This window comes from Furipterus horrens, unplaced genomic scaffold, assembly GCF_987537825.1.
Source record: "Furipterus horrens unplaced genomic scaffold, mFurHor1.1.pri manual_scaffold_3, whole genome shotgun sequence".
NCBI lineage: Eukaryota > Metazoa > Chordata > Mammalia > Chiroptera > Furipteridae > Furipterus > Furipterus horrens.
This window is the reverse complement of record NW_028327173.1, coordinates 35,764,971-36,341,686: the sequence shown is the minus strand read 5'-3', so window position 1 is coordinate 36,341,686 and position 576,716 is coordinate 35,764,971. Positions and strand designations below refer to the sequence as shown.

At 39.4% G+C, this 576,716-nt stretch overlaps 11 protein-coding genes, 1 non-coding gene and 4 pseudogenes across 22 annotated transcripts; 8 read left to right on the top strand and 8 right to left on the bottom strand.

The window, feature by feature from the left end:
• Window positions 1-16,864: 16,864 nt before the first annotated feature.
• LOC150014908 (U4 spliceosomal RNA) lies at window positions 16,865-16,931 on the top strand (annotated as a pseudogene).
• A 13,072-nt stretch (window positions 16,932-30,003) lies between these two features.
• SHISAL2A (shisa like 2A) lies at window positions 30,004-53,891 on the bottom strand. The gene is given in 6 exon segments (XM_090268270.1): window positions 30,004-30,212; window positions 42,607-42,749; window positions 50,031-50,163; window positions 50,166-50,302; window positions 51,781-51,889; window positions 53,702-53,891. Coding segments are annotated over 6 exon segments (921 nt in total).
• LOC150014907 (transcription elongation factor A protein-like 7) lies at window positions 36,279-36,613 on the top strand (annotated as a pseudogene).
• Window positions 53,892-63,232: 9,341 nt separating the features above from the next.
• On the bottom strand, window positions 63,233-72,176 carry GPX7 (glutathione peroxidase 7). The gene is made up of 3 exons (XM_090271626.1): window positions 71,992-72,176; window positions 65,927-66,188; window positions 63,233-64,655 (listed from the first exon to the last, which is right to left on the bottom strand). The coding sequence occupies exons 1-3, from the start codon at window positions 72,124-72,126 to the stop codon at window positions 64,492-64,494; spliced, it is 561 nt and encodes a 186-aa protein (XP_090127752.1). The 5' UTR covers window positions 72,127-72,176; the 3' UTR covers window positions 63,233-64,491.
• Window positions 72,177-104,603: 32,427 nt separating this feature from the next.
• TUT4 (terminal uridylyl transferase 4) lies at window positions 104,604-223,229 on the top strand. Of its 7 annotated transcripts, XM_090269464.1 has the most exons (31): window positions 104,604-104,843; window positions 129,340-129,425; window positions 133,934-134,782; window positions 142,690-142,853; window positions 152,357-152,473; window positions 163,287-163,464; window positions 165,019-165,107; window positions 167,352-167,403; window positions 170,195-170,264; window positions 171,625-171,751; window positions 174,046-174,165; window positions 174,318-174,530; window positions 177,408-177,582; window positions 179,301-179,992; window positions 185,125-185,275; window positions 186,553-186,639; window positions 189,431-189,534; window positions 192,746-192,803; window positions 192,893-192,996; window positions 193,275-193,364; window positions 195,438-195,551; window positions 199,950-200,027; window positions 200,581-200,758; window positions 201,030-201,077; window positions 201,165-201,247; window positions 211,362-211,477; window positions 212,415-212,638; window positions 213,597-213,697; window positions 216,212-216,659; window positions 220,618-220,776; window positions 222,713-223,229. In XM_090269464.1, the coding sequence occupies exons 3-31, from the start codon at window positions 134,026-134,028 to the stop codon at window positions 222,799-222,801; spliced, it is 4,986 nt and encodes a 1,661-aa protein (XP_090125590.1). In that variant the 5' UTR covers window positions 104,604-104,843; window positions 129,340-129,425; window positions 133,934-134,025; the 3' UTR covers window positions 222,802-223,229. The 7 variants fall into 7 exon arrangements, with proteins under 7 accessions (XP_090125590.1, XP_090125592.1, XP_090125591.1 ...); XM_090269466.1 differs by lacking the exon at window positions 129,340-129,425 and having other exon boundaries at window positions 212,430-212,638; XM_090269465.1 differs by lacking the exon at window positions 129,340-129,425 and having other exon boundaries at window positions 212,418-212,638.
• Window positions 176,797-176,903, bottom strand: LOC150014904 (U6 spliceosomal RNA). The gene has a single exon (XR_016510169.1). It is a non-coding gene; the product is annotated as a U6 spliceosomal RNA (small nuclear RNA).
• Window positions 223,230-226,894: 3,665 nt separating the features above from the next.
• On the bottom strand, window positions 226,895-227,338 carry LOC150014902 (protein S100-A10 pseudogene; annotated as a pseudogene).
• Window positions 227,339-229,869: 2,531 nt separating this feature from the next.
• PRPF38A (pre-mRNA processing factor 38A) lies at window positions 229,870-244,864 on the bottom strand. Its single transcript, XM_090269462.1, has 10 exons — window positions 244,543-244,864; window positions 242,198-242,357; window positions 240,469-240,590; window positions 238,765-238,850; window positions 235,404-235,514; window positions 233,370-233,482; window positions 232,750-232,776; window positions 232,553-232,650; window positions 232,044-232,092; window positions 229,870-231,470 (listed from the first exon to the last, which is right to left on the bottom strand). Exons 1-10 carry the CDS (start codon window positions 244,670-244,672, stop codon window positions 231,428-231,430), a joined length of 939 nt encoding a protein of 312 aa, XP_090125588.1. The 5' UTR covers window positions 244,673-244,864; the 3' UTR covers window positions 229,870-231,427.
• Window positions 244,865-245,012: 148 nt separating this feature from the next.
• On the top strand, window positions 245,013-277,658 carry ORC1 (origin recognition complex subunit 1). Its single transcript, XM_090269461.1, has 18 exons — window positions 245,013-245,080; window positions 248,907-249,007; window positions 251,205-251,304; window positions 251,934-252,061; window positions 253,691-253,869; window positions 255,018-255,336; window positions 258,831-259,194; window positions 260,107-260,211; window positions 260,782-260,965; window positions 263,352-263,449; window positions 264,018-264,119; window positions 264,550-264,721; window positions 266,103-266,210; window positions 266,491-266,640; window positions 267,360-267,479; window positions 274,223-274,389; window positions 274,912-274,999; window positions 276,637-277,658. The coding sequence occupies exons 3-18, from the start codon at window positions 251,210-251,212 to the stop codon at window positions 276,829-276,831; spliced, it is 2,574 nt and encodes an 857-aa protein (XP_090125587.1). The 5' UTR covers window positions 245,013-245,080; window positions 248,907-249,007; window positions 251,205-251,209; the 3' UTR covers window positions 276,832-277,658.
• A 3,085-nt stretch (window positions 277,659-280,743) lies between these two features.
• Window positions 280,744-293,921, top strand: CC2D1B (coiled-coil and C2 domain containing 1B). Of its 3 annotated transcripts, none has more exons than XM_090269460.1 (25): window positions 280,744-280,910; window positions 282,478-282,564; window positions 283,932-284,079; window positions 284,991-285,100; window positions 285,475-285,630; window positions 286,047-286,172; window positions 286,335-286,494; window positions 286,676-286,857; window positions 287,026-287,101; window positions 287,185-287,295; window positions 287,378-287,508; window positions 287,723-287,795; window positions 287,947-288,083; window positions 288,496-288,604; window positions 288,686-288,858; window positions 289,314-289,439; window positions 290,012-290,070; window positions 290,153-290,269; window positions 290,656-290,729; window positions 290,872-290,930; window positions 291,150-291,201; window positions 291,641-291,740; window positions 291,906-291,996; window positions 293,328-293,457; window positions 293,768-293,921. In XM_090269460.1, the coding sequence occupies exons 2-24, from the start codon at window positions 282,499-282,501 to the stop codon at window positions 293,454-293,456; spliced, it is 2,565 nt and encodes an 854-aa protein (XP_090125586.1). In that variant the 5' UTR covers window positions 280,744-280,910; window positions 282,478-282,498; the 3' UTR covers window position 293,457; window positions 293,768-293,921. The 3 variants fall into 3 exon arrangements, with proteins under 3 accessions (XP_090125586.1, XP_090125585.1, XP_090125584.1); XM_090269459.1 differs by having other exon boundaries at window positions 283,932-284,085; window positions 293,771-293,921; XM_090269458.1 differs by having other exon boundaries at window positions 280,745-280,910; window positions 283,932-284,085.
• Window positions 293,922-299,069: 5,148 nt separating this feature from the next.
• On the bottom strand, window positions 299,070-374,960 carry ZFYVE9 (zinc finger FYVE-type containing 9). Of its 2 annotated transcripts, XM_090269456.1 has the most exons (17): window positions 374,864-374,960; window positions 366,995-369,096; window positions 353,749-353,848; window positions 351,191-351,367; window positions 349,386-349,555; window positions 342,036-342,156; window positions 338,892-339,014; window positions 336,914-337,069; window positions 329,697-329,921; window positions 327,840-327,922; window positions 326,493-326,597; window positions 311,041-311,191; window positions 308,664-308,744; window positions 307,864-308,026; window positions 305,531-305,636; window positions 303,294-303,470; window positions 299,070-299,359 (listed from the first exon to the last, which is right to left on the bottom strand). In XM_090269456.1, the coding sequence occupies exons 1-17, from the start codon at window positions 374,931-374,933 to the stop codon at window positions 299,198-299,200; spliced, it is 4,272 nt and encodes a 1,423-aa protein (XP_090125582.1). In that variant the 5' UTR covers window positions 374,934-374,960; the 3' UTR covers window positions 299,070-299,197. The 2 variants fall into 2 exon arrangements, with proteins under 2 accessions (XP_090125582.1, XP_090125583.1); XM_090269457.1 differs by lacking the exon at window positions 351,191-351,367.
• On the bottom strand, window positions 313,884-313,953 carry LOC150014898 (U4 spliceosomal RNA; annotated as a pseudogene).
• An 82,457-nt stretch (window positions 374,961-457,417) lies between the features above and the next one.
• Window positions 457,418-475,327, bottom strand: BTF3L4 (basic transcription factor 3 like 4). Of its 2 annotated transcripts, XM_090269453.1 has the most exons (6): window positions 475,208-475,327; window positions 471,868-471,934; window positions 467,418-467,531; window positions 459,882-460,083; window positions 458,981-459,040; window positions 457,418-458,437 (listed from the first exon to the last, which is right to left on the bottom strand). In XM_090269453.1, the coding sequence occupies exons 1-6, from the start codon at window positions 475,321-475,323 to the stop codon at window positions 458,391-458,393; spliced, it is 606 nt and encodes a 201-aa protein (XP_090125579.1). In that variant the 5' UTR covers window positions 475,324-475,327; the 3' UTR covers window positions 457,418-458,390. The 2 variants fall into 2 exon arrangements, with proteins under 2 accessions (XP_090125579.1, XP_090125581.1); XM_090269455.1 differs by lacking the exons at window positions 471,868-471,934; window positions 475,208-475,327 and adding an exon at window positions 460,994-461,222 and having other exon boundaries at window positions 467,418-467,465.
• A 1,068-nt stretch (window positions 475,328-476,395) lies between these two features.
• Window positions 476,396-501,443, top strand: TXNDC12 (thioredoxin domain containing 12). Its single transcript, XM_090269452.1, has 7 exons — window positions 476,396-476,622; window positions 488,917-488,977; window positions 495,381-495,433; window positions 496,203-496,276; window positions 497,827-497,896; window positions 498,618-498,701; window positions 500,644-501,443. Exons 1-7 carry the CDS (start codon window positions 476,526-476,528, stop codon window positions 500,721-500,723), a joined length of 519 nt encoding a protein of 172 aa, XP_090125578.1. The 5' UTR covers window positions 476,396-476,525; the 3' UTR covers window positions 500,724-501,443.
• Window positions 490,498-492,234, top strand: KTI12 (KTI12 chromatin associated homolog). Its single transcript, XM_090269451.1, has one exon. The coding sequence runs from the start codon at window positions 490,611-490,613 to the stop codon at window positions 491,673-491,675; it is 1,065 nt and encodes a 354-aa protein (XP_090125577.1). The 5' UTR covers window positions 490,498-490,610; the 3' UTR covers window positions 491,676-492,234.
• Window positions 501,444-518,617: 17,174 nt separating the features above from the next.
• Window positions 518,618-569,095, top strand: RAB3B (RAB3B, member RAS oncogene family). Its single transcript, XM_090269450.1, has 4 exons — window positions 518,618-518,845; window positions 553,045-553,163; window positions 555,999-556,123; window positions 568,002-569,095. The coding sequence occupies exons 1-4, from the start codon at window positions 518,618-518,620 to the stop codon at window positions 568,187-568,189; spliced, it is 660 nt and encodes a 219-aa protein (XP_090125576.1). The 3' UTR covers window positions 568,190-569,095.
• Window positions 569,096-576,716: the final 7,621 nt, after the last annotated feature.

Here is a 576,716-nt window from a genome sequence, read left to right as displayed (position 1 = left end):
TGTTGTGTTTCAAGTACACTGTAGGCCAACAAGCATATGAAAAGATATTCAACATTGCTAGTCACCAGGAAAATGCAAATCAGAACCGCAGTGAGATCATTATTGTACATGGTGGAAATGTAAAATGGTGCAGTCACTATGAAAACAGTATGATGGCTCCTCAGAAAATTAAACAATTATATGGTCTGGCAGTTACACTTCTGGGTACATATTTGAGAAAACTGACCACAGGGTCTCCGAGATATTTACATACCTATGCTCATAGAGGCAAAGAGCCAAAACATACAGTGCAATGTTATGTGGCCTTAAAAGGAAGGAAATTTTGATATATGCTGTTAATGTGGATGAACATTGAAGACATTATGCTAAGTGAAAGAAACCAGTCACAAAAAGATAAATATCGTATGATTCTACTTAAATGAGGTATCTAAACTCAGAAACAGTAGAATGGTGGTTGCCCTGGTCTGGGGGGCGGGGAGGGAGAAATGGGAGTTGTTTAGTCGGTATAGCGTTTCAATTTTGCAAGAAGAAAAATGAGATAATTTGCAAAAAAATACGAATGTTAACACTACAGAACTGTACACTTGCAAATGGTTAAGATGGTAAATTTTATGAGTACTTAACCACGATTTTTTTAAAACTGACATTTAATTTTTTTTAATGCAAGATCTGAAATTTTTGGCTGTAAAAGTACTATGTTTTCTTGAAATGCAGTTTGGAACACAGCAAAAGAAACAATTACTTCTCACTACCCTTTACCACCTACCAGCATTCTTTGGCCCAATAATGTTTAATCATCTTTTAAGAATCACATCTTTTCCTGAGATTGATTTTATCAGATTTATTTTTAATCTTCCCTAGTTAGACAAGTAGAAGTAGGTTGAAGACAACAGCAACAAACAACTAACAAAAACAATAGATTTCTACCCCTAGTAAGTTATTTGGCATTTGATAAATGGAAGCACAACATTTAATTTAGTCTGTCAGATAGGACACATATAAGATCAGGGAGTGATGATTGACTTGTATAGAGTGAAAAGCCAACAGAAATCTATACCTGTTGAACAAAAAATAGAATGACTCATTTCCACCAGCATTTCCTGTCAAGGACAGGGTTAACTTTGCAAATTTGCCAATAATAGAGCATCTGATTTGCTGAATGTTTTCATTACCAAATTTAATAGCACACTTGAAATTATTATTGGACTTCCATCTGTGGAGTAGAGAGGAGTATAAATTCAAATATTTCAATGGGTATTTTCCTTTTAACTACCAGGTAAGTATTTATTGAATTAAAGTATTTTGTTGCAACCACCATATATACTGGACACATGCATCCTAAGAGCCACACTGAGTTCCTGTCCTTCCTAAGTGCTTTAAAAGCTATTTATGTTGGACGTACCAAATCATTTGGCTTAGGAATCCATCCTACAAAAGTCTCTCTTGCATTATTATAACTTTTCATATAATAAATATTATTACTCATTGTTTCATTTTAGCCTTAGGAACAAAGTTCATTAACATAAAGCGAAGTAGTATAGACTTACGAGTGTGGATTGCTTCTGTAGACTAAACACAAGTTGTAAGGGGATTGCATGTGTGGACTAAAAACAAGTTGGAAGGGGAAAGCATCATGTAGCTGTTGTTCAGATGACTTTTAGGTCTTTTAAAAGATCTGTTAAAAGGTGATTATTCCATGATGGTTTTATTTGATGTATCACTAAAAATGAAATATTGAATGCAGTTTGATTTTTTTTAAACGAGTCACATCTTTTCAATTAAATAATGGGTTTTATAATTTTGAAGAATTAGGTTAACTTGATTTTGGGGCTATATTTTTATGGACCTGTGGTGCTTGCATGCCTGCCTGCCTTGGATCACATACTGAGATAGGGCTGGGAATAATGGAATAAGTATTAACAGTGTCAGAGTGTTACATTTTACAAAAGTTACTAAAATGCAAAGAATAATAAATTACTGTCCAGAAAGGTCAAAGGCCATTTCATATCCAGGTTGCTGTGGGAAGGAATGGGTTGATAATGGACGGCATAGTTGAGTTTCTCACTTTTGTTCAACCTTTGAGTCAAGGTTTAAAAATGGGTTATCAGATAAAAAAGAAGAAGAATATATGAAAGGGTGGGACAGGAGAACTTGTATGTATGACCCATGGGCATGGACTTGGGAGGGTGTTGTTGGGGGAGGGGGTTGCTGGGCGGAGGGGAGCAAAGGGGAAAAAATTGGAACTATTGTAACAATATAATCAATAAAATATACTTTTAAAAAATGGGTTATCAGATTCTGGTCACAGCAAGCAGTATTATTATTGTGTCTTCTGGCCAGCAGACATTTGAATCATTACGAGCTATTTCCAATGTTTTCCCTCCCTGCCAGGCTTGGGCTGGGTGGTCTAATGAGGGAGAAGTTTCACTAGTGGTTTGTGTTCCTATTAGTGTTCTCTCTAAAATCTCACAATGAAATGCCGTGTGCTGTGAGAAAAGGAAGTTAGAGTCCCAGAGAAAGATGGGAAGGATGGAAGGTCTAGGGATTTGGGTTTTATCTTGCGAGTCATGCAGCAACAGTGAAGGGTTTTGAGCAGGAGAATGAAATAATCACAATTGGAAATTATATCATCCTAGTGGGGAAAACGGGTTGGAGGAGAGTCCTATAGGGTAGAAGAAGGGTGGAGTCAAGCATGAGGGTAAAAAATAACCAGATTTCAAGAGCATTAGGTCTTGCTCCCCAGCATATGTCATCAGTTTGGCATAAACTCAAAAATTTAATTAAAAAAAATTTTTTTTGAGCCTGAGCACCTGGGTGGACAGGGGAAGCCATTCATATTGATTTGGAGCCTATGAGTTCAAGACGGGGACAAAAAACTTTTTTGAGCTGTCTGGTAATTTTTTTAAATTTAGAAATACATTTTAATTTGTTTACATTTTATGTAATTGCTTGAAAAATTCTGTGAGAGAGCAGAAGGAAAATGCCTAGATTTTAGGCCCTACAGTGCGTTCATATCTGGATTAGTCAAACACTCATATTAAGCATGAGTGTTTAGGGCACTTAACAAAGAATGAGAAAATAGAAATTTTTAAAAATTAACATTTTTAGAAAGCCCAAGGCATCACTTTGGGAGAAAAAAGATGCAATTTTTTTTTGTTTGTTTGTTTCCTAACGTTCATTTTGCAGTTTACGTCTCTTTAATTTGAATCCTACATTAGGGTTGGGGCCACCGGATTCTCGGTTCCTAGGTCTAAAGGTCTTAACTGGGTTCTGATCTGGGGTATGCCCTTTATTGGCTGTGTGACCTTAGGCAAGACCCAACCTTCTGGGTCTTGGTTTTGTCACCTCCTAGATGGGGATAACAATTCCTTCTAGGGTTGTTAAGAGGATTAAATAGTAGCTCTTATCATAGAATGATAAATGTTTGTTTAAAAAGATTTTTATGGGTTCAGATGTTACAATTAGGTCATTATTTTCTCTCTAAGTGGCAATGTTGGCTTGTAGAGGAGTCTAGCTTTTAAAACAGGCTGCCTTTGTTGGCATTTTTTAAACCCAGGGAGCTGATTGTGAGGCTCTCTAGGAGTATTCAGGGCATAAAACAGCTGCAGGAGGCAGGCCTGGTGAGTGGGTGCGGATGGAGCCTGCCTTCCTGCCTCCCTTCTCTGCTGCCCTAGTAGAGAAAGAGTCACTGAGAAGACTTGCACCTGCTGAAGGCCCAGAGTGGAAACAGTTCTCAGCTGATGCCCCTCTCCAGGCTTGAGGAGTGATTGTGTTACAGTTTTTAAATCAGGCCTCCCTACTATCAAAAGAGAAAAGGCCAAATTTTTTTGCCCAACATATAAGTCTCCCCACCCCCAAGATACAGTCCTGCATCCATTTTTAGCTCCATCGTGTTCCTAACTTGGGCTTCAACAACAGGGAAGGAACTGCTTACAGTCTCTGTACCACTGCCATAAAAATAAAAAACACAAACAGGCTATTTCTTACTGCCATGTTTTTGTGATGCCGATTCCTCTGTCTAGAATGTCCTACCTTTTATGTAGAATGACATTCATCTTTCTAAAAAATATACTTTATTGATTATGCTATTACAGTTGTCCCAATTTCCCTCCTTTGTCCCCCTCTGCCCGGTACCCTCCTTCCCTCCAGCATTCCCCTGCCTTAGTTCATGTCCATGGGTCCTGCATGTAAGTTCTTTGGCTTCACCCTTTCCTATACTATTCTTAACATCACTCCGTCTATTTTGTTCCTACCAATTATGCTTCTTGATCCCTGCACCATTTCCCCGTTTCTTCCCCTTCCCCCTCCCAGCTGATAACCCTCCAAATGATTTCCATACATATGATACTGTTCCTATTCTGATTGTTTAGTTTGTTTTTATTTTTTAGATTCAATTGTTGATAGCTGTGAGTTTGTTGTCATTTACTGTCCATAGTTTTGATCTTCCTCTTTTTCTTAAATAAGTCCCTGTAACATTTAATGTAATAATCGCTTGGTGATGATGAACTCCTTTAGCTTTACCTTGTCTGGGAAGCACTTTCTCTGCCCTTCCATTCTAAATGATAGCTTTGCTGGATAGAGTAATGTTGATTGTAGATCCTTGCCTTACATCACTTTAAATACTTCTTGCCAACTCCTTTTTGCCTGCAAAGTTTCTTTTGAGAAATCATCTGACAGTCTTATGGGAACTCCTTTGTAGGTAACTCTCTTCTTTTCTCTTGTTTTTGCCATACTCAGTGAGTTCACTGAGCATCCTGATCACCAGTATTTTGAACTCTGCATCTCATAGGTTGATTATCTCTGTTTTGTTTAGTTCTTTTTCTGGGGTTTTGTTCTGTTCTTTCATTTGGGCTATATTTCTTCATCTCCTCAGTTTAGCAGCATCTCTGTGTTTGTTTTTGTGTGTTAGGTAGAGCTGCCTTGACTCCCTGTCTTAGAAAAGGCACTTGTAAATTGTGTGGGGCAAAGCCTTAGGTAATCACCAGGGTAGGAAAACCCACGTCACTGCTTTGTGGCTCTGTGTGGGGGGAGAGTTTAGAGAGGGGACAGTGTTGCTGCCTAGCTTCTGGAGGTTTGCCTGGCACTCACTCCATTTCTAGTCACTTCACTTACTACCTGTATGTGATTGGTGCCCTTCTAGCTGTTGCCTTGGTGATGAATCCCAGAGTGGATGGGTTTTCATAGGTTCTAAGTTCATGCAGGCCCTTTGAATGAACTCTCCTGAAAATCTTGCAGTTTCTTCTGCCACCCCAATCCCTACTGGTTTTTACAGCTGGAAGTTATGGGGATCTATCTTCCTGGCGCTGGAATCCTGGGCTGTGTGGTCTGGCCTGGGGCTGGGATCGCTTGCTGCCAAGGTATCCCTCCCAATTTTTATCCACCACATATGATTGTGGGACTGCCTGTTCTGCCGCCGCCACCTCTCCACGCCACACTACGTCTCCATGCCTCTCCACCCATCTTTATGACTCTGCTCCTCCTACCCGTCTGGATGAATGTGGCTGCTTTAAATCCTCGGTTGTCAGACTTCCATACAGCTCATTTTTCTGACAGTTCTGGTTGTTATTTGTTTTGAGATATAGTTGTAACTCTCTGGTTTCGAGAGGAGGTGAAGCATGTCTACCTATGCTTCCATTTGGACTGGAAGTCCTGACTTTCACCTTTTATTTTATTTTTATTTTTTATTTTTTTAAAGATGTTATTTATTTATTTTTAGAGAGAGGGGAAGGGAGGGAGAAAAAGAGGGAGAGAAACATCAATGTGTGGTTGCCTCTCTCATGTCCCCAACTGGTGACCTGGCCTGCAACCCAGGCATGTGCCCTGACTGGGAATCGAACCAGCAACCTTTTGGTTCACCGGCTGGCATTCAACCCATGAGCCACACCAGCAAGGTCCTGAGCCTCATCTTTTAAGACTCTAGAAACATGCCCTTTATCCCGTAGGCTGTTAGAGGCTTTCTCTGCCCACTAGAGCCCCGACTTTCTATCCATGACAGCACTGATCACACTGTGTTATCATCTGTGTATTGATGGTCTCCACTGAGTTCCTGGAAAACAGGGACATTGCTGGCTTCATCTCTGTTCTCAGTGCCCAGAATGAGGCTAGGCTCATGCTAAGCCATCAGGGGCTGCTTGCTGAGATGAACAGTACAGAGTGGCACTTCAATAACCTCCCGACCACTCCAAGACAAAATGAGCCCAGGCTGCTCCTCACATCCAAGAATCAGTGTAAGCCACCAGGCTGTACTGTTTTTGAAATGGCTTATCAAGAAAAACTCCTGTCTAAGCTGGAGCTGGGACATGATAAATCAATACTATTTGGGGGAGTTTTATTTAGGAAGGTGTCTTAAAAAACATTTTTGAAATAATGAAGGAAAAGGACCCAACAGTGACACCTGGCACCCTAAAGTATGTGCTCAATAACTTAATGCCAAGAAACCAATATTAACATCCTCATGACTAAAGAATCACAAGTCCAACTATGTTTTTTTTTAATACTAAAAATATCTTTATTGAAATACTAAGAAGTAATGGTCTTTGCTCATCATTATAATCACTTGTTATCATTTTTGTCTATGAGACTTCAAAGACAGAAACCAAGAATTCAGTCCTATTTGATATCTTTCAAAGATTTCTTGTTCCCTACAGCAGTGATGATGCACTAATTCCCAACCTCTTGGGGGCACCTGCTTAAAATATTCTTGGGTCCACCTAGAGGTAATATATAAGTAAACAAATCCCAGGCGATTTAAAATAAGAAAACCTCAGGAGACTCTTATGCATACTACAGTGCATGACCCACTCAAGTAGTACATAGTCCTAGCTCCTGAGCTTGGTACCCCTACCCCTCTGCAATGTGGGCTCCATACCTTCAGCTTTGCATAACAGTTCCACCAAAACATCTTGCTTTCTTCCTGCCTCTCCCACAACCCGCACAAGCCAGACCAACTCTTATTCTTCAAAACTCAACTCAGATGTCACATTCTCAAGGAAGCCCTCCTAGACCCCCAAGGTCTATGATGCCTTGACAGTCCTTGTGAGTCTCACTCTCAGTTCTTTTCACATGGTTTGGGAGAGGCTGTGCATGCTTGAAGGGCATAGATTATATCTGACTCATCTCTATTCCCAGTGCCTACCTCAAGACCTGGTGTAGATAAAATAAATAAATCTTTATTGAAGGAAGGGACTCTGAGAATAAATTCTTTCTTCCAGTGGATCCATTGAGCATTGGAAAGGTAGTGTTTTAGGGAAAGATCTGGATTTAAATCATTTCTCTGCCATAAAAAAGTGTGTTACATTACCTCTCTGAACCTCATTTTCCTCATCTCTAAAGTAGAGATAATGTTTACTTCTCAGGTATAATGTGAGGGTTAAAGGGTTAGATGAGATCAAGTAAGAGGTACCTAGTTCAATGTCTGGCATGTTGCAATTGCGTAAAATATCAGAGAAGGACTGTATTCTGGAAGTGGAACTAGGCTTATTCTGTACAGCTTCTAAGAGTAGGATTAAGCCCAATGGATGAAAACTGCAAGGAAACAGATCTCAGATGTCTGAGTAGAAGGAAGAACTTTCTACTTGACAGAATAGGAAGCCTTCCTAGGAGGTGAACTTCCTATTTACAGGAGAGTGCAAGCTGCAGGTAGATGCACACCAGTTGGGGGTCATGCAGAGGAGACTGAAGTTCAGAGGGTGGGGGTGAGTGTGGTGAAAGATGAGAGTCCTATGAAGCATTTCTATTCAGTGCCCCTCATAATTCATTATTCATTTAACCAACACTGACAGTCTCCCCTTAGCTGGGCCCTAGGCTGGTCACTGAAGACACAGAGCTGAATCTGACAGGTTCTCTGTCATTTAAGAGCTCACAGTCTAAATAATGATCATTTATTGAGCATTTACTATGTGCTAGATGCTCTAATTCTCTCGATAATCCTCTAAGGAAGTTTTCATTGTCACTATTTCTCAAATAAACTGAAGCCCAGATAGACAAAGTGACTACAAAGAGAAACAGACCCAGTGAATGGTGCAGCTGGTGTTAAAACTTAGTCCTGCCTGTCTCATAAGCTCTCTTTCCACTACGCAAGGCTGCCTGTCATCCAGATGTTGAAACCTTTTTGAAGTCTCAGGGAGATCCTTAGACAGCACCCAGGGCCCTTCTGGGCACCAAGCAGATGCTGAAGAACATGCGTAACAGGCTGAGATCAGCTTCAGGAGGATGTGGTCTCTGCAGCACACTCTGTGCCCCAGCGTTCCTTCCAGCCTGGACCATGCAGAGAGTCCAGGAGAATATCCTGAGTTTAGACCCCACTGCTCATGTGACCAGCTGAACCTGACCAGCCAGGGCTCCCTTAGAGAACTTGAAACCTGGCTGAGTTCCACAGCCTCCAAGAATAGCAGCTGACCCTACCCTCCTCCTGCCAGTGACCTCTGATAAGGTACCAGGAAGCCCCAGCAGACTCCAGATATCAGTGGCAGCAAGCTTTGATCTTGAAGCTGCTCTGGTGTGGGGTAATAACAGCTAAATGTATTAAGGGCCCACTGTGTGCAGGGCACCTCCTAGAGGCAGAGATATCCTTCAGGGGACGTCTAGGAAGTATGGAACCCATTTTACAGATGAGAAAAATCAGAGTTTAGAGATATTGAGAACTTGCCCAAGGTCATAGTATGTAGCAGAACAGGATTCAAGCTTGGGCTGCCTTTACCAAGTGAGCCTGCTTCTGCGAAGAGAGAAGAGTACTCTCAAGATCTTAGAAGAGTCCTAGGCAGAGGAGACAATTATATCAGCTCTCAAAGTGATGTTACTACAGCAGAGTGGAACCCATGTGCTTAGAAACACAGGACTTGAGAGCCAGTAGAGACCCTGGAGTGCATTTTTTATCTCCTCATCTGTAAAATCGTGACTGCACATAAGCATAGACTTTGAAGCCAGACCTGTCTGCATTTGAATCCTGGCTCTGGAGTTTTCTAACTGTAAGACCTTGAACAAATCACATTGCTGCCTCCATGAGCCTGTTTCTCCATTCATTTGTCCCACAAATAGCTTTTGAGTACCTTCTATGTGCCAAGCATTGTTCTAGCAGCAGCGGATACATCAGTGAAAACGAATAAAAATCATTATGGCTGCCCACTTTAAATTTTAGAGTTCTAGAAAATACCTCATTGGATTGTCATGAGGATTAAAAAGAGAAACGTATAGTGGTGTAATGTGTTTGGTAAATAATAAGTACTCAGTTTAATGATATAATTATTGTGATGTGAACATGCCAGTTAGTACTCTATAAAAGAACACTTCATTTGATACCGAATTCAACCATTTCATGTAATAGACAAGGAAACAGACCAGAGAGGTCATGATATGCCTCTGGTTGCCCAGCAAGACAATGGTAGTTTCCAACTCCTATTCTGATGTTTGTACCACATTCACTAAGCCCAGAGGGCTGTCTCTGACAAAGGGAGCCAAGGAGGGAGGTGGGCAGACTGAAGCTTAGAGCCACTGAGGTTCAAAGTAGGCTTACAGCTCATTGATGGACTCCAGAGCCCAAACTGGCTTTCACTCTCTAGGGACCAAATGCTTTTTGTGTTTCTCAGGTGTGCCAGGAATTTTCCAGGCTCAGCTTCCACAAGTATGTGGCAGGATGAACCGAGGGTCGGGTGGGGTGATGAAGAGACAAAGACACAGGGTGCTGCTCAGGGCCAGCCTCACGGAGGAGCCAGCTGTGATTTGCACAGTGCCCCCTGCTTGGTTAATATCCTGCTATCACAGTCTTGAAATTTTTAATTTTGAACAAGGGGCTCTGCATTTTAGTTCACTGAACCCCACAAATTATGTAGTTTGTTTTTAAATTTTTTTGTTTTTGTTTTATATTTTATTCTTTTTTGGTATAGTTTATTTACGTAGGTGTGGTGGTCTGGGGTGGCAGGCAGCATCTCCTGACCTGCAGAGGCTTGTCGGTCCTGTGGGTCAATGGCTGAGTCACCAACACACAGGAAGGAAACCAGACCAAACCCCCCAATATGGTCTGGCCTGTGACAGCAGACCTCTGAGACCTTAACTGAGCAAGGGAGAAGACAGGTTCTATGGAGGTTTGGGGGGTAGGATAGGAACCCACAGAAGAGGGACATGATCTGAGGGAGATTTCAGCTTGGTGGGAGAAAGACTTTCCTAATAGTCAAAATGTGATTTGTTTCAATAAAGCCGTTACAAAAATGTAATCAATGCTGGTAACTAACAACAATTGGGTGCTTACTATGTATAAGGAGTTATGCTAAGCACCTCATTGAAAATATGAAGAAAAGCAGAGTGGAGTAGTCAAGAACACGGGCTCTAGAGCCATGCTGCCTAGGTTTAATTCTGGTTCTACCACTTGTGAGCTGTGTGACCGGGGGCAAGTTATCTGACCCCTCTGTGTCTTTGTTTTATCAACTGGAAAATGGGGATAAGAAAAGTACAACCTCCTAGGCTTATTGTTATTAAATGAGTTTACAGGTGGAAAACACTTGGAGTTTGATGTATACCAAGTACTATATATAAGGTTTGTTAGTTATTTTATTTAATCCTCAGGACAATCATATGGTGTAGGTATTATTCAGCATTACTCCCATTTAATACATACATAAACTGAGCCCTGGAAGGCTGATCACAGAGTTGATAAGTGGTGGAGCTGGAATTTGGCCTGCAGTCAAGGAAGTTTCAAGGAGATTCTACCTTAGGAGTTAGGTCAGATCATTATGCCCAGAACTTAGACCAAAGTAGGAATCTGGGGAGTTTTTGTTAAATTAATCAATTTATTATTGTTTCTTTCATCGCTGAGATTCTAAACCTCTAGGAAATGTGTGCTCTGGCTGGAGGAGGATTAAGGAACCCAGCTGTCTTGCGATTTCTTACCAGTTATTGGCCTCAGTATAATTAAGTATCAAGTACGTCCACTCTAGGCCTCCTGAATTAATTGCCAATGTGCTCCCCCCTTTCATCACTAAGGGCACCACATCAGCTCCAGTCTCTTCTCTCTGGACTCTGAACTCAGCATTGCTGTATACAAATCCTGGTCTCTCACATCTGTACAGCACTTTACAGTGATTTCACATTCAGTGGTTCACTGGTCTGTGGGGTAGACAGCTCAGTACTCAGGCCAGGCCTCTAAGTAGATCCCAGCCAGCTAGAGCTGCCTGCCCCCAAACAAGGGCAGGCTGCCTGGGAGAGGTGTGCAGTCTGGACACTTAGGGAAGCTCAGTGAGTTATTGCTCTCTGGGGTGTGTTTGGGGGGGTCTTAAGCCAAGGAGTGAACTGAAAGGGGCAAGGCCCTCTCCAGGAAATGTTCATGACCACTCATGCTTAAGATCTCAGATTCAAAACTGGTGCTTGGGGAGAATTATCTGAAAGCAGACAGTTCCTCAGTTCCTCTAAAAGTTCAGAAAGCATCCCTTCGTGAAGTTACAACTACTGAGCGCTGGGATCCTAGACCTCGTCCCTCCACAGAGTATGTTTTTCTAAATTGTCATCAATTTATACCCAGGATTTCTGAAGGACATGCAGTGACATGCCACCATATCTGTATTTAACAACAATGAGAGCAGTCACCCTGTGTCAGGTACTGTTTTAAGTGCTTTGTAAATATTAAGTCTTAATTCTCACAATTCTATGAGATAGGTATTATATTTATTCGATTTATAGAAATTCTATTTTATTGCTGTGACTAAAAAAGAGGGATGGAAAGAGAGAGACCAATAATATATTAAATATTTTATGTACTCACTCAGCATATGCCCCAGGATGGTGTGTCATGGGAGAGGTAAATCTGCCATTCCTTCCATTTATATAAGTTCCTACATGCCTCATAAAATTCTCAGTGGATGCACATTTTGCCATACCAAGTGTGATTCTAGTGTTTAAGGATATGTCTTGCCCCCAAGCAAGCCAGTTCCTTCATCAGATATCCTACCCAAAGAAACAGCAATTTGACCCTGGCTGGTGTGGCTCAGTGGCTTGAGCATCAGCCTGTGAACTGAAAGGTTGCCAGTTTTATTCCCAGTTAGGGCACATGACTGGTTTGCAGGCCAGGTCCCCAGTTGGGGGTGTGTGTGAGAGGCATGTCTCACACGTTGATGTTTCTCTCCCTCTCTTTTTCTCTCCCTTTTCTTCTCTCTAAAAAGTAAATAAATATTATCTTTTAAAAAAGAAACAGCAATCTGTTCCATTGCTAGAGGAAAAATTGGCTCTGCTATTGAAAGATGGTTCTATATTTTATGGGTGATAAAAAGGATTTCCAAGGATTATTTCGATTTTACATGATTTTTTTAGAACATTACCCTGGCTCTGGCTAGTGTGGCTTGGTGGATTGAGTGCATGGCCTGTGAACTAAGAGGTCACCAGTTCAGTTACCAGTCAGGGCACATGCCTGGGCTGTGGGCCAGGTCCCCAGTGGGGTGTGCGAGAGGCAACCAGTTGATGTATCTCTCACACATTGATGTTCCTCTCCCTCTCTTTCTTCCTCCCTTCCCCTGTCTCTAAAAATAAATAAAATCTAAAAAGAAAGAAAGGAAGGAAGGTAGGAAGGAAGGAAAGAAGAAAGAAAGAAAGGAAGGAAGGAAGGAAGGAAGGAAGGAAGGAAGGAAGGAAGGAAGGAAGGAAGGAAGGAAGGAAGGAAGGAAAGAACATTACCCTATGTCAGCTTTGACTGAACTATGACTCACAAATAAGGTAACCAGCCATCTCAGTTTGTCTGGGACTGAAGTGGTTCCTGGGAGGCAAGACTTTCAGCGCTAAAAATGAGGAAGTCCCAGGCAAAACAGAGAAGCTGGTTACTCTCATCATATAACACATCTCTGGGTCTTTTGTGAGAGTCCTGTGGAGGCCATGGTCCATTATAACATTCTTTATGAGAATCTCAGGAGAAAATCTTTTCTGGTCTTCATACCAAGAATAGTTGTGAAAACGTAGTTTGTTTTTAGCTCACGAACACTGTGGGTTGTGCATGTAAACAGGTTGCCCTTTTTGCCTTGGCTTCTGAAAGTCTTATTGCTAAATATGTGGAATGCAAATTTAGCTATGTTCTGCATTTTTTGCATTATTCCAGGCTCCACTTTGTCCTTGCCATGTTTTTTTCAATCTTATCTTGCTTGTCCTATCTTTAAACCTACTGATCTTGTTTTACTTGTCTTTCTCAATTATGGCAGGGTAAAATCAAACCGTTCTTTACTTAGAGTTCATGGACTCTGCTGAGAGTCATTGACAATCTGAAATGATATGCAAAGTTGATGTGTGTATATATATTTTTTTCCTGGGGAAGGAGTCATAGGTTTTAATAACTTCTTAAAGGGGTCTGTGTTTTCCAACATATGAAGAGACATTGGTATAACTGAACCAAGAAACAAATAAATGCTTTCAGTAGAAGGAAGTTGGAAGTTTAAAAGTCTGAACTGTAGTGCTAAAGTCTTAAAAGGTTGGAGAGATGGTATGGAGGAATATTGGTGGGGCAGAACATTGGAGTGGCAGAGAGAGGAATGTTGGTGGGGTGGAGTGCCCCCATGATGGAATGGCAAGGTGGCGTGCTGAAACATTAGTATGCTAGAATGTCAGTGTGTTTGGAATGTTGGTGTCATTGGGTCCCTAGAAGACCTCCTTCCAGATGTCCTGGTTTCCTTCTTGCTTAGTTTCACCTCAAGGTTGGGTCTCTGTCTGATTCAGCCTCTAAGTCTTCTATATTCCTAGCTCAGTGCCCTGTAAGGGCCCAGGAAAGACCCAGCTAGCTGCAAAAGCTCTTGCTAATGAGCACTTGGCTGGCTCGTGGGCTTCTGTCAACTTCACACGGAGATGCCCATTCCTTTCCAACTCTGCCAACTCTCCTTTGAGATAGGTTTCAAATATCTTGCAAACTCAGGACCCCAGTAGATGAGGTGACCTTGTCCACCCCTGATGTTCTTGGTGCCTGCCTCGGGGCCTGCCCAGAGAGCATGCCAACCTTTTTGCTACTCTAGGGTAGCTTCTGCAGAGGGGGCTCTTAGGGCTGAAGTTCAGCTTCTAAAGACATGAGACTGAAGGTAACTCAGGATCCTCAGCATTGGTTTGGAGCAGGGGAAGGTGGGTAAAAGTTAGTTGGGGGAGAGTTGAAGCTTCATTATCAAAGGAACCTGATCCAAAGACCAAACACAGGGGTTAGGAGAAAATAGGGACTGCTGTTCTTCAGCCTGGAGTTTAGAATGGGAATAGATAAAGGAGGAGTTGGGGTAAGGACTGGGTTCTTGGATGTTCTCTCTTCCTTTTCCCCATTCATTCATTTCATTAGCTAACATTTGCTGAGGCCGCTCTACGCCCTGTCTACATCCTGAAGTTAACAGTCTATGATGGAGGAGGCACACAGACAACAACAACCCAGTATGGTATGGGGAAGCTGTAGGAGCTGTGGGGGACCAGAGTAAGTCTCAATAGAGTAAAAACTATTTCTAGAGGAACACTCTCTGAGCTGACTCTTGAAGGAATTGGAGGCGGGGCACATCTATGTGGTGGGAAGGCTGCCTCAAGGGCCAAGGCACATGGAAATTCCCCAGTGTTCAGGTGTGGGCCTTAGAGCAAGGTGCTAATGATTGAACTGTCCATTTCTTTGGGGTGCATAAGTGTGATCTGTGTAGGTCTAATCTAATTGCCTACAGGTCCCACTTCTCAACTATTCCAGTAACACACAAATTTAAGACTGTTGTAGTTCCGTTCAGGATGGTGGCAGAGGTAATCCTTCCACCACCACATCAAAATTACAACGAAACTACAGAAAATCATCATTCAGAACCATCTAAAGTCTAGCTAAATGAAAGTCCTACAACTAAGAGTTTAAAGAAGAAGCCGCATTAAGACTGGTAGGAGGGGCAGAGACTTGGAATGGGCTGGTCCCACACCCACATATAGTGGATAAATTTCAGAGATACCTTGGCTATGGAGGTCCTTCCTAAGGAACAAGGGGTCCCAGCCCCACATTAGGCCCCCCAGCCCTGATTCCAGTGCCAGGAAGAGAAGTACCCATAACTGTTGGTTGTTAAAACCAGGGGGCAGTGTGGCTGAGTGGGGCCTAGGGCTTCTGTAGTCCCAGGAAGTTCCTCTCAAAGGGCTCATGCAAGGACTTACTGGGACCCACTGCCTCTGAGCTCCGGTGCTTGAAAGATACCTGGGACATACTGGGAGGAAGTGAATTGTCTGGCATCAGGGCGAGAGCTGGAGGGGCAGCTTTCTGACAGACAAAAGTACTGGCAGAGGCTATTGTTCCTTTTCTGAGACCCACCCCCCATAGCAACAAAGGTGGGTGCCATATCTGAGACTTCAGCAACCTGGCTAATACTGTTCACCTCACCCTGGTGATTCCCTGAGATTCCTGCTCCACTCAACTTGCAGGTCCACACAAGCTGTTTCCATGGCTTTTCCATAAGAATGGCCTGTCTTGGCTCACGCTTCAGAGCTCCCTAAAATCTCTCAAACAAGCAGCATGTGGCCTCAACATGCCCTGTACCTCTTGCTACGTGGCCCCAGGCCCAGCACTAGCCGCTGGCAACCAGCATTAGTTCAGTTTGGCCTCACTTGAGCACCCAAGCCCAGCACAAGTGGCAGCTTTCTGCAGATCACTTTGTAGCTCATGCTCTGGGAAGAACACAGGTGGCAGCTGACTTTGGTCATCACCTCCCAGGAGGCCTCAGAGCCAGCACACCTGGTGGACAGGTTTAGACCACATCGAAGCACCATCCAAACATCTTCATAAGTTACACACTCAAGGGGTGGACTCAGTGGGCACCTGAACCCCACTAAAGCAAATCCTGCCTTATGGGATGGGCTCCTGCACAGCTGATTCTCCCTGGTGGTTGGTGGTCAGAGGTGACAGCCAGTCCTTGCAATAAATCCCTCCCATTGATGTTCCAAAAACAATCAAGGCTCAACTACAACAGGGGGTGTACACAGCTCGCATGAGGGTGGGGGGCACTGGGAGTGCCCAGCCTGAGTGATCAAGGAGGATGTGCCACTGGACTGTACAGGACACTCTACCAAGCCCAGGAGATGTAGCAGCTCTACCCAATACATAGAAACAAACATAGGGAGGCTGCCAAAATGAAGAAACAAAGAAACAAGTCTTAAATGAAAGGACAGAACAAAACTCCAGAAAAAGAACTAAACAAAATGGAGACAAGCAAACTACTATAAGGATGCTCAATTAACTTAGTGAGAACTTCAACAGCATAAAAAAAGACCTGGAAACCATACACACACACACACACACACCAGTCAGAAATGAAGGATACACAACTGAAATGAGGAATAATATACAGGGAATCAATAGTAGAGTATATGAAGCTGAGAATTAAATCAGTAATTTGGAATATAAGGAAGCAAAAAACACCAGGTCAGAACAGAAAAAAGAAAAAAGAATTCCTCCCCCGCCAAAATGAGGACAGTGTAAGGGCCTCTGGGACAACTTCAAGAGTACCAATATTTGCATCATGGGGGTGCTGGGAGGAGAAGCGTGAGAGCAAGAAATTGAAAATTTATGTGAAAAAATAATGAAAGAAAACTTCCCTACTTTGGTGAAGGAAATAGACATACAAGTCCAGGAAGCACAGAGAGTTTCAAACAAGATAAACCCAAAGAGGCCCACACTAAGACACATCATAATTAAAATGCAAAAGGTTAAAGACAAAGAGAGAATCTTAAAAATGGCAAGAGAAAAGTAGTTAGTTACCTACAACGGAGCTCCTATAAGACTATGAACTGATTTCTCAACAGAAAGTTTTCAGGCCATAAGGGATTGGCAAGAAGTATTTAAAATGGTGAAAAGCGAAGACCTACAACCAAGATTACTCTGTCCAGCAAAGCTATCATTCATTTGGAATTGAAGGATAGCTTTGCGCAGTGGCGGTATCGTAGCCGATGAAGTTTATCCGAGGCATGATTATTGCTAATAGAATTGGAGGACATATAAAAAGCTTCCCAGAAAAGAAAAAACTGAAGGAGTTCATCACCAAACCAGTATTACATGAAATGTTAAAGGGTCTTCTTTAAGAAGATGAAGAAAAAAAGATAAAAATATAAACAATAAAATGGCAATAAATACATATCTAATCAGCAACTGAATCTACAAAACAAAATAAACCAACATGCAGAACAGAAACAGACTCATAGATACAGAGAACATTTTGATGGTTGCCAGATGGATGAAGGATTAAGAAGTACAAATTCATTGTTACAGAATAGTCATGGGGATGTAAAGTACAGCACAGGAAATATAGTCAATAATATTCTAATAACTATGTTGTCAGATAGGTATGAGATTCATTGCAATGATCACTTAGGAAGTTTATAATGTCGAATCACTGGGGTGTACAGCTGAGACTAATATAATATTGTATGTCAAATGTAATTAAAATTTTTAAAAATTATTTAAATTAAAAACAACAAAACAAAAAGTGAGGTGGGGCGAAGGCTATTGCAATCTGTGCCAACCAGGAGAAGAAAATTGGTTCTTAATGTCTGTAAACATTTTGTGATTATTAGAGAACAGGATCTTCTGGAGGTGTAAAGCCTTCTAGCCATCCTGCTATTGAGGCAGGACAGTAAAAAGCTAGGAAAATTCCTGGGCAAGTGGAAAGGGGACGCTGAGACACAAAAGTCAAACAAGGCCACACAGTTTGAGCAACTTACAGCCAGCTGGTGAATTGCGAGAACTTATCTCCCCTAACCAAGGACTCTTGAGAGTGAATGGCTTGTACCTCACCTCCCTCCCCAAAGAATGCATAGCTTAAATCTCCCTGGCCTGGGCAATAAAGAACAAAGACTCAATTAATGTCGTTTGTGCCAGCTGAACCCAAGGACAGATAAAGTCAGAGAAACAAATAACAAAAGCACCATTAAAAGCTGGAGGGACCCAAGATAAAGGTAAAACAGTGTAACGGACCAAAGAATAGTTCCCAAACCCCCTATGTGATCATTTTGATGCATCAGCATGTTAAAATGCAACTGGAAGACTGATGAATGTTCTGCTGAAACCCTCCCTTAAGATTCTCACCCACAGAAAGAAGATAAAAAGTCCTCAGAACAGAGACACAGTGTGGGCTCATCCTGGAGCACGCCCATGCTCCTTCTCGGGCATGAACTTTTTATTTCCTCCTAAATTCTAACGGTCCCAAAGAGACTTGCGGCCAGGGGAGCAGTGGGTAGCTGCTCAGCCCAGGCTTACCCCCTGATCCTGTCTCCAGGGTCCCCGTTTTCTCTTACTTTGCCGGTGAGCTAACAGCAGAATACCGCCCTGCCTCACTCCTTTCTTATAAGTTTACTAGGGAGTCAACAGAACACCGCCCAGGCTCTCTCCTATTACTTCTACCTTTGTCCTCTGTCTCTGTAACCTTTACTTTCCAGGTGAGTTAACAGCAAAATACCGCCTTAGCTCACTCCTTTCCTATAACTTTTCTAGGGAGCCAAAGCAGCCCCACCTAGGCTCTCTCTTGCTACTTCTTCTACCCAAGTCTTTCTTTGTTTCACTGTCCCCAGCCTCAAAAATCACCTGGACTTGTGTTGTGAAGTCAAGAACCCACACGCTACAGACCGGCCTGAAGCAGACGTGCTCTGGACGCTGCCCGTTCTGTAAGACTACCATGTCCTTTCTTTTGGGCACACGTCTTAGCCTGGCCCTCATTCCAATAGTTGGATGGGCCATGTACTATCCTTCTGTCCATTTCAATTATATTAACTTTAAAATGAGTTCCATAATGGTGTGGGGAATCGTTACTAAACTGGGAGGCAAGAGAACTGGATTCAAACCCTGGCTCTTGTACAGAAGCTTTGCAGGTGGCGCTGGATGGGGTTGGACAGAGCACTTCCTCTCTTTAGGCCTCAGATTTCTCATCAGTGAAAAGGGGAACAGTATGCAAAGATTGCTAAGGCTTCTTCCTGCCTTGACATTATGTATCTATGTGGAATCCTGGATGTCCTGTTTCCAGCCTGCTCCTTTAAAATAGAGGATGTGTGACTCTGGAGATAGGAGATCTAGATATGATTCGGGTTTTAGCTTGCTTTGTGAGCTTGAGACCATCACTAAACCTCTCTGAGCCCTAGTTTTCTCATTTGGTTAACTGAGTTAATACTTACCTCACAGGACTTTGTGAAGCTCTAGTGAGCTAAAAGCAATATGATAATGATGGTAATGGTGATAATGATAATGACCTATCTGTATATTAGTCAATCTCTTGGGATAAACTAAAATTGTGGGTGTTACCAAGAAGTTAGGGGCCAACTCCAGAGTCATAGAGAATGTGAACAGATCTTTGAAAGCCTTCCCCAGTGGCTAAGCAAACATTCCCAGAAAGAGCAATTAGTCTTTGCTTATTACCTACATCCATTGTTTCTTCTTTTCCTGCAACATGGATGTTAATGTATCCACCTACTAGCTGGATGATTAGTAAATAAAAGTTTCAGAGACTCAGTTTCTTCATCTTAAAATGTAATATTACCTGACTCAGTATTGCAGGAGGCTTTAGTGGACATTAACTGCTTTTGGCTGCCCAGCATCCAAACACTGCCTATCAGGGGGAATTCTAAGCTGTGTGGAAATTGAAGAGGGCAACAATTCTTCCCCTGACCTCTGTGGGCCTGGGCTTGGCCAAGTTGTTGCTCCACCTGAGCATTGAGATTGGTGGGAGTGAGGCAGAGAGGTGCGGACAGTCAGAGATTACTTCAGGCGGCTGCTGTGGGGAGCAACAAGTAGCTCTGTGGCCTGAGGTGTTGTCTGTCCTAAACAGAGTTCCTATAGCAGGACTTCAGCTGCGCCCAGCTGCCTCGATTCCTGTCTCGCTCTCCAATCCCCCTGTCATTTCAGTGAGCCATCCAATAGCCTTCCAACAAAGCCCCTTTCCCTTGGTTTTGCCAGACATTGTTTCAATTGTTTGCAACTGAGAATACTGACTGGTGCAGAGTAAAAAGCATGTAACATTCCAGACGTTGCCCAGCATATAGTGAGCACCCAAAAAAACAACACACACACAAACCTGCACACACATGGAAAATAAGGTTCAGAGAAATAAAATCAGCTGCCTGAGGACACGCTGGTCATTAACATCTTAGTTTTTAGATACCACTTTATATAACAACACATCATTGTTGAACAGTTTATTGTTGATTCAGTGGTTCAAAAGCCTCAAAATAGCTCAGGCTGGTGTGGCTCAGTGGATTGAGTGCTAGCCCGTGAACTGAAAGGTTGCTGGTTCCATTCCTGGTCGGGGCACATGCCTGGATTGCAGGCCAAGTCCCTAGTTTGAGGCGTGCAAGAGACAGCCCACAGGTGTTTCTTTCACACAGCCATGTTTCTCTCCCTCTCTTCCTCCCTCCCTTCCTCTCTTTCTAAAAACCAAATATTTGTTTCTTAAAACATTAAAAAAAAAATCCTCAAAACATCCTGTGAGGCCTATAGGGCCAGAATACTCTTTAAAAGACAGAGAAGAAGGCATTATTAGCTCAAGGTAACCATGTAATGGATTGGAACCCCGGTCTCAAGTCTTCAGCCCAGGGCTGGTGCTCTAGCAATGTCCACACACGTGAGCTCACACGTGGATGCTGTTGCATCTAGAGAAGCAGCCCCAACTGAATACATGGACACCTGGTGCATTAGTGACCCGGGGTGAGTCAGCAGCTGCCATCAGGGAGAGAACACCTTGGACCAGAACCTTCAGAAAGACATGCTCCTGCAGCCACTAAGCTGATCTGGGGCGTGGAGGAATGGGGGGATTAAAATGGGGTACAAGGTGGGTGTGGGGAGGGGACAGGTAGAATAACCCCAAATAAGACTTCCTCTGCTGGGTCTACTGATCAAGGGGGGTTTTAATTTCCTTCATTGTTGACAAAGTAATTTGACCTAATGGGAGAAAAATGTGTGAATTTGAATAATAGAGGTGAGGAGGCCCCAAGGCAAGCTGGCTGGAGGAAGAGTGATGAGATGAAGACAGGTCTGATGGGAATTGGTCTCTGCCTCCATGGGTGAGCCCGGATGCTGGAGAGTAGGGACAGTTGCTCCTCCCTGGGATCTAGACCATCCTGCTGACCTGGTTCTCTACCCTGCCCTGGCCTTCAGACCCTGCCGTCACATTTCCACAGAATCAGAAAATGTCATTCACAGGGTTCTGGGATTGAATCAGGCCCAGGATTCTAGAATCATAGACCTTTAGCATCACATAGATTAATCATGGAAAATATCAGAACTGAACAATCTGACAACTAGAGGTCATGAGGAAAAAAATTTTAGGAGCTCCTTCTCCAACCTTCATTTAATACCAGTAAATAACATCTGCTGGGTATCTCACAACTTCCAAAATCCTTTCACATCTGTACAGCCACCACATGGGAGTGGGTGTTACAGTGCCTTCACGTTAAGTAATGTGCATAAAATCAAAATGAGCTGGTTGAGACTAGAACCCAGGTTTGCAGGATAAATTCTATTTTCCATATGCCGAGGTTTTGATACCCTTGTCTTCTAGAGTTACAGAAACACTTTTAAGTACTTGGTATAATGGGTCCAAATGCTCAGATGTTTGTTGTGTAAATTCTGTATGCTCCTGCACTGTTTTTCTTAATGCATTCTGGCATATTGCAATGCACTAAAACGTGATTATCTTTGTGGCATCAGCATAATCAGGGCTGATGCATTCTGCAGTAGCTTTTTGTCAGGTTTTAACATCCAGCACTCTTTTCAGTTCACAAAGGACTTAAACATATCCAAGAATAGATTTAAAGTCGTTAATGTAAGGAGTGAACTTCAAGTCACTCTAGGTTTGGTCAGACATGTTCTGATTTTCTTAGAATAAAAAGTTAAACTACTGGTAACTGCGGGAAGACGAACGAAGAAAAAGTAAGCATCCCTGGATAGGAGCGCATAACGCCACAGTGGGGTGGTCGTGGTGAAGGCCAGCTGCGCCAAGCGGAGGAAATCTGTGTTTAGGATTTTGCCAGTGACAAGCTGCGGGTAGGCTGGAGCAAATCCGTGCCTTTCTCTGGGTCTCAGTTTACCCCAGTTTGAAATGGGGAGAATAATTCCTGTAGATTCAAGAGTTTATCAGGCCTAGAGGACATCTACAACCACGGGAGAAACGGGTGAGATGGCGGAGGGGAAGGGAAGCGGAACAGCAGGGAGTTGCGAGGGGCTTGTGGTCTCCATGGTAACCGCACAGCAACCTGGAGAGGAGGCGGAGTTTGGAAACCCGGATCTGGAGGTTTTGAAAATGAGGGATTCACAAAGAAAGCTCCCTCCTCCTTGGAGAAAAGCCTTCTCGCAGGTAGAGCTCTGCATCAGGATCCCCCTCTGTGCCGGATGGGGATGGCGCAGCGACTCTTGCCCCGTGTGGCAGACTGGGAGGAGGCCGAGAGACAGGAGAGTTGCCTGCAAGTTACGGCAGGGCCGGCATTTGAAATTAGCTGTCCTGCCTTCTAGTCAGTTCTCTTCTCTATACCAGAATGTTGTTTCTCTGAACCTTGGTTTCTCCATTTGTATAAGCGAGACGGTGAGGGCCCTTCCAGCTCTAACTGCATTCGAGGAAACTATTAGCAAACTCACTCAGGTTGGTGAATACTAAGATGAGGATCCTGGGGTCTGTGAGGCATGGGCATTGCCTGATTGTTTCTGGGTCCCCCACCCCAACACATGAGGAGGCACAGAGCAGACATTGGTATTTGTGCAGACACATTCTTTCTTTGTTCCCCAGGGTTTACAGAGCACCTACTATGTACCAGGTACCGTGATAACTTAGAAGAGGGCCCATCACTGAGGGCTGCAGTGATCCAGAAGACTCGCTGGAGGAGGAAGCCTGGAACAAAGGGAAGGGGTGCTCAGGAGGGCAGAGGGGAGGGAGAGGACTCCAGTGCCTTGAGCTGCCCTACTCTATGCACTGCTTTCATTTCCTGGGACTTTGCCAGCCAAGCGTTTCTCCCATTGTTACAGAAGGGGGGTGTCCAAAAACCCCCAGAGCTTGCGGCTGGGGGATGGGGAGAAGGAAGCAGCTTTCAAGATGCCTTCACATGCCTGAGGCTAGGGGCTAGTGTCTTTGTTATGCAAAATGCTTTAATGCATCCAAGGCCTGGGAAGATGGGAGGAGTCTTGGACGGGGGATGGTATGGAAAAAGCACACAGCCTGCGTGAGGTTCTGTGAATGGCCAGAACTGGGGACCATGCCGACTGCGTCACAGGACGCAGCCAGGGATTTAAAAAATAGGCGGTAGACATTTTAGCTAGGTTCTCCATGCTGTTTTACGAGGGGAGACACACTGACCATGAGGTTTTGAGAAGTTCTCCATGCGGATTACAAAAGAGGGTACACCATGCTGCTTTAATAAGGGAAAATTCCATGCATCTTACATGGAGGCTGGGAATTCACGCGGTTCTGGATTGGAAGCTGGTGGGCAGCACAACACAGAAAGACCTCCCCAATCTGAATTGAATGATTGGCAGCTACCGGTAAAGCTGAACTGTATCTAGGAAGTAGGGAAACAGTATTTCTAACTTTTCTAAAACTAGCCTGGTTTGGTAGGGGGAGGAAGAAATATGTGTTTGTGGGTGTTTTAAGGAACATAAGACTTCATGGCAGAAATCCGCAAATAATCTAAATCTATGTAACTGTTAAATAAACAATTCTTTTTCTTTTCACTAAACTCTGGTATTGAGAGTTATAATTCTGGTGGCAGGCAATCGACCCTCTAACTAAACGGCCTATGGGTGCTTGGTTGCAATTGGAGCAGCCCAGGGGTTCTGTAACACCATCCCTAGTCTCCAGAAGGGCGATTTCATTCTCAAGGTTCCTGCTGGGCAGTGAGGCAGGCAGGTGGGCCAGGACCTTCCCTTAGAAAGATTGAGAAAGTTCTGTTGAAGAAGAGGGTGGGGCAAGTGGCCCCTGCCAGCTTCTCCTTTTTGTTTTCTTTCCAAGTTATCTAATTGGAGAGAAGGTGTGTTTAGGTAATGTGTCTTTCTTGCCTGGTGTGGCAAAAAGAGCAATCAGAAACCCAGATTCAAATTCTGACTACCTCTAGCTTAGTTTGTGGCCTTGGGCAGGTTGCTTTCCTTCCCTGGTCTTAGGTTGCTAAGAAATAAAAAGGGGGTCTGGGGACAGTGATCTTCACAGTGATAGTGAGAATCAAATGGGAAAATTGTTAGGAAATCCTTCCTACCTCCTCACCAAAGTCATAGTTAACAGTTAATGTGAGCCAAACATTTTACAAACATCTATAATCTGAGCAAAAATCCTGCAGTGTTGGTATTTGTTATTCAAATTTAACATATGAGAAAACCCAGGCCATATAGAGAGGAAGCCTCAAAAGCCAGGATCAAGACAGACCCAAGTCTTTCTGACCAAAGTGCAACTCCTAACAGCAGATCCTTTGGTGTCTTCATTTCTTCACCAAACTATATATATACATATATATATATATTTTTTAAAGATTTTATTTATTCTTTTTAGAGAGAGGGGAAGGGAGGGAGAAAGAGAAGAGAAACATTAATGTATGATTGCCTCTCGCAAGCCCCCGACAGGGAACTTGACTGGAGACCTGGCCTGCAACCCAGGCATGTGCCCTGACTGGGACTTGAATTGACGACCCTTTAGTTTGCAGGCTGGCACTCAATGCACTGAGCCACACCAGCCAGGGCCAAACTATATTTATTGAGCATGCACTGTGAGCTAGGTAGCAGCTGGGATAGATTAAGGAATAAAATACTATCAGGGTGTCAAGAGGAAATAGATGGCACTCTGAAATTGGGTAATTTAAGAAAAGTTTAAAGCCCTGGCTGCTGGTTCGGTTCCCAGTCAGGGCACATAACTAGGTTGCACGCCAGGTCCCCAGTTGGGGGCGCGAGTGAGACGCAACCACACAGTGAAGTTTCTCTCCCTCTCTTTCTCCTTTCCCCTCTCTCTAAAAAAATAAAAAAATTAAACAAATAAATGTTTTAAAAAAGAAAAGTTTAATAAAGGTTTTATTTAATACAGGGACTTACTTAATAGACCTGCACAAGTAATGTTAGGGCACTACTATTATGTCTAAAGGAACAGGGGAGGGAGCCATTATTAGAATCTGGAGACAAAGAGAGCTATGGTAAGGGCAGCCTGACCATGAGCTGTTTCCCTTGGTCAAGAGATCTAGCTAGCACATGACGCAACTTTAGGGAAGAAGCTAGGGGAATATATACCCTACTGGAACTCCAACTGGCCAAACCACACCAGAATCCAGAGGGCAAGATAGCCCTTGATGTAACAAATACTCCTAAAGTATGGAGTAAATTCGAGGAGGGAAGAGAGCAGATGTAGGGTGGCAAACAGAAGATATTCAGAACAAAGCCAGTTTCTTTCCCCTAAGGAGGGCCTCACAGACAAATGGAGAAGGCAGATACAATCACAATTGTAATAATAGCTATCAGTAATCTATTGCTGTGTAACAAACTACCCCAAAACACATGGTTAAAATAATAACCATTGATTTGCTCATGAGTCTATAAATTGGCACTTTGGGTTGGGGTTAGCTGATAGTTCTTCTGTTGATCTCATCTGGGGTCACTCAACAGTTGCAGTCATCTGGTACCTAAACTAGGAGCTGGTTGGTCTAGAGGGCCCCAGTGAAGAGTTCATGTATGTTCTATATAGTGTCATGGCCAGGCCAGGCTTTCTTACATAGTGACACCACATTCCAAGAGGGTGAGACAGGAAGCTGCAAGGTCTTTTAAGGCCTAGACTCAAAAGTAGCACAATATCACTTCCACTGCTTGTTATTTGTCAAAGCAAGTCATAAAGTCAGCACAAAAGCAAAGGATAGGAAAATACATTCTACTGCTTGATGAAAGGGGTGGCAAAGTTACGTTGCACTAATGTACCACCATATGTGAGATTAGTATAGACTATCTTAGTGGTAAGCCGTCTTTGAACTGATGAATGAATTAAAAAATAAATTGTACTTCCCATTACTATTGTAATTGTGTGTTTAATCTATCGTTCTTCCCCCAATAGCCTGAGAGCTCCCCAACGGCAGGATTTGTGAATGATTCATTTATTTGTTCCTATAGCTCAGGGCAAAGCCTGGCATGCAAAGATATTAAGTGTATATTCACTGAATGACTATAGCTGGGGTGATGCTGTTGAATGGTCTACTTGTCCAGAGTCCTTGGAGCCACAAGTGGAACTCTCTTTAAATCTAAAATTGACATTACAGAACATTTCCTCTTCCTCACTGAGACCCTTCCAATATTGCCATGGTCCATCAAGGTCAAATTCAACTTCCCACTTCCTCCACAAATGTTTCTAGACTATTTCTTTTCTCCTGTTCTAGAATTCCTGGAACTCTAATGGCCGTTGCCTAATACCTTTGATTTGCTTTCAAACTTTTTCTAACTGCTCTCAAAGTTTCAAGGGTCAAACCTACTCTTCATCCCTAATGAGTAAGTCCCTGACGGCAGGACTACATCTTCCATTCTAAAGTGCTTGTCATAGTGCTGGGCCCACAGGATATTCTCAGTCAAAACTCCTTGAATGGACAACCCACTCTGGGTGGCCTTGATCCTGTGAGGAATGGAAAATGAGCCATTCATACCCTCATCACACATGAGAGCCTCCCAGGTCTCTGGGACAGAGCAAGGCACATCACCGTCCTGGGCTCTGGCCTGTGGCCTGGGCCTCAGTTGCCCCAAGCTCTGATCCCTGAGCTAACTGGACATAGGCCAGGAGGAACATTGTCACAAACGGCAGTGCATAGTCTCCTCCTCCTCACAAGAGGAGATATGTCCAGGGCTTGAGCCATTTCTTGCAGGCACATGAGCCATCACTGTCTTTCAGGCTTCTGAGATTTTGAGACAAAGGGGCAGGTGTTCAATAGGCCCCCCAAACAGAGCTCCTGGGTAACAAATTTCACTTCAGTATCATAAAGAACATGAGAACAGGCTATCAGTTAAGGTGCTGAGTTCCTTTCCATGCTTAAAAAACTCTTCAGGATAAGCCCCGAACCCCTTAATATGGCAAAGGGTTCAGGACTTGACCCCTAGTTCCCACCTTGACTATAGTGTCTGCCAAACTGAACGCCTTATTATGCGGTTCCCTCTGCCTTGAATGCTATTCCCTATCTGGTACCACAAACTCCCTTCCACTTGTCTGTGAGCTCCTTGAGGACAGGGACTGTGACTTCAGTTAGCCTGGATCCTGGCATAGCATCATTATCAGGAGTGCTAAAACAGCAAATGGGAAGTTCTAGTATTTCCAAGTTTTAAGCATCAACAGTTCCCCAATTCTTGGTGAAGATTCAGAGTTGGACTCTCCTCCATCTGGGGCTCTCTCCTGAGCTCTCCACCTCCACCGAGTCCCTTCTGAGTGTTTAATTCTCAGGCAGGCACACACACATATTCTAAACATAACCAGGAGAGCAATTTACAAGAAATAACTGCCGGTCAATGTGTGCTTCGGAGCATCAGTGAGCTCAGACTATTTCTCTCTGTGTGTCAGCCCACCCAGCTTCCTTCCTCCTCAGCTTCCCCAAGAGTAAGGGGGTTCCTGCTGCACAGGGTGGGCAGTTTGTTTCCAAACCAAGACTCAGACAAGCCAACCCCGGTGAGAGCCAGTTCTGAGGATTGATTGAATTCAAATATGAGAAGCTGAATCTAGGGGAGAGATGGGGAGGAGCTTTATGGGCCTGGGATGAGTAGGTCAGCAAAGACAGAGAGCGCACACAATCTATTTCCCACCTATCCTCACCCCATCCATAAGGGCTCCTGCTGGGGAAATGCTAACTGGTCTTCAGGGCCCTGCTCAGTGTGAGGTCTCCTCCTAACCTACTGCTCTGAGTCCCCTTTGTTCTTCCTGGACAGTCTTGCTCAAAGGGTGGTCGTAGAGCAGCAGCGGCAGCATCACCTGGAACTACTTAGAAATGCAAATTATGGGGGCTTACTCCAGGCCTACTAAATCAATCACTCTGAGAGGGAAGAGGGGCGGGTCCAGCTGAGTTTTAACAAGCCCTCCCGCTCATTCCGATGAAGGCTCGAGTGTGGGAACATTGCCTTAGGCTGCTGACAACCACTGGAGTTTTCAGCATTTACAGATCACCTTCCCCTATCAGCCCTCAAGGCAAGGGCAGCATTGGGTTCTTCCTTGTAAACCTCCCAGAAAGCCCAACACAAGAAACTGTTCACAGAAAAATTAGATTCTCCCCACGGGGCTGCTAAGGAGAAAGACAGGTTCTGTCCTGTGAAAGGTCACACAGAACATCAGAGACTAAACTTCCCTGCAACGTGCAGCTCTTGGGCTGTGCGAGGGTTTCTCACCGTTTCTGAACAGGTTGTACTCGGACCATAATGTCTTCTCACCTTGTCTCACTTGGAACCTTTGACTCATCTTTGATGATTCAGCTCACTTAGTCCTTCCTCAAGCTGCACGAAGGGCCGCCACTGGGCTAACTGCCCTTTTGTGTGCCTGCCCTGCCCTCCATATGCAGCCCCGAGGGGCTGTGGTTGATTCCCTCTTGTCTCTGGTAACCTGCGTAGGTCCTGGCACTGAATATACAGGAAGCGGACAAAGGTGCTGGGTTTAGAAGACCTGCACATACACTCACATGCACACAGGACAACAAATAAAGCAAGACCAGAACCAACGTCTCTTGCCATCTAGCCTAGGGCACTTCTGTGGGTGACTCACCCCGTCTTGTGCCCTTGGCTGGCTCATTTCCCATGAAATACCTAAGAGTGACCAATTCTGTGTTGTCAAATCCAGCAGCAGGTTATGTCGTTGTCAGAAATGTCAAGAGCTGCTTTCATTGGCTACTGAGTCTCTCCAATCCTTGCCTTGCACTCCCAAGGGAAGGCGTAAGAGCCACTGCCAAAGTGAAGATGAGGAGCACAGGCGGGGCTCCTCTGTACTTGCTACGTGGAATGTTTTTTTCATGAATCACTTAATAAAGCCAATTAGATTTTCAAAATTAAAAAAAAATGAGAACAGCTGGGAGAGAGGGGTGGCAGTCATCATCCTGCCCTAAGATTTCTTTGCTATCAGCTTAACTTAAAAAATAATAGTCAACACATAAAGCTTTCCACTTGCCAACTCTGTTCTAAGTACTTTGCATGGACTAAGTAGTTTAATACTCCAAAATCCTTTAAGGTAGGTACAACTCCTAAACTTGCCTAGATGGTTGTGAGAACCAAGGCACGGATGTTCCCTAGCAAGCAAGGGTAGGGACAAGATTTGAACCAATCATTTGGCTCCAGAGTAGCTGCTGTTACTGTTATATTGAAAAATACCCATTTGTAATTTTAAAGTATTTGTAGTACTTTTATGTTTCTGAAGGGGGTTCATATCCATCTCCTCTGAACACTCCTCATAACCCAGCAAAGGAACTGAGGCTCAGGGAGACTAAGGGAGTTTATCAGGGCCACACAGGGTCAGGAAGTGGCTGAGTCCACATTGTGGAGCCTGTATTTGACCTGCTAACCATTCATCCCTCACTCGTTGATTCCTTTCATTCACCTGAGGAATTGAACAACATTAAACGTGATTGGGTCCTGTGTAGTCTACATTCCCTCTCATTCTGTTCCCTGGCAAGCGGCTCACTCTAGGAGTGAAGCAGAGATGCATCTGCCTCTGGGTACCAGTCATCTTCCATGGTATCCTAAGTACACAAGCTCTGTATCAGGAAGAACAAGTCAGGGTTCTCTGACTCTCCAGGTTAGGGGGGTGGCTCCTCTGATCCTCCACAGGCTCTGGGCTTCTCCTTGATTTCATAGAGTTATTACTGATCATCTACTAGGGATCCATGTCTGAACTCCCTTTGGCTCACAGTGGGCTGGGCAGAGCAGAATAGCAGGGTCCACAGCAGGCTCTGGGTGGGTTTGCTGGGAAAAGCCCTCATTTATCTCAGTAGGCACTGAAGTACCTTGATCATCCCCACCCCCACATTTCTACTGAAGATATTCCAGAAGAAGATGGTGTGGAGACAGTTATTGAATGTCTATGGGGCTGGTCCATCTGAGATTAGACTGGGGACTGGGGTCTACTCAGGGCTGCCTGGAATATCATTTGTGGTCACTGTGGCCACGAGGCAGTGCTGGAGGAGGCGTCTGGGGTCCTCAGCCTGCTCCTCATTGCAGTCCAGCTGTGGTTTCAGGAAGGGGTAACTTTGCCCTAGAGAGTTCACTCCTGGCACCTCCACCGACTTGCCTGTATTCCCATCTTGGTGGTCAGAGGGCATCTCCTCGGGATCTGGAAAACAGCAAGCGAAGGCAGGGGGTTTTCCTTCTGCATCCCATTCCTCCCACTGGGCTCACACACCCTGGCTAACTTCTCTGAGTGCTTGCTTACCTTGGGTGGGCAGGTCTGTGCTCAGAGTCTTGAATGCATTATTCGTTTAACAAATATTTGTTAGCGATATACCACACCATGCACTTGGAGCTATCAATCTTTCTAATAAACTTAAAAGTTTAGTGGGAGAGACAGACAATAAATGATTGTTAAGCGATATGAAGACTTGACTTTCACCATAAACCCATGAGGTAGATACATACTATTAAAAAACTAATTTTATAGATGAGGATACAGGCTTACTACACAACCAGTATGCAGGAGGTGCTGGAAATTTTAAAAACATACATTATTTTAAGAACCAATTTCATGGCTTTCTTTATCTACTGCTTTATCCTCGCCTCCTGTTATATCTGAATTTGAAAGGAGGCTCATTTGGCTTTATTATTCTCCACTTCTCATCCCTGACTTACTCTCATGCAATTTTCTTGGTTTCTGCCCCCACCATACCTTAAAATATTTTGTAACTGAATCCCATGGTCACTTATAAATCCTTATTTTCCTTGACTCATCAGCATTTGACACAATTGGGCATTGCTGCCTAACAAAATGTATCAAGTGTTCAAGCCAGAAATGTGAAGTCATCTCTCACCATCTCTCACATTTTTCTCCTCTAATCCCTTAACAAAGCCAAGCAGTTCACCAGATCCTGCTGATTCCACCAAATAACTGTTATATTCATCCACTTTTCTCCATCCTCAAGGCCACCACCCTTGGTGAGGCTTTCCTCTTCTTTTGCCCAGAGCACTGGAACAGCCTCCAGTCAGGTCCCCTCCAGTCTATCCTCCAGGCTGTAGCCAGAGAGATCTTTCTAAGGTCAAGTGACACCATGTACTATACTTTCTCAGAAGCCTTCAATGTGTTCCCATTGCCTGTTACACTGGAAGTGGCATTCAAGGTTCTTCACTACTGGTCCCAGCTCTTCTATTCAGCTTCATTAATAAGCACTTTTCCCACATAAACTCTGCTTTGCCACACCAAAATTTTCATTGTTCCCCAAATGGGTCCATCCCTTCTTTGTGCTATTTCTTCTAGAATGACATTTTATACCTTCTCTGTCTAGCAAACTCTTATGTTTAAGTCCCATTGATGGAGGATATCTAAGAAAAATGGTGCCTCTGAAACCAAGGGAAGAGTAAGTTCCAAGAAGGAAGTTTTACTGGATATTGGAGTTGCCTACCCAACATCCATTCTTCCCCTTCCCCACCTGGTAATAATAACTATGTTTTGGTGGGATTGGCTACACTCCATCTACAGGAGTTGGACCTGATTGATCTGAGCCAATCAAGCAACCCCATTCCTTTGCCATCAGTGCATAACATTTCCTTGGGCACAGTGTTTGGTTTAGGGGTGAGTACATGATCCAAGGTGGTCAAATCAAAGTAGAGGTCAGGCCTTTATTATTTCCCTCTGGTTGAAGGAAGAGATAGCTCCCTTTCTCCTCCTGACCTGTAGAAGGGAACAAAAAGCGCACAGCCCGAGGGACTGCTGGAGACCATCTTAGAACCATGAGAAAAGTCAGTCTGAGGAGAAAGCCAACATAAGCAGACAGCAGAGTTGAAAGAATCTCGGAGAATGTAGCCATAAGCCTGAGAACACTGTTAACTTCTATTCAAACCATGCCTGAAGCCCACCCCTACTTTTGGACTTCTCACCTACAGAGTTAATGTATTTCCCTTATTGTTTGCTTTGTTTCAGACTTTCTATTTTTAAATAATTTAAGACTCACAAGAACTTACAAAAATAGTTCAGAGTTCCATTATATACTTCACCTAGCTTTCCCCATTGATAATATCTTACATAACCATAAAACAATTTCAAAACCAGGAGACTGACATTGATATAATACTATTAACTAAGCCACTATTGATCCTATTCAATTTTACCAGATTTTAAATTTACTTTTTTGGTGTTTAGTACTATAAAAGTTTATCACATGTGTAGCTTTTTACTTTGGCATTCTGATAGTTGTGAAGTGGTATCTCACTGTAGCTTTAATATTCATTTTCTTAATGGCTAATAAAGGTGAAACATTTTTTATGTGCTTATTTGCTATCTGCAAAGTATCTGTTTAAGTCTTTTGCTCATTTCCTAATGGGATTGTCTGTTTTCCTAATGTTAAATTTTGGGGATTCTTTATATATTCTGGATTAAAGTCTTTTGTCAGAATATTATTCCCCAGCAAGGGGACTGTCCTTTCATTCTCTTAATAGGGTCTTTTATACCACAAAAGTTTTGGATTTTGATGAAAACCAATGACCAATTTTTAAAAAGAGTTGTCTTTCATTGTCTGGTTTATTTCACTTAGCATAATAGTCTCCAGTTCCATCTATGCTGTTGCAAATGTTAAGAATTCCTTCTTTTTTACTGCTGTGTAGTATTTCATTGTGTAAATGCACCACAGCTTTTGTATACACTCTACTGATGGGCACTTAGGCTATCTCCAAATCTTGGCTATTGTAAATAATGCTGCTATGAACATAGGGGTGCATATATTCTTTTAAATTGATGTTTTGGGATTCTTTGGATAGTCTCAGCAGTGGATTCCCTGGGTCAAAGGCAGTTCCATTTTAAATTTTGTGAGGACACTCCATACTGTTTTCCAGAATGGTTGTATCTGTCTGTATTCCCACCAGAAGTGCACTAGGCTTCCCTTTTCTCCATATCCTCGTTAGCACTTGTAGTTTGCTGATTTATTAATGATAGCCATTTTGGCAGGTGTGAGGTGGTATCTCATTGTGGTTTTATTTTGCATCTCTCTGATTGGTAGTGATGTTGAGCATTGTTTCATATGTCTGAGCCATTTGTATGTCTTCCTTGGAGAAGTGTCTGTTCAGGTCCTTTGCCCATTTTTAATTGGATTGTTTGTCTTCCTAGTTTTGAGTTGTATAAGTTCTTTATATATTTTGGAGATTAAACCCTTGTCCGATTACCATTAGCAAATATGTTCTCCCATAAAGTGGGTTGCCTTTTCATTTTGCAATGAAAGACAATACTGTATGGCCTCACTTATAACTGGAATCTAAGGAACAGAATAAACTAATGAGCAAAATAGAATCATAGGCACAGAAATTAGGAACAGACTGATAGCCATAAGAGAGGAGAGGGGAGGGTGGGAATGGTTGAAAGAAGGTGAAGGGATTATTAGACAGAGAACATGTATGTATTGTCCATGGACATGAATAACAGTGTGGGGACTGACTGTGGCAAGGGCGGCCTAAGGAATGAAAGGCAAAAGGGCAAAAATTAGGACAACTATAACAGTATAAACAGTAAAAAAATAAAAAAATAAACAAAATAAAAAAACAAAGAGTTGTGCCTTTGGTGCCTTGTCTAAGAAGTCTGCGAAACCCCAGGTAATGAACATTTTCTCCTGTTTTCTTCTAAAAGTTTTATAGTTTTATGGTTTACATATAGATCTATGATTTATTTTGAGTTAATTTTTATGTAAGGTGTGAGATTTAGGTAAAGGCTTACTTTTTTACCTATGGAAGTCTAGTTGTTCTAGCACCATTTATTGAGAAGACTGTTTTTTCCCTGTTGAATTGGTTTTGTATCTTTGTCAAAAAATTTTTGATGATACTTATTACATGGGTCTATTTCTGTGCTCTCTCTTGAACTATGTGTTTGTCCTTCCTCTAATAACACACTGTCCTGATTACCATTGATTATTGTTGCTAAATACTAAGTCTTAAAATCTTACTAAGTAGAGTGATTTCCTCTAACTTTATTACTTTTTCAATATTATTTTAGCTATTCTAGTTCCTTTGTCTTTCAATATAAATTTTAGAATCAGTTTGCCTATATATACAAATAACTGCTGCAATATTTATCTTTATGTACTATGTTGAGTCTTCCAATTCATGAATACGGTATCTCTCTCCATTTATTTATGTCTTCTTCGATTTCCCTCATCAGCATTTTATAGGTTTTAATATACAGACCCTGTTTTATTAGTTTTATACCTAAGTATTTCACTTTGGGGAGTGACTATAAATGGTATTATTGTGTTTTTAATTGTGACCCCCAATTTTTTGTTGCTGATATATCTCGTATATAAATACAATTGATATTTGGTTCTCACCTTACATACAATGACCTTATTAAATGTACTTATTAGTTCTAGGAAGTTGTTTTGTGTGTGTGTGTGTGTGTGTGTGTGTGTGTGTGTTTGTAGATTCCTTGGGATCCTTAGTTATTTAAGCTTGCATTTTGCAGCATTCCATTTGGTACAGGGGTTTAGTAACCTTCTATTCAATGCAAGAATCGCCTTAAGTATTAATAAATCCCACATTTAGCCTTGCCCTGATTACCTTACAGGTTGAGGGATGCTTTTTGTTTAAAAAAAGAAACAAAAAACTAAGCCCTGGCTGGTGTGGCTCAGTGGATTGAGTGCTGGCCTGAGAACCAAAATGTCACCAGTTGGATTCGTAGTCAGGGCGCATGCCTAGGTTGCAGGCCAGGTCCCCATTTGGGGGTGCATGAGAGGCAACCACACATTGATGTTTCTCTCCTTCTCCTTCTCTCTCCCTTCCCCTCACTCTAAAATAAATAAATAAATAAAACCTTAAAAATTAAGAGTTACAAATTGATGAACCAAATAGTACAGAGTAGGGAAGGTGTTCTTTTATTTTTTTTAAATAATTTATTTGTTTGTTTGTTTATTTATTTTATTTTTAAAGAAAAGGGAAAGGAAAGAGAGGGAGGGAAACATCACTGTGTGGTTGCCTCTCACTCGCGCCCCCAACTGGGGACCTGACTTGCAACCTAGTAATGTACCCTGACTGGGAATCGAACCAGCGACACTTAGCTCGCAGGGGAAGGTGTTCTTTACAAGAATATTTCAGATCTATTTTGAAGAAAGATCTCTTTACTGAATCAGTATCTGCTTCCCTATGGCTCCCTACACTGATTGCAGTTCTGTTCTCTGGCTTCTCACCAAATGCCTCCTTCTTGTGCCCCAGAACAGCCTTGCAGAGGTCTGAGGCCCTAGACTGTGAGCCCTGAGGCTCCTTTGCTCATGGCCGAAAGTCTCCAGCTCCTCAGCTGATACTCATATGATTTGGTTCCTAGACTGAGCTGCCACTGATCACCTTTTGATTGATCCGAGTCGCTCTTAAATCGTGGGGGTCTTAGCAGCAGGGCCATTACAATAAGATTCACGTTTATCTGAAATGCACTGGGGTATGAGGTGGGTTTTATTATTCCATGTAATAGAAAAATAAAAGGCCCAGGTAGAAAAAGTCAATATTGAAACAGCCATTAAGTACTGGATCCAGGATTCACTTCCCATTCTTGATTCCAAAGCTTGAACTCTTTCCACTGAGTAAGCTTACCCTTAGTATGGATTAGGAGCTAGGCTAGGACCTGGGGATACAAAGGCATTAAAGATACAGTTCCTATCTTTGAGATATCAACAGACTCTTTGAGGAGACTAACATAAAATCTAAGTGCCTAATAATAATAATAATAAAATAAGAGGTACTCATTGTTAAAAGCCTACCATGTATCAGAGATTAATATAGCTCTTACATAAGCATCGCCTCTAGTTTTCACAACTTTCTTAGTAGGTATTACTATATACATCTTAAAGAGTAAACTGAGGCCCAGAGAGAAGTGACTTGCCTAAGGCCACACAATGAGAGTCACAAAGCCAGGATTAGAGCCAGGCTCTCTGATGTCCCAGACCAGGGTTGTACCCTCCCACCATTCTCCAGGGACCTCTGTGGCCAGTTCTCCCATTGCCTGGGGCCCTCAACCTTGAGAGTTCTTAGTTCTCTCCCTCCTTGCATATCAATTAAGACTGACCACCCTGCAAGTGATTGTGACTGTGGCCAAGAGAAGGAGGACTTAAATTCCTTAAAACCCAGCAGAGAACTCTCCCTTCCTCTCCCCTTTCCATTCTGTCTGCAGGTGCTCTGAGGGTCTAGGTTCACAGACAACTCAAGGCAAGAAAAAGAGGAGGAAATGATCCTGAAGTGCCACAGGAAACAATTATATCATGCAAAAAAAAACCTGCAAAAAAATGAAGGGAAGTTCAAGTGCAGCGTACCAAACAGAAAGGAAGAACGCCCCTGTGGAAAATTTGAACACCAGCAAATTGAAGGGAATTTTAGGTAAAAGCTGCTTCAGTCGCTCGAGGAATTTAAAGGGGACAGATTATAGGTGTTTTAATAATGAATAAATGATGAGAGGGACATGAGATGGAAAGGTGTTTGGAAGAGATAAGGGGTCTGAGAAAGAAGTTTAGGGCTCTGCATTCTAACAACAGGCATTCGGGGGATTGTCCTTATCCCATTTAATGCATTTCTCCCCTGAATTCAAATATTTTCTGTTATTGATATCACCAGCACTGGGTTCTTTTTTTCCCCATTTTCTTGCTAAATATTTGTTACTATGTTACTCCAATCCTTCTGTTACAGAACCCCTGGGCTGCTCCAATTGAAACAGAACCCACGTGCTGTTTACTTAGGGGTCCGATTGCCCGCCGCCAGAATTATAACGCTTAATACCAGAGTTTAGTGAAAAGGAAAAGAATTGTTTATTTAACAGTTGTATAGATTTAATTATTTGCAGATTTCGGCTGTTAAGTCTTACGTTCTTTAAAACACCTATAAACACATATCCTTGCCTCCCCCCTACCAAACCAGGCTAGTTTTAGAAAAGTTAGAGAAACCGTTTCCCTACTTTCTAAACACAGTTCAGCTTTACCAATCATCCAGTAGCTGCCAATCATCCAGTTCTGATTGGGGAGGTCTGTGTTAAGGTGCTCGCCAGCTTTTAATCCAGAACCGCGTGAATTCCCAGCCTCCTTGTGAGCAGCATGGAGTTTTCCCTTCTCAAAGCAGCATGGTGTACCCTCTTAAAACTGCATGGTGTTCCCCCCTTTGTAATCCACATGGAGCACCTTCCTTTTCAAAGCAGCAAGGGACGTCCCTTCCTTAAAACTGCATCGTCAGTCCCTGTTAAATCCGCATGGTCAGCCTCCTTAAAATGTCTGCTGCTTATTTTTAAATCCTTGACTGTGTCCTGTGATGCAGTGGGCATGGTCCCCAGTTCTGACCATTCACAGAACCTTACGCAGACTCTGCATGCTTCTTCTATACCATCCCCTGGTCCAAGACCCCTCCCATCTACCTGAGGTCTTGGAAGCATCCAATATTTACATAATAAAAGACACCAGCCACCAGCCACCAGCCACAGGCAGGTGAAGGCATCCTGAAAGCTGCTTCCTTCTCCCCATCCCCCAGCCACAAGCTCTGGGGTTTTTTTGGACACCCCTGTTTCTGTAACACTTCCGTGTTCCTTTGACTCACAGATTATTCTTGTTACCAACATCTCATCTTTTGACCCAATCTCATTCATTTAATAGGATGTTTCATTCATTTGTATAAGAAGATGCTCATTGTGTGTTGTAAAATAAAAACATGTTGCAAAACATTATATAAAATGTACATTTACATGTGATATAATGCAAAAAGTGAATTATTATATATCAAAAGGTTAATAGTGATTTTCTGTGTGATCTGTAATTTCATTTTTTGCCTATTTGCATTCTTCTCATTTTCCAAAAAATGAATGTGTGTGTGTGTTACTTGTGTTGCACAAAACAAAACAAAACAAAAACAAACCCTAAAATAGACACAATAAAAGAACTTGTCGATTAAAAAAAAAAAAAAGACTGACTCCCTACTGAGGCTTGTTTGGGTCATAGGTTCCAAATGTGGTTAATTAAGAAGCAGTGGGCTGCAGCAGGGAAACATCCCTGGCCTAGGAGACAAAGGCTTAGCCAAATGGCCAGGTGACTTTAGGCACATGACTGTCTCTTTCAGGCCCTCTGCTCCCCATCTCTACAATGAAAGCATCAGACTTGATTTCTAGGAGCCCTTTGTGTCAATGAAAATGACTGACTAATAAGCTCCTTACCAACACCTTTAAGACAAGGATGAGAACTAAACTCTTGTCTTCCATTTTTACCCCTATTGTTTTTTTGGTCTCTTATTGAATGCACCAAGGTGGGAACATAAACTCCATACTGACTTCACTAACCTCATCTGCAAAATAGGATTGATTATAACCACTTGGCAGAGCAGTTAGGCAAGTAAATGGGATAATATGTTTAAAGTCCTAAGCATAGCATCTAGCATAACAGTAGGAACTCAAACACTCTTCTGATCAAGCTAGTTAGTTACAAAGTACCAGAATAAGAAAGTTATTGTTTTTCTGCATCCCAACTTTGGGGGATGGTGTGGGGTGGGGGTGATGGGCCAGTACAGAACACGGGAGTAGCAGCAGGAGCCTGTTTTCAGAAATTCTGTTCCATTTCCACTATGCTCTTACAAAGGCACTCCCCATACTATCCTTATCCTCACACTCAGAGATCAGGACCCTGAGGTGCAGTGCAATGATCATAGAGTCTGGGAGATCAGAACTGACATCCCAGCAACACATACTCGCTACTGTGTAGACTTGGCCAATTCACTTCCCGTGGCTGAGCCTTGGTGTCCTCTAATGTAAAATAGGGCTAATGATTTCTCTACATGTCCTACTGGAGAGGGAGACAGCAAACAATAAATAGAAGTCTCTGTAAAGGGTAAAGCTCTGATGAATGTAAGAGAGTGAGCTTAAATAGTCTCAGATGCAGAAGAAGGGACAAGAGGCTCCTGGGAAGAAGAGGAGAGCACTTAATGAAGAGGAAAGGGAGGAACTAAGGGCTGAGACTGAGCAAAAGATAGAGCTAAAAGCTATCATTTAGCAAAAGGTCAGTAAATGTGTTTTCTATCTTAAAAACATGAAGCAAAAAGCAAGGACACAAGCTCTCTCAAACCCTGGAATTAAATAATCCGGCTGGTGGCTGAGCTGTAAAAAGCAGGAGGGTGGTTTTCACTCATAGGGCCAAGGGATAAACTGTATTCCCTTTGATTCAGAGAGGCTAGGGGTGAGGGGGGGGAAAGGGTGGAGAGAGATGAGGGGACCAGGACACAAGCAGGAGCACTCCATAGACCTGGCCTGGAAAGGTAGAAAGAGTCAGACTTCGAAAGCAGGAAAACACAAATTTGAATTTCAAATCCACATTTTACAAACTCTGATCCCTTGGGTAAGTCATCTCATGTCTCTGAGACCTGATTTTCACATCTGTAAAATGGACGATAATAATACATACCTCACTCGGATGGTTGGGAAAATTAGATGAGATAATTCATGTAAAGTTTAAAAGAGTGTCTGGCACATAGTAGGGACTTCTGTTTCGCAGCACAGAAATAAGGAGAGCAAGGAGAGTGGAGATAGAGTTGGCTCTGTCACTCAGACACTAGCTAACTTGAACTTCGGTTTCTTCATCAGTAAAATGGATAGTAATAAGATCTATACTCTGCCCAGTTATTGTGAAGAACAAATGAGATGACCTATTTAGAGCTAGTCTTTCCTTCTAACTGTGGTATCATATTTTATTACTCCTTTACTGGTAGACATTTTTTTTTGTTTCCACTATGACAAACTATCACATTATCCATCTTCACAAATCTTCTAGTGTAAATATTTCTTCTAAGGTAATTAGAAGTGGAATTACTGAGTTATAGGGCATATTCATTTTTAATATATATTGCCAACTTACTCCACAAAGTGGTGGTTCCAATTTATAGTCTTATCAGCCGTATATGACAGTATCCATTCCCCCCACCTAAACTTCTCGGTATTAATGTGATCCATTTTTGTACTTTTGCCAAGGTAATTAATAAAAGTTAGGTTCCTGTGAGCCCCTGGTCAAAATATTTTTGTTAACCAATCAATACGCAACTTTGGTGCATTTCTGTTTAAAGACACCTTATTTAATACATATTGTTAATAGCACTATAACTCCTGCCTGAACAAAGTTTACCTAAAACATGTATTTTCTCCACAAAGCACATGATAAGTCTTATTCATGCTTAGGAATGCTAGACAGCACTTCAGCACTACATTTGGGGGCCATTTTCAACAGTGAAACCACCATCAAAAGTCATTAAAATGCAGAAACATAGCACTCAATATACCATGAAAAGGACACTTGTTTACAGTATGACAGCTGAAAAAAGAAGGCAGAGCATGGCCTTGTTCAACCTCAGCTAGGAATGTGTGTGATGGGGCAACTCAATTTTTTTTTGCCGCCCTGCGCATGTGCACATTTGCAAATGACCTTGAAAACACTGCAAGTATTGATTTTGAGGTTACAAATAAGTTTTAGCAAGCAGGCAAATTCATAAATATTGAATCTCTAAATAATGATTGCCTGTATGTGTGTAGTGCTATTTATATCTTTGCAGTCTATCACTTCTTTTTAAACTTTATGTATAATGTCTTTTGTATTATTTGTTATTTGATGTCTATTTGCATTTTATGTAGGCAAATTTGCCAATTTTTCCCATATTTTTAAAAATTAAAAAATTAAATGTTTTATTTACATTTCTATTTTTTAATTAGTCTGTTTCTGGACTTTCTATTCTATGGTTTTTCAACATCAGCACTATTGACATTTAGGGTTGGATAATTCTTTGTTGTGGAGGCTCTGTCCTGTGTTGTAGGATGTTTAATAGGATCCCTGGCCTCTACCAAAAGGTGAGAGTAGAACCCTTGCCCAATTGTGACAACAAAAATGTTTCCACACATTGCCAACTGTCCTTCTGGAGCAAATTTGCATCTCGTTGAGGACATTGCATTGCCCAGTTCTGTCAGTTTCTGTGCCAATATCAAACTGACAAATTTTTATCTTTAAAAAATGTCTTATTATCTGATAGGGTAAGTCCCGTCTTTCTCTTCCAAAATTGTTTTGTTCACTCTTATACCTTTACTCTTCTAGATTAATTTTAGAATTTTGACAAATTCCATGAAACCCTTTGTTGCGATTTTAAATTATTGTAGATTAATTTGGAAAGAACTGAGTTGTCTATATGACAGTGAACCTTCCCATTCACATACTTTACACTGGTTAGTCAGGTTCTTCTATGCCTTTCATTAACTTTTGTGCTTTTTCTCTATAAAAGTTGAAGCCTGGGCTATCCCTGGTATCCCCAGGGCTGGGTCTGTGCTCAGGCTTTCTTTCTATTCTCCTGCCACTGCCTCCCAGATCTTCCTGACTCCAAGGGGAACCAGCCTCAAAAGCCATTCCTCCTGTTTTTCACTGCTCAGCCACAGTGGGGTTATTCATAGTCATCAGGATCTGGGAAGGGCTCATGTGGTGCTATTTGTTACATAAATTTGTTGTTAAATTGGAAAAATAATCTTGTACAAAGGAAAAAGCTCTCTCCCTCTTTCTCTAAAACTTAGCTTTTACACACTCTACTCTTTGTCCGTCCCTGATGGTTGCCATCCTTGCTTCTGAGCTTAAATTCCTCCCCAGTCCAGTTTGGACTGACTTCCTATGGTGCCCCAGGGTGAATGACCCTGTCACTCCATTATCCTATCTTGAAATGCCTTTACTCCTCTAGTTTGCCTAACCAACTCCTTCACTAGCTCAACACTAATTCAAGTCTCCTTTCGTTTTTGGAACCCTCCTTAAGATTTGGTACCAAACCATTTTGTGCTTAATTATATACTGCACAGACCTGGTGCGGTGGGCTGAAGCAAGAGCATGACTCAGGCAGAAAGACACGGGCTAGATTTCAGCCTCACCGTTTATTAGTTGTGATACTTTGAGTGAGTCACCTAATCTCTCTTGGCCTTCATTTTCTCGAGCGTGGTCTACCAAACTATACTGAAAGATCTTTTGCCAATAGCTACTTGTTTCTTTCAGAGTACCTTGCAGAAGTTGTAAAAACATGTGATATAAAGACTTGTGAAAACACAACACTTCTCTGGGAGGACTCTGTAGGGAGGCTCTAGGTGGCTTGTACTAATAAAGAAAAGTGTAGTCCAGAACATAAGATTATAAAAAAACACCTGTATTTAATTTCTGAGGAAATTGAGTTTGAGGGGCAGCAAATTTTTCTTAATTGTATAGCATTTGGGGTAGTATTAAAATCAGTTTGCATTTTCTAAGGCTAGAATTAAAACATTGTTTTAGAAGATCCACAAGATGAATTCGTATTTGTATAACAAATAAAATGCTGACTATATCAAATTATTTTGATAAACACAGGAGACATGAAAAGTTTAGATGGGAAATGTTCAGATCATAAGCCTCTTGAGAAATGTGCTGCTGCTTCTGACTATTCCAGGAACACTCATGAGGTAAGTGTTCCAAACATCATTTCTAAATATGTCCCCTTTGTTAAAATGCTTCCCTGCTGGATACAAGGAAATCACGTGGCCTCTTTCTTACCTGTAGTCTGTAAGCTTAAACCTAGGTCCAGCTCCCTGTGAGGCTTTGAGCTGATGAACAGGTAACAAAGCACACAGGCAGTGACAATGAAGGCCAGGAGGACCACTGCGGTGGCTATGGACAGGCCCACAAAAGCACCAATACTGGGGAGAGAAGACCACAGAGGAACTGAATGTCAGGAAGGGGCTGGGGAGGCAGTATGTTATAGATGTATCCCATCACATAGTTGGGGCTCAGTACGTGTTCCCTTTCTTCTCCTCTCCTCTCCTTCCCTCCCTGCTTTCCTCAACCTATCCCCACCCCAGGGAGCTGGAGATGACCTCAAGAGCTGTACCCATACTACTGTTTCTTAAAAAAAAAAAAAGACACATGGTAGGCCTTAGTTAAAAACCAGCTGTCCTTCCAGCCTCAAGGAAATTTCTGACGCACCCCCCAGTAGATCACACGAACATGGACTCCACATCTAAAAACCTCCTGCCACTTGTCCCTCACTCTCCAACCTCATTGTGTCTGCCCCAGGTCAGGCCTTAGTCACTTGGTGTCTAGACAACTACCTCCTAGTTCACTTGGGGACCACTGTCTTTCCTTCTTCACATGATCCCTCCCCATTTTCTCTCTATGTTGGAATTTTACCTGTCTTTGAAGGCCCGTCTCAAAGGTCTCCTCCTCCATAATGCTTTCCTTGGTCATCTTTCTCCCCCCACCCCCTACCCCCCTTTATCACATGCCAGGCTAATCGACTCAGGACACTTCACTCAGGACCTCTAGCACTTCCCACTGAATCAGGCAGCCCAATGTGGCAGGAAAAAAGCAAAGAGCTTTGGAACCAAACCTACCTGGGTTAGAACCCAGCTCTGTAACTAACTGTGAGATCCTTACGAAGTTATTTAACCTTTTGAGCCTAAGCTTCTTTGTCTAAGAAGTGAGAATGATCAAAACACAGCACCGCATAGGTGGTCATGAGGATGAATAATATATGTCATATTCTTGGCACATAGTAGGTATTCTACATATCTCTCATGTGTTCCTTAAAGGCAGACTCAGACCATATTTAATCAGCTTTGTCCTCCCCTTGTAAAAGCCCTGGCACATAGTAGGCAGCTAGTCAATATTACTGAATACCTACTATGTGTCAGGCACTGTGAGTTGTTCTTCTAATGCTAGGCATATGTAGGCACCAGGCTTTGTCTGTGTGCCCTTTTCTTGCCTACAACTCTGAAAATGGTTCCCAGACCCAATACCAACAAGGTTTGTGGAGACTTCTCCACACTGACGAGTGTTTCTCAGACCCCAGCAGGGTGTCTGAGAATTCAACTCAATTCTGATGTGATCCTACCCAAGATAGAATCATGTTCCACAGGTTAAGGTTAAGGTTTCAGCTGTACAAGATTGCCCTGGTACCCTGCACACACACACACTTCAGACACCAGACGCAAGTCCAGACTCTTACCTGTGCTGCTGACCAACCAGCTATAGATTGGAGGTCCCAGTAACCCCCTCCTTGGGTTCCATTACATCACAACTCAAAACAAATTGTTTGCTCACTGGATTACTGATTTATTATAAAGGATGTTAAAGGATTTGAATCAACAGCCAGATGCATAGATACATAGGGTAAGGTCATGAACAGAGGAGCTTCTGTGGAGCTTGGGAACTGGTGGCATGTGAAAGCATTCTGGCTCCCCAACATAGAAGCTCTCCCCGCAAAAAAAGGACCAACTTCTGTCCTTTTAGGTTTTTTTAAAAGTATATTTTATTGATTATGTTGTTACAGTAGTCCAATATTTTTCCCCTTTGCTCCCCTCTGCCCAGTACCCCCCTTTCCCCCAGCAACCCCACCCCCCCTTAGTTCATGTTCATGGGTTGTGCATATAAGTTCTTCGGCTTCACCTTTTCCTATATTATTCTTAACTTTCCCCTGCCTATTTTGTACCAACCAACTATGCTTCTTAATCTCTGCACCATTTCCCCATTTCTCTCCCTTCCCCCTCCCAGCTGATAACCCTCCAAATGATCCCTATACCTATGATTCTGTTCTATTCTGGTTTCCTTAGTTGGATTTTTTTTTTTTTTTTTTTTTTTTAGATTCAGTTGTTGATAGTTGTGTTTGTTGTCATTTTAGTGTTCACAGTTTTGATCTTCTTTTTCTTAAATAAGTCCCTTTAACATTTCATATAATAATGGCTTGGTGATAATAAATTCTTTTAGCTTTACCTTATCTGGCAAGCACTCCATCTGCCCTTCCATTCTAAATGATAACTTTGCTGGATAGAGTAATCTTGGTTGTAGGCCCTTGCTTTTCATCGCATTGAATACTTCTTGCCAGTCCCTTCTTGCCTGCAAGATTTCTTTTGAGAAATCAGCTGATAGTCTTATAGGCACCCCTTTGTAGGTAATGCTCTGCTTTTCTCTTGCTGCTTTTAAGATTCTCTCTTTATCTTTCACATTTGGCATTTTAATTATAATGTGTCTTGGTGTGGTCCTCCTTGGGTCTGGCTTGTTTGGGACTCTCTGTGGTTCCTGGACTTGTATGCCTATTTCCTTTGCCAAATTTGGGGAGTTTTCCTTCATTATTTTTCACATAAGCTTTCAATTTCTTGCTCTTCCTCTTCTCCTTCTGGCACTCCTATGATTCAGGTGTTGGCATGTTTAAAGTTGTCCCAGAGGTTCCTAAGCCTCTCCTCATTTTTTTCAATTCTTGTTTCCTCGTTCTGTACTGGTTGACTGTTTTTTTCTTCCTTATATTACAAATCATTGACTTGAACCCTGGTTTCCTTCCCTTCACCATTGGTTTTGTGTGGATTTTCCTTCGTTTCACTTAGCATAGTCTTCACTTCTTCCCTTATGTGTTTGCTGTACACAAGCATATCTGTCAAGCCTGTGAACACTTTTATCACCAGAGTTTTGAATTCTGCATCTGTTAGGTTGGCTATCTCCTCATCGTTTAGTTCTCCCACTGGAACCTTGATCCATCTCCCTTTTTGGGCCATACTTCTTTGTCTCCTAATCTTGACTGGCTCCTGTGTTTGTTTGCCTCTGTGTCTTAGGTAGAGCTGTCGCTCCTGTGATGTTGTAAGGGGCAGAGCCTTAGGTATTCATCAGTACAGGGCGACCCATTTCACCACATTGTGGCGCTGTCTGAATGAGTATTTCTTCTTTATATCTTTGTTGGACTTCCATGCAGCCTGATTTTCTGGTATTTCTGGTTGTCTCTAGTTTTGTGGTAGTTGTATTCCTTCTTAGTTGTGGAGGGAGACCCAGCATGTCTGTCTAGGCTTCCATCTTGGCCGGAAATCTTGTCTTTTTAGGTTTTTATGAAGGCTTCATTATGTAGTCATTATTAAGTCATTGACCAATGACAATTGAACTCAACCTCCAGCACTTCTCCCTGATGTTAGGAAGGGATGGGGGGACTGGAAGTTCCAAACCTCTAATCACATGGTTGGTTTTCCTGGCAACTAGATCCCACCATTGAATGGGGCCTGAAAGACACCTTTATTATTCTCAAGGTATTTCCAAGGGTTTTGGGAGCTGTGAGCCAGGACATGTGGATGAAGACCAAATATCTTATAAATCAATATATCGCAGACTCCTTCTCCAGTTTCTCTGCCCAGTCCTCTCCCTAACCCCAGCCCCAGACTCCTGCCCTTGCCATTTCTGCCAGATTTCACTCCCAGCTAATTTCCACTAAGCAGAAACAATTTAGAGCTTTGGAGAGTCTGTATTGCCATGGCTAAATAAATTATTGGACACCCCTGCAATGGATGCAATGAAATAGTATTAAAACTTTTTTTTTTAGTATTTAAAACATTTTTAAGAACATTTTTTTCAAATAATATTTGAAATCAAGGGTAAATTCAGATGAGAGAATGTTAAGTGGAAAGAGCAAGACACACTACTAAATATGTTGCCTAATTCCAACTCAAATAAACAGACACAAATAGATACGTAGCTATGTAAAATTTGAATGGAAATACACCAAAATGCTAACAGGCTGTTGCTGGGTGTAGCCCAGTCCTATTAGTGTTATAATTGTAAAATATTCTGGCTAGAGTTTCAAATGCCAGCATTTGTATCTTTTTGCCTAAGGGCTTTCTTGGGCCCAGAATAGACTCAACCTGCACAGTGAGCAGGTCAGAAGGGCAGGAAAATTAACGTCTGCCTTCTCACACCAGCACACAAGCAATAACTAACAGAAATTGGTATGTAAAAACCCAGCTTCTTGGCCTTAGGTGGAATGACTGAGGTGTAGGTTCTACACTGGCTGGCAGAGTTCAGCAGGTTTCAGCTCTCATGACACTTGGTGGTGACTTGCTTGGTAACACCATCGTTAGCCCCTTCCCTTCTCTACCCGCAGTTCCCCCTCCTCCACCAGTGTTTTCTAGGATTGATTTCCATATAAACAATCTTCTTGCAAATCCCTGTCTCTGAGTTTTTTTGAGAACCCAAGCTTAGACACTGGATCTCTCATAATTTCTTTCCTTTTCATTTCTCCTGTCCTTTCTACATTTTCCACATAGAGCATATAGTACTTGTTATTTCTTTTTTAAAAATTTTATTTTTATTGCTTTTCTATTTCAGTTGTCCCACTTTTTCCCCCATTGTTTCCCCCAACCACCCAGCCCACCCCTTCTCCCACAGTCAATCCCCACCCCGTTGTCCATGGTACTTGTTATTTCTTGAAACATTTTTTTCTCTTTTGAGATACACTCACTGTTTATAAGACTCTTAGTTGGGAGACTTGTGCTCAAGTTGGGACTCCACCCTTTACAAGGGACATCTATGGCCATCTGGATGGGAAAGGACCCTCTAAAATTAGGGTCCTTTGAAGAACTGGTGAGAGAGCTGTGGGGACATATTTCAGATCAGTGGTCAGTCAAGAAGTGGGCACTGTCTCAGATGGTCTCTCTGGGGACAGAGAAACCAGCCTGCCCTTGGGATCATAGGATGGGAGCACACTGACATGTGATGTGATCTTAGAGTTCACCCTATTCAACCACTACCTCATTGTCTAAGGCACTAAAGTACTCCATGCATCAAGAGGGTCCAAGGCAACTGGAGGGACCACAGGGGTGTATAGAGAATAGGGTGGTAGTAGAGGGTTGGGGTTATGGCTGGGTGATGAGGGGGTTAGTCACCTTTGTCTTTCCAAGGGCTAGCACAGTGTCCAGAATACAGTAAAGGGTCATTGAGTTTTGTTTTTTTTTTTCAAATGATCTGAGTAGAGCGGGTTATAAAAGAGCAAGGCTTAGATTTAGACAGTTGTGCAGCAGGGAAAGCCTGACCTTGGGGCACCACCTAATAGTAACTTGATGGCTTTCAGGTGTTCTCATCTGTAAAATGGAGAGAAAATGTGCCAGGGTTGCAAATGTATGAATGCATCTAGTCCTTGGATGGTCCTAGGTAATGTTCTTTAAGTCTCAGTCTGCTGTGACATTGCTAGAAGATCTTGGACAATTCACTTTCATATCTGAGCTTTACTTTCCCCACCTATGAACCATGGAAAGGGAACTCCCTTTTAGTGAACATCTACAATATGTACTAGTCACTTTCACATGTATACTTCACTTGATCCTCACAGTAATTCCATAAGACAGGTATTACTATTGCTGTTTTAAAGACGAGAAAAAGAAACTTGGACATAATTTGCCTGAATTTATGCAACTAGTAAGTGACAGAGCCAAGATTGGACCGGGCTATAATCAGTCCCAAAGCTCCACATTGTCTCTATTCCTCAAAGGGAAATAAGTGCTATCATTTGTCAACATCCACCTCAGTGCTAAGTACAGAGTGGGTTTTAAATAAAAACTCCATTTTTGTACTTCAGGTACATGTCATATCTCTCTGAATGGACTGTGAGCTCCTGAGGGGCAGGGAATAAATGATTTCTGGTTCCCCAGTGCCTAGTGTAGTACCTGGCAAAAAGCAAAGGCTATATAATAAATGAATGAAAATATGGATGAACAGAAAATAAATTAATGTATTTTTCTGGGTTACAGATAACAGCTGAATGTGTAGGCTCTGAAAATCTGGCCATCTGAAAATCCTTTAGAATTATGGGTCGAGCTGTTTAGAAAAAGAAATAATACCTATAATTGTCAGTGGCATACGCCAAGCTGATTTCACCTCTATCTCATTTGGTCCTTGCCCTAGTCGGAAATCAGGGCAATGATTTATCATCCTCCCCATTTGATAGATGAAAAGACAAAGGCTCAGAGAAGTTTTAGTGGGAGGCTGTCTTTTCCCATTCAGAGGGCATGCAGCCTTTGGTCAAGTACCTCCAGGGACAGGAAAATTGCTGTCCACTGAGATGGCCCACTCCATTTTTGCTGATACCTTTTTCCCAGAGCAGGTTCAGGGTCAAGTCCTACTTTCTGGGTGAGGCCTTTGGAGATGGAGAGAGATCGGAACCAACTGCACTCTCAGCCCCACACTGAGTTTCCAGTAATGTCACCAATGATCTAACTACGCCCTTCCCTGAACAAGAGAGGAAACTGAGGACTTGTCGGTACATATTCACCCAAATCACGCTATTAATACAGCCTGAGCTGGCTTCTGCGGTGGCATTATGCCATTGTGTCATGATGAATTTGGAGGTAGCTCTGATCTTTTGGTCTTCTGTCTTAGCTCAGGAGAGTAGTACCTTCCCAGCACCCCCCATAGGGCCTTGAAAAGCTAAGTGCTCAGTAAGAGGTGGCTGAAAGAATGACTGAATATCGGGGGAGGGAAAGAGTTGAGCCTGGGCTGAGGGCAGGGAAGAGTTGGGATGTGGCATCAGGGAGAATTAAGGCTTGAAGCAGAGGTTTGGATGTAGGTCTATATAATGTTTGGAGTGAGGATGGAGAAAGAGAGAGCTGAGTTGCAATTGAAGGGATTATTGAGGAGGGAGGTTGGGCTGGTGTAGAGTAAGGGCTGGGGTCAGTATTGGGGAGTGAGTCAAGTCAGGAATGAGGTTGATGTTGATATTAGAAAGGGGATCCTGGCAGGCACTTGGATGAGGGTGGAGTTTGGGTGTCCTGTGAACACTGGAAGATGGAAGTTTGCTGTCCGGCAGAGTGTTGGTATGAAATCTGGGGCTGGGTTGATGGTGGTGAAGGATGACTCTTGGAGTGGGGATAGAGCAAAGGTTTTTCAGGATGGAGTTAGGGTGAGGTTCAAGCCTGGGTCTGAACAGTGGTTTGAACCAGGATCAGGATGGGGAATGGAGCTGAGAAGGGCTTGCAGAGGTAGTTGGGTTGGTGATGGGGTGAGAGCAAACGCCTGTATTGGGCCTAAGGGCTTAAAGTCTGGGTGGAGATTGGTGCTGATATTGGGGTGGGCACTTGGATGAGAACTGAGGGTTTAGCACGCGGCCTGGCTGAGGTGGGGCAAGAGGGCTAAGACAGGATTGGGGTTCTAGGTGGGGTTAGGGCCAGGGCCTGTACCTGAGCCACCACATGTAGCTGTCCTCGTAAGGGAATAAGCTGTGCGGGCCATCGCAGCAATACTTGTGGTCGCGGAAGCTGCAGCAGAAGACCGCAGCTGCCTCACCCCCTGGGCGTGGACAGCTGAAGCCGGCACCACCTCCTGCTCTGGGCTCACGTAGCTCCTGCAGGAGCGCTTATCGCATCTGACGCCTGGCCCGCAGCCACCTCCTGCCCCCGGACGGACAGAGAGACGGATGGCGAGAGGACACAGGAGGAGACAGAACTGAGCTCTGGAAAGACGGAGACAGAGACAGAAGCAGAGATAAGCAGAAAGACGCACAGAGACCAGAGAAAGACGAGAGGCTCGGAGACGCAGCGGTTAGAGACCTAGAGTCCCCGAGGACCGAGAGAGGTGCACAGGTACTCGGACAGGGTGCAGCCGGAGGGAGATGGAGGAGGGGAAAGAGGGAAGAGGATCGAGGAGCGGTGCCAGTGGACAGCAGCGGGAAGGAGGGGGAGTGGTTGCCAGAGCACGGGCACGGGGTTGGGGTCGACCCCCCGGAGCTGGGACGAGGGAGCTGCCTGGTCGCCGGTGCCTGTCCGCGCTTTCCAGGGTATGCACGAGGGTGCTGGATGCTCAGAGGAACAACACATGTCCAGGGTGGCAGGATTCCATGTCGGTCCTGAGCACCGCCTGGTGCTAGGCGCTGTGCTGGACCCTGGGAATCTCAGGGAAGTGACAGGCTAGTGCAGGACGCCACAGACAGCAATCAGCCAGCGACCACACAGTAGAGCCCGTTGGGATGATTAACACACTACCTCACTTAACCTTCACAACAATCCAGAGGACTTGGGATTTTCAAACCCATTTTATAAATGAGAGCTAAGGGTCACAGAGAAGTAATTTTCCCCTGGCCCTCAAGCCTGTCGGGTTTTAATCAGGGTCTGCCTTGTTCTCAAGGCCTTGCTCTCAACACTTCTCCTTACCAGTGGACTTTTAAGTGACCTCATCCTCTGGCTTCCTTGCCTGTCTCTTCCTTCCCTGAGCTCATGCACTGACATGTTCATACTTCCTTGTTCACTCCCTGTCCACAATGGCCTAAGGCAAGGGGGCAAAAGAATGTCCCAGGTGGTAACCCCGCCCACTGGGAAGCAAAGCCAGTGCACCTATCCACTCTGAGAAATAGTTTCCAGGCCACAGGGGCAGTGTTCTCACTAGGATCAGAAGACCACAATCTGAAGGGGCTATATGAAGCCCTTAGAGATTTCCTATCTGCCCTATCAGAATACTTTGGGGAAACCGAGGCTCTGAGAGGTGTGCAGTTTGGCCCAATCACACTGAGCCAGAACTAGGGACTTCTGAACTTTAATTGTCCCATTCATTACGTGAATAATTCCCTTTCAGCCAATCACAGGGTATTGGGGCTGAAAAGCACCCCCTGGGCCATGTAATTAGTTATCAAGTCACAGCTAGCATTAAAATGGAATAGAAAAAGTGCATGGCAGATAGTAAAGCTATGTGAAATGCATTTCTTACTCTGAGTTAGGTCAAAAGGTTTAAAAGCCATTGAATCTGACACCTCTCATTGTACAGATGGGCTCGCCTCATTTTTAGCTCTCCTCATTTTTCACAGCAGTGGGTACAGTAGGTAATAATGTGATGCCTTGGGACTCTCCAATTCCTCTATCCCATGCTTTGGGTGTGTGGTGGATAAATCATGGGCATCAGGGGATCTGGGCTCAAGCCCTAGCTCGACCCCTTCCTCACCTTAGTCTTTGTGCTTCACGCTCCTTTTCTTCATCTAGACCAGCTCCTAAGATGCCAGTGTGTGCCGTGACTTTGACCTGGGTGCTGGAGTCCCTGAGAGGGGTCTGCCCTTGAGAAAAACATAGTATGGTGAGGGAGTCAAACAGACATCACAGGATAGGACAGTGAAAGGGGAAATGCATGGATCGTGGTCACGGAGGTGTCACCATGTGAAGAACCAGAGAAGACTTTTGAGGGGGTAGTGTCCTCGAGAGTCACTTTAAGGTCAAATACGAAAACTGGAGAAAATTATTATCCCTCAGAAAATCTTTCCCCAACTGCGGATCTCTGCAAACTGGGAGCTGGATAGTGTTCTCTAATGGAGGTGCATTTTGGTCTCTTTATTTACCAGAGAGTAAAGGGGAGGGGTAGAATCTTGTGGAAAGGAGAGAGCGCTCCTGGAGATACGGGGTTCAGCTGGGAAGTAGGAAGCTGTCTGCTCTGGCTTTTTAGTAAAATTGGGAAGCTGCCAACAGTTTCCAAAGTCCTTTTACAGCCAAGAATTAATTTGTTCCTGCCAACAACCCTGTGAGTGAGCCAAGCTAGGATGATTGTGCTCCTGGGAGACCTAACAAGCCCAATGTCACAACAAGCCCAAGCAGGACTGGTACCCATGTCTGTCTAGCCAAGGATCCCCTTTGGCAGTCTGATGAGGACTGTGGACCACTATTTGGAAGAATATTTTTAACTACCAAAAGTAAATTACTTTGGAATATAAAGGAAATTAATTTTATAGAATCGTTATAAAAATATTTATTTTGTGATTTATTCCTTTTAAAACACATTAAATAACAAGATCTAGAAACTGGTCTGTTAATCTATTATAATTTCTGGGTGGTGAATGAGTATTTCAAGACATCACTACTGTAATGTAATGTGGAAGTATCTGTGATTTCTGTTGGTGCCAAAGTCACTGCTGTGATTTGTTGCTTACATGCATGATAGTAGGAAATGCTAAATTACAGTCGAAGGTTAGCGAAAGTCCAAGTTCATGCTTCCCCCGTCCCACTGTGAACTCTATCTATGGACCCTTTTGGGTTCTGTGGAATCTATGCTAAAATCTTCTACCTTTTCTGGCCTAGCTACTATTCCAATGCTTGTTCCTTCATTGCATGCATCATGTTTCCTCTGGCAGACACTTACTGAATACCTATTATGTGCCAGACAGTTTCCCATACTGTATGTCTTATGGTCCTTGAAAACTTCCTTTGAGGTAGGTGTTATTCTTCCCGTTTTGCAGACAAGGTAACTGAAACTGATGGAGGTTAAATGATTTACCCAAAACCACATAGCCAGTAGCTGAAATCAGAGTCCTGTATCACCTCATCCTTCTTCCCCAACTGAGGTTTGGGGCCAGAGTCTCTAACACCAGAAGGAAAGAAAAGTATAAGAAGGGTAAGCAGGGAGAATTCATATTTATGGAGAACACACTGTGAAGTAGAAATTGTGCTGTGCTTTTCATTCTCTTTTAATCTTCACAACCCTGTGCAGTATAACTAACTGTCTATTTTAAAAAATAGTAAATAATACATATTCATTATAAAACAACAAATCAGAAAATACATATAAATTAAAGGAAAAAGAAAAATCACCCATAATCTCTCTACATAGAAATATCTTATTGCTTTGGTATTGAGTCTTTCAGATGCACATATACGCACACATATTACACCCACTTTACTGATAGGAAAGCTGGGCCCAGAGAAGTTAAGTAACTTGCTCGAGGATGTGCCAGTAATAAGTTCTGGTCACCAGTATTTTGACTTCAGGCAAGTCACTTTCCTTGTCTGGATCAGGGCAGTAGGAAGAGCTGAAGCTCAGTACTTGGAAAGCCAAAGCTGAAAACCCCACTGAGCGGGTCTCAAAACAGTGCCCTCTAGACCTATGCAGCCTGTCTCCTCGGAGAGGGCTGGGAAAGAAACACCCACTCCCTGTGGCTTCTGCCTATCTACATCCTTTTCACCCGTCAAGGCCCAACTTGAAGAAACCTCTCCTGTAGGAAGCCTGTGACCAAGTCTCAGGGTACTCTTTCTTGAAGCATCTTCTGTCTTGACTGTACATGTCCCATTCATTGAGCACCTTCCATGTGCCATCATCTCACATATATCACAGGGATCAAACTCCAGGTCAGAGGTTGTACCTGCTGCAGCCCTGGTTTCACAGCATTCAGTCAAGGGGCCTTGTTCTCAAGGCAGGGTGGCTGTTTTGTGGTGCCTTTGTTCCTATGTGCAAATTAGAAAAAAATTGCCCCTTCCTCTGGCCTGGTGTAGCTTTATGCTGAAGACAGGGCTTGGTAATCAGAGTTCAAGCTATATTTCAGCTCTCACTTGTCCCTTCTGCTGGACACCTTCAAAACCTACATGACCATATAGGTCAACCGTGCCTCAAGGAAGAAATTAATAACTAAACAAATGATTCTGAAAAGTGTGTATTTTAATATATATTGATAATGAGACTCAGAGAGGTTAACTTATTCACCCAAGGACCCATCCAGGAATGGCAGGTACAGGGATTTGTCTTGGTCTGCCAGTCCCCAAAGCCTTTGCCTGTCTTCTGCTCTGGTCTCAATGTGAGTCCAGCACTTTACATGCTATTAAGCACTTTTCAGGTTCACATTTCTTTTTCAGCTTGAGATCATCCACTTGTGGATTTTATTCCAAAGCTTCTGCACCCTGGAGTGAATGTTTAGTCCTCTCCTAGTATCAGTGTCTCCAACCCTAAACCCTCCCTGTCCCGGTTGAAGTGTTACTGAAGTGCAGGAAGCAGAGAATAGAGGGAAAGGCAAGGACTTTGGTACCAGATTAGTCTGGATTCTAATTGCTATTTGGTAACCAGTTTGCTGGGACACTGCTTCTCACTTAGCCTCATCTATAAAATAGAAGTTATAGTACCTGTCTTGTAGGGATGAGATACAGGTATGTGAGCACTCAGTAAAAGTACTCCTCTTTTTCCTTCCACTTTGCTGAGAGCAAAGATTGTGTCTCATGCTAGGTTTACACATGAGAAAAGTGCAGCCTTTGTCTACAGAATACTCATTTTTTGAAAATTGAATTTATTGGAGTGACATTGATTAATAAAATTATATAGGTTTCAGGTGTACAGTTCTATAATAGTAAGTTTTCAAGTAGAACTCAGTTCAAGATGGGCATCCACAAAGGTGGATCTAAGGAAGCATGTTATCAGGTGTACAGTTCTATAATACAAAATCTATATGTTGTGTATTCACCACCCCAAGCCAAGTATCCTTCTGCTCATCATTTATCCCCTCTTTACTCTCTTCTACCTCCCCCTATCCCCATTTCCTCTGGTAATCACCATACTTCTCTGTCCTCTCAACTTGACAGCCTCCCTGTGTTTGCCTCTGTGTATTAGGTAGAGTTTCCACACCTGTTATGTTGTAGGGGGCAAGGCCTTAGATATTCGTCAGTGCAGGGTGACCTGTTTCACCACATTGTGGTGCTGTATGTGGGGGAGGTGTCAGGAAGGAAACAAGGCTGCTTGCTCAGCACTCGCCCCTTTTCCAGTCACTTCACCCACTTCCCATATGCCACTGGTGCCCCTCTAGCTGTTGCCCTGGAGATGGTTCCCAGAGTGGGTGAGTTTGCGAATGTTCTGGGACTGTGGGCACCCTCTAAATGAACTCTCCTGAGATACCAGCAGTTTCTTCCACCACCCCAACCCCCAATGGTTTTCACAGCCAGAAGCTATGAGGCTTTATTTTCCTGGCGCTGGAACTGTGAGCTTTGCCATCTAGCCTGGGGCTGGTATCACTCCCCAGGTGTCCCTCCAGGCTTTTATAATGTGTGATCACTCATTCCACTGACTGACCAGCTGCAGCCACTGCCTTGCCAACAACTTGTCACCACTACTGCTGCCTCACCTCCGTCAACACTGTGTCCTCTCTGTCCTAGCTCCCTCTCTGGATAAGTATTACTTCTTTAAATCTTTGGTTGTCAGACTTACATACAGTTCAATTTTCTGGTAGTTCTGGTTGTTGTTTTTTCTTGTTGTTGTTATTTTGAGGTAGTTGTAATCCTTATGGTTGTGTGAGGAGGTGAAGCGTGTCCACCTATGCCTCTATCTTGGCTGGAAGTCCCCCTATCTTTTAAATGGGGACAGTAATACCTAAATAACCACAATACCTACTATTATTTACTGAATATTTACTGTTATTAGGCACTGCAGTGCTTTATGGGTGTACTGTTATTTGATCATCACAATAGGACTATGAAGTAAATGCTATTAATATTCTAAATGTTCCAGAGGAAGACAGTGAGGCCCAAGAGAGGTACAGTACTTTGCCCATGAGTCACTGAGCTTCTAAGTGGCAGCACTGGATTGTGAATCCTGTTTGCAATCCTCTAGATCAGGATTTCTCAACCTGTTGACATTTTGAGGCAGATAATTCTTTACTGCAGGGAACAGTCCTATGCACTGCAGGATGTTTACAAGCATCCCTGGCCTTGACCCATTTGATGCCATCTCTCACTGTCTTCAGACATTGCCAAATGTCCCCTTGTGAGCCAAATCACCCTTAGTTAAGAACCACTGCTCTATCCTCTCAAGTCCTAAACAGTGTTTTTCCTCTACAATATTAACAAGCTAGGGAAGCTTCTTTCCTCCTGAGGATCAGGAAATCAACTGCAGATAGGCATTATACTAATGTTAATACTATTTCATATTTGTTACAGCCCATTTGCACTTAAAAGTGTCTTCTTATACATTAGTTTGTCTGAATATTCCAGGTGAGAGAGCACATAGACGGATGTATCTAGCACAGTGCCCAGCACTTACAAAGTAAAATCTTGGCTTCATTTTATTGGCTAGATGAAACAGTGAAGGTTCAGGGAGGTTAAGTGACTGTCCCAAGGTTACACAGCTAGTAAGGTAGTCTTGTCACTTGTTATGTTGATTAGGCTCTTAACTATTGTTCTCAGCTCTTCTACTGTAATTCTTAGAAGAGTTTCTGCTTTCATTTAGAGGAACAAGGCAAATCAGAAGGGTTAAAATCTCTTTCCTAGAGTTGAAAAGATCCTAGAGGTTACCTAGTTCAACTTCCTATGGCACGGCAGTAGGGTTGACAGATGAAATACAGGATAGCTAATTAAATTTGAATTTCAGATAAGCAGTGAATACTTTTTTAAAAATATGTTCCAAAATGTCACAAATACCAGGGACAATTGTGGCCTGGGACTCCCTCTGGCAAATGATGAATGAGGCCCTATTGATCATGTGATCAGAGAGGAGCACTTGTATTCCAAGGGATTAGTGGAAGGGCCTTTTGACAGGCCTCTCCCTCCTCACTGGGATTGGTTTCCCCTTCCTTGGGAGGATTTGAGCAGAGCTGTTGCAGGGGCTCAGACAGTCTCTGGACCATTCAGAAACAGACATAGATAAGTGCCTTTTGAACACCTATTATAGGTCAGGCATTTATTATGCTCAAAGAATACAACAGAGATAAGGTGCACAGCAATGCTATATCATGGAAAGGAAGAGAATTTCTACCTGTAAGGAGTAAAAGAGAATATAGCAAACAAAGGAGGATGAGACACAAGGACTTTAAATGACATTAAAGAACCATGCCTTTATTCCAAGGACAAGGCTGGGGGACATATTGGAGCAGAGAGATGATATGCTGGGATTTGCTGTTTTGGACATCTTCCAACTTGTGTTGTGAAGGATGGATTAGAGGAGAGAGTTGGGGGCGAAGGAAATTAGTTAGAAGGATGATAAATCCTGAGTTAGAATAATGGTAGCAGGAAGAAGGAAGAGGGAAGAGCTTTGAAAGATGTTAAGATGTGGATTAGAGATGGCTATTTGTTCCTGCTCCTCCAACATCTGTTTGTTAGGTAGCCAAGGTGGCTGAGAAAGGACTCGGAGCCAGAAAAGTCCAATTAAGAGCTTTTATTAGAAGGGAGACACTACAATCAGGCAGATTGAGTCCAAACAGACTAGAGTGCCAGGGGAAGGAGTAGAGGGGTTTTTAAGGGTGTGGAGTAGACCCCCGTGGGGTGTGAGTCACCCTGCTAATACGTTCCAGATGTCCAGGGTGTAGGTGTTTGCAAAACAACAATGTCCTCTGATTAGGGATGGCTGCCAGGAGATTTATGGTCCTTGTTTCTGGGAAACGCTCAAGGGAGAGGGGAAGGGGCAATCGGAGTATAACCGGTTTTCAGCAGGATGCCGGCGGCTGTGCCTCAGTTGCTTCTGATAATAGGAAACCTCGTGATCAGGTGCTTGGCGGGTGACGCATTCCTTTACTTCAGCACCAGCGGTGGCTCAGGTCCTCCATGTCCCAGTACGTTCTAACACTGTTCTCGTCTTCTGTGTTCATGGAACCCCCAGTGTTCATCTGGACACATGGCCATACAGAATAAAAAACTATTTCTCAGTGATCCTTGTGTTTGGGTATGGATGATTATGTGACTAAGTCTTCTGGTCAGTATAATGAGATGTGGTGCCCTTATAAAGGAACAGGACTGAGGTAGTCAGCTATCTTGGATCATGCAGATGTTGGCAACAGTCTAGGGATGGCAGAGCCATAAGCCTGGGCCCCTGACTAATTCATGGAGCAGAGAAAAGGTCCAACTTTTGCATAGGATATAAAGAAACTTCTACTTTATTTGAGACTGTGTTTGTTTACTTTGGGTTCGTGTTGTAGCTGCCCAGTCTCTGTCCTGACACAAAGTAGTCAGTCAGGTGAGGACTAAGATGTACTGATAAAATGAGATGTAGGGAGGAGAGGAATCTACAGAGGTTTTGTTATACCCAAGGCAGCATTCCTTTCTTGAAATGTGGCCTTTTGACCACCTGCAACATAATCATTCTGAGTGGGGCCCAGGAATCTGTGTAAGCAGCTCCTTTGGCAATCCCCTCCAGCAATCCTCAGGCTGGCCCTGCTGGAGCTGGGAGATTTTAGCTCTGTCTGCTTTCCACAGGTATCTCCATGGTGACCGGTCCTCCAGGCAGACCCCAGAGCAGCCTACTTCTATTATTAGTAATTCAAGGCCTGCTTCTCCCCCAGGGTTTATTTTGCCCATAAGATCTGAAACTGAAAACAGGTTCTGTCATGCGAGGTCAGGTCACTATCATTTCTTTTTTTTTAAATATAAATTTTATTAAATTTATTGGTGTGACATTGGCTAATAAAAGTATTTAGGTTTCAAGTGTACAGTTCTATAATACATCATCTGTATATTGTGGTGTTTGTTCACCAGCATTCCTTATGTGCATTTCACAAAGTTCTGAATGATATGGTCCCTGCTTACCTCTCTCACCAGGCAGCACTGGCTCCATTCCAATCCAGCGTCTTCCTTCCTTAGGGCCTTTGGAGGAGCCACTACATGTGCTTAGGACCTTCCCACTTCTTTCCCCCAACTGTGAGAAACACTCACAATAAAAAACTGGGACACAGGACTTGAGCAGCAAAGTGAGGCGTTTATTCACAAGTCTGCAGAGTTGGGCGCACCACCAGCCAGGAGAATGTGCGCTCGAAGTAGACAAAGAAAATTGGTTTTATACTAATGCAATTAGCTCCCCTTCCCCTCTATTTCTCCCGTTTCTCCATTACTGGTTAATTCGGGTTCACAATCTAACACGATTAACTACTTAACTCAGGGTGTGATTAAGTAAGGGTAATCTAGTTATAGGTCTATCTCCAACTTACTTGCAAAGTTATCCAGCTACATCTTCCCATTTCACTGTCTTCCTCCTTTTGATCCCAGAGATATGTGTGAGGAGCTGTGGAATGTCATTTTCCTCGCCCCTTTTCCGTGATTCATCTGTTAGTTATCTCCTACTGGTTTGAAAATCACTGGCTTGCTTCTTTATCCCTCACACAACTGACTGTTATTAAAATTTAAGCTCTCAGCTTAAATGTCATTCCTCAGGGAAACCTCTGAACTCCAGAATAGGTCCAGTGCCACTTTTATACATGCCCATGGTTCCATGTATTTCTTCCTGGTGTTTATCATAATTGTAATTATATAATAATGGGTGTAATTATTTGGTTAATGTTTGCCCTTCCCACTATTCTCTAAGCACCATAACATCTGAGAACATGTGTGTTTTGTTCACTGATGTATCCCTAGAATCTAGTGCCAGACCTGACACATAAGCAGTGCTGAAGAAATTCTTGTTGATGAATGAATGTCTCTTCTGTCAATAATTTTCCAGGAAGTCCCCTCATAGTCACACTCTCTTCCCTCCACTCTCCAGACTGACTCAGAGAAGTAAGTAAGCAATTAGGATGGGGCCGCTCTTTATCTGAGGACCTGGGACCAGTTGATATTGGAAGAGAATGAATCATGGTGTAAGTGGTGCAGAAGGAGAGCTCAGCAAAAGACAAAGGCCTTTATCATATCCACAACCAGAAATGACCCCCTCCCCAAACTCCTAACTGGTGGTCTCTGACTTGCTAATCTACCCTAAACTAATGTAACTGAATGCAGGTTCAGCTGTCTGCCTCAATGAAAGCCAAACTTGCAAGCCAGGTGCTCATGAGAAGGAAAGAGGTTTATTCAGATGCCAGCAATCTGGGAAGATGGGGGCTCTTGTCTCCAAACCCATCTTAACATCTCGGTGCAGGCACAGGTATTTATAAGGAGGGAGAGGGAAAGCAGAACAAAGAGGTCAAGGGAGAGGGTCGAAATGTTCCCTACGTGCAGACCAGCACAGTCTATTCCCATAAAGACCTGAAAACTGGTCAAGTGAGCTCTGGTGTGCGTCATCCTGGTTTTACTGTTGAAGGTCAGCAAATCTCCCAGAGCTGGGTGACTGAAGGTCAGAGTCTATCTTTTGTAGTTCCTAGGATTCTTATACAAACAAGCTACATATTAGTCAGAGTCAGCATTTACAGAAACAATGTCAAAAGAATGGTGGGAAGGGTTACAATTCCCCACTATTAGACTAATAGCAGATAGCTAAGGAATCAGTTGTAAGATTTAAGGAGACAACTAAAATACAGATTAATTAAAATGTTTTGGCAAATAGCTAAGCTACTGTTGATGTAAGTAAAGTCCAAACCTGTAGAGAATTTTTGAGTTTATTTGAACCGAACTGACAACACATGTGGGGGAGCAAGATATCAGATGCCCTAGAGGATAACAGTTTGCATTTTTTTCAAAATTCATTTGGAATTAATGAGGTAATTTAAGGAAGATTACATGAAGGTGGGAGAAAGCAAGGCAGGACTGAATTACAAGATTTTGTGCTTTCTTAAGGGTGGTTACACCTTTGAGGAGTATTACTTCCCGATTTTGAAGGTGTGTTAACCTCTTGCACAAGAACAATGGACAGAGCTTGCTTAAAAACCTTTCACTACAGAAGTTACAGGCCTAGGGCACGACTACTCAGAATGACCTGCCCTTTTTCTTCCACATTACTGAGTGCTAATATATAGCCTAATAAATAAAGTATTTGGCTTACAAGTAAAGTGTTAGAAGATAAGTAAAGTGTTGGTAGAAAATCAAATATTAACTGCTCAAGCGCTGGCTGATGACTGAGGGGTTATTTAAAACGACTTTGTTAGCATTTGCTGGTTAACCAATGACTAAGGTAATAGTTAACAAGGATTAAAGTGAGATTTTTCCTGGGGGACTCTTGCACATTAGAGGGGACAGGAGAAGGCTGATAACACCTAAAGGAATGAAGGTCTGATTGAGACTGTAAAATTCTCAACTGGACTCTAAACTTCTTGGGGAAACTTTGCTGGTCTTCGGTTTTTAGATAGGATTTAGCCAGGGACAGTCTGAAGCTGTTGCTCAAAATGTTTGCTATCTAAGTACATTTAATCTGCTAAGGGTCAGGCACTGTGCTGAAGAGAGAAGGGAGGGCAGTTGCTTAAACAATAGTAGACTGTGGTGAGTGAGTGGTGTGTGACCAGAGGCTTGGGGGAGTTTGCAAGGGCTGGGTAGAAGGGAGATTGGGTGAGTTCTGGATATTCTGAACTGAGATGTCCTTAGACGTGCCAGGAGGCAGGTTGATATGAGTCCAAGGTAGAGATCTGAGCCCAAGACATAGAGGGTGGTTAAAACCGTGAGAAAAAAATGAGAGCCGCAGAAGAGTGTAGGGAGTAACGAGAGGGACCAGTCTAAAACCTCAAGGAAGAACAACAGGGAAGGAGTGGGCAGAAGAAGAAACATCAGCCAACACTGAGAAGGAAAGGGTACTCAGAGAAAGGGAACAAACCAAGAGAAGACACTGGCATGAAAGCTAAGGGAAGAGAATGTGTCAGGGAGAAGAGCAGAGTCAGCAATGTCCAATGTGGCTGAGAGGTCAAGAAGGATAAAGTCAGGGAGGTGTCCACTGAGAATGTGGTTCCAAGACATCCGTCACAGAAATGTCTCTGGTGGCTGGGTTTTGTTGTACGTGTGTGTGTACGCACACGTGAGTGTATACCAAGCTGGGGCGTGGAGCGGGGTGTGCAAGGACAGTCTGGAGGCCACCTTAGAGGGGTTATGGTCAGCTCGAAGAGAACCTTCATTTACTCTGGGCAGCTGTTGAGGAGGACCATTAAGGAAGACTGAGGATTGTAAGCACGGTGCAGCCCTTTCATGGTCCTGTGGGAAAACTGAGGACTGAAGACAGGAAGTAGTTTGCACCGTTTGTGAGTCAGGGGCACAGCCAGGACTCGAGTCTGAGTCTGCTCCTTCTAGAGAAGAGTGACCTTTGGAGAAGTAGGCAAGAAGTTCTTATTGGCCAGTCAATTATCAATCAGTGACTTTGCCCATCAGCTCAGTTTTTAGCTGCCTCTTTTTATATTTTTATAAAAGTGAAATCTATATTTTGCATACAAAATTCAAGCATTACAGTAATACTTAACAAGGAAAGTGAATGACTGCTGTTATCCCACCTCACCCCCTCACAGACAATCACCATTAACAGTTTAGCCTGTATTCCTTCCCCCTTTCTCCTTCTCACTTAAAATTTTTTGAATCTTCACCTGAGGGCATGCTTATTGCTTTTAGAGAGAGAGGGGAAGGAAGGAAAAAAGAGAGGGAGAGAAACATTGATGTGAGGGAGAAATATCAATTAGCTGCCTTGTATGCACTTCATCCAGGGACTGAACCTGCAACCCAGGCATGTGCCCTCACCGGGATTTGAACCCTCAGCATTTCAGTTTACGGGACAATATTCCAACCACCCGAGCCACACCAGCCAGGGCACATTGTAAATTTTTAATAAAAATACTATACTTTAGACTGGATATTTTTGTGTGCATGCCTGGGTTCATTCTGTTTTATAGCTTGCCCTTTTTTCACTTTTAGACAACTTTCTATGATAGCATATAGAAATTAATTCATTAATTTTAACAACTATATTAGTGTATCATTTGGATTTGTACCATAATTTATTGCCAGACCATGGGTTGGTAATAAATTACGGTGATGGACACAAGGATTACATCCAATTTTCACTATTATGAACAGTGTACATATATATTATTGTACATATATATTTGCACAGTTTGGGAGTCTTCTAATAGGAGAAATAATGGATCAAAGGGTATGAACACTTTGTTTTAAAAATGCCAAATCACTATCTAAAAACTTGTGCAAGTTTATGGTCCCAACAACAGTTTATGCCAATGCCTATTTCCCCACACCCTTACCAACAACAGGTATTACCATTTTAAACATCTTTTCAACTTGATGCCCTGGCCAGTGTAGCTCAGTTGGCTGTAGTGTTGTCCAATAACTAAAGGATCGAAGGTTCCATTCCCAGTCAAGGTACATACCTAGGTTGCAGGATCAGTCTCCAGTCCCGGTGCATCAGATCCCCAGTCTGGCGTGTTTGGGAGGCAAGCTATTGATGCTTCTCTCGAGTCAATGTTTCTCTCTCTTGCTTCCTCTCTCTAAAAGCAGCGAAAAAATGTCCGTGGGTGAGGATTAAAAAACTTAAAATCTTTCCAACTTGAATGAAGCTATCTTTTCATATCCTTATTGTCCATCTATATTCTTTGAATTATCTATGTATATCCTATGCCTGTTTGTTATTGTAGTGTACTTTTTGGTCAGTGGATTTTCATTGAGTCATAATGATTGGTTGGATACAAAAAGGCTTGAGGGGTATATTCCATTTTATCATGCCATCTTGCATTGTCTTACAATGAATTTACATTACTTCTGTAATTAAATAATACAGAGGAGAACAACAACAAATACATGTTTGGCCTGGATTCTCAGTGCCTGGAAATTCATGTTGGGTGCAAGTTTTCATTGATCACATTATTTTTTGGTTTATATGCAAAAAACATTTATTGAATACCTCCTATTGAACTGGCACTGCCCTAGGCACAGTCATAGGTCTTTCGTTAATCCTCACAACAGACCTGTGAGGTAGGAATTGGCCCCGTTTCATAGAGTTCTTAATAGGCAGGAGATTGTTGCTTGATGTACTTCTATTTGCCACATATTTTCATGGGCTAGAAGTTCTCATTGGCTGGTGATTCATTGGTCAAGAGCTCTCATTGGCCAGGAGTTCCTATAGGTTGCTCTAAGATTCAAATAATCAAAATACTATAATTTCCCCCTCGCAACAGTGATGGGATAGGTGAGATAAGCGTGATTGAAGGAGAGTCATTGTCTTTCCCTCTGAAGCACCATTTGAGTTTGCTTTGGTCACTCATGGAAGGTAGGGGGGAAGGGGACAGTGGAAGAGGAGGGAAAGTGGTTATAAGTCTTCTCGCTTCTTCAGGATGAGCTTCCTCACAAGTGTCGTGATCTGGGGTCTGATCTCCTCCACTGACACGGTTGGGTCCCAAGCCCCTGCCACTTTTCCGTCTGGGGCCACTAGGTACTTCCAGAAGTTCCAAGTGGGCTCCTTTCCAGAAGTTTCTAGAGAAAAAGGAAGAAGGAGAGCAGAGTGTGCTTCCCTGTGTACCCTCTCCTGGAATTCTACTGTTAGCGTCCATTCTTTCCTTGAAGAAAACCATTTTAAATCAGAATCTCTGGGCGTAGCACTCAGGCATCAGTATTTTTCAAAAGCTCTCCAGGTGATTCTAATGTGGTGCCAAGGTTGAGAACTACTGCTCTAGGATTGTGTGAAGTGCTTGATAAAGCACTATCAGATCTTCCTTTATTAATGACCTCATCTGAATAGTCTACACTCTGTTCTCTAATGAAATCTAAATGTTTTTCAAATGTTAGTTCATGGACTGGTTGTATCTGAATCATGGTGGTGGTGGTGAGGGTTGCTTAAAATAAACAGATTCTTGGGCCCTGCTTCAGTAGGTTTCAGGCTAATGCATTTTAAGAGCTCCCTGGGTACTTCCAAAGTAGGGCCAGGTTTGATCTATAACTATGGTAACTAGGAAAGAGCTAATAAAAACACACAGGGGAAAAAAGCAAATATTAGGGTTGACCAACAGAGCAAAATTCCAACCCAACTTGTAAGGGACCTTTTGTTTGCTACACTGTTGTTTTTCATTTACTTCTCCAGGTGAATGGGTTGGCAGGGGTGGTGAGAGATATTAAGACAACCAGAAGCAGGGAGTGGGAGATGCAAAAACGAAGCCCACAAAGGAGGACAGAGGCCCCAAGGGGAAACAGGGCCATAATGACAAGTGTGGCCCATGACCCCATTTTGTGGCTCTGAAGCTTCTGGGGCTAGCGAAGTAATCTATTTCTAAATATTGAGATTATTGAGATCTGCTTTTTTAACTCAGGTTTCTCTCCTGTGGCCTACAGACCTTGACTCTGACTTAGGACAGGAGATGCCTCTCAGCTTTCTCCAGGCATGTGGCATCCTTTCCCCATCTGCGTCTTTAGTTTCTCCATCCTAAGTCCAACTAATTCACAGTTGACTAAAATCTGAGGGCCCAGTCTCCTTCTTGGAGTCTCTACCTATGAAAACAGGATCTTAGAGATGTCTGCAAGAGTGACTCTGGGGGAGAACTTAAAGGCAGCAGAGTGAAGATATTCTTAGGCAGGAATACCCCTCAGCTCATCCTCAAAGATTGGTGCTGGAACAGACCATCAACCTATCTCAGGGTGGGGGCAGGTTGGGAAATGGACCCAGGTCATCCAGCCAGCCTGTGGCTTCCGCTGCCCAAGGAGGCATGGCCTCAGCCAGCTGAGGGAAGGTAAGGGGAAGGGTCAGGACTCACGGGTCAGGTACTTGAAGGCAGGGTGGGCACCAGTGCCGGTCACTGCGACCTTGCTAAACATGGGGAAAGAGACACCGTAGGTGCGGCGGGCAAAATTCTCGATCTCCTTGTTGCCGTCGGGCTCCTGTTGGCCAAACTGGTTGCAGGGAAAGGCGAGCACGTTGAAGTGATGGGGCCCCAGATCCCGCTGCAGCTGCTGCAGGGCCCGGTAGTGCTGGTCTGTGAAGCCACACTCACTGGCCACGTTCACCACCAGGGACACCTGTGTGGCAAAAACAAAACCCAGACATGGACAACCCAGTCCTTGTACATGCCTTGATATGCCTACATGAGTGACTGCCCCAGCAATTAACACTCTCTCTCCTACATACAAGAACACAGTGTACACATGTAATGTGAATGCAATGTTCTCACATATACACAAACACATGCACACAGACACAAAATCAAACACACATGGCTTACAGATATGTATGCATATACATATATGAACATGCATGAGAATAAGCACATAATATTCACAAATGGGTATGCATATGCCCCATGATACAAAGATACATTAGCATGCATCACGCAAACACACAGCACAATCATTGAGAGGCAGACACATGGCGGAGTCACATCAAGAGGTGATGTGGGAAGAAGAAAGGTAGACCTGGGTTCAATTTCTGGCTCAGTCAGCTAACACTCATCACAGTAGCTGCCTCTCTGTGTGTCAGTCTCCCTTCTAAAATGTGAACCCCTTGAGGGCAGGAACTCTGTCCACTTCACTTCAGGACCTGCTGAATGCGTAAGTGTGCACACAATCATCTGTGTGTGTACACAGGCAGACGTGGGTTTTCTTGATAAACCAAGGTCCCCAGGACAATCCCTTTTTGCCCTGCTCCCTCCTGCAAACAATACCACTTTCTTTTAACATTAGACCCACCCTCAAATTTATTATCACCTTATAATACATTTATTTACTTATACAAGTTTATTTATACATTTATTTAGGACCTTTAGGTGATAAATATAAAGCTGGATGGTGGCCCTTGTATTATAATACTGCAATTAGAATTCTGGCACCAATGCTATGTTTTTAGCTTCTAGTTATATATTATTAAAGGATTTTAAATCTTACCTTCTGTCTGGGCTGCCCAATCCTATCTCTTTGGCCACCTTTTTTAGAAGAGCCAGGATTATACCAGCTGGCTCCATAAAGAGGGCCATCGCCCAGGGACAGCCTGAGACACTGGACATGCATAGGCACAAACTGCTCAGGTTAGGCATTTTGGGCTGGATGTTCTTTGTTGTGAGGGGGCTATTCTATTCATTGTAGGATTTTTAGCAGAATTGCTGGCCTTTACTCACTAAATGCATAGTCTTGACAATCAAAACTGTCTCCACACATTGCTAAATGTCCCCTGAGGAGGAAAATTAACCCCAGTTGAGAACCACTGGGCTGTAACTCCTTCACTTTGTCTCCATCAGATGAGAAACGACCTATTCCCTGGGTCTACAGGTTGTTAGAACAACTTCCTCCATTTGCATCAGCATATCATATGCCATATTCAGCCTGTGGTAGTGAGAAACTGGGATCTTTTTTAAAGGAACTCCTACCTTTTGAGACAGCATGGATGGAACTGGAAAAAATGCTAAGTGAAATAAACCAGTCGGTGATAGACAAAGACCATATGATCTCACCTATAAGAGGACTCTGATGAACAAAATAAACTAATGAACAAAATAGAACCACAGGCATGGAAACAGGGTTCCTTTAAAAAAAAATTTTTTTTATTGGTTATGCTATTGGCTCAATTTCCCTCTACTTACCACCCTCTGCTCAGTACCCCCAATCCCTCCAGCAATCTTCCCCCTTAGTTCATGTCCATGGGTCATGCATATGTTTTTTGGCTACTCCATTTCCTATCCTATTCTTTTTTTTTTTTTTTTAACATCAATGTGTGGTTGCCTCTCACACATCCCCAATTGGGGACCTGGCCCACAACCCAGGCATATTCCCTGACTGGGAATTGAACCAGTGACCCTTTGGTTCTCAGGCCAGTGCTCAATCCACTGAGCCATGCCAGCTAGGGCTCCTACCCTATTCTTAATATCCTGTCTATTTTGTACCAACCAATTTGCACTTCTTAATCTATGCACCTTTTCCCCCATTTTCCTCCTTCCCCCTTCCCACTGACAACCCTCCAAATGATCTCCATACCTATGGTTCTGTTCCTGTCCTGATGTTTGTTTAGTTTATTTTTTAGATTCAGTTAACAATAGTTGTGCATTTGTTGACATTTTAATGTTCATAGTTTTGATCTTCTTTTTCTTAAATGTGTCCCTTTAACATTTCATATAATAAAGGCATGGTGATGATAAACTCCTTTAGTTTTACTTGTCTGGGAAGTACTTTATCTGCCCTTCAATTTGAATATTTCTTTCCAGTTCCTTCTTGCCTGCAAAGTTTTGTTTTATGAGAATGCCTTTGTAAGTAACTACCTGCTTTTCTCTTGCTGCTTTTAAGATTCTCTCTTTATCTTTAACCTTTGGCATTTTATTTATGATGTGTCTTGGTGTGGTCCTCTTTGGGTCCAATTTGTTTGGGAATTTCTGTGCTTCCTGGACTTAAATGTCTATTTCCTTCACCAAATTAGTGAAGTTTTTCTTTCATTATTTTTTCAAATAAGTTTTCAATTTCTTGCTCTTCCCCTTCCCCTTCCGGCACCCCTATGATTTGGATGTTGGTATGTTTGAAAATGTCCCAGAGGCTTCTTAGCCTATCCTCACTTTTTAAAAATTCTTTTTACTTCCTGCTGTTCTGATTGAATGCTGTTTTCTTCCTTATGTTCCAAATCATTGATTTGATTCTCAGCTTCATCCCCTCCACTGTTGGTTCCCTGTAGATTTTTCTTTCTTTCACTTAATGCAAGCTTTATTATTGCCTGTATCTTTTTTATGCTGTTGCAGTACCCAATGAGCTCTTTGAGCATCCTGATAACCAGTGTTTGGAACTCTGCATCTGATAGGTTGCTTATCTCCATTTCGTTTAGTTCTTTTCCTGCAGTTTTGTTCTTTTCTTTCATTTGGGCCATATTCCTTCATCTCCTTAATGTCGCAGCCTCCCTGTGTTTGTTTCTGTGTATTAGGTAGAGCTGCTTTGACTCCCTCTCTTAGTAATGTGGCCCATCTGGATGAATGTGGCTTCTTTAAATGTGGTTAGACTTCCATAAAGCTCAATTTTCTGACGAATCTGGGTGATATTTGTTTTGTAGTATAGTTTTAATTTTTGCTGTAGTTGTGCAAGGAGGGAAAGTATGTTTACCTATGCCTCCATCTTGACTAGGAGTCCCCCAAACTGGGATCCTTAACTTCCTTCCCTAGTCAGGTGTCTTCCTCTTTCTTCTTCTCTGCTGGATACCTGGGCATTGACAACATTGAAAATTGTTTATTTTTAACCTGCATCTTGTTTGTCTGCCCACTCTTTTGGAAGGAAGGAAATCCTGCTTCCAGTTCCATGCCTGAAACAAAAAAGCTTATCCTTAAAGTGACCCAAACAAACAGATACATCCAAATACACTAGTTAATGTGTATAGCAAGCAGACAAACCACACACACACACACACACACACACACACACTTACATACTACACTCAGGCCTACATGTACATAATCTCACACAGCAGGTAAGTAATTTCCCAAATGGTCATCCATTCATTCATACTCAATGCTAGTGTAAATGACTGTCTCCCCAGTTAGCCTGAGGGCATAAATCATAGTCTTGTTCATGACTATATCTCCAGGACTGGACTCAGTGCTGAGCATGTAGTGGGAACCAAAACCAATAAATTTATTTTTATTAAAAATATTGCAATGAAATATACATAATGAGCCAGTAACTATTTGCAGGCGAATAAATGGCCCAAGGAGTAGACCTAGATTAGGGTTAATGCAGCATCATTTACAGCTTTCCTAGATTGACTATTGCTGGTTTCTCTCTAAACGTGGTGTTTAAGGGCATGGGCTCTGGGGCTAGACTCAGACTGTCTAGGTTCAAATTTTAACTCTAACACTTAATAGCTATGGGACATTTTTTCCCCAATTTCTTTCTGATTGATTTCTTGGCCTCTTGCTCCCATGCATTTACCAATGACCTAGAGTATTAAAACACTCAGAATTCTGGAATTACTTCTCTGGGTCATTTTTCTCCAGGATTTCTGTTCCTCACATCCTGGATGCCTTATTATTTCTGAAAACAAAAAGACGTTCTATTCTTGTCTTAGCACTTATTACTACTAGGAATTACCTTATTTATTTTTTTGTCCTTTCTTAATTTTCTCTCTCCTCTTCACTGCATATAAACTCTATTAAAGTGGAAACTTGTCTACAGTCATACCTTGGTACTCATCAGCTTCAGAACTCATCAAACTGTACTCATTGCATTTTGATGAGCAAAAAATGTTCCAGCACTCGGTCCTTGCTTGGGACTCATCGAACTTGCTAGAACTTGTATGAGTCATGATGCTGCCCAGCAAGAGAAAATGCTTTATTACTCCTTGCTTGTTCGGTACTCATTGGCTTCGTCACTCATCAGGACTCGTTACGAGTACTGAAGGACCACTGTATTTTGTGCACCACTGAATCCCCAGGGCTGGCCTAATACTTAGTATACACCAGTTACTCAATACAAAATAATGAATTAATGAGTAGCAGAGCTAGTCAAGTGGTAAATCTGGGACTCTGTGGCCAACTGCACTAGAAGGAAAGAGAGGCCTGATAGGACAGGCCCTGTTCTTACTGGCTCTTTGCTCTGAGTTCTGGATGCAGCTCCTGGTGGGGCCCACCAAACACAGGTACAGAGCACTCTATGAAGTGCTTCCACACTGTCATCTCATTTGAAACTCACAATACCTTGGGGGACAATGAGGATAGGATTATCACCCTCAGAATTTAAAGGTTTAGAGAATACTTTCTTCACTAAAGACAGCCTTGCTCTCTGGAGAAGAATGCTGACATCCATTTTTATGTGGTCCATCCAAATCTGGACAATGGGCCCACCTGTCTGTTAGAGACCAACTCCCCACCCTTCCCACACCACAGCCTCACTTGAGAAGTGGACTTGGACAGCTCTTCATGCCACACAGTGCAACATCTAGGCCTCTGAATGTAGTGTTCAAGGGCACTCTTAGTGCCTCCCTACCTTCTTCAGCCTCATCTGCCACCACTCTCAGCCTCATGCTTTATACTCCTTCTAGCAAAAATGCTTGAAGTCACGGCCACCACCACCATTCCTCCATCACGTCTCTTGCTGTTTGTTACGGAGCCTTGACAGAGACAGTTCCCTGCCCAGAATGCTCTTCTTGGTCTTCCTAAAATTCACTATGCAACACTTTCTCTCTGAACACCTCTCTGAGCCTTCTTGGTAAGGAGGCAGCAGTTAGCCTGGATAACTTACATTTTACTCTGAGCTGTCATCTTAGGAGTTTGCCTAGGGCAGATCATGGGTGGATGAGCAGTTCTCCGGACTCTGCTTTCTAGGGTTGTGTGACTGTACAAATATCTTCCCTCTCTGGGTCTTAGTGTCCTCCCTGGAGGGTGATCTGTGTAAGGTACCCGTGCACTCCCTCGGCACTGCACATTCATTTCCACAATGTTCTCATTGAACTCAGTATCATCAACTTCCCGAGTTGCAGACACAGAAAGTGGGGATGGGAAAGACAAAGGCCGCAGGGCGCTAGGGTTACGTACTTTTTTCACCCTTGCGTGACAAAGGCTGAGCTGGGGCATCCAGCCTCTGAGAGAGGCCCAGACCCACTGCCCAACGTGGCCCGCAGGGAAATCAGAGCTGGCTGCCAGAGTTTCGGGTTTCACTGTACGCCAGGGCCGTGCCACGTAGTCGCAGGACAGACCGGAGCAGGACCTGCGGAAGAAGCGCTCTCGGAGAATACCCAGGTAGTGGCGGGTAGTCAGGGCTATGTTACTGAGCGGCTGGAGTCCCCTCTGAGCTACACCCTGCACGTTCTGGGGCCCTCGTTAGGCCCCGCCCGGGCGGCGCGGAGACCCGGCGCGTGTACACTCACCGAACCACGGTACTTCTCCAGCGAGACCAACTTGCCCCGGATGTTAACAGCCTTGAAGTCGTAAAAGTCCTGCTCCTGATGTGCGCAGGCCGTGGCCGCCAGGAGCAGCCACGCCACCGCCAGTGCAGCCACCATGACTTGCTCCTGAGGTGGCTGTGTTGCGAGGGCAAAGACAAGGCTGGGGGACCCGGCGTCGGGGGTGGGGGTGGGGGCGGAGGAGGCGGCTCCGGCGCCACCCGGCCACCAGGCAGGACGCGCCCCTTTCTCGTTTTCCGCACGCCTTCCTGGACCACAACTCCATGATTCCAGGATCTTCACCATCGAGACCAGAATTCAGTTCAGTGAGGCTCTCTCACTCTTACTCTAGGATGCAGCGACTTGGTAAGGAAAGGAGAAAATCTGAATCTGAGAGCTAGCTTGGGAATTAGCGCATTGGATTTAGGCTTGTTACGTACGCCACCTTTCTGGGTCTCAGTTTCTCCATTTGTGCAGCAGGGCTGGCCTTCCTTCTTGCCGCAGGTAGGCAGTACAGAATGGGAAGAATAGAAAAACAGATGTGAAACACTTTGTCCGATTAATGGTACTACAAACTTTAGGTGAATGAATGAATGGTTCCTGAAAGATAAGGCACCAAGAAGGGGAAGAAAAGATATAGGGCCTGTTGCAGACTGGGTCCCTGGGAAGCAGATTCTGCTACGGGATTGCAGTGCAGGATGTTTATGAGGAAACACCCTGGGGATCAACATCCATGGAAAGGAGAGGCGGGAACAGGAGTGGGAGGAAGTCCAGAGCTCTATCCAGACACAAGGACAGTTTTGGCTGAGTCCACAGGGACTCACACTAGAATGGCACATCACAGTTGTCCCCAGATAAACAAAATTGGCCAGTCCTTTATATACCTCCCTTCATCAGTCATTGGATGTGAGGCCATCTGGGAAGAGGTGTGACAGAAGCCAAGGTGGCCCTGTCCCTGGAGGGGCGGATAGTTAAAAGCTTTCCACTGACAGCACTGGTGTCCTAAGTTTTCACTGATGGGGGATCTGGGCAGGACATCATAGTGACTCTCACACTCAGAAAATCCCTACTGAGTGCCACTAAAGGCCAAGCATGATGTTCGGTGTTGACACTGTACTGGTTCTCCAGGAGCTCACCAGCTGCCATGAGAGGAGCCAGGTAAACTGGGGATTTTGTGTAATTTAGTAAGGACTGAGCACTCCTATAGTCATTCAACAAATATTTCTTGAGCACCTGTTCTATGCCTGGTTCTCCTGTGGGTGCCTCTTATGCAGTGATGAACACACAGTGTGGTTCCTACCCAGGGGGACAATGGTATTAAGTAATTCATGAATAGCTCTAAAATTACTATTGTGTTAAGTACCACCTAACTAGCATTGAGAGTGGGAGTGGGGCAGGGCACAAGGAGGCTTCCCAGAAGGAGGAAGTTTTGAGCTGAGCTCTAAACAGTGAGTAGGAATTAGCTAGGTTGAAACAAGGAAGCAAGTACAAAGGCCCTGAGAAAAGAAAAGTATGGTACATTGAGAAACAAGGCTGGAGTTCGGCTGGAGCAGAGACAGCAGAAGGGGAGAGGAGAAGGTGTAGAGCAGACAGGGGTGAGGTCACACAAAATCTGGTAGGCCACATTAAAGATTATGGTCTTTTCCCTGGCTGGTGTGGCTTAGTGTATTGAGTGCTGGCCTGTGAACCAAGGGGTTGCCAGTTCAACCCCCAGTCAGGGCACATGCCTGGGTTGTGGGTCTCCGGTCCCTGGTTGGGCGTGTGTGAGAGGCAACCAATCAATGTATCTCTCACACATGGATGTTTCTCTCCCTTTTTCTCCCTCCCTTCCTCTCTCTCTAAAGTTAAGTATATAAAATCTTTTTAAAAATGATTATTGTCTTTAAGCTAAGAAATGAAGGTTCTTTTTTTAAAGTGGGGGAGTAGCAGTGCGTTCTGTGTTACAGAAAGATCCCTCTAGCTGTTCTGTAGTGAGCAGAAAGGAAGGGGTGAGAGCAGATGTGTTCCAGATGCTGGGGTAGAGGAAGATCTGGGGATCTTAGGCCCAGAGGCGGTTGCTAACCTAGCAGTCAGGAAGAGCGCCCTGGAAGTGATAACCTATAGTCATGCCTTAAAAGAGGAATGAGGATTCTTTAGTTTGGGAATGGGAGAGGGGGGCAAAGATGTCAGCCTGAGGGATCAGCATCTGTGAAAGCACAGTGGTCAAGAGAAGTGCGTGACCATTTGGGCTAAGAAGGAGTATGGGAATCATGAGGTTGGAGGGCTCATCAGGGGCCATATGGAGAAGCGTCTTGAGTGTCAGGCCACAGAGCTTGGATTTTACTCTCTAGTCTGTGGTGAGCAAAGGTTTTGAAACTTGACATAAGATCATACAGTTAATAAGACTCAAACCTAGGCCTTTCAAGTCAGAACATGGGAACTTTCTACACTATCAAGGTGGCCTCTCTCCTCAGGAGCAGACATTATCATGAGAGATGGAAAACAAGAGAAAGCGTGCTTCAGACGATGGCCAAGGCAGAAATAAAGTGTTTCTGCCCTTTCTACTCCTTCCCCCTTCTCTGTTGGAGTCTTCAGTCATTGATGGGTCCTATGGTATTAAATGGTCTCATCTTCTCTGCTTTGCCCTTATGAAGCTGTTGGTCTCCCTTCCTGCCACCTGTCCCTTTCACTCAGCTTTTCCTTGCATGTCTCAATAGACAGGAGTTCTCAAGTTCTGCTCTATACAACCCCAAGTTTTCCAAGCTTGGCTCAGCTATTTCCTTAAAATCCAGATATGTAGGCATTTCTACTAAGCAGGGGGTAAAAAGTGGTGAAATGTTTCTCACTTGTAAATTTTTCTCTTGGTCCCTTCCATCCTCCCTCATTTATACTTCAGGACCCAGCTCAGAAATCACCTCCTTCTGCTACTACACTTAATCATTTCCTCCTTCTTGTTGTCTTTGTACCTAGTACATTTTCCTGTTAGTGGGCTGATAATAATATGGTGTAGTTATCTGTTTCCATGGCCACCAGACTGCAAGCTCCTTGGAGCCAGGCAGGATACATCTGAATCATCTTTGTGTCCCCCTTGGGCACACTAACTCAGTAAATATTCATTTTTCTTACACTTTCTGGTGACTTTTATTACTTGTCTGTGCTAGAGTCTGATATGAGATGCTGTTGATTTTAGCCAACAGTAGTATATTTTGTCATTTTATTTTCAGTCACTATGAATTTTTGGTGTTTCTGAAAGAACACAGCTATTCCCAGGTGGTCCATCTACACAAGTGGGAGACCACAGGCACAGACAAATACACACACAGTTGTCAGCTGAGCACCTAGAAGGGTAGAGGACTCACTTCTGGATGATTTATAATGCCTTCTCATAATAAGCTCAAAAAAGCTTTTTATGGGCATTTAGAATAGTCATTAATGTTTTGTTCATTCAACAAATTGTTGAGCACCTACTATGTACAAGACTATTTTAAGGTCTAGGTATATGTATTTAATAAGACAGATAAAAAAGACAGAAAAAAAATCTTGAATGTATATTCTAGTGGGGAGAGGAAAATAACTAAAACTTATTGTATGAAACGTATAGTACAGTAGGTGATAAATAGGGGAGAGGGATAGAGAATGTGGTGGTGGGGTGAGGAGGGATTGCAACTTTAATTGAAATGATCAGAAAACCCCACTGATAAAATATCATTTGAGCAAAGACCAGAAGAAAGGGAGCAAACGACGGGGAAAACTGGAAGAAGAGCAACATTTCAGGTAGAGAAAATAGCAAGTACAAAAGCTCTGAAGCAAGAGTATGCATGATGTGTGTGGAGAACAGTAAAGAGGTTAGTGTAGATGGAGTGGAGTGAGTGAGGGGAAGAGTAGCAAGAGATGGCATCAGAGAGGTTAACGGGATGGGGGGCAGATACTGTGGGATCTTATAAGCCATTGTAAAGACATTTGCTTGGACTCTGAGTGAGATGGGAAGTCATTGCAGAGTTTTAAGTAGGGGAATGACATTTTTAATTTATATTTTAACTGCAGTATTGAAATATGAAAACCAATCAGGAGGCTATTGTAGTAATCCATGTGAGAGAACATATAGGCTTAGACCAAAGTGATGGCAGTAGAGGTGGTGGGGAGTGTCAGAGCCTGAATATATTTTGAAAGTAGAGGCAAAAGGATTTGCTGATGGGTTGAATGAGGGTATGAGAGAAAGAGAAGAGTAACAGATGATTTTAAGGTTTTTGGCCAAAGTAACGGGAAGAACGAAGTTGCCATTAATTGAGATGAAGACATCTGCAGTGACAACTGGTTTGGGATGGGAAATCAAGAGCTCAATTTCGGACATTTTAAGTCTGAGTTGTGTAATAGTATTGGTATGCTGGTAAATGTTTAACAACTGGTTCTCCAGGGTAAAATTGTGTGCATGTGCATGTGTGTGTGTGTGTGTGTACCCATGTAAGTTTATTATGAAGCTTACTGATATAAACAGTGCATAACATATAATTCATAAATAATAATAAAATGTACAATACTCCTTATTGTAAATTCCACATGGCCAGTTTATTCTCACAAAATGCTTTAATTGATTTTTGTCAAACTTGTATCTGCAGCCAACTAATGGTTGCAATTGCTGATGAACAAGTATAGTTCCAAGATGAATGTTGGATGATACTTTTATTTACATTAATAATAAGATTAAAATGAAACAATACAGATATATTTTGGACCTTCACTAGTAAAGTGACTTTGCTAGTCAAGCATTTCAATACTGGAAGAATATTTCCTCAAATTTTTTACATTATTTACAATGTAATAGCTACAGACTCAATACAGTCCAAATTTAATCTGCATTTATAATACTTTTTTCATCGCTTTCTTAAGTGTAGGTGATTAACAAAATAATAAATCAAATTCTGATTGGTAGCATTTACCAATTTCTGTGGTGTAATGCTTTCAACATGGTTGGTTTTGGAATTACTAACGTGATGTCATTGAACATGGACTTAGGAAGAGATGTAAGAGTAGCACAGCATTATGTAATAGTTCCAAAATACAGCTAGAACAGATGTAAATGACCCCAAGAGCATAGAAAATAAAATACAGTAAAATAATTAGAAAGTGACAAGATTAGCATATTACCTTTATTTTTTATTTTTTCATTTTTATTATTAAAATATTTAATTTACTTTTCAGAGAGAGATGGGAAGGCAAGGAGAAAGAGAAACATCGATGTGTGAGAGACTCATCAATTAGTTCCCTCTTGCTGCACCCCAACTGGGTACTGGGCCCACAACCCAGGCATGTGTGTGGCCTGACTGGGAATTGGACTGGTGACCTTTCACTTTGTGTGGCGGCACTCAACCAGCTGAGCCACACCAGTCAGGGCACCTTTGTTTTTCATATAATTTATTTAATTTTAAGTTTGCATAATTTAGTTTTTAGTAATGGCTGCTTTTAGCAAGAAGCTAAAAAAATTCCTGAAAATGTAACAGTTTGCTCTAAGAGGTGGCTCTAGACACCACTCCTATCTCTAGTTATTTGGATATATGGATCTGGACTTGGAGAAGAAGTCTAGGTCAAAGATATAAATCTGGGAGTAGAGAGCACACCTAGTATTTCAAGTCATGATACTGAATGATGATGGAGAATTGATGTAGATAGACAGGAGGACCAACCCACAGCCCTTGGGGCTCCAACATTCAGCAACAGCAAAATGAGAGGGAACCAGAAGAGGTGGCTGAAAAAGAGTAGCCTGAGGAAGAAAAACCAAAAAGGCATAGTGTCATTGTGAGAAATGCTCACAATAAAAACTGGGATACAGGACTTGAGCAGCAAAGCGAGGCATTTATTCAGGAGTCTGTAGAGTCAGGCTCACCCCAGCCAGGGGCATGTGCACCGAAGTAGAGAAAGAAAATTTCTCCATTACTGGTTAATCCGGATTCACAATCTAACACGATTAACTACTTAACTCAGGGTGTGATTAAGTAAGGGTAATCTAGTTATAGGTCTATCTCCAACTTATTTGCAAAGTTATCTAGCTACATCTTCCCATTTCTCTGTGTTTGGTGACAACAATCTTCCTCCTTTTGATCCCAGAGCTATGTGTGAGGAGCTGCAGAATGTAATTTTCCTCGCCCCTTTTCCATGATCCATCTGTTAATTACCTCCTATTGGTTTGAGAGTCACTGGCTTGCTTCTTTATCCCTAACATCATGGAGGCCAAGTGACAATTTTGTCCCAAGAAGGTGAGCAATTAACTGGTTAAATGCTGCTGGTAAATCTAGTAAGATTAGGACTAAGAACTGAACATTAGATTCAGCAATTTGTCCTTCACCAATAAAGAGAATAAAACTCTTTGCTATTACACTGTTCTCTTTGCCTGTTGTTTTTTTTTTTTTTCCTTTCCCTATCCTTATAGTTCCTGTCTTGCTTCCAGGCTTTATGGAATGTCAATAGAAAACAGATGACACACTCAGATTAGGATAATTAGACAAAGGTTTACTTACAAAGGGATGAATTTCAACCCTGGGCAGGGTACAGAGAAAACCAAAGTATAGTTTAGGAACTAGTAAATCCCCCTTGACCTGGGAACAGGGAGGAGATTATAGAAACTGTGAAAAAGAGTCCTATTATCAATCCATCTTGAAAGGGGCAATTACCTTCAAAGAAGTTTCATAGCCATACCTAGGCATACTTGCAGGGAAATAGCTAGGGAATTAATTACCCAGCCCTTACTCTCCTCCCTCTCACAGATCTGCAAAGGTGTTGGTCTCTACCTAAGTGGAAGTCAGGGAGCAAAAGAACCTATTGACTTAGTCTGTACAGGTTCAGTGTACTGGGCGAACAGTGGATCTAAATTGCAAAATAGGAGTGTCCAGCACACAAATCCAGCTCAAAACCAACTTCTCTCTGAGGCTTTTTCAACACCTTCAGGTAGTTAGGTGACCCTATTCTGTGCTTCCTTTTGTCAACCAATGGTCATTGGTGCCAATTAAAGGTCAATAGGAATCCCCAATTTGGGGTGCAGTGAAGGAGAACACTTGATTTAGTGCAAACAGCTCACTTTGTTATACTGAACAGCATGGCTTTGAGGTGGCCCTGGGATGAGGCAGCGTTCTTGTGCTAAAGAACTCTACTGTGCTCCAGTCCGGTCTGGGCTGCTCCACTCTGGTGAGCCCAACAGGTGAAACACAGCCTGCAGCCTTCCATGGAAAGGGAAAGTAAGCTCCTGGAGCCAGAGGGGAACTGGCCTACATAGAAGTCCCTGCTCCTGGTCTCTGATTGATCAGTCTTCATGCAGATAAGGGCTCTAAATCGTCAAGTTAGATTGGTCCAAAAGCACTGTCCTCATTGGTCAGAATGGAGCCACTCTGATTGGTGGCTGAAGGTGCTAAGGAGGATGTAGCTGCGTGATTTGGACTAGATGTGGAAAGTCTCAGTTCTGTTGGTTGAAATACGATACCAGGAAATCCTTTATAAGGGTCAGCCCAGCTGGCAGGAACACATTGAAAGCAGACATTTTAGTGCAGGCTTCTCCCTGAAGCAAGGCTTACTGAGAGGCTCTATTTAGCAATGGCTGTTAGGCTCTGTTTGTAAATTTGAGCCCATTTAGCCACGAGAAGCTCCCTGGGTAGGTATCTTCTTTCTCAAAGTCAGCACCCTTAACATAGCACTTATGCGGTATTGAGATGATCCTCAATCCTGGCTGCACCTTAGAATCACCTAGGAAGCTTTAAAAAAAAAAAAAAAGCAAAAACTGATTTCCAGGCCTCATCCCAGACCAATTGAATCAGAAAAGTCTGGAAATAGGGCCTCAATGTTATTCTTTAAAAAAATCCTGCAGGTAAAATAAATGAAAAATAAGTAAATAGTAAATATCCTTCAGGTGATTCTGAGGTGCAGCCAAGATATGAACCACTGCTATGTTGTCATAGCCTATCTACCTGTGTGTTTCCTTGAGGAGTCTGAGTGCCTTGAGCTTAGGGCCATGTCTGATTCAAACCTGTGTCTTTCACATGCAGCATGGGACCTGATATAGGGCAAGTGCTCAGGACATGAAAGTTCAAATTAAAGAATATGATGACTTCACATTTTGTGTAATTTTGTTAGGATCATGGTATGTAATGTCACCCAGGGCATTGTTTCTCAAACTGCGAGTTGCAATCCATTAGTAGATAATAGAATCAATTTAGTGGTTTAGACCAGCATGGAAAAAAAAAGAAAAGAAAAGGAATTGAATAGAAAATATCAGAGTAGGTCCCATATAGTAAGGGGTAGGTTAGTATTGTGAAATAGGTATGTGTGATCTAGATTGCAATGTAAACTATGTTTCTGCTGTGGATTGCATTTAAAATACTTGAAATCCACTGACCTAGAACAAGTAATAAAACTCTGCTTCTGTTTCCTTATCTTTAAAATGGAAATACTATAATAGTAGCTCCTACTTCATGGGATTGTAATGAAGATTAAATGAAATAACACAGATAAAGTGGTGTCTAGCACAGAGTAAATAATCAACAGCGGCTGTAAACAAAACACTTTCTAAATAAAAGAATATAAAATGTTATCCTGAGATTACTGTTGGATAATATTAAGTTTACAGATAGATAAGGACTTTTTGTCTTACTATAGCTGAGCAGTTATTATTGTAGTAAATACTATGGCCTTATTTATTTATTTATAAAGGCTTTATTTATTTATTTTTAGAGAGAAGGGAAGGAGGAAGAGAGGGAGAGAAACAGGATTGGTTGCCACCTGACCAGGAATCAAACCTGTGACCTTCTTTATTCACAGGACAGCACTCAACCCCACTCAGCCACACTAGCCAGAGCTCTATGGCCTCTTTCTTTTTCTTGAGGTGCTGCTTAACACAACTCCGTTTAAAGGCCCTGGAAGGAGGGACTCAGCACCACTTACTTATTTAAGTATTCAAAGCACTTAGCACTGGAACAGAACCCCTGGGCTGCTCCGATTGAAACAGAACCCACGGGCCGATTGCCCGCCGCCAGAATCATAACTCTGAATACCAGAGTTTAGTGAAAAGAAAAAGAATTGTTTATTTACACAAAGTCCTGCCTCCCCCTCCCAGACCTGGCCAGTCTTAGGAAGGTCAGAAACACCGTTTCCCCACTTCCTAGGCACAGTTCAGCTTTACCAGTAGCTGCCAATCACTCAGTTCTGATTGGGGAGGTCCTTTCTGTGCTGTGGTGCCCTCCAGCTCTCAATGCAGGACTGCCTGGATTCTCAGCCTCCTTGTAAACTGCCTTCTGCCTGCAAACCGCATGGATCTCCTCTCCTTCTCAAAGCAGCCTGGCAAGAGCCCCTTCTTAAAGCAGCCTGGAGATCCCTTCTCCAAGCCACATGGAGGGAGCCCACAAGAGCCAGAGAGTGAGGGCGTGAGGGCCAGAGAGAGCCTGAGAGAGAGCCTCCTAGAGCCAGAGCCAGCCCAAAATGTCGGCAGCTCCTTCCCTTTTCCTCCCTGCCTCCTCTCTCCCCCTGCGTCCTCTCACGCAGTGGATGTTGCAAACAGTTCTGACCATTCACAGAACCCTATGATGGCTCTGTCTGCTTCTTCCGTACCAGCCCACCGTCCAAGATCCCTCCCATCTTCCTGAGTCTTGGAAGTAAAGTGGATCTTTGCAGCAATGTATCCAGCTACTAGCTCCAGGCATGCAAGGGCATCCTGAAAGCTGCTTCCTGCTCCCTATCTCCCAGCCGCAAACTCTGGGGTTTGTTTTTGGACTCCCCTGTTTCTGTAACAGCACCATGCCTGGCACTCAATAAATGTGGGCTAAATTGAATTGAACTATTGATAACTGTTGTGTGACCTTGATCAAGTCACACCGCCACTCCCACCCCACTGCTCTCTGGACTGGAATTTCCTGTGTATAAAGTGAGGGAGATTATGTAGAAGGTTAAATGTAGAAGGCACCCCTGATTTTACAAATGGGAAAGTTAAGACAACCAGGGGAAGGGACTTGCCCAAGTTCATATCACAAGTTAGTAGAGAGGCAGAGGTTAAAGCTGAAGTCTCCACTCCATGATGGAGCACTTTCTATGGCACTGTATTGTCAATCCAATTTTACAACCCTAGGGAGCAGTTAAGACAACAGACTAAAGATGCACAGAGTAGCAGGGATAGATCTTGGAAAATATAGTGTGTTGTACAAAAGTAAGATACAGAATGAGATACATAAAATCTGGCACCATTTACATATATATATATATATATATATATATATATATATATATAGCCCTGGCTGGTTTAGCTCAGTGGATTGAGCGTCGGCCTGCGAGCTAAGTGTCGCTGGTTTGATCTTCCAGTCAGGGTACATCAGAGAAGGAAACTCTGACTCCAAAAAACCTCCGCTGCCTTGCGGCATACCTCTTCAGGGGAAAGGCTAAGGGAGTAAACCCCGACAGAAAATCCGGAGCCGGAGTCCCTAAGGCGGTTTGACGTTGTAGTCAACACCGGCAACTCCTGCGGCGCACCTGAACCCAAGCTGTATCGACTCCGTCTTTCCCTTGGACCCTTCAGCTGCGAAGAGAGGGGGGGTCTGCTGCATGGGCAACAGCAGACCCTCCATATTACCCTGCCCAGGCTCTGTAGCTTCAGCGTCATCACAAGATGTCAATTCAACACGGGAGGAGACAGATACCATGTCACTCCCGAGTCGGACTGCACAGCCATTCTCGGCGGTGCAGATAGACTCTTAAGAAGCTACACCATCGTCTCTCGAGACGGACGGCTGCCGACGATATATATATATATATATATATATATATATATATATATAATATGTACACACAATATGCAAATGCACACTTTTTAGGAACAACATAAACAGTTACACAATAAAGAGATGTGTTTAGGAGTGGGGAGAGGAAAGAAGGTGAAAGGGAATAAATAAGTAAATAAAACAAGAGACAGGCCTTCAAGACCAAAAAAGACAACCGAATATTACGTTTAAGTCAACTCTGCACGAGGTGAAAAAATAAAATAAAATAGTATAATCTCTGCTCTAATGGATTTTATTTCTAACAGTATGTATAAAACGCAAAGCAGATAGGTTCTGTCATTGATTTCTAAACCTCTCTGCTTATCTCCTTGCTTTCCATTCTCATTTAGGTCTCAGCTTCTCTCACCCAGACTCCTGGAGTGTCTTCCTCCTTGGTCTCCCTGCTTCCACTTTTGCCCCATCCAGTCCAGTGCAATTTTCCACATAGCAACCAGAAGAATCTTTGTTACACAAAAATGTGATCATGGTTCTCCTTTGTTTAAGTGACTTTCAGTGACTTAGTTTGTGACCAGATGACCTAGGCAGCATGGGGCAGTGGTCAAGCACGCTGGATTTGGTTGCCTGGGTGAGTAGCCTACTTCTGCCACTTTCACTTTCTGTGAGACTTTAAGCAAGTTAATTAACCCATGGTGCCTCCATTTTCTCATCTGTAGAATAGGAATAATAGCACCTACTTATTATATGGTTGGCAGATTAAATAAATTTTAACATATGAAATATTTCAAACAATGCCTGTTGCACCACAGACATATAGCTATTATTATTTTTATTCGCAGGCTCTTGACAGTTTGGGTCCCATGTAACCCCTCAGCCTCATTTTCTGCCTCTTCCTTCTTGTTTCTGATGCCTGAAAGGCCCTACCTCCCATCTCCTGCATGATAGACTTCCACTTGATTCAAAATCCCTTCCTCTAGAAGCCAGGTTTCAGTCTCCTTGCCACAGATGGGGTGCAGTTGATGCAGAGTCCTTTCTCTGTGTTCCTCAGACCCCTGTATTGTAAATTTCTCTTCTCTGTTTGCCTAACACACAGTGCCTTGTAGATGATAAGTAGTCAATAAATATTTCTTTAAAAAAACTTTCTATTGGTGAATAATATACACATAGAAAAATTAATATATCATAAGCAAACAGTCTTGATAAATTTTGGCACACTGAACACACGTTATTTGCACCCAGATCTATAAACAGAACATTTCCAGGACTAGAAGCCCTCCTCATGTACCCTTCTAGGCTCTACCTTCCAAACCTCAAATCCTGACTTCTGATAGCATAGATTACTTTTGCCTGTTTTTGTGCTTTTTCAAAATGGAATCATAGAATGTACTTTTTTCTATCTGACTTTTTTGCTCATCATATGTTTTACTGGTCAATAGTCCAAGTTTTTGTGTATAGTTGTAGATTGTTCATTCTTATGCTGTGTGTATATTATTAAAGCATGTGAATGTGCTGTAACTCATCTATCCATTCTATTGTTGATGGGCATTCAATAAATGCTTCTTGAATGTATGAAGAAGTTTGTCCATTCTGCCACATCAGGAGTTTCTTGAGGAAGAGGCAGGGTTTTATTCATCTCTAAATCCCCAGTAGCTAGCACAGGGCCTGGCACTTGGAGGGAGCTCAGTGACTATTTGAGGAATGACTTGATGCATGATTCCCCTGAGATTTTTGTAATTAAAGTGGTCATTTCCCCTCTGTGGGGCCCCCAGCTTCAGAACCCTGGGTGATGCAGGTGAGTTGCTAGGCAACAGCATGAGGGTGGCTCTGGGGTCACAGTGGAGAGTGTGCTGCGGGGGCGGAGGTAATTGGAAACACTTCTATTCAGCTGCCTCTGAACCGCCTCTGGTTTCTCCCCTCCAGCCCATCCCCCACACAGCTGCAGAAGGGATATTTCTAAAACAGGCACCAGACGCCCCACTCCCCTATTCTAAAACCTTTGGGCTGTCAGTTGAAGAAACAAAGTTTAGAGATTTTAAATAACTTGCGCAATGTCCATGTAACAAGTGAAGTGCAGAGCTAACCCCAAGTTTGTCTGATTCCAAAAACCAAGCCCTTTTTAGTATTTTTATTTTGGATAGGTTGAATTTGGGGGGCCCACAGGTCATCAGGTGGATAGGTCCAGGTGTCCATGGGTTACATTGCTGCCCTCCCCATAAGAGCCCTCCTTGGTGTAGGTGTTTCAGCAACAAACAAGAATGGAAGAGTGGGAGACCAATTCCCTGGGGGAGAAGGGATTGAAGGTTCCCTCCAATTTGATATGTGGGGTCCCAATTGGTGGACTTTGATCCCGAGAGCAGCTTCTCTGCCTGACCTCACTGATATGTGCAACAGAATGGTGAGAACTTGACCCAGACTGGCAAAGCAAAGGAGGGCAGTCAGGAAAGGATTTTAAGACAAAGGAACGTTTTTGAACGATGAGTAGATCAGGTAGAGACAGGAATGTGATGGAGGCAATTCAAATGCCTGGAAGTTTAAATTTAGGAGAGATTTAATAATCTGATTCAAGCCTACTTTCCTGAATGAAATTACAGTTCTTTCAAGCATTCATTCATTTATTCATTCCACAAATATTTCTTGGTTGAACTGTGTACCCTATGCTTCAACCACACTGAACTTCTCACTGCTCCTTGCATAATCAATAAAAGCTCTATCTTCCTCCAGCTTTTATATATGTACACAGGTCTTTGGGAAACCATGGTATGTAGTAAGACTTAGTCTAGATATGGGATGAAGAAAGAGCATGTGAAGGAATGCTTCCAGGAGGAAGTGTCACGCAAACTGATACCAGAAGGGTGAATGGTGTCAGGCCAGGGAGAGGGAAGCAGGGAACTGGTCTGTATAGAGGAAGTATATGTGTAAAGACTCAGAGGCAAGACAGCATAGTGCATTTGGATAATTGGAAGAAGCTTCTCATGGCAAATTTGTACAGACACTTCAAGTTTCCATTCAAACATGTCCCCTGTCCTTATCCCAGGGAGACTTAGATCCTCTCCTGTTCCTTGAAGACTTACAATATCTTTTCTTAAAGGACTTATTACATTATATTGTCATTTATCTGGATTGTAATATTATGTATACATTTGTCTGTTTTCCTAAAGACCAGAAGTTCCTTGAAGGCAGGGAACTATGTTTGTTGCTTTGTGACAGCAACTAGTAATGAGTGGCTCTTGATAAATATTGTTGAATGACTGAATTAATTAACTATTTACCTGTCTTTCTACTCCCCTGAATTGTGTGTTGCCCAGTCAGGGACCCTATCTAATTCATTTCTAAGAAATCTCTTAGCTTTTGAGTCTAGTGGAGAGTGTATAGGCCCTCAAAGATAGATGAAAGGCAAATGTCAGTTGAATCATGTACTAGCCATGTGACTTTAATCTTCCTCGCCTTAAGTTTCCCAATGCTCAAGTGGAACAATAGTTCCATCCTCACAGGGTTTCAATGAGGGTTGAATGGAAAAATGTACATAAAGTGCCTAGCACAGTACTTGGCACACAGTAAATACTTGTTGAATGAATGGGCAGGTAGGTGGTATAGCAGTGGTAAAAGAGAAGAGACAGGAGAAGAAAAACAAGGAAAAGGCAATAAATACCCTTCTATTCCCAGATGAAAGAGGATCCCCCCCCCCCCCATCATTGGAAAAGACTGAAGAGCTATCCCTTCCACTCAGGGACCCCAAATTCCAATTGAGAACCCACTAACTCAGTGTTGTATGCTGTCTCTTTCAGCCCTTCCCACTTTCCCCATCCTTTTGTTCACTTCGTTGTATCACTTGTCAGTACCAGTCCATCTCCTCCACAGACTGGAAGTCCTTGGAGAGCAAGGATCAGGATGAATTAAATACCCTTGTCTTCTCAGTGCTTCCTACAATGGGCACATGGGGAGTGGTTCTCATTAATCACATGTGAAGTAGAAATATAAAGAATAATGAGTCTGATAATACATTCAGAGTAATTACAGACTCTAATTTAACTCAAAGACAACCCATTAAAAATTTTTTTCTTTCCTGGTAGCAATTTTCTATTTGGGGCCAGTGACTTGATTTATTGAAAGAACTTAAAGCACTGTTGATCTGAGCCAAAGAAGGTTCAGAAAGCCTTTTCTTGGCAGGAACTCAATCCTTTCTATTATGTCACTTTCTTTAAACAAAAGAAGGATTTAAAAAATCTTTTTTAATTGATTCTCTGTAAACACTCAAAGAAAGAATGTCTGTCCTGTGGCTGGGCTGTGATTGATTCTAAGAAAGTGGAGGTCTCTTAATTGTAAAGACATGAGATGCCTGAACTTTTCTTCCTATGTATTTAGTGCAATTGGCAATAATTCCCCCTTCCCCCACTCCCTGATTGAGAGACAGCTCACTTCCTATTAGAAGAAAACCAGATCACTAACCTGGGAACCTGAGTCTTGGAAAGAGTTTATTTTACCAGTGCATGCTTCCAAAGGGAGCGGAAAGCAGGAAGCCTGTGTTTTCTCTGCTTCAGTCCACCTGGTACCTGGACTTACCACCATGTTTGTGATTGACTTCAGCTTTCTGCTCTCCCTATTGGGACACTGCAGTCTTTGAAATATTTGGGCAGATGTTTCCTGTGGAAAATATTCCACAGGGCTGCCTTCTTGTTATATGGGTTTCTGGTAGAAGTATCAAAGGTTTGAAGCTGGGCCCCATATTGAGATAGTAGGAGGCATATTGCGCTTGAGGGATCTGTTGTAATATTCGGAAAGTTCTTCTTAGAAATTTCTTTGCATTGCCAACAATTAAAACCTCTTCTTTTCTTCAGCGAGTAAGCTTTTAAATTTGTCAAACGTCTGCCCTACCACTTATTAACTGTATAGGTTTGGACATGTTGCCTACTATCTCTGAAACTCAATTTTCTTTTCTGAAGAAGAAATTTATTTTATTTTTTTGGCAATAACAGTTCCTATCTCCAAGGGCTATTATGAAGTAGAAAGAAAAGGTATGTGAAAATCCTGGCACATAGTAATCACTAATAAATTGTAACTACTCTAGAACTAAAGACTCAGTTCAGCCCTATTTCTGAGCTAATCCTGACCAATGTAGGGTCAGGCTGCCTCACCTCTGCTAGCAGGTGGGACCGAGAATTACACCTGGTTTAGACAGATGTGAACCCTGGTTCGATTTGGACAACTGATATTCAGCTGCAATTCTCTCAATATACCTGTCCGTGGTTGTCAGCCTACATAAATCCTACTAATCCTAACCCAGGAAGACAGAGGGGTATGGATCCTACTCCTTACTTTAGACACTGGCTGGTAAATAGCTGTGAATAGGGTGATAACCCAGAGCCACAATGTTCCTCCCATCAGATCGTTAGTGTCACTTGCTGCCTAGACTCTGGCTGCCATGTCTACCTGCTAAATTGGAGCTTCTCACCACCTGTACCACCTATGCAGAGCACGTCTAAGCTCTCACACTCTGAACGTGTGCGTTGACCAAAGATCTTCAGCCTTCTCCTCACTAGATGTCTACTTCTCTCTTCCTCTAGCCCCCCAGAAAAGGAGAATAAAGGGATTAACATTTATTATGCATTTTTAATTTATATATGCATTCTTAATTTAACACTAACTACGTAAGATAGGTATCATTTTTCATTTTTAATCCAAATATGAGAAAACGTAGGCTCAGAAAGTTTAAGTAATTTGCTCAGAATCAAATATCAAGCAAGTGTTAGGGTAAGGCTTTGAACCTAGCTCTCTACCACCAAAGCTGACCTTCTGGCATGAGAAGCTTGGAATCTCTTCTGAGGCCTTCAGTCTTGTGGCTCAGATCCACACTTTCATTGAAGTTAGGGACTTCCTCTAGCTTCCCTTCCTACCAACTGCTCTGCACCTCCTAGTTCATTCTTTCCTAGGGCCCTCCTTGGCTTTACATCTTGCCTCTTCCTTCTTGTCTTACTAAGTTGCAAATAGTAATCCAGTTTCAATGCCTGCTTTGTGATTAACCAGGAAATATTTGATCAATCACTAAATGTAGCCAGGGTTTATATTAGTTTGCTAGGGCTGCCATTATAAAATACCACAGACTGGGTGGTTTAAACAACAGAAACTTATTTTCTCACAGTTCTGGAGGCCAGAATTCAAGATCAAGGTGTCTGAGTTTGGTTTCTTCTGAGGCCTCTCTCCTTGGCTTACAGGTAGTGACCGTCTCTCTGTATCCTCACATGGTTGTTCCTTTTATGCATAGGTGTCCCTGATCTCTCTGTGTGTCTAAATTTCCTCTCATAAGGACACCAGTTAGATTGGATTAAGCTCATCTTAAGGGCCTCGTTTCTTTTTAATTGTTTTTTTTTTTCTTTTATTACAGTTGTTCCACTTTTATCCCCATTGCTCACCCCGCGCCCCACCCACCCCTTCCTCCACAGTCCATCCCCACCCCATTATCCCGTTGTTCATGTCCATGGGTCATTTATACTGATTCCTTGACTAGACTCTTCTCCTTCTATCCCCCCCTCTCTCCCTCCCCCCGTCCCCTCTGGTCACTGTCAGTCTGCACCTTGTTTACTTGTCTCTGGTTCTATTTTGCTCATTTATTTGTGTTATTCATTAGTGTCCTGTGTTAGGTGATATCATCCGGTATTTGTCTTTTGCTGCCTGGCAATTATGATGCAGTGTGATAAACAACCCCCCAAGACGCTCAAAGAAACCTTGCCATCCTTCCATTTTGAAGCTCCTCCTCGCTATATTCATCAACTCTGATGGTGATGGATCTTAGAGTCAAACGATAAGTTTTTGAATAAATAATAAAGTGATAAATTATAAAACTTATATCATTAATAGAAAAATTGTTAAACTATATAGCACAGTATATACTAGACTTACTGTTTCCCCTAAATTATTTCCTGAATAAAGTCTAAATTTAGAAAATTCAAAGTGAATTCAAAAAATAGCACATGGCAAATAAAACTGTAAGAATATTGAGATTACAAAATGATCCCAAAAGTAAGTAACTAACTACACGCACAACTATTGTGAAGCAGATTAGAAATAAAATATAAAACTAGAACAAAGAAAGAAACTAAAAGAAGACAACTCACCCTGTTGATGCAGCTACACAATATGCAAGTATCATTCTCAAAGAACTGTTAATAGAGGAATAGAGTGTCTGGCCATTCATTAAAAGGTTCCTGCTGTGTTTGTCAAAAGAGAGCACCACATGAATGGGACAGTTATAATGTCCCTAAGGTGTGAGCTGGGCAACCAACTTTGCTTTTTCCTTAGGAATTTGCCTACCACCTTTTAAAACCTATAAATGACTAACAATAATCTTTACAGTTCGCAGCTCTATGGTTCTTAGAAAAAAATACAAAGAACTTATCAGACAAAAAGCTACTATTAAGACAATTGTTAAAATGAACAAACCATAACTATATATATATCAACATGGTTACATCTCAAAATAAATGTTAAACAAAAAACTCAAATTGGAGGAATACATTTACAGTGTGAATTATTTATATAAAGTTAAAAAACATACAAGGTACTAGTAACAACTCTTGCTTTTTAAATAAATATATACACAAATAGATAAATAATTATGGATATGTATGTATATGTGGGTTAATATACATACAAATATTTCCTTGATTTAGAAGGGCCTAGAAACAGTGGTACTCCAATAGCATTGATTGCACCTACTACCCAGATCTTGGATTCTAAATACCAATCTTCAATAAAAAGAATCAGTGTTCCCTGGAGAAATGATTGATTCTAAGGCTGTGGCAAGGAATATACCGCATGAGCCTGGAGCATCTTGTGGCGCCAGGATAGAGACATGCAAAAAAAAAAAACACAGAAGGCAACCAAAGATCTCTCAATGGCCAAAGCTAGAACAATTTGAGCAACAAAATAATTATAGTATTGGATTATAAACCAAAGAATGAAATACATATCAGTAAGTTCTTACTGATATAAATGAGTGATTTTATAAATAAACAAATGAGGGAGAAGAAACAAGTCTTACTTATAGGAGAACTTCAGTTAATAAAAATAGAAGGAATTAGGAAAATAAAAAAATCACCATTAGAGCATCATAGTATTAATTGTAACAGTCAAGATCCACTAATGAATACTATAATTAGTAAATGAAAGTTTAAGATAAAACAAGATATTTGCATAGCTTCAAATTATATCCCCCCAAATATTATCTTTACAAAGGAAAAATAGTAAGTTTACAATGGAGAAACCTGGCAGCCTCTTCTCGATCAAGTGATCCAGGTTAATACCACAAGTAATAAGATGTATTGATCATGTGCACCCACTGACATGATGCACTGAAAAGGGCACATAGCTTTTGTGACATTCTTTCCCAAAAGTTACAGCCTTAATCTAATCATGAGAAAACCTTAGACAAACCCAAATTGAGGAATATTCTACCAAATACCTGACAAGCACTCTTCAAAAGTGTCAATGTCATGACAGTAGAGGGAAAACTAAGGAGTTCTCACAGATTGAAGGAAGCTAAGGAGACATGACAACTAAATGCAATGTAGAATCCTAGTTTGGATTCTAGAATAGAAAGAGAACCTTAGTGGAAAATCTGATGAAATCTGAATAAAGATTATTGTTTAATTAATTAGTACTGCATACAAGTTACAATATTTTCTTAGTTTTGATATTTGTACCATGATTGTGCAATATGTTAACATTTAGAAAAGTTGGGTATTTGGAACGCTCTGTGCTATTTTTGAAGCTCTGCTATAAGAATTTTAATTATTTCAAATTAAAGAATTAAAAATAAAAAATAATACTATATATTATTCGTGAATACAAATATGCATTGGAAGTCTAGAAGCTTACAAAGGAATGAAAAACACCAAACTCATGACAGTAAATATGTCTGGATGCTGAGGGAGGGGAAGAAAGATTAGATGACTGTGGAGGAGTATATAGCAGCTTCAATTTTATTGGACATGTTTTATTTCTTAACTGGGTCATGGGAATACAAGTATTCATTGTATTATTTTCTATACTTTTTATCTGAGCTGTTTCATTAAAAATGGAATACAAAGTTTAATGCCAAAATGAACATTTGTGAGAAAGTCTTACCTTATTCCCTTGCACAGATTTACCACTGAACAATAGCCAAAACTTGAGTCACCCTCCCCTTACCCCTGCCTTTGACTTAAGGCCAGAAAGGTGAGTTGGGGAAGATTGTAAAGGAGGTTGAATGCACTTTATCCTGAGAGTAATGAGAAGCTGTTAAAAGGTTTTCAGCAGGGGAAGGATGTGGTCATATTTGTGTTTTAAGAATATGACTCTGTCTATAATGGAGGAGGAATTGAATGGGGATTGAGAATAGAAGCAAAGAGATAAACTGGGAGGCTGTTGCAATAGCCCAAAAGTGAGTATATGAGGTCTAAACCAAGTCAACAGTGGTGGGAATAGTGAGAAAAGAAAGATTCATTTTTTTTTTTTTAAAGGAACTAAGAAGGAAATAGAAGCAACAAGACTTGGAGAGGGATAGGATATGTAGTAAGTAAGAAGGAAGACTCAAATAATTTGAATGTACAGACTATTCCTCAAAAATGCTCTCTGTACATTTAAATTACTCAGCATTTAGCTATGGTTATTTTGCTTTTTGTGTTTCTCTTTTGTCTCCTCCAATATCCTGGGAGTTCATTGAGGGTAGGAACTGTCTTTTCTCTGGCTCTTCCACACTACCCAGCTACTTAACCTTGTAGCAGAACTAACTGGAGAGGTAAGTTGGTAGGAGCTGAAGAGGTGCTGAGTTAGATGATCTGGGGCCAGGAGCAATAATACTCCCATGTTCTGGGCAAAACTGTTGAGGAAAGGTAAATCCTGGGGCTGGCAGTGTAAGGCAAGCCTTTGAAGAACCAGGAAGGAGGACCTGGAATAAGAGATGAGTTGAAAGCTGGTATAGGAAAAGTAAGCTCATGAGGAGATTTTGATAGCAAAAAGAGGATTGCTAGAAATGGTTCAAGAACAGAGGGGGAAAAAGTGTTGTGAGCAGAGGTCCATGTAAATTTTCTTGGATAAGGTATTACTCTTCAACTGTTTGCTCTGCAGGGCAAAACCCTGATTCTTAATGGTGCATGGAAAATGTTTCTAATACTAAATGATGATTTGCTGGTTTGATTTAATTAGTCCCAATCTTACATAGCACCATACAGAGCCTCCTGAAAGCTGGGACACTAAAATTATACTAAAAACAAATATTTACACTTTATTAGTTTATTTAGTAACTCATTCAAAATAATTTTTATGCGCATCTGTTATCTTGCAGGCTCTATTCCAAGCGTTGAGTTATGAAACTTATGGTCTACTGAAGAAACAGTGATAAAGTATTACAAGTGTGATAAATGATGCAAATGAGAAATATGGAGTATTATAGGACCATATAATAGGAAGGTCTAAACTTGTCTTCAGGTTGGGGAAGGCTTCCTTCAGCAGTAATGTTGAAGAGAAATCTGAAGGATGAGCAGGAGTTAACTAGATAAAGAGCTGGGGAAATGAGTGGGAAGAGATAGTGGGGAGTGGTGTTAGCATGTGGGAAGGTCCAGAGGCTTTAAGGAGCCAAATTTTGTTCAGGGAACTGAAAGGTATCTATTGGCTGGAGCACAGAGTATGGGACATGAGACAAAGCTGAGAGGCTGCTGGAGGTCAGCTCATGTAAGACTTTATGGTCTTGCTGGAGTGTTCATAGATTGTCTCCCTGGGATTGGCTTTGTTCTGGGGCTTTGTTCTGGGTACTAGGGAGACATAGCCTTGAGTCAGGCTTTAAAGTCCTTTAATCCCAGGACTTATCAGGTCCGGTAGAGACACTTTGACAATGGCAGTGCAGCATGATAAATATGATGGTAGAGGGAAGAAGAGATTTTCATGGAAATTCACAGGAGAGGTACTAAGGAGTAAAAGTATTTCATCATATTGCCTTTTATGTTATTTCATACTGATTACAAACTCAGATCAGTCAATTGCAGGACTAAGTTTAGATTAATGTTATTTTTAAACACACATAAAAATGGTTTAGTGACTTAGGCAACAAAGCCATTTCTAGTATAGTTTTTGCTTGTGACCTGTATACTACGTCTTCCTTTCCTTGTCATAAACTCTCGCTCATCCTTTAGGATGCTATTGAACTTTCCCCTTCCAGCTGACTTCAGGTAGAGTTAGAAATCTTTCCTTCGTGACCCTGGAAGATCCTGGTCTGCAAGAAAAGTGCATAAACTCTATAGCATGTGTAGCCTGCACAAGACTGAGCATAAAATGCTTAAAAATAGCTCTTTCCCCTCTCTGACTCTTGCAGTTGCTATGGGCAGTGAAGGTAGGGGTAGAGGTGGGGGTATTGGATTACACATGATATCTCAGGGCACTCATGTTTCTCTGGGGATTCATTTTAAACTTGGATCCTCCAATCAGCGAGTCGCTTTCTCTAGAAACAAGAAAAACAACAACAAAGTTTAAAATACTCCCTCCACTGTAGGGAAGAATAAAAGTGGGTGGAAAATGCAACACAGAAAAGACACATGACAAAAGAGTGAATATTATCTAGAGCCAGAAAGAGTTATATTAATAAGGGAAACATCTTTTCAGGGGACAATAAGGAATAAGAAAAGAGAGTTTTGAAGGCTTATTGGAGGAAGCAAACTTCCTCAGAGATATGATTAAGACTATTTAAAGTAAACCTTGAGCAAATACAACCATGGGGATATAGATCAAGGGTCCCAGACAGAGAAGAATCCACAGATCTTGGACAGTGCAAGAAGGAAAGTTGAAATTGGACCTGAGGAATTCACAGTGGTGAAGAGCTTTCACTATTTTTTTTTTAATGGAGGAGGAACTGAAAGGTTAAACCAGAACCTACTAAACTGCATTTGAATATCTTTATACAGATTTATGTGTAAGTCAACAGGCAGTAAACTGTGTATTCTCATTTCAGTCTTTCTCAGTGAACCCTTTTGTGACCTTCATAAAATCTTGATTTAAAAACTCCCTCTATGTATAATCTATAGAAAGCAATTTGGATGGCTAGACCCTACCTGATGTGCAGTCAAAATTCTGACTTCGAGAGGGGCACAAAAGGGAAAAAAACACTTTTTAAGTCTGAGTGATATATATAAAACACACACTTTCTGACAGTTCTGAGGATGTTCAGAGTTCTTGCGTGTGAAACTGCTTAAGAGCTGGATTCTGGATAGGTGGAATTTATAGCAACATTATGTCCCAGATTTGCGAGTACAGCCCATATTTCAAATACCCTGTCTTGTCATAACTGTAGCTATGCTTATATACTTGTGCTTTCATCTATCTTAATTTGAATAGGAAGGAAAATATAGGCACAATATAATTGATCCTTTCTTGGATTTTAGGATAAGGTTGAATACCAGAAGAAAGTCATACTTGGGTTTGGAGGGATAACAGTGCTCTACTAGGAGTATTCCCTGGTAAAAGCTATCTTCAATATGAAAGAGGCTGGGAGAAACTCCTGCAAAATTGAGGATGTTATGGGTGCCATTTGGAGAGAGTAGAAAAGTCCAGGGCAAGAGAAGTTTTGGGACAAAATAAAGAAAGGCTGCTCCTCTCTTTATTCAGCTGTGTCCCCTCTGAAGAGCAGGAAAAGGCTGAAAGTTTGAGGGAACGGGGATGGGTGTGGGTGTGGGTGGGGAGAACAGAATTAAAAGAAGCTTAGAGAAAAACTTACAAGACAGATTCAGGAGGGTGAGAGAAACAGGTGGTTGAGAATAAGAGTAGAAAAGAAAGTGAGAATGAGAATGGGGTGGGGAATTGGGGCAAACTAGCATGATGCTTGGATGAAAGAGAGACAAAAGAAAAGCCTGAAGTTTCTCTTAAGGTTGTGGAAGTCTGGAGAATCCGGGAGGAGTGTTGGGAGAGATCTAAGGACAGGAAAGGATTCTGGCACTGGACCAGGGGCAGTCCAAACAGTAAGAGGTCAGAGCTGCATATACCATCTGCTAGAACTGGTAATCTTTCCAGGGATCCCTTAGAGAGCCTCCCTCCAAAGCTGTAAGTGATCCTAGGTTATATTCTCTGGGGAATTTGGAGACCCAGCAAGATGTTTTGTTGATGTTGCCTAACATTAAGCAAATCTCTCTGTAAAATATTGTTGGCTTGCAAGGTGGGGGTACTTAGCTGCTGAAAAGGTTCTTAGCGGGACATCAAAGTAAATAAAGTATGGCAAGTTCCCCCTCCCAAAATCCAGGAATTCTATGCTACCAACCAGTATTTTTTTTTTTTTGAAGGAAAACACAGTTGTAGATAAGGCCTTTACTCAGAGATTCTGAGAAGCCTATCATTTTTAAGGCTTAAAAATGTTTAGTTGGTTTTCTTTCCCACATAATAGTGCAAGTGGAATTTAGGAAAAACCTTATAAAAATCAACTTGGCAGTACATATCAGGAACCTTTTAAATTTTCAGAGTGCTTGATGTAGAAATCTTACATCTGAGAAATTTCTCTGAGGAAGTAACCTTATAGTGCTTCATACAGTTATGCATAAAAGCAATATATGTAATAGTAAAAAATTAAATGCCTAATTTAATTAAATGCCTAAGCAAACTCTGGCACCTTCTTTTACGTAATATTTTGAGGCTGTCAAAGCTAATTTACAAATAATTCAGTGATATGGAGAAACAGTTACAAAACATTGAGTAAAAAATTATACACAAAGTGTGATTACAACTATGTTAAAATGCATTTAAAAAAAAGACTGAAAGGAAAAATGCCAAAAAGTTGTTTCAGTTGATGATCTTAAGATAGTGAGATTGTGGTCTGTTGTTACTGTCATTTTCTTCTTTACGTTTTCCTATTTTCCAGATTTTCTACAAAGTGTATGTAATACTCTTTTTTTTCCAGATAATTTTATTAAGTATATTTTATTGATTATGTTGTTACAGTAGTTTCAGTTTTTTCACCCTTTGCTCCGCTCTGCCCAGTACCCACCTTCCCTCCAGGAATCCCACCCTCCTTAGTTCATGTCCATGGGTCATGCATATACGTTCTTTGGTTTCATCCTTTCCTATATTATTCTTAACTTCCCCCTGTCTATTTTGTATTTACCAATTATGCTTCTTAAGCCCTGCACCATTTCCCTATTTCTCCCCCTTCCCCCTCCCAGCTGATAACCCTCTGAATGATCCTCATATCTATGATTCTGTTCCTATTCTGGTTTCCTTAGTTGGATTTTATTTTTATTTTTTAGATTCAGTTGTTGATAGTTGTGAGTTGTCATTTTAATGTTCATAATTTTGATCTTCTTTTTCTTAAGTAAGTCCCTTTAACATTTCATATAATAATGGCTTGGTGATGACGACCTCCTTTAGCTTTACCTTGTCTGGGAAGCACTTCATCTGCCCTTCCATTCTAAATGATAGCTTAGCTGGATAGAGTAATCTTGGTTGTAAGTCCTTGCTTTTCATCACCTTGAATACTTCTTGCCAGTCCCTTCTTGCCTGCAAGATTTCTTTTGAGAAATCAGCTGATAGTCTTATAGGCACCCCTTTGTAGGTAACTCTCTGCTTTTCTCTTGCTGCTTTTAAGATTCTCTCTTTATCTTGAACCTTTGGCATTTTAATTATGATGTGTCTTGGTGTGGTCCTTTTTGGGTCTAGGTTGTTTGGGACTCTGTGTTTCTGGACTTGTATGTCTATTTCCTTCACCAAATATGGGGAGTTTTCCTTCATTATTTTCTTACATAAGTTTTCAATTTCTTGCTTTTCCTCTTCTCCTTCTGGCACCCCTGTGGTTTGGATGTTGGCATGTTTAAAGTTGTCCCAGAGGTTCCTAAGCCTCTCCTTGTTTTTTTCAATCCTTGTTTCCTTACTCTGTACTAGTTGACTATTTTTTCATTGTGTTTCAAATCATTGATTTGAACCTTGGTTTCCTTTCCTTCACCATTGGTTTTATGTGGATTTTCCTTTGTTTCATTTAGCATAGCCTTCACTTCTTCCCTTATGCGTTTGCCATACTCAAGCATGTCTGTCAAGTCTGTGAGCATCTTTACCACCAGTGTTTTGAACTCTACGTCTGTTAGGTTGGCTATCTCCTTGTTGCTTAGTTCTCCCACTGGAACCTTGATCCTTTCCAACTTTTGGGCCATACTCCCCTGTCTCCTCATTTTGACAGGCTCCTGTGTTTGTTTGCCCCTGTGTCTTAGGTAGAGCTGTCTCACCTGTTACGTTGTAAGGGACGGAGCCTTGGGTATTTGTCAGTACAGGGCGACTTGTTTCACCACGTTGTGGCACTGTATGTGGGGGAGTGGTCTGAGATAGAACAATGCCGCTTGCTCAGCACTCACCCCTTTTCCAGGCACTTCTCCCACTTCCCATTTGGGTTTGATGCCCCTCTAGCTGTTGCCCTGGCTCTAGTTCCCAGACTGGGTGGGTCTGTGGACTTTAGGACTGTGGTGGCCTTTTAAACAAGCAGACTCTGCTAAAAACGAGCAATTTCTTCCTCCGCCCCAACCCCCACTGGTTTTCACAGTCAGAAGCAATGAGGCTTTATTTTGCCCAGCACTGGAACTGTGAGCTGCATGGTCCGGTCTGGTGCTGGGAGCGCTCCCCAGTTGTCCCTCCCTACTTTTTAAAATGTGTGACTGCGCTTTCTGCTGGCCTGCCACTGCTTCTGTCGCTGCTGCCACGACCACACTACTTCCTTTCTGCCCTGGCTCCGCCCCTCTTACCTGTCTAAATGAGTATTTCTTCTTTATATCTTTTTTGTTGAACTTCCATGCAGCCCAATTTTCTGGAACTTCTGGTTGTCTCCAGTTTTGAGAACGTTGTATTCCTTCTTAGTTGCGGAGGGAGACACAGCATGTTTATCTGGGCCTCCATCTTGGCCGGAGGTCCTATACATGTCCTTATTATGGCAGTCATCAGGTGTTATTATTATCTGTTTACCTTTCTGAGAGCTCCTTGAGGGAAGAGAGCTTTGTAGCTCCAAAACTTATCAGAGTACATGACACTTTTTTAATTCAAAAATGTTGTGGTAAAATACACATAACATAAATTTATTATCTTTGCCATTGAAAGTGTACAGTTTATTAGGTACATTTATATTGTTGTGCAACCATCATCACCATCTATCTGCAGAATGCTTTTTTTATCTGACAAAACTACAACTCTATACTTACTAAACATTAACGTGTCATTTTTTCTTCCTCTTACCCCCTGGCAACCACTGTTCTACTTTCTGTCTTTGAATCTGACTACTCTAAGTACCTTGTATACTGGAATCATAAAGTATTTGTCTTTTTGTGACTGCTTTATTTCATTTAGGACAACATCTTCAAGGTTCATCCATGTTATAGCTTATGTCAGAATTTTCTTTTTGAAGCTGAATAATATCCCATTGTATGTATATATCATATTTTGCTTATCCACCTGTCAATGGACACTTGAATTGCTTTTACTTTTAAGTTATTGTGAACAATACTGTTATGAATATGGATATACAGACATCTCTAGAAATCTGCTTTTAATTCTTTTGAATATAGGCCCAGAATTATAATTGCTGGATCATATGACAATTCTATGTTTAATTTTTTGAGGAACCTCTATATTGTTTTCTGTAGTGGCTGAATCATTTTACATTCCCATCAATAGAGCTCAAGGGTTCCAATTTCTGCACATCCTCACCAATGCTTGTTTTTTTCTTGATTAAAAAAAAAATTTTTTTTTTTAATAGTAGTCATCCTAATGGGTGTGAGGTGGTATCTCATTGTAATTTTGATTTGCATTTTCCTACTGATTAATAATGTTGAGCATCTCTTGATGTGCTTATTGGCCATTTGTATATCTTCTTTGGAGAAATGTATATGCAAGCCCTTTGTCCATTTTTTTTTGTTATTGAATTTTAGGTCTTATGTATTCTGGATATTAATCCCTTTTCAGATATATGATTTACAGATATTTTCTCTCATTCTGTGGGTTGCCTTTTTACTCTGTTGATACTGTTTTTTTGATGCACAAAATATAATTTTTATAAAGTCCAGTTTGTCTATATATTCTTTTGCTACCTATGCCTTTGATATCATATCCAAGAAATCACTGCAGAATCCAATGTTGTGAAGTTTTTGCCCTATGTTTTCTTCTAAGTGTTTTATTATTTTAGGTTTTACACGTTAGGTCAGAGAATCCATTTTGAGTTAATTTTTATATTTGGTGTTAGGTAAGGGTCCAACTTCATTTTCTGCATGTGGATATACAGTTTTCCCAGCACCATTTGTTGAAAATACTGTCTCTTCCCTATTGAATGGCCTTTGCACCTTTGTCAAAAATCATTTAACTGTATATACAAGAGTTTATTTCTGGACAGAGTACATGACATTTTACAGGACACAAAGATGAAGCAGAGTACAAACTGTCCTAACACACTAGAATTGGTCACAGGGAGACAGAATGGAATTGGATCTCATTTTTGTTTCAGAGAAAAAGGGGAGAGAAAATTTGATTTAGAGGAAGGTAAAATAGCTGACTTAAAAGGAGTTCATGTCAGAATTATATACCTTTAGACCTGTTTCCTTTTCTAGTTAATCTAGTTCACATCCTTATTTTTATATGTAAAGAAAAAGAGGCCTGGTGTTACTTTTGAGGTCAGAATTAAAAAAAAAAAAAAGACATATAGAAGAAAGATTTCACCTCAGTAAAGAATTTCTAACATCTAGGACAGATGTGGGGAGGAATGAGGTATCTATAATTACAAATATTCAAACAGAAGTTGGATGATCACCTGTAAGTTTTGCTGGAGAAGGCAGGTCTGATCGTCTCTCTCTCTCTCTCTTGCTTGCAAATGTTCTGTGACTACCCATTTCCTTTTGAATAAAGTTCAGCTTTTAAAAATGGCATACTTGGCTCTTATGATGTAGTCCTAGGCTACCTTTATAGTATCACCTCTTGCCATGTATCTATGTTCTTAATATATGCAACTGTATGAACTCTAATGTCCTTTCAACTCTCAGATTTTATTCACATTTATAGAAACCATGTTAAAACAAATACTCTTTCTAATGTTTCAAGGAAGTAAGATAAAGGGTATGTAGTTTAAAATTCCACACATAGAATCCTCAGAACAAATTAAAGACAATGAGTAGCAAGTACCCATGTGTTAAGGTGAGTCTAAGGGCACATGAAATCCAAACAGGGGCAGATGAGAAAAAAAACTCAATTTCAAGGAGAAAAGGAATTAATTTTTGTTGAATGTTTATTATGTAATAGGCATTTAACATATTTTAGTTTATTTAAGAATGCAAAATGTCAAAAAGAAATAGATCCTTTACACTGTCCTTGAGGTGAGCACATACCTTAGGAGCTTTGGTATTGTACACTATTTGTAAGAATCACAAACATTTTAAACTTTGAACATGTCTGCTTTATAGACAATGTAAAGTGTCAGCAAGCATTTTCTAGGTGCTTTCTATGTGTCAGGATTATGCTGGTTTCTGGAAACACAAAGGTAAAGAAGACTTGGTAAGGACCACATCATAGGAATGGATGCATTCTTTTCAACTTGGGTTCATCATCAGCTAGTATCTATAGGATACCAACCATTGAAGACTCCCTCTTTGAAAAAAATCAGGTATATGGGGAAAAGAGGAGGCTAAGGAAAATGACTCCCCATTAACTACAAAATAAAGCCTGTTTTTGTTGACTGGCATACGTGGCCCTTTATGATTTGTTGTCTTTATAATCTACCAGCAGATCTACTTGGTCTGAACACACTTATCTCTAAGATATCCTTCTTGTTCTGATTTAATTTACCCACCATATCATCTTTTTATCCAATGATTATTTTTGGACTAGGTTTTCCTATCACCTAGGAAGAGAATAGAATATGAATATTGATCCACTGTGAAATTATATTTCCCATTATATATGATGAAATAAGATTCTTGCTGCAGGTAATTTTCACCTGAGTTTGGATGAAATTGAGTTCCCAGAACTTCTGGAGTTAAGGCTAAATTTGGAGACTCAATTACATTCATGAGGTCTTTCTTGCAAGTAGCAGATATAAGTCCTCAGTGTATTTTTACAAAGCAGTCGGACACTTACCATTTTCTCAGTAAGCTGTTTGTGATTCAATGGAAAGAATTGAGTCACACAGGACTGGTATTCTAGTCTTGACTGTGACCTACTGTATGATCCTGGCCATTATTTAAACCTCTCCTGCCCCAAACTTTTCATTCTTTATGTAGAAATAATACTTGTTCTATATATACTTAGTTGTGATGATAACATTATAGTTGCTAAAATTTTTAATTCAACATGTAGGTTTTATATGGAATACAAATGTAAATATTTGTGCTCAAGTTCATAATCTAATTGGGTCAGACATAAAAGTAACATGTAGAGATTCAGAGAATGGAGTTTTCACATTCAGTGGAGGGGGGGATCAGGAAGATTTAACAGGGGCAGGAGTTGAGCTGGGTCTTGAGGCATAGGAAGGGTGGTAGAAGAAAGTGAGCTGGAAGGGATAATAGCAAAGAGGCACTGGAATTCTCAGTCTGGCCCCAGCTTTTGCTTCCATATGTATTATCTTCTGTACAGTCTAGACTAAATTATGTTCTCTGAATCACATACATGTGTCTGGCACAGCAGGAAAGCCTCCAAGGTCCAGCTTCTACCTCTTCCATTAAAGCCTCACTCAAGTGGAATTTATCAAACTCTTCTCTGTACTAGCCCATCCTTTATTCATATGACCTACTGCTTTTTATTGTAGCTCAATAGAACCATCTTCCTTGCTCAGTGGTGAATTTTTTAGACAGGAATCTGGTTTTCCTTTGTATCCCTAGGCACCTAACTCAGTGCTTTGCTTCTAAGTAATCAGGAAATTGTATTCAATTGAACTTGCTCTAAGGACATTGATATCACATGTTGGTATCATCTTAATGTCTCTATAGGCTTTTTATTTGTGTACTGTTGTTTTCCTTACATCATCCTTGTGAAGTAGATTTTTTGACTTTAAAAACTTATAGATGAGGAAACTCAGAGGGTGCATTTGCCCAAAGTCATGCAGCTGATAAGTGTGGGAGCCAGGCAAGGCTCTTTTGAACTGAAATCCACTATTCGCTGCACACTACGCTGGATACCTGTGGCATCAGACAGGTAGGAGTAAAATGCCCTTATGCTCAGAGCTCTAGTTTTCTCATTTGTAAATGGAACAACAGTTCTGATTTCATGGGGTTGAGAGGATCTTTGATGAGATATGTGAAGCTCCTTCTAAAATGCTTAGCACTTAGTGGCCAATGCTTGGTTCCTTCTCATTAAGCTTCCGATTCACATGGATATAAACAAATAAATGAGGTATCCAGTTCTGGGGCATAGTGGGAAGTAGATGGACTACACAGAGAGGAATGCCCTTCTCTAACCTCTTACAGGTTGTCTGAGTCATATTTTAAGAAAATTTATAAGGCAGTATTTTGTAAATACTTAAGATTTAGCATGCTCCCTCCCCACCCTGCATCCCTGTCATATCCTTTCCTGCCTAGCATTTGTCAAACGAAAAGATCCCTAGTTGTGTGAGTTGTCCAGCTTTGAGGCCAGAAACTGGTTGAATAAAGTTTCCAAGGCTGGGGTCTTAAAAAAACTAACCAAACCACAAATTCTCACGGATTGTGACTTAAAATAACCATGTGGAGGGGCCTGGCACATAAAAGAAAGGGGCGTGGGGAAGAGAGGGCCCATGGATGGTAGTTGATTCCAAATACAGGTAAACTAAATAAGTGATTTCTAAAATCTTTTTTCCCGGGGAAATGCTCGGGATTTCTCTGTTGAACTCCTTAACTCCTAAATTAGCTGCTTTTTAAAATGAAAAGGATTTCAGCTTTGCTCTGCTGGTGGTAAAGCTGAACAAGGTGAGGGGACTTTCCTCTTATCTAGCTACGCGCAGGTAATCATTAGCCCACGCTAGCAGCCGAAGGTACGCTAAGGCCCAAGATGAGAGCCCGGCGAGAGGGTGCACTTCCAAGGTCGGGGGCTTCCTTCCCCAAGGGGGACCACTTTCTGAGCTGGATGCGGAGTTGGCTTTCGGGCGTTTTTTCTCCCTTGGTTACCTTGGTTGGGCAGCGGGCAGCCCAGGAACTAGAGCTGAGCGGAGAGCGGCGCGGCAGTGCTGGAGACCCCGGCCTCCTCAGGCCGCCGCTCCCCAAAGGGGCCCCGGTGGGGTGCCAGAGCCCAGGACCCTCGCTCATTGGCCCCGCCCCTCCCCCCGCAGGCCTGGGTGACATCAACTCCCCGCCCCCAGACTTTAAAGTGCCCTGCCCCCTTCTCGTGGGCTAAAGTGTTCTCTCGCGCCCATTCCTTCCCTCAGCGTGGAGTGTGAGTGCACTGCCTTCTTACCTCGACCCCCTCCCCATTGTTTCTGGCCGCCTCTACCAGCCCCCGAGCATAGCCCCTTCCCCCACTGGCCTTTACTATCCCCGTCCGGATTTAACTGGTGCCCACGGGCCTCCGGAACGAAGGGAGGGGTCACCCTAAACCCTTTTCCCTGGGTCTCTTTTCCAGGGTCTCCCTACTGTCGATCTCCTGTCGCACCCTGGGGTAGGATTCCATTCAGGGTTCTGTCTGTCTCTCTTCCCTCCCCCACTCCCTCAGCTCTCCATCTACAACCCCCTCCCTTCAGCGGGTCCTTCTCTTTCTCTTCCATTCCATCCCATCCCCTCCCCTCCCCTCCCCTCCTCTCCCCTCCCCTCCCTTCCCTCTCCTTCCCTTCTCTTCCCTTCTCTTCCCTTCCCCCTTCCTCCTCCCCTTCCCCCTTCCTCCTCCCCTTCCCCCCTCCCTTTCCTCCCCCCCCTCCCTTTCCTCCCCCCCCCACAATGCAGTTCGCGGCGCGGCGGACATGGCGGTGGAGTCCTGAGCTCGTCGTGTCCCGGCCTCCAGTGGTGGCGGTGGCAGCGGCGACGGTGGCACGGCAGCCGCAGCGGGAGGCGGAGGTGGAGCAGGAGCCATTGAGATGAGGAGGCGCCGCGCGCGCCTGTAGCTCGCAGATACGGAGGTTCCGGCCGCAGCGAAGCACCCGGCGCCAAGGGGGTGTGCTCCGTGAAGGCCGTGCCGCCCCCTGTTCGCCCTCAGGTGCGGAGCCTCGCAGGTGTCGGCGGCCCGGGGGAGTGTGTCTCTGCCGCTCCCTTTGGGCCTGACACTTCTTTCTTTGCGGGAATGGGTTTTGGGTGTCCCAGCGGAAGGCGCGGATAAGGGAGGTAGGGGCGGCGGCCTGGGCGGCCTGAGAGGCCTGAGGAGGACATTGGGGAGCCTTGGGGCCAAACTCCACTCAGAGGCCGGGACTCTCCAGAAACCTGTAGACCTGGGAGGCGGATTTTGAGTTAATGGAATTGGCGTGAGCATTCTCTTAGAGGCAGTACTATTCCCTGTCGTGTGTGCCTTTTCTTTCACCCCTTTCTTATAGACGGAGATATGTAACAAATAGACACACGCATATAATACATGATAAATATTTTCTCTGGGCTCGCCTTAGTTCGAGAAGGCAGAAGTGTATGTGGATTTCGTTTCTTTCTTGCCCGCCCCCCTGTGGAATGGTGGTAATGAACGCTTTTGACGTGGGAAACTGAGATTCTTATTTGTAAACAGTCCTCACCGAGTGTGTTGCACGCCTCCACGAGAGGTTTCAGGTCCTTTGGGTATCCGATTGCAAAAGAATGGGATATTTAGACCTGAAGGAAGCACATTAAATGGAACTTCAGGTCCTGCCTGAATGGAATGAATTACTGTTATTTTAACAACGTTGATTAAACATTTTCTTTTCAGAAGATTTTTATCAAATTTTTAATCAGAAGAATTTTGTACCTTGCACAAGATCTTAGTTTCGGTAAACCATGTGTCTTCATTGTGATGTGTTTTGACGTTCCACTCCTTTTGTAGTTTTATTAGTGTCCAGAAATGCAATTCGAATTGTGTATTGTTGGCATCCAGTAATTAATTAGCTGGAGTGGATCAGATTACCTTTTGTTTCCAAAGATCCCCCCCCCCCAAGTCTTGTAGTAGTGAAATGTGTAACACTTGGTGAAACAGAACATGTCCTGTTTGTGTTTTTTTAAAGTAATGAGAACTATTAGCTAATGAAATTAGATAATCCCAACTGGATGTGATACTTTAGAGAGAATGCCATACCATTGTGGTGAATTGTGGGGTGGTGTTTTTAAAAAGTTGACTCTTTTTGGTTGGTGTTAGTCAGCGTGTTCTGTATTTAAGTCAGTTGTATGCTGAAATTTTCTTTAGGCTCAGAACCCTTGTGTGTCTCCTTAGAAATCGCTGCATTACATTCATCCCAGTACTGATTAGTTACAACTTGTAAAATTTTGAAATATTGATTCATTTAGAAAGCTGTGCTTAAGATAATTCACTAGTGTTTAATGTGCTGTGATGCTTTCATAAACTAAATTTAACGAGTACTTCTTAAAAACTATATAATTGGGGAAGATAAGAATTTTAAGTAATTTATGCTTTAAAAATATTTAATACAAACAAAAGAAAGTTGTTTTTTAAGAAAGCTCATTTAGATAAATTTTTCTGCTGTTAGCAATTTTTCATTTGACTAGAGTGGAAAATGAAAAAATAAAGCTGCTTCCCTGGCTAGTGTGGCTCAGTGGATTGAGCACCAGCCTGCAAACCAAAGGGTCGTTGGTTTGATTCCCAGTTAGGACACATGCCTGGGTTGTGGGCGAGGTCCCCAGTTGGGGGCGCGCGAGAGGCAACCATACATTGATGTTTCTCTACCTCTTTCTCCCTGTCTTCTCCTAGCTCTAAAAATAAATAAATAAAATCTTTAAAAAAAAAAGCTTCCTTGAAATAGTACAGTAGTGGAAGTTATTGACCTTTAATATTTTAAGTCTAGCAAATATCTAAATACAAAAAGAAAATGAAAGTCTTCATTATCCTAGGTCAAGTTGTTAGTAATGCAGATAAATTAACAAGATGTTAGTTCAGTTTTATAAATCATAAATCACACCTCATTACATTTATTTTTAGATAATGTAGCTAGACCAGTACAGTGTTCACATTATAATTTTAGATTTTTAAAATAAAAATTTACAATTGTAATTATAAATATCTCATTAATAAAAAGTTGTTTAAAGAGAATTTTTATTCTCAGAGAAGATTTATTTTAGTAAGAGTAATTAGAGAATTTTTTTGACCTCAAAGTTAACCTTGACATGCATAATAAGCACCATTAATTATGTTGTATTCTTCATGGAATGTCAAATCAGTATCTGGGTAGAGAAGGGTGTTTGAATTTATTTTCTGCAGAAAATTTCTGGTTTCAGAGAAACAGTAAGCAAGACTTTTACCATTTTGTTTATTTTAAAAAAATCAAGCCAGTTTGATATAACAATTCACAGAGTTGTATAACTTTCTTTAGTAAACTACTAGTGCTTGAATTCATAAAGTAATGTTATGAAATTCAAATAAAGTCATTACTGTAGGTAGAATTAAAGTCATTACTGTAGGTAGAATTTAAAAAAGAACAGTTCCAGAAAGACCTAAAACAAACAAAGGAAAAGGACACTAGTTTAAAGCTGGATTTGTAGACATTTTTCTTCTTAATTTTAGATAAATTAGGATAGTTTACACTAAATCAAGTTTTAATATTAGAATCCTAGACAGCTGCATACTTGGGGGAAATGTTTAAAAACCAGCGTATCTCCCAAGTGTTTCTTACAGATCCTAAAAGAAGAAAAGGTATATAAATGCAAAGATGAAGAGCATAGATTTTTTTCCCTGTAAGAGATTTAATTTGTGTGATGTGTTACAGTTTACAGATTATTTTCATATCAGATTATCTCATTGGGTGTTCACAATTATCCTGTGAATTAGAGAGGGAGAGGAAAGGGAACTAATATTTCTTTAAGTATCTGTTTTGTTCCAGGTATTGTGTTAGACATTTAGGGTTTTTTTTTCCACTTGTTCAATATAACAACCCTATGAAACCTGTTTTGTAGATGATGAATGTCTGACTCAGAGGTTAAGTAATTTGCTGAAGATCATAGAAAGATTCAAAGTAGCTGTGTGTTATTATTATTATATAGGCCATGTTGCTTATATGGCCTGTATAAGGTGGTTCATTCATCATTTAATCTATTCATTTTATCAGACATTTGCATTTTCTTTGTACTCCATGTTAGATGCTGCTAGGTTTTAGAGATATAGAATTATTGAAGACAGTCTCCATATACTACAGGTAAAATTACAGCACTTTAGATCAGCAATTTTCAGCCTTTTTTATCTTATGGCACACTTAAACTAATGACTAAAATTCTGTGGCACACCAAAAAAAATTTTTTTGCCAGTCTGACAAAAAATAATAAATATAATTTTGATTCATTCACACCAGATGTTGTGTTGTCATTTTTTTATTTGACAATCTATGGGAAGAGAGGTCAGTGTCTCTGACTAAATAGTCAGGAGTTGAATTTTTTTTTATTTTTAAGATTTTATTTATTTTAGAAGGGAAGGGAGGGGAAAGGGAGGGAGAGAAGCATTGGTGTGAGAGAGATACTTCTATGGATTGCCTCTCACATGCACCCCAACTGGGGACCAGGCCTGCAACCCAGGCATTTGCCCTGACCAGGAATCAAACTGGTGACCTTTCACTTTGTGGGTGACAATTAACTTGCCATGGCAAGTGTTGCATGTTTTAAAAATTCTTGAGGCACACCAGTGTGACGGCTGTGGCACACTCGTTGAAAATCACTGCCCTGGATTATAGAACTTCAGAGGGAAGAAGCTGGCTTTTGAAGGATGAATAGGAGTTTGCTATGGGGAGAAGGGCATGGACTGGAGGTTGTTCCAGAGGAAAGGAACAAATGCCAAGATAATAAGTTGTTTTGGGACTTGGTGTGTAGGAAAGAGTGAAAAATTCAGTGTGTCAGGAATTGAGGATTTATGGATAGAGCATTGGAAAAACGGTTGGAAGTAGCAGTCAGATTGTGAAAGTTATTGTGTATGTTAAATTAAACTGTTTGGATTTATATCTGGTAAATTGATATCACCAAGTGAATAGTGGTTAAGCTGTGATCAGAGGTCTGTATTCTGACTCTTAGTTTAATATTTCTTTCTCCTTGGTTTCCTTACCAACAGATTTTACCTGTTTTCAGTAGATAGGCCATCTTTTTCATGCCACTCCCTCCCTTCTTTGTATTCCAGACTGGTTTTCTTTGAGAATTCTCCATCCAAATTTCATTGTGTAAGAATTTTTAATATATTACAAGTTTCTTTTGAGATAAAAATTACCTTTGGGAGAAATCACCTTGTTATAGTTATTCAGGAAGATTTTTCACTCCTTAACCTGGGTTAATTGACTACCATATTTTTCACTCCATAATATGCACCCCCCTCCCAAAGTGTGGGGAAAATGTCTGTGCGTCTTATGGAGCAAATATTGTGTCACAGACAGTGATGTGTATTACCTGACCTGTCATCGGTGGTGACAACTTTTAGAAGAGGAAGTGGTGGGCCCATGTGGAACCCCTGGGGACACTTAAATGTCCCACTTTACTGCTGAGTGTCAGGGCGTCTGGTCAGTATGAAGAGAGCGAAGAAAGTGATATCAGTGATTGTGAGCAATTGAGCTTCATAAATTCTGACACTAGAAATGATGAGTTCTTGGGGTTCCCAGAAAACTAGAAGAGTACTTGAACCTTAAAGTTTCTCCTCATTTGCTAATGAGAGTGATGATGGTTCTTAATACTGCTGTTGCTGTTCACTTTACATGGTTGAAATATTATTCTGTTATATTTTATTAAATATTTTAGGACATCATTTGGTTCAGAATATTTTTTTTCTTGTTTTCATCCTCTAAACCTAGGTGCATCTTATGGTTAGGTGCATCATATAGAGCGAAAAATATGGTACTTTCTAGTATAAAACTAGAGAGCAATAGGATAAGGCTTTGGGAAGTGGGCAGGAAAGAAGGAGAAGCATTCATGCAAGCTTAGTGTTCAGTAAACTTGAGAGTAGCCTTTCTTTCAGAAAGAAATAGGTATGCTTGTAAGCACATGGTAGTCTCTGGTAGTTTTAAATGGGTGTTTGATTTCCAATGCCAATAGAAAATTTACTGCATAGTTACCTTGTGCTAATTTCTTTCTAAAGATCTTAGAAGCATTAACTCAGTCCTTACAACAACTCTTTTTACGTTATCATTTATAGATGAGGCAAGTAGGTGCAGAAGGGTTAAGTACCTTGAGCAACATCTCGCAGCTGGTTTGCTTCAGAGTTAGGATTTGAACTCCAGGTGTCTGAGTCTAGAGTCAGAGCTCTTAACCACTATACTGTGTCGTACTTCAATTTAGGTTGTCAAAATTTAGTATGCTGAGGTTGTTAAATTCAGTATAATCACATAGACTGTCAAAAAATATTTTGTAAGAACCTAAAGTATGAATTGTGCTCAATAATGAAATCCAATTGCATTTTGTCAGTTGAGCTATACACTGTAGTGTAAGTAATTGTCATTAAAATTGATTAGTCAGTTTTGGCTGGTGTGCTCAGTGGATTGAGTACTAGCCTGCGAACCAAAGGGTGGCTGGTTTGGTTCCCGGTCAGGGCACATGTCTGGGTTGTGGGCTGGGTCCCCAGTTGGGGATGCACGAGAGGCAACCACACATTGATGTTTCTCTCCCTCTCTTCCCCCTTCCCCTCTTTCTAAAAATAAATAAAATCTTAAAAAATAACCTATCAGTCATTACGTATTTAAGCTCCAATCTTGTGCTGAATGTTAGTTTAGGCCAGTAGTATTCAAACTGTGTTTGGGGACCTCTGGAGAGGTCTCTGAGTCACAAATATTTTCATAGTAATAAGACAATAATCTAACTTTTCTCCTCTCTTCTCATCTGTAATATAGAGTAATACCTACACAATATGTGAAAACATTGCTTTGGTGGCTAATGGAAAGTGTGATATAGTGTATTCTTTCTGTCTCTTTTTCTTTGAGATGTAATTTACAATACCATAAAACTCACCTTTTTAAAGTATACAGTTCTGTATATATTTGTAAGGTTGGGTAATCACTACTATCTAATCTAGAACATTTTCTTTTTTTAATTGAATTTATTGGGGTGACATTGGTTAATGAAATTATATAGATTTCAGGTATACAATTCTATAATGCATCACCTGTATGTTGTGTTGTATGTTCATCACCCCACACCACCTCAAGTCAAGTCGTCTTCCATCACCATTTTTTCCCTGCTGTACCCTTTTCTACCTCCCCCTGCCCCTTTTCCCTCTGGTAATCCCCATACTGTTGGCTGTATCTATGAGTTTTTTTCTTAATCCCTTCACCTTTTTCACCCAGCTCCTTATCTCCTCTTCCCTCTGACAGTTGTCAGTCTGATAATTCCAGAATATTGTCATCTTCCCAAAAAGGAAACCTATGCCCATTAGCAGTCACTTCCCCATGCCCCCTGTAGCCTTTGGCAATCACTAAATTACTTTCTGTCTATGGATTTGCCTATTTTGAACATTTCGTATAAATGGAATTATACAATATGTAACTTTTTTGTTCCTGGCTTCTTTTCACTAAGCATAATGTTTTTAAGATTTGTCCATTTTGTATCGTGTATTAGCACTTCATTTCTTTTTCTTTTCTTTTTTTAGTATTTTTATTTATTTATTTTTAGAGAGGGGAAAGGAGAAAGAGAGGGAGAGAAACATCACTGTGTGGTTGCCTCTCACGTGCCCCCAACGGGGGAACTGATGTGCAACCTAGTCATGTACCCTGACTCACTTCATTTCTTTTTGTGGCCAAATAATATTACATTCTATGGGATGTATTTTATAGAAATACCACATTTTGTTTATCCAGTCATCATTTGATAGACATTTGGGTTGTTTCCACTCTGGCTATTATGAATAATGTTGCTATGAATATTCATATAAAAGCTTTTGTGTAGATGTATGCTTTCATTTCTCTCGAATATATACTGAGGAGTGTAATTGCTCGTTGTTTTGATATATTTATGTTTTTCCTTATGAGGAACTGCCAGACTGTTTTCCAGGAGGCTGCACCAATTTCTCTTTCCACTAGTAAGATATGAGGGTTTTAAATTTTCTGCATCCTTACCAACACTTGTTATTATCCATCTTTTAAATTATAGCCATCATAGCAGGTAAAGTGGTGTGTCATTGTGGTTCTGATTTGTGTTTCCCTAATGACTAATGATACTGAACACCTCTACATATGCCTATTGGCCATTTGTGTATCTTATTTGGAGACATGTTTATTCACCATCCTTTGCCCATATAAAAACTTGGGTTTTCTTGTAAGAGTTCTTTATATAATATTTTGGATACTAGGTCTTTATATATTTTTGATTTGCAAAATTATCCTTCCATTATATGGGTTATTTTAATTTTTTAATTAAAAAACAAAATATTACCATTTTAACCTTTTAAAGTGTACATTCAGTGACATTAGGTACATTCACATCATTTTGCAACCATCACCACCACCCATCTTCAGAACTTTATTATTTTCCCAGCCAGAACTCTGTACTCATCAAGCAGTAACTCCCCATTTCCTTTTCCCTTCAACTCCTAGAAAGCAATATTCTACAGGGTGTCTCAAAAAAATGTATCCACAGTTTTAATGATTATAAAGTGTGTATCTATTAGCATACACTTCCCTTTCAACATTCACAATAAACTACATAAATCTACTTTTTATACTTAGCCCCTGTTTTCAAACTGATGACCATTCTGGTCTAGACATTGCTGGCAACGCGAAGCAATGGAATCACAAACATCAAGAATCATTTCATTTGGTATTTGGGCACATACTCTTTCAATGGCTACTCGTAATTCATCAGTGGTTTCAGGTTTTTAAGCATAAACGTTATTCTTGAGAAATCCCGAAAGGAAAAAGTCTAGTGGTGTGAGGTCTGGTGAACGCTCAGGGTAATCTATAGGACCTCTTTGCCCAATTTATCTGTTTGGCAGGTTCTCATTAAGATAGGCCCTTATATCATGATGGTAATATGGAGGTGCTCCAACTTGTTGGGAATAAAAGTCCTCATCATGAAAACCTTGGTGAATATGTGGCATGGCTGATTCCTTCAGTAAATTCAAGTAAGTGGCACCAGTTACAATACTTGCAAGAAAGAAAGGGCCAGTTAGTTCATGCGCGGATAAACCGCATCACACCGACAGTCCTGTCTTTGCACTTATACCATGTTTTTGTACTTCCAGTAGCACTTCAAAATAAAGTTTTTTTCAAAACTTAATCTGGTTTCAGCCATTATTTCTCAGTGGTTAAATCTAAAACAAAAAATATTTCAGCAGGTTACCAGCTGTTGAAGTGTGGATACCTTTTTTTTGTGACACCCTGTACTTTTTGTCTCTATGAATTTGACTACTGTATATATATAATTAGAGTCATACAGTACTTGCCCTTTCCTGGCTTATTCCATTTCAGTGTCTTCAAGGTTCTTCCATGTTGTAGCATGTGCCAGAAACACTTTCTTTTAAAGGCTGAATAATACTTTTGTTATATGTATACACCAGTTTTTTTTAATCCATTCATCTGTTGATGAACACTTGTGTTGCTTCCACCCTCTGGCTATTGAATAAGGCTGCTGTAGATATGGGCATATAAATATTTGTTTCAAGTCCCTGCTTTCAGTTCTTTGGGTATATCTCCAGAAGTGGAATTGCTGGATCATATGGGTAAATCTACATTTTTTTTTTAGGAACTGCTGTATTGTTCTTTTAATTTTCTTTAGTATGTTTTTGAAGCGCCTAAGTTTTCAGTTTTGGTTAAGTCCAATTTAGCTATTTTGTTTTTGGTTGCCTGTGCTTTCGGAGTCATAACTAAGAAATCATTGCCTAATCCAAGTTTGCAAAGATTTACACCTATGTTTCCTTCTAACATTTTTATAGTTTTAGCTTTTACATTTAGTTTGTCGATCCATTTTGAGTTTATTTTTGTATGTGGTGTGAGGTAGAGGTCCAACTTCATTCTGTTGCATGAAGCTATCCATTTGTCCCAGCACCATTTCTTGACAAGACTATTCTTTCCCTTGTTGAATGGTTTTGGCATCCTTGTTGAAAAATATTGACCGTAAATGTCTATGTTTATTTCTGGATTCTCATTTAATTCTGGATTTTCCATTGATCTCTATGTCTAGCCTTGTGCGAGTACCACCCAGTCATGGTTCTGTAGCTTTGTAGTAAGTTTTGAACCTGGAAGTGTGACTCTTCCAATTTTGTTCCTTTTCAGAATTGTTTTGGCTAGAGTCTCTTCTAATTTGTTACGTGTTTTAGAATCAGTTTGTCAGTTTCTGTCAAAAAAAAGAAAAAAGGCAGTCGGAGTTTTGAAATAAATTTTGATGAATCTGGTGATTAGTTTGGGGAGTATTGTCATCTAATACCAAGTTTTTCAATCCATGAATATGAGATATTTTCTTATTTACTTCCATTTCCTTTAAATAGGCTTTCACCTATTTATTTCAACAATGTTTTGTAGTTTTCAGTGTACAAGCCTTACACTTTTGTTAAATTTATTGCTAAGTATTTTTCTCTTTTTGATGCTGTTATAAATGGAACTATTTTCTTAATTTCTTTTTTAGTATTTCTTTCTGGTATATAGAAATACAGCTGATTTTTGTATATTGATCGTGGATAGCAGTCTTGTGCACTCATTAGCTTTAATATTTTTTGTGTGGATTCCTTACGATTTTCTATATAAGATCACATAATCTGCAAAAGTTTTACTTCTTCCTTTCCAATCTTGATGCCTTTTTTTCTTTTTTTGGGTAATTTTCCTGCTTAGTACAATGTTCAATAGAAGTGAAAACGGCAGACATCTTTATCTTGTTTCTGCTCTTAGAGAAGAAAACATTTAGTCTTTCACATTAAGTATGATGTCACCTGCGGGTTTTTCTTAGATGTCCTTTGTCAGGTTGAAAAAGTTTTTTTCTATTTCTAGATGAGTTTTTTTTTTTTTTTTTAAATCATAAAATGGTTTAGATTTTATTATCAAAAGCTTTTTTTTGTTTTTTTTTTGGTTCATTGTGATGGCTAGGTGATTTTTGTTCTATTGATATGGTGTATTACTTCAATTGATTTTCATATGTTGAACCAACCTTGCATTCCTGGAATAGATACTCCTTGTTCCTGGCATATAATCCTTTTGTTTACTTGTGTTATTATTATTTTCTATTTTTTTATTTTTTAAAGGTTTTATTTATTTATTTTTAGACAGAAGGGAAGGGGGGAAGAGAAACACTGCTGTGTGAGAGGAACATTTATTGGCTGCCTCTCGCACACCCCCTACAGGGGACCTGGCCTGCCACCCAGGCATGTGCCCTGACCAGAAATCAAACTGGCGACCTTTCGATTTGCAGGCCCACGTCCATCCCATTGAGCCACACCAACCAGGGCTTGCTTGTATTATTTTGAGGATTTTTACATCTGTTGTTGGCAGCCGTCCGTCTCGAGAGACGATGGTGTAGCTTCTTAAGAGTCTATCTGCACCGCCGAGAATGGCTGTGCAGTCCCACTCGGGAGTGACACGGTATCTGTCTCCTCCCGTGTTGAATCAACGCTGGAGTGTCCTCTCCAGTGAAGCTGAAGCTACAGAGCCTGGGCAGGGTGATATGGAGGGTCTGCTGTTGCCCATGCAGCAGACCCCCCCTCTCTTCGCAGCTGAAGGGTCCAAGGGAAAGACGGAGTCAATACAGCTTGGCTTCAGGTGCGCCGCAGGAGTTGCCGGTGTTGACTACAACGTCAAACCGCCTTAGGGACTCCGGCTCCGGATTTTCTGTCGGGGTTTACTCCCTTAGCCCTTCCCCTGAAGAGGTATGCCACAAGGCAGCGGAGGTTTTTTGGAGTCAGAGTTTTCCTTCTCTGTTTACATCTGTATTCATAAGAGATGTTGGTCTATAGTTTTTTGTGGTGTCTTTGTCTGGTTTTGGTAGCAGGTAATACTGGCCTGATAGAATAAGTTAGTATATTCTTGTATTTGAAAATTTTCTCAGATCTAATGACATAAATATCAATAGCTAAAACCTACCAAAAAAAGTTCTTTGGCTATTTGGTAATTTTTAAGAGAATAAATAATATCCTGAGATCAGAAAGTCTGAGAACCACTGGTTTAGGCTAACAGACAAAAATACTGGAACTCTTGTTTCTTGTTAGTCATAAACCAGTCTCATTTGTGTCCTTTTTAGGCAAGTCATAAACTCAGAGTGCCTCATTAATGTGTAAAATGGAAACATGACAAGACTGTGTTAACTTCACAGATGGAAAAGATAAATGAATGCATATACTAGACATATATTAGCTGATGCTATATCATCCAATTATTATTTTTTAATATTTATGAAAGCTTCAGTACTTTATTTAGGAGCTTGTGATATTGTTATGTGATAGTGTCTTGAATTGTGTCATACAGATTAAAATTTGTTAGTTTGTGCTTGGAACCTGTACTTAAGCTTTCTGTGATAGTACCAGTTTTAAACCAATGGTTTTCAATATATGAGAATTTTATATTTCCTTAGGAAGGCATTTCATAATCGCCTTGGAACGCATTATAAACCACTCACAGTTATCACTCCCCCCATTCTTGTGTTCCTCTTTGTTTTTGTTAATGTATTCTATTTTTCAGATGTGTTGAAACGGAAGAAATATTGAGAACAATTATTCTAAATCCTCTCAGGGACATAGCTTATTCTTCTATTCTCCTCAAAAATTCTTCTACTTTTAAGACTGGTGCCTACTGCTATATTTCTTATCCAATTGTCATATCAATCTTGGAATCTCCAGGCCACTTCCCTATATTCACTGATACCTTGGTGTAATTCTTGACATCAAATTGGGCAACTGATAGCATAACGTTTGAAGGTCATCTAGCACCTTAACTTTATTTTTCCTTAATTTCTGTGTTTCAATGATATTCTGCTTTACTTTTCTTGATACGCCTACTCATATGGTTCAAAACCGATTCTACTTTTTAAAAATGTTTACCTATTTCATTATTTTAAAATATTTTTATTCTTATTGATTTTTACATATATTTTATTTATTATGCTGTTAATAGTTGTCACTATTTCCCCCTTTGCCCACCTCCACCAGTTACCCACCTTCCCTCCAGCAGTCCTCCCTTTTAGTTCATATTCATGAGTTGTGTGTGTAAGTTCTTTGGCTTTTCCTTTTCCTGTACTATTCTTAACACCCCCATATTTTGTTCCTACTGATTATGCTTCTTAATTCCCAAACCATTTCTCCCATCTCCCCCTTCCCCCTCCCAGCTGATAACCCTCCAAACGATCCCCATACCTGTGATTCTGTTCCTCTTCTGGTTGTTTGCCTAGTTGTTTTGTTTTTTAGATTCAGTTGTTGATAGTTATGAGTTTCTTATCATTTTAATGTTCATAGTGTTGATCTTCTTTTTCTTGAGTAAATTCCTTTAACATTTCATGTAATAATGGCTTGGTGATGAAGAATTCATTTAGCTTTACCTTGTCTGGGAAGCACTTTTATCTGCCCTTCCATTCTATGTGATAGCTTAGTTGGATAGTAATCTCTTTTTTTTATAAAAATTTTTTAACAAGGTTATTTTTATTTTGTTATTTGTATTATTATTTTATTTTATTTATCTGTTTTTATAGAGAGGGGAAAGGAGAAAGAGAGGGAGAGAAACATCACTGTGTGGTTGCCTCTCACTTGCGCCCCCAACTGGGGACCTGGCGTGCAACCTAGTCATGTGCCCTGACTGGGAATTGAACCAGCGACACTTGGCTCGCAGGCTGACACTCAGTCCACTGAGACACAGCAGCCAGGGCTTGGATAGTAATCTTGGTTGTAGGTCCTTTCTTTTCATCAGTTTGAATACTTCTTGTCAGTTCCCTTTTGCCTGCAAAGTTTCTTTTGAGAAATCAGTTGATAGTCTTACAGAAACCCCTTTGTAGGTAACTCTGATTTTCTCTTGCTGCTTTTAAGATTCTCTCTTTATTTTTAACCTTTGGCATTTTAATTATGATGTGTCTTGGTGTGGTCCTCTTGGGGTCCAGCTTGCTTGAGACTCTGTGCTTCCTGGACTTGTATATCTATTTCCTTCGCCAAATTGGGAAAGTTTTCTTTCACTGTTTTTTCAAATAGGTTTTCAATTTCTTGCTCTTCCTCTTCTCCTTCTGGCACCCCTATGATTCAGATATTGGTACATTTAAAGTTTCTCAAAGGTTCCTAAGCCTCTCTTCATTTTTTTGCATTCTTGTTTCTTCTTTCTGTTCTGGTTGACTGTTTATTTCTTCCTTTTGTTCCAAATCATTGATTTGAATCTTGGCTTCCTCCTCTTCGCTGTTGGTGCTCTGTATAGTTTTCTTTTATTTCACTTTGTGTAACCTTCATTTCTTCCCTAATTTTTTTGCTGTACTCTTTGAGTTCTCTGAGCATCCTGTTCACCAATGTTTTGAACTCTGCATCTTATAGGTTGGCTGTCTCCGTTTTGTTTAGTTCTTTTTTCTGGTGTTTTGTTCTGTTCTTTCATTTGGGCCATATTTCTTTGCTTCCTCAATTTGGCAGTATTCCTGTGTTTGTTTCTGTGTATTAGATAGAGGTGCTTTTACTCCCTGTCTCTGTATCATGGCCTATGTAGGAAAGGCACCTGTAAATTTGTGGGGCGGAGCCTTAAATAATCACTAGGGTGGTTCACTGCTTCACTGCTGTGTGGGGAAGGCTCGGAGAGGGGACATTGCTGCTGCCTGGCTTCTGGCGATAGGCACTCACCCTATTTCCAGTCCTTTCACCCACTTCCCATATGAGATTGGCACCCTTCCCATTGCTGCCCTGGGGTTTGCATACGTTCTAAGACCACGTAGGCCCTTTAAGCAGTGAAAATCTGGCAGTTTCACCACCCTGTGCAGGCCTTTTAAGCAGTGAGATCAAGCAGTTTCTTATTCTGCCCAACCCCCACTAGTTTTTATAGCCAGAAGCACTGGGGTTTTATCTTCCTGGTGCCAGAACCCTGGACTGTGCAGTCTGGCCTCATGCTGGGATCACTTGTTCCCAGGGTATCCCCTCTGAGTTAAAAAAAAAATTTAAAAAGATTTAATTTATTTTCAGAGAGAGGGGAAGGGAGGGAGAAGATAGGTAGAGAAACTCGATGTGAGAGAGAAACATCAGTTGGCTGCCTCATGCATGACCCCAGTTGGGGACCTGGCCACAACCCAGGCATGTGCCCTGAACTGGGAATCGAACCAGCGACCTTTTGGTTCACAGGCTGGTGCTCAGTCCACGGATCCACACCAGCCAGAGCTCTTTCCCGATCCCGATTTTTATCCACTACACGAGAATGTGGGACCTTCTGTTCTACTTCCGCCACTGCCTCCACTGTTTGTCCTAGCCACACTGCCTCTTTGCCTCATCTCAACAACTCCACCCTACCTATCCATCTGGATGAATATGGCTTCTTTAAATCCTTGGTTGTTGGACTTCCATACAGCTCAATTTTCTGATCGTTCTGGTTGTTATTTGTTTTTGAGATCTTACTTTAAATTCTTTCTATGGTTGTGGGAGGGGGTGAAGTGTGGCTACTACCTATGTCTCCTTGAGTGGAAGTCCTGGTTTTTACTTTTGACCAAAATCTCCTAAATATCTGTATGTGCATTTTTCTTGTTTTTTTTTTTTTTTTTTTTTTTTAGTTTTTTGATCCATTCGTAATCCTTCTGTATGTAGTCTCTTTTTGACTTTATCCCTCCCCCAGCCAGTACCATTACTGTTGTGCTTCCTTACCCTTTTGAAATACTCATTTTGTCAATCCCCTACCCAGTATGAATTTAACTATCTTCACATGGTTTAAACTAGTAGACTTGCTCTTTTATATGTTTAGGTAGGTCCTGCTACAGTTTGGCAGTGTTACAGATTTCTTTCTTGTTCTTCATATTTGCTGTTTTTAATCCGTCTTAAGCCCTCTGCTGCCCTCTTGCTTCTCTCACTCACTCAGTGCTGGCCTTTTGTTTCATGCAACAGTGTTATAAAACTGTGTTTCTTGCCATTCTTTGAGATACATACTGATAGGTGGCCCTGGCAAAAGAGGCTTCTTTAGTCAAATAAATGTTGTAAATTGTATCTTTTAGTTTTACCATGCTTATTAGCATATTGAACAGTCTGAAAGGTCTTCTGGAAAGAAACCCATTTAACTTTAATACAGCCTCACCCTCTCCCCTAAATTGCTTGTGATAAGTCCCCAAATAACCTTCTAATGCTTTTTGCTATTACTGATAATTACTATTATTTACTTTACTGACTCATCTGCTTTTCCTCACCACTCTGTCTTCCTGCTCTGCTGAAGTTAACCTAAAACAAATTGCGCCACTGTTCTGCTTATAAACGTATGCCATCTCTTCCCTAAAGTCTAAATTCTACTTGGTATGCAAATATGAACACCAATTCACATTCCCACTTCATGTTGTTATTTATCATTATACATGCTGTTTTTTGGTCCTAAAAACTTGTCAGTTTTAAATATATTTTGTTTAATACATAGAAATCTTACCTATTAGGTCTATTCTTCTCACTCCTTCTCCCAAGTGGGACATTCTTTCTTAGCTTAACTATTATTTCCATGATGAGCTTTTCTTAGTTTTCTTAAAATGTGTCACATAATACTGTCATTGTTTGTTTAAATGATTATCTCCCTTTTTAGATATGAGTCCATATTTACCTATCTCCAGCTTTTAACCCAGCACCTTATATGTGAATGTTGACAAATAATTTTTGTTAAAATTTTTAAAAAGCAGGAAAAAAGCGCCAGTAAATTTTTACTAAAATATAAAGCTACCAAAATATATAAAGATATGTTATTAAAATATAAAGTTACTAAAATCTGTCATGCTCTTTTATTTACTTCTTAATATCATTCTAAATAGAGAATGATAAAAACTTCAAATTATTAAACATGACTTTTACTGCTTTTTATATTGTGCAATGCTAGTTTTAAATGCAAGAGTATGTAACTCACATGGAATTGTTGGTATTTCATACCTTGTACATACATATATTTCATTCTTACCAGAATAAGGGTAACACTGCACAAAACTTATGCAATTGTTTTTATTTCACCTCTTATACTTGCACATTTTACTCGCTACCTTTAACTTGGGCAGGACCAAAGGGAAAAGGAACTGTGGCTTACCCTTTCTCTTTCCTTCTCTGTCATCACTTTGAGCATAATGGGTTGGTTAATACCAAGGAATTAATATGAGTAAAAAAAGACATGATAGGTTTTTTTTAATCATTGGTATTTCTTAGGATACCATTGCATATCTTCTGTGTTTGAAGCAAGTTATTATTCAAACAGAAAATATGGCTTCTTGGGCCTTCAGTTCCCTGTCTTACTTAGTTGTAGACAACTGCTTACCTTATACTCACTTTGAGTCTTGCGTAACTCCCACACAGCATGGATCCACTAGAAATCTGTGCTCATGGGGCATCACCAAAGCTATATGAGAATGAGGTGGAAAGGAATGGCAGACATGCATTTTGCTTGTATCTCCTCTGTTCATGTGCTTGTTGCTTTGTCCCATGAGATTTCACTCTAAAACAACTTTATAGATAAAATTATTAAGAATTTCAAGTTGGTGACAGCAGAGCTTTAAACTAAACACAGGGTCTTTCTGAATATGGAGCCTTATGTGACGGCACAGATCACATGTCCATGAAATCAGTCCAAAACAAAAAGGAGTACAGGAAAATAGTATGCATTGAGACAGGCTGCCATAGTTCATCTTGTACTAGTGTTACAGGCATTGATACTACCTCTTTTTGAAGCATTCTGAGGGTTGTATGTCTTACTGCCTTGAAGTTAGGTGCAGCCAAGTGACTTGTTTTGGTAAATGAAATGGGAGCAAAGGTGACAGTGCTATTCCTTCTTCTCCTGTTTTATTAATAGTGGGAGGTAAGACAAGATTAAAGCAGTTTGGAATGCTGAGCCAATGTGTGAAAGATAGCCTTGGACAGTCACCTGAATTCACAGAGGATTTTACAGAGTTGATAAATCAATTTAGGTCATGATTAGCATTTGCTATTATAGCATAATGTGGCCCATTCTGAGTAATAAGAGTTTGTGAAATTTCAAAATGAGTGTGGTATAGAAGAAGCACAAGCCTTGTAGGACCAGCACAGTTACATATCACCTATGGAACATAGTAGATATTCCCAACAAACATGTAAACCCACCAAAAGGTATTAGGTATATTATTATAAATAAATACCCAGGAGCTGCTTGATAATGAATGAATCAAGAGCTTTCTAGTGTGTCTTACATTACAGGACACTATGTAGAGAGCTAGTTCTTGCTTATTTGTTTATAAGGAAGAAGAGGAAAATGTGGCTTCAGTACTTTGGGAATCCAGATTAATCTCTACATCCCAGTAGGAAAACAAAAAACAAAAAAACCCAGAAAACAATTGGCAATCTCAGGTTGTTTTAACAAACAGATTGCTTGTGAGAAAAGCTAATTTATACTTCCTTTGACCATCGCTGTTCAAGATCATAATATATATATTAAAATAGCCAAAGAGGTTTACCAAGTGAAAAAAGAAGGAAAAGGCTTGAATAACCAAGGAAACCTAGCTAACCAGTTTGTTGGTTAGCATCCAGGTAATTTAGTTTAGAAATCCCACTTATTCACAAAACTGGCTTTAAGAGGGGGCAGGGGACAGTTCCACTTGCTTTTGCTAATAGAAAATTCTGTCTGTTGATTTACTCATATAAAAAGTTAGCTTTTTTTTAAACCTTCAGCAGTTTTAGAGATGATTAACATTTAAAATATGAGGTTCATGATACTTTATATAAGCTTAATGCACATTATTTGATTAAAATGCTTTTGAGTTAAAATTTTTTTTATTGAGGTAAAATATACATAAAATTTACCTTTTCAATATTTTTTCTGTACAATTCAGTGGCATTAGTACATTCACAGTGTTGTGTAATCATCATCACTATCTACAGAATGTTTTTTATCATCCCAAACAGAAACTTTGTACTTATTAAGCAATAACTCCTTTATTCCCTCTCCCCTCACAGCTCCTCATAATTTCTGTTCTACTTTCTGTCTCCATGAATTTGTTTATTCTAAATATCTTATATAATTGGATCATAAAGTATTTGTCCTTTTGTGATTGCTTATTTCATTTAGCACAGTGTCTTCATAGTTCATTCATGTTTTAGTATGCATCAGAATTTCCTTCCTTTTAATGGCTGAGTATGTATACTCATATATCACATTTTATTTGTCTGTTGATAGTTGAGTTACTTCTGTCTTCTGGTTATTATGAATAATAATGCAGTGAACATGGATGTACAAATATCTGTTCAAGTCCCTGCTTTTGATTCTTTTGGATATATGCCTATGTTTAACTTTTTGAGGAACTGCAGAACTTTTTTACATTGGCTGCATCGTTCTATTTCCAACAACAGTTTCATGAAGATTTCAATCTTACCACATCCTCACCAGTAGTTGTTATATTCTTCTTTTTTTTTTTGCTAATCCTAGTGGGTATGAAATACTATCTTATTGTAGTTTTGATTTGCATTTCCTTAATGACTTAACGTTGAGCATCTTTTCATATACTTATTGACCATTTCTTTATTTTTGGAGGAATGTCTGTTTAAGTCTTTTTCCCATTTGTTAAGTGGGTTGTCTGGCTTTTTGTTGCTGTTGTTGAGTTGTAGGAGTTCTTTATGTATTCTGGATACTAGATCCTCATCAGAAGTATAATTTGCAAATATTTTCTTCCGTTCTGTTGATTGTCTATATTTGCTTTTTTGGTAGTGTCCTTGCTAAACAGAACTTTTAATTTTTAAAAAATTTGAGACATAATTGAATATACTATTAGTTTCAGGTATATAGCATAATGATTTGATATTTGTATATATTGCAAAATGATCACCACAGTAAGTCATGCGAACATCCATTACCACATAGTCACAAATTCTTTTTCTTATAATGAGAAATTTTATGATTTATTCTTAGCAACTTTTAAATATACAGTACAGTATTATTAAGTATAGTCATCATGCTGTATATTACGTCCTCAGGACTTAATTATTTAATAACTGGAAGTTTGTATCTTTTAACCATCCCCCGTCCCCCTGCCATGTTTGGCAATCACCATTTCTCTGTATCTTTGAATTTAGTTTTTGTTTGTTTTAGATTCCACATATGAGGGAGGTCATATGGTATTTGCCTTTCTCTGTCTGACTTAATTTAACTTAGCACAATGCCCTCAGGGTCCATCTATGTTGTTGCAAATGGCAAGGTTTTGTTTATTTATTTTTTATGGCTGAATAATCTTGTGAGTATGTGTGTGTGTATATGTGTGTATCATTGTCTTCATCTGTTGATCTATCATCAATGGACATTTAGGTCGCTTCCATGTCTAGGCTATTACGTAATGCTGCAGTGAACTCAACATTGAGTTAGTCTTTTCATTTCTGTCAGATACATAACCAGAAGTAGAATTGCCGGATCATTTGATAGTTTTATTTTAAATTTTTTGAGTAACCTCTATATTGTTTTTCATAATGTCTATACCAATGTATATTCCCACCAACAGTACACAAGGGTCCCTCTTTCTCCACATCCTTGGTAATACTTATTTAATGTCTTTTTTAATAGCCATTCTAAGAGGTGTGAGATGATATATCATTGTGGTTTTGGTTTGCATTTCCCTGATTATTAGTGATGTGGAGCACCTTTTCATGTACTGTTGGCTTTCTGTATGTCTTCTTTGGAAAGATATCTATTTAGATTCTCTGCCTGTTTTTTAATCTGATTTTTTTTGCTACTGAGTTCTTTATATATTTTGGATATATTCATTTACCAGATATATAATTTACAAATATTTTGTTATTTTGTAGGTTGCCTTTTCATTTTGTTAATGGTTTCCTTTGCTGTGAAGAAAGTTTTAAATTTTATATAGTTTTTGCTTTTGTTGCCTTTGCTTTTGATGTCAAATCCAAGAAGTCATTGCCAAGATGGATGTTAACTTTAAATTTTAATGAAGTTGATAAAATCCAATTTATTTTTTTCTTTTATTGTCTGCTTTTGATGTAAAAAAAAAGAAAACCTTCAGAAACTTGCCAAACCCAAGGTCATAAAGATTTATTGTGTGTTGCTGTGCGTGTGTGTGTGTGTAGTATAGTTTAGAGTGTAAGGTGTAGTTTTAGTATAGTCCTTAAATTTAGGATTTTGATCCTTTTGTTTTTATCTTTCTATTGTTGAAAATATAAATATACATACTCTTGTATAATACAAAATTAACATACAATATCATCCTGTGTATATTACTGTTTTTAACTTACCACTATATCTTTACATCAGAGAAGGAAAACTCTGATTCCAAAAAACCTCCGCTGCCTTGCGGCATACCTCTTCAGGGGAAAGGCTAAGGGAGTAAACCCTGACAGAAAATCCGGAGCCGGAGTCCCTAAGGCGGTTTGACGTTGTAGTCAACACCGGCAACTCCTGCGGCGCACCTGAAGCCAAGCTGTATCGACTCCGTCTTTCCCTTGGACCCTTCAGCTGCGAAGAGAGGGGGGGTCTGCTGCATGGGCAACAGCAGACCCTCCATATCACCCTGCCCAGGCTCTGTAGCTTCAGCGTCATCACAAGATGTCGATTCAACACGGGAGGAGACAGATACCGTGTCACTCCCGAGTCGGACTGCACAGCCATTCTCGGCGGTGCAGATAGACTCTTAAGAAGCTACACCATCGTCTCTCGAGACGGACGGCTGCCGACGACGATATCTTTACATTCAATCCATAGCAAAATAGACTTTCTCATTCTGTTTTATAGCTGCATAGTAATATATTTTACGGTTTTGTGATAGTTTTTGCTATCAGTTCCCTCTTGTTGGTCATTTGAGATTATCAGTTGTTTGCTTTTACAATTATTAAAGCACTTGTCTTATTTGATCCATTTTGAGTTAATTTTTGTAACTGGTGTAAGGTCAAGGTTCAGCTTCATTTTTTGAAGTGGATATCCAGTTTTCCAAACACTATTTGATGAAAGGACTGTTTTTTCCATTGAATACTTTAAGCACTGTTATCAAATCAGTTTGTTACAGAGCGAAAGGGGGTTCTTTCATGTGGTGCCTTGGTGTAAAACCCAACAGTTGTTGAGGAAAACAGGGTTTTTTTAGTTTGTTTTTTTTTTCAGGAAATTTTATTTTTGATTTTTCAAAGAAATCAGGTTTTTATTTACAACATTCCAACCAGGGGAGAGCAGTGAGCACTTCTGCTCAGAGCCCTGTTCTCCCATGGGACCCAGCACTTCCCTTGCTCCCCAAAAGGCTAGAAGCCAAAATCATGCCCAGAAGTTCCCTATTCCTTATTTGTCAGCTGTCTCCTTCAGGATCTGGGGTACAATGTCATCAGCCTCCGTAAAACATGTGCCATGTTGCACTGCATTGTGCATGGTTCTCTCTCTGCCCTTTCAGAGGTTCGTGGGTCTCTCCTACCCCCTTGCAAACAGCGTGGATCTCTCTCTTTTCTCTGCAAACCGCTTCTCCCCTAATTTCTTCCATCTACCTCCAAACCGCGTGGATCTCCTCTCTTCTCCCAAAAATGGCTGGTGCCATTTTTAAATACCTGACTGTGGCCTGTGACGCAGTGGGCGTGGTAACCGGTTCTGACCATTCACAGAACCTTGCACAGGCCTTGTATGCTCTTTCTTCACCATTCCATAGTCAGAATCCCTCCCATCTCCTTGGGGCCTTGGATGAACCAAAGCCATTTGCATAACTAAGACACTAGCTACCAGCTATAGATATGCAAAGGCATCTTTAAAGCTGCACCCTTCACCCCAACCGCCAGCCCGTAGGCTCTCGGCATTTTTGGAACCCTGCTCTGTAACAAATTGATCGTGTATATGAGGGTTTATTTCTGGGCTCTCTATTCCGTTGATCTATATGCCCTTTTTTAATGTTAGTACCATACTGTTTTGAGTACTGTAGCTTTGTGTAAGTTTTGAAGTCAGAAATTCAGTATGAACCCTCCAACTTTTATTTTCTTTTTCTGGTTCCTTTTGGCTATTCAGAGTCCCTTGAAATTCTGAATGAACTTCAGGGTGGGTTTTTCTATTTCTGCAAAAGATCCCATTGGGGTTTTAATAGTGAATCTGTAGATCACTGGGTACTATTGGCATCTTAACAATATTGTGAGCAATAGAAATTATTGGCACTAACTTAAGTGAAGGAATTAAGTAAGCGAATACAGAGTGGGCTGCAGGTCATGAATACTGCTCAGTTTCCAGCTTTCCACAGCTTTGGGAAAGCAGCCTGAACAGTTTTGGGGAACTTGAGCTTAATAACAGTACTCAGTGGGTTGAGTGATTAATTCTTTTAAGTGAATGATAAACACTGTAACAGGCATGTCTCCCAACCTCCATTCCCTTGTGGCTGTTGGTCACAAGACCTTAAAATACTTCCTTATTCCGAGCATCTCATGGGCAGTGATCAGAATTTGAAAGGAAAACAGCAGGGAAGATGTAGGCAGGGAAAGTAGGCACCCATGAACCTGGAATGTTGTTACATTTATTTAAGTCTTTAATTTCTTTTAGTAATGTTTCTTGTAGTTTTCAGTATACAAATTCTTGCTTCCTTGGTTAAATTTACTCTTTAGTATTCTTTATTTCTTCCTTTTCAATTTTGGATGCCTGTTATTTCTTTTATTTTCCTAATTGCTCTGGCTAGAAGTTCCAGTACTATATTAAATAGAAGTAGCAAAAGCAGATGTCTTTTTCTTATTCCTGATCTTAAGAGAAAACTTTTCAGTCTTTTAATAGTGAGTCCGATTTTATTGATAGCTGTGGCTTGCTTCCTTGCTTGCTTCCTTCCATTTCTGTCTCTCTCTCTCTCTTTGTACATTAGCCGTTACCATGTTGAGGAAGTTCCTATTACTAGTTTATTGATTTTTTTTTTTAAATCATGAAAATGTGTTGAATTTTGTCACATGCTTTTTTCTGCATCAGTTAAGATGACCATGTGTTTTTCTTTCTCTTCCATTTATTAATGTGTTATATCACATTGATTTACATGCTTAATAACCACCCTTATAGTGTTATATCACATTGATTTACATGCTTAATAACCACCCTTATAGTCTAAAGATAAGTACTTCCCCCTGGCTGGTTTGGCTCAGTGGATTGAGCGTCGGCCTGCGAGCTAAGTGTCGCTGGTTCGATCTTCCAGTCAGGGCACATCAGGGAAGGAAAACTCTGACTCCAAAAAACCTCCGCTGCCTTTCGGCATACCTCTTCAGGGGAAAGGCTAAGGGAGTAAACCCCGACAGAAAATCCGGAGCCGGAGTCCCTAAGGCGGTTTGACGTTGTAGTCAACACCGGCAACTCCTGCGGCGCACCTGAAGCCAAGCTGTATTGACTCCGTCTTTCCCTTGGACCCTTCAGCTGCGAAGAGAGGGGGGGTCTGCTGCATGGGCAACAGCAGACCCTCCATATCACCCTGCCCAGGCTCTGTAGCTTCAGCTTCACTGGAGAGGACACTCCAGCGTCATCGCAAGATGTCGATTCAACACGGGAGGAGACAGATACCGTGTCACTCCCGAGTCGGACTGCACAACCATTCTCGGCGGTGCAGATAGACTCTTAAGAAGCTACACCATCGTCTCTTGAGACGGACGGCTGCCGACGAGTCTAAAGATAAATCTCTTGGTGACGGTGTATAACCCTTTTAATATGCTGTTGAATTTGGTTTCTGGGTATTTTGATGATTTATTTTTGTGTGTGTATATTTGTAGTATCTGGGTATTTCTGGCTTCATAGAATGAATTAGGGTGTTCCCTCATTTCCAGTTTCTTTTTGGAAGAATTTGAGAAGGATTGATGTTAATTCTTTAAATATTGAGTAGACTTCACCATTATAGCCTTCTGGTTCTTGGCTTTTTTCGGGAGGCATGTGGGGAGGTTTTTGATTACTAATTCAGTCTGTTTACTTGTTATAAATATGTTCATACTTTATATTTGTTCTTGACTTGGTTGGTGGTTTGCGTATTGGTAGGAATTTGCCTGTTCCATCAAGGCTATCCAAATAGTGTACAGTTCTTAGTATTTGTTTATTATCTTACTTTAAAAATCATGTGAAACTTTCCTTTATCTTCATTTAAAAATATTGGGTAAAATATAAGTTGTTTTTATTTGTCTCAAAGTATTTTCTAATTTCCCCAATGATTTCTTGGACTCATTGGTTGGTTGTGCATTGTTCAATTTCCACATATTTGTGAATTTTCCAGTTTTCTCCTGTTATTCATTTGCTATTTTTCTGTTGTGATGAGAAAAGATAACTTTGTATGTCTTCAGTCTTTTTAATTTTGAAGTCTCGTTTTGTGGCCCAACATTACAGTCAGTTCTGGAGAATATTGCATGTGCATTTGAGAAGAATATGTATTCTGCTGATGCTGGCTACACTCTCCTGAATATATGTTAGATTTCTAGTGTTATTCAAACCTCGATTTCCTTATTGATTTTCTGTCTGGTTGCCCTATCAATTATTTTTATTATTTTTAATCCTCACCCCTGGATATGTTTTTGTTGATTTTAGAGAGGGAAACATCAATATGAGGAGAAATACATCTGTCGGTTGCCTCCCATATGCACAACCCACTGGAGATTGAACCGACAACCTAGGTATGTGCCCTGACCGGAGGTGAACCCCCAACCTTTTGGTGTATGGGGTGACGCTCCAACCAACTGAGACCCCTGGCCAGTGCTGCTGTATCAATTATTGAAAGTATGCTAGTAAAGTCGAACTATTATGAAACTGTCTAGTTCTCTTTTTCAGTTTTGTCAATTTTTGGGCTCTGTTATTAGGTGCATGTATGTTTATAATTCCTGGATAGAACTTTTTATCAGTGTATAATGTCCTTCTTTGTCTCTCTCTTTAACTTAATTTTTTTTTTCTTAAATCCTCACCTGAAGATATGCTTCCTGAGAGGAAGGAAGGAACGTAGGCAGGAAGGGTGAGAGAGAGAAACACTTGTGCGAGAGAAACATTTGTATGAGAGAGACATCGATAGGTTGCCTCCCATAGGTGACTCAACTGGGGATCAAACCTGCAACATAGGCATGTGCCCTTACTGGGAATCGAAGCTGCAACCTTTTGGTGTATGGGACAATGCTCCAACCAACTGAGCCACCTGGCCAGCGAATTTTTTTTTTTTTTTAAGAATTTATTTTACTCTATTGCATTCTACTTCTTCTGAAATAGTCATCCTGAACATGATATATATAGTATAGTACCTGCTAGTAGTACTCCTCAACAGGGTAAATTGCCTGAAAGTGAGGGACACTTATTCATTTTTATAAACATTATTACATGAAGGGAGCATATGGGAGGGCAAATCAGAGGTTAGAAACTGACAAGTTAATCATTTATATCTTTGCACATTCTCCATTGTGTAAAATCCTAAGATATCATGATTCTTTAATCATAATACCTCACAAGCAACTGTGGGAGCCTTGTGCCCTGCACCAAAGCACATTTTCATCATGGAAAAATTCCCCAGCGGAGTCTTCCTCTTCCAACTTAATCACATGCTTAATCACATCACAGAAAGGATCATGAAGTTTTTCCTTGCTTAATAAGTTATTTTCTTAGTGGTTGCCTTTGAGACAATGTAACTAATATCTTAAATTTATAGTATCTTAGTTTGAGTAATACCAATTTAGTTTCAATAGTATACAAACACTCTGATCCTATATATCTCTATCCCTTCTCATTTATAGTATTGTCACAGATTACATCTTTATATACGTGTGCCCATTAACATAGTTTATAATTTTCTTTTTATGCATTTGCCTTTTACATCATGTAGGAAAAGTTACAAATCAGAAGTATAATAATACTGGCTTTTACATTTACCTATGCAATTACCTTTACCAGTGTCCTTTATTTCTTCTTTAGGGCTTTGAGTTACTGTCTAGTGTCCTTCATTTCAGTCTTAATAACTTTTTTAGCATTTCTAGTAGAGCATGACTGCTAGTAATGAACTTTCTTGGCTTCTGTTTATCTAGAAGTGCCATAATTTCTCCTTTATTTACAAAGTATAGTTTTGCCTCTAGACAAGAGAGTACTTGGTTGACAGTTTTGTTTACTCAGGACATTTAACTATGTCATCTCCTGTCTTCTGGTCTCCATGGTTTCTGGAAAAATCAGCTGTGAATCTTATTGTGGATCGTTTTTGCATGAGAAGTTGCTTCTCTTTGCTGCTTTCAGAATTTTCTCTTTGCCTTTGGTTTTCAGCAATTTAATAATAATGTATCTTAGTGTGGATTTCTTTGAGTTTATTTTGCTTAGAGTTCTTTGATTCTTGGATGTGTATAATTGTGTCTTTCATCAGATTTGGGAAGTTTTCAACTATTCTTCAAAACAAATTTTTTTCTTTTATGCATGTTAATATGGTTGATAGAGATGTAAGCAAATAAACAGGAACTCAAGAAACAATACAAGAAGCAGAAAAAAATACAGGAAAATTTTTAGTATTCTCAGTAACGAGATGATAATTATGAGACAAGATCAGAATGCTATAAAAAGAATAATCAGATTTAGAGAATTCTTAAAAATCAAAACATAATTTAGTCTTTTTTTTCATAATGTGATTTGTTCCTATTAAAAATTTAAATGTACTTTTAGTTATATGAAAGAAACTATTCCTTGAAGTGAAACCTAGCAATTGTCTAAAACTTGAACTCTTCACTAGCATTTATTTATATTATAACTATATTGATTTTGAAAAATCTTTGTAGCTTTTATTTACATATGCAAATTTGATAGTTTTTTACTGAGTGGAGCATTAGTATGCCCACAAGGATTTGTTAAATAGAATTGTGGATCAGTGTTGCTGTATCAGGTCTTTATTATTTATGGTCTTTTTCACTAAGATGACATCTATAAAATTATTAGAGTCCTTATCATAGAATAGTAGTAGAAAATTTAAAATATTTTGGTTACTGGATTAGATAAATTAATCCTTTGGAAATAGAACCCATTTTATTTTGAAAATAAGGAACTTGCAGCAATTTCTACAAAAATTTAGGCATAGTCAAATATTTGACAACTGTTTGACAGTAAAACAACATATCAAAAATAGTGAAAGAAAAATGTATTAAATAAATTCGAATGTCCAAAAATCAGGATATTTATTGGGTAAAAGTGCTATACCTTTTACAGGAGAATAATGTTAGTTCAGAAAGGAATTAATGGTGAAAATCTAGTATGATTTTGGCTTAAATTTTAATTATCATAATTTCTTAAAATATATTTTATAAAATTAGAAAGGCTAGTAAGTGTTTAAAAAAAAAATAAAAGAAAATAATCTGGACAGAGATCAAGACACAATGTAGAGGACTGTTACCAATAGGAATTATAAAAGCTGGGCTCAAGTTGAGTAAGATGTTTCAGTGGAGACATAACTAGGTAAGTTAGGATTTTTTAAAAATATGCTTTGTCATATATACAGGTAGTTGGCAGTAAGTGACTTGAGTTCTGATCTTTTTATTTTTGGTAATATTTTTGTATTTGTATAACATAGTTATAATATTAGAGGTGTTCTACTCCCCAAATATGTAAATTAATCAGTTAACCAAGTAAAATTAAAGGTGCTACACACATGCAGTTTGCTTTTGCTGACTCTGATTTTTACTGATATTGTTAATCTTTATTTAGAGGCATAGGTCTAAATTTAAGGCATGCAGGACAAAGTGAACAGCAAAAGAAAAAATCCTGATTTCCATATAGTATAGTATACAAGGCATTTCTAATATTGCACTAATTTAACAAAATGCAGTATTTTAATTTGCTTACACAGTATTCCCTCACTTATCACAGGTATTATGTTCTAGACCTCCCTGCAATAGGTGAAAATCCGCGAAGTAGGAACCTTACATTTATTTTAGTATTTATATATATTTTAAGGCTTTATAAACCCTTTCCACACACTTATAAACCGTTCCCAGTCCCTTAACCTTTCCCATTCCCTTAACCTTTTCCACACCTTTATAAACACTACTTATGTTCTTAAACATATTCTACACCCTTAAACCTACATAACTTTAACAATATACGTATACAGTACTGCAAAATCCCACGATACAGAGAGAAATCTGCGATTAATAATTAAATATAATATTTTTAGAAATCCCACGATATAGTGAGGCTGCGATAAGTGAACCACAATATAGAGAGGGACTACTGTAGTTTGTGCTTTGGTAAATGCATAATTGTTTCTATTACATTTTAGAACAAAATGAGTTCTGATTTTAATGTGCTTTTACTATCATTTTTTAAAAAACATTTTTTAGAGCAGTTTTAGTTTCACATCAAATTGAACAGAAAGGGTGCCCATTTACTCCCTTCCCCACCACAGTATATGCTACCCACTATTGACATCCCTGTGCACAGTAGTACATTTGTTACAGCCAGGAATCTACACTGACATATCATTATTACCCAAAGTCTGTAAGTTTACATTGGGTTTCATGCTTAGAGGAATCCATTGTATGCATTCTGACAAATGTAAACTGACATAGCCATCATTATAATATCATACAAAATTTTACTATCATTTTTAAACTCTGCATTTATATTCATTAAAAAAATTTTTTTTACCTCAGAAGAATTTATTTAAAGTCCTTTATACTTCAGAGGTGGAGAAGATATGTTGAATTGTGTTCCCATGTTTAGAGAGTTAAGTTTGAAAGTGGTATAAATATGTAGTAGCTAATAGGAAAGTCATGTGAGCAAGATCTTACCACTTAGGCTTTATAAACTGATTTCCTATGTTGCATATAGATTGGAATTCTTGTGTTTTCTTTGTTCTGTTTTCTTTTATGTTAATTATGGTACATCACAATTATTTTCCTTTTAGTTGAAATTCTTATTGAGTAATATATAACATTTTACTTATAATATTCCTTTGTTTTGGTGACATATTGCCATAAATACATTAAAACCTTCATTATGAGCTTTTCACCATTACTTACTAAGTGGGTTTTAATTCTTTCTCACAAACATTTTTTCTATTTCTTTTTTTTAGTTTTGAGAACAAATTTTTAAAGTTTGTTTATGTCTTACTAGGTTTTAAAAAATGACTTTTGCATTTTAAATTTGTTCCTTTTTTTTTTTTTTAATTCAATAGTTGCTTGCATAAACTGGATTTGAAGCAATTCAAACTACTGGAGATCTGCTCTTTTACAATATCACCATTGGAAGGAAGCAGGCTTTCAAATAATGGAAGAGTCTAAGACCTCTAAAAATGAAAATCATGAACCAAAGAAGAATGCATGGGCTCCTTCTGAAGAAAGCAAGACAGTTAAAGTTATAACTAATCAAACTTCAAAAGCCAAAAATGATAAATCCATAAAAGAAATTGGGACCAGCTCTTCAAATAGAAATAGTAGTAAAAAAAATAAGCAAAATGATATTTGTATAGAAAAAACAGAAGGTAAATCATGTAAAGTAAATGCTACCAACGTTCCAGGCCCTAAAGATTTGGGGTTTGTCCTTCGAGATCAAAGTCATTGCAAAGCAAAAAAGTCACCTAATTCACCTGTCAGAGCAGAAAAGGTACCTGTTTCACTGGCAAAAGTAGAAAAGGCATCCAATTTACAGGCAAAAGCAGAAAAATCACCGAAGTCACGTAATTCACCAGTGAAAACAGAAAAGGCACTTAGTTCACAGAAGAAAGCAGAAAAAGCACCTAGTTCTCAGATGAAATCAGAAAAGGTTTCCAGTTCACTGGCAGAAGCAGAGAAGGTGCCCAGTTTACTGTTGAAAGAAAACATGAGACAGAAAGAATTACAACAGATTGGGAAAAATATTCCAAGCTCCTTTACTTCTCTGGAAAAAGTGAATATTGATGTTGTAGAGGGAGAAAGATCTGCTCTGGAAAACTCACCACAATCTCAGAAGCAACAAACATCTACAGATAATACTGGTGATTCTGATGACAGTGCTTCAGGAATTGAGGACATATCAGATGACTTGAGTAAGTACAAATCAGATTACCCCACTTTTTTGGAGGGATTTTCCTATATTAACACTCTCTAAATTATCCCCAGTTTGATTTTAACCACTGTGTTATTCAGAAGAACATAAATAATGTGGCTCTTCAAGCTAAAAAAGAAGTTTTACACTTAGTATGGTAGATAAAAAGCCTGTGCAAATATAAATTTAGTGGCTCCTGTAGTCAGAATGTTTCCTTCCCTTCCCTCCCCTCCCCTCCCTTCCTCTACCTAATCCTCCCCCTTTCCTTCCTTACCCTCCCTCCTCCTCTTCCCCTTTTCTTCCCCCCTTCTCTCATACTCTTTCTAAATGGTCCTGGAAATATATTGCTCACTCATTCACCAAACATCTATGTATCGAGTTTTTATTATATGTCAAGCATGTGGTTATAATGGAAAACTAAAAAAACAAAAAACAAACAAAAAAAAAACAGGACCCCAAAGCCCCAGACCTAAAGGAAACTTCTAGTTAGGTGGAGGTGATACAGATAGTGGTAATTTAGTTGTGTCAAAAACTTGAGTTGAGGATGCACGATTTAAAGGAGAGGTTTAGATGTTGGGATGAAAAAATGCATGATATAAATGTGAGACTGCAAATATGACTGAGATTCAGTATGACTAGAACAGGGAATTGAGGAAAGTGGCAAAAAATGCTACTGAAATGTACACAAGAATTGGAGAAAACTGTCTCTCTTAGGACGTTAAAAACAGTTTGGACTTTATCATGAGTGTTTTGAGAAGCTACTGAGGAGTTTGAGGTAGTGCTGTGATCATATAAATCTGGCTACAGTGCAGCAAATTCTCTGATGGGAACAAGACTAGAAGCAGAGATTGGTTAGGACACTGTTGCAGTTTACTTGAGAGTTACTGGTGTAAAATTTATTTTCTTCTGGGATTTTTCTCTGGCTTAATTAATTGTTAGATAATAAGTATTATCTTTGTCCTTTAAGTATTTTAATTATGTTTTTGTTTAATGATTTTTCTTTGGCAGTCTTTTTTTCTTAATGTTTCTGTGGCTGGAAGAAAAAAGCATTTTCTTGATGTATAGACAAAAAACAAAAACTACTTCTAGTTATTATTTACCACACTTTGAGAAACACTAGTAAAGAGTTCAGAAATAGCTTTTTATTTATGGTGGTACAGGGATTATGGTATATTGACAGACCATTTAAAAAATTTTAGTAGTTTCTTCAGGTATATAAAATAAAATAGCAGCTTCATAATTTTATAGATAAGGCTTAGGATAAGGCCAACAAAAATAATTTGTAGATAGTATTAAATAATAGTACTGGTAGAGTTTAGATATGGCAAATTTAAACATGATAATATGTGAATGATTGAAGTTGGCAAAAAACTGGTGCATAAGATCACTTACGAAGTTCTCATTACTTGAATTAGTGAAAAGTCTAGTTTAAAGATTATATTTGTAAAATAAATGAAGAGACAGTGCGATAGCTGAGAGTGTGGGTCCTGGAGGAAAATTGCATAGGTTTTGAATCCCATCTTCCCCATTTAATAACTTTGTAATCTTGTGTAAGTTGCTTATCTCTTAAACATTTATCAATTTCCTCATTTTTTAAAAGGTAGAGATACTGCTGCCTATATTATGCACATTAAGTGAAAAAATCCAATAGAGTGCACTTTTGCTATTTGTTTACATGGTGAACAAGATGAAGTAGTTTACGGAAGCTAGTAGACCAAGTAGAGGTCCTTTTGGGAGACTCAGTTTAGCAAGTTAATAAAATGATTTACAGTTCTGCATAGCAATCTTTTTTTATTAAATAAGTGCTTCTCATGTTTTAAAGAATTCTCTTTAGTATGTGTAATATCTGCCTTGAAGTCAGTTTACCACAATTTTATCATATGAAAAAAATCCAAATTAATAATATTTGAAATATTTCTCATTAGACTACCACTTTGTAAGTAAAATAAAACCTTTATATCTGGCTCATTGTCTATTTTGATTTAATAGGCTTTAGTGAAATTAGATGACTCCTAGGCTCACCTGAGATAAGTGGGCTAATCTCTGTCAGGCCTAACTTTAGCTCCTGCCTAGCACTTCCACCAGTTTTTCTTCTTCTTTTTTTTTTCATGTTCTCTCCTGTTTCAAAGAATGATTTTTTTTTTTTTTTTAAATTTTGATTTTTCAATTACAGTTGTCCCCTTTTCCCCTAATTTCTCTCCCCCACCCAACCCACCCCCTCTCCCGCAATCATATCCCTCCCCGTTGTCCATGTCCATGAGTCATTTATACGGGTTCTTTGACTAAACCCTTCCCTTACTTATCCCCCTTCTCTCCCTCTCCCCCCCCCCCCCTATTGACTGCTGTTCTGCTCTTTGTTCTATTTAGTTCCTTTGTTTGTGTTGTTCTTTAGTTTCCTGTATTAGGTGATATCATATGGTATTTTTCTTTCTTTGCCTGGCTTATTTCACTAAGCATAATTCTCTCTAGTTCCATCCATGTTGTTGCAAATGGCAGGAATTCCTTCTTTCTTTCCCACCATTTTTTCTTTAGCCATTTATTCATTCAATGAATATTTTTTGGGGGTGTCTGCTGTGTGCCAGGTACTGATTGATCTAGTAGCTAGAAATATGGCAGTGAACAAAATAGATTACACTGCTCATTTGGAATTAATATTCTAAGTGGAAGAGACAACAAACACAAATAACAAAAGTATGTAATAAGTTAGACGGTGATAAATCTTATGAGGAAAATAAAATAGGAAAGGTTATAGGGAATGATGCTACTCTGTCTGGTGGTGGTGTTTCAAATTTAAGTTTTCACTGAGAAGGTGACATTAGAGCAAATACTTGAAAGAAGTGAGGGACTGAGCCCGGTAAATATTCGAGGGGAGAGTATTTTAGATCTGGGCTTCTCAAACATTAATAGGCATAAGAATCACCTGGGATCATATTAAAATATGGATTCTTGGGCTCCATTCCCAGAGATTTTTTGATTTAGAACTTTTAGAGTGGGGCCTGAGATACTAGATTTCTAACAAACTCCCTAGTGAAGTTGATACTGCTGGTCATGATCATGGTTTTGAGCAGCATAACCAGACTCAATCTCCTTACATTCAGTTACACCACCCTTCATTATGTTTCAATATAGCAGCCAGAATGATCCTGTTAAAATTACTCAGATAATGTAACTACTGTTCAAAATGTTTCAGTGCTTTCTCGGACATCAGAATAAGCCAGTGTACTCGTGGAAACTTACAGGCGCTACATGGTGTGTGTCCCTCCCCCATTTTTCTGCCTTCATTCATCTATTTCTTACCCTTTCTCTGTCTGCTCCAACTGCATAGTTTCCTTTCAGTTCCTCAAATGTGAAGACAAATGTCCACCTCATGGCCTTCACATTTGCCTTTTCCTCTGCCTGGAACAATTCCCACAGATAACCATATGGTTAGCTCTCTTGCCTCCTTCATTTTTTCAGTAAGACATTTGCTGGATCACTTATCTAAAATGTACAGCCTTCAGCTCCACCTCTGACATTCCCTATTCTTTTTATTTGTTTAATTTTTCTCCATAGTCCTTGTCACCATTTATCATATTTTTAATTTTTGAATTTTATCTTTTAATATTTTGTTGAGATATAATTCATATGCCATAAAATTTGCTATTTAAAAAATATACAATTTAGTGGTTTTTAGTATATTCAGATGTCATGTAGACATCACCACTAATTCCTGAACATTTTCATTACCCCTGAAAGAAACACCATGTTTATTAACAGCTGCTCATTAGCCCCTTCTCCTAGCCACTGCCAAACCCTAATCTACTTTCTCTATTTGCAATATGGAATCATACAACATGTGACCTTTTGTGTCTCACTTTTTAAATTTAGCATAATGTTTTCAAGATTCTTCCATGTTGCCCTGGCTGGGTGGTTCAGCTGGTTAGAGCATTGTCTTGTACACCAAAAGGTTGTGGGTTCAATTCCCCATCAGGGCACATACCTAGGTTGCAGGTTTGATCCCTGGTTGGGCCTCGTATGGGAGACAGCTGATCAATGTTTCTCTCTCTCTTGGTTTTTCTCCTTCCTTCCCTCTCTTCCTCTGCCTCTGAAATCAACAAGCATATCCTTGGTTGAGGATTAAAGAAAAGATTCATCCACATTGTAACATATATTAATTCATCATTCTTTTTTATAGATGAATAATATTCCATTGTATGGCTGTATCAAATTTATTTATCTTTTCATCAGTTGATAGATATTTAATTTGTTTCCATCATTTGACTGTAATCAGTAATGCTGCTGTGCACATTGGTTTAAAAGTTTTTGTGTGGTTATACTCATATGTTTTCATTTCTTCTTGATATATATGTTGTAGTCTGATTACTGAGTCATATGATGTAACTATAGTTAACTTTTCTCTGTGTGTTATAATACATAAAATATTATTTTAACCATTTTAAAGGTACAGTTCAGTACCTTTAAGTACATTTACAGTGTTGTAACCATCACCACTATCTAATTGTAGAACTTTTTCATCACCCCAAAAGAAAACCCATTTCCCACTTACCCTAGCCTCAGACAACCACTAATTGGTTTTCTGTTTCTATGTATTTTCCTATTCTAGATATTTTATAGAAAGGGAATCATGAAATATGTGTTTTTTTGTGTCTGGCTTCCTTCATTAAGCATCATGTTTTCAAGGTTCATTTATGTAGTATATATGAGTACTTTTCTTTTAAATGCTGATGCTATAGACTGAATTGTGTCCCCTAAAAATCCCTGTGTTCAGTCCCTAACTCCCAATGTGATTCTATTTGGAGATAAGAGCTTTTAGGAGATAGTTAAGATTAAATGAGGTTGTAAGGTTGGGGTCCTAAGCCCATAGGATTGGAGGTCGAATAAGAGGAAGAGGAAGAGGAAGATCTTTCTCAGTGCATGCACCAAGGAAAGGCCATGTGAGGTGGCTGTCCACAGTCCAAGGAGAGCGCTCTCATCACACATCAACCCAGAGGGCACCTTGTCTTGACTTTATTGCCTCAGAACCGTGAGAAAACAAATTTCTATTGTTTAAGCCACCCATTATGTACTATTTTGTTATGGCAGCCTGAACTAAGGCAGCTGAATGATACTCCATTGTATAGATGTCACATTTTGTTTCTTCATTTATTTAGTGATGGACATTTAGGTTGTTTCTACCTTTGTTGTGAATAGTGTTGACATAAACCTGTGCAGGTTTTTGTTTGAATACCTGTTCTCAACTCTTGTGAGAGTATTAACATCTTAAGGAGCTAGTGTTCTTTGAAACAAAGTTTGGGAAATTCTGCCTGATGTTATTTAGTTTTGATGTTGCTTTCAGGAAATTAATAACTTGATTTATTTTTAACTTTTAAAGAAAGGTAGTTTTGTCTAATTCTTTATATTGATAGGAATTATAATTTTGCAGGATTTGCTGATGTGCCTCTGGAGGTGGTGTCTCTCCTACCACAAAAGCAGAGAATTGGAAGGCAAACTCATAAAGATGTTATAAAAAGGATTCAAACATTAGAAGTGTCACTAGGTTAGCTAAGCGTTTCTTAAGAATTATTGTCATGCAGGACAGGTCGTACATATAGAGAAGGAGGATAGAATATTGTATTACGTATTACCTTGCTGCTATCCTTTTCATGAGATGTTGAAATAAGACTAGGATTTCACCTTTTCTTTTTCACTTCTGTCATAAAATTATTACTAAAAACTAAATTATTTTTCTGAATACCGGAGCACAGTTGCAAATTTCATGGTGCATCATTGTTCCTCTGATAATAATTTAAGAAACACTTAGCTAACTTAGTGACACTTAAAATGTTTGAATCCTTTGTATAACATCTTTATATAAGAGTTTGCCTTTCTATTCTTTGCTTTTGTTGTAGGTGATACATCACGTACATAGGCACACTATTTCTTCTTTGTTCAGAAAATAAGTGCTATCAAAAGGTAGAATTGACTATCAGAGTTCTTGTAGATTGTATATAGCTGGCTTTTAAGGGAAGAGTGGAGCGATTTGTTGATTATCTATGAGCATTTATTTTTAAAAGTGCTTTGAGATGTATTCAAACTAATTTATTCAGCACACTTTTATTAAGTGTCATCTCTGGTCTAGGCATTGTAATAAAATCTGAAGGTACAGAGTTATATAAGACCTAATCATTGATATCAAGGAATTCATCTCATCTAATGGAGATAAATGAATATAAATCACATTACTATGCAAATGCGAGATAATAGAGGGTGCTATTTTAGAATGTGAAGAATTTCAGCTGTCTTCTGAAACAGGTGACACTTGTGAATTATGCAGGACAGGTAAACATTACTAGTTTAAGTGGAGAGGGCCTTGATGCTGGAGTGAACGTCATATGTAAAGGCATTGAGATGTGAAGTAGCAGTAATCCATTCTAGCACATTTGGTATGAATGAAGTAACAAGTGTTAGGACAGGATGTAAGGTTAGAAATATAGGCAGCCTAGCTTTCTTTCTTGAGGTCTTAGCTTAAAATTTCAGATACATCTTTCCTGAATCCCATATCTAAAGTTGGTCTCCCTCTCAGTTACTTGCTTTTTTCCTTTATAGCACTAATTATAACTTAGAATTATTATATTGTGTTTACTGCCTTCATCGAGCCCTGGCTGGTTTGGCTCAGTGGATTGAGCGTCGGCCTGCGAGCTAAGTGTCGCTGGTTCGATCTTCCAGGCAGGGCACATCAGAGAAGGAAAACTCTGACTCCAAAAAACCTCCGCTGCCTTTCGGCATACCTCTTCAGGGGAAAGGCTAAGGGAGTAAACCCCGACAGAAAATCCGGAGCCGGAGTCCCTAAGGCGGTTTGACGTTGTAGTCAACACCGGCAACTCCTGCGGCGCACCTGAAGCCAAGCTGTATTGACTCCGTCTTTCCCTTGGACCCTTCAGCTGCGAAGAGAGGGGGGGTCTGCTGCATGGGCAACAGCAGACCCTCCATATCACCCTGCCCAGGCTCTGTAGCTTCAGCTTCACTGGAGAGGACACTCCAGCGTCATCGCAAGATGTGATTCAACACGGGAAGAGACAGATACCGTGTCACTCCCGAGTCGGACTGCACAGCCATTCTCGGCGGTGCAGATAGACTCTTAAGAAGCTACACCATCGTCTCTCGAGACGGACGGCTGCCAACGACGACGACTGCCTTCATAAGGATAAGGACAGTGTGTAATACACTAGAGAGTTTAAACTCTATTCCTAGCTCTTTGAAAAGCCTTTTAAGTATTTCAAACAGGAGAACAACATGATTCAATTTGTATTTAAAAAATCACACTGGTGATAGAACCTACTGTATGCCAGCTACATATTGCTAGGTGTTGGAAATGCAAAGATGAAAGCATATAGTGTGTGCCTTGAAGAGATTACAGTCTAGTTAGGAGGCTAAGAAAAAATACTTATGTGGTGGAGATATCCATGAGTTCAAGGAAGACAAAGAAGAAAGAGCCTGTTGTGGGTTTGTGGTCTGGAGTATGTATGTTCTTTTAGCTGTTAGTGTGTAATGATAAAGTGACTAAAGTGACTTTAGTTCAATGACTAATCTTTCTTTGGGACTTAAAAGAGCTTTTTATCATATTTACTTCAGAGATTCCACAAGAAGATTATGTTATGTTAGCCTTGTATAGTAAGTCTCAGTCATATTTGTTTCTTTTGATAGGTAGGTTGTAAGAACAAGATAGGCATTTGACCTATGAAGTAGATTTTGCTTTGTGAACTTTGATACATGTATATTTCTTATATTTTATATAGGTATGCCAATTTACACAACCAAGGAGAGAATATTTTCTCTCTGTGTGTATAAATTGAATGTCTGTTTTCCATTAAGTTTAAATAATTTTACCGATTCTGATGATGGTAACTAACTGATTGCTTCCTTTTCTAGGTAAAATGAAGAATGGTGAATCTAATAAAGAACAATCTTCAGAGATGGACTATTTAGAAAATGCCACTGTGATAGATGAATCTACGTTGACACCTGAGCAGAGGCTAGGCTTGAAACAAGCAGAGGAACGCTTAGAAAGAGATCACATCTTTCGACTTGAAAAAGTATACTATGTTGTTTTAGTCATTTGGGGGAAAATGCGTGTTTCATAACCTTTCTTTCCCAAGCACCCCTGTACAGCTTTTTAAGTTTATCTTCTATTCCTAAGGCAGAGATAACATTCATCTTTCCTTACTTCCCTCTTTCATTTCTTCTTTCTTTTCTCCCTTTGTTTAGCAAATCCTTACTTCTGTGAGTCTGACTTCATTTATTCATCCCAGAGGTTGATGAACTATGGCCTACCCTTTTATTTTTGTTTTTTTGGGTTTTGTTTTTTACAATTGTGGTAAAATGCACCTAGACCTTTGTTTTTGTAAACAAATTTTTATTGGAACACAGCCATCCCCATTTATTTACATATTATCTGTGGCTGTTTTTGTGCTACCATGACAAAATTGAGTTGACTAGTTGCTACAAGGCATATATGGCCCTCAAAGCATGAAATATTTACTGTTTCATCAAATCATAAAATATTTGCTAAAATATTACTTTATCTCTTTATGGAAGAAATTTGCTTACCCTTGATTTACTTAATCATCAAATAGATACTGAGTTCTTGTTATGTTCTAGGTAATGAGCTAGGCATTGGTAATTTATTGGTGAAAATGACAGTTTCTGCCCATTAGGAGTTAACAATTCATTTGGAGTAACAGAAATGAATTAGAAAATACCACATGATGTTCTAGACTTCCTTTTCGCTTGCTTTTATCTCTTCCCTGTACCTCTTTTTTCTCCCATATTTACTGAACAACTATGTGTTAGAAACTGCTGTAGCCATTGGTAACTTGTTCCTGGATACTAATTAATTTCTTAACCTAGAAATACACATTCCTAGCCTTAATAAAAACACTGCATGGTATTGAAGGAGAGAATAATAAATTAATCTGTTCATAAATAGATACTTGGAATATTTGTGAGTATGCAGTCAGGGAAATAGGTGATCATAAATAATAAAGGAAAGAAATGGTCTGATTTTGTATAGTTTAGAAAAATGAGGTAATAGCTAAATTGAAGAAGGCAGTCCCGGGTTATTAGCAGAACTTAGGACAGAGTGGTCACCCTATGAAAATAGAAAGGAGTATCAAGGAGTAGAGGCCTATAATATAGGAAAGGGTTTGGGTTGTGTGGCTAGTCTAACAGGATCCTAGTTAGAATTCTTTTTTTGCAGTTTGCTGTTTTGCTTAGTTCTATCTTTCACTTTCTCTTTCCTAAGCCTGGAATTAGTAGCTATTCTGGATCTGTATTGTCAAGATAAACATTGAGTGCTTTCTGTGTGCCATGATATGGTGATAAAAGGTTGAAATGGGGTGTGTGTGGCATTTTTAAAACATGATACTGCTCTTCTAGGAGTTTACTAATTAGAGAAAGACATGAAAGCAAACTATAATAGTAGTAATAATAATAGTATTGTTTGAAAATGGGATCTTGGACAAAGGAGTGACCAACTTGAGTTATGGAGGCGTCAATTGGGGAATGGTCTTTAAGGAGGTGACACTGGAGTCAGAAGGAGTGACTAGGAGTTGACCAGATGGGTGAGGTGTAGGTAAATTATTTGGGATGTGTAAAGGAAATGTGAAAAATGTATTTTCAAGAAAAATAAGTGGGGGACTGGATGATAAGATAGGATATGAAACAGGAAAGATCAATTCTTGGAAGAAGGAAGAACTTGGGGTGAAATGGACATTTGATGGTAATAAGAAAGATTAGTATAGGGTGACAGAAAAGCTTAGGAGCATGGAAACATTTGTTGAATTTAAACAGCAGTGATATAAAATTTGTGTGCCAATACCAGCAGAGATGTCTATAATTCATTTTCTTTTTTGACATCTTTTTGTCTCTCAAGCCATCCAAAACCTTTTGTTTTCACTACAGTATACTCTTTAATTTTTTAAAATTGATTTTTCGAGAAAGAGGGAGAGAAACATCAATTTGTTGTTCCATTTATACATTCATTGGTTGATTCTTGTATGTGCTCTGATCAGGAATTGAACCTGAAATGTTGCTGTATTGGGATGATGCTCTAACCAACTGAGATACTTGGCCAGGGCCAGTGTACTTTTTTAAAAATTGGTTTTAGAGATAGAGGAAGGGAGAGAAGGAGAGAGAAACATTGACATGATAGAGGAACATCAGTTGGTTGCCTCCCTGTTGCCTCCCGTATGTGCTTCAAGCAGGGGTCAACCTATAACCTGGGCATGTGCACTCAGCGGGAGTCGAACTGGTATCCTTCTGGTGCACAGAATGACTCCAACCAACTGAGCTACGTGGCCAAGGCTACTTTTAATTACATCTTTCTTTGCCAACTTTAGACACTCATTAAGAATATTCTTAGCAACCTATTTTTATTTCATTAGGTACTTTTGTTCATTGTATACTCATAGATTGTATAATTGAGGAGTAAGTATGTACTTTTTAACCTGTCCCAAGGAAGGAATAAGTCTAAACAATTACATCAGAGGGGTAAATTTGAGTCTTCTGGTCAGGATGGAAGCGTAGGTAAACATGGCTCACCTCCTTTCTCAACCACATCAAAATTACAACTAAACTACAGAACAGCCATCACTCGGAACCATCAGAAATCGAGCTGAATGGAAGTCTGACAACTATGGAACTAAAGAAACCACATTCATCCGGACTGGTAGATGCAGAACAGGCTGATCCCATACCTGCATGTGGTGGATAAAAATTCAGGAGGAATATCTCTGAAGTGAGAGATCCCAGCCTCACACCAGGCCTCCCAGCCCAGGGTTCCAGTGTTAGGAAGAGAAGCCTCCAAAACTTCAGACTGTAAAACACAGTGGGGTTTGAGTTGGTGAGAAAAACTACTGGGTTCCCAAGCAGGTCCTCTGAAAGAGCCTGCACACACCTGCGTAGCAGCTTGAAAGGCACTAGTGGTGTATGGGAAGGAACTGAAGTGTCTAGCCTCAGGGTGACAGCTGTGGGACCACTTTCTCCCAGGGAAAAAGATCGGCAGAGGCCATTGTCCTTTTTCTGAGGCCTCCCTGCAAAGAGCCACAGAGCTGACAGGTGGGGACTGTATCTGAGACTTCATCAACCTGGCTGACATGGTTTGCTCCATTCTGGTCAATCTCTGAAGCTCTGCCCCACTTAACTTATGGGCCCACCCAAGCAGTTAACAGTGACTTTTCCACATGAATGGCTGGTTTTGGCTCAAGCTTTGCATCTTCCCAAAACTCAAACAATCAACAACCAACCTCAGTGAACCCCTAGTTCCTGTATGTCTGGCTAAGCAGCCCCAGGCCTGAAAATAGCAGCAGCCAGCTTTGGATCACAGTTGAGCTTTACCTGGGAACCTCCATACCCAGCACAGATACAGCCAATTGCAGATGGCTTTGTGGCTCATGCTGGGTGGACCTGGGCAGAACATAGGTGGTGGCTGACTCTGGCCTGCACCACCCTAGGAACTGCAGTGTCTGCGCACACAGTGGACAGAACAGACCTTGTTGGAAAATCACCACCCTTCCCCTGCACAGTTCTTCTTCCACAGAGGGTGGAGGCTGGTAGTCAGAGGTCCCAGCTAGTCCTTGCAGCTGACTGGCCTGGGTAAATGCTTCCCTTTGACCTGGCAACAACAATCACGCCTCAGTTACAGGAGGAGGGTGTACTCAACCTACAAGAAGGGTTCCCCTCAAATACCCAGCTTGGTTGATAGGGGAGGCTGTGCCACTGGACCCTACAGGACACCTACTACATTAGGCCACACTACCAAACCATGGATTCAAAGCAGCTCTACCCATCGTCGGCAGCCGTCCGTCTCGAGAGACGATGGTGTAGCTTCTTAAGAGTCTATCTGCACTGCCGAGAATGGCTGTGCAGTCCGACTCGGGAGTGACACGGTATCTGTCTCCTCCCGTGTTGAATCGACATCTTGCGATGACGCTGGAGTGTCCTCTCCAGTGAAGCTGAAGCTACAGAGCCTCGAGAGACGATGGTGTAGCTTCTTAAGAGTCTATCTGCACCGCCGAGAATGGTTGTGCAGTCCGACTCGGGAGTGACACGGTATCTGTCTCCTCCCGTGTTGAATCGACATCTTGCGATGACGCTGGAGTGTCCTCTCCAGTGAAGCTGAAGCTACAGAGCCTCGAGAGACGATGGTGTAGCTTCTTAAGAGTCTATCTGCACCGCCGAGAATGGCTGTGCAGTCCGACTCGGGAGTGACACGGTATCTGTCTCCTCCCATGTTGAATCGACATCTTGCGATGACGCTGGAGTGTCCTCTCCAGTGAAGCTGAAGCTACAGAGCCTGGGCAGGGTGATATGGAGGGTCTGCTGTTGCCCATGCAGCAGACCCCCCCCCCTCTCTTCGCAGCTGAAGGGTCCAAGGGAAAGACGGAGTCAATACAGCTTGGCTTCAGGTGCGCCGCAGGAGTTGCCGGTGTTGACTACAACGTCAAACCGCCTTAGGGACTCCGGCTCCGGATTTTCTGTCGGGGTTTACTCCCTTAGCCTTTCTCCTGAAGAGGTGTGCCGCAAGGCAGCGGAGGTTTTTGGAGTCAGAGTTTTCCTTCTCTGATGTGCCCTGACTGGAAGATCGAACCAGCGACACTTAGCTCGCAGGCCGACGCTCAATCCACTGAGCCAAACCAGCCAGGATACACAATACACAGAAAAACAGGGAGGCTACCAAAATGATGAAATAAAGAAACATGGCCCAAATGAAAGAACAGATCAAACTCCAGAAAAAGAACTAAAAAAAAAAGGGAGGTAAGCAACCTATGAGATGCAGAGTCAAAACACTGGTTATAAGGATGCTCAAGGAACTTAGTGAGGACCTCAACAGCATAAAAAAAGACCCAGTCAGAAATAAAGTATACGCTAAATGAAGTAAAGAACAAATTATAAGTAAACAACAAGAGTGGATGAAGCTGAGAAATCAATGATTTGGAGCATAACAAAGCAAAAAAACAAGCAACCAAGCAACCATCAAGAAGAAGAAAACAAAAACAAAAAACAAACAAACAAAAAAAGAGGACAGTGTCAGGGACCACTTCAAGATTTCCAGCATTTGCATGATAAGGGTACCAGAAGCAGAGAAAGAGCATGAAATTGGAAATTTATTTGAAAAAACAGTGAAATAAAACTCCCTAATTTGATGAAGGAAATAAGACATGTGAGTCCATGAAGCACAGAGTCCAAACAAGATGGATGCAAAGAGGTCCCGTCTAAGATGTATCATAATTAAAATGCCAAAGGTAAAGATAAAGAGAGACTCTTAAAGGACGCAAGAGATAAGCAGTTAATCACCTACATGTGAGTTTCTGTAACACTGTCAGCTGATGTTTTCAAAAGAAACTTGGCTGGCTTGAACGGTTTGGCAAGAAATATTCAAAGTCGTGAGAAGCAGGAACTTACAGCTAAGATTGCTCTACCCAGCAAAGCTATCATTTAGAATGGAGGAGCAGATAAAGAGCTTCCCAGACAAGAAAAAAACTAAAGGAGTTCACCACCACCAAACCATTATTCTATGAAATGTTACAGGGACTTATTTAAGAAAAAGATCAAAACTATGTATAAGAAAATGGCAATAAATACATACCTAGCAACTATTGAATCTAAAAAACAAAAAAGGAGAACAGAGACAAAATCATGGATACGGGAGAGCATTTTGATGGTTGTCAGGACAAGGGTGTGGGGGAATGGATGAAGAGATGAGGAGATTAAGAAGTACTAATTGGTAGTTATGGAATAACCAGGGGCATGTAAAGTACAATATAGGAAATGGAGAAGTCAAAAAACTTAAACGCATGACCCATGGAGGTGAACAGAGGTGAAGGGATTGCCTTAGGGAGTGGGGGGTGCTGGGGTGTGGGGGGCAAAAGTGGGAAAATTAGGACAATTAGAACAGCACAAGCAATAAAATATAATTTTAAAGAAGGGTTAAATCCCTAATAGTGAGTGTCAAATATTAAGAAATACTGAGAATCTCATGCCCAGAAATTATTATTTTAGCTGTTTTGCAGAAACTTTAGAAAGGTTTATTAGTGTGTTTGTTTACTGGTTAAATGAAATCTAACTATAATGAGTTTTTAAACAATTTTCATTGTGTTTTCTGTGAAACGAGAAGCTTCATGATGGTGAGAACATTTTTGTGTTAATTACTATTGTGCCTAATACAGTGCATTGCTATTGTAATTAGAGGTACTTTGCTTAGTGGTTAAGTGTATCAGTTTTGGAGTCACTTGAGTCTAGCTCTGTTATTTAGTGATTAGATACCATTGGATAAGTTATTTAACTCTTCAAACCTCAGTTTCATCATCATTAAATTGGAGTTGAAAATAATGGATTGTTAGGATTAAATAAGATAATACAGTACCTGGTATGTAGTAAGCTCTAAAAAAAGATAAGCTACCGTGGAATTGAATTATTTTACCTGATAGGGCAATTTTATTTCATAATAAGAAACAGGTTCCAGTGTTAAAAAGAGCTTTAACCAAGATCAGTTGAGCTGTCATCTGAGGCCTGCTGACTTACCGTTCAGTTTTTATTAAGCACGTATTTCTAAAGGAATCTAGTTACGTTCTTGTCTGCTAACATTTTACAATTGAAAAATTCATGTGATAAGTGACACATGACTGACTCCCTTAGTGACCCCCTCAATATTCATAATTTTAAGTATTCTGTGTTTATGCTTTCAACTCTTGAATCCAATCCTTTCTGCCACTTCCGCCATTCTTAAACCTTGAACCAAGCCAACATCATCTCTTCTGGATTATTGCTGTATGCTCATAATGGCAATAAGCTCTTTTTATTCTATTCTTAATATTGAAGACAAGTGATTCCTCTAAACTATTTATTACATCTTATAATTCTCTGTTCAAAATCCTTCAGTGCCTTCCCCTTACACTTATCTAAAAGTAAGACTCTTTACAAAGGGGCCTTGTGATCTGGCCCCTATTACCTTTTTGTTCCAGTCATGCTAGTTTTTTTGCGACTTTTCAAATATATTAAGCAGATTCTTACTCAGGGCCTTCATTCACATTTCCCTTTGCTTACATGTCTTTTTTTTTTTTTTCCCCAAATGTCCATATAGCTTAATCCTTTGCTTCCTTTAAATCAGTTTATCAATAAGGTCTTAAGTGATGACTATATTTTTAAAAAGTAGGTAACACCCCTTCCCATATTTCTATTTATTTATCTGTACATTTGTTTACTCATTACCTGTTTCCCTATACTAGAATGTAAATTCATGAGGACAGACATTTTTGTTTATTTTGTTTACACTGTTATACCAAGCTCCTAGAAAAATGTTGAGACATACGTGAAATAAAAAAATATTTGGTGAATTAAGTAGTAGTTGTGGTAGGAAACTGAAGAGGTAGAAACCTCTGTGAGGCCTTAATTCATTTCCCGATAAGGACAGATTTGAAACAATTTACATTCTAAAGAATTGGAATAACTATATTGAGCTGAATTTTCTTATTTGCTTGTTGCCTTGGGCAATTATTTAATCCTTGAGATTAATTCCTTTGTCCGTAAAATGGAAAATCCTCATAGGGTTGTTGTAAGGTTAATAAATAAGGAATACATGATGGCTGTGTTTATTTTTAGTCTGTGGCAGCTATATTTGGGGCAGATTTCCCATTTAAAATAATATACGACATCTATCCAGAAGGTATCCAGCCAGGTAATGTGAAAAATAGAGACATTTATTGAAGAAGATATACAAGAAACATTGTATATAGGACAGTGCTGCCTCAGTCCCCTTCAAAGTAGGCACCTTGGGACCTCACACACTTCTCCCAATCACCATCAGCTGCCCCATTGTATTTTTCTGAATCTCATCGATGGTCTGAAATCTCTTCCCTTTCAAAGATGATTTTAGTTTTGGGAAAAGGCATAAGTCTCAGGGCGCCAAATGTGGGCTGTAAGGGGGGCTGAGTCATGGGGATGATTTAACATTTCACCAAAAACTACATGAGACATGATGCATGAGCAGGTGCATTGTTGTGATGAAGCTGCCAGTCACCAGTTGCCCATAGCTGCGGCCTTCTGAATCATCCAAATAGTTTCTGTGAAAGAATGTTCAAGCTTAATGCAAAGTTTAATGCAGTTGCATTGCTCTACTTGCCGATTATGAATGCGATGGCCACACAGTACACCTGCTCACTCAACGGCATCTACTGCCTCACCAACTACTATAGTGAAGTTGTCATTGTTCACACGTGCATATTCCAGTCCACTCTCCTTGGCTGCCAGGTTACATTGATGTCACACAAACCATTCTCATTATATTAACAATGGTTGGACTTTTTCTGGACAGACCTTGTATGTAATATTCTGAAACGAGAGAATCTTTTTGTCAGGAGTTGCAGCCTTTTGAAGATGAATCAGATAAAAATTAAGCTTTGCTGCAATTTCCGTGTAAGGTACTACAAACAATGTTTTAAAACTCAAGTGCTTAATAATTTTGTAACTTCTTATTGCTTGATCTTAGAGGGTTGGCTTTGGATTCATGAGTACACGAATTTAAATTCAGCATCTCCCACTTAATGTTATATTCTTGTGGAAGTTGTAGGCTCTTTGAAATTTTGTTTTCACTTCTACAAAATGAAGATAATGCCCATCTAATGGGATTATTAAGGGAATTAGGATGTCACATTGTCACATAGCCCTGACTGGGTTGCTCAGTTGGTTGGAGTGTCGTCCAGTACACCAAAAGCTTGTGGAATCGAACCCCAGTTAAGAGCATGTACCTAGGTTGTGGGTTCAATCCCTGGTCAGGGCTTGTACAGGAGGCAACTAATCAATGTTTCTCTCTCACATCGATGTTTCTTTCTCCCTTTCTGTCTCTCTAAAATCAGTAAGCATCTCCTCAGTTAAGGATTTAAAAAAAAAAAGTCACATTGTATGTGAAGCACCCAGGAAGGTACATGGCATGCAATAGGCATTTTGGAATTATTAAGCTTATTACTTAAAGAACATACTCATATATGTGAAGTATGACTAAAGTACTATGACTGATGCTTTTCATGTGTCAGAATTCTTTCTTTCAGAGTAATAACCTCCAGAGACTATCCATTTATTCCCATGAGATTTTGGAGTGTTTTTGAACTCGGCTTTTGGAATTGTCTTCCATATTTGCAATTCATTTTTTTGAATCCCCATGTTGTGAGTGGATTCTATTTTTTATATAGTAATCAAAAAGAATGAAAGTTCAAAACCAGTTTTGGGGGCAACAGTGGAATAAGACTTAGTAACGAGACTGCATATCCTATTTTACATTGGATTCTAAAGACTATATTAGATAATTATCAAACATTTAGCTTTTTCACAATATATTTTGAAATTAGTATATGATCTTCTATAATGACTTGTATTTTGAAAAGGACAACTAACTATCTCTTGGGTATATAAGTACTGATTTGTTTATTAAAAACTTATTCTTTCAGTGCTTATTCTTGTCTCTTGTACTTAATATAATGTAGTAAACTATAGTAAAAAATTTCTTCTCTGTTTTCTGAAAAAAATGCGTTTTTTAACTTTTCAGCGCTCACCAGAATATACCAATTGCCGGTATCTGTGCAAACTTTGCTTAATTCACATTGAAAATATCCAGGGAGCTCATAAACATATAAAGGAAAAACGACATAAGAAAAACATTTTGGTAAGTTTTTATTACAAGATGTTTTATTTATTTTTGATTGGTAAAATTATATTGTATATTTTTATTTATGGAAGTAGAAATGTGATATTTAATCAGTCATATATTAGTAAATTAAGTGACAGAGTTGAGTGTTATGATTACCCTCCTTATCTTAGGTAGTCAGGAGGGGAACTTTCTCAGAGACTGTTTTGCTCATCCTAATAAAGTATGTTGATTCCTATGTTTAAAACTGTCACGTGTAATTAGTCCAACTGATATTTATTGAGTCCTTATGTGCTTAGATCTAGGCAGTGTGAATAATAAGATAGTCATGGTTCCTGCACTCAGAGTTTGTAAAGTACAGTATTCCCTCACTTATCACAGGTATTACGTTCTAGACCCCCCCCCCCCATGATAGGTGGAAATCCGCTAAGTAGGAACCTTACATTTATTTTAGTATTTATATATATTTTAAGGCTTTATAAACCCTTCCCACACACTTATAAACCATTCCCTGTTTCTTATTAACCTTTCCCATTCCCTTATTAACCTTTTCCACACTTTATAAACACTACTTATGTTCTTAAACATATTCTACACTCTTAAACTTTAACAACATACGTATACAGTACTGTAAAATCCCGCGATATAGCAAAAAATCCATGATAAATAATTAAATATAATATTTTTAAAAATCCCGCAATACAGTGAGGCTGCGATAAGTGAACCACGATATAGAGAGGGATTACTGTATTGTTGAAGGCATCCATTGACTAAGGATTTAACTATCATGAGTTTTATTAAAGGGAATGTAGTGCTGAAGAAATGTACAAGATTATTTTTCTTAGTGTAGAACAGGGACAGTTACTTTGAGAAAATGAACATTTGAGTTGAACCTTGAAGTAAGATTTTAAAAGACAAAAATGTGAGTGGTGTAAAGGGATAAGCAGAGAGCGTTTTACACAAAAAACAGCATGGAGAAAGATCTCTTAAGTCAGGAAATGGCATGGCATATGAAGAACTGAAAGAGTCTAGTATTAGTGGAGTAAAGAAAGCTAGGAGGGAAATGATGTGAAATGAAGTTGAGAAGGCCAGACCATGCAAGATTTTATAAGCTTTATTCTTTAAGAATTCTTAATTCTTCAGTTATGTTTATGACAGCATTTCATCAACACAGATTATGAGCAGGGTGTTTTTTCTTTTAAAAATTTATTAGTATTCTAGCTATTTAACTTTTTCTTTTCAAAGTTATAAAAATATATCTTATCTTTAAGTTTGCATTTGTATGGCATCTTTGAGAAATACTCTTTTACCTGACCTTCCCAACAACTCTGGGTTAGGTATTCCTTCTGTGCTCCCATAGCACTTGATCAGAAAACCTTACGCAGTAACAGTGTACCATAAATGTCAATGTTTTCTATCCTCTTTTAGACTTTTAATATTCAAGAGGGCAAGTTTAGTTTCTTATTTTTGTTTCTGCATTGCTTAGGACAGTATCTGACACATAATAGGTGCTCAAATGAATGTGTTGAAGAAAATTAGGAATTTAGAAGGAAAAGAAATCATTCAGGTTTTACCACCCTACAATTTTGATTTAATTAGAGCTTCAGAAAATTATAGAACAGAGACAAAGTGGTGGTCAAGGGGAGTTAGTATCTCCCTGAGAAATTTCAAGAAATGTTGAAAGATCCTGATTATTCCATGAAGCTCAGGAAATTCTAAACAAGAAGCTGAGAGTTAATGCACATTATATATATAGGGTTAGTTCAGAATGTATCTAGCTAGCTATTTAACATGAAAAATAGAGATATTTATTGAAGAAGATACAAGGAACATCATACATAGAACAGTGATGCCTCAGTTCCCTTCAAAATAGGCACCTTGGGACCTCACACACTTCTCCCAGTCACCATCAGCTGCCCCATTGTATTTTCCTGAATCTCAGCGATGGTCTGAAATCTCTTCCCTTTCAAAGGTTTGGGAAAAGGCAGAAGTTGCAGGGCACCAAATGTAGGCTGTAGGGGGGCTAAGTCACCTTGGTGATTTGATGTTTTGCCAGAAACTGCATGAGACGTGATGCATGAGCAGATGCGTTGTCGTGATGAAGCTGCCAATCACCAGTAGCCTATAGTGGCGGCCTTCTGAGTCATGCAAATAGTTTCTGCGTAAGAATGTTCAAGCTTAATGCAAAGATTAATGCAGTTGCATTGCTCTATTCACTCAGTCATTTTGAATGCGATTGCCACACAGTACACATGCTCACTCAATGGCATCTACCTCCCCACTGACCAGTACAGTGAAGTTGTCATTGTTCATGCAGGCACATTCCAGTCCACTCTCCTTGGCTGCCAGGTTACATTGATGTTGTACAAACTGTTCTCATTGTATTCACAATGGCTGGGCTTTTTCCAGAAAGACTTCATATTATAAGATATTTTAGAACATTACAAGAAACCAAATAGATCTTAAAAGCAGCCATAATGGACTTCTACTTTTGATTAAGTTGTGTAACAGAGACTGGTTTACCTTTTTCTTGAAATAATGACAAAATAAGGTAAAAATAGCTAACAATGGTTTTTAAGCAATGAAGGCCAGGCAGTAAGTTAGAAACAAATGAGATGGCCCCAATGACAATTCTAGTTTGAGATTTTCCAGACTGCACTATAGGGTGGAAAATCCTGTGAACTCCCTGAATTGAGAAGGGGGACTTGAGTCCAAGGTAGCTAGAGATTGCAGGATAGAATAACAAAAAAAATGGAGGCTAAATAGAGAAATCCAGAGATCTGTGGAAGTCCTCTCAGAGTAGTCAACATAAGACTGATTGGTGCATGCATGTAGAAAGCTTTCTGATGCCACAGAGAGAACAATCTGAGAGAGTTAGAATAATGCTTTGTGCTCACACAGGACAGGGAACAGTACTTTCCCACTATTTAAAGTGGAAGACCTCGTACTTTATGGGGCATTGGGTAGAGTCCTTAGAAGGTTCTTGTTTCAGTAGTGGAGAATGTTTAGCCCTAAACTAAATGTCATCTTTTCCCAACTAACTGCTCGAAGGCAAGACCCAAAAGGATAAACTATTTTAAAGTGTTTAATGTCATTACAGAACAAAGCTTGAGAATATTTATAGGAATACAAAAATATTTGTTATCTCCCCTGCCCCTCAATAGTTTACATTGTCATTCAAAGATTCTCAGGCATACAATGAAGCAGGAAAATACAAAGCATGATGAGAAAAATTAGATAATTAAATCTGACTTGGAATTGATACCATAGAATTAGCAGAGAAGGAGATTAAGACAGTGTAACTATATTTCTGGTGTTCAAAACATTAAATAGAGACACAGTAGATGTAAAAAGGATTCAGTCAAACTTACAGAATTGAAAACAATGTCTAGGATGAAAAATATGTTCGGTAGAACTAATGGCAGATCAGACATTGTAAAAGAAAAGGTTGATGAGCTTGAAGATATAGCAATGGAAACTATCTAAAATGAAACAAAGGGGAAAAAACCTTGCAAAAAATGAAAGAAAATAACATCATTGAGCTCTGGAATAATTGATATATATGTATCAGTTCTATACAAACTCTTCCAGAACATTGAATTTAGTCTATAAGGCCCACATTACTCTGATGCCAAAATCAGAAAAAGATATTATAATAAAAGAAAAATTTAGACTACTTACTATTCCTCATAAACACAATGCAAAATGTCTAAACATTTCAGCAAATTGAATCTAAGAGAATATTTAAGGAAGAAATATACTAGGGTCAAGTGCGACTTTATTCTAGGAAGGTATTGTTAGTTTAACATAGAAAACCAGACAATATAACTCATGATATTAACACATAAAAAAGAATACAATATGACCATCTCAGTAGATGCTGAAAAAGCATTTGTACAAATCCTAATTAAAAGATCTCTGGAAACTAGGAATAGAAGGGAACTTCTTAAACATGATAAAGAACATTTATGAAGAAATTTAAAACTGATATCAGACTTAATGGTGAAGGACTGAATGCTCTCTCCCTTTGATGAGGAAAAAATATAGGTATGCAAATGGTATAGCTTCTATGGCAAACAGTGTTGAGGTTCCTCAAAAAATTAGAAATGGAATTACCATATTATCCAGCAATTTCACCTCTGAATATATCCTCAAAAGAATTGAAAGTAGTATCTTGAAGAGATATTGGACACTGATCCTCATCATAGCGTTATTCATAATAGCTAAAACATGGAAGTAACTCAACTGATGAATAACTAAACAAAATTTCATGTATGCATACAAAAATATTAAACAGGCTTTAAAGAGGAAGGAAATTCTGATATTCTACAATATGGATGAACCTTGAGAACATTATGTTAAGCAAAATAGCCAGTCACAAAACGACAAGTGCTGTGTGATTTTACTTTTTATAAGTTACCTAGAGTAGTCAAAATCAGACAGAAAGTAGGGTGGTAGTTGCCATCGCCTGGGGGAATAGGAGAATGGGAAGTTATCATTAATGGGTATAGTGTCAGTTTTGCAAGATGAAAAGAATTCTGTGGATAGATGATGGTGATGGTCACAGAACAATATGAATATACTTAATGTTACTGACTAGTACATTAAAAATGGTTAGGATAGTAAATTTTATGTTATGTATATTTCTTCACAATATAAACATTGGGAAAAAAAGATATGTCTATTCTTAGCACTTATACTCAACATTGTATTAGCAAATCTAGCCAGCTCAGTCAGGCAAGAAAAAGAAATAAAAGCCATCCAGATTAAAAAAGAAGTAAAACTATATTTGTAGACAATATGATTGTTGATGTAGAATATTCAGTAAAATCTAAAAGGTATTAGAGCTAATGAATGAGTTTAGCAAGGTTGCAGAATATAAGATCAATATGCAAAAATTAATTGTATTATAATTTATAACTTTCATATATAAATTGAAATTTTAAGTACTCTTTATAGTAAGGTCAAAAGTATGCAAAATTTTTGTACAGAAAACACAAAGTTAAAGAGAAATTGAAGTGGTAAATAAGTGGAGAAATACACCTTATTCATGTATTAGAAGAATTGATACTGTGAAATGTCATTTGTTTCCAAACTGATCTATAGATTGAACACAATCCCAACCAAAATCCTGAATTAAAACTGGTTCTAACACTAATATAGAAATGCAAAGGCCTGAAAAGATCCAAAACGGCTTTGAAAAAGAACGAAGTTGAAGGACTAAACACCACCTTATTTCAAGTCTTACAAAGCTACAGTAATCAAGACAGTGTAGTATTGGCAACAAGCAGACAAATAGATCAGTGGAGCAGAACAGAGTCTACATTAGACTCATGTATGAACAACTGATTCAAAAGCAATTCAGTGGAGAAAGAATAGTCTTTTAAATTCATGGTTCTAGACTAATCAGATATTTATTAGATATACAAAGATATACTGATTAGATATGCAAAGAACTTTCCCCCCATACCTTGTACTATATAAAAAAGAAAAAAAAAAAAACCTAAAAACAAATTACAGACCTAAATATAAAACCAAAATATAAAATTTCCAGAAGAAAACCAGAGAAAATCTTTATGACCTGAATTAGGCAAAATTTCTCAGATATGGCATTGTCATGAGAGAGAAACATCAATGTTTTTCTCCCTTTCTTTAAAAGTCAATAAGCATGTCCTCAGGTGAGGATTAAAAAATTATGGGCAAAGATTTGAGCTGATATTTCATTAAAGAAGACATACAGGTATCAAACACATAAAAAGATGCACAACATTATTTGTTGTTAGGGAAATCACTACACTTATTAGAACAGCTAAAATTTAAAAAGACTGGATATACCAATAATGGGGAGGAATGCCAAGTCTCAAACGGTATTGGTGGAAATGTAAAAGAGTACATCCACTTTTTTAAGGTTTATTTTAATGTTATTTTTAAACTGAGATATAATTGACAGACATTATATTAGTTTCAGGTGTACAACATAATGATTCAATATGTGTATATTTTGTAAAATGATCACCACAATAAGTCTAATTAACATCTAGTACCACACATAATTACAAGTGTTTTTTCTTGAGAAGAGAACTTTTAAGATTTACTCTCTTAACAACTTTCAAGTGTACTCGTATAATACAATATTATTAAGTGTAGTCACTATGCTGTACATTATATCCCCAAGATTTATTTTATAACTGAAAGGTTCTTTGTACCTTCTGCTTAATTTTACCCATTTCTTCCCGCCCCTTCACTCAATTCCCTATCTGGCAACCACCAGTTTATTTTCTGTATCTGTGAATTCAGTCTTGTTTGTTTTAGATTCCACATATAAGTAGTATCATATGGTATCTGTCTGTCTCTGTCTGGCCTATTTCACTTAGCATAATACCCTTAGTCTGTCTATGTTGTTGCAACTGTCAGGATTTCCCTCCTTTTTATGCCTGAATAATCACTGTACAGTCATGGGCTGCATAACAGTGTTCTCATGTTAATGTAGTAACATGATAATGAAACATTACTTAAATGTTTGTGGTGATGTTTTTGTAAAGAAACCTACTGCACTGCCAGTTGTATAAAAATATAGCACATATAATTATGTACAGTACATAATACTTGATAATGATAAAAGACTGCTATTTGTTTATGTACTTATTATACTATACTTTTCATTTTTATTTTAAAGTGGACTCTTTCTACTTACAGAAAAGCCTGCTGTAAAACAGTATGCTGTGTTATGCTAGCAGCAGCCTCACGTATCTCGTGTTTACTATGCCTCTTTTAACCCTCCCCTGAGAACATGCTTACTGATTTTAGAGAGAGGGGAAGGGAGAGAAACATTGATGAGAGAGAGAAACATCAGTCAGTTGCCTCTTGTACCTGGCTCAACTGGGGCTGAACCCACAACCTAGATATGTGCCCGGACCGGGAATTGAGCCACAGACAGTGCTCCAACCAACTGAGCCACGCTGGCCAGGGCTACTGTGTCTCTTGATTGTATCAGTTTTTCTTGTGCTTAGTTTAATCTTGTGCTGTTTTGTACAGTAACATTGTGTACTGACTTGTAGCCTAAGAACAATAGGCTATGCCATATAGCCTAAGTGTGTAGTAGGTTAAGTTTATGTAAATACCTCTAATGTTCACACAACAGTGAAATCACCTACTGACGCACTTCTGAGAACATATCTTTTGTTAAGCAGCTCGTGACTGTATATAAATACCACATTTTCTTATCCATTCATCCATTTATGGACACTTGGTTGTGTTCGTGTCTTGGCTGTTGTTAATAATGCTGCAGTGAATATGAGGCTAAAGGTATCTTTTTGAGTTAGTGTTTTCATTTTCTTACATGATTTGCAAGTATTTTCTCCGTGTCTTGGCTAACATTGTTATTCTTACATAGTGTGTTTCAGTGATCAGAAGTTTATAATTTTGAGGAGGTTCATTATCATTTTTAGATAAATATCCAGAAATGGAATTGCTGGATTATATGATAGTATATCCACTTTTGAAAACATTTTGGTAATTTTTTAAAAGTTTAAGAAACTATTTCCAGTCAAGATGGCAGTGTAAGTAAATGGGGTACCAGCATCCTGCCACAACCACATCAAGATTTCAACTAAACTACAGAACAATCATCATTCAGACTTGCTTGATGGAAGTCCTAAAATTAGGGAAAGAAGAAACCACATCGAGACTGGTAGGAGGGGTGGAGTTGGCTGGTTCTGCATCCACATGTGGCAGATAAAAGTTGGGATGGATATCTCAGCTGAGGGAGTTGCCCCTGAAGAGCGAGGGGTCCCAACCCATACCAGGCCCCCAGGCTCAGGGTTCCAGTGCCAGAAAAAGAAGTCACATAGTGTCTGGCTGTAGAAACCATTGTAGATTGTGGGTGAGTGAGACTGAGGGCTTCTGGAGCACAGGCAGTCTCTTAAAGGGCCTGCACTCAGACTTACTCTGACTCCCTCCCTCTGAGCTCCAGTGTTGTGGGGCAGCAGCTCCAAAGGCACCAGGGACATATGAGGAGGAACTGGATTACCTGGCATCAGGATGAGAGCTGGAGGGCCAGCTTTCTGTCAGACAGAAATGCTGGCAGAGGCCATTGTTCCTTTTCTGAGCCAGTCCCCCACCCCCACAGAGCTGGCAGGTAGGTGCCATATCTGAGTCTCCATCCACCTGGCTTGCCCTCCCCCTGCCATCCCCCATGAGTCCCTGAGACCCTCCCTCACATAACTTGTGGACACACTTAAGCTGTTTCCAGTCGTTTTTCTATAAGAATAGCCTATCTTTGTTCATGTTTCAGTTTTTAAAAATACCTCAGACAAGCAGCATCTGGCCCAGATGATCATGCCATTTCCCCCACCCCTCTTTTCATTGTATTAAGGTAGTGTATTACATTGATTCAGTATTATATGTTGAGCCATTCTTGGAATCCAGGAATAAATTGTGCTTGTTCATGCTACATAATCCTTTTAATATTCTTTTGAATTTGGTTTGCTAGTATCTTGTCGAGGATTTATTGAAAGTTTTTAATGAGAATAACTGGTAGAGCTATGGGGAGTGGGATGAAGGGCCAAAGGCTGGAAATGGAAGACTAATTAGGAGGCTCTTGACTCCTTGGCAAGTTTTCCTAGACTAAAGTAATTCTTTCCAGAATTTATACCTCATCTTAGTAAAAGATACCACCATTTACTCAGTTGCTTAGGACAAGTTCTTTTGAGTTATCTTTGATTTGTCTCTTTTATATCCCACATTCAGACCACTAACAAATTTTACAGAATTCACCTTTGAAAGATTATGTATACCAAATTTATCATTTTCCACATATCTCTATGCTTTCTGCTTTAGTCTAAATCACCACCATCTCTTACCTGAATTATTTCCAACTTACACCTCTTCCTGTCCCCACAATCTATTCTTGATTCAGAAACTAGGGTGGTTCTTTTAAAATGTCACCTCATGTTACTTCCTGCTCATAGCCCTTCATTGACTTCCCAACTTAGAATAAAATTCTAAACTCTTATCAAGTTTCATAATGTCATACAATATTTGGCTTCTGGTTAACTCTTCAACCTCATCATCTTGCACAGTCACCCCTTTGCTACTCAGCTCCAGGCACATTGATCTCTTTGAATAACATTAGGCACTTTATTGCCTCCATGTCTTTGCATTTACTGTTCTCTGTGTCTGAAATGCTCTTCCCCCAGAAATTGTCTCCTTCACTTCTTTCAGGTCTCTATTTAAATATCTGTTCAGAGTAGCCTTCTTTGTCCATTCTGTTCTAAAAAAAAAACCCCTTTCCCACCAGTCTGGAGCCTCTAACCCTGTTTTTCTTCTTTCTTCATAGTACTTCTTGACGTGATAGTATTTATGTATTTATTTATCTGTTGTCTATCTCCTCTAAAATGTAAGTTACCTGAGGGCAGGGACTTCATTGATCATATTTATCATAGGGTATAGGAGGATATCAGGAGGATTTGAGATTGATCGGTGTTAAGAGAATATCAGTGAGAAAGTTTGATGGAACAGTATCCTAAAGGAAGGAGGATGGGTTTATTAATAGCATAGGTAGAGGAGTTTGTTCATTGATTGTCTTCTATCTTCTTATTGCCATGACAATCTAGCAATATAATTCAAAGCATTTCATATATATATATATGTATAAAAAAAGATGATTTTGTTACATGTTAATTTTGTATCTTTTTTTATTAAGTATGTTGCTATTAATACCTTGGATGAATCCTAAGAAAAAAACAGTCCTCCAAATTTAGCTGCTTATCTAAAAGTTAGATTACAATTAAGGTTGCGGAAACGGTCACAGAAACTTATAAAATGAGATTGTCTTACCTCCTGTGTTTGATTAATCTTACTTAGGTAAACTTCACTTATGTTAAGACTGAATATGGCAACAGTGAATAAAATTAAGAATAGACCAAAGTGTTTGTTTCACTATATTGAGGGGAGTAGGGAGAGAACAAACTACTTTTGGTTATTAGATCTGTTGGTAGTTCCATGTCTCAAAATATGAGATTGTTTCTTTAGTGAAATGTGGTAATAGAAAATGCCTTTGTTATAATAATAAAGAAAGAAATGGTATGCTCTCACTTATGTTAAAAAAATAGGGAAAATAGTAGGACATGAGTTTGGGAGATTTTTCGTAGCATTTTCTTATGTTTTATGTTGTTTTTGCAGTTAGCGTGTATTTATTTTTTTAAACTAGAATATTAAATTAATTTAAAAAATTTATTGTATATATGTAATATGGTTCCTCTTTAGCTCCTTGGTTTAAAATGTCTTTCAGACTTAGCAGAATAGAGGATTTTTTTTTTTTTTGTTGTTGTTGTTTTTTAAATATTTTACCTACTCTTGGATAAAATAGAGATTAAATCAATTGTAGTAGTATATTAAAGTAATGAAAGTGTTTAGGATGTTTTCCTATGACCATTTAGTCTGGTATTATATATACTGATGAGAGACTATTCAAGACTTTCTCCTACATCTCAATCTGTCTTTGCTGCAACAAAATTATCAGCTGAATGTTGTAATTACAGTATCTTGGCTTTGATATAGCATTTCAAAATTTATGCAGACAGTAAAGTGTAGAACAAGTTTTATTTTTTAATGTTTAATAGCAAACTCCCCCACAATACCTCTGACTCTTCCAAATCTGCTTCACAAAGGCGCTGGGATCTTGGTCTCTTTTGTTCACATCCATATCCTATGTTCATTAAGTCTGGCACATAGTTGGATATATTTGTTTTTTTTTTCTCCTAAATATAAGGGCATTAAAATAGAGATCTTTTTCTTTTTATATTGTTATTGTTAAATGTTACACTAACAGGAAAAACAGGAAGAAAGTGAGCTTCGTTCTCTGCCACCTCCTTCCCCTGCCCACTTGGCAGCGTTAAGTGTTGCAGTTACTGACTTAGCAAAAGAACAAGGAATAACAGATGGTGACCTCAGAGTCCGTCAGGAAATTGTGGAGGAAATGTCAAAGGTTATAACAACATTTTTACCAGGTACAAATACATTTTATACTTAATTTTTGAAGTCACACAAATCTTCCTCTTGAACTTAGGGTAAATTACTTAATGTTTTCTTTTCCCCCCACCTCTGTCTTAAAAGCAAATGAATTTAATTGTTTTATAAATGACTGTTTTTAGAGGTGGGGGGATATTGCACAAAAGCAAAATGGAGAATTTTGGCACAACATACTTTTAGTAATAAAAGAGTTTTTAAATGCCAGAAACAGGATAATTTCTTAGGAGTTGAATGTTATATTTTACATTAACTTTTCAGTATTATTGACTAATGAATGAGTATTTTAGTTATATTGTTTTCAGTATATATGTTACAGCCAGTTACTAAATAAAATTTTTATTGCTTGATGGGGGGAGTGTATTAAGAAGGGACGTTAGAGATAAAATTTGCACTTTCATTTTTTTTTTGACTCTGCTCTTTTCCTTACAGAAACCTTATACTTTTGGTGCGAGGGGGAGTTGGGCCAGGTTTATTGTAGACATTTATATGTCGTTTATTTGCGTAGCTCTTATTATTAATTTTTGCATTGGTATTGAATTTGAGTAAATATAGTAAATGAGATTTATTGCTTACCACCAAAAGGATTTTGGTGCATTATATTTCATAAAGAGCCATTGTGAAATGTATAAGAATATAAAATTAAAATTTAAAAATGGAAAATATTTTTATTTCTCTTTATTTTTTTCTGTAATTCTGTCTAAAATACATTGAATGCTAATTTAAGTTATATATAGAATAACTCACATTATAAGAGTAGAAATGAAATTTTTATGATTTTAATGACTTGAATGATTTCAGGACATATTGTGAACTTGAAAGGTAGATTTCTATGTATATAACTGAGTATGAACATACACTTTCGAAGAAATTAAACCTGCCTGATGATCAGTTCCAGTCATGTTATTTTTTAAAACTTGCCCTCTCATGAGATCCTTTTAAAAGTTGCCTTATTATATTTTGCGAAATGACATATTTAATAGCCCAAGAAAGATATATTGTAGGTGATATGTTATTGTTTTTATTAACTTATTGTGTGAACTCTTGAAAACCACAGGTTTTTTTTAATTTTAGGTTTGTAATATTAATTGACTTGGCTTCACTTTGTTTTTAAAGAGCATTGTCACTGAATGTCTGTGATTCCCTTTTAAAGTGCTATCTCTTACATAAATGTAAATATCTAAAAATAAATGCAGTTAGTGACAGTAGCTATAGCTAGGTTGTACATTCTTTTCTGTTCACATATTAAATGTTAACATACTTGTAGTCATTCCTAAATGAACTATTACTAAAATTTTGTTTAAACATTGAACTTTTATGAGTAATTTCTCTCTTCCTTCTCTGTTCCTGAATCCCATAACTGAGAAACATTTTTATTTTTTAGATCAGTTAGAAAAAATATCATTCTTCAATAATTGTGGTATTATAATTAGAAGACATAGAGTTGAAGTTTATGCAGTTTTTCTACCACTGTTTTTTAAAGTTCTCATATTTGTATGCTATTTCATGCTTTGATATTTTTCCTTATTTTTCAGAGTGTTCACTTAGGTTGTATGGCTCATCTCTGACTAAGTTTGCTCTGAAAAGTAGTGATGTTAACATAGATATAAAATTTCCTCCTAAGGTAAGTTACTAGAAAAGAACTTTAACTATGTGGTTCTTAAGTAGTACTTGGTATTTTTTATTGATTATCTTTTTAGAGGAGGTGAAGAGAACTATAAAATGCTGCCTTATAGAAGTTACCATTATGATTAAACAGTGCTTTTGGAAACTTACTATTAGATGTCAGACAGAGGTGGAATAAGGGACAGAAAAAAAAAGGAAGCAGAGAAAGGCAGTCTTTGAAAAAAGGAAAAACAGAAAGATGTGAGATGGCAGCAGAATAGGTAGAAATTATACTCACCTCCTCTCAAGACCAAACTGGAATTACGACCAAAATACAGAATAATCAGCCTGAATAACCAACAGAAGACTTAGCTGAACAGAAATCTTATAACCAAGGATTTACAGAAGAAGCCACATGGAGACTGGAATTGGTAGCCGTTGAAGGTCCTGATGTTGTCTGTCTGGTGGCCCTTCCCTTTGCAAGGAAGCAGGAAGATCTCAGTGTATCCAGTGAGACTGTAGAAAACCTTTCAAGCAGTGAGGAATCTATTACGCACATCAACAAGAAACTTGAGAAGTTAAAACATGAGAAAAAGCAGTGAAGAAAGGATGAATGCCAGGACAAAATCTATTCCCTTTCCCAGCAACAGCCTCTAATCTGTCCTTAACACTGTCCTAACACAAATGTCCTGCTTCTTCAGACTTTCATGCTTCCTACTCAGCCCCTGCTCTCCCTTCCTTAGCTCAAATTCCCTGCCTCTTCCCCAGCAAGTGATGACCTTCCCTCTGCTTGACCCTTCCTAGGAGTTCTACCCTGTCACTCAGCCTTTTGCTCCAGTTTACAAGTTAACAATAAGTCTAAGAGGATTTCAAAGTTAATTATCTCCCCCTCCAACTTTTGACTTGATTGTGACTGGAAATGTGGCATTTTTTCAATCTTTGTGCTATCAAAAGTGAAAACGTATTTCTTTTATGTATTATATAGCATGCATCTAATATGAATGTGACTCATAACCTTATTTTCCAACTTTTAATTCAAAAGTATCATAAAATTTCAGTTAAAATTTTTTTTTAATTTTTATTTTATTTTTTGATTTTAGGGTGATGTGGGGAGGGGGTGACGAAAAACAAAACATTGATGTGAGAGAGAAACATTGATCGGTAGCTTCCTATATATGTCCTGACTGGGGATCAAACCTGCAACCTTTTGGTGTATGGGATGATGCTCCAACCAACTGAGCCACCCAGCCAGGATGCCACATAATTTCAGTTTTGAGTTAGAAGCACCATAACCATATCAAAATATGTATAAAAATAGATTCGGGACTTGTGCTTATTATTATTTTCTAACCAGTCATTTCCATAAATTAATCCTTTATTCATTAAAAAAAGGAAAAGTGATTGTATTTGAGCATGTTGAACAGTTATTGCTTATGAAAGTAGTATGAAGTGGAAAAAACTTTGAAATTTTACATGAGTGGTCAAATCTTTGCTGCAGTGATCAAGTTACTTGATCTTTCTGAGCCTCAGTTTCCTAATTTCCAAAATAGGGATAATAACTTTCATATTAACTAAGGTTATATATACCAGGTATTTTTGTACAGTGTCTGGTCCATTATGGGTACTTTTAATAAGTAACATCCATTAGGAAAGGTATGAATATTATTTAGTACCTCTAACATTACTTATCTATTGATGTATCAAAACATTTAAAATAATTGACATTTTATGTGTTTTTAATTTTTTGAATAAGTTTATGCTCAAGGAGGTTTGATTTTGGTAAAAATTGGATGTTTAATTTCTAGTCTGATACAGTTATTTACTTAAAATTAATGTATAATTACTAAATGCTTTTAAATAGCAGCAAAGTACACATTAAACATTTGACAAGCTTGTTAAAGTAGTATTTTAATCTAAGCCTTTAGGCCATGCTGCCAGTTATCAGTGTCCCTTAAATTTATCTCTGCAACTTCTCATTAACAATTATTTGGTAAATTAATTTTTTTTTCATTTGTTGTGCCATAAAATTCTAGAATCTTTTCTCACCTAAGAATTAATTATTTCAAGGGATGTTGCTGGAATCATAGCACTACATGATTTATTAAACTATACTTCCATGAACAAGATGTGTTAACATAAAGCATTGTTTTGTGTCTATTATTTTAAAATAGCATGATTTTATTTAAATGTTGAATGAAATTAAATTCCCTCTGCAGTTTGAACTTTGAGATAAGTATATTGATTTAATTTACAACTCTTTTAGATGAATCATCCAGATCTTCTGATACAAGTGCTTGGGATTTTAAAAAAAAGTGGTGAGTTCTTTTTTTTAATTTGTCTTCCTAAAGAAAATTCTCTTTAAAGGTACATGCATTGTGTTGTTTATATATGGCTAACCAATTTAAATGAAAACTCCTAGCACATTTGAGTTACTGTATTATATATGGACATATACATATTTATGTAATGGGTATACAAGAAAATTTACATGTCAGTAAGATCAAAAGTATATTTAAAATTGATATGTAAAATTACTGCCTTTTGGGTAATTTAAAAATGTTAGCTCTGAACATTATGAGTGTTTGTTCTATAAAGGAAGACAGAAAACCCATAGTCATTGTGAGGTCATTGATGAAGGAAGACCTAGGGAGAGACTTGGGAAAATGTGGGAATTCATTGAGTAAATATGTTTTTTCCCACTTAAAGCAGAATCAGCCTAATTTAATCATTTATATCACACCAACCAAATCATACTTAGTAAGTTTTTCATGTGTGCCTCATGTGTCTGGAATTTCTTTTTTTTTTTGATATAAAAAGGACATTTATATAGGTCAAAATACTTTAAAAAAAATAATGTTTATTTTATTTTTAGAGAGAGGGGAAAGGAGAAAGAGAGGGAGAGAAACATCACTGTGTGGTTGCCTCTCACTTGTGCCCTGACTGGAAATCAAACCAGCGACAAAATACTTTTAAAATAAAAAATTTTTAAATTACAAGTGTCCCAAACCTGGCCCCAGGTTATGTAATATGATCTATAATATCATTTTCTTCCTTTTTATTTACTGCTTTTCTTGTAGGAAGTAAATGCTTAAAAGCTAAGGATCTGGAGCCAGACTTTCTAGGCACAAATTTTAGTTCTGCCACTTGCTACTTGTATGTTTTTTGATGAATTATTTAATGTTCATGCTTTGGTTTTTCTCATCTGTAAAATGGCAATACTCTACTATCTTTTTTTATGAGAAAGTTGTTAGGGTGAAATGGGTTAAGCCATAGTTTAGACAAGTGCCTGGTATACAGTAACTTCTTACTAAATTTCTGCTGCTGTGATTTTTATTATTACTACTGTCATCTAGGTTTTATGAATTCAAAGTAAGTGGCAAAATGTTTGCAATTCGACTTAGAAGGGATAGCTTATTGACCTTAGCCTTACACTCTCATTGGCTCTAAACTAAGTTTCTCTCTCTGTCTGCCCCCTTAGCTCTCCATTATCAGTTTCTTGTTGACCATTTTTCTGGGAAGTTACGTTTAAGGGATCAGTTTGGTCCATTTATCTTGTAAAGCAGTGATTTTCAACCAATGTGTCACAAGAATTTTTAAAACATGCAGTACCTGACTAGTTAGTTAGGAACGCTGACCTATTTTCTTTTAGATTGTCATAATAAAAAAATGAAAACAGGCAGCCCAACAACAGCCCACCAATGCGAATGTCCTGTCTTGAACCATAAATATAGGTCATATAATGGAGTGGCATCTTACTGGTCATGTTACATAATAAGTTTCCATCTGATTGGTTAACTCTTGGTACCAGAAATCCTGGTACAGAAGCATAGGCATCTGATTTTTTAAAAAGTCACTTGAGAGCAAAAAGGTAGGTAATTACTATTACTTTTTAAAAATTTTTTTATTTTGGTAAATCAATCAAAATTATACCTATTTTTTTGGTCAGATTGGCAGAAAATTAATTTTTTTTTTTTTTTTGGTGTGCCACAAAATTTTAGTAATTAGTTTACGTGTGCCATGAGAAAAAAAGGTTGAAAGTCACTGTTGTAAAGGGATGTTTTAATATTTTATTTCTTAATAAATATTTATCTCCAAAGCATATTACAGATAAGAGGTAAATACAGAGCTTTTACCTCTTCAGACTCACTGGGAAATATCAACCTAGCAAAAATATTTTAAATATGTCTTTTCCACTAAAATAAATGAATAGATCATCTTACGTCACGTAACAGGTGTACAAAATGCAGTCTGATTGTAAAATTGATTGTTTCCTCTTTTATACCCTCATTGTACTTTTAAGACCTGTATCCTGTCATCTATAGGATTTGTTTATATATTTGTTTTTCAAACCCCTGATTGAGTTCTTCATGTTTTATTCACAATATATTAAGCATAATTCAACTCCTGACACATAGATCTTCAGCACATGTTTCTTTGGATAAATTAATAATTCTAACAAGCACTACTAAGATATTTTCTTTAAACTTCAAAAAGAACTAAAGGTAATGCATTTGTTTTTATTCAGATTAGACATTTATGATAAGTTGCATACCTTGGAGATACAGAGGTGGACTTAAGAGGGAAAGTGTGTTTCACCTTATTCGTCCTTTCTTACGAGCTTTAATATGTTTATGGGAAATGGAGCCAACAGAGTTAGCCTTTTACTTGTGTGGATATTTAAAGGAACTAAATTTCCAAAGCATTGTAGGTTCTCATTTTTTGACTCCTGTGCAAACAGCCCTTGAAGTAAGTGGTGCCTTCGGTTTGCTATGATATATCTATGAAGGTAAAACAGCTTTGACTAGATTATATATTTACTTGGATGTATTCAAACTTCTAGGGATGTTAAAACCTTTCTTCTTAAGGTGAATATAATTTTCAGACAGTATTTGGGACTGTGCCTGTGGTTTGTGATAACACAGTAAATGACACCAAGAGAGGTAAGAGATTCTGTCAGGTTGACGCTTATCGCAGGAAGAGTGGATAATCCCACAGAAGCAATGAGAGTGATACTTAGAAGGAATCTATTACTTAATTTTTACTATAACTAAACATTTTAGAGATGTTGCATTAGCTTACTGTTTTTTTTTTTTTTTTTCTTATTAGTATTATATATAGATGTGGAATCTGATTTTCACGCTAAAGTTCCTGTTGTGGTGTGCAAAGATCGGAAAAGGTTGGTAACAATGAAGAAGAAAAAAGTATTTTTAAAAATAATGACAACATCCAAATATGCATTGAATTTCTCTAAGAGAAAATTTTTGTTTTAGGTTTCTCTTTGGATTAATATGACTAAGCTAGTTTCTACTTATTAAAGTAGTAGCCTTACTGAAAGCATGTGAACAAGAAATAGAACAATCAGTTAAAGATAAAACTCTCTGAGGCAGAACTTCTTATTTTTTTCTCAAGTTTATTCAGTCAGCAGTATGGAGCATTTATTATATGTTAGGCAGTGCTTTCCTGTAGGGATACAAACATAAATAAGAAATAGCCTCTCTTCTCATGGAGCTCACAGTCTGTCAGACTCTAGTTTTTTGTTCACTGTAATTGAATGAGTCATTGAAGACTAATCTTGCTTTCCTAATCAGGTTTACAGGACTAAGAGAGCAAAGTACCTTGGAAAAAGGAGACTAAAATAATTTTATTTTAGATTACAGAAATAATAAAGTTAGATTATTAACCTGTATATCTTATATTTTAAGTTTTTTTTTTTTTTTTAAATTCAAAGCTAGAAGGATCTATGAAGGCCTGGTTCAACTTTTCTTTTTTCTAAATTAGAAAATTGAGACCTGGAGCACAAATAAGCGATTTGTCCAAATTTACATCAGTTAGAGGAAAATCAGAATTGGAATGGAGGTATTCTGACTTCTAGTGGTTTTTTTTTCCATCACATTGTGCCTAATTGCCTCAGTGTGGCAACTTCAGATACATTCTTCTCCATCACCAAAATATCTCTACTACAATTCTGTTACCCCATTTAAGGTAGCTCCTATTTTCACTTACATATAAGCATTACTTATTGGTCAATAGGTGAATCCTTTCTAATCTCTGATTTAAAAATAGCATATCAGTATAATCATGGAAACTTAGAAAATAATTAGACTCAAGAAGTACAGCTAGTCAGTTCAGAATTTTATTTTTGTTTTTATCATGTGCAAAGCAAAAAGAATGCACCTACGAATGTATGTCATACTACTTGACATCGACAAGATCAGTGTCTTTTCTCTCATAAATCAAAATTTGGTGAATTATAATGCTTTTGAAATAAGTTTCTCATGACCTTAAATACTAAATGAAGCCGAATTTTTTTCTGATATACAAATGAACATTTAAAACATTGTGAATTTATATGTAACTCTAGTGATGGAACTGATATGTAGTTTTCAGTTAGCTCTGAGTTTATTAAAACATTTGTTTTTATTTTTGGCTTCTTGGGTATTAAAATATGGTGACTGGAAAGGATAGCTATAGGATTTGAAGTATTCTGTTTTTTTAAATTATTAATATAGTGAAATTTGTTTCTTTCTCATTCACAGTGGTTTACTTTGTAGAGTGAGTGCAGGAAATGATATGGCATGCCTCACTACTGATTTACTTGCTGCTATTGGCAAGATGGAACCTGTCTTTATTCCTTTGGTGTTAGCCTTTCGCTATTGGGCTAAGGTGAGTGGAACAGAAGAGAAAACTCCTAACAGTAACATAAATCATAATATGCGGGGACAAAATAGTTATGAATAACTGTGGTAAGTTTATAATGGATTTGAAGCAAAGTAGACAGATTTGGGATAAGTTTTGGAGCCAGGACTGGAGGAGGTGTTGGACATGAGAGTTGAGGGGAAGTAAGTAATTGATGACAACTCCTGAATTTTTGGAAAATACAAAGATACCAAGTTGTTGGATAGGGAGATGGTATCCTAAACTGTAAAATCACCTTAAATAAATATTCAGATGTACAGTAATTTTAACTCAAATTACCAAGGTTTTATAAAAAGTTGATAAAATGATTGTAAAGCTAGTATGGAAGAATAAATGTTTGAGAATAGTCAAAAGAACTCAGAAAGAGAGGCTTCGTAAAGGGGGACCTAATTTACTGCTATAAAACTGATTTAGTCAAGTCAATACCATTGATATAGGAATAGACAAATAGATCTGTGGAATAAAATAGAAAGCTCCAAAATTGATCTTAGTGTAAATGAGATTTTAATGTATGGAAAGATTAAAGAGCTCAGTGGGTTGGGTACCGGCCTGTGAACTGAGGGGTGTCCAATTTGATTCCTGGTCAGGGTACATATCTGAATTGCAGGCCAGGACACCGTTTGGGGCGTGTGAAAGGCAGCTGATTGATGTTTCTCTCCTACATCGATGATTCTCTCCTTTTCCTCCCTCTCATCCCCTCTCTCTAAAAGATAAAATCTTTAAAAAAAAATTTTTTTTTATTTCAGTAATAAAATAGTGATATATTTAATAAATGGTGCCACAAATGGAGATACAACTGTATTTCTCTTGAAGAAAAGGTTGGACTCTTAGCACACTAAATGCAAAAATAAATTCCACTTTAATGAAAAAAATCAAAATTTTAGAAGAAAATTTAAGAATGAAAAAATATATATATCTATTAGATATATCTATATCTCTCCTGTGGGTTGGGGAAACCTTTTTTACCATGACAAAACCTAAAAGCTGTATAAGATAAGCATATTTAACTATATTTTATGTGGTAAAAGGTATCATAAATAATGTCAAAAGAAAAGCAGATTGGGAAAAATAACATTTTCCAAATGTATGTAACATATAAAGGTTATAATGAAAAAGAACACATGAATTGATATATAATGTACAGAAATAGAAAAACTGGCGCAAGGTTTAACAGGCTGTTCAGAAAAGAGCAAATTCAAATGGCTAGTAAACACATGAGACAGCTCATCCCATTGACCGTTTTAAAAATCTTACAGTATTTGTTGGAATTGAAATATATCACATATTTTTTAATCCAGTAAATACATTCCTGGAAATAAAGCTCATAAATAAGCACCAGCACTTAGAGTATGTGTAAGGATAAATATTACAGCATTGTTTAAAGTAGCAGAAACTGAGAACAAAGTGTGAATGTCTTTGGATGGGGGAACTATTGAATAACCGTCCAGATCATAGACTATAATTTAACCATTTAAAAGAATGTGTTAGATCTGTACTAATTGACTTAGAGGGACTTTTCTTGATGTATGTTAAGGGAGAAGCGTAATACACAGATATATGTCTATAGTAAAAAAATTGTGGTGAAACAGTGACAACAAAATCTTCCCTACATTTATATAAAAAATAAAAATGTATATGTATTTGTATATAATTATTTGAGTATAGAGGAAGGAATGGAGAACACAGAAGATTATTAACATGAAGCAGAAGTAGAAGCAAGATAAAAAAATATTTTTAAAAGCTGTCCACAGCGAAAGCACAATGTATAGTATTATTCCATTTAACTAAAATGTATACCTGTCTTTATATGTTATAAAAAATGAATTAAAAATGGTCACCAATGTGTCAATTATTTTAGGTTGGTGAGATTTCAGGTCATCCCTTATATTTTTATATATATATTTATATAATTATATACTTATAATTTTTATAATGATTATGGTAGGAAAAAAGCTACTTCTGTTGTGAGGGAAACAAAGAAAATTAAAGCTAAAATAAATGGTGAGCCTTGGCCAGCATGGCTCAGTTAGGTTAAGTGTCATCCTGCAAAGTGAAAGGTTGCTAGTTCATTTCCTGGTCAGGACACATGCCTGGGTTGTAGGCCTGATCCCCGGTTGTGGGTGTGTGAGAGGCAACCGATTGATGCTTCTCTCACACATTGATGTTTCTCTCCCACTCTTTCTCCCTTCCTTCCCCTCATTCTAAAAATAAATAAAAATCTTTAAAATAAATGGTGATTCTTTTTTGCTGTCATTTTGCAGTTGTGCTATATTGACTCCCAAACTGATGGTGGAATTCCGTCTTACTGTTTTGCTTTAATGGTGATGTTTTCTCTACAACAAAGAAAACCCCCGGTACTTCCTTGTTTACTTGGAAGTTGGGTAAGCATGAGTTTATGACATGTGTACATATGTAGTTTGCTCTCCCAGAGTGCTCTGTTTAAACAATTTAAGCAGGAATTCTGGTTTGTCCATCTTTTCTTTTTAAAATAATTTTTTTTACTACCAATTTGAAATGTCTTTTATATATATAGATTGAATGCTTTGACCCAAAAAGAATGGACGACTTTCAGCTGAAGGCTATAGTAGAAGAGAAGTTTGTGAAGTGGGAATATAATCCAAGTAGTGCAACTGAGAAAACCTCAATTGCTGAGGAAAACAAAGCTAAGGCAGACCACCTGAAAGGTGATACCAAGAAGACAGAAACGGACAGCCGAAGTAATGCCATGAAGGAAAAACATGGCAAAGTAAGCTTCCTTCCTTCCTTCCTTCCTTCCTTCCTTCCTTTTCTTTTCTTTTCTTTTCTTTTCCTTCTCTTTCTCTCTCTTTCTTTCTCTCTCTTCCTCTTTCTTTCCTTCTTTCTTTCTTTCTTTCTTTCTTTCTTTCTTTTTTTCTTTCTTTCTTTCTTTCTTTCTTTCTTTCTTTCTTTCTTTCTTTCTTTCTTTCTTTCTTTCTTTCTTTCTTTCTTTCTTTCTTTCTTTCTTTCTTTCTTTCTTTCTTTCTTTCTTTCTTCTTTCCTCCTTCCTTCCTTCCTTCCTTCCTTCCTTTCTTCTTTTCTTCTTCTGCTTTTCTATCTGTAGAATTTGTGATACCTTCGATTGAAACTTTTTAACAGTAGGTTGACTGATTGAGTAAGACTTTTGGCCTCAGTTTCCTCATCTGTAAGGTGAAGAGTTGATCTGGTTTAGTTTTTCAGTGTCAAGATTCCCTAATGAATTTACAACTCATTTTGGGATGCTTCTCTTGTTTGAATCACGTCAAAGTATTTCTTTGGGTATTTTTCATTTAGTTCAGGAATTGGGCTGTAACCAAAACTTTAGCATATGGGAATCATGTTGCCAGATGGGTGAAGAAATAAAGGCCCTGTGGTCCTTTAGGGGGTGGCTTGCTTATTTAATCATTCAGCATTGATTTATTAAGGACCTGCTGCATACCAGGCATCATCTTGAGTGCTGGAGAACCAAAGTTGAATATCCATGGGTTATGTCCTTCAGAAGCGTCTCAGTTGATGGCACTATATCCTTAGAGTTGCTTAGTCAAAAACATTGGAGTCATTCTTTATTTCTCTCTTTCATACCCCATATGAAATCTGTTAGGAAAATCTGTAATCTCTATTTCAAAATATCCAAAATTTGACCACCTCTCATCACTTTCACTGTTAACTATACTGGTCCTGGCCACCATCACCTCTGGCCTGGATTGCTACCATAGTGTCATAATTAAGTTTCCCTACATGTACTTTTGCCCTTACAGTCTGTTCTCAACACAGCAATTAGAATGGCTCTTCCAAAACTTAAGTCATGCCCTTCACCTTCCCCACACCCAAAAGGCTTCAGTTGCTCTTCATTTAATTTAGAACAGAAGCCAACGAGATCTTACTGGCTAGCTCTTTGTCCCCCGCCCCCCCCCCCGCACCAGGTTTGTTGGTTTTCTTTTTAAAGCTGGTCACACTCCTACTTCAGTGATTTTGCTCTGTTTCCTATTACTAGTACACACTTCCTTTTTCTTCAGATCATACCTTCTCAACAAGTGTTATCCTGACCACTCTATTTAACATTAAAACCTCCTGTTCCCATATACCCATGCCTTTTACTCTACTTTAAAAAAAATATCCACAGCACTTTTTTTCTATTAATAATGTAATTTACTTACTTAGTTTGTTGTTTATTGTGTTCTTCCCCTGGAAAGTGAGCTCCAATAAGGCAGGAACCTTTGGATTTTTTTTTTTTTTTTCCATGAATTTAGCTCATGTGCCTGGCAGTTTAGTAGGCACTCAGTGAATAGTTGTAGAATTGAATGAGTGAAGGACTGCTTGATGCTCTTAATTATGCTCCTTGTTTGTCACTTTTAGCCAGTCTTTAGCTAATTCCTTTAGAATTCAGGTATTACCTCTTCTTTTACCACCCCGGGATCAGAGGCCCATTTCAGCATGCAGCCTTTACTGTAATTGCTAAATGTCTCTTCTCTTAATAGTCCAGGAAGTAGTCCACTCACCTTAAGTGTAGTGATTAGCAACATGGGCCCAGTAGCCAGGTGGTCTTGGGTCAAATTTTTGCCCTATAATATCTACTTTATTTAGTTTTTAGAATTAGTTATTATATACACAGCACTTAAAAGAACGAATGATACCTGGTGAACATTATGTGTAAGTGTGAGCTCTGATTTTTCTTCTATTCCAACACAATGCCAGGGACATAGTAGGTTCTAAATAAATATTTTGCAAATGAAGGAGTTAGCTTTTGTAAACCCTGGACATTTACTTAGATTTTAAAAGTAATTATTACAGTGAGGAGCTGTGGTGATTGTTATGCAGTGGTTTGCAACCTTGGCTGCGCATAGGAATCACTTAGGGCAGTGGTACTCAACCTTCCTAATGCCGCGACCCTTTAATACAGTACCTCACGTTGTGGTGACACCCAACCATAAAATTATTTTCGTTGCTACTTCATAACTGTAATTTTGCCACTGTTACAAATCGTAATGTAAATATCTGATATGCAGTATGTATTTTCCTTTTTTTTTTTTTTTTTTTTTTTTTGGCATGTCATCCTTGCGCAAGGGCCATGCTAATTTTCTCTGTATCGTTCCAATTTTAGTATATGTGCTGCCGAAGCGAGCACTGCAGTATGTATTTTCATTGTTACAGATTGAACATAATTAAAGCATAGGGATTAATCACAAAAACAATATGTAATTATATATGTGTTTTCCGATGCTCTTAGGTGACCCCTGTGAAAGGGTCGTTCAACCCCAAAGGGGTTGCGACCCACAAGTTGAGAACCGCTGACTTAGGGAGTTTTAAAAATTCTAATTCCAGTCCATAGCCCAGGTCAATTAAACGATGGTTATGGTGTGAAACTCAGCTATTAGTGTATGTTAATACTTCCACTGTGATTCTAATGTGCAGCAAAGGTTGAGAATCATAGGTCTAGTGGAAAGAACAGAATTCTAGGAGTCAGTAAAGTGGAACTCTGTTCCCAGCTATGCCCCGAACTACTTTTTGGCAAATTGCTTCTTTATGCTCAGTTTTTGAAAAAAGTGATCTCTAAGGTTTTTTAAAACTGAAAAGTAAATGATTCTTTAGTTTCATAGTGCTTAAATGAAAAGTATTTTTTCTTTTCCAGTCTCCTTTAACATTGGAAACACCAAATCAGGTATCCCTGGGACAATTATGGTTAGAGCTGCTAAAATTTTATACACTGGATTTTGCTTTGGAGGAATATGTTATATGTGTACGGACAAAAGATATTTTAACACGAGAAAACAAAAACTGGCCTAAAAGGCGAATAGCCATTGAAGGTAAGATATATTTCATTTGGAGAGTAATTTTTGTGTGCTACTCATTATCTGTTTTTAATACAGTTATAAATTTTATCCTTTGGCTTTGTAACACTATATGCCACTAGGTTGTCATTATATATTAAATAAATTATCAAGTCAATTATAGTTTATAGGATTAACACTCATTTAAATGTTGCCCATCTGTAAATATTATATTGGTTAGGGTTATTAACTTATTTACATGTCTTTATTTTAATTTTTAAGTATGAAAATTTTCAAACATATAAAAAAGAGAATAGTTATAGGACTATAAGATCTTTTTGATTAAATTTGTGTCATGATTTTCAAGTATAATTTTTAAATACAGGTTTTTGTTGTGTTCTAAATGACCTCATCAGTTAAATGTGACTAAGCTAAAGAAAAAAAGAACAGTTGATGTTGACAAAACAGATTTCACATCAAATCCCAAGAACAATAAGTTCTTTAAGGGTACAGAATTAGTAAAATCACTTTTAAATTCTTAATCAAAATTTTGAATTCTACAATATTTTTACTTACATTTTAGAGATAGGAAATTGAATTTCTGTCCATCATTTTAGTTTGTCGAGCTTCCACATCCCTCAGTCTTCTCCTGGCCTTCTCTAGTGTGAATTGAACCCCAAAATATTTTTGTACACTCAAGCATGTCCTCACATCTTAAACTCTCTTACATAGAGTAAATAAATGAGCTCTGAAACCTGCAGCTATCATAATTTCTCTTCTTTTTTTTTTTCTTCTATAAGGAGGAAAGAGGCCAGGAAAAGCTTTTTAAAACCTGTATATAGATAAAAGTAAACGATGCTTCAGTGGTAACAATCCTGGCCTGCTAATCCTTTTACTTAGTGATCTTCAGCAGTGGAAAAAATGTGTATTGTTTTTTGGATGGTACTGTCCTTTCTTCCTTGGCATATTTGTATTTGTGGCTTAAACAATCCAAAACCCACTCTGGCCACTGTGGCTCAGTTGGAGCATTGTCCTGAAAGGTTGCAGGTTCCATTCCCGGTCAGGGCACAAACTAGGTTGCAGGTTCGATGCCTGGTCTGGGTGTGTATGGGATGTTTCTCTCTCTCTCTCATTAATGTTTCTTTCCCTTCCTCTCTCTCTAGAAGGAATGAAATTTAAATTCTGGTATAATTTTTACTTTCTTAGCTCTGTTCCTACTCTGTGTTTCTCCTTTCTAATTTTCTGATTTCACTAAAGTTAAATCCTAAAATCAGTATTTTTTTAACTTGAAGCTTTGAGAGTTTAGGTTATATTTTTGTTTAAAAGGTAAGGAGTATGTAACTAAAGAATACTATGGCAATGAAAATTATTAATGGGTTCCAGAGCTTGAAAAATTTCATTCAGTGACACTATAGGGAGGCATATTGGCATAGCCGTTTCCAGCAGTTTCATCATTGACATTATGTAATTACTGAGTTGGACTTCTCAACAATTCTCTCATTAATTATCTTATTATTAGACTTTTAATTCTTTTCTAAAGGTTTTTTTTTTTAATTTTATGACAGAGACAAAGGAAAAGATGTTGCTATTGTATTTCCCCTACTCAGTTTGCAGGGAATCTCATTGGAATTTCAGTTTAGAAAAATTTTGGGAAACTGTACTTTGCTCACAATCTAGCAGTTAAGAAGTTTGTAAGCTTGGAAATGTAGTTTGTTAGTAGACACTTAGCTACTGACCATTTTCCTTTTTCTTAGATCCATTTTCAGTCAAGAGGAATGTTGCACGGAGCTTAAACAGCCAGCTCGTTTATGAATATGTTGTGGAGAGATTCCGGGCAGCTTATCGATATTTTGCCTGTCCTCAGAGGACGGGTGCAGATAAATCTACAATGGATTCCATGAAAAAAGAGAAGGGGAAAATAAGCAATAAGAAACCAGTGAAGTCTGACAATATGACATCAAATTGTTGCATTCAACTTGGGGAGAGCACAGAAAAAATAAATGCAGAAAGAAGTCAACCTGAAAAACATGATGAATTGAAATGTACATCACAGAGATGTATTACTGAAGATGACAGTTTGTTGGTAAATGAACAAGTTTTGGCTGAACATGGACAGGAATCTTCATCTCTTTCTGCAAGTGAATTAGAGCCAAAATCAATTAAGAAACAAGATGATTTAGCGCCTTCAGAAATTTGTTTGAAAAAGGAGCTCAGCCAGTGTAACTGCATTGATTATAAATTCTCTGACCCAAATGGATCTGTTGGTAAAGACTGCAGGTCAAATTTAGGAACAGAGAACTCATATCAGATTGTGTGCACCGACACATCTGCTACCTCTTGCAACTGCAAAGCTGGAGAAGATGCTTCTGACCTTAATGATGATGATAACCATGTCACCCAGGAACTACGTTATGTGTTTGATAAGTTTATTTTAACCTCTGGCAAGGTAGGATACAGTTTGTAAACAATCTGTAAGATGTTGTGGTTGTATAGCTCTGTTTGTATAGTTTTTAGATACAGAAGTATAAAAATAGCTTCTATGATGGTGTAGACAATTGTTTTGGAATGATATTTTGGTATATAATTTAATTTTAGTTACTGCTTTACTGCTAATAGTTGCCTTATTAACCAATGTATATAAAACACCAGAAAGTTTTAGCACTTTATTACTAGTTGGTTTGCTTCACTTACATATGAAAGGATTCATCATATATTTTATGAAAATGAGTTTGGAAAAGGCATCATATATTTTAAATTTTGCCTTTTTTTTTTAATACCTAATGTTTTTCCCCCCCACGAATGAGAATATGACGTCTGTGAACCATAATAGTATATAGCAATAACTACTTTGTTAATAACAAACGTTTTGACTAAGTCACATTTCTTCAAGTGCAATATACGTAATTGAAATATTATCAGCACCCAGGGTGCTAATTATATAGATTTCGTGTAAACCAAGTGGAATATTAAAAACAAAAATTGTTTTATTAATAATTACTTATTCACAACTTAAAATTTTTTAACCTAATTACTATGCTGTGTTTTTTCTGTCTTTGTGGGGATACATATATTGCTTTTGTTTGGATTGTAGTATTTAGGCCATGTGGACTATTGAAAGGATGAAATAAATGGCAGATTTTTTAGAAAAGCCTCTTAATTATATAACTGCAGTTTATATTTCTTCCATTTCATGCATACCCTCCGCCCCTCCGGAAACTTATCTTAGGGTAGCTGTTTCTTCAGTTTTAATTTTTTCTAGTTATGTATAACATTTCTAGAATTCTCTAATAAAATATGTCATTTAAAAAAAGCTTTGAAATGGTACTACTGTTAATTAGCCCACAGTACCACATTCCTACAAATAGAGGTTTCTGTATAGAATTTGCAACAGAGTTCATAGCTAGGTAAATGTCCAGGTAACCCTGGAGGAAGAAGCTAATTCTAGGATCTAGGCGTATTACAATAAAGAAAAGAGTAGTACTATTTTATTTTAATTTAATTTAATTTAATTTATTTATCTTTTGAGAGAGGAGAAAGAGAGAGAGAGAGAAACATCAATGTGTGGTTGCCTCTTGTGCGCCCCCATTTGGGGACCTAGTCTGCAACCCGGGCATGTGCCCTGACTGGGCATTGACCTGGCGAGCCTTTGGTTCTCAGGCTGGCACTCAATCCACTGAGCCACACCAGACAGGTCAGAGTAGTACCATATGGTTGGTTGGTTGTTTTTTTTCCCAAGTAGTTGGGATAAATTTTTACTGTTTTAGCTACCTCTCTGCTCTTTTGTGCTTTAGAATAAATTGAAAATGGTGGGGTAGGTTTTGAGGTTAAGTTTGTGGATATTGCGTAAGAGTTGTTCCTTTGTATGAAGCTAATTTATTTTTAAAGTTCAACTCTACAGTTTGGTTTCTTGAGTACCATACTAATGTAATAAATTAAACCAACTAGGCAAGCAAGGGTTTTGTGATGGATTGGTTCTGAAAGTAGAAAATATTTATCGTGAAATGAAAGTTGCGTCTTGAAATTGTTTTATACGATCATGCACCACGTAATGACATTTTGGTCAACAATGGACTACATATACAATGATAATCCCATAAGATTATAATAGATGATAAACAAAAAGGTTATTTTCGATGTGGAAAGAAAAGGTTGGACATGACTACAGTGTTGAATTTACTGCTAGCTCTGGGTGGCTTATAGGAGGCTCAGATTGCTGTCCACCAGCTATGTGCCTGGCCACTGCTGAGGCTGGAGTTGGAGAGGGAGCAAGAACTGGGGAGGAGGGAGCTTAGAGCTGGCTGTCCCAGCCCTTGTGCATGCGCACGCACACACACACACACTCCTGCACATGTTCACATCCTTCTCTCTGTTTCTTTTTATCCTTCTCTTCCTCTCTTTTTTTTCCTGTTATTTATTATTGTATTATTTATTTATTAAATATATTTTATCGATCATGTTGTTACAGTTATCCCAATTGTTTTCCTTTAACTCCCCTCCACCCAGTTACCCCCTTTCCTACAGTAACCCCCCGCCCCCTTAGTTCATGTCCATGGGTTGTGCATATAAGTTCTTTGGCTTCAGCCTTTCTTATATTATTCTCAACTAACCCCCTGTCTATTTTGTACTGACCATTATGCTTCTTAATCCCTGCACCATTTCCCCATTTCTCCCCTCTTCCCCCTCCCAGCTGATAACCTTCCAGATGATCCCCATACCTATGATTCTGTTCCTATTCTGGTTGTTTGTTTAGTTTGTTTATGTTTTTATACTTCAGATTCTGTTGTTGATGTGAGTTTGTTGTCATTTTAATGTTCATAGATTTGATATTTTTCTTAAATAAGTCCCTTTAACATTTCATGTAGTAATGGCTTGGTGATGATGAACTCCTTTAGCTTTACCTTGTCTGGGAAGCACTTTACCTGCCTTTTCATTCTAAATGATAGCTTTGCTGGATAGAGTAATCTTGGTTGTAGGTTCTTGCTTTTCATCACATTGAATGCTTCTTGCCAGCCCCTTCTTGCCTGCAAAGTTTTTTTTTGAGAAATCAGCTGATAGTCTCATAGGAACCCCTTCGTGGGTAACTCTCTTATTTTCTCTTGCTGTTTTTAAGATTCTCTCTTTATCTTTAACCTTTGGCATTTTAATTATGATGTGTCTTGGTGTGGTCCTCTTTGGGTCTATCTTGTTTGGAACTCTGTGCTTCCTGGACTGTATGCCAAATTAGGGAAGTTTTCCTTCATTATTTTTTCACATAAATTTTCAGTTTCTTGCTCAGGTTCCTCTTTTCCTGTGGTTTGGATGTTGGCATGTTTAAAGTTGTCCCAGAGGTTCCTAAGCTTCTCCTTATTTTTTTCAGTTCTTGTTTCTTCATTCTATACTGGTTGTTCATTTCTTCCTTATGTTTCAAATCATTGATTTGAACCCCGGTTTCCTTCCTTTCACCATTGGTTTTGTGTGGATTTTCCTTCGTTTCACTTAGCATAGCCTTCACTTCTTTCCTTATGGGTTTGCCATACTCAAGCATGTTTGTCAGATTTGTAAGCATCGTTATCACCAGTGTTTTGAACTCTGTGTCTGGTTGGTTGGTTATCTCCTGGTCGCTGAGTTCTCCCATTGGAACCTTGGTCTGCTCCCTCCTTTGGGCCATATTTCTCTGTCTCCTCAACTTGACAGACTCTTGTGTTTGCCTCTGTGTCTTAGGTAGAGCTGTCACATCTGTTACATTGTATGGGGCGGAACCTTAGGTATTAATCAATGCGGGGCGACATGCTTCACCACGTTATGTGGTGGCGCTGTATGTGGGAGAGGCTTCTTAGAGGAAACAATGCCGCTTGCTCAACACTTGCCCTTTTTCTAGGCTCTTCTCCCACTTCCTGTACGGTACTGGTGTCTTTCAAGCTGTTGTCCTGGTTGGTCATACTCAGAGTTTGGGGGTTTGCAGATGTTCTAGGACCTTGGGGGCCCTCTAAAGAAACAGACTTTGCTGAGAGACTGGCAGTTTCTTTCTCCGCCCAACTCCCACTTGTTTTCACAGTCAGAAGCAATGTGGTTTTATTTTCCCTGGCACTGGAGCTTTGAGCTGCTTGGTTTGGTCTGGGGCTAGGATCGCCCCCCAGGTGTTCCTCCCTACTTTTATAATGTGTGGCTGTGCTTTCAGCTGGCTGGCTACAGCCATTGCTTGCTGCTGCCTCTGCTTTGAGCTGCACTGTTTGGTCTGCAGCTGGGATTGTTCCCCTGGTGTCCCTCCCTACTTTGTTTTTTTTTTTTTAATTATTTGTTTTATTTTATTTTTAGAAAGAGGGGAAAGGAGAAAGAGAGGGAGAGAAACATCACTGTGTGGTTGCCTCTCACTCGTGCCCCCAGCTGGGGACCTGATGTACAACCCATTCATGTGCCCTGACTGGGAATCAAACCAGTGACACTTGGCTCGCAGGCCGATGCTTAATCCACTGAGCCACAGCAGCCAGGGCCCCTCCTTACTTTTTAAATGTGTAATTATGCTTTCTGTCAAGGGGCTAGAGTCACTGCGTTGCTGCTCGTGCTGCTGCAACTACCACCACCGCACCAGGTCCTCTCTGTCCGGGCTTCACCCCTCCTACCTGCCTGAATGGTATTTCTTCTTTATATATTTGTGTTTGGACTTCATGCAGTTTGATTTTCTGGTGTTTCTGGATGTTTTTAGTTTTGAGGTACTGTAGTTGTATTCCTTTTTAGTTGTGGAGGGAGACGAAGTGTGTCTACCTATGCCTCCATCTTGACCGGAAGCCCCTCCCACTCTTATTATTTCTCATCTCAATCTCTATCTCTCTGGGTCTCTTTCAATCTCTTTTCTCCCTCCCTTCTCTTCTTTCCCTCTCTCCTTTCTTGATGTCCATTTCCCCTCCCATGGTACCTCCATCCACAGCCTTCCCTTTGCCCTCCAAATGCACGCTCACACACCAGCACACATTTTTATGTCATATTTTTACTGTTTTACTGTACTTTTTCTATTAGATATACAATACCAATATGTTACCATTACCTACAGTATTCAGTACAGTAACATACTGTACAGGCTTGTAACCTAGGAGCAGTAGGCTATACCTTATAACCTTTGTGTATAGTAGGCTGTACCATTTAGGTTTATGTAAGTGTACTCTATGATGTTTGCAGAATTACAAAATCGCCTGATGATGCGTTGATCCCCCGTCGTTAAGCGATATATGACTGTAATCTACTTTGTTAAAGATCTTAATAGATTAAATTGTAATGCATGTATTTGATTTAGGGGGTGATCAAACTGTTTGAATTAACCCATACCTTTGCATCTCTTGTTATTTTATTTTACAGCTACAGGTAAAGCTAATCCTTGATAATACCATTTTAGTGGGAAAGAAAGTAAAGTGGTTGGCTCAAAATATTCTTTTTACATTTAACCATGCATTTCATTAACATGCTCTGCCTCCCACCCCCCAGTCTCCTGAAAGCACAGGTTATCAGAACTGAGCTACATAAAATACTCTTTTTGGACCTGCTTTTTAAGTAATGATCAAGTTGCTCAATAGTTTATTAGATTAATTATTTTTTGCCTTTGTGTAGCCACCAACGATAGTATGCAGCATCTGCAAAAAGGATGGCCATTCCAAAAATGATTGCCCAGAGGATTTCAGGAAAATTGATCTAAAGCCTCTGCCACCAATGACAAATAGATTTCGGGAAATACTTGATTTAGTATGTAAAAGATGTTTTGGTAAGTCTTTTATTATTAGAAATACTGAAACTAGTTTCTTTCTTAGATTTTGAATATTTATTTTTTTCTTATTTAAAAATAGTTTGCTTACATTTGTTTTGGTGGAAGTTTTTGAATAGTTTAATAGAGAGCCAACTATAGATATCTATTAAATGCCCATTGTGCAATGTGGTAAATGGCAAGAGGAATACAGAGTCCATATATGTTGCTTTTAAGGAGCTTAGACTCTGGATTTGTGCTAATATAGTAGCCACTGGCTATATGTGGCTATTTAAATTTTAATGAATTAAAATTAACAGAAATGAATAATTAAATTCCTCAGTTATACTAGCCACACCTCAAGTACTGAATAGCTACATGTTTTCTAGTAACTACTGTATTAGACAGTCTAGATAGAGAACATTTTTATCAATGCAATGTTTTTGCACAGTGCCGCTCTAAATGGATGTATTAGACATGTATGAACATTGCCATAATTGGAAGCAGAATGTGTTGCACACTTTAGTAGTGGTAAACAAAATGCAGTGCAAATACAGTTTTAACTGGGATAGATGAGAGGAGTTGGAATTAATGGTGTGACATTTGAGTTGGACCTTGAACTACATTTTCAGGTACAGGAGATTATGCATAAAACCAAAGTGTGTTTAATTTGGGAGAATAACTGCCTTATATTTGGTGGAGTATAAGAAAGGCAATAGAGGGAGATAAGGCTATAAAGATATTTTATGTATATGTATATGGTCTTATTTAGAAAAATAAGATAAATATAAATGAAACATCTAGAAGCCTGAAAGGACAGTATAAACTGAACTGGCAAGCAGTTTGGAGAACTAAGGAAATTTAGTTAAGGAAAGGTCTTTGAAGACTGGTTGGGTAAAGCAGCTTATAGGGAAGATGTACATTTTGACCAGGCATTTTTGGCAACTGTTTGATTTGAATAGGTCAGGTACCTAGTGTAACAGTACGAGTATTAGTCTCACCAGGAGGGAAAAATGAGCATGTATATGGGAGAGAGTGGAATAGCTGAAGAAAACAATATCAAATAATTTGTAGAAGTAAATATATTTTGTAGCTATTTCATAAGGAAAATTATGTAAAATGTATATAGATTTATAAAAAGTATATTTTTGCTCTTCTTCTGCCCCTTCTTTCCCTAGTAACATTGATGATTCTTATAGTCTTAGAAGTTAACAAATAATAAATTCAAGTTGAGTTTTTAGGGTAAAAAATGGAAGATTTTTTTCAGATTTTATTTTCCTTTTCTTTTTTAAATTTAGATGAGTTATCACCACCTTTCTCTGAACAACACAACAGGGAGCAAATTTTAATCAGCTTGGAAAAGTTTATTCAAAAAGAATATGATGGTATGTTATATGTTAAAATTATCGTTTGGTTATTACGGTCACTTGGTTTGAGTTTCATGCATATATTTAAAGTGTTTATGGAATGTTTTATGTTAGAAACTATTCTAGGTGCTGGGGATACAGTGCTGATAAAAGAGGTGAAACCTCTCATGACAGTCAAGTAAAAAATATGTACGTAATGTAATATTAGGAAATAATGCTGTTAAAGTGCAAGAGTTAAAAGGATAGTGATGGGTTGTTATGGTTGTTCTCTCTGATAAGGTGACATTTTAGCAGAGCTGTGAATAATATGAAGGACCAAATTATATGAACATGTAGAGAACATTCTCAGTATGGTTGGAGTGTGTGAGGTAGACTTTACTAGAAAGATGAGGTTAGAGAGGTAGCCTAGAGAATGGATTATTAGGGTCTTAGAGAAGTTGGTAGAAGAACTTTGAATTTTGAGTGTCTAATGAGGAGCTTCTGGAAGATTCTAACACTTACGTGACATGATCTAAGACAACCGAGTATAGATTCATAAGGAAAGAAGCAAGCAAAGCATTTAGAAGGCTGTTGCATAAGTTCAGGTGAGATATCACAGTGATTTGGAAGAGTAGATGAGAAGTGTTCAAATTTAGGATATATTTTGAACGTAGAACCAACAGAATTTGCTGATGCATTACATGTTAGATGTAAGTAAAATAAAGGAGTCAAGGATAGTTTCAAGGTATTTACCTCCGTAATTGGATTGTGCTATTTAACTGAGATGTCAAAAATAGCGGAAGGAGCAGGTTTTGGGTGTAGGGTTGAAAAGAATTAAGAGTTATGTGGCAAAATATTTTAGGAAAGAATATAGTTGATTTATAATCAGAATGTATTTGTACTTTTAAAAGCTAATCTTTTATCTGCTATAAGATTCCACTTTTTAATTACATTTGCTAGCATATAAGTATTGACCAAATCTAAGTCCCTGTTACATTTAACTGATGCACATTTTTATTTGCTCATGAGGATAGTTTCTTTTATATCTCTCAGTTATCATTGAAATTTCAAGTAGGGAATCAGAACTGAATCAGAGGATTAAGTTTTGAAAATATGGAATTTGTTATCTAAATGTATAGTCTACAAGAATTAATAGGGAGAAAAACCCAATGCTGTTAAGTCACAGCTTGTTTGAATTGGCATCTATAGTGAATGATACTAACGATGAGGGGATGACCCTATCATAATTTGTATCAAATGGATTACTGGCTCACTTTTGGAGGAGAATTAATTCCATATAAAATATTGGGTTGGCCAAAAAGTTTGTTTTGTTTTTTTTCTGTAAGATGGCTCTGGTAGTGTGTAGTTGTCTTTAACTTCATTCACAACAATTTTGTTAGATTGTATCATGAGAGCTGTCATATCAGAGTACATTAAAAAAAAAAAAACTTACCAAAATTGGTGAGTTTTTGTGTAGCCATTTTAATATTGAAGATGAAAGAAAATAAGCAACATTTTTGGCATATTATGCTTTATTATTTCAAGAAAGGTAAAAACTCAACTGGAACTCAAAAGAAAAAAATAAGATTTGTGCTGTGTATTGAGAAGGTGCTGTGACTGATGGAACATGTCAAAAGTGGTTTGTGAAGTTTTCATGCTGAAGATTTCTCTGGACAATGCACCACAATTGGGCAGACTAGCTGAAGTTGATAGTGATCAAATTGAGACATTAATTGAGAATAATTAATGTTTTACCTTGTGGGAGTTAGCTGACTTACTCAAAATATCCAAATCAATAAAGTTATTGGTGAAAATGAAAAATGTGTCTTTTGATGGGAAAAAAAAAAAATAGACTTTTTGACCAACCCAATACTAAGGTGATATTTGTAAAACTACTTGAATGTGCCTTGAAAAACTAGTCTGTTTCCAAGACATAGATCTCTAAATATTGATCTTAACTCTTGGTAGTGGTGGTTGAGAATGAATAAAAGTAGATGAACTTAAGAGATAGTTAAGTTGGAAGAAGCTAAAGGACTAACTTGGTGGTTTTTTGTATGTGGAAGTTGAGAGAGATGGGTTCATCACACATATGAATATAGTTCTGACTTGGGCAGTTGAGTTGATGATACTATTTGCTGAGCATAAGGATTATAGGAATAATAGGTTTGAAATGAAGTTCATAGTTTAGTTTTGACTTGTTGAATTTATGATGTCTGTGGAAAATGGAAGAATCAGTTAGGTATATCGGTGTGGGATCTTGAGCCAAAGATCTGCTCTTTAAATGAGTATTTTGGAATTTTTCACTGTCTGTCAATGGTAGGTAATTTGAGTCATAGAACTGGCCAAGATTATTTGTGTTAGGCCATAAGTGTGTAATAGAAGACTCCTCTTTCTGGCTAATTATAAAACTTTTGAAATACAGTAGTCCCTCTCTATATCGCGGTTCACTTATATGGCCTCACTGTATCGCGGGATTTTAAAAAATATATTTAATAATTTATTGTGGATTTTTCGCTATATCGTGGGATTTTGCAGTACTGCATATGTACGTTGTTAAAGTTACGTAGGTTTAAGAGTGTAGAATATGTTTTAAGAACATAAGTAATGTTTATAAAAGTGTGGAAAAGGTTAATAAGGGAGTGGGAAAGGTTAATAAGGAACCGGAAACGGTTTATAAGTGTGTGGGAAGGGTTTATAAAGTCTTAAAATATATATAAATACTAAAATAAATGTAAGGTTCCTACTTCGCGGATTTTCACCTATTGCGGGGAAGGGTCTAGAACATAATACCCGTGATAAGTGAGGGAATACTGTATTTTTCTTTGCTTAGAAAAGGCAAGATTGTGCTTATTTGGCTCTTCTAAGAATGGATTTGGATTTCGTGATAGTGATCTGGATATTTGTATGACCCTGGAAGGCCACGAAAATGCAGAGGTAAGTGTTAGTATTTGGAAAGGAATGTGGAAGTTTATTTTCTTCCAGTGGTTAATCTATTTTTAATTTTGTACATAATATTGATAAAACTGTATGGTGTCATTCTTTGTGTAAACATATTAGCAGTAGCAATGTTTCAAATGTGAAAACATTAGCATTATTATTTTAAGGCATTAAAATATTTAAATAAGTAAATTTACTGTTTGAGTAATTTTATGATAAAAAAGCATGTCACTGAGAGTTTAAGTGCTTGTAATAAATTTTTGGAAAAGTTCATATACCATAGAGTTTGAATTTTTTATTTATTGTGTTTTATTTTTAAAATTTATTTATTGTATTTTCTATTACAGTTGTCCCCCATTTTCCCCCATTCCCTCCTACCCCCACCCCTAGAATTTTTTTTTTATTGGAACCAATGAGAAGCTGGTGCTTCAGTAATAAATGTTGGTCTCACTCTGTCTTTTCATTTTTCTTCCATTAGGTGGTGTCTTTATATCACAAAAGATAGAAAATAAAGGTGGTTGTCTAATTTGTAAATGGCTTGTGTTCTACAAGCTCATTGCAATTTGGGGGTACTCAGAACACATTTTTTTCCATAGAAACAAGTGTTATAAGTGATTTGTTCTAGTATAATTTTACAGTGAAAAAGGTTGATAGGAAAAAAAATGATTTATTTAAAATATGACGTTGGAAGAGAGCTCTATGGATACCCTGGTCTGCCAAAAAGACAAAAAAGGGGTTCTAGAGCAAATTAATCCTGAAACATTGCTGGAGGCAAAAATGACAAAAGTGAAACTTTCCTACTTTGGGCACATCATGAGAAGTCAGGATTTTTTGGAAAAGTCAATAATGCTACGAGAAATAGAAGGCAGTAGGAAAAAAGGAGGACCAAATATAAGATGGATTGACTTCATAGAAGAAGCCCGTAGGCATGAGTCCACAGGAGATGAGCAGTACTATTGAGGACAGGACATTGTGGACATAAGTTATTCATAGGGTCTCCAGGAGGCAGAGCTAACTCAACAGCATGTAACACATAGGGTAGCTTTTAGAAACTCATTTTGGGTGAGGAGGGGAATTAACATTTGTTGACTCCCCAGTATACACTTTTACATACATTATCTCATTTCACTCTAACAACCACTTTCGAGGTAGATAATTTCCCCCATTTTACAGATGAGGAAACTGAGGCTTTGAGAGATAAACTGACTTGCCCAAGTTCACAGCTAGTAAAATGTTGGAGCCGGGATTCATACCCAGGTCTGTCTGACTCCAGAGTTCATGCTCTTTCCATTGTATCTCACCGTTTCTCTGTAATTTATTTAACCCACAATGTAGCTGAAAAATAGTACTAATAGTACTGTAGAACCTAACCACTACTTTCTGAAATTGAAAGCTTTCTAAGTTCCATGGTGAGATGCCAGGAGCAGACCTTCCCCCAGAGCAGTCTCATCAGTGAGAGTGGGTACTTGGGCTTTTGTTCCTTGTGTACAGGCCTCAACAGTGAGAACAAGATTGTCCAAGCTCCAGTAAAGAAAGGGGCTGATTGGACAGGGAAGATGTGTCTCAGGCCTTCCTAGCAGCAACTAGAAAAGGAGGGGCGCCCTATAGTTGCTTATTCCTTTACCAGCACAGCTGTTGCATTTATGTTTCAAAACCATCGACTGCTTGCAAGATTGGGGTGAGGCCAAGCTTCTGGCATCTGTAGTGGTGTCAGTATATAGCCTCTGTTGTATTATAAAAAAATTCAGAAGAATAGTATACCTATGTGTTTCTGAAATAGTTTTTTCAAAAGGTGGTTTTAGAATTGTTAGAAACAACCAGAGTAGAGATGGCAGCGGTGGCTGATAAATCCTTATTTCTGACTCTTAAGAAAATGCTTCTGGTGTTTGTTATAAACATCTTCGTGTTCTAAAAAGAAATTGAAATTGTAAATATTTTAGTTCTTCTTAATTAATTTCTATTTAGTGCAGTCTACCTGGAAAGATGTCCCTCTCCATTTTGAAGAAAAAGAATTGAGGGAATAGAAAACAATTTTTATCCAGGGAGGAGGTTAGGGTTTTAGGTATCTTCTATATAAAATTTAATCATCATACTTCTAATCACTAAGGTAAACATATATATGTGTTATATATAATCAGTGCTATTCACACTGGAAGGTTGAAATAGTGGAAAAGAATAAATTTCTTTCAGATGAGCCATAATTGAAAATTCAATATTTAGCACAAATTTATGTCATTACATAGTATAGTGGAAAATAACATCTCATTTTGTGTTGATTGGTAACTAAAGTTTCCCTTGAAATCCCCAAGTTAAGCTGCAATGGCTACTACTTTCTTTAGCAAAGAGGAGCATGTTGGGGATATGCAAAAGTGATTTTAGTAGTAAGTGTGGGCATTGATGTAAATACCCTTTAGCTTAATCCAGTTAATTTATAATACCATTATCTTCCCTGTTTCTTATGTTATGGATATCATTACCATATCAACTCCGCTGTCTGGTTTTTTAAAAACCAACACATTTAAATTTTCAGAGGTAAGAATTTTCTTGAAGAAGTAGATGCTAGTTATAATAGGATTATTTTTATTTTATTTATCAACATAATAATAATAAATAGCTCACCGACTTGAAGTGCCTCTTGTGCCATGCATGCTGGTGAATGCTTTACATATGTGTCTCATGTAATCCCTCTAATTATTCTATAGGGCAGGAGTTTATGATTATCTCGATTTTATAGAATAGTAGTATGAAGCTCAGAGGGTTTAAGAATCTGGTCAAAGTCACATAGCTAGGCAGTAATTAAAGATTTAAATTCAAGTTTGCCTAAGTTCTCAGAGTCTGTGTTCTTAATCACTATACTGTTTTGCCTTCACCAAACCCATCTGTAGTTGTTTATTCGTGTATTTGAAAACATTATGCTCTTGTCTCTCTGCTTCTCAAACTTTAATGTGGATGTGAATTACTTGGGGATCTTGTTAAAATGTGGATTCTGATACATTAGATTGAGGTGGGGCCTGAGATTCTGCATTTCTTTTGTTTCCAAATGATGCTGATACTGCAGATTTATGGACCACATATTTGAGTAGGTTATACAGAGCGTATAGCTAGAGATTTTAAATGCTAGTATTAAGTGCCTAGATTAAAGTAGAATTTGTAAAAGGCCCAATTGAGTCAGGCAGATTTTATTATTTATTTCCTTCTTTTTTTTTAGAAATTAAATTGTAAGGAAATAATTGAAAATTTGGCAAAAATTCTTAAGAGACATCCAGGTATGAATTTGAAATTATAACTTTAAAACAACAAAATATTTTTAGCTTTGTGAAATTATTTAACCTAATGAAGTTTTATTTTTAATCAGGTTTAAGAAACATTTTGCCTATAACTACTGCCAAAGTGCCTATAGTAAAATTTGAACACAGACGAAGTGGTTTAGAAGGCGATATCAGTCTGTATAATACATTGGTAAGTTTCTGTTTCTTATAGAGGCAGGTATGTTTACACTTACTGAAAAAGTTTACAGATCATTGACCATACCTTTATATATAAAGCTTTTAAATGTGAGCAGTATAAGGGAGAAAAATTAATCATCTTGATATTTCCTTCAGATTGTGTATCTAATTTATAGGTATTTTAAGTTTTACATTTATATGTTATTTTTGGAATGTATTATATCTTTATTTGATTTTTAGAGTTAATTTTAATAAATTTGAAATGCTTCTAAATATGTAACTATTTTTCAGGCTCAACATAACACTAGAATGCTAGCTACTTATGCAGCTATTGATCCTAGAGTGCAGTACTTGGGATATACCATGAAAGTGTTTGCTAAGGTATTTATTAAAATATTAATGATCTGCTTTGTTGTAAAGACTTACGATAATTAAAGTGAAACATACTGATGTCAGATTTCTGAAAAATATTTTCTGAGTTTTGTTCACCTGAGTTTTTAAAAATAAACACTGAATATTAAATGGTTTAAATATATATCTATTAGAGTAGGGTGATTCTTAGTTTTTCTCCTGTGTATGCTCCAGTTCCATATGTAACTCTAGAAAATTTCTTACAGGTCAAATTTATCAGTGTAATAATGATTTTCAGTTCTGGGCATGAGAGCTGTCATACCATCTTATTTAAGAATCTTTGGGTTAGGAAATCTGATATTTGGGCTTAGTGATACATTTTTCCAGCCAGTGGCAACAAAACCATATATTACTTTTATAACACAATACTGGATTTGGTTTTATTGTTTTCTTTGCTAAGTTTGTAACTCCATGAGGGTGGAGACCTCTGTTGAGACCTAGTTCACTGTAGTGCCTTATTTATGGTAGATGCTCAGTTAATAGTTATGAATATGTTGGTGGAAGGGTTTAGTAAAGGAGTGACTCAGTCACATTTTCATCTCATAAAGCCCACTCTTTGAACGGGGAACATATTTGTTTACATATCCCTGTACATGTCTTTGTGGACAGAGGTTATCTTAGAAAAGAAAGGTATTTAGCTACATACTACAAATAATATTTGATAAGAGCTACTTTTTTTTGATTAACCTTATAAAAATTCTCCATTGTGATAGTTCTGTACTCCATGGAGTTTTAGTAATGAAATCAAGTGACTGGGGATCGAACCCATACACTGTTGATGTGCGGTACGGAGCTCTAAGCAGCTGAGCCACCTGCCAGGGCTAGAGTATTTTCTTTTTAATTAAAAAAGTTTTTTTTGAATAATTTATTTATTTGTTTATTTATTTATTTGTAGAGAGAGGGGAAAGGAGAGAGGGAGAGAAAGATCACTGTGTGATTGCCTCTCACTTGCGTCCCCAACTAGGGACCTGACATGCAACCTAGTCATGTGCCATGACTGGGAATTGAACCAGCAACACTTGGCTCGCAGGCCAAAAAAAGTTTTTTTTAATATCCAGCATATTTGTGTGGTTCAGAATTCAAAAAGTCTAAAGTGGTTTATGATGGAAAATCTCCCTTCCACACCTTCTGCCTAGCCAATCAGTGCCTCTTGTTGGAGGCCACCATTGTCAAAAGTTCTCTATTCTAGGAATATATCAGTGCATACATTTCCTACCTTCCTTCCCCTAGCTGGTGTGGCTCAGTTGGTTGGCATGTCATCCTGTAACCAAAAGGTCATGAGTTCAATTCTCGGTCAGGGCACATACCTAGGTTGCAGGTTTGGTCACTGGTTGGGGTATGTGTGAGAAGCAACTCATTAATGTTTTTCTTCTTGCATTATTGTTTCTCTCCCTCCTTCTCTCCCTCCCTTCCCCTCTAAAACCAATAAGCATGTTCTTGGGTGAGGATTAAAAAGAAAAAATTCCTACCTCATTTTTATTACAGGTATAAACACAATGAAAACAGTGTTTTGCACTTTGCTCCCCCCCCCCCCCGCCCCCCTGCCCCGAGCAACAGATACTGGAGCTTATTTTTATATGTATATAAGAGCTTCTTTGGTCTTTTAAAGTAACTACATACTAATCCATAGGTGGATACTCAAGTCAGTTTTTAAAATCTGTGCTTTACTGATGAGCCTTAACTTGTTTCTGATGTTTTGCTATTAAAACAGTGCTACAATTAAAAAAACTTATTTAGCCATTTTATATGTTTTTTGGTATATTTGCTGGATGAATTCTTGGAACAGAGCTGCCAGATGAAAGGAAATGTGCTTTTGTAACTTTGATATTGCTAAATAATTCTTCATAGAGTTTATGCTAATTTATACTGTCATCTGTAATGTCTAGGTACCTTGTTTATTATACCCTCTATGACATTTTGTTATTGAACTTTTGGATATTTGCCAGTTTGATGGGCTTAAAAAAGTGTCTCAAATCAGTCAATATTTCTGCATGGAGTAAGATTCTGAAGTTTTTATTTTCAATCATTGTTATGTTTCTTTAGCGATGTGATATTGGCGATGCTTCCAGGGGAAGTTTATCTTCATATGCTTATATCCTTATGGTGCTGTACTTTCTACAGCAGAGAAAACCACCCGTTATCCCAGTTCTACAAGAGGTAGGTGTTTAAGAAAACTATAGAGGAGCTTATTGTGAAAACAATCAATCTATACACGTAGATCTTGCTCAGTTCATGCGATCATGAAGGATTTTCCCATCATGACATTCTAAGTTTTCTTCTTCCATTAATCAAACAATGAACCTTTTTGAAAACTTTATTATGGGGTATGTAGGCTACCAAAAGAATATTAGATGAATAGTACTATTGAGTATCTTTTGCAACATTTTTGTATTTTATAGTCAGAATTCTGCAGATCATTATATAATTTATATAGCCATCCATGAACTCATATATTAGTCTCTCAGATGCAAATACATAAGTTTTTTCTCTCCATAGTATTCTCTGCTTTTCCCTGACAAGGAAGCTTGATTTATTTCTGTTTATGTTTTGTTCAACTTTGTGAAGTTCGGTTGAGAGAAAACCCAAGGAAATTCTTTCTTATCTCTGTAAGGTCATATTAATTGCAGTAAGCATAAAAATACACATCAGAAGAAACAGATTAAACTCATTCACTCAGATTTGGTGATTTATGGAATCCCTTTTTGTAGTCAATTTATGTTCTCTGAAACAGGTACAAAGGAGTTCTTAATCATCCATCTGTTCCTCTTCATTTTTGGCACAAAGTGGATTTGCAAGCATTAGGGAGGATCCTGTTCTAATTTCTTAGAAAGGTCGTTATTTTGAGGTAGGAGAGAAACATCAGAATTGTTTGGTAAACCACATATTTTGATTTCACGTAAACTTTGATAGCCACGTCAAAGAAGAGAATCACAAAATAGCAAGCCATATGGTGGGGGTCAGATGACCTAGTAAGCTTTAAAAAGGTCGAATGAATACCATGTGGTTTTAGCAGCATGTTCTTTTTTAAACAAACAGTAGATGTTAAATAAAAACTTTTATCATTTTCTAGCAGAAAATTTTAAGTTGCTGAATCTTATGTTATTTATTTATTTTTAATAAGGTTGTTCTCAATAGGATATTTAAAATTTAACATGAATTTATTTGGCCTGCCAATGTCAAGATCATTCTCTGTATTAGTCTAATTGTTATCAAGGCCTTAAATTTGGAGATACGTATTTTGCATAATTGACCCAGTGATATCATAGTAGCCATTTGCTATGACTTCAACAATACTATGCTTAACCAAAACGGAACAGAAATTATGGTGATTTGTTTGTGCTCTCTCATTATATTACTCATGCATGAGGAGCCATTGAGGCAGCATGATATAACAGAAAGAGCAGGGCATGCTTTTAGAGCAAGAAATAACTGGTGTGAATCCTAATTCTGATATTGTGACCTTCAAAAAGGTGCCTGACCACCACTAATCCAAGTTTCATCATCAGTACAATTGTAATAATGGTATTATTTCATTGTTAATATAAGGGACAGAAACATCACATACCTTTGAATGTAGTGGTGCTAAAGTAGGTGTTCATAAGTGGTGGCTGCTTTTATTATTATTATTATTAATTGTTATTATCATCAGCAACTTTACTAATATTGTTGGAAAAATGTAGGTAGGATTGCTATAGCCTACTTCAAGAACTCTCCCATTATCTGCTTAACAGACAATGATTGATGAAATGAGAGACAGTCCATGGAATGTTTTCCATCATAATGAGCTGTGATTGTGGGGGGCTTTGTGATACATATGAACTGATGATATATGGATTTTTGCTTCTGGCCCTTTTTGCTTGTCATATGGGACCCCATTGTCCATTGCTCTGGCATCATTTAAATATTGGTCATTGGCATCGATCAACTTTTAAGGGTAAGGATATGTTTAATGAAGCTGATGATCTTTGACTCTATTTTTGATTGAACCTAGACTTTTAAGTGACTGGGTATCAATAAGGCTCTGCTAAGTGTTTTTTGTGGTCAACAATACAAGATTCTTTAGGTCAAAAGGAGCTTTTCTAAGCAGAATGATTTTGCTGTATTTTAGCAGATCATCTTAAGTAAAAGTAAATTTTCACTTAAAAATTAGTAAGAGTATTAGGAAGCGTTATGCACACTTGATATTATGAACTATGTTTTCTTAAAAATTGCAGTAGAATGGGTGAGCCTATGCTAAGTGAAATAAACCAGTCACAAATGGACAAATATTGTGTGATTTCACTTATATGAGGTACCTAGGGTAGTCAGATTCATAGACAAAGTAGAATGCGGGTTACCAGGGGCTGCAGGGAGGAGAGAGAAATGGGTAATTATTGCTTAAATAGGTTCAGAATTTCATTTTTGCAAAATGAAAAGAATTCTGTGAATGAATGGTAGCCCAACAGTGGGAATGTACTTAATGCCATTGAATAGTCCACTCAAAATGATTAAGTTGATTAATTTTGTTATGTGTATTTTACCATAACTAAGAAATTGTAATTTAAATATAGCAGTAGATATTAAAATATCACAAAAAGAAAGTAAATGTACAAGGTTATTTCTTGTACAAATATGATTAACGTGTTTGGTGAGGTTTCAGGGGGAGGACTGAGTGCTTGAATGGGGAATGATTGGTATTGAAAGAGAAAAGAGAGGAGAGAAACAGAAAGAAAGTGTGTGTGTGTGTGTGTGTGTGTGTGTGTGTGTGTGTGTGTGTGTGTGTGTAAAGGAAAGAGCAGATACCATTAGTATTGGTAGCTTGTAAGGGATGAGACAGAGTGGAAAGTTAGGCATTGTGAAATGAGAGTTTATAAAAACAGGTAAATTAATGATTAAACACCCTCTAAGGCCTACAAGTCCACTTGACTGTGTTATCAGCCAATATATTTGGGTTTGGATCATAGTTATTACACAAAAGTAGAATTCTCTTAAAAAGAATCAAGGTCTAAAGAGATACTGTGTGTCATTTCCCTGTAATACATACAATAGCATCAGATAGTCTGGCCTCTTTAAAACCTGCATTTCTTTTTTGATGGCAGAATCCCATGTACTTTGTTTTAGATATTAATATCTGTAATTTCTACCGTTTTTGTTTTATAAAATGTCAGAATTTTTCCTAGATAATTTTTGGTAACTGTGTAAGTTACATGTAAATATAAAAAAAAACTTATTAGCTTAAGTCCCGGGAAACTTTGTGTAAATGTGCTTACACCGTAGATACATTCATTCAACAAACATATATTAAGTATTTTCTATATGACAGGCTTTGATGTAATAGTAGGAATGGTGATTCCAGAGATAAGTTATAGTCCTTACCCACAAGGAACTTAAACCTGAGAGTGAAATTAGGGAGACCAGACATATAATTGGTGGTTTTTAAAAAAGTTAAAAATTTTTTTTTGTTTATTGATTTGAGAAAGCGAGAGATCAATTTGTTTTTCCACTTATCCATGCAGTCACTGGTTGATTCTTGTATGTGCTCTGACAGGGGATCGAACATACAACCTTCGTATATTGGGACTGCTCTAACCAACTGAGTTACCTGGCCAGGGCTAATTTTGTAAATAATTTTCCCATCTAAAGTGGAAGGGACCATGGGGATCACCTTATCTTGTGGTTTTAAAGTATATATTTTCATAAGCTCTTAGTAGCTCATTTATGTATGAGTGGAGTAAGGGAAGATGAGATATGTTTTCTTTTATCAGAGTACCTTTGCTTTTATCTGTTTTACACTTCTGAACCTTTAGGAAGGTTTCATTTTAGGAAAGAGTTTTACAGCTTAACAGAAAATTTAAAAACAACTAAACTCATCTCTCATTTTCATTGGGAAAACTGAGGACTTAGGAGCATAATTGTTTTGCCCAGAATCATATTTGGCAGGACTATGACTAGAAATGAGGACTGCTGACACTGAACCTAATCTCTTTCTTAAACTGCTTGTAGAGGTTACTTGTACCTATATAATCATATTATGGGGCACTCTTCTTCCTTAGGTTAGTGAATTATTATTCATAATTCCTCATGAAGATTTTATATAATCTTTATAAGATTTCAGGGAAAGCTACCTAATTTGCTGTTTTAAAAATAATCCGTGTCCAGGGGGCTTTTCAGATTAAAGGTACTAGAGTCCTTCACCAAAATAAACAATTCCATTGATTTCCTTTGGGTACACAATCAGTAGCTATTATCGATTATGTATTTCTACATCCTTGATCCCTGAATGAAAATGCCGTTTTCATTTGTTTTTACTTTAGTTTTACTTTATTAGTTTTAGGCTGGATGTGTTTTAACAGGCCAAATATGTAACATCAAATGAAATCAAATGGATCTTTGGTCTTTCAGACAGATTTTATTCATTAATAACTTAATATCAAATTGTATAATTCTGACATACTCATTTTTGGAAGAAGTATTTCAGTATGTCTATTACAGATGAATTCTAAAATGAGGTGAGGGTATTTAGGCTGTTGAGTTAGATGACTTAAAATCTAATAATAAAATTAATTTTTTATGCAGATATTTGATGGAAAACAGATTCCACAGAGAATGGTTGATGGATGGAATGCTTTTTTCTTTGATAAAACAGAAGAACTGGTAATTTTTAAATAGTCTTTATATTATAAAATGCTTACTGATAATTGTTAGGATTTACATAATTTGATTTAATAATTTTACAGTAGTCCCTCTATATAGTGGTTCACTTATCGCAATCTCACTCTATTGCGGGATTTTAAAAAATATTATATTTAATTATTTATCACAGATTTTTTGCTATATTGCGGGATTTTGCAGTACTGTATACATATGTTGTTAAAGTTACGTAGGTTTAAGAGTGTAGGATATGTTTAAGAACATAAGTAGTGTTTATAAGTGTGGAAAAGGTTAATAAGGGAGTGGGAAAGGTTAATAAGGGACTGGGAACGGTTTATATGTGTGTGGGAAGGGTTTATAAAGCCTTAAAATATATATAAATACTAAAATAAATGTAAGGTTCCTACTTCGCAGATTTTCACCTATCGTGGGGGAGGGGTCTAGAACGTAATAGCCATGATAAGTGAGGGAATACTGTACTTGTATTTGGAGTCCATATTTTGCATAGATATAGATATTTCTCTTCTTCTTCCTCTATTTGTTTTCTCTTCTGTAGAAAAAGCGTTTACCTTCGCTTGGGAAGAACACAGAAACATTAGGAGAGCTTTGGTTGGGACTGCTTCGCTTCTATACGGAAGAATTTGATTTCAAGGAATATGTAATTAGCATTCGGCAGAAAAAGCTATTAACAACTTTTGAGAAGCAGTGGACGTCCAAATGCATTGCAATTGAAGGTAATCATTTAGCTGACATTCAGAAACAAAACAAATTGAAAAGCCAATTTCATTTGGCCAAGGAAATTGAGGGGAAAACTAAAACACATTAGAATTTAGAAAATTCTTTCTTTTGATTTATCTATTTCCATCCTTTATAACTAAAATAATAATAATTTGCTGCTTGGATGGTCTAAGTATATAGTTTTAGACTGTGGTCATGGTTATTAAGTATATTTAATGTTACAATGAACATAATTCTCAATTAAAAAATAAAAATATTCTTTTCTAGACCCTTTTGACTTGAATCATAATCTTGGTGCTGGAGTTTCTAGAAAAAGTAAGTTTTAAATATAGCAATTCCATGCTGTTACAACTCTTACACATTAAGGTCAGCATCTCTATTGTTTTTTTCTTTCTTCCATAGTGACCAATTTCATCATGAAGGCATTTATCAATGGAAGGAAACTTTTTGGTACTCCCTTTTATCCACTCATTGGTAGAGAAGCTGTAAGTTTACATAATTTGAATTCTTAGTCCTTTTCTTTTTTCTTATAGCACTTTTCTTTTTATAGTATAAGAAACCTAATCTTGTTTCTAAGATGGTGTTAGAAATAGGGAAAGAGATGGTTATAGCACCCTGTATTTTTTTTTTTTATTGCATTTATCATAGTCCATAATGAGATATCCGTTTGCTAAATTTTGTTTATCTATTTGTTTAATCTCTTTGTCAAATTCTGTCTCCTCCATTAGGCTGTATTTCCATGAGAATGGTCCATAAGATTTATCATCATGTCTTCAGTGCCTATCTATCATAGTGTTTGGCAAAGTGGATGTACGAAATAAGCATTTGTTGAATGAATGAGGGAGTACAATCAAGACTGAGGATCCTTAAATTTTGAATTTGAGGTGCTGCCCACTGCACCTCCTTCATCTCTGGACATCTTGATGAAAATATAAACAGAGGGCAACACCGAAGAAATGCTTTATTATTTGCTGAGGCTTTTGCTCAAATTTTAATGTAGCCCTAGTAAGCTGAAATAAATAGTATGGACTGAGAGTATTCCTTTTGCCTGAACTGGGTAGCATAGTGTCCCCCACTCCTCTTGGTCTCATTCTGGTTTTTGTTTGGTTTTCAATGGGAGGAGGTCTTAGTTTTGCAGGGAAAGAAACTCCCAAAAGAAGTAATCTCAAGAGAGAAACCATGTTTCTGCTATTCATAATGAATATTCTTGATCTCATTCAGTCCAGTTTTAATGCTCTTTCTTAGGGGTGTGGAGTAAGAGAAGCAGAGAAAGTCTAGAGCTTTATTCCTCTGGAGCACTGGTTCTCAGATATTTTTGATTGTCTTTCCCCTTGGGGGGGTGAAAATGATTTATATGGAGAGAAAAAAATGACAGTAAATTTTGAAAAAACACGAAAGTCAAGCAAGAATTAAATGTTTAATAAAAGAAAAATCCAATAATTTTACTAAAATATTAAAATAGCAATAAATGGAAAGCACTGATAAAGCATTTTACCTGAAAATTATGGGAATTCCCACTATTAGTGTGAACACATGCTTATGTTCAGTGGGAACCTACCAATTTTGTGAATAAATAATAAATTAGAGTTCTCAGTAAACTGGAAATGTGCTGATTTTAGCCTATGATACCACATATCAGTAACTCTTAACTGAGCATGTTATAAGTAGTCCCAATATAAAAATCTTTGGTCTTGACTATCATTTGGTGTAGGAGCCAAACATCAGTTTGGGGCCTATCAGAAGAGGCCTGTGAGTCTGCTAACCATTTTTGATCTACTTTATTCTGTTTTAAAAGTCAATATATAGTATTCTGTAGTTTGGATCTATCAGTTTAACTATATACTTCAATAGACATTAAGTTGTTTTTATTATATCAGTAGTAAAACTGATATTGTAGAAAATATATTTGTTTAGTAGTCCTTCATGCTTCAACTTTCCATGGTAAAGTTTATTCTTTCAATATATATTGATTGAATTCCTATCTTGTAACTATTTTTCTGCTGTGTACTTGGATTATAACAGCATGCAAAATTGATGTATCTCATTTCTTTAAACTCTAATGAAAATGAAGACAAATATATTTTCTTTCATTTTTCTTACTCAGATAGTCCCACTTCACCTATTCTTCTACATGATTAGGTCTTCTGATATAGTGAGCCATTTTCTCCTATTCTATCAGTTACCTTCTGTCTTGATTTTCTCTCCTTTTACCTTAAGTTTTTGGCAGATACTTTAAATTCCTTTATACCATTGTCCTTTTGCATCCTTGTGTGTTGAACCTTACATGAATTTAACCATCCACCATCTGTCTATGCTTATGCAGGTAAGCACTAATGGGAAAAAGTCATAAAGCCAGACAGCTTTATTTATATAGTACAACACTATAAATTAATGTTTACCAGCCTTACCTGGACTTTCAATAATAACTGACATTCTTTTTTTATTTTTCAATTAAAATTAACATTCACTATTATTTTGTATTAGTTTCAGGTGTACAGCATAATGGTTAGAGAATCTTATACTTTACAAAGTGATCCCCCTGATATTTCAAGTATCACCTGGCACCGTAGGTAGTTATTAAAAGTATTATTGAGTACATTCCCTATGCTATATTTTAACATCCCTGTGGATTTTTTTTGTATGTTTTATTGATTATGCTGTTAACAGTTGTCCCAATTTCTTTTCCCTTTGCTCCCCTCCACCCAGCACCCCACCCCAAAAGTCCCACCCCTCTTAGTTCATGTCCATGGGTCATGCATATAAGTTATTTGGCTTCACCCTTTCCTATATTATTCTTAACTTCTCCCTGTCTATTTTGTACCAACCAATTATGCTTCTTAATCCCTGCACCATTTCTCTGTTACTCTCCCTTCCCCCTCCCAGCTGACTACCCTCCACATGCTCCCCATAACTATGATTCTGTTCCCACTTTGGTTGTTTGCTTAGTTTGTTTTTGCTTTAATTTTTTTGATTCTGTGTTGATAGTTGTGATTTTGTTGTCATTTTAATGTTCATAGTTTTGATCTTCTTTTTCTTAAGTAAGTCCCTTTAACTTTTCATATAATAATGGCTTGGTGATGACGTACTCCTTTAGCTTTACCTTGTCTGGGAAGCACTTTATCTGCCCTTCTGTTCTAAACAATACCTTTGCTGGATAGAGTAATCCTGATTATAGGTCCTTGCTTTTCCTCACTTTGAATACTTCTTGCCAGCAAAGTTTCTTATGAGAAATAAGCTGATAGTCTCATAGGTACCCTTTTATAGGTAACTCTCTTCTTTTCTCTTGCTGCTTTGAAGATTCTCTCTTTATCCTTAACATTTAGCATTTAAATTACGATGTGTCTTGGTGTGGTCATCCCTGGGTCTAGTTTGTTTGGGACTCTGTGCTTCCTGGTCCTGTATGTCTTATTTCCTTCCCCAAATTAGGGAAGTTTTCCTTCATTATTTTTTCACATAATTTTTCAATTTCTTGTTCTTTGTGTTTGTTCTCCTTCTGGCACCCCTATGATTTAGATGTTGGCATGTTTAAAGTTGGAGGTTTCTAAGCCACTCCTCATTTATTTCAATTCTTGTTTCCTCCTTTTGTACTGGTTGACTGTTTATTTCTTCCTTATGTTCCAATTCATTGATTTGAACCCTGGGTTCCTCTCCTTCACCACTAGTTTTGTGTATTTTCCTTTATTTCACTTAATATAGCCTTCATTTCTTCCCTGTCATGCTTAATCTTTTCTGTCAAGTCTGTCATCATTATGACCAGCGCTTTGAACTGTGCATCTGTTAAGTTGGCTACCTCCTTGTTGCTCAGTTCTCCCACTGAAATCTTGAGCTGCCCCTCCCCCAACCCTTTTGGGCCATACTTAGAGAAGTCATCTTGACAGCTTTCTGTGTTTGCTTCTGTTTCTTAGGTAGAGCTGTTGCACCTGTTATAAGGAGTGGAGCCTTATGTATTAGTCAGTGCTGGTGACCCATTTCACCTTGTTGTGGCCCTGTATATGGGGGAGGGGCCTGAGAGGGAACAATGCTGCTTGCCGTGCACTGGCCCGTTTTCCAGGCACTTCTCCCTCTTCCCATACTAAACAAGCTGCCTCCGTTGAGAGACCAGCAGTTTCTTCCTCCTCCCCAACCTCCGCTGGTTTTCGCAGTCAGAAGCAGTGTATTTTCCCCAGTGCTGGAACTGTGAGCTGTACTATCTGGTCTGGGGCTGGGATTGTTTCCCAGTTTAAAATGTATGACTGCACTTGTCGACTGTGCTTTTCGCTGCAGCTACATTCCCTGTGCCGCTGCCAGTGCTGCCAGCCACCATTGCTGCTAGCAGCGCCGCCAGCTGCCACTGCGAAGCGCCACACCTCATTCTCTCTGTCCTGGCTCTGCCCCTCTTTCCTGTCTGACTTAATATTTCTTCTTTATTTCTGTGTTGAACTTCCATGTAGTTTGACTTTCTGGATCTTCTGGGGTTTATTAGTTTTGAAGTGGTTGTAACTTCCTTCTTAGTTGTGAGGGCAGTGCAACCTATCTACCTATGCCTCCGTCTTAGCCGGAAGTCTTCATGACGGTTTTTGAAACTGCAAAGTTGTACTTCTTAATCCTGTCACCTTTTGCCACCCAGTTTTGAAACCTCCCCTCCCCTTTGGCATCCATCATTCTGTTCTCTGTTTCTGTGAATCTTTCTATTTGTTGTTTGTTCATTTTGCTCTTTACATTCCATATATAAGTGGAATCATGGCATTTGTCTTTCTCTGTCTGACATATTTCTCTTAGTATAATATCCTCTAGGTCAGTGGTTCTTAACCTTCCTAATGCCGCAACCCTTTAATATAGTTCCTCATGTTGTAGTGACCCCCAACCATAACTAAAGCATAGTGATTAATTACAAAAAGAATATGTAATTATATATGTGTTTTCCGATGGTCTTAGGCGACCCCTGTGAAACGGTCGTTCGACCATCAAAGGGGCCGCGACCCACAGGTTGAGAACCGCTGCTCTAGGTCAGTCTATGCTGTCGCATATGGTAAGATTTCATTCTTTTTTGTGGCACTATCTGACATCTTACTACATTTTTGAGTTACCTGTATTTCCCATTCAATAAGAACTACTTGAAATTGTATTTATTTTATTCAAAAGTCAGTACTCATTGCATTTTGTCCTAACTTTCGCTTCTGCCATTCTCACTCTTAGATGTTCTCCCTCAGAGACAAAAATGGTGTCAGAGAGATATTCCTTCAACTTCATGCTGCCAGATCTACAATTTTGCCTACATCTACAGATCTCTTCTTTATTAGAGACTAGTTGTTCCATATGCACTCTAGATCTGTTCATTATTCTCTTGAATCTTAACCTCTCCATCTATGAAAACATTTTCAAAGATGAAATATATAAAATGTAATTGCAGATTAGCATCAACAGGTGAATATTTGCCATCAATCTTAATGATAGGAAATGCTGACTTTAAACCTCAAGAGAAATGTCTCCCTTGGAAAGAATTCCTTTTTCTAATTAATAAACTTGTATTATAAAAATTACATTTAATTATTAGTATATTTTGCAGTTCTATAATAAAAAATTTGTGGAAGTTTTCTTTCTTTTTATGTAAATACCTACGTAACATCTTCGGTTTTGTCATAACACCTAAAATATTTACTATCTGGCTCTTTTTTTAAGTATATTTTATTGATTGTTATTACAATTGTCCCAATTTTTCTCCCTTTTCCACCCTCCTCCTCGTACCCCCAGTTCCTCCAGCAGTCTCCCCCTAGTTCATGTCCATGGGTTGTGCATATAAGTTCTTTGGCTTCTCCATTTCCTATACTATTCTTAATATCCCCCTGTTTATTTTGTGCCTATCAATTATACTTTTTAATCCCTGCACCTTTTCCCCCACTCTCCCTCTTTCCCTTCCCAGCTGGTAACCCTCCAAATGATCTCTCTTTATATAATTCTGTTCCTGTTCTTAGTGTTTGCTTATTTTTAATTTTTTAGATTCAGTTGTTGATTGTTGTGAATTTGTTGCCTTTTTAATGTTCATAGTTTTGATCTCCTTTTTTTCAAATAAGTCCGTTTAATATTTTATATAAAGGCTTGGTGATGATGTGAACTCCTTTAGCATTAGCTTGTCTGGGAAGCACTTTATTTGCCCTTCCATTCTAAATGATAGCTTTCCTGGATAGAGTAATCTAGGCTACAGGTACTTGCTTTTTATCACTGTGAATACTACTGCCTGCAAAGTTTCTTTTGAAAAATCAGCTGATAGTCTATGGGTACTCCTTTGTAGGTAACTCTCTGCTTTTCTCTTGCTTCTTTTAAGATTCTCTCTTTATCTTTAACTTTAGGCATTGTCCTCTTTGGATCCAACTTGTTTGGGACTCTGTGCTTCCTGGACTTACTTGTATGTCTATTTCCTTTACCAAATTAGGGAACTTTGCTTTCATTATTTTTTCACATAAGTTTTCAATTTTTTTTTTTTCAGATTTAATGTGTTTTATTGATTAAAATATTACATTTGTGCCAATTTCCCTTCCCTCTGCTCCCCTCCACCCGGTGGCCCCCCTCCCTCCAGTTGTCCCCCCCTTTTAGATTATGTCCATTAGTTGTGCATACAGTTCCTCCCAACCTCTCTCCGTCTATTCCATTCCCTCCTACCTTGATCCCCAATTCCTATATCATCTCCCTCCCTTTCCCCATTCCCCCTCCCTGTTGACCTCCCCCCAATATGCTTCCCGTACCCACAGTTCCTTTTCCACTCTCGTTGCCTATTTAGTTTGCCTTTGTTTCATCTCCCTAGCTTCTGTTTTTTTAAACCAGTCCCTTTAACATCTCATATAACAGTGGTTTGGATCTAATGAACTCTTTCAGTTTTATTTTGTCCTGGAAACACTTTCTCTGTCCTTCTATTCTGAATGACAATTTCGCTGGATAGAGTATTCGTGGTTGTAGGTTTTGGATTTTCATTACTTTGAATATTTCTTGCCAGTCCCTTCTTGCCTGTAGGGTCTCCCTTGAGAAGTCAGCTGATAGTCTAATTAGGACCCCTTTGTACATAATTCTTTTCTTCTCTCTTGCTGCTTTTAAGATTCTCTCTTTATCTTTAATTTTTGACATTTTGATTATAATGTGTCTTGGAGTGGTTCTCCCTGGGTCCAGTCTCTTGGGAACTCTCCTTGCTTCCTGGACCTGCAAGACTATTCCCTTCCCCAAGTCTGGGAAGTTCTCCTTTATTATATTTTCACTCAATTTTTCAAGTTCTAGTTCATCTTCCTCATTCTCTGGCAAACCAATGATTCTTATGTTGGGCCTTTTATAGCTGTCCCAGAGGTTTCTGATCCTCTCATTGTTGCTTCCCATTTCCTCTCGCTGCATTGGTTGACTGCTTGTTCCTTCTCCATATTCCAGTTTGTTGAAATGAACTCTGGATTTTTTCTCACCTTCTATCTCGTATGCGGTTTTGTTCCTTTCGTTATGAAATTTTTTCGCTTCTTTCTTATCTTTTCCTGCTCTTTTGTGAATTCTGTAAGCCACCTGATAACAATGGCCCAGAACTGAGCCTCTGACAGGTTTCTTATCTGTTCATCTGTCAGGTTCTCTATCTGCTGTCTGGTGAGTTGTGTCACCGGTATTTCTATAGTTGTCTGCCTCATTTTGACAGATGCGTTTTGTTTTCTTGGGCCGGCTGTCGGGGGCAGTGCCTGTGTACGCGTCACAAATCAGCGACCGGCGCCTGCCTGTCCGCGACCTATTTCGCAGCCCTGTGGTGCTTTCTTTGGGGGCGGGGGTCCAAGATGGATTCACACAGTTATTCAGCTAGGAGACCGGGATCCGTCCTCCCGTCCCCCTGGGCCTCACTGTTCAAGGCGATGCGGCGGCCGCTCTCCCCAGCGCCGGAGTCGCGCACCGCCAGGGGCTTTCGTAGACAGGACTCCTCGCCGGGGTCGCGCACCGCCAGGGGCTTGCGCAGCCGGGATTCCTCGCCGCCCGCCCTCCGGTGCGACCGCAAACAGCACTGCCCTCTTTAACTCTTACCTGCCCAAATGGCACCGCTGGTTTATAACTTCATATGTTGGACTTCCGTGTAGTTTTATTTTCTGGAATTTCTAGTTATCCTTTGTTTTGAAGTAGTTGTATTCCTCTCTAGTTGTAGAGGGAGACCTAGCGTGTCCATCTAAGCCTCCATCTTGGCCGGAAGACCTCTCAATTTCTTGTTCTTCCTCTTCTTCTGACACCTCTATGTTTCAGCTATTGGCACATTTCAAGAAGTCCCAGAGTCTCCTTATACTATCCTCGGTTTTTTGTTTTTTTTTTAATTCTTGTTTCTTTTTTCTGTTCTAGTTGAATGTTTATTTCTGTAATATGTTCCAAATTGTTGATTTGAATCCTGGCTCTCTTCAGATTTTTCTTCATTTCACTTAGTGTAATCTTCATTTGTTCCTTTATGCTGTTGCCATACTCAGTGAGTTCTTTGAGTATCCTGATCACTAGTGTTTTGAACTCTGCATCTGATGGGTTGGCTACCTCCTATTCATTTAGTTCTTTTTCTGGGATTTTGTTCTGTTCTTTCATTTGGGCTTTATTTCTTTGTCACCTCGAGTTGGCAGCCTCACTGTGTTTGTTTCTGTGTATTAGGTAGAGCTGCTTTGACTCCCTGTCTTAGTAGTGGGGCCTATTGTCACAAAGGCACCTGTCTGGATGAATGTGGCTTCTTTAAATTCTTGGTTGTTGGACTTCCATACAGTTCGATTTTCTGACAGTTCTGGGTGTAATTTGTTTTGAGATTTAGTTGTAATTCTTTTTGTGGTTGCATGAGGAGGTGAAGCATGTCTACCTATGCCTCCATCTTAACTGGAAGTTATTATCTGGCTCTTTATAGAAAAAGTTGCTGACGGCAGGTCCAGGTCACCTTTACTGGGTGGATTAAAGAGATTCAGAAATAGAATGGATATAATTTGGTGATTAATTACAGGTGATGGGTGAAGGAGAAGTAGTTCAGGGATGGTTTCTAGGTTTCTGCCTTAATCAACTGGGTGAATTGAGAAAGGCCTTCATTTTTTCCTGGCAGCAAATATGATGGTGATATACTTAGCTACATTGATTTCATCAGTAGTACATATGAAGAATTTTTAAAAATACTGCTTTATTGAAATATAATTCACATACTCTACAATTTACAATACAGTAGTTTTTAGTATATTTGCTGGATTGTGCAATCACCACCAAAATCTTAATTTTAGAACATTTCATCCTTTTTCAAGAAAAGCCCCATCTGCATTAGCAGTCAATTTTCATTCCTTTTCTCTCCTACTCCCCAAACCATTAATCTAGTTTTTGTCTCTGTAGATTTCTCTGCCCTGGATATTTCATGTAATGGAGTCATACAATGCATAGCCTTTGTTGTTGGCTTCTTTCTTTTAGTATAATGTTTTTAGGGTTCATTCATGTTGTAGCATGTGTCAGAACCTCATTCCTTTTTGTGATTGGATGGATATATCACATTTTATTTATCCATTCACTTGTTAGACATTCGTGTATTTTATAGTTTTGGTTATAATGAGTAATGCTGCTGTGAATATTTATGTACACATTTTTTCTGGGTGTATGTTTTCAGTTTGGGTTTATATATACCTAACAGTGGAATTGCTGGGTCATTTTGAAAAGTTTATGTTAACTTTTCTTAGGAGCTGCCAAATTGTTTTCTAAAGCAGCTGTGCTATTTTATATTTCCACAAGCAATATATGTGTGTTCCAGTTTTTCTACATCCTCACCAATGCTGATTATTATTATGGTCATCCTAGTGAGTGTGTCTTCTGTTTTTATCCCTGACTTTAAATAGATTTGAAGGGCACTAAATAGGTTTGTTTTTTTGACTTTCAGAGATATGGGTACTGTCAGGAAAAACTAGTCTTTGTAATAGTGCAAAACAAAGCTAAAGGATAAGCAAGATACTTGCATACGGCAAAAATGAGCCTGGTTCTTCCAAGGCTTTGGAAAATGATTTACTTATTGTTTTCCTACCTCTTCTTTAGATATACCCTACTTCATATAAAACGCTATATGTTCTTGAAATTTCATATGCAATCCTAGTTATATGTTAAATAAACCAGAGGATTTTCTTATTTACATCGAGCTCTTATGTACAGAGAGTAATTTCTTTCCAGAACTAGCCTGGTATAGCAAAAAGCATGAACTTTGTAGCCAGACAGACTTGGCTTTAAATCCTTTCTTTATCTGTTACTTAACAGCTTTTTTACTATGGGCAAATGAATTGACCTTTCTGAGGCTAACTATCCTCAGATATAATATAAAGATGAAAATAGTATCTACTATTTGAGATATTATGCAGAGATGTACAGATAAATGAGAAAATAGCACGCATGTAAAGTGATGCTGATGCTGACAATTCTGAATCTCATTTTCTTTCATTTGTTTTGGCTTTTGTTCATTTTGTTTCTTATGAATCTCATTTTCATATGGTTTTGGTTGCAATGAAATATTTGTTGATATTTATTTCCTTTTTAAAAAAAAACCCACTTCTGCATATTGGTCCCCTTTCCATTTGTATTCAAAAGTTTGTAGTGATTTTTTATTCTAATAAAGTTGTATTTTCTCTCTAGGAATACTTCTTTGATTCTAGAGTATTAACAGATGGAGAACTGGCTCCCAATGATCGATGTTGCCGTGTTTGTGGGAAAATAGGCCACTACATGAAAGACTGCCCTAAAAGGAGAAGGTTGGCAAATAATTTTGTATCAACATTACAGGGAACTTAAAGTTGAGGTCAATTGTAGCTATAACTGTGTTCAAATATATTTAAGTGAGAAAGATTAGGGCTTTAAATTGGACCTTAGGTAAATGTATATTTCGTGGGATTTTATAATAGAATGAGATTTATTTGTGGTATCATGATGTCTCGTAACTTTCTTTTGTTTACTTATTAAATGTCAGGTTTTTTGTTTTTGTTTTTTAATAGAAGAATCATTTATTGACCCTTGTTGTATGTTGGGAACTGTGCTAGGAGCCAAAAAAAGATTGACCAAGACCCAAGACATGGGATTTAGGCTGAGGATCTCACAGTCATACAAGCCAATAATTCAAATATTATTAACTGAATATTTGAGATATATGCTGTGAGGTATATATTTACCTTGAGGAATATGCGTTCTGTTCACCTGCTAAAATATATATCTACAAAAAATACTTTCCTGTGTTCTGTATATGTACTGTGATTAATAGATCAGAAAAATCCCTGTTTTAGTCATCAAGTCTTGCCTGATATAAAGAGCTTAGAACTTTCCAGGCAGAACAAGCTCTCTAGTTCTATCACTGTTATTTACTGATTGTTAAATTTAGGTAAGATACTTATCTTCCCTAAGCCCCAGTTTCTTCCCCTGTAAAATGAAGATAATAAATACCGGCCTCTAAGGATTGTTACAGGATTGAACATATATTTCTAAAAAATTTTAATTTGATATTTTATGATAAAAGTACTGGAATACCCAGTTCTTGCCATATGAATAGGTGTGCTATAAATATGCCTTCCTTTGCTTTTAAAAGATGCATGAAACTTGAGTGTGTTAGTCACTTTAATTGTGAGACTCTTGTATAGTTTAGTTTGTTCTGTGACTCCCTCAGTTTACAAGTCCCTAGCCCCACATTATTGGTATCAGCAGTTTACTGTTTAGAGTAAAGAAGAAAGACAGTGAAGAAGAGAAGGAAGGGAATGAAGAGGAGAAAGACTCCCGAGACCTTCTTGATCCCCGAGACCTCCATGATACTAGAGACTTCAGAGACCCCCGAGACCTCAGATGTTTTATATGTGGAGATGCAGGACATGTACGAAGGGAGTGCCCCGAGGTCAAGCTGGCCCGTCAGAGGAATAGCAGTGTGGCAGGTAAATAGAAAAGGTTAAAGTAGTTTCTGGTGGAAATGAAGTAACTTATGTTGATGCCATTCTAAGGACCCTAATTCCTCTCCATTCCAAATCACACTGTATGATTTTGGACCTTATAATTTCTTAAAGAGATAAAATTTAGACAGGCTTTTATTTTGAACAGTATTTGGATATATTCACTTTCTAGGTCTTTGTGGTCTATTATATTTAATCAATTCCCTTTAAGCATTCTTTAGATTTAAGTCACACTCTGTTTCTCTCAGTATAAAAATTAACAGAAGTTAACCCTTTTTTCCCCCCAAAAAAGTTAATGAGAAGTTTTCTTCTGGGAACATAGGCTCTTCCCACTGCTATTATGAGAAAGGGAGATCTGTTCGTTAGATTTCATTTATTTATTTTTAGAGAGAGGGGAAGTGAGGGAGAATGAGAAAGAGAAAAATATCGATGTGAGAGAGAAACATTAATCGGCTGCCTCTTTTACGTGCCCCGAATAGGGATCAAACCTGCAACCCAGGCATGTGCCCTGACCAGGAATCGAACCAGCACCATTTTGCTCTGCAGGACATTGCCCGACCAACTGAGCCACACCAGTCAGGGCGAGATCTGTTCCTTTTATATTTTATGAGGAATTTTAAGAATTAAAAACCCAAATGAGAATTTATTGAAAGAAAAAAAATGGAGTAATTTAGAAGTAATGATTTTCAGTTATTCAGATTCTTATTGCAGAAGGTATTTTCTTAAGTATATTATCTCCTTTAGAAAAGTAATGTGACATTTGTTGTACTTTTTAGGACCAGTGTACTTTTTAAAATTAGTTGTTATAAGTCCTTTGTTCACATCATCATAGATTAAAAGTCCAAGTTTTAAAATCCTAAAGATACTTGAGACTCTTTTATAGATGGTCATTTCTCTGCTATTTTCTTTATCTTTTGATTTTCTTTCTGATGTTTTCTCTTAGCAGCCCAGCTGGTCCGCAACCTTGTAAATGCCCAACAAGTGGCTAATTCATCCCAGCAACAGGGTGATCAGTCCATAAGGACTAGACAGTCCTCAGAATGTGTAAGTACTGTGCCTGCAGATGGATTATTCTTGGCAGGAAGATAGCACTATTTTGGGTAGGTGATAGGGTTGATCTTTCAAACTAGTAAATACACTCTTCTGGATTACACAGTGCTTTGTAGAGGTGTCCTTGCTAAGGATATGAGGTAGAAAGGAGCATTACTTTCACGGTAGTGTAGATCTGTGCTTATATATATGAGCCAGCTCTATAACTTCATTGAACCTGTCTTGTTACTTTTAAAATAAAGTAACTACCTAATAAGGTTGTTGGATTAAAATAAGATAATGACTTTGAGGTTTTAGGCTTTGCCTAGTGGAAAAATATCAATACCATTAATAAAAAAAGGCACAAATATTGAGTTGTATTAGGGGTTATCAGTGTTAGGACAATACATATATGGCATTTCACTTGCTTGAAACTTTTGTCTTATAGCTGATATGGGTAGCTAGGAAGATATACCCTGTAAAAGACATAGTATTGAATTAGAATTCAGATTCTCAGGTTTCATATTAACTTTGTGGAGTTACTCTTTTGTCTGAATCTGTATTCACCTTCTTAAAATAATTTAATACTTAATGAATGCTTACTCTAAACCTGACACTTTGCTTTAGGTACTTCACACTTAATCAAATTTAAGTGGCCCTGGGTAGTGGTAGGTATTAGTCTGAACAAATTTTACAAATTGGGAAGATGAGAATAAGAAATTAAAAAGATTCAAACCCAAGTCTGTGTAGCGTCAAAGCTGTTAACTCTTAAACATGCTAAATCTGATGTGATCTGTATTTTAGAAAACATACTTAGAGCATTTGAAAACCAGTAATAAGGAGAGTCATGGAAAAACATTTAGGAGCACATTAAAATGTACCTACTATCCTGAATTTGGTGTTTATATTTTCCACATTTATTGTTTAATCTTCACAAAAACCTGTGAGGTAGATTTTGTTACTATTTATATTTTACAAGTGAAGAAACAGATTTGAGTTTCTTTCCTGAAGTCAACAGATACTTGGAAACAGGACTTGAACCCTCAAGCTGTCTCCAAAACCTATGCTCTAAACCACTTTCCTATGCTGCCTCTCACATTCATTCTCTGCTTCTAGCACTCTCTTTTCTTTCAGTTGACATTTGGGAAGAGTCTGTCTGATCAATGTTACTATTTAATGTCTCACAAAGCACTTCAACCTCAACATCTCTAGAATATAGCTCATATTCTCTCCAACTCCCCAGATTTGCCTCTTTCTCTTATGTTCTCCATCTTATGGAATGCTATTATCTAGTTTCCTGAACTACTCCCTTATGCTCAACCTCCATATCCAGTCACTTACCAAGCCCTATTATTTGTGCATATAAAAAATAGCTAGATCATAGCCTTTTTCTTCCCTCTGTTCCTATGTTGTATTTCCCTAGCATAGGCTACCATCATCTCAGAACCTCTGCATTATATATAGCAGCCTTTTAAACAGTCTCAACAGTCTCGTATTTATCTTTTAAAATATTCTCTTTCATTCCTATTAAGCCAGAATATTTTTTCTAAAATGCAGATTGATCATGTTTCTGATGTGTTTAAAACCCTTCAGTGGTTTGTTTCCCAAGGTCCTCAGGATAAGTCTAAACTACAGGGCCTGTAGCAACCTTCATTATCTTGATCCTATTTAGTTCTTCAGCCTCAGATCTGTCATTCCTCTTCCCTTATAATAATAAACTTTCAGATTCCAATTACTTTAAAAGCCGTGTGGTGTTGCCTGTAGATTTTCAGTCATGTTGTTCCCTCTGCCTGAAACACTCTTTCCTTCTTATCTCACTACCCTTTATAAAATCACATTGGTTTCTATTTGCCCTTGAGTCTCAATTTAAGCATCATTTTCTCCAGGAAGCTTTCCTTAGTTTCCTCTTCCTTTCATCTTATCTACCTGCGCCTCCACCCCCTGACCTCCCTGCCCCTTCTCCCAAAGCCAGTTTAGGTGTTCACACTCTGTGATTTCATTATACACTATACAGTATTACATACTTTATCATAGTAATCATTGCATTTTATTGTGATTGCTTATGTAATCTTTATCTGCTTCTCCTCCTTTCCCCCATAAACTTAAGTTCTGTGAGGGCATACATGTTAGTATTGTATTTTTAATTCCTAGAACAATGCCCAGAACATAACTCACACTTAGTAAATACTTGTTGAGGGACTGAATTGAAGTGACTGAGATATTTAGATGTAAGTTGCTAGTTACAGTTGGAAGTATGGATTCTACATGATGGAAATGATGGCTGGGCTCTCTCTTTGGGTAGTAAAACGGTTTATGAGGTAATATTTAATGTGATGAGTTTTAGGACCTTGCGAAACATTCTACCTTCATGTGACATGGGGTTCTATTATTTGTTATGTATATCATACGCTCTGTTTACAATGTTGTAATGAAATAACTCCAAAATTTGGTATTTTGATTATCAGTGCTTTTATAAAATTAAGATGTTTATAAATTAATTTTAAAATCTTATCTTTTTTTTCTCTGCAGTCTGATTCACCATCTTATTCTCCCCAGCCCCAGCCATTTCCACAGAACTCTTCCCAGTCAGCTGCCATTACTCAGCCTGTATCCCAACCAGGATCCCAAACTAAGCTTGGCCCACCTCAGCAGGGAGCCCAGCCCCCTCATCAGGTCCAGATGCCGATGTATAACTTTCCCCAGTCACCACCAGCTCAGTATTCTCCCATGCACAATATGGGATTGTTGCCAATGCATCCCCTCCAGATCCCTGCCCCATCCTGGCCTATCCATGGCCCAGTGATCCACTCTGCACCAGGCAGTACCCCTAGCAACATTGGCCTGAACGATCCCAGCATCATCTTTGCACAACCTGCTGCCAGACCTGTGGCGATCCCTAGCTCCTCTCATGATGGACACTGGCCTCGTACTGTGGCTCCAAATTCCCTGGTGAACAATGGTGCAGTGGGGAATTCGGGTAACCCTTTCTTTTCTTCTTTTGTGTCTGTCTGTAGAAAGGTTGGGTGGTTCATATTATTGGTTGAAACTTGGGCAATAAATATGAAGAAAAGGATGCAAGCAGTATTTATGTAGGGGCAACATAGGATTAGATAAAGGTAAAGAGTATGAGCTCTGGATTCAGACTACCTGGATTTGAATCCTGGCTCTGCCATTTATTATGTGGCATTGGGCAGTTCCTTAATCTCTTTGTACATTGGTTTCGTCTGTAAAATAGGAATGTTAATAGTATCTAACAGGGATATTATGAATATTAAATGAGGTAATATACATAAATATTATTTTAAATTTTGATTGCAATACTGCTTTGTGTAGGTATTGTTAGCACTCATTTTACAGTTGAGGAAATTGAAGGATTAAGTAATTTAACTATCATGCTGTCATAATTAATCATAGTAGATCCAAGGTTTAATCCAGTTCTTTTCTTTAAAACCTGTGTTCTTTGCCTTGGACTCTTACTAATTCCCAGTAAGGGGCAGTTCTTTAAAAAGAAAAAGATACTGGTAGCACTTTGTAGCATTAAAAAATAATTATTATTTCTGATACCTAAGTAACAGATTTTCATTATAGAATATTTGAAAACAAAAATTACTCAATCTTAATTTCCTATACATAATTACTAAATAATATTTGGGTGTCTTGCCATCCACTTATTTTCTAATGTTTACATGTAAATAAATAGTTCATATATACCATATATCTAGTTTCATATCCAGCTTTTAGTAATAGTTTTATTTTAAAACACTATTATGGAAAATTTGAAGTGTACACAAAAAGAGGGTAAAATATAATGAACCTCTCTCCCCCTGTTAGCCAGCTTTAATAGTTAACAACATTGCCGTTATTTTATCTAACCCATTCATCCTGTTAAAAAAAAGTTCTGGCTTGAGTATTTAATGAAATTTGCTTATAAACTTGAGTTGTATTTCTTGAAAGAAATCAAGACTATTACTGTACCCAGGATCATCTAATACCCAGCCCTTGTTCCTTTTTTCTTATTTTTCTAAAATTATTGTTGTTGAATCAAGATTCAGGCAAAGCCCATTCATTGTATATGGTTGTTATATCTGTTGTCTCCTTTAATTCATAAGTTTTCCCTCACTATTTTCTTCACCACATTAACTATTTATTGAAGAAACTATAATGTTTCCCACATTCTGGTGTTGACTGACTGTATCTTTGTGGCATTAACATGTACTGTTTTCCCCATATTTCCTGTAAAGTGGTAGTTCCATTCAGAGGCTGGGTTAGAATCAGATTTTTTGTTGTTGTAGGGAAGAATCTTCTTGGTTGGTCCTGTATGTTTCCTATTCCTGCACTTCAGAAGGAACTGACTGATTCTTTCTCTTTTAGTGACTTAAGATTGATCATGAGTTAGGTGATGTCATCTTGTCCTATACATTATCAAGTTCTTCATTAATTTTTACATAATAATCTTAGCCACATTGATAATTGTTGCTGATAACCATTATTTCATTAAGGATTGTAAAATGATTTTTCTGTTCACTATTCTTGTATAAAGAACTTTTCCTTATAAATTCTTTGTTACCCTGAAATGTAGTTTGTATAGGAAATGTACATTCAAAGCTTGGTTCCTGCCCTTCACCAATTTTCAAAAGAATTTTAGTGATAATTTTAAGCAAAAGAATGCTATTCTTTAGAGCATTGGTGGAAGAGGTATCTCTGATGCTTTTTGGAACAATACAGATAATATATTTTGCTGAGCAGAAATGCCAGAATGTGGGAACTCATTCAGATTTCCAAGATCAAAAGATAATGGCATACATGGCCATTCTAAAATGGCCTCTGCTTGTCTCATTTAACAAATGTTTATTGCGTATATGGCATGACATGCACCAGGATAGTCAGTGAATTCTATAACCATAAAGACAGACTCAGTGTCTTGCCTTTTGATATACTGGCTCAGTTTTTATAGTTTTAAGTACTTCTCCTCATTGCCAATTGATCTCTGTTTCAGCCTTAATGAACTAATATCTGACAAACGTAATCATACTGTTTCTTACCCCTGATGGCTTACTTAAGTTTTTCCCTGTGCCTGGAATATCCTCTCCATTTCTTCTTCTACTTACGTTCACTTCCTTCTGCTTTGCTTCAAAGGCTGGCTAACTCATTCATTCTCCATTTTTAAATTTAGATTACTTTCTTCAGGAAGCCTTTAGCTCTTGCTGATCCTGTTCTCCAATTTTATTAGGCATCTTTTCTCTTCATGTTTCCTTAATATCCATATCATAACCCTTATCTTACTGTGATGAAATTGCCTCCTTACTTGTCTGCAGAACTCATTAGACGTAACTCCTAGAGACTATGAGTTGTTTCTTATCTGTCATTGTCTGCCTAGTATCTGGTATAGTACTTAATGTATGATGCATACATTATTCACATATTGTTATATAATACACTATTACTCAAATATTTATTATTTGTTGCATAGATGTGTATAACTCCTAGTTACTATTATAGCTGAAATTACTATTTTGTTAAAAATGGGAGGACTAGATGAGAATATATTAAAAGTGATATAGTGATTGTATTAGAGTAGGAGATTGTGTGAGTTTTCCCTTATTTTTGAAATGATTTTTAATGCGGTTGTATTACTTCTTTTATGAAGCGATTCCATTGTGAAAAATGGGCAAGGGAGATTGGATTATATTCTTAAAAATATCCTTTAATGTTAAAACATTATTTCTCAATTGGTCAGGAACTCGATATGTATATCTAGTCTCATTTACTTTTTGTTAACTTTGAGCCCTGCAGCTTCAGCTTTTAGTTGAAACTTGGCATTATGAATTTGTGGTAAACCAGCGGCTTTATTTTTCTGCTAGCCTCCTGAAAAGACTGAGCTTAAAATGCAGCCAATATGGGTTTTCATTTTCTTGCTCTCTACTCCTCCCCATTCCTTACCCCTAATTTCAGTTCCTTGTAGGACATTTAATTAATAAGGACAGTGTTTTTCAAGTTATTTCCTGCTTCATTGTGACTCTAAATTAGAAAATCCACCAAAAATGATCCAAAAGATTCAGAGGGTAGAGCACTTAAAGATAAATCTTAAAAGGAACTAGATTGATGGGTGTCATTTGCCAGAGAAAGGATAGGAGTCATATTTTTTGAGTTCCTACTTGTATGCCAGAACTTATACAAGCCACTTTTATTTTGTTACCTAATTTAATCCTCACAGCGACCCGAGGTTCATATTGAAACTTAGTAATTTTGGGAACTGGTGTTTGAACTTAGTTTAGACCTGTTTGGCTCCAAAGCCCTAGTTCTCAACCATTATACCACAGTGCCTCAGCTTCCAATCAATAGAATCTCTTTTGAGGCCCAGATATAATTAATTCTAGGATGCTTGTCATTGTCTTTAGGGATAAAATGTAAGTTCCTTAATGATGCACTACAGTTTTTTCAACTATAGATCCTACCTACGTGTTAAGCTTTTTCTGTTACCACTTCCTTCCTTGACTCTTGTTTCTGTTTTCCCAAACTTGTTGTAATTTTCTGCTTTCTGGCTTCTATACATGCTATTCCTTTTGTCTAAAAATGCCCTCTTTTCCCCATTTTTCATGACTAACTAGTTCTTTGTACTTTAAAACTCAATTAGTCAGTTGTCTCAGGAAAACCTTTATCCTTGAACAACTTGGTTAGCTCTGTCTTTGGAACACCTTCTACAGATCTGTTATAGAAATCACCACATATTATTGTATATGTCTTTTTATATGTCTCCTATATGAATAATTTGGGCACAATTACAGTGATTCTTTTTAAAAAATTGTTTTTATATCCTCTGCATTTAGCGTAGTTCTTGGCCAGTTGTAGCTACTCAGTAAATCTTTGTGAAATGAATATATGAGTGAACAAACTGATGTTTTAAAACATGTCTTTTCTTTCTTATTGAAATGCAGAACCAGGCTTTCCAGGACTAAATCCTCCAATTCCTTGGGAACATGCACCACGTCCCCATTTCCCTCTTGTTCCAGCTTCGTGGCCTTATGGTTTGCATCAAAACTTCATGCATCAGGGAAATGCCAGATTTCAGCCCAACAAGCCTTTCTATACTCAAGGTACCATTGCTTACAAATTTGTTAATAGGCTGGGTGGGTTTTGTTCTGGAACAAGAAGCTTTTGTGAAGGCCAGGATTCGAGAGTGAAAATTCATGCACTCAGTATACATTTATTAAGAGAGCATGCTGTGTTTTAGACTATGCTAGGTTTTTGTTGCTCAAGCAAGCGTTAAATAAAACCCCCACACTTAATGCATATTTTATTAGGAGAGCCAGACATAAGATAAACAACAATAGGAGCTTAAAGGAATCAGTTAATTTGCTCTAGCGATAGCAGAATATGGAACCTAGGAATCAAATCACACAAGATTTTTACATTTGAACTAGATTCTTTTTTTTTAATGGAAAAAATTTAAAAGGCTTTTAAATTTAATTTTAGAGGAGAAAGGAGGGAGAAAGAAAGGGAGAGAAGCCTCTATTTGAGAGAGAAACATCGATTGGTCGCCTCTCATACACACCCCAACTAGGGACTGAACCTGCAACCTAGGCATATGCCTTGACCAGTAATTAACATGTTGTTGACCGGCAATTTTATACAAAAGCTATCCTATATCACTGGCTATTTTTTCGTAATTGAATATGAAATTGAAACAATCTAAATAAAATTCAATATACTTTATTTATAATGATGTATAAGAACTGTGTAAGCTAATGCAGGTTCAAACACGAGTTAACTCATTATTGGTCAACAGTGTTTGGCCTTGAAAATACAAGTTTTTTCATGACCAGTCAACAGTGTGTTAAACTGGTGATCTTTTGCTTTACAGGACAACGCCCAACCAATTGAGTCACACATATGAGGGCTAAACTAGATCTTGACATAGATTCCGGATTTTTTTTCTCTAGAGATTTTCTAGAGATTAGAGGGGAGAGCAGTGAGGGAATAATATATGCAGAGTCTCTGAATTCTGCCTGGCATGAGGGAAAAAGAGAAGAGAAAAATAATAGGACTCAAGGATCAGGTAAATGGGAAAGATGTGTAGGTGATGAGAATAGAGAAGGTAGGCTGAGGCCGTATCATGAAAGAGTTTGGACTTGGTTTAATAAGTCAGGCTCTAAAAGTTGTTTTTGAGTCCAGTAGTGACATGGTCAGACTTGTTTAGTAAAACTAAGGTTTGAATGACATTAGAATTCACTATATTCTGTTGGTACTAATGTACCAATAATGGCTTTAATCTAAGTAATGAACATTACAAACTAAGGAGAATGCTAAGGAACTTGTGGCGTTTTATCTAGCCTACTTGCCTCAGAGGTATCTCAGTTCTAATAGGGAATGTCTGAGTATGGCCTTTAGCTCTTGGTTAACCTAAATGGTTAAAAAAACTAGAGTCATAATTATTACAGCTAAACTTATGAGTTCAATAAATTAAAGAAATATACTCAGGAAGTGTTGGATGAATGAAGTGATAATTTTAAGCAGAAGTCACTGGTTTGACTGTCAGGCTTCCTAAACTATTCATGTACTGACGAGGCATCCCCTATATGATAGAAAAGTAGAACCTTGACTGTGACTGCTTCTTCTAAGCAAAGAACTGGGGCTGAGGGAATTCCGTTGGTTATACAAACTGTTTTAGGAGGGAGAGTCTGAAGTTTTTCCTTAGTGGGTCTGTTCTCCTTGATTCTTCCCCTCCATCTGTCTTTTGTCTCTGCTTTCACATATCCACAAGTCCCTTCCCTCCTCCTCCTCCTTCCCCCTACCAAATGTTTTGACATGTTTCATCACCTCTTTACTGTATAAATTAGAAGAGAAAAAAAAAAAAAAGAGAATAGCTACAAGTTAATTCTAAGGGGTTATCAGATAAACAGGCACAAGCCTTTCAGTTTCCTGTCTGTGTTGTGTCCAACAGACAGATGTGCCACCCGTCGGTGTAGAGAGCGTTGTCCCCACCCACCAAGAGGAAACGTGTCGGAGTAATGCAAGTCCATTTTCTTTCAGCTGGTCTACCGATGCACAGCAACCAGCCAATCCTGCTGTCTCAAGGGTATCCGTACCTCAATGTCAGTTACATTCAGCAGAAAAAGTGACATTTAATGGAAAGCAAAACAAATCAGGTCCTGATTTAAAATTTTAACACATTTAGATAGCTTATTTAAATTCTAAGACTGTTTTTAAGAACTGTATTATTTGTATATAAATATGAACTATAGTTTTTACTAGTATCACCAAATTGAGTGATACAAATTTCATCTATTTTATTACCCTATTTTTAAGGGAATTTTATGTTTTGTTTAACCTTGATGAACTGTATAAAGAGAGAATTTAAAAAAATTACATTCTTTATTTTCTATTAGCTGTATTCATACTTTGGTTGCTTCAGACTTTATATATATTGTTCTTAAGAATTAGGAAAGACTTTCATGTGTTTTAAATTTGTCACTTCTATTCTTTACAGAACCTTGTAGTGCCAAAAACTTTTTAAAAGGTACAAAAATAAAATAAAATAAAACTACAACATGAATATTCAGAATTTTTTTCTTTTACATTCTTGTAAATTGAAAATACTCAAACTTGAACAGAAAGTTGCTTTTATCTGTATTTGAAGTAATTCTATTTTAAGTTAATAAATCTTTTTGACAAGAGTCAAATTTGGTTAATTCGTCTGGTTGTTTTGGTGATGGAAATATAATGTAACAATTCATACTTGTTTTACTCTCAGTGAATAGAGGTTCTAACTCACTGGGACATAGTGTTAGAAATCCAAGGATTTTTTTTTTTTTAATAATTTTTAAAAATTTATTTATTTATTTATTTTCTTTTTAGAGACTGGGGAAAGGAGAGAGGGAGAGAAACATCACTGTGGTTGCCTCTCACTCGTGCCCCCAACTGGGGACCTGACGTGCAACCTAGTTATGTGCCCTGACTGGGAATCGAACCAGCGACACGTGGCTCGCAGGCTGATACTCAATCCACTGAGCCACAGCAGCCAAGGAGGAATTTTTTTTTTGTGCCCCTTATTTTACTGGATTTTCACAACACTCAGGCTTTTTTGTTTTGTTTTGTTTTTTTTGAGAGAGAGAGAGGAAGGGTGGAGAGAGAGATCAATTTGTTGTTCCACTTAACTTATGCATTCATTGATTGATTCTTCTGTGTCCCCTGACTGGGGATTTAACCTGCAACCTTGGTGTATTGGGATGACACTAACCAACTGAGCTACCTGGTGAGGGCCCATGTGCTGTTGATAGAAGCAAATGCTGTCTCCATTTTATCATTGAGAAAACTTGAGGTACAAAACAGTAAAGTGAATTTCAAAGGTAGCACTCTTAAACATGTCGGAAATAAAATTGGAACAGATCTTTTAAAGGAGAGCTTTAAACCACTGAAACTGATACTGGCAATTAAAGTGAAAGGAAGGCAATTCTTATTTACTGAGGAACACTGGTCAGACCATCCATTGTGAGTCCTAAACTACTACCTGGAAAGCACACTTGCCAGGATGGTGTTTACCAGTAATGTTTGTGATTAGAGTTGGAAATCAAACTTTTGTCATTGGTGGTAGGTTTTTTGGGCTATTTTATGGTACTATTACATTGAGGTAAAGTCATTTATTTTTAATCCCTCAAAGAGATATGCCAGGGGTTTTAGGCTAAACAATGCTATAGTTATTTTTGGAAATATGCAGAATAAAAAATGTATTTTACGGACAGTGAGTGTACTATCTTTGTTCTGCTTCCTCAGATATGCATTACTTAAAATAGGAGACTTCCTGGGCTTTTGCCATATTTTCCAACATGGAAGATGCTTGAAATCTATTGCAGGAGGTTGAGGGGTTTCCTGCCATATTTACAGCCCTGAAAAGGTATTTATTAAATGTTAAGATCAGGTGTATTTACTGTTACTTTTTCATATTAAAGCTTCAGTATCCCTAAGAATCATACTAAGTGGTGGAGTTAACTCATTTGTTAATGAGATACCTGACCCTCAGTGTATGCTTTTATGTTAAAATGTGACTTGGAGCATTCAAGATTTTCTTTTAAAGTTAGTATTGAAATATTTCATGTCCTTTTCAGGTTTTTAAGTTATGAGGTGGTACAGGGTATTCAGCTTGTTTGACTTTTGTATATGTTTGAAATTTTCATTTAAAAGAAAACTATCTTCAACTAACGACTCCCCCTAGCTCAGCCTTCCTTCCTAAAGAAAAGCAGTATATAACTTGACAAAAGGTATGTAACGGGCAATAAACTTCAGTAAGCCTGAGTTTTACTTATTATGAGACAGTTATATACTGTATAGTAATTTTCAGCATCTTATTTGTCCCTCCTTCAGCAATTGCCATTGTTGAATAACTGGCAAACTGTTCCTAGTTGAAAAATAGAAGACTCTTAGTTTGTAATTTATGTAGTAATAGCTCAGCTTGTAAGTTTGCAAACTTCTTTTTTAGAGAGAGGGAAAGGGAGGGAGAAAGAAAGGGAGAGAAATATCTCAGCAGTCGTCTCTCACACACCCATAACCTAGACATGTGCCCTAACCAGGAATTAAACCTGCGACCTTTCAGTTTGCAGAATGACACTCAACCCACTGGTCTATACCAGTCAGGGCAGGTTTGCAAACCTTTCACAGAAGTCGTAAACTGAAAAAGTTTTTTATTCAGATTCATTACAGAGCAATTTTGAAAATGGCAAAAAATTATTCAATAACATGCAGAGAACACCACACTCTTAAGATCATATAGTTTTGAAATGTTTATATTATGTTTAACCCTTTGAGTGCCATGTGTAATTTGAAATTTGGATCAACATGAGAAAAAGTTATATCAGTATATAACCTGAGGTACAAAAAAAGAGAACAAAACATAAAATACGAATTATTCCATTGTTATTTACATGTATAGCCATCTAAAAAAGAGCCGCTGGGAGTGATGCTGGCACTTTGGGGAAAATTTGTCAGCATCGCTCACAGTGACATTGGCACTCAAAGGGGTTAATGACATGGAGACATTACTATTTTCCCTTGCCATTTAATATTATTCAAAGACATGACTATTAATGATGTACTATGTAGTTTAACTTGTTCAGTCCCAAGATGGACATTTTTACAATCTTTAAAAAATATATAAAAATATATGTAAAATGATGGACTTAAGCTATTAAAATTTATTTTTCAGTTATAGTTGACATATATTAGTTTCAGGTATATAGTGATTAGACATTTATATACCTTATGAGGTAGTCACCATACATAGTACAATATAACTGACTATATTCACTAATTGTATATTATATCTGTGACTATTTTTATAATTGGCAATTTGTAGTATTTAATCCCTTTCAGTGTTTTCACCCGTCGCTCTCCAACGATCCCTTCTCATCTGGCAACCCTCAGTTTGTTTTCTGTATCTTGAGTTTGTTTTTGAGTTTATGGTTTTTTGTTTTTTTAGATTCCACATATAAGTGAAATTTTACAGTATTTGTCTTTTCTGACTTACTTCACTTTGCATAATATCCTCAAGGGCCATTTATGTTGTCCCAAATGGCAAGATTTCATTCCTTATTATGGCTAAGTATAAAAGTCCATTGTATACATGCACTACATCATCTTTATCCATCCATTCATTCATCAATGGACACCTAGGTTGCTTGCATAGCTGCGTATTGTAAATAATGGTGCAGTGAACATAGAGGTGCACATACCTTTTTAAATAAGTGCTTTGGGTTTTTTCAGATATATACCCAAAAGTGAAGTGGACTTGCTGGGTCATGTCAGCTGTATTTTTAATTTTTGAGGAACCTTCATACTGTATTCCATAATGGTGCATCAATTTATGATCCCACCTACAGTGCACAAGGGTTTGTTACTTTTTCTCCATATCCTTGCCAACAACACTTTTTTGTTGATTAATTGATAATAGCCGTTCTGACAGGTGTGAGATGATATGTCATTGTGGTTTTGAATTGCTTTTCCCTGATCAGTGATGATGGGCATCTTTTCAGATGTCTGTTGACCACCAGTATGTCCTCTTTGGTGAAACATGTATTCATGTCCTCTGTCCATTTTTTTTTGAACTAAAAAAGAAATTTGTTTATTGAGGGCATGAGGATACAAGCAATATAAAAATCAAAAGCTTCTCTGGCTTTAATTAGCTTTTCTTTCTCTTGTCAAATGGGGGTGGGATTTTATTTGTACATTTTCTAAGGGTCCCAATCTGCTCATGAAATCCTTATACAGGGGGAAGCTGTGGGGCAGATATTCCTTAAATGACCCATTGGGAGAACTCCCAGGGAGGAAGTACCTGCTCCTCTGCCTACTTCTTTCCCTTCTGCTTCATGTGTACTACAAAATAGTCATTGCATGCGATGGTGAGCCCAGCAATTAGCGAAAAGAAGCTCTGGAAGCCCACTCTGCCATCTTGGCACTGGTCCAGGTCCTTCATCATTTTGTCTACGGCCAGAGGGTCTTTTTGATCTTCCAAAAATCCAGGGAACTCCTTTTCCATGAGAACTCTCAGGTCTTCCTTTGTTAAGTAGCCTTTATCCCCAGCGAATTTGTGAAATGTGAACATCATGGTTTCCATGGCGTGTTCCATTTGAGATGGCATTTTGGTGAGGTCTTGGTCCGAGGCACGGCAGGATCGCTAGGCTGGCCGGGACGTGCGGCCAGTGACTCTGTCCATTTTTAATGATTGTTTCCTTGGTGCCAAACTATTGACTTCTTGATACATTTTAGATATTAACCCCTTATTATATTATTTGCAAATACATTTTCCAGTTCAGTAGATTGCTTTTTTGTTGTAGGTGGTTTCTTTTGTGGTGCAAAAGCTTTGATGTAGTACCATCTGTTCATTTTTTATTTTGTCTTTGCCCTAGGAGAGATTTTAAAAATGTTGCTAGGCCTAATATCCAAAAACTTATTGTCTCTGTTTTCTTCTAGGGGTATTATGGTCTCAGATCTTATATTTCAATTTTAGTCTTCAATTTTTAAAAAAATTTTTGTATATGGTGTGAGTGGTCTAGTTTCATTTCTGGAATAAAGCTGTTTCTGTGTCTTTTTATATTATGGTGAATTCCTACACATGGGATTGTTAGGTAAAAAGGATTAAAATTCCAAGCTTCCTGTGACATAGTGCTAAATTGCCATCCAGAAAAGTGGTTACCAATTTCCAGTCCCAACAAACAATACAGAAAATGTGTTTGTAAGCTTATAAAAAAGCTTTAAACTCCATACTCAATTTTTCCTTGTAAAGGATAATTTAAATATTTAAAAACAGGTGAACTAAAGCGCACAAAAGCCCATCAGCCAGAAATACTCATTCCAGCCATCCCTCTTAAAGATGGACATATGTAATTTTACAAAAATGGGTTCATATGCTGTATTTAGTAAATATAGCAATTTAATTTTACTTGGATTTAAGAGGAAAAAATGTGAAACTGACAAAATGCTCAAATTTAAAATTTTCTACGAGAATCAATTGTCTTAAGTTTCCTCTGAAAATTAAGAACAATTCTAGAAAACATTCAAGAGGCTGGAATTATTTCCTAGTGCCATGTATATTTTAATTAGAGACACTATATGACTCCTATTATGAAAATGAAGCTTAACTCACTTAAGAGCTTCTCTACTTCCTGGTTATATTATTCCTATATAGACAATGTTCATATATTTAATTTGAGTGTTAAAATTACTTCCCATTATTTTTATTGAAAGTTTCTAAAATGTTATTACCACTTCTTTTACTGCCCCCTTGCCCCCCCCCCCCAATCATTAATTTGATCCATTTCTTGTTGGGCTAATTTTGTGACCACTCAGTTCTTTCCCAAGTAACTTTTAAGTTCTTGCATCCTTGAGAATGTCTACTCCCTTTATATTTTAAAGATAACTTAGATTGGGTATAAAATTCCTGGCATGCTGTCTCACAAAGTATGTTGTAAGATCTGAGACCTTGATTTTGTCCCCCAATATACATGATTTGATATCCTTTCTTAAATTCATCAGACATTTGTTTTTATTTCAGGAAATTTTTCTATTTGGATTCTTAAGTTTAATTTGCTCAGTTCTCAATAAGAATATGTTATGCACATGCAGAATTTTTTATTATCTCTATAGCTTTTATTATTCTCCATTTTTAATTTTCCCCAGCCTATTTTCTCAATGCCTTGTTTTCTAAAGTGGTTTTTCACATCTTCACGTTTATACTCTGCCAAGTAATTTTCCCTTATAATTTCTTCTTTGAATTTCTATATTTGCATTTTTTAAAAAAAGACCATTTTGCTATATCGTTTTTGAGTCTGTGAACTTGTTTCTTTAACCTTTTGGGGGGGATTGGCCAGCACCTGTGATCATTTTCTGACCACTGCTTGCTTAAACTTAGGTCTGTCTGCTTAAAATAATAGTAAGGGGCTAGGAGGAATGAGCTTTAGTTTGGGTTGTTATAAGCCTCTCTCACCAAATCCAAGATTTCCTTTTCCTCTCGGAACAGTTTTCTCCTTTCATTGTTTAGTATTTAGTATGTGCCCAGTGGCAAAGCTTTTTAGGCAGTATAATTCAAATTGTGGGAAGTAAAATCAATTTCGTAATTTGCACCCAATATTAAAAACTGATACTATACAGGAAACATCAGAATGCATTTTGCATAAGAATTTTTTCAATACGGTATAGTGATAAGATGCAAAATGTTTTATAGGCCAAAGTTATAAAGCTAGTTCCAAGGCCTCATTTACTAGGCTAGTTAGTAGGTCCATGACAGAAATGGCCCTTCAGCAAGATTTATCTTTAAGCTCCATCTCTTATGCAAATCTGTAACTTACCAAAACGATCTCCAAATGGGTGTTAATCACCTCCCAGTTTTCTTTGTACTAACAAGAGAATAGGGACAAGCTGCTTCCTGCTATAGGTTGGCTGTGCTGCCTCAGTTTGGTCCACATTTCAACATATACCTAAGTATGCTTCCCCTTTATAGTTTGTTTGGGGAGGTTTGTTTCTGTTATTAAAAATTGTTGGGTTTTTTTTTTTTTAAGAGAAACGTTTTCAAACTTTTAGAGTGAACTGTAAATATTTTAACAATACACTGGATAATAACTTGGTTGGTCCATAGGTTATGTAGCCAAAAGACATTCCTACCTAGATCACAGGTAAGAAATAATTGCTGGGACTCTATAACAGATGTAAATAGAGGTGCTTATATTTAATTTTTAAAGGCAGTCACATATAGTTGCACGATAGACCGTAACAGATCTGATGGACAACTTTTATTAGCCAAAGTATCAGCAGAGGAAGAATCACTGAAGAATTTGAAATCATGAGCAAGATGCCTAAATACTTTAATATTGCAGCAAAAGTACTTCAGTTCAGTAGCAAGCAGTAGAATGTGAATCCTGTGACCAGATAGATATGGCTTGCCAAGAAACTGGATCCATCCTGTGTGAGGCAATTGATATTCACAGTTGTTGCTGGGAACAGAGTTGCGTGAAGTCATTCAATCACTGTTCTATTTTTAAAGGAGGGAAGGTAAGTAGAGGCAAACAGAACTTTTCTAACAAAGATCCTGATACTCTCTTGATTATCAATGCTTGTGAACATTTTTCAGTCCTTACTTTGCTTCTGCGTCCTTAGACCTCTTCAAATTCTTGATTCATTTTTCTAGTGATTGCAGTTCTTCCTCTCACCAGTGTAGCTCCTGCCTATGATTGTTACTGGCTTTTCCTACATATACACACAATTCCTGGGTATTCTGTTTAATTCTACACATTCATAATTACCTAAACGTTGTTAATTCTTGGCCAGATCACTATGCTCAATTCTAGTCCCTATTTCCAAGTGTCTGGGGTTTGTCTAAATATACCATGCTGTCTCAAATTAAACTTCTAAGTTAAACTGAATGCATTATTCTCACTACCACAACTCTCACTAACTGCCCCATGTGAAACCTGGTCTCTTCTAGCTGTATTTTCTGGCTTGTGAATGGCACTATTTTCCGACATTCAGGTCAGAACCCTGAGTGATATTACTCTTCTCTCCATCAAACCTTTCAATCTTGCTGCCCTACTGCTACTAACTAGACTGGGATAATTTCAGTTTTCTAAAATAAAGGCTAAACATCTTAACCTGGAATTCAAGGCCTGTGTGGAAGAAACGCTTTAAGAATGCTGTATAAAAGGTGTTAAATTTTGCTGTTTAACGGTTCAATGCAACTGGGTTAAACAATCCTTAAGAAGTCTTAGATTTGCATTCTTTTCTTACAAAACTGCTGCTGATCAGTCAGTTTTCATGTTTACTGCCACTTGCTACTGCTGGGGAAAATTTTGGCACTAATACATTTTACTAACTTGACCTTTGAATGTAAGAGTAGCTGCTCAAATCTTAGGATTCTCAAGACAGTTCCAGTCACGGGGTAAACCAAAAACTAAACTAAAGAAAGCTGGAAAATGGGTGTTTTAAATTTAATAACAATAGGATCACTGGGTGGTCAATGTTGGTTGTACAAAGGGGTCAAAAGCAGCCCTTGGGGAACATTATCCCTCAAACATGAAATAGTATTCAAAAAGAGATACAAAACTCAGCACCTCTTTCATTAAAAAGGAAAAACAAAAGAAATTTTAGATTAAAAAAAAAGCTAAAATATTCTCATAGCTGCCTTGGGAGTAGATCTTAATCCTTCCACATAGAGAGATGCCTTCATATCTGCAGGATGCCATTTGGACTAAACCCAAACTGAGTCCATTACTCATTCCCTCTCCGGCTCTTCTTGTGGCTTTTCTTAGATCTGAAATGTTAACACATACAGATTATTAAGTTTTAAAAGCTGTTCAAAGAGCTAGGCAAAGACTTTTGAGCAAAACCAGAGTATAGTGACACTGATGGGGACAGAGAGGATACCCAATATTCATTAATATGCCTAGTGTTTTTATGTCTCAGAGCAACACAATGAGTCTAGCTAATATTACTATCCAAAACTCACCACTGCGGAAATGACCCGAGATTGAGTGAACCTAACAGTATGTATATAGCACATAAGCATTTCTAATGAAAGCGTATCAAATGTAAGTAACGTGACCAACGTCACTCTGTTAAGTGTTAAAAAGTTGGGCTGTAAGGCCAGGTCTCAGACCAAAGCTTATCCAAACCTACAACCCTACAAGGAAAAACAAAAGAACACAAACTTAAATGATTCTAGTAATTTTCAGGACAATAGGCCAATTTTGTCATGTAATGAAGGAGAATTCTTAACTATCCCCATCGAAACAAGAAAATTTCAGGTCAAATTTAGTGTGATTGGGGCATTAATTTCTGAATAAAAAGTGTAAGTCTTTAAGTAAAAATAGAAGTCATTCCAAACCTTTCAGGAGATTTTGAGTGGCTCCTGTGTCTGTGACTCCGGTGATGACCTGGGGAAGAAAAGGTCAATGACTGAATGAAATTCTACCCTCCTACTCCTTCACTGTCTTATTCACCTCCTATAATCCCTTCCATTGGCTTAATACTTCTTTGGCCTTATGCTAAGGACCACCTCTGGTAGCATGTCTTCGAACTGGTGTATATATGGTAGGGAGAACTAAACCCATTTCATATGCATTTAGGGCTTTATAGCTAATTACACAAATACCACCTTGGTTATTTACCACTACTCTGTTAGGTCTTATTCCTAAAATTTCAGATGAAAAAACGGGCTCATCATCATATCAGCAAAGTTTATAAGTGAGAGTCAAGATGTGAACTCTGATTTTCAAATTCTAAGTCCATTTCCTTTTCTAAGCAGTAACACAGGCACTCCAGTATTTCAGGAGGTTAATTGTTCCTATTATATTTCTTTAAGATAACCAATAGCAAAAGGCACAAATGCTGTACCTGGGGACTTGGAGCGGGATCTGTGCCGTCTGTCTCGGGACCTGCTGCGGTGACGTCTTGGACTCTTGCTCCGATGCCTTTCTCGGCGAGGGGAGGGGCTGTGGAAATGACTCATCAGATTGCCACAACTGACAATGTAATCATAACAGCCCCCTCCCCAAATCCCTATCCTTCATTACAAATCCCTAAAGGCCTACCTTCTCCTTTTGGGAGACCGACTCCGCCTATGAAAAGAAAACAGGAAAAAGAGCCTTAGTAGGTAGGTGCCTTGGATGTTGTAGACTGCAAAATTGCCCCAATTGTTAACCCATCTCTGTTATCCAGCTCCTTTGTCATGTAACCTTTTGGCACCCTCCCACTCCAAGTGACTTGCTTTGGCCAATGGGATATTTACAGATGTGATACAAGCATATGGTGGAAAGAAACTTGCATGATTGGGTTTGTTTGCTCTGAATTCTGCCACTGCCACAAGAACGTACCTAACCTAGCCTAGAATGACACACACATAGAGAAGAGATGAACTGCCCCAGTCATCCTAGCTAAGGCTATCCTATACTTGCCAACAGACCGCAAAACAGGTGAGAGAACAAAATATACTAAAACAAACAATGCCTATCCAAGCCTAGCTTCTATCACTGACTGCAGACTGGTGAACGTAAATAGTTTTGTCCACTGAGGTTTTGTGGGTGGTTATTTTCCAGCAACTGGCACACTGGGGAAGCAAACATTTTCCATAGACTGGCATTTTTCCTTCCCTGAAGTCCAAAGCACTACAGTGCTTAAAGTCTCCCTGGAAGAGCAAATGACAAGGCCTTACCTTCTGGGTGACCGGCTCCTACTCCTCCTATAGCGCAGCGTGGGAGAGCGACGGGGCTTGTCCAGGTCTCGGTAGCTTCTCCGGCGATGATCAGGTGATGGTACTCTCTCCAACTGGAAATGATACTGATAGATCAGTGACGAGCACAGGCTTACAGAGAGCCATCTAGAAACACTGTTACAGTCCCCCCTGGCCATTCTGTCTCAAATTCTACCTCCAAGTGATTTTAAAAACAGTAATTTGAATAAAAAGAGGGAAAAAAAAATCCAAATTAAAAAAAAAACCAACTTTCCAATAACTCTATTACTGTTCTAGTGTCAGTACCACTATTTTGGGACTTTTTGAGAGCAGTAAGTAATTATGTTTAATTCCTTAAGAAGTTGGCTTTCCAATGCAGAAGAGGAGATACAAATGTAAGATCATTAAGGTTAAGTAAAACTCATAGTGTACTTTAATCTTAAAAAAACTTTTCCCTCAAGCTCAACCAACTATAAAGGCCTAATAACACTGACCAAACACATAGCTACAAGCATTTATAGTGCCCGAGTTGTGGTATCTAAATATCCTATCTCAGTTAATGGAACCAAGACCTTCTTGGAAAATGGCTAATTCCAGGTTGGGGGCAGAAGCTATTAAGACATGACTAGAAATGACTAGAACATATCGTCATGATTTCACTCATATGTGGAATCTAACGAACAAACTGAAGTAACAAGCAAAATAAGGACAGACTCACAGCAAGCTTGACAACTCTTGAGGCATTAAGGGGTGGAGGGATTGAGCAAAAAAGAAAAAGGACTCATGGACATGGACAACAGTGTGGTCAGACTGGTGGGGAAGGGGGTATAAAGGGAGTAGTAATGGAAAAAATACAGTAAGAAAAATTATAAAAAGGACATGTCATATTGGAAAGCAAGAAGGCTGAGACTACTATGATTGTATCAAAGACTCATGAGTCAAGTTGAGGGACCCCACTGGCCAAAGAAGGGACAATATGAGCAGCAAGAACAATAATGGTTCTAAATACACGAAATATGCTTAAATCCATGAGTTCACAATGTTACCAGGGACAAAAGGGCATTCATCATCTTGGGAGGATATTATAAAATCAACTCATTTTAAAGACTGATAAAGGAAACAAACTGGCTATGAGTTGATCTGCTGAAGCTAGGCTGATAGGTAAATTGAGCCACAGTCTCTCCACTTTGGTAATGTGATTAAAATTTTCCATTAAAAACTACTTTTGGGTCACAACACAAAAACACCTCAGCTTTGCATGGCTTTGAATTCATGAATGATTGTGCTTCCTTTTGCACTAAGCTTGTAAGGGAGACTGATGTTTCAGAGCATTTATAATGTCTCAGTATCCGTAAGGCAGCATTTCTTAATAGTTCCTTCTAGCGTTTTTCTGTATAAATATTGTTGCTTTAATCTTAATCAAATATTTTACAGCCTTCTTTTTTAACTTACCATAAGCATTTCCACATTTTATACTTTTCTTAACAGTTTCAATGGCTGCCTAATAGTCTGGTGAGCTGATATATTAGTTTATTTGACTTCCTTCTTACAACTTAGTTGTTTTCAACCTTTCAGCACTGTAATTAATATGAAAGAACATGACCATGCAGTAGGCACTTCTTTTTTCTAAACTAGTCTTAGTTCTTAGGATGGTTCAATCATAAACAGTATTATTTTTGTCCCAAGTATTTATTTTAATAGCTACTATCATACTTATTAAGCAGTTATAATGTCCCAATACTGTGCCAAGGGCTTTATGTATAGCATCTCATTTAATACTCAACATTACTGAGAGAAAGGTGTCAATATCCTTCAGAGGAGAAAACAGATCATAAAATTTGCACACAGTTATACCACTATACACAGGAGAGCTAAGCTATGAACCAAGGCCTACTCAATTCTAAAGCCCATACCAAATACTTTATTTTTTTGTTGTTGAAACTAAAAAATAAAAAATAAAATAAATAAAAAGGCACCACACCCATCCCTCCACCCTGAAGCTCCAAGGTAACTGACCTTCTCATCTTCCTCTTCTTCCTCTTCACTGGACTCTACATCATCCATGTCCTCTTCTAGAGCGCTAACCCGAGGCTCCAATTGCTCAGCTTCCTCTAGCACATAGCGTTTCTACAGAGAACACAAGAGTGTTAGGAGGCTTTGCCATCTCCTTTGTCCTGAAGCCCCAACACTGGGCTTCTGAGATTGACAAGAAAACTATGGAGCAACAGCTAAAGTACTAGGTTGGCCAAAAAGCCCATTTAGCTTTTTCTGTAAAATAAAAGATACATTTTTCATTTTCACCAATAACTTTACTGATTTGGGTATTTTGAATATGTAGCTATCTCCCATGTGGTATAACACTGGTGGTTCTCAATGTCTCAATTCGATCACTATCACCTTCAACTGGTCTACCAGACTATGGAGCATCACCCAGAGAGAAGTCTCCAGTACAAAACTTTGCAAACCACTTTTGACAAGTTCAATCAATCACACCACATTCTCCACACATTGCACAATATTTTTGCATTTCAGCTGTTTTTACTTTCTTGGATAATAAAGCACAATATGCCAAAAATGTTGCTTAGTTTCTTATATCTTCAATATTAAAATGGCTACACAAAAATTCACCAATTTTAAGTTTTTTATTTAATGCACACTGATAAAGACAGCTGTCACAATAACAAAATTGTTTCAAATGAAGTTAAAGACAACTACATGCTACTAGAGCCATCTTATGGAAAAAACCGGACAAACTTTTTGGCCAACCCTATAATTTCATTTCAAAGACATCCTAGACAGTTTATGATTGTCCTAAGGAGTTTAATATACCTGGAATTTACATACTCTTTTAAGTTCCCCTATAAACATACAAAGCTGAAGGGAACATCTCTTTTCCATTGGCTCTATTACCTGTGGTCTTACACTCTTAAGGTCACTAGGATATCAATCAGGATAGGTGTTGCCTTGAATAAAAAAAGAACGTGGACTTCATACACAAGGGCCATAAGTTCATGGCTGAGACCATGCCGATTGGTAGTTCTGCAGAAGCTCAGATCAGAATCTACCCCAAGAAATCCACTGCTCAGCCCGCTTTGGTGGCTGAAGAGTGCCTTAAGTCCTGCTATAGCGTAACACTAATTCTGTTACACCCAAGATTCAGAGAGCTGTATAGAGTAGTGCATTTTTAACAAGGCACATGATATAAACAATTCATCTGGTTCCATTTTCTTCTGAGATGTGGCTTATAAGTGCTTACTGAATAAGGACCTGAAAGGCAAAAGCAAGTTCAAAACTGTGAAGTGGACTGGCTGGGTCATAAGATCCCTTATTATTTCCTTGTGCAAAGCTCATAAAGAATGTTGGATAGCCCTAGAATAAATAAGATTTGTATTCTACTTGGCTTTCATTCACTCCTAATAAAATGCTATAAAAGCTGGGAGAAATATGACAAAGATGCCACTCAGTGAAGTCAATCCCTCGGAAAAGTGCTTTCCAATCACAGAATCACCACTGTTGGGGAACTAGAATTACATCGGTATCCCAAACCCCTAATGCTCACTGACGTGGAAGTGACTAAAGTTAATATATTAATTCACAGCATTTGCGTTTGATGAAATTAGAATTCATTCCATGGCAGCTCCTTGCCACTGCCAGGGCAAACCAGAAGCTAAACTGATGACCTATGGGTTGCTTAATAAGAAAAGAATCAGCAAGAGGTAGACTTAAGGGCCACTTCATCCAGGATATGTAAGAGGCCCACACTAGAACACATCTGTCTGGTGATATATATCAGTCATTTTAATTTCTCAGGCTTGTTGTAGTCTTCCAGACTCCATGCTGATAACCTCATTTCATCAGCAGGCTTTCTTATAAGCTCACTGGGCTTTAGAACCCTTAGCTGCTATAACTTGATTGCAATTCCAAGTATTACATTTCTTACAGTATTTCTAAAAATAAGAGCAGGTAATAATAACTAATATAACCCACAATGAGATAGTGTGAGAATTAGGCCCTGAAATCAGGTTTTCTGATTTGACAGCTCATTCTCTTCACTACACAGCCCACATAGCCAGTATGGAATGGGAGAGGATACAGCACTCATTCGGCAATAAAAGAAAATAAACTATTGATATGTGCAACAACATAGATGAATTGTAAAATAATTATGCTGAGTGATGAGACAGTAAAAAATGAGAATGCACTGTATTCCAAAATGCAAACTATAATAACAGGTAGCAGACATATCGGTGGTTGCTAAGAGGTGAGGGGAGAGGGATTACACAGAAGGAAACTTCAGGGTCATGGATATGTTCACTATTCTTGATTGTGGTGATAGTTTAAAGGGTATACAAATATGTAAAAATGTACCAAACAGTAATAATTTAAATATATGTAGTTTATTCTATGTCAATTACACCTTAATAAAGCCATTTAAAAGAAATGCTTTGCTCAAACACAATCTTGCTCTCAAGCCCAATATATAACTTAGAGAAATAGGAGCTATGCTACTTGGGATATGTGGGGATGTCGCCTATTATTCCTTTCAGTAGCCTTAAAAGTCCCACAGGGCAGTTCAAAGACCACTGAGGTAGTCTGATTTTTCCATATTATAAATGGGAAAATAAGACCAGGGCCCACAGCTAGTCAGCTGTAATACTGACCCAGAAACTCAGGTCTCCTAATTCCCTGTTAAGTCATCTCTCTGTTCTCTTTAGAAATCCCCATATTCCCTTTCTCTTTAAGCTACCCACTGAATCTGTTTTCCCTTTGTATTTTCAACAGTTTTAAAATCATACTCTGTAAAAGCCATTCCTGAAAGGTAATTTATGGATAATCATTTATTTCCTGGGAAAGGGAGGGAGAATGATTACAGTGCTATTTTAGGGAATAAGGTCTTAGTCTCCCACTCCTGGCCCTCCTTTTTATCTGTTTTATATCCTGAATTTTTATAAGAAGGTCAATTTTAAAAAGTTGCTCAAAAGTTCTTAAAAATATACCCTAGCTACACTCTCCTTGATATGACATTTTAAAAAAGAAAGGTTTGTGTTATTCACTTATAAAGCCTTACCCTTCAAATTATCTGCTTTCCTCTCACCCCCATCTATCTTTTTCATAGATATAAAGACTACTTATTGCTCTGACTGGTGTGGCTTGGATGGGCATCATCCTGCAAAGCAAAAGGTTGCCAGTTCCAATCCCACTCAGGGCACATGCCTAGGTTGCAGGTTCGGTCCCCATTCAGGGCAGGAATGAGAGGCAACCAAGTGATGGTTTTCTGACACATCAATGTTTCTCTCCCTCTCTCTCTCCCTCCCCCCTCACCTCCTAAATAAAGAAGTAATTTTAAAAAGACTACTTGTAGAAGGGTGATTCTTACCTGTAGCCGGGGCAAAATGATATCACAGACTCTCTCACTGTGCAGTAGTTCATCAATGAACTCATCTACATGCATCAGTTCAAACTCTGAAAGAAAAATGACAAGGCTCAAACCCTGACTGGTGTGACTCAGCTAGTTGAGTATCTCATCCTGCAAAGCGAAAGTTGCTGGTTCAATTCCTGGTCAGAGCACATGCTTGGGTTGCAGGCCCAGTCCCCAGTTTGGGGCACATAAGAGGCACCGATTGATGTTTCTCTCAAACGCTGATGTTTCTCTCCCTCTCTTTCTCCCTCCCTTCCCCTCTCTCTAAAAATAAATATAAAATCTTTTAAAAATTATAAGCTCAAGCAACTTGGAAAAAAATTTAGATAGCAAAAAAGTGGAAGTGTGAATTAGCTTCCCTTTCATTAGCAAACTATTGTAGTGTGGTAATTACACAGGAGGGACTATTGTCAAACCCAAGCTTAAACTGCAGCCCTTTGAAGTCCTCTCATCACCACCTATCTTCATTCATTCAACTCTCCTCTACTGAGACCATCTATGTGCCAGCCCTCATTTAGGAGCTGGGATAATGGGATAAATGAAGCTGTCCCAATTAGAAGAAGAGACAAACAGAAAAGCTGTGAATTGTATAGCGGTAATGTTCTTGAATAGATCATATAACTGAAGTGTAATTTCTCATGTGAACCACCATGTTTCTGAATATAAAACAGGTATCTTATATGGTAAATGGAGCAATTTCAGAATTTCTATAGTAAACACTCCTTTAGTAGTTCACAACCAGGGATGATTTTTGCCCCCATAACTTGGGTGGGGAGTGCTACTGATTTATAGTGTGTGGAGGCCAGTGATACTGTTAAATATCCTACAATGCACAGGACAGCTCCCTACAAAGAATTATTTGACCCAAATTGCCAAAGATTGAGAGACCCTATCTTAGTTTAGTTAACATATCATAAATAATTCCATGGTGGCCATGACCATCTTGTTTACCATGTTATTTCCAGTACATACCATAGTCCCTGGCATGACTTGGCACTTAATATATATTTATTCAATAAATGAATTAACAAGGTAACTAAAGTTTAAAGTATAATTCCAAATTCTTAACCTTCTATTGCTTAAAGATGCATGTAGCAGTAGGAAGGGGAAAGGGGAAAAAAAAGTTAATAATCTTTTATGACACTAATCAAGAAAAGGCTTTGATTGCATTATCCCATTTTACCACTAAAAATGTCTTTGTAACAGGCATGGAACTGGACTTCTTGGATGTACTTCTTATTTTTCAGTGCGACTACTATATAAGTATGAATAAGCACACTTAGTCTGTACGCTGCAGTGTGAAGTATAGTGCTAGAGGAGAGGCCAGTAGAACTGTGAAGATGTAACATGAAAAACTAACTTTGGGAGGTTTCGGGAAGGCTTTTATGGAGCTCATTCTAGAGCTAGATCTTATGGGATGCAGCACATGTAGAAGGAGCACATGATATAAGGCTGGGGTTAATATAAGATGCAATTGGAAAGTTGGGCAGACAGGGCCGGCTGGTAAGGACAACAGGAAGCTAATAGGCTAACGGAGTACTCCCCATGAGAGAAATAAAGGGGAGCACTCACACAATGTATGTGACAATATGAGGGCAAAGATATTTGTGAAATAAAAACTAGCTCAAGGATGAAGGATCAATCACATGGCACCATACTCACCCCCATTTCGATTCTGGCTCTTAATTTTCCTATAGTCGTTGTACAGAGGCTCCAAGTACTTGTAGCAATCAATTGCAGTGCCTGTCAGCCTCATGTAAAGTGCTCCCAACATACGAACATACCTGACAGATAAATGAGAGAGAAACAACAGTTCCTAAAGAGTTCTAAAATATTGTAAAAGTTCATCCTAGAAAGTTCCTGAATTTTACAACTGGTGTTTCTCATAACAGCACTTGACAGAGAAGCCTTTTTCTTTGGCAGGTGAGAAACTGCCAATTCTGGAGGCAGCATGGGGCAGTAGGAAGACCTGGGTTCAAGTTTCTATTCTGCCATTTACTGGTTGTAAGAACTTGGGATGTGTTGTTCAACTTTCAGAGTCTATTTTAGCATCTGCAAAACTAAGATAGAACCTATGCACCTCACAGGATTATTCTAAGAATCAAATAAGATACTGAATTTAACAGAAAGTATATTTACTAACAGTAAAAGAATACACATAGGCATTAATATATAAATTGTTGCTAGGGATCAGAATGCTTGTTCTGGAAAAAAGTCAAAATCATCTGTTTTCAAATTCTGATTCCATTACTTATTAACTTTGTAACACTGGACAAATTATTTGCTTTATCAATTTTCGTAAAATTCAAATGATAGTACCTCATTTGCTGGTATGGTGTATTAAGTAAGAAATACGTGGCCCTGACCAGGTAGCTCAGTTGGTTAAAACACTGTCCTGATATGCCACGGCTATTGGTTCAATCCCTAGTCAGGGCACATACAAGAATCAATCAATGAATGCCTAAGTGGTACAACAAATCGATGTTTCTTTCCCTCTAGAATTAAAACAAAAAACAAAAAAAAGTGTAAAGTACTAAGCATAGAATACAGCACATAGTACCCAATAAAAGGTATTTTCTAGCTGTTAGTGTTTAAGACTCCTTCCTTTTCCCTTTATTTTCAACTAATCATTCAATTTCCACTTAGATAACATAGAAGCGAAGAATACAATATCTGAAGCCAGCTTTGCCACTTTCTAGCTGTCTGACCTTGGGGAAATTACTTAACCTCTTTGTGCCTAAGTTTCTTCTATTATAATGGGGATAATAATTTCACAGAGTTGTTGTGAAGGCTAAATTATTATATGTAGATCTCTTAGAGGGTGGCGCATAGTAAACTATTATTATGTATGTCTCTCATACTTGTCTGTGAGCTCCTTGAGAATGGATAATAAAATAAGAGCAGTTCATGTATTTTCGATGTTTACTATGCAGCAGACACTGAGCTGTGAGATTTATAGCACTATCTTATGTAACTCTCACATCAATACTGACTTGATACTGCTGTCTCCATTTTATAGGTAAAGAAAATAAAGCTTAGAATATTGAGTTACTTCTCTTAAGGTAACAGTTAATAAGTAACAGAGTCTGGACATGAACCTATATCTAACACCAAAGTTTTCCCTCTTATCTTCCACAATATGTTGTTTTCTTCACCCTTGAGCATCCAGTGACTTTGTGAAATACTTTTCTTGGGGGAAAGTTACGACTGGAAAAGTAAAGGAGATCAAATACACTAAAAACAGACAAAGTACAAAATCAGGAGTTCAAAAACAAAATCCTAGAGTGGAACTTTGTGGAAATGAGAAAAGTTATCATTTGTTTTAACCAAAGTCAAATTCTGGACTACTGAAATTGAAGGTTTCATATTAGCTAGTCAACATTTCACTCACTTGAAGTCTTCATTTTTTATAAACTCAACAATGATATCCTTCTCTGGTTGAATCTGAAGCATCTTCAAGGTCAGACACAGAAAGGGAGTTGGCTTTATGTTGCCACCATAGACGCCACCCACAAACCTTAACTCCATGGCTTTATCGACTACAAGTTCAGCTAAAAACAAAAACAAAAACAATGGCACCTTAGACATTTTAGGGCTAAGCTTTTCCAGATTTAAAGTGGAGATAAGTTAGTTAAAGGTTTGGTGCTCCTGAATACTCATCAACAGTTTAATATTAGGAGAACAAGTGTGCATTAATAGTAATAGCTGATGATGATAGCAGCTAACAGATACTAATTACTATATGCCAGGTACTGAGCTAAACATTTCATATCATTTCATTTAATCTTAACAAACCAAGGAGTTCTAGCACTGCCCCTGTTTTCAGCTAAGGAAAATGAGGGCTAAGAAAGGTTAAGTGACTTGCTCAAGGTCCACAGCTAGAAAGTAGCAAGGCCCGGATATAAATCTAAGCAGTCTAACCTCAGAGTCCACACTTATCACCATCACGTCAGAGGGAAAATAAGACATATTTGGAGTTAAAATGGGACATAAGAATGTCCAAACCTGTAGAGAAGTTCTATGAGTTTATTTGAGCCAAACTGATAATATACCAGGAAACAAGATCTCAAATGCTCCGGAAAATGACAGTTTTGCATTTCTTTTTATACATTTAGAATTAAAAGGGAACTAAGGAAGATTGCATGATACTGGGAGAGCTCTGATTGTATTAAAGGATTGTTAACAAGATTATGTGTTCAGAAAGAGGAACACTCTGACATTTCAAAGGTGTGTTAAACTGGATGCCTGAGAACAATGGGCAGGGCTTGCTTAAGGCAGTTATAACTTTTATTAAGTTACAGACCTGGGGCATGACTACCCACAATGACTTTCCCAATTAGTAATTTATGATCAGATCACCCTGTGAAGTTACCTTCTATAACAGAACACATTAGATTTACTACAGAGCCCCTTTTTCATTCACAAAAGATAAAAAGCACAATTAACAATTCTTCAATAACTACATATAACAGTGTGTAAACCTCTTCTCATCTACAAAATGGGGATGATAACCTTACAATGTCAAAATCAAACACTAGCTGTGTGAACTAAGGCAAGTCACTTCACCTCTTTGAGCTAGTCAGTTCAAAGTTGAATAAAAAAAGATACAAAGTTTTAGGGCTACAGTGAGACTCAAATGAAACAATACAAATAAACGCTAATACTTACCTGACACACAGCAAGTAATAAGTGTTACCCACCATTCATGGGAAATCATTTTATATATCAGTTAAAGTTCCTTTAGGATAAATTTTGTATTCATTCAACATTACAGTTGACAACTTACCAGAGATACAGACAGAGGAATAAAGAGGGACACAATCACTACTTTATACCCTGGCAAGACAGAAAGCACTGATGACTAGTTAAATGGAGACGCGGAATACGATGAAAATATACAAGAAAAAGTAACCTATTGGAGGAATAAAAGGTCCGGAGTTCACTCTTGGACTATTGAGTTGACATGTCTTGGAATCAGATTTAGATTTCAGGGAGAGACATGGGTTGGAGATATAAATTTGAAGGCATCTATATATCTAGGATGTAATTGTGAGGGAGATCATCTAAGAAGAGAACTAAGAAATGAGAAAAGGGCCCAAAAGTGAACCTTGCAGGACTATAAAATTTTATGGCGACTCACAGCAACAATAGGACTGGTTCATGGACACACAGCTAGCGGTGGTGGCAGCAGCAGTGTAAGAGAACAATGTTTAACAGTGGAAAAAACCAGCACCACTACCAGTGACTACTGAACAACACTTTGAGGTGGGTATTATAATCGTTTCACAGCAGAGGAAGCCATGGTTCCCTGAAGTAACAGAGATACTAAAAAGAGGAGCCAGAATTGGAACAAAGATTAAAAGACTACCTGGGAGACTTCTCTTAAGAACTGATATTTATATCAGGACCCGACCGTGGAAATACGGCAAGTGGTTCACGTAAGATCATGAATATGGTTCCGGGAATAATTTTCCTTTAAGACTTTCAGGGTCGCGCGAGTTTATCACTGCTTGGAACCCAGCAAATTATCATTAAACATAGAACGGCTCAAAGATACCAACCGAGACACCATTCGTAATAAGACCCCATCATCTGTGTGCCCAAAGCCCAACACAAGTCTAGGCACATAGGAGGCGCTCAGATTATCTGTCTCATCCCCAGGCTCCAGTCCTACCAGCGCGTAGTCAGAACTGGGCCACAACGCGGCCGACGTGGGGTCGATGCGCTGCGACTCACCTGTAAGTCCAAAGCACTCCTCTTTCCAGTACTTGGACTCATATATTCGAGTCCGAATGATCTTCTCCACCAAATACTGAGGGTTGGTGCCGTGGATGCTGTGCGCATCCTTCACCGTGCGGTTCGCCATTTTAGAACGCCTTCAGTTCTATTTCCGTCGAGTCCTTTAGTGCGTCATATCCAGGTTTAAAAAACAAAACAAAACAGAAAAGGAGAAAAGGTGGAGGTATTTTCATTTGGCGACCATCTTGAAATCGGAAATACTGCAGCGTGAAAAGATTCCTTCCGGAAACGGCAACGCTGATAGTCAATGATGGCTGCTGCACGTTGGCGCACGTACGTCATACGCCCCCCTCCTTTTAGGTGAGCGGGCGGGGAGGGCGGGCTGGCAGGTGACGCAACGTGGAGACAGCATGGGGGCGGGGCCTAGACGTTTGGCGCGAAATTTTCTTTCCACCTTCTTTCCATTCCTAGCTGGCATCCTGTTTCTGCTCCAGCGTGCGGCCCCTTGGCTGCAAGAGGAGTCCAGCTGGTGCAGGTGAGAATTACTCGGCTCCACGAGCCCTTGAAGCGGAGACGGTGGGAAGTGGAGAGCTTGCTCATAGCTTCGGGAAGCTTCGTCCCCCGCGAGTGTGGCGTCCCTCGGGTTGGAAGGGGACCTGAGCCGCGGGGACTGAGGAAGTTTTTTGTAGATACTCTCAGTCATTGATTAATTCAGCAGATATTACTAAGCGGCTATTAAGTGCCAGGCATGGTTCTAAGCCCGTTATAAGCGTTCCTTTCCCACATCCCGATTGCTAAAAGGCTTCCCGCGTCGCCAGGGGTTGCGAGTTTGCAGTGGTGAAGCCGGAAGCATGAGCATTCCTGCCCTCAGCGCACTGAGACTCTTAAGTAATGATCTCAACCATCCCTTCTATCTAGAGTGCTTATTTGAAGCAGTGCATCTTTTCCGCCGTTGAGCCATAGTGCAGCAAGCACCACAGGAAAGTAGGAACACCACTTTACAGGTGTGGCAATTGCGCTGAGAAACTTGTCTAGGTCGCTCCCCCGACCCCCCACGCCGGTTGAGCTGCTCTTAACTGCTGGGTTTCTTTCCAGGAGAGATCTAATGGGACCTCTTCTACTTCCTGTAATTCTAGAATAGAGGGGCCTTCTGTCTTGACAATTGGAAAAAGCACTGGCTTTACAGGCATGAGATGGCGAGATTCTAATCCTGGTTTATTTGTGAAAATGCAACAATTAAATGTCAGTTTTCGATTTTAGTTGTCTGTAAAAACGGTACCCTCTTCCCTGCTGTAATGGATGCTTGGGAATGCCACTGGAGGTTTCTGATGTGATAACATGGTGTACCAAGTTCCCCTGCAGTAGTTCTTAACCATAACAGAGGGCAATATGTGGACTCTAAAAGGCTTATGAATTCCTAAAATTGAATGCAAAATTTAATGTGAATTGTATGTGAGTCTCATTCATCAAATTAGCATTAAAAAAAATACAAGAACCACTGTCCCTTGCAAATAGAGCAAGGGATTAAAGGAAGTAATGGAGTGAATTTATCATTTTGCATTTTCTCACTTAATCCTCAGTAACCCTAGAACAGTGCCTGGCACACAATGGGTGAATAAAATGAAGGTTCTATTGTTCCATCTTATGGATAAGGAGAAACCTAGACCCATCTGACCTCTCAGTCAGTGTCTGGGAAGCCTGACCTATTGGAATAAGCACACCAGAAGTAAGCTTTCTTGGGTGTATATTTAATATTATCTACTTTCACATACAGCAAAGTCATTGGACTCTGGCTGCTTGTGGTTTGAATTAAGGCTGTGCCATCCTGTATACACTTGGATAAGTTACTGTCTTGAAGTGATAATAATGTCTTATCTTTCACTCAGTAAATATTTATTATTAAGAGCCTACTATGCAGTTGGTACTATGTTCTAACATTGTTCTAGGATTATTGTGAGGACTAAATGAGATAAATATATCAAGAGTTTTGGCTCCACTGTCATTGTCTCAAGAAATATCTGCTATCATTATTTTTACTGGAACTTCCCTGTCAGTTTTCCTTGGGTGTGACCCCTGGACTGGGTGGTGTGTATGTTCCAGATTTCTGCTATCTGAAACACTGAGAACCTGCAGTGGGTATCTTCTAGAAGCCAGAGTCTTTGTCTCCTGTTTCACCCCATTCATGACCCTTGGGGAATCTTTGTGTTGATGGTGGATGAGATCAAATGCTGGGTCAAGGGTAAGAAAGTTGGGTAATAGCACAGAGGCCTGACACCTATGATTGATTACCTCATGCTGCCTCTTCAGAAGGACTCCTGCTAATTTTTTTGAACTTTTCAGTGAAAGATAACATATATACAGAAAAGTGCACAAATCATAAATATGCAGCTCTGAGTTTTTATGGTTTGAATGTTTATTTTAAATCCCTTTCAGTTAATCTGCCAGTTTTAGAAGTAGCATATCAATGAGTTTTCTTAGAGAACATGTCCATGTAACTAGCATCTCGATCAAGAAACATGACCAGCCTCCCAGAAACTCCCATTTATGTTCCCTTTCAGTTACCTAAGTTACCCTCTATTCAGCCTTCTAACACCAGAGGTTACTTTTACCCGTTTTTGAATGTTATATAAATGGATTCAATATAGTATGTATTCTCTTGATGTCTGGTTTCTTTATTGTTATTTTGAGAGATTTTTCCCACTTTATGTGCAGTTGTACTTGGCTTAATTTCATTCTTTATAAAGCTGCTGTGAATATTCTGACCAATGTTTTTGGATAATAGGTATGTTTTTTCTTTTGAGTATGTCGTATTGGAATTGTTGGGTCATAGGCTATACATATGTTCAGACTTAGTAGATAATGCTTAATTTCCAAAGTGATTGTGGCAATTCACATGCCTTCCAGGAGTGTATGAGAATTCTGGCTGCTCTACGTCCTTACCACACTAGGTATTACCCTAATCATTTTTGCTCATTCATTTGTTCATTCACCTGTGTGTCAAGTCCTAACCAAGGCCCTGGGTGTGAGGTTATGAACAAGATAGACAAGTTCCCAAGATCTCTACCCTTTTGAAAGTCAATATTCGAATGTGGGAAATGCTAAATAAGAAAGTAATATATTGGTTATTGCTTTGGTAATAAGGTGGTGGTGTAATGGAACGTGACTCTTGAGGGGCAGTACAAAGGACAGGGTAGGTAACTTCCCATTGTGTATGGGTGAAGGCCTCTGAGCAAGTTTCATTGCAGCTGAGACCTGAGCCATCCCTGCAAAGATTCGCAAGAAGAGAGAATAGCAACTACTTAAGTTTGTGGGCACTAACAGCAGGCCTGGAACAGTGATAGACCCAGGTGAGACAGGTTATGTAGTCCAGGCCCAGGTAGTCTTCTTTCCTGTACCTCTCCTTATCGAGCCTAGGGTGAACCACCCACAGTTGTACACATACATACCTATACAGTATTCCCCCCTTATCTGCCATTTTACTTTCCAGGGTTTCAGTTACCTACTTCAACTGCAGTCTGAAAATATTAAATGGAAAATTACAGAAATACAAATTTACGTTTTAAATTGCATGTCGTACTAAGTAGCATAATGAAGTTTTGTACTACCGTGCTCTGTTCTGCCCAGGACTTGACTCATACTTTGTCCAACATATCCAGGCTGTATACACTACCCATATGTTAGCCAGATCATTAATCACATTGGTTATCAGATACTTCAGAGAGAGAGGAAGACCACACTCATATAACTTATGTTACAGTATATTGTTCTATTTTATTGTTAATTTTTTCTGTGCCTCATTTATAAATTAAACTTTATCATATGTGTGTATATATAGAGAGAGAGAGAGAGAGAAAAAAACAGTATATATGTATACGGTTGGCTATCCACAGTTTCTGGCATCCGCCAGGGGTCTTCAAATATATTCCTTAAGCATAAGTGTAACTACTGTACAAGTCTCATTGAACACAGCTCATGATCTCCTAGGAAAAACAATGTTAAATTCTATCTTGATTTGGTTTTGAAGGACACCTACTTTAAGTAAGCTAAAACGTGGTATGGATTTAAAAGAGTTGAGAGTATAGATTTAATGCCTTTTGTAGGCAAGTACCTTATTAGTATGGAGATGGTCCTTCTGTATGCTAATTTTTGATGTGAAAAATGAGATCTTTGTGCCAGTGCAATCAAATGTCATAGACAAAGTGTCAAATCAGACCATTTTTCCTATAGTTAGGTTATTTAAGATTTGTAGAAAGTTTGTTGAGAGATACCAGTTTGCTGTAAAGCACTCTTGGTAATGCTCCAATTTTTTTAATGACAGAGCTTAGGAATAATGTGATTTACTTGCATCTTTTGTATTTCAGTAACCTGTTTTGCCTGATTCATTGTGGAAAGGTGAAAAGTTCCAAGTTTGCATCTGACAACTCTGTGTTACTTCATCCATTCAAAGAAACATATATTGAAGGTAAGCTAGTGTTACATATTTTCTTGAACATTTATTAAGAGTCAAACACTTTTATTAATATGGATTCATATAATCAGTTCCCAGGCCAGCGCTCAATCCAATGAGCCACATCATCCAGGGCTAAAAGTTTTAGCGCTGACCGGTATGGCCCAGTTTGGTTGGGTGTTGTCCTGCAAAGCAAAAAGTTGCTGGCATGCCTGGGTTGCGGTTTGGTCCCTGGTCAGGCACCTATGAGAGGCAACTGATCGATGTTTCTCTCTCACATCAGTGTTTCTCTCCCTCTCTTTCTCCCTCCCTCCCCCTCCCTCTAAAAACAAATAAAACATTTTTTTACTTTAAAAAATAATAATTTATTTGTTTGTTTATTTTTAGAGAGAGGGGAAAGGAGAAAGAGAGGGAGAGAAACATCACTGTGTAGTTGCCTCTCACTCGCGCCCCCTACTGGGGACCTGTTGTGCAATTTAGTTAGGGGCCCTGACTGGGACTCGAACCAGCGACACTTGGTTCACAGGCCGACACTCAATCCACTGAGCCACACCAGCCAGGGTAATAAAACATTTTTTTTAAGTAAAAAACCTTAATCAGTCAAAAAAAGAAAAGAAGTAGAAAACCTTATTGATCAAAATGTTCCCAAGTATTATGTAAGAGGACATAATGCTACTGAACTTTAGGAAGCGAGCTTGTTTAATCAGGATGTTAAAATACTATTCTAATTCTGTTGTTTTTAACATAAACTGCAATTACTGGTTTCTACTTCGGAGTAATTTTGTCAGACTGAATTAAAAAAATAATTTTGTACCTCCATTTTGTCAGATTGTAGCTCCATTAGAAAGCATTGAATTTAGAGGAAAGGCTTCTGTTTTCTTTTTCTTTTTTTCTTTCTTTCTCTCTTTCTTTCTTCCTTCCTTTGTTCCTTCTTTCCTTCCTTCCTTTCTTTCCTTCTTTCCTTCTTTCTCTCTGTATTTCTTTCATTTATTAGTTGTCAATTATATTAGTTTAGGTATACAGCATAGTGGTTAGATATTTATATAAAGTTTATTTTCTTAATTACTTAAACTTAAGATAATAGGTTGGCATTATTATTAGGACAATAGATCGCAGTTTCCCAATTTTAAAGAAGATTGGCATATATATTTGGATTTTTCATTTCAAAAGTGTCTTTTTTCCCCCCCCTGTACTTTAATACAAGCTTTTCTTTTCAGCTATTCAAAATACATACTTATATCTAGGACCTGTTTGTTGCAAAGATTAATACCCCTAACAACTGTCAAAGCAATATAGGTTAGTGACACCTTAAAAAAAAGTTATTATTATTATTATTACTTTTTTTAGAGAGCTGGGATGGGAGGGAGAAATAGAGGGAGAGAAACTCAATGTGAAAGAGTAACATCGATCAGTTGCCTCTCCTATGTGCCCTGACCGGGAATCAAACTGGTGACCTTGCATTTTGCGGGACAACACCCAACCAACCGAACCATACCAGTCAGGGAAATGACACTTTTTTTTTCTTTAAGTGGAATAATACACTTAATAAAACCCATTGTTGTTCCCCCAGATACCGCTTGCATATTTTTGCCTCCATCTCTAGGAATCCCTCATTTCATTCCATCTTATTAATATCTGCTTATTATTCAATATCCAGTTCAGGAAACCCATGTAGGAAGCCCTTCCCTGAATAGCCACAGGACCTGGTCCTCTGACTTGCAGTAGTCTATCTGAGGGCTCTTTCCTTGGCTCTTTGCACTAGTAGTTGTCATTTAGTGCATTTATAGTTTATCCCTTTCTAGATTTTAAGTGTTACAAAGACACTTAAAACCAACTGCTGTATTACTGTATTTTGGTTTCAAGTTGTTAGATATTTCGTTTCTGTCACTACCTTGTACCTAGTAAGTACTTCTAAACATTTAAATTGTAGTTTCATTTCGTACATATTGACCCTCCTGTTTCCCTGGATAGGAAGAGATAGGCATGGTATAAGATATACATGGATGATTCTAAATTGCTTCTGCTTAATCTTCATAGAGCTTGACTTTTTCCTCAAAAAAACAAAACAAAACAAAACCGTTTTCTAAGTCTAAAATGTGTAGGAGTATTGCTGGGGCAGAAAAGAAAGTTGAACTCACTGAAGGCAGGGATTGTGTCCTGTAATTCATCAAAGCATTGTCATGCTAACTCTGAGTTAATGACTTTTACACAGGAGCTATGGCATACTGCCCTACAAGGCTGAAGACCAGACAGACTTATTCATGGGTTGGGAACCCATTGTTCGATCGAAAACTACACTACCACACCTACAAGTGAGTGATCTGGTTGTCCTGGAAATAGAACTTCTCCAGGCTAAACTGTTAATAACTTATATCTAGCCTGTTCTAGTTACTACAGAATGAGGACTGAGGGACAGTAATTATGAATTGATTGTAAGCAGACGTCTCGTTTGCAAGAAGATGGTAGCATAAATATAGCAATTAGTGATAAAGGAAGACATTGTCAGGTTAATAAATTTGATGTGTGTGGTAATGTCATATCTATTTTAGGTGGCTTCTCTGTAATTCTGCATGATATCAGGGTAGGATTGGATGTTGTTATTTCCTGCCAGCCCTAGAGATCCCTGATTAATTTGATATTGCTGTTGGGCAACTTTCATGCCTTTGGAAGCCATTGTTCTTTGTTAATAATGGAGAGAAGTAGGGTTCATATTAAGGCTTCTAGATTAATCATTCATGCTAAAACAATTTATTCAACCCATTTTGTCTACTCTTACATAGAACTGGGTGATTTGGTTTCCTATTAGGAGAATTGGTCAGCAGAGAGAAACTATGTAAGGGATTTTCCAGTTGGAGAGCAGCACTTTGTTTTTTGCCCAGAGGGTCTGAAGAGCTTGGCCCACCCTAAGTAATTTTCAACATGTTTTCCTTTTACTTCCTAGAGAAATGAGTGTAACATCAGAAGGTTGTTCTGCTGAGAGTCACATCCAGGCTGGACAGTTTGTATTGATTGAAGGGGATGATGATGAAAATCCATATGTTGCTAAACTGATTGAGCTGTTTGAAGATGGTGAGTTTTGGGTTGGAATGAAAACCATTCCTTGTCATGAATAATTGGGAAGCGCTAGAAGGGAAGAGGAGCAGTTGCTGATTCTCTGTTCACAGCAGCACATAGGCTGTGAACCCTGTTCTGAGGTGGGGCCACTTTAGCACTGGCTATACCCTCTTCCATCCAGTGAACTTCTTTACTCACTAGAGCAGTATTGGATAAAAGGAGGTTGGGGAGGGGCTCAGAATTTAGCTTTTCAGTTATTTTTATGACTAGGTAAGGATGGCCAATAAGGCAGGATTTTTGGAATAGAGCAGGATAAGTTCAGGAAGAAGGGGGAAGAAAAAAATAGGTGATTTGCTCTATGATAGAGACTTGTCCTTTAATTTTGGCATGAGGAAGTTAGTAAGGAATTTTGCAAATTCAGATTCTTAATGAGAGAGGAGGTAAATTGGATTGGTATGAGTTGATATTTAGTGAATAAAATAAAAACACTTTAGTAGGTATTTTACCCAGAGGGACTTGCGTATAAATGTTGAAAAGGCTGGAGGAACAAAAATATTGTTTCCTGGAGATCAGTAAGTGCAGAAAGCCACTTCTTCCCCTAAAATTGGAAGAGAAAAAGGGAAAGGAATGTTAACCAGAGCCTGCAAGTCTGTGGGCATTGCTTCAGCTGATTCTCTGGGCCTTTAACTCTGCAAAGCAGAGAAGAACACAAAAAGGTAGGAATTGGGGAGAGCTCCAAAAGGAGGACTCAGAAGAATTTGAAACTACACAGAACTGCCTCTTCTAAGAGCTAGAAGAGAATGAGAGGTATTTAGTCCTGTGGCAGATTGTATGCCTGAAAGAAGGAATTGATAAGAGTGGGTGGATCAAGTTTTTACATCCCGTAAGATGGAAGGCTATTTGACAAGTACAGAGGAAAACCTCATCAAACTAATATCCGCTAGGGGGAGCACCTCAGCATTCTGGACTTCTGAATTTGTAGCATGGGCCCTTGTGTACGGATTTTAGAATCCTTGTGTGGTGCTTCAGTCTTTCTCTGAAAAGAGCTAAGAAGGAGAAGAACCAATGATGATGATGGCACTACCGTGTATGTCCTTTTACTTGGAGCTAATGCTGGTATGGAGTGATACTAATGGTCTAATACAATGATAGAATGGAAGATTGCAGGCATATGTTTGCCAGAAGTCATCTCAGTAGCTGATACTCGGATTCTTGCCAGGATTTTTATTTTTCTGCTGTTTGATGGTTTCTTTATAATCACTTATTTATAACGTTTGTTCAGTGCCCTTGATTAGAATTGCTCCTTCCAAATTCCTTTTGTAATCTTTTTGAGGATGGGAAGCCCCCATTAGGAAGTGGAGCAAAGTGGAGAGAACATGGGGGAGGGGGTAGTCCTGGGTTGAGTCACATTACTGCTGCTTGGTCTTGGGGCCATTGACAAGTTATTTAAGGTCCCTGTAACTTAATTACTTCACCTGTATAAGGGAGATAACCATAGCCCCTACCTTGTGGGGTTATTATGAGGATTAAAATAATATGTTAATCAAGTATTATCAAGTGCTTAGCATAGTGTCTGACACATAGGAAGTACTGAAAATCTTCTCACATTTTCTTAACCTTCCCTTTTCCACCTAACCCTCCCAGATTCTGAACCTCATTTCAAGAAACGTGCTCGAGTACAGTGGTTTATCCGATTCTGTGAAATCCCTGTCGGTAAACAGCGTTTGCTGGGTCGGAAGCCTGATGCACAGGAGATATTCTGGTATGATTACCCTGCCTGTGACAGCAACATCGATGCCGAGACCATCATTGGCTCTGTGCGGGTAGGTGATGCCTGGGTTCTCAGTGCTGTCCTGGAGCTTATTTCTGTCTGCCTCCCAAACTGCAAGACCTTAAGGATTATTGCTGACTCCAGTTTACCCCACGGAAATGAATTTTTTGCTGTTTGTCATCTTCTCTGCTCGTCTGCCTACTTCATCTCGACAGATATGTATTGAGAGCTCTTATCATGTGTTAGGAGCCTCCTGGAGGAAGTGACATGTACGTTGTGACCTGAGGGATGAGCAGAAATTAGCAAATGTACCTCAGTGGGAAATTATATTTAGCTATGATTGTGGTAGGCATTAAGCATTTTGAGAGGTCGAATATACTTGCTTAAATGAGGACCTTACCTTCAGTAAATCAGTACAAAGAGTGCTAGTTACTACAGGCAAATTTGTGATAAATCAGGTTCCAGTGAGCTGTAGGCTGAACTGAGACACTGGTTAGGAGATTAAAATATGTGCTATTCCTTGAGCTACTTCAGGCCCAAAATGAGATTCGATCGTGGTGTGAAGTGTGGTCTCATGGTGATTCAGTGGTTGGTTTCATGGTAGTGCAGAAAGACTTTGGGACTGGTGTGCCTATAATCAGAGTTTTCCAATCTATGGGCCCAGAGTGAATGAGTGAAAGCCAGATGTATATGTTGGAGCAGCAAGATGGGTAGATTTGTAAAAGCAGAGAGGAAGCGGGTGTTTAGGCAGGAGCACGATGGTGAGAATGAGCAGGACTGTGACAAGCCAAGCTCACCTAGTGATGGAAAGCCGTTTTGAAGAGTATTGAGCACTCGGGAGGTAAAATGGAACCAGACCTTAGAAGGCACTGAAAATCAGTTTAAGAAATCTGATCTGTCTATAGTGAGGAGCCGTTATAGACTGTTGAGCAGTGGAGCTTTCTTAGAGAAGTTTTAGTAGGGAAGTTTGGCATGGCTGAACAGAATGGCCTGGAAAAGAAAGCAGCATGAGGTATGAATATCAGCGAGGAGAAGTCTGTAAAAATGTGTTATGCTGTTGTGGTGCCTCTTCAGTTTGGAAAAGTAACGTTCCAAGTAAGGATGCAGACTTAAATGCTTTCTAATCATCATTCCCATGGGGCATTTCTTAGCTATTTTGGGCCTCATTGCTTCCTATTTAACTATATTTCCCAAATTCAGGTGGTAGCTTTAGCTCCGGATGAAGTGTTACCGATGGATCTGAAAAATGAGAAGACACTCTTTGTGAAACTATCTTGGAATGAGAAGAACTTTAGACCACTATCCTCAGAGCTATTCGCAGAGCTGGATAAGCTACAGGAAGGCAGTCCTAGATGCTGGAAGCCCACAGAAGGCAAGACCAACAGCACAGAAAGCCCTTCCTGGACCACAGCAGAGCATGTGGTCAAAAGGATTGAATCGAGGCACTCCACCTCCAAATCTCACCAAACTCCTACCCATCCTGTTACCCCAAGGGCAAGGAAGAGGCTGGAGCTTGGCGGTAAGTGTGGAATAGGTCACAATGGGCAACACTGAGGCTAAAGGAATATGATAAAATATTAATTCATACTACAGTATTAAGTTAGTGCAGCAGTGGGCCAGGTACTGATTGGACACATGTTGAAATATCTATAACAGAAAATTCACTGTTTTAATCTATTTTAAGTACACAGTTTAGTGACATTAAATATATTCACATTGCTGGACAGCCATCACCATCTTCCAGCCATTAAACGATAACTTCTCATTCCCCCATCCTTTGTCAGCCACCATTCTACTTTCTGTCTCTGGATTTGACCACTCAAGATACTTTATATAGAGGAATCGTACAATATTTGTCCTTTTCTGACCAGTTTATTTAAGTTAGCATAATGTCCTCAGGATTTATCCATGTTGTATTATGTGTCAAAATTTCCTGTCTTTTTATAGCTGAAATAAATATTCCATTGTATGTATGTACTTACCACATTTTATTTATCCGTTTGTCTGTGAATGGACATTGGGTTGCTTCCACCTTTTGGCTATTGTGACTAAAGCTGCTATGAATACAGATATCTGCTTGAATTCCTGATTTCATTTTGGGTATATACACAGAAGTGGAATTGCTGGATTATATGATAATTCTGTTTTTAATATTTTGAGGAACCACCATACTGTTTTCCACAGCAGCTATGCCATTTTATATTCTCACCACCTCTGAACAAGGGTACCAATTTCTCCACCTCCTTCTCAACACTTGTTATTTTTTGTTTTTGATAGTAGCCATCGTAATAGGGGTGAGATGGTATGTCGTTGTTGTATTTCTCTGTGATTAGTGATCCTGAGTTTTGTAATGAGCTGTTTCTTCAAGATCTCTGCTACTAAGGTGACATTGCTTTTAGATCCCTAGTGGAAGAGTTAAGAAACATTTATTTTAAAATTCTTGAAATCATACTGACTAGTTCATAGACCACAGTGCTCTTTCCCTTCTTCCCATAATCCATAAATGTGTCACTTCTTCAGGAAGAAGAGCCCTGGTTCCCAGGAGCAAGCCTGATACACACGAGGGAGTTTCACAGTAGTTATACTAATACTACTACCAGCAGTACACTGACCAAGTAAAAGTTAAAAATTTATTTGTCTTGCTTTATGCCTTCAGAATATATTCCACTGAGGAAGTAAAGTTGATTAGATTTTTTCATCTGACATTTATATTATTGGTGATATAAGGTTAGGTTCTTTCATTCTGTTTATTTTTAGGGCTTTTCCCATTTCTGATTTATTTTTTCAGACATATAAAATGTTAACATGGTTAAAGAGTCAAAACTATTTAAAACAAGCATATTCAGAGAAACTCTTTTCTTTCTTTACCCTCACATCCTGTTTCTATCATATTTTGTAGTTATCAGTTTTATTAGTTTGTGGTTATTTTATTTTACTTTATTTTTTTGCAAAAATCAGATACATACAAACATACATACACATATACACACATACATACATACAAATGTGTGTATAGTTTTATTTTCCACTGTTTTATTCAGTAGGATAGCATACTGGATATATTCTTTTCCATCTTTCCTTTTTCACTCATAATGTGTCTGGAAGCCGCTCTGGCTATTCTAAGAGCTTTATCCTGTTGTGTGTTAGTAGTCCCTTTGAATTTTTTGCTTACATGCCAAGTCTGTTAGGTACAAGTTGTTTGTGTCTTCTTGATAGATCCTTATGACAGTGTGTGCTTAGGAACTGAATATAAGTATATAAACATTTGGGAAATGGAGAAAAATTATTAAAGAACTAATCTGTACTATCACCATTCAGAAATAATTGCAGTATTTTTTTGATTGTTGATTTTGCAGGACACTGAAAGAGTGAGAAATTGACCCAGTTACATAATTAGAGGAGGAAAGATATGATTAAAATATTTTAGATGATTGTTTTTGACAGAAAGATGGGAAAATGAGGTATGAAGGAAACCAGGATATTGGGTCATTTTTATATTAATTGATACCTGAGTTGTCCCCATATTTATCAAAATTTTATAATTTTTGCTTCATATTCAAAGATGACCTGTAAGATACGACCCTAGATAGCAATTTAAAGTCAGGGTTATTGAGGAATAATTTATATACAGCAAAATTTTTCTTTATAGTGTATAGTTCTACAAGTTTTTACAAACGCATAGAGATGTGTAAGTACCAATCTAATCCAGATAGAGAATGGTTTCCTCAGCCCCAGATTCCCTTGTGTTCCTTTGTAGTCAACCAGCCCTTCCCTCACTTCCTAGTAACCACTGATCTGTTTCCTGTTTCTGTAGTTTTGCCTTTTCCAGAATGGCATATAGATGGACACATACTGTCTGTAGCCTTTTGAGTCTTGACTCCTTTAACTTAGCATAATGCATTTGAGATTCATCCATGTTGTTGAATATGTCAAGAATTTGTTCTTATTGCTACTTAGTATTCCGTTCTGATTCATCATAGTTTATCTGTCCCCATTTTAAGGATGTTTGTGTTGTTCTGGTTTTTTGGTGATTGTAAGAAAGCCACTGTAAACATTCACACGCAAGCACTAGATGATGATTCTTGTCTTATCTGTAGCTACTCCTCACATGCCATACATATGCTGTGACTAAAGTGAACTCTGCTCAGTGCTTTCCTGCCTGATTGTCTTAGCTCACATCTATCTCATTTGTTCTCATATAATCCCCTCCTTCCCTTTTCAGTGCTGTTGAAATTGTGCCTTTCTTTCATGTTCTATCTGAAAAGCCATCCTTGTTAGCACTTAGGTGCTTTAGGACAGTTATTTTACTTGATGTTATAGGCATCTATGTGTATTATTTCCCACGTTTGACTGGAGTGTCTTGCAGTGGAGAACCAGGATTGTCTCATTCAACTTTGGTTTCCTCCAAGCACCTGGCACATACTTTGCCATTTTAACAGTTCAGGTGATGTCTGTGAATGAATGGCAGGTTCTTGGTGCCTGTGGTCATGGTGAGAGAGGAGCAAGTCCTAAGGTGGTTCACGCATGGTTGGTTCTGTGTATTCCTGAACCCAGCTGATAACCCCCAGGATCCATGTTCTCTCTATTGGTAGCTGTAATCTGAGTTAAGAAAAACCTAGGCCTTGGTGTCACTCAATTGCCACTGATATAACTTTTCCAAATGCTGTTGAATGGAGGCTGAGGATGTGCAATATTACCCCTGGTTGAAAACCACTGTTCTGGTAAATTACTTTAGAGAAATCTATTTAAACATTATCTGCAAAAGCCGACGAAATAGTCATCTTATGGTTCTAACTAGGAAAATCACCCATGGAATTTAGAGGAAGGGCTAAAAATAATATAGCTACCTGACCTGGGAGGGGGAAAATCATGGAATAATTTAAAATATGGATAACTCATGTCTTTGTATAACAACTTCAGTGGCTGAATTTAGCTATAATGAAATTGGCAATGTGTGTATAGTGCTGGTTTTAAAATTTATACATTGTCTGTGGTGGTTTCTCTTGGGCCTAGGTTTCCCTATGACACCTGACACTGGGATTTCCCATCAGACTTCCTGGGCCTCTTTGGATTCTCCCAGAAGAACCAAGCGGAAAGTGGCCTCAGAGGTCTCTTCTCCTTCTAAGAGGTCTCAGCCTGGTGGGCTTCAGACCTCATCTCCAGCTCTGAAATCCCCAGAGAAAACTGGAGAGATCCGACGCTCTTGTGCTGAGGAGGATAAGAATGCTTCACGTGAATGTCACATGGTCCTGAGAACCCGAGTCCCAGCTTTGAAAACCACAGAGATTAGTGAGAAAATAACACTTCACGCTCTCAGTGGGGGAAGGAGGTCCTCAGCAGTGCCTTCTGTGGTTCTGAAACCAGAAAAGATAAAGAGGTAACTGGGACGTTACTCTCCCTCCCACAGAGCCAGTCTGGGTGGTTCACATGATGGGGAATGTGTGGGTCACAACCGATGAAGTTAGAGCAGTGGGTCACAAATCGGAACGTGTCATAGACTCGCCAGGAGCTTTTCCCAAATACAGATTGCTGAGCCTCTTTTCAGGAATGGTGAGTCATTCTCCAAATGTTGGGCCCAAGAATCTGCATTTTTGAAATGATCTTTGGATGATTCTGTTACACCCACGTGTCCTTTTGGGATCACTGCCATAGAAGACAGTTTCCAAAACCCGAATTGCTTCAGAGTTCTGGATTTCATTACCTACTGTGGCTCTTTGCCATTTTCTTAGTTTTGTTTTTTTTTTTTAAACTGAAAACCATTCTCAAATACATATAGTACAAGAAGATAATGCATCTAGAACAAAGTTTACAGTGTGCCAGTAGACAGCATTTGTAAGTAATGAACTGCACAAATAACGTGAGAAGCCAGATATTACTCATTTCAGTTTTTCCTGCTCAGAAACTTAAGCACCTAGAAATCTAAAACATTACGGGTTTGCTTTATAAATGCTTTGTATTTAATATATATCTACATTTCTGCTAACCTTGAGCTGGGTGGAGCATGAATTCATTGATATGTCAGAAAGAAAAAAAAAGACAAACTCTGCCTGGGATTGGTATGTTCTGGTCTCTAGTTGGGGAGGTGGTGAATCTGATTTAAATGATAAGCTTTAAGCAAATTTAGATCTCTGGGTTTGAGTCAAACTTCAATTATAAACTTTTTAGCAAAGTGATTAGCTCCTGTAAAAAGAAGAGAAGCAAGTTAGGCCACTTGACTATCTTCTAGTGTCTGCCGCTGATCCCTGGTACCCAAAACTGCTTTTCATAACCTTGCTGTGATATCTTGCAGGGAGGCAAAACAACCAAAAACTCAGGATGAAGCTACCTCTACTCCCCATCGGATCCGCAGAAAGTGTTCTCGCTTGACTTTGAATCGGCTTAGGCAGCAACTTCGGTAAGAGTGCTCCCTCCATGGCTGGCAGAAAGTATTTATGCCATCTATGATGGCTATAATCTCATTTCTTAAAGCCTCTTAGAGTTCTTGTTTATTATTTGCTATTCCATCGAAATTGATCTCTTTACCTAGTACGTTTGGAATTATGTTAATTTCACATAGATGTCATAGTTTTAAAAGGACAAGAAACATTGCCCCCAGCATAGGGTGCCTCTTAGGGCCCCATAATCACACCTAGCAAGACTTGTTAAGGTGTGATTGAACTTTGATTCTGATAGTCTTGGATTTGAAATTGAGCCTTGTGATTTATTATCCATGTAACTTTGGAAAGGTTGTATAACCTTTCTAAGCATCAGTTCCCTTATCTATAAAATGGGAATAATAATATACAAGTCACAAAATACTATAAATAAAGCCCTTAGCAGAGCACCTCAGTAGCAGGGAAGCGGATCACATTCTATTTTGCTCAGCCACAGAGACTCTGCAACACCTCATTTATACTAACCTGTTAGAGCATTCCTTATTTAGACTTCAAACACTGAATATCAGAAAATGTGTCCCACCATTCAGGTTTTTAGGTAATAGTGAAAATGACAAAGAAGAGGAAGAGTTTCTGCCGGCAGCAGAGATTTCAGACTCTGATAGTGGGAAGGAAGAGCCTTCGACATCCCCCCTTCCAAGGAGAACACCCAGGGACCTACATTCTTCCACGAAGTCGTCCTTACGGACCCCTTCCAAGACACCAAAGAAAACTGTAAGGTTCTTTTAGCTTTATTTCCCAGGAAACATGCCTTTCTTAATTCAAAAATTGTGATGGCTGGTGTCACACTATTATTAGTAGTAATTGGATTCTAAACAGGTCTATTATTTTCAAAGCTATTACACTTGGAATATTTATGAGCCCTGGGGCTGAAAATGAATTTGGTAGACAGTGATTTTTGAATCCAGTTTCCTTTTGAGATTCAGAACCCAAAGGTTAAGAGCCGAATGACAACTGGCTCCTCTTCTTTGCATTTCCCACAAATCCTAGCAGAGTGCTTTGTGCATAATCAGTACTCAGTGGGTATTGAATGCAGGGCTGCTGAGCCATGTTGTTGGTTTTGTGCCACTTGATACACCTGAGAAACGGAGTGCTACTCAGGTATTGGTAATGACTTATGTAATGGGTAAGATTAAAGAAGTAAATGGATGTCTTCTGGTTCCTATGGAACTTTAACAGAATGTTGAAAGCTATTAAGAAAAGGGTCTTATGTTCAAATGTAGTGTGTGAGAAACGCTCACAATGAAACACCAGGACACAGGACTTGAGCAGTAACCAAGGCAGTTGTTTATTCACAGATCTGCAGCTCTGGGCGCAGCCAAAAGCCAAATCAAAGGTGTGCACCGAAAAGAGAGAGCTGGCCGTTTTTATCCTAACTTGAGTAAAACACCCCCTTCCCCTCCCCCGCTTCCTCTCCGTTTTTCCCTACTGGATACTCCAGAGTTACAATCTAACGTGATGGACTAAATCAACTAAGGGTAGTAATTAACTCATGAATAAGTTTCCTTAACTCACTGACCATGCATAATTCCCAGGTGATAAATATTCCGTGATGGGTGCCCCTCATACTCGATTAACTGACTCTTTATGTCTCCAGTCTCATGTCTCCAGCCCCTCTATTTCTAAATAACAGTTACTCAAGATTACATTTCTCTTGCCGCTAATCATTTCTTACCAGTTTGAGTGTCACTTTTATCTGTCCCTTACATGTGTGAGAAATGTTTGGATTACACAAAGTTAAATTGGTTTCATTATCACATGACTTCTTAACATCATTAACTTATTAATATTATTGTGACCTTCAAAGAGAGGGTAAGAGTATGTTCTTGACCAGTTAACATTTTGTCTGGAGCATATTATTCTTTGGAACACCTAGGAAAGGAAATCCCATAGGTCACTTGGATTTGAGGCATCTTACCTGGAATTTCTTTATTATGCAAATAGCTTACCTACCTTATAGTTTGATTTCATTTCCAGGGTCCCACCCAGAAGAAGAGATACAGGGTGTGAGGGCATCTTAAGCATAATAAAAAGTCAGAAGTCCACCACATTTTTGATACCTTCTCAGCAAGGTTTTGTTACTCCTGTCCTGTTTTCTCCAAAGTTAGTAGATGTTAAACTGATAAACAGGGTCTAAGCACCCTTTCTGCCTGAAAAAGAGGTGGAGAGATTGTTATTACTGTAGCCTGGCTGGAAGCAGAGGGTGGGTAGGTGAAATGCCCCACGGAAGGGAATGCTTTGTGGAAACACTGTGAAGAAGGGGCAGCAGGCCTGCTCTAGTAAGCCAGTAGCAAGGAAGATGAGAGGATAGGACTTTAGCCTAGAGGGAGCAAGTGACCTGGGGTTTGGAGTGGAAAAATCTGGTGAGATTTCTCCAAATACTGTGTTGTGGAAGTGTTGGGCTGAAGTTTGACCATATTTTCAAACAAACCTAGAGGAGGATCCTATGAATCAAACCCAGTTTATGCCTCCTGCTCTATACTATATTTGGGTAGAGCAATTAGGATTTCTTCATAATTTCCTGTCTTTCTTTCAAAGTATTTTACTTTTAAATGGTATTTAATCCATACTTTCATCCATTCTTTCCCCAGATTGACTTTGTTTTCAAATCCTAATACTGGGTATAAATTAGAAAAAATCATATTTGGACTCTGAACAAAGTATATGTGTGATGTGAGGAGAGAGGTGGACAGTTAAAAGTACTTTATACATAAAAGAACTAAGGAATTCACCACCTTTTTTTTTTTTAAGTGTAGTTAAAATTGCCATATATTTTTTATAATGTTTTATTTATTTATTATTAGAGGGGAAAGAAGAGAAATGGGGAGAGAAGCATCAATGTGTGGTTGCCTCTTGCATGCCCCCAACTGGGGACCTGGCCTGCAACCCAGGCATGTGCCCTGACTGGGAATCAAACTGGCAACTGTTTAGTTCGCAGGCTGGCACTCAATCCACTGAGCCACATCAGCCAGGGCTCACCACCTCTTTCCTTTTTATCAGGTCATCAGGAATCAGATTTGCTGATGTGTCCTGAATTATATTTTGCTTTGTTTTTTTCCTACTGAAATATGTTCTCTCTCTCTCTCTCTTTTGAATAAAGCCCAAGCCTCGAATGCCACATTCAGCCACTCCCCAGATCCGCAGCCGAAACCCGGCTGCTCAGGAGCCAGCCAACGTGCTAGAGGAGGCCCGGCTAAGGTAACACTTCTCATGGGCCCCTTTCAGAGAGGAAGAAATGAGCGTTGGCTTATATTTACATGAAATAGGAGTAATAGAGTAAAATGAACATGTGTGTTTAGAAAGAAGAAACCTCTCAAGTAGTGTCTGGGTCAGCTAACGTGGACTGGTTTTAGAAGGAGTGACCTTCCAGTCTCCTGCCATCGTTTTCTTAGGGATGGAAGGTGATGAGTCAGGGCACTGCTTCTCAGATATGCTAACCTTTAGAAATATGTTGAGACTTTTTCAAAATACACAAGCCTACATCCTGCCAGAAATCAACTGAATTAGAATCTCTTGTGGGAGGGGGTCTACCCATGTGATTTGGAGAAAGCTTCCCAGGTGACATGTACTCTTGGTTAGAAACATTGAGTTGTGATTTGAGTGGAGAAAGGGATTAATTGTGAGGCTACATGAAGAGATCTGAGAATGAAGATATCCCCTTGGGTTCGTACTCAAGGTTTTATATAGAAACTGTAGATAAGTCTTTTCCATTTATTATTGAGTAGATGGTGAAATGCTTCTAAATTCCTCCTTTTCCTTTATTTAGTCTGCATGTTTCTGCTGTACCTGACACTCTTCCCTGTCGGGAAAAGGAATTCCAAGACATCTACAACTTTGTGGAAAGCAAACTCCTTGACCATACTGGAGGGTGAGTCATACTGAGCCAGGTAGGATGGTTGAGGAAGAAGGCTCCTGCTAGCATATCCACTCAGGTGTCATAGCTCAACCAAAAGGTCTTTCTCCAGTGTCAGGAGAACAGGTAAAGTTGTTGCTGAAGCCTGAAGCTTCTGAGGCAACTTTTGTTGTCATTCCGTAGGAATAGAAATTCTGCCTTTTGAGAAAAATGAAACTAGCCTTCTTTGGGTAGGCAGTTTGCATACAGCATTGCCTGTGGAATGAATGATGCTATAGAAACAGGTCCTGCTCTGACCAGCCTCCGAGAATGGTCTTTACTGCCTCCACCACCACATTTCAGGGGTCTTGGTCCTTCTTTCAGCATACATTTGCATACTCCTCACTGGTGACAGTGTGAGGCAGCTGGCACAGACTTAACCCACACGCCTTCCCTTCCTGCCTAGGTGCATGTATATCTCTGGGGTGCCTGGAACAGGGAAGACTGCCACTGTGCATGAGGTGATACACTGTTTGCAGCAGGCAGCCCAAGCAAAGGATGTTCCTCCCTTTCAGTACATTGAAGTCAATGGCATGAAGCTGACAGAGCCCCACCAAGTCTACGTGCAAATCTTGCAGGTAAGCAAGGCAGTTTGGGCTTTAGGAAAATATAGTTTTGTGGTGGCATATGAAAAGAGAAATATTTAATTAATTTTGTACATATGACATACTGGTTTGGCTGAAAAGTCCATTTAGTTTTTTCCATAAAATAAAATACACATTTTTCATTTGCACCAATAACTATTGATTTGGATATTTTGGTATGTCAGCTATCTCCTCTGATACAACATTTATTGTTCTCAATTAATGTCTTGATTTGATCACTATCAACTTCAACTGGTCTGCCCGACTGTGGAGCATAGTCCAGTGAGAAATCCCCAGCACAAAACTTCACAAACCACTTTTGACATGTTTGATCAGTCATAGCACCTTCTCCATACACTCCACAAATTTTTTTGTGTGTTTCAGTTGCGTTTTTACCTTTTTTGAAATATGTCAAAAATATTGCTCATTTTCTTCCATCTTCAATATTGAAATGACTACACAAAAATTCACCAATTTTGATTTCTTTTTTTAAATGCACACTGATATGACAGCTGTCACAATACAATCTAACAAAATTGTTTTGAATGAAATTAAAGACAACTAAGTACTACTAGAGCCATATTATGGAAAAAAACCAAAAGAACTTTGTTGCCAACCCCAAAATATATTTTTTAAGGTTTTATTTATTTATTTTTAGAGAGAAAGGAAGGGATGGAGAAAGAGAGGGAGAGAAACATTGATGCGTGAGAGAAACATGGACTGGATACCTCTTGCATGCCCCCAACTGGGGACCTGGTCCGCAACCCAGGCATGGGCCCTGTCCAGGAATTGAACCAGCGACCTTTTGGTTCACAGGCCGATGCTTAATCCACTGAGCCACACTAGCTAGGGCCAAAAGTATTTCAACATTCCAGGCATTGCCCTTTGTGTAGAGATAGCAAGGGCAAAGAAAACAATTCCTACGTTCAAGGACCTTCAAGTCTAGGATCTTAATATGAATGACTGGAAGCCAGTGCTTACTAACATGGTGGGAATCATTCACACACAGGAGGCAGTGTGGCAAACTATAGGAAAGGGATTAAAGGTAGGCCAGTGTTTGAACCTCCCTCTTTGGTTCCTAAGTTGTTATCTTGTAACAAATAATGTCCAATTATTAATAGAGTCATGCAGTAATGATTTTGGAAGGTATTCTGGAACCAGTCTGTGGCTTATTTGCACTTCAGTCACACAGACTTTATCTTCTGTTTTAGTGACTTCTCTTCTTCCAAGTTTAGATTAGGTTAGACTAGAATGGAAGTCAGAGTACAGGATCTTGAAGTCCGCAGATTCAATAGCTTTCTCTATTTGCAGATTTAACTTTAAGCCCAGGGGAGTAAAGTCCTTACAGTTTACTACTTATTTTCCCCCAATGCAGAAGATGACAGGCCAGAAGGCAACAGCTAACCATGCAGTAAAACTGCTGACAAAGCGATTTTGCACCCAAGGATCCTCTCAGGAAACCACTGTGCTGCTTGTGGATGAGGTAAGGAGGTGCCCATAGTGGGATTGCTAAAGAAGTGGCATGGTTCTTGACTGTGATGTTCTGGGAGCAAATAACTGGGTGGTGGGGGAGTTCTGGCTCCCTTCATTCATATTAGCCTGTTCTCTGGTTGCGGGAGGCATGTGTCCATTGAATTCCTTGCTGCTCTGGTGATACGAGCTGAGAAGCGCATGCTGCTAAAGCAGTGGTAACAAGTCTTCATTCTGGGGCTCTAGCTCAGTCTCTGTGATTGACCCTGCATTTCTCTCCATTTCCCTGGCAGCTTGACCTTCTGTGGACTCAGAAACAAGACATAATGTACAATCTCTTTGACTGGCCCACTTACAAGGAGGCCCGACTTGTGGTCCTGGCCATTGCCAACACCATGGACCTGCCAGAGCGCATCATGATGAACCGGGTGTCAAGCCGACTGGTAAGTCCTGGGGCCATCCTCAAGCTGATCTTACAGATCCAGAAACTGGGCCAAGGAGTTGTGTGAAAATGAATACATAGGAAATTAAAATAAATGGGAAAAGTAAGAAATGTGGTTCCTGAAATTATTTTAAGTTGTAATTAAATACGTCACCATTGTATGATTTTCTGCAAACATATCTTGATGTTTTGCTAACCTGTTCACTCTGAAACTGCAGAGCCCTGGAGGTTTAATTATTTTAAAAGTACATGTAAGCACTTACCCTTGCCATGCAATGTTAGATGCCTAGAGCATAGCAGTGAATAAGGCAGATGTGGTCTTTGCCCTCATGGACCTGTGGGTCAGCTGAAGCACAGCTTCGGGTACTTAGGAGCATGATGAGTGAAGCCAGGAGCTATGCCTGCACAGATCATAGGGCTGAAGATCCTCACATCAACTCTAATAGGGACACCTCTGCTTCTATTTACTTCTCAATGATTTGGTAGAATAAAAGGATCTTTAAACTAAATGAAAAGTAGTTGAGAACTACTGCCCTTTAGGATACCACTGGCCATTGTCAGTAATGAAGAGTTGGAAGCAGTGGTAGTCCCAGCATGAAATCTGTAAAGTGTTGTGTGGGACCTGGAAATCGGGTGTGGGGCCTAGTGGGTGACTTGCCACCAGGGCTCTCGAGAGAGGGCAGTCAATGAACTTGTTCCTTTGTCATGTTGGCTCCCCAGGGTCTCACCAGGATGTGCTTCCAGCCTTATACTTACAGGCAGCTGCAGCAGATCCTAGTGTCCCGACTCAAACATTTAAAGGCCTTTGAGAATGATGCCATCCAGTTGGTAGCCAGGAAGGTAAGTCACTGTCTGGAGCTCCTAGCTGTACCTACAAAACCAGTCAGCAGTTCTCTGCTAAGCATCTGTCAGTGTGTGGTCCTGTGCTGGGTGCTCTGGGGATGAAGAGAAATTTAGGCAGTCCTGTAAAAACAAATATAAAATGTAGGAACAGTGTTCTGAAAAATTCCTGAAATCTCAGTGTGTGATTGATTAGAAGGCTATGACTATGGTAAGCTTGTATACAAATTCAGATTAATTGATCAGGAAGCAGGCTTTATATAATGAAAAGGGCAGAATAGTTAAATAGACAAACCAGGTTTGAATTCTGACTAACACTTAATAGGCATGTGGAAGATTATAGGGAAGTTATTAATACTTTAAAACTTCTCAAGCCTCAGTGTACTTTTCTAAAAAATGGGACTACTACTGGCCACCTCAGGGTCATCGTGAGAATTAAATTCAATCATGTCTCTAACGTGCCTAGCATAGGTATGAGATCTGGACTACCGTACCTACATCCACCAGGCTCACTTGGAGAATTCCAGTCGAGGTTCCGCTAAGACTAGTCTCTGAGGCTGCTGAGGAATAAAGTGGGTTAAATATCTCCCTCAAGTTGAACGCAAGAAACCACAGTATTTCAGCATTTACAAGAATTAAAAGCATGTTTCTAGTGTCATTCCTGAGATGATGTGAACTCTGAATGCCTATAGCAGCAGCTCATGTCTGTAACACCTGCCCAGAGCTGGCTACTTACTGTGTTAGGCTCTGGGGTCAGGTGAGCCAGATAAGTGCTTGTCTTTGAGCTTTGCTTTCTCAGAGAGATCCCCAAAGTTACCATCAAACCCTTCTGTTGAGTAGTTTTTTACTTCTGCTACCATGCAATTTCTAAAAGTTCTTTGTTTTTCTCTTAATGGTCCTTTTTTAATGCCATCCTGTTTATTTGAGTTGTCTTCTTCCTTTTCCTCCAAGATACTTTTGTGTGTTGGTTTATCTTGCACCGTTAGTTTCCTCAGATATGTTGGTGGTTTGCTCAGGTGTAAGAATGGAGATTACAAAGTTTACTGGAAGCTCTGAGCACATGAGTGGAGCTTCCCTGCTGGAGCTTCACTGGGATAATCCGAATGGCCAGTTTCTGTATCTTTGGTTGTTTACCGTTGGGATGGTCAGATTTCCCACAGTAGGCTTCCTGTGTCCTGCCTGGAGGGCAGTGTTCTGAGGGTGGGCAAAGTGGGCTGGAGTCAGAGAGCTCAGCTTGGAAATGTTGAGGGACATCCCCTTCCCTGTAATAATTCCTGGTGTCCCCGGTCTAGAGACTTTGTTTACTCTTGCTTGAGAATAAATCTTGGGTCTCCTGCCGTAGTATATGAGGGACCATCTCCACGGCAGAGTTTTACGGACAAAGTAAGGCACAAAATTTTCTTACAGAGCCCTAAACTGTCCCTCCCCTCAGTGGCCCCAGTGTTCATCCAGCTGCATGAAATGGGAGAGGATCTAGGGTGCAAAGGTCAGCAAACTTTTTCAGTGAAGAGCCAGGTAGTAAATGATTTAGGTGTTGCAGGCCATAATGGTCTGCCCCTACTACTCAATTCTGCCCTTACTTACATCACTAAAAGCAGCCATGAACAGTAGGTAAAGGAATACACATAGCTGTGTTCCAGTAAAACTTTATTTACAAAAACATGTGGTGGGCTCTAGTTTGCTGGCTCCTGGTCTAGGGCATCAGTTTCTTAACCACTCCTTATTTTAGCCAAACTTCTCTTTACCTCTAATTCCAATACCGCTAAACCTGAGCATTTTGTAGATTTTTAGTATATGTAATTTAGATTTTTCTTAGATTCCTTATTACTGGCCTAGGAATTGGGTTTCTTCAGTCTGCTAAGTCAACCACTACTCTGCCACCTCTTTCCAGCTGCAGAATTACACTGTTTACTCCTGTTGCTTCCCTTCCTTTTATGGTTCTTGGTCTTTTTATTTCCAAAAAGAAAATATATTTATCACTCTAGGTTCAAGCTCCATATTATGAATTTTGTGTACTGATAAAATACAGAAGTTACATTTTTTAAAGTACATTTTATTGATTATGCTATTACATATGTCCCAATTATTTTTCCCTTTGCTCCCATCCTCTGGTACCCCCCTTACCTCCAGAAATTACGCCTCACCTCAGTTCATGTCCATGGGTCATACATATAAGTTCTTTGGTTTCTCCATTTCCTTGACTATTCTTAAATTCCCCCTATCTATTTTGTTCCTACCAATTATGCTTCTTAATCCCTGTTGCTTTTCCCCCATTCTCCCCCTTCACCCTCCCCATATGATCTCCATATTTATGATTCTGTTCCTGTTCTGGTTATTGCTTAGTTTGTTTTGTTTTTTAGATAAGTTGTTGATAGTTGTGAGTTTGTTGTCATTTTACTGTTATTAGTTTTATTCTTCTTCCTTTTCCTAAATAAGTCCTTTTAACATTTCATATAATAATGACTTGGTGATGATGAACTCCTTTAGTTTACATTGTTGGGGAAGCACTTTATCTGCCCTTCCATTCTAAATGATAACTTTGCTGGGTAGTATAATCTTGATTATAGGTCCTTGCTTTTTATCACTTCGAATACATCTTGCTAGTCCCTTCTTGCCTGCAAAGTTTCTTTTGACAAATCAGCTGATAGTCTTATGGGAACTCCTTTGTAGGTAACTCTTCTTTTCTCTTGCTGCTTTTTCTCTTGAATCTTTGGCATTTTAATTATAGTGTGTATTGGTGTGGTCCTCTTTGGGTCCAACTTGTTTGGGACTCTGTGCTTCCTGGACTTGTATATTTATTTCCTTTGCCAAATCAGGGAAGTTTTCTTTCATTAATTTTTCAAATAAGTTTTCAATTTTTTGCTGTTCCTCTTCTCCTTCTGGAATCCCTATGATACAGGTGTTGGCACTTTTGGAGATGTCCCAGAGTCTTCTTATTCTCTCCTCATTTTTTTGAATTCTTGTTTTTTCATTCCGTACTGGTTGACTGTTTATTTCTTCCTTATGTTCCAAATCTTTGATTTGAACCCTGGCTTCCTTCCCTTCACCTTTGGTTCCCTGTGGATTTTTCTTTATTTCTCTTAGTGTAGTCTTCATGTCTTCCTTTATGGGTTTTCTGTACTCAGTGAGTTCTCTGAGAATCCTTATTGCCAGTGTTTTGAACACTGCATCTGATAGGTCGGCTATCTCCATTTCACTTAGTTCTTTTTCTGGAATTTCTATCTGTTTTTTCATTTGGGCCAATATTTCTTTGTCTCCTCAATTTGGCAGCCTCCCTGTGTTTATTTCTGTGTATTAAGTAGAGCTGCTTTGACTGTCTTGGCACACCTGTTACATTGTAGGGGGCGGAGCCTTAGGTATTTATCAGTTCAGAGGACCCCTTTTACTATTTTGTGGCACTGTATGTGGGGGAGGGGCAAGATGGGAACACTGCTTCTTGCTCAGCACTCACCCCTTTTTCAGTCACTTCACCCACTTCCTGTATGGGACTTACGCTCCTCTAGCTGTTGCCCTGGTTGTGGTTCCCAGAGTGGATGGGTTTGTGTACATTCTAGGACCATGGGGGGGCCCTCTAAACAGACTCTCCTGAGAGACAGGCAGTTTCTTCCGCTACCCCAACCCTCACTGTTTTTCACAGCCAGAGCTATGAGGCTTTATTTTCCTAGCACTGTAACCCTTGTCTGCTTGGTCTGGCCTGGGTCTGGGATTGCTCCCCAGGTGTCTCTCCCAGCTTTTATCCGCCACACGTGAGTGTGGGACTGCCCGTTCCAGCAGCCCCTGCTGCCTCACTGCCACACCACGTTTTCTCCTCCCTGGTTCCTCGACTGCCCCTCCTACCCAGCTGGATAAATATTTCTTCTTTAAATCCTTGGTTGTTGGACTTTCATACAGTTTGATTCTCTGGCAGTTCTGGTTGTTATTTGTTTAGAGGTTAGTTGTGATTCTTCTGGTTGTGCAAGAAGGTGAGCCTTTCTGTCTATGCCTCCATCTTGACCAGGAGTCCTGTGGTTCTTGGTCTTTTAATAAGGTTTCAGAAGACATCAGATTTGAATGCTGTTTTTACCCAAAACTTGCCTGCAATTTCAAACTTCTTTTATTTCTTTACATATAAAGGAACACACCTGTTTTGTATTCTGTGTCCTATAATTAGAAAGTCTTTGTGAGTCCAATTCTGTTGACCGCTGCTTCCCATGTATACATGGCCTTGTTTCCTTGTTACTATGTCTCGTACTTTTTTGTTTTGGTTTTTTCCTATATGCTCATTGGCCTTAGAGCTTTATCTGCGAATTGCAGTTTTCTCTCACTTATCGCGGGTATTATGTTCTAGACCCTCCTGCAATAGGTGAAAATTTGCAAAGTAGGAACCTTACATTTATTTTAGTATTTATATATACTTTAAGGCTTTATAAACCCTTCCCACACACTTATAAACCATTCCCAGTCCCTTATTAACCTTTCTCACTCCCTTATTAACCTTTTCCGCACTTTTATAAACACTACTTAATGTTCTTAAACATATTTTACACTCTTAAACCTACGTAACTTTAACAACATACGTATACAGTACCGCAAAATTCCACTATATAGCGAAAAATTCGCGATAAATAATTAAATATAATATTTAAAAAAATCCTGCACTACAGTGAGGCCACCATAAGTGAACCGCAATATAGAGAGGGACTACTGTATTTGAGGCCTGCGTTGAAGTTGAGTTCATTTAGAATTTTTTTTTTGCTTCCATCAGTTACCGAGGGGCACTATCCACTAGGACTCTTCTGAAACAAAAATGTTCCACTTGAGGTTTTTAGGCGATGCACATAAGTTTGGGCTATACATCCGTGTGTAGGCTTGTGGCTGCAGGACTCAGTGAGGTTTTACCCTACATCACCTAGACCAAGGTCACACAGGTTATTTTTCTTCCCATTCCTTCTGCATGATGGGTCTCTCATTCACTTTTACACTGAGGCCGAGTCCTGGAATTATACAAGGTCTTTTAGATTGCATGTTGGATGGGCCCCAGCTTTTTCATTTTTCTCCATCATTACAACAGCAGTCAAAAAGGATGTTTACAGTCATCAAGGTCCACAGATAGTCTCAGGATGAGAACTGTTTGGGGTGTTTTCTTGCCCTGTGCATTTTGTTTTTAGGCCTCTGCAGCAGCTCGAGTCCACACTATAACATGTTGGTGCTCTCAAGTCTGAGGGAATGGTGATCTGAGGAAAGAAGCAACTAGGTGGAAACATCCACAGGGCATCCTTGCCAACTGGATGGGGGAGTTTACAGGAAGGGAAGAATATAAGCTGATACTCATGTTTCTATCTTCGGTTACTGGAAAAGTGATTTTTTTGTTTTGAATGTCTTAATTTATATTCTGAAAACAAATATACACAAAACATTTTAAAACTCCTGTAATCCTACTTCCCAGAAATAACTTGTTAATGTCTGTGTGTGTTGTGTACATATATACCTGTACAATTTGCTTTTTTCAAACTTAACATGGCTTGAATTTTGGAGGGAAATGATTGTTCAGCATGTTATCAGGCAGGATGTTGTCGCTTGTAATGGCTGTCAGGAGAATGCTCAGGATTGTTGGCGAGTACTGGGAATGCAGGCCACAGTGAGTCCAAGAATTCTCTCAGTGAAATTTAAGTTGTAAGTGGCCTAAATAAGCTTGGGAGGGAGGATCGGATTTCTTGAGAAGGGAGTCCAGGAGCCCCTCCACCTCTGTGTGCATGGAAAGGAAGGAGCAACAGCTGAGCCACTGGCAGTGTGGGATGGTCTGATGCACCTAACCACAGATTCTGCTGGGTTCCCCAGATTTGCGGCCTCCTTCTCTCTTGATTCTGGTTGTTGAGCCATTGATCAGGTGGTCTCCAAAATTCACCACATGCTGTGACTTGACCACAGAAATAGACCCCACCTTCACCTCTTGGCCTTGGCTGGCTGCTTCCGTGGGCACATTTTTCTCATCCTGCAAAGGATGAGAACCCCTGTATTTCTTGATGTTTCAATGTGATCATAGGCCATGGGTCCCTAATATTAAATAAAGCTGAGAATTTCTGCCTTTCCACTGTGAAGTTATTTGTAAAACCAAGACAAAGGTTTGGGCTCAGAAAAGAGTCCCAGGCACAGTAAAAAGTTATGTGCTGCATAATGACATTTCGGTCAGCGAAGGATCGCATATATGACAGCGGACCCATAACATTGTGACGGAGCTGAAAAATCCTTATTGCCCAGTGATGCCGTAGCACAATGCATGACTTACGTGTTTGTGGCAATACTGCTGTAAACAAAGCCACTGTGCTGCCAGTTTTGTACAAGTACAGCATACACAGTAATTTAGAGTACACAATACTTGAGAATGATAATAAAAGACTATATTACTAGCTTATGTATTTACTGTAGTGTTAATCATTATTTTAGTTTTTTTTCTTTTTTTTTTTTTTACTAAAACGACTATACCATATAGGTGTGTGTGAGTGCACTCTGGTGTTTGTGCAGCCACGAAATCACCTAACTGCGCATTTCTCAGAGCGCATCTCCATTGTTTAGCAGCATGTGCCTGTGATGATTTATATCTGGACTTCCTCCAGGTTCCCCTCCGGGACTGAGCGCTTATCTTCAGGCTTAAGTCCATTCCCGGCAATGCCTTTCTTTTTTCAGTTGAACACAGAATCTGTCGGTTTTTCTCCTGGCCTGATGTGGCAAGGGGACCTCAAGGAATAAAATGTTCCCTCTTGTAGGTAGCAGCCCTTTCTGGAGATGCACGACGCTGCCTGGACATTTGTAGGCGTGCCACAGAGATCTGTGAGTTCTGCCAGAAGCCCGACTCCCCTGGCCTGGTCACTGTAGCCCACTTACTGGAAGCAGTGGAGGAGATGTTTTCATCGTCATACATTACTGCCATCAAGTAAGATGCTCCGCTTCCTGACCCTGAGCCTTCTTCTGAACACCCTGGAGAGGGCCCCAGTCTGGGAAGTCCACGGAAGCATGTTTCCCTTTCAAAGCTTTTACTCATTCAGCCTGTGTTTACTGATGACGCTGTCCTTTTTCTTAAGGGGCATAGTCAGGAATGTAAACCTGGTGTAGTAGGAGAAGAATTTCCATGAATTGAGTTACACTGTAGGTGTTCAGTAAAGTGCTGTGGGAACAAGAAGAAGGCTACCTGTTGCACACTGATGAATACACTCAGCTCATGAAATGGGGGTGCTGGTACCTTTCCAGATGTGATTGCTGTGTCCCTTACTTCCCAAATGGCATTTATTATATCATTTTAAGACTTTGGGAGGTTAGGAGGACCCTTACTGAATCATATAGGAGGAAGTAGTCCCCAGTTTTTTCCTCTCTCTAAAGAGGCAGAAAAGCTTTATTTGGCTTTCCTCTTATTGTCGGTAGCCACAGACTGAGAGTTCACATCTCTTCGTTTCTTTAGAAATTCGTCTGTTATGGAACAGAGCTTCCTGAGAGCCATCCTTGCGGAGTTCCGTCGATCAGGACTGGAGGAAGCAACATTTCAACAGGTGATTGAACTTTTTTCAGATCCTTCTAGATTTTGGTCTGGTGCCTTAAAAAATATGTGGGCACTTCAGTCACTGTGACAATTTGTCACAACCTGATAATGCTAAAGAACTTCAAAGCAGCACCTATTTTTATGTGATATTTTATTGAATTACATTAGACGAGATCTTTAACAGCTGGTTTCTATGTGTTCGATTGAAGGTTTACTATGTGCCAGACACTGTTTTAGGAGTGGGAGGTACAAAGGTAAACACATTAAAAGTTACTATCCTGATACAGCTTATGTGGTGTATTGGGGGCAAGGCTTTCAGAAAAAGCCATGTTTAAAACCACAGAGGTCATTCTGAACATTCTTTGAGCATGGTTTTGATCATATCCAGGAGAAGGAAGCAGGCGGGCCCATGCTTCAGTGGTCTCTGTAAAACTGGTGTCCACAGGCTGTGGACTCCGGTAAAGATGAATGTTAAAAGTGTTTGAGTGTGTATGTCTGTGTATGAATATGTTTTAGACTTATGGGAAACATTTTCCTTCTAGCTACTTCTTGACTTCCTTTCAGCTTTTACTTCTTTAAATTCTTTCTTAAACATTCAATTGCTGATCATGTTTTGCCCATTATTCTCCTTCTAGAGCAGTGGTTCTCAACCTTCCTAATGCTGCGACCCTTTAATACAGTTCCTCATTTTGTGGTGACACCCAACCATAACTAAAGGATAGTGACTAATCACAACAACAATATGTAATTATATATGTGTTTTCCGATGGTCTTAGGCGACCCCTGTGACAGGGTCATTCGATCCCCAAAGGGGTCGTGACTCACAGGTTGAGAACCACTGTTCTAGAGCCTGAAACAACTTTTCTGGAGAGAGTGACTTTGATTTTAGTTTGTAAACATTTCCTGAACATCTACAATGTCTCATTAACTGTGATGAGAACTAGGAACCTCAGTCTGAATTCGTTAATATCCCTGCTCCTGACAAGCTTCTGGTATTGGTAGGCGCTAGGGATTAGGGGTAGTTTTATAAATAGTTAGAAGAGAGAGTGACCAGAAGGTACTACAGACTTGCCTGACTTAATTGGGGTTTTGGGTTAGGAATCTATGCTTCCATCTACCCTCCTGCCTCTATTCAGTATTGTCTCTGTGCCTTCGTGCTTTTGTAAGGGTCATGTCTTGGCACCTGTACACTGTATCTACTAAGAAAAATGCCTTATAGCAATATTTGACTTGAATTATGAAAATCTCAATTGTGAAGCTTTCAGGCATGGAAGCTGGGACTGTTTGTATAACAATCTCAGTACTAGACATTTTATATCCATTAACTCAAGATACGTTATAATACATGTAAGAGATAAAACCGAAGCTCAAAAAATGACATAACTTGTCCAGGTTTCATATTAGGTAATTGGTAGACCCAGGATCCAGACCTGCTATCCTCTTACTCCAGAGTCAGTACTGCATTCTGTCCTTTATTCGTACCCCATTGGGGCACCCACGGATGCCTTCTTGGGTGTTAAGTAACCTGGCCGAGAAGTGTCTGATTTCTCCAAAAGAAGAAATAAAGGATCCATTATAGACCTAGGACTATCTTTCTTTCTTTTAACCTTTCCGGCAGCTGACCTCAGATTTTCTTTTTGTCTCTAGGTGTACAGGCAGCACGTGGAACTGTGCAGGATGGAGGGACTCCCGTATCCTACCATGTCAGAGACCATGGCAGTGTGCTCTCACCTAGGTTCCTGCCGCCTCCTCCTTGTGGAGCCCAGCAGGAATGACCTGCTCCTTCGTGTGCGACTCAATGTTAGCCAGGGTGATGTGCTGTACGCCCTAAAAGAAGACTGAAGAGCTTCATGAGGAAGGACTGTGAACTGCTGTTTTTAAAGATACTGATTTTCTTTTTCTAAGCACATGGGATCATGGCAAAGTATACTGAAGGGAAATGACTACCATGTGGTATGGAATTTTCTATTAACTAATTTGCTTTTTCTAGAGTGTTTGGGAAATTTATAGTCATTATAAACATCAGAGTATAAACAAAACATCTTTCCTACAATAGGCCCTCCCTCTGACTTTTATTTCTGTTAGTACCCCGCCACTTATTTAATGGTAACATACCATGTACAAGGGGGGGGGGGGGCCCAAAAGAAAACTGGAATTACCTTCTGGAGAGTGGGCCCCTTGTAGTACAGGTTTCCCCCACTAGGAGAGTGTTCTAGAAACCCATCTGTATTAGTGTACCAGCCGGCATTGTGAGAGACTGCTTTCAGCTTCAGTGAATTTTTTTTGAATACTCTTTCAAAGTGTTTGCCCATTTTGTGAAGGGTGATTTATGAGCACACCCGCCCACACTGTGCTGAATGTTCAGCAGTATTTGACCAAAAAACATCAGGATCCCTGTGCTCCACCCTCCCTATTCACCCAATCTGGCTCCAACCTACTTTTTTGTTTGTTTGTTTCCCTGGATGGAAAAACTCAAAGTTAAACATTTTGCCCATGTGGAAGAGGTGAAATAAAAAACAGGTGAAGCACTAAAAGGTATCAAAATCCACAAGTTCAAAAACTTTTGAGCAGTGGAAAAACCATCTTGATAGGTGTATTGCATCAAATGGGGAGTACTTTGAAGGTGATGGAAGTTTAAATGTAAGAATAAATACACAATTTTTTATTAATCTGGGTTGTTTTTTGCCCCCTCCCCCTCTTATAGATATCTGCATACAATTACTTGTATTGGTATAAAATAGTATTGGGAGAATATGTTAAAATTGGTTATATTGGTTGCCTCTGGGAAAGAAATAGGTATATACGATCAGGGGTTAGAGCATCAGTTCTCAACCTGTGGATCGCGACCTCTTTGGGGGTCGAATGACCCTTTCACAGGTGTCGCCTAAGACTATTGGAAAACACATATATAATTACATATTTTTGTGATTAATCACTATGCTTTAATTATGTTCAATTTGTAACAATGAAAATACATCCTGCATATCAGATATTTACATTATGATTCATAACAGTAGCAAAATTACAGTTATGAAGTAGCAATGGAAATAATTTTATGGTTGGGGGTCACCACAACATGAGGAACTGAATTAAAGGGTCGCGGCATTAGGAAGGTTGAGAACCACTGGGTTAGAGGAAGACTTTCACTGTGTGTCATTATGTATCTTTTAACTTTTGAACAATGTGAATGAAACAAACAGTGAAACAAACAGTGGCCCTGGCTGGTGTGGCTCGGTGGATTGAGCCACAGCCTGCGAAACAAAGGATCACTGGTTCAGTTCCCAGTTGCAGGCAGGGTCCCCAGTAAGGGGTGCACAAGAGGCAACTACACATCGATGTTTCTCTCCCTCTCTTTCTCCCTCCCTTCCACTCTCTAAAAATAAATAAATAAAATCTTAAAAAATAAAAAAGGAAATGCTGGAAATAATATTAATAATAAGGAATCCCCAGCAACAAATAACTAGAAAATATAAAATTGAAAAGGTATCATTTATCATAAAAAAATCTTTGAATGAAAAAGACTCAAATGGCACAGGTACCTAGGAAAAAGAGCTAATAAAAAGATGTAATTAATCTCTTAAGTACAAGTCAGTTCCAATCAAAATCTTGGCAGGGTTTTTTGTATAACTTTGCAAGTTAATTCTAATATTTACATGGAAAGCAACAATGGGACAAACTGACATCTAAAGCATCCTCATGAGAAAAACACATCACCTATGTAATATTGTAAAAGTCCTGTCAGACATTTTTGACCTGAATCCATTGATGAGAAAATTATCAGTTAAATCAAAATTGAGGGAAAAATAGTCTACAAAGCAATCTTCAAAAATACCAGTATCACAAAAGACAAAATCAAAACAGGAACTATTCTAAACTAAAGGGAATTAGAGAAAAGGGAGCTAAATGCACTGTGAATGTTGATTGGGTTGTGTAAGAGATATAAATAATAAAAATTTGTAATAGGTATACTAGTATGTAAATGTTATTTTGTAGGCGATAAATTGTGTAGGAGAATGTCTTTGTTCTTAGAATCATGATGCAATATTTATGAGTGAAATATCTACAGCTAATTCTCCAGGAAAAATGCACATTGATGTATATACACATTTATAACTGCATATAATGGACTGAGGATCAGTATCTATTTTAAAGAATCACACAAATTTTAAAAAGGAAAATGGGTAAATAAGTCATCTACAGAATAAGAAACAATTAACCAACAAAATGGAAACATACTAAAAGAGACCTGCAAGTCAAAACCCTTTTACATCTGTTAGAAAATCTTTCAATGGTGATAAAAATCATTTGGAACCCAAATGCCCCACTGATGGGAGTGTGAACTGGAACAAATATTTTGTACATAATTTGGTATATAGTCTGGGAAATGCAATAATCCTATGAGTCAGCAATTCCACTCTTAGATATGTACCCTAGGAAAATATATATGTACCTAGGAGTTGTACACAAGAATGTTCATAGTACTATAATGGGAAGTCATTGGAAAAGTAAATTATCTTTACACTATGAAATACAGAACTGAAAAATAATTAAGTTGATAAATTCTAAGTATTAGTGTGGATGAAGCTTATAAACAGGGTTGAGCAGTGCTCCGATGATACAATGTAAAACCAAAAAGAAAAGCTGTATTATTTAAGGGTATATACATTCATAGTGGAAATAGGAAGAAATACTCAAGAATAATAAACACCAAACTCAGGAGAGTAGGTAGCTCTTTAGGAAAGGCTTGCGACAAGAAAGATGTGTAAGTTGCTTCAACTGTATTATTGTACTGTTTTTCCCCCACCCCCTAAACTTGTAGTTGGTGCTTAATGTTAGCACCAGAAATAGGAACTATTTTTATTGCCTCCTATATGCCATGCATTGCTTTAGACACTGGAGATGACTTTGAGAATAGTGGAGCTTGGATTCTAGCAAGTGTGAAATATTGTATATCTTTGACTATATATTAAATATTTTGTTATAATATTTCATTATATTTAATAAGAAAAACGTGGGAGTGGAACTTCAATTTTAAAATGCTAAGGTCAGTCTCTTCTTTGGGCAACCATCCAAAAGCAACAGATGAAAAAGCTCTTTATCCAAGGCAACTGGAGGATTTTTCAAACCGTTAACTACAGAACATAATAATTTAAAAGTTGAGGAGATAGGCAGGAGTGAGATGCAAGGTTTGTTTTAGTTGGAAGATTCTCTCTAACCGCCCCCCACCCCCCAGTTCATTGCCCTGCAGGGTAGGAGAATAAAAACTTGGTGTTAAGCTACCCGAGGTGACTTCATGAAGAGGTGCAATGAGCACCCACTGCCTGTCATATTTTAAGTATTTAACCCACCTTCTGATTGGAAGAGGTGCATTTTGATGTTAAATGGTTAAAAATATGGTGTGCCACATTTTCCCTGGAGACACGAGAGTTGACTAAGGTGAAGAACTGAGAAGCCCCTCCTCTAGGGTGGGGTCTGTGCCAGTCCCGCCCCCAAGCCTAGACGGGCAGAGCAGGGACGTAAGGGGAGCGTGCGCGTGGGCGTGGCAGAGCCGGGCTGGGAGTAAGTGAGGAAACTTGGCGGAGAAGTTGTAATTGGGCATTGGCAGATGACTCACCTACTGCATTTGCGCAAGCCATTGGACATCCCGGAACCGCCCATCGGACCTCAAAACCAGCCTTGTACTGCGGGTGCGCTCAGAGCTCCACCCTTGGAATCACCTGTTGGGACACCACACCCGCTTCGCCGTGCGCATGCGTATTGAGCCCCGCAGGGGCGTGGAGTCACGTGTTAGGGCGCGAGCGGTCTCTGGTGGGGGGAGCTTCCTGTCACGGCTGCCGCCACTGCCACCGCCCGGTGGCCACGGGAGCCCCGGGCGGTGCGGGGCGAGAGAAGGCCTGTGTTGATTTCGGATTCGCCGTGAGGTATGCCACGTACCCGCCCCCACCCCTACCCCCACCCCCGGCGAGAGGTGACGTGGGGACGGCAGTGAAGATGAAGTCAGCTGGGGTGGAGCAGGGAGGCGCGTCCTGCCGCGAGGGAGTGGGGTCCCGCGGCTTCGCCTCTCCTCCGCACTCCGCTGTCCTCCTCTCTTCCTGACCCCGGGCTTGGGTGCAGCACGGATGCCCCATCCTGGTGGGCCCGGACCCGGAGACTTGGTGTGTGGGACTGACCTCGTCTTTCCCTGAACCCGCTCTCTCGGTGCCCCGCTCAGTAGACAGCCCGCCATTCACCCAAGCCACTGAAATCTGACTCCTGAAGTCACCCTGAGCGCCCCCTCCCTGCGCCCACATCCAGTTAACCTCGGAGCCCTGTTGACTTCACCCCTTAACTCCGGACTCGGGGCACTTCTCGCCACTCCCACGCCGCCGCAGCTCCCCCCTTTTGCCTGCACCGTTGCAAGACTGGACGGCATCCAGCCTTCCTTCTCCCTTCTGCAGCCGGGCGGAGGTTTCAGAATCGCCGACCTGATCCCGCCGCGTGCATTGCCCTAGAATAATGCCCAAACTCCTTTCAAGTGTAAAAGTTTGTTTTTATTTTGTCCCTTGCTCACATTTTCAGCTTCAGTGGTACCACTTCCTGTCTCACGCTGTATGTCCCAGTAATCCCACGTCTTTTAGCTTCCTGTGCAGGTCAAACTGTTTTCAACACATGGACCTATTACCAGGTTGTTTCGTTTAGAATCCTTTTTTCCCAACTTCTGCATGACTCAGCACAAGCATCATCTTCTCCAAGAAGCCTTTTCTCTGTGGTGCAGGATGAGGGGCTGCCCCTGGGTGCTCGTGGCCCCTGGAGCAGCCCTGTATGGCTTTTGTCCACGGACGAGGCTCTCCGCTGTGTACGTGTTCTCTGAGGTCTGAGAACATGTCAGACTCATTACTGCTCTCCCAGAGCCCAGTACAGGGTCTCTGCACATAGTAGGTCCTATGAATGGTGGTGAGATCTCAGAATCAATGCTGAGTCAGGTCTCTCGCTCGAGCAGAACTGTCCAGTAGAACTTTGTGTGGTGATGAACATGTTCTTATTTGTGCAGGGTGATGGCAGCCAATCACTGAGGAACTGGACTTCCCATTTTAATTTCAGTGTAGATAGCCACATGTGGCTACCATATTCGACAGCACAGCTTTAGAGCCTTTCTGAATCCTACCCCTGACCCCTTCCCTAGAGCTGCTTCCCTGAAATCTTGTCTTCCTAGGCTCCTCCCCACTCTACCTCTTGGGTTTAATCCAAGTTTGTCAGGCAGTTCAGTAACCTTTTCTGTGTGTCCACATTCCCCACTTAAGCCCTTTAACAGGTGGTCCCCATCCCTTCTAGCTCCCGTGTTGCTGGCTTCAGTGCTTCGCTTCCAGTGTTAGTATTTCATCCTTTGGTCTTCAGCATTGCCTTTTTTCTTCAAGTTGGGAGTTTACTAACCACACCTTACTCAGGTAGCACTGTCGGGGGAGGGGCTCATAGGCTGCTCCAGTCTGAGTCTCTTCCATTCCCCACCAGACAGGTATCTAGGTAGCCAAGATGCCAGGGCCAAGACCTCGGAAGGGCCCTCAGGCCAGTGGTCAGGGTGTGGCAGCTGCCAAGCAGGTATGTACATAGTCTTCTTCACCACTGCGCCAGGGTGGGAGGTTCCTAAACAGAATGGGCAAACTGGGTCAGCTGTACGGTAACCCCTTTAGTCCAGAGGCTTGGAGCAGTGCCTCCTGGAGGTGGCAGAGCCCTAAGAGACACTCTCCCTAGCTTCTGCCATGCATACGTGCGAGATGAGTCTTAAACACTCCTGTGTTTCAGCCCAGGCATCCCCTGCCATGGCCACCTCCGTGCAAGTGATTTGCAGGGTTCAGTAACCACCGAAGTTTAGGGTGTGTTGATGGGGCCTCAGCACTCTCATGGGTTCCTCATTTAGGGCCACGATTCCGCTTGTCAGCCAAGGATGCCAGGGCTTGAGGGCTACATCCACTGCGGGAGCTTTGCATCCTTAGGGGTCTGTTCTCTAATTTCTATTTATTTATTTTGGGCATAGACTCATGTCACATGGCCTTATTTTAAATTCTAGCTCTGCCACTTAACAAGGCTGTCTCAGTATCATGTGAACACAGAGATATTAGTAGGACCTACATTTATATAGAATAGTCAGATTCATAGAGACAGAAAGTAGAATAGTTATCAGGGGCTGGGGCAAAGGGGGAATAGGGAGTTATTGTTTAATGGGTAAAGGGTTTCAGGTTTGCAAGATGGAAATAGTTCTGTGGATGGATGGTGGTGATAGTAGCACAACAGTGTGAGGCACTTAATGCCACTGAACGTTATACTTAAAATGGTTAAGATGCCCTAGCCACGTGGCTTAGGTGGTTGGAGTGTCATTCTGTGCACTGGAAGGTTGCCGGTTCCATTCCTGGTCAGGGCACCTGCCTAGGTTGCAGGTTCGGGTTCAATCCCCAGTTGCGGAGTATATGGAAGGAAGCTAGTCAGTGTTTCTCAGTCTCTCTCTCTCTCTCTCTCTCTCTCTCTCTCTCTCTCTTTCTCTGTGTGTGTGTGCTTGTCTCTCCTCTGCTTCCCTCATTACCTCCCCCTTCTTTCCTCTCTCAAAAAATAAATAAATGGAAATGTCCTCAGGTGAGGATTAAAAAAATGGTTAAGATGATAATTTTTATGTTATGTGTTATAATATATATTAAAAAAAATAGGACCTACCCTTTAGGATTGTGAGAATTAACTAAGATAACATGTAGAGGGCTATATATACAGTGCCTGGCAGCTAGCGAGTAATCATGGCATCATAGTCTTATGGGGCTTTTTGTATCCTGAGGGGTAATATTGCAGGACTTTGTTTCCCTTTCTGCACATTGGGCCTCAGATAGTGAAGGGGCTGCTGACCTCTGCGAGACCGGCTCCAGGCTGGGTTGCACCCTCTTCCTCATTGTGTGGTTCCTAAGAAACCTCTCTGCTCTCAGCTGGGGCTCTTTGTGGAGTTCAGCAGCCCTGAGGACATGCTGTTGGGGATGGAGGAGACTGAAGATGAGGGGGACCTGGAGGCTGAGCTGCTGGCCCTCACTGGAGAAGTGGGGACCACAGGCAAGAAGCCAGCACCCAAGAAGCAGGGTAAGGGTAAGTTTTTGGTGCTGGGTTGAATTCTGTGCCAGCAGCAGATGGGCTTAGGCGGGCGGTGGGGAGGGTCCTCACAGCTTCGAGGAACCAGCTGAATCACCTGGTCTCTGGTACCCGTGTTCCTTCTGCAGCACTCCCACCAAGAGGCTCTCTTGCTCTGCTCACACTCCTGTGAGATGGGGAGCTCACTCTGTCCCTGGATGTCCCTTCTTCATGACTCAGGTCCTGTCAGCCCTAGCCAGGGCCTGGTGTAGAGTAGGTGCTTAGCATAGACTGAAATGGGCAATAAGAAGTGCATAGAAGTTGGGTCCAATGAATGAATAAGTGGCATCTTCCTTGCCAGCCTGGAAGAGGACCTAAAGCTTCCTCTCTTCTCACCAGGAACCCTCAGAACCTACCCCAATCCCATGTACCCCTGAGCTGGGATAATGGGAGAACCATGGCCCTCCATTCTCTCTCAGTCCAAACCTTTGGGGTTAGACGAGCCTGGGTTTGAATCATGGCTCTGCCACCTAATAGGATTGCAGTATTAGGAAAATTAATACTAGTAGTTTTCAGTTTACTCACATAAAATGGGGGTAACATGACCTATCTTGCATAATTATTGTGAAGCTCAAATGTATGTTAAAAGTCTTTACATATGTGAGAGGTGTGTTTAGGAGGAATGGATGAATATGCCCATGAAGAACTGCAAAAATGTCGAGAAGAGAGCAGCTTGTTGCCTTTTAGGGGGTCTGGGAAGGTTTCCCCGCTGAGGGTCTTTTGAGCTGAGTCATGTAGGAAGAGCAGATTTACAGGTGGGACTTTGTGGAAGGGCAAGGTTTCTGCCTGGGTGTGGAAACACACAGTGTGCTGAAGACTTCTGCTTGGATCTTTTCTGAGGCCCTGACCCTTGGTTCCCCTAGCCCCCTTACCTATGGCCCACATCGAGAAGCTGGCGGCGGACTGTATGCGGGATGTGGAGGAGGAGGAGGAGGAGGATGAAGAAGGGCTGGAGGAGGATACAGACTTGCTGGTGCGTTTGCCAGGTTGGCGGCCAAGGGCTCTGTGGTCAGGCCTGTGGGAGAGGCAGGGGCTTGTCCCTCTGTGCTCAAATGTTCAGTGACTGCCCTGCCCTTGGCCCAGTTTGCCCAACTGTACAGTGTGAGACTAGTTTCCTTTGATGTCTGGTCTGAGTGCTGTACTTAAGGATTCTCAGAGTTGTGGTTTTCACTGTTTTCAAGGCTATCTATCCTCAGTTAGATTGAAGAAGTATTTTGGTAAAGGGGACTTTCACGCACAGTGACTAATGTTGGGAAGTGCTGCTGGGGGAGAGGGTCCTTTCTTTTCTGATCCTGTCATAGGTATGGCCATGAGGCTCCCAAGCTCCTGGGACTTGTGTCTCCCCAGACTGAGCTACAGGAGGTCCTCGGTGCAGATGAAGAAACAGGGTCCCCAGATGGCGACGAGACAGCCATCCTGGGTGGCTCTGATGAGAAGGAACAGGAAAACAATGAACTTCCAGTGCAGACAGCTCTCCTAACAGCTTCAGTCCCAGTGGCTCAGGTAGGTTCTGGAGCAATTCTGTGTGCCTTTGATACCCCTGTGTGTCTATGTATAGCATGCATACAGTGTGGCTTGCATAGGAAGGCTGCAGTAACCCTTCCAGGGTCCCTCCTCCAGCAGTATCCCAAGCAGTGACTGAGCATGAGAAACTCTTTGGTGCCTGGCTGGCCTCAAAGGCCTCTCTGTTCTCCCAGGCCACCCCCTGCAGCCGTCCACAGATTGTCTGGGCCTCTGTGTTTGCCTCTCATGTGGCCTCTGGCCTCTCTAGTAAGTCTTTGCCTCCTCCTTGAGGCTTTTAGGCTCATCCTCCTTGAACCCAAGAGCTCTGTTTTCTGGGGCAGCTTCCTTGCAGGGAGGGAGCAGCAAGGGCCTAGCTGGCCGTGGAGTGGCCAGGCCCTGAACTGGAGTATCTACAGGCTGGAGGGCCTCAGGGGCTGCAGGCTCTGCTGGAGGATCGGATCCACAACTACCAGGAAGCTGCAGCCAGTGCCAAGGAGGCAGGTGAAGCAGCCAAAGCCAGGCGTTGTGAGCGTGGCCTCAAGGTAGGTTGGGCCCAGCCAGGGAGCACATGAGGCAGCAGGAGGTTGGGCTAGTACAGGGGAGGCCTCCCCACTGGCCTGTGGAGGCGAAGGGTCCCTGGCCTGTCTTCGAGCAGGATCCAAGCCGAGATGGCTGGCTAGGTTTCTGGTTCTTCTCTCCCTCAGACTCTAGAGTCCCAGCTGGCTGCTGTGAGGAAAGGCAGGAAAATCAATGAGGATGAGATACCACCTCCAGTGGCCTTGGGCAGGAAGCCCCCAGCCCCCCAGGAAACAATCAACAGGAGCCCTGAGGCAGACCTCCCTCCTCCCCCCACCGTATTGCCAGGTATCTGAAGACACTCAAATCTTGTTCTACTTCCCAAGGTCGGAGCCCATCGCCCGCTACCTCGTCCTGCCCCTGCCCATTGGCGTCAGTCACGCCTTCCCTGTGGATGCTGGGAACCCAAGGTGTGCACCTTCTTCCTTGACCCTGATGTCCTCTCTCCGGGCTTTTTTTTTCTCCAAAGACAACCCTTCTCAGCCTGAAACAAGCCTCTTGGGCAGCCCTGGTGTTTCTGCCCAGACCGATTTAGACCCAGATCCCCGGGCCCTGTTGTCAGCCCGACAGAGGGAGTACAAAGCGGCTGCCCTGAATGCCAAGCGGGCTGGTGACCTTGTCCGTGCCCGAGAGCTCATGACAATTGGGAAGGTATGACCTCTGGCTCTGGGCCCTGTGTCCAACCCCGTGTTTCACGGTTGGGGGCGGTGACCCGCTCAAGGTCATGCAACTATACTGGCCTGAGGTGGAGTGTTTTTCCAGCCCAGGCTCTTGGGGTTCCTTGCTTTATGCTGACACCTGCTTGTCTTACTGCTGCAGAGATTTGGCGCTGTCCTGGAGGCACTGGAGAAGGGGCAGCCTGTGGACCTGAGTGCCATGCCCTCGGCACCTGAGGGTCAGTATGGGGATGGTGGAGGGAACTGTTTCGGCTGGGACTTCCCAGGCACCCCCACCTACACTTCTATCTGGGTCCCCCAGACCTGAAGCCCTTCTCACAGGCTTCCAAGGCCCTCACAGCTCCCTCGGTCGTACCCCCAGCTGTGGAGCGAGTGCATCCAGTGATGGCCCCTGACACCCCAGCCACCCCAGGTAGGATGGGATGGTGGAACGGTGGAGTGGGGAGCTGGGGAGGGGTAGGGAGAGCTGCTGCTACCTCCTTCTTCCTCCCTAGTGGCTCAGACTGAGCCACAGACAGTGCTGGACGCCCTGCAGCAGAGGCTGAACAAGTACCGTGAGGCAGGTGCCCAGGCCCGCAGCAGCGGGGATGAGCGAAAGGCCCGGATGCACGAGCGCATTGCCAAGGTGGGCCTGCAGCCACGAAACCCCCCCCCCCGCACGTGCCAGCCTCCCTGTCGGTCTCCCCTTGCAGCTCGCCCTGGTCCTTGAGCCTCTGTTGTGTCTCTCGGGCTCTTTTTCCTCCTGGGGCTACTGTCCTTCGGCCTTCCGCTCCTGTCCCTCCCTGTGTGGAGCCTGCAAGCTGCAGCCCACCACAGGTCCCTCCCTTCTTCCCTTGCAGCAATATCAAGATGCCATTCGAGCACATCGAGCAGGACGCAGAGTTGATTTTGCTGAGTTGCCTGTTCCTCCAGGTGTGTGGTGCTTGGCCCAAGGTCTAAGTGGTTTCTGTAGGGGAGGCGGGGAGTCACCCACCCAGCCATGCCCAGGAAGACCCAGCTGAAGCCCACACAGCCTAGTGCTTCCCTGAGGCCACCCTACCCCTAACCCCGCTCTCTCCCACAGGATTCCCTCCCATCCCTGGTCTGGAGCCCACTGTGAGCAATGAGGAGGATGCAGTAGCAGCTACTTTAGTAGCTGCTCAGAAACTAGTCTCCTCCGAGGACACAGTTCCAGCAGAGGAAGATGGGGATGAGGATGAGGTTTGTCTGAGGGCCCAAGACTCCAGGGGTTGGTGGGGAGAAATGGCAGATGAGGGGCAAACCCAGATCCTGTTGTCCATACTAACAAGTTCAGCAAAGTAGCTATTCTTTCTGCTAGTTTACAGAAAAAAACTTGGCCTAGGGCATCCTGATAGGCGTTAGCAGAGCTAGATTCAAACCGAGGTATTTCTGACATCAGAGCCCTGATTTGATGCCCAAAAACCCTAGTGTGTGCTGTTGGGAAGGTTAGCTGAGAACTTTAGGCTCTTTCTAGCTTTGGGCTACACGGGGAAGCCATTCATCTCAGTACACACAGCATGTTAGTGCAGTGTTAGGAAGAGATTCTGGGTCTGAGCTCCTGCAGCTGGGGTGGGGAACAGATTCCGTGTGACATCCTCCTGGGCACCTGCAGGATGAGCCTCCAGCCCAGGCCCCGGTGCCCAAGAAGCCTCTGGTCCCGTCATCCCGTCCCCTGTCTGAGCCCAAGGCCTCGAGTTCTAAGGAGTCACTGAGTCCCTCTGGTGAGTTGGGAGAAGAGGGATGGAGGACTAAAGGCTGTAGTAAGGCAGGCACAGCTCTGACCAGTGTTGCTGTGCCTTCAGTTCGGGAGCAGCTGGCACTGCTGGAGGCTCGCAAACTGCAGTACCAGCGGGCAGCCTTACAGGCCAAGCGTGGCCGGGACCTGGAAAAAGCCAAAGCTCACCTGCGGCTGGCCAAACGCCTCGAGGCTCAGATCACCCAGGTCCGAGCTGGCCAACCTGTGGACCTCTCCAAGGTGAGTCCCACCTGGTTAAGCAGGAGGACTTCTTAGGCAGCAGAGGTAGGAGGCAAGCTTGACAAGCAGGGCTGTGAACAAAGCAGCTGCTTGGATGCCACTGTCCATTGCCATTGGTCATAGCTTCCCTGAGAAGGCCTGCAGGCCAACCTGAGAGGTGGGACTTGGATAGAATGTGGTGACTGGTGGGAAAGAGCCTTTTGCTTGTGCCTCATGGCCCCAAGAAATGCCAGGGGAAGGCCAGGTGGGCTGCCTGTGGTCAGACATAACAAGGCAGGGCAAGGCCAGTGGCAGGCAGTGTTGCGGTAGCCTGGGCTACAACAGGAGGCAGTGAGTTCCCATCACTGGCTGTTAGAAGTTGGAGAAATGTTCACTTTGGATTCCTGCAGTTGTTAGGTTCAGTAGAGGGATAATCTGATCCTTGGGGCCCCTGAGGGGCCTTGTGACCTGCGCAGGTACCTTCACCCTTGACGGATGAGGAGGGTGACTTCATCCTCATTCACCATGAAGACCTGCGCCTCTCCCAGAAGGCTGATGAGGTGTACGCCCAGCTACAAAAAATGCTTCTAGAGCAGCGGGAGGTCAGTTGATTGCTTGTCTCTCTCCCTTCGGTGCCTGCAGCTTCCCTTTGGGGAAAAGGCAGAGGCTCAGACCAGATAGGCCTTAGTTCATATTCTAGCTCTTCTAATTGGCTCTGTGATCTTGGGCAAGGCACTTCCCCTCTCTGAAACATGTTTTCATCTGTAAAATAAGATTATTAATACCACTGGATGGTTATGAAGTTCAAACAATAGACTGGAGGAGGAGTACTTTGAAGATCAAAGGAAGTGTTAGGGGACACAGATACATATATGCATATAGAAAAATGTATGCATATGTATTTGTATGTATTAGTCTGAACTGCCTGCAAGTCTGCTTTCTGAAGTGATGTTTCTATTAGGTTTTGAATGAAGAATAGGAGGTTGCTAAGTGAATCTTGGGGAATGGCTATCATTAAAAAAAAAAAAAAGCAAAAACTTGGGGGCTTGGGAACAGTGATCTTGGGGAGGAGGTGCGTGTTGGGAGAAAAGGGTGAGACTGTAGAAGAAGGCTGGAATGTTCAGAAGTCATGCCTCTAAAGCCAACCTAGACCACTCTGGATCTCTGTTTTCAGAAGTGTCTGCTGTTCTCCAAGCAGTTCATGCACCAGGGCAATGTGGCTGAGACTACTCGGTAAATGCAAGGGCTGGGCCACGTGGGGTCAGGAGCAGACACTGAGCCCTGTCGTGCTGAAGTGTGCACCCAACCCTGTCAGGTTTGAGAAGCTTGCTCATGACCGCAAGAAGCAACTTGAGATTCTGCAGCTGGCCCAGGCCCAGGGCCTCGACCCTCCAAGCCACCACTTTGAGTTGAAGACATTCCAGACTGTGAGGTACCAAAGCCTAAGGGAGACAATGGCTCCATGCAGGGGTATGCCAAGACCCTGGGAGCCAAGGCTGGAGACTTAGGCCCCTTTAGTAAGAATACCCAGGCTTGGCCCTGCCATAGGCACTGGGCCTGGGGGGGGGGGGGGGAGGTAGGACACGGGGACTGCTGGTGAGGAGCTTTGGGGTGGCTAGGCTAGGAGCGCTGCACCAGGGTCTTTGTACCAGCCCTGCTGCTCCTAGCCCAGATGAGCTTTGCCCCCCTGGGCCCACTGCTCCTGACCACCACCTGGCAGGCAGGCAGGCCGGCAGGCCGGCCCTCCCTGGAAGGTGCAGACCCTTTCCCACTGCACTCCTTCACTTTGGGCTCTTTCTCCTTGCTTCCTGGCTACAGGATCTTTTCAGAACTCAGCAGCACAGAAATGCATCTGATCATTGTCCGGGGAATGAACCTGCCAGCCCCTCCAGGTAGCGCAGAGCCACTTCTACTCCAGCAGGCTATTGCCCAGACACTGCAGCCCCACCGACAGGGGGGCACCAGCTCCCCCCCACCTCAGGTGCTGGGCCCCTGGCTCCTCCCTCTGATCCTGATCCCATTTCTCCTTTATAGGGGTGACCCCTGATGACTTGGATGCTTTTGTGCGGTTTGAGTTTCACTACCCTAATTCGGTGAGGTTCAGGTAGAGGCAGGATCCTTTGAACCCGTTCCAGAACCCTGTGCTCAATTTCTCCCCATCCCTGGGAGGTCTGGTGATAGGGAGGGGTTTGAAGACCCTTAGGCCCAGTCCTTATAGGTGTCTCTTCCCTCAACACTCAACCCAGAGCTCTGGACCCTATAGACCTGTTTTTTTTCAAGCTGTCCCAACTTCTCCCTTCTTACTGTTGTAGGACCAGGCTCAAAAAAGCAAAACAGCTGTGGTGAAGAACACAAACTCTCCAGGTGAGGGCTCCCTCCTCCTCCCTCTCATTCTCTGGTACATGTGCAGCACTTGTGTTTCCCGATCTGTTACCTCACCTGGTACTCAACTTGGGAGACATAGGCAGGTGTTACTACCACTCCTCTCATGTAGTTGGGGAAATTGAGGCTCAGAGAGGTGAAGGGACTTGCCTCTATGGCTTCCGATCAAAGAGGTTTTGGAAATGGAACTTGAATCCAGGAATCCTGGAATCAAGTCCCTCCCACTTCAGTATAATCTCTAATTAGAGTACAAGAACTGTCCAAGTGGGCTTCCAAGGCCAGGGCCTAGAGGCTCTGCCGCCCCCCAGCAGTAGTCTCTGAATTGCAAGCAGAGTGATCCAGAGGGGATGGCCGTGCCTGGGCCTGATACCTCCTTAGGAAATCCCTGGGAGCCACGCCCCTTTCCCTCCTTTCCTCGCAGAATTTGATCAGCTCTTCAAACTAAACATCAACCGAAACCACCGGGGCTTCAGAAGGGTGATCCAAAGCAAAGGAATCAAATTTGAAATCTTCCACAAAGGGTGAGGCCCCTGTCAGTCAGTCATACTGTGAGGGGAGGGCCGGGAGGAGGGAAATACTCTCATTGTTGCTACTGCTCCTGCTACTCGTTTTCTTCTGCTGGATGCAGCCAGCTCATTGCTGCATTTCCTGCCTAGTCCAACCTCTGCTGACCCTTGGCTCCCCAGATCCTTCTTTAGAAGTGACAAGCTGGTCGGCACAGCCCACCTGAAACTGGAGCGGCTGGAGAATGAGTGTGAGATCAGAGAGATTTTGGAGGTAGGACTCAGAGACTGTGGAGGCAGGGTGGGCAAGCCAGAGGACTTGGCAAGTGAAAAGCCGACACTCACCGAACATCAGACCCTACTGTTGGAGTTTTGTGCCCATTAAAAAATATCTAAATGTGCTGTAGAGTAGGTTATTCCCATTTCACAAATGAAGAGATTCAGCGGGTTTGACAACATTTTATAGCATCAGCCATTCAGAAAGTAGCTACAGTATACCTCTTCCACACTGGCCCACTCAGGTACCCAGGGAGGGTGGATCACAGGGCCCTTGAGGGGTCTGGTCATTGCTGTCAACTTGGCACACCTAAACCCCTAGTTTTGGCAGGGGCAGAGTGATGATTGGGGCAGTTGTCTGGTAGCCTGATTAAGTGGAACAAGCTGTGAACATTAAGTTCATAAGGTATTTAAAAATCAGGGACCTACCACAATGAAGCTAGTCTATGTTTAGGAATTAGCCCCAGACAGCTCCTTAAGCTTCTGTGAACTTGTCACATTTCAAAGGCAGTGACTAACACTTCAGAGCTTGCCTCTGACAGATGAGGAAACGCCAAGTCCATAGAAGGGTGTGGGCCTGGCAAAGTGGCCCAGACCCTTGCTGCCTTCATATGTTTTTAAGTGGGGCCTGCTCTGTATTGGCCACGTAGATGGTGGTTAGACTCACTGCTTTGCACTCCCACTGCCCAGTCCCTGCGAGCAGGCAGGCAGCATGGTGGGTGGAAAGGAACCCTTGGCCGGAGTTCTAGTCCTGGCCTTGCCACGCTGGCTGTGTGATGTAAGCTCCACTCTTTCTGAGCCACCTGTGAAGTGGGTTCAGGCTGCACCTTTAAGCCAGAGCATTTCTCCCAGGAGTCGCCATGGGGAAACGGAGTGAGCAGAACTCTAGGTTTCTTATCTCCACCTCAGAGCATTGATGCTTATTTAGGTATTTTATTATTTTATTTAAAATTATTTATTCATTTTTTAGAGAGAGGGGAAGGGAAGGAGGAAGAGAGGGAGAGAAACATTAATTGGCTGCCTCTTGCATGCCCCCCAACCAGGGACCTGGCACGCAACCCAGGCATGTGCCCTGACTGGGAGTTGAACCAGCAACCTTTGAGTTTGCAGGGCAGCACCCAACCCACTGAGCCACACCAGCCAGGCTACTTAAAACCAGGTCACCACCACCACCACCACTACCCTCCAGGGTTATTATGAAATGGACACTCCTATGTTGATACTACAGGATATGTTAGCTCCTCATTCTTTACCTGTGAGCATAGGGAGTTGCTTGCTCCCAGCCCCTAATCCCATCAGTTACCATCTCCCTCTCTGCGGTCCTCACAGGTCCTGGAGGGAAGAAAGCACACTGGGGGCAAGCTGGAGGTGAAGGTGAGGCTGCGGGAGCCTCTGAGTGGCCAGGACGTGCAGATGATCACCGAGAACTGGCTGGTCCTGGAGCCCAGGGGCCTGTGAGGTGGGCAGCTCTCTGGGCCTTCAGAACCTCTGTCCCCTGCTTTCTGCCCAGGCCCCACAGGGACACTTCTAGTACTCAGCTCATATCCGGGAAGGAAGTCTAAGAATTTCTCATCTGTGAGGATAATCAAGAGGCAAAATTGTCGGGTAGGGCTTGGGCTGTGTTTCTTAGGATTCTCAGTAGAACCTGAGAGGGAAGTTAAACCTTCCCAGGTCTAACTCTTCTCAGGAAATCCTTCCTAAACTCTTGTTTGTATATTCACTGCAGTTTAGACTGACTTCTTGCTCTCTGTGCTTTGTGCCTTGTGCAGCAGACAGTCAACGCTGGGAGAGGAGCCAGGCCAGCTGCTGTGTGAAGAGCATTTTTCCCAGCCTTGCTGGCTACAGAAGCCTTTGTACATAAGAGAGATCAATGCTGCTACACAAATACCAAAAACCTGCTATAAGTACATGTGTTACTGATCACGGCCTTGGTCTTTCCTGTTGCTGGCCCCATCCTAGGCCTCCACACCAAAGCAGGCTGGATTCCAGTGGGCTGCCTCCCCTTCCCTCCGCGAAAGCAAGGATAGCCTCATTGCTTTGTGCCATGAAGTCTCACAGCCCCTCAGCCCCTGAGTAGCCTCTGCAGCTTACCCCAGCCCCTAGCTGCAGCATTTCTGAACGTGCCTTTCAAAGCTGTAACTGTAAAGGATGGGAGAACTTGAGTGGGGTCCTGCTTAGGGTTCCATGATGCGTTTGTCAGTGGCACCTTATGCCACACAGCTCAGTCTACCCAGCCCTGCTGGTGCCTTGTTTCCTGAGAGCTGCTGCACCAGCCTCCCTGCTTCCCAGGCTCTCAGTGGAGGAAGGAAGTTGTGTTCTGGACTGTGCGCTGGGAAGCAGGCAAGGCTGTATCTTGGGTTTCATCCATGCTCCTAAAACTAAGACTGCTAACTGGAGGACAAAAACAAACAAAAAACAACATAAAATTGTATGTAGCCGTTTTTATTTAAGGAACTAGGTCTAATTCACTTATATGGGTTTTATACTCTACACACAGAGTAACCATCAAAGTCCTAAACTAAAGCCCTGTCATTTTGAAAAGCCATAGTAGCAGTAACAGTTAACTGACAGAAATGCTGCTATGGCTTCCTATTTTGAGAGGGCAGAGGAAGTGTTGCCTCTTTAGCTGATCACCTCGGGAAATCCCCAGTTCCTTCCAAGAAATTCTCCTTTGGCTTTGTTTTTCTGAATGGATGGAGGTGGAGGGATTTATAGTTGCAATAGGTTTTATATTGAAATCTGTAGAAGTCTACATTTCTTAGAAATTAACATCCCATTCTGCCCACCCCCCACCCCCCAGTAGCTTTTTGAAGCATTAGCTTAAGTTCAGCAAAGCATTCCTCAAGGTCATTTTGTAAAGGCTCTAAGTGAAGCAGATACATTCAGCCTACTGATCGCCACAGCACTGCATAATCACAGCTCCGGGATTCAGTGTTTTGTGTTTTTCTCGGATAGGGCTGGACCATGCTTCCCTGCCCTTAATGGATTTTTAGTGAGTAGCAGCATAAAGGGCAGACAAATGACTTTCTTCCAAGAGCTTTCTGGCCAGTCTTGCACATCAGTGAACTACCAACATTTTCACAGATGTGAGATATAACACTTCATTCCGGTTACATCTGTGTGTCAAACCAGCAGTGATTCAGAATGAAAAGGAGGGGTGTTAGCCTTCATAAGGGGGCCTAGAGCAAAGACAAGTGGCCAGGAGGATTTCTGACCCAGCCTAACCTTCCCCTCTGCACCCCAACCACTGCTTACCTAAGTGGTCTGGGACAGCTGTCTCTCCTCAGGCTCCAACCAGCCCTAGGAATTGCTAATTTGGGCCTCTGCTGGGAATGCCCTGTTCCAATTTGATACGGAGTGTTCTCTGGCTCACAGATTTCTTTTCTCAACCTGCTCAATTGTAGCCATCATCACTGCTCTGCCTTCTGGAAAACAGCCTCCAGGCTGAGGGAGGCAAAACAAAGCTACCCACTGGACTTAGAGACTGTGATTCTGAAAGGGCCTTTGTTGTAGCTATGGCATGCAGGGGTCACTGGCAGTGGGAGGGGCCTACCCAGACTCAAAAGACTTGTCCAAATGCAGCAGCCAAACGTTGGAGGTGATTCCTGAGCAGCTGAGGACCAGGCATGACCCAAATCACTTAAACATTTTAAATTCTCTTTTCAATCTAGTGTAAGACGGACTTCCTTCTGAATTAGTCAACTGGATAAAAACATGGAAGACATTTTTCTTATATGAAGTCTTGCTCACAAAGGACAGGCTATTTTGTGACTTTAACATTACTTTCTTACATCACCATTCTGAAACCTACATTGTTGCTTTCAAATTTTGTGGGCAGTTCCAAAAAGATCTTGCCCCTTAACTAGGCAGCTTCTTTTAGGATGAAACTGTGGGACTGAGACTTGGGGAGCCAGGGATCCTACTCATGGCAGAGATTCTTCCTACTCTGGGCCTCAGCTTCCCAAGATCTAGAGTGGGTGCTATCATTCCTGCTCTGCTCCCCAGCCTTTCTGGCTACATAATACAATTCCTAAATTTTCCATTATCATTGTTAAAATTATTTTAGCATTATTAAAATAGAACTTATTCAGTGTAGAAACAGTGTTCCACATTGTATGATTATTGTATGAAATGCATTAAATGCATAAACTATTCCCTGAATGACTAGTATCAAATACATGTAGCTGGAAGTTTTGGGTCCACCAGCATTCAGGAACCACTTGCTGAGGGGAAGTACTAGATGGGAACGTAGAAAAGACAAAGTCTTGTATTTCTAGAGTCCAGCAGGTACTCAGGAAGTGATAAAAACAAATGGAGAAACTACATTGTCTAGCATTTAGTAAGAATTGGATAATTAAAAGAACTTTAATGTTACCATAATTGCAATTCTATTCCTCGTCAGTTTATAGGGATTTCTCCATGTTAATCTGACATTCTAGGAAGATCTGTGTGACTGACTTAGAAATGTGATGTTTTAGCCCTCTATATAACTAAACAAAATGCAGTGTATAAAGACAAAGATAAAACAAGGGGGGAAAAGTAAACTAGCCTTGGTTATTTTATGCCCAATTCCATAAGATACTATACTAAACATAAAGGACATCTTATGCAATTGAGAATGGACCTGATTATGCACGGCCAGAGTTAGGCTGTAATTGGAGAATTTAAGACCTTGCACTGGTCCAGAAGAAATACATATAATTGCAAGATGCATTTAGCTGAACAGGAGGAAAGATAAACTTATACAGGAAAAAAAAAAACCAAACAGTTCCTGTAGAAGCACCAAACTTCCAAGTATGTTTAGACCAACCTAGAAGTTACATCCATGATACCTGCCCCTATTAGCAAGTGTTCCTATCAGGTTTTGGAGGGGTATGTGTGTGCCACAGGGCTCAGTCCCCACACACTGGTGTTCTGTATCTCAACTCTTTTTTTCCCCTTAGAAGCTTTGAGTATCTGAGTCTGGGAAAGGTCACAATCACAGTTCTCCGCAACCACCACCAGCAAAGCCTATGGAAGGACATAGAATGTGGATCCCCCTCCTTTCCTACCCGCCCAACCCCCGGAAAGGCATAAACATAGGTAGACATTGCAAATTGAAGGCCAGGCCCCTGGGCTTCTTTGGAATACGGCTGCTGCCCTCAACATAGCCCAGCTCTGGCCCCAGGGAAGCAGCCTCTCACTGTCCTAGAGGCTCGTGTTAGCTCCCAGAGAATGCTCGGAGCTGTGCTTTTATGCTGAGGGACCATCTGCTGCTTGGCCTGGGCTTTCAGATGACAGTAACAAGGGAGTGAGTTACCCTAGAAAGGTGTTTTTCAAACTCTGGGCTGTGAAATCCATTTGATAAGTTTTTAATGAAAAAAGTACTCAGAGTGCATCACATATATCATGGATAAACCAAATCTTGGTTCCTAATACCACTGAAAGAAACTATGGCTGATTCTGAGGCTGGGGTAGGGTAAGCACTAAATGAGCCTGGAGCATCTCGTTAGGCCAGAAAACTGTTCAAAAAATGGCAAGAGCATGTCACAAGGATGCAGGAGCTACCCTGAAGGACTCTCCCTGGCCAAAACAGGCCATTTGAGCACCCAAATAATGAATTGGAGCCATTCAAAAAGTAATCCGCAAGTCCACAATGAAAATTGATTAGATAAGTAAATAGCAAAGAAGGAAGAGCTTTTGCTTATAGATGACCAACTATAACTAGTAAAGGTGGAGGGAGCACTGAACTTGAGAAAAAATCTTTCTGTAGCCATCATAGTAAAAGGTCAATTCAGACAAGAAATGTGAGTGGATGCTAAATCTAAGGGGAAGTTTTGATGAGCAAGATCTGCACGATCTGAAATGAAAGTGTCTGTACACGTTATTCATTCCAAGGGGAAAAAACTGCAGTGGAGAAATTGGACAATACTTTGACCAGATGGTCAAAATTCACCATCAATGAGGGGCAGGTGGATATATCAAGTGACCCCAGAGATGGCGATTCCCTAAAAAGGCCACAGCATCACTTATGTAGGATTTTGGCCAAGAATGCATATACTGACTAATTATGAAAAGATAGCAATCAAATTTTAAAAATGAGGCATTTTCTATTAAAAAGTGGGGTGAGAGAACTATAGTCACCAAACATACGGAGGACATAAAAGATAAAGGTGGGTCAGGAAAGCTATTTGCCACATCTGATCCTAGGCTGGAGGCTTTTCCGGAGGGGAAATTCCATGAAGGACATTGTTGGACAGATAACCAGGATAAAGTAGCAGACTGAGGTTGTGAGCTATCCTGCTTGTAATGTAAGACGATATCCTTAATTTTAGGAAATGAGCAGCTTGCTCTCAAATGCCTCCATTTTTGATGGAGAGACACTAATAAAGCAAATTAGGCAAAATAATATGTGAACAATAGGTGAGTCTAGGTAAAGTGTACATAGGTTATTTTGTACTTGCAACTTTCTTGGAAGTTTAAATTATTTCTCAATAAATTGTTTTTAAAAATATTTTCAATGTATAGTGTAACTAAAAATATCTTCAATGCATTGTCAGCTTTCGCAGAAAGGCCCAATTCAATATCTGCCATTCACTCAGGCAGATCTTGAGTGATCCTGAACTCGGATCTGCTATCCAAATCACCTAATTTACAGAGTCGCCCTTTCTTGGCTAGAAGAAGGATAATCTGTTGGGTAATCGGTAAAAACAAGCAAAAATCTAGTTGTGACTTCTTGAAGTTACTGTGATGTAAATGAGACAAGATCAGTGCGATACTCTTATTATATCAATTCTGTACAAAGAGTACAAGACTGATGCTTCACTTTTTATTTCCCCTCTGCCCTCCCACCCCACCCTCAGTGATGGTTGTACCCATTTGAGCATTTATGAGAACAAGACCATAAGTAAGTCTTAAAACAGGAGAGGAATTCTTGTCTAAACAGTAACAGAAGAGATTAGCTGCAAGGATAGCATAACTGTCGTGCAGTAATGGAAGCTGCCCAGATCTTCTCGGTGGACAATGCATAGAAGACTTAGAATTATGGAACATCTGTCCCCCCAACCACCCTTTCCCACCCTAGTCCCCCAAACTCCCACTCCCCTCCCCCCATTAATAGTGTTAACAAAAGCTTAATCTTCCAGTTCTAAAGTGCAAATGACTTGGGTATGACTGCTGTTGCAACAGGTCTGAACAGAAAAAAAAATGAAGTCCTCTGTCTACGCGATGTTTTCCAGAATATAAAAGATGAGTTCCATGACGATGGGGCCCTCATTGAGCTGGCAGGCCCCTCCATGGATCACCGGCACCAAGGCGCTGTCCAGATCATTCATGTACTGCGATGGAAGGGGCTGGCCATTGCTCCCTGCTTGATAGCCAACCTACACCACAGAGAGAAGGGGATGACAGGTTACTGGATAGAGAAGGTCTCTCCAGGGGGCTGAGGGCCAAGGAGACTGAGCAGGACAGGAGATGTCCTTCCTGGACATGGGCTAGACACTCAGCAGTTAACACAAAGTTCTCCTCTTCCCTGAGTTGTCATTTATCATCCTGACCCCTAACACTTGGTGGCCATAAGACCTTGGGTAAGACACTTAACCTGTTATGGTCTTAGTTTCCTGAGATGGGGCTGGGGTGATACAGAGATATGGAATGTCGGAAATAATACCTAAACTTATGGTTGTGAAAATGAAAATGGGAAATCCACTGAATATAACTCCCTATCATAGCAGGAACTGAACACTTACTCTGCCAATCATCTGTCCACACACCATTTTGAGCGCCTGAGGCTGGCCTGCCCCGTGTTCGGATGCCAGATGAGGTGGAACTGCCTCCAACTCTCTGGCTCGGTTGCAAGGAGTGGCTCCCCACAAGTGCCTACTAACTCAGGGCTTCACAGTTGACCGTAAACAGGGCACCCGCCCTCAAGAGGCCCACGTGTTAGCAGAAAACCCTTGTTTTTTTATTGTTTATGTGAAGTAATTCTCTCTTTCCAGCCAGATTATCAGTTCCATTCAACAAAGGACCACTATACCTCATTTATGTTACCCTGTTATGCTTAGTACAGCATTGGGAAAGATCTTAAGTAGAAAACACGTACTTGTTGATTGATGACTAGTCAGGAAATGGAGCCAGATACATAACCTTTCACATTTTCCCTGGTAATGCCACACTCTATATCAAAGCAGAGCACCAGGACATGCCACAGGGATCCACTATGCAAAATGTACAGGCATACCTTATTCTATTGTGCTTCGCTTTATTGTGCTTTGTGGATATTGAGTATTTTTACAAATTGAAGGATTGTGGCAACCTTGCATCGAGCAAGTCTATCAAACACTATTTTTCTAAAAGCATTTGCTCACTTTGTGTTTCTGTGTCACATTCTGGTAATTCTAGAAATATTTCAAACTTTTTCATTATTGTTATATTTATTATGGTGATCTGCAATCAGTGATCTCTGATGTTACTATTTAATTATTTTGGAGTGCCATGAACTGCACCAAAATAAGATGATGAACTTAATCGATAAATGTGTGTGTTCTGACTGCTACAAAGACTGGCCGTTACACCATCTCTCTCCCTCTCCTCAGGCCTCCCTAGTCCCTGAGACATGACAATATTCAAATTAGGCCAATTACTAACCCTACAACAACCTCTCAGTGTTCAAGTAAAAGGAAGAGTTGCACACCTTTCACTATAAGTCAAAAGCTAGAAATGAATAAGCTTAGTGAAGAAAGCACATCCATAGCTCAGGCCAAAAGCTAGGCCTCTTATGCCAAACAGCCAAGTTGTGAATGCAAAGGAAACAGTCTTGAAGGAAATTAAGAGAGCTATTCTGGTGAACATGAAAGATAATAAGTGTAACACCCTTCTTCCTGATAATGGAGAAAGTTTCAGTGGTCTGGGTGGAAGATGAAACCAGAATGTTCCCTTAAGCCAAAGCCTAATCCAGAAAAAGTCCCCAACTCTTCAATTCTGTGAAGGCTGAGAGAGGTTTAAGGAAAGAAGCCATCTCCATATAAAGTGCAAGGTGAAGCAGCAAGCACTGATGCAAATTATCCAGAAGATCAAGTGAAGGTGGCTGCACTAAATAACAGATTTCAATGGAGACAAAACTGCCTTCTAGCTAGAGAGGAAAAGCCAATGCCTGGCTTCAAAGCTTCGAAGGCTGACTCTCCTGTCAGGGTCCAAAGCAATCAGTGACTTTCAGTCAAAGCCAATGCTCACTCACCATCTGAAAATCCTTAGGACTCCTAACAATTATACTAAATCTACTCTATCTGTGCTCTATAACTGGAACAACAAAGCCTGGATGGCAGCACATCTGTTTACAACATGGTTTACTGACTATTTTAAGCCCACGTCTAGACCTACTGCTCAGAAAGACTCCTTTCAAAATATTACTGCTCACTGACAATGCACCTGGCCACCCACGAGTTCTCAATGCCTGCTAACACACTTCTGTTCTGCAGCCAATGGATCAAGAAGTAATTCAGACTTTCAAGTCTTACTTTTTAATAAAAACATTTTTAAGACTATAACTGCCATGGATAAAAGATTACTTTGATGGACTGGACAAAGGAAATTGAAAACCTTCTGGGAAGGATTCACTATTTTAGGTGCCATGAAGAACATTCATGATTCATGGAAACAGATCAAAACTTCAGCATTAACAGTAGTTTGGAAGAGGTTGATTCCAACCCTCATGGATGACTGAGGCATCCGGTGGAGGAAGTAACTGCAGATGTGGTGAAATAGCAAGAGACCTAGAGTTAGAAGTAGAGCCTGAAGGGGTGGATGAATTACTGCAATCTCATGATAAAACTTTAATGTATGAGGAGCTGCTTCTTATGGATGAGCAAAGAAAGTGGTTTCTTCAGATGGAATCTGCTCCTGGTGAAGAAGCTGTGAAGACTGTTGACAGCAAAGGATTTAGAATATTACATAAACTTAGTCGACAAAGCAATGAAAGGATTTGAGACAAATGACTCCAATTTAGAAAGTTCTACTGTGGGTAAAATGCTATCAAACAACATCACATACTACAGAGAAATTGTTTGTGAGAGGAAGATCGATGCATAAAACTATGTTGCTTTATTTTAAGAAATTGTCACACTCAACAATCATCAGCAACCTCCACCCCGATCAGTCAGTAGCCATCAACGCTGAGTCAAGACGCTCTACCAGCAAAAAGATTGTGACTCAATGAAGGCTCAGATGATAGCTAGCATATTTTAGCAATAAAGTATTTTTTAAATTATTTATTTGTTTGTTTACTTATTTTTAGAGAGAGGGTAAAGGAGAAAGAGGGAGAGAAACATCACTGTGTGGTTGCCTCTCACTCGCGCCCCCAACTAGGGACCTGACATGCAATCTAGTCATGTGTCCTGACTGGGAATTGAACCAGCAACACTTGGTTTGCAGGCCGACACGCAATCCTCTGAGCCACAGTAGCCAGGGCTAGCAATAAAGTATCTTTTAATTAAGGTATGTACATTGTTTCTTAGACATAATGTTATTGCACACTTATTTACACTACAGTATAGTGGAAACATAGCTGTTAGATGCACTGGGAAACCCAGACTTGCTTTATTGCAATATTCATTTATTGCGGTGGTCTGGAAGGGGACCCACAATATCTCCAAGGTATGCCTGTAGAGAGATTAGCGGGCTAGGCCACAGGAGAGAGGCAAGGGGACAAGGTATTGGGGGAGCAGGGAAGCACACGTGCTAAGAATGGATTTTTATACTAACAGCATACAAAAAATCTGAGTAAGACAGGGAGAGAAGCTTGACCACAAGAGAGCCAAGCTGAAAGGAAAATTAATGGTGAAATAGCTCAAGTCCTATCTACTGACAAACATGGAAATGTTCACATAAGAAGAGCTTAAGGAGTAGGGGCTGCAGAGGCCTGCTAGGGTCAGATTAAGAAAACAGGATACAGGACAGCTTGGACTTGCTCTCTATGAAAGACAAAATGATTCCTAAGGATGGGACTGAGGAGTCTCGGAAGTGCCATTCACACAGGGGTGGCAGGTCTTTGCACACACTTCTAACTCTAAAAAAGGAAATCAAGTTCTTGGAACATATTGAGGTGAAGAACCCAAGGTTCAAATGGTTCAGAGTCTGATTGATCAAACAGCACATCAAGGTGTATTTCTGATAGAGGAAGGCCAGAATACTACACCTGGTCAGGTCAGGCCCAAGGTCCAGAGAATGAAACTCTCTGGGTTGACACAGGAAAACTCACATGTCAGAAAATACAGACACTGTCCAAGGCTGGCTTCAAAGGCTAGCTAAGAATCTTCTTACCTGATCTGAGTCAAGTGTCACACGTAGGCCCAGTTTAGTCATTCCATCTTCCTTCAGAAGCTTCAGGTGGGGACAGAGAGCGAGGCAAAAAGCCTTGGCAATGTGCTCAGTTAGTCGGCTGTGATCTGCTGGATCACTCAGGCAACTGTGCTGGTCATCATTTTCTAGGAAAAACACCTGTGCCCCAAACAAAAGAAACCTGTAACCTTGTGCCAAGGAGATGTGGGAAGAACCGAGTGCATCCGCTCACTGTCCGTGAGCATCCTGATCCACTGAGGTGTGCAAGAAGACCTGGCAGATAGGATACCTCAAAGTCTTTGGGCCAAAAATAGGGCACTAATACCTTACATCTAAGCAACAGTCTTAGTCTCTGCATCTACAAAATGGCAGGAGCAACCAGCCTATCTCCCTGAACGCCATGATCTGGGTTGTAACGGTTCATTCTACTCAGAACCAGAAAAGGCTTACATTTTGAACTGTGCACTTCTGAAAGGATAATTCCTATATGTGGACGATTTTCTTAGGAATTGATCTTAGAATCTAAGAGAATGGCCCTTATAGCTTATGTGACCCAAACCCTTCATATTACAGATACTCATAGAAGGGAGGTTGACTCACCTGTGTGCATATAAGTACTGAGAGACAGAGGCCGGGGTAAGCCTAGAATCTGGGTCTTCTGCCTCTTATCACAGACCTCTTCCCGCCACATGGCCTTGTCACTGCTGAGGCCAGAGCTGTGTCACTGTCCACTGGACTGGGCGCAGACAGAAGCACAGCACATTTGGAACTGAGAGACCTGAGTCCTTGTCTCATAGAGGAGAGTGATGACAGTTCTTTGGTTTCTTATGCCCAATGTGACTTTATAAAATGGAAAGCACCTTCCTCTCAAAGAGTAAATGATATATAAGCTAAATATGCTTACATATATATCAATCCCAAGCTTATTGCTAAATAAGTGGCCTATAGGAAGGATACTGTAAGGGGTCAGCCCTGAAGACCTGTGCCTGTGACAGTGGCAGCATAAAATGATGGAAAAAGCTCTGGAGTGGGAGTCAGGAGGCCTCTGGTCTTTGCTCTACCACTAACTAGCAGCAGGCAAGTCACAAAGTCACACAACCTCTCTGATCCTTTCTCATTGTGCAAATGAATGGGTCATCTCACTGTGTTACTGTGGAGCAAAGTAGAGGAAACAGAGGTCAAACTACTTTGTATGCAATAGTTTTGCATGTTCCAGAGTTTGCACTACTCACAGTGTGCCAAAGGCACAGTCACAAAGCAAGCAGCTAAGACCATGAGCTGTGTATGAAAACACTGAGCCTGGTATGAAGGGTAAGTCACTTGCAACAACAGCTCCAGAACTGAAGAACCAGATTCTAGTCTCTGCTATTGAGAACCAGCTATGTGAACTTGGGTAAAACACTTAACCTGTCATGGCCTCAGTTAACTCGTGTGTAAAATGAAACAGCTAGAAGTCATAGAATGTTTTAAAAAATTACTTCTAAAGCTCCAAGGAATCTTAGAGATCTTTAACTTAATGGTTTATTTTATAGATAAGTATAAATAAGGTTCAAAAGAAACTGAGAGACCTGGGACCAACCTATTTATTCTCAGAGAATAAACTTTCTGATTTGTCTGACATGCACACACAATCAGGGTCTCTGACCTGCTCCTCTCACTTCCAGGTTGTTTCTAATACGCTTTCAAGGTAAGGAACAATATAGTGAAAAGAGCTTAGGAGTTGGCCAGATCTAGGTTTGAATCAGGAGGACTTTGATGTTATTTATTTACCATGGAATCTTGGACAAGTTACTCTGTCTCCAAACTTTAGTTTTCTTTTTTGTTCTTTTAAAATTATAGTTAGCACACTAGTTCTCTTATTGGTGGAATAAATCAATTTTTAAGACTGTGTTATCTATGATAGTTCAACTGTGAGTGCAGCATAACTAGCCCAGCTCTCTGACTCACACAGCAAAGACGCTATGTAGCATTCAGAGATGCGCCCTTCATGAATTCCAACGCAAACAAACCCTAAGAGCTGGTTCACCGGAAGGAGGAGACTTCAGTGCTGCAGTCTGCACTTGGTGGTATTTCTTCCCAGGGAGCTAAGATAGACCAGAGGGAATTAAGAGTATAGAAGATAAACAGGTTTTTTTTTTCTTAACCTCCAAATATGCCTCTGGACCTAGCAAAAAGTTGTGTTCAAAGGGGGTCATGAATGCTAAGTTTTATTTCCTTACCTCTGTCCATCTAATGACTTTTCCATTTGCTTTATACTCTGATCCGTGGAATATCTTCACACTTGTTATGGACTCCATGGCCTTCCCATCTATAGGACTGATGACACTAAAACAGAGGCAAAGAAGAGTGATGGAAGCAGCTCTAGAAGTTAGAAGAGCCACTTCTCTCACCAAACCTTGTTACTAATTATACTGGTTCCTCACCAAACACATCTGTGCAACATATCACAGCAAGGAGCCACTACTCAAAACTGGATGTGAACAGAGCGCTCATGGGAAGGGCTCACTAAAATAATTCCAGGAACACACATACAAAAAAAGACTCATCATTGCAGGAGCTGGTTCTCTTAACCTAAACTGCTTACTCAAACCTGCTCTCTTCCTCCAGCGTTCCTTCCTCCAGTGAAGGCGCAGCCCCCACCCAATCCTGCTCTCCCCTCTGCTGTCACAGCTCTGCCCCCTCTGCTCCATACATTTGTGTCTCTGCCTCACAAAGGAACTTCTGAAGGGGAGGAATATGGTATACTTACCTTTGTGTGCTATATTCTCAGTTCAGACACACTACTTGGAAAGTAGGAGTTTAATAAATGTTTATGATTAAAAGAATTATTTAACCAAGTACATTAATTATGACAGTGCTGGAGTGAACTGATGAATCAGTATCCATATTATCTATCGCAACAAATTCCCTTCAGAGCTAAATTATCATTCCTAGGTTCCTGAATAGAAAGGTCCCCTTTTTATAGTCATTTTCCTCTCCAAAATATGACAAGTATAAATATGTAGAGATACACACTCATTGGTGATGAGGATTCAAAAGAACTGGAATCACAAGATTTCAAACTCTTCCTAACAATTTTTAAATCTGCTTGTTTTCCAATATCTATGTATATAAGATAAAACTTAACTTAAACTTCAATATCAGGGATTCATTTCATTCACCTGAATTAAAATTATTTAAACAATGTTAAGTTTAATTGCTAATTCATCAGACAACAATGTCAAAGAAAGAGCACCTTTAGCTGGTTAGCACTCTTTCAAGAGAAGATACCCAGACAGAGGGACAAACTGGAAAACATTCCATTCACACACTACAAACTAAACTCCTGAGTTTGAGAGGCTTCCCTGACTAGGTCCTGTCCTGTTCTCTGAAATGCTGCAATGGCCCTTGTAGGAAGGGGCAACCTGCTGGTTGTTAGATAACAATACGCTGTGGCGTAAGATTTTCAGATCCTAATAACCATGTCCACTTCCAACTATAATAGAAAATTAAACACAAATTGATTTTGAAATTAAATTTTCTAGTGAAGTATGGGAAGATAAAGGGTTATTTGTTTAAAAAAAAAAAAAATGGCACCCTGACTGTTGTAGCTCAGCTGGGCATCATCCCGCAAAGCAAAAGATCACTGGTTCAATTCCAGGTCAGGGCACCTGCCTCCTTGCCCTGGGTTCACTCTCTGGTTGGGGCACATACAAGAGGCAACTGATTGATGTTTTTCTCCCTCTCCTTTGCCCTCCCTTCCCCGTCTCTAAAAATAAATAAATAAAATCTTTAAAAATAGGCAAGTGCACTCATTTAGAAATTGCTTCTTTTTGTTCAATAACAGGTTTTTTAAACATTTTTTAAAAATCTAGAGTGTCATGTTGTAAATGCGCTCCATCTGTCTTTGCTCCTGCTATTCCCTCAGACTAAAATGCATATTCTGCCATAGCTAAGTGGCAAATACCTACCTACTCACCTGACCAGATTCAGCTTAAGCAGCAGCCATTTCTCTATGAAGTTACTCTTGAATATTGCTCTATCACTCTACCAAGCTTCCTTTTCTTTTTTTTCAATCTTCACCCTACCCTACAGTGTTTTCCACGAACATGTTCCATACTTTGGTGAACTTATTTATAATTATTTCAGAACCAGACTGAGCCACGTATCAGCTGGGAAAGAGTATAGTACTTGAAGCCCAAGGAGGTGGTCCTAGCCCTGCCACTTACTAGCTTTGTGGAGTCCTTTACCCTTTGGGGGCTTAGTTACTCATCTGTAATATGGAATAACACTAATTCTGTCAAATTAAACAATATTAGAAAAAGTGCTTTGTAAACCATAAAAGGCTTAGGTATTACTACTATCTCAATAACTGAAGAGAAGTTATTTTGTTTCATCAACTCCCCTCCTTCTCCTTTCTTCAAAAATATGCATAGAAACACTTTCAGAAATGAAGCCAAGAAACCAGAAATTTAAAATTCCATGTTCTGTATACAAAAGCAGTCCAGAGTAGACAAACCCAGAGCCTAGCCCATAACTAAATGCCACAGGGGGCAAAGTTGGCTGCATTTACCCCTTGTTGACGTTCTTGTCGTCATCCACCCAGTGGATGTGGATGAGCTCCTGCGGATCCTCGGCATCTGCCTTGCCACAGGTGATGGTGAAGTCCTTCATTTCTCGCAGCGCCTGCCGCAAGGCATCCATGTTCTCTGCAGTGATCTGGACCATGACGCCATCTGTGAGTCAGCACCAAGGTAACACAGATGAGAGCAATGGAAAGCCAGGGAGAGGGGCAGGAGAAAAATGGCACCAGGCATCTAGCCAACCCCTCTGCAATTAAATGTGAAACTTTGCTCTGCCCTCTAAAGCTGACAGACACAAGCAAGTTTTGTTCTTTGAGCCGAACCCTTACTTACTGAAAGTGCTAACAGAAGCAAATACAAAAATGTGTTCTGCTTAAAATACTTGCCTGTTGATTTCACTTAAGACACAACAAAGAGTTTCCCCTATATCCCAGATGATGATTGCAACATTCCTGTGGGGCTGAACTTCATCTACATATTTACAGATTTGCACCCAATGATATATTTAAACCCAGACTATGTCCCCTTGGGTACCTTATCCCAAAGTCCTGAAAGGCAATCTCTTAATTTTTAGGTACTGCTGCACAGTACCTCTACCACTTATTCCCTTCTTTGGAAAACTAAGCACCATTATGACAGTTTTAATTAGCTGAGGAGAGACGTCATTGAATGAATAATGACTCCAGAAGTCTACAGCAAAAATGTCCGAGCTTCTTTTTGTGTCCTCTGCTTTTCAGTTGCACCACTGGGACTGAACTAATGTACATACAGTAATTAACTCATTATTTACCTTCCACAATACTGGACTTGGCAAGATATCCTGAAGAGGATTTCAGAGCGCCACTGAACACAAAGAAACTGGCACCGGTCACTAAAACAACAACAGAAATAGTTAGTGAAGACAGACCCTGAGATGGAGAGACTGAGAAGAATAAAATGTTTAGTAGTTGGGAACTCCAACCATTATCATCCAGAAAACAAAAAAGGCCAACTCTATACACCATAATAGCAAGTAACCAGTAATTCTGATGTTTATGATAGGTTGGGAATGAGGTTTTAAGATACACCCTCCCATTTTGTTTTGCTCTTCCTCCAATCAAGAATCAAAGAATCTTACAAGCAAAGAAATCTTAGTGGTCACGTCTAAGGCTTGGCATGGAGTCTGATTTTCTAAACAAAATTATATTGGAACACAACTGTCCATTCATTTACACATTGTCTTTGATGGTTTTTGAAATATGACGTCACAGAGTTGAGTAGTTGGCAACAAAGACTACAGGTCTGTAAAGCCTAAAAAGTCTGCTGACCCCTGATCTAATTCACTGGTTTCCAGGGCTTATTTTTTGTTTTGCTTTATTTTTAGGTCAAATATATTTTGAATATGGTGATATGTTTGTCAACTATTTTATTTACCAAGTGGGACAATTAAGAAAAAAGAAGTACCTATATAAAGACAAACACCTGATTCCTCTGTATCTTCATAAAAGAAAGGAAATTTAATATATTTATCTTTATTAAAACTTCACTAAACTGTCTTTCTTCCTCCATGTCTTAACTTGGACTGAGCTGTTCCAACTCTACTCATCAGCCTTATAGGTAGGTCATCCAGCCTTTGTCAAGACTTCTAGTGACAAGGAGCCCACAGCAGCACAAGGCAGTCCATTCTACGCCTGGATAACTTGCAGTTCTAGAGCACACTCTCAAACGGAGCCCAAATCTAGATCCTTGTTACTTTCACCCATTGGTGCTGGTTTTGGTCTTTTGTTGTTAGAGAGTAAGTTGAATCTTATTTCCACATAACAGAAAACCTTAAATATAAAGATAGCTATTTTTCACTCTCTTCCAATCTATACTTTTTCAGGCTAAACATTTATGCTTTAGTCAAGACATCTTCCTTTTATCTAGTTTCCAGATTTCTTACAGTCCTTGAATCATCCTCTAAAGATCCTCCAGTTTTACCAATGGATATCAATTACATTAATGATATCCGGAACTTATTCAATTATTCTAGGTATGAGTTGACTAATAGGGAGCATTGTGGACTTGTCATCTACCTTATTTTGGATATTGTATTTGAATATATAGTGCTAAATACCTTTCATGCCTTTACGAAACAACTGATATAAAATATATATTAAAGACAGTGGACTACAGTATGTCTTCTAGAGAAGTGTTTCATAAAGCACACTAAAGAAAGTTAGTTTTAAGAGATATTCTGAGGGAAAGAAGATTCATGGTCAAATTAATTTAGGAAGGGCTGGGCACTATCCTCCTTTTTGAAAAATCACAATATACATCAGCTTACTAAAGGCTCTGAACAGCCCTATAGTAAAGAAATCAGTTTAAACTTGTTTAACTGAGGATTTCTCAGTTTAATGTATTAAGGAAGACTTTTATCTATTTATGTGAATTTTTTTTTAAATTTTATTTACTGAGGCGGGGGCTGGGGAGGGAGAGAGAGAGAGAGTGATCTGTTGTTCCACTTATTTACGCATTTATTGGTTGATTCTTGTATGTGCCCTGACTAAAGAGAGACCCCGCAACCTTGGCATACCAGTATGACGCTCTAACTAAATGAGTACCCAGTCAGAGCTGAATATTTTTTAAAACCATAAAACCTGATAAGACACTTCAGGAAATGCCAGCCTAAGCAGTGATTCTTAAATTCTAATGTGCATTTGAATCACACAGGGATTGTGTTAAAATGCAAATTCTGACTTAACAGATCTGGGATGTAGACTCTTCATTTCCAATTATCTCCTAAGTGATGAGATCACATTCTGAGTACCACTGAACTGTGAAACCTTTCTTCAGAATCCTATCGACCTATTAATTAACATTCCTTCAGTATGGCCATTTGAGAAGCTCCAAATCTAAGTATATTCTCACTATGAGGCCTAGTCTCTTAACTTAAATACCACAGCTGGCCCTGTCAGTATCCTGAGGAGTATTTTCTAATGTTCCACTCAGTAACAGGGATTCCATCTGCAACTGAGTCTGGCTACTTGGGGAATCAATCTAACCCTAGAAAATAAGGTTGGAAAGGTTAATTTAACCAAGTTGTTGGTGGTCACCTTTCTAGAAAGTGTTATGGGGCCGAGATCTCCAACTCTCCATGTCTGGTACCATCTTCGATTCTCATAATCTCAATGAGCTCAAATACTCACCCTTTCTGGGCTGATTGTGAATACTGATAGCCTGGGTCTGATAGTTTCCATCATCATTCTGCACACACACGAGATGAGAGTCTGCCTTCTCATTGAAGCAAGCACCTCCTGCCAGGACATGCTCATTAGACTTGTTCATGGCTTTCATCATCTGCAATCAAAGAAGAGGATTAGCTTGCTTATTCTACCAGGAATTTTTTTTTTTTTTAATTTTTATTTTTTGTCTGACACGGCACAACTCCTTCACCTTCTCAAAGACAAAACAATATTATTATTTATTATAGTAACAAAGGGGCTACTAAATAATGAAAGTAAAGTGAAACACCAGTCACTGTTAGTCAAATCAACAAATACAAAAATTCCCTGTATAGTTTATAGGTGATTTGTACTGCAATCTATGCACATGACACATTTTTCATTCTTTTTTTTTTTTTTTTTGTCTTTCATTGCTGCATTGAACTCAAGTAACTAAAATTAGTTTAGCTAATTACAGTAGTTTCTGTTATCTGGTGGAGTCCCTTAAAAGACATATTTACACTGAAATTCTAAGTCAAAAGAAAGTTCCATACTTAAGTGTGTCTGCCTTCTTTCTCCATAGCCACACAAGGGAGTGAGGCCTTTCCTGTAAAATATATAAACTCCATTGTTTGTTAGTTTTACTAATTTATGCTTGAGATCTTCATTGAAATCATTTACTAATATTTTGCTTTTTTCTTATCAAAAGATTTTAAAGGACAATTCTGAAGCTAACATGTAAAAACTCATCATGTATCTAGAAACAAATCTGAACTTATATTCCCTTGATGCCAAATTCTGGCTTCTGGTTGAAAGAGGCTAATAATAATTTTTTTCCCATTTTTCCTTCATGCCATCCCATTTGTCTAACTTTCTAATCCAATCCTTTAAAATGGCTTCAAACTTTTAAAAACCTAGTCCAAAACTTTTATTTTACTCTTATAAACTGAAAAATAGCAGATGAATGTTCTGATACCTTTTATATTCCTGTATCAATACACTAAAAAAAAAAAACACTGCTATGAGTCTGTCTCTATTTTGCTTATTAATTCAGTTTGTTCATTAGAGTCCACATATGAGTGAAAACACACTGTATTTGTCTTTCTCTGACTGGTTTATTTCACTTAGCATAATGTCCTCCAGGTCCATCCATGCTGTCGCAAAGGGTAAAATTTTCTCCTTTTTTACAGTTGAGTAGTATTCCCTTGTGTAAATGCACCATAGCTGTTTTATCCACTCATCTACTGATGGGCACTTGGGCTGCTTCCAAATCGTGACTACTGTAAGTAACACTGAACTGAACACAGGAGTGTGTACATTCTTTCAAATTTAGTGTGTCGAGTTTCTTCGGCTAAACTCCCAGTAGTGAAATCACTGGGTAAAGGAAACCATCAATAAAATGAAAAGACAATGCACTGAATGTGAGAACATATTCACCAATATATCTGAGAAGGGGTTAATACACAAAATTTATAGAGAACTTGTAAAAATCAACACCAAAAATAATAAAAAATAAAAAATAAAAAATCCAATTAAAAAAATGGGCAAAGGACTTGAGTAGACACTTCTCCAAAGAGGACATAGAGATTGCCAGTAGACATATGAAAAGATGCTCAACATCACTAATCATCAGAGAAATGTGAATTAAAACCATGAGATACCACCTTATACCTGTCAGAATGGCCATCACCAATAAATCAACAAACAAGTCCTGGTGAGGATGTGGAGAAAGGGGAACACTTCTGCACTGTTGGTGGGAATGCAGATTGGAAGCAGTATGGAGTTGCCTTTGCCCATTTTTAAAGTAGATTATCTTTTTTTCTTTTTGAGTTGTAAGTTTTTTACATATTCCGCTTACCAAACCTTAATCAGACATAAGATTTGCAAATATTTCTCCCATTGTGTAGGCTGTCTTTTCACTTTCTTGTTAATGTCCTTGGATGCATAGAAGTTTTAAATTTTTATCTACTTTTGTTGCTTGTGCTTTTGGTGTCGTATCTAAGAATCCATTGCCAAATTCAAGGTCATGAAAATTTACCCTCACGTGTTTTTCTAAAAGTTCTATGGTTTTAGCTCTTATATTCAGGTGACTAATCCATTTTGAGTTAAGTTTTGTTTATGGTGTAAAATAGGGATAAAACTTCATTCTCTTGCATGTGGAAATTCAGTTGTCCCAGCACCAACTGTTGAAGACTACTCTTTCACCATTGATTGGTCTTGTCATCCTTGTCAAAACCAACTGGCCATAACTTATGAATTTATTTCTGGATTCTTAATTCTAGTTTGGGACAGTATTACAGTGTTTTGATTTCTGTAGGCCTGCAGTAAGTCTAGGAATTGGCAAGTGTGAATCCTCCAATTTTGTTTTTTTACAAGATTATTTTGGCTCCAGGACCCCTTGCAATTCCAAATGAATCTATCAGCTTTTCCTTTTCCAAAAAAGTAAATAAATAAATAAAAGCCACTGAAATTTTGATAGGGCTTCCATTTAACCTGCAGATCACTTTAAGTAGTACTGACATCTTAATATTAAGTTTTCAAATCTAGTAACATGAGATGTCTTCCCATTTATTTAGGTCTTTTCTTCAAGTTCTTTCACCAATGTTTTGTAGTTTTCAAGGTATAAGTCTCTTGCCTCCTTGGTTAAATTTATTCCTATATATCAATACAACTATAACATACTATGATCTCCTGGCTTTATGTTTATACTCTTGCAAAATTAATATTATATTTTAATATAGTACTATATCACCAGAGGCATTCAAACAATAATATTCCTCTCACACTGACCTTTATTAACCTCACTAGTTCAAACCATTTCTATCATGGTTTTTTAATTAGCAATAATCATGCCTCGGATAAACCTCATTGGCTACGATACTACCACTGCGCAAAGCTCTATCATGGTTTTTCAAAGATAACTTTTAAGTAACTCTTTTGCAAACAAGATAAATTCGGCCGGAAGATTCCTACTTAGAGAAGTCAACAGAGACTAATTTAGGTTCTCAATGCCAATTTACATTTGTATCATGTGAAAGAAACTCACAGGATCATATGTAGCAATTTAAAAGAATGTTATATCCATCATTTCTTCTAAATCATTAGGCTAAAGTGGTTTCTAATTTTGTCTACACTAAGCAGATTAAGAAATATTTTCAATTCAGACTCTAAAAAAAATCATTTCTCTGAATGTCAACTTCAAGTCCAATGAGATGAAAAGCTTCACATTTCTTTAGAAATGAGTGGATATTTTTCCTCTTAAAGTCATGTTCATTTACACCAAGAGGAGAGTTTCCCAGATTTCAAAGAACCTTAATGACCATAAAATAAACTTACACTTGTCATATGATGATTAATATAAATACTTGACTTTCCATTTTAGTTGTGCTATTTTCTCTGCTCTATCAATTCAAATTCTGTAATTATCTCATATCTATCACTACCTGCACCATAGTTCAAGAACGAATTCTCTTATTTCTGGACATAATCATCTTACAAGTGACCTTCCTATACGCTGTCTCTTTCAGCTCGGATTCATTCCACACAATATTTCCACAGTTAACAAAGCACAGCTCTGATCAAATCATAGCCTCTCCACCTTGACCTCTACTCAAAACCACAAGCTTCCTGTTCTCTGCTACGGCCACAAACCAACTTTCTGTCTTGCTTGCCTTCTGACTGTATATCCTTATACCCTGATGCACTACTGTTTCCTATCTGTGAGCTTTAGCATATACTATTACTTAGTCTACCGTGCTTTTCATCTCCCATATCTGAGCACCTGAAAAAGCTGCCCCCCCCAATCAAAGCTTAGTAAAATACCAATTCCTGCATGTAGCCTTCTTTAACTCCCTATCAGACACCAGTGTGACCACTCCCTTCTTTGAAATGCTATACCACATCCTTTGTATTTCTTATATGGCATTATCCACATTCAGACTTGGATTAACAGTAAGCAAGTACTCAAGCAAAACTGCTTATACTTCAGTCCTGGATTTGCAACTAATTAGCTCATGCCCCTGGGCAAGTTATTTGAGTTCTCTGTGTCTCAGTTTTCCCCTCTATAAAATGAAATAGTAAAAGTAATTATTTCATACAATTGTGAGGATAAAATATTTATAAAGTGCTTAGAACAGCACTAAGAACATAATAAGCACTGATCATTAAAACAAATCTGTATGCTTGCTTCCTCTACCATGTTTATAAAATCATAAATCAATCTTATCATCTACAGCAACAGTTCAATCCAGTACCTCTGTTAGGTAATGAGATTCAGGCTCTTCCTAAGACATCACAAATCAGTGACGATGACATACTGATAAAGGGCAGGAAATAAAATGCTGTGATATCAGCATGTGCAAAGGAGCGAACATAGAGCACCAACTGTGCGCCAGGCACTGAGCTAACGTTACATGGCTCTTATCTCTAAAGAACCATCGTAAGATACCAAGTGAAGTAGTGTTTCCCACTGCTGGGGTGCAACCATCTATGAAAATCACCAGAACCAATGACAGAATATAGTTCTAGGAACGACTGTGTTGGAGGAATGTGTAAGGAGTTACTATACCTAATCCATTTCTGAATTAACATGCCATGTCTTTCAATTTCTTCTCTGAGATCTCATGTTAAAAATGACAGTTGATTTAGCTTTTTGATTTGAAGTAGAAAGGGCTTGTCATAGATAAATTTAAGCAGGGCCTTGAGGAACAGCTATAAAACTTGTATATAATGTGTAAGGCTTATTATTAGCACAGGGCCTTACTCATGACAGGTACTCAGTAAATATTTGCTGAATATATTAATTAGTAAACAATGTAAGTAGGGATGGATCTGGAGGGTTTGCCTTGTACATGAAAGTATCAGATAGTAAATGTTATTAGCATAAATTTTTTTTAAAGTTGACTAACTTATACTTGCAGTGTCATGTAGATTAAGTATCCAATAAAATAAGTTTTAGCAATTCAGTTCTATAAACATTTTTCCAAGTGACAAGAACTCTAGGTAGCAAGATCCACTGCAGAGGCGTGGAAAATCTGTGAGAGCAAACCACTGCGCCACGGACACAAGGAAGAATGAAAGATATACTCTCTGCCCTCAAGATGCTCAAAATTCAGAGCAGGAGGGGATTCATACTGATCAGCTATACATGCTACATGAATAAAGAAAGCTGGGAAAACAGAGGAAAGAAAGAGTGATACTCTCTGGGGGACAGAGGGTTCTAGGGAAGTTTCCTAAAGGGTATCATTTGAATTGGCTTTGAAATCAGGTACAGAGGAAGAGCACTTTGGATAAAGAGAAAAGCATGAGTGAAGAAACAAATGGAACTGAGAAGGGAACACTGAGCTGAACAATGAAGGAACAGGGGACAGAATATCCTTTTCCAGGAGATATTTTGAAAAAAATATAAATACTTACCTTTCAAGTGAACTAGAGTTCCCTTGTGTCCAGAAGCTAGCACCCACCTTCCAGTTCTCTGTGTCTACATATTAACTGAACCTTCACTCATTCATTTAGCGATACTTACTGAGCATATAGTATGTACCAGGCATTCTTAGTACTTCGTTTATTCAATAAATCCCTTCCTTTAAGGAACTTAGATTTGTGTGTGTTTAAGGGGAGGAAACAAAAACATTAAACAGAAAGCATGAAATGTTAGACATTGATAAGTTCTAATAAAGCAAGGAAGGAGGTCTAGGAGTACTGGTGCCATTTGAAATAAGACAGTAAGGGGAGGCCTTATTGAAAAGTGAGAGGAAAGCAATGGGATTATCTAAGGAAAAGCCTTGTAGGCATTTAGAACAGTGTGTGCAATGGCCCTGGGGTGGTAGCATTTTAGCATGCCTGGTAGTTTCAAGGAACATTAAGGACAGTGTGGCTGGAGCTGAGTGACAGAAAAAGAAGTATAATAAATTAGTTTAGAAAGATAATAGGTTAAGAAGTACAAATGATGTAGACGACTTCAGCTTTTATTCTGACTGGGATAAAAGAACCTTGGAGGAATTTTGAGAAGAGGAGTGATATGATTTGACTTAGTTTTAACAGGACCACTTGGGCTGCTGTGTTGAGAACAGACTGAGGACGGAGAGGGTACCAATGGGAGACCATTAGAAACTTACTCACAAACCCAAAGTAGGGATGATGTTAACTTAGACCAAGATAGGTCCAAGGACTGAGAGGTGGTTGGGTTCTAGATATATTCAGAAGGTAGAGACAGCAGAATTTCCTGATAGATTAAACACGGGATATGAAAGAAAAAACAGAACAATCTGGAGTTTTGGGTCTGGTAACTGGAATAGCACTGCCATTAACTTAGGGAAGGAAAGAAGTTTGAGGGAAGATCAGGTCAGAGCTGAACTTGCCTAAGCGTGAGATGCCTATGCAAATAGAGATGTCAAGTGGGCAGTAAGAGACACTCAAGTCTACAAAACAGGGGAGACAGGCTGGAGAAAGACACTCGGAAGATATCAGTAGAGAGACAGTATTTAAGGCCATAAAACTGGATAGATCATCAAGGAAATGGACAGAAACAACTTAAAAGGACTGAGCCCTTGAAGATCCTTTTATTTTAATTTATACTTGTGCCTAAATGCTGTTTTCTACATATGAACACTAGGAATAGCTATACCAATAGTCAATGGAACATCACTTCCCTCCTCTGCGCTATTTTCCAGTGCACATTTCACCAACTCCTACCATTCTTTTGAAAAGAGGACTATCTGTTCCTCCTCCTCAAGAGAAAAGAAATTTATTCCTTGAAAGCCAGAAAATAAAACATTCCTCAGATATTAGGGCCATCTGTTCTTCCTAATGCTACAATGAACCTTTGAATTATGCTTTTGTAACTTCACATTTCTCTGAAGAATATGTGTAGCTTCAAGTTAAAATAAACCTGAACTCCTATTTTAGAATTTTAGAGTGAAAAGAATCTCAAGAAGCCATTCAGCCTAAATTACACAAGACAAGGAGTTGTACAGATATGACTTCAGAGGTTTTTACATTATATCATAACTAACATAAACTTCTATATTCCTGTTTCTCTGGTTTTGAGTAAAGGGTTATTAACAAACTTTTGTTCCTTTTTGTTTAGGCTTTGACACTGGGTAACTTTTTGGCTCTATTATCCCAGTGACCTGATAAAAGTTTGAATGTTTACTACATTACTAGAAAAAAAATTGCTTTTAGTTATATTTAAAATGGTTGCTAAAATGTACATATTTAAATTCTGACATAGGTACAGACCCACAAAAACAGCACTTGAAATCACTATTCTGTTCTATTGACCTATCATATATGAATATATTTGTACCAAAACAACACTGTGTTGATTAATCTATCCTTAATATAAGCCTTAACATTAGGCAGTGTAAATCCTTGGATTATGTTCTTTTTGGAAGTTGTCTTGACTATTCTAGGTTATTTGTATCTCCATATAAACTTTAGACTCAATGTCCCAATTTCTTTAAAAAAAAAAAAAAAGAGGCCTGCTGGTATTTTGATTGAGATTGTGTTGAAGCTATGGATCAATTTGGGAAGAACTGATATATTGACAATATTGTGTCTTCTGATCCACAAACATAGCATGTCTCTTCATTTATACAGGTCCTCTTTAATTTCTCTCAGTAACATTCTGTAGTTTTCCGTGCAAAGGTACTGCAGATACCCTGGCAAATTTATCCCCAAGTATGTCATGATTCTGATGCTGTTTGTTTTAAATTCCAATTTCTGATTATTTACTGTTAGTATACAGAAATACAATTGATTTTTACACAATGGTTTTGCAACTTTGCTAAATTTCCTTATTCGCTCTAGTAGTAATTTTGTAAATTCCTTAGGATTTCTTACATAGATAATCATGCTACCTGTAAAAGATGATCTTACCTCATTTTTTAAATCTGTATTCATCTTATTTTGTTTTCCTGCCTTGTTACATTGGCTAGAAGCTCCACTTGAAATGTTGAACAGAAATAAAAGTAGATATCCTTTCCTTGTTCCTAATCTAAAGAAGAAGCATTTAATCTGTCACCATAGATATATTAATTGTAGGTTTTCTTGGTAGATGCTCATTAGGTTCTGGAAATTCTCTTTTATTCTTAGATTGCCAAGATACATAGACACCTTGAATGGAAGTAGGATTTCATCAAATGCTTTTTCTGCATCATACGGTTTTTCTTCCTTATCCTGCTAATATGGTGGATTGTAGATTTTTGAATGTTAAACCAATTTGGAATTCTTTTAAAAAATATATTGGGGTGACATTGGTTAATAAAATTATATAGGTTACAAGCATACAACTCTATAATACATCTTCTGTATATTGCATTGTGTATTTACCAGCCGAAGACAAATCTCTTCTGTCACCATATATTTGACCCCCTCGGTATAAACCCTACTGAGCCATGATGTACCTTATCATTTTGTGTATTGGTGAAATGAATTTATTAAATATTTGTTATGTATTTACACAACTATCTTCATGAACAATACTGGTACGTAGTTTTCATTCCTTGTAATTTTTTTCTAAGTTTTGTCACTAGAATGAGATTCTCTCCTCATCTATTTCCTGAGAATGTCTTTATAGATCTCATGTAATTTCTTCCTTGATTTAGTAAAAGTCACCAGTGAAACCATTTGGATCTGGTCTTTTCCTTGTGGGAAGATTTCTAATAATAATTCAATTCTTTCAATAGACACAGGGTTATTCAGATTATCTGCTTCTTGACAGAAGTACGAAAGCTTAACGTTCAAGGAATTTGTCCATTTTGTCCGAGTCGAATATGTACTGGCATAAATGTGTTCATATATACCATTATTGTCCTTTTACTGTCTATAGGACGTGTGATGATATCTTCTATTTCATATCTTATAATGGTAATTTCTGTTTTTGCTATTTATCTAATCAGTCTGACTAGAAGTTTCTCAATTTCATTGATCTCATAAACTAGTTTTTGGTTTCATTTTTGAAATTGTTTTTCTGTCTTTTCCTTTATCAATTTCTAGTCTTATATTTATTATTTCCTTACTTCTGTTTACTTTGCTCTTAATTTTCTAATTTCTGAAGACAGAAGAGTAGGTCATTGATTTGAGATGACCTCTTTTTCCCCCTAATATAAAAGTTTCATGCTATCAATTTCTCTCTAATCACTGCTTTAGCTGTATTCCACAAATTGTGACATGCCATGTTTTCACTTTCAGTCAGCTCAAAATATTTTCTAATTTTCCTTTAGGTTTCTTCTTTGGCCTATTGGTTATCAATAAGTATATCTTTTGTTCCCAAATATTAAGACTTTCTAGAGATCCTCCTGGTATTGATTTTTAATTTAAAGCTATCAGGATCAGAGACCGTACTTTGTATGATTTAAATTATTTAACATTTATTGATATTTCTTTTACACCACAGTATATGGTCTACCTGGTAAATGTTTTTTGTGCACTGGAAAAAAATGTGCATTCTGCTGCTTTTGGGTGGAATGTTCTATAAAAATCAATCAAGTCAAATTTGTTGACAATGTTGTTCAATTTTTCTATGTCCTTGATAATTTTCTGTCGACTTCTATCAATTACTGTAACAGGGTTATTGAAATCTCCAAATATACTTAAGGATTTGTCTATTTATCCTTGTAGTTCTAGCTTCATGCATATTGAAAATGTTATGAGATGTATAAATGTTTATAATTTTTATACCCTTTTGATAAACTGATCCTTAATAATTATAAAATATTCTTTTTATCCCTGGTAATATTCTTTATTCTGAAATACACTTTCATACTACTCTATTCCACTCAAGTTTTCTTTGGGTTAGCATTACTATGGTATATATTTTTCCATTCTTTTAAACTATTTGTATCCTCAGATTTCAAGTGGTTTTCTTATTCACAGCATATAGTTGAAAATTGTTTGTTTATCCAATCTGACCATCTCTGTCTTTTAATCAAAAGTATTTAGCCCTGGCTGATGTGGCTCAGTGGATTGAGCGTTGGCCTGCAAGCCAAGTGTCACTGGTTCGATTCCCAGTCAGGGCACATGACTAGGATGCATGTCGGGTCCCCAGTTGGGGGGCGCGAGTGAGAGGCAACCACACAGTGATGTTTCTCTCCCTTTCTCCTTTCCCCTCTCTCTAAAAATAAATAAATAATTTTTAAAAAAAGTTTTTAGATTATTTATACTTAATGTGATTATTATTTTTAAAAAAAATTTTTTTAAATTTATTTATAGAGAGAGGGGAAGGAAGGGAGAAAGAGAGGGCAAGAAACATCAATGTGTGGTTGCCTCTCATGCGTCCCCAACTGGGGACCCAGTTAGCAATCCAGGCACATGCTCCGACTGGAAATTGAACTGGCATTCCTTTGGTTCGCAGGTCAGCACTCAATCCACTGAGCCACACCAGCCAGGGCTTAATGTGATTATTAATATGTTGGATTTAAATCTAGCATACTGCTATATTTTTTTGTCCTATCTCCTCTTTGTTCTCTTTTTAATTTTTATAATTATTCTAGTTTACTTTTTTTGTTGGCTGATTAGCCATACCTCTTTAATTTTTCTAATGGTTGCACTGGATTTATGTTACCCATCTTTATCATTCTACGGTTAAGTAATATTATACCATATCCCACATCCTGTAAGAACTTTACATCTCTATACTTCTGTTTCCCCTTCCCTGTCCTTTGTGGTATTAAGGCCATTTATTTTGTTTCTATCTAAGTTATAAACTCCACAATACATTGGTTTTTTTGTTTGTTTGTTTGTTTCAAACAATTACCTTTTAAAGAGATTTTATATTCACTATTTTTGTTGCTCTTCATTCCTCTGTGCAAATTCATATTTCCACTATTTGGGATTCTCCATGAAACCTTCCTTTAACATTTCTCATGGAATAGGCCTGCTCATATTACATTTTTTAGCTGATATATTTCTGAAAAGCATTTTTCCTTCATTTTTGAAAAATATTTTGACTCAGTATAAGATATAGATCAATAGGTTGTTTTTTTTTATCCTCATCTGAGGACATGCCCACTGATCCTAGAGAAAGGAGAAGGGAGGGAAGAAGAAAGGGAGAGAAATATCGATGTGAGAAAACACTAATTGGCTGCCTTTCATATGTACTCCATCTGGGGATCAAACCTGCAACCTGAGTTATGTGTCGTGTCCTGGAATTGAACCTGTGACCTTTTGGTTTGCAGGATGATGCCCTACCAACTGAGCCACACTGGCCAGGGCTTGCAACACTTTAAAGATTCTGCTACACTGTCTTGTATCCTTAATTGTTTTGATGAGAAGTGTGCTGTCATTCTTATATTTGTTCCTCAGTATTTAAAGTAGAATTTTTTTCTCTGTTTTTAAGTTTCTTCTTTCTAGCTCTGGTGTTAAACAATTTTATGATGATGATTATAATGTTCCTTAATATAGCTTACATCCTGTTTCCTTCAACTGGAGTTCATTGAGCTTTTTGTATCTATGGGTTTATACTTCTCATTAAATTTATAAAATTTTCCATAACTGATTCTTCAAATACCTTTCTGCCTGTCCACCTCTCCTCTCCTTTGGGGGCCTCGATTACAGAGTTAGGCCATCTAACATTTCCCACAACTCAATGATAAGCTGTTCATTTAATTTTTCAGTTTTTTCTCTTTGTGTTTCATTAAAATAGTTTCTATTACTGTTTTTAAGCTTACCAATTTTTGCAGCAGTGTCTAATCTGACATTAATCTTATCCAGTGTATTTTTCATCTCATTTTCATTTTCAGTTTTCTTTTTCTTTTTTCATTTTCGTTTCTTTGATTTCTTTTTTTTTTTTTTCTATATCTCTCGAAGATACATTCAATGTCTGGTACATAATATACCATCAGTAAGCATCCATTAACACAATAATCAAAATAATATCATTATAAGACATGAATAGGGTTACCTAAACCAACAGACCTTAGAATGGCCTTGAAGAAGATTAGATAATTTACATACAATGACTACTTCATTTTTAAAATTTTCCATGCTGTCAGAAATACTGTCTTTCTCCAGCTTTCTAATCTTAAAGTCTTTTCTTAGTGAGCCCATCTCCACGTACTACATATAGCTGCCAAAACTCAATTTTCTAAAATTATCCTTGTCTGTTTTTGAAGGCCTTTGAAAATCCAGCAGTCTCTTTGCACAGCTTCATTTCCCAGTCTGCTTTAGCCTCTTCTTCACTAGGCGGGTTATCTCCCATTGTCCCCACAAGATACGATTATTCCATTCATGCTGCTTTCCTGCCTTGGTTTAGGCTGGCATCTATTCCCATTTTTGCTTGTTGTTTTCCACACCCTTCTTGTTCTAGTGCCTGAACATTATTCGTTGTGCATTTCACATCTTTCATTCATTACATTTAGATAGCACTTACATTTACAAACATCTTCTACACGGAACATGCTGCTCTGGCTGCTAGGGATTCAGGACCAATTAGAAATGAAGACACATTCCTAACAGCTCCATTAATCAGGGTTCTCCTCTCTCTGAACCTTTAGTAAACTTACAATAAGTCTCAGTCCTTGTTTTTATACTGTTTTATCTGTATTAGTTCTGTTTTGTGTCTTCATTCAATATATATTTCTTGTGCAATTACTCTGTATCAGGGAGTCTGCTAATGCTACACTGGAAAATAAGACAGGTCCTCATGGAACTAAGTCTAGCAGAGAAAATAGACACTGGACAAGACAATTACAAATGTAGTGAGTACTGCACATAGGATGTGTGGATTTCTAGGGACGCCTATAACAAACAGGGAGAGTTACCCAAGTCAGGAGTTAAACAAAATCCTAGCAGAGAAAATGCCACTTAAGTGACACCTGAAAAATGAGTGAGCATTAGGCAGGTGAGGAGTAGGGCAAGTGTGCACCAACAAGGAAATAGCTTGTGCAAAGGCGATAAAGCAAAAAGGAGCACAGTTTGGGCAATAATAAGAAAAACCATGATATAAATGAAAAAATGAACAAGGAAAAGTGGAATATTGTGGTGATTAAATGAACTAAAGTGTAAGAAATTACTTTTTCAAATATAAAGTGAAGAATTATTAGACACAACACAGTTCAGCTGTCCAAGACTGTGAGAGACACTATTATGTTGAGTTGAAACAAAAATTGAGTTAGAAGGAAAATCAGTCTGCTAAATCAGATAAGAAAAATAAGTGATAATAAATTGGTGAACTTTATTGAAAATGGAATGTAATAAATGACAAGAAATCCAGTTAATATTTTTGAACAAAGATTTCTGAACCTGCACCACCATAAATCTAGGAGGCTGAATTCAGATAAAGATGGATAATATGAATGGCAGCTGTTGTCATGAATGTCATCTGTCAGTACTGAATAACTATGAGGAGTCTTATAGCTTTTACAGATATACAAAACAGACCTAATTCCCAACACAAAGCAACTTCTTGCAAACATCAAGGTCAGTATTGGGCTGGCCAAAAAGTTCACTTTTTTTTTTTTCATAAGATTACTCTAGTAGCACTTAGTTGTCTTTAACTTCATTTGAGACAATTATGTTAGATTGTATTATGCCAGCTGTCATATCAGCATGCAATTAAAAAATACTTATCAAAATTGGTGATTTTTTGTCTAACTATTTTAATACTGAAGATTGGAGAAAATACACAACATTTCTGGCACATTATGCTTTATTATTCCAAGAAAGGTAAAAATGCAAATGAAACCTAAAAAAGATTTGTGCAGTATATGAAGAAGGTGCTATGACTGATTGAATGTGTCAAAAGTGGTTTGCAAAGTTTCATGCTAGAGATTTCTCACTGGATGATGCTCCACAGTCGGGTGGACCAGTTGAAGTTGATAGCAATCAAATTGAGACATTGAGAACAGTCAACATTATGCCACGAGGGAGATAGCGGACATACTCAAAACATCCAAATCAATAAAGCTATTGGTGAAAATAAAAAACGTGTCTTTTATTTTATAAAAAAAACTAAACAGACTTCTTGGCCAACCCAATAATATATGTTGTCCATTTGGAGATGACATCTGATCATCTTATTTCTGGACAGTAAGCTCCCACAAGGCAAGCCTAACGTTCTTACTAATTTTTGTATTTCATATCACAGAATATGATGTTTGTGAAATAGATAATAAAACTTCAAATATGAGAACTAAAACAAGTTTTCAAAGTGTAATCTCTTTTAATACTACTTAGGGCACAAATTATATAAAAATAGTTCACTTTAAATACTTGCTTCTACCTAGTCTATTAATGCTCTCTGATATTCCAAAGTAGAATAGCTAAAAACTACTAATCACATTCCAGAAGAAGTTAAACATACACTCCAGCTACTACTTTATATTCTCCTGAAAAAAGCCATCACAGAGAAATCCCTGGGTAAATGCTTCCTTCACAGAGATCATCCACACATAACACTGTGGGGCCCTGGCCCTGTAAGTCCAGTAAGACATATGTGTGACTCTTTAAGTGCATACTAAGTACAGAATGTTTACTGAATGTAGAAATAAATAAGCAAATAGATGGCTGAATGAAGAATGAAGAAGGTAGGAAGGAAGGAAGGAAGGGAGGAAGGAGAAAATTATTTCATACAGAGAAGTAGTGAAAGAAATAATCAGGGAGTTACCACCCTGCCTAATAATTTTTAAAAAAAATTTTTTTTAAACCATTTTAATGTCAAGCTAAGTTTTAAAATAAAATTTCTTTTAAACCACAATGTTTTCTTTTTAAGTACAAGAAGCTTTTATTATTTGTTTCCATCCCTATTTATTCCTCCTACACCCTCTTCCACCTACACCCAGTCCCCTCCCCCACCCCACAATCACCACCCTATGTCTGTATCCATGAGTTCTTTCTGTTTTCTTCCTTTTTTGCTCGATCCCTCAACCCCCCCAATTAGACAGTTCAGAAATTTTTTTTTTAATTTAAATTCAAGAAAGAATTCACAAGACAAATGGGTAAAGAACATAGTTTACATAACTCTTAATATGCATGAAGTATGCATCGTTTCATTTTAGTTACAAAATACAGCTTAATTTAAGATGCAATCATTTGCTTTGGAACCTTAAAAGTCATTTCAGGACTTAAAGTGAATGGCGCTTCAACATTAAAGATAGTCAAAAAAAAAAAAAAAGTACTTAACATTAACAGTAAAAGGGAAAAATGAAAAGATCCTACCATGAATGCTATAAAGTTAATTTTATATCTTAATCAAAAAGCAAATCTATCATTGATTACCTCAGCATCCAAAGATCAAAAGCACAACAAATGACTAAATAAATCACAGATTTAACATCCTGCCTATTATGAAATTCCCCATCATTGACCTAGGTCATACAATATTATGAACTGATTCCACTGTCAATTAATTTAAAAATAAATTTATATGTACTGCTGTATTTTTTCACCTTCATTCATGCATTCAACTATGAAAAATATGCTTCCATGGTAAATCTTACCTCATTGTATCTGTTGCTGGGAATTTTGATGCTGGTTTTCCGAACTTCCATATCAACCACCAAACCTTGAACTACTGGCAATGTATATTGGTAATTTCTGAAGTCCTGGGTAAAAGCAGATTGAAGTAGAATAAAGAAGTCATCCATGGCAGGATTTCATATGTAGTAATAAAGTTAGTAAAAATGTAAAGAATGTAGAAATTGAAAGACCCCATTTATGTAAATAATAAGGATAATGAAAGCCCCACTGTGTCTGTGTACTCCACCTTTCTATTTGACTGTAAACTCTTACAAAGGAGATTAAAGTTTCATATACCTTATATAATATTAAACAAATATTTGAATATCCCACTTTAATATCACTTTACACTTTCTGTATATTTATTTGTTAACTTTCTCCTCCCCCTCAAGTAAGCTCCAAGAGGGTAGGAACTCTTGCTTGTTTTATTATTATATTCCAAATGCCATTTGTAGGGTAAACCATATATGTACACACAGGACATCTAGTGTGGCTGAAGCAAAACGAGCAAGAGTGGAAGGAGTTGAGGTCAAAGTGATAGCGTAAAGCTAGATTTCATAGGCTCTCATAGGCCGCCAAAGACCTTTACCTTTACTTTTTTTATTGGCCAGGTTTGTGCTTGGACTGTATTCACACAAAGATGCATGGCAGCTTATGTTGAACAAAATGAGTAATTAAAAATTAGCTTTAAATATACAAAAACCAGGACCCAGTAATCCATGCTACCCCAAAACTGGGATCGGGATGGTCACCACAGTCTGGGACTGGGGAAGGGCAGACTAATACTGAGCACATGTGTCTGTTGTTATGAGGGAAGTCTGGAATGTCAGAGGGTTAGCCAGGGACACCCCTTGACTTCTTTACAAAGAATAGATGGTAAGGGAGCAAGGATAGAAGAAAGAAGATCAGATAAACATAATAAAAATAATCCAGACAAGAGACAGCGATCATCTGGACCAAGATGTTAACAGTTCAAAAGGCTGTAAGAAGTTTTCAGATTCTAGATATATTCTAGATATACTCTAGGATGCCAGGCTTAAAATAAAAACAAGACAGAATGCTTTGTGCTTTAACTACACATTACCTTTAGTCCTCACAATAATCCTGCAAGGTCTCTTAGATAATAAGTCACTCAGGGGCGCAAACCCTGTACTAATTCACTACAAAGCTCCTTACACTTCCAAAGAAAGTTCTTTTCCTTTAACATAAATCTTCACTTGCCTGCAGCAGCAGTGAATGCATTACTATCAACAAAATAATAAAATCCTTCTCTTTCTTCTCCACACAAACCCTAGTGAGGAACAAGAAAGCAAAAACTCCCAACTTACTGCAAGAAGATTCATGATGGTATGACCCGTCTCTCCAAACAATGGCTTCCGAAATCTGACACTGAATAGTGGGCATGGATAGACTATGGAAATGAGAAATAATCAGACTAAGTCTGGTAGCTTAAAATTTGGGAAGAAGAGATTATGGTTGATAACAGTTTTCAAAACATAATTATAATGGCTCATTAGAGCATGTGAAATTTAGAGTTCAAAAAGTATTTAGCATATCAGTATCACAGGCAAATCCTGAGCCTTCCGTACACCATACCAGTCACTTGACTGGAATAAGCCTTTTGATGCTGCTGGTTCGAAAATGACCAAAAGGTCTTAGGAAGCACTGTTCTTCAAAGTGCATTAATATGATGCAGGAAATAAATATCTTCTGATTCCTCTGTGCTCAAAAAGTCTAAAAGACTTCACTCAAACATTTCCTAACCAGGATCCTCTTTAGTGGAGCCAAATACCAGGTGATACTATTAGCTGTCTCAGTCCTATAACTTTATGGTTTGAACTGTCTGTTCAAGACAAGAAGTTATAGGCCCCAGCCAGGTAGCTCAGTTGGTTAGAGCATCATCCTGATATGCCAAGGTTGCAGGTTCAATCCCCAGTTAGGTACACACAAGATATAAATCACAATGAATGCATAAATAAGTGGAACAGCAAATCAATGTGTGTCTCTCTCTCTCAAATCAATAAATTAAATTAAAAAAAAAAAGACAAGAAATTATACATGTTGGTTCATCTACACACAATCTTTTCCTTTACCTACTTCACTAGGCTGATTCACATGTTTCCTTCAGTTCAGTCCAGAGTTCCTTGGACCAAAAAATATTTTTCATCTAATTCCTTCATTCTTGGTGAAGTTACGAGTCCATCTCAGAGCTCCCAAAGAACTCTATTAACTCTGAGTATGTGTTTTAATACAATATGCTACTTCATGATTTCTGTATGTCTTCTTTACAAAGGTTTCCAAGAACCTATAACCATGTCTTGGCAATTTCTCAATTCCCAGAATTCATGACACATGATGGTAAGCCTTTATTAAATTCTTGTTCAATTAAAGAATAAGTAAGTGAAATGAAAAGCCGACTTGCTGAGAACATACAATATATGGCTTTATGGTTGCAAAATAATTTTTCATCTCATTTGATCATCTTAAAAACCCAATGTAATATAAAAGGCAAACATAATTGTCTCCAGTTGCAAAAGAAACTCACAATCAGACAACTTGAGTGATTTGGCCAAAATTACAGAGCTAGTAAGTGGCAGAGTTAAGAACCTATTCAAGTGGTCTGATTTCTACACCAGCACGCTTTCAATTAGGTAAAGATATAAAGTTTAAAATAAAGCTTGCATTTAGTCCTTGATGTCTTAAAAAAATCACAACTTGGTTGCACTGCTACAGCCATGGGCAAAGAAGTTCTTCTGTGTCTCATCTTATCAACGGACAGTGTGATCTCTATACCACTAGGTTCCAATATCTGTTAGGTTACAGAAAATGTAATTTTCCAACCTAGTGACAAGAAATATACTCACCATATAAAGATACTATAAAAAATAAAGTTGTTAAGTTCAAATTCATTTTTTCTCAAAATGATTATGTATTTACCAATGAACTATAAAACTAATACGTTTACAAGGTAATAACCACTAACTTTCTCATTTGATATTTTCAGTCCTTCCCATTCCAGGCAAAATAAGTAGAGACTGTGGCTAAGTTTAGCTTAGCTATTTTAAAATTCTGCTGAATTGTATCACCAGGGGTGCCGTGGGGGGTGGGGTTCTGAATATTTCAGGACTTTATTTAGTCATCATGTTTTGCTCATGTGTTTTAGAAGAAAGTATTTTACTACTTACGTCGATATTCCGCTCCAAGTCTCAACATTAGTCGGATGGGAAACACTTTAGCCCAAGGAGTTTCCCATTTCTGTATGAGAATCCCAAACAAGTAAGGTGGGGCTGGGAGTACAAGGTCTTGCAGTGACTGGTAAGTAGATGTCACATATAAGAATCCACCATGTTCTTTACTGCCAAGGAAACTTTGACTGAAGAAGGAATGTCCCAAGTGGCCCACAACATTCCCTAAAACAAAAGTTTATTGATTACTTTCTATCAATAAATAAATCATGTTTTTAGTAATCACTGTTCATCTACACTAGGCCAGACACTACCGAACAGTAATTCCTAACTTTCCACCATGGAACACCCATGTTTAGAAAGTTTTTAAAGAAATAAATGGCATTTATTAAATGAAAACTTTTCCCCCCAATTTTATCAGGGCTTGTAGTGAGCATGATATAACCTGTATTACATACTCTTGAAGTTTATCTAGCTAAAAACCAAAAATGTTGATGCCTTCCTTAGTTAGATGGTGCAACTTTACTATATGGATCAGGATAGAAATCATTGCCTCAAAAGTCACACACACACAAAAAATGTAAAGATTAGGTATGTGCTCTCACAGAGCTTACAATCTCACTGGGTGAATAAAGTCAATTCATGAATATAATGAATAAAGACAATAAAGTACAGTTATATATGAGACATTGAGGAGAAAAGAAAATTTACAGAGAAGGTAGTACCACAGATAGGATGCAGAGACAATTATGAAATGTAAACAACTTAAGGCTCATTTAAATTCATATTAGGTATTGTTTTTTCTCTTAATTGCAAATGCTCTTTACTAAGTTTCTAATTTAAGTTATTTTGAATGAAACAGTAATAAACCAGCCCTTCATTAATGAGATATTTTCCTCAGTTTAGAATTAGAAAACAATTTTCTGATAAGAGCTACTCAATAATGTAAGAGCAGATATGCTCTCTACATGTGCAAACTTCCTTTGATACCTATGAAAGAAGTAATACCAAATACAAAAATCCCCATCACAGAAGTTAATGCTTAACTTTCCTTGAAAACTAGAATCTGTTCACAGAACAGTTCATAGTATCCTTGAGTGAAGGTAGGAAGCTGTATTTGATAGCAGGGTCCGTGGGTGAAAAGAACACCTTCCCACAAAACTTAGAAAAGCTTTGTGGGTGATGGTCATGTTCAGTTGGACGTCATCACCGAGGGGTAGCAAATACTCTTGCCCCAGGATTAACCAAATCTGGCCACACATTTAAGCTGTTGGGCCTGACATGGCCCAGGTCACAGGCTTTCATTGAATATTGAACTGCTAGGACTGTGTCCTTGGGAAAGCTGGAAGCGCCCGCAGAAACATGGCTCTTCTTGTGCCTCTCTTACTTGTTTCCTGAACCTATTTCTTCTACGGTTCACTTCTTCTACCTTTGTGACTTTCTAAATAAACTTTCTCTTATAGTGTGAACCTTGGATCTGAATTCTTTCTTAGCTAGAGCTCAAGTACTGAGCTGCTGAACCAAGGTCTGGTCTGACTCCACCAGTCTAACACCTGGTGCCATTTCTCCACCAATGAAGGTATTAAATGAGTAGATAAAAGTATGCTTAGGTCTGTGTCATCAACTATGATTAAAAACCCTGTGTGGTAGGCAAAATTCTGTCTGTCTCCTGGTGTACATGTCTTGTTTAATTCCCTCCCCTTGAGTGGGGAGCACCTGTGAATATGATTAGGTTACTAATCAATTGATTTTGCTTTAATCAATAGGGAGATCATCAGGGTGGGCTTGACATAAGACCTCTAAATCTAGGTATAGAGGTCAGAGATTCACAGCAAAGAAACACAATGATGCTGACCTGGGAGAAAGCAAATATCCATGTTGTAAAACTATCTCTGGAGCCATGAGGCAAGGAACTGCAGGCAGTCTTTAGGAGTCAACAGCTATTAAGAAAATGGGGATTGCCCTGATCTGTATCACTGAGTTGATTGGGCATCGTCCCATAGAGCAAAAGGTCACTAGTTCAATTCCAGTAAGGGCACATGCCTAGGCTGCAGGTTCAATCCCTGGTGAGGACATGTACAAGAGGTACCTTAACTGATCAGTGTTTCTCTCTCACATTGATGTTTCTCTCCCTCACTTTCTCCCTCCCTTCCCCTTTCTCTAAAAAAAACTTAAAACAAGGATCTGCAAGAAAGTGAATTCTGCTAACAATCAGATGACCCTGAGGTCCAAATGAGAACCTCAGCATGGCTGATACCTTGAGGTACCCTGAGCAGAAGATTCAGCACAACTGTGCCTGAATTCTTAGCCCATGGAAACTGTGAGATAATACATTTGTGTTGTTTCAAGCCAATAAGTTTGTGGCTTAAAAACATAGCAACAGAAAACTGATAACACAATTAGTAATAACAACTCTGTTAGAAAAAGTCATAGGTGAGTATGAATGTTTAAAAAATTAAAGGAAATTCCCAAGAAAATACTACTATAATAGAAATATAGGTGAAAGGCATAAACAGAGACATACGAGGTCTGCCTAGAAGGTATCTAGCCATGTAGTATGAAAAACAGAGACATTTATTGAAGAAGATACAAGAAACATTGTACATAGGACAATAATGCCTCAGTCCCCTTCAAAGTTGGCACCTTGGACCTCACGCAGTTCTCCCAATCGCCATCAGCTGCCCCATTGTATTTTCCTGAATCTCCTATGGTCTGAAATCTCTTCCCTTTCAAAGTGATTTTAGTTTTGGGAAAAAGCAGAAGCCACAGGGTGCCAAATCTGGGCTGTAGGGGGGCTGAGTCACCTGGGTGATTTGATGTTTCACAAAAAAACTCTGCATGAGACGTGATGCATGAGTGGGCACATTGTCCTGATAAAGCTGCCAATCACCAGTTGCCTATAGCTATGGCCTTGTGAATAATCCAAATAGTTCTCACGGAGGAATGTTCAAACGTAATGTAAAATTTGATGCAAATTCGTTGCTCAACTCGCTCATTGTGAATGCAGCGGCCACACAGTACACATGCTCACTTAATGGCATCTACCATCCCCACTGATTAGTACAGTGAAGTCGTCATTGTTCACACATGCGCATTCCAGTCCACTCTCCTTAGCTGCTAAGTTACACCAATGTCGCCCAAATCTGATTATATTAACAATGACTAAACTTTTTCCGGACAGACCTCATATATGTCGCAAGAGACAAACTATTCATGGCCAATAAATATATGAATATATTCTTAGCCTCCTTAATAATTAGTGAAAGGCAAACCAAAATGAGATACCATTTTATCTACCAGACTGGCAAAAATTAAAACTCTGACAACATCAAATGTTGGCAACTCATACACTGGGCAAGGGGACAGGTATATATAAACTGGTAAACCACTAATCACTCTGGGAAACAATTTAACATTATTTAATAAAGTTGAAGTTATCCACATTCTATAAACCAAAATTCTACTCCTAAGTATACGTATAAAAAAGTTTTAAAGAACATGTCTAAATAATAATCAACTGGTAAGAACAGCAAACTGTTCATCAGAAGGAGAATTAATAAATTCTAATAAATTTATGTAATGAATATAAAACAGTAGCCTGAAAAATGAATGAACTAGAACCACTAGAGTAATGAATGAAAGGCAAAAACATATAGTGGGGTAAAAAAAGAAAACCATATAAAATATAAACAGTGTAATACGAATTGTACAAAGTTTAAAAACATGCAAAATATGTTATAATCCTTAATGATGTGAGCATTTCAGAAAAAGTGATAAAGAGAAGCAAAAATGTATAACACAAGTTTGACATGAGTGGTTACCTAGAGATTGGGGATTGGAAGTTTAGAAGGAAGATGTAATCAAGAAAGTAAAGATTGGCCATTTTTATATTCCATGTTTGGTATTTTATTTACGGGTTGGATATTTTGTTATTATGCTTCATAACTTGCATAAATACTAAAATATATTTTTATTCCTTTAGATTTTATTTATTTATTTTGAGAGAGAGGAGAAGGAAGGGAGAAAGATGGAGAGAAACACCAGTATGCGAGAGACATCAATTGGTTGTCTCTCACCCGCCCCCAACTGGGGACCTGGCCCCTAATCCAGGCATGAGCCCTGACTGGGAATGAAACTGGTGACTTTTGGTTCTCAGGTCAGCACTCAATCCGCTGAGCCACACCAGCCAGAACTATACCAAATAATTTTTTAAAGATCATTGAAGGAATTTAGAAGGAATTACATTTTTTTAAATCCTCACCTGAGGACATGTTTATTGATTTTAGAGAGAGGGGAAGGGAGGGAGAGGAACACTGATGTGAAAGAGAAAAATCGATCAGTTGCCACCCACCCCAAAACACTGTATGTGCCCCAACCTGGGACTGAACCTGCAACCTAACAATGTGCCCTGACCGGAATCAAACCCATGACCTTTCGGTTTACGGGACAACATTCCAACCAACTGAGCAACCCAGGCCAGGCAGGGCTAGAAGAGATTACTTCTATCTGTGAGAATCATCAAGGAAGAATTCATACAGAAAGTTGTCTTCAAGTAACACTTAAGAAAACTAATAGGATTCAGATAGTAAGGGTGTTGGAAAATAGCATGGTGAGGGGGAGTCATGATCATGAGTAATGAGGTAGGAAATTATCGTACAGTGGAAGTATGGGCAGACTAGTAGTGGGAAATCAGAAGGAAAATACAAGATCAGATTATGCAGAGTACTGAATGGTGAAGCACACAGTTTATGCTAAAGACAATATGGAGCCAATATAAGTTTTTGAGTAATAGAGGGAAACAGCAAGAGATTAACTTCAGAAAAACTAGTCTGGTAGATCAATTCTCACTTCATTCCATTCCATGTTCTGAATGTTTGTTTACGAGAAAACCAAGTACAGAACATGGAGGAAGGGAGGAGAGAAAACAACATACAATCTAAAATCTCCCATGGCACTGTAATAATCAGAAGGCATTCTGAAACTCTTAAATGTCATATCTCACAAGAGATAATTTTCCCCTTCACTGTGGAAAGCATAAGCAACTATGTATGACAAATATATACATATATATACTAAATACGAAATATATACATATATACACACATATATTATTATTGAATACATGTAGTTTAGATTAAAATTCAGAGGAAATTATAAAGGAAGTTCATTAAGGGTTTTTAAGGCTTTTTGAGTGATTTATGCCAGAGGAACCACTAAGCAAGTGATAGAGTACTCAAGGCTTTCACACTCTGGGGCAATTTAAGATATAATTTGCCATTTCCACAACCTGTGCTACACAGAGGAGAAAACTAATGAATTGGGGTTATCTTAGAACATTTAAAATATTTTTCCACCTGTAAAAAAATCATTGTGAAATAATATATCAAGTTGCTACCTTCATTATCTAAAAACAGAATTATTAATAAAACATGCATATCACGTATATATTGTGCATACCTGTTTTTAAAAACTGCTGTACTATTTATATATTCACAGAGGCTACTGATATAACTATTGAAAAGTGATCTGGGAGCATTAGCCCTAATCACAGCTAGGTCTGTGATTTAGACAAGCCGTTAACATTTTCAGGTTTCATTTTCTTCATCTAAAAAAAAATAAAGAGTTGTACTAGATAATCCAAGATACTTTTATAGTCCCATATTTCTATGAGCTATGAAATGATTCCTATTCTAGGAGAGACTCCTACTGCTCACTTGTTTATGCTTTTGAAATGATATTTACTTGGCTATATATGTACATGCCCTCATCCTATATTATAGAAAATATTTACGATGGCTTAGATATATTATATGCTGACCTTAGACTATTACCATTATCTTACTATCAGTTTCAAATCATTTTTTGTTGTAGAATTATTGTATTTTAATATAATGGACTCTACTGATATGTAAGGATACTTTTTAAAAATGAGTAACCATTTATACTAAACATATATTTTAATGACTCATATAATAATTCATGCCTTTCCCTGTTGGTAATTCTCAGAGTTCCATTCGCAGCTCTAGTCTCTTCACACTGGCCTATCTTAGTTACAACCATAGTTTCAACTATAACATAAATGCTGGGTCTCCAAAGTCTGTACTTTAGCCCAGATCTACCTCCTGAGGTCCATATCCATATATTCATCTTTCATTTACATATCACCATCTGTTGTCATTATTTCAAATTCAACACAGTGAACAAGGCCCTCAATTGCCAACTCTACTCTTCTATTTACTATCTCAGTGAGAAAGAACACTATCGCCCCAGGTGCCCAAGCCAGAAATCTGAAGCCAACTTTGACTTGTTGCCTCTCACCCTACATTCCAATTAGTTATCAAATCCTTTGAACTGAAGCATCATTGTCTTTTATATCTCTTCAATGCTCTTTATTCGACTGCCATCACTTACCTTAAAACCTGATAATTTCTTGCTGAATTCCTATAACAGCTTTTTAAAAAGATCAATTTTAAAATAATATTGGTAAGAATATGGAGAAAAGGGAACCCTTGTGCACTGTTGGTGGGAATGTAAATTGGTGCATCCACTATAAACAACAGATAGTATAGAGATCCCTCAAAAATTAAAACTAGAACTACTATATAATCCTGCAATTTCTATCTCAATTTTAACAGTATGTCTTCATATTAGTATTCTTAGTGTTCTCCAATATCTACTAACTATGCATTTACTTTTACATTGTTATAGTAAAAAATATTTACAATTTATTTATTTTGAAACCATAATAAAGTTGTCCATGCTAGTGGTTCTTGAAACTTGAAAATTAAATGTAGAGTATTTACATGATTATATAAATATTGTTAACTAAAGAAACAAGTCGTAAGTTATGATTACATTTCCTTCAACTGGGTACCGATATTATAAATCCTAAGGTACTCGAAGAAAAATATTCTTATATCAGTTCAATGTATTCTCTTATAAATTTTGATTCTAGCCTTTGTAAAATAACAAACACATTAGGTAAAGTACTAAAATTTATAATTTCCTCAAACCATGGCAACTTTTAACTCGTCACCTATATCAACATCCAACACCAGGCTTCCAAATTTAAGACTATTATTTTGCATCTGTGTCTAAAAGTTTTAGTCATCTTTTAAACCTAATTAAAAAAAAAAAAAAAAAGCAAAACAGAACAAAACAATAAAAAGTTTTTGTCATCTATAAATGGTGCTCACTAAATCAGAAAGCATTCCCACCTGCCAAGGCATCCCGATAAAGCTGCACAAAATGATTAAAGATATCCTTGGGCAAACACTTTTCATCTGGCAGACACTGTAGGAGAATGACTATCTCAGACTGACCCACGGCATGCATTCCCTTGGTTGTGAAACACCAGCACTTCCTGTTCACATCTGTAGATAGAATAAAAATAGAACATCAAGACATTCCTCTCAATTCTAATCCTTAAAAAATGCACAGAAATCTATGTTATAATATAGCACAGAATAAAATAGATCATTCTGACTCTGTATAATTCAACATATGAAATACACAGCACTGAGCCAAAGAACGACTGTAGAAAATAAAATATACCACTACCTCTGGTATACTAAGGGCTCTACGCAAACCCTTAGAAAAAAATATGGGAAGGGAACTAAAATAAGTAATAGAGAAAGAAATACATTGAAAACTTTTAAATCCTATTATTACAAGGTGTAATTATCAAAAGGAACAACATTCCTTTAAAAATATAATTAATGAAACCAAACTGTTCCCTTGGCTATAATAATTTTTAAAAAATACTTCATCTTTATTTAAAAAAGAACACTTCAACACTTCAACAAGGTAAATAATTACTTATGTAAGACCAGAAACAACAACAAAAGCCAATATTATAGCTTTGAATTCAGGTTGTGACCTAAAAAATATTTTTTTACGCACACATTAACCTGTGACTGAAAGATTCTAGCTATTTTAATCATAGTGCTTTCTAGGAGAAAATTCAAGATAATTAACAACATGACTTTACTTAGCTTCATGCTGTAAAAAGTGGTGAAAAGGATGGCTTTTCTGAACTTCTTACTTCCACTTCTTCACTAAAAGGCTCTGTAGAGTCCTAATAGCATAAGCCGTATGTAGTTAAAAATAATGTTCAATCCTTGACACTTTTATCATTTGTACTCCAACACAATGGGATCCCCAAAAGAATTGAAAAAGGATTCAAACAAAATTATGAATGACACAATGTGAATCAAAACTAATAAAAGGTCCCTTCTTTCACTTTGGCAATTGTTACTTTATATACCTAAACAGGAGGTGTCCATTCCAACTATATTAACAGGTGTGCATTTCAGGAATTATAGGTTAGCTATTTTCTAAGTATAACTTATAAACTAGATATGATAAATTGAAATTTTGAGTAAATTATTTTAAAATCTGATCCTAGAAGGAAAAATGGCAAGTGTTAATAACTGGCCAAACATACAAGGGTATGGTTAGCAAGTAAACTCGAAACATGCATTTCTTTAATGTAGAATCTCTTAAAAAATTGGTGGTGTTGGTTTCCAAGCCCAACTTAAAACAGTGGGAACTAGAGAATTGCTCTCCAGTGCTTCCATCCTCTCTCCAAAACTGCCTATTAATTAATATTCATCCAGGATAAATATGTTCTCTATTTTCCAATACCACCTTAAAATCAAGATTTTAAGTTACTGTCTTCTCTCTCATTCTGATGCACAAGAAGGCACTAAGAACTGATGAGTTTTTTCTGAATCTTAGGAAGTGCTTCAGTTTTCCTACATGTCAGTTAACTAACACTTCTCCCAAATAAAGTTTCGCACCATGGTTAAGATTTCTGAGATTTAAATCTAGCATGTAAATTGTCTGACCCTCCTGGAGAGTTTAACCACCACTAGTTATCCAGGTGGTAAGATGTGGCATAACACACCCATCTCAGGAAGAACTTACACCAGGTCAAGTTTTCTTTGGCTTTCCTCCACAGAGAACTCACCTATCCCACCCCTTTGACTAAAAGCAAGAGTGTCTGTTAGTACCACAATTGTCCTCTGGGATATATTATTTTATACAAACCAACTTCTTCAATTCCAAGTTTTCAATAAGATGTGGCTCTATATAAAAATACTTGTGTGTGATAAATTTGAAAGCTTTATTTATTATCTATGAGTCAATAAAGTAGCTCATTTTATTTAAAAAAAAAACAAATTTTTAACTTACAATTTACAATTTTAACCATTGACAACAAATTTGCATTTAAAACAAATACAAGTGGGTCAGGGCCACCGTCCTCCAACTGTTGCATTACTGAAATCTGTGATGGTTTCTCTTCCACAGCATAGTCTGTAAAGGGAGAAAACATGTAAGCAGTTGGCTAAAGAGTTAAACACAAAAATCTGATGGATGCACAGGCTGATTATTCGCGTAAAAGAAATGAGTGTTTGATTTATAGGTGTGGTGGACGTAGGTTTGTGCCTGCTGCCTCAGTATCACATTAATAGTGCCCCTTTCACTCAGAAGTGACCAGTCCAGTTGGATGACAACATAGTTATCTTCTGTAAACACTTCTCCAACAAAATGATTTGTACCAAATCTAAAGAGAACCCTTTTACTTAACAAAATTTCTCCAACAATCGTAACAAGAATAATCCACGCTCTAAGATAACATTTAAAATAATCCATAATATATAAGGAAGTAATAATAAACTAGTTACTTCTGGAAAGGATGTCTGGGGGTTGAGGTAGAAGGGAATCCTTCTTTTTACTTTATAGCCTTTTGTATCGTTTAATGCTTTTTATGATAAAAAGAAAACCTGTAAGAAATACACCCAGAAAATAAACTAAAATTATCTTAAACAACTGGTTTCATGAAAGAATCTTCGGTGACAGTTTAAGAGTTCAGTATACATATCAGCAAAGTCACCAGTAAATTACACATCAGATTCTGAACATGAACAAGTTAATACTTGAGGCTTTAAATAGAACTCTTCCCATTTAATCCCTGTAAACACAGCACTACGCCATATTCAGCCACTCCATTTTAAATTATGATAGTCCTCTCATCTTGAAGTCAAAATCATGGGTAATAACCATTATAGAATATAAAGGTATGGGTAAGGAACTGAAAACCTGAAAGCTGCATATTGTTTGATTAGTCTTATATAAAATGCATCACATAGAGATGGCCACATAGAACAAAATAACACCATTTCCCACTGACCAATAGAAACAAAAAAACTATTTTTTGGATGTATGGGAAATGTTTACCTTATCAATAAAAATATTAAAAAGAGAAATACTAAGTGACTTTAAAAAAAGAAAAAATGTATTATTTCACTAAAATGCAGAACTGTGGTGAGGAGATAGTAATGTGGTTTAAGTAAATATATATATAATAGATAACTAGTTGCTTCTTGGTAGGAGAGGTTTTGACAATTATGAGTTAACGGGTGTGACTTTTATTGAAAATGCAATCTTATTTACTTTAACAACAGAGTAGGCCAACATAATTTCTTATTAATCTAAGATTTATTAAAATAACCAAAACTTGAAACCTAAGTAGTAATTTTACTAACAAAAGAATAATTGTAGATGTTCCTGCCTGGTAAAGGAGCAAAGGCATTATATAAGCAAAAGAATGTTTAACTTTATGTGAAAGTTCATCACTGAACTATCAGAACACAGCTGGATTTGACAGTACCATACATTCAGCCAACATTGCTGAGAGTCTACGATGGGCCCAGCACCATGCTAGCAGCAGAAGACAGATACATAAATTAAGACTGAAGGAATTCAGGGTCTAACTGAAAAAACCAGACCTATAAAATATCTAAATTACAATAAGAAAAGTGTTAATGTAATAACAGTCTGTATGAATTTCTATTAGAACAGAGATGAGGATGCAAAACATTACTATGGAGGTAGCCTAGTTAAGGATTCAGAGGAGAGGTTTCCACTAATCTGGATTTTGAAAGGTTGAGGAATGCTTCAAGGAAAGGAAAATATTAATTACATGTCTACTTTGTATCATCGACACTTTTCTTGCTAAGAACTTTCAGGTGTAAAATCTGACTTAATATTCACGACTCTTAAGTAGATGTAGTTATCTAATTTTTTTTTAAAGACTAGAAGAAAGATTCAGAGAGGGTAAATGATTTGCCCACTGGATCTCACAGCTAGAATGGAATAGTACTGAGATTAAAGCTCAGGTCTGTCCAGCTCTGAAGTCCATTCTCTTCCCACTCTTCCACAGCAGAAGAAAAGGAATGAAAGTAACAAAAGTGAACATTCAACCCTGGTTGGGTAGCTCAGGTGGTAAGAGTGTCGCCCCTGTAGCCAAAGTTATGGGTTCGATCGTTGGTCAGGGCACATACAAAAAAATTAACTAATGCATGCATAAATAAGTGAAACAACAAATTGATGTCTCGCTCTCTCTTTATCTCTCTAAAATCAATAAAGATAAAAAAAATTTTTTTAAAGGTGAATATTCATAAAACACCAAATAAACTGTAGCATGCATGAAAAGTACTGAGGTACTGGCTGGAAATAAAGTTAGGAAGATAAGTTGAGATAAGGTTATAAGGGACCTTGTATGTGCTAGGATAGGTAATTTACACTGAAGGTACTGAAAATCCATTGACTGTTTCTAAGCAAAAGTAGTATATGATAATATTTATGTTTAAAAAGATAACTGCAACAATGTAGAAGATAAAATAAAGGAGAGAAAGACTGAAGGCAAGAAGTCCAGGTAAAAGGCTAGGAAAAAACTGAGGAGATTATTGATAAAATTTTCTTTGAAAATGTACTAGTTGGACGCTGATCTGGATATAACAACAAGAAATTTTCAAATAAAGATAAGCATTCTTTAAACTTAATAATTTTATTTCTTATCAAGACTTGCTAAAAATATTTACCAGTGAAATTGCTATGTAGGTTCAGTACCCTCCACTTATTATATGTACATTTCTGAATGTGTATTATACTTCAAAACAAAAAGTTAAATTAATGTACTGACTGTTTCAGGTGGGGCAATCCTAGAATCATAAGAAACTCTTCAGAGTATTATGTGCTTTAAAATATAAAGAAAAAACTGCCAATGAACTACATTTATACTACAATTAAAAATATTATGTCCTTCTAATGATTAAAATAACATTATAATATGAAATCATAAATAGCTACTCTAAAACAACCAGTAACAGCAACAATTATTTTCATGGCACTAAGTAGTTGTTTTTCTTTGTTGTTGTTGTTGATGTTGTTAGAGAAGAGAAGGGCAATTACCAAATTCTATCTCCTTCCCTTAAGTAGAAGGCAATATTTGGCATATATAACTATCTTGTTTAAATATGTAAGTCCACAAACCTCCTTTTACACCAGTGGAGATGAGAATGGGAGGAAGGCCATCTTCAGGAATGAGGTTCATTGCACTCCCAACAGGACTTCCAACCTGAGTTATACTCCCAGAAAACACAGACGTATCCGTCTAGGAAAAGCAAATGAGCAAAGTAAGGGTTACAGAGAGGTTCAAGACTTTGGCAGAATATAGTAAAGAATATAAACTTTGGAAGTCATACTTTTTTTATACTCATTATCTTATGGTTTCCTAAAAGACTGGGCTTATATACTACGAAAATGTTTGCTACTGTATAGTTTCTCCCTTTGGCATCAACAAATCCAGTAATGAGAGAAGAGGTAGTTTAGCCTTGAAGAAGTAAAGTTCCCTTTACCCAGGTTTATTTTGCTATGTAAAAAATATATATTTAAAGATTATAGTGGGAACAAAACCAAAATTTCAATGTTATCGCATAATTTCTGAACTTTTAATGTATTTGGGTGTACTTAAAAGTTTCACTTATACTGCTTTTTCAAATTAACTTTGAAAATAGTGGTGATGGTTGTACAACAATAAGAAAGTAATTTAATGCCATAAATTGTGCACTTAAAACTGGTTAAGATGGTAAATTATGTATATGTTACATATAGTTTATTATAATAAAAAAAATTAACTTTGATAAAATACAGATTAAAATAGGTCATCTTTTTCATTTACTATGCAATGAAATAAAACTTCAAGTTCATTTTTCTTTGCATTAATATGATCACGTTATGTACATTTAATAAAATATAATCTTGTAAAGCACATTTTGTGTGGGGTTAAATCCACTTAATTAACAACTTAATAGGCTGCCCTCCAAGACCTATTACAATGATGCTCTCCTCGTCATATTCTCCATCCCTTAAGAGAGAAAGGATTTAAAAAAATTTTTTTAAAAAGCATTTTAAAACTTTTAAAAATGTATAAAAATGTTTATAGCAGATTTTATTCAAGTCATAATAGCCGAAGACTGAAAATAATCCAAACATCCATTAACAAGAAAATAGAAAACTGATATATCTATATGATAAAATACTACTCCATAATAAAATATTGGCTTAAGATGTGTACAGCATGGATAAATCTCATAAACAGTAGTTTGAGTTTAATAAGCTAGACACAAAATATTATTTACTATATGCTTCCTTTTATATGACATTCAAGAACAGGTCAAATGAATCCATGGTTATATAAGTCAGAATAATGGTTACCTAGGGGAAAAGATGTAAAAGAAATGTAGTAGAAAAGGATATTGACAGAAAAAGAGCATGAGGAAACCTTCTAGGGTGATAAAAATGGTTTATATCTTCACCCGAGTGGTCGTTACATAGGGTTTGTTATGTGCGTGCATATATATTGACCAAGCTGTTTCCCAAAGATTAATTCTCCTAAAGCACTTCATTATATATATTTATATTTAAATAAAGATTAAAATTATTTTTTTAAATGTCAATATCTTACAATACTTTTACCTATATTATCTATAATTTAGTAGGTTTTGCTAAAACTTTGAAATGTTCTTAGTACATCATCATGTGAGAGGAAATTTGGAAATTTTTATTGGCAAAACATTATTAAATGATTTCAAAGCATAGTACAGGAATAAAGTAACCTATTCTAACTTGCTATTTAATGATGCATAAATCCACCTTTTAACATTATAAGAAGTGCTCATCTGACCTCTACTTAAATACCATCTGTGAAAAGAAATTTATTTCGAGTACTACTAGGGCATAAAGATGAGAAAACTATATTCCAGTCTGGACCTAAAGAATGTGTTTGTCCTCATTTTACCAGATAAATATTAAAATAAGAGTGTTGAACAATATGAAAACACAGAAATGAAATAATTTAGTTTCTCTTAAACTGAGCTAAAACCTGTTTCCCTATAATTCATTCACTAGGACTTCCTAATTCATTCCCCCCAATTTTTTTATGTTAGCAACAAGAATCAAGTAAGAAAAAAACAATAAAAGGCATCCAAATTAGGAAGAAATAAAACTATCACTAGTTGCAGATGACATGATTCTATATAAAGAACAATAAAGACTCCACAAAACACTACAGAAAAAAAAAATCTGTTTTCAGAGCCTATCATACAATTTAAAAGATGTAAAAAACAATTTAATAGGGAAAAAAGTCATCACTGCATAAACAACATAGTTATAACTGGTTCAGGAAAGAACTGTCGAAGGACAGTAAAATCATTTGTGGGAAGGTTTCTGGGGGCACAGGACACTCACAGTCTCAAAGTATCAGCCCTCACATTAATTATTAACTGCAAAGAAGAACAGCTACTTTTGCAGTGGAGAAACACAGAAGACCTCAATTTAACCAGTTATCAAACTGATACTTCTATTTTTTACTTATTTTTTAATTATATGTATTTTTTCCATCACCATTTATCCCCCCATACCCTCTTCCTCCTCCACCCACCTCCTCTCCCCACATATCACCACCTTATTGTCCATGAGTTTTCTTTTTTTCCTTTTTTTGCTCAATTCCTCCACTCCGCTAAACCCCCAGAGCTGTCAGCCTGCTCACTACCTATCATTCTTTCTATTTTGCTAGTTTTCAAACTGATACTTCTTGATGTGTTCCACTAAGAAAATGATCATCACTTATAATAAATATTATTGCCAAAAATGTTTAACCTGAAATTAATCATGAGAAAAAAAAATAGACAAATACAAATTAAGGACTTTATGCAAAACATGGCCTAGATATTCCCAAAATATTAACAGAGTTGACCCTCAAACAACGCAAAGGTTAGGGACGTTCACAACCTGTGCAGCCAAAAATTCGCATATAACTTATCAGACCCCCATAGACTCAGACTCCCAACCATGGATCAAAATACATTTGACCCTTGAACAACATGGGCTTGAACTGCATTGCTCTACTTAAACACAGTAATATAAGACAATTTTTAAAAAGTGGTATAACGGTTCTAGGGTATAGAAAACCAAAGAAACATGACAACTAAATGCAACTGTGATCTTTGATGGGCTCTTATTTTTTAAATATATTTTATTTAATTAAAATTTTTATATATGTGCACATGTGTAAAAATGAAATTTGTAAAGAATATTATTGGGACAATTGGGACAACCTGCAGATGAACTATATATTAGATAACAGAATTGTTAAATTTTTTTCTCATATGATAATTCTATTGTGCTTATGTAAGAAAATAGCTTGTTTTTAGGAGACACAAACTGAGGTATTAAGTGATGAAGTACAACGAAACCTCAAATGGTTTGTCAAGAAACATAAATGTGTGACTTCCAGCCAAAATGGAGGCCTAGACAGACATGCTGGATCTCCCTCCACAACTAAGAAGGAATACAGCTACCACAAAACTAGAGACAACCAGAAGTTTCAGAAAATCGAGCTGCATGGAAGTCCAACAAACAAAGATATAAAGAAAAAATGCAAATACAAACAAGCAAGTGGGGCGGAGCCGGGGCAGAAAGAATGTGGTGTGGTGGTGGCACAGGGGTGGCAACGGCAGGCTCACAGAAAGCGCAGTCACACATTTTAAAAAGTAGGGAGGGAGACCTGGGGAGCATTCCCAGAACCAGACCAGACCGCGCAGGTCATGGTCCCAGCGCCAGGGAAAATAAAGCCTCATTGCTTCTGACTGTGCAAACCACTGGCAGTTGGGGCGGAGGAAGAAACTGCTGGCCTCTCAGCAGGGTCTGCTTGTTTGAAGGACCCCCAGGTCCTCGAATGTCTGCAGACCCACCCACTCTGGGAACAATGGCCAGGGCAACGGCTAGAGGGGTGCCAGTCCCATAAAGAAGTGAGAAAAGTGTCTGGAAAAGGGCGAGTGCTGAGCAAACAGCATTGTTCCCTCTCAGACTCCTCGCCCCCACACAGCGCCACAACGTGGTGAGACGGGTTGCCAGTACTGATGAATACCTAAGGCTCTGCCCCTTACAACGCAATAGGTGAAATAGCTCTACCTAAGACACAGAGGCAAACACACACAGGGGCCTGTCAAGATGAGGAGACAGAGAAGCATGGCCCAATAGAGGGAATGGATCAAGGTTCCAATGGGAGAACTAAGCAACAAGGAGATAGCCAACCTAACATGTGCAGAATTCAAACCACTGGTGATAAAGATGCTCACAGGCTTGAACATCTTTAAGTATGGCAAATGCATAATGGAAGAAGTAAAGGCTATGTTAAATGAAATGAAGAAAAATCCACACAAAACCAATGGTGAAGGGAAGGAAACCAGGGTTCAAATCAATGATTTTGAACATAAGGAAGAAAAAAAATAGTCAACCAGTACAGAATGGGGAAACAAGAATTGAAAAAAATTAGTAGAAGCGTAGGAACCTCTGGGACAACTTCAAATGTGCCAACATCTGAATCACAGGGGTGCCAGAAGGAGAAGAGGAAGAGCAAGAAATTGAAAGCTTATGTAAAAAAATAATGAAGGAAAACTTCCCTAATTTGGCAAAGGAAACAGACAAGTCCAGGAATCACAGAGGGTCTCAAACAAGCTAGAGCCAAAGAGGACCACACCAAGACACATCATAATTTAAATGCCAAAGGTTCAAGATAAAAAGAGAATCTTAAAAGCAGCAAGAAAAAAGCAGAGAGTTACCTACAAAGGGGTGCCTATAAGACTATCAGCTGATTTCTCAAAAGAAACTTTGCAGGCAAGAGCGAACTGGCAAGAAGTATTCAAGGTGATAAAAAGCAAGGATCTATAACCAAGATTACTCTATTCAGCAAAGCCATTGTTAAGAATGGAAGGGCAGAGAAAGTGATTCCCAGACAAGGTAAAGCTAAAGGAGTACATCATCACCAAGCCATTATTATATGAAATGTTAAAGGGACTTACTTAAGAAAAAGAAGATCAAAACTATGAACATTAAAATGACAATAAACTCACACCTATCAACAACTGAATCTAAAAAATAAAAACAAAAGCCAACCAAGTAAACCAGAATAGAAACAGAATCATAGGTATGGGGATCATCTGGAGGGTTATCAGTTGGAAGGTGGGTGGGGGAGAAATGGGTAAATGGTACAGGGATTAAGAATCATAATTGGTTGGTACAAAATAGACAGGGGGAAGTTAAGAATAATTTAGGAAAGAGTGAAGCCAAAGAACTTATATGCACGACCCATGGACATGAACTAAGGGGGATGGGATTGCTGGAGGGAAGGGGGTACTGGGCAGAGGGGAGCAAACGGGAAAAAAATTGGAACCACTGTAACAACACAATCAATAAAATATACTTAAAAAAATAAGTGTGTGTGTGTGTGTGTGTGTGTGTAAGGGTAAACATGGCAAAATGGGAACAACTGGTAAATATAAGTGAAGAGTATATGGGTGTTCGCTGTCCTGTTCTTGCAACTTTTCTGTGAGTTTGAAATTTTTCCAAATAAACAACTGAAGGAAAAAAGAAGGAACTGTCTTGACAAAGTAACATGTAGGATGCAAGATACAAAGAAGACTAAGACACAGTTCTGACTGTCACCCTCTATAGCCTTTGAAAAATAAAAAAATAAAAAAATAAAAAATACTTAGATTTGAAGATAGATAACACATGGTTTAATGTTCCTTCGCCTAACAGAAATTTAGCTCTGTATGTCAATAAATCTAATCTTAATAACAGGCAATTTCAGTTACAATAAAATCCATGTTATATAAATTACTGAAAGAAAATTACTGAACATAAATATAAATAGTAACTGACAATTCTATGAAAACTTCAAGAGTAAAAACTTTATCCAAACTTTGATCCTCTTGTGTTTTTTTTTTAAATTTCAAAATACTTTATTGACTAACATATTAATTGGGGTAGTTAGTAGTTATAGCACCTTAAGCAAACATGCCTTGACACAATAGAAACTTATTCTTTCTCAGGCTTTAGCAGTGAAGGTTCTTCTGGCAGGATAGCAACTGCCTCCTGGTAGTGCTTCAGGGACTCAGGTTTTCTCCATTTTTTGGTTTCTCTTTCTTTGAAGGTTTTGCATTTCTCTACATTCTGATTTTCTCTTTTGTAGGGAAACCCCTGTCTGAATGAATGATCACTGGGCCCCTTAACTCCAGGATGGCAGGCACTTTGAGATACTGTCTGGATGAGTATTTCTTCTTTATGTTTGTTGGACTTCCATGCAGCTCAATTTTCTGGAACTTCTAGTTGTCTCTAGTTTTGAAGTAGTTGTATTCCTTCTTAGTTGTGGAGGGAGATGCAGCGTATCTGTCTAGGCCCCCATCTTGGCCAGAAGTCCTTTTTTTTTTTAAAGATGGACACATATTTAGGTGTGGAATTATTGGCCTTGACCACCAAATTTAAGGAGGCAATCAGCAACAGAAAAGGTCTCACTATACAGAAAGATCCTATGTGTGCAATTTCTCATTTTGGACCTAGGTGACTCTGTTTTCTCACTGACTCCAGATCAAGTAGCTGGTATTTGTCCCCTTCTGGAAATTAGGTCCCAAGGAAAGAGAATCCCATTAGCCCCAAAACTGTGACCAGTATATCCTACAGAGACATGATGGAAGTAATGGCACAGTATGAGCTCATTTCCTTAGGTAAATAATGGGTCTTCCAACCATTAAGTCAGTGATTTTCAGCTAATTTTTAAGCTTTGGGACCCTTTTAAAAATTTTCCATGGAAATACAACAGGTAGAAAAGAAGAAAGTGGAGATGCTAGGATTGAGAGAAAGGAGTAGAGGGATTCCTCAGTCATCTTCATATTGCTCGGCTCTTCCTCACCATGGCACTCCCGAGAGGCTGCCACAGAACCTGGGAACACTGTCTGAAAACCACTGTATCAAGGGGCCAGGATTCCCTCTAGCACAGCGGTTCTCACCCTGTGGGTCGCGACCCCTTTGCGGGTCGAACAACCCTTTCACAGGGGTCGCCTAAGACCATCAGAAAACACATATATAATTACATATTGTTGTTGTGATTAATTACTATGCTTTAGTTATGGTTGGGGGTCACCACAACATGAGGAACTGTATTAAAGGGTCATGGCATTAGGAAGGTTGAGAACCACTGCTCTAGCACATCCTCTAGCTACAGCGATAGCCTGAGCTCACCTGAGAACAGCCTTCATTTAAGAATCTTTCTCCTGAAAAAAACTTCCAAATACAGAACAAACGTGAACCGATTTTGCCACATATACTTTAGTGCAATACATACACACATGCATGCGTGCACACACACACAGGCACTAAACTGTATCAAAATTTATATGGGGTTCTACAAAACGACACTCAACTTAGGAAAAAAGCAGGACAGAGGCAGCACATGCTGGGTAAAGTCAGTGATCACTTTTATTCACCCTTTTGTTTTCTTACCTCTGCTGGTAGAGGACTGGTAGTTACTGGCTTCACTGGGTCATGTGACACAGCCAGGGTTCCTGCAGAGGAAGTTCCATTGACGGTTAATTTGGCTGCATCAGCAACTTCTCCATTGGGCAAGATCCCATCAGCAAACCAAACTCGCCTCTGCTCTCTGGGCTGAGCCACTTGAGGAGCCAGAAAAATAAAACAGGCATCAATGTGATATTGATAGGATTTGTAACATCAAAGAAGAGAAGGTCACCAATTCCAGATGTACAAAAAAAAAAAATCACTTTTTAGCATCTTATAATTAAAAATATTAGAACTGTAACTCTGTGTAAAAGTGGTTCTAAATTAATAAGATACACATGTAAATATACTTTACTTCTATAACTTGTATGTAAAGATTTAAAACACTTTGGTCTAAAATATTAAGGGTTGTTAAATATACCTATAATAATGTCACATACTCCGTCTCATATTACTAAAAGAGAAACTAAAGAAGGTGTTTTAAGTGCCTAGGGAATAAAATAATAGCAGAGAAAAAATATCTAGCAGTAGACATCCACATCTCCTAAAAGTATGAGGTTCCACAGGAATAAAGTATCTGGAAAAGTGCTATAGTATTTTTAAAGGACAAAAGATGCCCTGAAGAATGTTGAAGAATCATAAATTACTAAAGGAAGAGTTGGCACAGATATGTAAGAATTGGGAAGCAAACTGACCAGCTCTTTGGCTAAAGTGTAACTGAAGAAGAAAAAGACTGATCTGGCAGTGCAAAAGTAGTTGATACTTTAGTAAAAGGACAGGGAAAGCTGGAACACTGAGTGTGCTGAAATAATCTCTTTAAATCCAATTTGGGATATCAATTCACACAGCCAAAACAAGAGAGTCTAGGGAAGAACAACAAAAAGGATAAACGAAGCAAAGACAATAAAGATGTTAAGAAGGAAAGCCTGAACTCATAAAAATACAAAGAGTATCACTGAGGAATGATCTGAAGAGGGGGAATGGGGAAGATTATGATCATGTCAATAGAAGTCTTTGATCTCCAAAGGGGAGGAGGACTATTTAGCAAGGGGAAGAGAATATTAACTAGACAAAAAGACGTAAAATTAATGAAAGAAGATTGGTTTTAATTATCAAGGGAAACTTCCTGACAAGATCATTTTAAGGAAATATATAATTGTTCCTTTTACTACTGATAATCTCCTGAACTTAAAAAGTGCCTTTCATCTGACAATATCATACTCATAAAGATATAATTAAAATAAGTTGAACCTATAATTTTCTACCTATCATACGATATAATCCGAATTAAAGTTCTGGATTTTACAAAGGTCTATGTACCTAACACGATATTTCCATATTTTTATATGGATAGATTAAAAATGAAAAGAGAAAATGGCTATGTATATGCCAGCAAGCAACAGGCTGGTTAGAAGGAGGAACTCTCATTTTCATCACTTACTGAACACCTACAAAGAACATTAAAGTAGACATGAGGTTAGGATTTCGCAGGCAGACTTCAAAATCTGCATCTCCTTTCAAGTATAAGCAGTGTAATTCCTCCGTTATTAAATTGGAGAGAATACTGGCATATTTTTAGAGGTGCCTACAAAATATCAGGCAACACACTATTATTCTTTACTTGCCCCCAAATAGTCTCAACACATTTCTCACCTTGTTCTTCCACTTTAATAACCATCCAAAGGGACTTATCGGCAGTGTTTTAAAGACTTGTGCTGTAAAATCACATCAGCACATTTTCAGAGGAACTTGGTGAGGAAAAAGAGAGAGAATAGCACAGGATCCCCTACCTTCTGCTCCAGGGTGCTTTAAAACTCCCACAGGTACCATCACAGTGGGAGGTGGAGAGCTCAGGGCTCCTGAGGCCTGAGCCTGCTGCAAGGGAGGGATAGTAGAACAGTATTCAGCAGGATTGTTAGGGTTAGGGCTCTGGCTTGAGGCACTCATCATGTTCTCCCAGGCTTGAGCTAAAGCAAATACAGACACAATCAATGTGAATGGATTGCAAAATATGGACATCAAGACCTCCTCAATATTGGATAAATAATGTAGCTCCTCCTCATTAACACTCATAGTATATCTCTCTTCCAGCTAGTGAAGGTATTCAGGAAATAAGTAATTTTATTCAATAAGAGAGACCATTTAGTTAAGTAAACTATTTGGAAGCAACAAATAAGAATTACATGATACTTCTGATACGGACTGCTATGTCAGTCTGAAGTTAATGAGTAGGCCCCTAGCTTTTTTAAAGGAGACCATACATTCCCTTATCAAGGATTTGGAACTGGAATAGCATTTAGACATTTGGAGGGTGGGGTGGGTAGGTTTAATAGTCAACAGATTTTATAAAGTTCTACTAAAAATCAAAATCAGGGACTAAATAGCATGACTCCGTTGTATATTTTCTTTGTCATTTCTAGACTTTTAGGTTCTTCTCTTAATAGAGGTAAAATCTCATTTGAAAATTTCTGAAGCCTAAAGCTCAGGAAAATGCATCTCAACATTTCTGTGAATTCTGCTTTTGTGAAATCGTCACCTTGTGTAAAAGTATCCAGCGCAAACAACCATTTCATATCTTTGGTGTGTCTCAAAAGCACAGGATCCATTTGAACATGAAAATGTGCCAATATCATTATAAGTGTCATCAACCAATATAGATGCTCATAAATATGTTAAAATACTGTACACTCTATAGTTTAACTACTGACATATCAACTACTCTCTTTAAAGTAAATAGGATGAAAGATGCTACAGAAATGAAAGCTATCAAATTTTATATCCAGGTTCAGGTAATAGCACATACCCAGGTATAGAAACCACCTGATTTTTTGAACATCTTTTTAAAAATCTCATTGAACATCAAAGAATAATCGATAAGATTTTGAATATTTATTGCCTCCAAACGCAGGACAAGGCTAAAAACAACAGCTATGTTCCTTTGAAAGCATTGGCAGAAAGAGGGGAAGAGAAAAGGAAAAAGGGATAGGGAACACTGAAAAGCATCAAATTAAATATTCAGTAAAAGACCAGGCTAAGCCATGCGAAAGGAAAGACACTGGAAAAACCAGGAAAAGTAGATTACTTTGGGATCCCATTAAGGGCATCCTTGCTTAATAAATAGTAAGTAGTCATGTGAATTCTTGCCAATTCCTTCATCTTTAGCTTTGCCAAGTTATAAAAAAAAACAAACAAACTATCAAGTTGAAAGACCTCACCAAATAAAAGAGGTATTGGGTATTGTAATTAAGCAGCATGCTCTTATCTGTGGATATATGTCTGAAAATGAAAGCAGGAATAAAAATCACCAATTGAGCAACAGAGTGAAATAACAACCATCTGAAAAATGACCTTTAGGAGTAAAGAGAATGAATTCATATTTGATCCAAATTATAAGAATACAGAAATGGGAGGAAATTGGGTGGCTTATAGGAGATTAGAACAGATCAGATTAACTGACATGCAATAGGTTAATAAGCCAGCAACATGAAAACATCACTATGAGCAACACAGACAGACAGAGCAGGAAGGGCCTCGAGCAGATAAGCGTCAGCTTCCAGGAAGCACACCACCCTTGCACATGTAGCAGTGGTGTCCAAGTCAACATTTTTTGTCTATTAGTAATTGTTCTGACAACTGTACAAAGAATCACTCAAAGAGAAAAATACTACAGCCTGATCAATCATATCTCTTTACAAGAATTCTCCGGTGGTTTTTGTTTGTTTAACTTAACTAAAATGCCATTGGATTCACTTCCAATCCTGCACAAGAGGACCACTGGATAAGCCACATTTACCTTCTCCAGGCCGTATTCTTTTACCATATAAATAAATTCAAAACCATAATCCTTATAATAAATTTAAATAATATTAAGGAGATAACAGATAATGTAATTTTCTATTCAATCCTAGATGCTACAATATTTATTTTTAACAAGATGAATGAAATAAGACGTTAATAATAATTTATTCTAAGTTATTAAGCTATTTCACAGAAAGAGCTTCCCTTGAAAGGAAAACCTCAGTCCAATTTTAGTACTTCATGATCTAAGTGATCAAGAGCCGCATACCCCCATCCCACTCTGATAATTTCACAGGAACATTAACAGCCACATAGCACCACATTTCCACAAGAACTTCCATTCTTTCTGCAAACTTACCTGAACTTAGCACTCATTCAGTACATTAGGCACAGGAATTCTGAAATGCTAAAATATTTTCAAAACATGGAAATTTAGCTCAATATTTTCAGTTAGAAGTTATGACATTTCAGAAGCTAAACAACTTGTGGAGAAAGACAGGAGATTCTCTTGTTCTCAATAACTGTGAATTCAACCAGTTTTAATACTTACCATTCATTAGCACTGAGTGGCAGATTACACATACTCTAGCTTCCTTTCTATCCATGTATAACAGTTTACATTTCAGGCTACAGCAGGAAGCACAGAAAACCTGCAGGAAAAAGAACATACTAAATTTACTTAAGATCACAGGATAACGGAAGTAAACCAGTATTGAGCAACACTGGCTGATAGGATACCTCATTATTACTACACCACTAAAAACTTCAAAGGAGAATACAGTTGAAGAAACTGGGCACAAGACCAATTCAAAAGCAAGAGTGTGAGATTATATGTCTGCCAGCAATACAGAAAGTGAAAGTCTTGGCTGAAAATAAAAATCTTAGCCAACATCAGCAAATACATAACACGGGGAAAAAATCTGAGCTGCCCATAGGCAAACTTCCGATACACAATATCAAATAACATAGGCATTTATAGACAGTTACATCTGCTATTTCTGTTTGGAAAGGTAACAGAGCAGAGTGAAATAAACAAAGGTTGGGAATTTTGGGCTTCAGCACTTCTGTTTTTTACTACCCTTGTGTATGGAATAATCATCATACCAGCTGTTTTCACTAGCACCCTATTTCCACCGTCCAGGGTTTGCTCTTGATAATTTTACTTCTTTCTCCCTTCCACACTAGGCAATAAGAATCTCCTTAGCTACCTGTTAAGATTTATTTTCTTGAAAACTCATTAGTCACTTATCATAGAGAACTTCATACGAGCATAAAGCTGTTCTCAGTAGGGTAAATTCTATACTAATCCCATTTTTTATGGCCAAGATGTATCCTATATCTTACAAAGATGAACCACGAAATGAAGTGAAATTAAAGACAATGTGAGAGAAATCCTTTTCTCTCCTATTAGAGATTATTAATATATCTAGCTATGATGCTTACCCATCTACAGTTTTCAGAGGCTTTACATTTTCAAAGTAACTCTATGATGAAGGAAGAACAAGGAATCTATTATTATCTCTCAGAAGAAACTGAGTTTGGATGGTTAAATGACTTGTTCAAGTTCATAACAAACTGTATAAATACGAGGCACTTCACATCTATTATCTCATTTAACCTCGAAAGTTCTATGAAGACACCTTTTATAATTAACAGAGTTAAATAAACAAATGTTAAGTAAAAGTGCTCAGTAGTACAGCTAGTAAGTTACATAAGTTTCCCCAGGCTCTGTTCTTATCCACTATGTAATGCTGCCTCATACTAATGCTTATATTTCATTTTAATTTGATACTTGACTATTCCTTCTCCCATACCATGACCATATCCAGTCAGTAAATAGGTACTGTTGGCTTCCCCTCTTAAATAGTTCCCCCCAAATCCCATCTCTTTCTCTCCATATCTAAGGCTGCTTCCTTTTTTTCAGGCATTTATTACCTAAAACCTAGATGATCGTCATAATCAATCAATTATCTGTCTTTCTAGTCTTCAGAATTTTTTTCCAATTCATCTTTCACACAGATATGAAATGACAGAACTTTCTAAAAAGTAAATTTAATTATGTTAATCTTCCTGAAATCCTTCAATAGCCTTTCTAATGAAGAGGTAAAACCAAAAAGCCCTAATTTACTCATTTATTCAATAAATATTTGAACCCTGACTATGTGCTGGGCACCATGCTACCCCACTGGGTATGACAGTGAACAGATATACTCCTTGTCTTCATGGAATTAATGGCCTATGGAGGTTATAATCCAAAATCAAACAATCACACAAGTGAATGTAAAATTATGTGTTTCAAACAAGTGCATGGTAAAAAAGATTATGTAATCTAGGCTTTACCTAGATTGGCATGACCAGGGAAGGTTTTATTAGGAAATGACAGAGATTAAATCTGCGATGGTTCAACATAAAAAAAATCAATGTAATATACATTAACAGAATAAATGGGGGCGTGGAACCCCAATGATCATCTCAACTAATATGGAAAAAGCATTTGAAAAAATTCAACTCCCTTTTAAAACAAAAGCACTAAAAAAACTAGAAATAGAAGGAAAAATACAGCATAATAAAGTCCATATATTGAAAAAGTCACAGCAAACATCATATTCAATGATGAAATACTGAAAGATTTTTCCTCTAAGATCAGGAACAAGGCAAATATTACCAGCTTTCACATCTTCTGTTCAACATAGTACTGGAAGTGCTAGCCAAAGTAATCAGGTAACAAAAATAAATAAAAGGCATCAAAATTGAACAAGAAGATGTAAAATTATCTGTTTGCAGAAGATATGATCTTGTGTAGAAAACTCTAAAGATTCTACAAAAAATAAAAAATATTAAAAAACCCAATTAGAATAAATGAATTCATCAAAGCTGCAGGATGCAAAGTTAAAGCACAAAAATCAGTCACATTTCTATATACTAATATTGAACAATCTGAAAAAAAATTGCAAAAGCAATTTCATTTATAATAGCACCAAAAAGAATGACATAATAGACTGGATAAAATATTTGTGCTATATGTAACAGACAAAAAGCTAGATCCATTAAATATAAAGAGCTTCAATGAATGAGTAAAAAATACAAATACTTTCAATAAAAAGAGGCAAAGAACTCACATAGGTAAATACATGTAAAATGGTCAATAAATAAAGATATACTATCACTCATGACAATAAAAATGAAAAGAATGAGATTTTTTTTCCTATGGTAAAAGCAAAGGCTTTCTTTTAAAAAAAATTGATATTATTCAATGGTACAGAGAAAAGAGAAACCTCTCATATCCTGCTGGTGGTAATATGAATTGGTAGGTTAGTTTAACAGTACCTTTAAAATTTTTAAGTATTCATTCCCTTTGACCCAATACAGGCAATTTTGAAGACCTGTCCTATAAAAAATATCCACAGGTACAAAGATGTATACAAAATTTTCTCTGTACAGCTTGTAATAACCAAAAGTTATAAACTACTCAAATGTTCATCAGTACAGGAACGATTAATTAAACTGTAGTTTAACCATAAAATGGAATGCTTCAGTCTGTAAAAAGAATGAGATAGCTGTTTGTACTGACACAGAAAAGTAAAGGAAAATGGGTAAGTTGAAGGATTAAAGTTGGATAGAAATAGGCACTTTTTCTTTCTCTATATATTTCATATAATTTTAGGTGTTGGGTAGGGATATTTTAACTTTGAGTAGATCTTTTTCTGTATTTAAAAAAAAATAGAAGAAAAAATAATATTAGTTAATGTCACAGTTGCATTGTTTCTGCCCCAAATACATATGTTGGAGTCTTAAGCCCCAATTCTTCAGAATGCGATCTCATTTGGAGATAGGTTCTTCACAGAGGTAATCAAGTTCATTAGAGTGGACTCCTAATCAATGACTGGTGACCTTGTAACAGGAAAAATTTAGACACAGTACATATACAGAGAGAATACCATATGAACATAAAGACAGCCATCTACAAGTTGAGGAGAAAAAGGTGGAACAGAGCTTTCCCTCAAAGCCCTCAGAAGGAACCAACCCTGTCATCACCAGGCTCAGACTTCTATGCTCTGGAACTGTAACACAATAAATTTCTGTTGTTTAGATACCCAGTTAGTAGTATCCTGTATGGCAGCCCTAGAAAACTAAAGCAGTAGGGAACTTTCAGAAGTAGAGGGCTTGTGCTTTGGGAAAAATGAAAACAAAGATATCTTTTTTAAAAACCAAGGTAGAGGGCAGCATAATGCAGTTAAACAGAAGATCCAAGAACATCCATCCTTCCCAATATCCCATGGGCCTAAAGATAATGTGGAAGGGATCCTTCACATTTCCAATTGGATTAGACAAACACAACTTAGTTAGAGAAGTAGCTGACTTGCCAAGAGACTACCTGGAATGGAGAGAAAATGGGACCCAGGCAGCGGAAGCATTTCTGTACAATCACCCATACCAGAGAAATACATGAAAACTGAATGTCACGTACACCACAAAAACAACACTAGACAGCACCTACGACTGACACAGATAGTGTGTACACAATACAAAATAGAAGAGACTGAGAAACACTGACCCTTGTTCTCAAAAAGACAAAGACTATGATGAAATAAAATACTCGGGTCAGTTGAATTAGTACCAAAATCAGTACCTAAATCTAATGGAAAAGATAAGCAGAAGAGATTTGAAGCAACTGAGCAAGAGTTAATAATCCTGGATTTAAAATTACTAGATAATGTTGAATTTGCCTGCCAGAAACCAGGTTAGTCAGTGTTTCTCAAAAAAAGGGTACTCTTGGTATTTTGGGTGGGCCAATTCTTCACTGGGCAGCACACTCCTGTTTCACACAGAGTATTTAACAGCCCTAGTCCCAGATTACTAAATGCCAGTAGTGTCCTGGCCAACGTGGCTCAGTTAGTTGAGTGTCGTCTTATAAACCAAAAGGTTGTGGGTTCAGTTCCCAGTCAGGGCACGTGTGAGAGGTAACTAATCAATGTTTCTCTCCCTATCGCCAATCCTTCCCTTCCCCTCTCTCTAGAATCAATGAGCAGGTCCTCTGGTGAGGAAAAGAAAATTAATTAAATAAAAATAAAAATTGTTAAATGCCAGTAACTACCCCTGTGACTGTAACAAAAAAATATCCCACCACATTGCAAACACCATCTAAGTACTTTCCCCAGTTTTTTGAGCTAGAGGCACAGAGTCAACAAGGAAAGTCAGTCTGGCCCTGACTGGTGTGGTTCAGTTGGTTGGGTGTCATCCTGCAAAGAGAAAAGTCACCAGTTCGAGTCCTAGTCAGGGTACTTGCCTGGGCTGCAGGTTCAGTCCCCAGTCAGGGCACATATGGAGGATAACCTATCAATGTTTCTAACATCGATGTTTCTCTCTCTCTCTTTCTTTCTTTCTCCCTCCTTTGCCCTCTCTTTAAAAATAAATAAAATCTTTAAAAAAAAAGTCAACCTTATAAAAAAAATTACATATTTATACACAAAATACCTTATATTTTTATTATTACAACTAACACATATTTTTATTATTACAACTAACACAATCTACTTCAATCTATTGCACTTATTCTCCATTTTCCCAAACTAGAATGTAAACTCCATGGAGCAATGGACTAAAGTATTTTGATACTGGTATCACACTGCAATAACATAGGTACTCGACAAAATTGTTTATTGCTCTTTGATTAGTAAAATCATTGCACAAATGAATACATGAATGGAGAAACAAATATTAATATACACTTATCTGGGTTGCACTATATTGTACACACTCAAATTAACAACCTGAGCAATGACAAACACATTTTAAGCAGTTTATTAATAATAGTGACCTCAAGTTTTATAGGCCAAATCGTTATGCATGACCTTAAATAACAGGATCTATGTCACTTGCCTAACTGTAAAGAGATACATTATAATGGTTTATAATATGTATGCTATACAATGTACCAGTTAAGTGTTGGTTAAAATGTTCCACTTGTGTGTTCACATGTACTTTTCTTTAATGTGGTATTTCTAGGTTCCAATCTTAACTTTATAATTCACTAGCCAAATGCCTTTGTGTGAATAATTTGAACTCTTTGAACCTCAGTTTTTCCTTATAACTGAAATGTTAATTATTCCCCTCACAAGGCTTTTATGAGGATTAAACGACAAAATACATGTAAAATGTAGCATATAATAAGAACGTATGAGGATGCCTTTATTATTAGTTCTTTTCTTTTTAAAACTTCCCAGTCATTAGGCTTTCCGTATAACAACTCCTACTGCCAAATTTACAAACAAGCTTTATACTCAAGTACCATTTGTGCCTATTTATACCCCGTACAGTGTGAACAACACTTCTTTGCAATTCTTGAACATTTAAATCATCAAATGCCCACTTATTTCTCTTCATTTTAGAAAGTGGAAAAAATCATATCCCAATTTTCAAAAAGCCCTGTAATTATGACAAAAATAACTGCCTTGCAAGAATAAGAAAGTGCTTGTGACTGACCAATATCCAGCTTTCACAAAGACAGATGACAGTAACAAAGTGTAAAAATACTTAAATGCAGAAGAGTACCTTCCCATTGCTTAAACAGTAAATACCAAAATATATGTGGTAAGAACTAAAGCAGTTCTCAATCAAATTCCAACTCTTCCCCTATCCAAACACCTGTTCCAACCTTACTGTTATTAACTGAAAACAATAATAATTATCAGTCACTTTATGAGTATATCACAGGAAGGGCTAACAGAGGGTCTCTAATTTAACCTTTCAACTTTATTTCCAAGTGAATCTATATATGAGGGGTATCCCCTCAAAAATCAGAATTATCTTCTGGAGGGGGGCCCCTTGCAGCATAGGCTTTCCTCGATACATCTGTATCAGTGTACCAGCTTATGTTGTTGTGAGAGGCTGCACTTCACTTCAGTGAATTTTTTTTTAAGAATCTTTCGTTTGCCAATTTCATGTTGGGTGATTTACGAGTGCACCTGCCCACACCACGCTGAGTGTTAAGCAGTTTTTGACCAAAAACAGCATGACCCCCCCCTATTCACCCTGATCGACTTTTTTTTTGTTTCCCCAGATGACAAAGTCCTCAAAGGGAAACGGTTTGCCCATGTGCAAGAGGTGAAACAAAAAACAGCAGAAGCACTAAAAGGCATCAAAATCAACAAGTTCAAAACCTGTTCTGAGCAGTGAAAAAACATCTTGATAGGCATATTGCATAGAATGGAGAGTACTTTGAAGGTGACTGAAGTTTAAATGTGTAAGAATAAACACACAGCCCTGGCTGATGTGGCTCAGTGGATTGAGCACCAGCCTGCAAACCAAAGAGTCACTGGCTCGATGCCTGGTTGAGGCCGGTGCTTGGGTTCTGGGCCCTGTCCCAGCTGGGGGCCTGCGAGAGGTGACTGATCTTTCTCTCCCTCTCTTTCTTCCTCCCTTCCCTCTCCCTAAAAATAAATATTTTTTTAAAAAAGAATAAATAACAAATTTTAATAAATAAATTCTGGGTTTTTGGGGGTCCCTCCTCGTAAACAGGAAGACACAACACCAGAATTGTAAGTAAACAACATTCAACATAAAACCTTAAACTTGTTTGAAGTTATTAGGATATCTTCCTTTAATATACTATGAATTAATTTTTAGATATTCTGTTATTACCTTGTAGATAACACATTGTGTTGTAAGTTTTATATGTGTTAAAAGGTGCTAATTTGTAAAAAGCAAGCAATTATAAAGCATATCACTTTTTTAATCATATTCTGGCCATTCTTTACTTTTTAAACTTTTTATTAGAAATCTTCAATTATATAAAAGTACACATAACAGCATAACAAACCCCCAGGTGTCCATTACTCAGGTGAAACAATTACCAAAGTCAATCCTCACCCACTTCACCCCCTTTTAATAATTTTGAAATAAATTGCAGGTATCATTTCATCTTTAAAGATTTCAGTATATATCTGAAACACAAGGCCTACTTTAACAAAACAATACCATTATCATACCTTAAAAAATTAACAACTTCTTAATATCGAATATCCAAGCAAAGATAACATTTTATAGTCATGTACAGGGGTTGGCAAAAGTAGATTTACAGATATATGTGAAACAGAGTTTATTCTTGTATTATTATTTGTTAATTATTGCATTATTTTCCATATGAACAACTGTAAACCTTCTTTTGCCATGCCTTGTATATTTTAATAGACTTTGATTTTTAGAGCAGTTTAGGTTCACAGGAAAATTAAGCAGAAGATATAGAGATTTCTCCATATACACCTGCCTTGCATATGCCCAGCTTCCACCATTACAAACATCCCTCACCACAGTGGTACATTTGTTAGAATCAATGAACCTATGATGACATATCATTACCATTCAAAGTCCCTAATTGACATTAGGGTTCACTTTTGTAATTCCATGTATGTATGCATCACTACAGTACCATAAAGAGTAGTTTCACTGCACTAAAAATCTTCTGTGCTTCATGTATTCATCCCTTCCTCTCCACAACCCCCTGTAATCACCCATCTCTTTTTCCCTGTTTTTATAGTTTTGCATTTTCAAAATGTCACACAGTATGTAGCCTTTTCAAATTGGCTTCCTTTGCTTAGACAAAGAAAAAAATTGGAAGATTCTCATTTCTGGTTCCAAAATTTACTACAAATCTATAATAATCAAAACAGTATAATATTAACATAAATACAGACAGAAAGAACAATGGAATTAAACAGGGAGCCCAGAAATAAACTCTCACACATATATAGTCAAACGACTTTTGACATGGGTGCCAAGACAATTCAATGGGGAAAGAACATTCTTTTCAACAAATAGTACTAGGAAAACTAGATACAAACTTTCAAAAGAATGAAAATGAACCCCTACCTTATACCATAAACAAAAATTAACTCACAGTGGATCAAAAACCTAAAGGTAAGGGAAAAATCTAAATGTAGGGGAAAAGCACCATGACATTTGGCTTGGCAATAATTTCTCAAATGTGGCACAAAAAGCAAAGGCAACAAGAGAAAAAGCAGGTAAACTGAACTTCATCAAAATTTAATCCCTGGCCAGATGGCTCAGTTGGCTGCAGCAATATCCTGTACACCAAAAAGGTTGTGGGTTCGATTCCTGATCAGGGCACATACATAGGTTGTGGGTTTGATCCCCAGTTGGTGTGCGTACAGGAGGCAACTAACCAATGTTTTTCTCTCATATCATGTTTCTCTCTCTTGTTCTCACTTCCTCCTTCCCTCCCTCCCTTTCTCTCTAAAATCAATAAACATATGTAAAAAATTTTTTTAATCAATAAACTTAAATTTTTTTTAATAAATAAAAATACAAAATCCCCTCTCTTTCTTTATATGTCTCTTAAAAAAAGAATGCTAGTGAGTTGATGTGTTACTAGCAAAGAATTTAGGGAGAGCTAAGCAATATCAATTATTCCTATGATCTCATCACAAAATGTACTCTTCAACACTGTCTTGTATTAAGGATATATGGAAGAAAAGACAAAAATATGTGTTTGTGTATAAAAAGTTCCAGAATGTCTAGCACAATAGCAAGTATCCTACAGCAAAAACTGCAATGAATTCTACATGTAATATTCCATTTCTCAGAATTAAAAAATATAAACCAAATCACAAACATTACTTAAATTGAAAGAACAACACCTGCACAGCACTACGCACACCATGGTCAGGGTTGAGCTGCATAGTCTGCCAGCCTGAGTGTCAATCCCACGCACAAACAGGCCAATCGCAATCAAGACTCAATTATAACAGAAGGGTCCACATAACCTATATGAGTGACATTGCTGGAGCACCGAGCTCAGGGGATCGAGGAGACTGCACCACTGGACCTCACAGGACACCCACTACATAAGGTCACCACACAAAGACAGGAAGTCATGGCAGATCTGTCTAATAAATAGAAACAGACACAAAATGAAGAGACAAACAGGCCCCAAACAAAATAACAGAAGAAATATCCAGAAAAACAGCTAAATAAAATGGAGGCAAATAATTTATTAGACGTAGAGTTCAAAGTAATGGTTATAAAGCCATTCAACAGCATGTAAAAAAGCACAGAAACCGTAAAAAAGGACCAATCAAAAATGAAGAATACAGTATCTGAAATGAGGAATACTCAGAGGAATGAACAGTAGGCTGGATGAAGCAGAGGACTGAATCAGCAATTTGAAAGACAAGGTAGGAAAAAAGTCACCCAATCAGAGCAGCAAAAAGAAAGAAGAATTTTTAAAAGTGAGGATAGTTTAAAATATCTTTAGGGCAACACGCAGTGTAACAACATCCACATCATAAGAGTATGAGAAGGAAGAGAGAGCGTGCAAGGTATTAAGAACCTATTTGAAGAAATAATGACTGAAAACTTCCCTAAGCTGGTGAAGAAAAAAAGACATACAAGTCCAGGAAGTACAGGGAGTCCCAAACAAGATGGACCCAAAAAGGCTCACACCAAGAAACATCGTAATTAAAATGTCAGAAGTTAAAGAGAAAGAGAGAATCTTAAAAGCAGCAAGAGAAAGACAGCCCCCCACAAGGGAGTTCCCATAAGACTGTCAGCTGATTTCTCAACAGAAACATTTCAGGCCAGAAGGGATTAGCATGAAATATTCGAAGTGATGAAAGGCAAAGACCTATAACTAAGACTACTTTACCCAGCAAAGCTAACATTTAAAATTGAAAGAGAAATAAAGAGGTTCCCAGACAAGAAAAAGCCAAAGGAGTTTGTTAACACCTAACCAGTATTACAAGAAATGTTAAAGGAAGAAAGAAGGGAGAGGAGGGGGAGGAGGAAGGGAAGCAGAGAAACAAAAATGGAGGAACATAGTTAAAAGAATAAAATGGCAAAAAAATATGTACCTATCAATAATCACTTTAAATGTAAGTGGATTAAATGCTCCAATAAAAAGGCAAAGGGTAGCTGAATGGATAAGAAACCAAGACCCATACATATGCTGTCTCCCAGAGACCCACCTGAGAAAGAAAGATATACACAAACTAAAAGTAAAGGAATGGAAAAAGATATTTTGTGCAAATGGAAAGGGCAAAAAAAGCTGGGGTAGCAATAGTTATCTGACCAAATAAACTTTAAACTAAGGCTATAATAAGAGACAAAGAAGGACACTACATAATGATAAAGGGAGCATTCCACAAGAGGATATAACTCTAGTAAACCTTTATGAACCCAACATAGGAGCACATAAATATGTAAAGCAAATCTTGATAAGTAAAAAGTGAGAGATCAACAGTAATACAGTCATAGGGGATTTTAACATCCCATTGACATCAATAAATAGATCTTCCAGCAGAAAATCAACATGGAAATGGTGGCCATAATGACACAATAAATCAGATGGATTTAATTAGTATCTTCAGAACACTTCACCCTCAAGCAGCAGAATATGCATTCTTCTCAAGTGTACAGGGAACCTTTTCTAGGATAGACCACATGTTAGGACACAAAACAAGTCTCAATAAATTTAAGAAGACTGAAGTAATATCAAGCATTTCTCTGACCATAATGCTATGAAACTAGAAATCAATCATAAGAAGAAAACTGAAAAATGCACAAAAACACGAGGGCTAAATAACATGTTACTAAACTATGAATGGGTTTAACAATGAGATCAAGGGAAAAAATCAAAAATACCTTGAAACAAATGAAAATGAGAACACAACAACCCAAAATCTATGGGACACATTGAAAGCAGTCTTAAGAGGACTACTCATAGCATTACAGGCCTATCTTAAAAAGCAAGAAAAATCTTAAATAAAGTCTAATTTTATACTTAATGGAACTTTAAAAGAAACAACAAACAAAGCCCAAAGTGAGGAGGAAGAAAATAATAAAGATCACAGCAGAAATAAACAAAATGGAGTATAAAAAAACAAGACCAAAAAAAATTAATGAAACCAGGAGCAGTTCTTTGAAAAGATAAACAAGACTGACAAACCTTTAACCAGACTCATATAGAAAAAAGAACCCTGCCCAGTGTGGCTTAGTTGGTTGGGCATCCTCCTACAAAGTGAAAGGTTACCGGTTCAATTCCTGGTCAGGGCACATGCCTTGGTTGTGGGTTCAATCCCTGGTTTGGGTGTATACAAAAGGCAACCAGTCGATGTTTCTCTCCCTCCCTTTCTCCCTCCCTTCCCCTCTAAATAAATAAGTAAATAAAAATTAAAAATGAAACTAGACTACCTTCTCACACCATACACAAAAATATACTCAAAAAGGGATTAAAGACGTAAATGTTAGACACAAAATCATAAAAATTCTAGAAGAAAACTAGGCAGTAAAATCTCAGACATTTCTTGTAGCAATATTTTTTTCTGCTATATCTCCTGGGGCTAGGGAAACATAAGAAAAAATAAACAAATGGGACTACATCAAACTAACAAGCTTTTGCACAGCAAAAGAAACCATCAACAAACGCACTAAATGGGAGAATATATTCACCAATACATCTGATAAGGGGTTAATATCCAAAATTTATAAAGAACTTTAAAAACTCAAAACCAAAAAAACAAACAATCCATTTAAAAAATGGACAAAGGACCTGAATAAACACTTCTCCAAAGAGGACATACAGATGGACAATAGACATACAAAAGGATGCTCAACATCACTAATCATCACAGAAATAAATGCAAATTAAAACCACAATAAGATGTCACCTCACACCTGTCAGAATGGCTGTCATCAATAAATCAACAAATAACAAGTGCTGGCAATGATGTGGAGGGAAAAAAAACCTCATGCACTGTTGGGGGAATGCAGACTGGTGCAGGCACTGTGGAAAGCAGTATGAAGTTACTGCAAAAAATTAAAAATGAAACTGCCTTATGACCAGCAATTCTACTTCTGGGAATTTATCCAAAGAAACTCAAATCACTAATTTGAAAAAAATACATGCATCCCTATGTTCAATACAGCGTTATTTACAATAGCCAAAATTTGGAAGCAACCCAAATGTCCATCAGTAGATGACTGGATAAAAAGACATTTACATAATAAAATACTACTCGGCTGTAAAAAAGAAGGAAATTTTATGCTTTGCATGGATGGACCTGGAGAGTAGTATGCCAAGTTAAATAAGTCAGTCAATGAAGGACCAATGCCATACAATTTCACTCACATGTGCAATCTAATAAACTAACAGGCAAAGTAGTGATGGACTCAGAGATAGGGAGCAAGCTGACTACTGTTGGGGGTAGGCGGGGCTGGGGGTGGAAGGATTGCACAAAAAAAAGAAAAAAGAGAAAAATACTAATGGGCATGGACAACAGTGTGGTGACTGCCAGAGGAAAGTAGGGCAGAGGAAGGCAGAGGAGGGAACTAGGGGGATAAATGGTATAGATGGAGACTTAGGTGGTGAACACACACTACAGCGTACAGATGATGTGTTACAGAACTGTGCACCTAAAACCTGTATAATTTTGTTAACCAGTGTAACCCCAATAAACTCAATAAAAAGGGAAGAAAAGGGTAACTTCCTTATTTCAAACAATTCCATTAACTAAATATCTGTCAATATAGAAACCACAAAGTTAACACTTCCTCAGTTCTCATCTGTTTATGAAAACTGATTCAGCTTAAATCTTGGTAACAAAAAAAAACTTTTATAAACACCAAGAATCAGCAAGGTTATTCTTCACTGATAACTAGAACTGGGTGGTCAAAAGCTATTTATAATGTCACCTCAACCATTTTATATTTCCTTTATTAATTTCTAATTGAGCATTACAAAATGAGCATGCTAGATTTCTGAGCTGACACACGCAACTTACCTTCCCACATGCTCTGCAATGATGCCTCCTTTTGGTGAAAGTAAACCTGGCTTCACATTTCATGCAATTTGGAGCCTGAGAATCTGGTACCCATACTGGAGCCACCTCACCCAGAGTGGTAAATGGCTTTTTGGCAGAAATTCCAAACTGACCAGCTCTGAGATCATTATCTGGGCTATCTGGAGCTAATACAAGGCACGGTCTACTAGATATCCCAGACTCATAACTTTCTAAGTGTTCCCCATTTGTATCAGCAATAGAAATGTTTCCCAAAGAGGCATTGCATACATTGGTTGTTGAGTTTTCCCCTATTTTTGCTTTCCCAAGAACATCATTTTTGTTTTTAATATTATTTCCATTGTTTGCAGGAAGGTCATTTCGTAAATGGTCTGATAATGGCTTTGGAATTTGAAGTTTAAGATTAGAAGGTTGCTTCGGTCTTGCACCACCAAATGGAACACTGATAGACTGCAGGTTTGCTACTATCTTGGGTGAAGATTGCCCAAGCACTGATGGAACTTGGCTAGAGAAATTGTGTAAATAATTTTTCTTCATTAGGTCATCAGTGCTGTTTAAAAGTAGTCTGCTTCCTTCTGTGACTTCATTTGCTCTCTGTTCATAAATATTTGAGTAGCATTCCGATTTGCTCTCTTCTATTTCCTTTTCTTCTGTTACTGAATCTTCTTTGGAGGGTAAAGTCTTTGGAACAAAACGAACGGGGCTCTGCATTCCATAGGAATCACAACTAGAAGTATTTGCTGCTGGTGTATCCATAACAGTAGAAAAATCACATCCTTTACTTTCATTCATGAAAGTTCCTTTTAAATCTAGACCTGCTTCTGCCCTTCTATCACAGTCTCCTCCACTACCATTGTAAGTGTCCTCAAGCTGATTCATCTGCAGAAAATTCTCATTTTCTTTATTTACTTGGCTGTCACTTATCTCATTTAGTTTAGTCAATTTCCAGTTAGTCATCTCCTGAGATTCAGAGAAATGCTCTGTCATATTAAGAAGTTCTGTAGTGTCAAGAATCTCTTCATGCTCACAACCTTCATTTTCATCAGCTCTGACTTCACTGGGTACAAGGCAATCTGAAGGCTGTTCACAGTTATCATCCTTTCCAGACCCACTATGCACGTCTGGTTTGAGAAGTACAGGCAAACCAGACTGGATGGATTCTTCATTTGTTATCTCCTCTGCTGGCTCTTTTTTCACCAAGATCCCCTCACTACAATGGGGAAAGGAGTTTAGACTCCCTAGATCTGTCCTAGGAGAGCTGGTTTTGTCAGTGAAAACCTCATCTGGTACACAGTTCTCCTGGTTTTTAATAGCAGGATCTTCATCCGTTCCCTGGGATGAGATTATTGAATTAATCGTTAAACTTGTAATCACAGACATGGAGGGATCCTTACCTATATTTTCATCATCCTTTAATTGTGAAGGGGAACAAATACTGGCTGGATTATCAGATGAAGTAGTACATACATGCTTAACAGAATCCCCTTCTGCATTTGGTCTATTCAACAGATCCATTTGTTTCTCCAAGTTCATATCTTTTTCAGTGGACCCATTTATATTAAAACTAAATTGATCAGTTTGTCTGTTTTCATTATCCAGTGAACAGCTAAAAGCATCCATGAGGGATTGACTATTATAATTGTTACAATCCTGTAAATCATTTGGTAATGTCCTTTTATCACAGTTATGCATGACGGCTACAACAAGAACATTCTTATCATCTGGCAGACAAGCTAAGTTTCCACATTTCTTCTCTCCCACTTCAACAGTACTGCATTGATCATCTTGATTACAGTTCCTCTTAATTAACTGATCTTCTGCAATGGCATTTTCATCAATCCACATTGTGTTGATCTCTGGATTCAGACCACAGTCCTGTCCATTAGCACAATGGTCCTCTCCCTCTGTGGCCAAAGGAGCTGAATGAGCCAGGGAGAAGACTTTCAGTTGTGGCTGTGACTCATTAGAAACTGTAGTAGGTTCATTCACTCTGGCCAATGCAGGGTTAAATGACAGTAGGTGAGATGGGGGATCTAGAAGCTTATTCCACTTTGTATCCAATAAAATAGGAGGAACTGTTTCATCTGAAAAAAATAAATAATTACTATAAGTTTTCTGGTAACACCAGAGAAGCTAGGACTAAGTTAATCAACTGCATTTGCAAATATAGTCTGGAAATAAGATATTCCTAGGTTATGAAGTTTCTAATCCTTAGCTAAGAATAAGAAAATATATTTACAATTGTTCCCTGTACTATATGTCACTGAGTAGTAATATCCTAGAACATTCCAAACAACAAAAGAATTCTACCTCAATCTAACGACATAATTCAAGTGGCTCACAGGCTGTACTGAGGGTAGCAGGACACCAGTAATGGGGAAGGCCTCAGATTGTCTGAGCACAACATGGAGAGAGGGCTAATCTAAGGAGAAAAAAAATCAGAACAGTAATGAAGATGATAGTAACTAAGTGGGAAGGAAAAAAAAGAAATTTTCTGTGGAGACAGAATGTTCTATAATGTACATCATGACTGAAATGTGGATTACATGAATATATATGTCAAAAATGTATAGTTAAGATCTATACATTTCAATGTGTGCAGATTTTTAAAACCATCACCAAAAAAAAAAAAAAAAAAAAAAAAGCACAATAAAGCTGGGAATGAGGAATGGCTGAAGATATAAATGAACCAAAAATGCAGCATGGCCCTCGCTGGTGTGGCTCAGTTGGTTGGGTCTCGTCCGGCAAACCGAAAGGTTGCCAGTTCAATTCCCAGTCAGGACACAAGCCTGGACTGCAAGTTCAGTCCCTGGTTGGGGCACATATGGAAGACAACCAATTGATGTTTCTCCCTCTCTCTAAAAAGAATAAACTTTTTTTAAAATGGCAACATCAGTCACTGTAGAGGCTGGGCAACAGGTACACTAGTTTACTATATTGTTGTTTACTTTGTATATGTTTAAAATTTGTCCATAATAAGCTTTAAAAAGCATGCTACAGTATGTAAAATTCTGATCATAACCATGTCACAATATACTAATTAGGTTCATATTTACATTATCGAGGACATTTGGCAGAAAGTATTTCATTACCTTATTAAGTCAACCCACTTACATTTTATCAATAAGCATAATTTAATTTTCCTGTTTACTTTTTAGCAGATCATAACGCAGATGGCTATTTTCCCCAAGGTATGGTGCTATGTGTACTTAAAGAAATAAGAAATAATACACTTATTACCCTTCTTGCTTTCTTCAGTAAATCTGATAATCATAGTCCTAAAATTATGTAGATATAGTTTCCCCTCAGTAGTAACATTAATCTTTAATGCTCCCTTTGTACCTTGTTCATATCTTTATTAAAGCATTTACTACACTCTAATGAATGGCTAATTTACCTTACTTTTAAAGGCAGAAACCATTTCTTTCCATCAATATAAGTCCTTACTTTGCATAGTGCCTGGTACGTAAGAGGTGCACAATAAACATGCTAAGTGAGTATCTACACGAGTAAAAGTATTGGGCTTGAGGAACATGAAGATTAAATGATAGCTCTGGCCTCCAAGAAGTACATAATCTAGTTGGGAAAATAAGAAATAGATACATACACATGAAATATCTATTTAGCAGTAAAGGAGAGCATAAGTATTCAAAAACTATTATGTAGTAGTAGAAAACAAATTCAGAGGAGAAAGACATTTTACAGGCTGAGGAAGTAAGTTTGAATTCGTGGAGGAACAGGTAAATGGGCTGGGCTTCAAAGACAATTTTATGTTAAGTTTGAAAAAGAGGACATTCATAAGAGGGGAAAAAGGAAAAGTATAGTCCCCAACACAACTATCTGAGAGACCAATAAGCAAATCAGTTTGTGTAGAAAAAAGAATTCATGTAAGAAAGCAGTGAAAAGAAGCTAGACAGGGCAGATTATAAAAGTCATAAAACATCAGATTGTGTGAAGAATGGCTTAGTATCTGAGTATTAATCCTGAGTTTATCAAGTTTGAGGTAGCAGAGACTTGAGATTTAGTAATACATGCTTCCTTTAAAAAAAGAAATCAAATTTCCAAGCTGGTCATGGAAATAAATTTAAAAAAATAAAAAAAAAGAAATACTGCTCCTTATAAGAATATTTAATAATATTCAAACAGGAAAGATCAGGTATTAAAATTTTCATTTTTCAACCACCTGGGGATAATGTTAACTATCTAGTGTCATCTCAGTCTGTGTGTGTTATATTTTTCATTTAAAGGAGAAAATTAACACAAAATGAGAAATCATTTAAAATATACTTGGAAATGTACCAGGCTGCAGGTAGTAGTTTTAATACAACTGGTACTAAGACTTTAAATAATTTCAAAACAATGAACAACATAGTTACAAACAAGAAGATGGTTTATAAAATTCTCCTTCTAAAGATGTTGTTTTTATAAGCAAATGCTCTATTTTCAAACTAAGAGAGACAATTTTTACTGACTCAAACAAAAATGTACTAGAAATCAACTATATATAAAGTACCTTCCTAGAATCCACAAGGAAGTGGCAAAGAGATTGATGTAATGAACTAACAGTTTTATTAATTAGAGTCCATGGTATTCTAGAAGTATAGTATTCACAAGCTTAGATGTAGCATCTGTATAGATATCTCATGACAAATAACCGTGATACATAGAGGGTCAAACCAAAGAAAGGATTGAGAAAATATCTGATCCAAGCTGAGAGGATAATACACCTTCCACCTTGATATATATAAAGCTCATCTAGATCCAAGAAAATCCCAAATAATTAGGTTTCACATTTACATGAATTAAAATGAACCAAGGGTTATGGGTGAGCTTCATGTCATCAATGGTAAAATATGAGAAGAGCAGTCTATTCCAGGCATCACTCGTCTTCCTCTTCCCTCCTTACTCCAATGATCCCATATTCTCTTTAAGCCTTCCTCTATCATAGACCTAAAGCAACAAAATCAAAACTGGTATCTCTTCCCAAGTGTTATCAAAGAAGAACCTGGGAGGGGAGGCAGGAGGGAGAGAAGGGGGTAAGAAGGGGAAGGGTCTAGTCAAAGAACATGTATAAATGACCCACGGACATGGACAACTGAGTGGGGACTGAATGTGGGAGAAGTTGGGGACAGGGTGCAGGGAAGCAAGAGGGGGGAAAAAAGAGGGACAACTGTAATAGAAAAACAAACAAAAAAATTTTTAGTGGGGGGAAAAATGAAAATATGAAGAATGGAAATGCCAGTTCAGTGAATATTAGAAGGACAAGGATTTTCCTTCACACTGTATATTTTTCTCCCTATCTGATCCCTCCAGAGTTTGGCATTCTAAAGAAGTAAGTAATGACATAAGTTTCTTTGCATAAAACTAGTAAAACCAGTTGTTACTAGAGGTTTTTTTGGCCAAGACGTTGACTGGAATGTCATGCCTAAAGGAGACATGCTTGGGCTCTGGTTGTTACCAAAAAACCCTGAGAAACTAAGGTTGACCTTAGAAGGTAATAAAAGCCCATGAGAAAAAAAGGCCTGGTACCGTGGTTGGTTGTGTGGTCCACAGCAATCTTTTCAGGAAAGGAATGAAGGTTGTTTACCTGAAAGATAGCTAGAAGGGACCTTAAGGCACAATGGAAAACCAGAAGGACTTGGAAAAGACAGGTGTGTACAGGCAAGGCTGAATGCCAGGTATGTGGCTCAGCTTCTGTGCCCTGAAGGGCAGAAAAGGTCACCCTAAATGTTCCTTGCATAAGTTCCAGCAAAGCATAAGTAAAAGTCATAAGTGATCATTTGCTGCTCTTGTTGTGTTTATGCAAATGAACAGGATAAATTAAAAATGCACTGAATGCAGTCCCTTTAAAGACAAGGAGGGTAATCTTAGGGAGAAAAATCGTTATTCAAGGAAAATCACAATGATCAGTGGTAGACTATAAAGTAGTGCAGCTAATCGTCTTTAAAGTTGCTTTTCATTTAAAATATGTGTTCATTTGAAAGTTAAACTATGTCTGTGGTATCATCAAAGATGTTTAATTTACAGGCAAGAAGAATGTCAAATGCCTTGCAACTGGATGTCTTTCCAATAAAACAGTCTTACAGATTTAGAGACTTGTTTGTGGGTTACGTTACATAAATTAACATGTGTTCTCTGTTTTCAAAGGGCATAAGCCTAGGATCTCATTACCTGAGTGATTGTCTGTACATATAGGCCTCACTTAATCCTAGCTGCAGCGCTGCCTCCTGAGACTCAATGGTTTGGCTGAACTAAGTGGCTGGGTTGGTGAAGTATGGGGTGGTCTGTGGTCTTCACTTTAAAACTGGTTTCTCTTTTCTGTCCTAATGGCTTGGACTGAAAGGGCCCAGAGGTACGAGAGGGGGGAAACCTAAAATATTTCCCTCAGCCCAAACTAAGTATAATAGGCAAAAGGGTTTTGGACAGGTGAGATGTGCCTGGCACACGTTCCTCCAAAGAAGCCCTTTTTTCCCTAATGTGGGACATTGAAAAATTAATACCTGCCTTTTGTCATCTAGTGGTTATGATGTCTTTTAACCCTGTTGCCAAATCTGTTGCCCCGGAATACAACAAGGATGCCAGCCTGTTAAACTAAGCACGCCGTTGTCTGGGGACAGCCAACTGACCTGGAGTCTGCACGATCCTTCCCCATGTGGGAAGGCCACCCTCCCCTCCACACCCCCATTCTTATTAGGTATTTCTGGACCCAAGGGTTGGTAGGACAACAACCACGTCCAGCTTGAAGCAGCTAGAGGAGCTCGAGACCTTCGCCCATTGTCCTTTATAAGATTATAAAGGGTCTTAAGTCTGAGAGGGAGGGATTATTCTTTATTGTTAAAATAATTAATCATTTATTTATTTAAAAAAAGAAGAAGAATATATGAAAGGGTGAAGCGGGAGATCTTGTATGTACAACCCATGGGCATGGACTTGCGGGGGGATTGCTGGGGGAGGGGGGTGCTGGGGGGAGGGGAGCAAAGGGGAAAAAAATTGGAACTATTGTAACAATATAATCAATAAAATATACTTAAAAAAAAATAAAAAATAAAAGAAAAAGAACAACCTGAAGCACTGGATATAGTAAAGATTTGGAGGCCATTGCTAAAATTATGGGCTTTATATGGAAATATAACACTCTGTAAACTTGTTACATGCCACTGCCTGTTGGAAACAGAATGCCAAGGATGATGAGTAGAGTGAAAGAGATTCAATTATGGCTTGCCCATCCAAGTCATCCTGAGAAGGGAGTTTAAGGAAAAGGTTTTCCTAAATGAAGTCAATCTTAAGCAGATAGTTTTAGACTGAGCCTTAAGAATGTATAATTTAATTAATCATTTTGGCAGTTGTTTAAAAATGTAAATCTTTTAAAATTAGGTCTAAAATAAATCTTTACTTATTGGTCAATCAATATTCAACAAGCTACTTTTATTCATTTAGGAAATACAATCACATATTTTAAAGCTTCTCTTGACCATGAATTGGTTGTATATAGTAGAGGAGAGTTCAGGTTTTAGTACCATGCTGCCTGGATCCTAATCCTGCCACTTATTAGCAAAGTAACTTTGGGGAAGTTACTTAACCTCTCTTGCCTCTATTCTCATCTGTAAAACATAAATAAGATCTACTTTCATGGGATTATTTTAAAGACAAAATAATAAAATCCATATAAATGATTTAACAATTATCTGACACTGATTAAAAATGTTAATTATTACTCTGGATATTAATGTATAATAATATTAAGTCACTAGACATGATTTTACTTTTTCAAAAAGTACTGCATCCTCTTATAGCCTCACATTCTCTATATCATAAATACATTCAAATACCTTTGTTAAAGTAAATTCTCACCTTCGTTTTGCTCAAATTCATCTAAAACTTTGTCCAGGTTGTAAGCTTCTGCTTGGAAGTAATTCTCCATCGGTGAGGAAACTACTCAAGAGACTTGTTTTAAATCTAGAAAGATCAAACCTGTATTACATTTTCAATTGTTAGAATTCAATTTACAGACAAAACAAATGACACAAAAGGTCCCTCTTCAGGACTTTTTACTGAACTGCCTCCAACACACCCCTCCCTAACCCCCAAAATTCTACATCTTACAGCTCTTGGCTTATTTTCACAGGGACGTTTTCCCTAAGAGCCTTGAAAAGGTGATCTCCCCTTATAATCTCTCACAGCACCCCACTTTTTCCTTTATGAAAACCTATAAATATATATTGGTGTCATTATTTGATTAATGTCAATCTTTCCCATCAGACTGTAGACACCACAAAGATACACACTAGACTGTGTTCACCAAGTGATTAGCACAGAACCTAATGTAGTACCTTTACAATAAATACCTGTGAAATAAATAAGTGAATTGTGCATACACGGTTGGTCAATAAGTTGTATTAAAACCCAAATATAATTAATTCAGGCAAGCAGCAAAAATAGATGTAAAAAAGTTTAGGTAAATGGTTATTGGGGAAGAGAATATGCACAGTGCCTCAAAATATCATTCCACAGATGACTTATTAATTATGAGGAAGAAAATCTATATTTACAGTGAAAAGATATGGTACCCTGGCTGGTGTGGCTAAGTGGATTGAGCACTGGCCTGTGAACCAAAGGCTGCCAGTTCGATTCCCAGTCAGGGCACATGCCTGAGTTGTGGGCCAGGTCCCTGGTTGGGGGTGTGCGAGAGGCAACCGATTGATGTTTCTCTCACATATCAATGTTTCTCTCCCTCTCTTTCTCCCTCCCTTCCCCTCTCTCTAAAAATAAATTTAAAAAAATATTTTAAAAAGAAAAATACCTTAACCAAATGATCGCACAGTATCACAAATAGTTTAACAGGCTGACATTCTGCTCCTCCTGACGTAATGCAATGAGAAGTTTAAAACTTCACCTACACAGTATTCTTGCCAAAAATGTTTACCCAGCAAATATATCATTTAGAATGGAAGAAGAGATAAAGAGCTTCCCAGACAAGAAAAAACTGAAGGAGTTCATCATCACTAAATCATTATCATATGAAATGTTAAAGGAACTTATTTAAGAAAAAGAAGATGATCAAAACTCTGAACAATAAAATGGCAATAAATATCTATCATCAATTGAATCTAAAAAACAAACTAAGCAAACAAAAACAACAGAGACAGAATCATGGGTATGGAGAGCATTTTGATGGTTGCCAGATGGGAAAAGGGTGTGGGTGAAAAGGTGAGGGGATTAAGAAGTACAAACTGGGGATTAAGAAGTATAAATAGGTACTTACAGAATAGCCATGGGAATGTAAAGTACAGTACAGGAGATGGAGTAGCCAAAGAACTAATACGCATGACCCATGGACATGAACAATGGTGTGGGGATTGTCTGATGGAACGGGGAGTGCTGGTGAAGGGGGGCTAAAGGGGAAAACATTGGGACAACTGTAATACCATAATCAATAAAATCTAATTTAAAAAAGGAAAGAAGTGTCGTGTTATCTGCAACTATCTTTTGAATGATTCAGGAAGAGTGTGTGAATGAGAGGATCAGGGTAGAGGAGAGGATGAAGAGGGTGAGAGGTGCTCGAAAAAGAGGCAAAATGTAAAAATTGATGAGTCTAGGTAAAGGATACATGAGTCTTCATTGTACTATTCAATTTTTCTCAGGCTTGAAATTTTTTAAAAGAAACGGGTATAATGAGCTCGTGGTGGGAAGCATTCCCTTCCACTGTGAATGCAGACAAAATAGTTTTTTTTTTTTTATGTTTATACACTCAAATTTGAAAGCGAGAAAAGGAAATACACAAATGCCATAAGCCAGGCAGAAACCAAGCCACAGTAATAAGTGAGAACTGAATGGTGGCAGTCCACAGACAACAACCTTCAGGCCTGGAATTTGAAAGCTAGCAGGGAGGATGAAAATTATTGGCTGCAAACTTGAAGTTTCTGCACTGAAGGAAGCCAGATCTAACTCTCTGCACAAAACCAAAAGCTGGGGAAAAACTGCCCCAAATGGTTCCCGTGCTCAGCAATGGAGGAGGATGGAACAGAGTGCCAATGAAATGGCTATTCAGAAATCAGAATTCCTAGCCTGCCTTCACTCATGATTGGGAATGACATTAATTCTTCACATTCATGAACATAACATAGTTTATCTCTATGCTTACTCAGCTCTTCTGTGACATAATCAGTTTCTGAAATCAATCTCATCTATATATTCTCTACCCCACGACCGTTTTCTACTTCTTAGGTAGTCAAACATGATTTCTAGTCAGGAAAAAGTCAATGATTCCTGCTCTACAAGAACTAATAAAACACTTCGTATTTTCTGCTTCAAAATATTGCTCTTCACAAGTAGTCTAAAAATACAAAATAATGTAATTAAATCTATATTTCTGATTCTTCGCCCCCAAATTAGCTTTCATTGTTGAACTCTTGCATGATGACTAAGAAATATAAATGACATTAATTGGGTAGATTACTATTATTCGCTCTTAACAATATTGCTCAAATCCATGTTCTTTTTCATGGTGAGATTACCTTTCTATGCTCAAGGTAGAAGTTGACTTTAAAAAAGAGAAGCCAAGCACTGGTAGAGAAATTAGCATTATTGACATAATTCAAGAGTAATTTTAAAATAAACTTTTGTTCTGAATTTAAGTCAAATTTTTCTTAAAACTATACTCCTGATTTAACAAGAAGCAATGTTATAAATGAAGCAAGCAGCATATATACATGACCATTGTTTTCTATAAATCTAGTTGCCTTCTTAAGCTCTAAGAGAAATAAGAACACTGGTTTCCTTACCTTTTTCCACTTACACCTGTGATAAGAAACAGACTTCTCCATGCTTTCTCATGATGCTTGCCATGCTTCCAGCCAGTCCTGCTGATTCAGTATGCTTTGTTTGATCCTAAAGAAAAAACATATTGTTCATTACATCTGCTAAAGCAATAAGCCCTAATTTTCTTCATATAAACCTACCATAGCCAGACAAACAAAAGCTATGGGTCTTAAACAATAAATTACAATTATGCCTTCAGAGTCAAAGATGTGACCAGCATGGAATAGAATGAAGCTGCAGACCCATTCTATTGTCTAAAAAGGCCAATAGATAAACATTTCAATGAACAGTTAAGAATTTTTGCACACTTATTTTCAATGGATAATACAAAGAGAAACATCAAGGCATACACTTTCTATCCAATGTCTTTAACTATGTTAATTCATAAAAATATCTCTGATTTTATATTACAATAGGCCCTCCAAGAAACCAAAGCTAAGAAAACTATTGCGAGACTTCCGACCAAGATGAAGGCGTAGACAGACATGCTGCATCTCCCTCCACAACTAAGAAGAAATACAACTACCTTAAAACTAGAGACAACCAGAAGTTCCAGAAAATCAAAGTGCATGGAAGTCCAGCAAACAAGGGTATAAAGAAGAAATACTCATCCAGACAGGTAGGAGGGGCGGAACCCAGGCGGAGAGGGCACTGCGTGATGGTGGCAGCAGTGGCAACAGCAGCAGGCCAGAGGAAAGTGCAGTTATACATTTTAAAAAGTCAGGAGGGACACCTGGGGAGCGTTCGCAGCTCCTCACCACAGCAGCTCACTATCCCAGCTCCAGAGAAAATCAAGCCTCATTGCTTTTGACTGTGCAAAGCAGTGGGGGTTGAGACGAAGGCAGAAACTGCCGGTCTCAGGAGAGTCTGCTTGTTTAAAGGGCCCCCACGGACCTAGAACGTCCTCAGACCCACCCACTCTGGGAATGACGGCCAGAGCAGCAGCTAGAGGGGCGTTGGTCTGGTGCGGAAGTGCCTGGAAAAGGGGCTAGTGCTGGGCAGGCGGCATTGCCAACGTATGAAGTTATAAAGAAGTGGTGCTCATCCAGACAGGTAGGAGGGGCGAAGCCGGGGAGGAGAGTTCAAGCTGTGCTGTCCGCAGCAGCGGCAGTGACGGCGGCAGGACAGCGGTAAGCACAGACACCCGTATTTAAGGGGAGGCGAGAAGCACCTGGTGAGCACCCCCGGCTGCAGACCAGACCCGTCAGTTTGCAATTCCAAAGCCAGGGAAGGCGGACCCCCATTGCTTTAGACTGTGAGGCCTGGTGGGGGTTGGGGTGGAGGAGGAGGCTCCCGGTCTCTCAGCGGAGATTGAACGGCAGGAATTCATCTTGGATCCCCACCCCCGCAGAAAACGCCTGGTTGTGACGAGTGCACAGGGCTCCCCCCCCCCCACTATAGTTTAAGAGGTGTGACAGCCCTACCCAGGAAGCAAAGGTAAACACAAAACTGTTCAGGATGGCAGAAGATAATGATAGAGATCCCAGTAACGGAGCTGACCAGACAGCAAATTTCTAATCTAACAAAGCAGCAGATAGGAAATCTTTCTAAGGCACAGTTCAGAGCTTTGCTTACAAAAGCGCTTACAGACCTAACAGCAGATCTTAAACAAGACAGGGAAGGAATGAAGGCTAGTCCTGCTGAAATGAACAAAAACACATATGAAACTAATGGTGAGGGCAAGAAAACCAGGGATCAAATCAACAAATCAGAACATAGGGAAGGAACAAACAGTCAACTGGTGCAGAAAGAGGAAATGAGAAGTGAAAAAAATGAGGAGAGGCTCAGAAACTTATCAGACAGCTATAAGCAGGCCAACATCCGAATCATACGGTAGCCAGAAGGTGAAGAAGAAGAACTAGAAATAGAAAAATTATGTGAAAAAATAATGAAGCAGAATTTCCCTAACCAGGGGAAGGAAACAGATTTACAGGTCCAGGAAGCACGGAGAGTTCCAAATAAACTGGACACAGGGAGGACCACACCAAGACACATTATAATCAAAAGGTCAAAAATTAAGGCTAAAGAAGAGAATCTTAAAAGCAGCAGGAGAGAAGAGAAGAATTGTGTACAAAGGGGTCCCAATAAGACTCTCAGCTGGTTTCTCAAAAGAAACTCTGCAGGCAAGAAGGGACTGGCAAGAAATATTCAAAGTAATGCAAACCAAAAACCTACCACCACGATTACTCTATCCAGCGAAGCTGTCATTCATGACAGAAGGGCAGACAAAGTGCTTTCAGGACAAAGTAAAACTGAAGGAGTTCATCAGATCCAAACCACTGTTGTATGAGATGTTAAAGAGACTTATTTAGAAGAAAGGATCAAAATTATGAACATTAAAATAGAAGCTGTATCACAACAACCAACAACAGAAGCTAGGGCACCGTAACAAAGGCAAACTAAGTAGGCAACGAGAGTGTGAAAAGAGCTATAGGTATGGGGAACATTATGGGGGGAGGTCAGCGGGGAGGGGGAAGTGGGAGAAGGGAGGGAGATGGTACAGGAATTAGGAAGCATAGTAGGAGGGAGTGGAGTAGATAGGAAGATGTTGAGAGGAACTATATGCACAACCAATGCGCATGGACTAGGGAGGGAACAACTGGTGGGAGGGATGTCACTGGGTGGAGGGGAACAAAGGGAAAAGAAATTGGGACAACTGTAACAGCATAATCAATAAAGCATATTTAAAAAAAAAAAAAAAGAAAACTATTGCTTCACAACAAAGTCCTCTGTTAGTGTGATTTTTTCTACCTATATTAAATTCTTAAAATGAGTCAGAAGTTTCCTGCTAAGCTTTTTATTGCCAAACAACTGTTTTTCCTCCAAATGGAGTCTCTTATGATTCCAGTCCTCTTCTGTTTAGAAGCGATGACTCTATTAACCCAATTTTAACCTACTATCAGGGGTATGCAAAAGACAAAGCTTTCTCAAATGTTTTTTCCTTCTCCTGAATATATGACAATATCCATGAAGTCATAGTAGTCCAAGAAATGCCCCTACAACTTCCCAGAGATAATTTGAATTCTTTAAAAGCTGAATTTAGCCTTGAACATGATTAGTAGTTGAAACTAATCAGAATAAAACTAAGAATCCCATATTATCTGTATAAAATATCTAATATATAGTCACAGAATTTTCAGAATAATTATATTAGAGATGATCTAACAAACATCAGTTAATTTTAAAGATAAACTGAGGCACTAAAAGATATTTTCTAACATTACAAACATGATTCCCTTATCCGTTGTGAAAATTAGGTGCTTACTAAAAAATAAGAGGGTAAGAAAAAGGCCTAAAATTCCAGAAACCAATAAAAAATATAGAATGAAAATCACTGATGAGAGATTTTCCTATCTTGAGAATCTGAAAAAATAACTACATGCTATATACTCTAAATGAGAAGAGCTGCTGCTGATGAGAAATAGACTTAGATTTATCCAAAAGAACTAAGTCATATCAGAAGTATGAAAGGGCTGTACAGAGTAGAAGTACCAAAGTCAAAATGAGAATGAGGAGGTAAAAGTAAGGTCCTCCCCTCTGATACCTAGCTAACTGAAGATTTTTTTAAAACACATAAAATTAATGCTATAGATTCAAACTCAAATCCTGTACAGGTGTGCATATGTATATTTTAATGTATCAGACAAGTTCAATAATACCATGTAACTATCCCAAACATCATAGCTTTTTCTTCTAGAACCATATCCCTTTGACCTTCTAGCCTCAGCTGACAAGGCCTCAAGCCTCGTTAAGTCCAACTGTCTACATTCCCCCAAGCAGCTAAAATATGGCTGGATGACATCACACAGATGGTGACTGGTCTCAACTTTACAATTATGACTTCATAGTACATTTTCCTTAGTCACTCTTCTTTCAGCCCTGAACCTCATCTCTACCTTCTGATATGTCTGTAATGTATATCTTCCTCACTGGACTGTGAGAGTTAACAGAGAACAAGGGCTATGTCTTCCTTGTCTGTAACCCATGGCATACCACATAGTGCTCAACAAATGCTTCAGGAAGAAATAAATTGTATGAAATTAATCAAGTTCATATTTAAGTAATCACCTTCATGATAAAGACCCCTTCCTCCCTAAGAAATAAATATTTGTGACTGTGTATCAAAGGTGAGATGAACAGTAAGCAAATGCAAGAGAGAAACAAAAAAACAGAAAATTTTTCTAGTAGGAGAGAAAAAAGTGACAAGCATGTAAACAGTTGGGAAATTTTATCACTATTTTATAATCACAGACCATTTGACATAATAATTACCCTTCTAGGTACCTATCTTAAAGAACTAATAGGATAAATAGAAAAAATGTTAAAAAAGTTACTGTTAGATTGATGTTTAAAATAGTAAAATATTGGGAAAAATCTAAACATCAAGTGAAAGGAGCAATTTACAAAATGGTTAAAATTGTAAGACTCCTAATTTGGAGGAAAACTTAAGTCTTAAAATATATATACAGCAAAATACAATGGAGAATCTCTTAACAGTGTTTGGGTGATTTACATTGTTTTCAAGCCTCTATAGTCCTAATTTTTCTTAGGATAAATGTATTTATTTGTTAATAAAAGAGAATTGAAGATATCTGAATTTCAATTAATAAAAACCCAAGCTACTTAAACTTTTACTTTCACATATGAAAACAGAAAAAGAAAGAAAATAACACAAGGATTTAACGTATTACCTCCATGGGATATATAATTTTTAATTATAATATGGTGAAAGAGAAAGAAGAATCATCTAAAATTAAGATACCAATATTTTGTTTTTTAAGCATATAAGAAATAATGATGTGAATAAAACTGATGTTTAAAATACAAGATGCAGCCCTGGCCAGTGAGACTCAGTTGGCTGGAACATTGTCCAGTAGCTAAAAGGTTGTGAATTCGATCCCCAGTCCAGGTACGTACGATCCCCAGTCTCGGCGCATATGGGAGGCAGCCAATTGAGTTTCTCTCTCTTCCCTCCTCTCTCTCTAAAATCAATGAAAGAATGTGCTCAGCTGAGGATTAAAAAAATTTTTTAAATATAAGATTCAAGCAATTTACAGGAATCTCTGATGCGGACATGTTTCTAACAGAAGAGATCTATGAAGGTAGTGATTTCCAAAATCCTGGCCATAGCTTTCTTTAAGTGAAAAACGAGGAAGATAAACTAGAAAATAGTCTCAGTTAAGCATCGTTTCCTATCTTTACTACTATTCACCACAGAACAAACTCAGTATCCACTTAGTAACCAAGCTTTTTTTAAATTTTATTTTATTGAGTATGCTGTTACAGTTGTCCAAATTTTTTCCCCCTGCTCTCCTCCACGCTGTGACCAACCCCTTCCTCCAGTTGTCCTCCCCCTTAGTCCATGCCCATTGGTTGTGCATATAGTTCTTCTCAACATCTTCCTGTCTACTCCACTCCCTCCTACTATGCTTCTTAATTCCTGCATCATCTCCCTCCCTCTTCTCCCTTCCCCCTCCCCGCTGACCACCCCCCATAATGTTCCCCGTACCTATAATTCTTTTTCCCCTCTCGTTGCCTACTTAGTTTGCCTTTGTTTCGATTCCCTAGCTTCTGTTGTTGGTTGTTGTGATACAGTTTTCATTTTAATGTTCATAGTTTTGATCCTCCTTCTTCTAAACAAGTCCTTTTAACATCTCATATAACAGTGGTTTGGAGCTAACAAACTCTTTCAGTTTTACTTTGTCCTGGAAACACTTTCTCTGCCCTTCTATCCTGAATGACAGCTTCGCTGGATAGAGTAATCGTGGTGGTAGGTTTTCGATTTTCATTACTTTGAATATTTCTTGCCAGTCCCTTCCTACCTGTAAAGTCTCCTTTGAGAAATCCGCTGATAGTCTAATTGGAACCCCTTTGTACGTAATTCTTCTCTTCTCTCTTGCTGCTTTTAAGATTCTCTCTTTATCTTTAATTTTTGACATTTTGATGATAATGTGTCTTGGTGTGGTCCTCCCTGGGTCCAGCCTATCCGGAACTCTCCGTGCTTCCTGGACCTGTAAGTTCATTTCCTTCCCCAAGTTAGGGAAGTTCTGCTTCATTATTTTTTCACATAATTTTTCCATTTCTAATTCTTCTTCTTCACCTTTGGCAATCCGATAATTCAAATGTTCGATCGCTTATAGCTGTCCCAGAGGTTTCTGAGCCTCTCCTCATATTCCTCACTTTTTGTTTCCTCTTTCTGCACTGGTTGACTGTTTGTTCCCTCCCTATGTTCCGATTTGTTGATTTGATCCATGGCTTTCCCTTCCTCACCATTTGTCTTGTATGTACTTTTGTTCATTTCAGCAGGACTAGCCTTCATTCCTTCCCTGTCTTGATTCAGCCCAGCTGTTAGGTCTGTAAGCTGCCTTATGACTATAGCTCTGAACTGAGTCTCAGAAAGGTTTGCTATTTGTTTATCGGTCAAGGCCTTTATTTGTTTTTTCATTAGCTGTGTGATTGGTATTTCAATCATTAATTCTGCCATTCTGACCGTTTTGTTTATCTTTCCTCCTTGGGCAGGGTGCTGTCACACCTCCTTTGCTATACTGGGCGGAGCCCCATGTGCCCATCACAACCTGGCGACCTTTCTCAGCACACTGTGGCGCTTTGCATGGGGGCGGGGGCCCAAGATAGATTCCTGCTGTCCCTCTCCGCTGAGGAAGCGGGAGTCTCCTTCCTCCCAACGCCCACCAGGCCTCACAGTCCAGGACAATGAGGTCTGCCTTCCCCGGCATTGGAATCGTGATCTGATGGGTCTCGTCTGCAGCCAGGGTCGGTTCCCAGGCGCTTCTCCCCTCCCCCCAAATACGGGTGTCTGCTTACCAGGTCCCGCTGTTGGCTGCTGCGGCTGCTGCCTCCAGGACAGTTCGTTCAGCCACGGTTTCGCCCTTCCTACCGTTCCGGGTGAGCACCACTTGTTTGTGACTTCATACGTTGGAATTCCATTTTCTGGAACTTATTATTTTTAGTTTTGCGGTAGTTGTAGTCCTTCTCAGTTGTGGAGAGAGACAGAGCATGTCCTCTATGTCTCCATCTCTTGGCCGGAAGTCCCTCCTACTTGGCCAGAAGTCCCTCCTACTTGGCAGGAAGTCCCCACGCTTCTTAATAACAATTCCACCAGGAAGTCTGGCAAAGAATTAAACTCAACATGTACAAAACTGCATTCAATATTCCAAAGTCCTGTTTCTTGGTTCCCTATCCTAGTCTGAGCAGAGCTATCAAAGTAGGTGTGGCAGATTATATTTCCAAGATGACTGCTATAACATTGTTACAGAAACAGGGGAGTCCAAAAATAAACTCCAGAGTTTGCGGCTGGGGGATGGGGAGAAGGAAGCAGTTTTCAGAATGCCTCCACACGCCTGAGGCTGGAGGCTGGTGGCTGGTGTCTTTCATTATGCAAAATTGCTTAGATGCTTCCAAGGCCTCAGGTGGATGGGAGGAGTCTTGAACCAGGGGACGGTATGGAGAAAGCACACAGAGCCTACGTGTGGTTCTGTGAATGGTCAGAACTGTTGGCAACACCCACTGCATCAGAGGACGCAGTCAGGGATATATAGGCAGCTGCGAACACTTGAGGGGGGCGCACTCTGGGGCTGTCTCCCTCGCTGGCAGGTGTTCGCAGGGGTGCTCTGGAGAAGGAGAGGAGATCCACGCAGTTTATAGAAAGAAGACAGTTTGCAAGGAGGCTGAGAATTCTGGTGGTTTTGTATTGAGAGCTGAAGGGCACCACAGCACAGAAAGGACCTCCCCAATCAGATTGAATGATTGGCAGCCGCTGGTAAAGCTGAACTGTGTTTGTGAAGTAGGGAAATGGTGTTTCTGACCTTCCTAAAACTGGCTAGGTTTGGTAGGGAGGAGGCAAGGATATGTTTAACTGTTAAATAAACAATTTTCTTTTCACTCAACTACAGTATTAAGAGTTGTAATTCTGGTGGCGGGCAATCAGACCCCTAACTAAAGAGCCCGTGGGTTTGTTTTCAATTGGAGCAGCCCAGGGGTTCTGTAACAGTATCTCCCATCCCACATGATTTTCTTACAAGTGGTGAAGTCTATATCCCCTTCCTCTAAACCTGGGCAGAACTTCATGACTACCTCAACTAATAGAGCAAAACAGGAGGGAGACTATGGTAACTTCAATGGCCAGGTCATAGAGGCTAATACAGTGTCTGTCTGGTTCTCTCAGGACACTCATTCTTGGAATTTAGTTATTATGCCAGAGAAACTATATGGAAAGGACACATGTAGGCGATCTGGCCCATGAACCTCACACATGGGAATGAGCAAGCCTCAAGATGACTAACTAGCCCCAGTCACTAACTAAAACTACATCAAGACCCTAGTAAAGAACCACCTAGCTAAGCCCAATCTCCAGAACCACAAGAGGTAATAATTAAGCTGTCTGAAGCCACTGCTTTGGTGTAGTTTATTATATGTAATAGTAGATTAATAATTTGTTGCCCTTCAACCCAATATTATTTAAATATTCTAAAGAAAAGAGTTAGAACCATAAGAGAGACAGGCAAAAAAGACCCATTGATGGCAGCCTCTCCTCTCCTGAGCTATTCAGCACTGGCTCGAAATTTGCATATCCCATTCAATAAAAGAGCCTGTGGTCTTTTTAGAGTACAGTTTAGGAAACACCTCATTATTCACGCAAAAAGCTTGGGTGAGGCAGGGCATCTTACCTTCTTCCATAGCAGCTTATCAAAGTTTTCCTCTAAACAACACACAATATTCAACTAATAAGTAGAGTACTGGTAAATGCATTTTGGAAAAATTTCATTAACTTTCCAGAACCATTTTAGTACTCCTTCTAGACTGGCATCCTGGGAACTCATTTAGCTAGCCAGCTTCTTAATAAGCGTGTGCATCATTATCCATCTGGTTCACCAACCCCAAAACCTTGAATGCCATTCTAGATACTACCTCTCCTTCTCCTCACCTCTACATTCAATCTAACACCACATCTTGTCAATCTTGCCTTTTAAATCTCTCAAATTCATCCACTCTCTCCACTCCCATATCCCACACTATCACCATCTTTCTGTTGCCTGGATTTTTGCAAGAATCCTAACTGGTCTCCCTGTCCCACACCCATTTTGTAGCCATCTAGCCTATTCTCTATACAAATGTAAAACACAAATCTGATTATATTATTTTTGTACTTAACACCATTCAATGGTATCCTATTACCCTTAGAATAAAGTCCATACCTCTATCACAGAGCTCTGTTTGACTTGGTTTCTGATTACTTCTCTAGTAGGACACCTCTTTATTCTCAGTATTTTGCTGTATGCAGTGGTAATCCTGATCAACTGAACTTCCAGTTCCCAATCTTACCTATCCCTGTTCCTCAGAACAGGCCCTTATAGTGATGCATGCTACAATATGGATGGATTTGAAAACATTATGCTAAGTGAAAGAAGCCAGTCACAAAAGACCACATATTATATGGTTTTATTTATATGAAATGTTCAGAATAGGCAAATCCTTAGACAGAAAGTAGATTCATTGTTGCCCGGGGTTAGGGAGAGGAGGGAATAGAGAGTGGCGGCTAATGGGTATGGGTTCTTTTCGGAGTAATGAGAATGTTCTGAAATTAGACAGTGGTGATGGTTACACAACTCTGTGAATATACTGAAAACCACTGAATGTATATATTAAAATAGTGAAATTTTATGGTATGTGAATTATATCTTAATAAAACTTGTAGAAAACAAAACAAAACATTCCTTCACTTATTATTATTTAGGCCTGAAATACTCTGCTCCTGCCACTGTTACTTGACTAATTCGTACTTGTCCTCCTTACCCTACCCTACACACCACATCTTCCGGGAAGCCCTCCTGATCTAGGACTGGGATAGATGCCCCTTTCTCTCGTTTATCTTTACTTCCTCTATCATAGTACTTATCAACTGAATTAGAATTTTTTTAACTTCTTGTCTTTCCCTTCCAAACTACTGAGGTTTTTCAGGATAGGGACTTGTCTTATTTATCATTATATTCCTAGTGTATAGCATAATGTTTGGCACAGAGTAAGTGCTCATAACCACTTGTGACACCAAGTAAAACAGCTAAAGATTTACTTTCACAGCACTTCCACCTAGGAAATTTTTCCATACAAAGGATCCCAGGAGTTCTGCAGAGACTATGACTCTAATGTACTTATCACTTCAAAGTCTATTAATACCAACATAAAATTATTAGTTTGCATACTGCAGGACCGTTCAAACTTAAACCATGTTTTATCTATCAAGGCTTTCTATCCATAATTGCAACTCTTCAGACAGCTCCTATTTGTTTGATGACTTACCTTTAAAGAAAGAAAAAGTGTGATTCAAGAGTATCTATGCATATAACAATGGAATATCTAGCAAAACTGAATTCCCATCAAACAACCAACATGTAACAGACCTGCCTGTATGACGTTTAATGCAAATGAACACCCTTTATGAGGAGTGAGTGGAGCTCGGTGAAAGAGCACTGGCACAGGACACTGGCAAATCCAGGCTGGGATTCATGCTCTAGCATTTAACGGCACTGCTGCTTTGAGTAAGCTACATACCCATTCTAAGTCTCGGTTTCTTTATATTTTATATAAAAACCATACTCCGTAGGATAGTTTTAATGATAAAGAAGAATGTGTTTATATAAAGTGCCTCATTTTGATCTGATATATAAGTGCTCAATAAATGGTAACATTATCATTGAAAGCAATTTGTGTGCAAGAACTAGCAGAGTTAAGTCAGGGTGTGATTTGAACCACGAAACAAATCTGCAAACTGGTTTATACAATTAATACATCAGGGCCATTGGTCTTTACAGGAACAAAAAAGTTACCTAACTGTTCGACTTTCTGAAGAGGCTAACAACATTTGATCCTAAAATAAAACCCTTTAAATATGAACACTCTCACTCACAGTGGCAGAAAAAAGAAATGAGAGAATCTTTGAGAATAGCTTTATTCCTGCAAATCAAGACCAAAGTACATTAAGAGAGCAGGACCCGGGAAGTTGACATTGTTGCTATCCCACATTCTCACAGGGCTTCAGTTTCCAGGATATCAATCTGGCATCTTTCAAACATCGAATTAGAACCAGGAGGTTGTTTCACCTAGTATATACTAAACAAAAGGCACAGTAGTTTAACAAATATTGGGAAACATGAGGATAACAGATGTATCAAATGTACATATGCACTCAAATCTCTAGAACGCAACTGATTTGAGATTGGCACTAAAATAAGGAGCATGTATAATTTTCATGTTTGTAGTAATAAGATTCAAGACCACATAAACAAATGTGTATATACATGGTATAGGGTCAGAAATTATTCAGATATACAACATCCCTGAAGTAACATATAGAGTGTTTGTTCGTGACTGAACCATTAATTAACACTATATCACAAGTTCATATCTTTTATTTCTAGAGAACAGATACCTACTGTACTATCTTTGCCAACAGAATTCTAGAGTTTCCTGCCTTTCACTCCAGACACACACATAATTTTTTATTACAAAATAAAATGACATGTTCAGGGGAAATGTATCAATCTAACCAATTTATTAACAGGATGTAAGCTCCTGATCTAAGCTGAATGAATCACAGACCCTTCTACACTATTCTTGAGAGATAAAGCTGTAATCCCTGCTTTTAGATTCTGTGCAATATCCCAGTATCCTTTAAAAATTTCCCTTTCTTCTTAAGTAAGCTTCAGCTGGTTGCTTTAACTTGCAACAAAAGTCATAACAAATATAATCCAATAGTATGATATAAATTGAGACAAACAATATCAAAGTCACAGTTTCAACCTTAATTACATACTTAGAATTTCAAAGATCAGACACTAACTCTGATATTCTATGATCTACAAGTAGATAATACATGAGAGATAAATTCATTGAGGGTAGGGTCTTATCATTTGGATCATCTAGGTAGCTGGCTGACAGGGAGTTACAATTTGTATAGCACAAGCTGGGTACATCAAGAGTAATATCAAGAGTATATGTAAAGCAGAATTATGACTCACCACTAATTCAGTAACTACATGTGATATATTTCACATACCAGTATAAACTATTGGAAAACTAGACAAAATAATAGGTTCATAAATTGTATACCTTAATACTTGCAGTAAAATTAGATACTATCATTGCTCCTGTCTTGACAACTTTTTGTGGGCATTCAGAGCACTGTATTTTTCTTTTAAAAATGTCAAATTGAAAAAGAGCATAACCTGAATTGTCTCAGCCAAAGCTTGGGATAACTGAGTTGAATGAAACAAGTCCATGCTCAAATTAGTTGTAGTATGAACTTTACAATATTACTGACAATCCAAAGAAAATCTCTAACTGTAGGTGCACTCCCAGTTCTATTTTTGGCTCCCTTGTCTTCTAAAGTCTCCAACTACCATCTCCATGTGAACGACTCAGATTTCTCTAACCCTCACCTCTCGCTCAAATTATTCCAGGACCATGGTTTCACCTACCTAACACACAATATTTCTCCAGCTGGATGTTTCACTACAACTCAAATTTCAAGCAATGAACCCTTCATATTTAAGAAGAATATTTTCTTAAAAGTTGTCAACTCTCAATGTCTCCCTCCTTCTGCCTTGCCTCCCACGCATGCCCCCATTCTTTTCTGGCTTCTTTCCCCAGCTTAGCAACATTCAATTATAGATCATATCTTCCTCCTTTATGAAACTCTTCCATATCTTGTGTGACATGAAAAATTCTGATTTTCTCTTACTTCTTTGACATCTCCCTCTAATCTTCATCCCTGACTCCTTTCCTATCCAATGTTAAATGTGAAATTACTTAAGAGTTCTGTACTCAGTCCTCTTTTCTTGATTTCCATTCTTTTCCAAAGGAATTCTATCTACTGCCATTGCCTCCAACACCCTCTGTTAATAAGTCCTGATTTCCTTTTTTCCACTTCAGACCACATTTCTGGGTCCTAAACCTATATCTATATATATATAGTACCTATGCCAGCCTCTATGTCTCACAGACATCTCAAATTCACTATGTACATCTACACTCATAGAAAACAACAGTTTCTTCTGTTCCTTATATCATCATCTACTCAGGTGCTCATGATAGTCATTCCCTATCCCTTCTTCTCCATGATGTTCACCATCAACATTCAATCATCTCCTAAAATGGATGAAAATCATGTACTCTGTCTACAACCACTACCTTAGTCCAAGCCACCATTATTCCACATCTGGATACTGAAATGATCTTTGCAATGATCTTCTCATACCTACTCTGCCACTCCGTCCCCAAACCCAATCCCCACTCAGCAGTTATAGATTCTGGACTCAGGAAATCTGATTTTATATCTCAAGACTCTCAACTAGTGTTTATGCATATATTTGAAAACAACATTCATCCTTCACTGTTTTGCTAATAAAAGAGAAAAAGAAACTCTAGTTCAATAACATATAAACACTAGCTATAGTATGTCTGAATTTATTAATGTTCTCACTACAGATAATAGTACACAGAGCAGAGCAAGGGAAGAGGCAAAGATCAACAGGGTACTATAATAGATTCATTTTTATGAATGATATAGAGTTGATATACAATATTATATTAGGTTCAGGTACACAATATAATGATTTGCCAGTCTTTAAAAGCTTAACATCATTCTATTACATGAATGTACAAATTAACTCTCATACAACAATGAACACCTTGTTTCCATATCTGTATACCTATACACAATATAATGGATACCTTTTTGCATATATCTTGACATTTTAATAAACAGTAAATCCCTAAAAGTGGAATTTGAGCAAAGGGTAGTATACATCTTATAACAAATATTGCCAAAATTTCCACCAAACATGCTGTGCTTATTTATATTTCCTCCACAAATATAACTTTTTCTATAAGTTCATAGTTACTGAGTATTATCAATCTTTGCCAATCTAACAGGTAAAAAGAGAATCTGTTTTCCTAATTTGTATTTTTAATTATGAGTAAAAGTTGAGTATCTATTTACAACTTCCATGTGTTTACTGGCCTTTCTACAAATTGCCTATAAATATTTGTATATATATCATGTTTAGAATCTTTGTCCTAGTTTAATGTTTGTTCATTTTTCTACATAGAAATCTTCCACTTTTATGTACTCAAATTCATCATTCTTCTCCTCTATGGCTTTTACAACTCACATCATATTTACAGAAAGAGCCTTCCTCATTCCAATATTATAAAAATATTCATCCATGTTTCTTCTGCTATTTTCATGATTATTTTCATTTGTTTTACTCTTCCATTATCTAGAATTTATTTTGGTAGGAAAAGTTCTAGAATTAGCTCTTCTCATTCAACAATATATCCTAGATATCTTTCCAGATTAACTATTTCATTTATTTGAACTGTGCACACAGAATTCGAAAATATACCCATGTCAAAGTTTCATTTAGTTACTTATATTTATTAGTTCTACATAGCTACATATAAGTATTTATATGCTTATTAGTTATTTATAGCACTGATGAGCATTTACATTTTCGCTTATTTTTCCACAAATACCAAGAATGCTGCCATGAATAATACCCTAGTGCATGCTTCCTTACATACATGTGTTTTTTAAAGATATACATTAAAAAATGAAATTACTGAGTCTATAATGTGTGTCCTTTTTCTTAAATGTTTTAATTATATTTTTATTTTATTGAGTATGCTGTTACAGTTGTCCAAATTTCTTTTTCCCCTTCTCTCCTCCACGCTGTGACCAACCCCTTCCTCCAGTTGTCCTCCCCCTTAGTCCATGCCCATTGGTTGTGCATATAGTTCTTCTCAACATCTTCCTGTCTACTCCACTCCCTCCTACTATGCTTCTTAATTCCTGCATCATCTCCCTCCCTCTTCTCCCTTCCCCCTCCCCGCTGACCACCCCCCATAATGTTCCCCGTACCTATAATTCTTTTTCCCCTCTCATTGCCTACTTAGTTTGCCTTTGTTTCGATTCCCTAGCTTCTGTTGTTGGTTGTTGTGATACAGTTTTCACTTTAATGTTGATAGTTTTGATCCTCCTTCTCCTAAACAAGTCCCTTTAACATCTCATATAACAGTGGTTTGGAGCTAACAAACTCTTTCAGTTTTACTTTGTCCTGGAAACACTTTCTCTGCCCTTCTATCCTGAATGACAGCTTCGCTGGATAGAGTAATCGTGGTGGTAGGTTTTCGATTTTCATTACTTTGAATATTTCTTGCCAGTCCCTTCCTACCTGTAAAGTCTCCTTTGAGAAATCCGCTGATAGTCTAATTGGAACCCCTTTGTACGTAATTCTTCTCTTCTCTCTTGCTGCTTTTAAGATTCTCTCTTTATCTTTAATTTTTGACATTTTGATGATAATGTGTCTTGGTGTGGTCCTCCCTGGGTCCAGCCTATCCGGAACTCTCCGTGCTTCCTGGACCTGTAAGTTCATTTCCTTCCCCAAGTTAGGGAAGTTCTGCTTCATTATTTTTTCACATAATTTTTCCATTTCTAATTCTTCTTCTTCACCTTTGGCAATCCGATAATTCAAATGTTCGATCACTTATAGCTGTCCCAAAGGTTTCTGAGCCTCTCCTCATATTCCTCACTTTTTGTTTCCTCTTTCTGCACTGGTTGACTGTTTGTTCCCTCCCTATGTTCCGATTTGTTGATTTGATCCATGGCTTTCCCTTCCTCACCATTTGTCTTGTATGTACTTTTGTTCATTTCAGCAGGACTAGCCTTCATTCCTTCCCTGTCTTGATTCAGCCCAGCTGTTAGGTCTGTAAGCTGCCTTATGACTATAGCTCTGAACTGAGCCTCAGAAAGATTCGCTATTTGTTCATCGGTCAAGGCCTTTATTTGTTTTGTCGTTAGCTGTGTGATTGGTATTTCAATCATTAATTCTGCCATTCTGACCGTTTTGTTTATCTTTCCTTCTTGGGCAGGGCGCTGTCACACCTCCTTTGCTATATTGGGCGGAGCCCCGTGTGCCCATCACAACCTGGCGACCTTTCTCAGCACACTGTGGCGCTTTGCATGGGGGCGGGGGTCCAAGATGGATTCCTGCTGTCCCTCTCCGCTGAGGAACCAGGAGCCTCCTCTATCCCCACAGTCTGAGACAATGAGGTCTGCCTTCCCCGACAATGGAATCGTGAGCTGATGGGTCTGGTCCGCAGCCAGGGCCGGCTCCCAGGCGCTTCTCTCCTACCCCCAAATATGGGTGTCTGCTTACCGGGTCCCGCTGTTCGCTGCTGTGGCTTCCGCCTACAGCACAGTTCGATCCTTCAGCCTCGGTTTCGCCCTTCCTACCCATCCAGACGAGCACCACTTGTTTATGTCTTCATACGTTGGACTTCCATGTAGCGTTATTTTCTGGAACTTATTATTTTTGGTTTTGTGGTAGTTGTAGTCCTTCTTAGTTGTGGATGGAGACAGAACGTGTCAGTCTATGAGTCCATCTTGGCTGGAAGTCTGTGTGTCCTTTTTTGATAGTAACAAAGTATCCTTCAAAATATTTGCCTACCCTGGCTGCTGTGGCTCAGTGGGTTGAGCGTTGGCCTGCGAACCAAGTGTCGCTGGTCGGATTCCCAGTCAGGGCACATGACTAGGTTGCACATCAGGTCCCCAGTTGGAGGCACGAGTGAGAGGCAACCACACAGTGATGTTTCTCTCCCTCTCTTTCTCCTTTCCCATATATAAAATAAATAAGTAAATAATTTTTTTTTAAAAAGAGCTTAAGCTCATATTTTTAAAAAAAGATGTGCCTAATACATCTTCGTTTTAAAAATTCATTCAACATATATTTAAGTGCTTTCTCTATGGTAGGCACTGTTCTAGAGGCTGAGCACATAGCATAATGTTAACCAACCCAGACAAGGGCACCATTTTGATGAGTAAGAGGGCAGGCTTTGGACATAGATTTGCCTGAGTTAAAATTTGGGGTCAACAAGTATTAGATGTCTGACCTTGGGCAAGTTACTCTATCCTTGTTTCTCAAGTTCCTTATCAAGAAAATAGTAATAGGCCCTGGCTAGGTCGCTCAGTTGGTTAGAGCAATGTCCCAATAACCCAAGTTTGTGGGTTCGATCCCTGGTCAGGACACATACAAGAAACAACATTGAATACATAAATAAGTAGAACAACAAATCAATGTTTCTTTCTCCCCCTTCCTCTTTATCTAAAATCAATAATTAAAAAAAATTTTTTTAAATTTTATTTATTTTTAGAAAGAGGGGAAGGGAGGGAGAAAAAGAGGGAGAGAAACATCAATGTGTGGTTGCCTCTTGCGTGCCCCCAACTGGGGACCTGGCCCACAATCCAGGCATGTGTCCTGACTGGGAATCAAACCGGCAACCCCTTGGTTTGGAGGCTGATACTCAATCCATTGAGCCACACTAGCCAAGGCTAAAAAAATTTTAAGAAACAGTAATAATAATAGTATCTACTTCATAGGATTATTGTGCCTGTCATAGATAAAGCACTTAACAGTTTTATCATTATTACTTAAATTCACTACTATCAACTTTTATTTTTTCCAGTAAGAGAAAAATAGTACATATTTCATTATTGAATCACCATTTTTCTGATTACTAATAAGATTCATGCATTTTTACCATTTGTAAATCCTATTCTGTGATCTCTTCAAATCCTTTGCTCATTTTTTCCTGTTGGAATGTTCGTATTTTTCTTAATAATTTGTCAAAATTTTTACATATCCTGAGCATTAATCCTTTGACTGTTAAATATGATGTATATGTTTTCTAGTTGACACCTATCAAATTCTATTTGTGGCCAAGTCACAATAACAGCAGTACTGACTGCTATGTTGCTAAGAGAATTTCAAGTCCTGCTCTGTACTATAAAAGGTTTCTAATTGCTTAGACTTAGGGGAAGGAGGTAGAGAAATACTCTCTAAGCAATGAGAAGTATAAGCTAAAGGCTTAGAGACAGTTTCTATGTTATCTCCACTCATGTCTCCTAAACACCTGGTACAGGGTCTGACACATAATAGACTCTGGATGAACAACTATTGTTTGAATGAATGCAAAATATCCTTACCAGGTTACAAGCTTCTTGTGAGCAAGTACGGTTTCATGCTTATGTTGGTATCACTCCCACAATGTTAGTTTAACAGAGCTTTTACACAGAGGAAGCACTCGAATGCTTTTACTGAACAGATCACTATCTCTGTACCTGCATGAAAGTAAATAGCTGAGGTAGTCAATGTAAAACCAGCACTCCCTTCCTCATATAAGGATTACTGTACACTCTGATTTGCAGCTGCAGGTACTCTGTACAGAGTCCTGTGTTGCTTGGGTCTCTTCTTAAATTTACTGTTTCAAGTCTTTGTTCAGGAATAGGGAGGGGGAAACCCCTCCAGGCCCATCCATGTGAGGCTGAGACCGTGTCTGTGCAATATTTCTCATGCTGTATCTCTTCTCACTGCATTATTTAAGAAAAGTTCATTTCAGCACTCTAGACACAGCTGCTTGAGCCCCTCAATAATATTTTCTCTTCCTACACGCCTTGCCTGGTAGAGCTCTGCTTGGCTAAGTGCTGCTGGACTGGTTACTTTCCAGGATATCACTCTTGGCAATCAAGGCTATATAGTTTCATGTGAAACAATGAGACAATACAGTGTAATGGGAGAAGTGCAGGATTCTTGGAGCCAGATGACCTGGGACTGAGTGCTAGCTCCACCACTACTAACCACATGACCTTAATCTCCCTAAGTCTCATTTTCCTTCAGTTTTCAAATGGGAATAATACCAATAATATCTAACCCACCAGGGTCACAAAACTGCAATAAGGGTTATAAAATTAGGTAACACTGCAAAATATTTTATGAAGTATTCTACAAATATATGTCCCTACTATATGGAAAATGGCTCAAAGACTCAGTAAAAGAACTCCACCAAACAATTCAATTCATGGGGTCAAAGGATCGTGTCTGACAGGGTCATGGCTGCATTTCCAAAGCCTGGCATATTTGCTGAATAAAAGACTAAAAGAATGATAGAAAATGAAAAGAGCATTCACCAGGTGACCTCAGTCAAATTAATAAATCTTCCAGTTTCAATTTGCTCATTTGTAAAGTGAGAGCAACACCACCCACATCAAAAGATTGCTATGAATATTTTAAAAAAGTAATATCCATAGACTATAACATAATGGATACTTCTCTGTTTTCTTCTTCCTCCTAAGCCAGATATGACTTAGGACTTGTTTGTAAAAATGTAGATACTGTTAATAGTTTTATAATAATTGGTACCAACTCAAATTTTTCCAGGAACAGTCAAGGAATATTATACTATTACATGCCCTTTTATCACAATAGAAATTAGTACGCTGGCAAAGTAATTATTTAAACACTTTATCTCAACTATGTTTAAACTGCTACAGTTTACTGTGCCTTACATGCACATAAACCTATAAAATGAACCACTCTCCCAGTGAATATAAAAGTCTTCTCAGATACAAGTGCTTCTTTATTTAATCTATACATAACAATACATAACTACTAGTCAAAATCATTTAAGCATCAAAGCCGTATCAAAAATTCTATTTACTGTTAATAGCATGCATAATAGAATCAATGTTTTATTTAGTTATCAAATTTTTAACACACATAGTCCAATCCACATTATACATCAGAATTAAAGAAATGCAAATTTGCCCTGGCCGGTGCAGCTCAGTGGATTGAGCGCCAGCCTGCGAACCAAACAGTTGCCAGTTCGATTCCCAGTCAGGGTACATGCCTAGAGTGTGGGTCAGGTCCCCAGTTAGGGGTGTGTAAGAGGCAACTAATTGACCTATCTCTCCCACATCTGTGTTTCTTTCCCTTTCTTTGTTCCCTCCTTCCCCTCTCTCCAAAAATACAATGAATAAAAATTTTAAAAAGAAAGCTAGAGTACCTAACAACAGAGCCCCAAGACACATGAAATATATACTGACAGAATTGAAGTGAGAAATAGACAATTCCACAATAATAGTTCTAGACTTCAATACCTCATTTTCAATAACACAGGGGAACAATTTTTAACATAATTCCTGTTGAGTTCAATTTTTCAGCTGTTTTAGACTTAAATAGGCATGCTGATTTCAAAACTGCAGTTAGTTTTCTTCTATCAATGTCAAGTTTTTTTCTGTATAGTTTATCATAATGTGACCACTCTAGGCAGGATTGAGCCTGGATCAAGGGAAGCACTAGTGCTCTCCTATTGGCTGAGAGCAAACCTCCCTCAAGTGGGGAGGGGTGGGGGACAGTACCTTGGAGACCAGCGACAGGTTCATACTTGTCTAGGCTATTCAGTTACACATGAGACTGTGGTGAGAGGTTGTGTGCCGCTCTATGTAGTGAATCATATTCCAAAGTGTAGTCCGAGTTCTTGTCTGTGTATAAGGAGTTAGCAGAATTTATTTTTTTATTTACATACGTACTTATTTCCTTTCCTTCAAATCATGCCTATCTCTGCTATTTCTCATGGTAAGTGCCTAAACAACCCTGATTTGTTTTGTTATATCTGTGGCAGTTTCACCATTCCCAGTCAAAGGAAAAACATCAGTGCTTATGTCAGGCAAGCCTATTTTGCATATTTTAAAGTAAAACTTGGTGCTCAAGATAAGTCTTGGGCTCCTCACAAGGTGTACAAGCAGTGTGTCAAGAGTTCATGGATGTGGACAAAGAGAACACGTGATAAATTGCCATCTGGTATACCTATGGTTTGGTGAGAGCCCAGAGATCATTCAAGTGACTGTTACTTCTGTATAGTGAAAACATCAGGATATAACAAAAAATGTAAAATAGAGTATCCTAGTCTACCATCAGTTATACACCCAATGACTCATTCAACTGAAATCCCAGTGCTAGTTTTCATTGAACTACCCTCTTTAGAAAAACAGGAGTATGGTGAAGAACTAAGTGACAGCAATGATGAAGATTTTGAAATTGAAGATAACTCAGTTCATAAGGGATTTGATCAGCATGAGTGGAATGATTTGGCACAAGAATTTGGACTATCCAAAAAGGCTTCAGAACTCCTAGCAACAACACTGCATGAGAAAAACTTGCTTGTAAAAGGAGTGAAGGTATCCTACTTTCGATCAAGAGAAAAGTACATTTCTGCAGTACTTTCAAAGTGACAGTGGCTTTGTGTCTTGCCATAACATACATGGTTTAATGGAGGAATTGGGAATTCCAATCTATAATGCAACTGAATGGCGACTGTTCATCGATAGCTCAAAGTGGAGCTTGAAGTGTGTCCTCCTCCACAATGGCAGTTTATTTGGTGAAGTCCCAATTGGCCATTCAGTTTGTTTTCGTGAAGAATATGAAGACATAAAGAAAGTGATTGATCTGTTGCAATATCACAAGCACAACTGGATCAGCTGTGTTGACCTTAAAATGGTCTGCTTCCTTCTTGGTCAGCAGTGTGGATACACCAAGTATCCCTGTTTTCTGTGTATGTGGGACAGCAGAGCTCGTGAGAAGAATTGGGTGGAGTCAAATTGGCCTCTAAGATCTGACCTCAAACCTGGTGATCCAAACATTCTACATGAGGCACTTGTTGACAGAAAGAACATTATATTCCCACCTCTGCACATAAAACTGGATCTCATGAAGCAATTTGTTAAAGCTTTGCCAACTGAAGGAGACTGTTTTAAGTATCTTATTTTGGCATTTTGTAGCCAGTCATTTGAAGATAAAATACCTTAATATGTATGTTTGGTAGCAGAACTTTACTACTTGTACACAATTTGACTTACAGTAACAATATATAGCCTTTTATGAATAAAATAACTAAATAAACAGTATATTCAGGTGATTTTTTTATTTTCCTTTGTATGTACATTTGGTATGACTTTTGGGACAAAGGGAAGGTATCCTGTACCTTAAAAAGTTGACATGATAAAGAAAAACTGGGGTCATTTTTGGATTAAGATGCCAAAAGTTAGTCAAAAGCAAGTGTCAGATCTAATTCAACGAAAATTGTGTTCCCCAGTGTAATGGATAAAACAACTAGGGAGAAAATTAGCAAGGAATTAGAAACCATGAACATTATAAACCATCTAGACTTAACAGACATCTGCAGAACAACCCATTCAACAACAGCAGGATATCCATTATTCTCAAGTGCACATAGGTCAAGAGAGACCATAAATTAAGTCACAAAACAAGTCTCAATTAATTTAAAAAGATTAAAGTAGGACAAAGTACGTTTTCTGACCATGACGGAATGAAATTAGAAACCAATCAACAAAAGGAAATATGAAAAATTTTAAAAACCTATGGAAATTAAACAGCCCACTAAAATAAATAAATAAATAAATAAATCGCAAGGAAAATTAGAAATACTTTAAGCTTAATAAGAATGCAAACACAGCGCTAGCTGAGTGGCTCAGTTGGTTGGAGCGTCATCCCATACACCAAGAGTTCACTGGTTTGATTCCCAGGCAGAGCACATTTCTAGGTTGCAAATCCAACCCCCTAGTTGGGGCACCTACAGAGGCAACCAATATGATGTTACAATGTCTCTCTCTTTCCTTCTTTCTTTCTCTCCCTCCCTCCCTTCCTCCCTCTTCTCATCCCTCCCTGCCTTCCTTTCACTTTCTCTAAAATCCATAAACATACCTTTGGGTGAAGGTTTTAAAAAACAACAATAGAAAAAAGAATACAAACAGAACACACCAAAACTTATGGGATGCAGTGAAATCAATCTTAGAGAAAAATGTAAAGCTATAAACACCCATTTTTTTAAAAGTGATATTTCAAATAACCACCTAATTCTCCACCTTGAGAAACTAGAATAAGAGGCGCAAACGAAACCCAGAGCAAGCAGAAGGAAGGAAATTATAAAGATTACAATGAAAATAAATAAAATAGAGAATAGCAACAAAATTGAAAGTTGCTTTTTTTGAAAAAAATCACCAAAATTGGCAAACCATTAGCTAGACTGACCAAGAAAGAAAGAGAAGACTCAAATTATTAAAATCAGAAGTGAAAGTAAGGCCATTACTACTGACCTTAGAGAAATTATATGAGATTTTTAAAAGGATTATAAAAGAATCCTATGAACAAGTGTGCACTAAATTAGGAAATCTAGATGAAATGAATAAATTCTTAGAAACAAACTACAATACCAAAATTGACATAAAAAATACTCTGAATACAAGCAAAGAGATTGAATTACTAATTTACTAATCTTAAAACTTCCATACTCACCCCCCTCAATTTAAAAAAAAAAAAAACCACTTTCCAGTTCATTCTGAGGCTAAAATCACCCGATACCAAATCAGACAGACATCCTAAGAAAACTACAAACCAATAAACCTTAGGAATATATATGTAAAAATCCTTAACAAAATACTAGCAAACCAAATCCAATAACATATAAAAACACACAAAACCCTGACCTTCATGGAGGTTACATTTTAATGGGTGGAAATGGATAATAAACAACACAAGCATGTAAAATATATGCTAGATGATACACACAAAGGAGGAAAAGAAAAAAAGTAAAGGAAAGGAAAGATGGGGGATGACAATTTTAGCTAGGGCAGCCAGAGAAGGTCTTGCTACAAAGGTAACACTTATGTCAAGATCTGAATGTCAAGAAGCACCTTTATGAATATTTAGTGGAAGAGAATTCCAAGAAGAGGGAACAGCAAAGGCGAAGAGTAGATTAAATGAGGGAAATAGTACAGGAACATGAGAAGTACATGGGGGTATCAGATTAAGGCTGGTCAACTGTCAATTATATCTGACAAAAGTCAATACAATAAAATTTCAATATACTAAAAGAATCGTGATAACCCATCTAGAATTTGTTATTAAGAAATCTAATCTGTTACAAAATCTTTTTCTATTTTCAATTTTCACTAATGAAAGATTTTAGTACTAGTTTCCTTAAACAGGGACTATATTAAAAGAAAAGTTCCACACAACTCCTACAGCAAATCTGAATTTTGCATAGAAACCACTGTATTAAATATGATGACAAAATATATACTATAATACTACATTGCAACTAATACTTCTGCTTTCATTTCAAGAATTTGCTGAAAATATCCCACCAATCTTAAATTTATTTGCCTTTTCCCATGGGAGCTAGAGAAACAAAAACTTTTGTTGCATGAATCTCAGAGGATTTAAATGTCAAAGATCAACTTCTATACTTTAAGAGATTTGTTCGGAATAAGAAAATAAACCTTAAACTAGTTTTCTTTTTTTAGGTCATCAGGGTAGAGTTAATAAATATGAGCAAGCAGTAAAATTTGAGACTAAAAACAAGGAAGAGTGCAGATTAAGCACTATGTATATATATATATATATTTTTTTTTTATAATTTGTTTATTTTATTTTTAGAGAGAGGGGAAAGGAGAAAGAGAGGGAGAGAAACATCACTGTGTGGTTGCCTCTTACTCATGCCCTCAACTGGGGACCTGACGTGCAACCTAGTCATGTGCCCTGACTGGGAATCGAACCAGCAACACTTGGCTCGCAGGCTGACGCTCAATCCACTGAGCAACAGCAGCCAGGGCTCTAAGCACTATATTTTTAAAACATGTTTTAAGGCTTAACTAGTTAAATACTCAATGAAGTTTTCTAACCAGGGTGATGAATTTATGAAAGTTTAAAAACAAACCAGGCAGGCCAGCAAAAAGAAAAAAGAATCCAAAAAAAGATAGTGTAAGAGGAACCTCTGGGACAACTCTAAGCATACCAACTTTAGCATCATGGGGGTGCCAGAGGAGAAAGAGAACAAGAAATCAAAAACCTATTTGAAAAAATAACGAAGGAAACTTTCCTAACTTGGTGAAGGAAATAGACATACAAGTGCAGAGTCCTAAACAAGATGAACCCAGAGTGGCTCACACAAGGACAAATCATAATTAAAAAGCAAAAGGTTAAAGACAAAGAGAGGATCTTAAAAGAAACAAGAGAAAAGCAGTTACCTACAAGGGAACTCCCATAAGATTGTCATCTGATTTCTCAATAGAAACTTTGCAGGCCAGAGGGGATTGGCAAGAAGTATTCAAAGTGATGAAAAGCAAGGACATAAAATGAAGATTACTCTATGCAGCAAAGCTATCATTTAGAATCAAAGGACATATAATGAGCTTCCCAGACAAGAGAAAGCTAAAGGAGTTCATCATCACCAACCATTATTTCATGAAATGTTAAAGGGTCTTCTCTAAGAATAAGAAGGAAAATAAAAATCAAAAATATGAACAATAAAATGGCAATAAATACATAGCTATCAACAACTGAATCTTTAAAAAAACAAAATAAATGAAGCAGCAGAGGAGAAACCGACTCATAGATACAGAGAACATTTTGATGGTTGCCAGGTGGATGTGTGAAAAGGTGAAGGCATTAAGAAGTACAAATTGGTTGTTACAGAATAGTCATGAGGGTGTATAAAGTACAGCATAGGGAATATAGTTAATAATATTCTAAGAACTATGCATGATGTCATATGGTTACGAGATTTATCTGGAAGATCACTTAGTAAGTTATATTATGTCTAATTCCTAGGGTGTACACCTGAAACTGATCTAATAGTATATGTCAACTGTAATTGAAAAATAAAAAATGATTTAAAATATTTTTTAAAAGCTAGGAAATCTTACAAGGTAAAGTTCAGGCTGCTCAAGAGCATCCAAAAACAAAATGAGATGAGTTTAGATTACTCCAAATGGTTCTCAAAGTGTGGTCCACAGATTCCTGTAGATCCAAAAGACTCTTTCAGAAAGTATATGAGGTCAAAACTACTTTCATATGTATATCACATCATTATGTTGTACACCTGGAATTAATATAATGTCATATGTCAATTATACTCAATTTTTAAAAAACATTGTTTTCATTGTAACTCTATAACATAACGACTTAGTATGCCTTTTTCACTCTGTTGACATTTGCATGGATCGACTTGTTTGCACTTCACAAAAGCAACGGTGGGCAGAACTGCTTGCACCTTAGCACAAATCAAGGCAGCCACACCAAATTATACTGGTCATATTCTTCACTGCCATGAACGCTCAGTTTTTAAAAAAGGTGCCTATTTCACTTGATAGATGAAGCAATAAAATTTATTAATTTTGTTAAATTTCAACTCTTGAGTAAATGTCTTTTTAATATTCTTTGACAAAATGGGAAGCACAAACAAGGCATTTACACTGCATACCCAAGTGTAATGGTTGTCTCAAAAAAGCACTTGCACATCATTTGATATGTGAACTCAACTAACCACTTTTTCCATAGAACTTGATCTTTACTTCAAAGAAATGAGGGAGCTCAAAAGAGAACAAGTAGTGGAAAGGGAATCAAAGAAGAGGACATAGATAAAATATAAGATATACTTTCAACACTCCAATGACTGATAGCATAGCCTAGAAGACAACTAAGTTTAATATTATTAATATGTCTGTCTCTTCAATGATTCTTTTTGCAATCTCAATCATCCTACTATGTTCTAGGAACTATGTAGACTACCAACTATTGAACTGAACCTGAAATAATTATAAATTTTTCTATTTTAAGAATCCACAGGGTTCTAGACCAATGTATTATAGTGCTATTAGCAGCAGAGCCCCAGTAACAATATATAGAAAAGTTAAGTGCTCTGATTGAAGTTAGTAGCCAGAAGATCACTTGTAGATCCACATACTCCATGAACTCACCTTGTGTCTCCCCTTTACTTATTCTCAAGAGTGATTCTGAAGACCCATTGACCTAATTCAATTAGTATTTTTCCCAGGTTTCAACTGATCTATTCTTTTTCTTTCCACACATGTACACATATCTCTATACGCAGGCACACACACAACACCCTCCTGCTGAGCAGATTGTTCTGGGCTCCCATAACCTTCCAATGGGACTTTCATTACTCTAACGTAGAGTCAAAGGAGACCAATGGGGGCCCCTCTATCAAGTTGCTTGTTCTTTTTTACCCCAGTGATGTCTCTTACTTCTTTCCCCAATTACATTGGTAGTTCCTCTAAAAGTCGGTGACAATGGACATTTTACAACTAACTTTAATAGAAATTATTTTAGTGTTTCACCATTAAGTTTGATATGGGTTTTTTATTATATGTATATAAGTAAAAACAAGAAGAGGCCAATAGCTCCTTAATGTTGTTGTTATTGTTCAATATTTAACTATTTAAACTATTTTCATTTTAAACTATTATTTTTTGGATTTTTTTATTGTGGTAAAATATATGTAACAAAAATTTACTATTTTAAACATTTTTATGTGTATAGTTCAGTGGCATTAAATATATTTACATTGTAGCCCTAGCTGGGTAACTGGTTAGTTAGAACATTGTCCCCAGCTGTGGCTCAGTGGATTGAGCATCGGCCTGTGAGCCAAGTGTCGCTGGTTCGATTCCCAGTCAGGGCACAGGACTAGGTTGCATGTCAGGTCCCCAGTTGGGGGCGCGTGAGAGGCAACCACACAGTGGAAAAAAAAAAAAAAAAAAAAAAAGAACATTGTCCCAATACACTAAGGTTGCAGTCTAGATCCCTGATTAGGGCACATATTAGAATCAACCAATGAACACATAAATTAAGTAGAACAACAAATTGATGTGTCTGTCTCTCTCTCCACTCCTCTCTCTAAAATCAACCAATAAATAAATTTTTAAAAATATACCATAATTTCCATCCATCTCCAGAACTTTTCCATCTTCCAAACTGAGATCTAATTCCACTCAGCACTAATTTCCCATTAACCACCCTCCAACTCCTGGAAACTACTGTTCTACTTTCTGTCTCTATGAACTTGCCAATCATATCATTTCAGGAATGTGAGGTCCTGAAAGGCGGAGTGACTTTACCAAGGTCATGTAGCTGATTTCTGGTTGAAAAAAAGTCAAAATAAGCACTGAGAAAGAAAAGTGGTGCGTGGTCATGTGTAGCGAAATAGATTCAATTCATTTCCTTTTTTGCCTAAGGGCCTAACCTTGGTCTGCTGAATTTCTGCAAGGTCTTTTTTAAAAAGATTTTATTTATTTATTTTTAGAGAGGGGAAGAGAGGGAGAAAGAGAGGGAGAGAAACATCGATGTAGAAGAGATACATCAATCAGTTGCAGTTGCCTCTCACATGCCCCCAACTGGGGAACTGGCCTGCAGCCCAGTCATGTGCCCTGACTGGGAATTGTACTGGTGACCTTTCAGTCCACAGGCTGGAATTCAGTCCATTGAGACACTCCAACCAGGGCTGCAAGGTCTTTATTTGACAAAATCTCTCACTATCTTTTAATGGAAAAATGTAGAAATTTGGGTCATATATCAATGTGGTTAATGAATTCTTAACAGGCTAAAGTGTTGACCATAAATTCTTACCAATCTGAATGGCACACTCTAAAGCTTGATTCTTAATCTTATATTGTTCAACATTTTTATTAATAATTTGGATGTGAGCCTTCATGGCACAATGATAACGTCTGATAGCAAGAAAAGTGTGACAGTTGGATCTGTTATATCAAAGAATCAATATTCAAAAGATCGAATCAAAATAGAATGAATTAAATCTAAGATGATGCTTTACAGCAATATATGTTTCTTCATTTGTGTTCAAAAAGATCCTAACTATGGAATGATCTGTTACAGAAAAAAAGCCATCAGGAAAGAAGCTAATGTAATCTCAGGCTGAACTATTAGAAATGTCCATGCTGCAGGCTGTACTGATCAATAGCACAGTTCATCTCAACCATTATTCACTGAGCACCTACTATTTGCCAGATAACACCTGAAATACTGTTTTTAGTTCCAGTTCCAAGCACAAGATTCATTTCACATCTTAACAAACAACATTTCCAACAGAAAATAACAAAGAAAGTAAAATGTCTATAAGTTTTTACTTATAAAGTATAAAAGCAACTTAGGAAAATTTAGTCCACAGATAATTATAATAATACCTAACATTTACTTAACACTTATGCCCTGGCTGGTTTAGCTCAGTGGATTGAGCGTCGGCCTGCGAGCTAAGTGTCGCTGGTTCGATCTTCCAGTCAGGGTACATCAGAGAAGGAAAACTCTGACTCCAAAAAACCTCCACTGCCTTGCGGCATACCTCTTCAGGGGAAAGGCTAAGGGAGTAAACCCCGACAGAAAATACGGAGCCGGAGTCCCTAAGGCGGTTTGACGTTGTAGTCAACACCGGCAACTCCTGCGGCGCACCTGAAGCCAAGCTGTATTGACTCCGTCTTTCCCTTGGACCCTTCAGCTGCGAAGAGAGGGGGGGTCTACTGCATGGGCAACAGCAAACCCCCCATATTACCCTGCCCAGGCTCTGTAGCTTCAGCGTCATCGCAAGATGTCGATTCAACACAGGAGGAGACAGATACCGTGTCACTCCCAAGTCGGACTGCACAACCATTCTCGGCGGTGCAGATAGACTCTTAAGAAGCTACACCATCGTCTCTCGAGACGGACGGCTGCTGACGACGACTTATCACTTATCATGTGTGGCAGTCATTTAGGCATGTCCCTTGTATCTCCCTTCAAGAAAGAGGTACAGCTATTCAACTCTAGGCATGCAATTAGTTCACAGCTTCCAGCTGTAGTCCCTTAAGGATTCCTAGCCTGTCTAGCTGAGACTACCCTCTTCCTGGGCAGCCCTACTCAATGAGTGATCACAGCACCAGCACTAAGGCAAGGCCATTTCTGTTAAAAGCAGGACTCCTCTAATAAATAATTTTGCTCCAGAGTCTTCACTGGGTCTGAGACTCCCTGCCCATTCTGTTTCCTCCCTCCTTTCCTTTCATAGGAGTCCTCCTCCTACCCCATATACAATACTTCTTGCACTTCTAACTGTCTTGAAATCTGCTTCCAGAAGAACTCACATAGGCACAGTTGGTACCAGAAGTGGACTGAGAATGCATCACTTACTGAGAAAGATCACTTACTATCTTACTGGCAACGAGAATCTCATCACGGGAGGAATGTGAAGCATGGACAGTCCCTGGCACAAGCCTGGTGGCTCAAATGCTAAAACTTTCTTGGTAGAATGTCCCCAGAGAGGAACATTCTGATTCTAATATTTGAAAAGTGTTAAGGGAACAATGCATACAAGAACAATGTAATTGGCTGGCTGTTGCATTGCAGTGACTCCCTAGAGGAGGCATCTAGCAAACAACTGAACTAAGTGTGAAGGCCAGAGGGCTGTCTAGTGGCTCATAGAGGTCTTTATCACTTACAGTGGGAAGGCAGGAAAAGATGAAGACCAAACTCAGGATACTTAAAGACCACAGTGCATCAAAGATGACTGAATGCTAAGCCAAGGAAGATCTGTTATGCTAAGGTCAGGGTGCTGGTATGGAAAACATGGAAGCATGTTAGATGAGATAGGGACATCTACGATGGTTGCCCCCTGTCCTGACCGGTGTAGCTCAGTGGATTGGCCATCCTACAGTACGTAAACCAAAAGGTCGCCAGTTCAATTCCTGGTCAGAGCAAATGCCTGGGCTGTGGCCAGGTCCCTGGCGGGGGTAAGGGTTGCAAGAGGCAACATATAGATGTTTCTCTTGCACATCGATGTTTCTTTCCCACTTCTTTCCCCCTCCCTAAAAATAAATAAAATCTTTAAAAAGATGGTTGCCCCCCTGTAAAAGCAAGTGGAGGCTGGGGCAGCAGAAGAAACTGCATGTTTTTCAGGAGACTCCACTTAAAGGGCCCGCATGGACTTAGAACATATGCAGACCCAGCCCCTCTGGAACTCAGCACGAGGGCAAAAGCTGGAAGGGCTCCAGTTACATACAGGAAGTAAGTGAAGTGACTGGAAGCAGGGCGAGTACCAGGCAAACCTCCAGAAGCCTGATAACAAACAGCACTGCCACCTCTCCTAGGCCTCTCCCAACACAGAGCCACAAAACAGTGAAGCAAGTTGTCACACCCTGGCAATTTCCTAGAGCTCTGCCCCACACAGTTTATGGGTGCCTTTTCTACAATGGACCATGCTACTAAGACAGGGAGTCAAGGCAGCTCTACCTGATACACAGAAACAAACACAGGGAGGCTGTCAAATTGAAGAGACAAAGAAATATGACCCAAATGAAAGAACAGAACAGAATCCCAGAAAAAGAACTAAATGAAACAGTGATAACCAACCTATCAGATACAGAGTTCAAAACACTGATGATCAGGATGCTCAAAGAACTCACTGAATACGGCAACAACATAAAAAAGACCCAAGAAGAAATGAAAGTTACACTAAGTGAAATAAAGAAAAATGAACAGGGAACCAACAGTGGAGGGGATGAAGCTGAGATTCAAATCAAGATTTGGAACATAAGCATTCAACCAGAACAGGAAAAAAAAAAAAAAAAAGGAGAGGCTTAGGCACTTCTGGGACAACTCAAAATGTGCCAATATGAATCATAAGGCTGCCAGAAGAAGAGGAAGAGCAAGAAATTGAAAACTTATTTGAAAAATAATGAAGGAAAACTTCCCTAATTTGGTGAAGGAAACAGACATACAGGTCCAGGAAGCACAGAGGGTCCCAAACAAGGTGAACCCAAAGAGAACCACACCAAGACACATCATAATTAAAATGTCAAAGGTTAAAGATAAAGAGAGGATCTTAAAAGCAGCCAGAGAAAAGTAGAGGGTTACCTACAAAGGAGTTCCATAAGACTGTCAGCTGACTTCTCAGAAGAAACTTGGCAGGCAAGAAGGGACTGGCAAGAAGTATTCAATGTGATGAAAAGCAAGGACCTACAACCTAGATTAATTTATGCAGCAAAGCTACCATTTAGAATGAAAGGGCAGATAAAGTGCTTCCCAGACAAGGTAAAACTAAAGGAGTTTTTCATCACCAAGCCATTATTATATGAAATGTTAAAGGGACTTATTTAAGAAGAAAAAGATCAAAATTATGAACATTTAAATGGCAACAAATTCACAACTATTAACAACTGAATCTAAAAAAACAAACCAAGCAAACAACCAGAACAGGAACAGAATCAGATATGGAGATAATTTGTAGGGTTATCAGCTAGAAGGGGGAAGGGAGAGAATAGGGAAAAAGGTACAGGGATTAAGAAGCATAATTGGTAGGTACAAAAGAGAAAGAGTATGGAAATGGAGAAACTAAAGAACTTATATGCACTAACCTTGGACATGAACTAAAGGAGGCGGATTGCTGGAGGGTATAGGGTACTGGGCAGAAAGGGGCAAAGCAGGAAAATTGGCACAACTATAATAGCATAATCAATAAAATATATTGAAAAAATAATGTGAGAGTAATTATTCCATGTAACTTTAGAGAGCAAAACAACAAAAGGATAGATATTAGAGGAAGGCAAATTTTGGGCTAAATATAAAAGCTATTTTCTAATAATTAGTAGTAACCAACCATAGAATAAGGTCCTTCATGAAGTAAACAGGGCCTATCACTTAAGGGTGGGGCTTTATAAAGCAGATAAACACTGACCTACACCAGTAAAAGGTACTAAGTATCACGTGTGACCAAAAGGTTCCACAGCCAATAAGTTTGGGTAATACACTGCTGAACAAGTTTCTTTACTTTTACTCCTCCATTTTTTAAATACTAATGGACATTTTCAAATCTCTACCTGAGGGATATAGTAGTATACTAAAAAACCCAAACTTATTTGATTAAAGAACCTTTCCTTGCTCCTGGTGTAGAATGATTTCTCCCCCAAAGTCAAGATTCACTGATGCAAGAATTCCAGAAGAAGCTAAAAGGACAATTTCTAGCTGTTTAACAAATTTCCAGCTAATAAAGATATCATCTGTCTATGTCAATATTAGCACCTCCAATACCTCGAAGTGAGAAAACTATGTAAAAGTTTTCTCACTAAAATGCATCACATGCTTTTTAAAGGCAAAACATGCTCTCCTTTGCTTTATCAGCACTAATTGGTCCCTATTTTAATTACTTAATTCTTACTTTATAAGCAGTTTAAAAGCTTTATTCCAAGTGTGCTCCTGAGGACCTGGTTACTTTCATATAACACAGTTCCATGTGCATTTTTTCTCAAACACATACACACTTATCACAAAAAAAGAGCAGAAGGGGCTAACAGGTAGAGAAAGAAGAGGCCTCAGTCATAAGCTATTCATCCAGCTAATTTCCAGAGTTTCCAGGTTTTGATTTAGAAATATATTTCCTTTGTTACAGGGAAATTTTTAATATAAATTACAATCCTTTGGTCTTGGCTCCCCTATCTTCCTTAGCCACCACCCAGAGCCCCCTGCTACCACTTCCACGCCCTTTCTGTTACTTCATTAGTGGTATTTACTCTCCATTGCCTGGGGTTATCCACATGTCATCTATGTTTTCTCTCAGTTCTTCTTTAGAAATATTGAATAGAATATTAAATGTGGAAGGGGTCTTAACATCTAAGCCATCACTCATCTTTAGATCAGAAAAATGAGGTCCAGAGATCAGTTATTATATTATTATAATAATAGCAGGACTTCCGGCCAAGATGGAGGCTTAGACAGACATGCTTGGTCTCCCTCTACAACTAGAAAGGAATACAACTACCTCAAAACAAAAGATAACCAGAAATTCCAGAAAATAAAACTACATGGAAGCCCAACATATGAAGTTATAAACCAGCAGTGCTTGTCCGGATGGGTAGGAGGGGCGAAATCGGAACCAGAACGGAAAGGTCGGGTGGCCCTGTTTGTGGTAGCAGCAGGGATAGCGATCCAGGCTGCAGTCGAGCCCCAGCAGCTTGTGACCCCCAAGCTGGGAAAGGCAGCCCCCCCATTACCTCGGATGGAGGCCCAGAGGGCAGGGGGACGGATCCCGGTCTCCCAGCGGAGAATAACAGCAGGAATCCATCTTGGATCCCCGCCTCCACACAAAGCGCCACAGCGCAGCGAGAAAGGTTGTGGACCGCCGCCAGTCGCCAGGTAGTGACAAATACACAGTGCTCCGCCCCCTACAGCCTGCCCAGGAAGCAAAGCAAATAACAAATCTGTCAGAATGAAGCAGACAACTACTGAAATCCCAGTGACGCAGCTCACCAGGCAGCAGATGAGGAACCTGAGAGACGAACAAATAGGAAACCTTTCAGAGGCTCAGTTCAGAGCTATAGTCATAAGGTGGCTTACAGAATTACAAAAGATTTGGAACAATACAGGGAAGAAATGAAAGCCACTCATACTGAAATGAACAAAAACACATATCAGGCAAGTGGTGAGGAAATAAAATCCAGAAATCAAATCAACAAACCAGAACATAGGGAAGGAACAAACAGTCAACCAATGCAAAAAGAGGAAACAAAAAGTAAGGAAAATGAGGAGAGGATCAGAAACCTCTGGGACAGCTATAAGAGAGTGAACATTAGGATTATAGCATTGCCAGAGGGTGAAGAAGAAGAACTAGAAATGGAAAAATTATGTGAAAAAATAATGAAGCAGAATTTCCCTAACTTGGGGAAGGAAATAGACTTACAGGTCCAGGAAGCACAGAGAGTTCCAGAAAAACTGGACCCAGGGAGAACCACTCCAAGATACATTATAATCAAATTGTCAAAAATTAAAGATAAAGAGAGAATCTTAAAAACAGCAAGAGAGAAGAAAAGAATCATGTACAAAGGGGTCCCAATTCGACTATCAGCTGATTTCTCAAGGGAGACCTTGCAGGCAAGAAATGACTGGCAAGAAATATTCTAAGTAATGAAAATCCAAAACCTACAGCCATGAATACTCTATCCAGCAAAACTGCCATTCAGAATAGAAGGGCAGAGAAAGTGCTTCCAGGACAAAGTAAAACTGAAGGAATTCATTAGATCCAAACCACTATTATATGAGAGTTAAAGAGACTGGTTTATAAGAAGGAGGATCAAAACTATCAACATTAAAATGAAAACTGCACCACAAGAACCAACAACAGAAGCTAGGGAATTGAAACAAAGGCAAACTACATAGGCAACGAGAGCAGAAAAAGAACTATAAGTATGGGGAACATACTGGGGGGAGGTCAGCAGGGAGGGGGTAAGGCGAGAGGGAGGGAGATGGTACAGGAATTAAGAAGCGTAGTAAGAGGGAGTGGAGTAGACAGGAAGATGCTGAGAAGAACTATATGCACAACCAATGGACATGGACTAAAAGGGGGGAACAACTGGAGGGAGGGGAGCCACCGGGTGGAGGGGAGCAGAGGGAAGGGAAATTGGGACAACTGTAACAGCAAAATCAATAAAATATATTTTTAAAAAATAGGTCGAATTAAAAAAAAATAGCAAAGCAGGCATTTTTATCTGCTTCAAAAATACCAATTTATGGTGTATTTCAGTGCAATAAAAATTTTAAAAAACAGTATATTAAAGCTGAAGTTCCCAAAATACACACACACACACACACACACACACACACGTTTTTTCTTATACAAAATGCTACATGCTAGTTGTATAGTCCCAAGGCAAATGTCCACCAAAGTCAATCAACAAAATTTGTGCTCTCCCAATATGAATATTTCCTCAAGCACTATGGAAAATCCTAAAATAAAACAAATAATGAACACGTGGGGATGTTCACATGATGAAAAAGTGTGCGGACTTTATAGTCAGAGATATATGGTTTGAATCACGGATGTGGGCTTAGGAAAGTCAAAACTGAGCCTCACAGTTCTCTCAGCTGTAAAACAGGCATAATCCTATGGATATTATAAGGCCCTTTTAAGAATTAGAAATAACATATGTGACATAGCTAGCAGCAGATGGCACACTGTGACAAAGCTTTTATTTTACACAAATGATACAGGGTAAAAGGAACCAAGGAAAGAAAACTTCATAAGCCTGGAATCTTGGAAGAATTGTATAATGGGGCACACAGAAACAGGAGTGAGGAATTATCAGGTTGGAAACAAATTGCAAAGAGCTGTGCCATATTAAAGAATTTCAATCTTATTTTTTAGACACTGAGCAGAAATTTCTAAGAGTGACAGCATAATGATCTCAAAAACAATTTACTTCAGCTACTAATTGGAAAAAACAAAACAAAACACTCTATGGGCAGTTATTACATCACCAGAATCATAAAAACGTCAGATGACGTATTTTAAAGTTTTAAGGCTTTTCTCAAACTCAGTCTTTTATTTCTATTACTTTTGGGGGCTTGTTTTTCATGTTCAATTAAAAATGAAAAATGGAGAGCAAAGTTTACATAAACCTTGACAGAATGTTTTTAAAAAATTTTGATACCACCTGCTTTTTACTTTAATAAAGAGAATTTTGAGACATGCTCTGCTATGATTTGAAATAATAAAAAGCATACCATTTACTCTTTATTCATTTTAATAAAAGGAATTCTGGCAGATAAACTACCAAACCTTAATCTGAGGTTAGAAATAACCATGTTACAAACAGAAATGCATACCTTTTCATTAATCCCAGCAAAAAGACTCCAAAACTGCTGTTGTTTGTAACTTTATACAGAAATGACGGCTTCCAAAGCAACTAAAAGATGGTATAACAAACCAGCAGAAGCCTTTAAGCTCGCTCTGTTCGGTCACCATTAAAGGATCAAACAGTGATTTAAATCAAGTGGAAAAATACTGTAGGTGATCCATATAAAATGAAGGCCCAAAACTTGCACTTCGTTTACTCAGACATTGTTCCCTGCAGTATTTACTATTTTAAAATAATTTTAGAGACATTAGCAAGTCATTCATTGCTGACTTTGAACTATGTCCTACAAAAACGTCATAGAAAAACTTTAATAGCTTGATTGGAAACACACAACGGAACTATACGACATATAAAAATAAAGAGCAGCCCTGGCCAGTGTGCTCAGTTGGTGGACTGTCATCCAGTCTCAGGTTCAATTCCCAGTCAGGGCACATGCCTACGTTGCAGGTTCGGTCCCCTGTCAGAGCATGTTCAGGAGGCAACCAGTTGATGTTTTTCTATCTCCCTTCCTCTGTCTAGAATCAATGGTTTTATCCTTGGGTGAGGGTTAAAAATTAAAAAAATAATAACAAACAAAAAGAATAAAGAGCAATGACTATTTTGTATGCATGTAGAATTATATATCATGAAGACGTAATGGCAATCCATAAAATCTGTCAGTCCTGAATGCTTAGAAATGTTAATAGCTACATATGCAACCGGACTCTTAACGTTTTAGAAATGTTTTAGCAGTTAAAGGAAAATTATAACTGAGGCGTACAATTGTCTCTTGTTAGGCGATATTCTTAGAACACAGTCTTTTATAGCTGAAGTCCCAACACCACTGTCCCTATCACCATCCAATATGGTTAACCAATTCCATTGAGTTCTGGTTATGAATGATGGCTACGGTGATGAATGGATAAATAAAATGTATTACATCCATACAATGGAATATTATTTTACAATAAAAAGAAATGAAGTACTGATACATGCTGCAACATGAACAAACCCTGAAAACATTATGCTAAGTAAAAGAAGCCAGTAATATATGGTGTGATCCCACTTATATAAAATGTCCAGAATAGATACGCAAATCCACAAAGGCAGAAAGTACATTAGTGGTTGCTTAGGACTGGGAAAACTGGGGGGAAATGGGGAGTGACTAGGTATGGGTTTCTTTTTAGTGATGAAAATAACTAAAATTAGATAGCGATGATGTCTGCACAATTCTGTGACTAACAGCAATTGAACTATATACTACTGTAAATGTGTAAATTGTGTCTGGTGTGAATTATATCTCAATAAAGCTGTTACAAAAAAATACAGCCTTACCTAATACTCTAAAGTATGTTGAAAAATATATAATTCTTCACTGCACATTTTACAGCCTCTCTACAGTTAATATTATTTCAAACTGCCAGAAGAAACCAAGGCTGAATATACCCAAACTTTTCCTAATTTACGAAACATTCTAGACTCCTCTTAACATTTTCTTCAGTCTTACTTTCTAAGGCTCCTTCTCTCAAAGGGTAATAAATTTCCATTTAAATTTAATGAATTTTTTTAAGTCTAGGGCACAGATTTGCTACTTCTGTGTTTTTATTTTTATGTATTTTTTTATCATCACCTGAAGTGATTTTTTCATCGCTTTTTTATTTTATTTTTTTAACAAAAAATTTTTAAAGATTTTATTTATTTATTTAGAGAGAGGGGAAGTGAGGGAGAAAGAGAGGGAGACAAACAGATGTGAGAGAATAATATCAATTGGTTGTCTCTTGCACAAACCCCGACCTGGGACCAGGCCCGCAGCCCAGGCACGTGTCCTGACAAGAAATTGAGCTGGTGGCCTTTTGCTTTAGAGTAGGATACCCAACCAACTAAGCCACAGTGGCCAGGGCTTTATTGTTTTTTTAAAGAGAGAGAGGGAGAGGAAAGGGGGAGGGGAGAGGAGATGAGAGAGGAAGAGGGAGAGAGGGAGAGAAACATGGATGTGAGAGAAACATCAACTGGTTGCCTCCAGTATGCCCCTGAATGGGGATGGAACCTGCACCCTAAGTACATATCCTGGCCAGAAGTCGAACCCACAACCTTTCGGTGTACAGGAAGACACTCCAACCAACTAAGCCACACTGGTCAGGGTATTTTTTTTTTAAATGCAACAGACCTGGCCATGCACCAAAAGGCTGCAGGTTCAATCCCTGGTCGGAGGGCATACAGGAGGCAACCCATTGATGTTTCTCTCTCACCTCCTTTCTCTCTAAAATCAGTAAACATATCCTTGGGTAAGGATTTTTTTAAAAAAATGCAACAAAGCTACCACATAACAGATATTAAAAAACATATCCTAAAGGACATATCATAAATAATAAGAAAGAAGAAATTATGATAAATCACTACAGAATTTCCGACTAAAGAAATTATTATAGTCAAAAGCCTAGGTCCATATAAGTATTTTTAAGCTTAAACAAATGTATGCTAATCATCAGAGACATGCAAATTAAAACTACAATGAGGTACCATCTCACACCTGCCAGAATGGCTGCTACCTTTAATAAGTCAACAAAACAGCAAGTACTGGCAAGGATGTCTAGAAAAGGGAACTCTAGTGCACTGTGGTAGGAATGCAGACTGGTATAGCCACTGTGGAAGATAGTATGGAACTGCTGTTTGACCATTTGACCCAGTGATCCCACTTCTGGGAACATATCCTAAGAATCCTGAAACAGCAATCAGAAAGAATACATGCACCCCTATGTTCACAGCAGTGTCATTTTCAATAGCCAAGATCTGGAAACAGACCATGTGCCCATCAATAGATGAATGGATAAAACAGATGAGGTACATTTACACAATGGAATTCTATATTGCTGTAAAAAGGAACGAACTCTTACCCTTTGCAACAGCATGGATGGTCCTCGAGATTATGCTGAGTGAAATAAGCCAGTGAGAGAAAGACAAATGCCATTTGATCTCACTTATATGCGGAATCTAATTAACAAAATAGGACCACAGGGGAGGGGGTAAAGGGACAGGAAAAGATTAGCCAAAGAACATATATGCATATATGCATATCATATGGACACAGACAACATTGTGGTGAAGGTCAGGGTAGGGGGGCTTTGTGGAGGCAGGGGAGCAAAGGTGGGGAAAATGCAGGACATGTGTGTCAACAATAAAAAATAACTAATTAGGTGGATCAAATGGTATTCCACTGTTCTTTTAATTTGCATATTTGTTTACTAGTGAGTTAAAAAAAACTTTTATATATATTTGCTGACAATCAAAAAAAAAAAAAAGAAAAACAAAAGAACAGCCACGGCCAGTGTGGCTCAGTTGGCTGGAGCATTATCCCATCACCAAAAGGTTGCAGGTTCGATTCTCAGTCAAGGCACATACCTTGGTTGTAGATTCCATCCCTGGTCTGGGCATGAACAATCCCTGGTCCAGGTGCTTACAGGAGGCAACTAATTGATGCTTCTCTCTCACATCAATGTCTGCCTCTCTCTCTATCTGTCTCTCTCTTTCCCTCTCTCCCTCTCGCCATCCCTCCCTCCCTTCCTTCCTCTCTAAAATCAATAAATGTATCATTGGACGACAATTTAAAAAATAATAATAAAATAAAAATAGTTCTGTAATATAAAATCCTGAATGTCTTAAGACCCCCACTAACATTCATTAAGTTCCCCTTTTCCCTTGTCCAGTATGAATTCAATTTTTCTTCATTTCAATGTGTCCATAGAGATTTCCTCATCTTTATTTTATTAAAGCTCTCAAAAAGTATTTCATAAGTACAAAATATTATATACTGTTCTAATTTTTCTAATAGTTCAGCTCTATAAATGGGTTATTTACAATAATTCAAAAGAAAAAATGTTAAGTACTAAATTGGTACAATAGGGAATAGTTTATAAATAGCATTTTCAAGTTTTCTAATTAAATAAATATATTGAATATTATAAAGTATAAGGTCTACTAACTACACAATTAAAATACTAACTACTGACATTTTGGTTCCTCCTTAATTAGCAATCTCTAATAATTTAAAATTGATCATATTGATTTTATTTCTTAGTGGTAAACTGTATAAATAATGATCTTTCAAGCTCTTTCAAATAGAAGTAAACAAAAAGTATAGTTTCCACTTCCAGAGTAACAATGACTTACTGGGACTGCTGGGATTGATTCATAGCTCTGATTTACACATGATATCATTTAATCCTTATAATAATCCTATAAGGTGGGTATTAACTGCTTCATTTTGTAGAAGAGAAAATTGAGGCTTAACAGGGGTAAGAAACTTGTCCAGGGTCATACAGGTTATAAGAAAAGGCTGAAACCCATATCTTGACAGGTTATAAAATATAGCTGTTAACCCACAGCAATTTGTAAGAAAAAGTCTGTGCTTTTTTTTTTTTTAAGGTTTTATTTATTTATTTTTAGCGAGAGGGTAAAGGAGGGAGAAAGAGAGAGAGAGAAACATCAGTCCACTGCCTTTCATATATGCCCCTACAAGAGATTGAACCTGCAACACAGGCCATGTGCCCTGACCTAGAATCCAACTAGGGACCTTTCACTTTGCAGGACAATACCCAACCAACTGAGCCACACTGGTCAGGTCGGGAAAGTCTGTTTTAAAGATTCTGCAGTTCTTAAATAAGTTTAATAATTGATATCATTTTTTGAAAACTAAGTATGTGAACTATTTCTATTCAGCAACTGTAGCTATATGTCTTTCATTGATTATTATATACTAAAATGTGGCTCTCTAGCAAGTGAGATACACACAAGCAAAATTAAAAATCATGTAAAATTCAGAAAATGAATGATTTGTAATAAGTATACCCTATACACAGGGAATAGCTCATTTTTAGCTAAAAATGAAATGGAAAATATGTGTAATAAGTTCAAAATTGGTTTCTATCAAAAATTTCAGATAATTCCAAAAAGAGACTCATTCTCTAAAAAAATGAAAGCTACCAAGTTTTAAGTCACACAAATTTCAATACCTGGCTTTTATTTTTTCCAAAAGGAGGAATGGAAATGAACAGTTATTGAGCGCCTTCTGTGACAAACAATGAGCTAATTGCTTTTGATTACTTATCTCATGGAACTTGTTCCACTTCCCAGTGGGAGGTGCTATTACTCTAGTAATACATAAGAAAACTCAAGTTCTAAATGTTACATTGTTCTAAGAGTTGTAGTAAGGATTCCTGCCAACATCCGACTCCATACTCTGCACATAATGCATTTGACAACCTTAAACACCACATATACACATACATCATCCCTTTAGGAACAGAATTTAGGTTAAAATCCAGGCAATTACTGTATTTTTTAAAAATGCTTTGTGCCTTTGCAACTAATCTCTGTCAAGCACTTAACAGGTACCAAATAAAAGTTTACTAAATGAAATGAAGAGTGATAACTTAGCAACAGAGGAAGAAATAGGATCATCTTCACTCAATTCTTTCTTTCTAAAGCATTAATATAAAACTACCACTTACCAGGCAACGTATACAGTTACCTCCTTAAAGAATGAAACACTGAATCAGGAATTGGAAGAGGAAGGAAAGATTACATATAAAAATTATTGATATTCTTAAAGGCAAGCTACTGAATTAAACATAAAAGCCTAAAGAGATATCTAGCATGTTCCACTCAATTACAAAACTTGTCTGATCCTGCCTTTTAACAGTTATCTAAGTATGTCCTGCTTCCACAATTAGCTAGTTGCTAGCAAAGACCTTGGTCATTGTTGTTTCCCAGAACACCAAAAAAACCACCTGGCACTTAAAATTAATAGCTAAAATTTTATAATTACCTTTAATAGGTTACAAAACTTTTCAGATATATCTACCCTAAAAATCTTGCAAAATAATAAAACTATCTGCATTTTACAGACAATGACATTGAGGGCTAAGGAGATTAAGTACCAAGGTAAATGGCCAGATATCCTTTTATAACACAACACAGCTACCACAAAAGGCTCTCAAATGTTTCTTGATTGAATCAGCTGTCCTTTATTTTTCTAAGATTAAAACACCATTATCTGTTATTATGAGAAATGACTATATTGCCACTTAAGAATGATTGAAGGCTTTGCTAGAAAACAGATGCTGTACTTTCTTTCAGCTTGCCAAGGTTAGTTAACTTTAAACTCATCATATCAGTGATTCTCAAACTTTGGTAGGACTAAGAATTGGGGAGGCTGATAAGAATGAAGACCGTTGGGCCATGATTATCCCTAGAAATTCTGATTCAAGGGGCCAGGATCTGCATATTTTAATAAACACCCTCAGCTGATTCTAATGTTGTTAGTCCTTAGGGACACACTGAGAAAAACTGGGTTGGACTTTTTTAAAACCTAAGTTAATCTACAAAAAATTTTTTAATCAAGCCAATTTTTTACAATCATAAATATTTAAGCAAAATCTTACAAAAACAATACAAGGCTACTGCATGTAACAGGATAGGTTCTCAAAAACATTTACTACACCAAACCTCCCTAGAGCTCAGGAGCTTCTCATGCTGCACAGGTGGTAAGTCAGGGGTCTTTGAAGTTGTTACCCATGTTATTGTTTTAATTGATGGATTCAACTATGACTGCAATACGATTTAGTAAAACATTTTTATAGGTCTTAAAAATGACTGAATGTTAAACAGTAAAATGGAACAGTCGGTTAACTTTGAACCTAATATGCAGAAATAATAATTCAAAAATCACCAACAATAAAAGCCCACTAAACGTTAAACGACCATAAAAATGTAGCATGAGAGTATAGGTGACCTTTCCCCCATTATTAAATATTTATGGAGAGTCTTTATTTTCCAAGTTTTTTACAATAAACATTTATTTATAAACGTTTAAAAGTACTTATCAATCCTACAACCTTAACTTACATAACAGGAAATCAAAAATAACTTGTAACCTCATTTACCACAAACCAAAAACACCTATAAATCTGACTTCGAGTATCAAAGTGTAATCACTAATCACTAATTTTTCTACCAGGACAAATCATTTAGCTCCTAAAATTGAGAATATGTTCCATTTCCATCAGATATCTGTTATTAAGATAGTTACCAGGACTTTTAAAATCCTCTCGTCATCCATTCTATGGATCTAGTTAAGTAGAACATTTTTGTACCGAGCACTGAGGCATTAAAATACACTTTTGGGGGGAGAAAGAGGAACAAACCTTTGTAAAAATATATATATTTTAATAATTGTGAGCATTTGTCTAGAAACATCGCAAAACTGGGAAGAAGCTTTCTCCAAAGGCAGACCACGCTTCAAGGCAAAATGTAATAGAAGAAGGCAGGACTGCGCTGTAATCGGCAGGTGATGAAATTTCACCTCAAATAAGACGCAAAAGGTTCTTTCCAGCCCAGCAGATCCGTGAATGACACTCCAGGAGTACTAGGGGCTTTCGGGGCCCATCACTTTCAGCGCTCCGATTCCCACCCTGCCCCTCCCGCCCTTCCCCCAGGGACGCTGCGGGACTCGGTGTGGGGCGCAGAGAAGCCAAGGCTGTTTGCAAACAGGCGTCCGCTGCATCCCTCGGGGATGAACGTGCAGGGTCGAGGATTAGAGGCTGCGCTCAGCCCGGGGCCAATCTGAAGGGCGCCAGTGCCCCCGCCAGCCCCCTGCTCCACACACCGGGCGGCGCCGGAACCCAGGCCGGGGCAAGCGCTTCTCGGCGGCGCGGGGCCTAGTCGCCCCCCCACGCGCCTCCAAGCCTCCCGGGGGGGACTTGGGGAGATAGGCTAAGACCCCAGAGCCGCGGGGTAGGGGAGGCTGCCGCAGCGGCAGGACTCCGAGTCCGCCTGGCGAGACGGCTGCCGCCAGGGCCCTCCCCAGAGGCCGAAGGCCAGCGAGCCCCGGCCCGCGCTGCACCACACTCACCTCGAGCAGCAGCCGCTGTCGCCTGAGCATGGCCCGGGGGGGTCGTCCCTGAGCCGACAGCCTCCTCCGGAGGGCACCGGCCAAGCCCCAGGCGCCGCGGCGAAGCCCCAGGCGCCGCGGCGAAGCCTCCCACTCCTGAAGGGGCTGTGGTTACCGCTGATGCTGAGGCCCAGCACCCTCCAAGCCGCATTGAGCTCCTGGGCCGCCGCAGTCAAGCGGATCCCGGAGGAGCTCTGCCGAGCCGGGCCGGGGGCGCACGGCTGCGGCGGGATGACCGAGGTGCCGCAGGCGGGGATCCTCCGCGAAGCCTCCAGCGTCGCCTTGGCCGCTCCTGCCGCCGGCGCCGCTGGGCCACAGCGCCCCCTGGACCCCACGCCAGGCTACGACTTGAGGATTGCGGCGGCCGCCCAGGCACGAGCCGCAGGGAACGCCAGGGAACGCGGTGTGGAGAAGGCGGGGGCAGCGCGCTCCCAGTCGGGCTCACGGCCTACGGTCTGCCCTGGACGATGCCTCCCAGTAGACGTAAACTCTTAGGTTCCCAACACTGGTGCTCCCCACCCCAGACCCCGGTCCTCAGACCCCGAGCACCTTTGCACCTTTTCCTTCACTTCAGGAAGTACAGGAACGTTGCTGTCACTCGGACCCTCACCTGAGAGTAGGAAGGAGTGTGAGGGAATCTAGTTTTTACATCTCGTGATTCGAGGGGCTCCCTTCTAGTTCCTTCATGTGTCTGGGTGTAGGAAGGGTGGCCCAACACCAACCTCTTTACACACACACACACACACACACACACACACACACACACACAATCCTCACCCCAAAGAGATGAAGGAATTGTCTTTGACCTTAACTTTTTGGGGATCTACGGTACAGATTATTACAGAAATTTCCTGCAGATACCAAACCTTAACCCCTAAAACCTCCCCCAAAATAGGAAGGGAAAAAAAGTTTCGAGCAAGAGAAAAGAAAGCCAACGGGCTGTCCTGAAATTCATAAACAACTTAAAGGTAAGAAAGAACCATCCATCTTTTCTACTAAACCCTTCCCCTACCGCACCTCTACTGCACCACGCCCCACTCCTGCCCAATCCCAGGTAAGGCTCTGAAGGAAGGAAATTGTTACCTAGTGAGGCTGTGGGATCGTTCTGTTTACAGACACCCCGTGTTCGATCCCGCTCAAACTCTAGGTGCAAACATCAGAGCCAAAAAAAAAGAAACAAAAAGACTGTCAAAGGGGAAGTAGAGAAAAGAGAAATTCTCCAAATCCTCTCGTCCCAAATTTTTCAAATACATTATTTTATCATAGAGTAGTATGGTAAAACGAGCAGGGATTTGGGTGGCATACAGAGCTTGGACTACCAGTTCCAGCTCTGTCATGTTTAGCTTTATGACCCTAGGCAAGTTAAATATTTCTGAACTTCAGTTTTCTAAAGCTTATTTTGCTAGTTGTTATTAAGAGTGGAGCTAATTTACATCAAGGAACTGACCAAAAGAAGGTGCTCACATGTTAGTTACAATTCTTGTTGGTTCCAAAACACCCTCTCTCGGTCTTTCTTAGTCCACCTGCTTTTGTTCTTTCTCTCTCAATCTGTGTGTGTGTGTGTGTGTGTGTGTGTAAATGTATGTATTCCTATCAAAAGATGAGTGTATTATTCTTCATCGTCCTCGGTCTGGCTATAAATTTCCTAAATTTCAGTAACAGTATAACATCCCTCCACTGAACAATAATAGAGCTTAATACACTGGATCCTATGACATTCTGCTACATACATAGCAGGTGTCAGCATAAAACCAGTATATTTTTCTTTTTAAAAAAAATTATAAGGCATTCTCACCTTGCATTATGTCCTACTAATAATAAGTCTTTTAAAAATGATTTAAAATTTTATATTTAGAGGGGAAAGGAGGGAGAAAGTGAGGGAGAGAAACATCGTAGTGTGAGAGAAACATCCATTGATTCCTTCTCGCACGCCCCCATCCCAGGCTGTGCCCCCACTAGGAATCAAACCAGTGACCATTAGGTTTGTGGGGATGACGCTTAACTCACTGAGCCACACCAGTCAGGGCAACAATAATAAATCTTAATGTGATAATTATAGAAGGTCTCCAGGAACTTTCAAATAATAATTGAGCAGCCACCTTAGAGATAATACAACCTTCCAATCAATGAAAGCTGTTTTTATACAATCCTGAGTGTGCCTGCCCCACCTACTTCTGAGTCAATTACAAAAAAAAAAAATCACTACCCACTTTTTATACCCAGAGAAACTGGTGCTCAGAGGGAAACTATGATTCAGCCTCACAACAAAACTATGAATTAAGTACTATACTACCACCATTTTACATGTGAAATGCATCCAACCTAAGGAAAAACTGAAAGTAAACCCTGAGAGTCTTTCAGTCTCCCATCTGATGCCTTAACAGTCCTTTCTGCAATATTTAAAAAATGCTGTAAATCACTGTTGCTAAAAACTTTCAATTTAGAGAAATACGTGCTTCAACTTAGGTCAGTTTGACAGCCTAATGTTACTACTGTGTTTTCCAAGTCTTAGTTCAGTACCACCAGGAAATCTGCATTTGTTTAGGAATGATCATACCACCCAGGTGTAGCTAATACATGAAGATGATTCCTTTGTTCCCAGGACTAGTTTATTGTTTCACACTTTCTCCCTTTCTATTCAAATGATATTCCTTAAAGAGGCTGCCTTCATCATCATTACCTCTTCCCTGATCATTCCATTGTTTTGATTTGTTGTACCCAGTTTGCTCGCTGCTCCCAAAAATGTCTCTCATCTGTTTTCCTCCTCTACTGTAAATCTCTTCTTCATTTTAACCTACCTTGACCTACTGTCAGTTGATTTGGTTATCCTACTCTCAGTTTTACATTGATTTCTACTACTATCCATTCAGCGATTCTAAAATATCAATATTCCCAACCTGGAAGACCTCCCCACTTTCATTTTTGTACCATATACATCCATCCTATAGAAAGCTAATATTCTAAGACTGGTTTATTCAAGTGAGTTTGAGCTGTAGCATCCCAAACAAAATTGTCTTTGCTCCTTAAAATTTGTTCTTTAAAATTCAGGCCTTTTGTCTATTAAAACTGGAGAAAAAAAATCAGGCCCAAAAGATATCCATTTCCTGGCTTGGTAAATGGCATAGGAGTCATACTTAACTCATGTGTCTCTGTCCTGGAAAATTGGTCAATAAGCCTGGTAGATTCTACTTCTTGCTTTTATGGAATTTCTCTCCAACTCCACTGCCACCCCTTTTGGTCTAGGCCAGCAGTTCTCAACCTGTGGGTTGTGACCCCTTTGGGGGTCGAATGACCCTTTCACAGGGGTCGCCTAAGACCATCGGTAAACACATATATAATTACATATTGTTTTGTGATTAATCACTATGCTTAAGTTATGGTTGGGGGTCACCACAACATGAGGAACTGTATTAAAGGGTCGCGACATTAGGAAGGTTGAGAACCACTGGTCTAAGCTATATGCTCAACAAATTACAGGCTCACTGAATGAAAAGGAAGGAAGAAAGGGAGGAAGTGGGGATGAATGAATATATTTGTTATAAGAGTGTATACCATATAAAAGGAGCCACAAAACCTCTTCTATACTCCCTATAATCCTAGTATTTCCCAATTTATAAGTACTCATAATTGCATTGTCAATATCTGTTTACTTGTATATCTTGCCAGCAGATTGTGAGCCCTGTGAGCTAGGTTCAGTATTTGATTAATCGGTGTCCCCACAACCAATCTCAACACAGAGTATACACCTCAGGGAATGTTAAGCTGAACTAAACTGTGGCTTAGCCTGATGTGCATCGAGCCAGGGCATCCCACCCACTTAAGTAACTTTTTAGGCCTTTCCTGTTAACTTTCAGATCCCACCAAAGAATAAGACCCTCCTTCAATAGGTGATTGCCCTGCAGCCTAGAATTGACCCCAGCCTACTGCTGCCAGCTATGGTCTCCCACACCCTCTGCAATCACCAGCCATAGCCAAAAGTCAAACCCAGAATTCAGTCTGTTACTAATCATGTGAGTCCTGGAGCAGGCTAGAAGTCAGTAAAGCAGCACAAACTTGGGAGCTTATTAGTTCATTTGAGTCATTTAAAAAAGAACAAAGCAATTCCCATTTTAGAAGTTGAGCATAAGGAAGTAATCAAATATGTGAACAGAAATATATACAAAATGTTTCTTATATATTTTACTGTGAGCTTATAGCATAAAAATGTAAGGAAAACCTTAAATAAGTTAAATGAATTACAATACCTCCACACAAGAAATATTATGCATCCATTAACAATTGTTTTTTAAAAAACTTATAAATGACATTGACAGCTGCTCATGATTCAATATCAAATTAAGAAAAAACAGTTTTAAGTAAAAAAGACTATTTATGATTCTAGTTATTTTTTCATATATGTATTTAAAAATACATATAAATATAACATTTAAAAGGAAATAGTGTGAAATGTATGTTTGCAGGATTTTCTTTTTTTATTTTTTATTTTGAACTAATTTCAGATTTGAAGAAAAGTTGCAAAAAATACTACCAAAAATTCCCATATACAGAGGTAGGCAAAAGTAGGTTTACTGTGCCACTGTGACATTCTTTTGAATTAAAAAAGCTATTGTAATAATCATAATCTGCATGTCTTTCCATATGAACAACTAACTGTAAACCTACTTTTGCCCACCTCTGTATATTTCACCAATGTCTAACCACATTTGCTTTATTATTCTCTTTGTTGTGCATGCATGTGCTCTCATTCTTGCTCTTTTTCTATCTCTATGGAGAGATAGATATATAAAAAAACTGCTGTAATTATTTTCTCATCTATTTATCCCTAAATATTTTTAATCTGTTTCCTCAAAAGAAAGAGTACATATATCACAGTACAGTTTATCAAAATCAGACACTTAATATTGATAACAGTACTGTGACTTAATTTATGATCTTATTCAAATTTTGCCAATTGATGCACTAATATTCTTTTTAGTAAAAATAATTATTATTTTCTGGCCTGGAATCCAGGCAGGATCACACATTAAAATTAGTTGTCGAATCTCTAATTTTCTTTAATCTGGAACAGTTTCTCAGTCTTTGTCTTTCATGACCTTGACATTTTTAAAGAATATAGGCCATTTATTTTGTAAAATATCCCTCAATTTTAGTTTGTCTGATATTTCTTCACTGTTAGATTCAGGTTATGCATATTGGGCAGAAATACTTCAAAACTGATGTTGTCTCCTAAATGCATCATATCAGGAGGCATGTAATACCAGTATGGCCCCATCAGTGGTGATAGCAATTTTGTTTAGTTAATCAATTAAGATGGCATTTGCCAGATTTATCCAGTGTAAAGTAACTCTTTTGTTCTTTATAATTAATAAATATCTTGAGGGGAGATTATTTGAGACTACCCACAAATTTTAACATTCATTGATAATTCTTGCTTAAAACAATTGTTACTATAATGGTTGCCAAATGGTAATTTTCTAATTCCATTATAATCATTCCTTATACATTTTTTTGTTTGTTTTCCTAGTGTATGGAGGAGCTTTTTGCTTCTACCTCATTTACTCATTTTTTAATTTGTTGATTTATATTTGAATGAGCTTGTCAATTTTTATCTTATTCTATGACTTATATAATCATTATCATCATTATTTATTTTGATATACAAATTGCTTTAGATTTAGATGGCTTTTCTGTTCTTTCATCATCTTTCCATCATTTTTAAAGCATTTACCTTACCTTCTGGCACTACATCCCAGGCTTATCTTACGCTTTCCCAGCTTCAGCTCTGGAATCACCCATTTCCCCTAAAAGCTCTAGTTCCATTTAGTGGAGAATGGTATTAGAAACCAATGGTGTGCTCATTGCCACCACGGTGCCATTGCTTCTAGGCTTTATAAGTAAATAGAGATAGAACACACACACACACACACACACACACCACTTTTACTTGAACATCATTTTTACTTTAAAGAACAATAGATAAATGATGGTTATTCATTTGGATCCGGAATTTGCCAGACATTTTCTAGAAAATAAACAATCTGAGCCTGTCACTTCAAGGAAAACAACTAAAAGTATTTGTTGCCAATGATAAAATTTAAGCTTTCAAGTAGATATTTGAATTTTGAAGAACTTGTATTCACCACCATGAACTTAACAGCTTCCCAAACTTTTCTAAAAACATGGCTGGTTGTATTAACAAATGTAGAGTGTTTTTGTAATGTTTTATACTGAAATGTGTCAGCATTAGGTAGATCTGCATAACTCTGTAAACTAATATTTTTTCAAATGACCAATGCATATATGTTGCAAAAACATATATGGATAAAATATCCCTTTAAAGCATAGTACAGATCAAAGGATTTTAATGGAACAGAGCACAAAAATTTACTGATGTGATATCAGATTACACTAACCTTTAAGAAATTACAATTTATGCCCTGGCTAGTAGCTCAGCTGATTTAGAGCATCATCCTGAAATGCCAAGGTTGCAGGTTCAATCCCCAGTCACAGCAAATATAAGAATCAACCAATGAATACATAAAGAAGTGGAACAACACATCGATCCCTCTCTATTCCTTCCTCTCTTCCTCTCCTCCTCCCCTCCTCCTCCTCCCTCCCTCCCTTCCTCTATCTAAAATCAAGAAATTAAATTTTTTAAAGAAAAATAAATTACCACTTGTCAAATTTTAATGTAGTATCAAAGAAAATATCCATAAGTATCTGAAATGACTTAAAATACGTCTCACTTTTCTAACTACGTATCTGTTAAGGACAGATTTTCTTCACATACATCAACTAAAACAACATGTCACAACATATTGAATGCAGAAGCAGATATGATAGCCCAGTTGTCTTCTAGTAGATTGACTTTAAAGAGATTTTCAAAAATGTAAATAATGCAATTCTTCTTACTTGTTATTTATTTTGAAAAATATAGTTGTTTTTCATTAAAATAAGTTATTTGTGTTAACTTCTAATGAATTTACTATTGTTATTTTGACTAATTGTTTAAAATGTTTTCTTAGTTTTAATTTCTAAGATGATACATATTAATAGATATGATCCATATAAACAAAAGATCTCTGGTATCCTTAATAATTTAATCATGTAAATGAGCCCTATGCCCAAAATGTTTGAGAACCACTTCTATAGTTTATTCAACCATTCTCCTATGAGTGGGTATTTCAGTTGTTTCCAGTATTTTTGTATTACAAGCAATGTTTCAATAAATAATTTTGTGCATGTGTGTTTTTCTAATCCTGTACATGTATCTTAAGGGTAGATTCTTAGAAGTGGGATTTCAGGGTCAAAGGACAAATGCATATATAGTTTTGTTAGACATCACCAGACTGCCCTTCCAAAAGGTTTGTCTCTTTGTTACCATTGTCTGGCTGCCCTACCAACACATATGTTTCTTGTCAAACCTTATACAATAAGATATATAAAACTTTCAAGCCTACGTAGTGGAAAAAGCTTTAGGACAAGACAGACCTGGGTTCATATCCTGAGTAACTATTGGATATGAATAGAAGGATGTGTTTTCTTATCAGTAAAATGAGGCTTATGTCTGCCTTATACACAAGGAATTGCCACATAGTAAGTGTTCATTCATTGGTTTGCTGTTACTCTGAATCTCTCAGAACAAGTAGCAGTGATGGTCAGGATTGACCAGCACCGATACCCTGGACTCCTTGGACTATCCTAAATGGAACTGCAGAGGAAATTGACAATAAGAGAGAATATACACAGTTCAAAGTCTTGGGAGTTACCTAGGGTGCAAAAAGAGAACAGGTCACCTAAACCAGAAAAGAGAGCTAGAAGCAGATTCTGAAACCTAGTGTACAGAGCCAAGGGCCCAGGCAATGAAAGCACAGAACAGTTCATTAATTCAATCAGTTGGTCAAATATCTATTGAACACTACTATGTAACTACCAAGCACTATGTTCTGTGGTCAACAAGATACTATCTCTGCCCTTAAGGAGTTTAGACTCTACTGGTTGAAGCAGGTGAGAAAGTAGGCAATTATGACTTTAGGGGGTAAGCACAGTGTGCTATAGGAACAAATCAGGGGTATCTTACCCTTACCCAACTTAGGAGTTGGGCAAAATGTTTTAGAGGAAGTGACGTCTAAATGGCTAAGACTTAGCTACTTAAATTGCGTGAAGGGATAGGAAGGAGGGAGGGAGAGAACATTTTCCAGGCAGCAGGAATAGAATACACAACAACCTGGAGGCAAGAGAAAATATGATGTGTCTGAGGAACTGAGAACAGTTTTGGCTGAGGCAGCGATGACAAGGTTGAGAAGCCATGACAGCCAAGGCAGAGGCCAAATCAGGAAAGGCCTTATAATTTAAATGAAGAACTTTGGATTTTATCTTATGAGCAATGCAAAGCTGGTCAGTGGCATTAACACATTTGATTTTAGAAAAGATCGTTCTAACTGCTATGTAGAGAATAGATTGAAGGACACAAATTTGGGGACAGGGAAACCATTTTTAAGTGTCTATTGCAATAATCCAGGTAAATATGATGATGACTTGAATTAGGGTACAGTAGGGAAAATAGAGATTTTGGAAGGCAAAATCACCAAATTCACGATTGAATTTGTATGTGAAAGGGAGGGAGAAGTCAAAGGCAACACTTGGGTTTCTGGCTTGGGCGCCTTGGTAGTCCTTGCTATCAAGCAGAGTCAGCAGGGAAGGAGGAGCAGGCTTGAAAGAAAAAATGATGAGTGCTGTTTCAACGTGTTGGCAGATTAGGAAACTGGGGTTCAGAGAGGTGAAATTACTTGTTCAAGGTGGCTCTAAATGGCAGAGCTAAGATTCCAACCCAGGTCTACCTGACTACAAATTTCCTTGTTGCTTCAGCACCACCACGCCTCCTCCCACACTCCAAGTAGGAATGTGCACCAACCACCAGGGAGGGGAAAACATTCGGAGCATTTGTAATACGAATGAAATGCCTTCATATAAGTGAAATTTGACTGAATAACAAAAAAAAGATATTTCCATAAGCATAGTTAGTACTCTGTCCATGATGACTCACTCTATCATCCTCTGGTCCTAGAAGGGAACTATATTAGGACATACTTAATATTGGGGAATGTTTATGAGGTGTTTTTCATATGAATTACATATGAGGCCGCATGGTATATGTGGTACAATGGAAAGACCCTGGGTTAGAGACTGGATACCTAGGTTCTAATGATATACATATGGACTGGACTGAGCAAGAACATTGTTATTTAGACCTTTGAATCTCTGGGCCTTACTTCAGGGTGTCCAGTTCAGTCAAGGCTCCTTTAGTTCACCTGGCTATTCCATACTGCTGACCATTTAGAGAGACAGTATAGTGAAAAGAGCCTGTGCTTTGGAGTTACTAGCAGGTCTGAGTTCATTTCACAGCTCTACCAATTTCAGGCTGTTTGACTGAAGAAAGTCACTTATTCTCTGTCTTGCTTTTTCTTATTTGCATGGCATGTGGTTATAAGAGTTAAAAACAAAGTGCCAGATACATGGTAGGCACTCAAAATTAATTATCCTCCCTTGCCTTTTTTTGTCTTTTTAACCTTAAACATTGTTTCTGATCTCTATCTCCACAGCTCTAGAAAAAAGAGTTAACAGCTTCCTTATATCCTTTCTATTCTTTCCCAAATACATGTATTCTTTTATAATCAGAAAAACAGATAAACAAAAAATATTTTGGAGCACAGAGAACCTGCCAAGCAGTCAGCATCTATTACAGCCTTATGACTCACAGCATTTATTTTGTTTGGCTATGCTATGCCCAAATTGTGCATATGAGGGAATAATGTGAACTTACATGTGCATTCTCATGTGAATATGAATTCGAATTCATCTCCATTCTACAAAAGCTGAGCATCTAACTATGGTTCAGTCACTGCAAAAATACAGAATTGAAAAAAAGAGAATGTTTCTTCTTAGTTTTGAATGTATTTATATGTATATCCGTGTTTTGACTGAGGGAAGGAAAAGGAAGGAAGGATTGAATTCATAGAATTGAGGAATGTATGAGCTGAAAGCACTGATGGGCTCATGAGAGCCAATTGTTAAATTTTAATAAAGTTAAGTTTATGTAATTTATATAAAAACAGTTAATAAATAATATCTAATAAGTTCTATAACAACTCCTAATAAATACAGGCAGCCTTTTGCTTTGCACAGTTCTGAAATGCACAAATTTTAGTTACTACAGTTTAGTTAAATAACATCAGTCCCCCAACAACACAATTCTATTTTCATTTGTCACAGCGTATTAACTGTAAGTAATAGCACAAAGTACAAACTTTGCTGCTATCTCTTCAGTTCACAAATCACTACGTAAATAACAGATGCACGCCATGATCAGTGATCAATCACATCTGTTCTTTCAATCTGTCAGTGATTGATTACTGCACATCTGTTATTTAATTCTTGCATAGACAAGAACGTATATATTATATTGCCTCTTTTTCTACCAATGATAAAAAACACCCTTGGTACTTTACATAAATGAATAATCAAAGAAAGAAATTAGTTTCAAAAAAGTTCAAATGAAGCAAATAAGTAAAAAGTGATAAGGCTGGAAGTGAAACTTTAATTGAATGTAAATAGAGTTATAGAAGAAATAGTTGAGCATGGTAATATTGACACTCCTTCTATTCAGAAGACTCTAGATGTGCAGCCAGAAAAGCTTAATGAAGGCAAACTTACTAGTGTAAATGAGGAAAATGATTGTAACCAAAAGAATGAAGATGTCTTTAAAAAAATAACCTCAGCAGAAAACTTCATGTTAAAAATTTTGGAGCTAAATCACAATGTTGAAAATTCAAAGAATAAAAATTTGAAAGCTGATCCAAAATTAAAAGAAGATCATGTTCCAAGCATAGAAAATATGGTCACTTACATTGTAAGTTATACAATATGAAGACAAGTGCTGTTCAAATTACTCTTGATAATTTTTTACAAAGAAATAAAACACTTTAGTTTTCAGTGTTTCAAATATTTTAAATTATAGTGTGACATATATCACTCAATGGGGAAAGAGTAGTCTTTTCAGTAAGTGGTGCTCGGACAATTGGATATCTACATGCAAAAGAATGAAGCTTAACCTTACCTTAGACCACATACAAAAATAAACTAAAAAATTTCAAAGACCATATGTAAAAGCTAAAACTATAAAACTCTTAAAAGGAAAAATAGATATAAATCTTTGTAACCTTGGATGAGACCATGATTTGTTAGATACAACAACAGAAGTACAAGCAAATAAATTAAAAAATAGATAAATTGGACTTGGTCGAAATTTAAAACTTTTGTGAAATTGACCATGGTAGGAATATTTATACCACAAAATTGGCAAATGCTACATACTGGGGCTTGTTTTGTTAATTGTTTAGACTTAAGAAAGTGATAGAACAAATGTTAATAATGCAGATTAAACTTATAATTAGGTTGTATCTGGAGCTAATTGTGAAAAACACAGCAAAGATTGAGGAAATATCCTTCCAGCATTTGAAAACTATTATCAGATTCAGCAAATAAATCACTCATGTTATTGACAAATAAGTGAAATTCCAATATATGTCTTTGTTGTTTTACTTTCTTCTTACCCACTAAACGTTAACTAAAATATTAACCAACCTTCATGTCAGATCTACACTCAGAGAGCCAGTAATTAAACATTTATCAGCACATCACCAGCTAGAAGGGACATCAGTGATACTAGAATCCAACATCTTTTACCATTTTATATGTTGGGGGCATGAAGTCCAGGACCTGTCCAAGGTCACAAACAAGTGAATGGATAGATGGTCAACATTTGAATCATGTGTTGCTGTTCTTTTATATTTTAATACCATCTTCCTGGATATCCAAGAATATATGTTTTCCGTGGCATGCCAGAATAAGGATGGGCAGAGAAGATGTGTTAAACAGTTGTCATCAGTTTAACTAATAAAAGGCCCTTCTCTCCAGGGTTCTAACAATGCTGTATACCTACCCTGGGGAATGGAGGAGCCAGAAGAATCAGGACACAGAAAGAGATCTGTCAGGTTCCTCTCCCTATCTGGGCCGACAGTAGTAGGGCAAGCAAGAAAACCTTGTCTTATATTTGAACTTTTCTCTCTTTGCCTTACACCCTGAGACATTGAAGAGATTGGGGAGATATTCAGGTTTCACTCTTCAATCAGGAGTAAACAGAGGCCTGGCCCCATGGGAGAGGATCGGGTTCAAACTTGGCGTACTGACTGAAGCTTTTTCATGGGCCACAATTACTTGGAACATCTCTTCGATATTATTTTATTTACCCAGAATCTCCTTGGGAGATGAGCCAGAGATTATTAATAATAATAGACATTTACTTTTACATATAGCCCTTTACAGTTTATGAGGCCTTGTGCAATACATGCACCATCCTCTTTGAGTCCCATAATAGTTCTCTCTGGTAAGTAGGGTAGGGGTTAGTAAACCTATTTTATAGGTGAGAAAATGAGGCTCAATGAGACAGAGTGCCCAAGTTCATGGAGCCAATTTCAGGACTGGAACCCAGGTATAATGACACAAAATTTAGTTGTCTCCCATTGCACAAAAGTACTATAGTACAGGCCTGGAAGTATTCAGAGAATTATTATCAATGATAGTTATTAATAAAAAAAAATAGCTACCATTTATGAGCACGCAATGTGTCTCACTGCTCTAAGTGCTTCATATGCATTCATTTAATCTTCATAACAATCTTTTGAGGTTGATGCTAACTTCTCCATTTACTAAGGAAGAAATTGAGGTTCAAAAAGTTTAAAGAATCTGTCCTGGATCACACAGCATAATTAAAAGCCAAAATCTGAACCCAGATCTCAGTTTTCAAAGATCATACTCTTAAGCTTTTAAGATAAGTGAATGGTCCCTGACACATGAAACAATATTTTTGTTAGCTGTTGATTATTTTGTGTGTCTGGGAATAATATAATAAATAAAGAAAAGAGAAGGAGAAGAAAGGAAACTAACTGAGCATCTACTCCTCATTCATTGAATAAATACTCCCTAACAACCATGTCTTCAGGATTGTGTAAGGTACTAGGGATAGAGGGGTATAAAAGCAGACAATGCATATGTTTGCAAAATGATATAAAGAAGTAAGTAAACACAAATGAATATATAATAATAAATTGTGGTAAATCCTGAAATATTATGAGACTGTTAAGAAAGAGAATAATGGGGGCAGGAAATCTTCGAGAAACAGTTATTCAGGAGGGTCCAGGAAGTTCTTTCTGAGGAAGTGACATATAAGTTGGAATATGAGGGCCAAGTAGCAGCCAGGAGACAACGTGTACAATGGTCTGGTGTGGAAAACAGCCTGGGAAATTGAGAGTAAGTCAGTGTAGTCGGTGTGGTCTGAGCAAGCAGTGAATGACAAGATGTGACCAGAGACAAGGAAAAGTCAGATCACATGGTTAGAATTTGGGATTTTATCTCAAGTTCAGTGGGAAGCCTTGTATGGTTTTTAGTCAGGAGAAGGATGTGATCTAATTTATATTTAAAATATCACTGGCTGCTGAGAGGCAATAGAATGGTTGAAACAAGATTTGAAATGGAACAGGAGGCTCAGAAATTCAAGCACGATGGTAGTTTGGACTAGGCTTAAGGTAATAGTGGTAGAGATGGCTAACTTTGAGTGGATGAATTTGAAATATGTGCCAGATACTGTCAAGTGTATTTTCTTATTTGAGCCTCACAACAGCCCAGTAATGTATATGTTTTACAGATTTTTAATTTTGTAGATGAGGAAAGTGAGATTCAAAGAGATTCTTCTATGTCATGCTTCAGTTAACCTAAATATCAAAGGCAAAAGTGAGAGGCAACAAGCATTTATTTGAGATAAAAAAGAATAGCTATTCCTTTAGGCAGAAATCCAAATAGTGTTTTGATTAGGAGACAAAGGCAAAGAAAATTTATGAGATGAGAAGGGGAACAATTACAGCTATAGAAGGAAGGCATTTCTGTAGGTGTAGATATCTACAGATGGTGGTGATATTAATTGTAAAGAATGTTTTTAATTTTCAGTCCAGTAGTCATCAATCCACTAAGCACAATATATGCCTTCTTGCTATCTTTCCTAACAGTTGTTTGAGATTCAATTTTGCTTTAGGCCCAGTTCAAAGGTGATTTTGCCCTGTTTAGACATTTCAAAGGTTTGAGGCATAAGACATGCAAGGCAGTTCCTCTGGGATGGCAGCTCCAACTCCACTTTAAAGTGGCTTCATTTGTACCACTTTTTACATTTTCCTCTGTATAATAATGATCCTCTCATTTGTCTAGTGAAGAAACTGATAGTTAGAACCCAGGGTATGTGTCAGGGCGAGTAGCATGATAAAGCCTCTGTCTAGAAGGCTTCAGTCTTTTCCAGATGAAAGAGTCCAGTCTAGTTAGGAAACTTCTGAGGTTAGACAAGATTATGTCAGCTAGAGAACTGTGTGATTTAGCACAAGATCAGGCCACCAGGACCCCTAGATTTCATTTGATGTGGAACAATATGAAAAATTTAGGCCCTAGAAAGATATAACAGGACATAGATAGAGTTTGAAAGACTCATTCAAGATAGATATAAATGTCCCATCTCACAGATGAGAAAACTAAACCAAAATTCAGAGGTGGGTGGGAAGGGCTTGCTAGGGTCACCTAGAGTGATAGTAACAGAGCTGAGGCTAGAACCAGATCTCTGACTCCCAGCCCACAGTTCTCACAGATTTAAGTTCTGCATCTCTTTGATGGGCCCAAGTATCCTTTACATTGGGATATTCTATATGAAATGAAGTCCATGTGCAGAAAGTGTGCTTTTGAGTAGAGGAAAGGGAGTAAATCTCACTTCTGCTCCTGGGAGTCACTATATTCCCACATTACAACCTCTTAAATCCCCAGGCCAGAGTTGTCCCCCACATTTAAGGCTCCTATTTGTCACTCTATACCAATTTTCTCCTCTAGGTGCTCTCTTTTCTCTTAAAAGCATGCTTTTGGGAAAGGATCTTCTATCAGTCACTTTGGCATTAATTAAAGAGAAGTAGTTCCAGCCAAAATGGAAGCATAGACAGACATCCTGCATCTCCCTCCACAACTAAGAAGGAGTACAACTTCCTCAAAACTAAAAACAACCAGAAGTTCCAGAAAATCAAACTGCATGGAAGTCCAGAAAACAAAGATATAAAGAAGAAATACTCATCCGGACAGGTAGGAGGGGCAGAGCCGGGGTGGAGAGGACACGGTGTAGTGGCGGCAGCAGTGGCGGCAGCAGCGGCAGCGGCGGCAGTGGCAGTGGCATGGCGGCAGAAAGTGCAATCACATGTTTTAAAAAGTCAGGAGAAACACCTGGGGAGTGTGTTCCCAGCTCCTCACTGGACCTTGTAGCCCATGGTCCCAGCACTGGGGAAAATCAAGCCTCATTGCCTCTGACTGTGCAGACCAGTGGGGGTTGGGGTGGAGGAAGAAACTGCCTGTCTCTCAGCAGAGTCCACTTGTTTAAAGGGCCCCCACGGTCGTACAATGTCCGCAGCCCCACCCACTCTGGGAACGACGGCCAGGGCAGCAGCTAGAGGGGCACCAGTCTGGTGCAGAAATGGGAGAGGTGTCTGGAAAAGGGATGAGTGCTGGGCAGGAGGTATTGTTCCCTCTCAGACCCCTCCTCCACATACAGCACCACAACGTGGTGAAACAGGTCGCCCTGCACTGATGAATCCGTAAGGCTCCGCCCCTTACAACATAACAGGAGCGATAGCTCTACCTGGGACTCAGAGGCAAACAAACACAGGAGCCTGTCAGAATGAGGAGACAGAGACATATGGCACAAAAAGGGGAATGGATCAAGGTTCCAGTGGGAGAACTAAGCGACAAGGAGATAGCCAACCTAACAGATGAGGAGATAGACAACCTAACAGACGAGGAATTCAAAACACTGGTGATAAAGATGCTCACAGGCTTGACAGATATGCTTGAGTACGGCAAACACATAAGAGAAGAAGTGAAGGCTATGCTAAGTGACACAAAGGAAAATTCCCACAAAACCAATGGTGAAGGGAAGGAAACCGGGGCTCAAATCAAGATTTGGAACATAAGGAAGAAGAAAACAGTCAACCAGTGCAGAATAAGGAAACAAGAATTGAAAAAAATGAGGAAAACTTCCCAAATTTTGTGAAGAAAATGGACATACAGGTCTGGGAAGCACGGGGGGTCCCGGGCGAGCTGGACCCAGAGGTGACCACACCAGGACGCATCATGATTGAGATTCCAAAGGTGAAAGATAAAGACAGAGTCCTGGAGGCAGCAAGAGAGGCAGAGAGTTGCCTACAAAGTGATGCCTATAGGACTATCAGCTGATTTCTCAGAGGACACTTTGCAGGCAGGAAGGGACTGGCAAGCAGTATTCAATGTGATGAAAAGCAACCTACAACCAAGATTCCTCTATCCAGCAAAGAATAAAAGGAAGGGCAGATGAAGTGCTTCCTAGACAAGGTGAAGCTAAAGGAGTTCTTCATCACCAAGCTGTTATTATATGAATTGTCAAAGGGACTTTAGAAAAAGAAGATCAAAACTATGAACACTAAAATGACAACAAAATCACAAGTATTAACCACTGAATCTAAAAAATAAAAACAAAATCTGACTAAGCAAAGCAGAATAAGAAGAGAATCATAGGTATGGGGATCATTTGGAGGGTTATCAGCTGGGAGGGGGGAGGGGAGAAATGAGGAAATGGTGCAGGGACTAAGAAGCATAATCGGTTAGTACAAAATAGACAGGGGGAACTTAAGAATAGTGTAGGAAAGGGTGAAGCCAAAGAACTTATATGCGGGATCCATGGACATGAACTAAGGGGGGTGGGATTGCTGGAGGGAAGTGGGTACTGGGCAGAGGGGAGCAAAGGGAAAAACTTGGAACTACTGTAACAACATAATCAATAAAATATACTTTAAAAAAAAAGTAAATCCCAATAAGACAGAGGCCCTAAATTCTGCCTCTCACTGCTGTGTGACCCTTGGGCAAATCACTGCTCCTCTCTGGGCCTGTTTCCTTATTCCACGAGGATACTAAACATAATCTCTGAGGGGCCTGCTACTTCTGATCTTTTGGGATCATAACATAGTGATGTCATGAAATTTTATGGGACCCTACAATTCCAGGTGTCTGGTACAGAGTAGATCCACCGGAACATTTTTTACATGGTTGAGATGAAGTTCAGCAGATGGAATGTCATCAACTACTGGGTCCTACCTGCATCCTGCTCCCTCCACATCTGCTCTGCCAAAGTCTCAGATGACTGGAAGCTCCTACGATTGAGATTCATTTTCTTCTCTCCATTTAAGGAAGGAGCACCCGCGTCTACCCTTGGTCCTCATACTCACACTCTGAATATAATTTGAGGGAAGCATCTTCTTGCCTTAAAATATTTCCTCTAACCACTGGGAGGAAGTGAGATGTTGATGAAAGAGCAAGAGCTTTGAAGTAGATAGGCTTGGGTTTGAATCTTGGCCCTGCCATTTTACCAGCTCTGTAAATTTGCCAGGTTTCTCCTCCATCCTCAGATCCCCAGGCCCTGCATGCTGTGAAGTTAATGTCTATAAAATACCCGTGAGAGAAAAAGATATAACCTCCTTTCCACTTAAAGAAAGAAAATCACACTAGAAATAGAATATTGAAAGCCATTCTTTTGTTTGCTTCCCATAATTTTTTTAAATAATGTGATGCAATGTAACAGTTTATTTTCTTTTAAAAAAATGCAATACAAAATATTTATTCCTTCTATATACCTAATAAATAATTAGTGTGAAATACATGTTTATTATCATTATAATTGCACTTGTTGCTTGTAAGTCCAGTGACTACTCAGAAGGTTCTGAATTCTCTCTAAAACAAATCTGATTTAATACTTTCCTGCTTAAAAATCTTCTGTGGCTCCTCATAACCTACATGGTATAAACCCCAGACTTTATACTGTCATTCTGAGTTCTTAACACTCTGATCCCAACCTGCTTTTGCAGTATGGAGTCTCTGGTACATATAGTTTGTAAAAATTTGGCATTTTACCTTAGCCACTTAACATGTTTCCTCCTCTATAGTATTGGAATAGTAAGTTCTACCTTATAGATGAAATAATAGTAGCTTATGATAACTACTAACTATTGCAGTTATTAAGTGCTAGCTAGTATATTAGAATTTGACAAACCTATTTAATCCTAACAAGATCTCAATGAAGTAGGTACTTTTATTTTTGGATGAGAAAACTGAAATAGAGAGAGATTAAATTATTGTCAAATAGAAACAGATTTAAATTGAAGTCTAGCTGCCATCACAGTCTGTGGTGTCAACCACTCTGCTATAAAGCCTCCCTTGAGGACATATGTTTATTTATATTTATATATATTTTTAAATCTTCACCCAAGGATATGTTTATTGACTTCAGAACGAGAGGAAAGGGGAGAGAGAGAGAGAAACATCGATGTGGGAGAGAAACATTGATCGGTTGCCTCTTGTTCGGTTGCCTCTTGTACATGTCCCAATCGAACCTGCAACCTAAGTATGTACTCTGACCAGAAATCGAACCTGCAGCCTTTTGGTGTATGGGATAACACTCCAACCAAGAGAGCCACCCGGCGGGGCAAGAACATGTGTTTAAAAGGGCTCTGTACACAGTAAGGTTGTGAACAATGGCTATTAATCACTGTCATTACCTCCTCCTTCCTTGGAGCTAATGCTCTGATTGCACAGAGCAATTTACCATTCTCAAAGGTACTTTTATAGCTCTGTGCCTTTGCTCATTTGTTCTCTCTCTCTGAAGTGCTGTTTCCCTCTCAAAAGTATACTCTTTTTATGAAACCGAAATAGGAGATCACCTACTTTGTGAAGTCTTCCTTAACACACTGGCATATCCCTCATCCCCGCGACAATAGGTAGTAAAACTTATCTTTTTCTCCTTGGCCTTTTCCACTTGGTAAATGTTCAATGATAATTGTTGGGCTCACTAATCTTAAATAATATATTGTAAATTCGCCAAAACCAGTCAAGGGAGTTTTCCTTCCAAAGGGTCTTCAAATATGCCAGAGAAAATCTGAGGTGATAGTAGTGTGACACTTAGAAGAAAAAGAGCAGGATAATTCAAGGCCTGTCCAATAGTTATGGTCAAAGCTTCCAGGGACACCCTCCTTTGAAAAGGGAGAGATATAATAACAATAACTAATATTTACATAATGTTCACAAAGCTATTTTCCATAACTATCAACATGAATTTTTATCCCCATTTTACAAATGAGAAGGGAAATGAGGGAACTTTTCCAAATCCCAGAATCTTTTTGCAACACATTATCAAGTAATTAGGTAAGGTGATTTCAGGATTCACCAGAGGCCTAGTGATTTTCCTTCCACATTACCTCATTCCTTGAAAATGTGTGTAATGTGACTTTAGGAGCTTCCACTCTTTGGCTGAGGCTTTACATTTTAAATAATTAAATGAAGCAAAGATGTCCTGACTGGTGTGGCTCAGCTGGTTGTGTATTGTGCTGCAAAGTGAAAGGTCACTAGTTTGATCTGTCAGGGCACATGCCTATGTTGCGGGTTTGGTCCCCGGTTTGTACAAGAGGCAACCAAAGGGTGTTTCTCTCTCATATCAATATTTTTCACTCCCTCTCCATTTCTTTCGCTTTCTCTAAAAATAAATTTTAAAAATATTTTTAGAAATAAATGAAGCAAAAAGGAAGGAGAATGTATGAAGTATTTTAATTCATTTGTGCTTTAAAATAAAAAGTTTCAAATTTATTTTGAGAGAGACTTGACCTAAGTGGTTTGGATGGAAGCCGTGAGACTGCATAAGGTCACTGGAGATCTGAAGAAGAGTCACAGAGAAGAAGGAATTGTAGGAAGTTTCATCAACCTCACAATTTTGTCATGGGCCAACCTGGTTGGTTCCCTATTGCTGTAGCCATTGCCAGAGGACTCCATTCATCAGGGGATTTATTATCCCAGGAATTTGATAGCACAATTCAGTACAGTGTATAATCAAATAATTATGCCTGGGAAGTTCTCAAGAAACCTTTCCAACCTCTAGAGAGAAGCTAGGAAACTGAGAGTCAAATCCGGGATTACAAGAATGAATTCTGGAGTACAACAGTAAAGCCTGCAATTCCAAGTTTGGCACCATGGGTTCAGTATTAGAATCTCAGACTTTGGTAGAAATTGAAGGTCAAAAATAAAATATAAAAGTTACAGATTAGAACTGGGTGTTCCAGTTAGAGTCCTGGATTGCTATTATTGAAATTCCTGAAGTAGAATTTCTGGTTGTGATTGTGGAATCTAATTATAGGGTTCAAGTTCAGAGAGTAAAGCCTATGCTGTATTTCCAGTAGCAGCTGAGTTGTAACCATAGAATGCTCAAGTTAAGAGACTAGAACCTGCAGTTTCAATAGTAGATATTGGAGTTCAGTACTCAAATCTCAGGCTTTGAATATGGAGCCTAGAGTTCTATTAGTAAAATCTCAGGTTGAGAATAAAATCCAGAGGTCCAATGGTGCAATTTCAGTTTCAGAGAAAAAAACTTAGAGTTCCTAAACTAGAACATGAAGTCACAAGAATAGAACATGGAATTATATTATTAGAGTCTTGAATTATGAGATTGGAACTTTAAGTTCCAATAATACAATATTGAAATTTGAATGCTTAGCCTGAAATACAAGTACAGGATATGGGATTTGGAGAGCACATCCCGAGTTTCAGTAGAAAATCTTGAGGTCTCATAGTGGGACCTTGAGGTACAATATTAATTTATAAAATACTAAAATTATAATCTAGCATATTAGATTAGTATTAGAATTAGCCTTCAATAGTAATAATGCTAATGGTTAATAGTTAAGAGCTTATTATGTGCCAAGTATTGTTCTAAGTGTGCTACATGTTTCATTGTTATTTCTGTACTGTATTACGTTTAGTGCGCACAAAAAACCTGTCAGGTGATTACTGTCGAGAGATTAAATAACTTTCCAAAGGTCACATACCTGGGAAGCACAGAGATGTTATCCAACAATAAGCAGTGTGCCTCCAGAGCTCATGCTTTTAAACACTGTGATAAGTACCTCTAGATTCTGGAATCTAGAGAACTTTGAATTCCAGTAGTAAAAGTTTAGATTTAATAAATAGAACCTGGAGTTACCCCAATAGGAACTATAGTTTTAATAGCATTCTGAGTAATCTTTATGTCCAATGATAGATTGAGGAGCTCACCCATAGAATCTGGAGTTCCAAACATAAATTATTCAGTTCTGAAATTAGAGTTTAAAATGAAGAACCTCAATTTGGTTTGAATAATTGGAGTCCAAAATTCTACTGCCAGAAGTTCAGCCTTAACTCTGAACATTTGGATCTAATCAAAATAATGGACCTGTATTTCTGAGAGTAAAGCATACATTTCTAGAGAATTTTGTTTTGAGAATGGAACCTTGAGTTTTTAATAGTAAAATTTTCTGGAGAGATGAAGACCTGGGGTTTTAATAGTAGAATCTAGAATTCTTAAAGCATATTCTTGAATTCCAAGATTGGAAATTTGGATTATAATAATGAAATCTTAAATTGTAGTTGTAGAATATAAGGTCCAATATTAACATTTGGGTTTAGAGAGTATAACATGATATTTCAAAAGTAGGACATGTGACTCCAAGAATAGGACCTGGAGTTACAATGTTAGAATCTTGGGCCTTGAAAATAAAATCTGAGGTTAGAATATTAAAATATGGAATTTGGGGGATAGAATTTGTAGTTGTCAAAATAGAAGCTATAATTCCAAAAGCAGCATCTTGGGCTTTAATAGTGGAATCTGTTTGCCCATGGAAGAATATGGGATTCACAGAATATAACCTGGAATTTCAAATATATGTTATTGGGTTCTTAGAGTATAATCTATAGTCCAATAGAATAATTTTATAGAATTATAGTAGAATATGGACTTCCACTGGTAGAATCAGGTATTCTCAGAGTAGACCTGGAGGTCCAATATTAGAATCTGGGGTTCACAGAATAGAATATGGGAATTTCAGTAGAACAATCTAGAATTGCTACTGAAAAATTCTGGGACTAAAAGTAGAACTTGGAGTTATGATGGTATCCTCTTTTTAAATGTTGTTTATTTATTTTTAGGGAGAGAGATGAAGAGAGGGAGAGAGAAACATTGATTTGTTGTTCCACTTACTTATTCATTCATTGGTTGATTCTTGTATGTGTTATGACCAGGAATAGAACCCATAACCTTGGCATATCGAGGCAACACTCTAACCAACTGGGCTACCTGGCCAGGGCTTGAGGAGGTATTTCAAAGGATAAGTAGAGGGTGAATAGGCAAAGAGGAGGCAGGAATTTTAGGGAGAAAATACTCAAAGAAAAAGAGAAATAGGATATAACATGGTATACACTATCAATATTTCAGCCAAGAAAAATTTATGGAATGCCTGCTATTCACCAGGCACAATGTACACCTTTGGGAAATAAAAAGAAATCACACGTGGTTTCTGCCCCTGAGGAAATCATGTAAAAAAAACTATTGAAATGACTTTTGTGTTAGACATACCTGGGTTTGCAGAGCAGGCTCATTAACTTACCAGCTATGTGACTAACCAAGCCCCTTTACATCTTTGAGCTAGTCTCTTCATCTATACAGACAGGTTTGTTGTAGGGGTTCATGATATTCATGATAGCATATGTGTATGTGTGTATAGAGGCACATGGGATATGCTAGTGATGATAATAAAGATAATGATGATGTTGATGATATGCTCAGAGTTCATACAAAGTGTTGTGAAACTACAGAGGAGGTGCTATTTGAATCCTGAATAATAATAGGATGCATATGACAAGCAAAGAAGGGAGAGGACATTTCAGGCAGAGGAAAAACAGGCATTTTAAAAGAATAGAGGCATGATGGGAACAAATATTTTAGAAGTCCTGGTCATTCCAAGACTTTGACTGGAATGTTATGCCTAAAGGAGACATGCTTGGGCTCTGGTTGTTACCAAAAAACCCTGAGAAACTAAGGTTGACCTTAGAAGGTAATAAAAGCCCATGAGAAAAAAAGGCCTGATACCTAGGTTGGATGTGCGGTCCATGGCAATCTTTCCAGGAAAGGAATGAAGGTTGCTTTCGTGAAAGATGGCTAGAAGCGACCTTAAAGCACAATGGAAAACCTGAAGGATTTGGAAAAGACAAGTGTATACAGGCAAGGCTGAATGCCAGGTATGCAGCTCAGCCTCTGTTGCCCTGAAGGGCAGATTGAAGGTCACTCTAAATATTCCTTGTGTAAGTTCCAGCAAAGCAGAACTAAAGATCATAAGTGATCATTTGCTGCTCTTGTTGTGTTCATGCAAATGAACAGGATAAATTAAAAATGGACCTAATGCAGTCCCTTTAATGACAAGGAAGGTAATCTTAAGGAGAAAAATCATGATCCAAGGAAAATCACAATGCTTAGTTGTAGACTATAAAGTAATGCAGCTAACCATCTTTAAAGTTTCTTTTCATTCAAAGGCAAGAAGAATGTCAAATGCCTTGCAACTGGATGTCTTTCCAATAAGAAAGTCTTACAGACTTAGAGACTAGTTTGTGGGTTATGTTACATAAATTAACATGTGTGTTCTGTTTTCAAAGGGCATAAGCCTAGGATCTCATTACCTGAGTGAATGTCTGTACATATAGGCCTCGTTTAATCCTGTCTGCATTGCTGCCTCTTGAGACTGAATGGTTTCACTGAACTAAGTGGCTGGGTTGGTGAAGAATGGGGTGGTCTGTGGGCTTCACTTTAAAATGGGTTTCTCTTTTCTATCTTAATGGCTTGGACAGAAAGGACCCAGAAGTCTTAGAGGGGGGAAACCTAAAATATTTCCCTCAGCCCAAACTAAGTATAGTGGGCAAAAGGGTTTTGGACAAGTATGATGTGCCTGGCACACCTTCTTCCAAAGAAGCCCCTTTTCTCCCTAATTGGGGACATTGAAAAATTAATTCCTGCCTTTTGTTATCCAGTGGTTATGAATTGAATGATGCCTTTTAACCCTGTTGCCAACTCTGTTGCCCCCAGAATACAACAAGGATGCCAGCCTGTTAAACCAAGCACGCTGTTGTCCGGGGACAGCCAACTGACCTGGAGTCTGCACAATCCTTCCGCATGTGGGAAGGCCACCCTCCCCTCCACACCCCCACTCTTATTAGGGAATTCTGGACCCAAGGGTAGGTAGGATGACAACCATGTCCAGCTTGAAGCAGTTAGAGGAGCATGAGGCTGTCGCCCATTGTCCTCTATAAGATTATAAAGGGTCTCAAGTCTGAGGGCGGAGATTGTTATTTCTTTATTGTTATAAAAAAATTAAGTAAGTAATTTAAAAAAAAAAAAGGATAATAATATAGGAAAGGGAGAGACCAGAGAGCTTGTATGCATGATCCAAGGGCATAGACTAGGGGAGGGGAGATTGCTAAGGGAGGGGAGTGCTGGGTGCAGGGGAGCAAAGGGGAAAAAGAAATGGAACTATTGTGACAATATAATCAATAAAATATACCAAAAAAAAAAAATACTATTTAAAAAAAAAGAAGTCCTGGTCATTGATAAGGCTGGAATAAAGGGATTTTAGTACCAGGCTAATAGTCTTTAGGTGATGATGAAACATTAAAATGTTGTTAATAGGGGATTCACTCAACAAAATTTTAATGAGTAGATTTAGGGCCTAACTGAATAATAGACCAGCGTAGGAGAGCTGGTCTCTGTTTGCATCATGTTATATAAAAATGTAGCTGGGGAGAAAGTACATGTACACAAGATAAGTAACAACATTAGCATAGAAGTAAAAGGAAGGGCTTTAACGTTGGGACTGTCTATCATGTATCACCCATCAAATTTACCCTTATTTATTGACCCCTCCTTCAGACTGTGAGTCCTTGAGAAGAGAGACTATGTCTTTTTCCTCAAAAATCTTTATTGAGGAAAAACTCATAATCCAGAAAAGTTGGAATATATACCCATATACTCAACTTCCCATGTGTAATAATCAATATTTTGACTTATTCATTTTGTGTGTATATTTTAACTGTATGAAATGGTGCAGACACCATGATACTTTACTACTAACTATTTTAGCATAAATTTCCTAAGCATTAGGATATTCACAGCAGAACCTCAATACCATTATGACACCTAATAAATTAACAGTTCCCTACTATTATCTATAATTCAACCCATATTCAATGTTCCCAGTTGTTCCCAAATGTCTTAGTTTGTTTAAATCAGTTTTCAATCCAGTTTCAGGCACAGCATTGGATTAATGTGCTCCTTACACTCTCTTAATCTAAAAGTTGCCCCAGTTTGTTTTTAAATAACAATGACTTAAAAAAAAAAACAAAAAACCAGTCCTATGGTCTTAAAGAACGTTCCACATTCAGGATTGTCTTGTTTCTTACAAAGAAGAAGTTAAATCTAAAGCTTTGATTAAATTTAGATTAAACCTTTTGGCAAGATTATTTCATAGGTAATACTGTGAACTTCATGTTGGATTGCATTGGGAAGCACATAATATCAAGTTGATGCTAAATGTGGTCATTTGTTTAAGGTTGTATCAATCACCACCCTCCCCCCACACATACACACCTTTATAATAACAAGTAATCTATAGTGTTGGGGACCCCCAACCCACAGAGATCCCTTGATGTCACGGGAGAAATGAAGACTTCCTAGGCAGCTTGTGCTAGGGGAGAGAAGACCTGCAAATGTCTGAGAGACAAATGCCTGGATTGCCTTCCTCCAAGGTTTTTTTTGAGTGCAGTAAGCTTAAGGGCATATAGCACGCATGTAAAGCTTATCAATCAATGTTAAACAGTGCTGATTACAGAAAGAGGCTATGGTTCAGGGATAACAATTTAAGGAACATCGAGATTTCCCTCAGGTCAGGGTGTGTTGGACACAAAGACTTCAGATGACCATAAAATAGGGAGGGTAATTTCATTTTGAGTTAAAGTTGAAACCTCTGCTGCTGGTACGATAAAGTGATCATGCGAGATAAAAGAACAGGGCAAGCTTTAAAGGACATAAAGCATTTTCTCATGGCCCGATTCCCACTGGGGCCCACTGGCTATAGCATTGAGGCCTGTATGCACCCAGCTTTCCTGGTTTTCTGGCCAGGTCTTACAGGCTTCATTTCCTTTGCCTGGCCTGTACGGGGGTCCAAGTCTCAATATTTTCCCAGGGAGACCCCAATACTATGGAGGTAGATGAACTTGGATGCCACACAAGAACTTTTCACCTAATAGTTTTAGCATCAATTGAAAGGCTTTATGTGACCAGTTATTTCATTGGTGGTTGAAATAAGGTGATTTACTAATTCTGTCATTTCTTCTATATCTGTTAGCTGGCATTTGTTTAAAAAGAACTTTTTGCTGCCAACTGTGGCTCAACTAGAGTTCTTCCTTACAAGTCATGATAAAACATTTAATTCTTTTTTCTGTACCAAATTTTTAGAGTAAGAGTTGGTTAAATAGTCACCTCCAATTGTAGCAAATAGATTATTTCTTTTACTTTTTTAATAGTATCACTGTGAGTTTCCAGACTTTCATTTATTCAATATTCAAAACAGTGACATTTGCATTTAGTTTTTCATTATTTTTTATTATCCCAAATTTGGCCAGTGCAAATTCCTTTAAGCTGCCTCCTATGTAGTTTTATGTCTCCATCATTATTTAAGCTTTTTCTTACTTTCTGGAACAAAAAGACACCCCAAGTTCATTTTGCATTTCTTCTGCTCTAGACCTAGAATCAGCCATTTCTCTGAAGGGAGTCCTGATGCCTTTTACTGGGGAATGATATGTAGAAGCCAACATCTGGGCACTAAATGCATTTATTGCTATTGGGTTGTCACTGCTTCTGGGCTTATTCAGTGGACAGAGCTAGAAAATTTATATTTAAAAAGTTATGAGATGATATTGATATTTCTAATTAAAGCTTACGTTTTCTTAAGTTCTATTATATTTAAATCTGTTATTTCTTAACATGAAAATAATAGTATTTGTATTAGGTAGAGCTGCTTTGACTCCCTGTCTTAGTAGCATGGCCTATTGTAGAAAAGGCACCTGTAAACTGTGTGGGGCAGAGCCTTAGGTAATCACCAGGGCAGGGTAACCTCTTTCACTGTTTTGTAGCTCTGTGTGGGGGGAAGGCTCAGAGAAGGAATAACACCACTGCCTGGCTTCTAGAGATTTGCCTGACACTCACCCTGTTTCCAGTCACTTTACTTACTCTCTATATGTGACTGATGCCCTTCTAGCTGTTGCCCTGGTGCTGAATCCAGAGGGGATGGGTCTGTGTAAATTTTAAGTCTGTGCAGGCCCTTTAAGCAGAGTCTCCTGATAAAGTGGCAGTTTCTTCCACCACCCCAACCTCCATTGGTTTTTACAGCCAGAAGTTATGCGGATTTATCTTCCTGGCTCTGGAGCCCTGGGCTGTGTGGTCTGGTCTGGGGCAGGCTGGTATCCCTCACTCCCAAAGTAACCCTCCCAATTTTTATCCACCACGGGTGAATATGGGACCACCAATTTTGCCCCCTTTCTGCACCACACCGCCTCTCCACCTGTCTGGGTGAAGGTGGCTTCTTTAAATCCTTGGTTGCCGGACTTCCACACAGCTTGATTTTCTGATGGTTCTGGGTGTTAGTTGTTTGAGGTCTAATGTTTTCTGTAGCCGTGCAAGGAGGCAAAACATGTTTACCTACACTTCCATCTTGACCAGAAGTCAGTAAAAATATTTTAAAAGTTATATTAAAAGGAATTTTTATTTCGTCTTCTCCACTCCTTTTCTCTTCTCTTGACACATAAGAAATTATGTGTTTGTATTTATTTCTTCTTTCATTTTAAAAATCATTTACTTCAAAAATTTTTAAATCTACAGAAAAGTTGCAAGAATAGTTTATGAACTTCCCTCCCCTAATTCATCTATTTTAACATGCCTCCATTTGATTTATATTTTTCTTCATAGTACCTGTGGTGTTACTATTATTTGCTGAATAATTTGAGAGCAAATTATAGACTTCATGATCCTTTACCCCTAAATACTTTAGTATTTATCTCTAAAGAAAAAGGACATTTTTAAGGATTGCCAGAGGGCAAAGAAGAACCAGAAACTGAAAAATTATGTGAAAAAATAATGAAGCAGAACTTCCCGAACTTGGGGAAGGAAATAGACTTACAGGTCCAGGAAGCACAGAGAGTTCCAGAAAAACTGGACCCAGGGAGAACCACTCCAAGATATATTATAATCAAATTGTCAAAAATTAAAGAGAGAATCTTAAAAGCAGCAAGAGAGAAGAAAAGAATCATGTACAAAGAAGTTCCAATTAGACTATCAGCTGATTTTTCAAAAGAGATCCTGCAGGCAAGAAGGGACTGGCAAGAAATATTCAAAGTAATAAAAATCAAAAACCTACAGCCATGAATACTCTATCCAGCAAAACTGCCATTCAGAATAGAAGGGCAGAGAAAGTGCTTCCAGGACAAAGTAAAACTGAAGGAGTTCATTAGATCCAAACCACTATTATATGAGATGTTAAAGGGACTGATTTAGAAGGAGGATCAAAACTATGAACATTAAAATGAAAACTGCATCACAAGAACCAACAACAAAAGCTAGGGAATTGAAACAAAGGCAAACTAAATAAGCAACGAGAGTAGAAAAAGAACTATATGTATGGGGAACATATTGGGGGGAGGTCAGCAGGGAGGGGGAAGGGGGAAAGGGAGGGAGATGGTACAGGAATTAAGAAGCATAGCAGGAGGGAATGGAGTAGACAGGAAGAGGTTGAGAAGAAGTATATGCACAACCAATGGACATGGACTAAAAGCGGGGGTGACAACTGGAGGGAGGGGTCCACCGGGTGGAGGGGAGCAGAGGGAAAAGAAATTGGGACAACTGTAACAGCATAATCAATAAAACATATTTAAAAAAGAAAAAGAAAAAAAAGAGAAAGGACATTTTAGCCCTGGCTGGTGTGGCTCAGCGGATTGAGTGCTGGCCTGTGAACCGAAGGGTTGCCTGTTTAATTTCCAATCAGAGCACATGCCTGGGTTGCGGGCCGGGTCCCCATTTGGGAGCATGCAAGAGGCAACCACACATTGATGTTTCTCTCTCTCCCTTTCTCTCTTCCTTCCTCTCTCTCTAAAAATAAATAAATAAATAATAATTTTTAAAAGAACTTTAAAATATATCATAATACAATGATCAATTTCAAGAAATTTAATATTCATTTAATATTTTTGTCTAACATATAGTCCATATACAAATTTCACTCACTATCTCATTAATGTCCCTTCCATAGATCAAGAAACAACTCTCTACAAATTTTTGACATTTATGCATGGTTGAAGCTTTCTGAGAAAAAAATACCTGAATTAAAGCGTTATCAAATAGCAACTCCAAAAAGGAGACTTCTGAGAGATAAAAATCCTTATCTCCCACCCATCACCCCCAGCCATTTGTTTACATTCCAAAAAGGTGAAGTGGAGATCCTTCCCACATCTCCCCAGATGGGATCTGTTTATGTTCCAGAGCAAAGGCTTGTCTCTTAATCTCTGGAGGGGAGGATGGCATTTGTGAAAGCCTTTCTAGATAAGCTCTGAGTTTCATAATTTTGGAGTTTCTCTTAGGTAGTATAAACTGCACTGGATGTGCAGTTGACATCAGGCCCTCTTTCTGTCACCCCAAGGGAAAATAGGGCATAGAAAACTGGTGCTAAGATTGCTATGTCAGTAAAAAACAGTTTTATCTCTGACCCAGATCCAGAGGTTTCATATTCTTGTGTGTGTGTAAAAAATTATGCAAGTGGGGTAAACTTTCAGATCCTTTACAATTTAGGACTTCACAATTTATATCTTTTTTCCTCCCTAGATATAGGGTCCTATTGGGGAATCACATGTTGCATTTAGTTTGTCAAGCCTCTTTAGTATCTTTCAATATTTACCCTTTCAACCTGCTAGTTCATCACACTGACATTTTCAGAGTTCAGATCATGTTTTCTAGTTCCCTTCTTTCTCACATATAGAAAGTGTATGATATATACCATTCTCCACCTTGCTTTTTCACTTAATATATCCCAGAGATCAAACTACATAAGTGATTTTTGACCTTTTTCATCTCATGGCACACATAGCTAATTACTAAAGTTGTGTGGCACACCAGAAAATATATTTTTTGCTGATTAGACAAAAATCCGTATAATTTTGATTCATTCACACCAGATGGCTATTGTTCTGTTGGCTGTTGTCATTTTTTTATTTGACAATCTAAGGGAAAAGAGGTTAGTGGCCCTGACTAAATAGTCAGGTATTACATGTTTTAAAAATACTTGAGGCATACCAGTGTGCCTGACGCGACACAGCAGTTGAAAATTGCTGTGTTATTAGTATATTGAGATCTTCCTTTCCTTTTTTAGGGCCCCATAATACCGCAGTTGGATATGCTGTTTCCCTAGTATATAGCATATATAATAGGTATTCAGTATTTATTGAGGATGTAGGTGGTCTGCCCACACACACAAAAGAAGAAATGAATGGGAGCAACTGAGTGGGAGAGCAAGGTATAGCCTAGACAGGATAATTTGGAGTCAGACAGACTTGGGATACAAATCCAACTCTCTTGGCAGTTTGGCATAGTGGTTAAGCAAGCAAGCTCTGAAACCAGATAACCTAGGTTTGACTCCACCCCATACTTAGCTGCATTTCCTTGGGAAGGCTACTAGAGCAATTGTGCTTCAGTTTCCTCATTTGTAAAATAGAAATAATAAGAGCACGTACTTCATTAGGTTATTGTGAGAGCTCAGTAAATATTAGCTATATTTTATACATAGAGTTCAATAAATATTAAGTGTACTTAATAGCTCTAATTTTTCTTCTGTGTGTTTTGTTATTTAATCTTTATTGTATTTTTTCCCATTACCGTTTAGTCCCCTTATATTCCCCTCCTGCCAGCAATCTTAATTTTACAAATCTTGGTTTCTTAATATGTAAAATAAGGCTAGTAAGATTCACCAGGGAGGCTGTTGAGGACTAAGTTAGCATAGTGACTAGCACAGAGAAGCAATCAATAAATGGTAGCTATTGAAGCTGGAGGACAGAGGTGGAACATGATTACTGGGAGAATTATTGGTACTGTAAACTCCCTGTGGGTTGGACTGTTGATCTTGTTCACTAACTCGGGTCCAAACCCTATACCTGTCACATTGGCTTTGGAGCTAGACAAATCTATCGTGTTTAAATTACACCAGGACACCTGCACACTGTGTGATCTCAGACAAGTTAATCAAACGTTCTAATACATGCTTTCCTCATTGATAGAACAGGAATAACAATATATGTATATCAAAGCTGTTGGTGGAATGATGGGTATAAAGCTATCTGATCGCACCTTAGATGATGACTTTGAAAAAGTCAAGCAGGTGCCTGATCAAGTATGTATGAGAATGTGAGTTGCAGACCTCTAATTATAGGGAGGGTAATTGTCCAAGTCTCCAGCTGCTGAACTGTGAAATCCATCACTGCATTTGTACTAAGGCCATACCTCGGTGGGCTACCCCTGTCAGGTACTGAATGTGACAGGAATACTAAGGCAGACCTATTTCTGGGAGACATGGGACTCCTCTGACGGTTGACTTTGGCCTGGGGATCCCCTGATGGGTTTGCCATGCTTTCCTAAGACTACAAGGCAGCCTAGGATGCTTCCACCCAACCTTTTCTTTCTCCTTCACTTAGGGTCAGACTTGCATGGCAGTATGACAGCTCACTCAGCCTGTTCCAGCTCCCTGCCTCTTTTACTTTTCATAGGAATTTCCCCTAATAAAAGCCTTGCATAATTAACCCCATCTTGGATTCTTTGAGGACCCAGACTAATACACCCTCCTTGGAAAAAGAGCACTTAAACATAATGAATATGTATGCTGGGGTTATTAGCTGAGTTTTATTTTGGAAGGAACAATGACTCAAAGAGGAGAGGAACACTGTAAAAGATCTGACCCTCACAACTCCTGCTCCTTCTCTCCTTCATCGTCCATAGATGGTACCCCCAATGAATCTATTGCATTTTATATCTGTCGTGGTGTCTGCTTTTTGGAGGACTTGAACTGATACCACCTCCCACAGAATTCCTGTCTCTCAAAAAGTGTTCTGTCTAGAACCAGGGAGAAAAGCAGTTGCTAGGGTGGATGGGGGTATGTGTGCAGGTGGGCTATCAATGCCATGTCCCATTTTGTCTCTGAAACAGAACTGTTAAAGTGCCTGGAGATATAAGTATATGCAAACCTGAGATTTAGAATAAGCCAAAATTACATTCTGATTTATCAAGCAAGGTCATCAGCAACATAAAAAGCAACTAAGTAGTTTAGTAAATTAGAGGTCATGATTGTATGATTTTTCTGGGGGATAGAACACAATGAAAGCTGTGGAAAACATCACATTATTATGCCGTGGGATATAGTTCTATTTTATTAGGCCCAGGCAATGAGGTCAAGGAAATGACTCTCAGAACCAATTGCCAAGTGAGTTTCATTGTTCTGCTTTATTGCTACCGCCCCACAACATTCCTCAAGCCCTTGAGGGAAGGAATAAAAGGCAGATAAAAGGCAAAATAGTACAAGTGGCAAGGTAGAATTCTCTTGTACCCTTTAGGAATGTCAGGGCTGGGTGGCCCCTAGTGCAGGCAAACCGTACCTTTGACAGATAGCAGAGAGCTTTATGAAAGAAACAGGCAACACAGAACATCTCATTGTCCTATTTGCTGTCCATTTGCTTCACCAGCTGGGTGGGCAAGATACCTCAAAACTACTGTAAGGTCTAATCAGATAAAATGAGTATTGGGAAGTTTATCAATGGCTAGATCCTGGCTTCCTGGATTCAGCCATGGTCAAGATAGCCGGGCCTTGGTGGTCAGACATTCTACAAAGAATATACAAGATATGAGTGTTCTTACACTCATTTTGTAAAAAGAAAAAGTCACACCTTCACAAACATTTTTTGTTACCCACAGAATTTTTATTTTATTACTTGGTATTACTTTGCGGTGCCTAGAACCATGAGCTCCTTTTTGCCATGGCTTGGGAGATAACACACTTCATTATCTTTCATCTTCATCATTGAGGGTGTTCTAAGGAACCCTGTTTGACTCAGGCACCATTTTAGATGAAAAAACAGGCTCAGAGAGCAAGGAAATTACTGCACTATTACAGGGGTTTTATTTACATTGTATTCTATGAACATGGCACCCCTGAAACACAACAAATATAAATGGTGGCCCCTGGAGCTGTGCACTACATAGGTTACAGCGTGGCAGGTAATAGAACTGATCTCCATCTAAAGACCTGTGAATTCTTACTATACCATGCTATGGCTTATCATGGCATTTTATTTATAGATATATAGCATACTTAGGGGATAAACACAGGATTAAAACAAAGAAATAAATCGAACACATCCCAATATGGGTTTTTCACAAGAACCTGGTAGACATTAATTTAATGGAATCCCATAAACACTAGTTACTTAACAAATCAAGGTGCTTGATGTATTCTTAAACCATTGCTTAATAGGAGAAGTACAAGTAAAACAAATATGAGTTCTCAACTATTTACTTCGGGCTTCCTCAAAATAAATGAGCTTTACAAAAACTGAAAGCACGAACCACAAAAATTAAGACCATGAATCAATTATTTTTGCAGACATTTCTTGAATTATCCTAAAAACTTAAAGTGAATTTTCCCCAGAAAATGCTTCTATAGTTATCTTGGCAATAAAGGCATAACCTTGGTAAAAACTACATATTAAAAAACAAAACTATGTCATTCTTATTTATTCCAACACTACAATTTGTAAGTTTTATACATACTCTTGCCTATACCTACTCACTGAAGGCAGGAATATTTCTTTGGGTTGAGTCAGTATCTCAGTATGCTTTGTCCAGGAAAGAAGGTATGAACTTTTTTTTTTTTAAAGAATACTGGCTTATCGCACACAAGAGCCATTAGTTGTTAATAGGATAAAAGGAAATACTGCCCAGAGCTCTTCTGGGTGAGTGAAGGCTTTATGGGTATTGATAAAAAGATATTTCTGAAAAGATGATGAATTTTCAGAAATGAGATTCACAGGACTGTAGGAGTGAAAGAAACATTAAGATTTAGAAACATCCCATTGGACTAATGATGAATTTCAGAGTATGTATGTAATTAGGTGACCTGCCCAGGGTCACCGTTATTGCCAGAGTCTAGACTAAGTCCCAAGTCTCCTGTCTTCCAGATGAGTGTTACACTTTTCCTTCACTATACTACTTAGCTCTTACATGTCCCTCACCACTTCATGCCCACCCTAACCCTCTCAGCCCCATGTGTCCCTTGGAGACAGTCAGAGGAACAGAATCTGGACTATGTAGACCATTTAGAGTAACAATGGATGGAACATTATTTCAATAATGACTGGGCTGAAACTCATTTGGGGGTGGGGAGTAAAGGGAAAATAGAAAAGAAGGAAATTCTGCAGACAACAATAAGAAGCACAAGAGGAAATATCCTCTTTTGTTATTTTATTTTGTAGTTAAGTCCATATATTATATAAAACATAACAGGAAAGTGAACAAATTTATAAAATAAATTGAGGTGTCTGGATGACAAAACACAAGAGCTTTGCCTTTGTGTTTACAGATTGTTTGATATGTTGTTGGTCTTGCACTTCAGATATCAAATAAAGATATCTGGCTTGAAGAAAGTTGATTATGCTGCAAGGTCAAGCCATAGTTAGTTTGATGATGGGCCAGGAAATGATAGATTTTCTAAATCTTATCCTTAAATATTGGCTATAACAAATGCTGATATAGCAAAATGCAAGCTTTTATTAGACAGCAAGAGGGACATCTGAATGAATGAATGAATGCAACTTACCTCCAAGTCCTCTGAAAGGAGGTGAAAAATAAATACTGTGTTTTACCAGTGTTCTCCTCAAAGCATTACTCTAGTAAGCATGCAGGAGGATGCTGTGAGCAGCTATAATATAGTAAGGTCCAGTCTAGAGGTAGGTTCATGGCCAGAGTAGGAGAACGGTTGATGAAATCCTCCTCGGACCAATAACTCTTCATAGAATGCCCTTTGTTGCTGGGGGATATGTATGGCCTACTGGTTTTGTTTTTTGTTTTGTTTTCTGATTCAAAAGGACATTCCCAACTTCAACGTTGCTTAAAAAAAAAAAAAAAAAAAAAAAAAAGGAGGGAGGCATTTTTGCACCTGCTATTAAAAACAGCTAGGATGCAGGATAAGGCTGGCAGAAAATTATTTAGCAAGCACATGCTAGCTCTTCCAGTTTGAAATCTACCAAACTGTAAAATCAAGGGGGAAATAAAAAGTTGAAGATAGAGCTGTTATTCCTCAAAATAAGGGAACAGAGTCTTAAAAAAGCGGGATTAGGCACTCACTTAACTCTATATGGAGAACATTCTTCTGAGGCTAGATAAAAGACGAAAAAGAGCATTACCAAAAACTAACCAGGCCATTTGGAGATCAAAAGGAGAGGAAAAAAGGCATTTAGAAAGAAATTTCTTCTGGGTCTGACTAGGTAAGCAAATCTAAGGCAACTGCACCAAAGATATGCTACCCATTACACCAGCAGGAAGCTGGTGAAAATATCTCAAGACATTTTAAACCCAGAGAAATGTCTGAAAAGTGTGTTAACCAAGCAAATGAAAACCAAACCTTCAACGAAAAAATCTCAGATTTGAAACCCAAGATATTCCCTTTTCATTAATTCTGTGCATTAGAAAAAAATTAAAAGTAACAAATGTAAAGATTTGTTTTATTTCTACTGGGGGAAGGAGGAGGATAAATAGAATTGTTTTCCAATTTGCTCTCCACTGTATATATACACATACCCACAAGCATACATAAACATACACACACACCAAAAATATCCCAAACAAAAAAACCAAGAATCAAACACCCTCAAGCTGCGCCAATACTTCGTATTTTGACCAAAAGACTAGATCCTGGGAGGAAGTGCAAAATGCAAAATCAAATGACCGAAAAATGCTGAACAAACAGCATTATTAATATACAAAATATTTATATTACTGAACTAGTAACAGTTGATGTTCTTCGTGTCTGTAAAACTTTGGAACCACATAGCTGATGTTAAATCTAGTCCATGCCAGCTTCCAAAAAACAGAAAAAATTTTAGTTAGCTTCATTCTTTGATGCCTCATCAAAATTTTCTACGAGATCTGGAAAAAAAAAGTAAATGAATTAAATATACCAAAAGAAAAAAAAAAAAGTAAATAATATTCCTAACTTCTAACCTCAGTAAAACAAAATTGTTCCTCCTAGAATTAGCCTGAACATATACAGGACAAGGGGCAGAAATGAACTGGTGGCATTTCACTAGTAATACTTCATTTATCTGCTAAAACCATAATCCTAAGGAAATGTTAGTCTTTTTTTTGTCTATGCATACTAAGGTGAACAGCATTTTCATATATCAATCATAATTTCCACAAAAATGTTATAACAATAACTATACAAATTTATAATCACAGTGATTCCAAATTCATAAATGCAGGCAGCAAAGCTTTATGTGATAATTTCTGATTCTAAGTTTTACATGGGAAGGCTTTTACTATTTTTCATTAGATCATATCCACATCATTGTGAAATGATTTAAATTTATGAGCTCACCATCAACAAAAAACTGTAAGTCATTATGCAGTGAATTTAAATGAGATCAGCAGGATGCTAAAAATCTTAAAAACTAAAGAAATGTCACTTACCTGGAACATCATCGTCCTCTTCATCAATGTCTTCTGGTTTTGGTGCTTTGCTATCCAACACTGCAAAGTTTTTTTTTAATTAGTCATTGAGAACAAAGACATCTACAAACACTCGATACTTTTTTCCTGTCTAAATCTTACATAATTGTTCAGAAAAAGCTAAATATTGTCTAATCTAATGCCATATTTTTTACTTAATACTAACAATCAGTGAAACTTTAACTTCATTATATACTAAATGAAGCGGGCAATTTCAATGGACACTTGATGGTAAAACTTATATGCAAAATGGAGTAATTCAGATGAGCTTGAATGAAAAGACAGTTAATTTATTCTCCAAATTCCATATTCTCCAAATAAACAGTATTCAAAAATTTTTTTCATCTCTTTTGGTGGAAGAAAGTATCTAGTTCTGTAGTATGAGCACTGAAATAACAGGCTCTTTAATTTTTAGGGGCGACAAGACACATTTGAAACCAGAACTGTCTTGGGAAAAAAAAAAAAACTGTCTTGGAAATTCAGTATGAATGGTTGGTTACTGCATCTATAATACAATCAATAATATTAAACAAAAATACAGTTCTGTGATAACACTATGTTTTTGTTGCCGTTAATCAGAAGTGAGAATCAAACTGACTGTTTATAAAATGTGACCCGCAGATACTGGTACTCACCTTTTATGTAATTATTTTCAACTCTATATTTCTACCAAAGTATTCCCTATGTCACATTGCAAAATTTTTAAAGCAACAAACTAAAAAAATTATGAAGTATACAAGTAACATTATAAAAGTAAAATACATATACAGGCAAATCCTTTCAGTAATGGAACAACTTTTAAAATCAATAGGTTCTTTAATTAAGGTGGGGAGGAAAAGAGGTACTAAATTGAAATACCTACCTTGCCGAGGGAACTGTTCAGCTAACTTCCTAAGACTTGTTAAACTGTCAGCACCAAGCTGACTTAATATTCCAGGAAGCATTTCTGTGATTGGTTTGGCTTCTGCATGACCGGTAATTGCAAAGGTGTTAGCGGAAAGGGAAGCTTGGACTTTGGGATTGTTGAAATGAATAACTGTTCCATCATCTTTAATCATGTTTACCTGTATGATCATGAAAGAGAAATGTACTTCACATAATAGGTACAACTAAAACAGTATCTTTATAAAAAACCAATGTAGCCAATTTTTTTTTTAACTTGGTAGTTATGCAATCCCAACGTAGTAATTATCTAAGCAGTGGATATGGGTGGAAAAAGACTCTAGCAACAAAGTAAAATGGTGTAGATGGCACAGATTACTAGGATGGTCAAAGAATCTACACTTTAAATTCAAGACTTCTATGAGAAAGAAGTTCATTCCCACATTAAAAAAATGTAATGATCAGTCAAGAACTGGCTTCTTAATGAAATGGCCATTGTCTTACTCAATTTACACTATCAAACTAAATTGGTACAGATATCATTTAGTGAGGTAGCATCTTAGGGGACAGGTTGTAATGGAGTAATAGTGTATGGTAAAAATAACCACTGATAATCCATAAAGAACACTCAGAAATTTAATCAATCAGGTATTTCACTCATTTGAGCACTTAGTAAATTTACAAAAATTTCAACTTGTTCTCTTCGTGTCATTCCGTGTAAAGCATTTTATTAGTCCCTATAGTTCTTAAATGTTGCTTCTCAACAACCTCCAATAACCCTTGTAAATGTGGAAGTACCTCTCCCACCCACTTGCCTGCCCACCTGGACATGCTTTATCAATTCCTGGGAAACCTTTAAAACCATCCTCACATTCTTTCTATAGCTTCCACCAATATGAACGGACTGTTTGAGACTGGATTTAACACACAGCCTGGGACTAATTGAAAAGGAAGGTTGACCATGTGCTATTTAAAATGTTATGTTTCTTTCACTTGTGCACTTTCTGTTCTTCAGAACTGAATTTGTGTAAGTTAAATGTGTAAGTAAATAATGTGATTCCACTATGTAGTTGACTCCACTGGGTAAGATACCTTGGTGGTAACATGCTTATTATGTAAAAAGGTTAGGAGAGTTAACTCTTGGCTACTTTAGAAGCATTTCATGATCCATCCAAAAACTGCCCTTGTCACAATCAAGCAGAGGTGCTGAGTGTTCTCCATGGTCAGTGGAAGTGGGCTTTTCTTCCTCAGAGGTGATCACCACCACTGATAGCACCAGAAAGGAAGGGGAAGAAAGGGGCGTCTAAATTTCAGGCAAGACCTGGAACACAGAGAAAATAAAGGCAAATTCCCTAGAAAACTGTAACTTAACCCCACAAATAATTTCCCATTTTTTTTCTGACAAAATCACTTTTCAATTCTATACCCTTCCCTCTCTCAGTATTGTACTTAAGGTTCTGTTATATATATTAAACACAGTAAGCATTCAATTTAGCTGTTCTGAACAAATATCATCATGAGTTTAAAAGTTTGTATTAATTTTAGAAAAAGATATATAGTTCTGACGATGACTATAGTTTAGTTAGAAAAGTTTCATGTTAAAGTGGCTGAAATTCTGGAAGAGAAATGGCTTGAGAAGAAGGTGGCACAGTGGATATGAAATGGGATGCTGCTCTGGACCTAGCCTAGAATTGCATAATTTTAGTATGGGAAAAGAATAAAGATATGGTAGGACTATATTTTCCAAATCAAGACCAATCACATAATTTAATAAAGGATTTATACAATACTTCCAGGTATGAAGAGTCTCAAATACTGGAATTTGAGATTTTTAAAATTTATAGACGTTAAAATCACAGAAGATTTGAAGTCAATATTGTTTCCCCCAAAGTCAGGCCATAGATTTGTTGAACTTCTAGTCAATCTGTTGTGAAAGAAATAGGTACTAAAGACAGGTGCTCTTGGTTAAGCAACATACCCAAGGACAAATAGTTGGTTACATGCAAACTCAGAACCTGAATTTGGGTTTCCTAACTTTCGGTTTAATTTCCTTTCTATGATGTCATTCACATTCTTAAAATGTTGATTTGCCTATAAAAATTCCATTCTGTGGCCTCATAAAAGCTTGTTTGAGAATTATTTATCTCAGAATATAGGCCAAATGGAGATTGCAAAAGGAAAACAGCACTGATACATATATCTTCCTAGCTACAAAATAAATAATAGGCTAACCCAGGACCAAAAATAAAGAAATTCATCACATCATCCTTCTCTCTGGTAAATCCTATGCTTGTTTTATTCCTGCACAGCAGTTTTTGTTTTGAATTTATTGTTTTTCTATTACAGTTGCCCCACATTTCCCCCCATTGTACAGTTTTTATGGCAATGGGAGGCTCACAAAGTTATACTTGACTCCATAGCACTTGCTGACAAATGCCCTCTCAGTTCAGAGAGGAGGTTTAAATTTTTCTGCTATGTTAATATTTTTTTTTTTGGGGGGGGGGTATCCAAGTCCCCACTAGGCCAGGCAGCAGTAGTTCTGAAAACTGACAGTTGTCTCAAAATCAAGTTTTATTGCCACTCCTTCCCATACTGGCACTTAAATGTGAGGCTAAGGGATGTCATATTTTGAGGATTATGGACTTTGCGCACACTCCCATAAGTCAGAATCTTTCTCATTCAATCCTTCTAAGCTTGGCACCTGTTTATTTCTAAAGGCTAATATAAACTATTATTGTTGTTACAAGCTAAAGCTAACAGCTGTCTTTTCTCTCTGGTGACAAGAATCTGAGGAGATTATTTCTCTTCAGCTGTGCTATAGATGGTATAAAATGGCATACCCTTTCTGAATAGTAATTTGGCAATATCGATGAAGAGTTCTAAAAATGTTCATGCTTTTTCAGCCAGTAGCCACATTTTTAAGAATCTATCTGAAGGAAATCAGAGATGGAGGCAACTATTTATATAAGTCCAACATGTGATTCTTTTATTATCAAAGCATTATAATGTATAATAAAGAAATGTTAAATTATGATATACTGACATATTGAAATATGTGCAGACATCTAGATTGATGATTTAGAAAAGTATTTTACTGATGTGAAAAAATAATGCTACTTGGGAAAAAAAGATTCCAAACTGTACATCTAACTAGTCTCAGACATGTGTATGTATATGTATAAAAATATATGCATACAAAATGGGAAAGTAATACAAGACTAATAGTAGTAATTTCTAGGTAATGGGATTTTGATGGAGTGTTAGTAACTTCTTCATGTTTCCTATATACCTCTGGTTTTCTACAATGACAATATCCTTTTATGTGGAGAGAGGAAGCTATTTTAAAAACAAAAGATGTTCAATAGATGAATGGATAAAATGTGACATTATCACATTTTACTAGAATAATATTCCAATAACAATAGTATTCAACTATATATGGAGTAAAGTTCTGATACATGCTATAATATGGATGAACCTTGAAAACATTATGCTAAATGAAGCAAGTAGACATGAAAGGACAAATGTTATGATTCCACTTACATGAACTATCTACAATTGGCAAATCACAGAGAGATAGAAAGTTGGTTAGAGGTTATCAGGGGCTGAGGGAGAAGGGGAATTATTGCTTAGTGGGTATAGTTTCTGTTTGGGATAATGAAAAACTTTGGAAATAGATAATGGTGGTAGCTGCACAACATTGTGATCTGATTGTAATTAACATCCATGAACTGTACACTTATAATGTTTTAAATGGCAAATTTTATATTATATACAGTGTGGGGCAAAAGTAGGTTTACAGTTGTTTATATAGAAAACAATATAATAGCTTTTGTGTACTCATAATTGTAAACCTACTTTCTCCCACTTCTGTGTATATGTGTGTATGTGTGTGTGTGTGTAATATATATATATAAATTTACCAGAATAAAAATATAGTAAAAACAAGGCAAAACAAAAAAATAACAGAAAAAGCTGGAAACTAAAAGATAAAGGTAGGCCCTTGCCAAGTAGCCTGGTTGGTTAAGAGTGTTGCCTTTATGCCAAGTTTGCAGGTTCAATCCTCAGTCAGGGCACATACAATAAAAAGCAATGCATGCATAAATAAGTGGAACAACAAATCTCTCTCCCGCCCTTCTCCTTTCTCTCTCTAAAAAATCAATTTAAAGAAATTTAAAGATAAAGTAAGGCTGCTGTGGAATGATAAGGTAAATGGGCCATAGTACTTCCCTTTTACTTTCCTATACTCAGAGCTGTCCACCCATTGGCACCTGAGGCTCTAGTTGGAGGAAGATGGAACTGTGGTAAGGTTCAACCAGTAACTTTAGGTCCTTCTCCTGTACAAGCGGTTCAGGAAAAATAAGAACCAGGTCCAGGAGATCACTTCTTAAGTTATATAAATGTCTAACCATTGTGCTGTACACCTGAAAATAATATAATATTGAAGCCAACTGTAATTAAAAAAAAAAAAAAAAAAAAAAAAAGGAAGAAAAAAATACAAAGAGTAAAACTTACGTGTACAATCACAAAATTTACACTCCTAGTCCTAAGTTTTCTCCTGAGCTCCAGCTCCATACAACTAACTTCTTGCAGAAAAATTCCTCCTAGAATAATCAGTATCTCAAACTTAATAAGCCTAAGACAGGTCATCACCAGAGTCGGCATGTGATAAATGCTAAATAAACAGTTCCTTTTGTCGAGATTCTTATAATCTAAAAATAGCCAACCTGGTTAATAAGTAACCATTATAACTCATAATGAGGCTGTAATAATAAATGTATCATAGCAGACCAATTTAAACTAAGGGCAGAAGTACAGAGGAAGTGTTGATTAATTATGCCTAGAAAGATAGAGAAGGTTTCATAGTGGCAGAATTATACCCTAATTTAGAAGCTGAATGTAACAGTAAAATTCTATGAAGCAACTAGACCATCTGAATCAGAGATTCAGATTTTTGGTGGTGTTTTTTCATTAAATAATTCTGATAAAACCAATTGTTTCTGAGAAATGGAACAGCTCCTATTGTTGACAGATTCATGTGATCAGGGGAAGAAAAGTGACAGCACAGTCACTATATACAACTAGATTATCAAATAAGAAGCACATCCAAGTAATTCAAATGTCACAGGACACAAAACATTTCCAGAAATTTAGTTCTGGATTACACTCTTGGAATTCACCTAGGAATTCCTTCCTAAAACCTGGTTATTTACTTCGCTTTGTTTAAAAACAGTCTATGTCGCTACCCTGCCCTTTACTTTTTGACAGCTTTGGATTTCTCTCTCTTTGGTAACATGTAAAAGAAATCTATATATGATTATAATTATATAATTACACGAAATCAACAAACTAATGCATACATAAAAGGCCAGAGAAGCTTGTCTCAATCCAAACAGTCCTTCAGTTTTTAAAGTTCCTGAAGATGACTTAAATTAAGCTTTGGAAAAGGAGAGAAATCACCAATACTGACAGCCTAGAAAGTAAGATTTGAACTTTACTTGGTACAAGTGCATTCAATAAGTTTTTAAAACCCACCACTGATCTCCCTGCTCCTCACCCACCAAACTGGGTACTTTCTACTTGTCTGTGTGTTTTAAGGTGTAAGTATAGAAAACATAGTAATATTTATTTTTGGCAATGGTGTCTTTTCAAGTTTTGACTTGCATTTCTTAAACTGCAAAACAACAAAAAGACAGTATATTCCTTAAGAGTTCAGTACTGTGTAACAAGTTTAAAACATCTCAAATTAAAAACAAAATTCTTAATAATGTGTTTCTTCTAAGACATGTTTTTCATATTTTATTGTTTCTGAAAACTGTATGTTTTCATGTATACATTTAATGCAGTTTCTTCTTTTTTTCTTCTAAGAGCTGTTTTTAAATCAAGCGTGTCATTATTTTCTTTAAAAAATTGAAAAAATTTTATTTTAAATATAGTAAAGTAAAACATACTGTTTGAGGTGAGCCAGATTATATATAGCATACTAGATATTCCTAAAGAATATTATTTTAGATATGCAAAATGTTATATCTTGGTTCTCAAAAACTCAATTTTAGAAAGAGGGAAAAAAGTAAAATCCCATCCTATCTTAGATTCCAATATCCAGAAATTTTACAGCCGTTAACTTGCATTGTTAATTATCTTTATGCATATTTTCTCTGCACAACTAGTTTGTGAAGGTTGGAAGACAGCGTGCAGGTGTGTGCACATACAGTGCACAACAGCGGAGCATTTACATGCCTATCGTGTACCATTATCTTTTATGTGATGTTCTGGAGCTACTGCTCTCCAAAAACTTAGAACTGTATTGGCAATACCAACATAAAGGCACTCACAATTCAGTTTAATAAATACTACAATAAAAGTAAAAACAGGACATTATCGAGGCACATAGGAAAGGCATCTAACCTAACCCTTCTTTGTACAAATGTGTATGTGTGCTACGTTTCTGGGAGGAAATAACACCTGCATTAAGACATGAAAAAGGAGAAACAACAATGTCTTTGGAAACAGTGATGGGGATTTCCTTTATCTATAAAGGTGTAAATAATGAATTCTGTATGGGAGGTGCTAAATAATACAGGATATAAGGCAGGTACTTTTCCTTTCTTTGGTGAGGTGGCACCACACATAGTAATGAAACAATTAATTCTAACTTATGGCAGTGGAAATTTAAACAGGGGTTACTATCAGAAATGTGATCATTAGGTAGAAGTGGATCAAGATGGTAACATTACAAGTAGTTGATGTTAATATAATTTTTCTTGAGTGTTTTTTGAAGTAACATTAACCTTTGGCTTCATATTTGAGAGAAGCAGTATCATCAAAATATAATAAAATGATATAAAAATCTATGGAGAAATACTGCTAGAGCTTCTTGGTTGAGGTAATAATTAGAGACTTATAGAGTAGAACAGTGCTCTTATGGGAAAAAAAGTCTACCGTATTTGAAGAAATCTTAGGGTTTCTTTATTTCTATATTATTAGAAAAAAATCTTCTTTTACATTAAAATTCAAGAATTTTACAATTTTGTCACACATGCAAATACTTTCAGTCTGAAAATATGATGCATTCCTTAACTATTAACTAAAATTAATTTTTTGACAACCATCCAGTTTTATATACCAAGTAAATTCAACAGCTACAGTCCTTCCAAGATATCTGAGTGATAACATCAGAATCTCCTAAGCTGATATTTTACATTTAGAAGTATAGATAGTCCTGGCTGGTATGGCTCAGTGGATTGAGCACCAGCCTGTGAACCGAAGGTCACTAGTTGGATTCCCAATCAGGGCACATGTCTAGGTTGCTGGCCAGGTCCCCAGCTGGGGGCGTGTGAGAGGCAACTGATTGATGTTTCTCTTGCCCATTGATGTTTCTCTCGCTCTCTTTCTCCCTCCCTTCCCGCTTTCTAAAAAAATAAGTAAATAAATAAAATCTTTTAAAGAAGTGTGGATAATTATTTGTGAATGTGCTATTTGTTCATATATTTACCAATTTACAAAGTGATCATACCTCTTCAATACCAGCTATATTATTCACAGCCAGTTTTTTTAGAGAACTCTGAAGTTTTTTGTCATCAGCTGTAGCTGTTCTATGCACCACCTTCTTCTTTCTGCGAGCTGTACCCTGAAAAATAACCAAACAGAAGGGTTAGCATGCCTTGCATCTGGGAACTGTAATCACATGTCTTCCTATTCACAGTTCTCTAACAAAGTCACATAAAACTGCTGACTGAACAGTAATGATTAATAATACTTAGAGTTATGTTTGTCAGACTAATCCAGATTTTTGAAGATCAGTTCTAGCCAGTTCTTATTCTTTCCAATATCCAGTCTTTATCACTTCAACATGTTTCAAGTTTCCTAATAAAAAATAATTTATAACTTCAAGATAATTTAGTGTGCTTTTTAACAACTTTCAAACTTTATAAGGAATACTTTTTTTACAGTACCTACTACCCCCTGACAATAAAGTCTAAAGACATTCTGAAACTTTGGAGATTATGTCATAATTAAGAATTAAATGCCTACTATGTGAGTAGTATTCTAGAGTTCTAGAATCCAGGAATGAAAAACATCAAGTTCTTACTTCAAGGAGCATATATTATACTGGGAGGGTAAAGTCAGTGAGTATATAAACAAATTATATCATTTCAAATGGGTTAAGGGAATTAAGAAAACACAATGCTAAGAGTATTGGTTGGGAGCTAAGTGAAAAAAAAAAAAGGACACTATGTGAGATAGAAAAAAAGAATGTTAAGTGAAGGCTTCTCTGAAGAGGTGACATAAGAACTGAGACCCATGGGAAGATCTAGGGGAAGAGTGAGCCAAACAGAATGAAACAAGAGTGAATCTATTGTGTCTAGACAGAGAAAGGAGGCCAGTACAGCTAGAGCAGAGTGAACAACAGGAAAGGAGGAGGAAAATAAAATCAGAAAGATAGGCAAGGGCCAGGTCATGTAGCCTAGAATGCCACAAGCAGAGTCTCGATTTTATTCCAATTGCAATAGAAAGCTATTGGAAGCCATTTAAAGCATGGAAGTGACTTGATCTGATTTACGATTTTAAAAGATGACTAAGGTTGCTATGGAAAATGATCTATGATGAGATCAATCAGGAAACTACTGCAGCAGTCCTCGTGAGATGAGAATTGTGGCAGCGGAGATGGGGAGAACTCAGACCGTCAGAAGAACTAACAGGACTTGCTGATGGATTGGATTTCAGATGTGAGGAAAAAAGGAATCTAGAATGATGCTTAGAATTTTGGCCTAAGCAAATAGGTTGAAAATTATACTATTTACTAAGATAGAAAGATCTCATTTCTAAATAGGTACTTTGAAATTCTAAAGAAATTTTTCCACTGAAAATCTATTTAGAATAAGGGATATCTTCAGATAAATTCCCAAAAGTGGAATTGCTAGTCATAAGGCAGTTCCATCTTTAAGTTTTTGAGGTAACTCCACAAGCTTTCCATAGTGGCTACAGCAATCTGCATTTCCAACAGCGCAGAAGGGTTCCCCTTTTCTCCATATCTTTGCTAGCACTTATTTGTTGATTGATGATAGCCATTCTGACAGGTTTGAGGCAATATCTTATTGTGGTTTTAATTTGTATTTTTCTGACAATTAGTGAGGCTAAGCATCTTTTCAAATGTCTATTGGCCATATGCATGTTCTCTTTGGAGAAGTGTCTATTTAGATCCTTTGCTCATTTTTTAATAGGACTGTTTGGGTGTTTTTTGGTGTTGAGTTTTATAAGTTGATTTCACTTCTGGGAATTTATCCAAAGAAACCTGAAACACTAATTTGAAAGAATATAGGTACCCCTACGTTCATTGCAGCATTATTTTCAATAGCCAAAATTTGGAACCAGCCCAAGTGTCCATCGGTAGATGAATGGATAAAGCAGCCATGGCACATTTACACAATGGAATACTACTCGGTTGCAAAAAAGAAGAAAATTTTACCCTTTGTGACAGCATGGATGAACCTGGAGAACATTAGGCTAAGTGCAATAAGCCAGTCAGAGAAAGACAAATACCATATGATTTCCCTCATATGTGCAGTTTAATGACAAACTGAACTAATAAGCAAAATAGAGACAGATTAATGGATAGAGAGCAGGCTGACAGTTCTGGTTGGGGGACTTGAGGGGTGGAGAAATCGAGCCAAAAAAGAACTCACGGACAACAGTGTGGTTGATTGTGAGGGGTGGGTGGGTGGAGGTGGAAGAGGGTATGGGGGATAACTGGTAATGGAAAAAAAATACATGAAATATTTTTCTTGTAAGAACATTTAAAAAATAAAGTAAAATGAGGGCTAAAATTCCTGGGCCAATTTATAAAAATGAAACCTAAACCAGAGCTGAAAAACTAACAAAAGCAGCCTAAGTCTTGAGAGCTAACCCTTTTTGAGACCTAGCAGGAGTAAGGGGATAGAAATGGAGTTTCAGTCTCTGAGGGGCTCCTGCAGTAGTATTCAGCCTTACTGAGGGTAGGCAGGGGTTCAGTTTCAGCAACTCTGGTGAGAGTGGAAGAGAGCCCTGTGAGTAGCAGCACAGGTTGTGATGAAATCCAGTTGTTGAAGGATGGACTAGAAGTGACTATTTATATAGATGGGCATTTATTTGTGAAGCACTGCTAACTCAGGGATAGCTTACTTGCTTGCTAGATACCTCTACTCAAATGATCTTCAGGTACCTCAAATTCAACATGTCTAAAAGCTTATCAGTCCACCAAACTATTCTTCCTACATTTCCTAAGTTTTATAGCTGGTGGTATTAGCATAAATCTGGTCTCTAAAGCCAGAAATATGGGGGTCATCCCAGACTCTTATTGCTCCCCTTCATCCCCCATATTCTAACATTCATGTCAGTTCCAACCCCTTAATCTGTGTCCCAGTAGTCTCTCAACAGTTCTCCTCTAAGCAAACTTCTATTTCATTCCATTTTCCACATTGCCAGCAGTCATCTTTCTAAAATGACTGTTATTTCCTTCTTAAAATCCTTCAATAATTGCCCCTTGCCTCTAGGATAAAATCCTCAGCTCCTAGTATGGCATATAAGAATATAATCCAACCTCAAATTATATACTCTAAATTCTAGCTGTACCAAACTAAAGCAAACCATCCCATTAAAGCACCATGTTATATCAGCATCCTCCGTGCCTTTACATGTGTGAGAATGATAATCTTTTTTCAACTTACCCATTTACCCTCTCACCTGTCTACCTAGTAATACATTCTTATTCTTCAAATCTCAGCTCAGGTGATGACTTCCTTGTCTCTCCTAGGCAAGAGTACCTTGTACTTCATTTTAACACACATTCCTCTATAGTATAATTGTAAGCATGTCTCTTTCCATGCTGAGCTGTGTCAAGAGAAGGAAACCTTAATTTGTTTATCTTCTATATGCTTGGCACACAGTAGGTGCTCAATAAACTAGTTAAATGAATGAATGTGCCAACCACCTAGTTTAAAATATATATAACAGTGATGTGCTGCATCAAACTCTCCTAGGTATATTATACGGTTCCTGAATATCCTTAGCTTTTGCATTGGTACATAACACTACACTTGATGCTACAATGTGACTACTTTGATTACATGAATGTTAATACAACTCCAAAATCATATAACTGTATCACTACAAAAGGAGAAAGTACTAGTCACTTCTTCCCTTCTTGTCCCCTTCCTAGGAGCTGAGGTTATCATCAAAGTAAATGACACAGTGGGGCTGCTACATAGCGTCCTACTTATCCCTCCCCAGGTCTGAGGTAAGCACTGTTCTTGCCTTTCCTTTAGCAAAGATTGTACTGGGCAGAGATGAAGTTAGACTAGTCTCCTTGAGCCTAAGACCAGAGCTGAAGGGAATCAAAGACTTTTGGTGCTCAGAACTACCTCTTCCTTAGGCTTCAAAGTATATGGAATAAGAATGCTCATGTTCAAATAGTCAGGAATTTGGGAGAAAAACATAGCAACAAACAAAATGTACAGTCAGCCTGAACATCTCCCGTTAAACACCTGGAAAACAAATTGTAGTATTAAGGGTATCCAATCAAGATGAGGTAACCTTAACATCTGGGATGCCCTGCAGGTCTGTTCTGTGCCAGACACCGTGTTAGGTGTTCTCTAAATATTACTCTAATTTTCAGGAGCATCTTATGTAGGATTACTTCTCTTTTGCAAATGCAAAAATGGAAACTTAACAAGGTTGGGTAGCTTGTTCATGTCACGTAACTACCAGATGTTAAGAGGATTCAAACAAAGGTGGCTCTTTCCATGGCATCCTCAGAGAGAGAAGTCTTCTAGTTATCTATTTTAGAGCTAAACAAGTTATTTTCATAATTGGAATGTGGTTTGATTTTGATTATTGAAAAGATATTAATTTTCCATTACCACAAATCCAAAATAATACTACTATCTGGTAATACATTCTCCTATCAATTTTTCTTATGCCACACTCACCTTGCCCCCTATCCGGACCTGAGCCTGAAGTTTGGCTAACTTTTCTTGATTCATGCTGTTGGTAAATCTAGGGGGGGAAAAATAGATTTGTTAAAGTCACTGTTTTACAAAATAAAATAACTGTTTATGTAACAGTACTTTCTGGTTCACTGAGCTTGCAGTATTCATTATCACCATGATCATATTAATACTGTCTATATACTTTATAATAGTGTTTACATTCTTAATATATATTAACTTTTTCTAGTTTCATAAAACAGATATTAAAAGAACCAAACTTAAATACCATGAGGGAATCGAATATACAAATAGAAAACTGAATGGGATTCTAAGTTACCTATCTGAAGATCCCTCCTTTAAAGCATGATTCAGTACTTTGGCATTCAGTAAAACCTAACCAGTTATGAAATCTCTGTAGGCAAGCCAGTTTTTCACTTAAAGATTTTTACAGCAGAGAGCTGTTACCAAATGTTATCAGCACAACCTTTTAATTAGACTTTTTTCTTCCAAATCATATTCTGTATTCCTTGTAAACCATAAATAGACAAAAAAAAAAAAGCTGGACAAAGAAAAAATTCAACAATAGGCTGTCTAGCTGTCAAGATATAAGGTAGTCATGTCCTCTATTCAAGGTCAGATGGTATGTTAACAGAGAAAGAGAACCAGATTTTTAAACATTCAGCACTTCTGCAGCACTTCCCAGAGTTCATCAAATACCTTGCACCGATATAGTATGTCATACTTGTCAAGATATTCTTGTATATGTGGTATAATGCCTCACTGCACAGTTTGACAAAAACATCTCTACTACATTATTATTAATTTTGGGGGGTCGGAGAGAGGAAGTGAAGAGACTCATATATAGCTCTTTAAGGCTAAATGTAATTTTGAAAATTTTAAACATTATAAAGTCATGAAGTTTGGTCAGTGATATTTATATAATACTAAGGGAAAAAAGTTCTTAAGTTTATTACGGGCCATAACATTCCACACTATATAAACAAATAAAAGCCAATGTTAAAGTACTGTTTTATTTGTTCTGTGGGTCAACAGATCATTACTGAGATGTGAGAGATGAAATAAAGTAGTACAAGGCTGTTATCAAACCTCTTTTTGGCCAATTCTCTAACCTCTTTATAATCATCATTCAGATGAAGAAGATTGTTTTCATTTAAGAGATGAAAGAGAATCAAAGATTATATTAGCACTAAACATTCTGTATTCTGACACTGTACTTACACTAACTTGCATATATCTCTGCTTTAAGGCCAAAATAAAGCCCAGTTCTCAAATATTTACTTCTACATTAATTCAGTATTTACTTACAGTCTTCATTTTCCTAGTTGTGTAGCTTAATCAAGTAACATTTAGAATTTATGATTCCTTAAATCTTTGCTCAGCACTGTATCAAAATGCTCAAGCAGCTAACAACACTATTTCATAGAAGTGTGATCAGAATACAAAACCAGAAGTCTTCAGTGTGTGCCAATCTACACTTGCCACAGACGTAAATTTGCTGATGTAAATCCCAATTATCTATACTCAGTATCCACAGAGAAAAATATTCACTTTTCTCAAAGGAATTGGCCATGATGATGTAGTGAACTAACAAAGAGCCTAAGGACGTTTTTACAAATAAAGGGGCTAAGTGAAAATATTAAAACTAGACAGCGTAAACCTTTTGGGACTCTTCTGCATTTTGAAGTGACAATCCCCAAGAAGAGATGGAAGAGACAGAAGTCAAATAAAGAACTCTGACTTACTGAAACAAAAGCAACAAAATTAACTATTTATATCAATGTGTAGAAGAATGGATTCTATTTCAGGTAATCAGGAAAACAGAGAACTTGTTCCCAAGGAGTATCTCAGAAAAAAACATTTTAGGGAGGCTGGAAATTCAAGAAGGTAGGGAAGGAAGAAGGGTGGTCCTTTGTCTATTTAGCAGGTTGGGGGTGTATGGAATTCAAGTAGGGAAAAGGATTGGACTGTCTATGAGAAGAAATGTCAAGCTCAGAAACAATATGGACTAAACTGCAAAGATCATTGGGTTTACTTCCCTATTCCTCAATCAACCTGTAATTTATTGTCTTGTATATGAGTCCATCTCAAATACTTGCAAGCAGCCAGCAGCGTAAACAATATGAATAACAAACAGTTCACCTCGCTCCAAATTTAACAGATTTGAAAATGAGGGCCCAGAAGGGAGAAGTCACTTTCTAGGTTCAAAAGGGAAAAGTAAATTCCTCAGGCCATATGTTTAATGAGTTCTTTCTTGGGGACCCTAGTATCGTTTAGCCCTTTTCTCAAGGACTCAAGAAAGGGTGTAAATAATGAGGCTATACTCAGTATTTATTGAGTGGCTAAGTTCCAAGCATTGTAGTGGGCACTTTCACATATATCATGTTTACACAGAGATAAAAGAATTTCAACCTTCAGTCTCAACTTTTTTTTTTAATGTGGGGTTTTTCTAAGAGAGGCACAAGCTTTGGAATCAGAAGAATCAAGGTTCTACCACTTAGGGTTTAAGAAAGGTATTTTACTTCTTTGAACCTATGTACCTTCTGTACTAGAAAAGGCATAACGCCACACATTTCATAGGGTTTTTTTTTTTTAATGGTTAAAGGTCAGGTCACCAATAGCACAGGCTATGGCTCACAGTAGATACGCAAAAACTAGTAACTACTGTAATCAATCTCAAGGGGACAGCTAAGGTATAGTGAAAGAACGTGGGAAAGGAAGTTGAGACCACCATTCACTAGCTGTTCAACACTTGTGTCCGTCGGTCAATTACCAATTTCCTGACAGCCTATTCTAAGCATCAAGCATTGTGATGGGGCTATGAAGATGGGCAAGCCAGTGTCTCAGAGTGGGAAGCCCACTGGTAAACAAATACTGAGCGCTGCAACGTAATTCAGTCCCAGACGCTGGGGAACCGGGGGCTGCTAACCTCAGTTTCCCTGTCTGTAGGGGAGGATCAAACGAGATGACAACAGATTGGCTGTGTATACAGCTCAAAGCTCACAGCATTGTTCTGAATTATGAAGAGTAACGGGACACAGGGAACCACCCGCCTCCGGGGGCTGGACCTGCGTGGCCACAGCGCGCGGGCCCGCTCGACCCCACAGGGGGCGGTGGTGCTGGGGACCTTCCCTCAGGTGCCGACCCCCAGCTGCGCCGCCGATAACCGACAGGCCAGGCTAGCCGCCTCCGCCCCCACTTTACGCGCCACGGCGGAAGTGGCAGCCCGAGAGGTTGGCGGGTGTCGGAAGAAGAGGGCGGGGGGGGGGACCGTGAGCAGCGGCCTATGGCCGTGGAGTGGCGGGACCGCCGGGGGTCTCACCTGAAGCTGGGAGGGTCCTCCAACACCAGCACGCGGCAAGAGCAAGATGGCTGCCTCAGTGGGGACAGAGAAAGACGACGGAGGCGGTGGCGGCGGGAGCGGAGGCCACGTGACATAGCCGGCCCTCAACAGAGCAACCTATCCAAAGAGAGCATATACGAACTACAAGGCCCAGCCTGCTCTGCGCTTCCCAATAGCGAGGTGGCAGGTGCAGGTGACCGCGCTGCATCCTGGAGCTTGCAGTCTCCCGGGCGTTCTATTGTGTCCGTCCGTACTAAAACGTGCAGTCTAAGAAAGGGCGGTGTGTATTTTTGTTTGGGTGTGTACTTTGTCACGTTTTATACTAGTCGTTAAGTATGCACAGTCCTCATTCAGGAGAAGAGACGGGAAATTTTGATCAGTTATGCCTCACAGAGGAAAAACTGAGAAATACTCAACCCACAAAGTTTAAAAACAACAAATAGATTTAACCAGAAGAAGCTTTACACTTTAAATGCCTGAAGTGACTTTTGTCCTGGTTCGCTGAAGAGCTAGGCCAGTTGTGCAATAAGACACCAAGTTTAGTTTTTCTCGGAGCTGGCATTAGTTTGTTGCGTAATTCCTGAGTGGAAGAACTGGGGTTGCAAGGAAAATAGGGTCCAGGGCTTCTTCTCCAGCAGAAAGGGGCATTCTTGCAAGCACGGAGACCACGTACCGCAGAACAAGTTTCCCCTGTCTCCCGGAGACCTAATCAAGAACCTAAGAATGAAATTCCGTCGTCTAGTCTTTTATATTTGCGGCGGGTGAAGTGGTGAGGCCAAAGGACAATCCAACCACTGTTTGGGGCGGCTGACTTCGCTGATCAATAATTTGCTTTGTGAAAAGTCATAAAAAGAAAGAATTTGCATTGTGAATATTAAGTGCAGCCGTCCTAGGGGGCGGGGCTAGCTTGCTGAAGGAAGCAACCAGCAACAGTTCTCCGAAGCCTCCGTCCTACCGCCCCCACTACCTGGGCTCACCTTTTCCCTCTAGGTCCTCCCAATGAACAGCCAAGAATCCGGGCGTGGGGGAGGGGGAAGCAACGTGCGCTTGAGAGCAACAACCGTACCTGCACCTTTTACGTGATCTGCACCTTTAAACTCGCTCGGTCACAATCCGGACCCTGGAGGCACCACCCACATCCGTTTAACATCACTTCCTTCAGAGTTAAGAGGAAAAAAAAAAAAAAAAAACAACCTGGGAACGCGGAGGGTTGGATTGAGCCGCACTTGGGGACCGGCGCGGCCTTACCGCTAGGAATCTAGCCCTGCGTCTGCTCAGCCCGGTGGTCCCTCACACCATGGAGCTGCGGCCTCGTCTTGGGGCCACCTGTTTGCTGGGCTTCAGTTTCCTGCTCCTGGTCACCTCTTCTGATGGACATACTGGGCTTGGAAAGGGTCAGACCGCGTTTTTATCTTAATCTTTACTTATTCTGGGCCCCAGACTAGTATAACTCCTCTTCTCGTCTTAACACTAACAACTTCCCGTTCTGTCTCTTGGGTCACGCCAGATTCCTTTTTATCCCCTCACACCGCTTCTGAAGTTTGAAGATTGCTTAGTGTAGGGAGTAACGGATCTGGGGAGTGATGTGATATGGAAGTTGTTCTTGGGTTGGGGTGAAGAATGGCACTAGCTCATCATAGTGCTTAGCACTTGGTAGGTCCTCAGGAACCGCCACCTTTACTGCTAGGAGAAATAGAGCCTTTGGGGACCTGCATAACCAGGGAGCCTTGCCCTGCGTCTAAAGATTCTCCAACTTACCTTTTCCCTGAAGAGTTAGGTTACTGCCTCCTCCCCTGGGGGGAATAGCACCTGCATTCCAGGAAGGGGAGGGCTAAAAAGATAAAAGGGTCACCAACAATTGTCCCTCCTGTAGTTCAGTCGGTGTGTCTGAATAAAATGAATTGTTTTTGAGGACTGAGGGGACAGTGGTTATGAATGGAAGATGGGAGATGTGACCTCCCTTCTCCATCCCTTACATGCATCTTCATTGGAACTCAGGGTTTATGCTTCTCTAAGTGGGTGATTTGGTAGCTTTGATTCCCCTCCCCTTCCTTTTTTTTTTTGGTACTGATCTTAATGTATAGACTGACTCTGCTGCTGTTTTAAATTCTGTTTTCTCTTATCCTCCCTATTTGTTCACTTATTGGTGTGTGATGAGATTGGGTGGACACTCACTGTGCCTGAATACAGTGACTCCTTAATCCAGTAAGTAATTTTTTATCATATTTCCAGGCACTGTCTTGGCACTCCTGTTCTCACGAGCTTATATTCAACTCAGAGAGATAGAGAGTAGACACATGAACAAATTAATGACAATTTTAGCTAGGGATAAGTGCTGGAAAGAAAATGAAACTTGGATGGAGTGCAACGGCTGGGAAAGATGAGGGAGCTGGCATTACTTGAACTAGGAAGGTCAGGGACTACTTCTCTGAGAAGGGGATATGTGGGTTTCCATCCCAGTCATGAAATTGCGTGGTAAATTCTACTGGGCCAAAATGTTTTAAATACTGACAACCCCATTTTAAAACAGATTACTGTATATTAACTTAAAATTTTAAGTATCAAGGGAAACAAGTGTAATGTTAGGAGTGTGGGTTTTGATCTGAATTTCAATTTATTCTGCCACTAACCAGCTAAGAGGCCTAGACAAAGTTGCTTAACTTCTCAAAGTTTAGTTCCTCATCTGCAAAAATGGGCGTAATAATAACTACCTCAGACATCAACAGATAATTTACTCTGTTCCAGTTATTCTGTTAGGGGTTGCCAACCCCTTGGAGTCATGTATTCAGTATTTTTATTCCTTGTTCGACAAAAAGCTCTGTGTGGTTACTCCAGTTACCATTGCTGTATAATAAACTACCCCAAAATTTAGTGCCATAAATAAGTCATTTTATTATACTCGTGATTCTGTGGGTCATGGATTTAAACAAGACACAGTGGGGAAGGTGTGTTACTCCGTTCCATGATGTCTGAGGCCTCAGCCGAGCTGGTTTCTTCTCCATGTGGTCTTTCTTCACAGGCTAGTGTGGGCCTCCTTATAGTAAGACAGCTGGATTTCAAGAGTGAGTGCCCCCCAAAACAGGTGGAGATGCATAGCATTTACAAAAATCCTCACCTGAGGATGTGTTTATTGACTTTAGAGAAGGAGGAAGAGAGGAAGAGAAAGAAACATCAACCGGTTGCCTGTCCTATGCACTCCAACTGGAATCGAACCCACAACCTAGGTATGTGCCCTGGCCGGGGATCATACCTTTTTTGGTGTGTGGGACAACGCTCCAACCAACTGAGCCACCCAGCCTGGGCTGCATAGCATTATCATCATCTAGCTTTACAAGTCACATAGCACTTTCACTGTTCTCTGGGCCTGTTCAAGGGAAAGGGACATTAACCTCCCCACTCCCACATAGGGATTTAAATGTTGAGTTCACATTGTAAGAAGAGCATGTGGAATGGGAGGTAGTCTGAAGACTATCAAGACAAGTAAGGAGGTAATTATTCGTCACTGTGATTTGTACTATGAGCAGGGGACACCAAGTAACTAGGAGCACACAGGAGGGCAACTTGAGGCAGGCGGACTGTGTTGTGATGATTAAATTAAAAAAGCAAAAGGCTCTTAATATTGTGTTACAAATTTAGAAAGTATTTAGTTAATGTTTATTGTTAGTTCATCCCCAAAATTAGTTTTTTAATTGTTCCTGAAAGGAATTAATATTTCAATTTTTTTTTTTTAATTCCTGGGAAATAAATTATAGCCTACCCACCTCACCTCCCCAGAAAGTGCTACCAGAAGCAATCGTTTACAAAAATCTTAATGAGTTAAGATTTCTTCCCAGATGTATAAGTAGCTCTGGCTAGGTCCAGAAGATGGCCTGGGGGTTTCCAAACAGGAGAGACTGCATGACTACTGTTTTCATTAAGAAGAGGATGTCCAGTGGTGTGGTTTGAGTGAGCACTGGGCAGGAATCAGGAGGCCTGGGTTTTAATAGTGGTCAGACCATATAGCCAGCTGTGATCTTCCCTGGAAACCACTTATTAAATAAGAGAGTTGGACTAGAAATGATTCCTGAGAATTCTCCCAACACTTAACATTCTAAAATAATTTTGTTATTCTCCATTTGCTAAAAGTTTGGACTATATCACCTATGGGGAGAAGTGTAATGACTAACATTTACTGTACATTGTTATATTCCAGGCACTGTTCTGTGCATTTTAATCCTTATAGTAACCTGAGGTGGATAATATTATTATCATCCCCATTTCACAGTTAAAGAACCTAAAATGGGGCACAGGAGTCACACAGCTAGTGTGGACTACTATTCCCAGAGCCAGTGCTCTTAACAAGTACCCCACTCCTGCCTCTAAGTGCAGAAACTCCTTTAAAGACTTTAAAGTGAAAATGAGAAAGCTCTCAGTGTAGGGTGGTTCATGTGCTCTCCTCCTGAAACAGAAATGGATGATTGTCAAGTCTCAGGAATAAAAACTCGGCACTGACACATATGCAGTGCTTATATTCCGCAGTGTGTCCTAGTCACAACAACCCTGAGGAACAGATATTTTTGATAGCCATATTTTGCATTTGTGAAAACAAGTCAGTGGCTGAACTAGGATTCCAATCCAAGTCTGTTTGACCACAGACTACCTTTATTTAGCCAGTCTGTTATTTTACCTCTCAGGTACAGTGTTCCCTATTTTAGAGGCTTGGCTGCCAGCTGACACTTGACCTTTTGTTTTGTCAGCTGGGAGAGGGTGGGTAATACTCTTCTGATGTCTTTAGTTTATACTCATGAAAATAATTTTAGGATGCAAGAGCTTGGGAAGGAAGTGTGATGTAAATGCTGTGCTTAGAAATGGTCACTTTTTTCCCCCTCCTTTTTAAAAAATTAATGTTCTTAGGGAAGGGATTGCTGACGTGGGAGCCTTTAGCTCACTTTGCAGATAACTGGCATCAATTAAGTGGCTGTGCAGGTGACACTTTAGGAAACTAGACTCTCTTCCGATGTTCCACGTCGGCATGGGTGGTGTCGGGGAGTAGGTGAATTTAGTAACTAGATAAACAGTGTAGTCTTTCAAGTTATTTCTGAAGGGAAACAAAAGGACCTACATTTTCCAGATCCGAAGGCAGTGTTTTTATTCTGCTTTGGTGAAAACGCATTCCTTCATCTATTTATTCATTCAGTCTTTGCTAGAGAGACAGAAAGTGTCGTGAGTGGGTAAACTACAGACTCTGAATCTGCACCACCTAGGTTCTAATCCCAGCTCTGCCACTTATTGGCAATGTAACCTGCCAATGTGAGCAAGCTATTAACATCAACTTCCATATTTGTAAAATGGGGATAATTACAGTTGCTACCTTATAAGTTTATTGTGAGGATTAAAGAAGTCAATACATGTAAAAGCACACAAAGCAGTGTCTGGCATGTAATAAATGCCATATGAATGTTAGTCATTGATATTGTTACTGTTATCATTATGTACCATAATTATCACATAAAGTAACAACTCAAAAAGTAATGGTGGTGATTATTCCTATTATGAAAAATTCCAATTTTTAATAGAAATTTTCAAAGAAATTTTGTACATGTAGCGAACTGTTTCTAATTACACCTCTAGACTTACTCTTAGGGATAATGCATTAAGGCAGCTAGGGAAGTGTGGTACCAGAAAAGCATGCTCACTAGGAATCAAGAAACCTAAATTCTGGTTGTGACTTCCTTTGTGGTCTTTGGTAGGCTTTTGTAATATGAGAGGATTGGCCTAACTGATCTCTGTCCAATACAGTAGCACTAGCCACGTGTCACTCTTAAATTTTAAATTAATTAAAATTAAAAACAGACAATTAAAAATTTAGCTCTTCAGTTGCATTAGCTACATTTTAAGTACTCCCCAGCCACCTGTGGCTTGTGGTTACTACATTGAACAGTGCAGATATAGAACATTCCCATCATTGCAGAATGTGCTATTGAACCACACTGCCCTATGGATTCTCTTAGTAATAACCTGCTGTGACTGTAAGTTTTGTCAGCTAGCTTCTGTGTAGCCCAAGTTTATGGAGAAATTTTATTTTACCTGATATTAATCTAGCTTCCCTGTCTTTCTTTTGGCTGATATTTGCCTGGTGTATATGTTTCAATCATTTTCTTTTTGACTTTTATAAGTCCTTCTGTTTTAGGTGCTCTTCTAAACATTATATAGTTTGCTTGTTTTTTTTGAACCAAAATCTGACCAGTTCTGTCTTTTAACTGACAAGTTTAGTCCTCTTATGTTTGTAGTGATTATTGACAGAGCTAGTATTATTTTTTACATACAGTTTCCATTGCTACTGTTTTTTCTATGCTTTTTTCTCTTTTTAAGACCTTTCTTCTTGGAAGTTGGCACTCTTGTTCTTTTCTTTTTGTGGTTACTCTTGAAATTTACTTGCATACTTAACAAAATGTAACATTAATATCTTAATGTTATTAACATTTTAACTTCAGTCACTTCCTCTTATAAGTAGTTGCCTACTGCTTTTGTTCTGTCTTTTTAAAAACTCTACAAATTGAGCATTACATATTTTCATACACATAGTTAGATTTATCTACATGTTTACCAATTTATTTGCTCACTATTCCTTGTATATAGGTTTTCTTCTGGAATCACTTCCTTCCTGAAACGTGCCCTTTATTTATTTTTTTAGTTTCTCTGATTCGCTCCTAGAGGATTGTTCATATTTTCTCTTGTCTCTTCAAACCTCCAACATTCTTTCACAAACCTTACTCTCAGGTGGTGACCATGCTTGCTATTTAATAGACGACAGAGAGAACTAGAAGAGGTCTTTCAAAAATTGCACCACTACATTTACCTACCTTCTAGGACCAGTGTTCATATATTCTTCCTTTCCTGTCTTTATTAAATAAACTGTGCTTCTAACAAAGGTTAATTCTTTTACTTGAGTACTAAATCACATGTCCTTTCACCTACTCAAGATAGATATATTTTTAAATTTATTGATTTGAGAGAGAGAAACATTGATTTGTTGTTCCACTCATTTATGCATTACTTGACTGCTTCTTACAGGTGCTCTGACTGGGGATCAAACCCACAACCTCGACATATTGGGATGATGCTGTAACCAACTGAGCTACCAGCTAGGACTACTCAAGATATTTTTTACTTTCCCTGTTTTCCTGTACCATCAGTTTTCTACCATTATTATATCATTTCTATTAGCTTTCAACATCCTATACTTACCTCTTTTTAGTAATTCCACTCTCTTATTTCCCTACAGCAAAATTATTTGAACGACTTGTATGTATTAGTTCTCTCATTCTTTCCCTGGGCCATCTTGATTTGCTCCAATCATTCTTTCATCCTCACTCTATTGAAACTGGTCTTGCCAAGGTCAGCACTGTTCTTCAGTTGCTAAATCTAGTGGCCATTTCTTATTTAACAGGAATATTGGAATCAGTTGATCACCCTTCCTTCGTGAAGCGTCTCTGAAACACTTGGAATGTAGGATTCCACATGCTGCTGGTTTTCTGCCGCTCTCACTGGCAGTTCCTTCTTATGGCCTTGACTGGTTCTTTTTTATCTCCCCTAACCTGGGAGTGCTGCAGGGTTCCTGGACTCCTTCTCCATTTATACTCACTCCCTTAGGGTCTTAGTCAGTCTCTGGCTTTAAATAACATCCATATGTTCATAGCTCCTTACAAATCCATGTTCAGACATTCAGTTGTTTATTCAGTATCTCTAATTGGATGTCTAATAACATCTCGAAGTGAACATATCCAAATCCAAAATTTTTTTTATAAATATTTTATTTATTTATTTTTAGAGAGTGGGGAAAGAGGGAGAGAAACATCAACTGGTTGCCTCTCACATGCACCCCATTCGAGGACTAATCCTGCAATCCAAGCATGTTTCCTGACCAGGAACCCAACTGGCGACATTTCACTTTGCAGGACAACGCCCAACCAACTGAGCCACTGCTGGTCAGGGACAAATCTAAACTCCTAATGTTCCTTTCTAAAACTCACTTCACCCGCTCTCTTACCCATCTCTGTTAGTGGCAAGTCCATTCTCCCAGTTGCCCAGGCCAAAAACCTTAGATTCGTTCTTCTCTTACCGTACATCCATAGGAAAATCCTTTTGACTTAGCCTTCAAAATATATTCAGAATTGGAAAGTATCTTACTCCCTCTACCACCACAACTGGTCCAAACCATCATCATTGCTTGCCAGGGTTATTGCAATAACTATTTTACTAGCTTCTTTGCTTTTGCTTTTGTCCCCTGTATTAGTTTGCTAGGGCTGCAAATGACCACAAACTGTGTGGTTTAAGTAACAGAAATTTGTTGTGTCACAGGTGTGGAGGCTAGAAGTCTGAAATCAGGGTATCAATAGTACTGGTTTCTTTTCAAGGCTGAGGGAAGGATCTGTTTCAGATCTCTCTCCTTGCATATGGCTGTGTTCTTCTTGGGTATATATTTGTGCCCACATTTCCCCTTTTTATATGGGTTACCATATTGATGACCTCATTTTAACTCAATTCCCTCTGTAAAGACCCTATTTCCAAATAAGGTCTCACACAGTCTGAGATACTGGAGGTCATGACTCACAAATATTTTATGGGGGCGAAGACAATTCAACTCATAACACCCCCTATATTCTGTTTTTAGCACAGAAGCCAGGGCAGTCCTGTTAAAACATAAATTACATCATGTTACTACTATGTTCAGAATCTTCCAAGAGCTTAGTAAAAGCCAGAGTCATTACAGTGGCCTATCAGACTCACATTGTTTGCTCCTTCCCTTTCCTCTTTGTCTTTACCTCCTTCTACTTTGAAGGACAACATTGTGAAATGCATAAAAGCAAGGAGTCTGGACACCGAGCACCTAGATTCAGATCTTAGGTCTGATACTTGCTAGCTAGGACAACTTGGGAAAGTTACTTAAATTTTGTACCTCAGTGTTCTCATCTGTAAAATGGGATAAATAAGAGTACCTGCCTCTAAGGATCTTATAGCAGTAAATATTTGTAAAGTACTTAGACTAGTGCCTGGCATATTATATTAATAGCAAAAACTTGCAGCAATTCTCCAGTCCCAGACACTGTTCTAAGCTCTTTAATGTGATCATTTATTTAATCCTTACAGCAACCCTTTATGCCCTTGCTGGTTTGGTTCAGTGGATTGAGCGTCGGCCTGCGAGCTAAGTGTCACTGGTTCGATCTTCCAGTCAGGGCACATCAGAGAAGGAAAACTCTGACTCCAAAAAACCTCCGCTGCCTTGCGGCATACCTCTTCAGGGGAAAGGCTAAGGGAGTAAACCCCGACAGAAAATCCGGAGCCGGAGTCCCTAAGGCGGTTTGACGTTGTAGTCAACACCGGCAACTCCTGCGGCGCACCTGAAGCCAAGCTGTATTGACTCTGTCTTTCCCCTTGGATCCTTCAGCTGCGAAGAGAGGGGGGGTCTGCTGCATGGGCAACAGCAGACCCTCCATATCACCCTGCCCAGGCTCTGTAGCTTCAGCTCCACTGGAGAGGACACTCCAGCGTCATCACAAGATGTCGATTCAACACGGGAGGAGACAGATACCGTGTCACTCCCGAGTCGGACTGCACAGCCATTCTCGGCGGTGCAGATAGACTCTTAAGAAGCTACACCATCGTCTCTCGAGACAGACGGCTGCCGATGACGACGACGACAGCAACCCTTTGAGGTGACTGCTATTGTTATCCTTACTCACAGCTGGGGAAACTGAGGTTAGGTAACTTGCCCCAAATCACACAGCTAGTAAACTACAGAACTGGGATTCAAACCCAGGGAATCTAGGTCCAGAGTTCATGCTTTTAACCACTACACAGTACTGCTTAATAAATACTTATTTACTGAGATAACAAGTTATGAACACCTGGTGGTGAAAAAAAATCTCAGTTTATCTACAAATGTCTATCTTGCCCTTGTTCTTAAAAGATAGTTTTACTAGGCACATAATCCTAGGTTTAGAGATGTTTTTTCAACATTTTGAAGATTATATTATATATTGTGCTTCTTATATCTACACATTCCTGTTTTATCTTCATTCTTGAAATTTTTCAGTTATCTTTTTTTTAATGCAACTTCATTTTTTAAGTATGTAGTATATTAACATGTTTCATCCTTTAAAAGATATGCTTTTCTTCCCACTCTTGTTCGCCTGTTACCCAGTGTCTCACCCTAGTGATATTATCTCTTCAAATATGTCCCTTTCCTTTATCTTCTCATTCTGAGACTCCAGCTTTATATATACTAATCTATTTCTTCATCTGCTTTCTATTTCTTAGCCTCTTCTTATTTTCTGTCTTGTTATCTCTCTGTGTTGCATTCTGAATAACTTCTAATCTATCTTTACACCTGTCTCTAATTTCCTGTTTTAACCTATCCATTGAATTACTTTTAATTAATAAGTTTGTTTTTTTTTTTTAGCAATTTAAGGTCTATAGGAAAATTGAGCAGAAAATACAGAGTTCCCTTGTAGGCTCTCACCCCTCTCCCTTCCCCCTCCCCAGACTCCCCTATTATTAATATCTTATATTTAGTGTGGTACTTTGTTACAATTGATGAGGTAGTGTTGATACATTTATTAACTAAAGTCCATGCTTTACATTAAGGGTCACTCCTTGTGCTGTACATTCTATGGGTTTTGATAAACATATAATGACATGTATTAGTTTGCTGGAACTGCCATAACAAATACCACAGACTTGGTTAAACAACAGAAATTAATTTTTTCACAGTTCTGGGGGCTAGAAGTTCAAGCAAGATCACGTGGTTGGCAGGATCGGTTGCTTCTTGTAGTTGGGCATCTTCCTTCTGTGTCTTCACATGGTTTTCCCTCTATATGTACCTGTATCCTAATCTGTTTTGATAAGGACATATTAGATTTGGGTCCACCCTAATGATCTCACTTCATCTTAATAAGCCCTTTAAAGACCCTGTCTCCAAATACAGTCACATCCTGGAGGAGGTGCTGGAGGTTGGGACTTCAACACACTAAATTTGGTAGGGGAGACACAGTTTAGCTCATAACAATATATATTGGCCAATACAGAATCATATAATATAGTTTCTCTGCTATAAAAATTCCCTATCCCACCTATTCAATTCCTCCCTCCCCAGTGAACCTCTGGCAACCACTGATCCTTTTCCTATCTCCATAGTTTTACATTTTCCAGAATGTGATAGTTGGAATCATTCATTATGTAGCAGTTAGCAATATGTATTCTTTTCTTCCTTATCTTTTGGTGACTTAATAACTCATTTCTTTTTATCCCTGAATACCCATTGATTTTTATATTTCAACAACTATATTTTTAATTTCTAAAAGTTCTATTTTTGTGCCTTTACAGATTTGCCTATTTTGTGTGTTGTTGCATGCCCATTTTTGTGATCCCGTGTGTTATTTTTTTAAACATTCCTACATAGTTATTTTTGTACTCTGTGGTTGATAATTCTAATATTTGAATTCCTTAGAGGTCTAAATCTATTTGTTCTTCTGTAGCCTCTTACTTGTGGTGACTTGTTTTTTTACACATTTGGGTATCTATAATTGTGAGCTTGTAATGGTTGTTCACCATTGGCTATACTAAAGGCTAAGAGTGGAGAATTTTTCTCTAGAAAGGTTTGGCATTTGATTAATCAGGAAACCAGGGGGTACTATTGACGTGAAATCACTATAGTCTCTTTGACAGTGGGTTAATAGGGAGTCTCAGGTTTTCTCCATTTTGCCACATATAATGGGCATTTGCTTTCAGGTCTGCCTTACCTTTTAGTTGTTGCTTACTGTTCCTCATCTGGTTTTAGCTTACTTTGTGTTTGTGTTTCTTATTGTGAGTACATTTTGAAAGTCTGTTTTATCTAGGATTTCATTGTTTTGCAGGTGGATATCCCTCTTGACTGCCTAGTCTGGCATCCTGCCAAAGCAGGATTAAGTTGCCTGAGTTTAGGTATTGACAGGTAGAATGATGGGAATCACATTAGGTACCTTCCAGTTCTTCTAAGTATCCTCTCAATTTCACTCTTACTTAATTGTTCACTCTTCAGGATTAGACTTTGTGACCTGGGCAAGTGACACATTTTCTCTTGGACAACAGCCCATGCTGTTGGGAATGAAAAAGGATGATGGTTAGTTTGGATTCTGCCTCTATGTGCTAATCTCAATGAGCTATTTATTTTTCTGTATTAACACTATTGGAAATTTGAGTTTATTTCTGGGAAAGAAAGGCCTGGAATATAGTATAGTAAATGGAAATCATAAAATTAAAAGTTAAATCCCAGCTTGGCCATTTACCAGCTATGTGTCCTGGTACAGGTTAGGGAACTTCTTTGAGCCTTGGAAATCTCAACTTGTAAAGAATAACAAAAGCTGCCATACATTTACTGATCATTTATACCTAGTTTAGTGAAGAGAAAATGGAAGTATAGCGAGGTTAAGTAAAAGAGGATCATTGTATATTATTGCCAAATTTAAATGAAATAACAGGTATGGTGTGCCAGTCATATATAAGGTGACCAGTAAATAACAGCTAGCATTATTATGTTCATTAACATTTTCGAGATATAAAATTAAGTCATTTATATTATGGCCAAAATAAGATACATTTACTCAATATATACTTTTTATGGGACACTTACGTTGGCCATGTGTAGTGCTAAGTGCTACAGAAACAGGAGGGAATAAGACAAGTATGGTCCCAGCCCTTAGGGGATTCCCTCTGGGGTGAGGTAGACTCAACACGTTTACAGTTCAGCCTAGGAAGTGCAGTCCTGGGGCAAGAATAGGGTGGTTTGGGAATCTGGGAAAATTTTCCAGAAGAAATGCCCTTTAGGTTTATATCCGAAGACTGAATTGGAGGTGAGGGTGAAAGGCAAAGCAGAAGGGTCAGTGATTATGAAAGCTGGAGGGGAGAAAGTGCATGCTGCATTTAAGGAAATGAAAGAATCTTTGTGTGTAGGATTTTAGGAAAAGCGTGGAAAGTGAGCTTGAAGAGGTGGGCAAGTGCCATATTCTGAAAGGCTTTGTGAGTCCTGCTACAAGAGCTTGACCTTTTTTTTAGGGCATTGGAAAGCCTCTGAAAAGCTTTTGCTCATTACAGATGTGATTTTAAAATATCATGCTAGCTGAATAAAAACAAGAATAGTTTAAAAAATATTGTCTCGTTTAATCCTTACACGAACACTTGTAGGTAAGTATTATCTTGATTTTACAGATGAAGAAACTGGGATTTGGAAAGCTTACTTTATTCACAAAATTCACACATTTAGTAGGAAGTGGAGTCCATGTCTTTCTGACTCTAAAGTTATATTGCTATATTGTCTTCAGCTAATAATGATTTGTTGTGACCTGCTTTATGTTTACTTTGGAAAATTCTCTTTCATTCTTATAGTATTATTTGCATACTCTGTGTTTGGTTACAAAGCATTTTACAGACAGTATTTAATCTTAAAAACTATGAGTAGGCGATGTTATCTCCATTTTATACATCTGAAAAGTGGAGTGTGAAGTATGTGACTGTCCATGGTTCCATACACCCAGAAAGTGTTAGAGCTGGGACTGGGACACCATGCTCTTGACAGAAGAAAGCCTTTTTTTATGGGTGAACATGCCATATTTCTTTCTTGGGTGTTTGCTCTTTGTTCATGTGTGAATGTTTATAAGACTCTTTCCTTCTAGGTTTTGGAGATCATATTCATTGGAGGACACTAGAAGATGGGAAGAAAGAAGCAGCTGCAAGGTACAATATATGGTTTTAGGTTATTTATGGTGGTAAAACACTTTTCAGACTTCAATTTAGTATTAATTTCAGGTGAAGGTATGCCAAAGCAGAGCAAGAAGTGAATAGTTGCCTGATAAAAACAACAATAATACCATCTAACATATATTAAGTGCTTACTATGCACCAGACATAGAATTATATGAATTAGTGTATTTAATTCTCTTAACTTTTGAGGTGGGTACTGTTGTTACCTTCATTTTAGAGATCAGAAAACTAAGACACAGAGCACTTAAGTAATTTGTCCAAGATCACACAGCTAGTAAGTGGTGAAGCCAAGATTCAGATGCGGGCATTCTGGCTTCGGAGCCTGCACTCAACCAGTAAACCATACTGCCTAATAGTCTCTAATTGAGTAGTCTCAAATTCTAAGTAAGCTTTGTCTAAGCACAGAAAACTGATACAAAGGGGGAGAAAAGAGTGGAGCAGGGGAGGGATGTGCTTTGCATGCATTAATTTATTTAATCCTCACAACCTCTAAGGTTGCTTCAGCGTGTGAAATAACAGAATGGTTAAAGAACTTGACAATAGCTTACACAGCTAGTAAGTGGCAGAGCCAAGACTTCAACATTCTGTATTATACTGTTGTAGAGAGATAGAAAGACCCACGTGTGTATGCACCTGCTTTATAAATACACATACTTGCACAGAAACACACTTCTGCAAACTGTACTGCTTACTTTTGCTAGAACAGATCCTACGGCTTCATGGTTCTGATTCTCACACCTTCTGCATGAGTAGGGTTGCCAGATTTAGCAAATAAAAATAAAAGATGCCCAGTTAAATTTGAATTTCAGGTAAACAATCACTTAAAATATTCTCCCTGTAATGTTTGAGACATATTAAAAGCGTTTTTTTGTTATTTATCTGAAATTTAAATTTAACTAGGCATTTTTTATTTAATCTGGCAACCTTACCCAGGAGAAGAATTCCTATTAATTTTCAAGATCTAAATCAAATGACTATTTCTAGATAAAGTCTTCATCGTTTTTTCTGGGCAGTTTTTTTCCCATTTCTCTACTGTTACAATCTAACCTATTGTACATCCATCCACCATCCATTAATAGTATATATTGTTCTGCTTATAGGTGCCTAACCCTTCCCATTGAGACTCTTGATCTCCTGGGGGGCAACTGTTTTATGTTCATCTCTGAGTCCCCAAACATGGAAATGTTGAATGATTGAAATGGTTATTGAATAAACAATTATTGAGAGTTACTGGGTGTAAGAAATAAAGGGAAACTAGTATTTGCGAATTGTCTTCTATATGCTAAGTATAGTTCTGATTGTTTTTGCAATATTTAATGCCCATTAAGGCCCCATTAAAAATGAATGGGCAAAGTCTTTGGCCGCAGATAGATGACATTCCCGTGAGCCCTATAACATTTGACATAAATAAATGATACCAGTCTAGTCTCCATCTTCTGAGAGAACAGGACCCGGGTCTAGTTGGCTAAAATTGTTTCCATAGCAACAAGAGTTCCTTTAGCACTCGAAGAATGCCGGAAGTTCAGTTTTCACTTCCGGTTTGCGGCGAACACGCCGACAACCCGGAAGGGGTGCGCGGGGTTGCATATGGCGGTACCCTGGCAGGATGCCGCTGGTGGTGTTTTGCGGGCTGCCGTACTGCGGCAAGAGCAGACGCGCAGAGGAGCTCCGCCGGGCGCTGGTGGCTGAGGGCCGCACAGTGTACGTGGTAGATGACGCGGCGGTGCTGGGCGCGGAGGACGCGACAGTGTACGGGGATTCGGCCCGTGAGAAGGCGTTGCGTGGGGCCCTGCGCGCCGCGGTGGAGCGGCGCTTGAGTCGTCACGACGTGGTCATCCTTGACTCGCTTAACTACATCAAGGGCTTCCGCTATGAGCTCTACTGCCTGGCGCGGGCGGCGCGTACTCCGCTGTGCCTCATTTACTGCGTACGGCCCGGCAGCCTGAACCGGGGACTTCAGGTTGTGGACACAGAGGACAATCGGAACCAGAACATCACTGTGAGTTGGCGGCCGCGCTCTGAAGAGGGAGTGAGACCTCTGGCAGCGGGCCCCGGTGTCCTCAGGGAGCCGCGAGCAGTGGACTCGTTAGAGAATGGAGGAGCCCAGGCACAGGTACCTAAAGAACTGGAGCCCGAGGAAACCAGGGCGCCAGATCATCCAGTTCTCCTGACTCCAGAATTCGAGAAATCTGCAAAGCGTATGTCCAGTGTCTTTTACCCCCCCGAACTTCTGGAGGCCCTAATGCTGCGCTTCGAGGCTCCCGACTCTCGGAACCGCTGGGACAGACCCCTGTTCACCTTGGTGGGCTTAGAGGAGCCATTGCCCCTGGCAGAGATTCGGGCTGCCCTGTTTGAGAACCGGGCTCCTCCACCTCATCAGTCTACACAGTCCCAGCCCCTTGCTTCTGGCAGCTTTCTGCACCAGTTGGATCAGGTCACGAGCCAGGTGTTGGCGAGACTGATGGAAGCTCAGAAGAACGCAGTTCCGGGAGACTTGATTAAGCTTCCAGGCACCACGGAGCACCTTCAGTTTACCCGGCCCTTGTCCATGGCAGAACTGAGTCGCCTCCGACGCCAGTTTATTTCCTACACCAAAATGCATCCCAACAATGAGAACCTCCCTCAGCTGGCCAACATGTTTTTGCAGTACCTGAGTCAGAGCCTGCACTAACCATAGTGGGCTGGGGAAGAGCCATGGCTACTTGTCTAACCTCTACTGTACTGTATTTCTTTAGGAAGAATAATCTGAAGGTCAGCAGAGCATATTGATATGTGGTACTAGAGCTGTGTGACTGATTCATGCCTTGCAGAATGCCTCTGTGCCAGGCCTTGAGTTTAGGGCATACTCTGAGACTAGAAAGAATGGAGAACTGGTTTGAAGGATTTTGGCAAATTTCTCCAGAGGACAGATCTCAGGTGGACAGAGTTTGCTTAGATTGCACTCCATTGATTTCCTCCATATGAATTGAGGGGGAACAGACTGGATGAATGAATTGTTTTAAAATATTTGTAAACAGAAACTGAAGATGGCACAAGTCTGCATCTGGACTGGCTCTTTCCTACCACAAATAGCTTTAGAATTGTACCTGAACTTTTTGCTATTGTCTGTTCTGGGGTATGAGGTTACAGATAAATCCACTGGTTTCTGTCCTTGGGAAGCTTTGGTTCTAGTGGAAGTGAATGACATAACCGCTAGATTATTTCATCTAATAAAATCTTTTAGAAGAAGAGAGTCGGCTGGAATCTTTTACCACTTAATGTAACAATGTTCTTCATGTAATTTATTTTTTTAATTAATTTATATTTAATATTTTTATTGATTTTAGAGAGAAGTATCAATTGGTGGCCTCTCATACACGCGCCAACTTGAACCTGAAACATAGATATGTGCCCTGACTGGGAATTGAACCCCTAACCTTTTGATGTAGGGGACAGTGCTCCAACCAGCTGAGCCACACCAGCCAGGGCTTCATGTAATTTATTTAAAGTAAGATTTTATTTTAGTTTTTAAATTTAATTAATTTATTTTTTAACCCTTACCCCAGAATATGCTTTTTAGAGGAAAGGAGAGTGGGAGAGAGACAGAGAGAGAGAGAGAGGAACATTAATGTGAGAAAGAAGCATCAATCAGTTGTCTCCTATACACACCCCAACTGGGGCTCAAGCTCACAACCTTAGGTATGTGCCCTGACAGGACGGAACCCGCAACCTTTTGATGTATGGGACGATGCTCCAACCAACTGAGCCTCCTGGCCAGGGCTATTTAACATTTTAGATACACATACAGCAGTGGACAAAAATAGGTTAATAGTTATGAGTATGCAAAATAGTTTATTGTCTTGTTACTTATTTGTATTATAACTGTAAACCTATTTTTGCCCACCCCTAAAACTGTTGTGCCTTAGACTGAAACAGTACTTCGATAGTGCTTAGTAATACACAAGTGATTATAACTTCTGTAACTTGTGCTTCGTTCTGTATTTAAAGGCAAATGTCAGTTTAAACTTGCCTGCCTTTCATTGATTTCATTAAACAAATGATAGATGCCTGTCTTACCAGTGCTTGTGGTTTTCGAAGATGAATTAGGTAGTCTTTGCCTTTGAGAAGTTAATAATTTGGTGGGAAATACAGACAAGTAAACAGATGATTATAGGATGTAAGGAGTGGGTGGTTAGAGGGCGATCACAGAATACTTTTGAGAGCCCAGAGGAGGAAAGGACTACCTAGCTGTTGAGAGAAGGTGGTTTTGCAAAGGCTTCACAGAGGGATCAATAAATGAACTGTCACTCTAGAACAAAAGGTCAAAAGGCTTTGGCTCATAGCATCTCCGTTGCAGTTTATCAGCTTTGCCATTGTAACACAAAAGCAGTGATAGTATAAAAGTGAGTGTGAGTGTGTTTTAATAAAACTGTATACACTGATGTGAATTATATTTAATTTTAACATCACAAAATACTATTCTTTAGATTTGTTTCAACCATTTTAAAATATAAATAAAAAACATTTGTATCGCACAGCTCTACAGAAGTAGGCAGTGGGCTTGATTAGATTTGCTGATTGTAATTTGCTGACCTCTGCTCTAGAAAGCTTAATAGCAGTTTGCTGGGGAGAAGGGAGAGCGCAAAACATTCTGAACTTTGTAAGTGCATGGAGCTGTTAAAATGAAGGGCTTCCTTGGTTGCTGGTGGATTTCATGTTTATCCGGCAATGTGGACCACCTTTTGTTTCTGATACATGAGAGAGGATTCCTGCGTGAAATGGAGGTTTAGACTAAAAATTTTAGGTCTTTTTCCAGCCTTCATTCTCTGATTCTAAGTTAATTGATTATTGATTAAGTTGGGTATAAGCCCATGAATTCTGGATTGCCATTGTAAATTTAAGTAGACTAACTATACTGGCCGGAAAGAACATTTGTTTTGAAGTCAGACTTACGAATTAGTGCATTGCAGAACCTAGATTTTATGTGGCCAAACATATAATTTCCTGGGAGTCTCAGTTTCCTCATTTCTATTATGAAACTATTAATAATAGCTATCTTAGGATTATTGTAAGGATTTAAATGACCTAATGTATATGAACCATGTAGCACAATGTTGTTTAATAAAAGTTTAGCACATTTTGGCTATTATAATAGTCACCTAGATCTCACTTCTTGCCTGAGCTTGCCTTGCTCATTTGGTTTATAAGCTTTTACAAGTATTAGAGGCAGAAATCTATCCCCGATTTGTAGTAGGCTTCTGATGAGGAACTAAATAATTCACTTGACACTTGTTAAATAATCAGTTTATATTTAGAATAGTGTCCAGTACATAGTAAATGCTGTATAATGTTTGCTATCAATATGATTTTATATGCCAGATATAGAAACAGCTGAGAGTTCCTTAAGACAGCTCCAAGTCTGGTGGGGTGAGATGGGTAAATATAATAAACATGGTTATAGTTCAGTAGTGTTAAACAGTATATGGTGATATGGTGGTTGGATGAAGGCTGCTTACTAGGACCCTCCTGCAAGTTGTCATTTGGGCCCAAAGAACTTAAAGTGTTTCATCTGACCAAGACTGGTTCAGATGGATTATGTTACTCATTATTTTAAAGAAGAAAAAGCTTTTTCCCTTCCTGATCACAAAAATTACATTTAATTGTAGAAAAATAGAAGAAGTATGGTAAAATCCACAACTGCACTATCCAGAGATGACTGCTATTATGTGTTAGTACATTTCATTTGGGTTCTTTTTTCTGTACATTTCTGTATATTAAAGCCAAACTACAGATAATAATTTTATATTTGTTTTTAAGTTAACATTTACCAATGAAAAATTTTATAAACATTTTTAGTGTTTATATATCTTTAACATTTAAATTTGATGTTTTCTTCCACAGTCTTTTCTCTTTAGCTTTTTTTGTTTGTTTTTAAGATTTACTTATTTTTAAAGGGAGGGGAAGGGAAAGACAGAGAGAGGGAAACGTTGATGTGCGAGGGAAACATTGATGTGCAAGAGAAATATTGATCAGTTGCTTCTTGCATGTGCCCAGCCAGGAACCTGTCCTGCAACCCAGGCAGGTGCCCTGAGCATGATTCAAACCAGTAATCTTGCAGGTTTGCGGGACAATACCTGGCCCACTGAGCCATACCAGTCAGGGCTTTCCCTAGCTATAAAGCCCAAATTTGCAAGGTTTACAGGAATGTCAGAACTTATCAATAATTTTGTTATAGTAATCTGTTATTGAATAGGTTGTCTTAAAATTTTCCCAACTGAAGTCATAATACATGAATGTCTTTGTACATTAATCTTTGTCTTCATAAATTGGTCATTTTTATGGATAGATAACAAGAAGTGGAATTGCTAGGTTATAATTTCTTCCTTTTGTTTTTAAGTGGATTGCCCCTGATGGTGATTATCCATAAGTCCTGGTGTGGAGCTTGCAAAGGTAAGTGCAGATGATCAAACCTCAGATGTGTTCTCAAATATTAGCATTTTAAAAATATGAACAGTGACTTTGGCTCAGTGACTGCTGATTGCTTTAAGGAATACCAAAGAAATAGACAGATTCCCTACCCCCAATAAATTTTCAATTATATTTGCAGGGGGTTGGAAGGTGAGGCAATTAAGTAGAGTATGAGATTTAAGTGCTACCATAGATAGTCATGTGGACAGTAAATGTCAGAGAAAGCTGAAATGTCCAGAGAGAGACATGACAGGTTTAGGAAAGTCTTCCTGGAGGACTTGACAACCAAATTAGAACACAAGGTTATCTTACTTTGTAGCATGGATTTTTTTTCTGCTATACCATCCTGCCACTTTTCAGTCAGACTTCTTTCTTTAGTTTCTTATGCTATGCTTAATAAAGCCCTAGTTGGAAAAGGAGTATAAGATTAGTGTAAATAGTGTAATAATGCACATACATTAATAGTATTGTTACTGTATTGTCTATTACTTTTTCAGTAAAAGTTATTGAAATTGGTAAAACACAGTAATAATTTTTTCATTTATATACCATTATATTTTATAAATGAGGTAAAAGCCTTAGAGAAATGAAGTCAGTCATTCATGGTCACATAGCTATGCAAGTAAGTGGTAGAACTAAGACCAGAATTCAAGTGCCCTGATTCAAGGATTAGTTATATAATTAGCTCAGCAAATTAAGAGTTTGTTTATAACAATGATGTTTTCTATTACAAAATCTTTTTTCCTCCTAGCTTTAAAGCCCAAATTTGCAGAGTCTAAAGAAATTTCAGAACTTTCTCATAATTTTGTTATGGTAAATCTTGAGGTAAGACTTCTAGAGTTTCTCCTTTCTGCTATGATCTTAAGTCTACTGTTTTAGAATTACCATTATTAATGGTATGAAATCTTATTTAGCAGATCTGGCTGCTTATATGTGTGTGTTTTGACATTTGACACTTAGACTTGCATCAGATATGGTAGAAAGCCATCAACCTCCACTTGTGGGAGGAAGTCAAATAGGTGGGATTGGATAAGATGACTGAATTTTAAGGTTCCTTCATTCTCCGTCTATGATTATGACAGGTTTTTACATCTTTGTGTAGCTGATCTAAAGGTAAAGTCATACATGTAGGCCATGACTTCCTGCAAAATGTGATTCAGTTGAAGCCTACCCTTTCCTGGGCTTGTATGTACAGCCTTTTTTTTCTTTTTTAGATGTTCTTTCTGTATTTCTCGTAGACTAGAGCTCTTAGATTCCCAAATCAGAATGTCAGATCTTAGAGTTAGAAGGCCTTTTGTACTATCCCCATTTTACAGAAAGAGCATCTTAGACCTGAAGGAGGTGACTTAGTCAAGATTATAGAGCCTAATAAGTGATAAGGCCTGGCTGTGCTGCCTTCTATGCTATACTCTTCAAATGTGGGATGCTTGGATGCTCAGTGATGATACTTCCAGCCCTAAATTTCTGTAAAATAATGTTTACTTAAACATAGTACTGGAAATTTCCTAAACACATTAACAGTTAAAAGTTGAGGCAGTTAAGGGATTACTTTTACAGCTAGTGGGTAACCTGAATGCTGGTACACCTCACTCAAGGCAAAGTTATATTATCTGAAGAAATAACTCCAATCGCTAAAAAAGGGGACTGACTACACCATAAATGACAAAATTACTCTTGATTCCTATGCATGTGAACTCCTCACCACTTTCTGTGGTAAGTTAGAATCACCTCTCAAATGAAACAGAAATGTCTTCTGTGAATATTCTCCAATTTTGGAGATTTTTGAAAAGAAAGTTAATTGTGTGGTCATGTCTCCTGGTAGGACTGTAACTTCACAATTGTAGCTAAAACATCAGTCTCATTAATTCGTGCATTCCAGAAATACTATGTGCAAGTTGGTGATGTTTCAAGAATCAGCAAAGTACAAAACAAAACTTTCTGCCCTCATTGAAATTATCTATGGGGAGACAGACAAATATCAGGTGGTGGTAAATGCTGTGGCTAAGAATGAAGGGTAGGGGAGATAGTTGTCAAAGAAAGTAACATTTGAGCAAAGATCTGAAGCAGAAAAGGGAGTGAACTGTAAGGATAATGGGGGAAGTGTGTCCAGGCAGAAGGTAAAAACAAGGACAAAAGCCTGAGTCAGGAGCATGCCTGGCTTGTTTAATGACAGCATTGCAAGCAGTTTAGTGTACTTGAAATAGACTGAGCAAGGCGTAGGACGTGCGGTTAGAGAAGTGCCCAGGTGGCACATCACAAAGGGCCTCTTTGACCACTACAAGGACTTGGGGGCTTTACCCTGAGTGAAGGAGAAACCACTGAAAGGATTTGAGGAGAGAGGAGACATGATCTGACTTAAGGTTTATACTTAATAGGATGAAGAGGAGCCCAAGGATGAAGATTTCAGCCCTGATGGGGGTTATATCCCACGAATTCTTTTCCTGGGTAAGGCGAAAGATCTTAATTTGGGGATCTATGATGTGGAAGGAGAGAGAAATGAATCAAGGCACTGATTCCACCTAGTGAAACTATACTAAGATGGCTAAAAACAAAAACATGCAAAAATCAGTTTCAAGAGTGGGGGGAGTTCTGAGAGCCAGAACTTCAAGTCTGAAGGAAAGCTTTTCCTATTGACTAACTCTTTTGTGAGCAATGGCAGAGTATTGATCATCTGTTTATTCATTCAACAATCATTTGTGCATCAGCTGTGAGTCCAGCACTCGGCAGGGCATTACAGGAAGGCAGATAAGCCATAATTCCTACCCTTGAGACCATAGTGCAGCAAAGGCAATGGAATACCATAACCAGACAGATGTCTTCCCAGGAACAATTTTATAAAAGATACTTAATGACTACCTAATCTTTACTCGGCATTCTGCTTGATTCTGTGGGGGATACAAATAAAAATACAGGCTTTCCTCATTATCAAACAGAAAAGGAACATGTTAGAAAAAAGGAACAGCAAACATGAAGGAGAGGTGTTGCCCTCAGGAAACTGCAAGGAGATCATTGTGATTGCAACGTAAAACATAGGGAGTAAGGTGGTGAGATAACGGGCTGCAAAGATGGGCAGGTCTCATTTCCCAGAGAGCCTGTTGTACCATATAGATTTTGAAGTACTTCTCTTGTAATTATTGCAACCCCTGTGCCATTTTATCTGCAATAGATCCCAGTGGGAAGGTGCGTCCTGAAATTATCAATGAGAATGGAAACCCCAGCTACAAATATTTCTACATCAATGCTGAGCAAGGTATGGTTATGTTGAAAGAGAGGAGGGATGGTTGCTAGTAGATTTAACTAGGATGAACCACAAGCAAGGTCTATGATGGGAAACTCAATTCAGCATGTTAGCTGAGCATCTCCTGCAGGACTAGCTTTTGGCTGGATCCCTTGTAGAGTATAAAAGAAAGATAAGACTGACCTCCTTCTCTAACTATTTACAGTATAGTTGGGAGCTAACTGATCCACATGAAACTGAAGAACTGAGGCTCACAGAGATAATCACTTGCCCTCGGTATCATAGTTAATATGTCATAGAGACAGGATTTCAGTCCAGAACATAGGTTTTTTCCCCCACTGCTACTCTTGTAAGAGTTCAAAGGAGGGGTATGCTAACTATTAGGTGATCAAGTCTAAGAGATTTTATAGATAGTAAACTTTAACTGGACCTAGAAGGATAAGAATTTGCCTCTATGGACAGATAGGAGAAGGACATTTCAATTTACGAAAGCGGGCGTGGGGGGTGGCCCAACATGGAGAATCCTGAAGGCTTGCTAGAGGAGATCATGACTGATAGAGTCCTGAAGAATGAGACTGACCAGCAGGAAAATGCAAAAAGCGTGTTCCAGGAAGAACAGCATGAGCGCAGCCAGGTGAAGGAAAGGGGAACAAGTCATAAGGCAGTCATGCTTTTTTGTTCCCTAATCCTTGAGCAGTCACTCTAGATGCAGGGTTGGAATTCATGCCATGTACTGTCACTGTTCTCCTTGTGAAGTTTTCCTTGCCATATGTAAAAGGGGGGTTCTTTGTTAAGTTGCCTTGCTACTGAGTTGTTGATCACTTTATGTTTTGAGTCCTTGAGACTCTATTTCCCAGATTAGAGAGAGGAAAGATATCTGGAGAGGTTATCCTCACCATCAGGTCTTCCTTACCCAAGTACAGATTACTGGGGGTTGGTAGTAAAGGGAGATTTCCCACATGGAGAAGAGCAGCTGGACTTTAGGTCCCCAGCTCTTGACCCTAGAGATTCACCTTTCCTTTACAACTTCATCTGTTACCACTGCCATCTCCACCTTGGCATCATCCTTTAACACATTAGTCTAAATGTAGACACAGACCTTTGCCTGAATCCCCCGTGGCTCAGCTAACATGACACTGAAACACACAAGCCTGTTTCTCCTAAAGACGTAGGTGAAACAAGAGAGAAGTAAACTATATACTGCCTGACTCTTATGAAGTTATAGGCTTGCTTTCTGAGATTCACAGGCTCTGACTCAACCTAACTCCTGGCCTGCCATTGTATAGGGAGCCTGTACTGAAAGAGCTGCCCTCCTTGAAATCTAAATCCAAAAGAGGGACACCCTGAGATAGACAAGAAGCTTCGTCTCCCATCTGTCTAGGGCCTTCTTTCCAGGTTTCTCTTTTGCCTGAGAACTTGGCTGCTTCCATATAAAGCTGATACTAGAAATGACCACCTCCTTCAGTGAAGATCATCTCCCCTCACAGCACACGCACACTCACATATCAGTGTAAGCTGTAACCTCAACAGGAACCGAAATAAATGCAACATGCATCCAAAAGCTATAATGGGGATGGTAGGAAGGCATTTTTATTCCTTGTGTCAAGTGAACATGTACAGTTTATGATGGGTTCAACGCTAATCCTGGAGGGTAAGCAAAGTAATTATTAACATTTTTGTAGCACTTCATGTTTTAAAAAACACTTTTATTATCCATTCTCATTGCCTTTTTACAATAATCCTATGCGAAGTAGCATTACCTCATTTTGTAGATGAGGAAACAAATTCATAGAGGTAGAATGACTTCCCAAGGCTAAAATCCAGAGCTAGATCTTGAGTCCAGATCCTGTGCTCCTCTCATATTTCTCCTAAAACAATAAAAATCTGTACTGGTTGTCGGATGTCAAATATTAAAGCTCTACTTCGTACTTTCCCCCCATCCTTCATTTCACAGTGGTTCAGGGGATGAAGGAAGCTCAGGAAAGGCTGACGGGTGATGCCTACCAACAGAAACATCTTGAAGATGAGTTGTAGCGTGAATGTATCCCTTCTTTCATCAAAGTTAGTGTTCTGGAAGGAAAGCAGCAGGGTAAACCGATCAGAACACCTTGCTCCTGCCTACCCGGGAAGGAGCTCTCACTGTGGGAGTGCTAACAATCTGGTCTCCACATTTGTGGATCCAGCAGCGTGTGGCCGACTTCCTTCTCCTGCCCCGCTGACCCAACGGCTGATTTGTCATTGAATGTAAAAGATGACACCTTTTGACACAAAACGAGCCATGTGGAGGTTTACTCCTCACACTTAAGTATTTGAATATTTCTCCATTTCGTCCCGCTTTACTCACCTTGGTGGTGAAAGGAGACCAGGAGCGTCTTTTCTACAGTGTTCAAATGGCAGAAGTCGCTAATCATTTCAAGCAACAAACCTGGAATGTAAGTTAGTAATTCTTCCCCAAGGAGACCACCCTGCTTCTTCTCTTTTTCTGGGAATAATCTTGGCCTTCTTCCTGAATCCCTACAACTTTATCTTTTCCTGCTCCGGCTTCCCTGTGTGCACGCCTGCCTGTGCGGGAACGGCTGTGTGCTTGGACTCAGCCCAGCTGGAAGCATGCTTTCCTTGTTACTGTTGGAGAAACAAACCTTCAAGCCCTAGGCAGAGCCATTTTTGTCAAGTTGTCAACTGTATTTTTGTACTGGGGTTAACCAAATAAATATTAATTGTACCATTAAACTTTAATAAAATTTTGAAAGGAAATGTGTTGTGATGGCCTTTTTGTTATCAGAGAATGAAGGAAGGAATGGAGATCAGAAAGCAAACTACGGTTGAGGGCCTAATCTAGGATTCTTCCCACTCCTGCACCTTCCACATTCAAATTGTTACAGAATGGGGTCTCTCCAAAAATCCCCAGAGCCTGCAGGTTGGGGGATGGGGAAAGGAAACAGCTTTCAGGATTCCTTCACTTGCCTGTGGCTAGTGTCTAGTGTCTGTTACAAATGGCTTTCGTTCTTCCAAGGCCCTGGGAAGATGGGAGGGGTTTTGGACCATAGAATGGCACAGACAGCACACAGAGCCTTGCGTAAGGTTCTGTAAATGGTCAAAACTGGTTACCGTGCCCACTGCATCACAGGACGCAGTCAGGGATTTAAAAATAAGCGGCAGACATTTTAGGAGGGGATCACCATGCGGCTTGGAGAAGAAGAGAACACCATGCGGCTTTGAAAGGAAAGGGAGAACTCCATGCAGCTTACAAGGGGGCTGGGAACTCCACGTGGTTCTGCATTAAAAGCTGGAGGGCACCACAACACAGGCGAAACCTCCCCAATCAGGATCAAATGATTGGGAGCTGCCGGTAAAGCTAAAACTGTATCTCTAACTTTTTAAAAACTAGCCTGGTTTGGCATGGGGAGGCAGAACTGTGTGGGTGTTTTAAAGAAAATAAGACAAAAATCCGCAAATATGAATCTATATAACTATTAAATAAACAATTCTTTTTCTTTTCACTAAACTCTGGTATTGAGAGTTATGCTTCTGGCAGTGGGCAATCGGGCCCCTAATAACTGAACAGCCCGTGGGTTCTGTTTCAATGTGGACAGCCCATGGGTTCTGTTACAAAATGGGCCATTAGAGCTCATCTCTTCTACTTCCTTAATGGTTGAGTTCCCTCCATCCTCACTATCACTGTTAGCACAGGGCAGGCCTCATAATTTGTGACAGCTTCATAATTTACTACCAGTATTCTCCCCTACAATCCATCCTCCCTGCTTTCCAAAATGCATATGTGACACTCCTGATTCAAACCTTGCATGCCTCCTTCAAGATAATAGTAGTAATAGTAGGAAACATTTGGGCCTCAGTGTGTGCCAGGCACTCCTCTAAAGTGCTGTGTGTGTGTAACCCCATTTCATTTGCCTCTGGTCTAAGCCCTGTGTTAGAGGTGCATTGTAATCTCCATTTTACAGAGGATTTGAAAGTAGATAATGAAACCAAGGCACAGGATAAAGTCAAGATCTTTACCATGGCCTTTAAGAAGCTGCCTCCTTCCTCCACCTCATTTATTTCCATTCATTCTTTGCATTTTGTGTTGTGACACCAAATTGTTTCAAGTTCCACTCACAACATGCCCTTTTATGCTTTTGTGTCTTAGCTTGGATAGCGTCCTTTACCTAAAACTTTTTACTCACCTTTCACATTTTGAGCCACCTCTTCCAGAGTCCTGACCTTTCCCATGAGGATAAAATGTCCCTTCCAAAACATTGATCTCGGCTTCACACCACGTATTGTAGTTACCTGTTTATACATTTGTGGCTGTCACCAGGCAGCCATGCTCCTCTAGATTCTAACCACTTCTCCAAACTCATGTCTTTTCCACCACATGTTACATTACCTTCTTTATGTTTCAAGGTATAACTCAGAACGGGAGTTTTCAACCTGGAGAATGTAAAAACTTTACAAGAGCCCCAGCCAGTGTGGCTCAGTGGATTGAGTGCTGGCCTGTGAACCAAAGGGTTGCTGGTTTGATTCCCAGTCAGGGCACATGGATGGGTTGTGGGCTGGGTCCCCAGTTGGGGGCATGTGAGAGACAGCCACACACTGATATTTCTCTTCCTCTTTTTCCCTCCCTTCCCCTCTCTAAAGATAAAATCTTAGAAAAAAAAAAAAAAAAAGAACTTTACAAGATACACAAGCACAGAAACTAGTGAATTGACATTCAGATCTTCCATTTTCTCAAAAATTTCCAGCATTCCTCAAAAAATTAATTCCATATACTCCATCAATTCCACTTTTAAGTATATCCCCCAAAGAATTGAATGCAGGGACTCAAATAGATACTTGCACACCCATGTTTATAGCAGCTTTTTTCATAACAGCCAAAAGGTGGGAGCAACTCAAGTGTCCCAACGGATGAATGGATAAACAGTGTGGTGTATAAATGCAATGGAATGCTAGTTCTCTTCCTTTCAGGCTAATTTCAGCACCATGGCTACTGGTCAGTTCTGAGAGGATGCAGTTCCCATTTAAAGCACAAGGGGGAGTATAAGGCTAAACCTTTGCAAAGGATCACTGGGCTAACTTACCAGCCTCCCTTCGCAAAATAGGAGACAGGTAGGAGACTTTTTCCAAAATTAGAAAGGCAACCTGACTTATAGGTTCTAAGTGAGTGATAACTGTTCTTCAGTTCCCCGGGCATGTATTTGAAGTGGGAAACTGTTGGCAAGCATGACAAATTTAGTTATAAGAACTGTCAGATTCCTTAAAGTAGCTGATGTTTTTGAATATCCTCTTATGCACCACGCATTTTATGTACATTATCACTTTTAATTTAACTCAGAGAATCAATGAAGTAATTCTCATTCCCATTCTACGGATGAGCAACCTGTATGATCAAGAGGAATTCAATAATATAACTAGCAAATAGTGAAAGCTGTATTTGAACCCAAGCTTCTGATTCCAAAATGTATGTCTTTTTGCTTATTCCACACTGGTTTACCTTAGAAAGTCTTGGACTTCACTTTTTTTCAATTCCCTTTTTTAACAGAGATGGTCTAGAATGAAGACTAGTCAGAGGTGAGTGATAACTGAAGAGACCAAGGAGAAACGTGGTGCCCATGAGGATCGCTGACCACAGGCCACAGTTTTGCCTATGCCAGTGCTGTGTAAACACCCTGCAAGAGAGGGAGGCTTTAAAATTGGGCATTTAGCCATGTTCTCTCCCTGGAAGAATCACCTGTCCTATCTGATCCTTAAGTGCCTTATCTTTAAAATGGGCTGGGTCCTTCTCCATCAGGTCTCAAATGTCACTTCCTCTCAGAAACTTTCCCTGTTTAATTGTTCTAAGGCAGCTCCTTCTCCTAGTCTTTATATCCCACAATCTTAGAATATTTCCTTAAATATGCTCATCACTAAATGAACTTATGTATTTTGTTTACTTATTTCTCTAATAACAGGGGAAAGAGTCCCAGAGGGTAAGAGAGGCAGAGACAAGGGGCTTGATAATGCTTGAATTTGCTTCTGAGATCTATGGGAGCAGCCTAAGATGCTAGTGGGCTTGTTTAAATTCTAATAAAATAAGTGAAGACAATTAGGGCTACTCATTTCCAACTCAGTTCCTGCTTTTACCACTAGGCTCTGTTCCCTTCTTCTGGACCCCACTTTCCCTGTGACTGTCTCCTGTTCCCGTTCTCATAGAGAGTGATAACCAGCCAAGTCAGAAATCTCTCCTAGTTGCCTCAATTTCCTTTCTCCCCATTAGAGCCAATCAGTTGCCAAATCTTGTCCTTTTCATCCCTTTAATATTCCACTGCCTCTCCCAACTCAGGTGTCATAATCTCTTTTGAAGTCACTGCACCAGCCTTTTTTCTGGTCTCCCTGTTCCCCGAATCTTAGAACTCCTAATCCATCTCGCATTGTGCAGGCTGAGGACCTTCTAAAGCATGAATTTGGCAAAGCCTTCCTCCTGGATAAAGCTCTATACCAGCTCCACATTGTCTTGATCATCCTTAGTGTGCTCCCCCAGGCCCTGGCTGACCTCTGGCTTTGACTTACCTTCCCACCTCACTCATCACCTGTACTGTACTGTGCCCATCACATCTATGCTTCCATCGATTCATAGCCCCTGAAGTTCTCTGAAGATTTCTTATCATTTTACACTGTTGGGTCTTTGCTCATGCTGGTCCATCTGCCTGGGTTGCTTCTCCATGAGTCTAACTCCTGTTTATCCGTGAAAGCTCAGCTTAAGTCTCTCTGCCTCCCAGGACACATCCCAGCACGATCCCTGGCCTTACTCTCAGCCTCCTTGCTGGCATGTCCCACAGTGAGGAAAACAGCCATGACTTGCCAAATACATTAATATCACTGATTTTAGTCCTGGCTTTTTCTACTTTCAGTAGTTAAGAAACCATGGGTTAGTTATTTCTTTCTCACATCTAGGATGGTATGAATCAGTTCCCACTTCCTACATTTATTGTGAAAGTTAAATGATATGGTGAATGTGAGAAATCCTTTGTAAATATTTAACACTTATTTATTCAGCAAATATCCTCTGTCCCCTTATAAGAATGACCCAGGAGGCTCTGTATTGGGTAATAATGTGGCTTTTGCCCTTGTAGAGCTCAGGCTAAAAGATCTTAGAGCCTGCTAAACTGCACCAGACAATTAGCAACTTTGAATCAGGGACCATTTGTTATTCACCCCCACGTGTAGTAGTTACTCAAGAGGTATTTGCTATGTGGATAAGTGAATGAATGAATGAATGAATGGCATTCCAAGTGAAAGAAACTTATGCAAATTTATGGAGATGTTATGGAGCAGGTCTCATTCAGGGAACTGCAATTGGTTTAATGTTGGAGCTCAGGGCATGATGGGAAAGTGTTCAGTAATGAGGCTGGAGTGTAGGTGGGGCCAGACCACAAGGGGCCATATGTGGATATTAAACAGATGGACTTTGGAGTAGGGCAGAGTGAAGAATTTTTAAGCTGGGTTTAGGAAGAGTCCTATCATGACGATAGGGTAGTAAGGAGGCTAAGACATGAATGGCGAGGAAAGGACGGAATGGAGAGCTCTCAGGAGGTAGAATGGATTGGCTACAGTGAAGCATTGGCAGGGTGGGTGCGGGAGAGGGAGAGGTGACGGGTGGTACCTGCATTCTAACTATTCACATATTGCACGCTTCCCTGTGTGTGTCTCTATCCCATCCCTGCTGACAGCAGTGTGCCCTGGTGATTGACAGTGTCCTCGGTCTGCATTTTAACTAGTTTCACCTCATAAACTGATGCAGGTGAGAGGAGAATGGACCTGCCCACTCATTCATTTTACAAAGGAAGAAACTGAAGCACAGAGAAGGAAGAAATGATTAGTACATGAAATGGCATTTGAGATACTCATCGTTTTTTTCTTATCGTCTAAATCTATTCCCACTCCTGTGAGAGGCCATAGATTCCTTCCTTCCTTGTATCCTTGCCCATCTGTGATTCAACTTTGCTTTTCCTCCAAGTCAGAGGTGGAGTTTATTTCTCTACTCCTTTAAATCTGGACTGAGATGTGACTTGATTTGGCCAATAGAATAAAGTATATGTGATGTCATGCAATTTCTGAGGCTAGGCCAAAAGAGAGCGTATCTTCTGCATTTACCCTCTTATAACACTGCCCCGAGACCACCATGTAAGCTGGTCCAGCCTACTGGTGGATTAGAACATGGAGAAGAGCCATGGCATCCAGCTCTCAGCCAGCACCAACTGCCAGACCTATGAGTGAGGCCATCTGAGACCTCCCAGTCCAGCTGACCTTCCAGCTGAATGCTGCTATGAGTGATGCCAGGTAAAATCAGCAGGTGAACCCCCATTCAGCTACCCCCAGAATTGTGAGAAGTAATAAATTATTGCAGTTTTAAGCCACTGATTTTTGGGGGCTGGTTTGCTAGGTAGCAATTGTTTTTAGTAAGTGACTTCGCTGTCTACCTGGTCACTTATGCCAATTCGCTTTCTCTCATATCTCACATTTAATCTGTCATTAAGTCCAGGGAATTTCATCTCCTAAATATATATCAAATCCTTCTAGTTTCCACTTCCCTGGTTCTATGACATGAGTTCTGATTCTCTTCATCTCTCACCAGGCTTATTATAGCAATCTCTGTGTTCCCTATTTCCTGTCTTCCTGCTCCCTACCCTTCCCATCTAACCACAGTAGAGCTATTTTACTTACATGCATATGTAAACATGTTACTCCATTGCTTAAAATCTTTTGCTTGCAGTGTAAAATGCCAAATATCTAATATGATTTGTCAGGCCTTAGACCATCTGGCCCTGCCTCTGTTTCCAGCCCTGTCTTCCTCCCCTTCTCTCACTGAACTCTTATGTTTCTAGAGCTGCTTCACAGGTTCTGGTGACCTTCTGGCACCTTCTCCAGCTCCCCCATTGCATAAGGCAACTCACCGATGGGGTCAGATGGAAACATTTGACCTGTCAACTCTTCTGAGCCCCTAGGTTGGCCATGGGGGACTCACACTTGAGTGTAGATTTGAATCTTGTGAAGACCTGAGCATTTCAAATGACACCCACACTTACGCTACTACCTTTTCTAAGTGACTGATTCTCATTCAATAAAAAGCATCAATTTTTTTATTTCATGTAAAAACTAGGAGCTAAAGAAGACTAATTACTCTGGCAACTGAAAAAGATTTAAAGAAATTTTATTCATAGGACTCTTAATCACAGTGGTGTTCATGAAGCAACCATAATTCTGAGGTCTAATTGAAAGAACCCTGGAGTTGGAGTCAGACAGATGTGGTATTTGGTTGTGTTATTTACCAGACACCAGATGTATGACCTTGGCAAGTCACTTAAACTTTTTGAGTTCTGTTTCCTCATTTATAAAAAGGGGAAGACAATTAATACTTTGCATGATTGTATTGAGGACTAAATGAGGTAAAATATGTGAATGAGCCCAGTGTATTTTAAGGTCTTAATGATTATACTTGTTACCCAATGTGATCCAAGGGAAAAGGTAGAATTTTATCTTTCTTACTATACTTACTTGAGTATTTGGAATTGGAAGTGAAGAAAGTCTAATATAATTATATTTGTTTTATTCTTTTCTCTCGTGGTCATCTGCTAGTCAATAGAAATATAGCTATTGGACATAAATGATACAATCCCAGTGTGGCCCCTCTGCCCCTTTAAGATCTACATGCAATGGGATTGAAGCCCAGTTTTCACATTTTATAACCCTTATAAATTCAAAGCCCTTCAGGAGATTTCTGCTAATTTCACTAGGGTGTGTGATCTCATAGTCTCTACTGCTAGTCTTCCTTTTCAGCTCAGAAAAGCAAAGCCCATTGCTCAATTTGCTTTCTCAGTCTCACAACTGCCCTCCCTCAGAAAGCATTCCCAAGTGCAATGGCCTTTCTTGAAGGCAAGAAAGCTGTCACACTAGATATGTGATAAACAATTTATCCCTTGTGTACCCAAGTGTTTAAACACCCCTTTGTCCACCTGCCAAGGGAGAATTTCTTCTGACCCTTTACCCATGTAGAACCTACCATTACACTGATTTTCTTACTCATCTTTTTCTGTTCCCCCTCCTAGCTCTCTTTATTACCTCTCCCTCCCATCTATCTTGCTAAGTGAATTCAAAATTGTTCTCCTTTTTTTACACAGAGCAATTTAGTGTTCCCCCCTCTTCCTCCCACACTTACATATTCACACTCCTCAAGGCCCTAAGTAGGACAAAGGACCTTGTGTGCATTAGGGTCTGTCTTTCTTAGAAGGTAGTTGTGGTTAAAAATAGCACTTTTCCTGTTATAATAATGACAGTGTTTCTTATTTATTGAGTGCTTACTGTGTGCCTGGCATTCTGTCATGTGCTTGCCAGTCACTATCTCATTTACTCATTTGATCTTCACAATGACCCTGGGAGCTAGCTTCTACTATTGCTATTTCTACAAATGAGAATGAGGGGCCTGTGTCAGAAAAATTAGGTAGTTTACATGAGCTCATGCAGCAAGCAAGTGGTGGAACCAAATCTGTCTGGTCCCAAGTCTGTGCTCTTTCCATTTTAATACATGGCCTTTCAGGGGAAGGAGGAGAAAGTAATCAGAAGACCCGAGGCTACATAAACACAATGCCATCTGTTCTCATATTGTTTTGCAACTGTAAAAGGATGGTTTTATATGTTATCCCATTATTCCTGTGAAGAATGAATAACCATTATCATCACACCATTTTGAAATGAGGAAACTAGAGTCTTGTGGGAGAAAGGGAGAGAGGGAGCAGGAAGCACAGGACATTTGATTTCAAGACCACAGAGGCACTAGTTCTGGGTGATTACAGAGTTCAGAGTGTGACCATGGGAGCCAGTGGCCGAGGTGATGTGAAAAGGAGACCAGGGACTGAGGGATCAGGAAGCCACATGGCTACTGACATCACCAGGAGGATAGAGCAGGATAGGGGCTAATGAGGATGTCCAGGAGCCAGGGGCTGAAATCATCAATGCATAAGAAGCAGTTGGGGGTCATTGATGTCCTTGATGGGTAGGGATAGAAGGAGGTATGGCTGGACAGCAAAGGAGAAGGGATTTTTTATAAGCATGGGAGTGGCAGTGCTGACCCCACGTCCTGGTTTTATGATGTGAGGGGAGTGGGAAAGTGAGAGGCCCTCTTGCAGAGGGCTACAAGAGAAATCCTGGAGTAGGGTCAAATTTCAATAAAGGCAAAGAAGTAATCTGAGTACTCTCTGAAGAAGCAGAGGGTGTAGGAGAGTCTGCTGACAAAGGGAGGGGGCACCATGGAAAGGGCTGCCAGGAGATGGACAGTGGGAAGGTGAGTGAAAGTGTGGAGGTGGGGGGTGGAGAAGCTCAGGACAGGGTAAGGATTAATCTGACAGAGAAGTCAAACAACCAGAGAGGGGCTGTCAATTGGGTGGTTCCCCAAACTGGAGGGACAAATTGTAGATAGGTCCATAATGGAACTTGGGCAAAAATGGTCTTGCTATCCAACTCAGACCTCTTAGATTTGGGATGCGGGAAGAGTGTGGAAAAGGACAATGATTCTAAACCAAAGCTGGCAGCTGGCTCCCGTGACCTCAGGAAGACTTGAAGTCCAGGTCAGGATGAGTGGATGTGGTGCTGATTACCTTCTATGCTTGCCTTCTCTGGTGGAGCTGGGGCTTCCTAATGACCAGGCAAGAACACTTTTCTCACTTTTCGCTGCTGCTGGTAATGGGGATCCATTGAAAGTTGTTGTTTTTGTTTGTTTGTTAACAAGGTTGATGGTAATATGGTGACATTTAGAATGATCACTCAGGCTGCTGGTGTAGAGAATGGATTGCAGAGTGGAGGCATGGAGACACGTTTAGGAGGCCGCTGTATTAGTTCAGGCAAGAAGTGATGAGGCCTGAACCGGGGTGAGAGCAGTGGACACAGAGAGGAAGGGAAGGGATAGGTAGGATATGTTAGGGAGGGGTTGTAAGGCACAGGGTAGAGGAAATGTCCAGGTTTCTGGCTGAGTTTCCTCTTGTAGGTAGCACTCCAGATTCTGCCTCTCTCTCTAGGCTTTAGTGAGGATGAAGTGATATGAGACAGGAAAGTGCTTTGAAAATGAGAAATCTCCGTACCCACGTATATAATCATCAAGCTCTCTGATCACTTTAGTAGGTTCAGTCTGTGGAATGAGGCGTGGGAATTAAATCACGACAATCACCCAGATATTGGGGAGCTCAGGGCCCCAAGATACAAGAATTCCCTACACCTGTGGGCAGCGGGGAGCTGGGGCGGGACTAACATGGACCCCGCCCATGGGCGGGGCGTGGGTGGGGCCTGGACGCGGCTGTAGCTGTAGCCGGAGCCTCAGTCCGAAGTCGCTGCGGTGGGGACTAGACCGGACCCGCAGGGACCTGCACCGGCCCGCTCCGCTAACCCGACTGCGCCTTCCACCGCCAGTGCCCGCCGCCGTGTCCGGCCGTCCCGCCGAGCTGCTGGGGAGCGAGCTGCTCTCTTGCACCCGAAGTCCCAGGTAAGGGGCGCGGCCCCGGCGCCCCGCCCGGGGAGGACCGGGGACCGCTCCTTGGCACGGGGCGCCGGGGACAGAGAGCGGGCACTGAGAAGGAGCGCAGGGCGGCGGAGGGGACACCGAGGAGATGGGGCTGGGGAAGGCCGCTAAGGAGGGGCCACCGCGGCTGTGAAGGGGCGCGGAGCCTAGGAAGGGGACGCTAAGGGCGGGTCTACCCGGACCCTGAGGGCTGCGCCGGGAGCCCCGAGGGCGGGGTCAGCAGGAGTGCGGGAGCAAGACTTGGGGTGCCGGGGCTGGGGGAAACGGTGAGCGGCCACTGGATCGCAGTGAGGGGAAAAACAGAGGGCGTTGGGGGCGGGGAGATGTGAGGAGGGAGCTGAGAGGGCATGCGGGTAGAGGGTACCCGGCAGCCGAGGGGGGGGCGAAGGGGGTCCAAAGCCAGAGGATTGGGAAGAGCGAGGGCCAGGGGTGGCGTGGAGGTGACGAGCTAAGGCGAGGGGACTGGCCGGCGGGGGTCTTTGGAGCTGGAGAGGATTGAGGTGATGAAGGAAAAGGGGCGCTGGGCAACAGCGGGGTTACTGGTCGGGACTGGAGATTGGAGTATGGAGATGGAAGCGGCAAGGATGCGGAGTCGGAGCCCAGCTGGATACAAGCAAGGCTGGTAACCTGAGTGGGGTGGGGGATGAAGGTTGGGCTTGGAGGTGGGGAGCTTGAAAAGAATGGGAAGGCGGGACCTCGGGTGGATCTGCCGGCCCGAGAGGCATGGGCGGGGAGCTGATGGAGGGAGAGGGCAGTGGCCTTGGATATGGGCAGCGGGAGCCTGAGTTCTGGCCAGAGGTGGAGCGCGGAGAGCCCTGGAATAGAGCAAGGGTCTGATGGCTGAGTGGAGGAAGCGCCAGGGAACTTGGAGAGTTTAGGGTGGTGGATGCGCTGGGTCAGGCTGGCGAGGAGGCCAGATGTGGGTTGTGGTAGGAGAGTTGGAAGATGATGGGGGCCCCAAGTGGAGTCCATGGGTACCCAGGTGCTGGCAGTGTCTTAGCTCCTCAGAAGAGTGAGAAGAGGGTGCAGGCGCTGGACCCTGTTACACTGGCACCTGGGATCAGAGACAAGAATAAAATCGTGAACAGAAAAATTCATCCACAGGCTGACTCTGTTTTGGAGTCCAGGTGCGAGAAGAGACTTTAGGGAGGGCAGGGCGGCAGACGCTGGAAGCTAATAGAGATGTGGAGGAAGATGGGAGAAAGGCCCTTCCCTCCCAATTTCTCAGAATCCAGATGGAAAGGGGTGAAAGATAGTAGAAGGAGTTAGATGTGTGTGTGTGCACAGGTGGAGGCCCACCTGTTCTGTGCCTATAGAGGGCGGAAAACGATGGAAGTCCCTGAGAAGCCCCATCTCTGGTAATAGGAAGGCCTGGTGATCTCTTAGCCAGAGGGGAGACATTTTGCCAGAGGACGATGGGTCAGGGAAGACTTTCTAGTCATGAAGGATTTAGCTCTCAATGGAAGGAAGTATGTTCCTATCAGAGGAAACAATGTGGGAGAAGCCAAATATCTAAAATGATCTCTAGTCTAAGAAATAAATCTTCATTTTCTTAAGGATTATGATACAAAGGGAGGCAGCAGTAACCTATAGAGGATGTTTAAAAAGGTTTCCCATCTAAGCTTGAACTTACGGTAGCTCTTCCTCCCAAGAGTGCAGCACTGGGGAGGACCTGGTTCACAGTATGTGCTCAGTAAATGTTGACTGAATGAATAATTGAGCTGTGGTTGTACTATTGCCTCAATTTCCTCATCTACCCCCAAGAATTGTGAGGGTCAAATATGATTATGTGGGTGAAAGAACTTTCATAAACAGTAAAGCGCTGTACAACAGAGAAAGGCCAGTGATGTTATTATACAGGTGTGCCTACGTTCTGTCAGTGGCCACACACATGGCTCTCTCTCTCCAGTCTGGAGAAAGAAGGAAGTGAACATTTCCAAGCTTCTGTTGTATGCAAGATAGAAAGCATGGAAAATACCTGGTGGAGTGCCTGGCATTTAGTAGGTACTCAAAAAATGGTAGCTATTACTATACTGTTTCTATGAGGAAACAGTGAGGTGGTAGGCTGGGCTGGTGGTGATGCGTTGGCAGTGGGGAATGATCTAAAGAAAGGTTGAATTAGAAAAATTAATAGAGTATGGCTTTAGGGAGGAGGTTTCATATAGCAGGGTGAGGTCCACATATGCCCAACTCCCTCCTTATCCTCACTGATAAATGTTCCCAATAGGAAGACAGAATTAATATTTATTGAGCACCTCCTATATGTCATATACTATCTAGGTGCTTTGCCAACATTGATTACAATCTTTTCAATCTTACAAACAAGGAAACTGTGTTTTAGGTCATGTAAAATTTCTTATCACAGTCTCACAGCTAAAAAAGTGATAGATCTGGAAACTGAATCTAATGTGTTTGATTTGGAACTCCAAGCTACTTCCACTACCCAGGACGACCTGGTAGGAGAAAACGTGAAGCACACAGAAAAAATAAGCATTTTCTACAGCACTCTCCCATCAACTGGTTTTAATTCTTACAACAGTTTGCCAGGAAGTCATTTTATTAATTCACATATAGATGAGGAAACTGACCCAGGGTGTGATTTGCCTAAGGTTGTACAATTGCTTATAGAGCTAGGGCTCAATCCAGGTCTCTTGACTCAATCTTGTGCTTTTTCCATCAAGAGAGAAGTTCATCCATTCACTTATTCACTGCATGTATTGAGTTAATCTCCTTTTGCTGGATTGTAGGGCTCTCTTCTCCTTTCCCCCCTCTTTCCTGGCTGAAGTTGGCTTCTTTCTTAGGTGCTTATTTCTGCTGCCTATGAAACTGAACACACTGATATTTCACACCAACCTTAGGGGAGCCATTTTCTTTTTTCCCTCAGCCAGGAACCAGGAGTGACTTCCCAGATGGTCCCTGGGCCTTCATCTATGTTGCTTGTCACGGAGACAGTGAGCTACCTGGCTCTATCATTCATGTGGCTGTCACAAAAGAGAGGGATGACTTGATTGATGCTTATCTTCCAAGTGGTTCTGTATGCACCATGTGCAGTGACTTGTCTGCTCAAATCAGCCTCCAGCGGCTGCTTGCTAGGATGCTTTTTGCCTCTCCTACAAATGTCTGTGTAGCCCCTGCCTTCATATTGAGAAGATCTCCTTGAGGGCTTACATCTGAATGTGCCTTCTTGCTGAACCTTTCTGCCCTCTGCCTCTCCCACCTACTGGGAAAGCTATGCTGTGTGCACATAAATATATCTTGACAGTACAGTAGGGCTAGTGCTTGGACAGAGATGCTCAGGGCTCTGGGGATGGTTCTTTACTCACTCTAAAATTGTTACCTCCTGCCCCATGTCTGGTCCAATCTGGGAGTCATTAGAAAACAGAAATTCTGTTTATGACTTGCTGTGTGACCTTGGACAAATCACTTCTCTTTGTGGATCCTCAATATTTGACCTGTAAAATGAAGGGGAGTGGATCAGGCCAGGAATTGAAACTTTTTACTTTTGCCTTTCTCCCCACCCTCACACCTGGACAGACATAGGTAATAAAGGCTGATTCTACCTGAGGCCACGTGTTTTTCTCCACACAGTGCACACATGAAGCGCACTTATATACATTCTCCTATTTAAAATTCACAGCAGCCTTGCAAGGTAGGTAATATTATCATTTCATAGATGAGGACGCTGAAGCTCAGAATTTAAGTGACTTGCCCAAGTTCATACATTGAGTTACTGGGAAGCCGGCACCAGAAGCCAGGTTTTTTGTTATGATAAAGCTGTCACTCCAAAATTCCTTCTAATTCCAGGAATCTAAGAGTGTGAACAGCTGCATTAGAAAAATGAAGACCTATAATATAACATTTGCATCGATAGTCTGGCACATGGCAAATGCTCACTAAATGTTTACTGAAAGGTGTAATATGCCTTAAGGACTTACTATAGGTCAAGTATTGACAGGTGTAAGGAAGAATAAAACAGCTTATTCCAGACAAGGACACAGTTAGTTAATTGTAAAACAAGCCCAAATAATGCAGCCCAGATCAGGTAAAGGACAGTTAAACAAGGATTGACTGTAAAAGTAAATTAAAGGGGCCAGTGAAATAATATTTATTGAGTGCCTCCCATGAGCCAGGAAATTATGCCAGATTATTTACATATGGTAACCGCTCATTCTATTTGCACCACAGCTCTGTGAAGTAGGTGGTATTTTTTCTATTTTAAGGTAGAAATGCTGTGGCTTAGAGATGCTAAATGACGTGCCCAAGAATTCAGCTGAGGAGTAGAGCAGGAATTCTGAACTTTCCCATAATGCTGCATGGTACTAGGTCTAGTCTCAGTTGTTAGCTGCAAAGCTTGGGCTAATCCTCTTAATTTTTGGCTCTCAGTTTCCTTCTTGATCAAGTAGGAATAATAATTTCTGTCTTTCCAATTTTATTTCCAAGGTTTATTTAGAGGATAAAATAAGATAACAGACATGAAATTGAGTTATGGATCAAATCTCTGTTTTAGTAAAGTTACTCTTTGACCAGCAGTTCCATATCTAAGATCTCTCCTGAGGAAATAAATAAGAAAGTGACAAGTATTTATGTAAAGAAAGGTGACTGTGGTTTAATTTATAATAATTAAGAATAGAAAAATAACTTAGATATAAAACATTAAAAAATTGGTCATATAACATCCTTCGATGGAATATAATGCAGTCAATTGAAATGATATTTATGAAGAGTTTTAAAAGTCTCAGTAAAATATTTATGATATAATGTTAAATGAAAAGGAGCAGGGTAAAAAACTCATGAAAATATGATCTTAGTTATTAAAATATACATAGAAAATATAGATTAGAATGTATAGCATGTTATCATTATATACAGGTAAAAATATAAACAGATTTCTATGTTTACATATGCAAAGACTGTCTCTGAAGAGTTCATGAATTGGTCACATTTTGCCCTTGGGAGAGGAACCAGAGATTGGGAATCAGGGATGGGAGATTTATTTTTTCACTGTAAACCATTAGGTTCCCTATTACTTATTTTTATGCTAAAAAATAAGAAAATAATACAAACTGCAGATGGTGACAAAGTGGTACTTACAAACAGTAAAAGTTTGAATTACTTTCAATGTATGTATTACCTTTTCAATTAACAAATAATAAAATATAATTTAAAATAGATGGCATTTTATTGCATGAAAAAATAAGGGAGGAAATACACTTAAAATGTCAACAATGGCAGTTTCTGAATGGATCAGGTGTCCAATAATTTTTTCTTTTTTATACTCCTGTGCTTTTATCTATTTTTTTTTTTTCAGTGACTATATACATTCAAAGTTGAATTTTTCTCCTGTAAGCAAAAATGACGGGCAGTTGAGCAGAGGATAGTGTGAGGTCATTGTGGTTGCTTCTTTTGTTTTAGGTAAAAAAATAAAAAAAGCATAATTCTTTTGAAATGCCAGTTCTCGAAACAGTCTCTGAATCTTGTACTATGAATAACTGAAAAGTTAGGGCAATGAGACAGTTTAAGCACCATTCTCTCCAATCTCGCTTTCTTCTTCCATGTCAATACTGTGCCTCAGTTGCCAAGGATCCAGGGCCCATTCCACACCTGCCGGGTGAGCCTTGTCGTGGGGCAAATTGACATGGGAAATGTGGCTGTGGATCACTGGAGACTAGGAGAGGCAAATTTAAGGAAGTATTATTAAAGGGCAGCTAATATATTATTCCTACATATTTGCCTGACCTCTCTTCAAGAGAACTTTAAATCTTCTATATTTGTCAGCGCCTTGTCCTAACAGCTCACTAGAGAGGTTTGTAGAGATAAACCCACCAGTATTTCCTAAAGAGAGTGACACCCTGGACATTATCTCACATTAGGGCTGTCTTCCCACCCTCCCCTGACTACCCAGCCTGTTGAGTACCCAGCGCTGAACACAAGAAGTGATTACAGATGGAGAAGCAGGGTACCTGCAGCTGATAAGATGTAGAAAAAGCAATTAAAGACTCAAATGTAAGACGATGGGACTAAGTTCTGCATTATGGGGTTCAGGTCCAATGTGTTCTAAGAAAGGAGAGGATGGTGGCAGGTCTGAGAGGCCTGAGGTCTCAGAGAAGGCCTGGCATGTAATAAATACTTGGTGCATGAATGAATGAGTAAATGAGCAGGTAAATAAACAAAGGATCTAGGCTTTGAAGGATTTGGAGTAATAATGACTTATGTTCACACCTATGTGGGATTTATCAGTTTATTAAGGTCTTACTCATTGTTATCTCACTTGATACCTATAATAGCACCATGAGAAAAGAAGGGCAGCAATTGTTCTCCCCATTTTTCAGATGATGAGATTGGGTCCCAGAGTGATGACATGACTCTTATTAAATCAGTACACATTTACTGAGTGCTGATTATGTACTAGGTCTTGTGCTAGGAGCTAGAGAGGCAGAAATGAAGTACATTCAGTCCCAGATGAGTGATATAAAGGAGGAGCTGGAATAGTAAACAGTTTTGAAATGATACAAGTGCTCTTCGAGTGCTCTGGGAGCACAGGGGCAGGAGTGTATGCTTCTGCCGTGCACAGGGAAGGTGAGACTTTGTTGGATCTGCAAGGGTGAGTAGGAGTTTAGTAGGAGAAGAATGTGTAGGCAGCAAGAAAGAATACATGTCTAAAGGGACAAAGGCAAAACATATTGCATATTTGGAGTAAAGTGTATAATTTGATATAAAAGTAGCACAGGTTGGTAGAGAGGAGACTTAGGGAAGATAAGGCTTAGAGTTTTGATTCTTTGGTTATTTGGTTGTCAAGTTGCACAGTTTGGGCTCAATCTTCAGAGCTGTGGGAAGCCATAGAAGCTTTTGAAATGAGAGTGATAACCCTGTACTGGGCCGTTCTTAGAATGTCCATGTGTTTGCTGTTTTGACTTTTTTTTCCCCTTAAAACTCAGTTCAGGAACTGCCTCCTATAGGAGACTCCTTGACCACCATTCTTCTAGGTTGGGCTAATGCTGCTTGTGGGCTTCCTCAGCCAAGACCTCCTCTGTCTTATCACTTATCTTCTCCTTTTGTTGCTCTGAGTTTACATACTTTTTACTCGAATCTGTGGCCACTTAGAGGTCAGACACCATGTCTGATTCATATTTGTATTCCCCAGGCCCAGCACAGGGTTCGACCCAGAGCAATGTTCTCAGTAAATATTTGCTGAAGGAATGAATGGGAGGAGCTGGGCTCTAACTCAGTCCTGAGACAACATTGGGATAGGTGCAGTGATGGGGTGATTCTGTTTCCTTAGTGATGCTGGAATGGGGAATTAATTTATGAATGACAAAGTGACCATTAAATGTTGGTGACTCAGGGTGACACAGGAGATGTGTTTCTGAGTGACCACAGGTTTCTCCTGCAGATGGCTTCAGTGACCGAAAGCAAAGCTGGAGTCAAAGATGCCTCCGACCAGAATTTTGACTACATGTTCAAACTACTCATCATTGGCAACAGCAGTGTTGGCAAAACCTCCTTCCTCTTCCGCTATGCTGATGACACCTTCACTCCAGCCTTCGTCAGCACTGTGGGCATCGACTTCAAAGTGAAGACAGTCTACCGCCATGAGAAGCGAGTGAAGCTACAGATCTGGGTGAGTCCTGGGAATCTTGGGCAGGATTGTTCTGACAGGGGACTAGTCTGCTAGAACCGGGGCTGTGCGGTGGGGCCGGTTTGGAACTTCTGGGTTCCCTGCTGGTTTTATACAAGTTTACTCTCCTCTGGGGGCTCAGTTGCTTCTGCTGCTTAACTTTCCAAGAGGCTTTATCCTGGCCTGTATGAATGAGTGACTGAGAATCTGGGCTTTGGAGTTAGAGACCTTGAATTCAAATTCTAGTTCTGCCACTTACTAGTCATGGAACCTTAACTGTATTACTTAATGTCTCTGGGTCACTCTTTCCTCTTTGGAGATTATAATAGCATCTACATCATAGGGCTGTGGGTGCTTAGTAAAGTCACTGGGCCATAGTTAATGCACACTAAATGTTAGCTATAGTACCCATAATTGATCACTGCATAACAAATCGCTTCAAAACTTGATGGATTAAAACAACAATAGTAATTCATTACCACACAGTTTCTGTGAATTGAGCGTTTGAGCGTGTCTTAGTTTCTGACTTGTGGCCTCTTATGAGTTTGCAGCCAGATGTTGGCTTGGGTTGCAGTCATTAGAAGGCTGGAGTAAGGCTGGAGGATCCCGTCAAAGGTGGCTTACTCACATGTCCGGTACTGGCTGTTAGCAGAAGGCCTTAGTTCATTCCTATGTGGCTCTCTCCACAGAGCTGCCTCAGTGTCTTTGTGGCATGGCAACTGGCTTTCCCCAGCTCTTGGAGAGATCCAAGAAACCAAAGAGGAAATGGCAATGTCTCTTATTAGCCTTAGATTATTCTCTTGGTCGCTGCTTTAATGTAGGAGGAAACTATACAATGGTATGAATCCGGGAGTGAAGATCATTGAGGACCATCTTGGAAGTTACTATTACTGGTATTTACCAGTGGTACTAATAAAATATATACATATTTGAGATGATATAGCAACATATTGATCATATACTTTTCAATAATGAATTAGTACCGAGATTAGACACCTTGAAAATTTGTGATTTAAAGTATTCAAAACATGTATTATTTATTATTCAACTTGTTAAATATAAATTAAAACATTTTGTACATATCTTATTGGTATAGTCTGTATACAGCATTTTTTTACAAATTATTTTTATATATTAACATTACCTTATAATTAACCCCAAAAGGTAGGTATTATTTTAATACACTCTTATTTTACAGAAGGAAAAATTTCATATTCAGACAGTAATTAACTTGCCCTAAGATGACCACACAGCTATAAAGTGGGATTCCCGCTTAGATTTTCTGATTCTAAATTATGTTCTCTTTTTGCTACACTGTAGAAGCACATTAAACCTTATAGAGCCCATATTTCCATGTATGACAACGTTAAGTATTAATTTATATACAGATAAAAGTTCATTTTGTTCATTTTGTCTCTATTTAAAGGAATTAAGGAATCACCAATTAATAGAAATCTCAGAAGCTATACAGACCATTTAGTTCATTGGTTCTAGAAGTGTGGTCTCCAGATTAGCAGCATCAGCATCACCTGAGAATTTGTTAGAAATACAAATTCTCAGGCCCTTCTTTAGACCCACTGAATCTGAAACTCTGGTGTATGGCCCAACTAACCTGTGGTATAACAAGCCTTCCAGGTGGCATTGAGGCAGGCTAAAATTGAAGAGTCACTGATCTATTTTAACTGCCTCATGGTGAGAATCAATAAGTATTTATTAAGTACCTATTGTGTGCCAAGTACTTCCACATATGCTATCTGACATCTTTGCAGCCAATGCAAAGAGTAAGGGTGAGAGCACAGGATATTTGTGGCATGGTGAGCAAGACAGGTTAACCAGAGAGAGGCTGTGAAAGAACAAGGATGGGTTGCCAAGTTACGTTTTCTGGAGAGGCCATCAAGCAGCAGCTCGGGGGGTAGGGAGACCTTGCACAACAAACAGAAGGTTCTTACCATGGTTCAGGGGGTAAATGCCTGATGACTCCTTAGGCAGCTGAAGAAACTACTAGAGTTTATTTTATCTGTGAAGATAAATGTTTACTAATAGTTAATATATAGATTGATGGAGATGTCTTCATTTGCTCTCCACATCAGATGATCACATGTCCTACCCTCGAAAAATCTTCAGGTAGAAGGAGACATTCTGCCCTTCTAAGGGGTTGGCAGTGGCGTCTCCCTCACTCTTCATTCATTTTTAGCCCATTGTGAGCTTTTGCCATCTTCCTGGGCCTGGTTAAGTGGATTTATTGATTTTACTACCCAATTTTAACTAAATGAACCATCATAATGGATATGTGGCTTTAAAAGAGTCCTGCAAAGAAACCTCTGATTGAACACTATACTAATTATAGTGAGCCCAAATGAGCACAGAAAATGGCTGAACTGATATTTCTCTGACTGCTAGCACAAGTTCATTGTTGGCCATGTTTTGAGGTAAAATCAATGAGAATCTAATTACATTTGACATAGTCACATTGCTTTTGCTAAAAAAGTATTTAGGAAAGGGTTTGGGTTTTTTTTGCATGTATGCATATATGCTTTTCTGTAAAAAAAAGTTTATTGTTTATAAATACACCAAAATGTAAACATTTAAATAGTATTTATGTCACTTTATGTATTTTATCTTCATGTACAGAAGTATATATATATATATATATATATATATATATATAATTTAAGTAAATATATAAATTAAGTAAATTTATAAATATTATGCTGTGCCTAAATTTTTCTTCCTTAATAGGGGTATAAATTTGGAGACTACTATAGGCATTGGGAAGCCATAGATGGGTTTTAACAAGGTGAGATTTGCATTTTAGAAAAATCTCTGGTTTCACTTTGGAGAGTAGATGGGAACAAGACAAAGAAACTACTGGTTTGGGTAAGTTATAAGGGCTTGAGCTTAGTATATTAGCCTCCTTGGGCTACCAGAACATAATACCACAGACTAGATGGCTTAAACAACAAAAATTTATTTTCTCATAGTTCCAAGAGATTGAAAGTCCAAGATCAAGGTGCAAGTCTGGCGAGATCAGACAGCTGCCTTCTTGTTGTGTACTCACATGGACTTTTCTTGGTGTGTACAAATGTAGAGAGAGTGGGCGAGCTCTCTCATGTCTCTTCTTATAAGGACTAATCCTATTAGATCAGGGTCCTACCCTTATGACCTCAACTAACCATAATTACTTCTTTAGAGTTCTCATCTCCAAATATAGCCACACTGGAGGTTAGGGCTCTAACACGTGTTTTGGGAGGACACAGACCTTTGGTAAACAACACTAAGACAATGACAAAATGACATAGGGATGGAAATGAGGAGAGAGATTTAGGACTAGAATTTATGGAATATGATGATCAATTAATTGTATAGGGAGAGGGAGAAATACATCTGTACATATATAGTTACTTCATAAACAAAATTTCTGTGATTTTTTTAAAAATCAGTGTGAGCTTTGGTAATTTACTTAACTCCTATGAATAGATAATATCCTCAACTGTAAAAGCTTCACAGGCTTGTTCTGGGGCGGGGGCGGGGGGGAGGACTACATGGTGTTAACATAGTATTGTGCCAGGCACATATTAGGCATGAAATTTCACTTCTATGAATAGATAATATCCTCAACTGTAGAAGTGACACAGGCTTGTTGAGGGGAACTACATGGTGTTAACATAGTATTGTGCCAGGCACATATTAGGAATACAATAAAGTTAGGTTCCTTCCTTTCTCTGCTCTTTATCCACATGCAAACGGTGACTGACTGGACCCCTCCCAAGGTTTCCCACCTGTGGTTCCAGATGTGCTGGAATAGCATTCAGGGACTCACTAGCACAGCATGAAGTGTTTATTTAAATTTCTCCAACCGATCTAATCTCTCCCAGGGAATTTCAGTAAGTCATTGTCAGGTGGAAGGTGGAGAAAGAAGAGAAGATCATGAGCATCATTGAGCAGGGCCATTCACAAAAGGAGTTTCTGTCACCTCTGGGAGATGTTGAGTGAGGAAGGCATTGGTAGTGCCTTATTCTCTGGGGTCCCTCCCTACATAGGTTCCTGAGAGCCCCCTCTGTTTCCTGGCAGGTTAATTAATATGGATCAGAGAAGAGAATCTTAGTGGGGAGGTGGGGGTAGGGGAGATGTCTTATTAATAGAGAATGAGAGCACACACAGTTTTAAAGGGAAAGAGACTTGGAAGCTCCACAGCAACAAACCTGACTAGAGGCCACTTACTGTGGGTGCTGGTTGCCAGGCAACCCCTGGAGACCTGTGGAAGAGAAGAGCAGGAGAGGGCCTTTCACTACCTCTATGTGGGGCCCATTGCAGGGACTATTGTGTCTGGTGCTGGTCAAGGGAAGAATCTGGGGACCTGTGGAAAGACTAAGCTGACCTAGGACTTTGGGGTCCTGGGTTCTATTCCTGGCTCTGCCCTGCAGTTATTGTGTGATATGGAGTGACCCTTACCTTCCCCCAACGATCAGATGGAAAAAGTAATTCTTGCTCTTCTTGCCTCATGGGTTGTTGTGAAGATCAAGTGAGTAAGTGGGAAGGAAAGCCCAAGGAGAACTATGAAGCCTTAAGTAAATCAGAAGGACTATGGATATTGCCAACCATGTGAATTCTTCTTGTATGTGCTTTAAATCATTCTTTGTGTCTTTCAGACCTTCCCTCTGACATAAGGAGATAGTAGTCTCCTTAAAGAAAGGAGGAGGTTGAGGCAAAAGATGTCAAGAAACTTCTGTAGTCAGGCAGTGACCTTCATTCCTTCATTCATTCACTAGACATTTATCCAGTGCTCACTCTGTGCCAGGCATTGTGCTAGCTGTGGGGAAACACCCTTCCTGCTCTCATGGAGCGTACACTCTAGCAGGGGAGATAGATGCTAAGTACATGAATAAAAAAATATCTAATTTTATCTGTGGTAAGGGGCCTGAAGGAAAATAAAAGACTTGTTTCAAAACCGGGTCCTGGGACTCAGAGCTCAGGAATCACTGACCTGTGATTTAGGTCTCATCACCTGGCTTGCAACTGGGGTTCCCAGGCTTAACTCTATTCCTGGTTTGAAAGGCTAGCTTAACTGATGACCTTTCCCACACCAGCTCACCCCCAGGCCTGGTCCCTGTCAGGGGATGTGGTGACAGGGGCCTCCATTGTGGAAAGGTAGAATATTTTCCTTCCCAGTCACACCAGTGAGGCTTTTTGGGTGACTTGTGTGTCAAGTAGTGTCTCATATGTCTGGGGTTACTGGTGTGAAGGCTGGAATGGACTGGCAGGCCTGTCCAGCATTCTTCTATTGAGGGTTCACCAACTCTGTGTTTTGTGAAGGATTTGTAGGCCTCTGTCCTTACTCCTGGGCCTGTCCTGGTGTTACTGTTCTCCTTCCTCTTTCCTTCTCTTCAACTCTGTGCTCTGAGGCCCTCCGTTATTCTGTTTCTGTGTGTGTGTGTGTGTGTGTGTGTGTGTGTGTTGGTGATGATTTTTTAAGAATAATGTGTAGAAATCATTAACATAAGTATCTGGCACAGAATAAACACTCAACAAATAGTAATTTTCATTAAAATTCTATGGAAATCAAGAAATGATACTCCATTTCTACCCCACCTAAGGTTGGAGTTAGCTGAGAGAGAAGTGCAGGAGTCAGAGAGATGGGAGTAATGTGACAGCCTTACTCCTAGGATGAAGCACATGGCTCAAGTCTTTCAGGATGTAGCTCTTGCTAATACTTCACTTTGGAGTCAGATAGACATACAGATCCAATCACAGGTAGACAGGAGTCACTAGCTGCAATTAGCCCAAACAATATGCAGCCAAGGTCAAAGTCCATGTGACCCAGATTTACTAATTTAAGGCCTAAAGCATCCGACCCAGGTCTGTAGTAGGAGTTTCTTCTTCTAGGAACAGTCTTCTTCATGGAGAGGGAAAAGAGCATTCGCCCTGTAACAACTCTTTCTATAATTAAAGAGATAGATATAAGTAAGCATGGACTCCAGAGGGAGGTGACGCAGAATAATGAAAGCTGGGAAAAATAGGAGTCTTAAAGGACTTCCTGAGAATTTTGAATTCCACAGTGATGAGAGTGACTCCTCCGGAGAGTGACATCTCCGGTTCAGCAGCTGAGAACCGGATCAGGTGAGATGGGGCTGTTGGGCAGTCAGCTAGGTTCACTGACTAGTCTACTACCTTATTCCCACATGTAGCCTCAATGAGAATTTAGGTTACTGCATGACTTTGGAGTCACTCATAAATATTAAAACTAGTGAATATTAAACTAGGAAATGTCAAAGACCTATACTTTAGTCACAGTGATATGAAAGCATAACAAAATATGATGGAGCTTAGGAATGTGGGAAAGAGAATCACACCAGAAACCTAGACTCAGGAGGATCGTGGCTCTTGAGCAGTCATTTGACACATATTTACTATGATGGACATTGGGGATAGAGACATTAATATGAATATGACACATTCTCTGCTCTTCAGGAAGTGGTGAGACTGAATTTACCTCCAACTCTAAAGGTGAAATGAAATGAGTACCATCGTTCTCGTTTTGGTCAATGGATGCAAACTAGGACATTAAGAGGGACGACTTTTCCCTAGACTTTAAGAATTTATAATAATGGGTTATTATATGAGATTGGGCAGCTGTCTAGTGGGCATCTGTATTAGTTTCCTATTGCTGCTGTTACAAATCACCACAAACTTAGTGGCTTAAAACAACACATATTATCTTATAGTTCTGGAGGTCAGAGTTCAAAATGGGTCTCTCTGGGCCAAAGTCAGGGTGTTGGCAGGTCTACATTCCCTCTGGAGGCCCTAGGAGAACGTCCATTACTTGCCTTTTCCAGCTTTGGAGGCCTCCTGCATTCCGTTTCTTTCATCTTCAAAGCTAGAGATATAACATCTCCCAGCCTCTCTCTTTCTAACCTTCTTGCCTTCTCTCAGAGGACCCTTATGATTACCTTGAGCTCATGTGAATAATCTGGGATAATGTTCCCATCTCAAAACCTTAACTTAGTCACATTTGCAAAGTTTCTTTTGCCATGCAAGGTAACGTATTCATAGGTTCTGGTGATTCAGATGTGGATATCTTTAGGAGAGCCATTTTCTGACTAAAAGAAAAGATCTAATATAGATTTTCCCTATCCTTCAAGGCTCTAACTCCAGTTCCCTCTCCTCTAGTGAGAGCCCCCTGAGCTACCTGGCTGAAACAGGTACTGTCTGTGTCTGAGGTTCACATTGCCTGCTGAGAATACCTGTCACCTTGTTAGGTACCAATGAGCCTGTGAATTTAGAGCTCATCACAGAGGCTGAGGTCCAGAGAGAGACTGGACGTTACTAAGAGATCACCATGAGGTCTTCTAACATATTCCAGTGCTTTTCCCGCCACCTCAAGGAAGGTGAAATCTGGCCACCTGAACATAGCAGGGTTCTACAGAGGGACTGACGGGCAGCACAGAAGGGGCTGGAGGCTGAACAGGGACACTGGGGCTTGGGATTCTGACAGGTCCCTGTGGCTCCAGGAATATGGAGGCAGTCCTGAGGACAACATCCCACACTTGGCTCTTATGATAATCAGAATTGATTTTTCTCAGCAGCAAGTTTCCTGGTGTGGCTGCAGAGACATGTTGACACTTTCATCTCTCCAAAGTCTGTAGGAGGCAGCTGCTGGAGGTGCTTTAATCTGATCTCTAAAATCACAACAAAGACTATGGGAAGTCAAATCGGAATTGCAGGCGTATCGCCTTTGTAATTTGCAAATAAATTAACCAGTAATCCTCACTGGCTGGCTATTCAAGGGGCCTCTACTCTTTGGGCTCATGAACCCCTTCCCTCCACCCAAACTGGTGTGGGAGAAAAGGAAATAACCTACAAGCCATTTGCAGATTCATTAATTCAATAAACATGTGTCATGCACCTATTATGTGCCAGACATGGTCATAAGAGGGCAAATAAACAGCTGCAATACAATATAAATGACACAGTAAAGGAAGAAGAAACACAGGGAAAGGAGCTGCTACTTCTGCCTGGAAAAGTTATTTTAGGCTTCCCAGAGGAGGGACATTTGATTTGGGTCTCCATAGATAAGTAAGAGTTTTTCAGGTTAAGATTAGGGAATATCTTTACAAGGAGAAAAAAGAAAAAAAAAAGGTTTGAAAAAGCATGTTTGCTTTCAAGGACCTATTTTGTGCCTGGCTGTGGTAGGTTGTTCGGAGATTGGTCAGACTCAGATGCACTCAATGTAGCAAGAGAGATAAAACATGTATACAAAACTAGATGATGCTACAGACATGAATGATGCCTTGAGAGAGGTACAGAAAGTTTTAAGAGAGTACAGAGAGGAAATGCTTTCTCTCAGACCGAGAGCATATCAGGAGGTCTACATGGAGGAGGTGGCCTTATAGCAGTAAGGGCTGTATCCCTGTCCAGTGTGGCTCAGTTGGTTGGGCATTGTACCACAAAGGGAAAGGTCACCTGTTCAATTCCCAATCAGGATACATGCCCGGATTGCAAGTTCAGTGTCCGGTTGGGGTGTGTGGGAGAGGCAACCTATTGAAGTTTCTCTCCCTCTCTTTCTCCCTCCCATCCCCTCTCTATAAAAATAAATAATGAATAAAATCTTCTTAAAAAAATTTAAAAGGTGGCCCTAGCCAATAATAACATCCACAAGGTAGGGCCATCTAGCTCTGTGGTCCAAGCTGACCTCTGTTTTTGACTCAGTGGCAGGGTGCTGACATCCCCCGAAATGATTTACATGTTTAGGAAACAGTGCAGCAGTGGTTAGGACCACAGCCTTTGGACTGAGCCAGAACTGTGCTCCAAACCCATTTCTGTCACTATCATCTTGTTCAAGTCCGGTTACCTTTCCTTGCTTCACTTCTTTCTAAAATAAGGATAATGTTAGTAACAAGCACATCGTGTCTTTGAGAGAATGAAATATGATAATACTTAGCCTCGTGCTTGGTACTTAGTAAATGATCACTAATTGGTAGTCTTATTATTATTAACTCAGTTACTCTCAAGGGTTGATTTGTGGCAACCTGGAGTCTGGATGTAATTTGAGCTAGACTTTGCATCCTTTTTAGGAGTTCATGCACATCCACCTGGATTCTTTTTCTGAGTCCTGAGCTGGGTCAGCAATGGTTGGTGGCTGACCCCTTTGGCAGAGCACTGCCCTGATGGCACATGCAATTTAGCTGGGGAGATAAAAACAATACAGATAATCAAAAAGAGCTAAAATGTGTGGTGCTGAGTGAACGCAGTGGAAGTTTAAAAGAAACAGTTCAGTATTGGGTAGGGTGGGAGAAAAAGGCCTCTGGGAGGGAGTAGGGGTCATTGCAGGATGGGGAAGGGAGGAGGGTATAATAGAGACATTCCAAACCAGGAGCCTCGACATGAGCTGAGGTGGGGGGCAGACATTAAGGGAGGGGGTGAGTTGTATGCTTTGTGTAATATTCTTCTTTTGAGGTGTCTGGACTCCTCCCATTTCTTCTGGTCACAGCTCCTGCCTCTGCATATACCATGTGCTGTAGCCATTCTGGCCACACCAAACTTCTATGTGTTTGTTTATTCATTCATTCATTCAGCCATGGTTACATTGCATGCACCAAGCATTGTTCTAGGTGCTACAGTTACAGCAGTGAAAGCAACAGACAAAATCCTCTATCCTATATTCCCCTAGACTAGCAATAAATAAATAAAACAGGAGTATACAGCGTGTTCTCTGGTGATAAGTGCTCAAGAGAAAAATATAGCAGGATAAGAAGGGTAGGAAGTGAGGGGTTTTACAAATTTAATTAGGGTAGTCAGAGGACTTTTGAATTAAGCCCTGAAGGAGGGGAGGGATATTTGGAGGAAGAGTATCTCAGGCGGAAGGAACAGCAATTGCAGGAGCCCTGGGGCAGGGGTATGCCTGGCACAGTCTAGGTAGAGTAGGAGGCCAGTGCAGCTGCAACCAGGGGATAGCGGTTGGTGATAAGGCTAGAGCGTTAGTGGGAGGACCGATTGTGTAGGGCCTCAGAGGTCTCTTTAAAGGTTTTGGTTTTTTTTTTTAACTGTTATTATTGAGGTAGAATTTTGAAACTGTGCATATTTAATATATGTAGTTTGATGGGTTTGGACATGTACAAACACCTGTGAAACCATCACCACAATCAAGATAATAGATATATTCAGCACCTCCAAAAGTTTCCTTGTGTTCCCCCCCCCCCTTTTTTTTTTGGTGGTAAAAGCACTTAACATGAGATTTATCTTCTTAGCAAATTTTTAAGTGCACAATGCAGTATTGTTAACTATAGGCACTATACTGTATAGCAGATCGCTAGAACTTATAACCACTGTTTTATTCTCTGCTTCTGAGTTTGACTCTTTTAGATATCTCATTTAATAAAAATAATGCCCTTCTGTTGTTGGCTTATTTCACTTAGCATGATGTCCTCCAGGTTCACCCATATTTTTGTAAATGGTAGAATTTTCTTCTTTTTAAAGGCTGAATAATATTCCATTGTATGTACATACCACATGTTCTTTATCCATTCATCTATCAATGGACATTTGTGTTGTTTCCATATCTTGGCTCTTGTGAATAATGCTGTAATGGACATAGGATGGCAGATGTCTCTCTGAGATCTGATTTCAATTCTCTTGGGTCCCCACCCAGAAGTGGAATGGCTGGATCATATAGTAGTTCTCTCAAAGGACTTAAATAGACATTTCTCCAAAGAAGACATATAAATGGCCAGCAGGTACACTAGCCCCCCTTATCCACAAGAGATAGGTGCCAAGACCCACAGTAGATGCCTGTTAGTACTGTACCCTATATATACTGTTTTTTTCCTGTATACACATACGTATGATAAAGTATAATTTATAAATTAGGCACACTAAGAAATTAACAATAATAACTAATAATAAAATAGAACAATTATAACAATATACTGTAATAAGAGTTATGTGGATGTGGTCTCTTTTTCTCTGATCACCAAAACACCTACTAAGTGACTGATGGGTGGGCAATGTATACATAGTGCATATGCTGGACAATGGGGTGATTCATGTCCTGTAGGGAGGGAGTGGAATAGCACAAGATTTCATCATGCTACTCAGAGTGACATGCAATTTAAAACTTATGACTTGTTTATTCCTGGCATTTTCCATTGAATATTTTCAGGCTGCAGTTTACCGTGGGTAACTGAAACTGTGGAAGGTGAAACTGTGGGTAAGCAGGAACTACTGTACATACAAAAATGCTCAGCACCACTAATCATCAAATAAATGCAAATAAAAACCACAAGATATCACTTTACACATTTTAGAATAGTTATTATTTTTTTAAAAAGATAAGTGTTGGCAAGGATGTGGAGAAATTGGGATTCTTGTACATTGTTGGTGGGAATGTAAAATGGTGCAGCCATTATGGGAAACTGTATGGAGTTTCCTCAAAAAATTTTTAAAGGCTTTGGGTTTTACTCAGAATGAGATGGGAGGGTTTTAAGCAGTGGAATTATATGATCTGACTTACACTTTAAAAAAGTCCTCACCTGAGGATATGTTTATTGATTTTAGAGAAAGAGGAAGGTGGGGAGAGAGAGAGAAGCATTGATTTGAGAGGGAAACATCCATAGGCTGCCTCCCATATGTGCCTTGACCGAGATCAAACCCACAACCTAGATGTGTCCCCTCACTGGGAATTGAACGTGCAACCTTTTTGGTGTACAGGACCATGCTCCAACTGAGCCACCTGGCCAGAGATTACTTATATTTTTTAAATAAACTTTATTTTTAGATAATTTTAGATTTATAGAAAATTTGCAGTGATAGTACAGAATTCCCATATATCCTTTACCCAGTTTCCCTAACATTAACATCTTACATAACCATGGTGCATTTGTCAAAACTAAGAAATTAAAGCCCTGGTCAAGTGGCTCAGTTGGTTGGAGCATCGTCCCCTGCACCAAAGGTTTGCAAGCTTGATTCCCAGTCAGGGCACATGCCTGGGTTGCGGATTCAGTCCTGAGTTGGAGTGCATACGGGAGGCAACTGATGGATGTTTCTCTCTCACACTGATGTTTCTCTTTCTCTCTCTCTCCTCTCCTTTTCTCGCTCTCTAAAATCAATAAACATATCCTTGGGTGAGGATTTAAAAAACTAAGATATTAAAATTGGTACATTATTATGAACTATAGACTTTATCCAGATTTCACTAGTTTTTCAACAAATGTCCGCTTACAGTTCCAGAATTCAATCCATGTTGCATTTAATAACAGGTTTGAAAACTGAGATATAATTCATCTATCATAACATTCACTCTTTTAAGTTGTACAGTTGAGTTATTTTTAGTATTCACAAAATTGTGCAACCATCACTACTGATTCCAGAACATTTTAGTGACTTATACTTTAATATTTAACAGGATTGCTTGAGGCTGGATTATCCCTGTTTCAGGAATAAATTATAAACAGGCGAAGGACGGAAGCAGGGAAGACCAGTTAGGATTTGTAATGATTTAGACAGGGAATGATGGAGGCTTGAAGTAGTGGTAGTGAAAGTGGTCAGATTCTGTATAGATGTTGAAAATATTGCTGGCAAGATTTGCTGATGAATTAGATGTGGGGAGAGAAGGAGGGGGAGGCGTTGAGGTGCTGAGGGTTTGGGCTGAGTGACTGGAAGCTTGAAGATGCCTTTGATGGGGACACTGAAGATAAGGGAGAGCAGGATTTGGGGAGACAATTGGGGACTGGGTTTCGGTTATGTTAAATTTGAGATGTCTGTTAGATAAACAGGTAGAGGTATAGAACAGACTGTTGGATGAGTCTGCAGTTCAGGGCAGAGGCCCTGACTAGAGATAATAAATTAGCAAGTCATCAGCATTTAGGTGGTATTTAAAACCATGAAGTCAAATAAGCTCAATAAGAGAGAGTGAAGATAGAAGAAAATTTCTAAGGACTGAGCCCAGAGATATTCCGACACTAAGATGTTGGGAAGATGAAGAAGAATCAGCAGAAGAGACTGAAAAGGGAAAGTGTGGTGTCTGCAGCCAGAGTTTCACAGAGGAAGGAGAGGTCAGCTGTGTCAGATGCTGCTGCGAGGTCGTGAGTATGAGGACTGAGAATGGACCACTGTTCAGCTACTTGGGGTTTATTGGTGACCTGTTTTGATGGAGTAGTGGAGAGGAAAGCCTAATAAGAAGTGGGAGAAGAGAATTAAAGACACCAAGTATACATGGCACTCTCAAGAATTTTTGCTCTTAGGAAGAGGAAACAAATGGGTGGTAGCTGAAGGTGAAGGGGGAAGTGAGTCAAAAGAGGGTTTTGTTTTGTTTTGTTTTTTAAGATGGGAGAAGTACCAGTATATTTGTGTGCTAGTGGAACAATCCAATAAAGATCAACAAACCAAGCAACCAACAAAGAAGTAAAAACACAAGATTGATGCTATAGGAGAAAGAGGAGAATTGCTGGATGATATCCTTGAGTTGGCAAGAGGGGATGAGATCACAGGAGAGGGTGAGTCCTTGCCAGGAGCACACAGGGCGTATCCACATAAACAGGGGAGAGAGCAGGGGGTATGGGCGCAGGTGCGGCTAAGGGCTACTGTGCTGGCGGGAGTTCTCTTAGATACTATTTTCTTTTTTTTTTTTTTTTTTTTTTTAAAGTATATTTTATTGATTATGCTGTTACAGTAGTTCCAATTTTTTCCCCTTTACTCCCCTCCACCCAGTATCTCCCTCCCCCAGCATCCCCCCCCAAGTCCATACCCATGGTTCGTAAAAAATAACTATCCCTCCCTCTCAGATATTAAGACCCTTTGTAATCTTGTAAAGGACAATGGGCGAAGGTCTCAAGCTCCTCTAGCTGCTTCAAGCTGGACATGGTCGTCGTCCTACCTACCCTTGGGTCCAGAAATCCCTAATAAGAGTGGGGGTGTGGAGGGGAGGGTGGCCTTCCCACATGGGGAAGGATCATGCAGACTCCAGGTCAGTTGGCTGTCTCCGGACAACGGTGTGCTTGGTTTAGCAGGCTGGCATCCTTGTTGTGTTCTGGGGGCAACAGATTTGGCAAAAAGGGTTAAAAAGCATCATTCAATCCATAACTACTAGGTCCAAAAGGCAGGGATTAATTTTTCAATGTTCCACATTAGGAGAAAAAAAAAAAAAAAAAAAAAAAAAAAAAGGGCTTCTTTGGAGGAAGGTGTGCTAGGCACATCTCTCCTGTCCAAAACCCTTTTGCCCATTTTATTTAGTTTGGGCTGAGGGAAATAGTTTATGTTTCCCCCCTCTCAGACCTCTGGGCCCTTTCTGTCCAAGCCATTAGGATAGAAAAGAGAATTCAGTTTTAAAGTGAAGCCCACAGACCATCCCATTCTTCACCAACTCAGCCATTTAGTTCAGCCAAACTGTTGAGTCTCCGGAGGCAGCGCTGCAGAGAGGATTAAGTGAGGCTTATGCATACAGACAATCACTCAGGTAATGCGGTCATAGGCTTATGCCCTTTGAAAACAGAAAACACATGTTAATTTATGTAACATAACCAACAAAAAAGTCTCTAAATCTGTAAGACTGTCTTATTGGGAAGACATACAGTTGCAAGGCACTTGACATTCTACTTGCCTGCAACTTGAATCTCTTTGGTGATATCACAGATATGGTTTAATTTTCAAGTGAAACCATTTTTTAAATGAGAAGAAACTTTTAAGACGGTTAGCTGCCCTACTTTACAGAGATACTATTTTCTGATGAAGTAGGAAGCAAGGTCATCAGCCGAGAGTGAGAATGAGGGAGGAATTGAGAATGTCGTCTAGAAATAGACTAGGGAAAGGTAATCTGATTGCTGATTAAGGTTCTCCTTGAAATTAGTGATCATAAATTTATATTCATGAATTCATGAATCTGAAGCAGGGTTGTTGTTTTTATGGTAACCATGTTTTGCTCTGTGGATACAGTCATAGAATAGGCAGAATTGGCTTTAGTGGGTGTTGTTTTGCTGAGTGAGTATGACAAAGCGAAGAGAGCCTAGGGAGTCAGGGTGTGTGCAGGGAAGCCCCTGACATAATCGACCACAGAATTCAAGTTGGGCAGAAAGGGAGGTGAGGACACAAGGGAGAAAGGACAGTGAAAAGATGGTAGGGGTTGAAGACTGTTAAGCTGGGAATCTAAGAGTGAGCAGGAAAGATCATAGCGACCTGAGAGTGGGAGACTTGAAATTACCATTGGTAGTGAAAAGGTACAGCATATGATTGTGAGAGCGATTGCTGAGGTAGGGTTAGAGATCAACATCACTGGAGGAGAGGAGTTTGGGGAATTGAGAGTCTGAGATGTTAGGAGGCTTATCTGTATAGATTTTGAATCACCAAGAATTATGGAGAGAGTAACCATAAACCAGGAGCTGCTCAGTGGTCAGTAGAGGGATAAGTGGGTGGCATAATCTCATGACGTGAGCGTCAAAGCTGGAGGTTTTTTCTTTTAAATCCTCACCCAAGGACATGCCTATTGATTTTAGAGAGAGGGGAAAGGAGGGAGAGAAACACCAGTGTGAGAGAGAAAAACCAATTGGATGCCACTTGCACGTGCCCCAACTGGGGACCGAACCTGAAAGCTAGGCATATGCCCTAATGCAGAATCGAACCCATGACCTTGCGGTTCTTGGGATGATGCTCCAACCAACTGAGCCACACCAGCCATGGCTGGAGGCGTTTTGTTTTTTGAAGGAGGAAGCAGATGATGAGAAGAAACATATATCCCACCTCCTGGCCCAGTGATTCAAAGGTGGTGAGAGAGGAAGCAACCATCAGCTGGGGGCTTTAGGGGATGCCATGTCCTCAGGGAGAGCCAGGTGAGAGTTAAAGCATGAAGGTGAAGACATCCAGGAGAGAGGATGAGGAAAAAGAGATTTTTCTGATTACTGACTGTGAATTCCAGAAGGCCCAGGGAGAGCTTTCAGTGAGGAGGGGAGGTGATGGGGATAGAAGAAATGACAGATAGAATCCAGGGGGGGTCTGACAGGCTTGGCCTTCTTGCCGTGACTGACATAAAGGGATAAAAGGTGCAACAAAACGCAGAGAGATGCCTCCACAACAGGCAGTGACTGTGTAGGGGGAGTGGGAGGGGCCTGGAGTCTTCTTGATCCCTGCTTTTAGAGGCCCAGAGGCTGGTGGAGGTGAATGCCTGGTGTCCCTTTCCACTTCCTATGTCAATAATTATTGTGGCAACTACCATTTATATAAAATATCCTCGCCTATAAAATGGGACTGATCACACCTCGCAAAGGGCTGGCGTGAGCTGACAGTGGCACTGGCTAATACCAGCACTGTGCTCAGAGCTAGGTGCTGTTATGATTCCTGTTTTACAGGTAAGTAAACTGAGGTTGAGAGAAGTTAGGTGGCTTCCTCAAGTTCACTCGAATAGCAAGAGGCAGAGTTCAGATTTGAACTGAGATCAGTCTGACTTCAAATCTCATGTATCGCCTCTGTCCTGTACCTCTCCCCTCCTTGTTATATCGTCACATATAACAAGGGCGTCTCAAAAGTACGCAACAGGTGGTGAAAATGTTAAGAGTTATAACTTATTGGGCAGCAACTCTATGCTGTGTGAGTGCTTCAATGCTTTTTTTTTTTTTGTAATCATCACAACTATTCTGCACAGAAAAGATGAGGAAACTTTAAATTAAGGAACTTGGCCAGCTCTTACCAAGACTAGTAAATAGCACAGCTGGGATTCACAATTAAGGCTGGATGACACAGAGCCTGCGTTCTTCCCATACCCAACTGCCTTCCTCACCCTTCCCACTGCCCTGTCATTCACCAGGGACCTCACAGGTGGTTGAGAGTGAGAGTTCATGTCATAGCTGGAATTTGGAGCCTCCAAGCAAACATTCTCAGAAAGGGATGGGTTATCTGTTGCAAATTGTCTCTTGCTTGCTTTCCAGCTCCCCTTGCCTTCTACCAGCCCTCTCCTGTCCACCCCACTACAGCTTCACAGATGATTCTAATGGACACCCAAGGCTGTCCAACCCTGCTACATAATTAAGTATCTTGGCCCTTAATGTAGTGATTGGTCCGTAAGGCGCTGCCGCATGTTCTGGGAGTGTGAGAGGAGGGGTGGAAGCTTGATGAGTTCAGCTGTGGTACGAGGAGGATGAACACCTGTGACAAGTAACAAGGTTTCTGATCCTCAGTTTCCTCAACTGTAAAATAGGAATAATATTTATGGCTCCTTCTTTGTAGTGAAGTGAAGATGAAATGAGACACTATCAGGAGAGGCCCCAGCGTGGTGCCTGTAACTTAGTAGATGCTCAATACATTGGCTTCAAGTTACAGTGAATGGTAGAGCTGGATAAGTTCATGAGTGTCCTATTGTGCCATACCGTTGTGATTAATCTTGGTTACGGCCACTTTTAAAGAGTGTGAGTTGTGGTGTTTAGAAGGCAGAGAAATTAGATATGACTCATGGTCCTTTTCCCCCGTTCTCAGTGGGTGGAGAGAGCAGCAGTACTCTGCCCCTGAAGAGGCCCAGTTGCCTTCAAAATGGGAGATTCCACTCGCTCACTTACTTGGATCCTGTCTGATGTGTTGTTAAAGGCAGGGGTGGGAGTAGGGGAGGCCATTCAACTGAGGATTTATAATTCCTTCCTTCTTCAAGTCCCCTTCCCGCACAGCGCTGTCCCACACCTTGGGTTGCCAGGTGACAGCTGGAAACACTTATCCTCTCTGTTCTCCTGTGCTTCTCACTTTCCTCCGTGAAGTCTATCGACTTTGTGCTAATGGTGGCAGAGGCTCCGCCGAGCTCAGGCCCAGGGGTGGAGGTGCTGGACAGGGGGAGATGATGCAAGGTCAAGTCCAAGGGAATGTCTGTTCTCCCTGTCCTGAGCACCTAGCTCAAAACTGAGGGCCGTCCTTTATTCCTCTCAGCTCTTGTCCTACTCATCCAGTTGTTCATAAGAACAATCAATTCTGTCTCCCAAATTTCTCTTGAATGCATTCTATCCCATAAAATTTATCCAGGGCCGACCGTGAGCCAGGCTCTCCCTTCTACCCCTTTTCTGCCTCAGTTTCTTTCCCCCTTAGACTGTAGCAAAAGCTGAAATGGATCTTCCTGCCCTCAGTCTGTTTCTTCCGTATGCTCTCTGATGCAATCACTCCATTGCTTAAAACCCAGGGAAGGGCTGATCCTTGATTCTAATAAATTCCTTGGCTGGGCACTCCTTTCTTGCCTTCCCAGGCCCCATCTTCAGTCACTTACACTTCAATCAGTCTAGGCTCCACCGACATGTTCTCCAAACCTCCAATCTAAACATAGGATGCATGCCCGTGCACGCACACACACACACACACACACACACACACAGAGCAAAACTTAATTTTTTTAGAACAATTTTAGGTTTATGGAAAAATTGCAAAGATGGTACAGAGTTCCCTTTTACACCATACCCATTTTTGCCTATTATTATCATTTTACATTAGTGTAGTACATTTGTTCTAATTAACTAATATTGATACATCATTATGAACCAAAGTTCATAGTATATGCAAATTCCTTAGTTTTTACCTAATATTCTTTTTCTGTTTCAGGATCTTATCCAGGAAACCACATTACATTTAATTGTCATGGCTGTGAGAGTTAGGGTGCCCTTTTTTGCTTCTTGCTTTCCCTTATCCCTAAGAATTCCCCCTCCTCCCTATTTTCCGCCAGCAAACTTCCACTTGACTTTAAACGCTCAGTCCAAGTATAATCTCCTCGGGGAAACCTTTGCTGACCCACCTCTCCCCTAGCCTGGGTCAAGGGCTCCTCCTTTGCTCCCCACACCTACCGGCTGTGTTGCAACTGTCTGCAACTTGTGTTGCTCCCAGGCTACAGGCTCCCTGAGGAGCTTGATTCATGTGCACGGCTCTGTCGCTCAGCGCAGGGCCTGGCCGAGAGAAAGCTTTCAGCAAAGGTTGGCAAAATGAAATTGAGCACTCAGGCTGTGGCTTTCTACCTCTTAAAGTCAAGGCCAGCTGTTCTCTCTGGACCTGGAATATGACCTTTCTCTCAGGCCCAGATCCTGTTTTGCTTCTCTCAGGAACCTCCTCTGACCAGTTCTGCCCCTCAGTGGCTGGGTGGCCTGAGGCTCCTCCTCCTGGGTTAGACTCTCCGGAGAGGGCCTGCTGCTTTCTCACCTGCTTTCCTCTCAGCCCTGTGGACACCAGTCCAGTCAGGTCATCGGATGCATCCGTGATCTCTTTTGATCCTGAAAGGCGGTCTTGTCATCCTCATTATACACATGAGGACAGTGAGGCCCAGAGAGGTGAAATGTTTGTACTTTAGCAGAGGTCACAGGGCTAGTGAATGGTTGAAGTGGGACTTGAACCCAGGCTTTGGTGGCTCACTCTCAAGCCCGGGCTCTTCCACTAGACCACACTGTTCCTGCATGGAAAAAGGGAGACCTAATACTGAACAACAATTAAGGGTCATCCTGGAGCCGACCCAGTACATCCTCACCTCGTCCTCAGGGACTGTTTTAAAATAGGGCTCCAGGCTGAACCCACAGCACCATAAACAGGCTGAACCTATCAGTTTCCTCAGGTAGGGCTTGGAGGAAAAGGTAAGGGGCAGTAAGAGAGAACAGAAAGAGTGAATAGAGAAAATCAGAGGTGGTTCTAAGGTTGGACACTGTAAGGACAGAAAATGTCCTCTCAGCATACTGTCCTCCCCCACCGCTGTGCTGCTGTGTCTACTGATTGAGCCCAAAGGCTAGCCTGCACATTTACCACCAGCTGAGGCATAATTAGCCCTTTAATTTCCTTCCAGCGGAAGTTTGCTCAGGCAGTTACCAGCCCTCCTTTCTGGGCTCCTCCCTCCTCGCGCTTTCCTACACCTCCAGCTCCTCTGGGAGTCTGAGGCCTGTCCCGGGTGTGGCGTCAGGGGAAGAACACAGTTATCGAGGCCAAGCTGTAAATTGAATAAACATGACTAATGGTTATACAGAGCATTGCAGCTGTCCAAGCGCTGCCACAACGCTTATCTCATATTATCCTCCCAACAATACCCAGAAAAGGATATTATTATCAGCTCCATTTTGCAGCTAATGAACCAGCTCAGAAAGTCAGGTGCCAGGTCACATGCTAGGAAGTGACAGAGCTGGATTTTGAACACAGATTTGCTTGACCCCAAAATTCATACTCTTACCACTGCCCCTCAACAGTACCCACTTGTTAAATGCTTACGGTGTTTAATTAATGACATGTAAGTGCTGCAGGAACACTAAAATATTAAGGAAGTGATAAGAATGAGGATTTTAAGAGGTTTCTTGGAGGAAGGAATCTTAACTCTTGAGATGGAAACAGAAGTGGATGCTAAAGTATAGAATTTAAAAAATATATATATTTGTCTTGTTCCCAAAGGGATTTAAAGTGACAAAGACTAGACAGAATGAGAGACTTCATCTGTTTTGTTTTTTAGTTTGGTTCTGTTGGGAGAAAGCCCCCAAAGTCTAAATTCAGGATTGATTCTGAAGAACTGACATGTAGCCTTATTAGCCTTATTCAAATTCATAAGAACTTCAGTAGGAGACACATATATACATGGGCAAAGCAGCTACTTGCTCCCAGTGGTGGTCAGATGGGAAAAAATCTATCCCCTTCCAGGACAGGTTCTCTTTTTTTATGTAGGGGGTTAATAGTAAAACCACACAGTGGGTAATCACTTAGATTCCCCAGAAAGAACAATGCATTTCTAAGTTAACAGATAACATCAGGCAGTTCTCTACACTCCTACATTCATTAATCTCCTTCCTGGGAGCATGGTGTTTATGCTTTCTGGGTAGTCAGCCAAGCCTGAGACTACAGAGAGTTAAACAGTCACAGGTTAAACAGAGAGTCTAACATTTCCCAGATGCCTTTACTGCTGGAGCCATATTGTATCTTTGACTTCCCCTACAGGTTCTAACTCTAGCCTGATTTTTTTTCCTCCAGGTATGCTGCTCCAAATGCCCTCCTTGCAGTTCAGTCAATCCTGAAACAAAGCAAAACAAAACAAAAACTCAGAAAACAAAACTAGAAGAGTTTATAGTCTGGTGGAGGAGGTAAACATTTTGGCAATGCATACAATATTTCATTAGAGAGAGGGTAGGATAAGGGTTAGGAAGGCAGTGAGGTCTGACTCTCTGGTACAGATCTTTATCAGCTATATGACCTTATGTTACTGAACTAAAGTGAGGTTCAGCTGTCCACTGGCAACTATAGGCAATTTCCAGAAACAGAGGTTGGTGAGGAAGGAAAGAGATCTTTATTAAAATGCTGTGCAATTTGGGAGGATTGGGGACCCCCTGTCTTCAGGCACATCTCTTCTGCAAAACACAAACAAAACCCAGGCACTCCCAAAAAAGCCCAAAGCCCAAAACAATGCCCAGAATTCCTGTTCCATCCTTATATATCCTTTGGAGCCCAAGGCAGCTAAGCAGGTGGCTCTCTGGCTTCAAGATCCCTCCTCCAGTCTACGAATGTTGTTGGAGCCATCATCAGCCACGTAGCTTGTGGCTCCCAGGGCCAAGAAAGGTCCCATAAGCCCCAGCCTGCAGGTCCATGAGGTGGGTCAAAGAGAATGCAGCTCTCCCTTCCCTCAGTTTATATGTCCCAGCCCGATCCTGGCCCTCCAGCCAATCCCAGCTTTTCCCCAGGCTAAACTTACAGGTCTTTCTCTGGCACAGCACTTCCCTCTGCCACCATCTTGACCTCTAAGGTACAGGTGGCTGCATCCTCTGGTTTCACCCCACCCAGGAACCAGAAGGAAGTAGAAGGATTTTTTCCTTAGCCAAACATTCCATTAGCCTTGCTCATGCTCAGTGCAATGACTTCCTTCCGTCTTTGCCCCAAGGTGGGAAATCTGTTGTCATGTGCTCACTTGGTTAAGGGGCTACAAGGCACCGTCCCTGTGGCCCCTTCCCCTGCTCCTGTTTGCACTCCTGGCACTGGCCAGGTTACACCAGTATCACTTAGGCAAGTATTTAACCTCTGAGTCTCAGTAACATCATCTATAAAATGGGTATAATAATGGAACCTCTCTCAGAAAGTTGTGAGAATTAGCACGGTGCTAGCCACACTCTTAAGACTCAACAAATGGGGAGCTTCTGCCTGCAGGTATTGGGGGAAATGTGAATCATAGATGAGAAAGATTTGAGCTGAATTCTGAGTGGCAAGTAGTGATTGGTTCAGTAGAACAGGGGTCAGGCTGTTCCAGGCAGAGGGAACAGTATGAGGAAAGCACAGAGATTCTTGAGGAATACAATGTTTGGGACCTGGGGAGTAGCCCAGGGTGGTAAGAACTTGGGGAGAAAGAATGGGAGGGATGGTATGAGCTTAAGGCAGGGAAACTGTTAGGTTTAGAAAACTAGGAGTAAGTGGAGCACTCCTGAAAAGCAGTATAACTCAGGGGTCAAACTCCTCGCTCCAACATTTGCTAAATTGGGCAAGTACTTCACTTTTCTGTACTTCAGTTTTTTTGTCCTACTGGCCTCAAAGAGCTGGTTGTGAGGATTGACAAAGTAACATATGAAAAGCACTTGCCACAGTTCCTGGCAGTTAGTAAACACTCAATTCATGTTAGCAATTATTATTATTACTATCCTGATTTCTTAGAGCTACAAGTGGCCATAAAAATTATGTAGTACAATACCCCCTTTTTAAAATGGAAAACCCAAGGCCTAGAGTGGAGTGGGATATTCATAAGCTCCAAAGCGAGTCAGTGGTAGAATTAAATCATATCCAGGCCTCCAGACCCAGCCTACACCACGTGCCTCCCTTACTGTCGTCAGGCTGCCTCTGACAGGTTCCTCTCCCTCTCAGATGATTATCCTCCCCTACCTTGTAAATAAATTTCAAGGCCTTTGCTTTGTGGAGCTGAATGTTTATCCTATTTTTAGAACACTCTGGCACCTGTATGCAAATGATCCTCAGGGAATTTGTGTGCTATGGTGACTTGGACCAACTCCCAAAAGAAAGCAGCCATGAGACCAAAAGGAAAGCACAGCCCAGGGCAGGATGGAGCTCCTGGACTATGTTTCTAGTTGTCCCAGAAGTCCTGAGAACGTCCTTCTAATTTCTTGCCTGCCCTGTATATATTCACTCTTGTGTCTCTGTTTGGACATGAGTTTATAAGTAGGTCCCGGGGCCAGGCTCCAAGCTGAGGTTTTGGAATGTCATGTCAGAAGGTGCTGCGGAACCCACGCCTGTGGACGTTCGCATCAGCTACAGTGCTGGCTCAGATTTGGGGGAAATGTTTCTTACCATCAAGAAAATGGAAGTAACATTGGAGGGAGAAAGACAACTTTATCAGACAACCCAATGGTTCTGCCCTGTAGAGCTGGAGAGAACTGGACTCATGAGATGACAAAAAGGTGGGGAGAGCGAGGCCTCGAACACTTCTCCCAAAGGCCAACTTCCCTGACTTGTGGCATAAGCAACTGCGACCCCATCCTCAGTGGCTTCACCACTGAACCACACACACTTACTGAATGTCCTCAGTGGCTACCTGTTCTCTGTAGGACAATGTTCAAGCACCTGATCTGTCTTTCAAGACCTCCATGATCTAGCTCTGCCTCACTGCCTACCTACTTTCTTCCCCACCTAGTATTTTAAGCACTGCATTTCAGAAATCTAAAACACTATCAACTGTAAGACACATCCTTATTTCAGGGATGCTGAAGTGTAAAAAAGGAGATACCTTTGAGTCCTATTTACACTCCAATGAAAATAGAACTATTCGTACTCTACCCAGATGCCATGCTGTTTCAGGCATTACTATTTTTTTTTCTTTTTAGCTTTTTATTATAGAAAATTTCAAACATTACCTCTAATAGGGAGACTAAATAGTACCTGGACCCCATCAACCATCCACAACAATTATCAACTGGTGGTTTGGGCTCCATGTTTTTCCCATAGTCCCTTCTCCCTGGACTATTAATAATAATAGCAACTGCCAGTTCTTACTATGGGTTTAGTTTTTCTTAATGTAAAAGTAATATATGCTCAACTAAAAAAGTACTTCGAAATTAGAGCCAAGCCTAAAGAAGAAAACATTATCGACTTGGTTGGTTTCTTTCCAGTTTCTTTTCTGAATGTTTACCATAGTTTAGGTCATACTATACATTCAATTTTATATCCAGCTTTTTTATATAACACTGTAAGTATAGTTAACATTGTTAGAACATTTTTATGAATATGTTTTTAATGACTTCATTGTATCTTATAGGGAGGATACACCATATTCATTCATTAATATTTGTTGCACTTACCTTGTGTTGGGCACTCTAAACAATGGTAAAAGAACGAGACACCATCTCTGGTCTCTCAAAGCTTAGTTTTCTCCATTGTTGGAACATTTAACTATTTCTCAATTTGGGGCTGTTTTGAATCATGTTGCAGTGACCACTGATCATCCTTGTGTGTAAAACATTCCCTAGGTTTCAGATTATTTTCTTTAGACAGATTTTTAATAGTGAAATTTCTGTTTACCTTTGCCAGCTTCAAATATTATCTAATTCAATATGTAAAAAATAGTATCTCATCATTTTAAATTGCATTTCTCTGATTTCTTATTGAACAATCATTTATATATTTATTAACCATTTGTTTTCTGCAAACTGTGTGATCAGGGGCCTATTTTTATCACCAGCAATTCCTTAGCACAAGACCTGACTCACCTCCCTTTACTTGCTGTGTCCCAGGGATTTATTAAGTATAATCTTGTTCCAACCTTCTCTTTTTCCTCCTGGCCCCCTCCCACCTCACTTCTTCCCCCACCTCTTCCTATCTCGAGGAGGAGTTGGGTGAGTCACATAAAGGATACCGCAGGTGGTAAATGAAATGAATTCCCCAGAGAGACTTCTCAGAATGCTCTGAATGGTGCTGATGTCAGTTGAAGGCAAAAAAGAGTGAAGAGATAAGGGGCTGGTGACTCTGATGCTAAATTTGTCCATGCCAAAGCCCTGGAGTGTTATGGGTGATGATTCATTCATCAGGTATCTCTAAGATACCTGTTATGTGCCCAGACCTGTGCTGGGTACTGACGAGGGCTTATCAGCTGGAGAAGACACAAACGAAATAGGTTCTAATCAATAATCAATTATGTACAAGTCAGAGGCATTCAGACTGAGTGGAGATGTCCAGCAGACATTTGGAAATTTCCATCTGAAATTTGGAAGTGAGGGACCCAGGGGAGGATAAAGAGGAGAGGAATAAACTGGTGAAGAGAGGTTTCACAGAAGCTGAGGGAAGGAGAGCTTTCCAGAAGAAGAGTGTGTGTTGGGAGATGTCATTTATTATTTAGAGAAACAGAGAGATTACATTATCTATCCTTCTCTCATTCATTCATTCGTTTGTTCATTCAGCATTTTAAAAATATTTGCCAGGTGTCAGGCATTGTTCTAGGCATTGCTGATGGTTCAGAAATCACGTCACAGTCCCTAACCCACAGTCTAAATGTGGAGACTTAAATGAGAGTGGAAACAAATCCCTGATATAGGTGTGATGGTGCATTCACTCAAAAAATATGTATTGAACATCTAAGCTATGCCAAATACATTGAGGAGCAATGAAGGGAAGCCCTATGACCTTTAGTTTATCTGCGTGAAGTAAAATGTAGTGCCTACGTCTTAGTGGAAATCATGGAATTGAATTGTCATATCTGTAAGAGGTTTTGAGCTTTGCGTTTTTGAGGGTTTTGTATGAGAGACCAATGCCAAAAATAAGAATCCAGGGCACTTATCTTTCTGGGCCTTCATTTCCCTTCTGTAAAATGAGGGATTTGATCCTACATATACCTATCACAGGATTTGTCACATGTGAGCAACTTCCCCAATAGACTAAGAATTCTGCGGGCAGGGGTCACATGGATCTTTTTCACTGGCTAAATAAATGTTAGTAAATGGCCTTCTAGCTCTAATATTCTATGTTCCTTTGTCTCTAAAATAAGGGCCCAGATACATTTTGTGGAAGCCCAGAGGGAATGATGATGAATTTCAATGCTAAATTCCAAAGAACTTCCCAGAATAGATGCCCTTTGACTTAGACCTCAAGAGTTAGGGCAGGAAAAATGCTTTATAATCCCTAGTCTTGAATTCCAGTGACATCTTTCCTGCCCTCTGCCCTCAAGGATCTACCAGTTACTAGCCGTGTGCCATTGAACTCCATTTTTGCTATCTGTAAGTCAATAATGACAATAATACATTGTATGCTGGAAAGAACACTGGATGTGGAGTCAATATTTGGGTTGGAGTCTCAGCCCAGCTGGAAAGTAAGTAGCTGTGTGACCTTGGGAAAGTCACTTTACCTCTTTGGATCTCAGTTTCCCTACTTGCAAAATAAGCTGTCAGACTTAATGAGCTCTAAGATTATTGGTTTCTTCTGACTGTAAAAAGTCTGCATCACAGGGTCATTGTTAGGATTCAATGAGATGATGCAACAAAAATGCTTGTGAACTAGAGTGTGGTCTATACAGCTGAGGATAGATGGTATAACACCAAGCCAGTTTCAAGGGAGCCATTCCCCAGTCCTCTGCTTCTGCCTGGCTCCACTAAACTTTCCCGTAAAGCTCTCTCCCTCTGGTTTCCTCCCATCCCCTTGGGACATACTGGCCTCTTCTCCCAGCTGCTGCAAAATACAAAGGGCTTGGAGCTTGGCAACTGTGGGTCCAATGGTGGGCGTGGGGAGAGCTAGCCTGGAAGCTCACATTACCTGCCTCCCTAATGCTCATCATTCCCCCTACCCCCACCCCAATCTGTCCTGGAGGGAGTGAATTGAAGAGAAGGGAGAGAGGAGTCTGGCTGGGGAAATCAGATATATAACAGGGCAGGATCCAGGGATAGAGGCCCCAGAGGTAACCTCTTACTAGATGTGACCTCCCAAGTCTGTCACTGCTCTGGGCCTCCCCCTTTTGTCTATAAGATGGAAAGGAAGTAGAAAGAGAAGGTGGTTTGTATAATCTCACAGACCCTTTTCCAACCAACCCTGAGGTCCTAAATGAGTTTTCCCTACTCAGGACATTGTCAGCCCTTTGGGTTTCATTCACCAGCATTCTTATTAAGTGTCTACTATGTACAAGATGCTATAGTTGAGGGCCTGGGATTTAGCCAAATATAAGATTGGGTCAAGATGCTCATAATCTGAAAGAAGAGACAGATAAATAAGCCAGTAATTATAATAAATGTAATGTGTGCAGTGATATAATGCTAAACCGGAAAAGGGCAGAAAAGAAATTTACTTTGTGGAGGGAAAGGAGGCCAGAGAAAGCTTCAGAGAGGATATAACTTTTGAATGGGTTGTGAATTATAAAAAAGGGGATTCCAGGCAAAGATGGGCATACAGCACAAGGCCCAGAGGTGTGAAGAAACAGTGTGTTTGGGAAACCACAAGTAGTTAGGCAAAGCTGGAACTCATTAGTTCAGTGGAAGAGTAAGAGGGAAGGAATCGAAAGGGTCTGTACATTCACTGAGAAACTTGGACCCATTTTGTGGGCTCTGTGAACCTAGGAAAGGGATTTAGACTGAGAGGAAGGTGATGAGCTTTAGATTTTAGAATGACCTATCTGACATTCAGTGTGCTCTATCAAAAATGTTACAAACATCCAGTAAATCCATCCTTTCAACAAGTGTTTACTGGAAACCTCCCCCACCCTACATGCCAGTACTGTGCCAGACACAACAATAAGCAAAAGCAGACATACTGTTCTTGTGACACTTGCAGTTTGGCAGGGGAGACAGACCTTAATCAAATAATTACACAAATAAACACAAAATTACAATGGTGATGAGCGCCACAAAGGAGAAGCACGTGGTGCCAGAAGAGCGTGTAACTGGAACATTTGACTTTGCCAGGGTGGTCAGGGCAGCTTCTCTGATGAGCTAAGCTCCAAAAGGTGTTGCTTCAAGGAAAGGCACCATGAAGTCTCTACGAGAATGGGCCTTCTGGCTTCAGAATCTCCATCCAATGAATCAAACAAGTATTGTGTCCTGTTCATCCTTTGATCTTCACGACCTAGCCAACACTTGCCATAGAATCAGCACCCAGTGAAGATTTGAAAGAAAAGAAAGGGAAAGAAGGAAAACCCCAGTAGACACTTTAGATGTTTGCAGGTAGCAGTACTAGTCCCCAGAGTACTGAACATCTTCCTTCCTTCAGCTGTTAGTTCCTTCAGTAAGTTCACGTCACTGTCATGGTCATTCTGCTAATGGTCAAGGTCCTTGGGACAGTTCATTTAAAATGTCAAAGATGTAGCCTTCTGCAAAGAACATTGGTTTCTTGGGTCCAGAAGCCCCTTTTCATCATTCACTGTTTTTCACCTCTTCAGCACTCCATTGTGTCTTTTGTGGATGAAGATATTGGTCCTTCTCTCACAGGAACCCTCTAGGAATTAACTGAGATAATAAGAAAAACATTTGTAAACTCCAAGAGCTAAACAAATATAAGATTTAAATATCTGGAGGGCTGCCACATGAGTGAAAAAATTAGATTTAATCTTTGTGTCTCCAGAGAACAAAATTAAATCAATGGAGAGAAATTATCACATGCAGATTTCAGCTCAGCAGAAGGAAGAAATGTTCAAATAATCAGAACTATCTATCAGTGAAATGGCTGCCTTTCCAACATTGGAAACACTCAATACAAGTATGCTATGGAAGAAATTCCTATTTTGAATGAGAGGGTGGATTGAATAACTTTGAAGGTTTCCTTTTAACTTTAGAATTCAACAATCGGATAGTCAAGACAAGTGAAGGAGCTGGGAGAGGGCATATGTAGCAGAGAAAATAGCATGAACAGAAATATGGAGTGGAAATAAGTGTGGTCAACCATGAGGAAATTCCAAAAAGAAATGAATGGTCTATTTGAATGGATTATGCAATGGAAGGTAGAGAAGATAACTGATATTGGTTACACATAACCTTTGTGCCAGACACATGTGGTTCAATTTAAGCTTTGTGGGTGATTTCCAGCCTTACGGTCTGGTGGAGGTGAGATTGTTGGCCCCAGGAAGCCTTAGATGTTGATGGAGGTCTTCCGGTCTTGGAAGCTGTGAAGTGGGCTACGTCCTGTCCTGCCTGGGCAGTAGATTGAGTTAAAAATTCACAAAGACAGAATTTGAATCCTTATTCTGCCTTCTTATGCGTACTTCATGACTTCAGCAATCTACTTAATCTCTGTGGCTTTCAGTTAATTTACATATAAAATGGGGACTGAAACTTTCCTGCTCCAGGCTGATGTAACAACAGTAATAATGTAAAGAGCATCCTGGGAAGAGCACAGGCTTTGGAATGAGAGAGACCCAGGGGTGAATCTCAGTTGGCCATGAACTGGTTGCAAGGTCTTAGCCAAATTTTTAACGTTTTCTTATCTGTAAATAGAAATAACAGTATTTCAAGGCTCTTTTGAAAATTAACTAAAATAAGAAAAGTGCCTGGCATATAAAAATACTCAACTAGCAGTTTTATTTTGTTGCTACAAATAGTAAATGAGGGGCCATATGTTAAGCACTTATCAAAGAGCCTAGCACATAATTGATGTCCAGCTACCTTCCTCCTTGCTTATGTGTCTGTCTGCCACACTGGTGGCCAGAGCAGTGGCTTGCTTAGCCTGGTGTCTACTCTCTGGCTTAATGCTTAATGCTCTACCGATATGAAGAGCTCAATGAATGTCTGTTTCTTAGAAGTGACTTGATTGCTCTTGATGACATGGTTGGTCCCTTTCCTCAAGTAGCCAGTGAGTCATGCCAATTTCTTCTCCTTCCTGTCTCCTCTCTGGTTCTATTTCTGACTTTCATCAGTGGGAGGGGAGTCAATATTCATCAAAGTGACTTTTTTTTTTTTTTTAAATAAAAGAGGGAGGTTTAGGAGCTATTCTCTGGGCTACTTTCCATTGAGAACAGGATTTTGACAGCTGGATTGTTATTGTTTCCGATCTTGTTTATATTTAGGTGAAATAACAATGACAGCAATATCAACAGTAATAGCAGCAGCTACTATGAGGTTTATTGAGGTTCTACTGTGTGCTTGGCACTCTGCCAGGTTCTACTCACACGTTATCTCTAATCCTTACACAACAACTTAAAGGTTGGTATTATTATCACCCACTTTACTGATGAGGAGATTAAGGCTTGAAAAAATTAAACAATAATGAAAATGATAAATTCCCATGTTTGATTTCCTACTATGAGCTAGACACTTAAAAAACATATTATTCCATTACAAAAACCCTACGAAGCAGGCATTAGTATTTCCAGTCCAGATGTGAGGAAGCTGAGTCTAAGAGAGATGGAAAAAACCAAGCTGTCTAAAATCATACAGGTGGTGAATGGCAGAGCAGGAGTTAGGCCAAGGCCTTCTCAACTCTTACATTCATTCATTCCCTTTCTCACTGGCCATTTGCTAGTCTTTGAGGGAAACCTCATGTTGAGACTCTGGCTGGAGGGAGCCCTGGGTAGGTTTCATGAGATGGAAGTGACATATGACATGAGATACATCCAGTCCAGCTGGGCAGAACCTGGGAACCTGCTCCTGGGGCTGACTCTGGAAGTACAAAAGTAATAACTCATGCCCATTCGGCACTTACTATGTCCTAGGAACTATTCCAGGCATTTTAGATATAATAACTTTCTTAATCTTCACAATAACTTGATGAAGTAAGGTATTGCCCAGGGAGGGGATTATACAAGAGCATGAGTATTGGAGATGGTGATCACTGGGAGCCATTTTAGAGACCACCTCCCATAATTACATAGTTAGTAAGTGGTGGAACAGGGACTCACACCCAGAAATCTAACTCCAGAAACCATGCTAACCTCAAAACTATATGGTCTTTTTATTTAGCAAGCAGTACTTGAATCCCTACTGTGTGCCCAGCGCTCTGCCAGGCACTGGGACTACAGAGATGAAACTGATTCCATGTCCAAGCTCCTTTATTATTCCATACCAGGATTTCCAATTAATTGGACATCAATTGGTGACAGGACTCTTCTGTCAAAACCTGGGGCACAGGGCCAGGCTCCTGGCAGAGAGGGGGGACTAGAAACTCTCACAGAGAAACAGTGTAATGCAGGCAGAGTGAGAAGTGCTGAGACTTGGAGGCAATGCTTTTGCTCAGAAATCTTACCTGAGAAATGTGGCTTAATTCTAAACCCTAGAAGACAAGATTTAGGGTCTGACCCTGCAGATCTGTGGGAGAAGTCTCATCTGTGGTGTTGGTTCTGAGGAGCTCAGGAAGCAGAGGCAAGGGCTTGAGGGGTGGGGTGGATCAAATATGGCTGCACTGTTTCATAGGTTTACACACAGAGAGCTTTTGTGTAGATATGGCAGACAGGGAATTTTTCTCTGAGTAGCGCCTAAGATTCCCAGTGTTAGATGTTCACTCACTCACTTATCCATCTCTTCATTCATTCATTAATTCATTCATCCACTCACTTATTCACCAGCTAGAGAAAATTCTATTTGCCAGACATCTTAGGGAGAAGTACTGTATGTAGTCAGAAGAAATACTCTGCGAAGCTTCTTGAGGTGAAGAGTAAGATACCCAAAGACCACGCTCGATGAACAGGAGATGGTGATTCATATGCTCTCCAAGGATAGTGAGTGTGTTTTGTGCAGATTTTGTTTGGCTGAGTAATGTGCAAGTCTGGGCCAGAGCTGAATGGCTGAGGCCATGGAGAAGCTGAGCCCTGCCAGAAGCATAACTGTTGTCCTTGATTTCTCATCTCTTCACATCTAATCTGTCACCATGTCCTATAATTCACCTCTTAAAGACCCCTTGAATCTGGTTCTACTCTGTCCCCATTGCTATCACTCTAGTTCAATTCCCAATTGAGTCTCATCTGAACCACTGCAAAGATCTTTTAACCAGCATTTCTGCTTCCCATGTCTTCTCCATTCTCCACATCAGTCAGTGATCTTTCTAAAATTTAGACTTAATCATGTTAATCTCATGCCTCAAAATCTTTGATCCTAAAAGATAAAGTCCAAACCCCATAGCATGGCATTCAAAGCTCTTTCTAGCTTCATTACCTTCTGATTTCCCATTTCCCATCATTCTTTAAGTTCTAAAGTGCTCACTGGCAAAACTTTCTTCTGCCAAAATACCTTTCCTTCACTTCTCTGCTAGGAAAACTCTTTAGAAAAGTCCCTGTTGTCCTCCTTCTATCACCAAATAAACACATCTTTAGGCAATGCTTCTGGGCTTGGTACAGATTCGCCTGTGGAAGTCATTATACTGTCTCCTCCTGATCATATAATAGGATTGCACTTTCTTGGGTGTGGGCATGTGACTTGCTTCCGCCAGTGAAATGGGAAAAGTGGACGTTTTAAGAGCCAACACATGAGTCACACACTTTCTTTTCCTCTGGTAGCTGCTTTGTCAGTCTTTGTCCTAGGATAAGAAAGACAGAAACCAGAGCACCCAGCCAACCCTTAATTCTTAGTGGATATGTAAAAATAGTGAAAAATAAAACCTTGTTGTTTAAGTTGTTGAGGTTTGTGCTTGCTTGTTACTGAATAACCCAGTCTATCCTAACTGGTATGTTATCTCTGCATTGATACCTTCCATAACTACCTACCTTACCTGACCGTGTGACACATTTTCTTTATACAGCTTATCTGGTACTGATGACATACTGCTACCATTTGCTAATTATCAGTTTGATATCGTACATCTTAGCCACCTCTACACTTTTACTGAGGCTTCCTGAGGGCAGGGATGATGCTTGTTCCATTTTTATATCGCACAAAATATGGTTCATGGCCAAGGCAGTATAGTGTAATAGGTGTGTGGGAGTCAGACAGACTTGTTTTTAATCACAATTCTGACACTTAGTGGGCAATCTCTCTGGACCTCAGTTTTTCTCATCAGTAATAATATATACTCTACAGGGTTTTCCTAAAGGTTGTGGATAACAGGTGCAGTATATGTACAAATAATGGCATGCTTTGATTATCATTGTTCCCATTTTCATTGTAGATAGTTTTCAGTAAGTGCTTGTGAATAAATTTTTTTTTGATTGAGATGTAGTGGTATGTGCATTGGACTTGGAATCAGAAATCCTGGATTTAAGGCATAGCTTTTGTCACCAGCTTTGAGACCTTAGGAGAGTCTCTTAATCTCTCTGGTTTTTGTTTTTGTTTTCATTCTCAGCTATAATATGTAACAACTACTTCACAGGGATTTGATAACATTTAAATGAGCTAACATACGAGGAAATGTTTTATACATACCCAAGCACCACACATCCTAAAACTGTAATGAAACAGGAGAGGTTGGCTGGCCCCTCATATAAGGACTGTGTGGACATTTGTGAAGCATCCCATTGTGCTCCAGTGACACTTAGCTGTTGGTCTTGTTTTTGATAGCCTGCTTACGTTTGTTTCTCCAACTAAACTGTGAGCTGCTTGAAATAAAGAATTGTCTTCGTAATTTCTTGGTAAAAATATTTATTTCTCCTTCTGTAGGAGTAATACATGCTTATTGGAGTGAAAATAAAAATACACGAAGGAAATAAAAGTCCTGGTAATTCTTGTCTCTCATACAGCGATAACTATTAACTTTTGATGTGTTTCTTTCCAGCTTTCTTCTCTGCGTAGACACTTACAAGACTTGTATCATATCCCAAATATAAGCATTGTCCCATGCCATTAAATATTCTTACACAAATAAACATATAAAATTGTTATATTTTATCCATTCTCCTATTGTTGAATATATAAGTTGATGATACTTTTCTACTGTCTAAATAAAGTGGTGACAAACATTTTTGTGATTAGGTATTTATCTGGTTTACTAATTTTATAGGAAAACATTTTAGGAGAAAAAAAATCTAGATCAAAGGGTGCAGATATTTTTAATGCTCCTGAGACTTCCAAATTGATTTACAGAATGATTGAACCAAGTTCCACTCCCATGAGTAGGTGAGAGGTTGCACATCTCACTATATCCTCATCTATAATAGGAATTATAATTAAAAATTAGATTAAGACCCTTTTATATAATAAATATCCATTTATGTTTCTTCTATGAATTGTTCATGCATCTTACCCATTTTTCTGTTGAGATTTTAATAATATTCTCATTCATTTCTATGAGGTTTTAAAAACCATTTTATTCTAGTCACCAAGTATAATACAGGGCATATAATAGTGCTCCTATTAGTTAATTGTCTGGGGACTTTTTAGAAACAAAAGCAAACTTTAGGAGGCTGACTCTTTCCTTTTCCCACCCAGGACACAGCTGGGCAAGAGCGGTACCGGACCATCACCACAGCCTATTACCGTGGCGCCATGGGGTTTATTCTGATGTATGATATTACCAACGAGGAGTCCTTCAATGCTGTCCAAGATTGGTATGAGATTCACTCATTCATTCATTCATTCATTCATTCATTCATAAAACTATTCAAGAAGACCTGAAGTGTGCTGTGGGCTAGAGAAATCTGGATGAATCAGATTGGCTCCTGTCCTCAGGGAATTCATGGATGAGAAGAGAAGATAGATAAGTAAGCAGGCAATGAAAATATCATGTGACAGGTGCAGTGATGAAGAGAGTCACTGGGGCTGGGGGAGCCCAATGAAGGGCTCTGACCCAGCTTGGAGAGTCAGGGAAGGTGGCCTGCAGTTGTCTACACATATGCTGCATGTTGTAAGATGAATAGGAGTCAGCCAGAGGGTGAATGAATAAGAATGTTACAGGGAAAAATAGAGATGTGCATAGGCAAGGAGGTAGGTAAGAGGGTAGAAAGAGCAGAGGTCAGAAAGGATTTTGTGTGCCGGAGTAAGAAGTTTGGATTTTATCCCACAGCTGATAACATTTGAACAGGAAATCAGCAGGTTCAGATTAATGTTTTAGAAAGATCATTTTGGCCATAATAGTGAGTGAACCCACATACTGCTTCCCTACAAAGTTTATCCCTAAGCTGGGGTAGGGGTCCGGGAATACATCCAAACCAAGTTCATAAAGGTTCAATTCACAATGGAAATCAGCACAGCTTCCCAGTGGTACAGCCTCTGAGCAGCACATTTTTCTTCCTGGAGCATAAAGTACAGGGAGAAAGGAGCATGAGGGGGAGGACAGGTGAGAGGATGGGGTGAGGACCCTATGCCCCTATCAGTGGAAAGGATGAGGATGGGGGAAGGTGGAATCTGTGCTGTGGCTCTTCTTCAGGATCAGAGAGGCTGAGCAGGCTGGGCATAGAGCAGTCATGCCAGGCAATGCTAAGCTTTTCTCCTGCTCCCTTTTGCCAACCGCTGCCCTTTAAGGACTTCCCATTTCCCAAGGAATAGTCGTCATGACTATGTGAAGCACTGTTTGTACCTGGGGGCCTTGAGCTGAGAGTCACCTTGCAGTCTGCCTGCTGCACCCCCGCTCTAAACAGCGGCACAGGCTGCCACCTGCATGTCTGTCATTCATGCTGGTCTGTGTTCTCCTTCTCAGCCTCTTGGTCATCCTCTCCTTCCTTGTTTCTCCCCCTTCCCTTTAACAACTCCTCTCTACCTTCCTTCTTTCTCCTTCCTTTCTCTTTTCTCTTCACTCCTCTTTTCTCTCCTCCTCTTTCCCTTCCTTATTCCCTTCAGTCATGATTTTTTCTCCCTCCTCTCACCTCCCTCCAAGGAGTGATTAGCTCTTTATTCAAGTATCTCCACACTGGTCATTCCTTGTTGGCCTTTACCTCCTTCCCTTTCTCCAGCAGTCCGTGTTCATTCCGCCTCAGGAACACAGTGACTTTAACACCTGGTGACAGTTCCTCCAAGAATAACCTGAGTTGCTAATCTGGGAGCTGAGAGTGGATGGGGTGGTAGGAGGGGGGGAAATGAAAGGAAGAGTTGCAGGAGGAAGCGTGGAGAGCAGCCCCAGTTACTGCCTCAAGGCTAAAGACTACCTACGTATCTCTTCCAAGCCTTGGCCTTTGAGGTTCGCCTCTGAGAAACTTGGTCCTAGCCTAGCCCCCACCTGCCATTGAAGCCCCAGTGCCCAGCATGGAACCTACTAGCTCTTTGTTGGCCCACAGCAAGGGGCAGTTGACTGAATCCATCCTCTGAGGGAACGGCTTCTCACCATTAAAGAAAGTTGGTGGTAGAATCAGTTTTAGGTCCAGGTTGTAGTTAGGATTGAGTTAGACTAAGGGTCAGTGTGTTAAGATAGGGTCATAATTTTAGAGCTACTTCAGGATTAACCATTTGTTGGCTTATTCATTCATCAGATAGTCAGTCAACCTCTCTCTGTTCCCTTTGCTCTGGGGGCTGGCACCCCAAAGATGAATAAGCCTGTTCCTGCCCTCAAAGGAAGGACAGGTAAATTCAGCCAAATATAACAGTAGCCACAGTAAATGTATAGGAGGGGCAAATGGGGAAGTAACCATTTTTACCTGATGGGGTGGTTGCAGACAGTTAGGCCCATCACACACAAAAATGTCTCCACAACATAAGGCTCCTATTTTATTCCCTCTTTTATTTTGTTTCTAATTATAGAAGTAAAACATACTTACTTTCAAAATTTGAAAAGTATTGGAAACTTTTTGTATAGTTTCATAATTGTTGTACATGAAAGAAAGCAATGCTGACATTTTGGTTTCCACAAGTAAACATGATCTAAGGTTTATGATTCACAGAGGAGGAGGGAGAGGCTAGCTGGGCCCGGAGAAGTCTCCCCACAGGGAACTGTGGGGTTAGCCTTGGGCCTTGGAGGATGAGTTGGTGTGGGAAAGGAATTCCCAGTACAGGCAAAGCCACATGCCATGGAAGGGCATTTGGGGAACGGGTGAGAAGGCTTGTGAAGTGGAAGGAAGGACGATGAGGCTGGAGATACAGGAGGTGAATGGTCTTTAACACCTGACTGAGGGACCTAGACTTCATTGCATGGGTAGTATGGGAGAGAAAGCTTTTAAGGAAGAATATGGTCAGATAGACATTTTAGAAAGCGTTCTCTGCCTGGTGAGAACAGGGATAGGCAGATGCATTAGAAGAGGGTTCCAAAGAGCTAGGTGTGGTTTACAACCAGGGCTCAGGGGTCAGCATCTGTGATAGCCAGTAGGGGCAGGTATCTGCCTCTGTCCTCAGCTGGATTGACAGTAACTTGGGTGTTGCTACTCCCATGGAAGGGAATTCGTTTCTTCAAGCTTCATAGTGTCCTTTTCAGTTTAAGGAGGTGTCATTAACATGGTCCTCTCTCTTTCACTCTTTAGGGCCACTCAGATCAAGACCTACTCCTGGGACAACGCACAGGTGATCCTGGTGGGAAACAAGTGTGACATGGAGGAAGAAAGGGTTGTTCCCACTGAGAAGGGCCGGCTCCTCGCAGAGCAGCTTGGTATATACACAACACGTGTGCATTCGTGTGTGTGCATGTGTGCATGGGATTGTGGTGGGGGGGTTGTGACTGCGAAGTATGTACATATGTGCTCTGTAAGTATTGTTTTATATTTGTGTGATGTACATATAGCTTTGTGCCAGGTAATTCTTTATTTGTTATATGTGTATATTTTGTTACATTGAATATATAAGTTTTAAAAAAATGAACTTTTTAAATCAGCTCTTTCCATAAAAGAATTTGAAGTGTTTTATAAAAATCATCATAGTACATTTAAAAAAATCTAAATAAGTGAGAAAATTGGAGCAAAGGAAAAGCAAAGGTGTGAGAAAAATAAGAGTAAGTCAGGGGTGAGATAAGTGTGTATATTGTCAATTCGTCGGCATACGCAAGAGTTGGGCCTAAATACTGGTTTTGAGCTTCCTAATAATCATTGCAAAAAGGGAAACATAATCAGTTACATGGTTCAGAGATGAATCTTAAATTTAAAAAAAACATTATTCCAGAGAAGCGCTGCTCTTTATTGGCAACTGAAGAGCAGGCTATATTCTTACAGTAACTATAACTGAACATGATAGGTTGTGTCTTACACTTTCAATGTAAACTGATCCTTCCTCTCCAAAACACATTTCACAACAAAGTTATTGTGTGAAGGGGTGAAACAATGTAGCTTAAGTATGTAGCTCATTAATGCGCTTACTTTTTTCCAAGGTTAAAGCATCTTGATTCTTGTGCTCCATTGAGACCCAGGTGCCTTAGGTGTGTCTCGGTGGCCCCACAGCAGGACTCCTGCCTACACTTGCTTAATATAGCAGCCTTTTCTTTTCTTTTCTGTATTGGGGTTCAATGGAATATCGACTTAGGGAAATCTTCCTCTAGAAGAATGGATATACTGCTTCACTTTTAGCCAGACTCTGTATAAGTAGTTCTCCCAACCTAGGTGTTGTAAGTTTCAGAAGTATGGAGTTTAAAGTTATACTCTCTGACAATTTCTGAAGTACAGATATTTGGGCTGGTATGTGGGTACCTTGTATAATATACAAGTGTGTGTTGTATATATTTGTGTTATGTGTGTTGTGTCTTGTATATATTTGTATCACATGTATTACAAGGTCGTGTGTGTTGAGGGAGGTATCCTATACTTGTTTCTCCCCTCCCCTATCCCCCAGGGTGTTCTGGAATAGAAATTAGCAAATCGTAGGTAAGTAATAAAGGGAAGTTGGGTCACTTTGGGTCATGCTGTTCTTATATCATCACAGAGGTTCTGGGATCCAGAAAGTGCCTTCACCCATATGTTGTTCACTGAATAGTAAGCATGTGGTGAAGCCCACACCTGGGTGACCTCAGGCTGTCTCCTTCAACCTGTGGACAGCAGATTGAAGACACCCTCCATGGACCAGCTAGGCCCCACCTGTTTGGAATGCTCTCTTCCATGCCCTATCCTCTACCTTCATTCATCCAGTGAACCCCCCACTCAGCTTTTGAGCAGCTCAAGTTGAGCACCTTCTGTGTGTGAAGCCTTGCCTGGCTTCCCATAGCTCTTTTCTTTGTGTCCCCACTTCATGTGCCCCATACAAGCAGCAGTCACAGTGCCCGTCAGCTTAGGTGCAATTCTTTTCTTGTTCATCTCCCGGAAGCTCTGTGAGGACAGGAAATGAGTCTTTTTTATCTTTGAACCCACAGTGCCTGGCATATGGTCTGGCACTGAGTGGATATTGCAAAAGTGTGTTTTGATTAAATTTTTATTATGTGAAGTATTTGCCTACCTCATTTTACTTCAATCCAATTAAGACTTCCTGAATACCTACTCTGTGCCAGGTATGGTGCATGAAATAGGATACATTTCCTGGTCTGTGAAAGACAGAAACAGTGATACCCCAAGGGATCAGTGTTGTGATACAGGGATATACCAGAGGGTTGGGGGAGCACAGAAGAGGCACCTAATTCGATTGGGGTCAGAGAACGTGATGCCCAAGCTGAATCTTGAAGACAAGTAGGAGCAGCCAAGTGAGGAAGAGAGGCAAGACATTCTAAGCAGGGGGATATGCTGGCAAAGGCAAGGAATAGCACCTGGTGTTCAGGGAACCATAAGTCATGGGACTGTGTAAGCCTAGAGTAGTGTCTCCCAAAGAGAGAGACTCGTGACACTGGAAGTGTGCAAGATGATATTATGCATACGTTTTGATATTAGAAAAAATATAATCAGCATGTCAAGCCCTTAGAGTTAAACAAGACTAAGTTTTTAAAAGATGAGTTAGTTTTATATTAGGAAAAAATACAGCTAGCATGCCAAGTCCTTATGACTAAGATTTTTAAAAGCCAAGTTGGTTAAATATTTATTAGGTATTTACCGTGTGCCAGGAACTAGTCTTAAGTGTTTTCTGGTATTATTCATTTAATTCAATCCTCCTGGAACCCTCTGAGACAAATACTTATATTCAAGTTATTATTATTATTTTTTTAGTATATTTTATTGATTATATTGTTACAATAGTTCCAATTTTTCCCCCTTTGCTCCCCTCCACCCAGCACCCCCTCCAGCAATCTGCCCCCAAGTCCATTCCCATGGGTCATACATACAAGCTCTCCCACTTTGCCCTTTCATATATTCTTCTTCTTCTTTTTTTTAATAAATAAATGATTAATTAATTATTTTAACAATAAAAAATAACAATCCCTCCCTCTCAGACTTAAGACCCTTCATAATCTTATAGAGGACAATGGGCGAAGGTCTCGAGCTCCTCTAGCTGCTTCGAGCTGAACATGGTCGTCGTCCTACCTACCCTTGGGTCCAGAAATCCCTAAGAAGAGTGGGGGTGCAGAGGGGAGGGGAGGGTGGCCTTCCCACATGGGGAAGGATCGTGCAGACTCCATATTATTATTTTTAATAGATGAGAAAACTGAGGCATGGAGAAGTTGAGGAGCTTACTTGAGGTCACACAGTTAGGAATAGGTAGAGTCAGAATTTGAACTCAAGCAGTAGGCTGGCTTCAGAGCCTGACCACTTAACCACACTATAGGCCAAATATGGTAATAATGGGTGATATATTTTGAGGCAGGCATTATATGAAATACTTTGCATTAATTATCTCATTTAGTGCTCACTATAACCCTTCAAGGTAGGCACTGTAGGACATGTTCAGTACTCTGAAAAATGAAGTTCGGAGGTTAAATAACTTGCTCAAGATTACATAGTTAAGAAGTAGTAGAGTCAATAGAGACCTATTAAATTTATGTAGAAACACAGATGGAAGTGAAATTAATTCTGAGTAAGGGGTTCAGGGAGGCAGTTGAAGAGGGCCTTGGTAATGAATTGGTCAGATCTGGGCAGTAACCCAGCTCTGTCCTACTCAACTTCCTGAGCTTTTCTCTATTGGTTACCAGAACTTGCTTACTTACAATGTCTCTATCTCTTGCCAGACCTAGAGAGCAGCTAAAGTTATACCTAATTTGTTTCATTATTCCAAGCACCCAGAACAGGGCAGATATTCATTCTTCATACATTTATTCACTTATTCATTTAAAAATATTTTTTGAGCATATACTGTGAGCCAGGCAGGTTCTTTTGGCACTTGGAATATAACAGTGAACCAAACAGCTCTGGTCCTTACTTTCATGAACTAATGAGGAAAGAAAGTTCAAACAAATAATTATACAAAAACACAGAATTCAAAAGATATAAATGGCTACATTGAATGTTATGTGAATCATATCCCAATAAAGCTGTTCAAAATTGTGATAAGTTCTGCATTAGTTAGGACTCTTGTTACGACAAGTGATAAAAATCTCAAATCAAACTAGCTTTAATTTAAAAGAAAACAAAATTTATTAGCTCATGTAGCTGGGAAGTCCATTAGACCCAGGACTCAACTGCACTCTCTAGTACTCAGCCATGCTTACCCCTTCAGCCTCCTCTGTAGCCAGACTCTGCATGGGGAGTAAGATGGACGATGGCAGTTCCAGATTCATATCTTCCCAACTCCTGCAAAAAGAGCCTCTCTCTCCCAGCCACCATGTATTAATCTCAGGGAAGAATATGAATGGCCACCTGTGAGTCACATGCCTATCCCAATGGCTGGGGGAGGCAAGTATTATAACCTGTAGTCCCACCACAACTGTTTGAAATAGGGGTTTCCTAAAAGAAGGTTTGGTGGGCGGATAAACGTAACATAAGTTACTGTGCTATGAAGGAAGTGAAAAAGAGAGACCTAATTTTAGACTGGAGAGTCAAGATCTTCTGAGAAAGTAACACTTCAGCTGAGAATTAAAGATGAGAAAAAGTTAGCCAGGCAAAGGGTGGGTAGGCAGGGCAAGGGGGTGGTGGGGGTGGAGGGGAGTGTTCTACTGCAAGAATAGGCCTAATGTGGGGTAGAGCTTGAAACACTCATGAGAGTGAAAGAAGGCCACGTCACAGGGACTAAACAATCAAGGGGAGAATTGTGTGATATGAGAGCGGAGGAACAGGCAGAGACCACATCACAAGATCTTGTGGACCATGTTAAGAATTTTGCAAGGAAGTGGTCAGATCTGGGAACAGTGAGGGAAGATGCTCAGCCCTTCTCCTCAGCACCGAGTCCTGTCCCTCTACCCTGTCAGCTATTAAGTCCATGTCAGTGGTCTGCTTGTCAGTGCCGCAGGGCTCTTCTCTGCTTTATAGAATCCCTCTTCAGGATTTTCTTTTTCTTTAGCTTTTCTCAGCTCACTCAGCAGAGACTATTGGTATGGCCAGCAACTAGCATTTATTAAAGCTGTGAGTGAGTAGCAATAGGTTTTCTATATAGTTCCTGGGACATGAGTGAGGCTGTAAAGATGCTGAGGGAAGTGGATCTTCAGGAGGGTGGAGGTGTTTCGGGGATTCCTGTTCCAGAAAGCACGGCATTTTCGGGCCTCTGCCTCCCTATAACCTTCAGAAAGGGGCTTCTTGTCTCTTCCTGGGTCTGCCTAGAGTCTGGGACACTAATAAGTAGTAAAAGGTAAATGTGCTTCTGCCCACAGGGAAGAAGAGACCCATTTAAAATGTGGTTTTGAAACACACACATACACTGATTCCAGCAAAGCGTAATGGGGTAATCATCATACTAGAAGTGAGGATATTGAAGGTTTTACCTTGCTTCTGCTGCTAGTTTACTGTGTGACCTTGAGCATCTTGTTTCCTGTCTGTGGGTCTCAGTTTGCCCCCCTGGTAAACAGGGGATATGGATTCGTTGACTGGGAGGGTCTGTTTGGCTCACTACCTCTCTGATCCCATGATTTCAATGTACATAATCCTCCACCCATCACTCAGACCCCTCAGACCCTTGTATACTACCTTGCTTATTTTAGGTGCTTGCTGAATGTTTTTGGATTGGGATAAATTATTGAAGCCTTGCATCACTGAGCCTGGTTGCAGAGAAATAAAGACCTAGTTGGCAGTGATAATAACTAACTTCGCTGCAGTTCCCAATGCGCTTTAGCAGCAATTTTCTCGTGACCCTCACTCTCACTCATAACCTGGAAGGCAGCATTATCACCAGCTCCTTTATACTGATGAAGAAGCTGAGTCCAGACCGCTCGTGTTTTCTTGTACACAAAGAGCTATACCACACTTCTGTCTCTTTATTGTTTCATATAAAGACTGAGCCATACAGGTAGGAGGCAGCAGTTACAGTACTAGTCAAACTCACCCTTTGGACTTAAAATCCTAAGAGTCCTATTTTATCATCCAGTGGGTTTTCCCAAAAGCCTGCCATAGTTTCTCTTCAAATTTCCATCCTCAATCACAATGTTAGTGAGATTTCTTTAGATTGTGTTGCGGTAATACATAACCCAAGTCAGAAGCTTTTATAATAAAGTTCTTTTTTTCACTTACATTACATGCCACTGCAAGTCAGCTGCAACTCCATTCCAATTTCTTACCCTGGGATTGAATCTGGGACGGCTGAACCACACAAAGGCTCTTCTGAAAGCTTTTGGTGAGACTTGGAACGGCCACATCCATTGGCCAAAAGTCACGCCATCAAATCTGATGTTGAAGTGGGGAGTTATATTCCTCCCACAAGGAGGCACTGCAAACCACTTCGCAATCTGTAAGGAGGCAAAATCCTCTGCAGGGAGGGCAGTGAATAATCTGCCACAATCACTGAACACATGATGGACACATGAATGAGTTTCCTGCCTTCAAAATCCTCATTGGCCAGGGATATAAAATAGTAGAGAGATCATTTCAGTATCCTTTGGGTAGATGTCTGTGCTAGTCCTTTAGACTGTTTACTGTCATTCTTTACCCTTTACCTGCTCTGTCTCACTCCTGCAGCCCTCTCTGGGGTGTTGACCTTTGCAGGCTGTGTTTCCAGGACTCCTGTGACGGTGGTTCCTGACTGGGTTAGCCAAGGAGAGACCCTGACAGATGATGGGGGGAAAGGAAGAAAGCTGGGTATCCCCCAAACGTCCAACCCCTTAGCCAGCTTCTCCAGAGAGGCTGCTCTTCTTCTCTGACTCCTGCTCCTATGGTTCTAGCTTCCTTTGGCCCCAGTAATAGTTTTTTCCTGTTGATAATCTCTCGGTTTCTTCACTAATTTATCTGGCCTCTTAGTTCTTCTATCACCTATATAATCAATCCCCTCTAGATTAAATATCAAGAATAGTTCTCATTTTCCTGTTGGGATCTGAGTGCAACAATTGGATAAGGTGTCATGGTATTACAGGGGAGAGGTACATTGTATGTTCTGAGTGGTAGAGGGAGGGTGGGAAGAGAAAGGGAAGGCTCTCTGGAGTCAGTGATTCTACAGGTGAGTAATAAAGATCATTAGAAGTAGGAGCTAAAGAGTAATAGCCTGAGCAAAGGTACCAAATAACAAAGTGTTGATGTTTCTGGAACATGGTGTGGCCCAGGAAGATGAGGCTGGGTCATTGGTGTTAAGCCAATGAATCTGGCTATTACAGTAATTAGACCTCTGTCAGTCAGTTCCAGTGATACAAATCCAAGTCAAAATAGCTCAGGTTATAAGGTCAGGGGCATAGCTGAAACAAAATGGAAGAACAGACTGCTGAAATGAGATGGCCAAGAAATTAAGAGGCCAGGGTGTTGGGTGGATTGTGCACATGAAACCAAAGCTCCTGAGGATAAGAACAACACTGGGTGGAAAGGAAGACAGCGAGTCCCTTGCCAAAATCATCAGTGACCAGAGAGGTGTGAGTTGAAGACTGACACATGATGCAGATGAAGAGGTATCGAGCAGGATGGAGAAGGGATTTGAACATGTAAGTGAAGGAGCGATGTTCTGGGGCAGTGTCAGGCTGGAGAGGTGGGTTTAGTAGATTGCAAATGTTTGAATCAAATTCTGAAGTCAAATTCAGAAGCAGGCAGTGTGGACACAGTTTGTGGTTGTGTGGGCCTGTGACAGCTGCCTGTGGACTGGATGGGTAAACATGATCGTTTTGGGGTTGGGGGAATCATGTACGATTCAGTTAAGAATTGGGACCTATTAAAGATAGAAATCCCATTGTTCTGAAGCCAATTAGAAGGAGGAAAGGGCTGGCAGCTAGTCTGATTAATTGGTTGTCATCTTTGTGACCTACTAGGTTCTGAGCTCCTGAGAATCCTTTCTAACGAACCTGAGGAAAAGGTTATAGTCTGAGCCTACTAATGAAGAACCTTCCAGGATACTGACAGTTATTAGATGGGGGTGAATTTGGAGTTCTGCCAGCAAAGGAGCTGGTTGGGTGCATGAGCTGGTTACTTGAATCAGAGTTCTCAAACCTTGGGTACCTTTGTGATGACAGTGGAGGTATGTCCTTGGCATGACATATGAGCTCTCCATGTATGGCCACCTACTACCTCAGCTCTCACCACTTTGAGCTTTCTACTCTACACTTGATCTTACCCAAAAGGCTGAGAAGTGATGAGCTTTCTATACCAGTGATAACAAACTACTGTGGTCATTCCAGCATATACTAAGGCTATGGGGTATTTGTGTATGTGTGTGTGTGTGTGTGTGTGTGTGTGTTTAGAGAGAGGAGAAAGGAAGGAGAAAAAGAAGGAGAGAAACATCGATGGGAGAGAGAAACATTGATCAGTTGCCTCTCGTACATGTCCCAACTGTGGGACCGAACCTGCAACCTAGGCATGTGCCCTGACCAGTGACCTTTCGCTTTATAGAACGACGCACAACCAACTGAGCCACACTGGTCAGGGCACCAAAGCTGTGTTTTGCCCCATTATCTGTGCCCATACTTTTTCCCCTGTGTGGTGTGCTGCACATGGCATGTGTGCACACATACCTTCAACAATCATATGTCTTTATTTAGCTGATATTTTCTTAGGAGGAATCAGCTTCTCTAAGAAGCCTTCCATGGCCTCTAGGTTTATTTAGGTACTTCCTTTGTGCCCTGACAATCCTCTGGCTTCCCACTACCCCACCATTTATCACTATAATATTGTCACTATGTCTCTCCCACACTAACAAGGAGTTCCTCAAGGGTAGGAACTGTGTCTGATTCACCTGTGTCCCCAGTGCCCAGAACAGGATCTGACATGCTCATTGAGCTGAGTTCTTATGACCCCCACTGTCCACATTCCCTCACCCACACCCTCCATGCCTGTTCCCACCTCCTTTATTCATCTATTCATTCGATCAGCACTCACCGAGCACCGACTAGCTGGTGCAGAGGCTCAGACGAATAGCATGGTCCCTGCTTGGGCGCTCCTTGTCACATGGACTTCTCTATGCAGGGTAACATGTGCTTTGCCAGAGGGAAGCACAGAGGAGAGTGACGAGGCCCTATCTAAGCTGAGTCCTGAAGAATGAGAAGCTAGTCAGGTGAAGAGTTTTGCTCAGGACTGGCCTTAAAGGTTTCCATTCCCACCAACTTCTGTAAGCTTCTTCTCCCTCCATAAAGCATTCCTCTGGTTTGGTCTCCCTGGGTTAGAAATGTTACAGTGTGTTCTGTCACTGTCCCAACTGAGAGCAAGACGAGGGGGCATAAGGGTTAGGTCCCTGGCTCACGCCCACCTCTAAGCCTCTGTTTCCCTATCGGTAAATTATAAGTGCAAACCCTTGTCTCACCCCAGCCCGCTCACAAGGTTGTTTTAAAATTGTATTTGTGAACTGTTAATGGATTCTGCACTTGGGAGGGATTGACACTCTGTTTAGTGGGTCTTTCCTCCGCAGTTAGTTTTGGTCTCCCTTTGTCTCTGGCACTCAACATAGACCTGGTACAGAGTCGGTGTTCAGTAAAGACGAGGTTTATTGATTGGCAATGAATGATGAAGAAAATGAGGGTTTCCCCAAAGGTCCTAGGAGACAATGCAGGGGCAAGGAAGCTCGGACTAAGGTGGGCTGGAAATATAAGAGAAAGAGACTCGCTATGTGTTATATTACACATGCCAATCACTTAACACACACATTTGTGCGGTTAATTCTCATTGCCACCCTAGGATGTATGTAATATTTACCCTGTTCTACGGGTGAGAAAACAGGCTGAGAGAGATTAGGCACCTTGCCCACAGTTGCACAGCTGGTAGTTGACTGAGACTATATTCAAATCCAGGCTGTCTAACTTTTGGGCCTCTTCCCACTGCCCACTTACACAGTGTGGCATGTTGACCCCTCAGTGCCAATTCCTCAGAAGGCATGTGTACCCCTGGCCTTGACCTGTGTCCTCATGTTCATCTAAACGAATGGTTTAAGCCTATTTACTTCTTTATCTGTTTGCCCCTTTCCTAGGCAAGCAACACCCCCACCCCCTCACCTAACACTGTCACTTGTAATGAATCAGTCAAAGGCCAGGGAGTCCATTTTTATGATATTCAGTAAGGAAAAGCTAGATGCTGGAGGGTCTCTGAAGCTGACTAGATTTCTATGGCCTGGGGATAATAAGCCAGCAGCTGCCTCCTTCTTCATCACATACCACAATTAGCAGCATTTCTGCAGCTTGCCTTTCTCAGGTTGGGAAATGGGCCACAGGAGAAGCTATCACCTGGAGGTGGGCTGGCAGGAGTTGTGAGTACCTTCAAGCTGGGATGACTGGAGGAAGAGGAGCCTTGTTTGTACCTGGGAGTTTCAGCCTCTGTGGATAGTAGGGTACTAGGGAGAAGGAAGGAAGAGGAAAGAGACCCCCCTCCTTCGTTGGAGAAGATGAAAAAGAGGGAGATGAGAGAAGGAGATGAAAGAAGAGCAGAAAGAAACTGCCCTTATAACTTCTGTACAGCCATTTATCCATCACCTCACGCAATCCTCCCAGCTGCCCTCAGCAGGAAGACAGTGTTATTATTCCTGTTCGACGAATGGAGAGTCTGAGACTCAGAGAGGTTAAGTGATTCAGAAAGATGAAGTGACTTGCCCAGAATCAGACACTTTAGTAGTCAGATAAAAGCAAAAGAGGCCAAAGATACTTGTAAAGGAAGAAAAAGAGATGATTGGGGCAGGGGGCGGAGGAAGTAAGTGAAAAGGAGAAAGAGGGAAAAATAGGAGGCTGAGCTGTGTATGGACTTGGGAGCCAGCCAAACCCAGATCTAAACCCAGTTTCCACTAATAAAGCCATGTGACCTTGTGTGAATTATATAATCTCTTGGAGCCTTTGTTGTCTCATTTACAAATTGGAAAAGATTATATTTACCCAACAGGCGGCTGTGGGGATTAAGTAAGATGGTATTTGTAAAGCTCCTAGCATAGAGTCTGGCATATAGTAGGTGCTCAATAAATATTAGAGACCCCAAAGAGAGCATACAAGGAACATAATGGAAAAAGAAGAGCTAAAATGGGGGGAAAAGGGGAAGAAAGAAACTTTTGAGGAGAAATAAAGATAGACTCAGAAGAAAGGGAAAGAGGTAAACAGACAGAAGGGGAAGGAGTAGGGCAGGGAAGAGAGGAGAAAGTGGCTATGCTTCCAAGGGCTGCCGCCAACCTGGCCCAGATTCCTCAGTTGGAAAGCAGCCACTTTGTCTGAATTAGGAGGGCCTTGTGTCTCCTAGGACAACCAAGTTCTGTTTATTGTAACAGAAAGTGTCCTTAAGGATCTCAAGGCACAAAACAGGCAAGAATATCTCATGCTTTAGGTGCAGTTTTTCCTGGGCCTTTCGGGGGGTTTATTGGGGGAGGGAAAATTCCAGGGGGATTCAGGAAGGAGGAACGCCACTGAGTGGAGATAAGCCATTGTGTCTGTAGGTGGAAAGGGCAAATAGAGCTTTGCTTATTCTGTGTGGATCTTGGGGTGTCTCCCAGAGGCTACACTAGTGCTGGCCAGGCTTGGGTGAGTGGCAGGCAGGGGAAAGAGGAGAAAAGGCCCTAGTCAAAAAGGCCAGAGCCTGGGCTCTCATGCTGGTACCTCTGCTTGTCTTGGGCCAGTGAGCTTCTTTCTGTAAACCACAGTGTCTGCATTAGTGAAATAGAGAAGGTCTGCCTGACCCTCTCTCCCCCAGGTGTGACATGAAGATCAAATGATCTAATGGATGTGATAAATGCTTTGGAAACTTTGAAGTGCTGTTCGCATGTATTGAAGTTTCCACTCTTATTAGAAAATACACCTAATGACTTCCCTCTGTGTCAAGCACAAGGCTATACACTTTACATTCATTATCTTGTTTAGTCCTTCAACTAATTCTGTGAGGTAGGTAAAATTATCCCTATTTATAAAACAGGGCATTGATTCATGAACAGAAGAGGTAAGTTCCTGGGGGTTGCACAGAGGGTCAATGGTAGAGCCAGGATCTGTCCAGTTCTAAAACTGGTGCAGTTCTAAAAACTTGCTCTGTACCATCTCCTTGAAGCAGAATCTCTGCCCACAGACAGGCCTCCTTGCTTCACCTCTGAGCACTACCTGTATTAATCCCGAGTGTTCTGGCCAGGGGGCAGGAAAGGGGAGGGAAAAATCCTTACCTGTATCTCTCTCCTCTCCTCAGGGTTTGACTTCTTTGAAGCCAGTGCCAAGGAGAATATCAGCGTGAGGCAGGCCTTCGAGCGGCTGGTGGATGCCATTTGCGACAAGATGTCTGATTCCCTGGACACGGACCCCTCCGTGCTGGGCGCCTCCAAGAACACCCGTCTCTCGGACACCCCGCCGCTGCTGCAGCAGAGCTGCTCCTGCTAGGCAAGGAGCCCCCTCCTGATCTCCTCTCATTGCGGTCCCACACCCTCTCTGCTTCCCGTCACACTCTGTCCATCCCCAGCCCCCAGCCAGCTTCGTTGCTGCTGTTCTTTGCCTGCAGTGAAGGTGAAGGCATACCCCAGGGGTTCCCTTCAGGTGACTCCATTTACAGACACACAGCAGCTAGACTAACAGCCAGGCTGCAACATGGGTGCAGATACACTTTACAAAAGAAGGCTCCATTTTACAAAGGGGATTCACAACAGGGACTTGCAAAGCGAATCTCTTAGATTTCCTCCATTTACCGAAATTTGACACACATCTACTTTTCAGGGCCTGGTTAACCATGTAAAGTGAGGCCCACCTGCACAGCTAATTCTATTGAAGAAAAGCTCTCCCTACACAACATGCTTGTTTCATATCAGGCTACCCTGTGGAGCTTCCTCACACTGCAAGTCAAGCTTTGGCTCTCAAAGCCCTATGTCTGTCACCACAGATGCCCATGGGGCCTGGGCAGTTGCTGTGGTGACAGACCAGAGCTAATCTCCAGAGAGCTCTCTAATGATGCTGAAGGAGCAAAGGCTGAGTCAGAAACACACTTAAAAGAAAAAAGATTATTCCCTGCAAAATGTCAAAGGTTCCTCCTATATGAACCAGCTCAAGAGAGAAAGACAAAGAGAAAGAAAAAGAGGAACATAGGCAAGATAAAGAAACAGGTCTTTCCAGCTGGTTCTAAACCGTGGGAACTCTACGAAATTCGTCACTGGTTCTTAAACTCCCAGAATTTGAAAAACTTAAGAGTTAGTAGGATCCCAAATTTGACCTGGTCTGACTAGTTAATTCCAATTCCTATCTCTGATAAGTGGCTGTCAGACCCATAACCAAAAATCTCACACGTTCTAAGCAGGGACGAGAGCTCATTGTTCACACCATCTTTGGGCAGTTCTCATAATCTGAAGGTTTTCCTTGTTTTAAACTGAAATCTGCCTCCTAGAAACTTGTACTAGCTCCGCTGCCAGAAACCTTACAGAGTCTGCTCCCTCTGACCCATGACACCCTTAGATGGCTTGAGAACAGAAATCATGATCCTCGGAATCTGCCCATTCTCTAAGTCAAATAATTCTAATTCCTTCTGCATTGTTCACAGGGTCTTCTCCCCAACCTGCCGTTTCTTCCTGCCCATCTTTCAGTCACTCCCAACTAGTCCAACTGAGAAATAAGATTCAAAGCAGAATAAATCTAAGGGGGGGGGGCACGACCCTGAAAAAATGGGGAAAACTAAACTCAGATGTTTCAATCCCAACCTCATCTTCTGGGAGTGAAACCTTAGTTTTTACCAAAAAACAGATGTGAAATGACACCTGGAGGAAGCCACTTAATTAAACACATGAAGGAAAAAACCCCACAAAATATGAGAAATCCTCTGACATTAGAAACAAACTGAATGGGTTAACTCATGATTCTAGCTTGTTTGTGGACACTGCATATGTTTGGTTTTTAGCTGAAACAATGACATGGAACTAAGTGATGATTTCTGAAAATCTTTCCTCCTAGCTCTGGCCTGAATCTGGTTTCCCCCTGCACTAACATGCCACCTCAAAAATCAGGGAAGGAGGGCGGCGAATCTCTCCCATGCTTTCCCTCCATTTTAAATACAGCTCATTGTCCTAGGAAAGTACATTAATTAGCAACAGGTCCAAGGACTACATAAAAAAGCCATCCAGAGTCAGCCCTCTGGGGATGGTGCGTTCTCTGATGCAGTGCAGAGAATAGAACTTCAGTCTTGGAATCAGGAGAGTTGGATTCTCCCTTAAATCAAGTGTGATGCTGGACTGGTTCCTCCTCATCTCTGAGTCTTGATTTTTCACTTACGAAGTTTGGGGTGTGTGTATGGATATTTGGATAATTTTTAATGTCCCTTCTGGCACTAATACCTCTGTGACTCTTTTTCACCTTCATGATTTCAGTTGATCTGCAAAATAAACCTGAGACATGAGGATTATCACCCCGATATCGTTGTAGCTAACACCGATGTCATGCTTACTCTGTACTAGCCATTGTTCCAAGCACTTTGCATGTATTAACTCATTTATCTTCCCAACATTTTTGTGAAGGAGGAACTGTAATCAACCTCATTTAAAGATAAGGACACTAAGGTACAAAGAGATTCTTTAGCTTGCCTAAAGTCATATAATGAGTAAATGATAGAAAATGGATTCAAACCCAGGCATTAGGCTCCAAAGTTTGTGCTCTTCACCACATTCTGTAGTACATTTCTCCTACATAAACTACAATCCAAAGACGTTAAGAGATTTGGCTAAGATCACACAGCTAGTAAGTGTTAGAGCCATGATAGGATTCAATTCCAAGGCCAACGGATTTCAAGTCCACTAGAGAAAAGACATACATCTCTGATCTGTTAACAAATTACTCAATGATTCAGTCTCTTAGTCAACCAGATCCCATGAGCATGAGCAAAAAATGCCCAGTGCTTCTCAGGTCTACACACTGGCTTTCATTGTACCTGCCTCTGTCAGGCAGCTCTTAGATCTAACTCTCCAGCAGTGTGTTGAGCAGCCTCCCTGCTCCAGCAATGGGGCCTTTTAGGGAAGTGACTTGATCAGCTTCTCTGACCATGGAAGAACGTGGTCTCCTCACAGAGCAGTAGTTCTGGCCGTGCTTTTTACACTGTAAAGTCCCACACGAGTCAGGGATAATTGCTATTTTTCTGGATAGTAACATCCACCTACCCTCATACTAGACTTTCAGACTGAGCTCCACATGGATATTTTAGTACATATATCAAATAATATTTTCTCTCCTACTGAGTAGCCTGGCAAAGATTGAAAATTTTATTTAAAAACTGTCAAATTCTATAAAACTCAGGACCCAGTTCAAGGGAGCAGCATCTTTACAGCAGATGGAATAAAGAGTTAAATGTAATAGTGGCAAACGCTTCTACGCGTGACAGGCAAATAGACCTGCTTATTAGATGGCAATTCCCCAGCCCTGTTCTGTGACCTCGTTTCTGCCAAGAGGAAGGCAGCAGCTTCCAGCTGATTGCAGCGTAATGTTCATCAATCACAGTAACAGCACAGTTAGCCACCAAGGCTCAAGCTGCATAATATGTGTTAGTGGCAACTTGCCCTGGTTTTCATCTTGTTTAGCAACCCAAATAAAAGAATTTTTAAAAATCCCTCTTGACCTCTAAAGAAGCAAAAGTAGACCAAAAGTGCAATACAGTATTGTGTTTATTTATAGAATCTGTTTTAAATGCATGTGTATCTGTAAATACAAAGTGATTCGTGACTTATCGTTGTCTCCTCAGTCTGTAGCATTATTCACTTCTAGAAGCAGCAAGGGGGTAGAGTGTACTGAATGGTCACAGACTCGCTGAATATTAGATATGGAAGGAAGCTCAGAGAAAATCTTGTCCACGCTCCTTGTTTTATAAAAAAGAAGGATGAGGTCCAGGGAGAGGGAGGAAATGAGATTACATTGACAATGGAGCCAGGAGTAGGTCTTATATCACCTCTGGGGAAAAATTCACCTATTATATATATATATATATATATGTATATATATGCCCCTGGCTGGTTTGGCTCAGTGGATTGAGCTAAGTGTCGCTGGTTCGATCTTCCAGTCAGGGCACATCAGAGAAGGAAAACTCTGACTCCAAAAAACATCCGCTGCCTTGCGGCATACCTCTTCAGGGGAAAGGCTAAGGGAGTAAACCCCGACAGAAAATCCGGAGCCGGAGTCCCTAAGGCGGTTTGACGTTGTAGTCAACACCGGCAACTCCTGCGGCGCACCTGAAGCCAAGCTGTATTGACTCCGTCTTTCCCTTGGACCCTTCAGCTGCGAAGAGAGGGGGGCGGTTCTGCTGCATGGGCAACAGCAGACCCTCCATATCACCCTGCCCAGGCTCTGTAGCTTCAGCTTCACTGGAGAGGACACTCCAGCATCATCGCAAGATGTCGATTCAACACGGGAGGAGACAGATACCGTGTCACTCCCAAGTCGGACTGCACAACCATTCTCGGCGGTGCAGATAGACTCTTAAGAAGCTACACCATCGTCTCTCGAGACGGACGGCTGCCGACGACGATATATTATGGGCCTGGCACTACTAAATACTAGATAAATATAGATGAAAACAAATGATCCCTGCCTGCAAGGTACCTATTGTCTAATGAAGGTGTTTCTAAGATATTATTCCAATTTGTCAGGCAAGGAAACAGTCTTGGAGAATTTAACGTGCCTAAGTCACCCACTAGAATCATTTGAACCTACCCCTGTCTGACTCATGCTCTTTCAACTCTCCTCTTCAGATTGTTTCTCTGATGGATAGGGGCTGGTGGTAATGACACACTCTCAAGGACTCTCAGAGTTAATTAAATAACCTCGGTTGAGACATGGGTTTCACAATTGCTTTCTGACTGCAGCCTTACAACATCCACAGAATATGAACATCCTCCAGACCCGACTCTCCCATTCACATCCCCTGCTCCTGCCCCAAAGCTCTTTCCCTGGATATCAAGTTTCCTAGGGCCTCTTGAAGAATGTTTGTTTGAGTTTGTTTGTTTGCCAACAGTTCAGGAAAAGGGGGAGGAATTACAACTACCAGTGTCCTGGGATCTCATTGGTTTTAGATTCCCCATCCTGATTACCTGCACAGCTGGTGACTCAAACAGCAGCCTGTGACTGGGAGTATGTGCAAGAGACAGGCCCATGTGTTACAAATACTGTTAGGTGATGTTTTTGAAGGTCTGGATTTCTTATGTGAAATAGGCAAAACTCAAATTTATTCATTCAACAAATTTGTGTCTAGTATGTGTCAGGATACAACTGGTGGCAAATCAAACATAGTCCTTGCCTTCATGAATGCTATAGTCTAAAACAGCAATTTTCAACCAGTGTGCCACAAAAAATTTTAAAATGTGCAATACTTGACTATTTAGTCAGGGGCACTGACCTCTTTTCCCTTAGATTGTCAGATAAAAAAATGACAACAGCCAGCACAACAATAGCTATCTGGTGTGAATGAATCAAAATTATGCCTATATTTTTTTGTCAGATCAGCAAAAATATATATATTTTTTGGTGTGCCACAGAATTTTAGTAATTAGTTTATGTGTTCCATGAGATGAAGAAGGTTGAAAATCACTGATCTAGTAAGCTTGTTAGTCTAGACACTGTAAAGTAACCACCCCAATGTACTTACATAGTGCTCCGAAGAAAAGGTGCATCATTCTATGAGAACACATGGTCGGGAAACCTGAGTCACCGTTGTGGAGCTGTTTCAGGTGCCCTAGGAAAACTCCACTGCACCCAAATACCTCCGCTACCCATTAGTCATTGCTTTATATTCCTCAATTAAGCTTTCATTTATTAGGTCAAACCTTTGATAGCTGATTAAATATAAACCCACCCAAAAGAGTAAGGGTGAGAGAAGAAATATCTGTACTGTGAAACATCTTTAGATTGCCTGGTTCAGAGTTCATTGTCTTCTGAGGAACATAAAAAGCCATTCCAAAACTTAGTGACTTAAAACAACAAGCATTGTTCTTCATGGTTAGGTGGGTCAGCTGGGTGGATCTTCTTGCTGCAGCTGGATGGTCTAGAATGGCCCCATTCACATGCTTTTGTGCTCAGATGAGATGACTAGGGTGGGTGAGGTCTCTGTCCACATGGTCTCATCCTTCATAAAGCTGCCCAGATTTGTTCACATGGTAGTGGAGGCTTTCCTGGCAGCAAGAGAGGGCGAGCTAAAGTGCAGAAGCACTTTTCAAGCTTCTGTTTGTATCATGTTTGCTAATGTCCAACTGACTAACCCAAGTCACATGACCAAGCCCAATTTTAAGAGGTGGAGAAATAGATGCCATCTTTTGATGGCAGGAGCTGTAGAATACTGTGGCCACTTTTTCAGTCTACCAAAGAAAGCAACCCTATAGTCATCTGAAACTAAGTCTGGTAAATTTCCCTGGGTCTTAAAAACTAGCTCTGAAGATATCTCCCCAAGGACAAATGTCACAGTGGTTTAGGGCAGGGCAGTCTCATCATTTCTTTAGCTGTTCAAACGGACCAGTTTGGAGGAACCGAGACATAATCTGGATAGAGAAGTTTTTGATTCTTGTTCAGCAGTTCGTTTGGTTACTTTTTAGTCACACCCTGAGGGATGAACCTGGCTTCTCATTCTGTGGGATTCACCATAATAATGGTTATGACTCCCACCTGAAGTTTCTGACTGGAAGCCCCGCAGAGGGATTCAATATAGGTAGAAAAGATGGCTCAGAGGATAGTTGGTCTCTCTGCTGCAGCTCTACTCTTTTCCTTGGAGAGCTCATCAGGGCCTAAAGCTTTAGATTGCCAAGTCTTTTGTAATGACACGCATATACAAGTGCCTACTGGAGATCTCCATGTCTCAAACTTAATATGTCCACATTGGAACTCTCGATTCTGCCCCAAATTCATTTCAACCTTAATCTTCACAGAAACTTAGGTGGCATTCTTAATTCCTTATTTTTCTCTTTTTCTTAGTGCTTACATATAATCCAACAGCAAGTGCCATGATTCTACTTTTAAAATTGACCTCAAGTCTGGCCACTTTTCATCGTTTCCATTTTAGTGACCTTGGTATAACCCACTATTTTTTCTCCCCTAGAGAGCTACCGCAGAGCTCCTAATCAGCAGTCTTTTAAAAATATAAATAAATGAGCAGTTTAATAACATTGAGGTTTACTTCAGGAGCACACATGAAAAGAATCTGGATATTTTCATTATTATTAATAATTATTATTTTATTGATTCTGTTTCTAGCCCTGAATCTGTCCCTAACTTGCTATAGGATCCCTGATAAATCACTTCCTGCACTAGCCAGCTATAATGTTTTCTCACATTTCTTCAGGAAATAGCAACCTCTTCTTTTGTAGTACTAATATTGGGTTGGCCAAAAAGTCCATATGGTTTTCTTCATAAAATAAAAGACACATTTTTTATTTTCACCAATAACTTCATTGATTTACATATTTTGAGCATGCTAGCTATCTCTTGCTATTGGCTTTTAGTGGGTAGAGGCCAGGGGTGCTGCTAACATCTTCCAATGCATAAGACAGCCCCACAGCAAAGAATTATTTGACCAAAATATCAATAGTACCAAGAAACTTTGCAAACAGCTTTTGACACATTCCATCAGTCACAGCACCTTCTCTATGCACTGCATAAATCTTTTTTTGCATGTCAGTTGCATTTTTACCATTCTTGAAATAATAAAGCATAATATGCCAAAACTGTTGCATATTTTCTTCCATCTTCAATATTAAAATGGCTGCGCAAAAAATCACCAATTTTAATAAGTTTTTTTTAATGCATGCTGATATGACAGCTGTCACAATGCAATCTAACAAAATTGTTTCAAATGAAGTTAAAAACAACTAAGCACTACTAAGAGCCATCATAAGGAAAAAAACTAAACAAACTTTTTATCCAACCCAATATTTCCTCATCGAAACAAGGTGATTCTAGTGAAAACTGTCATTAAAGGGGGCGTACGATCAAGTGGGGCCAATCACAATGGGAGATAGGTGAGTATGTGTGCTCTGTCCTCAACCCAGGTGTGGATGATTGCCTGCAGTAAGAAAAAGCAAGGCCGTCATGCGGAGAGAAGCATAGATTTTTTTCCCTGCCCTGATTCTGGCTTCTTGAAGTTTGGCTTGTCACCTCTTCCTCTGATTATGTCAGATACCTCAGTATATGTTTCTTTTTTTAGTTATATTTTATTGATTATGCTATTACAGTTGTCTCAATTTCCCCCCTTTCCCCACCTCCACGCAGCACCCCCACTCCCTCAGGCAATCCCCACACTATTGTTCATGTCCCCAGGTCATGAATAAGTTCTTTGGATGCTCCATTTCCTATACTGTCCTTCACATCCCCATGGCTATTCTGTAACTACCTATTTATACTTCTTAATCCCCTCACCTCTTCACCTATTCTCCCCACCCCCCTCCCATCTGGCAACCATCAAAATGTCCATTTTATGTCTCTGGTCTTCTTGTTTGCTTAGTTCATTTTTTAGATTCAACTGTTCATAGGTATGTATTTATTGCCATTTTATTGTTCATGGTTTTGATCTTTTTGATAAGTCATTTTAATATTTCATATAATAATGTTTTGGTGATGAACTCCTTTAGTTTTTTCTTGTCTGGGAAGCTCTTTATCTACTCTTTGATTCTAAATGATATCTTTGATGGGTAGAGCAATCTTGGCTATAGGTCCCTGCTTTTCATGACTTTGAATATTTCTTGCCAGTCCCTTCTAGATTGCAAAGTTTCTTTTGAGGAATCAGCAGACAGTCTTATGGGAACTTCCCTGTAGATAACTAACTGCTTTTCTCTTGCTGCTTTTAAGATTTTCTCTTTATCTTTAATCTTTGGCATTTTAATTCTGATGTGTCTCGGAGTGGGCCTTTTTGAGTCCATTTTGTTTGGGACTCTCCTTGTATCCTGGACTTGTCTGTGTATTTCCTTCA

Bases quoted from the DNA above. Each gene is read 5' to 3' on its own strand.
- GPX7 (XM_090271626.1), bottom strand. From the start codon at position 72,126: ATGGTGGCTGCACTGGCGGTGGCGTGGCTGCTCCTGGCGGCCACGGCC. The intron at 66,189-71,991 runs GTGAGTGTACAC...TTTGCCACACAG, and splicing joins TGGAGAAGTACCGTGGTTCG to GTGTCCCTGGTGGTGAACGT. The intron at 64,656-65,926 runs GTGAGTCCTGAC...CTTTTTCTCTAG, and splicing joins TGCCTTCAAGTACCTGACCC to AAACTTCTGGAAAGGAGCCC.
- TUT4 (XM_090269463.1), top strand. From the start codon at position 134,026: ATGGAAGAGTCTAAGACCTCTAAAAATGAAAATCATGAACCAAAGAAG. The intron at 170,265-171,624 runs GTTGGTAACAAT...TCTCATTCACAG, and splicing joins GTGTGCAAAGATCGGAAAAG to TGGTTTACTTTGTAGAGTGA. The intron at 195,552-199,949 runs GTAGGTGTTTAA...TTTTTTATGCAG, and splicing joins TTATCCCAGTTCTACAAGAG to ATATTTGATGGAAAACAGAT.
- PRPF38A (XM_090269462.1), bottom strand. From the start codon at position 244,672: ATGGCGAACCGCACGGTGAAGGATGCGCACAGCATCCACGGCACCAAC. The intron at 238,851-240,468 runs GTGAGTATGGTG...TTTTTCTTTCAG, and splicing joins GAGCCAGAATCGAAATGGGG to AGTTTGAACTGATGCATGTA. The intron at 232,093-232,552 runs GTACAGCATTTG...TTTCTTCCCCAG, and splicing joins ATCCCGCTCCAAGTCCCCAG to GTCATCACCGGAGTCACAGA.
- ORC1 (XM_090269461.1), top strand. From the start codon at position 251,210: ATGGCATACTGCCCTACAAGGCTGAAGACCAGACAGACTTATTCATGG. The intron at 259,195-260,106 runs GTAACTGGGACG...GATATCTTGCAG, and splicing joins AAACCAGAAAAGATAAAGAG to GGAGGCAAAACAACCAAAAA. The intron at 274,390-274,911 runs GTAAGATGCTCC...TCGTTTCTTTAG, and splicing joins TCATACATTACTGCCATCAA to AAATTCGTCTGTTATGGAAC.
- CC2D1B (XM_090269459.1), top strand. From the start codon at position 282,499: ATGCCAGGGCCAAGACCTCGGAAGGGCCCTCAGGCCAGTGGTCAGGGT. The intron at 287,102-287,184 runs GTCAGTATGGGG...TGGGTCCCCCAG, and splicing joins CATGCCCTCGGCACCTGAGG to ACCTGAAGCCCTTCTCACAG. The intron at 288,084-288,495 runs GTTTGTCTGAGG...GGGCACCTGCAG, and splicing joins AAGATGGGGATGAGGATGAG to GATGAGCCTCCAGCCCAGGC.
- ZFYVE9 (XM_090269456.1), bottom strand. From the start codon at position 374,933: ATGGAGAATTACTTCCAAGCAGAAGCTTACAACCTGGACAAAGTTTTA. The intron at 369,097-374,863 runs GTGAGAATTTAC...TATTTTTTTCAG, and splicing joins TGAATTTGAGCAAAACGAAG to ATGAAACAGTTCCTCCTATT. The intron at 329,922-336,913 runs GTGGGAATGCTT...CTTTTGTTTTAG, and splicing joins TTATCGGGATGCCTTGGCAG to GGAATGTTGTGGGCCACTTG.
- BTF3L4 (XM_090269453.1), bottom strand. From the start codon at position 475,323: ATGTCACGTGGCCTCCGCTCCCGCCGCCACCGCCTCCGTCGTCTTTCT. The intron at 459,041-459,881 runs GTAGGTATTTCA...AAAACTTTGCAG, and splicing joins TGAACAGTTCCCTCGGCAAG to TGTTGGATAGCAAAGCACCA. The intron at 458,438-458,980 runs GTAAGTGACATT...TTTTTTTTCCAG, and splicing joins AGAGGACGATGATGTTCCAG to ATCTCGTAGAAAATTTTGAT.
- TXNDC12 (XM_090269452.1), top strand. From the start codon at position 476,526: ATGGAGCTGCGGCCTCGTCTTGGGGCCACCTGTTTGCTGGGCTTCAGT. The intron at 476,623-488,916 runs GTCAGACCGCGT...CTTTCCTTCTAG, and splicing joins ACATACTGGGCTTGGAAAGG to GTTTTGGAGATCATATTCAT. The intron at 495,434-496,202 runs GTAAGTGCAGAT...TTTTCCTCCTAG, and splicing joins CTGGTGTGGAGCTTGCAAAG to CTTTAAAGCCCAAATTTGCA.
- KTI12 (XM_090269451.1), top strand. From the start codon at position 490,611: ATGCCGCTGGTGGTGTTTTGCGGGCTGCCGTACTGCGGCAAGAGCAGA.
- RAB3B (XM_090269450.1), top strand. From the start codon at position 518,618: ATGGCTTCAGTGACCGAAAGCAAAGCTGGAGTCAAAGATGCCTCCGAC. The intron at 518,846-553,044 runs GTGAGTCCTGGG...TTTCCCACCCAG, and splicing joins GAGTGAAGCTACAGATCTGG to GACACAGCTGGGCAAGAGCG. The intron at 556,124-568,001 runs GTATATACACAA...TCCTCTCCTCAG, and splicing joins GCTCCTCGCAGAGCAGCTTG to GGTTTGACTTCTTTGAAGCC.